Source organism: Heterocephalus glaber, unplaced genomic scaffold (genome assembly GCF_053883595.1).
Source record: "Heterocephalus glaber isolate CG9 unplaced genomic scaffold, H.glaber_assembly_v1.0 deba00000347, whole genome shotgun sequence".
In the NCBI taxonomy this organism is placed as follows: Eukaryota; Metazoa; Chordata; class Mammalia; order Rodentia; family Bathyergidae; genus Heterocephalus; species Heterocephalus glaber.
In genome coordinates this window covers 20,746,788-21,172,040 of record NW_028258143.1, presented here as the reverse complement: position 1 = coordinate 21,172,040, position 425,253 = coordinate 20,746,788, and the positions used below count along the sequence as shown (strand labels likewise).

Genomic DNA, 425,253 nt, shown 5'->3' with positions numbered 1-425,253 from the left:
GTTGAAAGAATACAAGAAAAAGAATGAAATCCTTGAATCTCTCTAGTGGGTAGGAATTCAGGAAGATACTTGAAACAGAGCAGGATCTTCCTCAGCTTCCAAATCTCATAGTTTTCTGTGTCTCTGGGTGATTGATATTAGTCAAGTCTAGATTGTCCTAGTTAATCCCTGGGGAGCCCTGTGATGAATCTCCCAAGTAATCATCCTATCTTCAAACCTTCTGCCTCCAGCCCATTCCTCTTACCCACATCTATAAACCACAGTGACTTTTATAAAATATAAATCTGACTCCTAATCTAAATACATCTAGAGTCTCACATTGATGAGGGCTGTAAGAGAACATTGTTTTGGGAAACTCCTCAGGATGAGCCCTTTAGATAAACAAATGTAACCCTCATATCCATTTTCTCTTCTTAGCAAAAAACTGCAAAGCAACTTTTTAAAAAACAAATATCTGGGTGTGGTGTTGCTTGCCTGTAGTCCTGGCTACTTGGGAGGCTGAGGCAGGAGGATCAGTTGAGCTCCTGAGTTTGAGTCCAGCCTGGGCAACACGGGGAGATATAGTTCACATACAGAAAAGTTCACTCCTTAAAGCATACAGTTTGGTGCTTTTTAATATATTCACAAAGTTGTGCAACCATTACCACTATCAAATTTCATCTCAAAAACTCTTACTTTCTAATTATTACTACTATCTATTCTACCCCGCAAAGAAATCCCTTACCTGTTAGCTCTAACAACCACTAATCTGTTTTGTCTCTATGCCTACACTGAATATTTCATGTAAGTAAAACCATGTAATATGCAGTCATTTGTGGCTGGTGTGAAGCTATACACAAAGTTTCTGAATAGAATATCCTTTGTGGAAGTCACCAGGAAGGGTCCGTGGGAGTCACCAATACTCTCCATTATTCCTATCAAAATCTGAGTTCACTTTAAACGTACCCACGGGCAACTCTGCAAAGAAAGGAATGAATAACTGTCTTAAAAAGAAGAAAAGGGAACACTAAACTGCGCCCCATTCCCATAGGGACTCATTAAAGACTGAATTGGGAAATAAGTGCTACCACCTGAGCATTTTGTTAAAATATAGGTTCTAAAAAAAAAAAAAAAAAACATACATATATATATATATATATATATATATATATATATATATATATATGTATGTATGTCAGGAGCAATGCTACATAATTTTAGGGAAAAATCATTTGGTTAGCTTAGTTCTCCTGCCTATAGCCCAGCTATGGAATTCCAAGACATAATTCCATTTTGGCCTCCAGTCACAACTGAGACCTCAATGATTCGGTGATGCTGTGATTCTCCAGGACAAGAAACATACTGGGAGCTGAAAACATCCTGGGAGAACAAACATCTACTCAGTTCCTCATTGTTCGTGGACTGTTACATCTTATTTACCCAGAATGTACTGAACTCTCTGCAAGTCATTTGTTACATTTGTTTCTCCCGATGTACTGAATAAAAGGTCCAGTAAGCTGGGGGCTTTGTCTTTGCTTCCCAGAGCAGCACTGATCGGACCCAAAGCTTAGCTTCTTCTCAGTTTCATTTTCCTACCTTTCCTGTAATTCGCCTTATGCTGCCGTGGCTCGGAGGAGACTAGGACTTACTGCAGAGGTTCTAGTAATGTCCCCTTTCCCTGTTCCCTACATATATATATGTTCTAGGGGCCAGAGATTTAGCTCAGTGGTTACACCGCCTGACTTGCAAGTGCAAGGACCCGAGTTCAATCCCCGGTACCAAAAAAAAAAAAAAAAAATCTCGGCTCTAATCCATTAAATTTGGGATGGGATGGGATCTGAAACTACATTTCTTTTTTTTCTTTTTTTGCTATGGGGGATCAAACTCAGGACCTTGCACTTGGGAGGCAGGCGCGGTGTCACTGAGCTAAATCCTTGGCCCTGAGACCACACTTCTAGTAGGTCTCTTTAGGTATAGACGACTATTCCTTAATCTGAAATTTAAAAAATATATATTGACAAATTCTCTTCAAAATACGTAAACTTTTGGTCTTAGTTAAATTATGCTCTTTAAAAAATTAATGTTTAAATGCCTATCCTGAATCATCTGATGACCACCTTGTAACCTAACACTGTGCTTGCTTTCATATTTGGCACAAGTTGTAACCATAACAGTGAGTTCAATATTCTCATCACAAGAGACAATTTAATTTCAGCAAAATAACATCATCCACTACAATGCATTCATAAAATAAATGAATTTTAAATTTTGTGAATTCAATTTGTAAAATTAAGATAATTTAATAGTTGGGAATTCACAAGACTTTTTTAATTTTAAAAGTGGCCTTGAACATTATTGAGTATTGGCAGACCCTATGATTGACTATGATCTTGTTTCTGTGTCTGCCCTTGGCTGTGTTTTAGACAGTAAGAGCAGGGCTGTATCCACACCTCGAGGTCGTTGGCAGGAGAGAAGTCTGGCTTTTTGCACTATGTAGTTGATGGTGGGACCTCTGCTAACCCTAGGTAGCTGGGGAGAGGAGGAAATAGGCATTTGTTCTAGCCTGTGCCGCCAAACTTGGCCACCTGGGCCTTGGCCATGATCCCAGGCAGCAGCAGTGGGAGAGGAACTTTGACTGGGCACTGTGGCTGACTCACCGGCCACTCCACTGTCAATAACTTGGGAGGACTCATTTGGAAGAAATGAGTAACCCTAGGGTCATTGGGGATCTCTAGGCAGGAGAAGCACAAGGAAAAGTAGGATTTCACTTGCTAGGCAGAGCTCAGAGGGATAGAAATTTTAACTTAAAAAAAAATACATGACTTAAGTGACTTGATTTTGTTGACTAAGCTGTTAAGGTGGAACATACAAGGTATGGGCTTTCAAACAAATGAGTCCTAACTTAGCCTCTAACAAAAAGACCTCAGTTGGATATTTGTCAGCCTTAGCTTGACAAGTAAGAGGGAATTTCATCTATTTACCTGTCTGGAATCTTCATGCCTAACTTATGCAAAGCAAAACAAAACAAACAAATTTTAAAAATTTAAACCTTTTTAAAAAGTGGCATATATTTTCCAATGCTCTCAGAATTTTGTGACTACAGCCTCCTTTAATCACAGAATTGCTTTAAACATACTTTTTTTAAAAACCTATCAAAATCAGATAGCATACATCTCTGAGGCAATTGCTCCAGACATGTCAGTCTGTCCATGTGGTCCTTTCTTCTTCAATTGCCAGCAATTATTTTTCTTTCTTTTTTGCTGAAAAGTAGCAGAAGACCCAATTTAGTGATCCTGAGATCAAGAACTATACAAAATCTAAAATCTAGAACTTTTTCCTATACTTGGGTAACTACTCAAAGGCAGCCACCAATTACAGTGTGTACACATCCAGAATTTTCTTTGCAAATATAAGTTAAATAGAATATATCTTTCCCCGTCACATAAAAAATCATACCATACATATAATATTTCACTAACAAATGCATATGGAAATGATTCCTTAACAAAACAAGCAGGTACATACATGTCTTTCTTTTAAAGATCATACCATAATGTATTTAGTCTTCTGTAATTAATGGGCATTTAAACCAGGCATGGTGGTACACACCTATAATCCCAGCACTCTGGGAAGGTAAGGTATGAGGTTAGAAGTTAGAAGCCAGCCTGAGTTAGTGACTTTGCAAGACCATTTATCAAAGGAAAGAAAGAAAAAGGAAGGAAGGAAGGAAGGAAGGAAAGGAAGGATAGAAAGGAAGGCAGGCTAGGGCAGTAGTGGCAAACTTATGGTATGCATGCCACCTGTACCATTGTTATCATTGAAAGCTCTAAAAGGTTTCTTGCTGAGCTAGGGGATGTAGCTCAGTGTGAAAGCCCTGAGTATTGGTACTCAGAACCAAAAAAAAAAAAAAAAAAAGTTTCTGGTTCTTTGCTATTATAAGCAATACTCTAAAAAAGAATATAAGGAATATTTCTTCAGTATAAATTCCTGGAGATGCAACTGCTGAATTGAAGTATATGGGCATGTTTATTTTTGATAAATGCTGCCAAATTGACTCCCAATTGCACCCAACAACTGGGTACGATATGAAAATTACCATCAGCCACCTCTTTTTTCTGCTTCATTTTTTTTTTACCCCATCATATCAAGGTTTTGTATTTTCTTCAATTCAAAAAAAGAAAAATCACTCACATTTTCTTGTAGTACTCCTAGAGTTTTTTGGTTTTTTGTTATCTAAATCTATAATCCAGGCTGGGGATTTAGCTCAGTGGTTACGCTGCCTGTCTCGAAAGCACAAGGACTCAAGTTCAATCCCCAGTACCAAAAAATAAATAAATAAATAAATCTATAATCCATCTGGAAATAATTCTGGTATAAGGGAATACTGATCCATCTTTGTGCTTTTTTAAAATGGATATCCAGTCATCTCAGTACCACCTATTGAATAATTCATTACACATACACAATCTGCTGCATTGCTTTTATCAGATACTAAATCTTCACTTTTTTTTTTTTGGTTCTGGAGATTGATCCCAGGGCCTCATTCATACTACAGACACATTCTACCACTGAGCTATACACTCTCAGTCTTTCAAAGTATGTTTTGATTTTGGATTTTTTTGTTTTGTTTTTTGAAACAGGGTCTCACTGTGTAGTTTAGGCTGGCTTTGAACTCATTATGTACCCCAAATAGACCTTGACCATGCAGTAATCTTCCTGCCTCAGCCTCTGAAGTGCTGAGATTATAGGCATTTGCCACTATACCTAGCCAATTTTGAATTTTTTTTTACATTATTCCTTTACACTATCTACTTCATCTCTGTGTTAGTTTCCTATTGCTTCTATAAAAGGTCACTTTAACTTTTGTGGCTTAAAACAATACAAATGCATTATCTTCCACTTCTAGACACAGAAGTCTAGAAATCGCTGGACAGGCTGTATGCCTTGAGGAGGCACAAGGGAAGAATATCTTTCCTGGCCTTTTCTAGAGCTCCTAGAGGCCTCCTGCATGCCATAATTTGTGTCCTTTCCTCCATCTTCAAAACCAGCAGTATAACATCTTCAGATCCCTTTCACATTAACTTCTCTGCCTGCTCTGACACTCTTTCCTTCATAAGAATCCTCATGATTGCACTGGGTCCACACAAGTGACCCAAGACAATACCCCATCTAAAAATCTTCAATTTAATCACATCTGCAAAGTCTCTTTTGCTATATAAGGCCACATATTCACAGTGTCTGTGAATTAGGGCATCTTTGGAGGCCATTACTCTGTGTGCCATGGTCTCTAACACCAACCATTTTTAGCTATTAGAGTTTATAATAAGTTTAAATATGTATATAAGTTTAAAGAGTAAGTGACTTTTTTCTAATATGAACACATTTTTAAATATATGAATTTAAAATATAGGAACCCCAGATTGTGACTGAAATAGTAAATTACATCTGCATCATATACTATATACTGTGCCTACTGTAGTATATATATAAAATCTAAAAAAGATGTATATGAATATCATTCACATATTTTATATATATATATATATATATATATATATATATTCTTAGGACACTGATTTGCATAATATAAGCAACCTAATCTATATCCAAGTCTCATTGTTTGCTAGGCACTGGGAATACAGGTAAGAAGTAGTATTGGGCTTAAAGGCAAATAGTTTTCTTCTTATGATTACAACTTATTAGTGGATAATGGAATAAGTTTGATGGATCATGACCAGCATTTAAAAAAAAAGAAACTAGAATAGACTAGAAAATATCAGAATTCATCACACAACATGAGGATAAGAACATATTACAAAACTTTAACTGTGATTATGTGTCTGTGTACATGTGGGTTGGCTGTAAAATGTCTTTCTTATTTTGAGTGTGGTTGCCAACAGAGTTTGAAAACTTCAGGTCTGATAAATAAATAACACAAATTAGAGTAAGTGCTTTTGGAGGAGGAACAGTAAACCTTGTGAGAACAGAACCATGGTGTTTCACTTGCCATAATTTCATCACAGCCTAAACTAATGACTAATAAGGTCAACCCTCAGTTATTTATTTTTTTTTCTGGTACCAGGGATCAAACTCAGGACCTTGTGCTTCCCAGGCAGGCACAGTGCCAGTGAGTACATCCCTGGGCCTATTATTCTTGACTAAATAGAGGAATGGGTAAGCCTAGGGACAGCGATAGGAGACCAAATGATTAGCAGATTCTGTACCCTCTTTTTTGTTTGTTGTTGTTGTTGGCTTGTTGTTTCATTTTTGTTTTGCTGGGGATGGAACCCAGGGTTTCACACTTGCTAGGCAGGTACCCTACCACTGAGCTGCATTCCTAGCCCAGTCTCTCTGTTATACATAGGTTCCATCAGGTGTAGTGGACCACAGGAACAAGGTCTGGAGAGGAAAATGTAGAATTGAATGTACAATGTAGAATTGTAGAATTGAAGGCTGGGCAAAGCCAGGGGAGAGGGAACCCTGAGGGACCTTGAGTGACATCTAGTATATTCCTTGACCAACTGGGAGACCCAAACCTGACAAGTCTGCTTTCTACTAAGTGAGATAGTATTGATAGTCTGTCTTCTTTCAAAAGAAGAGGATCAAGTGTGATAGTCCTCACCTGTAATTCCTAGTACTTGAGAGGCTGAGGCAGGAGAATGTGAAGATCAAGGTCAGCCTGGCTAACTTATCAAGACCCAGTCTCAAAATAAAAAGGGCTATAGCTATGTCTTAGTTACTTTTTTCATTGCTGAGACAAAAGTGAAACTTCACCCAAAGTGAAAGAGGAAAGATTTATTTAACTCAGAGGTTTCAGTTAATAGTTGGCTGGCTCCAAGGCAGGGTGACATGGCAGAGAAAAAACAGCTCATGGTGAGCAGAAGACAAGAAGGAACAAAGCAGCGAAGTACTGAGAAAGCAAGCAGCAAGTGATGACCCTCTTTCTGTCCCTTATATTCTATCCAGGTTACCTGCCAGCAAGTAGCACTCACACCCAGGGTGAGGCACCCTTAATCCTACCCAGAACTTTGCCAAACCAATCAGTGGACTAATTTAGTAATCACATACCTTGATCCTAGCATCATACACCTAATTTCAGCATCACACACTCTAGATCCAGCCACTTCTGAAAAGCCCCACCTATGACCACATAAGGCTTTAGGGGAACATCTAGACACAAGCCGTAACAAGCTAGCTCAGTGGTAGAATGCTTGCCTAGTGTGAGCAAGCCTCTGAGTTCAATTCCTAGTACTGAAAAAAAAAAGGAAGGAGAGAGGGGAACTTTACAGCTGCTACTTTATTTTAGGTGAAAACTATAGGTTTATTAAACTGTGCTCTTTATATGTTGGCTTTGTCCATAGGAACTTTATCATCAGATTGGAACATTTTAATTAATTTTCATGACTTTGAAGCATGTTATTTCACATTGACAAGTGAGTAATAAACACCTGCTATTGGCTGGCTAACCTGTTTTAGTCATTCATTCACCTGGTGATCACTGATTGGATACCATCCATAGTAAGACTTCTCATCACTGTCTACACTATAGAAACACCAAGGGAGGTTTTAGTAAATACAGATGTGATAGTTAACTGATTGTGTCAGCTTGACAAAGAAACACCCAACTGATTGGCTTAGCATAGTTATGGGCGTGACTGAATGGATTTGCTCACATCCTGGGTGTAAGTGGCACCAACCAATATGCTTGTAGCCTGAATGGAATAAAAAGAGGAAGGAAGAAGGAAAGCTCACTTTTGTTCTTGGGAGGAGCTCTCATCTTCACCTTCATCTTGAACGTCTAATCATCTCCTGGCTTCCAGTGAAGACTCTTTAGCCTTGTAGCACAAACCCTTTGGTTTCCCAGCTTCCTGATAGACCCTCAGGGGACTCTATAGTGAGCTGCAGGCCTTTGACTTTGGCCTGGATCCTTCAGATCTCCAGTGCACAGACAGCCCTTTTGCACTCTTCCACACTTGACTCTGCAGACAGCCATGTAAGCCTACCTTGTAAATCATATATACAGAGTCTGCCAAAAAAGGTATACACACTTCAGGAAAAGAAAAATAGCAAGATGTTTTTTCAACAGATGGTGTTACCCTCGTATGGGAGACTACAGGATGTCATGTATTTCAGAAAACCTACTACATTGCCAGCCCTTAGAAAAGAAACTGAAAATGCCTGTGCAAGCAAGAGAAACCACCAACAGAGTGAAGAGACAACCCATAGAGTGGGAAAAAAATTTTACCAGATATTCACATAAAGGACTATTATCTACAATATATAAAGAACTCAAAAAATCAGACCCCCCCCCAAATTTAAAGACCCAATGCAAAAATGGGCATCTGAAATGAACAGACACTTCTCAAATGAAGAATTAGAAACAGCAAATAAACATATTAAAAACTGTTCAACATCATTGGTCATTCATGAAATGCCAATTAAAACAATGCTGAAATTCCATCTCACTCCAGAAAGAATGGCTATGATCAAGAAATCGACCAATAATAAATGCTGGAGGGGCTGTGGGGAAAAAGGAACACTTCTTCAATGTTGGCGGGAGTGTAACCTGTTGCAACCATTGTGGAAGTCAGTGTAGAAATTTCTTAAAAAACTAAAATTAGATGTTCCATTTGACCCACCAAGAAATCTTCTTGGAATCTTCTCAAAAGAATTAAAAGCATCATACCACAGCAATATATGCATGCTCATGTTTATAGTGGCACAGTTTGTAAAAGCTAGATCTTGGAAACAGCCCAAATGCCCATTAATTAATGACTGGATAACAAAGATGTGGTTCTTTAATACAATGGAGTACTACTCTGCCATAAAGAAGGATGAGCTTAAGGCATTTATAGCTATATGCATGGACCTTGAGGCCATACTCTTAAGTGAAATAAATCGGACACTCATGTTTGAATACTACATTGTTTCTCTGGTGTGAGAAACCAAAAGTGGAAATAAGGACTGAAATGTATAATGAATGTTGGAAAGTGGGAAAAAAGTGTTCAAATGTGAAGGGGAACAAGGGAGGAGGGAGGGAAAAAGGAAGGAAGGGACAAGAAAAAAGTGAAAATAGAAGGAAAAAATAGAAACAAAACTTTTGTACATAGGGTGGGGAGGGGGCTTGAGGGGGAGAATGGGATAAAATAAAATAAAATTTAATAAAAAAATGAAAATGCATGTGCAGCAGTCTCAACGGACCATTACTCAACCACAGTTCACAATACTAATAAATGTCTGAAAGCTAATGGCCACCACTTTGAGCACCTCTTGTAATTATAGAGTCCAAAGGCCAAAGGTAACCTGTATTAATCTCATGATGTCTCAATAAATTTAGTATTAAAATATTTTAGTCAAAATTTTTTTTCCTGAAATGTGTATAAAATTTTTGGCAGAATATATATAGTATATATCTTGTATCAAATCTGTTTCTCAAGTGAGCACTGACTGATACTGATACAACAGGTGAGCTCATCCTATCATAATCATACCCCCATTCTCATTTAATTGATCAAAGTGGAGCAGAGGCTTCTGTCTTGATATAGAAGTATGGTTTCTTCCAACTCCCAACAAGATTCTTTTGTGCAGCAGGGTTGGGGGCCATAGTTCCTACTTGGGCACCAAATGTCATACAGCATCAGTGTAAAAGAATTCCCTACCCTCTAGATTGGTACTTCTTAGACTATTTGGAGTGAATGACCAATTTATCATGCACCAACATTTTTATAAGATATAAATAAAAATAAATGACTATAAAATGAAATGAAAAAGTAATCAAATATAAGCCCTAATTTTCATTAGCTTCAACAAATCTGACAAATTTCTCTAACATTCTCACTGCTTATACTCAATTCTGTATTTGTTTCATGGTAGACTTGGTACAAGCCATTTACAGTGTGGGCATTCATTCATTTACTTTAAGTCACATTACTCTAGCTTATATTCTAGAATATATCTGCACCCAGCAGACTGTAGGCTACTTGTCCCCTTTTTAAAATATGTTAAATGAAAGAAATTTTATTTTATATATATATATGAATTATATATTTTATATGCAGCCCAAGATAATTCCTCAGTCAGAGTGGACCAAGCTAGTCAAAAAGTTGGACATACCTAGGTAGAAGTGAGGCAAGGAGAACATGAAGGGATGCAAAACATATAAGCAAGGCACCTAGCAGGACATACAGGTGGTTCTTCCTGCATTTAACCCCTTAGTCAGTGGTGCTGTTCACATACTGAATTTTTGTTGAGAAACTGATGATAAAGCAAAGATTTTTATTTTAAAGGAAGATGTCTTTCCAGAGATCAGATTGTTACAATAGCCTCTTTTCAGTGTGAAAGTCCCCAGGCATGAGAATATAATTAAGGGAACAGAGAATGGAAATATTCTCTGCCCTACAATAGAGCACTCATCTCTACTGATGACGGGCCTCATGTTCACCCATTGCATATGTCTCTCCCTTGGACAGTGCTTAATAAACACAGATCCTGACAGCCTGTCACATTTCTAGGACAGTCCATCTATCTATCACTAACTCAAGCTGGCATATTCATATTTGTTTGAGTTACTACTTTCTGTAGTTCTAAACCAAGGATATCTCAAATCACCTGTGTCCTAGTCAGTTTCTCATCACTGAGACAAACCCAACACCCACAACTTAAAGGAGGAAAGGTTTATTTTGGCTCACACTTTGTGGAAGTTTCAGTGCACCGCTGGCTGTCTCTAAGGCTGAACAGAAGGTGGAAAGGCCTGGCCTGAGGAAAGCACTCACCTCAATGTATCCATGAAGCAAAGCACATCCAGGGAAGAGCTGGGAAAGGAGATATACCCTTCTGGGTCATTCTTCCAGTGACCTGCCTCTTCTGACCAGACTCCACATCCTAACATCACACTTAGCTATATAGTTGTATCTCAGTTTATGAACTTAATTTGTTTTATTATTTTGGGGATGATGGCTGCACCTGTGTTTGGGTGGGGAAGATAGCCATGTTCATGTTTGTCTGTTCCACTGCAGAGTTTGCAAATGGAAGCAAAATTTGCTGAATGCTTTTATTTGGGAACAGAATTGTTTGCAAACAGAAATGTTCATGAACTGAGATATTGTAATGTCCCCATAATCCAAACACTTTCCAAAAGGCCCACCTATGTGCACATGAGGCTTTAGGGGGATTGGATATAAACCATAACATTCTTCCTCTGACCCCCAGAAGACTTATGCATAGCCCTTTATGCAAAATGCATTTAGTCTATCTCTAAGTATTGCAAAAGTCCAAACAGTTTCAGCATTGCTGAAAAGTCTTAAGTCCAAAATCTCCTCTGAGACTTAAGGCAAACTCTTAGCTGTGAGCCTCTGTTAAAATCAGAAAGTTAAACATTCCTGACATGCAATAGTCCCATTCAAAAAGAGAAGAAGATGGGGGTAGAAAGGACCAAAGCAAGATGGAAACTCAGCAGGGAAAACATTAAATCCTGTAGTTCCATGTCCAGCACCTAGGGAAAGCTGCAGTGAAATGTAAATTTCAGAGGCCTTGGGTGCCTCTGCCCCTATATCAATGTCATGGTTATAGCCCTCATGGTTCTCTCCTGGACTGGCTTTGTTCACTCTTTGTGGCTTTCCTCAACATTCCACTTTCCTAGATTCTCCAGCTTTCTAGAGTATCCATTGCACTTTTGGCTTCACTCTCACAAACTACCCTCTCAGGGGCACACTGCCTGGCCTCATAGGCCTTCTTCTGAAATCTAGGTTGAAGCCTTCCTGACCCCACAACTCTTGTATTCTGCATGCGAGTAAAACCAGCACCACATGGAGGATGCCAAGGTCTGATGCCAGGTTCAGCCTGGATGGCTGAGCACTGTGAAGAATACTTGGATGGCTGAGAACTATGAAACAAATCCTGGGAAAGAAATTGACTAGGCTTCTCTGGGAGCAAAGTGCCCTATGGCTCCCTTCTCAAAGCAAAGTCTTATGCTTTTGCAATTTTGAGCCTGTGAAGGGTGCGACTTTCATGATTCCTGACATGCCTTTAAGCCATTTTTCCTATTGTCCTAATCCAAGGTACTTGGCTTCTTTTTAATGCCAATGTTTTCAGCAACCAAGCTCTTCTCTGCTCCAAATTTGCCAGCTCTTGCTTCCTGGAGAAATTGAAAACTTTTTTTTTTTTTTGGTACCAGAGATCGAACTCGGGACCCTGTGCTTGCAAGGCAGGCAGCGGCACCACTAAGCTAAATCCCCAGCCCTGAAACTTTTCAAATAGAGTTTTTGCTTCTGATTTTCAGCATAAACCTGACTAAAAGCAGCAAGCATTATCCGTACTACAACCTGAATGTTAGGCTGCCTTAAAATTTCCTCTGCTAGATTAACTAGTTGGCCACCCTTAATCTCTGTCTCCTGCAAAGTTTCAGGTCATGAGCAAAATATAGACAGATTTTCTGCCAAAGCATAACACACATGACCTGACCTCCAACAACCAATGGAATTCTTGTTCCCATTTTAAATGTCCTGAACCTGATTTTTTCCATCTGAGGTAAAAGATTGGGGCTGGGGCAAAGCCAGTTAAACAAGTGGATGTAATCTGTCAAAGTCATAAGACCCTAGGTACATGCACAGAACACAGAATCTGGAATAACTCTATAGTTCCTGAACACTGTATGTGGGACCAAGCAGAAAAGTGCCATCTTCAATTCTTCATTTACATCTGGCATGAAATCAAGCAAGCCTTCAATAGGACAGCTTAAATCTGACACCAGGCCAAGTGAGTTTCTAATAGGACAACCATCCTAAATGCCTTATTTGCATGAGGGAAAAATAATCTAGGAATTCCAGATACAAAACATCCCTGGCATTATACTTGTGGCCTCTGTGAGCATTTTCACTGACTTGCTCTCACTGTATATGCATTCTTCTCTTCTATTTTTAATAAATGTAAATCCTCACTACCTTTCCCACATGTCTTATCCAATTCTTTGTTCAGGACACTAAGAACCTGGAAAAATTTTCTTTGGGACCCAAAAGCTAGTGACACATCTGTATTTCTATCAGCCTTCTGGTCTTCTGAGCTCTGACCAGAATATCCTATCAAGCTTGGCTCACAGCATTCTAGGGCTTCTCCAGCCAGCATCTCCAAACCTCTCCAAACTCCTCCTGTAAATCAGTTCCAAAGGCTGCTGAATCACATGGTCAGGTAGCATCACAACAACCTCATGTCTCTGGCACTGTAATGGCGGGAACAGCACACAAAAGAACCAAGCAGCACTCAGAGGGGTGGAGGGTAACCAAAGTTTATTACACCACTGGGCCCAGAGGAGTTTGTAACTTCCAAATCTGAGCTCCAAGCAGAGTTTATACAATTCCTTTTATATTGAAGTTACAGAAGCAGAACAAGGCAATTATTCAAGCAGTGACAGTTTGTAACTTAGAACATCTGAGTGTCCTTGGTCCGGTGAAGGAAAAAAAAAACAGGCTTCCATAAAAGTAGGATGTAGCAAAACCATTATCTATAGGAATAGAGTTTTCAGGGCAAAGAACAGCAGCCACAGGGAGGGGAAGATTAAAGGGAAGGTGATAGACAGTATTAGTTAGGGCCATTAGGGTTTTGTCTAACACTTAAGACTTAGGATTTTTTTTTTTAAGTTTTGCCTTCCTCATCAGTACCAATATCTATCTTAGTCACTTTCCTTGTCACTGGGACAAAAAATATCCAGTAACTGTAATTTAAGGGAGGAAAGGTTTATTTTGACTCACGGTTTGTAGAGGTTTCAGTCCATCAACCAACCAGCTTCAGGGCAGAATAGCAGGGTAAAAGGGTCTGGGCTAAGGAAAGCTCCTCACCTCATGGGATCCAGGAAGCAGCATCAAGGGAGGAGCTGGAAAGTGAAATATACTCTTCCTAGTCATGCCTCTTCTGACCAGACTCCATGTCCTAACATCACATTTAGCTATAATGGCCCCATAATCAATCACCTTCCAAAAGTTCTACCTATGAGTACATGAGGCTTTGCGGGGACATTTAGATATAAACCATAATACCTTGATTGGACTTGAATGATCCCCAGGTTTTTATTGGCAACATTTGTCAACTATCTCTAGCACAGACTTGGTCTACAGATGACTCATCCATCATAAACTGATCACTCCTCACCATTTTATATGTAGTCTTAGTACAGTTAGAAACAATGGAGCCGAGGAAGTCACTCCCTTGCACCCATTTAATTTTAAACAGCAACCTAAGTCCATTCCTCCTTCCATTGTCCTAAGAGAGGTAGAGAATTACATTTTTTTTTTTTTTTAGTACCGGGGATTGAACTCAGGTCTTTGCGCTTGTGCAGCGACAGCGAAACCACTGAGCTAAATCCCTGGCCCTAGAGAATTACATTTTAGAAACTCCACTAAATCTCTAATGCTATAGGCAACAGACAGCTCATGCTTTGATCCTGTCCTGACTTTCACTTACCTTTACTCCACCCTTATTAAGGATTCATAAATAGGCACTACATATCATCCATGTAATTAAGATCAGAGTGAATTGTGGGACAAGAATGCATGTTGAGATGACACAGTACCCTATCAGTCATTCCTGTCAATCATACCTAGAGATTCAGGGGACGCACCTGGGCTGAGGTGCGTACCCTTTAAACCCCAAAAGCCTGATTTATCTGGGGGCTGCTGTGTGCCATGACCCTGCACAGTGCTTTTGCTTTCTTGTCACCCTGGTACCACTTCTGTTTGTGACATATCTTTTGTTGGCACAGACTTGCCTTGAGCATAGCTTGCTGTGATCTTCAATAAATGCAGCTGCTTTCCACTTGCCATTAAGTGTACACTTGCAATTTATTGCTCATTGTGCACACGAGCCTGAGTTATACCTGTTAAATTCATCATTCAATAACAGTAGTGTCTATAATGCCCTGCCTTATTTTTGCAAAGATTTCAGCTTTACATTATCTTCTTTCAGAAGCCTGCATAATCTCCCATGCCCTAGTGCTCAATTCTGTCCAGAAAAACAGCCTGTTGCTGCAATGGACCAGTCCCTAGGTCCCCCAAGGTAACTTTTAAGCTTCTTATAATAGTGACCCTTCCTTTCATTTATTCTTGGGTCCACAGATGCCACATATAATAGAACCAAAAAAAAGTTTGGTGTGATAAACTGATTTTCTAGATCCACTTTTTTTGAAATAGAAAAAGGCCTCTATTATTTTGTTAAATACTTAACAGTTACCTATAGTGATAAGATTTGGGCAGTAACTAACCAGATATGCATTTTCACAGTATATTCAAATTTCTTATAAAATTTGGGAATCTGTACAATTTGTAATTACCAATGAAAATCTAGAATTTCCATCTGGGAAAGAATATCCAGTAATAAATAATCCTTCATTGTGAGAATACAGTCAGAATATCTTAGAGCTGCCAGCTTCCCAGGGTTCTCTTTCTAGATCCATTCTTAAAGGATGATATTATGGCAAGGAGTGATGGGAGGTATGACTAACTTCTAATCTCATGAAGCTTGGTGGTGGTTGTGGTCAGGGTTTGCAAGGGAATAGATTTAAGTCAGGACACATAGTTTATAGGATTGTTTTATAATATTCACCCCAAAAGTCAAATGCAGAGGAGTGCAATAGATTTGTCCACATACCAGAGATCCAAAGAATCCAGCCAAAGGCCTGGATCCCATGGCAGTGTTCCACACAAGTCCAGCTTAAGGCCTAGAGCCCAAGGTAATGTCCTCCACAAGTCCAGCCAAAGGCCTAGATCCCACAGCAATGTCTCCTGCAAGTCCATATCAAGGATCTGCCCTGAGAAGGCCCAAACGCCAGTGCTGGAAGCTAGAAAGCCTGCACTAAGCAGGGTGAAGGATTTGTTCCACCAGGCTGAGGGTCTACACTGGAGCCAGGAACAATGCTCAAGGTGAAGATCAGAGCTACCCTAATAACAGCAGCCATTCTCAGCGACAGCAAGGACCTGAGCTCCGACCACAGCATGAAAAGCCAAGCCCACATCAGGAAAATCAGCCACATCAAGCTTCTCCAAGAAAATCAACAGCAAATGAAGCCCCCCCCGCCCGTTCTTTTTTTATGCTCTTGGGAACAATCCTCAGGTGGATCTTCCACACCCAGAACCATGCTGATTCAGTTCACCTGGGAGTTACAAGTTGACCATTAGTTAATTCACCACAGTGGTGATGGGATATAACCATTTGTTATAATCATTAGAAGTTTTTGATTGATTACTTCTTGAAAGTCAAGCTGTGTACTGTGAGCATTATCTTGTAAGTGATGAATGTATGTAAGCAGAGTATGATGATGCAGTCAGTGATTTTAAAAAATTAATTTTATGGTAATGAGGAAGGAGAGATTAAATATGGATTGAGACTGAACCTGGTAGGCCAGTTAAAACACACAATATCCCTCATGAAAGTCATTTTAGAGTCCCCTGAGATACCACATCAATCCTGGCTCTCACATTCCCTTCCCCTATCCAATTTTGATATGTCATCCATACCCTTCCCAGGTATCTCCCTGGATAATGATCATTGCCATGGGAACATTGATGCTGAGAAGTCTGGCCTATGCCTGAGGTACCGGGAAAGGAAATTTATTTTATTTTTTTAAGTTTATTGGTACATTTGAGGTATAAAATACATTTACATACATCATTGGGACCTTGTACCATTACATGAGTATCTTGGTTCTTATTTTTTTCCCCCTTCCCTTGCCCTCCTTTCACCTCCTCCATCCTTCCATATTTGCAAAGACTTTGTTTCCATTTTTTTCCTTTTCTCATATTTTTTCTTTTCCCTTCTTTCCTTTCCTCTACCCCTCCCACTTCCCTTGCTCCTTTAGACCTTTACATCCTATTACACAATATCAATTATACATTTTAAAAATTATAATATCAAGATCTAGGAGACATTACCATAGATTTTACAGAATTTAAAAGGATATAGAAAGCATATTTCAAAAATCTGTTTTGAAATAAATTTGACAACTTCTAAGAAGTACCTTGGAAGACAAATTAATGAAACTAACTCTGGAGGAAATATAAAATTTGAATAGCACCTATTAAAGAAAGTATATTCCTAGCTTGAAAACCTACCTATATGACAACAGCAGGCTCATATACATTTTTAACTGATAAATTATATCAAACAATTAAAGCAGAAAAAAGAAAGGAACACTTCTCCCCTCCTTTTAGGAAATCAACATTGTGCTAATCCTAAAACTGGATAAAGATAATAGAAGAAAAAAGTATGAACATAGAAATTTGTTGAACAAAACAAACTATTAGAAGTCAGATCTGGCAGTATGTAGAAAGTGGTTTTATTATAGGGATGGCACTGTTGGTTCACCATTGGAAGATCCACCCCCCAAAAGTCATCATTTTAACAGAGGAAAGGAAAATGCCATATGATCCTGTCACTAGTTGGAGAAAAAGTATTGGACTAGATTCTACAGCTGTTCATGGTAAAAGCTATCAGGAGACTAGACCTAGAACAGAACCTTCTCAACAGATTAAAGACATGTACTCCATACTTCCAGTGAGAACACCGTATATGAATGGAAAAGATACAATGCTTTCTCCTTAAGGTGGGGAACAAGGGCAGATATGCTTACTCTTTATCTGTCCATTAAACTTTGAAACCTAGGCCCCACCAAAATAGTCTGGCAATAAAATGACACAATTAGGATAGGATTGACAAGGTAGAAGCAAAATCTTTATATGTAGATGAAATGATCATCTACAGAGAAAATACTAAGAAATCTCTAGGAGCCCCTAGAACTTGTATTTGAATTTAGCAGAATTAGAAAACACAAGGTATATATAAAAATTCAGATCTATATATACTTGCTATAAATGAAGAATTGGATATTGAAACTTAGAAGTTATGTAGGAATACAAAGGACCTAGAAAAGTGAAAAAAGCCCCACAAAACAGTGTTAGAAGACATTTAGTACCTAATTTTAAGACTTCCTCTAAAGCTACAGTAATCAAGGCAGTGTTGGTATAAGGAAAGACATAGATCATTGGAATAAAACAGAGAGTCTAGAAATAGAACCACACATATATGGTCCACTGAGTTTTGAAAGATTATTTAACATTAACATTTTATAGAATATAAACTCAATTCAAGAGCTGAAGAAAACATAGTGTTTTCAGCAAACGGCACTAGAACATCTGGTATCCATATATAAAAAATCAACTTCAACCCTTTATTTCCATACATAAAAATAACTTTAAAGGATCTATGAACCTAAATAAGAAAGCCTAAAAGTATAAAACTTTAAGAAGAAATTATAAGGGAAAATGTTTATGAATTTAGGGTAGGCAAGAACTTCCTAGGATACAAACAACATGATGTATAAACGAAAAAAATTGATAAATGAGATGCCATCAAAATTTAGAACTTTAAATGACATCGTTAAAATGAAAAGTAGTCCTTAAACAGATCATATTTACAATGCATATAAACTATGACCTGAATATATAAAGAACTCTTACAGCACATTAATAGACAACCCAATTAAAAAGTAGACACAAGATGATAAATAGCCAGTACAGCACAAGGAAAGGTGAGCAACACTAGAATCAGAAAAATACTAATCATGAACAATAACAAGATTGAATTATACACTCATTAGGGAGATGAAGTTAAAAGTTTTAAAAGCTTTGTCATGACTTTTTCTTTTTGTTGGATTCTCCCGCTTTGCATTTAATTTGTCACACCCAACGGATTCATTCTGCTGGGCTTCCTGGGGTTCTGATCCTCATTGTCTTTTCTTAGGATATTGTCTAAAATTTTTTGGAGTGCTGGTTTGGTATTCATGAAGTTCCTGAGGTTCTCTTTATCATGAAAGTATCTTATTTCTCCATCCATTTTGAAAGATAGTTTTGCAGGGTCCATCAACCTGGGTTGGAGGCTGTTTTCCTTTAGGGCTTGAAATACATCACTCCCAGCTCTTCTTGCCTTGAGGGTTTGCATTGAGAAGTCTGCTGTGATTCTGATGGGCTTTCCTTTGTATGTGATTTGTTTCTTTTCTCTGACTGCTTGTAGAATTTTGTTCTTCTGTTGGGTTTCTGGAATCCTAACTATTATATGCCTATATGTAGTTTTCTTTTGATCAAGGCTAGTTGGAGTCCTATATGCCTCACTTATCTGTATGTCAAGCTCTTTTCCCCTGCTTGGGAAGTTTTCTGCCATCACTTCTGTAAAGAGTTTTTTTTATGTCATCTGCACTCTCTCCTGTTTCTTCATTGACTCCAGTCAGTCTTACGTTATTCTTTGCATTGTCTAGCAGCTGCTGGATTGATTTCTCACGGTCCCATACAATTTTAAAGCAATTTTTCTTTTCCTGGTCACTAATTGCAATCTTATCTTCTATATCTGAAATTCTGTCCTCACATTAGTTCATTCTGCTGCATAGGCTTTCGATGGAGCTTTTAATCTCCTGGAAATCTGTTTGTATCTGTTTTATGGATTCCATTTGTTTCCTATGTTGGGATTCCATCATGTTCCTCAGATCCTCTATTTTTTTTTATCTGTGTCCTCTCTAGATTTATTAATCATGTCTTGCACTATGGGCACAGTCTCTGCTGTTATGTGAGAAATTATTTCTAATTTCATTTTCCCCAGATCCTCTTTTGTTGCCAGTTCAGGGAGTCCAGGTGACTGAGTATCAGATTGTTCCATCTCGTTTCCCTTTGGGGTTGCTCTAGGTGATCTGCAAGTCTGTTTTTGAGGCTTGTTTATATGTCTTCTCATTTCCACGGTGGGGGGTGCTTCTGGCACCCACGTGGCTCACCTTCTCTGCCCTAGGAGCGTGGAATGTCAGCGGGGGAGCCTCTTCCTGGGAGTTGGGATTGGCTCACTTTAGGGAAAGGATATTTAGAAGTCTGTTGTAATCATCTAGATTTGAGATACTGGAAACCTAATGTCTTATTGTTATATACTTAACCAGTTTAAATAATCATTCTAATTTTATATCTTAACTTTTGTTGGAGATAAAGCAAAATTCTAACATTTTATAATAAATGATTATCTCAAAAGCTTATTCCTAGTCAACTGGCCTAAAGTTTAATAATAGGGGGCTCCCCTTTAATTATGTTATAGTGATCTTTTACTTATAAATGTTTGATAATTTAACATTGTATTCTCTTTTGGTCTAATAATATACATTAGAAAACTATCAGTGCTATCTACACTACCATGTAGGCAATCAGTAAGTTATACAAACATTTTTTTCTTCAATCTGAACACTCAGGAATAAGTTAAAACAAAAATTAAGAATGTGTTTCATTCTCTTTAGGTTGAACTTACTCAGAATTTTAAAAACCTGTCCCTAAGGAGTGAAACAAATGTTTCTTTGACCAAAATCAGTAACAGCCTTGTAAATTGCCAGTTCCATTTCAAGTTCCTAATTCCTTTAGACTCTTTTAATACCAACACTTGCTCTGAGGATTAACAAAATCACACAACTTAGAATATTCTACTTCCTATTTGGGCATCAGGTTTCAGAGAGAGACAGAGACAGAGAAACAGAGACAGAGAAATAGAGACAGAGACACAGAGACACACACACACAGAGACAGAGACAGACAAAGAGAGAAGAGAGACAGAGAGACAGAGGAGGACAAGGCAAGACTTAAACTGAGGTTTATAGTTTTTACATTATCTTTTCTTATTAGTGGCAGTGTGACTAATGGGCTAGCCCAAACAGGTCTGTGTACCTTCCTGACATACAGACCAAAGTGTCCCTGGCACACAAAAAAGATACTGTAGGTCCGGGGATGTAGCTCTGTGGCACACGCCTATCTGGCAAGTGCAAGGTACTGAGTTCAATCCCCAGTACCAAAAAAAAAGATACTGTAGTAAGTAGAAAATCACATGTAAAGGGAATTTTCAATTAGAGGAAATTGAAAGTGCGGATGAGTCATAAAGATTTAATTCAGTAGGAATTTATAGAGTTTTAAAATCAAACTTGGAATTCAGTGAAGGAATTTGGAAACAGGCAAAAGAAATACAGAATATTTGACAAGCCAGTATCACTTTTCCTTATTGAGCCTATGTTTATGCTGTTTGTTCTCAGATACTTGTTAATTCTGGGAAGGCATCAGGGGCATATACCTGTGTCTGATGTGGGAATTAGGATGTAAAGAAGAGTTTTTCATCATTTTAGCTTTTAGTGTATTCCCAATGATCCATTTCTTGAGAACTGCGGAAAACTTATTCTAAAAGCCACCTGTACAGGTAGATAGAACAAGCACACCCACAGGCTAGAAATAACTTTTAGAGACAATCATTTCTAAGTTTCTAACAGAGCCAGGTTAAAGGTGTTAAAATCATAGTATTTGTACATATTTGCTAAAGCCCACACACATTCTTGGACAGATGCACACTTAAATTAAGGGTGCTGAGTTGAATTATCAAGAGTCCTCTACCCCAAAACTTACAAAGAGATTCTACCAGAACTATTTCAATGCCCCCAAACAAGGAATAGGCTAATTTAGTTAGGGCTTATCATGCACACATAGAATATCATTCAAGCATTGAAAATTGTGTTTATAAATAAATTTTACTGACATGAAAAATCTTTATTATGTAATGTTAGTTGGATAAAAATAGGATGCAAAATTAGTATGTGTGACATGAGCCCTGTTAAAAATGATGGGCAGAGGGCTGGGGATTTAGCTCAGTGGTTCTGCCACTTGCCTCGCAAGTGCAAGGAGCTGAGTTTGATCCCCAGTACCAAAAAAAAAAAAAAAAATGATGGTCAGTGGGAGGAGGGACAAGTGGGGCACAGGAGATTTTTAGATCAGTGAACTATATGCTATGATACTATAATGGTGGCTACATGCCATATACAATTGTCAAGACCCATAGAGTGGAGCTTTGAGATTTTGAATGAGTGAATATTCATGATGTGTAGAAAACCATGGCACACAACTGCACAGTCTCAGTCACACAAAATGACATGTTGTGTATGTACATGTGGGACCTAGAAAGACACATCCAACTAAGTTATTTATGGCTGCAAATGACTTTTTTCTTTGCTTCTTATGTTTTTTGTTTCTTGTAATATACATATTAGCTTTTAAAAAATGAAGATTTTTAAAACTCAAAAGAAGACCCACAGAATGTACAACACCAAAAACAAGACCTACTGTAAGCTTGACTTAATAACATGTTAATACTGCCTCATCAAAGATAACAAATATACTGCACTAATGCTCTGTGTTACTTAATAGGGAAACCATGGTGAAAGGGGTGAGGAAAGAGGATATATGGGGATTCTTTGTACTTTCTGCTCAATTTTTTCTAACCCTAAAACTTCTCTAGGAAATGAAGTCTACCAGGCTGGGAATGTAGCTTAGTGGTAAAGCAGTTGCCTACTCTGTGCAAGGTCTTGGGTTCAATCCTCAGCACTGAAAGTCTGATAAACTTTAAAAACTGTATAGAAAAAAAGACTGGTGAGAAATACAAAAAGTATCAGCCAGATGTGTCATTCTATGAGATAATGATGGGGTTAGATTTCCGGGATAAAAACCTATCTCTTCTGCTTATTGTTTAGCGGGTCACTTGAACTCTGTGCTTTGGTTTCTGTATTCATTTAAGATGGGGATCACAATAGTGCTTACCTCATAAAGTTTGCTGTGAACTTTACACTACTTACCACGTATATTGTGCTTATAACAATGCCTATAGCATAATATTATCATCTCTGGAAGGGTGGAATTGTGGAGACTTTAATCTATTTCTGTATTTATTAGTATTTCTTCAGTAAATACATGTTAACTTTGATGCTTATGAGGAACTATATATATAGTATAATTTATACATATAGAAAATATGGAAAAATTTTATACATATGGAAAAATATATATCATTTATGTTAATTACATGTTGCTGCTTAATAAATTACATAAAAATTACAAATGACATTAAAACAACAATAAATGATTATATCACAGTTTCTGTTAGGGATCTCAGAGCTGGGTGGTTCAGCTTCAAGGAGTCTCATTAAGTTGCAGTCAAGATGGAATTGGGGCTTGGTCACCAGCACTGAAGGCTGCAATGAGGCTAGAGGATGCATTTCCAAGATGGATAACTCCATGGCTGGCTGTTGGCACCACATGAGATTCCCCGCTGTGATGCATGAATGACCTCACGACATGAAGTCTGGCTTGCCCTACAGGGAGTGATCCTATAGAGAGCAAGGTGAGATCCCCATGATTTTTTATAGTCTAATTTGGAAGCCACTCACCATTATTCCCACACTGTCCTATTCATTACAGAGTCAATTTTATTCATTGTAGAAAGGAAAAACACAAGAATGTAAATACCAGGAGGCAAGGATTGGGGAATCTTCCTTGATGCCTGCTGTGATATATATGCCTATATATAAGCTCTTCTGACTTTCCCTCTCTTCTTTCTCCTTTCCTTTCTACAAGGGATACTTACTGCATAACCTCTGCCTACCCTCTGACCTAGCATACTCTCTTCTCTACCCTCCTTTTGTGTCCCTAACACCAGACCCTCCCTGTATACCTGGGTAGCTCAGTCTTCACATGGATGTCTAAAGAATCAATCTCCAGGCTGCCTAGTCTCAGGCGCACCCCCTCACTCCCACTCCAGCTCTGGTCTCAATCACATCCTCCTCCCAATTGCCGCAAGCCACCCCATCTGTGCTAGGAAAGCCTAGCTGCAGCGTCCTTGTCATGTTAATGCCATCAGTTCTCCTGTCCCAGTTAACAGGCAGCTGAGAATGAGTGTGGTGCTCAGCAAAATAGCTGAGAAATCACAGGAAAACCAGAGCTGCTCACGAGTGACCAATTAGCTTCCTGAAAATCCAGTATGGACCAAACAGCCTAATATTTTCTTTGGAGGTTTTTCATTTTCTTGTAACTATGAACCTTCAAAGTTTAATAAAATTCAGCTTGGACAGCTTATCACAATCATTAAGAACAGACTAGGGCCGGGGATTTAGCTCAGTGGTTCCACCGCTTGCCTTGCAAGCACAAGGACCTGAGTTCGATCTCCAGTACCAAAAAAAAAAAAACAAAAAAAAAAAACAGACCACTAATCAATAATGGGACTTGTGAATTCCTTAGAGGCACACAAAGAAGAACTTCTGAGATACAGAGGTCAGTTTTAGCCTCCTTCTCAGCTGGGGGCAGGGAGTGGTCAGGGAACACTCCCAAAAGACCTAATGCATAGGCAGAGAAGAAGCAAAAATGAATACAACAATCCAAAAGAGACTGAGGTGGTTCTTTTTGCATTTGGCAGAAAACCTAAAAAAAAAAAGAGAGAGAGATCCAGAGGCTTATACAAGAGAGGCTCCGTTCCTCTTCTGTGAAAAACTGAGGGAGGCAATCAGTCCTGGGCAGTCAGTCCTCAGGGGCTCAGGCTCTTTCTAGCTCCCTACTTGGCCATCACCTAGAGGGTATGGTTTTTGTCTTCATGGTCCAGATTAGTAAGAGAGTTCTAACACATCCAGATTCCAGGAAGCCCTTCCAGGAAGAGATAAAAATAAAATGGCAAAGACAGGTACCTGTGGCATGAAGGGTATCTCCTAAAGCTGATGTATATCACTTCATTGCCTGGGGCTCCGATCAGTGCAAGTCTGGATTCAAGGGAGCCTGGGAAGTGCTATCATTATTCCAGAGCTGCCATGTTTCCTGCCGAATTGTGGATCTTCTCAACTTCTAATACTGAGGGTCCAGGGTCAACTGGCAGCTGGGAGATGCATAGTCACATTTGCCACAGTGGAAAATGACTGATATCCTATAATCTTGGCCTCAGGGACCTGCATCCTCATCATACCTGTGCCACACTCTTAGTATTCCATTGTGTGTTACAGTTGACCAAAAAACCTATTATATACATGATCTATTTTAACACATTGCATTTTATTTATGTTAATATATTTAAATATATTACATATACAACAAATAATCTCCATTAATGACTACTCAAGCTTGGATCTTCCCCATTGGCCAAGAATTGACTACAGTTATCAGTTTTGTGTGCATTCTAATAAGTGTCTTTCTATAAGGTATTCTTTGAAAAGTTTGATGATTTGTTGCTGGAATTGAGAAGCTACTTGAAATTGCCCCTCTACAGTCTGTGTCTGGTAGCCTGGTGTTCAAAGACAGTTTTGTAAACTGCCAGATGACATCCTCCATACCTGCTTCTTGCTGCCTTCTACCAACCTCCTGGTTTCCATTAATTTTTTTTCCTTTCCTCTCTCTTTCTTCTCTCTCTCTTTCTTTCTTTCTTTCCTTCTTTCCTTCTTTCTTGGTGCTGGGCACTGAACCCAGGGCCTTGCATATGCTAAGTAGGTGCTGTACTATTTAGCTGTGCTCCCAGCCCTCTCCATAAAATCTTAACATAGCCCTACCAGGTCAGAGTTCTGGTCTAGTGGCTCTGGATCAAGCATGTTCTGACCTTGAGTTTTACTTCTCCTTCTTGGATTATGTCTTTTAGCAGGCAACTATTAGGGTAATACATGCTTCTTCCTGAAAAATCTTAATCTATATTTGGAACTTCCTTTTCCATTTCCACCTGGACAAAATGGGCTATCATTCTCAGCATGGGCAGTGTCTTAATCTATTTTCTGTTGCTATCACAGAATAGCAGGGTCTGGGTAATTTATAAAATAAAGAGGTTCATTTTGGCTCACAGTTCAGGATGCAAGGGGACTTCTAGTGAGAGCTCTGTGCTGCTTCAATATGACAGAAAGTATAAGAGCAAGCAGGCATGTGCAGAAGAGCCAAAACACAAGAAGCTGCCTTGTTTTAGAACAACCCACTCTTGCAGTAGATATTCCAATCCTGTAAGAATAAGAACTTCCTCAAGAAAGGTAATGATCCAATCACCTTTTAAAAGACCATCTCCCAACACTATCACAATGGCAAATCCTAATCTGAATTGTGGAGAGGACCAATCATATTCCATCCATTGTAGGCAGTGTCTGCATAAAAACAAGAGGTATTGAATGTGTCTTCATCACTTTCTGGAACAAAATATCTTGAAGGACTCTGACTGCCACCATCCTGAGAGACCCCTCTAAACAGCCCCCCTTCCCAGCACAGCTGCTATCCCAGTGACTCATACCATTATCCAGCCCTGCTAATGACATCAACTCTTATCATTATTCAGTCTTGCTACCTGCATATTCCCAAGCCTTGTCCTTGGGCAAGCATCCTTGGCAGGTAGCCACAACCCCCTGTAACTGAACCACCCGCCACACCTCATGACCCTGTAAAAGACCCATGACCCACATGAGAGTTACTGGTCTGTTCTCCAGTGCCAGAGCAGTCCCTCTCAGGTTTGTTCTGAAATAAACCTGTCCTGTTATATATATTTCTGTTTCTTTTTCTCCTTTTTTCCTAACATACCTGATACCCACAAATTAGAAAAAATGATGTTTATGTTGGCTCATGTTTCAGTACATAGTCAGCTGGTTCCAAGGCAGAATGACAAGGCAGCAAGCATGGTAGCGAGCATGGCAGAGAAGAGATGCTCACAGCATGGTAGCATGGTGGACAGGAAGTAGAGAGTGAAGTGAGAAGCTGAGGTGGGAGATAACCCCTTCCAGACTATGCCCACAGTGATCCATCTTTCTGACCAGATGCCAACTTCTAATAGCAGTTCAGCTATAATTCCCCATAATCCAATCACCTTTCAAAAGCCCCAGCTATGGGCACATGAGGCTTTGGGGGGACATCTAGATACAAACTATAACAGAGTGCTTGCCACATGCCAGGCACTGCTCACTCTGTGTTGAAAGTTTTAATCCTTTTGGTCCTCTCACCCACACAGCTAGCAAGCACATCTTTGCTACCAATGCCAGGGTTTGGTCCTCTGTTGTAATGTGTGGTTCTGTGGAAGCAAGTTAGGTTTTGGAGTAGGCAAACTTATTGGTTGTACATACTTTGACAAATTATTCAACCTCTAAAACAGGTCACTGATACCTGCAAAGTAAATGAAATAATAAATACAAGTACTTAGCTTAATATCTGGCACCCAGTGTTACCAGTTAAGGATAATACTTCTTTACACAAATAAAAAAAGTAATTCAGTCGTGTCTGATTGGGGGAATAGATTATTTTAAGGTCCTGCCATGTGCTCAACCCTTCTTCCCAAGTAATCTTCCTTCAAATGCCAGTTTTATTACTTGTTATTACAATTGGGTCTTGGCTCTAAGCTCCTCCTTTTCTTTTAATGCTTTAAGATATTCCTGATTTTAAAATGTCATGGTAGTAAAGTGAAAATTTTTACAGTTTTTCTGTTTTGAGTTTGCAATGTTTGGAATTATCATTCATATCAGAATCTTTCTATATATGAATTTTTTTATGTACTTAGATAATAAGGAAGGGAAGGAAAGAGTTTATAGGGTAGGAGAAACATCAACCAAAAGAGGAGAGGATCGAAATATTTTCACTTGGTTTATAGGAAAGAGGGAACATGTGTCACTATAAAGCATGATAACTGTAAGGCATGTCTTTTGTTGTTGTTACAAGCAGACCAGAATCTACACATTCAAATTAGTACAGTCATCTCACTTAGTCATTTTGGGAATTTATATGTTTCCAATAACTTAACTATTTCTTAAAAACTGTCAACTTCCATCTTCTCCACTCAGGTTCCTTTATGGGAAGGTACTGATATCTATCCCTTGTATGTAGTCTGCCATCCCAACCCCTTTCTGAACCAATTCTGGGTGAAGCAGGAAGTAAACTAGGACCTTTAACTGCCATCCCCCCGCACCCTTGTATTTGGCTTAATCAAATGTCTTCTCTATGACAGGGACTATACCAGGATCTGGGTTTGCAGAGATTAATATAACACAATCCCTGTCCTAAAGGAGTTTGTAGACCACAGGAGGGGGTGATCTAAAAAGCTTTATACAAGCCTCTTTACACAAGCGGTGAAATTTCCAAGTGTTCATGGAGTTGAAACCAAGTAGTGAAAGACCTGTTTGTATTGACATAAAGCACACAATCAGTTCCTATCATACAACTTTAAAGTCATCCTTGAGCACCTCAGATTGTTGACAGATTGGCTGAAATCCAACCCAGGGAGAACTAAGTAAATGTTCTGAGAGTGGAGTGCTTTGCTCCAGCTAAAATTCAAGTTTACTCACATGGGCAGCCACAGTGCTCCTGTTTGAAGTTCCTACAAAATGAAGACAATGTGATATGGCAGTTTTGAAAAAAGCAAAAGTGTCAGTCTCTTTGAAGCAATTTCTAAACTTTTTAACTTATAGAATGATAGATTTAACTTTGGTCTGAATCATTTTGGTACTAATAGTGTTATCAAAACAATGGGTTCCTGGATCAATTCAGTGAAGAAATAGCACTTCAAAGAATAAAAAAATGTTTTTTGTGGTAAAGGACATCCTATTGGTTATATGCTAGTATTCTAGAAATTAGCCCTTAGATTCTGTGTCTTCTTGCCAAATAATCTGTGGCACATTTATTAGGAACTGCAAATGTACTTTCTGGTGCACACAACTAAAATAAGTCCATTGATTTAAATAACTACCAGGCATGAAGAAGCAGGGTTCTATAGTGGTTAGAAATATGGTTTCAATGTTACCCTGCCAGGATTCAAATCCTCTTTTGCCATTCGCTAGTTGTGCGATATTTATTTTCTTCTTTTTTTGTTTTCTCTCTCTCTCTCTTTCTCTCTCATTCTTTCTTTCCAATATTTGAGATCAAATCTAGGACCTCACACATGCTAGGCACACACTACCACTGAGCTACATCCCCAGTCTAATCTGTGTGGTCTCAGACAAGCTATTCAATCTTCTGCCTGTTTCTCTATTTACAAAATGGGAATGATATAACCTGCCTAATGGGGTTGTGATGAAGATCAAGGAAACAACATAAAACACTTAGAGCCATCCTGCACAGAGTAAGATGTGCTCAATAAGTAGCAGCTGTTATTGGTTTGACCCTTACTGTGTGCCATGCTTGTTACGTACATCACTGAATTTATACCTACCAAGTCCCCTCTGAGTAAGGATTAGTATCCTCATTTTGCACATAAAAAACTTGGATTTAAACATTACAATAAGGTAGACACACAGTGATTAAGACCGAAGTTTAGCCTATTGTTTCATGTCATTAACATCAACCTCTCAATGGAGCTTTAAAAATCACAGTGCTACGCAATGCAAACAACTCAAGTTATTGAAGGTAAGACAATGTTATGTCCAGTCATACATGAGAGAATGAGCAAGCATGTTCATGTGACTTTTATTACAATATGTTGGTATAATTCTATTTTATGATTAGTTATTATTGTTAATCTCTTACTGTCCATAATTTATAAATTAGATTTTATCACAGGTATGGATTATGGAAAAATAGTATATCTGGTATTCAGTATTGTCTGTGATTTCAGCCACTCACTGAAAATTATGGAACATGTCTCTTGTGGATGAGGGGGAAACCACTGTAAAGGAAAAAATCTAGAAAATAAACCCCAACATATGAGACTATGTTTCTATAGTAGAGCAGTTGGAGACTACAGCCAAAAAGCTTAGAAGTAAGCAAGAGGCTAGCAAGATCCTGGGCCCCAAGGGAGAGGAACTTTGCAAGAATGTTGAGGAATTGACCACACCATGTGCCATGGGACTGAGTAAACTGTGGGTAGAAAAGTGTGCAAGGGGTTGAGGAACTTGATGTCCATTCATGACCTTTGACAGACAGTTTCAAGGGAGAAAGTGGTATGTTAATTGTTTAAGACTGAACTATAGAACAACTATACTTCAGGGTTTCCACTATCACCTCATAACAGTGCCTGGGTGGGAAATGGCTACAAGAGACAGTTACAGAGAGGGAATGGGCTAGACATCGATTACCCTGAAAAGTTTAAACTCAGGTCAGGAAGGATATAGGATCCTCTAATATAGCAAGACCCTGTCTCAGAGAACCAAAACCAACCAACCAAAAAAACCCAAGAAACAAACAAACAAAAGAACAGACTGATAAAGTGCTCAGCAAGCTCAAAGATGATATAACTAAACAGATAATGGACTTAATAAACAAAACAGTCAGTGAGTTTATGGAAGACACTAATAAAAAGTTAGCCGAGCTAAACAAAATGATAGAAAACATGAATGATAAGTTAGCAAAGAATTAGAATTCATAAAAAGTTATCAAACAAGGGCTGGGGATTTAGCTCAGTGGTTCTACTGCCTGCCTCATAAGTGGAAGGTCCCAAGTTCGATCCTCAGTACAAAAACCAAAACAAAACAAAAATCTAGGAGATTAAAAATTCCACTTAATATGTGGGCAGCAGAAGTGACCAGTGTGAGGAAAATGTCAGAACTAGAAGATATGGCTGATGCAGGTGAACAGTCACTCAGAGATAACCTAAAAACAACAAAAGAACATTAAAAAATGGGTCCAACAGCTGCTAGATGACACAAAAAAGACTAAGATTAATTGCAATTTAAGAACCAAAAGACAACACAAATTGCATAAAAAACCTGTTTACAGAAATAGTAGCAGAAAACTTCAAATATTGGGAAATAATTTAACATACAAATAAGTGAGGTATCTAGAACCCCAAATATCCACTGTAAGAAAAGAACTTCCCCGCCACACATTACATTCAAAATCCTAGAAGTCCAACACAAGAACAGAATATTAAAAGCTGTTAGAGAAAAGCAACAAACCCATTAGAATTATAGCAGGCCTCTCAACACAAACCTTAAAGGCCAGGAGAGCTTGGAGTAAAGTATTTCAAGCCCCAAAAGAAAACAACTTCCAATCCAGATTGATGTTCCTACAATATTATCTTTCAAAATTAATGGAGAAATAAGGTCTTTCCATGACAAAGGGCACCATAAAAATTCATGACACCAAGTCAGCACTCCAAAAAATTCTCAAGGACATACTAAAGAGAGACAATGCAGCCAAAAATGACAAAAGCTTAGAATGAATTCACAGGCAGGGTGAGCAGTTAAGCAGAAGGGAAATAAAGGAATCACTAATAGGAAAATAATGCAATGAAAAGAATAAATCAAATCCTTTGAGCAATAAGTTTCAATGTGAATGGTCTCAATTCCCCAATCAAAAGACACAAATTGGCAGAATGGATCAAAAAACAAAATCCAAAAGTATGCTGTATACAAGAAACATGCTTAATCCAAAAAGAAATTCATAGACTAAAAATCAAAGGATGGGAAACAATATTCCATGCAACAGGAACCTCAAAAACAAGCAGGAGTAGCTATCCTATTTTCAGAAAAAGTTGACTTCAAGCCAAAACTTATCAAAAGAGGCAAAGAAGGTCACTCACTGCATACTGTTTAAAGGAACAATTCAACAGGAAGAGATAACAATTATAAATATATATGCACTGAATACCAGCACGTCGAACTTCATAAAACAAATGATATTGGACATAACAGATCAGATAAACATCAACAAAATTATATGGGGAGATCTCAATATCTTACTAACACAAATAGATGAACTGTACAAAAAGTTAACAAAGAAATATCAGAGTTGAACCACACCTTTGCACAAATGGACTTAATAAATATCTACAGAATGATCTACCCAATAACAACAGAATATACATTCTTTTAAGCAGTGCATAAAGTTTCTCTAAAATAGATCAAATAATAGCCCATAGAGCATGCTTAAGTAAATACTTAAGTAAATGCTTAAGTGAAAGAATCAAAATTTCTCCCATACATAGTATCAGATCATAGTGCAATGAAACTAAAAATCAATGGCAAAAGAAACCACAGAAATTAGGCAAACACATGGAAATTAAACAATATACTCTTGAATTATCAGTGGGTCACAGAAAAAAATCAAGGGAAAAACTAAATTGTATCTACAATCAAATGATAATGCCAGTACAATATACCAGAATCTATGGGACACAATGAAAGCAGTTCTAAAAGGGAGATTTATGGCTGTGAAGTCCACATCACAAAAACAGAGTGAGCCCAAATAAATAACCTAATGATGAACTTCAGTATGTTACAGAAACAACAGCAATCGAAATCCATGTTAGTACAAAGAAGGAAGTTATAAAGATCAGAGCTGAAGTTCAGAGTAAAAAAATACAAAAGATCAATGAATCTAGGAACTTGTTCTTCAGAAAATGAACAAAAGAGTCAGACCTTTAGCCAATTTACCCAAAAAGAAAAGAAAAGAGCCTAATCAGTGCAATTAGAAATAAAAATGGTGAAATCACAACGGCTACCACTGAAATCAACAACTTTGAAAACTTGTACTCCAAGAAATTGAAGAATTGAGAAGAAATAGATTCCTAGGTACATATGACTCATCAAAACTGAGCTAAGAAGATATGAATAATCAAAAAACAGGCAATGAAATTGAATCAATAGTAAAAATCCTACCAACTAAGTATATTCCAGGACCCAGTACATATAAAAACATTTTCCCAGTCTGTACATTGTCTCTTCATTCCATTGGTTGTTATCTTCGCTGTGCAGAACTCTTTTAATTTGATATAATCTCACTTGTTGACTTTTGATGTTATTTCTTATGAAACTGGGATTCTGTTCAGAAAGTCTTTGCCTATATCTTTGTCTTCAAGAGTTTTACGTATTTTACCTTCCACCAGATTAAGTATTTCTGTGTTAATATTTTGATAGTTGATCCATTTTAGTGTGGTGAGAGACTTGAGTCTAGATTCAATCTTCAGCTTTAGAAGAATGAATGAACTCAGTGAGTTCATTATTGGTGTACAGGAATGCTATTGTTTTTTGTGTGTTGATTTTGTATCCAGCTATGTTACTGAATTTAGTTATTAATTTTACGAATATTTGGTGCAATTTTTTTGGATCTTCTATATAAAGGACCATATCATCTACAAATAATGATAATTTGACTTCATCCTTTCATATATATATCTATAAAATTTTTTTCCCCATCAAGTTTATTGCTACATTTTAGGTATAAAATACAGTTACATTCATCATTGGGATCTTGTACCATTACATGAGTATCATGGTTCTTATTTTTTTCCCCTTTCCTTGCCCTCCCTTCACCCCCTCCACCCTTCCTTGTTTGCAAAGACTTTGTTTCCATTTTTTTTCTTTTCTCATATTTTTTCTTTTCCTTTTTTTTCCTTTCCCATACCCCTCCCACTTCCCCTGCTCCTTTAGACCTTTTCTTCCAATTACATAATATCAATTACACGTTTTTAAAATTACAATACCAAGATCTAGGAGACATTACCACAGATTTTACAGAATTTAAAAGGATATAGAAAGCATATTACAAAAATCTTTTTTGAAATAAATTTGACAACTTCTAAGAAGTACCTTGAAGACAAATTACTGAAACTAACTCTGGAGGAAATATAAAATTTGAATAGCACCTATTAAAGAAAGTATATTTCTAGCTTGAAAAACTACCTATATGACAACAGCAGGCTCATATACATTTTAACTGATAAATTATATCAAACAATTAAAGCAGAAAAAAGGAGGAACACTTCTCCCCTCCTTTTAGGAAATCAACATTGTGCTAATCCTAAAACTGGATAAAGATAATAGAAGAAAAAAGTATGAACATAGATAGAAATTTGTTGAACAAAACAAACTATTAGAAGTCAGATCTGGCAGTATGTAGAAAGTGGTTTTATTATAGGGATGGCAGTGTTGGTTCAGCATGGGAAGATCCACCCCCAAAAGTCATCATTTTAACAGAGGAAAGGAGAAAGCCATATGATCCTGTCACTAGTTGGAGAAAAAGTTTTGGACTAAATTCTACAGCTGTTCATGGTAAAAGCTATCAGGAGACTAGACCTAGAACAGAACCTTCTCAACAGATTAAAGACATGTACTCCATACTTCCAGTGAGAACACCTTATATGAATGGAAAAGATACAATGCTTTCTCCTTAAGGTGGGGAACAAGGGCAGATATGCTTACTCTTTATCTGTTCATTAAAATTTGAAACCTAGGCCCAACCAAAATAGTCTGGCAGTAAAATGACACAATTAGGATAGGATTGACAAGGCAGAAGCAAAATCTTTATATGTAGATAAAATGACCATCTACAGAGAAAATACTAAGAAATCTCTAGAAGCCCCTAGAACTTGTATTTGAATTTAGCAGAATTAGAAAACACAAGGTATATATAAAAATTTAGATCTATATATACTTGCTATAAATGAAGAATTAGATATTGAAATTTAAAAGTTGTGTAGGAGTACAAAGGACCTAGAAAAGTTAAAAAAAAATTGTTGGAAGACATTTAGTACCTAATTTTAAGACTTCTTCTAAAGCTACAGTAATCAAGGCAGTGTTGGTGTAAGGAAACACATGTAGATCATTGGAATAAAACAGAGAATCTAGAAAAAGAACCACACATATATGGTCCACTGAGTTTTGAAAGATTATTTAACATTAGCATTTTTTAGAATATAAACTCAATTCAAGAGCCGAGGAAGAGATAGTGTTTTCAGCAAACGGCACTAGAACATCTGGTATCTGTATATAAAAAATTAACCCCAACCCTTTATTTCCATACATGAAAATAACTTGAAGGGATCTGTGAACCTAAATAAGAAAACCAAAAAGTATAAAACTTTAAGAAGAAATTATAAGGGAAAATGTTTATGAATTCCGGGTAGGCAAGAACTACCTAGGATACAAAAAACATGATGTATAAAAGAAAAAAATTGATAAATGAAATTCCATCAAAATTTAGAACATTAAATGACATCATTAAAATGAAAAGTAGTCCTTAAACAGACCATATTTACAATGCATGTGACCTATGACCAGAATATATACAGAACTCTTACAGCTCATTAATAGACAACCCAATTAATAAGTAGAAATAAGAAGATGATAAATAGCCAGTGTAGCACAAAGAAAGGTGTGCAACTCTAGAATCAGAAAAATACTAATCAGTACAATAACAAGATTGAATTATGCACTCATTAGGGAGATGAAGTTAAAAGTTTTAAAAGCTTTGTCATGACTTTTTCTTTTTGTTGAATTCTCCCCTTTTGCATTTAATTTGTCACGCCCAATGGATTCATTCTCCTGGGTTTCCTGGGGTTGTGATCCTCATTGTCTTTTCCTAGGGTATTGTCTAAAATTTTTTGGAGTGCCAGTTTGGTATTCATGAAGTTCCCGAGGTGCTTTTTATCATGAAAGTATCTTATTTCTCCATCAATTTTGAAAGATAGTTTTGTAGAGTACATCAATCTGGGTTGGAGGTTGTTTTCCTTTAGGGCTTGAAATACATCACTCCAAGCTCTTCTTGCCTTGAGGGTTTGCATTGAGAAGTCTGCTGTGATTCTGATGGGCTTTCCTTTGTATGTGTTTTGTTTCTTTTCTCTCACTGCTTGTAGAATTTTATTCTTCTGTTGGATTTCTGGAATCCTAACTATTATATGCCTATGTGTAGATTTTTTTTTGATTAAGGCTAGCTGGAGTCCTATATGCCTCACTTATCTGTATGTCAAGTTCTTTTCCCTTCCTTGGGAAGTTTTCTGCCATCACTTCTGTGAAGAGGTTTTTTATGTCATCTGCACTCTCTCCTCTTTCTTCATTGACTCCAATCAGTCTTATGTTATTCTTCTTTGCATCGTCTAGCAGCTGCTGGATTGATTTCTCATGTTCCCTTACAATTTTAAAGCAATTTTTCTTTTCCTCCTCCCTAATTGCAATCTTATCTTCTATATGTGAAATTCTATCCTCACATTGGTTCATTCTGCTGCACAGACTTTCAATGGAGTTTTTATCTGTTTATATCTGTTTTATGGATTCCATTTGTTTCCTATGTTGGGATTCCATCATATTCCTCAGATCCTCTATTTTTTTTTATCTGTGTCCTCTCTAGATTTATTAATCATGTCTTGCACCATGAGCACAATCTTTGCTGTTATCTGAGTAATTATTTCTGATTTCATTTTTCCCAGATCCTCTTTTGTTGCCAGTTCAGAGAGTCCAGGTGGTTGAGTATCAGATTGTTCCATCTCATTTCCCTTTGGGGTTGCTGTAGGTGATCCAGAAGTCTGTTTTTGAGGCTTGTTTACATGTCTTCTCATTTCCACGGGGTGGGGGGGGGTGCTTCTGGCACCCATGTGGCGCACCTTCTCTGCCCTAGGATCCTGGGATGGCGGCGGGGGAGCTTCCTTCTGGGTGCTTGGACCAGCTCACCTTCTCTGCCCTAGGAGCATGGGATGGCAGTGGAGGAGCTTTCTTCCAGGTGCTGGGGCTGCCTCAGCTTCTCTTGTTATAAAATATTACTTTTCAGTAGCAAAGTCTCTATCTCCTTAGCAGATCCAGTCTTGCCACCCCTAAGCTTCATTGACAAGAGGAGATGGGGTTCTCTGTGGTATGGCCTCTGACGTGCCCATCAAGCACCAGCACTCAAATCCTCTTCCCACCTGGCCACAGGGCCTGAGTGCACCTCAGTATCGTGTCGGGCCTGTGCATGTGCCTCATATATATATATTAACCAGCTACACCTTGGACAGAGGACTATTATCTAAAATATATAAAGAACTTAAAAAATGAGACCCCCCCAAAAATAAAAGACCCAGTTAAAAAAGACCCAACTGAAATAAATAACCAATTCTCAAAAGTACAAATAGCCAATATATACATGAAAAAAGACTCAACATTTCTAGCCATTAGAAATATGCAAATTAAGATATCATTGAAATTCCATCTTACTCCAGAAAGAATGGTTAGCATCAAGAATTCAAATAATAACACATGCTGGCAAGGCTGTGGAAATAAAGCGACATTTTTACACTGTTGGTGGAAATGTAAACTACTACAGCCACTATGGAAATCAGTATAGGGATTCTCAAAAACTAAAACTAGGAATTTCATTTGACCTAGGTATTCCTCTTCTAGATATTTTCCTCAAAGAGTTAAAGACATTATATTATAATGATACATCCATACCCATATTTGTAGCAGAATAATTCACTATAGCTGAACCTTGGAAGTGGCCTATATGTCAATCAACAATGAATGGATAAAGAATAAGTGGCATTTACACACAATGGAGTGCTACTCTGCCATAAAAAAAAGATAAACGAGTCATTTGTAGAAAATGGGTGTAATTTGAGACCACAATACTTAGTGAAATAAATCAGTAACAAAAGTGTAAATATTGTACTATTTCTCTTATATGAGAAACCCAAAGTATAAATAAATTAAAGAGCAAAATAAAAGATAGGTAATAAGAAACAGTGAGATAGATCTTTTGCAAATGAGAAGAGAACCAAGAGATAGAAGGATGTGGGAGAGTGCAGAAGAGAAGTGGATGAAAAAAGAGTTAAGATGTGTTATGTACATGTACCATTTCCCCATAATGAATATAATCATTATACATGCAAACATGTACTAATAAAAATTAAATAAAAAACATTTTAACTGTAAAGACTATGATGGTCCCTACTGTCATTTGATTGCTTATTTCTTTACATTATGATATGTATTCCAATCCTCTCTGTTACTCTATTTGGGATGTTTCATTACTGTCTCCTTTTTAAAGAGGAGAGGAATGGGAAGGCAGAATTAAGAAAATTTCCCAAAGTCACAGCAAATAGGCATAAAAGCTAGATTTGCTTGAGTCTGGAGCCTGGCCTCCCTTTGACTTAATTTCCTCATCTGCAAAGTGTGGAGAACATGAATGACTTCACAGAACTGTGCAAGAGGAAGGGATTTCACTTGTATGAGGCCCCTGCCAGATCTCAACAATTGTTAGTTCCTCCTACTGGCCTCCTTTCTAAAGGAGTCAGCAAATACCACCAGGACAGCAGCGCTCAGTGGAGATCTGTCCCTAGGGCAGACATTTCCTGCAATAACATGGTTTTCAGTGGACACAGTGGATGATCCACTTGAGAGCCTTTCTCAGCTCTTTGGGGAAGGCTCCTGTATCTGCCAGTCCTTTTGCAGCTCAGTACTTGAACTTTCACATCCCACCTCTGTTGCTGAGAACAGCTATCAGAAACACAGTTGGAGACAAGCATTATTAGTGGGGCAACATGCAGACTGTATAACCAGGTCTATGGGGAAGAGAGGAAAGAATTTTCGATCTAATCTAATCTTCTTTGAAACAAGATCTCACTATATTTCCCAGGCTGTCCTGGGCTCAAGCAATCCTCTTATCTCATCCTCCCAAGTACATGGAGCTACAGGCACTCCATACCGCACCTGGCTGGGAAAGAGGGGATTTAAATATCCATCTTGTGTGACATTCCTTAGAGTTGACTCCAGTGTATAATTTAGAACCACACATAAAAATTACTTTTTTGAGAAAACCTCAAAATTACTGAGATGAAACTTCTTTCTTTCCAAAATCTGAGAGAAAAGTGCTTCCAGACTCACTCACACTTTGGTTTTTTCCACCCTCTTTTAAAATTATTTACAAGTTTGTCTACCCCCTCACCCCTTCCCTTCATTCATGTCTTGCCTGGTATCATTGAGAATAGCGTCATTGGACTGGAAGTTTTTTCTTCCTCTTTTGGTTCTGTGTAAGTGGTCTGTGGGTTTACTTCATACCAGATGTTTCTACCCAACCTGCCTTTCAAAAGAAAACTAGGATTATTTTTAAACATAATTTGGAGACTTCCAAATAAAACAAATATTCTAATTGCCTGTGGTTATAAGTCCTTGCTTGGTGGTGGGGAGACCAGAGGACACCGAGCGAAGAGGGCCAGCTCCAAGGACGTGCATGGGCCTCCAAGACTGGCCGCGTGGTCTGGGCTGCATGCCCTTCTTTCTTCTCACATTTCCTTTGTTGTTGTTTTGCAGTGCTGGGGATGAAACCAGGGCCTCACGCATGCTAGATGTGTATTCTACCACTGAATTACATCTTTATCCTCCTTTTTTCCCCTTCTTGAACACCAACCCCAATGCCATATGGTGGTCATACTGAGGTAACTGAGGTACCCACTTCTGTCCCATGAAATACACTGCTCAGGTGTTCTGCTGAATTTTGTCAGTATCCTTTTGTCCTCAAAAGCCAATCTGTTAGAATGATTCATATTAAGATAACTCTATAACACATCTTCCTTCCCAGTTAATTTGTTATTGGAGACCTATAGACAGTTCAAACCATTTGTTCTCAACTGCAGGTACACGTGAAAACCATCTGAAAATTTGCTAAATTACAGATGTCCAAACCCCACCAACCCCAGATCTAGGGGGTGGGTGGGGGTAATTCTGGGGAAACTAGATTTTTAAAAAAATTAACTTGTCTTTTTAATTAACAAAGGTAACATGTATTCATAGTTTTTTAAATTATTGCTAATGTAAACATTACAGACATGATTTAAATGAAAAGAAAAAAAAAGAGAGAAAAGAATCCCCTTCCCTTCCCTTCTGGATACCCCCATAGTCCCATAGCCCCATCACAGCTCTTAGGAGCAAACACTGTTAACATTTTCAAGTGTCTCTTTTTAGAAGTTTTCTGTATATTTTACTAACTTACAGTATTTATTTTTTCTACACATGTAATCAAATTATCACACTTGATTTTTGCATCCCCAATAAATTTGGGGGAACTTTCTGTATCACTATGAACCAGCTGATCTTGTTCTTCCTGAGATTTGCACCTCACTGAACTGTGGATGGGCCTCAACTCTCTGGTTTACTACAAAGCTCAGGCTAGAGAAGACCTACCTGCTGGATGGACAGATCGCCCAAGGGGGAAGATGGTCAGTGCTCTCTAATTTCCAAAGCCTCTTAAGAAAATGAGATTTTGGAGAAGAGAGAAGTTTGTAGGCTTCAAATATACAGAAATGATATGTTTAAGGGGAGAGAAACACTAATTGCCTAGGTTTCATCATTACACATTGCATATATGTATTATCACACTATACCCCACAAATATATAGAATTATTATATGTCAATTGAAAATAAATTTTTAAAGAACATGTGTTTTGGGGAAAAGTGGTTTTCCCCTAAATTGTAGTTGGAATGGTTGCCTGCTTCTGTGAAATGCTTTAGTAGAGATCTTAGACCTTCTGTTGAATCTTTTTTTCAGCATCTTTTTCTTTAGGAACAAATAGGGATGATTGTCTCTAAGATAATACCACTCACTTCTCACAGGGAGTACACCTAAGAAAGCCCCTGTAAATCGCAGGAAAGCATATACTGTGGAGAAGTATTTCAGGTACTCTCAGGAAAATTGTGGCAACCCTGGAGGTGAGCTTTACCTGGAGGTTCCTCAGTAGGAACCCAGGAAAAAATGGAAAAGAGTGAACCCATCTCAGACAGTGACATGAGAGAGAAGATTGTGTGTGGGTTCTCCTGAGCCATTCCTAGGACCTCCAAGCATTATCTATCTTCCTTGAACCTTATATGAGAAAGGGGTGCTGTAGGCCCTGTGTCAGCAGGCGGGAGGCATGAGATGGTGACATCTGTTTTTGCAGATTCATTTGTCCTCTGGCCGCTGGGCCTGTGAGATGTGGAATGCATGCATCCTCTCATCAGATCCTCATTCCATCCTTTAACTTCTGCAAGCAAGAACCAGTTGGCTCATTTTATTTTCCACACAGGAAGAAACTGAGGCCAAAGAACTAAAAGAAACTTGCAGGTCACTTAGCTCATCTGTGGGGCTCATATGACCCTGAGCCCTGCATCCTTCCCACCACCTAAAGCTTCTTCCTTTCTTGGTACCTTCATTATTAGAACCCTTGGATATTCTTAGCTAACAATGGATGACATAAATAAACACATAATCATTTCCCCATATTTCCGCATAAGTCCACTGCAGATGGCTGAGCCCCACAGCATGAAAAGGCATTTTGCAGAATGAAAAGAGCTTCAGCATTAATCATCATGGAACAGTGCAAGCTGGCTTTGTGTGTGTGTGAGGGGGAGGACTTCAGGGAAGATGGGCATCCTCTAGCTGCTGTCGGGAGACCCCTACTGATGGACAGTTAGACTGCCTGTCAGGGCCTGAGTGGGAGCTTCTGCTATGCTGAGGAGCAGGTATTTGGCACTGGTCACCCAAGGTGAGCACCGTCTGCTGCCTACTCCTGCAGAGACAGAACTGAAGCTCCAAGTATGTTATTAGTGGGCCGGGATCCTGCCCTGGTCCTGAAGCCAAGGGCAAGGTGGGGACAGGGAGAGGTGCTGCCTGTCAGGTGGTGTGAAATTGTCTATGTATTTACTGAGCCAGGGAGGAAGAACCAAAATAGACCCTGTGCTAGAGTTTGGATATGGAATATCCTCCAAAGGTCCATGTCTGAAAGGTTTTGTCCCCAGCCCATGGTGCTACTGAATGTGGTGGAACTCGTAATAGCTGGGGTAAACAGAAGTTAAGTCATTGGGAGTGTGATATTGAGACCCTGGTGTTCGCTCTCTCTCTCTCTCTCTCTCTCTCTCCTCTTTCTCCTTCCCAGCTGCTATGGAGTGAACTGCCCTCCTCTGCCTCACACTCTTGCCATGGTCTATTGCCTTGCCACAGGCTTAAAACAACAGTGGTAAGTTGTCATGAACTGAAATCTCTGAAGCCATGAGCCAAAATAAACCTTTCTTCCTTATAAGTTGATTATCTCAGGTATTTTGCCATGGTGACAGAAAGCTGACTAATATATTCTGAAAGAAAGAAGAGATCAGAGGTAGTTCTTGTGTCAAGCTGAATGATCGTAGTAGGTTGGACCCCTATGTCTTGAAGAGGGGAGGTGATCAGTGGCTACTTGTTGAAGTAATTAATAGTTTAGCAACTGAAGTTAGCCTTTTGGAGGGAAAAGTGTCTCTTTAGACAGGATGGGTTAGGAAGCCCCTTTGGGGCCCCTCAAACTGCATTGTAAGGCTTCTCTGCTCCTGGGCCCAAGCAGCTACCACAGTTTTGACTCTGGCATTAGGGGAATCAGGTCCCCCATGAATTACATAAATATCCACAAGTGAGTAAGACTTCATTTGTCAACCAGAAAGGGAAAAAGTAGGCATTTGTTTAAAGCTCTGATATTTTAACTCACAAACAGACTAGACTAACTGTTTTAAATGGAGAGAGTGAAGATAGAGAAAGACTGAAAGTTTAATTTGCTCAATTGCTCAGAAAATTAACATGTTGACCTTCATGGATCTGTGTAGATAAACTGCTTACATAGAAAAACTGTGTACATTTAATGACATTGAGAAAATGCCCATGACTTATGGGAGGTGGTGGATGTGATGGCACAATGATGTGTTCAGTTTGAAGTTCAGGAAGCTGTTTATCCGGTGTGTGACTTGGTCAGCTGGTCCCAGGGACCTTCCATCCCTTGTTGGGTGGGTGCACAGAAGTGACCACAATGTCAGTTCCAGCTCCTTTTCCCACTCTTGGCTGCTTGACTCCTTGCATATCTAACTTCTGACCTCTGTGGGCTCCTGGTTCTGATGGCTGCTAGCCCTCAGGAAAGCCCTCCTGGGTGACTGGGCCCAGTTTCCTGTGTTTCCTCATTTCAGTGTCATGCCATCCTTTGGGATTCCTCCTAGCCAGGCCCACCACTGGAAGAGAGTTGACTTCAGTTCCCTTATTTTTTCCCCTCCTTTCCCCTTCTTTCCCTTCCTCCCTTCCTCCCTTCCTTCTTCCTTCCTTCCCTTTTTCCTTCCTTTCCTCCTTTCAAGTAAAATAAAACTGTTGGACTGGATGGACTTCACAATCCCTGCCTGCTCTAACTATCCTAACAGGTCTGATGAAAGTGGCCACAGGGACATCTAGGCAGGCCCCTCCCAGAAACCACTGAGGGTGTCATGTAGTTGTTTTACATGTGATGTCCATACAGCTTTTGTGCTATGAAAATTGTTAGGATAGCTTCCTGGACAGAGTCAGAAAGGTAAATGAACCACTGAGGAAGCCATCAGCAGGATAGAATGCAGGTATTCCAAGACCAACCTGAATATGCAGCTTGTCCATCAGATGCAGAGCTATTTGCTAAGTGGCTTTTCATCCTATTTGCAGGCTTGCAAGCAGCTCACTGTTCTCAGAAAATGGCAACTGCTTTTGGGGAGCACTCAGCATCTGGTCAATAACTTGGAAATGCTGGTTTTCAGCTGAATGCTGAGGCCTCCCTTTGACAAGAATGGGGGAAGTTATTCCAGGCAGGGTATCATTTTCTATTGCTGCCACAACAAATCGCTATAAATTTAGCAGCTCCAAACAGCATAATTTATTTCCACACAGTTTTTTAGGCCAGACAAAAGTCTCACATGGTCACAGGCTGTGTTTCTTTCTGGAGACTTAAGGGGAGGATCCACCTCTTTGTCAGTTGGCAGAATTCAGTTCCACAAGGTTGGGGGACTGATGTCTCTATTTCCTTGCTGGCAGTCAACTGGGAGCTCCTTATCTCCTACCTAGAGGCTTCTCTCTAGTCCTTGTACACCCAGAACCAGCAACAGGGCCCCTTCTCTTGCTGTCATCTCTGTGACCTTCCTTCTGGAACCATTATGTGCCCCTCTGGCCACATCTGGGAATGGTTCCCTACTTTTAAGGACTCATGTGATTAGATTGAGCCCACCAGATAATGCAGAATAATTTTCCTGTCTCCAAGTTCTTAACCATATATGCAAAGTCTCTTTTGCTAGGTAAGGACATATATTCAAAGGTCCCGTGCATTAGAAAGTGGACATTCTTAGTGAGCCTGCTATTCCCAGTCCTGTTAGGCTATGAGTTTTGCTGAGCCTTGCTGGATGTTGCACTGAAGCAGTAAATCTTCCCCAGGAGACTCAGCACCTGTGCTGGTGGGGGAACACAGAGCCCTGTGAACTGCAGCAAGCCAGTGCTGTGTGGCACTGTGAAAGGCAAGACTTGAATGCATCCATCACAGACATTTGGTGGTCAAACCATCAGATACACTGAGTAATCCAAGTTCACATAGCTTTGTGAAATGCAGTTATGTAGGCTAGCTCATAAAATGTTTTTACAAGATCTGACACAAATGGAACCAACTCAGCTTGCTTTTCCTGTTTGAAGTTTTCCAGGCCTAGCCAGGTCCCTTCTGGAACTTCATGTGCTGCCAGCTCCCCGGTACCCCTTCCAGCAGTGTCGCTTAGTCCTTCTTAGCCTCTGACCTACAGATAGAACCTACCAAGGCAGTTGCTATGATCTGAACTCCTCCTCTGCATTCATATTTGCCCTTCCCTCAACCTGCAGTCCCCAACTCCTTCCCCTTCCTTGAAAGCCTAGCAACTCATCCTATGCAGTCTTCTAATCCCTCTGTGCTCACAGTGCATCTGAGGACATCATTTGGGAGCTATGGGAAATGCAGAATCTCAGGCCCCACTCTGGACCTACTGAAGCCAAGTCTGCTTTTTAACACAATCCTAGGGATTCATAAGCACTTTAAAGTTTGAGCAGCCCTTGGCAGGGGCCTGCTGGGGCGGCTCCTCTCCAGTAATGATACCTTTCCTAACTGTCCCCAGCCCCAGGTAAATATTCTTTTTCTTGCTCCCCTTGTTCCCTGCTTGGACTTCTTTCCTATGAATGGATTACAACTGGATACTGTGTTCATCAGCTTTCCATTGCTATGACAAAAATAGCTGGCATAATCCACCTAAAAAGAAGAAGGTTTATTTTAGCTCATGGTTTTGGAGATTTCAGTCCATAGTGACCCCCTTTGATTTTGGGATTGTGGTAAGGCAGCACATCATGGCAGGACATGTTGTGGAGCAGGAAACCAGGAGAGGAAAAAGAAAGAGGCTGGGCCCCAATATTCCCTTCAAGGGCACATCTCTAATGACCTAACATTTTCCCACTAGGCTTCACTTCTTAAAGGTTCCACTACCTCCTAGTAGAGCCATGGATTTGGGACAGAGACTTTAACATATGGGGGACATTTAAGATTCAAATTATAGGGCCAGAGATTTAGCTCAGTGGTTCCACCACCTGCCTCACAAGCACAAGGTCCAGAGTTTGATCCCTGGTACCAAAAAAAAAAAGATTCAAATTATAGCAGATGTTAAAAGGACTTTTCCTGTTATCTAGAAATTTCAACAGAAGCTTCAAAGGCATAGAACAAAATAATAGGTGCCAAGAAGACCACATCCATAAGAAGTGCTGTGCCCTGTGCAGGACAAGCTCAGAAGATATTCAAGGTCCCTGCCAGCCCTTCACCTACTCCCAGCCTGGAAGTGTACAGGGTATTAGGGTAGGTTTCTTTGAAGACAGTGACTGAGGGCTTTCATGGCAGACAGAACAAGTGCTTTGTCCTCACCTTGCAGATGTGACAAAGGCTTCAGGTGGCTTCCCTTGTATCTTTAAGTGCTTGGGGAAGCATGAAGAATGGGCTGAGTAGGGGGCCTGCACTGGACTACAACACTGCGCTTCAGAGGCCTATGAGGCAAAGGTGCATGGCTTCCGGGAGGCAGGTGTGTGTCATGAGGTGAGAAGACTCTCAGAGCCTTTTCAGAAGGAACCCCAACCAAGGGGGCTGCCCCAAGGAGCAAAGGGACCCAGCAAAGAGTTGGACCACTGGAAAACCAGGGGCCTAGGGCTACTGCAACATCTCCTCACAACTACACACAGCCTGACCTCATGATGAGAATCATAGTTGGAACACAGTTGCCAGATTTCACAAGCAAAAAATACAAAACATGCATGCATTTAAATTTGATTTTAGATAAATAAAGAATATATTTTTAGTATATCACATGCAGTATTTGAAACACACTTATACTAAAAATTATTTATTGTTTACCTGAACTTCAAATTTAGTTGTTCATTTTGCACTTTATCTGGCAACCCTAAGTTGAGAGCATCACAGCAGAGATCCTAGTGGCTTCCTCAAAAGCCCACTGAAATCCCCCAAAGTGAAGGCAGCTACTGAACCCCGGTGTTAGGTCACTACTGAAGCAGTCATACAAGAACCTTTTTGCTCTTATGTCCTTATCCCTTATCCTGTCCCCCTCATCAGACACCAAGACTGGCAGGTGGGAGGTAGAGGAAAAGAGGGCTTGGGAGGAGGTGACCATATCTACCACTTGAGGCTGCCAAGCCAGAGCAGGGATACACTTTAAATGAAATTGAACAATTGAGTATTACCTAGACCAGACATTCGATTTCCTTTCTTGTGATTTAAAGGGACCTACTAAGTCAGCCGCAGACATCATGTCCACAAGGAGATGAGACGTAGACCCTGGAGCTAGGCTGAAAAGACAGTGGGTGAAAGAATAGAACTGCTTTAGGGCTGTGCCCTGCTGCATGACACTGATGCCAAATGGACTCTTTGTTGTCATATCTGCCACTCTCACTAGTGTCTTACCTTTCATCTGGGTCACCAGTTCCTGGTGTATGTAGTAGATGCTCAGCAAACATTTGAGTGCTGGATGTTGAAATTTTCAGTGAATTGACCCATTTCTTTCACCTAGGGGACCTATGAGGGGAAAGTCTTCCTGCCAGTGTACAATCCTTCTCAAAGACACATGAGCTGCAATAAACCTTCTTGTTACAAAATATGCTAGGTTTGAGGCTGGGGGTAGCTAGATTGAAACTGGAATCTTCTCTAAGGATATTTGCAGGCACTTGGTGTTTTGGAGAACCTGAAACCTGTACACACTGGGGCCTGCTTTAAGGAAAAGAATATCAAATTATTTCAAAAGAGATAGAGAGGATTTAGAATGTTTTCACCACCAAGGAATTATAAATGTTTGAGGAGATAAATATGCTTAGTCTGATTTTAATATTACATCATATATACATGTACCAAAACATTACTTGGTAGCCCAAATAACATAAAAGAATAACATAAGTCAAAATTAGACATAAATATTAATATTAGTTTAGAAGAGATTATGGCAAATTAAAAATTTAGAAAAAACTTACAAATATTGCATACATCATAAAATCCAGAAAAATAACATAACATTTGTTTTGACTAACTTGGACACACCACTACAATACATTTTTTCCTGCATTTTAAAAATCTTTCCTTCATTTTTTGGACAATTTTTTTGTCACTTTTCTCATTGCTGAGACAAAATACCTGACACCCAAAGTTAAAGAAGAAAGCTTTAGTTGGCTCACAGTTTGTAGACATTTGTAGATGACTGGCTCCAAGGCAGGGTAGCATGGCAGAGGGGCACACAGAGGAGAAACAGTTCGTGGTGGGCAGAAGGCAGGAAGGCAGCAAAATAGTGAGGAAGTAATCAGCAAGCAGCAAGCAGCAGGTGACAACAGCAGCTTTCTTTTGGTCCCTAATATTATATCCAGGCTAGCACTCACACCCAGGGTAGGGCAGCCTTAATCCTAGCATTGCACTATGAATTAATCCCAGCATCACATCACTTATCCCAGCAGCACATAGCCATGATCCAGCCCCCTCCCAAAAGTCCCATCTATAACTGCATGAGGCTTTAGTGGGACATCTATATACATGCCATAACAGGCAACATCCTTCTAAGTGGACTATTATGAGTTTATATTATTATTATTATTTATGTCTGTATTTGTGGTCAAATCACTAAGATTGTAACTGTTTTTTCAATATATTAATGTTTTTCTCTTCTTCATTAAATTGGATTATTTAAAAGATTTATTTATGCTTTAAATTTTTTTATTTAGTTTTATTTTTTATTAGTACACGTCTGTGATACATAATGAATGATTCATGGTGGGAAGTTGGTACATGTGCATATCTCATATTAATCCTCTTTACTTTCTCTTTCCCATCCCTCCCTCCCCCTTCCCTCCATTTCTATATTGTCTTTGCATTTACAAAATGTCTAAATCCCTGTTTCCTATTATCTATCTGTTCTTTATACTTTGAATTTCTCATATAAGAAAAATCATGCCATATTTAAGCTTGTGTGTCTGATTTATTTTACTTGATATTATAGTCTCAAGGCGTATCCATTTTCTACAAATGACTCAAATTTATCCTTCTTTATAGCAGAGTGGTACTCTATTGTGTATAAACACCATGTTTTTTTTATTCATTCACTTGTTGTTGGATATATAGGCCACTTCCAAGAGTTAACTGTTGTATTACAAATCGTACTGCTATAAACATGTGTAGGCATGTATCACTGTAATAGGATGTCTAACTCTTTCAGGGAGATACCTAGAAGGGGGTACCTGGGTCGAGTGGAATTTCTACTTTTAGTTTTTTGAGGAAACACTATACTGATTTTCATAGTGGTTGTACTAGTTTGCACTCCCACCAACAAAGTAGAAGGGTTCATTTTTGCCCCCACTGCCTTACCAGCATTTGTAGTTTTTTTGATTTCTTGATGATAGCCATTCTTTCTGGAGTAAAATGGAATCTTAGAGTTATTTTAATTTGCATTTCTCTAATGGCCATAGATGTAGAGCATCTTTTCATGTATTTATTGGCCATTTGTAGTTCTTCTGAGAAGTGTCTATTTATTTCAGTTGCTCGTTTTTTGCTTGGGTCTTTCATTTCAGCAGGGTGTAAGATTTTTATTTTTTATACATTTATATATTTTTATGTATTCTGCCTGAAGATTTATTGATGCTTTAAGGGTATCTCTTCCTATTAATGAAGTGCTGCTTTGGGCATCATCTGATTCCTGCAGTCTTTCTTGTCATTTTCACTATTTATATTTTCTTAGCTGTCACTATTCTTTTCCTTAATCTCATTTTTTTGTTCATCAGATTTTGTCAGCTTCTGTTATAATAGAAGACAGTTTGTGACATTCTGAAACGTAGTCTTTTATCTTTGTTTTTGTCTGAGGCTCCCACTAGGACTGCTTCTTGCTTAGCACATTTGAATTTTGTATAATAAATAATTTTGAAATAAAGGCATTCTCAAGAGCAGTTCAAATGCATCCAAAAATTGCTATAATGTGTTGGGTTACAAATTGCACAATCAAGCTACTCTTTTGCCACACAGACTGATCTGTTAGTCAGTGTGTGTAGGGGTTTCATTACCCTGGGAAACTTTTTTCCAATTTTTCTTTCCATTCTGAGTCTGTGGTAATTTGATGCACAATTTCTCCAAGAACCACAGATTTCCTCAGAATGGATGGATCAGATACTTTAACAGAACAATAAACCTGTGGAAAACATCACATGAGCAGTCTCCTCTTTGCAGAGTAAAGTAGACAAGCTATGTTAGTGGACAAGCATCTGATTTCCAAATCAAATCTTAGAATTGATGTAACTTTTTGTATTGCAGTCCTTAATCCCTCTAAAATATACACACATTCTTATTATACAGTGATATAGTTATTTGACTTTGGGTTATTAATCTAAGGAGATATTCCTGAAGATTAAAAAATGTGTTATATACAAAGATGTTAACACTGCATTCCTTAAATTCCTCTTCTTTTTCTTCTCTCTTCCTTCTTTCCCCTCTCCCTCATTAGTTTCTTCTTTCTTTTCTTTTCCTTTTCCTTTTCTTTCTTTCTCTCTCTCTCTCTCTGGAATAAACTACTTAACAATAAATGACTATCTAAACCAGAGGTAATATCAACTTGATGAGTATTATTACCATCAGGATGTTTATAAAAGGTTTGTTATAAGGTATAAAATAGTTCTTAAATAATGTTAAGCAAAACAAAAGCAAGATACGAAATTACATATACATTTCAATCTTAGACTATAGTAATTCCTATGTTCAGAAAAATCCTGGAATATACATTATTTTTAAATGTACATTGTAGGGCTGAGTACGTAGCTCAGTGGTAGAGCCCTGGCCTCAAGGCCCCAGGTTTGATTCTCTACACCACACACACACACACACACACACACACACACACAAAGTGTATGTTCTGTACATATTACACTAATTATCACGAACATCCTCAGTAAGTCTATTAGTAACTCTATCACAAACATCCTTAATAAATCTATTACATTATTTAATAGTTGCATGGCATTTTGTTGTTATACATGAACCAACATTTAACTGAATTTCTATTATAAGATATTCAAATAGCTTCGTCTTTTCCCGTTTTAAGTGCACTGCAATGAATGATCTTGCACATTAGTGTTCTACAAGTATTTCCTCAGGATAAATTCCTAGAAGGGAAATTGCTGGGTCAAAGCATTTTAAGAGATTTTGCAATTTATTTCTAAATGACTTCCCAAAACACTGTAAGTTTACATTGCCCCCAGCAGTGTGTGAGTGTATGACCTTTCTTTGGTGACTTTGCCAATACCAGTTTATTAATTTGTTTTAAAATTAAGAAAATAACTTATGAAAGTATGCCTGCAGCAGATCTGAAACTTAATAAAGTTACTAGCTTGCTATAACAATGTTGATACCAGCTAACATTCATTGGGTGGTTACCCATGTCCCAGATAGTGTTACATAAATTAACTCTTATAATCATATATATAATGCTATAAGGCAGGTACCATTATCAAGCCATTTCACGGGTGAGAAAACTGAGGCACAGAAATGCTAATTAAGATGTTCAGTGTAACAACAGCCAAGACCATGAGGGGATTAGCTAAAATGTCAACCCAGGCCACCCCTACATCAAGCTGTGCAGTTAGTTGCTCTCTTGAGGGTCCCTGGTGACATGTTCTGAAACATCTAGTAGCACCTTTCTGTTCAGGATTCATCATAGCATTAGAAACACCTCTAGTCTACTTGAGAATGAGTCTATTTAGGCATAGGATCTAGAGATAACCATTTAGAACTTGCCAAGAATCTACATAAAGGTAGAACGTCCATGCAGGACCTGCTAAGGCAGGATAAGCCTGGCCTATCAGGTCTAGCCTGGGTCACCCTAGGCTGAAGACCCAGGAGAAAAGGGCTGCATGGGAGAGAGGAATAGTGTGATGTGCCCAACCCGCTCTGGTCAGGTGACAGATGCCTCCTGGTTTGCCTGGGACTGTCAGCTTTAGCATTAGAAGCCTGGCATCCTGGGAGACTCCTCAGTTTTGGGCAAACTGGGACAGCTGGGTTCCATATTCTTGGGAGAAGCCTCTCACCCCAGGACAAGTACAAGAGGCTCTGGGTGTCCACTTTTCGGCCATATGCCCCAGATTGCACTAACTCCTGTGCACCTGACACTGGGGGACTTCATGCCAGGCCATGCTTCTGTGTCCTCCTCCCACCACGTCTAGGCCTGACCTCAGATGTTCCAAAACCTAGCTAGTGAGTATGAGCCTGGAAGTGGAACCAGGAGAGAGAAGACCAGCGACATAGACCTGGTCCCTCCCTGTGTGACTTCTAGCCTGAAGCAGGCCTCAGCTTGTGAGAGGAGAGGGCTGATGCTCAAAATGCAACTTTTAAAATTTGATTATACACTAGGTTAGATATTTTAGTCACTGAAATGAGACTTAAAAGAGCCCAGAAGCACTGGGGGAGCTGCCAGGGATGTCACTAGGGAATGGAGAAGAATGATTGCAGAGAGGACGGGGAAGACTAAGGCTGTCTTATGATTGCACACTGCTGGATGCAGCCCTTTCTATAATGGGGTTGCACAGAATAGCCACTGTGTGTCCACCCTCACCCAGGGTCTTGCCACCTCCTCTAAGCCATGGGTGGGATCGCTGCTGCTGCTTCTTCTACTGCTGTGGGCAAGTGTGGGATTTGAGAACCCAGAGTCCCATGACTGCTCCTTGCCCAGAAGGCTGAGGCAGGACCCTTGCCCCATCTCAGATTCCACCTCCTCATAGGGAATGTCCCAGCTTTCCAAACTGCCAGAGCCTAGCCTTCTCATCTGCAATGCAGCTCCTACAATAAAAGAGAGCTTGTTGATATAGGTAAGATCCTATAATAGGCCCTATAGATACAGCTTCTCCATTGGTCCTTGTAACTTAGCTGGGAGGTAAGGAATTTTCCCTGCTATTCAGTAGCAAATATGACTGGAAAGCAGCTCCATTTCTGTCCAAAGCTCACAGCAGCTCCCTGTTCTATACGGCGTCTGCCTTTTAAATATTAAAAAAAAATGTTTGATGCCAGGGAGGGGAGTAGGGGGCCCTCTGGCCTTGCACATGTTAAGCATGCCCTCGGTTGTGCATCTACAACTCCAGCCCTGGCTTCCTAGCTTTTTCCTGGGCTAAACTCCCAGCTCCCCCAGGCCATTGGGGTGGAGGGTGACTTCCCACTGGGATCTGGGCAGGCTGGCTGCTTCCACTATTCCCACCCCAAACTTGGAATGTGTTTTTCAGAGACAATATGGTGAAGGCTCGCCTTGACTCCACTGTGGTTACTTATTGGTTAAATTGGCCTCTATGACCTGGCCTGGGGTTCTGCCCACACTTGACCATGTGACTTCCCAGGAAGAACACACATCCTGTATTCTAAATAGCAAATTCCAAACACACTGTTAGGACACAGCTTATTTGTGTGTTGAGGAATGACTGCTTATAAACTATTTTATTCTGTATAACAAGAAAAATAAACTGGGCCCTTTCATTATGTTATTTGGATTGTTGGTTTACAAATAATGAGAGGTGAGACAGAGCTGCATTTTGTCATTCTGCATCATCTATTTGAATCAATAAATCTCTTGTAAGAGTTTGTGAATAAGCATGTAGTGCTAAAAAGTACATGGTTTGGTGTGTGGATTAGGACTTGAGTGATGTGGGTCTAGCAAGAAGGAAAAGTACATTGTTCAAAGAGTGGATTAGGAGACAGGTGCTCCGGGTCTAGTCGCGCTCAGACTAGTCCTACCCTTGCCCTTAATGAGTTTTATGACCTTGAATGAGTCACTTTTTCCCTCTGGGCATCTGCTTCTCAATCTGTAAAATAAAGAAGTGACTCAAGGGAATCCCCAGGGTCCCTTCCAGTTCTCAGATTCTGTGAAACACAAACAGCCTCAGGTGCAGAATTAAAAATGAGAGGTCTGCTCAGAAATCCTGTTCTCTTCTTTTACTTTCCTTTGTAATTCTCCCATTAAACTCTCAGTAGTGGTGTTCTCCTTGAGCTAAAGAAGAAGAAAAAAGGAAAAGTCAGGTTCTTTTGGGTTAAATGGAGCATTTAATGATGGATAAGCAGAAAGAGGCGTGATGGGCCGTTTTCTCTCGTTGGATGTTTGGCTAATCTATCAGCAGATCCTGGCATCCAACTGACAACCTGCATTGAAAAGGGCGGAACTTGGCTCTCCTGCCCTTCCAGCTGTAGGGCTTGGAAGGGAAGCTATGGGGGGAATGTCTTTCATTTCCCCTGAAAGCCTGGAGAATGTTCGCCTTAGCATTGCCAACTGTGTAATGTGGACTCGCCTCTAAAAGAAACCTTTTTCCTTGGTTGTCTTTAAGGCTGCAGTATTCCCCCTGGTGCCCCCACCCCCTTGGAACAAAGCCTGAAGGAAAGTCTCAGTGCTACTCAGACCAGCCTGGGAACAAATTCATTTACTAATGGTGGAAAGGCTTCAATATTTCTTTAGCAGCTTTTTTTTTTTTTTTTAAAGCTAGGGTTTGATTTGTCTACTTGTCTAGTTTTCCCCCATCTTTTAACAAAGATGGTTTACATCAAGGACACCTACAACACAAAGGTGCTGGGAAAACAAAAACAAGAAGAGGTAGAAAAGCAGGCCCAAGAAAAATAGGAATAAAAATCAAGATTAGATCAAAGAGAGCCCCAGATGTATAGACAATGAAAGACAAATTGTTAGAGTTGAAATTCAAATTTAGTTAGCTACCTAAAATTTTCCTGGTGTCAAAGAAAGAATGGACTAGTTACTTGCGTAATTCTTAGTATTAGGCAGATGAAAAAAGTTCCATTCACTCAAGGCAATGATCTCTTGTCCATTCATTTAGTAAGTATCTATTAAATGCTCACCATGTGCCAGGCACCATGCAGATTAATTAAAGATTAAAAGGCTGCACTTAGCACCTTGGAACTCTGCATCTAAGGAAGGTTGAGTGAGGAACTATATTTACACACTTACTGCATGTCGGACACTATGCATTTAATTGTGGACCTACTGTATGTCAGATGCTATACATTTCATTACGTTCCTAGTATAGTCAATGTTATGGTTTAAATGTTGAGTGTTCCCCAAACGCTCACACATTGATCCCCACTGCAGCAATGTTCAGAGGTGGGGCCTAAAGAGATTACAGGATCATGATTGTGGTCACCTTGTCAATGGTTTTCTCTGTTGATGGGTTCATAGCTAATGGTCTATTAGGAGATTGGGCTTAGTTAGAGAAAGCAAGTCACTGGGGATGTGCTTTTGAAGAGAGTATCTTTTCCCTGGAGCCTTCCTCTCTCCTCTCTCTCTGCCTCCTGTTCACCATGAGGTGAGCTGCTTTGCTGTACTACCATTCTGCCAGACCATGGTCCAGATACAACAGAGCCAAGTGACCACCAGTTGGTGCACTGAAATACACTTCCCCGAACACAAATACAAGTACGAATTCACCTGGAATTGGTGTAGACTCTACACAGTAGAGGACACAGAGCCCTCCAAACTGTTCTTCTTTACCTAAGCTACTAGTGGGCTCCCAAGCCTCTTGCATTTCTGACCAACTGGCCACAAATCTGATGATTCCCATGACCCCTCAGTTTCGACAGTTTATTGAAATGACTTACAGACCTCAGTAAATCCTATACTTATGATAACAGTTTTATCATGAAGGACTTAAATCAAGAACATAGGGCAAAGTCTAGGAGAGTACCAGGTGCAGAGCTTCTGGGCTCCCTCCCTGTGGAACTGGGGTGTATCCCTCTCTCAACACATCAGTGTGCTCCTCAGATAAGAAACTCCAGTCTGCTTCAATGCCCAGTGTTTATTAGGATTTCGTGACATAGGCATGATTTGTTGACTATTGGCCACATGATTAAACTCAATCTCCTGCCCCTCTCCCTTCCCTGGAAATTAGGCTGGCTCAAAATCCAGCCCTCTAATCACAACGTTGGTCTTCCTGGTGATCAGCTCCTGTCCTGAGCCCTCTCATTTGCATAAATTCAGTACAATCCACTGGGCTCTTTGTGTTAGTCAGCTTTCCATTGCTATGACAAAATATGTCATTTAGCTCAGTGGTGCTGCCACCTGCCTCGAAAGCACAAGGTCCTGAGTAAATCCTCAGTATCAAAAACAAAACAAAACAAAACAAAACAAACAAAATATGTGAGCTAATCAACTTATAAAGAAGAAAGCTTTATTTTGGCTCACAGTCTTGGAAGTTTTAGTCCATGGTTTGGGCCTGTGGTAAGACAGCACAGCATGACAGACAGCGTATGGTAGAGCAGAGCTTCTCACTTCCTGGCAGCTGGTAAGTGAAAAAGAGAGGAAGAGATCAGGGTCCCACAGTTCCCTTTGAGGAACACATTCAGTGACTTAACTTCCTCTTACTAGGCCCACCTTTTGAAGGTTCTACCACTTCCTACTAGTGCCAGAGATGGGGGGGAGCTCTATACATGGGCCTATTAAGGACATTTAAGAACCAACTTGCCAGACACAGTAGTGCACACTTGTAATCCCAGCATTGAAGAGGCTGAGGCAGGAATATCACTGTGAGTTTGAGGCAGCCAGGGCTACATAGTAAGTTCCAGGCCATCCTGAACTACACAGAGAGACCCTGTCTCAAAAAAAAAAAAAAAAAAAAAAAAAAAAAATCCAAACTATAGCACTCATGAATAACAAAGACATTCTCATCACTTGGGAAATTCCAAAGTTTTTAGAAGTTCTATGCTTAGGAGCCTCGGACAAAACCAGATAAATTTTTTAGTGCACAACACTGACCTTCAGCCAAACATGGTGGAAAATATTGGTAGAATGAGAGAAGGAAAACCAGGGCCCTGATTGACCTGTACCTCCTTTGTACTCTGAAATGTGAGATGGTACCTTAGTTCATTATTTCAGATTTGAGCTTATATTTGTTATTATACTTTGAGATATAAGAAATAAACCCCACCTAAAAGTAATTTAAATGACAAAATCTTTTATTATCTACATAATGTGAAAAGTCTGGAGGTAAAACACTTCTAGAGTTTTCACTTTTCCACGCAGGGTGGGCGCAAGGTGATATAAGTGAGTCACTTTGACTTGCACATAAGATTTAAGGGGGTCAGTAAATTTGATCAATATAAATAATATTTAATACAATATTTAAAAAACAAAAACATAAAAAGATAATAGTGAACAAAATATCAAAATTTTAAACAAAGACAGGAGCAGTATTACTTTTCTTTATGATTCAGGCACATGCTAGACAAGCTCTCAACCATGGAGCCATGTCCCCAACCCTTTTTTACTTTCATGTTGAGGTAGGGTCTCAGTAAGTTTCTGACCTTTAATTTGTAATCCTCTTGTCGCAGTCTGTTGAGTAGCTAAGGTTATAGTTATGCACCATCACACCCAGCTCGTTGTGGATTTTTATATAAATTTTTATTTTAAAAATTTATCTTGAGTATTGAGATGTTTTTACTTACTTAAATCCTGTGCCCTAAGCGAGTGTCTTTTCCCCTTTCCCTTGTTCCATTCATTCCTTTATGCCGTTTTCCTCTTCCACCCTCAGGACACTGATGTTATAACTCAGCCATTTTCCTCCGTGCTTCTTAGTTGATGGCCACAATTTCAGGAATGACAATATCAAATAGAATAGGAATTTTTCTTTGGTGAATCTATTTTGACAACAAGGGCAACTTTCCTAGAGGCCCCCAGCAGACTTTCCTCATTGGCCAGACTTATACCACTTTCCCTGATATAGACCAGTTACTGACAAAGGCAATGGGAAGCCCACACTTGGCTCAGAGCAATCAGAGTCTGTCACCTTCCCTGAACACGTGGCCTCATAGAAGGTGGATATGTGATTAATCTTGACTTTAACACAAAGAATACATTTTATGTAGAGTTCAAAAATAAGTCACACTGATCTGTGGTGATAGAACTCTGGGGTGTTGTCTCCTTTGGGGAAATCGGATGGGAGTAGAAATGGAAGGGGACACAGGGACAGCTTCTGGGATACAAGCAGTGTTCCCTTCCTCATTTCCCTTCGTTTCCCTTCCCTTCTCTCCCCTTCCCCTTCCCTCCCCTTCCTCTTCCCTCTCCTTCCCCGTCCCCTTCCCCTTTCCTTCTTGATGCTAGTGATGGATCCCAGGGCCATGTACATGCTAAGCATATACTATATCACTGAGCTACAGCCCCAGCCCTGTTTATTTTCTTAATCTGGGTTGTGGCTATATGAGTGTATTCACCATCCAACTGTATGCATGTGATTTGTACCCTTTTTTATACCCTTGCTACTCAAAGAGTGGTCCACATCCAGCAGCATCAGTTTCTCCTGGGAGATGGGGAGATGTACAGGATCTCATGCCCTACCATCTGCTGAATTGGAAATTGCATTTTAGCAATATTGCCAGGTGATACACAATATCACACAATATTGCCAGGTGTTTGGGAAACATAATATTATACTTCAATTTTTAAAACTGGTTTTATAAAAAATATCAGAACTTTGCCAGCAGTAAAGAAGGTGGGGGAAGAGTGGGTTTGAGTAGAAAAGGAATAGGGCCATCTCTCAAGCTAAACCATAAGCTCTCTGTGGCTATGGGCTACATCTGGATCCTTCCCTATTCCTGTTTCCAAAGTGGGTGCTTACTGATCCCTATTCAGTGGCAATCTTTTATACTTCTTTCTCCCTCTTTTCGCCTGTTTTTCACTTTCCTTCTGTTCCTCTCCATAGTCTCTTTCTGTGTGCCCCTCCAGGGCCTCAGGCAGTGCTGGTGGGTGTGGGGGTGGGGTGAGGGTGGGGGAAATCAGGCATTTGATGCCAGGCAGGTCATGTGGCATGGACAGCATGGGGACAGTAAGAGTGAGATGGCACTTTCCTCTGAAATGCAACCCTCATTCCCTTGAAAGCAGCAAAGAATTAGACTTTGGGGAAATGATAAGAACATCTTACCCCCGCTGAGAAAAGAGTGAATGACAGAGGCCCCACGTAACCCATCACATTGCCTGTAGCCTGGGGTCAGGAGTGTCAGGAAGGCTGGCTGTGTGGCATCAAATATGGCTGAATCTTCACCCACAGGAATGGAGGGAAAACAACTTAAAACACACATCATTCTCATGGTGATTGCATCCTAAGACTGCCTAATAAGGATTATTCATTCTGCAAGGATGCATGTTTTGCCAGAAGGAACATAAATTGGGATTCTAAACCCTAGAAACATAGGCATTTTAGGAACAGCATGTCCATTTCTTTTGTTCTGTTGTAAGACAAAAATTCTGCTTCTGATTTCTGCCTACAATTCGAGCTCTCTCAGACCTTCCTATGGGCCCCCCCGTTGGTGCTGAAGAGTCCACAGCAACACTGGAAGGGCCAGCTCTGTGGGATGGACAGGCAGAGTGTGGGAAGAGGCTCCTGCTGGTCCACCTCGAGATACCGTGGTTCAGCTCCAGACTACTGCAATAACACAAGTACTGCAATGAAGAAAGCCACGTGATTCTTTTGGTTTTCCAGTACCTATAAAAGTTATGTTTATACCCCAGTGTTACCTAATAAATATGCAATATCATTATAACCAAGAAAACAATATACATACCTCAATTAAAAAATACTTTATTGCTAAAAAATGCGAACAGACATCTGAGCTGTTGGGAAAATGATGCCAATAGACTTGCTTGATGTGGGGTTGCCAAAAACTTTCAGTTTGTAAAAAAATTGCACAGTATCTGAGGAGTGCAATAAAGTGAAGCACAATAAAATGAGGTATGCTTGTGTTCATATGGATCAGGCTTATACTCCTTAGGAAGTCTTAGGTCAGGGGCAGAGCTCAACCATGAGGGAAACGGGCTCAAGGAGCTGAGGGCTTCAAAAGACAGAAGGCTTAGCCATCACCTAGGGGGCCAGATAAAAGCTCCTGAACAGCCCACTCCTACATCAGGCAGACACCAGTGACCGTGAGCAGGGCCAGCCCTGGGCAAGCACACAGGGCCTCATGCTCCAAAGAACCTGTTGTTGTCTCAAAATATTTTAATAATTTTACACAAATGACCTGCATTTTCATTTTACAATTACGTGGTGGTCCTGAGCATGAGAATGGCCAGCCAGGAGAGGTATCTTTTGTCCTCCTCATCCCAAGACCCATGGCGCCACCTCACTACTTCATGCCTTCTCTGCCTTCTTGTCAACCTTTCCTTCTCTCTGTGCATCCATTTTTGGTTGCTATTGTAATAATTACAATACAATCACAACGTGGAAGTTTCCACGATCCAAATGTATTATCTTTCATTTCTGTAGGAGACCCAAATGAGTCTTGCTGGGCTAAAATCAAAATACCTTCTAGATTAGAGGCTTGGAGGGGACAAACACTTTCCTTGTCATGTTTCACTTTTAGAGGCCACCTACATTTTCTGGCCCTTGGCCCCTTCCTCCCTCTTCAAAGCCAGCAAAGATAGGGAGGCACTTTCTCACATAGCATCATCTTGACATTGCCTTCTGCCCCCTCTTTCACTGCTAGGACCCCATGATTATACCAACCTTCCTGAGTAATCTCTACCTTTGGGCCAGTTGATGAGCACTCTTCAACCTTAATTTCCCCATCTTCAACCTTAATTTCCCTTCTTCAAAGAAAGTTAACATACAGGTTCTGGGTACTAGGATGAGGCCATCTTTGGGACAATGTGACTTTTTTTTGCCTACTTCATGGTATCTTTTCCTTTCCTTTTCCAATTTGGGGTCCCAGCTTATCTTGCCCCCTGCCATGTTAGTGTTGTTTTTAGCTTTTATATTAACCATAAAGAGAAACTGATGGAAAAAAGAAGGAAAAAAAGGGAGGAGAGAAGGGAAGGGAAGGAAGAGGTAAACAAGTGCATAAACTCTCAAAACTCCTTTCATTCCCTCCACCTCTGTTTAGCACTACTATGCATTATATACTTGAAGATCAACAGAGATTTAATATTTGAATAAAACATTACTTATGAGAAAGTGGTAGAAATTCTACCCATTGAGCAGGTACAACATTGAGGCTCTAGGAAAAGGCCTTTAGAAGGAGACTCGAAGAGAGATCCTGGAATACTATAGTTGCATTTCCCTCTTCCACTTCAGAATGTGGAACCTACACTCTGGACCAGACCCATCACCCAAAGACCCTGGAAAATCTTCATTATATTCCTCTCTCCAAGGTCAGGACCTTCTTTTCTCTGGGAGCATGTGGAGCTCTGAGGTAAGGGCCAATTTGCCCCTATGCATTCCTTATCACCATTTCTTCTCCAGCTGGGATTCAAGCATTGCAAATGAGAACTCTTGGGCAGATTGCTAGGAGAGTATCCTGGCATGGAAAGTGCTGCCAGCTGGTCTCGTACCCACATCTTTTCAGTAAATTTCTCTCAAGCATATGTACACACACAAATACGCCTTCTGTTGAAGGCAATGAAATAATCTTTCACTGCAGAGGCTGGAGAAAATGTGCAGAGCTATGAAGGTGAAGCAACGTTTTCAGGTCTGGGTACAATTTTTCATGGAGTAGAGACCCAATTTTCACCCTTGCTGAGCAACTTGGGACTTGAATAGTAAGCAAGTTGAAGGGGTCCCTGGGAGTGACAGCTCCAGTGTGGGCTCCTGGGAGAAGACAGCTCACCCTACATTTCTCTTACTTTCTTCACAGCACAGAACCCTCTCTGAGATTGCCTCATTCGCACTTTTCTTTTTATGTGTATATGGTGCTGGGGAACTATACCTCCTTATTGGTTTTTGTGCGTGTTGTCTATCTCCCCTTGGGAATATTAGAATGGTAGCTCTAAGATCTTTTGTATACTGTTGTATCACCGGCACCTGTGACTCAGATGTTCAGTCCTCCCTGTTACATGCCATGCACACCACATGTGGGCATAGTGTGTCTTTGTTTTGGAAATCTTGATCAGTGATACCTGCAGGTTGGACCACCTGCCTCTTAGCCACAAGGGTGGCTGCCTGACCTGAACTACTGGCCTGTGTGCTTCTCACTCCTGAAAGGCTGACCTAGACCCAGGGAAAGGCTCTTTTAGTGAGAGATTGTCTTGCAGGAGACCTGGTGAGCTAAGTACCAGGGAACACCAGCTATGAGGTGGTTATTGCCCAGGCTGGGGAGGCTGTTGGGGGAAGCTAGGATTCCAGTAAGAGACAGCAAGCAAGGAGCCACAATATCCAGTGAGATTGTTACAGGGACTTAGAGGCTGGGGCTGCAGACAGATACCCAATGGGTAACTAAAAGCAAGTTGAAGCTTGGTATCTCTGCCTTCATTTTTATATCTGTCTTCTTTATTTCTTTAAAGCTTTGGGTCAGATTCCTGCTCAGCTCTGCATATAGGGATGTTAGTTGCTTAAGGAGTGTCTGTCTAAAAACTAGTAATACAAGGTTTATAAGCCCTAAATTTACCTAGTCTTCCTGCCTTGAAACTGAAGACATTAAGATAAAAGTACTTTTCAGGATTTGTAGGGACATCCAGTTGTCAGTTTTCACAATGTACAGTTCTAAAACCCCTGGAGAGATGCCTAGAAGTCTCCAGGATTGTCCTAAATCTATTGTCACCTCAGATTCCAGGAGAAGCCACGCACACCATAATGAGGCCACTCCCATAAACATAAGCAGTTCGCCCATGATGAGAATGAGGCTGTCACCCAAAGCTGGAACTGTCATTTCATGATGGGGACTGAACTGCCCCCTCAGGCAATGTTGGCCCTCCTAGGGCCTCACACAAACAGTCCTGAGATACTGATCAACCACACCATGGCTGGACCATGATTACCTACACTGCTGGCTATGCAAATACTCCCAATCTTGCAAACCCTCAACTCTTGCCTTTGTTTCCCTTTTCTAGAAAACCCCAAAGCTTTTGTCAGCCCTTCAAAGACAGATCTTAGCCTTCTACCAGTGCTTCCAGGCATGGCCATACCAGTTAAAGCTCCTTTCCTGCCACACCACTGGTTGGCATCATGGGATAAATAGCTGAGCCTGGTCTATTGGAACCTCGTGGGCCAAGGCTAAAACTCCAGCAACAGCTTAAATGTTTTGAGAGTCAGTGCTAGGCTGCTGTAGACATAAAACTGCTCTTTCCTTCCAGGGGTAGTATGGGAAGGCTTTCAGAGGTGGGTACTTTGAGCTGAACTTAAAGGGTGAGCAGAACTTTTCCAGGGACTGGGGCATTAATACCTAGCAAGCTGGGTTCCAATCCCAGTGTGGATGCTCTCTGAGATGCCTCCTCAAGATAGCCTCGGTTTCTTTCTGTGGCAGAGTGGCCCCAGCCTTGACACTGGAGGTGTGCAGGATTCACAAAAGTGGGCACTTAGCACTGGATTCTGGCTCACTTTCCAGCATTATTTCCTGTCTGCCAGCTCCCCTCTTTTCCCTCCCTGTCACCTTATCTGGGTTCAAGTCTTCTCCCAGCTGTGGTTTACACTGCATCTCTGCCTGTGCCAATTTGAAGGTTAAGTCCCATGTACCTCAGCTGGCTCTCCTGCTTTGTGACCCCTGACCAGCAGCTCAGACTGCTCCCTGCCTGTTTTCTTGCCCTTATCGTTTAGACCTTAGCCGGCTAGGGAGGCTTGTGTTGACCCAGCACAGCCACCAGAGTGGCCTGCCAGCTCTGCCCTCCCTGTGGATGCCCCAGCCTTTTTCACGCCACACCAGGCAGGGTATGAGGAGCAGGGTGGAGGAGCAGAGCGAAGAGAGAACTTTTGCGAGGCACCCATGCTAACATCCTCGGCGGACACCGGTGCTTTGTACCTCCCCTCCCCCTTCATTCTTCCTTCTATTTCTCTCAGGGCTCAGGAAGGAGGATACATGAGCTCATGTCTCAGAAATGCTTTGAAGATGAGAATCACTGAGCATTTTCCCAACAGCCTTCAATTTACTTTTTCAGCATTCTCTCTGGGTTGTCAAGCCTTTGTAGTTATTTTTGTAAATAGCAACCGCTGGCTGCTTCCATTTTTACCCAGGAAAACTCCACCTCCAGCTGGAATGGGCTATCATCCTACAGCAGACTGCCACAGGGCTGGATTTGCCCCTGTTTCTCCTGAGCAACTGCTTCTTTTCACATCTCCCTGGTACTGCAGAGCCTCACTGGCACTTCTGATGTCACCCCATTTCCTGTTGTCAAGCCTCTGATCAGTCCTGATTGCTCTGGTCTTCACAAAAAGCCCAATATGGCACACAAGGCCCTTCACAACCCAGCCACCATGCACCTGCTCAGCCACATCCCGTGCCTTGTTAGCTACCAGACTTGGACTCAGTCATCCTGAACATCCTGTTGTTCCTTAACGTTCCAGGTCGGGTCGTGTCTCCAGGCCAGGAGGGGATGAAGTTCATAGGAAACAGAGTGAGTCTCATAGTGGGCCTGTTCCAGTGTGGGTGAGACAGTAGACTCCTTGGCTGATTGATGTGCATTTTTTAATAAAACATGTAAATTATACAAAAACTAGAGGGAATAATATATGAACCACCTGGCTTAAGAAATGAAATGTTAACTTAGTATCTATGGACTTCATTTTTCTTCTCTACTTCTCCCCATCAGAGAAGAATACATCTCAAATTTCTAGGAAAGTCTTTGTGTTTTGGTTAATGTGTATTGTTTGTAATGTTTTTAGACTATATACATATGTACTGACTTACTATATATATCTTTGTGAGATTTGCCTACTGGTATTTAATCACTTTTTAAAGTGGTATTTTTTACTTTTTAAACATTTTATTAGTACATGTTTGTAGTACATGCAGTTTGCAATCATCTTGGGAAGTGGGTACATGTACAGTTTATTTCTTTTTTAAAATCTTTTTTTAAATCCCCTTCCCCTTCCTTCCATTCTCCCTCCTTCTTCCTCTAATTCCTCTATTCCAATTTTCATGCATGTTGATATTATTAGTCTTAGTTCATGTTGGCATATAATGTTTACCTTCACTGAGGCTATTAGGTTCCTGTACATGGCATATCATTCTTCTACTTATTTCCCTTCTTCTCCTCCTCACACCTTGCCCTTGTTCACTTGGATCCCTTCCCTATTGCAAGAGATCCATTCCTTTGTCCCTTTCTATCCATCCTTTATTATTCTATGTGCACTTTGCCTTACTCAGATGAGAGATATCATACGGCATTTAAGCTTGTGTGTCTGGTTTATTTCACTCAACATTATATTTTCGAGGTTCTTGTTGGTGGCAGTAATAATGTTTGTTTGTTTGAGGTAGGGTCTTGCTATGTTGCCCCAGCTGGCTTGAAATTCCTGGGCTTGAGTGATTTTTCTACTCCAGTCTCCCAAGTAGCTGGGACTATAGGTTGTTGCACCATACCTGGCTAATTCCCACTTTTTTTGTTTTTCAGTGCTGGGGAACAATTTCAAGGTCTCAAGCACTCTGCCACTAAGCTGCAACCCAAGTCCTTATTAGTCTTGGAAGGAGAATCCAGGAAGTATTTTCTCACTGACATTGTTCAGAATAGCTGGGAGATGCTGGTAATGAAGAGTAGACTGATTAACGGTGGCTCAGTCAGCTTGGGCTGCTGTAACAAAACACCATAGGCTGGGTGGCTTAGACAAAGGGATATTTATTCTCACAGTTCTGGAGATAAGGAGGTCCAAGACAAAGGTGCCGGCAGATTTGGTTCCTAGTGAGGGCTCCCTTCCTGGCTTGCTGTGTCCTCTCATAGCAGAGAGAAGTCATCTCACTCCTATCTTTTCTTATAAGGGGACTAATCATATTGCATCAGGCTCTTACACTTATGACATCACTCAATTTTAATTACTCCCATAAATGCCCTATCTCTAATTATTTTGAGGTTGGGGCTTCAACTTGTGTTTTTTGGAGAGGTATAGTTCAGTCCATATCAAATAGTTTTATTATTATTATTGGTATCAGTAATTGAACTCAGGACCTTGTGCTTGCCAGGCTGGTATGGTGCCACTGAGCTACATCCCTGGCACAGTTTTATTATTGTTGTTGTTATTTTTAACTTCTCCACAAACAGCACACCTCTTATTATCTGCAGAAAGGCAGATCACTGCCAATACCCACATTACTTGGCACACCATGGCTAGAAACACATTTCCCTTTTGAAGAATTGTAAAAAAGAAACACTTGCAGTCTCATTACCATAATCATCACCACAATGAATATTTATGTGGCCACTACTCAAAGAATGCCCCTGGTTTTCTCCCCAGTTTGACTGAGTGAGGCTTGCATCTCTTTACTAAAAATAATATCAATGTCCCAGAGGAAGAGAAAAGCTGAGACTTTGTGCAGGCATCTCAGCCTCCCCAGAATACATGTGCTTCTGCCTGGAAGAGTGTCTTGCTTTCTGAAAGCTATTACTCTGCTCTACGTTTTAATGACCACTTATTTATCAGATACTTCATGAATGTTATTTTATTGAACATTCCTAACCACCCAGCAAAAAGAAATGGCGTTCCTCATTTTATAGATAAGAAAACAAAGACTGCTCCCAGGGCAGAGGAGGTGAGCCAAGGGCGCCAGCAGCACCCACCCCACCCCCCACAGAAATGAGAAGACATATAAACAAGCCTCAAAAACAGACTTGCAGATCACCTAGAGCAACCCCAAAGGGAAACGAGATGGAACAATTTGATACTCAATCACCTGGACTCCCTGAACTGGCAACAAAAGAGGATCTGGGAAAAATGAAATTAGAAATAATTTCTCACATAACAGCAGAGACTGTGCCCATAGTGCAAGACATGATTAATAAATCTAGAGAGGACACAGATTAAAAAAAATAGAGGATCTGAGGAACATGATGGAATCCCAACATAGGAAACAAATGGAATCCATAAAACAGATACAGATTTCCAGGAGATTAAAAGCTCCATCGAAAGCCTATGCAGCAGAATGAACTAATGTGAGGACAGAATTTCAGATATAGAAGATAAGATTGCAATTAGTGACCAGGAAAAGAAAAATTGCTTTAAAATTGTATGGGACCGTGAGAAATCAATCCAGCAGCTGCTAGACAATGCAAAGAATAACGTAAGACTGACTGGAGTCAATGAAGAAACAGGAGAGAGTGCAGATGACATAAAAAAAACTCTTTACAGAAGTGATGGCAGAAAACTTCCCAAGCAGGGGAAAAGAGCTTGACATACAGATAAGTGAGGCATATAGGACTCCAACTAGCCTTGATCAAAAGAAAACTACATATAGGCATATAATAGTTAGGATTCCAGAAACCCAACAGAAGAACAAAATTCTACAAGCAGTCAGAGAAAAGAAACAAATCACATACAAAGGAAAGCCCATCAGAATCACAGCAGACTTCTCAATGCAAACCCTCAAGGCAAGAAGAGCTGGGAGTGATGTATTTCAAGCCCTAAAGGAAAACAGCCTCCAACCCAGGTTGATGGACCCTGCAAAACTATCTTTCAAAATGGATGGAGAAATAAGATACTTTCATGATAAAGAGAACCTCAGGAACTTCATGAATACCAAACCAGCACTCCAAAAAATTTTAGACAATATCCTAGGAAAAGACAATGAGGATCACAATCCCAGGAAGCCCAGCAGAATGAATCCATTGGGTGTGACAAATTAAATGCAAAGGGGGAGAATCTAACAAAAAGAAAAAGTCATGACAAGGCTTTTAAAACTTTTAACTTCATCTCCCTAATGAGTGTCTTGTTATTGTATTGATTAGTATTTTTCTGATTCTAGAGTTGCACACCTTTCCTTGTGCTGTACTGGCTGTTTAAAATCTTCTTGTGTCTACTTTTTAATTGGATTGTCTATTAATGAGCTGTAAGAGTTCTTTATATATTCCGGTCATAGGTTATATGCATTTTAAATATGGTCTGTTTAAGGACTACTTTTCATTTTAATGATGTCATTTAAAGTTCTAAAGTTCTTTTATCAATTTTTTTTCTTTTATATATCATGTTTTTTGTATCCTAGGAAGTTCTTGCCTACCCTAAATTCATAAACATTCTCCCTTATAATTTCTTCTTAAAGTTTTATACCTTTAGTCTTTCATATTTAGGTTCATAGATCCTTTCAAGTTATTTTTATGTATGGAAATAAAGAGTTGAGGTTAATTTTTTATATACAGATACCAGGTGTTCTAGTGCTGTTTGCTGAAAACACTATGTTTTCCTCTGCTCTTGGATAGAGTTTATATTCTATAAAATGTTAATGTTAAATAAGCTTTCAAAACTTAGTGGACCATATATGTGTGGTTCTATTTCTAGGTTCTCTGTTTTATTCCAATGATCTACACATCTTTCCTTACACCAAAACTGCCTTGATTACTGTAGCTTTAGGAGAAGTCTTAAAATTAGGTACTAAACGTCTTCTAACACTGTTTTTGTTTTTCTTTTTCTTTTTACTTTTCTGGGTCCTTTGTACTCCTACATAACTTTTAAATTTCAATATCCAATTCTTCCTTTGTAGCAGGTATACATAGATCCGAAGTTTTTTATATGCCTTGTGTTTTCTAATCCTGCTAAATTCAAGTACAAGTTCTAGGGGCTCCTAGAGATTTCTTAGTATTTTCTCTGTAGATGATCATTTCATCTACATATAAAGATTTTACTTCTACCTTGCCAATGCTATCCTAATTGGGTCATTTTATTGCCATTTGGATTAGGCCTATGTTTCCAAGTTTAATGGACAAATGAAGAGTAGGCATGTCTACCCTTGTTCCCCACTTTAGGGAGAAAGCATTGTATCTTCTCCATTCATATAAGGTGTTTTTGCTGGAAGTATGGAGTACATGTCTTTGATCTGTTGAGAAGTTTCTGTTCTAGGTCTAGTCTCCTGATAGCTTTTACCATGAACAGCTGTAGAATTTAGCCCAATACTTTTTCTGCAACTACTGACAGGATCATATGGTTTTTTTCTTTTCCTCTGTTAAAATGATGACTTTTGGGGTGGATCTTCCAATGGTGAACCAACACTGCCATCCCTATAATAAAACCACTTTCTACATACTGCCAGATCTGACTTTGAATAGTTTGTTTTGTTAAACAAATTTTTATCTATGTTCATACTTTTTTCTTCTATTATCTTTATCCAGTTTTAGGATTAGCACAATGTTGATTTCCTAAAAGGAGGAGAGAAGTGTTCCTTCTTTTCTCTGCTTTAAATGTTTGATATAATTTATAAGTTAAAAATGTATATGAGCCTGTGGTTGTCATATAGGTAGTTTTCAAGCTAGGAATATACTTTCTTTAATAGGTGCTATTCAAATTTTATATTTCCTCCAGAGTTGGTTTCATTAATTTGTCTTCCAAGGTACTTCTTAGAAGTTGTCAAATTTATTTCAAAAAATATTTTTGTAATATGCTTTCTATATCCTTTTAAATTCTGTAAAATCTGTGGTAATGTCTCCTAGATCTTGATACTATAATTTTAAAAATGTATAATTGATATTGTGTAATAGGAAGAAAAGGTCTAAAGGAGTAGGGGAAGTGGGAGGGGTAGGGGAAGGGGAAGGGAAAGAAGGGAAAAGAAAAATATGAGAAAAGGAAAAACATGGAAACAAAGTCTTTGCAAATAGGGAAGGGTGGAGGGGGTGAAGGGAGGACAGGGGAAGGGGAAAACAATAAGAACCAAGATACTCATGTAATTGTACAAGATTCCAATGATGAATGTAACTGTATATTATATCTAAAATGTACCAATAAATTTAATGGGAAAAAAAAGAAAAGAAAACAGAGACTCAGATTAAGCAGTTTAGGGCTAGAGTCATAGCTCAGTGGTAGGGCACTTGATTAGCATGTGTGAAGCCCTGGGTTCTATCTCTAGCATTGCAAATGATACTAAAAATTATTTTTAAAACAAAGTTGTAGATTAATTTACTTAATAGTTTGAACTCCATGGGGTACAAACATGAAATGATTCTATTTTTGTCCCCATATGTTTTGGAGATTAATACCAAATCTCCTTTTTACAACTCTTAGTTAAAAAACAAAACAAAACAAAACAAAACCTGTCCAGAGCAGTCTAGGGCTTACACTGAATGGATGTAATGTTCCCTGGACCAGTCTGCCTCCAGCTAGAAGTCTGGGTTGAAGCAGAGTGTGGCTGTTCTTCCTGTCACTCTGTTTGGCCCCTTTCTCTTCCCATGCTTGAGAACTTGGAGAAGAGGAAGGAGTGGATGAGAATTTTTGTGCTTTTCTGAGCATTTCATTGCAAGTCTCTTTGCAATGACTTGTAGGTTCTTAATGGCTGTTTTCAGGATGGCAGGTGTCAAAATGCCATCTCCCAAGGAGTCATTTAGGCCCTGCTCTCTGCCTCTCTTCAGTTTCTCTTGATAGCCAGAGTCCCTTTGTTTGGAATCTTCTCTTCTCAGTGTGTGGTGGGAGGGGTGACAGGGGACGGCCTAGGAAATACACTGCCTTGCAAAACTTGGGATATTTGGGGAGCATGTGAACAGCTACCTTGAAAACTCTGTTTTACCCACCCTTTATTTCTAGCCCAGGAACATGCTTGCTTCTACAGGCACCCAGCATCTGGAAGGGAAACTCTCCTACCCTTGACTGAAGAGTGGAACTCCCAAATACTTCCTACTATAGTATGCCCTCCAACGCTGGTGAATTCTCCTCTGGAATCTTTTCTTTTCTTTACATAGTTTAAGCTGCTGTCAAGGCTAGGGTGTAGTTGGGTCTAACAGAGCTGAGTTGGGACATTTATACTGGTTAAGTATAGCATTTATTTTATTGCTGTAAAATCCACATAACATGAAATTAACCATTCAGAAGTGACATTTAGTATATTTACAATGTTGTGGAACTACCACTTCTAATTTTAAGATATATTTATCATCCCCACTTCATCACTGTACCTGTTGATCAGTGACTCCTCATTCCCTCTCCCCTTCCCCCAGCCACCACCAATCTGCTTTCTGTCTCAATGGGTTACAAGTGCATTGCATTTTGATGGTCTGTGTCTGCTTTTCCTAAGTTATGGTTTGTATCTAGATGTTCCCCTAAAGACTCATGATCATAGGCTGGAAGGTGATTGGATTATAAGGGCATTATAGCTGACTTGTTGTCAGGATGTGTGGCCTCGTTGGAAGAGGTGGGTCACTATGGGCATGACCTAGAAGGTTATATTTCTCTTCCTGGTTTCTCCCTTGACCTCTCTGCTTTCTTTCCATCTTGCTGTGAGCAGCTTTCCTCTGCAATGCTGTCCTGTCAGCCAACTATGAAATGAAACTTGATCCAATATAAATCATTCCTCCTTTAAGTTGTGGGTGTTTCAGTGGTGAGAAAGTGACTAAGCCAGATTTTTGTTCCAGGAGTGGGGTTGCTGCTGTGACACTACCTTAGCATGTAGTTTAGAAGCTTTTGGAACTGGTTTGTGACAGCAGTTTGGATGCTGGCTGAAAAAGCAGTGCTAGAATGCTACAGGCTGAGCTTGACAGGAAATTCTGGTCAGAGCTCAGGAGACCAGAATGCTGATTTTAAAAAAAAAGAGATGAAAAGACTAGGCTCAGGAGGTTTTAGCAGGGAATCAGGATTGCAGTAGCAGTTGGACTCCAGGCCATGTGTGTTATGCTCTTGCAGAAAATTTGCCTACATTTTGCTCATGTCCTAAGATTGAGATTAAGGGTGAAAGACAAATTTGGCTGAGGAAATTTCAAGGCAGCCTAGCATTCAGGCTGTGGCATGGGTATTGTTAGGGGCTTTTAGCTCTACATTGAGAATCAAGAACAAATGGCACAGCTAAATGATTTTAAAAGATTTGAGAGCTTGTTTGGAGGTTCTAGCAGGGGAGCGCAGCTACTCGTATACCCTTGACCTAGGAACGGTCCTCCTCTATCAGGGGTGGTCGCCCTCTTCGACCGAGCGTGCAGCTTGGGGAGGGACACACGTGGAGTGGTGAGGGAGGAAGGGGACACCCGCCTAGCCAGGCACATCAGCCGAATCAACCCTGGCGATCAAGGGGGTGACAGATGTCACAGCCAGATCGCCCTCACATCCAAATTTAAAAAGATTTGAGTTTGGCCAGAAAGGAAGCTGCAGTAAAGTTGGGAGCCTGCAGAGATGGAGAAGAGGAGAACTTGTTTGCTGAAAATATTAGCATTAGAAAGAAGCCAAGTGCTTTTGATCAGGACAATAGGAGAAATGACTTGAGGGAATGTGAAAAACCTGCAAGGCCATATTCTTCCAAGGATCAAACTTGAAAAAGTGAAAGACTGTGCCTTGAGAAGAGAGCCCTAAGGTACCATGCTCCATAACTGAGGCCACCTAGGGAATTCATTCTTCAGGATTTGGTTCACAGTATTCAGCCTTCCAAGAACTTGGAGTCCACTGTAGCCATGATTCAAGGGAGCCCAGGTATTGCCCAAGCTGGTGACAGACCTTGGTGTCATCGATGTGGTACTGGTTTTATAGGCATGCAGAATGCAAGAGTTGAGGGGTAAAGGAAGCTTCCACCCAGATTTCAGAAGAAAGGCTAGGAGACCAAGCAGTGTGCCCTGAGGGGATAGTGCATGAAACTGTGAGAGTGAGGCCAAAAGTACAGTGGAGACCCCAGAAAGCTGGAGAAGCCAGGAATGTGGAATGTCTGAGGAAAACTTCAAGGTGTGAGCAGAGCCAGCCCAAGAGAGAAGCCATGAGGACTGCAACCACTGCTAATTCTGTATGGGTGGGGCCAACCAAGCCCTTTGGAGTTCACATCTCCTCACCATAATTTGCCCCAGGTGCTGGATAAGGATTTAATGTTTACTCTGCTGGGTTTTGGTCTTATGTTGCTCCTATTCTTTTCTATATTCTTCTTCCTCCCTTTGGAAATGGAAATATTTATCTTGTGCCATTCATTATATCTTGGAAGTATATAATTTTCTTTCTGATTTTAATAGGGGTTTATAGCTAAGAGTTTGCCTCAAGTCTCAGAGGAGACTTTGAACTTGGACTTTTCAGCAATGCTGGAACTGTTAAAACTTTGGTGACTCTCAGACATGGATTAAATGCATTTTGCATAAAGAGATGCTCATGAGTTTTTGGGAGGGAGGGGTGGGATGTTATGGTTTATATTTAGATGTACCCTAGAGCCTCATCCAAGCATAGTTGGGATCTTTGGAAGATGGTTGGGTTAAAGTGGCATTATAGCTGATTTACTGTTAGGAAGTTAGGTCTTATTGGATGAAGTGGGTCACTGTGGGTGTGACCCAGAAGGTTATATCTCCCTTCCCAGCTCTTCCTTTGACCTCCCTGGTTCCCTGCTGCTATGCCATGAACAGCTCTTCTTTGCCATGCCCCTCTGCCATGTTGTCCTGTCTTGGAGCAAGCTGACAGTGGTCTGAAAAATGAGCCAAAAGAAACCTTTCATTCTTTAAATTGTGGGTGTTTGGTATTATGACAAGAAAGTGACTAAGACATTAAGAATAATGGATGACTCTATTAGACATCATGAAGGGCTTCTGGCACCCTCACTGGGCCAAATGCTCCCTAAAAATTCAAAGTGATTGGAATATGGGGTGGAGATTTTAGCCAGAAAGTACCAATTATTAACTTTCAATCACTGTCTCTAAATGGCCACAATTGCACAGAGCAGTTAAATATAAATATCTGTCAGGCAGGCACTGGTGAACATTTTCTACCTTTCCTAACACAGTGCTGGGTGTTGCAGGAAGTGGAAAGATAGAGGTGCATAGTGTAGTGGGAAATCCACCAACTGTGGTGCCTGTTCTGCTGCCAGCTCCTGTGTGCCTTTGGGCACATCGTTTGGATTCCCTGGTTCTTCGTTTTTTCATCTGTAAGGTGATGTACTATTTATGCAAATTCTAACACCACACAAAAAAATGAAGGCTTAGATTAGATGATCCTTAAGATCCCTTTGAGACTGAGAGTCATTAAATGCCTTCATTCTTGCCTTCATGTGGCTTCACATGTGATCATTGGGAAAACCAAAAAAAGTAGAAAAAAAAGAGTCTGCCTCAAGCTGTGGTGGAGTGGCTTGGAGCCTCTAGGGTCTGGAGAAGTGGGGGAGGGCATGTGCCCTGTGAGGGAGGGCTGCTGTTTAAGGGCTCTGTGAGAAGGGAACATGAGTAGGGTGAGTCAGGGCTCTGCATGCAGTGTGCACGGTACCTCTCTGTGGATGTGTGAGTGTACATGTTAGTGGTGTATATGTGTGTGTGGTGGTAATGTGGTATGTGTGGGGTGTGTGTGGATTGTTGGTGGTGATGGTGGTACGTGTGTGAAGTATATGGTGTTGGTTTGGGCAGAGTGTGTGTGATGGTGGTAGTGTCTGTGTGTGTGTTATACATGGTTATGATGTGTGTGGTGATAGTGTGTGTGATATATGTGTGGTGATGATGGTTTGTGTATGTGGTTTATGTGGTGTGGGGGTGATGGTGGTGGTATCTGTGTGTGGTGTGTGTGTGTGACATTCTCTGGTGGGAGGACTATTTAAGGTCAAGTCTACCAAATGCAGTTTGTGTGGACTTTGTTCAAATGATGATTTGAACAAACCAACTGTAAAATAAACCTCTCTGGAACAGGGGAGAATTTGAATATGGTTTGGGCATTAGATAACTACATTTGCTGGTTTTGTTGGGTGTGTTAATATGTGAACATAGGTGTGAATAACTTAACATGCTTGTCATGTAAGGAAATGTCTTTAGTTTTTAGAGATACGTGCTGAAATCATTTAACAACATCATGATGCCTGGGATTTTTTTTCCACAAACATAAAAATAGATGGAGCAAGTGTGGCAGAATGGTAATCATTGTTAGAGCTAAGTGATGGCTGTCTGTCTGAGTGCTTATTGTGCCATCTGTGTGAGTCAGGATCTAAGCAGGAGACAAAAACCACTGACGTCTATTTAAAGCAGAAGGACTCTGAGGCTAAGTGCTGGTTACATGGCACATGGCAGGCTGAGGAGCCAAAGAAAGAACCCAAGGATTCAGGTCAGACCTGCTGACCCTGGGGTGGAGGGTGAGGCAGGAAGGTGCTGGCCCTGGTGGGGCTGTCTCGCCAAGTCACAGCCACCCAGGCTGTGGACAGGTGCCAGAGCAGGGGAAGTCACACTGCGGTGGGGACACTACCTAAGGTGGAAAAGGCATGGGAGACTGGCTTCTCCCTTCCTCCCACCCCAGTCTCCTGTCTCTGCCAGTGCTTCCCTGCCAAGCCTAACTGCAACCGAAAGAGCCCAGGGGGTCAGCGCCCCATCACAGGAGCAGAGAGGAGGGGGCAGGTGGAAGGAGCCTGCCTGGGCTCTGGGCACTGCTCTCTCTGTTCTCATGGGCTTGTGAACCTCTTCCCTAGGGCAGAGTTCACACATTTCTGTTTCATCACATGGAAGCTCCCCACAGAGGCCCATTGCTGCCCACCAGAAGCCCTGCTCAGTCAGGCTCCTGAGCAGAGGTGCCATCGGTGCCATTGGATGGCAGCTAATGCTTTCAGATGACACCTTTCCAGCAAGTATAGCAAGAATGTTTCTGTGTCAGCACAGCCTCCCACTGCAGCCTAGAGAGAATCAAGTGCTATCACTGCAGAACCATCAGCTTTGAGAAACTGGGGAGATTTGGCCTCATTTCCCACAGTGGTCCTGCTGTTGGCCTGCCTCGAATCCATTTCCCTGTGTCCCTACTAACAGAACTTTGATTTCTGTTCAATCCAGCAGTGTGTCCAACTTAAAAAAACAAACAAACAAAAAACCCCCAAAAACCCGAAACTGCTTCTCCAGTACTCTTGAAGTTGCCAGTGACCTTGTGATCCTTGGGGGAGGGTAAAACTTCCAGAATAAAAAGGCAAGTTTTTGCTCTTCCTGCTTCTTACTGTGTGAAATATGGGTGCAATGCTTAGAGAGGCAGCAGCAGTTTTGTGATCATGAGGACTAAAGTTAGATGATGGAGCAAGGAACCTGGAACATCTTTGAGTAGCTTCACCAGCCCAGGGCTACCTACATCAGACCTCTTATCAGGTAATTAAAATAAATCCCTCATGCTTTTAACCCACTGTTTGCTGGTATTTGTGTTCTTTGCAGTTGAATACATACTTTGGCTCAAAGCAAAAAATGTCTTTACTCAAGAAAAAGGAAAAAAGAAGTGAATATGTTGGCTACCAAGGATGAAACTGGCAGCACCGCCTCTGTGTCCCAGTGCTAAGCATTGAGCAGGGGAAATCTAAGTCAGGGACTGAGTGATGCATGTGGACAGAGTGACCTTCTGCACAGTGAATGTGAAGGCTGTGAGGACAACCCCGCCCTGGAAACCAGCAACCGACATTTACCAGGAGACCTGATGTCTTAAGAAATTATTTCCTGATGTAATGGTAAAAACGAAAATAGCCTCCACAGAAGGAGAATCCGTGAGTTTGTTCATCCCCCAACAGATAATAGGACTCTGAGGGACAGGTGTGGCAGACACACCGAGGTGACCCCCACCATGGGTCACAGCTGGTGAGGCTCCCACCCTCTCCTACTCTGCAGGAGGGGAAACTGGGACTAGTTCCTAGCCACTAGAGTATGGCAAAGGTGATGGATGTCACCCCTGGGTTAGGTCATGATGTGTGGCAAACATGTCGTCACACACACACACACACATGCACACACACACGCACATGTACACGGCTCTGAGAAGACTAGAATGAGAGAGAGGTTCCTCAGCTTTAAAGAAAGAAGCTGCCTCTGAGGAGAGGACCAGGTGGCAAGGAACGACAGCCAGCTTCTAAAAGCTGGAAAGGGCTCCTGCCAAAAGCCAGCCAGGAGACAGTGACCTCAGTCCCACAACCAAAAGGTGATGACATGTGGCAACTGAGTGATGCTATGAGACCTGGGGACCTTGAGGGAACCTCTGAGGCCAACCCTGCCCAGCCACCAGCTACGACTGCAGCCTTGTGGGCCCTGACAAGCAGAGGGCCAGCAAGGCCATGCCCAGGGACGTGAGATAAAGAACATGTGCTGTGTTCAGCCACTGAGGCCACAGGGATTTCATACCTGGTGAAAAAAACAAATCCAAAGGATAGAGAATACAGATGCTTTGGTGACGGGGAGGCTGTGGAGAGCTTGTCTAGGCCTGAACACGTTTGCTTGTTCTCTTATTCACTCACCAGCCACTTAGGAGGGCCCGAGGCTCCAGGTCATAGCATGAAGTTTTGGTCACACACCCTCTCTTTCTCCTTTCCCATGGAGCCAGAGCAGTGACATTCCCACTCAGATGGGATGAAGGGGACAGGAAGGGAGGTTCACAGGTACTGAGTCCCCACAAGGACCTGGGCACAGGGCCTGCCACTTCCTACACACTGACTGGATCAGATCCCAAGGACCGGCAAGGGTGCTTTAACATCACCATTGCATAGATGCAAGGACCAAGGGCTCAGGGAAGCAGGGTTTCTAAGAAATTAATCGGTGCCACCTGAGCTGGGTAAGAATTTGGCTTAGGGAAAAACCAGGTCATCTGAGCTCATGTGGCCTACTTTATCAAGCTGCCTTCCTCCCCTTCCGTCCCTCCTTCTTTCCCCTCCACCTCTTCTGCTTCTTACAAAAGCATATCTTTAACAGAGTTAAAATGTTACGAATTTTTAAAAATACAGTGAGGTAGTACCGGATGGTACATTTTAAATGAAATAAGTGTCTAGTGCGCCTTCTTCCCTTGTCCTTTGCCGGCATATGCACCACTTCCATGGTGACATTATTAGACTGTTCCTTCAATGCTTTCTAAATTTGAACCTGGTGTCATCACTCCTTTGGGCCACATTCCTCTGCATTGCCATGAGGGTTCAGGGAGATAATGCAGATAAAGCATCAGGATTTGTTTTTCTATCCACAGTTCTGTGTTTTCTTTTCACTGAACCCATGAGGCAATCTGAGACCTGGCAGGAACAGCATTCCCCTGGATGGTTTGGATGAAGAGCCATTTAGTGACGCATTAGGTACCGACAGATGGACAGGTTTTTGGGCCAGCAGAGGTTGCACCCAGGATCTGGCAATAGCAAGAAGCTGTTCCATCCTCAGGACAAAGGGCTGGGGCAGAACTTCTGGTAACAGAGTCCAGAGGGAGCTGTGGTCCTGAAGCCAGGACACAGGGGAAGGGCAGAGAAGCATCTCCCAGCCTGGCTCCTACCCTCCCTCTCATCTCCTGCTGGGACTCTTGCTGCTCAACCCAACTTGCCTCCAGAGAGCAAAGGAATCAGCATGGTGTATACCCCTTTGGTCAATGTCTGGGGGTACAGGACAGGGCCAAGCTTGATTCTGGCAGGAGAAGAATCACCACATTATATCAAAGGATGGTCCCATGTCATTAACTATCCCTTAGAGACAAGTCCCTTAATGGATAAATAACATTTCATCACATGGTGGGTCTGGCGTTTATTATTATTGGTGGTAACAGTAATATTTATCTAAGGATGATATAAGTACTTTTTTTTGGTACCAGGGATCGAGGCAGGCAGCAGAACCACTAAGGTAAACCCCCAGCCCGATATAAGTACTTCTAAATGATATAAAAGAAATATTATAACTCCCAACTTGTTAGATGTCTGATATGCTGAGTTCTCTAAAACTGAAGAATAAATTTTAGGAACAACAGAGGTTAAGAGCAGGAAATATCTGTTGAAGGAAAGATAGCTTCTGTCTAGGAGACAGAAGGGGGCTTGAAAAGTGGGTTTCCAGGGACTCCACTTACAGGGGAGGCTTTGTAGAGCAAAATCACAAGGTGAGTATGAAATTACGTGGGTACAAGGTGGGACAAAACTATGATCAACCAATAAGGTTATAAGTATAGTCATTTAGGTAATAGTGATCTAAGGAAAAATCACAAGGTGGTACAGGATGGGACAAAACTATGGTCAACTAATAAGATTATACGTATAGTCGCTTCGGTAATATTGATCCAGTGGGAAAGCAGGTCATGTAAAAAACAAAGACCAGGGGCCGGAGATTTAGCTCAGTGGTTCCACCACCTGTCTCAAAGGTACAAGGATCCGAGTTCGATCCCTGGTACCAAAAACAAACAACCAAACAAACAAACAAAGACCTTTCTTACAATGGATGGGTCAGGGACCTTTTTTGAAAGGGATGGGTCAAGGTCTTAATCTCCCACCCAGGTGATTGATGCCTATGTAGAATATCAATCATTATTGCTTATCCCTGGGAAAGTTGGTGTAGTCATCTCATCTTTGTCTTGAGGTCTGGCCTTTAACAAATGCGCTCCACCCACTACATGTGTTCTCATCTTCTGTACTGGCTTCTTTGAGGGCCCAGCCCTGTCTGATTGCCTACAATATTTTTAACTAACTTAGCCGTCTATAATAACATCAGATGACATTTGGATCAGTCTCTGTTCAGGTGTCTTTGTTTGTTTTTTCGGTACGGGGATCAAACTCAGGACCTTGTGCTTGAGAAGCAGGCGCAGCACCATTGAGTTAAGTCCCCAGTCCTCTGGTCAGGTGTCTTTGCCCGACATTACCTTTCCATAAATGCCACTGTCTGTGACTCAGCGGATGGGTGTTCCTCTCATAGCTTCAGCTTCCCAAGAGGCCCCTGGAAGCCAACACAGGGCCATCAACTCCAGCCTTTGCCCAGATACAAATCAGGACAAGGCTTTGGTGGGTCTAGAAGAAATGCAGACCCAGGGCCTAGAGAAGGAGGATGGATGTGCAGGGGTGGATCTCAAAGGTGGAGGTGCAGGGGTGGATCTCTCACTCCCTAGAAGGCGGTTGAGCGCCAGGAAGCTCTCAGTCCTTTGGGCTCGGCCCTCGATGCCTGGGGCACGGCAAGCTTGCTCCCTCTGCTGGCCACCCAGGCACCTGCAGGGAGCTGTGCCTGCGGACTCTGGCTGATCACAGGGATTTACCACACCGAGGACAGTCAGCGGTGAGTGCCAGGTCTAGATCCCTGAGAAATGTTTGGATTCATCTCCCTGGGATACAGGCCTGTCTTGATTAGAGCAGGATCTGACACTTAGTGGAAATTTAAATCGGCAAACTTAAGAACTTTACAATTTTGATTTGGTCTCACCTCCTCCAAGAAGCCTTCTACACTCACATCTCCCAAGCCCTCAGTATAATCTCTATGCTCCCCTTCCCTGCGTGTACGGCATCTTTCTTGTCTCTGACTCAGGTGAACAAGAAAAAGTAACTTTACTGTATCCTAATTTTTCCCTTTCTGTTTGGAACTTCAGTTCCAAAAGACATGGCAGCAACTTGATTTCCATCATTTCAGAATCCTCCCCGACCTATCCCCTGGGATGGTGGCCTAGAGGGAGGTGCGTGGTGGGGGAACTCTTCCGCGGTGCTGAGACAGAAGAACCACCAGTCCTTTCTCGTCTCTCACAGGCACCTACCCAGATACTCCTGGGTGGTAGCCAGGGAGTACCCCCGAGAGGCCCCCTGTTCTTGATAGTGGGACCCTTGCACTGGTCACATCTGGACTCATGGGGATCCCTTTGAGGACTTATCCCTACACAGGGGCCCTGGGATTTCTGAAAGACAGCCAAGGTGAGCTCCGCTCAGCCCTTCCCCCTCTCCCCTCAATCTAGTGCCCCCCAGGGACACAGGAGCGGGCTCCCTCTGCTCTCAAATCCCATCAATCCCCAGGGTCTTACCACTTCCCAGGGGCTCAGTCAGGAGCAGAGCCCAGAGCCCACCTCCTGGCTCTTCCCTCCCACTCTTCCCCTCCACCCAACCAAGGGGTCTCAGCTGGATTTCACAAAGAAACTTCACTGTTACTCTTCTGCTCTTCCCTCCCAGGTCTTCTGTCCAAGCCCCGGTGAACTTCTGTGACCCAGAAATTTCTTCTAGAAAAGCTTTTGGAAAATGAAAGATGGGAAGCAACTGCTTTTAAAATATATATTATTTTCATTGCTCCATAATAATTGTACATACTTATGGGATGTGGTGTGATATTTTAATCCACATATACAATGTGCAATGGTCAGATTAGGGTGATTGGCATATCCATCACCTCGAATATTTATCATTTGTGTTGGGAGCATTTTCACGGTCCTCTCTTCAGCAATTTTGAAATATCCAATAAGTTTTTGTTAACATATTACCCTACTAGCCTACAGAACAATGGAAGTTATTCCTCTCTCCAAACTGCACCCTTCTACCCATTGTCCGGCCTCTCCTCAGTCCACTCCAACCCCCTCCCCAGCCTCTGGTAACCAGTATTGGACTCCCCTCCCTACTTCTACAATATCTGCCCTTTAGCTTCAATCAGCATTGGAGAAGGTGGCCGTTTCCTGCTTCCAGGAACTCAGCAGCTTAAACAGGGAGAAGAGGAAAGGAAGAAAGAGAAAAGGCAGGTAAATCACCACTGTTTCTGAACATGACGCCCAACACCCCACTCCTCAGGTCTCCACTTCGTTGCAGGCCCCTCCCACCCCTGGGAGTGAGTCAGGATGGTGGCTGCTCTCAGACTCTGAGGAGGGGGCTGTGAGCCCCTTGCTGTGAGCCCAGTGGTAGGTGTGACTGTACATAAGTACTTGATCTTTCTGTCTCATTTTTCTCACCTCTAAAGTGAAGATAAGAATCTCTCCATTTTAGTGCTGGAGATGTAGCTCAGTAGAGCAGGTGCTTAGCATGTATGAGGTTCTAGATTCCATCCCCAGCACCAATAAAACCAAACCAAACCAAATACAGACCCTCCTATTACAGTATTTATTGTGAGGATGAAGTGAGAATAGAGGTAAATGGACCTGCCCGGTATGTGGAGATATGGTGCGCTCCCCGTGTGGATGAGAAAGTCAACTGTGGTTCAGCCAAGGACAGTGTCTTACTTACTTGTTGCTGAGACATAATACCCAACCCTTCAAAGGTTTATTTTGGTTCACAGTTAGTAGAAGTTTCTATCCATAGTCCATTGGCTTCAAGGAAGGACGGCATTGCAGAGGGGCGTGGCAGAGAATTGCTCATGGTTTGGTGGAGAGTTGTTCTCAGTATAGTGTCCAGGAAACAGAGAGAGAGAGAGAGAGAAGGAGCTTGGGAGGAAGACATACCCTTTCAGGCCGGTCCCCAGTGACCTCTTCTGACCAAACCCCACGTCCTAACAAGAAGTCAGCTGTAAATCACTATAACCCACTCCAGGACTTTCAAAAGCTCTGCCTCTGAACACATGAGGCTCCTGGAGTGCCTCTAGACATAAACCCTAACAGACAGCGTGGCAGGAACTCTCAGGCGCCCAACCAAAGTGGACCATAATGCTCTTGGTCTCACGTTACAAGCCACTGGCCTGTGGACTCCGGTAACGTCCAGCTTTCTGTCTGCTCGCTCCCTGAGCGCACCTGCCCCTGACTCCATCTTCTGCCTCATTTCCATCCCTGGGTCCTCTCCACCCTCAAGTTTGGTCTCTAGAACCAGTGAGCAGCAGCCTGTTTCCTTTCCTCCCATTGTTCAACCAGGATGTCTTGAAATTTTCTTATACAGCAGCAATGATGTCAACGGCTCAAATGGAAAGGAACAGAATAAACATGACCTCTGCCCTCAGGGAAGTCACTGTCTGTTAGGGATTACATCTAAAAGGCTCACATGGTGGGAGCTTGGTTCCCAGTGTGGCAGTGTTCAGAGCTGATGGCTTTGGGGAAGTGGTTGGGTCATGAGGGCTGTAACTTCCAAGTGGATTAATCCATTGAGGAGTTCATAGCTGAATGGGCTTATTAAGAAATGAGGGCTAATTGGATGGAGTGGATCACTGGAAGTGTGGCTTTGAAGGGTATATTTTATTCCTGGCTCCTTTCCTCTCTGGTGTTGTTCTCTCTCTCTCCCTCTCTCTCACCCTCACTCCCTCTCTCTCTCTCTCTCTCTCCCTCCTGTCTGCCATGAGGTCAGCTGCTTTGCTCCTGCCACTGTGATGATATACCTTGACGTGGCCCTAAAAGCAATGGAGCCAGATAACCATGGACTGAAACCTCTGAAACTGTGAGCCAAAAATAAACCTGTCCTCCTTTCAATTTACTTTTCCAGGTATTGTCACAGGGACAAAAGGCTGACTAATACAGCATCCTCAAGGAGGGAGACAGAAATAGGGACTTGTCAGGGAGAGTGACAGAATGAATGATGAGGAAGCAGGGGAGCAGCAGAGCACAGACCTGGTGGATAGGATAGGATGAGGAGACAGGTTCTTTGTAAAACAGCTCTGGTGCTTCAGGCAGAGGGAACACAGGTGCAGATATAAGGAGGTGAAAAAGAATGGCCTGTAAGAGAAAGAATGGATCCCTAAAGTGAGACGTCAGGAGACTTGAGGCAGACTCTGCCCCTCAGTGGTGTTAAGTGGCTTGGTTATTGTGCCATTTAAAGACAAGCAGAGTGTGACCTGGGATCTGTGTCTGTGGTATCTTTGGGTCTCCTGAGCTGTTCGCACTGGCCTGATGATGGCAGTCAGGCCTGCTCTGGCCATGGGCATCTGTTAGACATCCTTTTCCAGGTGGGCTGCTTCCTCTGGAAACAAGCACTTCTACAGAGTAGAGGGAAAAACAAGCTTCCAGCTGAAGGTGGGGAAAACCCTGGTTCTTCCTTCACAAGACCGGATATATTGTGGCTCCTTTCCCTACCCCTCTAGTTCCCCCTACTTCTCTTTCCCCTTGCCATTCTAACCTCAAATATGCCAGACACACTCCCACTCCAGGACCTTTGCACTTTTCCTCTACCCAGACTGCTAAGTCCCCAAATTTCTACCAGGCTTACTCCTTCTTTGCTCCTGTCCTCCTGGACCTACGGTACTTTCTGTAAGGACCTCAGCAGCTGTCCACCCTGGCACACCTTTCCCTTTGTTAGGTCTAATCCCTGCAGGCTGTTGAACAGCTGGGCTTGTGGGACGCTGCCACTCTTCACTATGCACCATGGGTGTCCTGGCCAGACCCTAGAGCACTGGTGTCGAACCTTGGCACATATGCCACAGAGGGCTGGTTGTATCATTGAAAGCTCTAAAAGGTTTCCCATCACTGTCCTAGAGGATGCTCTGCAGATATAGAAATGGGCCGTCATGGCCTTTGGTCCAGCTTCCTCCAGCTGTTGGACATCTGGGGTTCAGTAGATGTAGCAATGCTAGGCTGTAGGCTAGGGTAGGGTGCTGCGAGCAGTGAGTGGGTGCATAACTGGCCCTTCCTTTATATGCCAGGATGCTGAGGCTTCCCAAGGCACACAGCTGGCTGAGGCAGGACCACAACAAGATGCATGGCCCAGGCCCACTTCCCTTTTTGGTGTCCCTCCCTGTAAGCCCACTCGTAAACACTATCATGCATGCACAGTTATCTCCCCAGGATGGTGTGAAGTTGGTGTCTGTAGACTGAAAAGTGCAAATTGCAATCTAGACATCTCTCCAGAGCCTCTCACTGTGACTGGTATACAGTGAGTGCTCAAGAAATGCTTTTGGCTTGGGTCTCTCTCGAGACCACAGGTCTCACCCCACAGTGCGTCTCTCCTGGCTCTCGGCTCCCTTTCGTCTTCTCACATGTCCATCTGCCCCTTCACTAGTCACTGCACCTACAGTGGGCCGGGTGCCCAGCCAGGTGCCTGGGATACTGCCCGCCAGCCATTCACAGCCCAGCTGGGAAAGCCAGACAAGGAGCCAGACAGCACACGGTGTGAAGAGTGCATGGCACAGCGTGCCAGGCTGCCATGGGAACAGAGGGGAGGGCCTGCAACCACACGAAAGACAACAGCGCCTTACATCTGTGATCCTTTCAGCTTTTCAAAGAGAAGGGTGTGAAAGGTGGGGGGAGGCTAAAGAGCAAGAAGGGGAATGTTCCTGGCCCCCCAGGTCTGCATTCCAGGGCTGTCACTTTCCGTGAGCTTGTGCTCCTTCCGTGGGGGCCACAAGACACACTTGCACACCCATAGACAAGGCACTTTTACAGGTTGGTGTGGCACAACTTTTCTTTCTGTTTGTTTTTCAGAAAGGCTCTACATTGAGAGGCTGGCACTGTGTGTGAAGGCCCAAGTGTCAGGGTCGCAGGATGCCTGGAAGAGCCAAATCCTCACTGCCTACTAGGGAGCCACTCCACAGCCCACTGCTGTTTCGTGCTGTGTCTAAGCACTGTGAATTACTTTGTGGGTTACTTTGCAGTTCTGGCTCTCCAGTGTGAGATGGCAATAGGGTGAGGAAGGAAGAGGTGGTGACGAAGGACCCTAGCTCTGTGTTGTGAAACCACAAAGGTTTATTATTGGCGCCTACTGGGTGTCCATCAGGTAGTGGGGTCTGCTCCATGCCATTGTCAGGTGGGGACCCAGTTTCTGGAGCCCTTTCAGGGGGATGGAAGATGGAGAATAATTCTGGGTTGCTTCATGTGGAAATGACCCATTCATTTATCACATATAAGAGCCACTGTGGGTCACAAGGCCATGCCCACTTTGAAAGTGGAAGGAAGGGCAATACCAGCTGAACACTTGGCCAGATCTTTCTGCACCTCTGCTTTAAGGGGTGAGAATCTGCTGGGCCAAGCGTATCATCGGCACCCTGATATAGTGCATGTACCTGTGTATATGTGGTGTGTACAGAACGTGAGTGATGTGTCTGTGTGGACTGTATGGGTGTATGGTATGTGTGCATGTGTGTGTATGGGCTGTGTGTGTCTATATGGGGTACTATGGGTGTCTCTCTGTGTGGTATGTATGTATATGTATGTGTGTTGTATGTGTATGGCATGTTTGTATGAGTTGTGAGGTGTGTGTGGTACATATGGTTGTATGGATGTGGTGTGTGGTGGCACGTGTCGGTATATGTGGGATGTGTAGAGTATGTCTATATGTTGTCTATGTGGCTGTGTATGTGTTGTGTGTGGTATATGTGCAGTGTGTGTAGCTGGTGTGGTTATGTACGTGTGTGTCCCCTGTGGCTCCAGCTGGTGGACAGAGGCCATGTGGGCGGCCACATGTGCCTGCAGAGACCTCCGCCTCAGGCCTGGCTGAGGCCCTTTCCTCAGATGGGGCCGTGAGGGTTGAGAGGCTCTCAAGTATTTAAGAACATTAGCCTCAGGTTGGGCTTGTCCAAACCGGTGAGCTCACATTTCAGGACACAGAGAATCACCTCAGGATGAAGCCAGTGGAAGCAGAAGCTTCCTGGGTCTCACAGAGCAGTTCTCAGGCAGGCCTGGGATTCTGCATTCTACGGGGACCTGGGTGGTTCAGAGCTTTCTTTCCTAAAGTGAATCTCATTTCACACTCTATCTTCCTCTCCTTGGAGGAAGTTCTAGAAGCCAGACCTTAGGCCAGTGTCATACAGGGACAAAGTTGTGACTGAAATACCTACTTGGGGTCCCTCTGTGCCAACATGGGCTATTGCTTCACATCCACTCCCTAAGAGCAGCCTGTGTGGGGCTCCTCATGGCCTCCAGCAGGCTTTGCCACTGTGGCCCTGTTCTCCATCTTAATGGGGAAATAGCACAGGATGCACATGTCCCCATTCTGTGTCGTGGATCCCCACCTAGACCCCACCCTAACAGATTGTGACCATGGATGAATTCCAAGCTGCTGCTTCTCGGCTGGGACCCAGGGACTAATCCCTGCCTTTCTTTGGGGAGTTCTGTGAAAGTTAAATGAGATAACATAAGGATGTCGCCTGCCCTCCTACTTGGGAGCTGTGCTGTTGTCCTATGGAAGCAGCTCCAATGTGGGGCTGGGCAGAACCAGGGAGGGGAGGATTCACCTCAGTGGGGCACCAAAAACCAGCTCCAGCTCTGCCATCTCTGCTGAGGGCCACCCTCAGCAGGTTGTTGGGAGGATAGGGGTCTGGTGTTCTTCTGAGGCTGAGGCTGGAGCTTGCTGGGCCTCAGTGGTCCCCAAGCCCCCTTCTCCTGCCCTCCTCCTGGGCTGTCAGTTCTGCCTCCCTCAGGTTAATGTAACCTCTGAATAATTTAGCAATTGTCCCTTTGCTCAACTGAAGATCTTGTCATGAAGCAAAACAAAGTCTATTCATATGTATGCAAGCATGTTCCCAACAGCTGCCACTAGCTTGGCAGCAGATGGCTCCTGACATTCGTTTGGCAGGGAGAGACCTGAGGGCCGCATTCGAATGGGTTGAATAGGAGTTGGGAGACAGGAAACTGTAGGTTTCCAGGGTGAGGACCCTGTGGGCACTGGGTCTGAGCCCAGGCGCAGTTTGAGCCCCGTGCTCCCTGTAGCTGGGGCATCTGTGCATGCTTCCTCACCAGAGGCTGCATCCAGATCCGGGGCTGGAACCATCCCTATGGCACACGCCTAGCAGGAGGCCTGGCCTGGAGGGCGATGGCTGAGAGCGGCCTCTAGCGGCAGCTAACAGCAGTGTTGGAAGGTGCTGGGACCCCTTTTGTGGTGAAAGGAGGGTTGAGTTGACCGTTACATCTTCAGTAATATCTTCAGCAAACAATTCCTTAACAGCGACTCTGTTAGGGATCAGGAACAGTAGCGGTGTCACCCCTTGCTGCCTTCATAGAGTCCCAGCCCAGGGTGGAGTCAGTCAGGCCTCTGCTGCAGTTTGAGAGGACATTACGGGGTACTGCTGCCAAACTTGACTCACCTTCTAGTCACCTGAGTCACTTCTAAACATTCCCCACTGAGCTGGCTCAGATGCAGTCACTTCCTGACAACTGTGCCTTAGGTAAGGAGTGACTGCTGAATAAAGATTATGTTCTACTTCCTCAAGCGTTGGCTCTAGGCCAGATGCTATTCCAGGTGCTTTATAAGTATTAACGCATTGAGGGTGGTTATTGTTACTATTCCACTAGACTTGGAGAAAACAAGGCACAGTATCAAGTTGCAGAGGCAGAATCTAACCCAGGTTGTCTGGCTCTGAGGCCAAGGCTGCCTGGAGAGGCACCTGCAGGTTCTCCCCAGTCAAGGGCCCTCTAGGTGACCCCATTTACCCAGGACTCTGGCTCCAGTTTTTTCCAGTCTTAGCAGTTTGGCAGAGACGTGCAGGGTCAGGCCTGCTGGGCTGCTCACAAGTAATGGAACCAGTGGGGGCCTCACGATCTGCGGGTTTAACTCTGACATGGACCAGCTCAGGGAGTTTCAGCTTAGGGACCTGGGAAGTAGGGACTCACTGTCAATGGGGAAAAGGACAAGGATCTTGGCCGTTTTACCATGCTGGTAAAGTTAGAGAAAATTTAACACTGACAGTGATTTGGAAATCCAAGCCAGCGAGCAGATGAATAGTACCCACTGGCTGGGCTGGGTAAAGTGAAGGCAGGCACAATTATAGCCATGCTGAGAACGGTCCGTGCCTAACTAGCCAGCTAGTGTCCTGCTGTGGGGGCTGCCCTGCAGCTTTGCCCAGTGAGCTCTGGTGAAGCCTCACCCATGGACAGCTTCCCCAGCATCCTTTCACGTGGCTTTGTATCAGGTTCTGAGCATTGCCTGTGGATACTTCTCTGCTATCCCACAGAGAGCATTTCCAGCACATTCTGCAGAGTCACACCTCAGCAACTTAGGGAGGTCTGCATCTCACTCTGCTGGGAGGGGCTGTGCCTTACAGCTGCTGTGCATGTACTTCTTACAAACAGTCCCCAGTCATGTTTTCGAGAGTAACAGTTCTTTCTTATGAACATTCCCTGTCCAAATTACTCTGTGGTTGCAGGCTCCTAATTAGATCCAAACTGACACAAAAACCATACACACTGTCTCACTTCTGGCTTTTGTGCAGGCTCTTCCCCTGGCACATTTCACCTGGTACCATGGTATATGGGTTAAGGGTATGGATGCTGTAGCCAGACTGCAGGTCAGAAGTCACATCTTTCGCTGGCTGGTGGGAGGCCTCTGCACCTCTCCATGCTTGATCTCCTTGTGTGTAAAAGGGGGATATCTTAGTCTATCTCAGCTACTATAACAAAACACCCTAGGCTGAATAATTTATAAATAATAGAAATTGATGTTTCATCACTCTGGAAGCTGGGCCATCTGAGATTAAGGTGCCAGCAGTTGGGTGTCTAGTGAGTAACTGCTTCTTTTAGATGGTGCCTTTTATGTATCTGCACATGATGAAGGGGCAAATGAGCTCCCTCGAGTCTCTTTTATGAGGGCCCTAATTATTTATGACAGAGTCCTCATACCTTAATCATCTCCCCAATAGCTCTACTTGTTAATATTACCGCATTGGGGATTAAATTTTCATGTATGAATGTTGGGGGGATATAAACATTCAGACCTCAACAGAAAATAACAGAATTATTATGTGGATCTCATGAGTTAATATATGTAAAGCATTTGGCACATATTAAGTGTTATATAAATATTGATGTTATTATCTCAACTTCTTTCAACTTGCCCTTTGGGGTTTTGGCAACAGGCTCACCTCCCCTGGGAAATCCTTTCCTCCAGACCGAGTTAATGACCCTCTCTGTGCCCCTTACACTGTTTAATTGGACTGATCTCGAGCATTGTTGCTACAGGCAGACTTGTCAGATAGTCTCTTCCCTGCACCTGTCTGTGTGAGGGATTAACTGTGTTCATTCAAGTCCTTTGAGAATCAGGCACCAAGACAGGAGTTCACGAGTAAGAGTGCAATGGGGGAAAGACCTAGGCAGGACAAGGGAGAGGGGACAGGTAGCGGCGGCACAGGTAACCTTCAGACCAGGGTACAGGCTGACACCTGGAGGGGAGTGGATGAGGGAGGGTCTCAGAGTTTGGACAGTTGTAAAAGAACTTCAATGACTGGGGAGTCCTTGAACCACTGTCACACTGGGGTAGTCACATGGTTCACCTGGTGTGAGAGTGCCACTGTGCTCTGTCACTGGCTGAAAAAGCAGCCCATGTGGCACAGACCAACATGGTGATGGAAGAGGGGCTAGAGAAACAACAGCTGGCACTGTCAGTCAAGATTGCTCCTGAGGCAGGTCACATGGCTGTGCAGTTACTGACAAACAGAATGTTGGCCATGCCCCAACAATGCAGGGCCAGGAACAGGGCTACCAGGATTGTCACCTTGATGCAAAAAGAGGGTGTAGGCCCAGGCCCCTCTGAGTAGGCTGTCATGCGTACACATACATGGCAGTCAGCCCTTGCTGCTTGAATGCATAAAATCATTCAAAATCTTACCATAACAATTACTTTCAATTTTGTGAATTTTCTCCCAGGTTTACCATGTTTACATTATTGCAGTCCTCAAGCAGGTAATATTTCTTATGTTTTTTTTGTTTGTTTTGTTTTGTTTGTTTTTTGGTACTGGAGATCGAACTCGGGACCTTACACTTGCGAGGCAGGCAGCAGAACCACTGAGCCAAATCCCTAGCCCAGTATTTCATATGTTTTTGAGACAGGGTCTCACTGTGCAGCTCAGGCTAGCCTCAAATTCATGGTCCTCCTGCTTCAGCCTCCCGAGTGTTGGAATTACAGGTATATACCACCACTTCCAGCTTTTTCAAAGATTTGATATTTATAACTAGTTTTTCCTCAATGTTTCTATCATACTTTTCAATAATTACATTTTTTAGTGGCTGAACAATATTCTCAATTTCCCAAGTTGTTTAACATTTCCATTATTTATTTATTTATTTTTTTGGTACTGGGGATCGAACTCAGGTTCTTGCACTTGTGAGGCAGGCGGCGGAACCACTGAACTAAATCCCCGGCAATTATTTCTATTTTTAAAAGTACTTATACCTAGTACTTTTATTTATTTTTGCAGTTATGGGGATTGAACCAGGGCCTCAGGTATGCCAGGTGTCTTACTTTTCCTGTTGCTGGGACAAAATACTTGATACCCGTAAGTTAAAGGAGCAAAAGTTTATTTTGGCTCATAGTTTGCAGCAGTTTCAGTCCATATTGGCAGGCTCCAAGGCAGGGTGCTATGGCAGAGGGGCATCACAGAGAAGCAGTCCATGGCAGAACAGGCAGGAGGTAGCAAGTAGTGAAGCACCAGCAGCAAGCCTCCCTTTCCCTTTTATCCCATCTGGGTAAAAACCTTTGGTTGGTGCTACCCACACCTAGGGTGGGTCTTCCCATTATCTACACCCAGAACTAAGTTAAACCAATCATTGGTCTAATTTAATTATCATACCCTTAATCCATATTCACACACCCTTTATCCACATTCATACATCCTAGATCCAGTCACCTCTGAAAGGCCCCATCTGTGAGCTCACGAGGCTTTGGAGGGACATCTAGATAGATACAAGCCATAACACTAGGCAAGCACTCTGACATTGAGCTACATCATCCAACCCTTTTAAAATACATTTGTGGACATATACTATTTAACTTGCTGAGTTAGAGCCCTAGAATAAATTAGTTTCTGTGGGTCAAGGGTCCACGAACAGCTTACCTCTGTTCTCTGCTTCAGGGGTTCTCACCAGCTTCAGTGAAGGTGGTGGCTAAGGCTGAGGTCTCAGTGGAAAGCTACATCAGGGAAGATTCTCTTCCAAGCTTGCATGATTGCTGGTAGGATTCATTTCCTTGTGGGCTGTTGGATTGAGGTTCTCAGCTGGCTACTGGGTAGAGGCCATCCTGCCATGGTTCCCTGCCATACAGGCCTCTCCAACATGGCAGCTTGCTTCATCAACACATCCAAGCCAAGATGACAATAACCTGCTAGCAAGACTAAAGTCACAATCTTTTGTTGCTTTATCATAGCCATGACATCACCTTTGTGTTAGCTTTCCATCAATATAAAACAAACACCTGAGATAATAAATTTATAAAGAGAAAAAGTATATTTGGATTCACGATTTTGGAGCTTTGTAGTTCATGATTGGTTGCCCTTTTTGTTTGGGGCCTGTGGTGTGGCTGCACATCAAGGCAGAAGCACGTGGTAGAGAAAAACTGCTCATTTCATGGCCAGGGAGCAAGAGAGAAAGAGGAAGGGGCTGGGATCCCACTATCCCCTTCCAGGGCATGCCCTTAACACCTAAGACCTCTCACTGGGCCCCACCTCTTACATGGTTCATGTCTTAGTTACTTGTCTTATCGCTGAGATGAAATACCCAACACTTAAAAGTTAAAGGAGGAAAGGTTTATTTGGCTCCTAGTTTGTAGAGGTTTCAGTTCATAGTTGGCTGGCTCCAACTCAGGGTGGCATAGAAGAGGGGCATTGCAGAGGGCAGAAGTCAACAGCAAGAAGGCAGGCAAGAGCACATTAGCCCTTTCTGTCCCTTATATTTTATGCAGGTTACCCACTCTAGGGTAGATGTAGCACTCACATCCTTAGTCCTAACCAGAACTGGGCCATACCAATCAGTGAGGATTTAGTAATCACACACCCTTGATCCCAGCACCATACACTCTAGGTCCAGCCACCTCTGAAAAGCGCCCCCTATGACCGTATGAGGCATCTACACACAAGCCATAATAACACTCCACCACCTCCCTGTGGTGCCATGCTGGGGACCAAGCCTTTGATACATGGTCCTTTTGGGGCCATCCCAGATCCAAAGCACCCTCAACACTGTCCTGTTGTATTGTTTAGAATCAAGGGGAGATTACACTAGGATGAGAACAGCAGGACCCAGAACCCCTGGAGCCATATGAAAGGCTATGTAAATATCACCAAGAGCAGATGCTGTGTCAACTTTAGCTGACTTTACTAATAGTGAATATTTTAGTGTTTAAATCCGAGCAGTACAGCAGCTCTAAAAGACTGTCACCCATTTTAATTCCCTCTTCCCCAGCCTGCAGTTTCCCCACTGGGGCCACCTGGGTCCTTTGATCCTGTTGCTGCCAAATTTCCTAAAGATGTCAACTGAATTGCTGACTGGGGCTTTGAGAAGCTGTAAGAAGAGCCATGTTAGGCAGCAGTGAGTTCCAGGGGAAGCTCCATTTCCAAAGAGTTGCTAATATTTGGGCAGCAGCTCTAAAACCTAGGCACCATGGTACCTACACCACTTAAAAGCACAACATAAGAAAACAAAATTTTATAGTCCTCTATGTACTTTCCCCAGGCTCCATATGCTGCAGTAGCTTCCATGTGTGTACCCAGCTCTAAGCACACTGGATGGGCCATGCATTGATGACACTGGTGGAGACAAAGGCAGTGGGGCCAGCTAAGGTTGGGAATGGGCAGAGTTAATGCCTGTGCCATGATTCTGGGTCTCTGTTTCCTGTATGCTGGCTGTGGCTAGATGCACGTGTGTGTGTGACTGTAGGGAAAAGAGGCAACACACACACAAACACAGGTGAAGACTCTAGGAGTCAAGGTTTTGGGGGCAGAGGGTATGTAAGCTATGTTTGGGGACTAGGAAGAGCCCATAATGGAGACAAAGACTGTGACTCAGAGAAGAGGGAGACAAGTAAGAAGCTATTTCACAGGCTTGCTCTCCCACATACTGGGGTTACCTTTTTGTATTAATCTATTTTCCATTGCTATCACAAAATATCTAAGACTGAGTAATTTGTAAAGTAGTAATTTTATTTAGCTCATAATTCTGGAGGTCTGAGCACATGACATCAGCTTCTGTTCACCTCTGGAGAGGACCTCATGTGGATGACATCACAATCATGAGTGCATACAGGAAAGAGAGATTGCATGATGGGACAGGAAGCCAGTGAGACCAATCTTGCTCTTTTCAAAGAACCTGCTCTCTCCAGAGCTCACTTTGAGACCAGTATTAATCTTTTCCCATGGCAATAATCTAATTACCTTCCATTGGGCACCACCTCTTAATGGTTCCACTACCTCTTAACCCTGCTACATTGGGGACCAAGTTTTCAAGACAAGAACCTTTGTGGGACAAAGCACATTCAAACCAGAGTACTTAACATTTTGGGCAGCTCAGTAGGAATGCCTGATGCACCATCTCGGCTTCTGCCAAGACTGAGCAGATGGGTGGGAGTGGAGAGTGGTGAGGTGGAGCCCATCATGTCCAGACTCCAACCTGCACTTTTCATGCCAAGAGTTAGGTGGCCTACATGGCCTTATTGTTCATAATATACGGGAGCAGCTGAGTGACATTCCAGGGAGCGTTGTGAAGCAATATTTGCCAGGGTAGAAACTCAGTTCACCAGGCACAACCTCATCCATTCATCTCTGAGCTTATCAACCCCGTACCCTATGGTGTCCTAAGTACTAGAGATCTGTGTGTCCAGACTTCAGGAACTGAGCCTGCCCAGGTTTTTGGTGGAGGGATCTGCAAGCTGGTACAGTGCACTGGGCTCCAGCAGTGAGAAAGATCCAGCAGATGTGCCATGCCCAGCCCATCCTTCAGCCTCACCTAACCAACTCACCTCTCATCAACTCCCGCTGGGAACTATCTGCCACCACTGAATGCCCTTCCCTGGGTGGAGCCTAATCCTTGTACCAAGTTACACTGGCGCCAGGCCTCATTTCTTCAACTCTTCCAGGGAAAACATAATTTGCAATGAAAACATGACATGAATGGCAAGCTAGGCCTGGCGGTCACAGCTGTCCTCACTTTATAACCTGCTGGGGTCTCCTGTAGCCTGGGGCATTTGTTTTGCTCACCAGCAGGGGGATCAATGAAAGCAAGTAGGACAAAGAAACAGCTCTCCCTGGGTTCTGAGTGACACCAGGCCAGGTCTACTGCCACCACCTCCCTCTGCTCTCTGCAGTGTCTTCTCTGAGCAGTTTCCCCCACCTAATTCCTCCCTTCTCCAAGTCCTGATTGTGCTTTGCGCTTAGGAGAGAATGCTGGGGGACATCTCAGCAGAGCCTATTCAGCAATGGCCTGTTTCTTTCTTTGCTTTCAGGCCCAGCTCTTGCTAGGTCTGGGGAATGCTTTCTCTCCTTGTGCCCTATTACCTGCTTGTTCTTCCTCTCTGGATATCGCATCTGCACCATAGGACCCTACTGGTCACAGTCCTTAGGCAGCCTATGGCCTCACTAACTTCATGTTTTGGTCTCTTTAAACTTCTACCACAAAGAAGAAAAGTGGAATTTGACCATCAGGCACATGGGGGTGATGGTTCTCTGTTGTAGGGAAGGGCTGAGGTACCACACACACCTCTGGTGGTGATGCCTGGCCTGACTCCCACAGCCTGCTGGAATTCAAAGACCAAGATGCAGTGACTCCTGTTTATTTACAGTGCTTTCTACCAGGCCCTCATGTTCATGACTTCACATAACCCTACTATCTTGTGAGGTAGTTTGCATCCTCCTCATTTCACAATTGAGGAAAGCAAAGCCCAGATTCATAAAGGGACTTGCGAAGGTCACTGAGGTCATAAGTGGCGGGTGAAGGCAGAATCTAGGCTACTGAATCCCAAAGCCTGTGATCATTCTGACTTTGGGTTGTGGATGCAGGACTAAGGGATTATCCCAATGTCGGTGGTGGGATAATGCCTGCATGAGCTGGGACTGTCATGATGATGAGGCCCTCAGGAGCGACCTGGGTTGAGAGTCATGCTCCACACTTGCAGTACAGAGTCACGGCGGGTTGTGTAGGGTAAATGTTTGATGCGGAACCAGTGTCTGGGGACAACATTCCCACTGGGTGTATACAGCTTCTCTCCACGGCTGCCCAAGAGGCTGCGCAGGGCCATGTTGCCTGTCAGAACTTTCTCGTAGAACTCCACTCCACCCCGCCCATAGGCTGCAGAGAGTGAGGCCGTGCGGCGGTCGAGCCAGCCTTCCAAGGCATGAGTGAGAGAGTCTGTGGAGAATGCATAGGCCACGAAGCCTGCCACTGCTGCCGCCAAGTTAAAGGCAGCTCGTAAGTTCATGGGGCCTCCATAGAGCCCCAGTGCATGCTTGGCACTCACAGTCAGTGCCCAGGTTCCTGCCAGGCAAGCTGGGGCTGGCAGGGCCTGCAGGGCAGAGGCGCTGCTCTCTAGGTACATCACCTCTCTGGCCAAGGCGAACTTCTGGGCATCAGGGGTCAGTGTCAGGGCCTCTTTTAGCCGAGTGCCTGCTGGGCTCTGCCAGTTGATACTCTGCCCATGTATGATCACAGGATGGTTAGTGTTGGTCGTTGGGCCACCCAGGAAGTTGGCAGGGATGCCCACTACAGCACCAGAAGGGAGTCTTGGGAAGCCAGCACTCACAGGATGGAAGGTGAAGGCGGTGAAAGGTTTGTAGCAGTGGCCTGAGGGGATGCCCATGTCCTGTAGCACATCTTGGAAGAGGCTCTGCAGCTGTGGGGCAAGTGGGGCTGGCTGGCCCTGAGGCCAGTACTGGTAAAGCCACTGGGCAACAGGATCCGCGAAGAGGTGGTAGGAGATTTGAGCTCCAAACAGGCTTGTGCAGGAGCCCACTAAGAGGGCTGTCCTGTGTCTCTGGACAAAGGCTGTGGCCCACCACAGGGGACCAGCCATGAGTGCTGCTTACTGCTGACAACCTGGCCAAGAAAGAGAGAAGTCAGCTGATGGTTCCCAGGACTGCCTGCAGACTAAACATCCAAGGGCCATATCCTTCTTAACTGAAGCAATACTGCACTGTGGTTAAGAGCATGGGCATCAGAGCCAGATCTCCTGAGTTTAAAGCACTGTTTCTCCACATGCCAAGCAAGCATGTAACAATGGATCAACAAGAGAGGCTGCCATGAGTACATGAATGTACATAAAACAGTCAGTGTTTGGAACAGTAGAGACATCCCTTATGGCAATGGCTATAATTACTATTTTTATTCCCACGGCGAGGCACAGCACTAAGTACCCAACTGCCTCACCACACCTCCCCATCCATCCTGTACTGAAGCCCTGTGATACTAATTTATAAATGAATCACATGTTCAATTTACGCAGTACTTACTATATGCTAGACACAGTTCTGAGAGCTTTGCATATACAGTTGTCTAACAGTATTTGTGAGGGTTTGGTTCGAGGGCCCCCCACAGATATCAAAATCCAAGGATGCTCAGGGGTTTTCTATAAAATGGTGTAGTGTTTGCATATAATCTGTGCATATTCTCTCATATACTTTAAATCATCTCTAGATCATTTTTAATATCTAATACAAAGTGAATGTTATAAATAGTTGTGTGACTATTTGTTTAGGAAGTAAAGACAAGGGGGAAAAAAAGCCTGGGTGTTCAGTACAGACACAATTTTTCTTTCTAATATTTTCAATCCTTGGTTGACTCCATAGATGAGAATCCACAAATATGGAGGGCCAACTATATTAGGGCAAAAAAAGTGCCTGCAACACTAAAAAACATAGAAATATTTATGTGAATATGTGAGTATATGCACACACACAACACATACATAAATCATCTCATATCTACAGGGGATTGGTCCCTGGACCTCTGCTGATACCAAAAACTGTGGTGCTGAAGTCTCTTACATAAAATGGCTTAGTATTTGTACACAACATATGTTCATCTGCCCACATATTTTTAATGATCTCTAGATTACTTACAGTACCTCATACAATGTAAAATCTAATTATATAGTTTTGATGTGGCCTTGATTAGGGAATAATGACAAGGAAAAGCTGGTACATGTCCAGTAGAGATGAAAAAAGTTTTTTCCAAGTATTTTTAATCTGCACTTTGTTGAATCTCCAGCTGTGGAACCCAGGCATACAGATGGCTGACTATACTATCTAACAATAAAGTCTTCACAACCCCCAAGACCTCTACTATGATTGTCCCTATTTTAAGGCTGTGAAAATTAGTGCAAGGACAGGTTAAGTAAACTGACCAAAATCCCAAGCTAGAAAAGAAACCAAACCTGCCTACCCACCCTGGTCTTGGACCTCTAGCCTCCAGTACCTTGAGAAAATACAACTTCTGCCAGTTAGGCCACCCGGCCTGTGGCACTGGTCATGGCAGCCCTAGCCAACAGGCAGAGTAGATGAATACAGGCTGTCAGGCATGTACAGCAAACGTTCCATTTCAGAAAACTTATGCTAAATTACAAACATACAAAAGTAAACTAAATAGTACATTAGCTCCAATCATGAACTCATAGCCAATACTGTTTCATTTCAGTCACTCCTCTGACTGGTTTATTTTGAAACACCACGGGAACCCTATCAAATATGTCACTATTAATCACAATTATTCAACTTTGGCTAAAGCTTACTGTATTCCTGCAGTGTCTAATTATCAGTGAGTCGCTGCATACCGCTGGCCTATTTTAATCAAGATCTTGGGCTAGGGGTGTAATACGGTGTTGGGCCTTTGCCTAGCATGCCGAGGCCCTGGGTTTGATCCCCAGCACCGCAAAACAACAGACATTTACAAAGATCATCACTTGGGGAGCCTTTCTTCCAAAAGACGAAACAGGCTAGGAAATTAGGGGCTTGGCCAAAATCGTCGTGTCCCGTCCGGTAGTGCTGTGTTGTCCCCAGCCTCCACGCCTCCCGTCTCCCACCTCCAGCGCGCGCGCTCACTAGGGTCGCTTTCGGAGGCTTTGCCCTACAGTTCCCAGCGGCTGGACGAGAAGGCTGCAGGGCCCTGTCAGAAGGGGCCCACTACGCTTCCACCCTGGGTCCCCAAGGCCACTCTCCGAAGGCTGCACACGCTATAGCGGGGTAACGAGGTAGGAGGGGAAGTTACAGGGTGGGCACGACTTCCCCCTAGGCGAGCTCACCTCCTCTGGGACTACCGGGGACGCGGCGACACGTGCACGGGGCGGGACTCCTGCAAAGGCTGCCGGCCCAGGCTCGAGGGCGGGGACTCCAGGGGGCGGGGAACTCGGAGAGCCGGGATAGGAGCGGAGGCCGGGAGCGCGCGCGACTCGGCGGACGCGACGCTGCGCAGGCAGCATCACGCCGGCTGCCCAGGCCTGCGCCGGAGGCTCCACCCCAAGGGAGCACCTTGGCGCGCTCTGCTGGCCTCGGAAACCGCTGCCTGAAATTTAGGTCATCCGGTTTAACCCTGGAAGGAACGGCAGTCCCGCGTGTCACGAGTCCCACTGGGGCCATTTCCCATCTGACTGCCAAGTCTGTGGTGGCTTTTCCTGTCTGGAAGCGTTCACGGGCCGACATTTATTATTATTGCGTCTGCTGCCCATCAGCTGCTCCCAAATGCTTTACTCTGTGCAGTCTACGGAGCAGCGTCACATAGCCATTTCGTCCCAGCAGCAGTGTGAGGTAGATCAGGGACCAGCTTGCCTGTGAGCCAAACAGTTTGCCACCCGATTTTGTAAACAAAGTTTTATTGGAACACAGTCATCCTCATCCCTTTACATGTCGATGGCGGCTTTCCTCCTAGAAGGCCAGACTGGCTAGGACAGCCTGGCTCACAGCGTAATATTATTTGGCCCAGTGAAGAATCTGTGGATCCCTGAAGTCAATTATCCCCACCTAGTATGCTTTGGGGCAACCCCCCCCCCCATCCCTATGTACTGTATTTCCCATTATTGCCTCTGCCTCCATACAGATTCTGTCTTATCCGTGTAGCTAATTCTCCCAACTGGGTCTGGCGTCTGTGTCAGGCTTTCTCTTCCATTCCAGCTTCTGGGGAACAAGGCTCACCTCCTGGGCAGAAAGGTGAGGATGTTAAGAGACCTGGAGGCATATGGGTCTTGGAGACAGGCTTAGGTCAAGGTTAGCAGCTTATGGACTTAGCTGACAATCATGCCTAGGCATGCTGCAGCCAGCCTAAGCAAGGAGACCTTAAATGTAAACGATGTCATTTCTTGGTCTTTGGTTTCCTTCTCTCTAAAGTGAAGAAAATATCTGCCTCAAAGGGGCCAATTATACTCCTCATCCTAGGAAAATAGCTACATGGACTGGTCCTTTGTTTTGTAGAACCCGGGGGAGAGGCACTTCAAGTCATGTGTCCCTGAAAAGGAAAATCTGATTTGGGATCATGCCTTCAAACTTGGCCTTGAAAAGCACCCTGTTTACCACAAAGGGCTTCAGGAATAGATGTAAATCTGGCAAAGACAAAAAGCTTCAGATGTTGGAGCCAAATTGCCTTGGTTAAATCTGACTCTGTCCATCCTTTTCTGGCTATGTGATTTTGGGCAAGTGAACCTCTCTGAGCCTAATGTTCTCATCTATAAAACAGGGATGAGAGTACCACCTACCTCCTATTGTTGCTGGGGATAAAGTGAATTCATATATGTATAAGGTCCAGCACAGTTTGTGCAATCTAGTTAATAGTGATTATTATTAATCAGTTCATTTCTGAGATCCCACCTTTGCCCGCTCAGTTATTTGTTTGTAAATGGTGCTGTGACCATAGCAAAAAATCTATGATATTATAGAGTTACTGCTTATTTTGTCAGGTAGGATAGCAGTTTGGGGTTTATATAAGCCAAAAAAATCCTTATTACAGATGCATATTGAAGTACTTATAGGTGAAACAACATAATGTCATAATGTTTTGTCTGATTCAGGTAAAATGAAACAGAGGCATAGATGAAATAACAATGACAAAATGTTAGTTATTGTTGAAAGGGCATAAAAGGTTTAATTCTTCATTTTACCATGCTCTACTTTTGTGTGTTTCACAATTTCCATAACAAATTGCTGTTTAAAAATGTGCTTTTAGAAGTAGGCTGGTCAACTATAGTACATAAAAACTTTTGTATTCCTCACAAGTGCAAGGTCCTGAGTTCGATCTCTCGTACCAAAAACAAAAACAAAAACAAAAACAAAACACTTTTGTGTATCAAAGAACACTGTCATGAAAAGTGGAAAGAAAATCCACATAACAGGAGAAAATATTGCACATTATACATATGATAAGGATATTGTACCCAGAATATGTAGAATATGGATACATAGAATATGTGTAGAACTCATAACAACTCAACAAATAATTAAATTAAAAATAGGAATATGACTCAAGTAGAACTTTCTCCAAAGAAGATATACAATAGGCAAAAAACATATAAAAATATGCTCACCAATATTAGTCACTAGGGAAATTCAAATGAAAATCACAATAGGATACTACTTTATAACCACTAAGATATTTATAAAACAGAAAATAACACTGTTTAGGAGGCTGAGGCAGGAGGATCAGTTGAGCCCTGGAGTTTGAAGTCATCCTGGGCAACATAAGGAGACCCTGTCTTAAAAACAGAAAGAAGAAAGGGAAGGGAAGGGAGGGGAGGGGAGAGAAGGGGAGGGGAGGGGAAAGGGGAAGGCAGGCTGGCCAGAATGTGGCCAATATCTAGCTCTGTCAGCACAGGCTGCTGGAAGAATGGGGGGTGGCACTTTGCTGCTGCTGTCTGATGGAACCTGAGAACAGCAGGTAATGAGTCTCTTCTCTCCTGGGAGTCTTCTTTTTGGCAATGTCTTTCTGGGGGTCTGGGAGAGGCTGGCGTGGCCCAGGGTGGGTCACCGTAGTCCAGGACAAGGGCCTGCTCCTACCTTCAAGCCCCTGTCCTCTCCCTGCCCCCTGGCCCTGACTTGGGACTGCTCCCTGGGTCTGCCTTCTCCCCGCTTCTTTCTTCGCACTACTTGTGGTTGGGTGAAACTTTGGTTTGCTTATTCAGTCCAACACATTTATTTAGCACCTACAATCATAAGAAAATAAGATAATCTGCAGCAGGGATAAGGCTGATAAGGAACTAAAGCTGGATGATAGGGTTATAAAAAGTAGGCTAGGGGGGTTCTTTAGCTAAGGTGGTCAAGGAAGGCCTCTCTGATGAGGGATGTTTGAGATGAGACCTGCATGATGGGGAGAACAAGATGGAGATGGGGTGGAAAGCATCCCCAGCAGAGAAGGCGGCTAGTTCCCAGGCCATAGGGCAGGAACGGGATAGTGTGTTTGCTAGAATAGAGTGAGGCATGGGGGAAGGTGGTGGTGAGCTGGGGGAGGTGGACAAGGGCTATGTTGCCAAAGTCGTGAGAGAGGTCATTGCATTTCACTGCAATTGTAACCTAGACAAGAGCTGGTTAGTGGAGAGAGGAGCAGGAATGTCTGACTCCTGGAAGAGAGAACAGGAGGTGAGGAATACAGACAGCTCTTATCTGTGAAGGGAGTGGAGTGGGGTGGTAGCTCAAGGTGCACCTGGGGTCTAAGAAAAGTTTTGCTTCATTTTGTAAGGTGCATTTATATGATAATTAGCTGAGAGAGAAATTAAGGATGCCAGAAAGAGGGACCACTTCAAGAAGCAAAGGAACAGTTCATCTCTGTAACAAGAGGGAAGCTGTGGTCCATGGGCTCCAGCTGGTGACTCTTGCTGGGATGATGAAGTCAGTTTTACTAGTTTGCTTTTTCTTTTTTTCCCTCAGTGACATATGGAGCAAGTTTGTCTGTGGAGAATATAGTTGGAGGGGGTGGAGAAGGTTTGAAAAAAGATGTAAAAATTTCACTTGAGGAAAGAGAAAGGATCCATGGGGAAAATGTAATGTGTGTTGTGCAGATTGAGCACATTGAGATCTGGGTCAAAAATGTAGTGTGGCTGATTTTCTTTATGTGCAGGTACAGGGATCAGTAGATGGTTAGTTGAGTTTAATCAGAGCAAGGATTTGGCAGTCAAGTACAAAATGAAGAGAAGGAAGCAAGGTTGTTGAGAGTTTGCAAAGAAGTGATCATGTAGACCATAAACTCTAAGCTAAGGAGGCAAGTAGTGAGGGTCTGGGGTGTGGTGATTAAATATTGCACAGTGTCTTACTACTTTGCAGAAGGAAGAAGTGGCAAGATCATTGGCTCACTGGAACATAAGGATTGTTGGGATGGGGTCAACAGAGTAAGCCACGTAGAAATATAGGAAGAGGTGGTTAGAGGATGGGATTTTCAGGGGAAGGGGTGGGGGGTGTTGAGGATTGAATCCAGGGACTCAAACATGCTACACATGCATTTTGCCACTAAGCTACCCTGGGGATGGGATTCTTGAACATTTCAGAGGCAGTGTTAACCCTGGTGATGACAAGGTCAAGGGTATGACTGTGGGAGCAGATGGCTGAAGGAGCAGGAAGAGAAGATTAATGAGTTGAGGAGGCATGTTAATCATTTCTCCCGATATTTAATGATGTTTAACATCTGAAGGGCTTTGCCAATCCTAGAGAGACTTCCCCTCCCAGGGCTACGTGATTCCTAGTGATAGCAATGGCATCAACATCTCTGTGCTGTCTTTCCATTAATTAAATTCCAGGTACAATCAAAACAGGATTGTATTAAGAGACTTATAGGTAGGTGATTGGATCATGGGGACTGTTTGAGTAGATAGTATTGATGCTTATAGCTGAATGTGTTAGGAAGTGGGACCCAGCCAGAGGTGAGTCACTGGGTATGACTTTGGATGGAACATCTCTTACTGGAACCCTTTTCCAGAGCTGTGCTTCCTGGTCATCAAGAACTAAGCAGCTCTGCCCCACAATGCCCCTTTGCCATAATGGCTCTGCCTTGAAACCAGCTTGACCATGAACTGATGTGAGACCAAAAGTGACTCCATTTTGCTAATGTGAGACCAGAATGACTCCATTTTGTCCAAAATGGAGCAGTCTCCTTTGTTCTTTCAAATTAATGATTAAATGTGCTTAATCTGGGACAAAAGACATGATCTGTAACTCAAGATTCCTAAGCTCATTACTCAGCCATCTGTTTGCCCTAGAAACAAGTGTCCCGGGCCCACTATCTATAGGGCAATCTGTTAACGTGCTGACTATCCACACAAGGTGGTCATGACCATGAGTCAAGATGTCTGCTGACCATCAGTACGTGACAGTAGACCACTAACCTTTGTCCCCATTTTTCTTGTAAAAACCTATACGTAATCCCCTTCAACCCCCAATGAGCCTAGCCAATCAAAATTCTACACTTCATACTTGCTAAATGTTAACCAATCATATGGCTGCTAATGACCGAAGCTTGCTGTAATCTCAATAAAAACCCTGCTAATTTGGAACTCGGGGCTCTCAATCTCGATCCGCTGTGTCGGTGACAATTGAGAGTCCCTGCTTAAGCTTGCGTAAACGACCCTCGTGTGCTTACATCGGAAACGGCCTCCTGGTGGTCTTTGGGACTTCGTAATCTGGGCACAACACTGAACCCTCTGAAACTGTAAGTCAAATTAAACTTCACCTCCTTTAAGTGGTGGGTGTAGGGTACTGTGTCCCAGCAATGGGAGAGCTGACTAACGTAGGAGGTAAAGAACAGATTCTCTTGAGCTTTGTCCAGAAAAAGAAGGGATGATTTGTAAGGCCAACCCTACTCCTTGGACTGGCTGGGCATGGGGCTTCTCAAGGATGGCCATGTTTGTATTTTCCCCTGGGCTGCCTCTTGGTGCATCTGCCTTTTCCCTGTGTTTTCCAAACACCCTAAATCCACTTCCTTATTGCCTTCTAATTTGATTGCTCATAGCCTATTGTGGCTGTCCCACTCATCTTTTCTACTTCATCACCATTCAGCTTCTGTTCCTGCTGTTAGCTTGCTGTCTCTCTCTCTTCCCTACTCCAGATTCCTGAGAGAGGGGATCAGAACAGCACAGCTTATCTTTTATACTAGACTCTCAGACCCTGCCTATCATTTGCTCAGCACCCTCTGGGTACCGTGCTTGTTCTGCTCTGATTGGATTCCCTGTTCTGAGAAGCGGGAGGGCTGCATGGGCTCTGTACTTAGGGGTAAGTGGCTGCTCCTTTCCTTAGTGCTCCTGGAGAGGGAGCCTCCTGCAAGATGTCTTCCAGAGAGATGGATCTCTTTGCATTCATGATGAAAGCCCTCTCTTTGATGCTGTCTAAAGAAAGCAGGGAAAGTGCCCTGTGGTTGAACCACAAGGGGAAGGGTGTGAGTTCTGCATAAAGAGTACTGAGACTGCATGACTTTGGAAAAGACCTGAGAGAGAACTGAGCCAATCAGCCCATTTCCCTGCCTCCAGGGGATTCATACTCCAACCATCCCCACTCTGAGCACTGGCCTGACACCATGCCTGAAGGCTTAGACAGAGAGCTCTAGTGCTCTTCAGAGTAAGATTTCACTTCTCACCCCACCCCATCATCTGATGCTCAGACTGCAGCTTAGCTACTGGAGAATGGGAGATGAGTGGGTGGAGGTGGCAAGGTGACTAAAGAGATGGGGTGGTAAGGAATCAGCTCCCCTCCCTCAACATATAAACTCTGCAATCCCAGCAGTAGTTAATAGTTATTGTGTAGTTACTGTGCATCATGCTACCATCATTATTAGCTCATTTAATCTCGCAACAATCCCAGGAAATCAATGCTATTATTTCCACTTGTTTAATGAAAGGCAGGAAAACTATGCAGAGGTATTAAATTGATAGAGACCGTACCCTTATTTACCAGAATGGGGTACATTCCACATCAAAGCTCTGGATTCTAAATTCACCTGTTAGGTTCAAGTCCTATTTTTCCTATAGCAAACATAATGTACATAATGTAAATGGATATTAGTAAAATATGGCTGCAGCCCTGATGGGGCAAACCTGCCAACTGATTTCCTTTTTTTGTTTGTTTGTTTGTTTATTTGGGTTTTTGTTGTTGTTGTTGTTATTAGTTTGTTTATTGGTGGTAGTGAGGATTGAACCCAGGGCCTTCACACTTGCCTACATCCTGGACCTTATTTATTTATTTATTTATTTATTTATTTATTTTTGAGATAGGGTCTTTCTAAATCACTCAGGATGGGCTTAAAAACTTACAATCTTCCGGCTTCCTGCTCCCAGAGTGCTGGGATTACCCTTTGTGCCGCCACACCGGGTTGCCATCTGATTTCTTCAGGTCAGGCTGATTACTTTTAGAGGAAAGACATTTGCTAATTTATAGTTTTTCCATATTACATATTTTAAAGAACAAGTAATGAAATAAAATGTAAACATTATAATATAATATTTTTATGCCTAGAAATTCCAAATCTAAGAGTTTAAATAAAAAGTAAATCTAAAACTGTAACACTTCATTGATTGATTATCATGTTGTAAAGAAAAGAGTGGACTGGGAATGAGGAATTCTGAGTTCTGCCTAAACCTGGCTCTTCTGTTAATTTTGTTAATAAACTTATATGGGCATCAGTTTCCCCATGCCTGTCACAATAATAACATTTATAATTAATAAATGAGCATACTTAATCTGAAAATCTGAAATCTGAAATGTTCCAAATCCACTATGGACAAGGTGCTACAAATGGAAAATTTCACACCTATTCTTATGTGATGGGTCAGAGTCAAACACAGGCACAAAAAGTACTGTATAAAATTACCTTCAGACTATGCAGGTAAGATGTACATGAAATGTAAATGGATTTTGTGTTTAAACTTGGTCCCATGTCTAAGTTATCTTATTATCTATATGAAAATACTCCCAAATCAGGACAAATGTGGAATCTGAAACACTTCTGGTCCCAAGCATTTTGGATAAGGAATATTCAGCCTCTAGTTACTCTGTGTCTCAGAATGTTGTGGGGAACTGTGATGGTTAATTTTGATTGTCAACTTGACTGGTTTAAGAGATGCCAGGAGATTAGTAAAGCATACTTCCAGGCGTGTCTGGGTGGGACATGGGACTTTCTGCTCTCTTATTCTCAGATGTCACGAGTTGAGCACTTTTTCTCTGCCATGCCCTTCTGGCATGATGTTTCTGCATTGGAGTCAGCCATCCATGGACTGAAACTTCTGAAACCATAAGACAAATAAACCTTTTCTCCTTTAAGTTGGAGGTGTAAGGTACTTTTCCCCCCAATAATGGAAAGCTGACCAAGACATGATTATTGAGAAAATAGTTCACAAAATAAAAGTCCTTGAAAAAGAAAGCAATTGTAATTATTTCTAAAATGAAGGAATGGCAGCAAATTATCCTGAGAATCTTTGGTTATGTTTTTCTTGGACCTCAGAAAATGATGTAATAATCAAAGTGAATGCAAGAGAAAGAGAGTTGACCCCAAGATTCTTATTCACTCAGCCAGGCCTTGATCATATACATAATCCCTGGAGAACCTGGATAATTCTATAGAGAACCCCTAAACTTCAGATGGCCAAGAGTTTCACTACATGAACTTTTCTTATGGGATCCATTGCAGAAGAAAATACAGGTAAGTTTTCCTTGCTTTTTTCCACCTTAGGTGATCTAAGAAAAGAAAGGAAGAAAGGAACTCATGACAACTCATATTTGTGAGTTATTTTAGTTCATGGCTGGAATGGAGCTAAAGTTACAACTTGTCAGAAAAGGCCTCTACTGAGGCATCCACATCCAGCAGGTGGCAGATTCCCAACACTGTCAGTACAACCTTTGCAAGGGGCCACTGCCTCAGGATAGCCCTTGAAGGCAGGAAGAAAAATAAAAGAAATCTTGCTCTTGTTTATAGATACAGAAGCTGAGATAGCTTTATAAGTTTCTGTCAAAAAATATGGTGAAAAATTTGCTACAGGGAAAGACACATTGCCATTAACCCTCCTCAAAATATGTACTCCCCTTTGCTTCAAACACACCCATCAATCTTGCCCTTTTCTGAAGTAGTTCTGAAAGTCTTCTTTCATGAGTGTCTTCAGTTGTGCTGCTGTGGCTGCCTCAATGGCTTGAATAGAGTCAAAATGTTTACCTTTCATGGTCATTTTGCCTTCAGGGATGAGCCAGAGAATACACTATGTGTTTTTACAAGCCTGCCTTTCTGCTGGAAGGCACACAGCTGTGGTATTTACCATATTTTTGATCACCTAGTAAAGATAGTCATGAAGGAGGACTCCAAGAACTGCTTCAGAAAGTGGCAAGAATGATGAGATAAATGTGTTCAAAGCCAGGGGGAATATTTTGAGGGGGATTAATGGCAATGTGTTTGTTACTGTAATAAAAATTTTTACTTTAAACATTTACATATATTTTTATCATACCTCATATGTATATATACTTATGCATGGACAAATGAGTGGAGTGAATACACTCAAATATATTTGGATAATTATGGGTTATTACAACATCATTAGTCTTACTAATCTGTGCTATATGACTGGAATAATGTTAACAAACACAATCAAAGGGCCTGTTTTGACCAAAACACATCCATCAAGATTCCCGCCTCTTCACAATAACCTCCTGCCAGGGGCTGTGAGAGTGCAGCCTTTAAGTTTTCCAGTGGTTCCCAAACCAGTCTGTAAGCTCTGATCATCTCTGTGTCTCCTCCAGGTCCAGTCCCTCTTTGCCAGTGTCCACCGCTGGCACAGCGACTTGGGGAGCCAGTGTCTACACCAGTAGTGCTCATCCTGGGAGTGGCCAAAGCCAAGGTGAGTGGTACTGGTTCTGTGCAGAGGTGGGAGAGCAGTGCCCTCCCCAATCCATCTATTTCTGGCCCCCAGCAGCACCGCACCTCCCAAGACTCTCAGAAATAGTTGTCAGTGCTTAGCTCTTTGTCTCTTATCACAGTGGCTTACATCTTGCTCAGAAAGGCTTTGTTCCAGCACTAAATCTTGTACCAAGAAGCTTCAACCATTGCCATCATACTAATACCATTTTAGTTTTAGAAAGAAAAATTGTAATTTTAAATATTTTTATATCCACATTTAAATTTTTTTCTCTAGAAACTTTAATTCCAAAAATGGTTGGAATGTAAAACACAAAGGACCCCAGTGACCTGCAGGAAGTAAATGAGGAACTGACCTCTGGGTGATTTTTATTCTATGATCAGGTATGTGTTGAGAGCTTTGCTCTGCAGAGTCTTCATCTCCTCAAGCACTTTTTCTCCTGCTTTCTCTGGTAGTTGTGTTTGGTCTTTCATTTCTCTGCATTAAAAAACAAAAAACAAAAAAACAAAAACACAACAAAAGGATGCACTCCATAAAATATGAAACACCCAGCATTGCCAGTGAAGGCTGGAGTTTTTTTCTATATAAGGAAAGTTTTAATTATATTTAGCAAGAGTTTACTAACTGGTGACAATTCTCAGCTTGCAGGGGATTCAGACCTGCCCTCCAGTCTTGGCTGCATCAGCTTCCTAGCATAAAATCCTTAATGTCCAATCCCCACCTGTGGCTCATGCTAATTTCTATCTTGGGAATAGTTGTGATGATGAAATGAGAATTTATTCACAGAGATCCTGGTATGATGTTTTCTAAATGCTCAGTCAGCATTAGCTAGGTTTTCACCTTTATGAGTAAGGTAGATACACATGATTTTTGACTCTGATGATGCTACAGATTGTGGGCTGTGCACCTGATCTTGCAATGGCTGATGTGGGGCAAAGACTGACTGCGCATGACCAGAGATTTCTGGGTAGCACTTCAGCTGGATGTGGCATAAAACAAGGGTGGCAATTAAGGGGTATGATTGGGGGTTAAGATAAGGGCTTAGAGATTCGAAGTACCTGGGCTTCTTAGGGGTCAACTTGCCTCCTGGTGGGCTGGGGCCAAAGGTGAAGGTACAGATAGAGCTGCATTTGAGAGACTGTTGTGGTGTTTATACCATTCATATACTGGGGAGGAAATGATGGGTGTATTGATTGAAAGGACAGATGTTTAGTGCAAAGATTGTAAAATCAGTTATATGATCTGCCTGGAAAATGGGAGAATCCAATGTGAAATTAAATGATTCTGAGACATTTTCTTCCCTCTCTCCTTCTTTCCTCCTTCCCTCTCTTGTTTCTTTTCTTTCCTTTCCTTCCCTTTCCTTTCCCTTTCTCTTTCCTTCCTTCTTTCTTTTCGGTACTGGGGGTAGAACCCATGGCTAGGCAAGGCTCTACCACTGAGCTGCATCCCCAGCCCCAGATGGCAGTTTTAATGGGGGAAATTAAATACCATTTATATGTTATTTTTGTTCTGCTCCATTTGACCAACTTCTTGTTGCCTGTGGTATCTGACAGAGCTGTTGGTTTCTGATTGAGGCTGAAGTAAGACAGATGAGAAGCACCTGACTCATTTTTTCTGTGCAGGCTGGAAGAGGAAGATGGTTTGGCTAGTGGCCAGCATGTCCCTCCTGCTAGCCTCCTTCTGCTCCCTTTCACCCCTCCAGTGGACTGGGACAACTTGCGTCAGTATCCTCCCTGGCTATCAAATCGCCATTCTCTACTCCAACACGAGTGCAGCCAGACAGGCAGTGTGGTATCCACCACGCCCCACTCCCACCACATCAGCCATACTGTTGGCATTTGCTTATTTATTTTTATTAGCACATGTTTGCAGTACATAATGTTTACATTCCTTGTGTGGAGTTTGTACATGTACATGTTTTATCCCCTTTTCCTCCTGACCCTTCCCTTCTCCATCTTTTGATCCCCTTCCCATTTAAGAAAGATCTATCTCCTTTCTTTGTATTATCTACACTTTGTTTTGATCTTTATTTATAACTTGGGTTTCCCATATAAGAGAAACCATGCAATATTTAAAATTGCATGTCTGATTTATTTCACTTAACATTATGATCTCAAGATGCATCCATTTTCCTACAAATGACTCAAGTTCACATTTTTTATGGCAAGGTAGTCCTCCTTTATGTATAAATACTACATTTTCTTTATCCATTCATTTGTTGATGGACATACAGGCTGCTTCTTCTAAGGTTAGCTATGAATTGTGATGCTATAAACAATGGGTCAAATGAAATTTCTAGGTTTAATTTTCTGAGGCATCTCCACATTGATTTCCATAGTGATTGTGCCAGTTTACATTCCCACCGATAATGTAGAAGTGTTCCCTTTCCCCTGCAGCCTCTCCAGCATCTGCTATTATTTGATTTTGTGAAGATAGCTATTCTATCTCAAGTAAGATGGAATCTCAGTGTTTTTCATTTGTTTGTTTGTTTGTTTCCCCCCTCAGTACCAGGGATTGAACCCAGGACCTTGTGCTTGTGAGGAAGGCGTGGTGTCACTGTGCTAATCCCCCGGCCCTTCTCAGTGTCGTTTTAATTTGTATTTCTCCAGTGGCCAGCAATGTTGAGAATTTCTTCCTATATTTATTGCCCATTTGTACTTCTTCTGAGAAGTATCTATTCATTTCACTTGCCCATTTGTTGATTGGGTCTTTTATTTTGGGGCTCTAATTTTTTTGAGTTCTTTATTCTAGATACTGTATCGATCTCCTGTCCATGGAATAGCTGGCAAAATTTTTTCCCATTCTGTAGATTTTATTTTTACTCTGTTCATTGTTTCTTTTGCTGTATGAAAGCTTTTGAATTTGATATGACCGCATTTGCTGATTCTTGGTACTATTTCCTGTGCAACTGGGGTTCTGTTCAGAAAGTCTGCCTATGCCTGTGACTTCAAGAGTTTTACCTATTTTGTCTTCCAGAAGATTAAGTTCTTCTGTTTTAACATTTTTCTCTCTGATCCATTTTTTCTAATTTTATTTTTTATCAGTACACATTGTAGGATACAATGATTACATTCCTCCTGGGGACACGTATACATTCATAACACATCTTAAACTCTTTTTCATCCACTTCCCTTCCTTCCCTCTCCCTGCGCCCTCCATCCCTTGACCCCCTTCCCATTTGAGAAAGATCTATTTTCCTACTTCCTATTATCTTTTAATTTGTACTTTGTGTATATATTGTGTTTTTCATATAGGAGAAACGATGCAATATTGAAGCTGGAGTGTCTGATTTACTTCACTTAACATTATGGTCTCAAAATGCATCCGTTTTCCTACAAATAACTTGAGTTTATGTTTCTTTGTGGCAGGATAGTATTCTCTTGTGTATAAGTGGGGCAAAGGATCCTAATGGGTTGTATAAGGATGTTTACAGAATTAGATAAAAGTAAAAGAGAAAACTGAGGAGAAACAAGATAAAAAAAGAGAAAAAAGAAATTATATGGAGAATAAAAATAGAGAAAAAATTGAAGGGTGAAAAATTAAAAGGGAGAAGAAAAAAAACAAGGAATAAAGAAAGAATTAAGATTTAGAAAAAAAGAAGCAAGGAAAAAAAAGATAAAAGCAATTTCTCCAAGCACCAATAAACTAGTGAAGGAGAGTAGAAAATACGCACACACAGGGCCGGGGATTTAGCTCAGTGGTTCCGGCACCTGTCTTGTAAGCGCAAGGTCCCTAGTTCAATCCCTGGTACCAAAAAAAATTACACACACGTACACATACACATACCTACACACATGCTCAAAAATCAAACAAAAAATGAAAGAAAAAGAAATTTCTGCTTGATTTTGAATGCCTGTTTTTTTTTTCCAGGATCTGCAATTTTGGGGCAGTGTCCAAGTCAAAACATATCCGTGTTTGCACTGGTAGACAAAGAAGATAGTTAAACCCCAGATCTGCACTGGATGTAGGTACCAGCAGGCAGCAGGAGGAGTAAGGTGAGGGTGCCAATGCTGTGACTTTCAAATCCAGAGAATCGCAGCCTGGGCCTGGACTCTGGCTGTAGGAGCGAGGCCTGCATCCTTAAGCTCAAACTCCTGAGGAGGTTTCTTTTCCCTGCTTCCTGACTGTGGATATCTCCTAAGGCTGTCTCTTATCCAGTCAGTGTGGGAATATAACACCGGGAGCCCTGAAATGAAGCCGTGTGGCTGCTCTGAGTCCTAGGTTCAAACAATCAACTCTTCCCTGGAATGGCATCCTACCAACTACTCTGCAGGGATATGGCAGGCTCTTATAGTAGAGTCACTCATCAGCTGTTGCCTATCAAAGGACTCCAGTGTGGGAGCTGTCTCAGTAGACCACAGCAACCACTGGTCCATTCTGTTGCCCACTTTTTTTTCCCCTAGGGTCTCTTGGGATCCCTAGCTTCACTTTGTCTTTGGGTGTGGTTTCTCTTTCCCAGGAGCTGCAAGCCTGGAGCCTGGGAGAAAGTGCAGCCTATCTCTTCCCTTCTCTGCATTGTGTTCTGTCTGTTCAGTTTCTCACAGCTTATAATTTCCCTGTCAGATTTTCTTGGTTCACAGGATCTATTTTTTTCTTTTTTTCTTCTTGAAGTTGTTATTTTTCAGTATCTGCTTTCCAAATTTTGGAGAGGCTGAGTTGTTGTCACTTACCACTCCATTCTTTTCCCTCTGATCCATTTTGATTTTAATTTAGCACATGGTGATGATTATCCACACTCTTCTGCATGAGAATAGCTAGTTTTCCCAACACCATTTATTAAGGAGGCTATCTTTCATCCAGTGTATGTTTTTGTCCTCTTTGTCAATGATCAAATGGTGAAATGTGCTTAGGGTTATTTCTGTATCTCTATCTTGTTCTGTTGATCCTCATGTCTGTTTTGATGGCAGTACTATGCTGTTTTTATCACTGTAGCTTTGTAATATAACTTCAAATCTGAGATTATGATGCTTTCTGCTTTGCTCTTCTTACCTGGAATTACTTTTGCTATTCTGGGTGTTTTCTGATTTCACATGAATTTTAGAATTATTTTCTCCAGTTTTGTGAAGAATGCTATTGGTATTTTGGATAGGATTCTGTTAAATCAGTATATCAATTCTGGAAGTATGGCCATTTTGACTATATTAGTTCTGCCTACCCAGGAACAGAGGATAAATTTCCATTTTTTGATGCCCTCTTCAATTTACTTTTTTAAAGTACTGTGGATTTTAATAGAGAGGTCTTTCAATTTCTTGGCTAGGTTAATTCCAAAGTATTTAACCCATTTATGCCAAAGATTATAATTTTTTGAATTTTTAAATGAAATTAATATACGTTACCTAGAAATATTTCAGGAACAAGAATTTGAAGAGAAAACATTTTATTATGTTCCATTGTTAGGGGCATTCCAAAAATGGAACACTAGTCATTGAATGGCTAATTTTTTTGTGGTGCTTTTGTAAATGGTTATTTTTTTTTTCCAGAAAAGAACCTCTCTGTAACCCAAAATAGTCAAATCCCAAAAGTCCAACACAAGAACAAATGTTTAAAGCAATTAGAGAAATGCAACAAATTACTCAAAAATTTAAACCCATTAGAATTACAGGAGACTTTTCAATATAAACCTCAAAAGCATAGGAGAGCTTGGAGTGTCAAGCCCTAAAAGAAAACAATTTCTAATCCTGGCCAAAATATCCTGCAAAACTATCTTTAAAAGTACACATAATGAAATTCATGACCACCAAACCAGAACTCCAAAAACTTCTCAAGGATATCCTAGAAAGAGGAAATAAAGTTAGCTCTGAAAAAAAGTCTAATAGAATGAATATACCAGGTAGAGTGAGCAGTTAAGCACAAGAAAAAGATAGGGAATTAGCAACAGGAAAATAAGTCAAAACCTATCCATAAAAATGATCAATATGAATAGTCTTAGTTCCCAAATAAAAAGGCAGAGGTTGCCAGAATGAATTAAGAAACAAAATCCAACATTTTGCTGTATGTAAGAAACATATTTAATCCCAAAAGGAACTCATAGACTAAAAATCAAAGGATGGAAAACAATATTCCAGGCAATGTAAACCTGAAAAAAAAAAAAGCAGGTAGTATCTACCTATATTCAGACAAAATAGACTTCAAGCTAAAAATGATCAAAAGAGGCAAGAAGGTTACTACATATTGGTTAAGAGAATGATTCAACAGGAAGAAATAACAATTATTAATATATATACATTGAACAAAGGTGCACCCGACTTTATAAAACAGGAACTACTGGACATAAAAAACCAGATAAACACAAACACAATTATTGTGGAGGACCTAATACTCCATTATCACAGACAGTGATAGACATGATCAAAGGTCTAATAGACAGACCAACTAGACAAAAAATCAACAAAGAAATATCAGAGTTGAATAAAACTTTTGAACAAATGAACTTAATAGATATCCACACAACAACGGAATACACATTGTTCTTAGCAGCACGTGGAAATTTCTCCAAAACAAACCACATACTAGCCATTAAAGCAAGCTTAAGTAAATGTAAAATAACTGAAATTATACCATGCCTATTGTCAGATCATGGTACAATGAGGTCAGAAATCAATGACAAAATGCAGAAATTATGTAAATGCATGGAAACCAAACAGTATACTCTTAAATAAACAATGGATTACGGAATAAATCAAGGAAGAAATAAGACAGTTTCTAGAACTAAATGGTAATGCCAGTATGACATACCAGAACTTATGGGACACAATGAAAGCAATTCTATGAGAGACATTTATAGCTGTGAATGTCCAGATCACAAAAACAGACTGAACCCAAATAAGCAACCTAACAATGCACCTCAACGTTCTCGAGAAACAAGAACAGTCCTAACCCAAAGGTAATATGAAGAAGGAAATTATAAAGGTCAGAGCAGAAATTAATAAAATTGAGACAAAAAACCCAAAGCATCAATAAATAAAAGAATTGGTTCACTGAAAGAAGAAACAAAATAGGCAAATCCTTAGCCAATCTAATCAAAAAAAGAGAGAAAAGACCCAAATCATGCAATTAGAAATGAAAAATGTGAAATCTCAACAGACAAAATAAAAAAGATTATTAACAACTACTTTGCAAACCTGTATGCCAATAAATTGGAGAGTTCAGAAGAAATGGATGGGATTCCTAGATACATACGAATTGCCAAAACTGAACCAAAAAGATTTAAAAACCATGAATAATCAAATAATAGGCAATGAAATTGAAGCAGTACCAATAAAGCTACCAATGAAAGAAAAGCCAAGCTCTGAATGGATTCATGGCTGAGTTCTACAGGAACTTCAGGGAGGATCTAACATCAATACTCCTTAAGGCCTTTGATGAAATTGAAAGGGAAGGAGTGCTCCCAGTCATTTCTGGAATCTAGCATTATTCTGATTCCAAAATTAGACAAGGATCTAGCTAAAAAAGAGAGCTGTAGACCAATCTCTTTATGAAATAGACGCAAAAATCTTCAACAAGATACTGGCAAACACAATGCAACAAATCATTAAAACAACAACACATCATGACCAAGTAGGCTTCATCGCAGGGATACAAGGATGGTTTAACATACACAAATCAATAAATGTAATACATCACAAAAAGAGAAGGAAGGACAAAAATCATATGATCATTTCAGTAGATGTAGAAAAAGCCTCTGGCAAAATCCAACATCGATTCATGATAAAAACAGTAAAAAAATAGGCATGGAAGGATCTTATCTCAATCTGGTAAAATGCATTTATGACAAACCTACTGCCAACATCATATTAAATGAGGAAAAACTGAAAGCTTTTCCTTCTAACTTAGGAACAAGACCAGAGTGTCCACTATCACCACTCCTGTTCAACATAGTACTTAAAATGTTGGGAAGAGCAATTGGGCAAGAAAAGAAATAAAAGGGATATATATATGAAAAAAAAAAGTCAAATTATCATTATTTGCAGGTGACATGATCTTGTACATAGACCCAAAATAGCCACTAAAAGACACTTAGAAGTAATAACCAAATTCAGTAATGTATCAGGATATAAAATTAACACACCTTTCAGCCCTGCCCTTCACTGAAACGTGCCTGCAGCTGCTATATAAATAGCACTCCCCAGTCATTCCTTGGGTTTTAGTCTAGAAGGGCTGCCCCCTGTGTACTGACCCCCCTGTGCACTGACCCCCCTGTGCTGCAGCACAGTCTCTGTTAAAATAAAGACTCACTTTTGTGGTCCTATAAACCTGCCCATGATTTATTTCTTGGATATTTTCTTGGGATTTCCAAAAGTCCTGTAGATTTATTTGGGATTCTTATCCAGAGTAGTGTGGACAGAGCTCTCATCTCAAAAGAAAGAGCAATAAACAGTCAGAGCTGTTAACACTGAAGAGCTCCAGTGACCAGCAGCCAACAAAGACCAGTGGCAGAGACTGGCACCTGGTAGAGTCAACCTACAGTGTACGACACAAGCCAGCCTCAGCAGGTGGTGGCCAGCAGCAGCAGAGACCAGCACTCAGTAGAGTTGATCTATGGTACGCAGCACAAGCCAGCACTGGACAGTGACAGCTGGTGGCAGCAGCGACCAGCAGCTGGCTGTGTCAGCTGTTGGCATTCAGTATTACCTGGTATCATCTGGTAACATCAGAACTGCTCATAGCACTGTACTTTGCTGATTCACAATTTCCATCTGAAGAACCCAGCAGAAGAACCCTAGGATGATTGGCAACAGAAGGGTGTAGGGAAGACAAAGCAGGAAGGACCGAGAAGAAAAAACTGGGCATAGGACAATGCTTGGTATGAGCTGAAGAGAATTTCAGAACCAAAAAAAATCTTTCAAAATAGTCTCTGGGATATCATCTTATTAGGATACTATATAGCCAGTAAGATGATAATCATGTTGATAAGTTTGACATATGAAACATGTACATAAAATATTTTTAACTGCAAAAGAGGAGTTCAAGATACTATAGAAACCTTTATTGCAAATGTGTAAATTATATATATGTATATATGGTATAAAAACGAAGCTTATTGGATATGCAAAACATGTTCAGAGTTCATTGTTAGTTTATTTTTTGGCAAGTATGTGAAATATATATAAAAGAAAACAAGAGTAATACTTTGGGTGTATATATAAATAATAACTTCTACTTCAGTTAATAATAATTTTATAATCAAATATCATTTAACATTAGCTCTGTAGTATAAAGGGTGAAAAACCACATTAAGTACAAACACAAAGATATTTGGCTGTTACCTAGCCATTTTAGATCTGTGGGCAATTTTTGAAATAGAAGAAAACAGTTCTTATTTAAAATCCTTTGTCAACTATTTGAAACTCGAAACAAAATACAGTGCCCTTTTGTCTAGGTACTAGAGGTTTTATGTGCTGAGCAGTGTATTATGATATTTTATTGAGTTAACTCATCAAAACAGATGCTGAAATTCTATTTAAAATGTTTATTTCCTAAATTTTCTTTTACCAGAAGCTGCCAATCTATTTTCCAAGAAATGGCAGTTGTTGCAGGCCCCTGAAACGATCACAAACAAACCAGAGAAACCCAGTACTGCTCTGAGACAGGCGAGCATGCTTTTGGAACTCCAGACCCTTAAAAACTCCTCTAAACAAAACAGAGAACAAACTAAGGAAACACATCTATGGCTTATAAAGCAAAGGTATTAACCTGAATGGGGACTCTGACATAAGAAACACAGGCAAAGTAAACTTCTCATAAATAAAGAAAAACTAATTGATAGGCAAAAGAGAAATTTTAAAGCAAAGAAATTAAATCAACAGATGGTCTTTTAAAAATTTCAAAGATTAAAAAGTATTCCATGTTGTTGAGGGCATTTGAGTACAGGCAGTTCTGACTTCTGCTGGGGGGGATTTTTTTTTTTTGGTACCAGGGATCGAACTCGGGACCTTGCTCTTTCGAGGCAGGTGGCAGCACCACTGAGCTAAATCCCTGGTCCTGAGAGGGATATTTTGATGTAGTTTGTGGATAGTAATTAAGCACCTTAAAATGCACATTAAGCTAGCATTTATGTTTCCAAGAATTTATCATAAGGAAATGTTCTAATAAGTTTTCTTTTCTTTTTCTTTTTTTGTTTTTGTACTGGGGATCAAACTCAGGTCCTTGCGCTTGTGCAGCAGGCAGTGGAACCATTGAGCTAAATCCCCAGCCTGATAAGTTTTCAAGGAATTACAGTACAAAGATATTTGTTGCAACACTATTGATACAGCAAAACAGAAAATTGCTGAAATGCTCATCTTTAAGGAGTTGGTTAAATAAATTATGGTACATGTACTCAATAAAATATAATGATGCACATCTATCTTTATAAGTATATGTTCATGATATATTGTTAAAGTGAAAAGATCAAAACAGTATGTATAATGTGAAATAATTTTAAGTTACTCTAGATGGTAAGATTACTGTTCTTAAATATTTTCTCATTTTTTTGAAAAAAGCAATTTTAAACATAAAAGAATAAAAAAAGATACATGGAATTTTAAACTTATAAACTATATGAACTATAGATTGTTGTTTATATCACAGAAATATTCTCCCAAACTAATTTTTGAAAGGATGATGTTATCTTGGCTAATTAGCCACATGACAGAGTGGAGAAGGAAAAAATACTTTCCACATTTGGCAGCTCATTCAATCCTCACAAATTCTCTGTGAAAGAAATTTTATTTTCTGTGTGGTACAGATTAAGAAACTGAGGCCCAGAGAAGTTATCTAACTTGGCTAAAGATATCAGATGTGATAAATGGGAGAGTTAGGATTCAGCCTCACGTATGATCGTTGGTCTAGAGTCTGGATTCATTACATTGCACGAAGCTTAGTCAGCTATTAATAAGAAATAAAACTCTCTGTGAAATAAAAGCCTGGATCTGGATTTTAAATATTTACCTGCCAACATCAGAAGGAGCTAATTGTTCATAAAATAGAATATACATATAAGTATATGAAGCATTGGAAATGTGGCTCTTTCAAAACTTGAGATATTTAGATTCAGATAAAATGATAGTTTTGAACTTCATGTAGGACACATTTATCCAATGCTGCCTCTTAATAAGGCATAAGAGCATCTACTTACTTCTTGGTGTCCTTGTGGTCCAACATAAAGAATTCCGCTTGGATCATTTCTGGAGTCAGTGTAACTTCTGTACTGTGTTCAGGGAGCTCACTGAAAAGTAATAAGATGTTTAGTAGGAACTGTTTTTCCTTTCCAACATAAAAACAGAATGAAATATTGTGATCATTTAGGAGTTAATGTGTTCCTTGTGGCTTTCAACATTGGTTCCATCTACTTTTGTTGGGACTGTGTTCAGAGAAACAAAAGGTTGATAAATTGCTTTCTACCAGCAAACAATGATAGGAATAGTTATTTATAACCACAGAATGAAAAGCAGCCTTTAAAAATGGGGTCACAGATTTCATATTCTTTTCAAGTGCCTGTGAAGCACTCACCAAAATGGACTGTCTTGGGCTACAAAAATGCCCAAATGATTGAAATCATTCACGTTATGTTCTCTGGCTACAATGCAATGCTATAGAAACCAATAGCAAAGAATAACTAGAAAGTCCACAGTTGCTTTAGAATTAAACAATATACTTCTAAATAGTCTATGGGGAAAGAAATTCAAGGGATCTAGGTCATCTTTCATCTTTTGGTAGTTTTCCCTGGAGCAGAGGTTAGCAAACTTTTTCTATGAAGACTTTTTGGGTCATACAGTCTCTGTTATAGCTACTCAACTCTTTTATTATAGCATGGAAGACTTCATAGAAAATACATAAATGAATGGGTGTGGTGCAATAAAACTTTATTTATAGGCACAGATGGCATGCCAGATTTGGCCATGGGCCATAGTTTGTGGCCTACAGCTTTGTTGTTTAATAGTTAAAGCTGAGTCACTGCCTGTTTGGGCTTCAGCTGGAAAAAGTGGGGAGAAAGAATAAGAGGAGAGACAGACCTCAGCAGTAGACTATCTCATCTGCTTACATCCCATCGGCAAAGGCCTATGGAGAACTTAACTGCAAGGGAGGCTGGGAATTAAGTTTCTAGTTGCAGTGACTCTATGACTTTAGAAAAGGGCAATGAATTTTTAGACAATAGTCATCTCCACCCTACTCAGGTAAAGTGAAATGCTTCCAAGAGGAACAAAGACAACAAAGGTGTTAAAATTTGGAATTGCAATTAGGAACTCTATCCATACAGAAGCAGAGGAGGACGTGGCAGTTTTCTGTTAGGAAAATGCCTTTGAAAATAGCAAAACATTCTTCCAGTCCCATAAGTTGAAAACTGACATTTACTGAGCAGCTGCTATATGTGAATCACTACGCTAGCACTTTGCAACCTCTTTCCATTAGTAGTTTCCTCATCTCTAAACTGGGCATAACAATAAGACCTCATTGTGGGGATTACATGGGACTGCTTGCCAAGCGCTGATACGCATTTAGTGCTTGATAAAAGTTAATTACTGTAATTACCATTCTCATCAGCATCATATTATCCCCTTTAATTCCAACAACATTCTATGAAGGACCATTATTCCCATTTCAAAGATGAGGAAACTGAGTTACAATAATGTGAACTGAATGGAGGAGGCTTGGCTTTGTTTTGGTCTGGCAACTGTCTCTCCAGTGGTCTGAGCCAGGGAAGACTCATTTTTCTGAAGCTGAAGCAAGCGTTGCCATCCTATAGGGCAGCAGCACTCTTAAATAAGGCCCTGATGCAGTGGCTTGAGTGGGAGGCCTTTCAGCCTTCCTTTTCAGATCTGGATTCCAAACTTAGATGCCCAAGGACTGCCAAGTCTCTGTGCATGTGGGCAGGTCTTAGGAGAACTGGATATATGCCTCAGATATTCAGGATTTCACTAACTGACTATTTACATGTAAAAATGTTCTGAAAGCACCAATATGGTATGTGTTTATAAAAGAAAGAAACAGAATGCCATAAATACTTATTTTTGAATATATACTGTGGGAAAGACACTGTAGTCTGGCAAGTAATAAATCATTTCCTTTGATCACAGAGATCTTAATCTAGCCATGAATAGTTCCCAGTGCTTGAGCTACCAGGACTTCTTTGCTCCATCATAATCGATGGTATAATTTAGAATATGAAAATACAGATTTATTAAGGAGGAAAATGAATAAAAAGGCTAAAGAGTACAGATCAGCAAGGATGCTACAGAAGGACAGGTCTCAGATGGACTCAGCTAACCCACCTCCTCCCTCTCTTGCTTGCAGGGATTGGGCCATAATCCCAAAATATCAAAGTCCCTGAAAGCCTAAAATCCTTAAAATCAAAATTCTGAAAATAAAATTCTTGAAAAAAATTTTAAAACTCATTAAAAGACATTTATTTATATTTTAAAAGGGGATTTATTTCTGAGATATACAAAAACATGACAGAACACTTCATAGGCCATTTTGATGGACTATAATAACAGTAATGAACAGCAGCACTGTTGTCTCAGTTGCCTTCATATCCTACCATGCACATAATTATTTTTGAATCACTTAGTAACTTTAATGGCTTCTTCAGGCTGTTGTGACTTTAACTCTTTAAAAGCCCTGAGAGACCAAAAACATATGCTGGAAGAAAGATCACTTCTTTGACAAATGGTGCTGGGAAAATTAGCTAATCACACGCAGAAGATTGAATCTAGATCCATTTCTCTCACCAGGCAGTAAACTAAAATCAAAATGGATAAAAAATCTAAATGTTAAAACAGAAATAACCTGCTGGAAGATTTAAAATAGATAAAACTCTTGAAGACATAAGCATACCCAGACTTCATGAACAGAATCTCAGTTGCACAAGAAATAACGTCCAGAATCAACAAATGGGATCATATCAAATTAAAAAGCTCACAGCAAAAGAAGCAACCAACTAAGTGAAGAGACAACCTACAGAATGGGAAAAATTTTTTGCAAGGTATTCCTCAGAAAGAGAACTAATATCTAGAATAGATAAAGAACTCAAGAAAAAGTAGACTGCTCAAAATAAAAGACCCAATAAAAATGGGCAACTGAAATGAACAGACGCTTCTCAGAAGAAGTACAAATGACTAATAAATACATAAAAATGTTTAACATCACTGACCATTAGAGAAATATAAATTAAAAAAAAAACACTGGGGCTGGGGATTTAGCTCAGTGTTTCTGCTGCCTTCCCTGCAAGCACAAGAACCCGAGTTCAATCCCTGGTACCACAAAACAAAACAAAACACACTGAGATTTTATCTTAATCCAGAAAGAATGCCTATCATCAAGAAATCAAATGAAAACAAATGTTTACAAGGCTGTGGTGAAAGGAAACCCGTCTACATGTTCATGGGGCTGTAAACTACTACCACTATTATGGAAATCAGTATGGAGATTCCTCAAAAAACTAAAACTAGAAATTCCATTTGACCCAGCTATTCTCTTCTAGGTATTAACCAGAAAGACAGACATCATATTACAGTGGCACTTGCATACTCATGTTGGTAGCAGCACAATGCATAGTATCTAAATCTTACAAGTGGCTGTATATGTCCATCAACAAATGAATGGATAAAGAAAGTGTGGTATTTATATATAATGGAGTACTATTCTGCCATAAAAAGGATAAACTTGAATCATTTGTAGGAAAATAGATGCACTTTGGGACCATAATGTTAAGTGAAATAAATCAGACACACAAATTTAAATATTACACAGTTTCTCTTTATGAGAAACTCAAAATATAAATAAAGAGCAAAATCAAAGATATACAATAGGAAACAGGGAGATAAAACTTCTGCAAAAGGGAAGAGGACTAAGAGATGGAAGAAGAAGGGAGGTGGCCGAACCAGCCCGCTGCAGACAGGCAGGTCTGCACACGCCCTACCGACGTCTGGAGTCCCGCAGAACACGCCAAATCAGCCCCCCCCCCCCGGCAACAATCTACTAGACCCCCCCCACTCCTCTGTACAGCCACCTGGTTCCACACTACAAAGACACAGAGGACACTGGACCACCAGACCATGGTACTGAGTCCCGCTGCTCTCGGCCCAGAGGTAGTGGCTTCTGAGCCGCCGTCCCACTGCTCCTGATCCAGAGGAAGGGGCTCTCCAGCCACCACCCCTCCTGCTGCTCCCAGCCCAGAGGAAAGGGCTTTTGGGCAACCTTCTGTCCCGCCGCTCCTGGCCCAGAGGAAGGGGCTTCTGGGCCACCATGCCTCCCACTGCTCCCGGCCCAGAGGTAGGGGCTTCTGAGCCACCATCCCACTGCTCCTGGACCAGAGGAAGGGGCTTCCTGGCCACCATCCCTTCCGCTGCTCCCAGCCCACAGGAAAGGGCTTTTGGGCCAGCATTCCTACTGTTGCTCCCGGCCCCTGTCCCACCTCTCCCAGCTCAGAGGAGGTAATCTGTTCAGGTGCCAACAGCCCCCACCCCAGCTGAAATGAGAAAACACATAAATAAGTCTCAAAACCAGACTTCCAGATCACCTACAGGAACCTCAAAGGGAAATGAGATGGAACACTCTGATACTCAACCACCTGGACCCACTGAACTGGCAACAAAAGGGGATCTGGAAAAAATGAAATCAGAAATAATTTCTCAGGTAACAGGAGAAATTGTGCACCTAGTGCAAGACATGATTAATAAATCTAGAGAGGAGCTCAGGAACATGATGGAATCCCAACATAGGAAACAAATGGAATCCATAAAACAGATGCAAATAGATTTCCAGGACATGAAAAACTCCATTGAAAGTCTACACAGCAGAATGAGCCAATGTGAGGACAGAATTTCAGATATAGAAGATAAGATTGCAATTAGTGACCAGGAAAAGAAAAAATGCTTCAAAATTATAAGGGAACATGAGAAATCAATCCAGCAGCTGCTAGGTGATGCAAAGAAGAATAACATAAGACTGATTGGAGTCAATGAAGAAACAAGAGATAGTGCAGATGACATAAAAAAAATCTCTTCACAGAAATAATGGCAGAAAACTTCCCAAGCAGGGGAAAAGAACTTGACATACAGATAAGTGAGGCATATAGGACTCCAAATAGCCTTGATAAAAAAAAAATACACATAGGCATTTAATTGTTAAGATTCCAGAAACTCAACAGAAGAACAAAGTTCTACAAGCAGTTAGAGAAAAGAAACAAATCCCATAAAAAGGAAAGCTCATCAGAATCACAGCAAACTTGTCAACACAAACCATCAAGGCAAGAAGAGCTTGGAGTGACATATTCCAAGCCCTAAACGAAAACAGCCTCCAACCCAGATTGATGTACCCTGCAAAACTATCTTTCACAATTGATGGAGAAATAAGATACTGTCATGACAAAGAGCACCTTAGGAACTTCGTGAATACCAAACCAGCACTCCAAAGAATTTTACACAATATCCTAGGAACAGACATTGAGAATCACAACCCCAGGAAGCAAAGCAGAATGAACGCATCTGGCATGACAAGAAATTAAATGTAAAGGGGGAGAACTCAACAAAAAGAAAAAGTCATGGCAATTGCAAGTCAATATGTTTCAGTTATAACCATCAATGTTAATGGTCTCAATTCACCAATCAAAAGAAATAGACTGGGAGAATGGGTCAAGAAGCAAAATCCAACAATATGTTGCATGCAAGAAACACACTTAATTCAAAAGGAAACTCATAGACTGAAAGTTAAAGGGTGGAAAATAATACTCCATGTGACAGGAACCTGAAAAAAAGCAGGAGTAGCTATCCTCTTGGCAGATCAAGTAGATTTCAAACCAACACTGATTAAGAGAGATGAAGAAGGACACTACATTCTTATAAAGGGAAGAATCCAAGAGGAAGAGATGACAATCATAAATATCTATGCACCAAACACTAGTGCACCCAACTATATAAAACAAATACTAATGGACATGAAAAGTCATATATGCACTAATACAATTGTAGTGGGGAACCTCAACATCCCACTGTCACAAATAGATAGGTCAACTAGACTAAAAATAAGTAATGAAATAGTAGAACTCAATTGAACTCTTGAACAAATGAACTTAATAGATGTTTATAGAGTCTTCCACCCCACAAAATCAGAATACACATTCTTCTCAGCTGCACATGGGTCATTCTCCAAAATAGACCACATACTCACACACAGAACATGTTTAAGTAAGTGCAAAGGAATTGAAGTTATCCCCTGTATATTATCAGACCATAGTGAGATGAAATTGGAGAGCCATAGCAAAAGAAACTCAAAAAATTTCATACACACGTGGAAACTGAACAATACACTTCTGAATAACCAATAGGTCACAGAGGAAATTAAAGAAGAAATCAGACAGTTCCTTCAATTAAATGACAATGACAATACAACATATTGGAATCTATGGGACACAATGAAACCAGTCTTATCAGGGAAATTCATAGCAGTGAATATGCTTATTAGGAAAACAGAATGAGCCCAATTAAACAACCTGATGCTGCACCTCAAGCTTCTAGAAAAAGAAGAATAGGACAACCCCAGAGCTCATACAAGGGAGGAAATTGTAAAGATCAGAGGAGAAATCAATGCAATGGAGACTAAGAGAATGATACAAAAAATCAGTGAAGCCAAGAGCTGGTTTTTCGAAAGAATCAACAAAATTGACAAACCCTTAGCCAACCTTGTCAGTAAAAGGAAAGAAAAGGCCCAAATCCATGCAATTAGGAATGAAAAGGGTGAAATTACAACAGACCCAGCAGAAATCCAGAGGATCATCAATACCTACTTCCAGAACCTATACGCCAATAAGATGGACAACACAGAAGAAATGGACAGATTCCTAGATACATATGAATCACCAAAGTTGAATGAAGAAGACCTAAAAATTCGGAATAACCCAATATCAACCAATGAAATTGAAAATGTAATTAAAAACTTATCAACTAAGAAAAGCCCGGGCCCTGATGGCTTCACTGCTAAATTCTATAAGACATTTAGAGAGGAACTGCTGCCACTACTGTTTAAAATCTTAAATGAAATTGAAAGGGAAGCAATACTCCCAAATTCATTCCTGGAAGCAAGCATCACCTTGATCCCTAAAGCAGAGAAAGACCCAACTGAAAAGGAGAACTATAGGCCAATCTCACTAATGAACATAGATGCAAAAATCCTTAATAAGATACTGGCAAATACAATGCAGAAGATCATCAAGAAGATCATACACCCTGATCAAGTGGGATTCATCCCAGGGATGCAGGGATGGTTCAATATACGAAAATCAATCAATGTAATGCACTATATCAATACAGCCAAGGACAAAAACATTATGATTATCTCCACAGATGCAGAAAAAGCATTTGACAAAATCCAACATGCATTTATGATAAAAACCCTACAAAAAATTGGAATAGATGGTTTCTACCTCAAACTGATAGAAGCCATCTATGAAAAACCAACAGCCAATATCATACTAAATGGTCAAAAACTGAAATCCTTCACACTAAAATCAGGAACAAGACAAGGATGTTCATTATCACCACTCTTGTTCAATATAGTTCTGGAAACATTAGCCATGGCAGTTAGACAAGAGAAAGAAATAAAAGGAATAAAGATAGGAAATGAAGATGTCAAATTGTCATTATTTGCAGATGACATGATACTCTATATCAAAGACCCCAAGAACTCCACCAAAAGTCTTCTAGACTTAATAACCAAATTCAGTCAAGTAGCTGGATACAAGGTCAACACACAAAAATCAATAGCTTTTCTCTACGCAAATGACAGACTCACTGAGACAGAAATAGGGCAAATAATTCCTTTCACAATAGCATCCAAAAAACTGAAATACCTAGGAATCAACCTAACGAAAGAAATCAAAGGCCTCGTCTCTGAAAACTATGGCACTCTGAAAAGAGAGATTGAAGATGATATCAGAAAATGGACAGACATCCCCTGCTCCTGGGTAGGAAGGATTAATAGAGTGAAAATGGCCATACTTCCAAAACTGCTATATAGATTTAATGCAATTCCAGTTGAGATCCCAGCAGCTTACTTCATGGACCTTGAGAAAACAACCCAAAAATTCATTTGGAACAAGAAGAGACCCAGAATAGCAAAAGCAGTTCTAGGTAACAGACACATGGCAGGGGGTATCACAATCCCCAACCTGCAACTCTACTACAAAGCTACTGTGATAAAAACAGCATGGTACTGGCAAAGAAACAGACCTGAGGACCAGTGGAACAGATTACAAGATGCAGAAACAACGCCAGACAACTCAGCCATCTCATTTTCGATAAAGGAGCCAAACACCCTCACTGGAGGAAAGATAGCCTCTTTAATAAATGGTGCTGGAAAAATTGGGCTTCAACTTGCTAAAGATTAAAACTAGACCTATATCTCTTGCCATGCACTAAACTAAAATCAAAATGGACTAAAGATCTAAATATTAAAATAGAAACTCTGAACCAGTTGGAACAGAGGTTAGGTAGAACTCTTGAAGACATTGGTGTAGGAAAAGATTTTATGAACAAAACCTCAGTTGCCCATGAACTAGCACAAACAATCAACAAATGGGATCTCTTCTTATTAAAAGGCTTCTGCACAGCCAGAGAAACCACCAGCAGTGTGAAGAGACAACCCACAATGTGCGAAAAGATCTTCACCTGCTCTTCCTCAAACAAAGGTCTACTATCTCGAATCCATAAAGAACTCAAAAAGATCAGACCTCCCAAATTTAAAGACCTAATCTGAAAATGGGCATCTGAAATGAACAGACATTTCTCAGACAAAGTAGAAATAGCAAATAAATACAAGAAAAAATGTTCAACATCACTGGTCATTTGAGAGATGTAAATGAAAACAATGCTGAGATTCCACCTGACTCCAGAAAGAATGGCTGCTATCATGAAATCAACCAATAACAAATGCTGGTGGGGCTGTGGGGAAAGAGGAACCCTGCTCCACTGCTGGTGGGAGTGTAGACTGGTGCAACCACTGTGGAAATCAGTATGGAGATACCTCAAAGAACTAGGACTGGAAGTCCCATTTGACCCTGCTATTCCCCTGCTGGGGAGCTTCCCCAAAGAATTAGAAGAGTCATACCACGGTGACATATGTGCACCCATGTTCATAGCAGCACAGCTTGTGATAGCTAAAACTTGGAAACAGCCCAAATGCCCATCAACTGGAAACTGGATAAAGAAAATGTGGTTTTTTAATAAAATGGAGTACTACTCAGCCATAAAAACTGAGAAATTAGAGACATTTATAGCTAAGTGGATGCACATTGAGGCAATACTCTCAAGTGAAATAAATAGGACACACATGTATAAATACCTAATAGTTTCTCTGGTGTGAGAAACTGAAAGTGTAAATAAGGACTAAAATGTATGATAGGTAATGTGAAATAGGAAGAAAAGGGGCAAAGGGAAAGGAAGTGGGAGGGCTAGGGGAAAGGATAGAAGGGAATGGGATTAATATGAGAAAATGGAAAAATAGGAACAAAAGCTTTGTAAATAGGGAGGAATGGAGGGGTGGAAGGGAGGGCTGGGCAAAGGTGAAAAATAAGAACCAAGAGAGATTATGTAAAGGTGCAAATTTCCAATGATGAATGTCATTATATTGTATACCTAAAATGTACCAATGATTAGAATGAATAATTGATGATGCAAAATAGGAAGAAAAGGTCCAAAGGGGTAGGGGTAGTGGGAGGGGCAGGGGAAAGGAAAGAAGGGAAAGGAAAAATGATGAGAAATGGAAAAAATGGAAATAAAGTCTTTGTAAATAGGGAAGGGTGGAGGGCATGAAGGGAGGGCTAGGAATGGGGAACAAATAAGAACCAAGATGCATCATGTAAAGGTACAATTCCCAATGAGAAATGTAATTGTGTTGTATACCTACAATGTACCAATAAAAGAATTTAACAAAAAAAAAAGAAAAAAAAGGGGAGGAAAAAGAGGGGAAAAAGTTGAAAAAGGAATTAAGATGTGTTATGCACATGTACCAACTCTCCACAAGGAGTGAAATCATTATGAAGTATAAAGAGGTACTAATAAAGAAAAACAAATTGAAAAAAGCTCTTGAAATTTCATTCAGCAAAGACCTGCCAATGCAGACTAATGTGCATTTTTAAACTGAAGATTCTGTCGTTGTATTGCCTGATCAGCTGCTCCATATACTTGGTTTTCTAGCCTTCTTCTGTAGTCTTTTTTCATGGGAATTGTGGCTTTCAGGACTTCAGCTTTCTGTATGTCAATATTTGGGGTTTTATTCTTTCAAAACTAATTTTCAGGATTTTAGGCTTTAGGAATTTTGATATTTTGAGACTTCAACATTTGGGATTATGGCATCTGAGATTGTCTTTCTGGATTACAATCCACATAATTGTTTGCAATTTCTGGGCAAATGATTCTGAGAATGAAACATCCTGAAATAAAGAGGAATGTTCCAGAACAACTGGGCGGAGTCCTTGATCCTGTCAGACCAATGTGTCCTGCAATACCTGAGATCAGGCATCCATGTCACTCTGAGGTATAAAGCCAGAATGAAATGCTTGTAGGTCCCTCAGCTGCAATGTGTGTGTGGCATGCACAGATGTGACCACATCCATCCTGGGCAGCTTTCCAGCTGAAGGTGCAGCTCATCCTGAATCCTAAGCTTCTGCTTATCCTCAATTCCTGTCAGTAATAAATCTGCTTTGCCTGACTTGTATAAGTGTTCTGTCACTGGTCTAGACTTAATGAACATTTGCAGATGCCTAAGAAGCAGCAGAATAGGTTGATAAATGAGTTTCCATAATATTCTGAAAAGTGAGAGGAGTTAAATAATGAGAGTTTCATTTATGAAATGAGCATTCATATAAAGACCAGGAAGAATGTATTCAATAGCCTCATCTCAAGTAAAAATGAAGATACATATTTGCCAAATAAATAGAATTTAAACTTATTACTTCAACATAAAGGATGCAGGTTAGTCAGTTTTCTGTCATTGTGACAAAACACCTGAGATATCAATTTAAAAGGAGAAAAAGTTATTTTGGCTTCTGGTTTCAGTCCATGGTTGCTTGTCCTGAATGCTTTGGGTCTATGAGGCATGGTATATCAAGGCAGGAGCACTGACTTTGATTCCTGCTATGAGACTGAATTTGGTTATTAATCTAGTTTTTTTGGTGGAATTTTTGTGCTTTCTATGTAGACATGTCATCTGCAAATAATGATAGTTTAACTTCTTCCTTTCCTATCTTTATTCCTTTTCTTTCTTTCTCTTGTCTAATTGCTCTGGCTAATATTTCCAGAACTTTATTGAATAGGAGTGGTGATAGTGGACATCCTTGTCTTGTTCCTGATTTTAGTGTAAAAGCTTTCAAGTTATGACCATTTAGTAAGATGTTGGCTATTGGTTTGTCATAGATGGTTTTTATCAGATTGAGATAAAGACCATTTATTTCAATTTTCTGTAGTTTTTTAAAAATCATGAATAAGTATTGGACTTTGTCAAATGGTTTTTCTGCATCTATTGAGATGATTTTGTGATTTTGTCCTTAGCTCTTTTGATATGGTGCATTACATTTATTGATTTGCATGTGTTGAATCATTCCTGCATCCCTGGGATGAATGATACTTGGTCATGGTGTATAATCTTCTTGATGATTTGCTGCATTCTGTTTGCCAATATCTTATTGAGAATTTTTGTATGTATGTTTATTAGGGAGATTGGCTTGTAGTTCTCTTTTTTGGTTGGATCCTTCTCTGGTTTTGGTATCAAGGTAATGCTTCTAGGAATGACTTTGGGAGTACTGCTTCTCTTGGAGGAGAAGTGGCATGAGATATTCTCTAAATTTCTTGTAGAATTCACTGTGAAGCCTTCAGGACCTGGGCTTTTCTTTGTTGGCAGGTTTTTGTTTGTTTGTTTGTTTGTTTTTTGGTACTGGGGATCAAACTCGGGACCTTCTGCTTGCGAGGCAGGCAGTGGAACCCCTGAGCTAAATCCCCGGCCCTGTTGGTAGGTTTTTAATTACATCTTCAATTTCATTGACTGATACTGGGTTATTTAGAATTTTTATATCTTCTTGATTCAGCTATGGTAATTCATATGCATCTAGGAAACTGTACATTTCTCCTGTATTTTCCATCTTAGTAGAATAAAGATTCTTGAAGTAGGTATTGTGATCTTCTGGATTTCGGCAGAATCCATTGTGATTTCACCTTTTTCATTCCTAATTGCATGGATTTGAGTCTTTTCTTTCCTTTTTTTGATAAGATTGGCTAAGGGTTTATCAATTTTATTTAATCTTTCAAAGAACCAACTCTTTGATTCATTGATTCTTTGTATTGTTTCCTTAGTCTCAATTGCATTAATTTATGCTCTGATCTTTATAGTTTCCTCACTCCTATGAGCTTTGGGTTTGATTTGTTCTTCTTTTTCTAAAAGTTTGAGGTTCAGCATTAGGTTGTTTATTTGAGCAACTCTGTTTTCCTGATGTGAGTTCACTGCTATAAGTTTCCCTTATAGGACTGCTTTTACTGCCCCCCATTACTTCCAGTATGTAGTTTTGGCATTATCATTTAATTGTAGAAACTGTCCAATTTCTTCTTTAATTTCATCTGGGACCCATTGGTTGTTCAGGAGAGTGTTACTTAATTTCCATATGTTTATGTAGTTTTTGTGGTTTCTTTTGCCATTGATTCCCAGTTTCTTTTCACTATGGTCTGATAATATGCATGGGATAATTTCAATTCCTTTGTATTCACTTAAGCATGTTCTATGAGCTAGTATGTGGAGAATGTCCTATTTTGGAGAATGTCCCATTCTCAACTGAGAAGAATGTGTATTCTGATGTTGTAGGGTGGAACACTCTGTAGACATCTACTAAGTCCAATTGTTCATAAGTTTGGTTCAATTCTGATATCTCTTCGTTGATTTTTTTGTGTAGTTCATCTATTTGTGACAGTGGCGTATAGAGATCCCCCATTATAATTGTGTTAGTGTTTATTTGATTTTTCATGTCTGTTAATATTTGTTTTATAAAGGTGGGTGTGCTGGTAATTTGGTGCATATATATTTATGATTGTTATCTCTTCTTCTTGGAGTTTCCTCTGAACAAGTATGTAGTGGCCTTCTTTGTTTCTTTTGATCAGTCTTGGCTTGAAGATAATTTTGTCTGCAAATAGAATAACTACCCCTGCTTTTTTACATGTTCCTGTCACATGAAATATTGTTTTCTATCCTTTGACTTTCAGTCTATGAATTTTTTTGAGTTAAATGTGTTTCTTGTATGCAACAAATTGTTGAATCTACACTAAAAAATCAATAGCATTCCTGTGCACAAATAACAAGCCCTTTTGAGAGAGAAATTAGGGAAACCATGCCTTTCACAATAGCCTTGAAAAAAATGAAATACTTAAGAATCAATCTAACAAAGGAAGTAAAAGATCTTTACATTGAAAACTACAGTACTCTGAAAAAGAAGATCAAAGAGCCTATCAGAAAATGGAAAGATATCCCTTGCTTGTGGTTAGGAAGAACTAACATAGTAAAAATGGCAATAGTCCCAAAATTCTCACACAGATTTAATGCAATCCCAATCAAAATTTCAATAGCATATCTCACAGAACTATAGAAAACATTCCTAAAATTCATTGGGAACCAGAGGAAACCTAGAATAGTAAAAACAATTCTGGGCAACAAAGGTAAGGCAGAGGGCATTAAAATCCCTAACTTGTATACTACAGAACTACTGTGATAAAAACAATGTAGTACTGGCAAGAAAAAAAAAAACCCACACATGAGGATCAATAGAACAGATTAGAAGATGCAGAAACAACTCCAAATACATTTAGCCACCTTATCTTTGACAAAGGGGCCAAACACCTTCACTGGAAGAAAGATAGCCTCTTTTTTTTTTTAATTAAATTCTTTTATTGGTACATTGTAGGTATACAACACAATTACATTTCTCATTGGGAATTGTACCTTTATATAATGCATCTTGGTTCTTATTTTATCCCCATTCCTAGCCCTCCCTTCATGCCCTCCACCCTTCCCTATTTACAAAGACTTTATTTCCATTTTCTCCATTTCTCATCATTTTTTCCTTTCCCTTCTTTCCTTTCCCCTGCCCCTCCCACTACCCCTACCCCTTTGGACCTTTTATTCGTATTTTACATTATCGATTATTCATTCTAATAATTGGTACATTTTTAGCTCAGTGGTTCCAGTGCCTGCCTCACAAGTGCAAGGTCCTGAGTTCAATCCTCGATACCAAAAAAAAAAAAAAAGAAGTAGCCTCTTTAATAAATGATGCTGAAAAAATTGACTATCTACATGTCAAAGACTAAAACTAGACCCATGTTTCTCACCATGCACTAAACTAAAATCAAAATGGATCAAAGATCTAAATATTGAAACAGAAACACTAAATCTGGTGGAAGATAGAATAGGCAGAACTCTTGAAGACATAAGTGTAGGCAAAGACTTTATGAACAAAACCCTAATCATCCAGGAAATATCACAAAGAATCAACAACTGAGATCTCATCTTATTAAAAAGCTTTTAGCAAAAGAAATGACCAACAGAGTGAAGAGACAACCAACAGAGTGGGAAAACTTTTTGCCAGCTGTTCCTCAGACAAAAGACTAATATCTAGAATATATAAAGAACTGAAAAAAAATCAAATTCCCCAAATGTAAAGGCCCAATCAAAAAATGGGCATCTGAGATGAATACACACTTCTCAGATGAAGTACAAATAGCAAATAAATATATGAAAAAGTGTTCAACATCACTGATCATTGGAGAGATGCAAATTAATACAGCACTGAGATTCCATTTTATGCCAGAAAGAATGGCTATTATTAAGAAATTAACCAAAAAAAGAAATTAACCAGTAACAAATGCTGGTGGGGCTGTGGTGAAAAAGGAATCCTTCTCCACTTGGTGGGAGTGTAGACTGGTGCAACCACTGTAGAAATCAGTGTGGAGATTCCTCAGAAAACTAGGACTAGTGGCTTCATTTGACCCAGCTGTCTCCCTTTTTGGTATCTTTTCAAAAGAATTAAAAGCATCATACCGCAGTGCTATATGCTCACCCATGTTTATAGCAGCTAGATCTTGGAAACAGCCCAAATGCCCATCAACCAATGAATGAATAAAAAGATGTGGTTTTTTAAAATACAATGGAGTACTACTCAGCCATAAAGCAGGATAAAATTGAGACATTTATAGGTAAATGGATGCACCTTGAGATCATATTCTTAAGTGAAATAAATCAGACACACCTGTGTAAATATTGCATTGTTTCTCTGGTGTGGGAAACAAAATGTAAATAAGGACCAAAATGTATAATAGACATTGTGCAATGGGAAAAAAATGTTCAAATGGGAAGGGGCACTAGGGAGGCGGGAGAGAGAAAGGAAGGAAGGGAAAAGAAAAACAATGAGAAAAGAAAGATGAAATGGAAACAAAGCTCTTGTAAATAAGGAGGGGTAGAGAGGTTGAAGGGAGAGGAGGGGAATGGAAAAAAAAAGCATCAAGATATACCATGTACAGGTACAAATTCCATATGATGAAAGTGATCATTATATGTAAATTGTATCAATAAATGTAAATAATAAGAAAAAGAAAAAATTCAACCTGGTAGAAATCATCAAGGTGGGAGCATGTGGTGGAGGAAGGTTATTCATCTTATGGCCAGCTGGGCGTGAGAGAGAGAGACAGGAAAGGGCTGGGTCCCCCAAATCCCTTACAAGTGCAAGCACCCAGTGACTGGACTTCTTTCTACCGGACCGCACCTCTTATAGGTTCCACCCCCTCCCAGTAGTGTCAAGCTTAGGATCAAGCAGTTGACACCTGGGCCTCTAGGGACACTGGAGATCCAAATCACAGCAACATGGAGCTGTCACTGGCACAGGGCCAGAACCAAACCCAGCAGCAATCAGCGAGGCACAGGCCTGGGCATTTGGCCTGAACAGTGATCAGAGAGCAGACTCCTCATGTCAAAATTCTGCTTCAGTCAAACAAGCACACAGAAGCCTCTGGGTCATGGTCAGTGGTTAAGCTGGCCATGTTTGTCTTCAGCTTCTCACCCCTACCTTCTTTTAAATTTCCTGGCTTCGTCACTATACTAGGAGTCCTCTCATTTCCACCATCTTTCCTGCCCCTCTCTCTCCCAAGCCTAAATTCCCCCAAATTTTGAGAGAATTATACTGGGTTATAGGTGAGACTCAAAGTATCCCTGCCCCAGACATATCTTTGCTTTAATGGGAACAAAGCTAAAAAATGGATCTTCAGTAACAGAAGATGAGGAAAAATAGCATAAAGGAGGAACTTTAGGGCCAAGGGTCCTCCTCCTGTGCCTGTCATCTGGTCAGGTAAGGCTGGCAGTCTCCTTTGTGCTGTACCCAAAGCTGCCATCACAGATAAACCAATATATTCAAGTGTTCCTTTACACTCCTGAGATTAAAAATTTAAAAAATTGAAAATATCAGAAATCTTTCTTCATCTTCTATTTTGGCATAACACTAGATGGAAGGAAACCTCTTGGAATGTGACTATCTCTTAATTTGGTATTCTGGAAATTTAACCATGTATTTTCTGTATTTCTTATTGTCTTATACTATTAGCACTGAATGAAAGGACATTTGTTTAAATGCTCATCTATTGAGCCTCAGGTCCTAGGCTGGGAGGTTGGGATATCAAGGTCATTAATGGTAATAGCCCAAATTATCAGGACCTTGCTATGTGTAAGGGACTTTACTAGACACTTTACACATATTGCTCTTCATAGTAACCAGTTAGTAGTTCCTGGGTCACCCCCTTTTAAAGATGAGGACATGGAGGGACTGAGAAATGAAGTCACTTGCCCAAGGTGTACTGAGAGTGAGTGGCAAGGCAGGGGTTTGACCTACAGCCTATACCTGTAATCACTGTGCTGCACAACATTGCAGATGCTCCAAAGTCATTCTGATGGAATCTAATTTTAATGAAAGATGGTGCTACGGTTTGGATGTGGTTTGACTACACCAAAGGGCTCTTGCGTTGGGAGGCCTGGTCATCAATGTGGTGGATGAGAGGTGCTGGTTCAATGGAAGGTCATTAGATACTGAAGGTGCTGTCCTTGGAAGAGATTAAGTTAGCTTTCTGGGGACCCTGAGTTAGTTCTAATAAACACAAGTTGTTGGTGAGCCTTGTATCTCTCTTTGGCTTCCTGTCTGGCATGTGTTTCCATCACTGTGAGGCCATTCTCCCAAGAGACCTCACCAGGGCTGACCTGATGGTGGTGCCACACCCTTGAACCTCTAGAACTGGTCTGAATAATCCTTTTTCTTTCATAAAGTTAGCCTGCTCCAGGTATTTTGTTATAGTACAAAAAACAAACCAATATGGGAAGGTATATCTAAAACTTTATGTTATTTTGGTTAATTAAACTAGAAAACTTAAATGGATTTTAATTTTGCTTGGTATAAAGTGCCTGGTAAAACATATGGAACTTCTAAGGTTCTAAGGTTCTCTTCTAAGGTTCTAAGTGATATAATGAAGAGTTAAGCATATTTTTAAAGGGAGAAAGTAGTGACTGTGATCCAGAGGCATTTGCAAACAGGGCAATGGTAGGTGTCTAGCGGGGCACATGTGTGCTCACGATGGAGAAGCTGCTCCTGGACAGGCACGCATGTGCTGTTTGCCTCAGGTTTCCTATTTCAGTGGTGTAGCTGGAGAGTGGGGGTCCATCCTGGGTGGCACATTTTTTGGGTGGTATTTAAGCAGGTTAACATATTCAGATATGTTGGTGGGCAGCAAATTGAAGGACTGCTCCAAGTGTCACAAACTCCAGCTGTGCCACTGCACTGCTGGGCCTCTAGTCACCAGGTTTAAATGGCCACAGGGACAGAAGATTCAAAGGACATGTGCTCCCTGGCTATTGAACACTGATCAGTAAAATCAAACCCAAGCCCCCTGCTTTCGGGCTTACACTTCTTTATGCCTATCCAAACCCCACCCATCTTTCACATAACAACCCAGGTCCACATGAGCATGAGATCCTCCCAAGCCCATGACCACCTCTGCTCCCCCTCCCAAGAGCCCTATGAGCACTGATGGTCAGCATACCGGGGATGATCTGTTTTCCATCGCCTGATATGGGTGACGAGATAGCTGGGCTCAGCCTTGTCTGCTCATTTGGGTCAAAAGCTCAGGTGCTGAGTGCTCTTCAGAAATCCCTCAGAGCACCTTGCATATTTTTAGAAAACAGACCACATCAGAGAGTAAGGGCAAAAACAAAAACAAAAGTACCATTCAATAGTTTCCAGTCTGTCTTCTTCCGGTAAGGCGTCCAGAGGGGCAGGGATGTCTACAGGAAGCATGACTGGGTTATAGGAGTCACAGCTGTGGAAGAATCACACAGTAGCCAAAGACAGTCACAAGAGCAGTCTTTTCCAAAGCATTTCACTTTACCACGGGTGAGATTTCTACCTTTCTTCCCTCCCTCATTCCTGAATATCACCTGTGTTTCTGAAAAAGCCAAAGGCTGCGATGTGAGAGGCCCTATGTAAACCCCAGAGGATGCTGTGGAATGTAAAAGCAAAATCAGAGAAGGGCAGGGGATGTGGCTGCATGGCAGAGCACTTGCCCAACACTTGTCCATCCCTTGCACTGAAAAAAAAAAAAGGAGTGTCCAAATATCTAAAATTATGTTATTTCCTGGAGTGGGAGAAAGGCTAGTCAGATAATTTACTTTTTGTCTTTAGTATTTTTCCCACCTTTATACTCTTTCTTAATTATTATATCTATTTTCAAAAATTTCACATAGTTTTATTGGTACATTTTAGGTACACAATATAATGACATTCATCATTGAACATTTGCACCTTTACATACTCCATCTTGTTTCTTATTTTTCCCCATTCCCCCACCCTCCCTTCAGCCCCTATGCCCCCCCATTTATAAAGACTTTGCTTCCATTTTTTTCATTTTCTCATATTAATTCCATTATTCTATCCAATTTTAAACCTTCTTTCTCACCCCCTTAGAAATTGTTTGGTTTTAGGGCTTTATATAAAGGTTCCTGAGTATTAATTAATGGCATTAAAATTATTGAGATAGGGAGAAGAAAAATGTGTCATTATTTTCTTTTTCCCCCATTAACTTCATTGGTACATTTTAGGTATACAATACAGTTACATTCATCATTGGGATCTTGTACCATTACATGAGTCTCTTGGTTCTTATTTATTTTCCCCTTCCCTTGCCCTCCCTTCACCCCCTCCACCCTTCCCTATTTGCAAAGACCTTGTTTCCATTTTTTTCCTCTTCTCATATTTTTTCCTTTCCCTTTTTTCCCTTCCCCTACCCCTCCCAATTCCCTTGCTCTTTTAGACCTTTTCTTCCTGTTACACAGTATCAGTTATGCATTTTTTAAATTACAGTATTAAGATCTAGGAGACATTTCCACAGATTTTACAGAATTTAAAAGGATATAGAAAGCATATTACAAAAATCTTTTTTGAAATAAATTTGACAACTTCTAAGAAGTGACTTAGAAGACAAATTAATGAAACTAACTCTGGAGGAATATAAAATTTGAATAGCACCTATTAAAGAAAGTATATTCCTAGCTTGAAAACCTACCTATATGACAATAGCAGGCTCATAAACATTTCAACTGATAAATTATATCAAACAATTAAAGCAGAAAAAAGAAGGAACACTTCTCCCCTCATTTTAGGAAATCAACATTGTGCTAATCCTAAAACTGGCTAAAGATAATAGAAGAAAAAAGTATGAACATAGATAGAAATTTGTTTAACAAAACAAACTATTAGAAGTCAAATCTGGCAGTATGTAGAAAGTGGTTTTGATATAGGGATGGCAGTGTTGATTCAGCACTGGAAGATCCACCCCCAAAAGTTATCATTTTAACAGAGGAAAGGAGAAAGCCATATGATCCTGTCACTAGTTGGAGAAAAAGTACTGGACTAAATTCTACAGCTGTTCATGGTAAAAGCTATCAGGAGACTAGAAGTAGAACAGAACTTTCTCAACAGATTAAAGACATATACTCCATACTTCCAGTGAGAATGCCTTATATGAATGGAGAAGATACAATGCTTTCTCCTTAAGGTGGGGAACAAGGGCAGATATGCTTACTCTTTATCTGTCCATTAAACTTTGAAACCTAGTCCCCACCAAAATAGTTTGGCAATAAAATGACACAACTTGGATAGGATTGGCACGGCAGAAGCAAAATCTTTATATGTAGATGAAACGATCATCTACAGAGAAAATACTAAGAAATCTCTAGGAGCCCCTGGAACTTGTACTTGAATTTAGCAGGATTAGAAAACACAAGGTATATATAAAAATTCAGGTCTGTGAATACTTGCTATAAATGAAGAACCGGATATTGAAATTTAAAAGTTATGTAGGAGTAGAAAGGACCCAGAAAAGCCAAAAAACAAAAACAAAAACAGTGTTGGAAGACGTTTAGCACCCAATTTTAAGACTTCTTCTAAAGCCACAGTAATCAAGGCAGTGTTGGTGTAAGGAAAGACATATAGATCATTTGAATAAAACAGAAAATCTGGAAACAGAACCACACATATATGGTCCACTGAGTTTTGAAAGATTATTTAACATTAGCATTTTATAGAATATAAACTTGATTCAAGGGCTGAGGAAGAGATAGTGTCTTCAGCAAATGGCACTAGAACACCTGGTATCCGTATATAAAAAATTAACCTCAACCCTTTTTTTCCATACATGAAAATAACTTGAAGGGATCTATGAACCTAAATAAGAAAGCCTAAAAGTATAAAACTTTAAGAAGAAATTATAAGGGAAAATATTGATGAATTCAGGGTAGGCAAGAACTACCTAGGATACAAAAAACATGATGTATAAAAGAAAAAAATTGATAAATGAGATTTCATCAAAATTTAGAACTTTAAAAGACATCATTAAAATGAAAAGTAGTCCTTAAACAGACCATATTTACAATGCATATAACCTATGAGCAGAATATATAAAGAATTCTTAGAGCTCATTAATAGACAACCCAATTAAAATGTAGACATAAGAAGATGATAAATAGCCAGTATAGCACAAGGAATGGTATGCGACTCTAGAATCAGAAAAATACTAATCAGTACAATAATAAGATTGAATTATACACTCATTAGGGAGATGAAGTCAAAAGTTTTAAAAGCCTAGTCATGACTTTTTCTTTTTGTTGGATTTTGCCCCTTTGCGTTTAATTTGTCACATCCAATGGATTCATTCTGCTGGGTTTCCTGGGGTTCTGATCCTCATTGTCTTTTTCTAGGGTATTGTCTAAAATTTTTTGGAGTGCCGGTTTGGTATTCATGAAGTTCCTGAGGTGCTGTTTATCATGAAAGTATCTTATTTCTCCATCAATTTTGAAAGATAGTTTTGCAGGGTACATCAATCTGGGTTGGAGGCTGTTTTCCTTTAGGGCTTGAAATACATCACTCCAAGCTCTTCTTGCCTTGAGGGTTTGCATTGAGAAGTCTGCTGTGATTCTGATGGGCTTTCCTTTGTATGTGATTTGTTTCTTTTCTCTCACTGCTTGTAGAATTTTATTCTTCTGTTGGATTCCTGGAATCCTAACTATTATATGCCTATGTGTAGATTTTTTTTGATTAAGGCTAGCTGGAGTCCTATATGCCTCACTTATCTGTATGTCAAGTTCTTTTCCCTTCCTTGGGAAGTTTTCTGCCATCACTTCTGTGAAGAGTTTTTTTTATGTCATCTGCACTCTCTCCTCTTTCTTCATTGACTCTGATCAGTCTTATGTTATTCTCCTTTGCATCGTCGAGCAACTGCTGGATTGATTTCTCATGTTCTCTTACAATTTTAAAGCAATGTTTCTTTTCCTGGTCACTAATTGCAATCTTATCTTCTATATGTGAAATTCTATCCTCACATTGGTTCATTCTGCTGCACAGACTTTCGATGGAGTTTTTAATCTCTTGGAAATCTGTTTGTATCTGTTTTATGGATTCCATTTGTTTCCTATGTTGGGATTCCATCATGTTCCCCAGATCCTCTATTTTTTTTATCTGTGTCCTCTCTAGATTTATTAACCATGTCTTGCACCATCAGCACAATCTTTGCTGTTATCTGAGTAATTATTTCTGATTTCATTTTTCCCAGATCCTCTTTTGTTGCCAGTTCAGAGTCCAGGTGGTTGAGTATCAGTGTTCCATCTTGTTTCCCTTTGGGGTTGCTGTAGGTGATCTGGAAAAGTCTGTTTTTGAGGCTTGTTTATATGTCTTCTCATTTCCACGGTGGGGGAGGGGGTGCTTCTGGCACCCACGCGGCTCACCTTCTGTGCCCTAGGAGCTTGGGATGGCAGCGGGGGAGCTTCCTTCCGGGTGCTGGGACCGGCTCAATGTGTCATTATTTTAAAAGCTGGAAGCACTTTTATTTCAAAATGTTAGAAACAGGAAATAGAGAAATTCCTGAAGAGGAAGCTGACTCTCCAGAAGGTGGAGGAGTGCTCGGTTCTAATAGCTGGACCACAGCTGATCAAGACAAGAGGGCGCATGAACTATCAGCTTCTTGGGGGCCCAAGATAACCTCTCTAGAAACTACAGAGTGCCCACCTCTAACTAAACCTTGCCTGGGGGTGCATGTGCTATAGAATACCTTAAACAACTGAAAGTGACCCCATCTCAATTATAATTAATTATAACCCCATTTACATTGTCGTTTTGGCTTCCTCCTTCCGCATGGGCTTTGGGTACCATGACAGTTCTTCAAAGGTCCATACAAGGACTACCCGCCCCCAAAACAGAAAGGAGGAGACTTTTCCTTGCATGAATAGCCACCAGTTCAATGGGTTATTTCCTCGTAAAAATCACATATAGGCTCTGACACCTGGCTTCTTCTGGGACATGAGCTCTTCTCACTGGCTTGGTCCCACCCTTATGATTGTATCTTTGCTAATAAATACATGCTTTCATTTCTACTGTGTGTCTTCTCAATTCTTTGCTTGGGATACCAATAGTCTATGGTAGTCACAACAGTTGAAAACAATAGAATGAGAGCTTGCTGTTTCTGGTTTCAATTGCTTCTTTATAAAGCTTTTTATAATATTAAGGGCATAAAAATTGTCATATAACAGCAAAGGGAACAGGAGAAAGGATACAGTGGATAAAAGTTTTCAATAATTTTGTGGAAGAAATTTCTAGAAGCTTGAAAGAGTTTTGTCTCATAAAGAAGAGCAGAGAGTTACCCATAGAAGGGAAGTGACCTCTACTGAGCTGTGGGCTGAAGAGAAGGCAAAAGCAGGAATGCAAAGAGGTTGATGAAGGCTTCTTTGTGTGTGCACATAGGACTTTGAGATAAGACTTATCCTCGTTTTGTTCTTCTGCAAAAGTGTATTTGGTCCCCAAATGTGGAGACTGGCTGAACTATAAACTATAAACTATAGCACCATGGTTTTTACACAGGGAAAAGAGAATGAATGGGGAAGGTATCTGCAAACCGAACTGATATATAGAAATATCCAGGAGATATTACTAAGTGAAAAAAGGAAATTCAGAAGAGCATATATAGAGTGCCAGTGTTTGTATAAGAAACAAGAAAAAAAAATCACTACATTCTGCTTAGCATTACAGAGAGGAACATGGGAAGGGTAAGTAAGAAGGCCAAGGTGGTTCCCTTCTCTGAGAGGAATGCGGCCGAAGTGCAATGGGAGGGAGGGACATTTCCCTGAATACAGCTTTTTGTGTAGCTCTGAATTTGGAAATAATGTTTATGTTCTACTTTTTTTTGAGGCAGCATCTCACTATGTAGTCCAGGCTGAACTTATGATCCTCTTGTCTCAGCCTCCCAAGTGCTGAGATTACAGGCTTGTGACACAATGCTCAGCCAGATGTTCTACATATTAAAAAAATAAATCAATAAGAGAAATTTAAGAAAACTGAAACAATTACACAATCATAACAGACAGAAAGAAAAAGAAAAGAAGAGGGAGGTGGGGCCGGGGGGGAATAGGGGAGACAGAGAAAGGAAGGGAGGAAAAATGGGAAAGAAATAACCCAAATAACTTAAGTATTTAACTATACCTACATAGCCATGGTCTTGGGTGGAATAAAGATAGGGAGATAATGGCAAATAAATCTGAACTCTGCTTAATGAGGCTTGTTTGTTAAAGTGTCTACATATGAGACAATTCTTAAACTGTTTTAGATGTGTTATAAAATTGAGTAATTAAATGTGTTAGGAACCAGAGTTCTCACAGTGGGAAGGGAGATACAAATATGGAATGGAATGGGGAAAAGCAAGCACTAACTGTGCTTGTGGACTGAAATTCTAGGGTTTGGTATAAATTCATGACTTCATATGTATATGCACATGTGCTTACATGCAGATATAGGTATATATTACATGTGTGTCTTTGTGTATGTGATAAGTGTGTGTATATGTACCCCTCTGCTTTGTCTGCTCAGGAGGGCAAGATACAAAAACATCCCAGTAGCAATGCACACATCCAGCACCCAGATTTTAGTCTGTAATCCCATCCACTGCTAAGAGGACCAGGGCACCCCCCATGCAGAGGTTAGCTCTGTTTACAGAGTTCATAACAAAGAATCAGGTTCTAATTGAACATTCTCCCAAACACATGTAGAACACATGTAGTCAGAGGGGATTTCTGTTGAGAAGAGGGACCAAGAAGGGGGAAGCTGGACCGATCTCAGAGATTCACTGGTCTGGGATGACAGGGTGACAAAAACATAGAGATTTTCATAAAACAAAATGAGTTCAATTTTAAACTCTGAGATCACATTCCTATCATCACCATCATTATTATTGTTAGTGTTAATGTAGTCTTTTAAAATGGAAATGGTGATTGGGTAGATGATAGTTGGATGTTTTTGTTTTGATTTACCTTAATATCCTTACTTGACAAAACAAAACTCTGATAACCTTAAATCGGTTCCCAAAATTCTTCTGAGTATTTTACTCATCTATAGATTCTGAAATCTAGGAACTACTGGATTAGATAATATCTTTGGTTGCTGCTCACTCTTGATTTTATGGAAGTCCAGAGATTCAAGAAATTCTCTTGAAATTCCCTAAAGAGTAAAGAACCCAAAGAGCAGGTCGGATTCTTATGAATACAAACATGACTTGGAATAAATCAATGCTAAATATCCATACTGCATGGTTTGACAAGATGCAGCTATATCTCAGGGTCAAAAGATATAAGAAAAACCTCAGAAGTTACAGGAGTGATTTATTCAAGCAAAATGGTTACAAAGTCGAAAAGTAATGAATGGATTTATGGGAACCTGTTACAGACTGAATGTCTGTGTCCAATATAAACCCCAATGTGACTGTATTTGAAGTGGAGCCTTTGGTAGGTGATCAGGGCCTGAGGGTGGAGCCCTCATGAATGGGATTAGTGCCCTTAGAAGAGAAGCCCTACAGGGCTGCCTTGCTTCTTCCTCATTGTGAGGACTCTGCAAAAAGGCATCACCTATGAATAAGCCCTCACTAGACACCAAATCTGCCAGTGCCTTGATCTTGAACTTCCCAGTCTTTCTTCCCAGAACTGTGAGAAATACATTTCTGTTGTTTATAACCTACCCATGCTATAGTATTTTGTTGTAGCAGCCTGAACGATTAAGACAAATTTAAGAGCTAGGTGTGGTGACACAGGCCTATAATCCCAGTTCTCTGGGAGGCTGAGATAGGAGAATTTCAAATTGAGCCCAGTCCAGGGAATTTAGTGACTTAGTGAGACTCAGTGGTGCATGCTTGTAATCCCAGCACTCAGGAGGCTGAGGCAGGAGGATTGCTGTGAGTTCAAGGCCAGCCTGGGGTACATAGTGAATTCAAGACTATCCTGAACAATGTAGTGAGACCCTGTCTCAAAAAGGGGGGAGGCTGGGGAGGTAGCTCAGTGCTAAGGTCCTGGGTTCAATTCCCAATACTGGGGGTGGAGGTAGGGCAGAATTTTAAAAAGGAATCACCATTATTATTTTGTAACTATTTTTAGAAGTAACAGCTGACCTAGAATCCTACATTCAGTGGAAATCCATGATAAGAAAATGTAGAAGACACTGTTGATTTTTGAGCTGTTATGTAACTGCAGTTTATTTAAAACAAACTAGCCCAAGAGAGAATTTGGACACAGAAACAGAGAGTAAACCATTGGGGGAGAATTTTCTTTAATTCACAAAGAATTCATCATATTTAATTCATGGTTATGTCAAGCCCAAGGTGAATGCATCTGAGGGCTTGTTGAAAGAACTGCCTTGGGAGATTTTTTTTCCCCAAGGACACTGCTTTGGAAACAAAAATAGAATTTTTTTTTTTCTAATTCTTAGGACCTGTGTAAGCTCACAGAGGGTAGACATGGGCAGTCTCCACTTTCCATCACTTCCCATTGTGCTTATTCAGTCTCCTGACAGCACTCCAGACCCAGCTACTGGTTACATGGGTTGCTCCTAAATGGTCCTCTCAGCCCCAGCAAAATGAAAGCCCACGGAGGTGGTGATGGTGCCATCTGGTGGCAATAGAGTGACAGCAAGGTTTGGCAGCAGGCTAAAGGCAGAAGTCATCAAAGTGGGCAGGAGCCAACAAGCGGGGTGCTTCACATGATCATTTAATTTTGGTCCTTGTTACAGCCCAGTGAGGACTCCATCATTACCCCTGTTTCACAGAGAAATTACTGTTCAAAGGGCATCAGTAAGAAGCGATTCACCCCACCACAGAGGCTGGTGACCTGGCCCACCAGGAACAGAGGCAGGTCTCTAATGCAAAGGCCCACCTTTCTTCTACAATGTCATTGTTTCCTCCGACTCTGGAGGTATTAGATTTTAAAAGTAGGCTAAAGTAAAGAAGTTGCTGAGTTTATTTTGAGATGGCAACAGGTGAATAAAGTACATGCAGAAAGACACAAGCCTGTCTGAACTCCTGTCATGTACTAAATCCCAGCTGGGTGTTTTCTGTTTATCTCATGTCATCTCCAGGCAAAGGTGAGCAGCAGAGAAGAAGAATACCCTGGAAAGGACAGCATGTGGATGAGCTTTGGGAAGTACAGCTGCATCTGACTCAATTTAGGAGGAGCTTTTCCAGCTGGCAATGAGAGAAGCAGGCAAAGGAAGTATCCTAGGGTCACAAACTGATCTCCTCAAATTCCTGTGGTGCAGCAGACACATGGGTAGTGGACATGGGGTGACTGAACACTGAGTGCCTTAGTCTACTTTCTGTTGCTAAAAACACCAGACTGGGAAATTGTCAGAAGAAGGGTTTATTTTGGCTCACGGACTTACCTGTGGGTGATCTCTATCTTAGAAGGGTCGGGCAGGGCTGAGAGCTCCAGGGACTGGAACCTCTTCCAGTGCATGATTCCAGGAATAATGTCCTGTAGTGAAAAGTGGCACAGGGTTATGATGTGGACCAGTTCCTAAAGACTAGGAAGGACTTTATTTCATTCAGATGGCTGTTTTTAAGCCACAAAGGTGAGTTCCAAAATTTATCATTTCATTAAGATTAATTAAATTTTCTGAAGTAAAAAGACAATTACTCCAGCAAGGGCACTAAACAATGTAACACAGAATGAGAGACAAAGAGAGATCCCCTAAATTAGCACCACAAGCAACAAGCAGCAGTGATGGAGGGTGGATGAGGCCCTCAGATCTGTTTTGATGACTGTGAATGAAGTATTAGCATTGTGTCTGAAGAGGATAGGGAGCTCCTCAAGTGGCACAGCCATATAGGGAACAGAGTGAGCACATGCATTGGTGACCCGATGGAGTCTGCTCTCAGGAGACCCTGAGCTCAGCTGAGTGCAGGGCGTGTGATGGGGATGGAAGAGGCAGGCAGGTCACCGAAGGCCTCATGGGTGAAGCTGATGAGCTTGGAGCCCCTCCTGCTGGCAGCAGGGCTCCACTGAGGGCATCTAAGCAGGAACCAGAATGATAAGACTTGGGTCAAAGGAAGATTTCCATGGAGGCCTGATCAGAGCAGTGTGAGCCATGGAGGAGACCAAAGGGAGACTGGCAGGCTGTGTAAAAGGCAGGCTGGTTAGATATGGGGGATGAACTAGAGGGATGGAGGGTCACACGAGTCCTGTGCACAATGCCAAATTCTATGTAGTGTCACCCACAGAATAAAAAGGCAAGTGGGTGACAGGAAAAGGAAGCATTTTGGGGCACGACTGGTGGAAGTTGGACAGAGATAATGATCTGGGATGGGCATTGATTGAATTTGAGGGGCCTGAGGGGGAACTTCAAGAGGGGCTCCTGGATATTCAGGTCAGGTTGGTCACCTGGGGAGAGAAGGAATTCTCTGGAACCAGTTCTTTACTACTCAGTGTCACATCACCCTTTTGTCCATTCTGATGTTTCTACACTTACTGGGACCAAAGTAAAAGGAGGTCAGGCCATGGGCTCTGCTTACCATGTGAATTTTGCATGATGGAAATATGAATGAATGAGCATTAGGTGTTGCCTGTAAGGAGGAAACAGAGAGGATGCTGGAACAAGGGCAGCGTTGGTTTTGAGAGGACAGGCGTGGGCCTGAGTGAGTCTCCACCAGGATCCCACAGGGCTGCTGGCAGGAGGGCTGCTGTTTGTAGCTGTGGCCACAAGCCTCTTTTTTCAATCCCAGCTATGGCCCTCTCTCCTTGTCCCTTGCCTCTCCCTGCAGTGCAAGGCTAGCTCTGCCAGGGAGCTGGGTGGTGGCATTACCGTGTGATGGAGAAACTGCTTCTGGGTGAGAGGAATGCTGGACCCATGGTGCAACTCATGGGTGAACTTGTACTTGGGGTGAGTGCACAGATGATAATCTATCAACGTTTCTGTGTAGGTCAGAGGGTGTTTCACAGCAAATAAGCCTGGGCTGGGATTCTGCAGAAGAGAGGAGAAAAAGAATTTTCTGTTTAACCAGTTTCCAAGCCAGGCTCAAGGACAGGCGTCAGCTAATGTCCTCTGTGGCTCCCATTAGCACTAACACTCATCTAGAAAAGAGAGCAGAGGTGCCCAGAAGTTGGCCGCATTTTACATCATCACAGTGCTTTAAGGGGTTCATCTTATACCGTGTGAATTTACTATCCTCACATGGAAGTATAACTGAAAAACACATCTTAAAGTATTTGTTTGTAATTATGATGGATTAGGGGAAATTATTAAATAAGCAAACTGGTTTTCAAAAGCAAATGAGCTTCTGGTTCTGAGAAGAAAAATAGCTTCTTAGAAACTGCTTTAAAGAGAAGACAGAGAAGAGAGTGACATTTGATATACCGGGAAATGCCAACCTTTAACATTGTTTAGGTAATGTTTTTAATTCAGGAAGGCTCCATTGGGAGGTAGTATCTGATTTTAAGTGAGATTTTCTTTGTGTTTTTTTTAAAACTAATTCTCCAGCGGAACTAATGGAGTCATAGAACAATTTCATCACAATACTAAAATCTAGAGCCTTTTAATATTCTTTCCAGAGCTTACACAGCAGATACCCTACTCTTGTCCCAAACAGCATAGCTTTCCCCCGACAGTTGTTTAATCTCATCTGTTTAAGAACTATTAGGCTGAGATTTTGTTCATTTTCTTTCTATGATTTTTCTGACAATGAAAAAAACCCCCACATAATTCTACATGATTTATGGAGACCTGATCTCCCTGCCAAGAAATAAAGGCCCCTCCCATGACTTCCATTTAAAGGACATATAGATTGGGAGGCATTCCAGCCCCTAGATGCACATCTGTGAGGGTCCAGATGTCTTGCGCTGTTGAGTCAAGAATGCTGGAAAGACTGGGCTGTGGGTGCAGAGGATGAGCTGCAGGATGATGGTCTTGGGGGAAGATGCAGAGGGGCTCTCTGCTGAAGGCACAGAAATAAAGTAGGGATGGGTCCACTGAAGGTGTCTGCAAAGACCACAGTGACACAAACAAACCCACACTTCAGTGAGTCCCTGCAGTTGAAGCAAGAATTGGGTGTATATAAGAGGAGGTGGTGTGACAGGAATAGGGCTGGCCACCCTCTATTGGGGAAGGATGGGGGAGAGGTGCATAATACCAGGGAAGAAGAAATTGCCTGTGTGCCCTCAGGAGTGTCTCCTGCTCTGGCTGACTGGACAGAAGGTGCTATGTGGCCAGCTCTCTTGATCTTCCTTGGGCCATGTGTAATGAAGCAGTGTTTTTGCTAATGCCAATTACACTGTCTCCAACAGTTGTCATACTTCAGATCACCCTCAGTGGCCATCACTTCCAGAGTAAGGTAGTCTGGGCAGTCATTCCAGGATGACTTCAGTTTTCATTTCCCTTGAAGTAATGCATGCATATGGTGGTGTCTTGCCAGGCTGCAAAGATTTGCCATGAACAGTCATGGGCTCCCGTGGGCACTGCCTGTCCCCAGGCCCACATCCCAGAAGCTGTTTCTTTCATTTGTTTCTAGATTTTGTAACTCTGATGGTCACTACACTAATTCTAAACATTTTGCTTATTCTTCCACTTCTTGATTACCAATCTCACACAGTAGCTACTGAATCATTACTATGTAAGTAAGGGTTTGTCTCAAGTACATTTAGGAATGAACTTCTGCCTTCTAATATTAAAAATTACAGTCTACTTTATAGTAACTTACCTTTTTACTTGAAATGATCCCCATTTATTGTCTCATTATTATTTTGAGACAGAGTCTCCTTACATTGCTCAGGCTAGTCTTGAATTTCTTGGGTCTAGCAATCCTTTTGTCTGAGCTCCCAAGTAGCTGAGAAGACAGGTATGTGCCATCATACTTGGCTTATCATTTTAAATTGAGCATTTCAACTTCTCTTTGGTGAAATGAAAACATTATCATTCCTGTGCTTTCTTGTACCTTTTCTTCTCTCTTCCATAATTTTACTTTTATATTATAAACATTCACATTCTGAAAGCATAACCAAACCATCATGCTTTGTTCGCAGGTTGTCCCTAAAAATTGAAAACTAATGAATAGCATTTGTTTTATTGTGAATGTGTAAATGTTTCTCTGCAAGGCCAAGTAGAGGCCTGAATTATATTTTTTGTGTATGAAGGTTCAAGATCATCATGGGAGTATAGCTTGGAGTTAAAGTACTTGCCTAGCCTGGCATGCATAAGGCCATAGGTTTCTTCTCCAGCATATCCTGAACCAAACCAAACCAAACCAAACCTAAACTCAATACTATGGCTGTTGGATAAGAGTTCTAGTTTCAAGGCTAAATGGATTCTATTTTTAAATTTTCCATGAACTCTTGAAAGCATATCAAATTTTAGTTTTTAATTTTGTTTCCTATTTGAAACACCTGTGGACATTTACTGATTATTTTTTCCTCCTAGAGTTTATAGTTCCCTTTCCTCCCCTCCCCTCTCCTCTTATCCTATCTTATCCCTTTCTCTCCCTCTCTCTTTCCCTGTCTTTCCTTTCCTTTCCTTTCCCCCTCTATCTTTTCTTTCTGTCTTTCTTTTTTTGGTACTGGGGATCAAACTTGGGTCCTTGCGCTTGCAGGGCAGGTGGCAGAACCACTGAGCCAAATCCCTGGCCCCTTTCTTTCTCTTCTTTCCTTCCTTCATTTCCTTCTTTTCTTTCTTTCCTTTCTTCTTTTTCCTTCCTTCCTTCCCTCCTTCCTTCCTTCTTCCTTCCTTCCTTCCTTCTCTTTCTTTTCTTTCACTAGGGATTGAGCTTAGGGCTTAGTACATGCTAGGCAAGTGCTCTACCATTGGGCTACACCTTTAGGTTTTTAAAAAATGTTTTTAAATTTTGAGACAGTGTCTTGCTAAGTTGCCTAGGCTGGCCTTGAGCTTGCTATCCTGCCACCTCTCAGCCTCTGGAGTAGCTAAGATCACAGGTGTGCACCACCACACCTGGCTATAATTGCCCTTTCTTTTACTTACAGAATCCTTGAGTGTATCCATTCTGTCAACTGCACTATTGGTGTATGGAGTCCTACTCTCCTAGACACCTCCAGGGCAATCCTCCAGGGCCCTTTACCTTCCCTCTTTTAGGCTTCATGCACTGATGTCACTAAGGGCTTCACTTTAATGCTTTATTGGTTGTCACCAGTATTTCTTTCATTTTCTTTTTGTCTCTTTTCTTAGGGTATACTGATAGTTTCTTTCACTGCTGTACTAATGTAGAATTGCTTGTACAACAAACTGCAAATATCCGAAGTATTTTGACATAAGTTACACCTGCAAAGCCATCACTGCCATAAAAATACTATAATAAACATTTCCATTACCCCCTAACGTTATCTCAGGCCCTTTGTCATCCTTCCATTCCCACTTCCTATCCCTGTGCTCCTGTCCACTGAACCCAGCCTCAGGTAGACTGTGACTTGCTCTCTGTCTGTATAGGTTACTTTGGATGATTTAGACTTTTATATAAATGGAACAATACAATATGCGCTCTTTTTTCTGATTTCTCTTACTCAGCACAAATTATTTTGAGAATCATTCAAGTTGTTACATTATCCAGAGTTCCTGGGCTGGGGATTTAGCTCAGTGGTTCTGCTGCCTGCCTTGCAAGCACAAGGTCCCGAGTTTGATCCCTGGTACCAAAAAAAAGAGAGTTCCTTCTTTTTATTACAGAGGAACATTTTGTTGTATATTTATACTACAATTTGTAAACTTATCAATTAAGAAATGTCCTCAACCCAATGGATTCACCACTGAATTGTACAAGAACTTCAGGGAAGATTTAACACCAATACTCCTTAAGCTCTTTAATGAAATTGAAAGAGGAGTACTTCTAAATTCATTCCTTGAGGTTAGCATTACCCTGATTCTAAAATGAGACATGGACACAACTAAAAAAAAAACTTTAGGCCAATCTCTTTAATTAACATAGATATAAAAATCCTCAACAAAATAACAACATGACCAAGTAGGCTTTATCTCAGCAGTGCATGGATGTTTCAACATATGCAAATCAATAAATGTAATATATCAAATAAACATAAGCAAGAACAAAAATCACATGATCATCTCCATAGATACAGAAAGAGCGTTTGACAAAAATCCAGTACCCATTCATGATAAAAACCCTGAAAAAATAGATGTAGAAGGACCTTATTTCAATCTGCTAAAAGTCTTTTATGACAAACCTACTGTGAACATTATATTAAATGGGGAAAAGTTGAAAGTTTCACCTCTAAAACCAAGAACAAGACAAGGATGTCCACTATCACCCCTCCTATTCAATACATTACTTGAAACAATAGCCAGAGCCATCAGGTAAGAGAAAGAAATAACAGGGTTGTGTATAGGAAAGGAAAAAGTCAAACTATTATTATTCACAGATGACATGATCCTTTACATAGAAGATCCAAAAAGTCCCACCAAAAAACTCATAAAACTAATAGCCAATTTCAACAATATAACAGGATGCAAAATCAACACATAAAAATAAATAGCATTCCTGTACACCAGAGATGGCGAATCTTTCAGAGGTTTCAATGATAACAAATAGCGCCCTGTGACACGTGTGCCATAGATTCACACCACTGCATACACCAATAATGAACCCACTGAGAAAGAAATTAGGAAAACAATACCATTCATGATAGCATTTAAAAATTAAATGCTTAGGAATTAACCCAACAAAGGAAGTAAAAGACCTCTATAATGAAAAAGTACAGTATTCTGAAAAAGGAGATAAAAGAGGTCATCAAAAAATGGAAAGATATCCTGTTTCTAGATAGGCAGAACTAATATTGTCAAAATGGCCATACTATCAAAAATGGTAATAGATTTAATGCAACCCCAATCAAAATACCAATAACATTCCTCAGAGAACTAGAAAACAATCCTAAAATTTATAGGAAACCAGAAGAAACCCAGAATAACAAAAGCAATTCTGGCCAACAAGAGTAAAACAGGAGTCATCACAATCCAGGATTTCAAGTTACATTCCGAAGGTACAGTGATAGTAACAGCATGGTAAGGCACAAACACAGACACGTGGATCAGTGGAGCAGAAAAGAGGATGCAGAAAAAGAACTCAAGCACAATCAGTCATGTGATCTTTTTTTTTTCTTAAATTCTTTTATTGGTATATTTTAGGTATACAACAAATTTACATTTCTCATTGGGAACTTGTAACTGTACATGATGCATCTTGGTTCTTACTTTTTCCCCATTCCTAGCCCTCCCTTCACCCCCTCCACCCTTCCCTATTTACAAAGACTTTATTTCCATTTTTTCCATTTCTCAGCATTTTTTGCTTTCCCTTCTTTCCTTTCCCCTGCCCCTCCCACTACCCCTACCTCTTTGGACCTTTTCTTCCTATTTTGCATTATTGATTATTCATTCTAATCATTGGTACATTTTAGGTATACAATATAATGACATTCATCATTGGAAATTTGCACCTTTACATAATCTCTCTTGGTTCTTATTTTTCACCCTTGCCCAGCTCTCCCTTCCACCCCTCCATTCCTCCCTATTTACAAAGATTTTGTTCCTATTTTTCCATTTTCTCATATTAATCCCATTCCCTTCTATCCTTTCCCCTAGCCCTCCCACTTCCTTCCCCTTTGCCCCTTTTCTTCCTATTTCACATTACCTATTATACATTTTAGTCCTTATTTACACTTTCAGTTTCTCACACCAGAGAAACTATTTGGTATTTAAACATGTGTGTCCTATTTATTTCACTTGAGAGTATTGCCTCAATGTGCATCCACTTAGCTATAAATGTCTCTAATTTCTCATTTTTTATGGCTGAGTAGTACTCCATTTTATTAAAAAACCACAGTTTCTTTATCCAGCCAAACAGGCATTTGGGCTGTTTCCAAGTTTTAGTTATCACAAACTGTGCTGCTATGAACATGGGTGCACATATATCACTGTGGTATGATTCTTTTAATTCTTTGGGGGAAGATCCCCAGCAGTGGAATAGCAGGGTCAAATGGGACTTCCAGTCCTAGTTCTTTGAGGTATCTCCATACTGATTTCCACAGTGCTTGCACCAGTCTGCACTCCTACCAGCAGTGGAGCAGGGTTCCTCTTTCCCCACAGACCCGCCAGCATTTGTTATTGGTTGATTTCATGATAGCAGCCATTCTTTCTGGAGTGAGGTGGAATCTTAGTGTTGTTTTCATTTGCATCTCTCGAATGACCAGTGATGTTGAACATTTTTTCAGATGTTTATTTGCTATTTCTACTTTGTCTGAGAAATGTCTGTTCATTTCAGATGACCATTTTCGGATTAGGTCTTTAAATTTGGGAGGTCTGATCTCTTTAAGTTCTTTATAGATTCGAGATAGTAGATCTTTGTCTGAGGAAAAGCAGGTGAAGATTTTTTCCCACATTGTGGGTTGTCTCTTCACACTGCTGGTGGTTTCTCTGGCTGTGCAGAAGCCTTTTAATAAGAAGAGATCCCACTTGTTGATGGTTTGTGCTAGTTCATGGGCAACTGAGGTTTTGTTCATAAAATCTTTCAAGAGTTCTACCTAAACTCTGTTCCAGCTGGTTCAGCATTTCTATTTTAATATTTAGATCTTTAATCCATTTCGATATTAGTTTAGTGCATGGCGAGAGATATAGGTCTACTTCTAATCTTTGGCAAGTTGAAACCCAATTTTTCCAGAACCATTTATTAAAGAGGCTATCTTTCCTCCAGTGTGGGTGTTTGGCTCCTTTATCAAAGATGAGATCTTTGATAAAGGAGCCAAAAATATATGTTGAAGGAAAGATAGCCTCTTTAACAAATGGTGCTGGGAAACTGGTTACACACATACAGAAGATTCAATCTACATCCATATCTATCACCTTGTAATAAAATTAAATCAAAATGGATCAAAGATTTGTATATTAAAACAGAAACACTTAATCTGTTGGAAGATAAAATAGGTAAAACTCTTGAAGACATAGGCATAGGTAAAGACCTTCTGAACAGAACCTTAATTGCAACAGAAATAACATCAGTCAACATATGGGACTTTATTAAATTATAAGTCATCTTCACAGCAAAGAAAACAACCAAAAGAGTGAAAAGACAAATGATGGAATGGGAAAAAAATTTTGCCAGCTACTCTTCGAATACAGTATTATTATTTAAAATATATAAACAACTCAAAAAATTAGACTCCTCCAAATAAAAGACCCAATAAAAATGGGAAATTGAAATGAACTTCTTAGAAGAAGCAATATGGCCAATAAGTACATGAAAAAAATGTTGAATAACACCAGCCATGACAGAAGTGCAAGGTAAAACAACACTGAGATTATATCCAGCTACTCTACTGAATCTGTCAATTAAGTCTAGAAGTCTTTTGGCAGAGTATTTTGGGTCTTCTATGTAAAGTATCATATCATCAGCAAATAATGACAGTTTTAACGTCTTCCTTTCCTATTTTTATTTCTTTCTCTTTTCTAATTGCTGTGGCTAATGTTTTGAGAACAGTATTGAATAGGAGTGGTGATAGTGGGCATCCTTGTCTTGTTCCTGATTTTAGTGTGAAAGTTTTCAGTTTTTGGCCATTTAGTATGATATTGGCTGTTGGTTTTTCATAGATAGCCTTAATCAAGTTGAGATAAAGACCTTCTATTCCAATTTTCTATAGGGTATTTTTAAAATCATGAATGGGAGCTAGATTTTGTTGAATGCCTTTTCTGCATCTATTGAGATGATCATATGGTTTTTGTCCTTGACTCTGTTAATACAGTGTATTTCGTTTATTGATTTACAAATGTTGAACCATCCTTACATCCCTGGGATAAATCTGACTTGGTCAGGGTGTATGATCTTCTTGATGACACTCTGTATTCTGTTTGCCAGTGTCTTGTTGAGGATTTTTGCATCAATATTCATTAGGGAGATTGGCCTGTAGTTTTCTTTTTGGGTTGTGTCTTTCCCTAGTTTTGGAATCAAAATAATACTTACTTCCAGGAATGAATTTGGAAGCTTTGCTTTCCTTTCAATTTCCTTGATGAGTTTAAAGAGTAATGGCAATAGTTCTTCTTTAAATGTCTTGTAGAATTCAGCAGTGAAGCCATCAGGACCTGGGCTTTGCTTTGTTGGTAAATTTTTTTATTACATTTTCAATTTCACTCATTGTAATTGGGGTGTTTAAAATTTCTGTATCTTCTTCATTTAACTTTGGTAATTCATATGTATCCAGGAATCTGTCCATTTTTTCTGTGTTTTCCATTTTATTAGAGTACAGGTTCTCAAAGTAGGTACCGATGATGCTTTAGTTTTCTGCTGGACCTGTTGTGACTTCACCTTTTTCATCCTTGATTGCATGGATTTGAGCCTTTTCTTTCCTTTTTTTGATAAGGTTGGCTAAGGGTTTATTGATTTTATTTATTCTTTCAAAAAACCAGCTCTTTGATTCATTAATTTTTTGGTATCGTTCTCTTAGTCTCCATTGCATTGCTTTCTGCTTGGATCTTTATAATTTCCCCTCTTGTACAAGCTTTGGGTTTGTTATGCTCTTCTTCTAGGAGCTTGAGGTTCTGCATTAGGTTATTTGTTTGAGCTCTCTCTGTTTTCCTAATATGGGCATTGACTGCTATGAATTTCCTGTGTAGAACTGCTTTCATTGTGTCCCACAGATTCCTGTATGTTCTACTGGCATTATCACTTACTAGTAGAAACTGTCTAATTTCTTCTTTAATTTCCTCTGTGACCCATTGGTTGTTCAGGAGGGTGTTATTTAATTTCCATGTGTTTGTGGGAGTTTTGCCGTTCCTTATGTCATTGATCTCCAATTTTATTGCACTATGGTCTGATAATATACAGGGGTAACTTCAATTCTTTTACATTTACTTAGGCATGTCCTATGAGCTAGCATGTGGTCTATTTTGGAGAATGATCCATGTGCAGCCAAAAAGAATGTGTATTCTAAAGTGTAAATAAGGACTAAAATGTATAATAGGTAATGTGAAGTAGGAAGAAAAAAGGACAAAGGGGAAGGAAGTGGGAGGGGTAGGGGAAAGGAAAGAAGGGAATGGGATTAATATAAGAAAATGGAAAAATAGGAACAAAATCTTTGTAAATAGGGAGGAATGGAGAGGTGGAAGGGAGGGCTGGGCAAGGGTGAAAAATAAGAACCAAGAGAGATTATGTAAAGGTGCAAATTTCCAATGATGAATGTCATTATATTGTATACCTAAAATGTACCAATGATTAGAATGAATAATCAATAATGCAAAATAGGAAGAAAAGGTCCAAAGGGGTAGGGGTAGTGGGAGGGGCAGGTGAAAGGAAAGAAGGGAAAGGAAAAATGCTGAGAAATGGAAAAAATGGAAATAAAGTCTTTGTAAATAGGGAAGGGTGGAGAGGGTGAAGGGAGGGCTAGGAATGGGGAAAAAATAAGAACCAAGATGCATCATGTAAAAGTACAAGTTCCCAATGAGAAATGTAAATGTGTTGTATACCTAAAATGTACCAATAAAAGAATTTATAAAAAAGAATGTGTATTCTGATTTTGTGGGGTGGAACACTCTGTAAATATCTATTAAGTCCATTTGTTCAATAGCTTGTTTCAGTTCTAGAATTTCATTGTTAATTTTTTGTCTAGATGATCTGTCTAATTGTGATAATGGGGTATTGAGATGCCCCACTACAATTGTAATAGAGCTTATTTGGTTTTTCATGTCCATTAATATTTGTTTCGTATAGTTGGGGGCATTCGTATTTGGTGCATATATATTTATGCTTGCCATCTCTTCCTCTTGGACTGTTTCCTTCACAAGGATGTAGTGACCATCTTTGTCTCTCTTAATTAGTTTTGGTTTGAAATCTACTTTGTCTCCAAATAAAATTCCTGCTCCTGCTTTTTTCTGGGTTCCTGTGGCATGGAGAACTGTTTTCCATCCTTTTACTTTCAGTCTATGTATTTCTTTTTGAGTTAGGTGTGTTTCTTGTTGGATATTGTTGGATTTTGCTTCTTATACATTATGTCAGACTATTTCTTTTGATTGGTGAATTGAGACCATTAATATTGATAGTTATAATTGATAGATATTGACTCATCCTTGTCATGACGTTTTATTATTGTTGGCTCTTTTATTTCTTATCCCCCGCCCCTTCCCTTTAGTTTCTTACCTTGCCTGGTGGTTTCCCTCTGTTGGACCTCACGGAGTTGTGATCTTGTCTTTTTCTAGGATATTCTAGGATATAAGGTCAACACTCAAAAAACAGTAGCCTTTTTATATACAAATGATAGACTCGCTGAGAGAGAAATTAGGGAAACAATTCCTTTTACAATAGCATCCAAAAAAATGAAATATCTAGGAGTCAATCTAACAAAGGAAGCAAAAGACCTCTACACTGAAAACTATAGTACTCTGAAAAAGGAGATTGAGCAGGATATAAGAAAATGGAAAGACATCCCTTGTTCCTGGGTAGGAAGAACCAACATAGTGAAAATGGCCATACTTCCAAAGCTATTATATAGTTTGAAATTCCAACAATATATTTCACAGAACTAGAGAAAACAATTCAAAAATTCATTTGGAACCAGAAGAGACCTAGAATAGCAAAAGAAATTTTAGGCAAAAGAGATATGGCTGGGGGTATTACAATCCCCAACTTGAAACTATACTACAAGGCTACTGTGGTAAAAACAGCATGGTACTGGCAAAGAAACAGACCTGAGGATCAGTGGAACAGATTAGAAGATGCAGAAACAACTACGGACATGCTCAGCCACCTCATCTTTGACAAAGAAGCCAACCATCCTCATTGGAGGAAAGATAGCCTATTTAATAAATGGTGTTGGAAAAACTGGATTTCAACCTGCCAAAGATTAAAACTCGACCCATACCTATCACCATGCACTAAACTAAAATCGAACTGGATTAAAGATTTAAATATCAAGACAGAAACACTAAATTTGCTGGAAGATAAGTTAGGTAGTACTCTTGAAGACACTGGTATAGGAAAAGACTTTATGAACCAAACCTCAGTGGCATGGTAACTTGCACAAAGAATCAACAACTGGGATCTCATCTTATTAAAAAGCTTCTGCACTGCAAGAAAAACCACCAACAGAGATAAGGACAACCTACAATGTGGGAAAAAATTTTCAGCAACTGTACCTTAGACAAAGGACTGCTATCTAGAATATATAAAGAGCTGAAAAAAATCAGACCCCTCAAATTCAAAGACCCAATTCAAAAATGGGCATCTGAAATGAACAGACATTTCTCAGACAAAGAAGTAAAAGCAGCAAATAAATATATGAAAGAATGTTCAACATCACTCGTCATTCGAGAGATGCAGATGAAAATAACACTGAGATTCTACCTTACCCCAGAAAGAATGGCTGTTATAAAGAAATCAACCAATAACAAATGCTGGCGGGGGTGTGGGGAGAAAGGAACCCTTCTCCATTGTTGGTGGGAGTGTAGACTGGTGCAACCACTATAGAAATCAGTATGGAGATACCTCAGAGAACTAGGCTTAGAGGTCCCATTTGACCCAGCTATTCCCCTGCTGGGTATATTCCCAAAAGAATTAAAAGAATCATACCACAGTGATATATGTGCACCCATGTTCATAGCGGCACAGTTTGTAATAGCTAAAGCTTGGAAACAACCCAAGTACCCATCAACTGGAGACTGGATAAAGAAGATGTGTTTTTTTTTTTTTGTAAAATGGAATACTACTCAGCCATAAAGAACCAGAAGCTAGAGACATTTATAGCTAAATGGATGCATATTGAGGCCATCCTCTTAAGTGAAATAAATAGGACATATATGTGTAAATACTGAATAGTTTCTCTAGTGTGAGAAACTGAAAGTGTAATTAAGGATATACATGGATGAAATGGCCTAATAACATATTTCTCAAATTGTGTTTCCATTGCGTGTTATATGGCTGTATTGAAATTTAAATTAGGGAGAAGTTTGGCGTTATGTAGAGTACGCTAGCTAACTGGAGTTTTTTTTCCAGACCACTCTTTGTTCAGTGTTGGTTTTGGGGATCTTTCTGAAACAAATCACATCCTCTGGAGTCTTCTTGGTGCTTGAGATTTTTATTAAAGTTTTATGGAAAAATGTTTAAGTGCTTTTCAGTTTTGTTTTGGTTGAGTTCTATTGTATTTGAATATTATTGTAGTTTTTTTCCCTTGCATTGTTCTTCTTTGAAAGGTTTTAATTTCTTTCTTTTTCTTTAAGTTCTTCTATTGGTACATTTTAGGTATACAATTCATTTACCTTTATCATTGGGTGCTTGTACCTGTACATGATATATCTTGGTTCTTATTTTTTTCCCCATTACCTGTGCACCCTTCACCCCCTCTGCCCTTCCCTATTTACATAGATTTCATTTCCATTTTTTTTTCTTTTCTCATAGTTTTTCCTTTCCCTCTTTTCCTTTCCCCTTCCCCTCCCTTCACGCCTTCGTCTTTGGACCTTTTTTGCTATTTCAAATTGTCAATTATTCATTTTAATCATTTTAACCCTTGTTTACACTATCAGTTTCTCACACTAGAGAAACTATTCGGTATTTACACATGTGTGTCCTATTTGTTTCACTTAAGAGTATGGCCTCAATGTGCATCCATTTAGCTATAAATGACTCTAGTTTTTCGTTCTTTATGGCTGAGTAGTACTCCATTTTATAAAAAAACCACATTTTCTTTATCCAATTTCCAGTTGATGGGTACCTGGGCTGCTTCCAAGCTTTAGCTATTACAAACTGTGCTGCTATGAACATGGGTGCACATATATCACTGTGGTATGATTCTTTTAATTCTTTTGGGAATATACCCAGCAGGGGAATAGCTGGGTCATATGGGACCTCTAGACCTAGTTCTTTGAGGTATCTCCATACTGACTTCCACAGTGGTTGCACCAGTCTGCACTCCCACCAACAATGGAGAAGGGTTCCTTTCTCCCCACAACCCTGCCAGCATTTGCTATTGGTTGATTTCTTGATAGCAGCCATTCTTTCTGGGGTGAGGTGGAATCTCAGTGTTGTTTTCATCTGCATCTCTCGAATGATGAGTGATGTTGAACATTTTTTCATATATTTGTTTGCTGCTTTTACTTCTTTGTCTGAGAAATGTCTGTTCATTTCAGATGCCCATTTTTGAATTGGGTCTTTGAATTTGGAGGGTCTGATTTTTTTCAGTTCTTTATATATTCTAGATAGTAGTCCTTTGTCTGAGGTACAGCTGCTAAAATTTTTTTCCCATATTGTAGGTTGTCTGTTAGCTCTGTTGGTGGTTTCTTTTGCAGTGTAGAAGCTTTTTAATTAGATGAGATCCCAGTTGTTGATTCTTTCTGGTTTTTCCTGTGCTGCTGAGGTTTTGTTCATAGAGTCTTTTCCTATACCAGTGTCTTCAAGAGTACCACCTAACTTATCTTCCAGCAAATTTAGTGTTTCTGTCTTGATATTTAAATCTTTAATCCAGTTCGATTTTAGTTTAGTGCATGGTGATAGGTATGGGTCTAGTTTCAATCTCTGGCAGATTGAAATCCAGTTTTTCCAACACCATTTATTAAATAGGCTATCTTTCCTCCAATCATGGTGGTTGGCTCCTTTGTCAAAGATGAGGTGGCTGAGGATGTCTGGAGTTGTTTCTGGATCTTTTAATCTATTCCACTGACCCTCAGGTCTGTTCCTTTGCCAGTACCATGCTGATTTTATCACAATAGCTTTGTAGTATAGTTTCAAGTTGGGGATTGTGATACCCCCAGCCATGTCTCTGTTGCTTAGAATTGCTTTAGCTATTCTAGGTCTCTTCTGGTTCCAAATGAATTTTTGGATTGTTTTGTCTAGTTCTGTGAAGTATATTGTTGGAATTTCAATTGGCATTGCATTGAATCTATGTAGTAGTTTTGGAAGTATGGCCATTTTCACTATATTGGTTCTTCCTACCCAGAAGCAAGGGATGTCTTTCCATTTTCTTGTATCCTCTTCAATCTCTTTTTTCAGACTGCTGTAGTTTTCAGTGGAGAGGTCTTTTGCTTCCTTTGTTAGATTGATTCCTAGATATTTCATTTTTTTAGGTGCTACTGCAAAAGGAATTGTTTCCCTAATTTCTCTCTCAGTGAGTCTGTTATTTGTGTACAAGAAGGCTATTGTTTTTTGAGTGTTGACCTTGTATCCTGCTACTCTACTGAATCTGTCAATTAAGTCTAGAGGTCTTTTGGCGGAGTTTCTTGGGTCTTCTATGTAAAGTATCATATCGTCAGCAAATAATGACAGTTTAACTTCTTCTTTTCCTATCTTTATTTGTTTTATTTCTTTCTCTTTTCTAATTGCTGTAGCTAATGTTTCCAGAACTATATTGAACAAGAGTGGTGATAGTGGGCATCCTTGTCTTGTTCCTGATTTTAGCATGAAAGTTTTCAGTTTTTGACCATTTAGTATGATGTTGGCTGTTGATTTTTCATAGATAGCCTTAACCAGTTTAAGATAAAGACCTTCTATTCCAATTTTCTGTAGGGTTTTTATCATGAATGGGCGCTGGATTTTGTCGAATGTTTTTTCTGCATCTATTGAGATGATTATATGGTTTTTGTCCTTGACTCTGTTAATATGGTGTATTACATTTATTGATTTACAAATGTTGAACCATCCTTGCATCCCTGGGATAAATCCGACTTGGTCAGGGTGTATGATCTTCTTGATGACCCTCTGTATTCTGTTTGCCAGTATCTTGTTGAAGATTTTTGCATCTATGTTCATTAGGGAGATTGGCCTGTGGTACTCTTTTTTGGGTTGGGTCTTTCCCTGGTTTTGGAATCAAAGTTACACTTGCTTCCAGGAATGAATTTGGAAGTATTGCTTCCCTTTCAATTTCCTTGATGAGTTTAAAGAGTAATGGCATTAGTTCTTCTTTGAATGTCTTGTAAAATTCAGCAGTGAAGCCATCTGGACCTGAGGTTTTCTTTGTTGGTAAATATTTTATTACGTTTTCATTTTCACTCATTGTAATTGGGGTGTTTAGAATTTCTATGTCTTCTTCATTTAACTTTGGCAATTCGTATGTATCTAGGAACCTGCCCATTTCTTCTGTGTTTTCCATTTTATTGGAGTAGAGGTTCTCGAAGTAGGTTGATGATCCTCTGGATTTGTTGGATCTGTTGTGACTTCACCTTTTTCATTCTTAATTGCATGTATTTGTGCCTTTTCTTTCCTTTTTTTGATAAGGTTGGCTAAAGGTTTATCAATTTTATTTATTCTTTCAAAAAACCAATTCTTTGATTCATTGATTTTTTGTATTGTTCTCTTAGTCTCCATTGCATTGATTTCTGCCCTAATCTTTATAATTTCCTCTCTTGTACAAGCTTTGGATTCATTATGCTCTTCTTTTTCTAGGAGCTTGAGGTTCTGCATTAGGTTATTTATCTGAGTTTTCTCTGTTTTCCTAATATGAGCATTCACTGCTATGAATTTCCCGCATAGAACTGCTTTCATTGTGTCCCATAGATTCCTGTATGTTGTACTGGGATTTTCATTTACTTGTAGAAACTGTTTAATTTCTTCTTTAATTACTTCTGTGACCCATTGGTTGTTCAAGAGTGTGTTATTCAGTTTCCATGTGTTTCTTGGGGTTTTGTGGTTTCTTATGTTATTGATCTCCAATTTTATTGCACTATGGTCTGATAATATACAGGGAATAACTTCGATTCTTTTACATTTACTTAGATATGTCCTATGAGCTAGCATGTGGTCTATTTTGGAGAATGACCCATGTGCAGCCGAGAAGAATGTGTATTCCGATTTTGTGGGGTGGAACACTCTGTAAACATCTGTTAAGTCCATTTGTTCAATAGCTTGATTCAGTTCTAGAATTTCCTTGTTAACTTTTTGTCTAGATGATCTGTTTATTTGTGATAGTAGAGTATTGAGGTCCCCACTACAATTGTGTTAGTGTTTATTTGGTTTTTCATGTCTATTAATATTTGTTTTGTATAGTTGGGGGCATTTGTATTTGGTGCATATATATCTAGGATTGTCATCTCTTCCTCTTGGATTGTTCCCTTCACAAGGATGTAGTGACCATCTTTGTCTCTCTTAATTAGTTTTGGTTTGAAATCTACTTTGTCTGCAAATAAGATTGCTACCTCTGCTTTCTTCTGGGTTCCTGTCGTGTGGAGAACTGTTTTCCATCCTTTTACTTTCAGTCTATGAGTTTCTTTTTGAGTTAGGTGTGTTTCTTGTATACAGCATATTGTTGCATTTTCCTTTTTAATCCATTCTGCCAGTCTATTTCTTTTGATTGGTGAATTGAGGCCATTAACATTGATGGTTATAATTGATAGATATTGATTTATCCTTGTCATGATGTTTTACTTTTGTTGGCTCTTTTATTTCTTATTTTTCCCCCTTTCCCTTTAGTGTCTTACCTTGCCTGGTGGCTTCCCTCTGTTGGGCCTCATAGAGTTGTGACCTTCATTGCTTTTTTCTAGGATATTGTTTAGAATTGCTTGTAGTGCTGGTTTGGTGTTCATGAAATTTCTCAGGTGTTCTTTGTCGTGGAAGTATCTAATTTCCCCATCGATTTTGAAAGATAATTTTGCAGGATACAACAGTCTAGGTTGGAAGTTATTTTCTTTTAGGGCTTGCAATACTTCACTCCAGGCTCTCCTTGATTTGAGGGTTTGTGTTGAGAAGTCTGCTGTGATTCTGATGGGCTTTCCTTTGTAGGTGATTTGTTTCTTTTCTCCAACTGCTTGTAGGATTTTTTTTTCTGTTGGGTTTCTGGGATCTTGACTTTTATATGTCTAGATGTAGATTTTTTTTGATCATGGCTAGTTGGAGTTCTATATGCCTCACTTATCTGTATGTCCAGTTCTCTACCTCTGTCTGGGAAGTTTTCCACTATTACTTCTGTGAACAGTTTTTTATGTCAATTGTGCTTTCTCCTGTTTTTTCATGGACTCCTATCAGTCTTATGTTATTCTTCTTTGCATCGTCTAGCAGTTGTTGGATTGATTTCTCGTGGTCCCTTACTATTTTTAAGAGATCTCTATTTTCATGGTCTCTAACTGCGATCCTGTCTTCTATATCTGATATTCTATCTTCAGATTCCCTTAATCTGCTGTGGATACTTTCAATGGAGTTTTTGATCTCCTGAATATCTGTTTGAATCTGTTTCATGGATTCCATTTCTTTCTTATGTTGGGCAATCACGGTTTCTATTTCTTTCTTATGCTAGGTATTCATGGCTTCCAGAATGTTTCTGAGCTCATCTATTTTTTTTATCTGTTTCTGTTCTAGATCCTCTAATCATGACTTTCACTCTGCTCACCATCTCTGTGGATATCTGGGAGATTATTTCTGCTTTGAATTTTTCTAGAGCCTCATTCATCTGTTTTGTTACTTCCTGTACTATCAGTTCAGCATATCCAGGTGGTTGGTTATGGGACTTTTCCACGTCATTTCCCCCAGGATTTACCCTTGGTGGGGTGGAAGTCTGAGTTTGTGCCTTGCTTAAATGTCTTCTCATTCCTGTTTTTCATACTGTCCTTGGTTTAACTCCTGGGTTGATAGTTTGAAATTGCTTATTGTAGGTATCTTTGTTGCTTGTAATTAGAACCCTTATGGAATGATTGCTTCTCAGAGGTGTCTTCCAGATATAGCTGGTCTTTAAGTTTTGAGTCTCTAATGACTCTAAGGCTATCTCATTTTCCTTATACTAGGAAGGTTCATTGACTAGATCAATACCAACACCTTAGCCCAAGTGATACAATCAGCAACACCATTGCATCAAGTACATCTTTGAAAATGACATTTTGTGATAGCTATTAATCTATCACCTTTAGCCATGTGAATTAAATCAAGATCAAGGACCAACCCAACATATAGTGAATAAACTCTTCAATATAACAACTTTACCCTTTGGGATGGGGAGTTAGAAGGGGTTGGAGAGGGAGGGATAGATGGGAAGAAGGATAGGGGAAGGTTAGCAGTGTGGTCAGCTACACAGGTGAGAAGGAAAAAGACAGTAATAGGAAAATAAAGAAGAACTCTGACTGAGGACCAAAACAGGGACAAAAAGGGAAGATGAACAATGTGGGAGAGCAAGAGAGTGAGTGTAAGAGAGAGAGAGAAAGGAAAGAGAAAAGAAAGAAGAAAAGAAAAGGAAAAAAGGAGAGAAAAACAAATATTTGCAAAGAGTAGGGAAAAAAATTAAAGATAAGAGGAGCAAAAGAAAAGAAAAGAAAAGAGAAAAAAACCAAAATAATAAAACTAAATTTGGGAATAAAAAATAACCATGAAGATGAAGGGCCTCTTTCAGGGTATGTCTCTGCTGTCACAATAGACAACGTCAGTTGCAGTGTGCAGATATAAGTCAATGAGTCTCAGCAAGCTAGTCACAGACCCATGAGATTCAGGCAGATTTCTGGCTGCAAGTCCCAAGTTGAGCTCCCTGTCCTCCTGTAGGGTTGAACTCTGCAGAGTTGTATTGCAGGTTCCAGCTGCCCTTCCCCTAAAGATAGTCCCCGTCCTGATGGGAGGGAAGATGACTCCAACTTACCCAGTACAGTGGTCTGGTGGTCCAGTGTCCTCTGCGTCTTTGTAGTGTGGAACCAGGTGGCTGTACGTGTGTGTGTGTGTGTGTGTGTGTGTGTGTGTGTGTGTGTGTGTGTGTCCAGTGTATTGCTGCCGGGGCACGAGCTGATTTGGCGAGTTTCACGTGAGTCGCGATGTTGCTATGGGGTTGGCAGACCTGTCTGTCTGCAGTGGGCTGATTCGGCGCATTCCGTTCGACTCGTGATGTTGCCATGGCGTCTGCAGACCTGCCTGTCTATGCTTTTCTTTTCTTTTCTTTTCTTTTCTTTTTTTCTTTTTTTTTGCTGCAAAGGGCTTTATTTTCTTTTGGTTCAAGACTTGGGAGGGGGCTCCAGAGAGTTGAAAAAGCTGCCTAGTGGCTGGAGGGAGAGGGTTAGGCCAAAGCCCTGATGCCAAGTGAGCAGGAGCCCCCTCAAAGGCTGCCGGGCTCCGGGGCCTCCTAGTCATGTTTGAGAGTGAGCCTTTCGAAGAGGTACTCGTCCAGCCCAGCCTGGGGGCCGGCCAGACTGCGGACATTAGTGAGGTGGTTGCCTGTCTTCTTGATGAGCTTCACCTCCTCATCCAGGAAGTGGTTCTCCAGGAAATCACAGAGATGGGGGTCTGTCTTGGCAGAGCCCAAGGCATGAAGATCCAAAAGAGCTTGGTTCAGGTTCTTCTCCAGGGCCAGGGCAGCTTTCATGGCATCCAGGGTTTTACCCCACTCATCTTCAGAAGGTTTCTGCACGTCTTGGAAGAGCACTTGGCCTCCATGCTGGTTTTGCATTTTCAGGAGATGCTTGGCACCCTCGCGTTTCTCCTTGGCAAGCTTGTGGAAGAAATGGCCTATGCCTGCCAGAGACACATCGTCATGGTTGAAGTAGTAGCCCAGAGAGAGGTAGGTGTAGGAGGCTGGCAGGTGCAGATTCACCAGGCGGTTGATGGCAGCCTCCACCTCGGTGGAATAATTCTGACGAATCTGAGAAGTCATGGCTAGTCAGCAATAAGGAGCTACCCACCAAAGAACGGTGTTGGCTGGTCCTGGAAGCAGGAGATGGGTGAGATGATGGTCCCCAAATCTGTAACTGGAAGGTGGATGGAGGATGAAAAAGAGGGAGTCCCCAGGTCTGTTCCGTCCAAACTGTTGAAGCAAGAGACAGAGCCGTGGGACCTCCAGACGCGCCGCTGTTTTCTTTGACTGGTTTATTTTCCTTAGCATAATGCCCTCAAGGTTCATATTACATATTTCAGAATTTCCTTTTTTTTGCAAGGAGGATTGCTTTCACTGTATGTTTTGTACCTCATTTTTCGTACCCATTCATTCATCTGTTGATAGACATTTAGGTTGTTTCAATACTTTGGTTGTTGTAAATGAACAGTGACACAGGAGTGTTGATAACTCTTTGATACCATGATTTGGATTCTTTTTTTTTTTTTTTGGTACCTAGGGGATCAAACTCAGGACCTTGAGCTTGCAAAGCAGGTGGTGGAACAACTGAGCTAAATCCCCAGCCCTGTATTCTTTTGAATAAATATCCAGATATGGGTTGCTGGATCACGTGGCAGCTTTATATTTGTTTGAGAAGCCTCCATCCAGCTTTCCATAATGTCTGCACCAATTCTGCCTTTCTGCCAACAGTGTGTAAATATTCCAATTCCACTTCTCCAAGACTTCTTGTCTTTTGTTTTTTTTCTTCGATGATGGTCTTCCTGACAAGTGTAACATATTTGTGGTTTTATTTTCCTGTGGATTAGTGACTTGGAGCATTTTTTCATATATCTGTTGGCCATCTGTAAGTCTTCTTATCAGTTATTGTGTTTTTAAAAGTTATTGAGTAGCAAAAGTTCCTTATATATTTTGGAAATTAACTATTTATCAGATATTTAGTTTGCTATGTTTTATCCCATTCCATAGGTCATCTTTTCATTCAACTAATTATTTCCTTTAGAGTTTTGAAAGTTTATATACAAGTTATTTATGATATGTGATTTCCAAATATTTTCTTAAAGTTTTTGATTTTTTTTTTAGACAAGGTCTCTCTGTGTAGCCCATACTGGCCTCAAACTTGTGGTGATCCTCCTGCCTCAGCCTCCTCAGTGCTGGAATTACAGGCATGCACCACCATGCCCAGCTCTATTTTCATTTTCTTAACAGTGTTTTTAAGGAAGCAGAAATTGTTCATTTTGGCAAGGTTCAATTAGTTCATTTTTTTAAATTTATAGACTGTGATTCTGGTGCTTAATCCAAGGTCACAAAGATTTTCTTCTATGTATTTTCTAGAAGTTTTATAAATTTAGGGTCTACATTCAGGTCTATGAATTTTTGTGTTAATTTTTATAAATGATGTGAGGTACAGATTGACATTCTTTTTATTTATGGTAACTAGCTAATCAGATGTTTTACTCCTGTTTGTTGAAAAGATTTTTTTTTCAATGAATTGTCTCTCACCTCTGTCAAAAATCCTCTTCTAATATTTTTTCTTTCCCTTTTATCCCTTCCCCTACCCCTCCCAATTCCCCTGCTCTTTTTGACCTTTTCTTCCTGTTACACAATATCAGTTATACATTTTTAAAATTACAATATTAAGATCTAGGAGACATTACCACAGATTTACAGAATTTAAAAGGATATAGAAAGTATATTACAAAAATCTTTTTTGAAATAAATTTGACAACTTCTAAGAAGTAACTTAGAAGACAAATTAATGAAACTAACTCTGGAGGAAATATAAAAATTTGAATAGCACCTATTAAAGAAAGTATATTCCTAGCTTGAAAACCTACCTATATGACAATAGCAGGCTCATAAACATTTTAACTGATAAATTATATCAAACAATTAAAGCAGAAAAAAGAAGGAACACTTCTCCCCTCATTTTAGGAAATCAACATTGTGCTAATCCTAAAACTGGCTAAAGATAATAGAAGAAAAAAGTATGAACATAGATAGAAATTTGTTTAACAAAACAAACTCTTAGAAGTCAGATCTGGCAGTATGTAGAAAGTGGTTTTGTTATAGGGATGGCAGTTGGTTCAGCATGGGAAGATCCACCCCCAAAAGTCATCATTTGAACAGAGGAAAGGAAAAAGCCATATGATCTTGTCACTAGTTGGAGAAAAAGTATTGGACTAAATTCTACAGCTGTTCGTGGTAAAAGCTCTCAGGAGACTAGAAGTAGAACAGAACCTTCTCAACAGATTAAAGACATATACTCCATACTTCCAGCGAGAATGCCTTATATGAATGGAGAAGATACAATGCTTTCTCCTTAAGGTGGGGAACAAGGGCAGATATGCTTACTCTTTATCTGTCCATTAAACTTTGAAACATAGGTCTAAACCAAAATAGTCTGGCAATAAAATGACACAACTAGGATAGGATTGGCATGGCAGAAGCAAAATCTTTGTATGTAGATGAAATGATCATCTACAGAGAAAGTACTAAGAAATCCCTAGGAGCCCCTAGAACTTGTACTTGAATTTAGCAGGATTAGAAAACACAAGGTAGATATAAAAATTCAGGTCTGTGTATACTTGCTATAAATGAGGAATTGGATATTGAAATTTAAAAATTATGTAGGAGTACAAAGGACCTAGAAAAGTTAAAAACAAAAACAAAAACAGTGTTGGAAGACGTTTAGCACCCAATTTTAAGACTTCTTCTAAAGCTACAGTAATCAAGGCAGTGTTGGTGTAAGGAAAGACATATAGATCATTGGAATAAAACAGAGAATCTAGAAAAAGAACCACACATATATGGTCCACTGAGTTTTGAAAGATTATTTAACATTAGCATTTTATAGAATATAAACTCAATTCCAGAGCCGTGGAAGAGATAGTGTTTGCAGCAAATGGCACTAGAACACCTGGTATCTGTCTATAAAAAATTAATCTCAACCCTTTATTTCCATACACGAAAATAACTTGAAGGGATCTATGAACCTAAATAAGAAAGTCTAAAAGTATAAAACTTTAAGAAGAAATTATAAGGGAAAATATTTATGAATTCCGGGTAGGCAAGAACTACCTAGGATACAAAAACCATGATGTGTAAAAGAAAAAAATTGATAAATGAGATTCCATCAAAATTTAGAACTTTAAATGACATCATTAAACTGAAAAGTAGTCCTTAAACAGACCATATTTACAATGCATATAACCTATGAGCAGAATATATAAAGACTTCTTAGAGCTCATTAATAGACAACCCAATTAAAATGTAGACATAAGAAGATGATAAATAGCCAGTATAGCACAAGGAATGGTGTGCAATTCTAGAATCAGAAAACCACTAATCAATACAATAATAAGATTGAATTATACACTCATTAGGGAAATGAAGTCAAAAGTTTTAAGAGCCTTGTCATGACTTTTTCTTTTTGTTGGATTCTCCCCGTTTGCATTTAATTTGTCAAGCCCAATGGATTCATTCTGCTGGGTTTCCTGGGGTTGTGATCCTCATTTTCTTTTCCTAGGGTACTGTCTAAAATTTTTTGGAGTGCTGGTTTGGTATTCATGAAGTTCCTGAGGTGCTGTTTATCATGAAAGTATCTTATTTCTCCATCAATTTTGAAAGATAGTTTTGTAGGGTACATCAATCTGGGTTGGAGGCTGTTTTCCTTTAGGGCTTGAAATACATCACTCCAAGCTCTTCTTGCCTTGAGGGTTTGCATTGAGAAGTCTGCTGTGATTCTGATGGGCTTTCCTTTGTATGTGATTTGTTTCTTTTCTCTCACTGCTTGTAGAATTTTATTCTTCTGTTGGATTTCTGGAATCCTAATGATTATATGCCTGCCTATGTGTAGATTTTTTTTGATTAAGGTTAGCTGGAGTCCTATATGCCTCACTTATCTGTATGTCAAGTTCTTTTCCCTTCCTTGGGAAGTTTTCTGCCATCACTTCTGTGAAGAGTTTTTTTATGTCATCTGCACTCTCTCCTGCTTCTTCATTGACTCTGATCAGTCTTATGTTATTCTCCTTTGCATCGTCTAGCAGCTGCTGGATTGATTTCTCATGTTCCCTTACAATTTTAAAGCAATTTTTCTTTTCCTCCTCACTAATTGCAATCTTATCTTCTATATGTGAAATTCTATCCTCACATTGGTTCATTCTGATGTGCAGACTTTCAATGGAGTTTTTAATCTCTTGGAAATCTGTTTGTATCTGTTTTATGGATTCCATTTGTTTCCTATGTTGGGATTCCATCATGTTCCTCAGATTCTCTATTTTTTTATCTGTGTCCTCTCTAGATTTATTAATCATGTCTTGCACCATGAGCAAAATCTTTGCTGTTATATGAGTAATTATTTCTGATTTCATTTTTCCCAGATCCTCTTTTGTTGCCAGTTCAGAGAGTCCAGGTGGTTGAGTATCAGATTGTCCCATCCCATTTCCCTTTGGGGTTGCTGTAGGTGATCTGGAAGTCTGTTTTTGAGGCTTGTTTATGTGTCTTCTCATTTCCATGGGGGGAGGGTGCTTCTGGCACCTACACAGCTCATCTTCTCTCCCCTAGGAGTTTGGGATGGCAGCGGGGGAGCTTCCTTCTGGGTTCTGGGACCAGCTCAGCTTCTCTTCCCCAGGAGCTTGGGATGGTGGTGGGCAGCTTTCTTCCGGATGCTGGGACCAGCTGAGCTTCTCTGCCCTAGGAGCCTGGGATGGAGTCGGCGAGCTTCCTTCTGGGTGCTGGGATCGGCTCACCTTCTCTGCCCTAGGAGCCTGGGATGGTGGCAGGAGAGCTTCCTTCCGGGTGCTGGGACTGGCTCACCTTCTCTGCCCTAGGAGCCTGGGATGGAGTCAGCGAGCTTCCTTCTGGGTGCTGGGATCGGCTCACCTTCTCTGCCCTAGGAGCCTGGGATGGAGGTGGGGAGCTTCCTTCTGGGTGCTGGGACCGGCTCACCTTCTCTGCCCTAGGAGCCTAGGATGATGGCAGGGGAGCTTCCTTCCAGGTGCTGGGACTGGCTCACCTTCTCTGCCCTAGGAGCCTGGGATGGAGGTGGGGAGATTACTTCCAGGTGCTGGGACCAGCTGAGCTTCTCTGCCCTAGGAGCCTGGGATGGCAGCAGGGGAGCTTCCTTCTGGGTGCTCCCTCTGTCAAAAATCAACTGGCAAAAAACAACTAATTGTCTTCTTTGTTCTACTGATCTATTAGCTTAACTTTATGCCAGTATGGTGCTGTTTTGACTACTGTAGCTTTACAATAAACTTCAAAATCAGTTGTATAAGTTCTTCAACTTTGTTTTTCTTCAAAGTCATTCCGTATATATCTGAATTTCCATAAACATTTTAGAACAAGCCTGTCAATTTCTAAAAGAAAATAACCTTCTGGGTTTTTGTAGCTTGAGATTGTGTTGAATTTTTAGATTAATCTGGGGAGAATGGATATTTAAACAATATCAAATCTCCAATCTAACAATGTGGCATATTCTCCATTTATTTATGTCTTCTTTGATTTCATTTCCTCCAGCAATGTTTCATAGTTTTGAGAAATTTATCCTGAATTGTTTTATATTTTGGTGCTATTTTTCAGCAATGTGGTTTTTAAAATTTCAATTTTACATTGTTTGTAAATAGAATATGGAAATAAAATTGATTTTTTGTATGGTGATCCTATTGTACAATCGTGCTAAATGTATTTATTAGTTTTGGTAGACATTTTTATTGAGTACACTGTATATTCTACATAGTCAATAATTTTGTTTGTGAATGAAGACGGTTTTATATATTCTTTCCAAATCTGGATGTCTTTTTTTTCCTCCCTTGTTCCATTGGCTATAGCTGTAATCTTGAATAGAATCAGGGTGAGCAGAAACCTTTGTCTTGTTCCTGAGTTTAGGGAGAAGATATTTGATCATTTATCATTCAGTTTGAAGTTAGAAAGTATTTGGTGAGAGTGCTTATCTGGAATGGATGTTATATAATTTTTCTCTACTTACTGAGGTGATCATATTGTTTTTCCATTTTGGTATGTTAATATGTGAGTGACACTGATTTTTTTTTTTTTGGTATGGGGGATCGAACTCGGAACCTTGTGCTTGCAAGGGAGGTGGCGGAACCACTGAGCTAAATCCCCAGCTGACGCTGAGTTTTTTGTTTGTTTGTTTGGTGCTGGGGATTGAACTCAGGACCTTGTGCTTGCAAGGCAGGCAGTGGAACCACTGAGCCAAATCCCCAGCTCCTACACTGAATTTTGAATGTTAAACTCATCTTTTCTCTTGGTAAAAGCCCCCATTTGCTTATGATACATTATCCTTTTTATACTATTATAGATTTGATTTCTTAAAATTTTTGATGTATGTTGCTGACAATTCTTCTGGAATGTCTTTCACTGGCTTTGGTACCAGAGTCATACTGGCTTCTAGAATGAGTTGAGCAGTAGTCTGTCTGCCTCCGCTTTCTGGAATAGTTTTTTGGACTTGGTATCCCTTAGGAAACATTTGGGAGAATTGTCTGAAAGGCATCTGGTCCTGGAGGTTTTTTTTGTGGGAAGGGTTTTGACCATAAATTCAATTTCTTTAATAGATTCAGAAATATTTGGTTTATTTATCTCCTCTTGAACAAGATTTCATAGTTTGTGCCTTTAGATAAATTTGCACATTTAACTTGTATTGAATTTACCAGCATAAAGTTTTTTATAATATTAATTTATCTTTTTAGAATCTGTAGTGATATCATATTTCTCATTCATGATATTGGTAATTTGTGTTTTTATCTCTTTTCCTGATCAGTTAGGTTAGAGGTTAGTCTATTTTATTCATCTTTGTGAAGAACCAGTTTTTTTCTATTTTTTACTTTGTTTTCTGTTTTTCAGTCTGATGTTTTCTTTTTCTGCTTAGTTTGGGTTTAATCTACTTTCTTTTGGTTCTATTTCTTAAAGGGCCAGTGTAGGACATTAATTTGAGACTTTTCTTCTTTTCTAATGTAGGTATACAGTGCAATAAATTTTCCATCAAATTTTTATTAGTTCTCATTTTCATTCAGTTAAATGTACTTTTTAATTTCTCTTGATTTCTTCCTCAGCCTATATGTATATGTCATATAGAAATAGAAAAGATCATATTTTTATAAAAATAAATGCTGGAATTGTTAAGAGACAGAAACACTAGTATTTTCCAGATAATTAAATAATGACAAGCAATTTTGAAGGTGAGAAATAATTCTAATTAATGTTCTGGTTTCTTGTAGTGGTGGCAAATCTATAGCACACGTGCAGCAGTGGGCTGTTTGTTATTACTGAAAGCTCTAAAAGGTTCACCTTCACTGTTATAGGGTAACTGCTGAAATAAAGGAACACCAAATACAAGACTTCTGCTGATTGTTACTTACAAAGATGTAAAGTGAGTCATAGTCTGGGGACATGGATAAGCTCTCAGGAGGTTTCATACTCAAGATTGAAGGCTTGGCAGAGAGTGGAGATGTTGAGTCCTGTTTTGGCAGTGTTATGATGGTGGTAACTTCATCCTGTCACAGATCAAGAACCACCTGTTAATCTTGATGCCAGGACAAGAGGGTAAAGGTGAGAGCTATTCTGGAAGGTAGGGATGTGTTACCTCAGCTCCTTGCTTCAGGGGCCGTATGAGCTTTTGAGGTTTGTAACTTGTTGAAGACTTGTGGACAGAGAATGGCTGGTATCCCTTAATTTTGTACAGCTGAGGAACCTAGAGGTGAAAGGAGACAACTGACTGAATGTCTTGAAAAACCCACTACCATTTGGTGGTGTCTACTTCTCAACCACAGGTGTAGCCATTGGATTGTGGCAACTGTTAGTTTGGATTGTTGGACTGGACTGCACTGGACAGAATTGGAGCCAGCCCTGAGCTCTGTTCTGGGTCTCAGCACGTATCAGTGTTCATGATTGCTTTCTCATGCCCTATGGTTTAACTGTGAAATACTTTAACTTTCAAGCACAGAAGTGATTATGTACCTCAAGAAAGGCTGACTAATTTGTAATCACTTTGTCTTGAATTTCCTAATAGATAGAGTCAAGGTACTTCATGTATGCACACTATATGACATGCCCAACGCAGAGAGATCCTGATTTCCATAGCCACATTAGGGAAAAGAGTCTGGGGTACTTCCAACATGCCGTAATTATAAGAGAAATATACCATATGCCACTCAGTATAATCCATAATACAGCAAAGCCAATTAAACAATGCAATTTAAATTCATTTCATAAGCACCAAAATAATTAATGCTATGTGACAAGTCTGACCTGCAAATTGAAGAAGGAATAACTCTGCTTGATTTGAACATCCAAAGGCTTAATTGGGACCAGTCCAAGGCCACCAGGAGCCTAAAATGTGAAAATTAGAAAAAATGGACAGTCAACTCTGGGCAAAAGCAGCTACACTCTACTGCATTTTGAAACATTAAGTGAACAGTTCTACTCTCAGAGCAGCCCCCCTCATGACTGCAGTTGCTGCTGGATCCATCCCCATGAGTGTATGTGAATCTTATTTTTACCCTGTACTGTCGCAAGCTGCAACGTGTCACCCATTACCCCTTTCAGGCTCGAAGGAGTCAATCCTCCAGCTGTTCAGTGTCCTGTTGATGGAAACATCTGTCGGGGTCAGCCCTCTTCAGGAGCTGCGTCATCCAAGGCCACATGCCCCTCCCCCCAGCTGCCACCAGGGACAGGCTGAAGCCCAGGTGCCAAGGCCAGGTCCTCTCACAGTCTGCTAGCTTCAGAGTTCCTCTCTGGCTCAGCCGAAGCCTTTGCCAAGACAGACTGCAGGCCTGTTTCTTCGTTCAGTCCTGTTCCCTGTGCTGGCTTTCATGATACTGTTCTTAGAGCCTTTGTGGCATGTTCATCTGCCTCTGACACCCAGAGAACCTGGGACAGGGCCTGGCACATGATGGGCACTCAATAAATACCATAATTCACCGAGTCTAGGACATCACCATTCGATTAATCATATGCTATGTTAATAGCCATTATTTGTAAGGAAATTTCCCAATTTCAAAGATGCTGAATGGAAAACAAAGTGCATTTTGGAATGGATGAAATACAGTATTTATGGAATGAATTAATACTTTTTTTACACAAATTCTAAGCATTCTATTTTTCATCAACCCCAGAACAGCAAAGAAGTCTTAGTAGCACTATCTAAAAACCAAATGAAATGCATAGGTTTTCACCTATTTAGAAATAATGAGGTGGCTCCATGGCACAGTGATGACCTTATTTCACCTCGTTAATTATTGGGTGTCAAATATTTATTATTACATGAAGATCACAGATTCATTATTTCCTAGGAACCAAATATTTTAATCTTTTAAGTCTTTTAATTACCAAAAGCAGAAAACATATGGAACTTCTAAATTCAGTCCCATATTTTCTTGATTAGATGAACCAATAATGCTTCACAAATATTTTGGGATATGAATGGCAAGTTTATTCTTTGAAATTAAAAAGTTATTTTGCACATGCACTCGCAATAATGATTTAAGCACACTCTTTAGTTCTAACTTTGCAAACTTGAGCAACATTTTATGACTGGTTATGTGACTTCATGCTTCAGTTTTCTCATATCTAAACTGATAAACCTATCACAAAGGTTTGCTGAAAATTAAAGGGGTCATGCATACATTTGAAGTACTTAAGACCTTATGTACAATGTAAGGGTTATTTAACTATTACTATTATTTTGTTATAATGAATTTTGTTACAATGAATAATTGTGCCCATAAGTCAGAGAGAGAGAGAGAGAGAGAGAGAGAGAGAGAGAGAGAGAGAGAGAGAGAGACAGATCTGGATTGACCGTGATGGGTTAGCCTGTTAGATCTGTCAGATCCTGGGACCACATCCCCTCCTTACTAGGTTGGCCCAGTCTCCCATCTGAGCAGATTCTGCCTCTCTGGTCCTTTTTCCTCTCTGTCTGTCTGCTCTGAGGCCCTGTTCCAGACTAGGAAGGACCCAAGCCCAGTTGGCAGGAAGCTCTGCACAGGTGTACCAGGTACCCTGGGTGTTGGCAGGTAGACGATCCCTGGTTTCTCACAGGTCACAATTACCAGCACCGGCCTTGAAGCCTCTGGGGGAGGGGAAGCAGCCAAGGCAGGGGTTCTCTAGCAGCCTACCCAGCAGCCCTGGGATAGTGCCAGGCCCACCCACAGCAGAATGGCACCCACCAGCTCGTTGGAGTCCTGGGGAGGGTTATAGGACGGGAAGGTGAAGGGCAGCACTTCCTTGGGTGACACTGAGAACTGGTAAGAGCAATCCTGCTGATTGGTTCCTGACTGGAGGTACTTGCAGGGATGCTTGTCTATAGGTGAAGAACACAATAGTTCTTTCAGGAGGCTCTTGATGTGAAAGTACCATGCTTTAGTTGCACATTTACCCCATGCCACTTCAAAAAGAATATTCCTGTTTATATATGTACATATACATGCATATATATATTTCATTTTTAGTTTCCCTGTGTTCCTTACCTCAACCCCTTATCCAGTTTTTAAAAAATTATTTCACTTTGCTTCCAAAAACTATAATTCTTTAAAAAGTTTTATTACCAAGTATTATATATATTAATGGAGCTCAATGTGGTATTTCCATACATTCATATAACATGCACTGATTGACTCCCGCCTATTTTTCCCTCCCCCAAATCCTTAGTAACCACTATTCTACTTTTAGGTCTACCCAACACTTTAATTTTAATTAAAACAGCTCTTAGAATTCAGCAAATAAAAAGGTTAAATTACAAAAATTTTATAGATATCCACGTATGATTCGTGGGTAAATTTCACTTTTCTTTGGTAAAAGAAATGCTTCAAAACCAGAAATAAGAATAATATAGTAGGAAATAAAGAATAAATAAAATTCTATGAAATGTTTTGGGAAATAGAATATATACCTGGACCTTAGTAGAGGGAGGCAGAGAGCGTAGTTGCTGCTTAGGGAGGATGGGGGTGGGGAGGATGAGGGAACCTGGGCAGCTCAGGGCTCTGGACAGGGAGGGAGGGAGGTCCCAGGGGAGCAGGGCCTGCTGTGACCTTGAATATGAGCCCTAGATTGGAAATGGAAGTACTGGGAGAAGATGGTGACATGACTCTTGGGCTCCCACTGGGAGTGGGCCTCCAACAGTCCCAGCCAACCTGGGGATCAGAAGATTGAAATTTCTTTAAACAGCACAAATGTGAGATTTAAAATCTTTGTGTACAAGGTACAGATGGAGAAAACACCAGATTCAGTCAGTCCATCAGAAAATATAAATCCTGACTAGACTAGCGGCTCTGATGGCAAGAGGAATCGGGGCCCCAAAGAAGAGGTCAAGCCACAGCCAAACTCTACTGAGTGTACAACTTGGTCTGGGTGTCTGTTGACCTTATTTACTGTTAGCTGGGCAGATGTTTTGGCCAAACCTGGCATGGAGATCTGATTTACATCATATGAGAGGTAAGGCAATACAACCAGAGATATACATATCCTAGTCCCCAGAACCTCTAAAGATGTTAATTTATATGGTAAAAAGGACTTTGAAGGTGTGAATGACTAAGTTAAGTACTTTGAGGTGGGGGATTATTCTGGGTTATCCAGGTGGGCCTGATGAAATCACAGGGTTTATATATGAAGGAAACATGAGGCTAAGTCAGAAAGGGTGATGGGCTGATGGTAGGGTAATGTGAGGCAGGGCCCTGAGGAATGCAGGTGGCCTTTAGAAGCTGGAAAAGGAAAGGAAACATCCTTTCTGAGGCCTCCCAAAGGAAACCGCCTGCTGACACCATGATTTTAGACTTCTGACCCCCAGAACTGTGATAAAGAAATCTGTATTGTTTTAGGCCATTGAATCTGCGGCAGTTTGTTATAGCAGTAACAGGAAAATAACATGTGATTTATGGGAATATTTTATGGCTCCACAGTCAATTTTATTACAAAGAAATTTCACGCTCTGAAGGATTCTGGGCCTCAGTATCAGTAAACTCAGCTATACCTTACCTTGCACTAACGATTGCTTTACTGGATAGAGCTTGCTTAGTAAACTCTCTCTGTCTATTTTACGGATAGCAGTTAGTATTTTGAGTAACCGCTGCTGAAGCATGATCTAGAATTGGAAAGAATAATGATTTCAAATTACTAATTGATACATGCTCATTTGTATTCAACCTCATTCTCTTTCCCCAATCATGACTAGCAGCTGAGACTACCACTGTAAGAGAGAATTTAAGAATTTAAAAGGCATGCTGCCCAAGTCCATCGCCACAGGGACTTCGTGGTGTAGGCAGTGGGACCAGTCTGGATATCTTCTATCATTGTCTCATGCAATGTATGGGCCCTGGTTTTCTCTTATTTCAAGAGTGGAAAGAATGAGTAGTTCTACCTTCTTTCTGTTGTATACATCTGAACAGTAATACTTCCACTGTCCTGTTCTCTGAAACAGGGGACAAACTACATGGGAGATTCTACAGAGACAGGGCTGGGGCTCAAGCACTTTGTAATTCACACCACTGAGATCTGCGTCCGGAGCTTCGGTGTGCAGGCAAACACTCCTGTGCACAGAGCTGTGGTGGGAATGCTCATCCCTTCCACAATTAGCATTCCTTTTTCTCCTCTATAGAACTCTTTCATCTAACACATTAAGTGGCTACTTTGTGTCCAGCTCTGTGCAAGTCACAGGGGAAACAGTGAGGTGCAAAGCAATATCCTGCCTGCAGGGGGCTGACATTCTGAATGTGTGTGTGGTGGGTAGAAAAGGGTGACCTGAACCTTTACCTAAATAAACATGGTAAATACAGCACAAAAGTCAAAGAGGGTAAATGCATGAGGGCAGGGCTGGGGGTTGGAAGTGGAGGGTCTGCCCACTTATGCAAGGATGAAGGAAGGCCTCTCTGAGGTTGATGGCAGCCTTGAGTGACAAGGGGACATGATGATGGAAAGATCTCAGAAAAAAGAGCTCTGAGCACAGGAACGCACCAGTGCAAAGACCCTGATGCAGGAACAAAGAAAAAAATGTTCAAGGGACAGAAAAGAATTCAATGTGGCTTTTCAGTCATGATAAAAACTATGCATTTTATTCTGTGATGGCAAGCTTCTGAAAGGTCTTAGCCGGGAAAAGGTGTGGTCATTTTTACACTTTGCAAATCCTCCTCTGACCACTGTGTGGGGGACGTATAGCTGTGATCCACGTGAGAGATATTGGGCTGTGGCTGTAGCTGGACAGATGGCAGGGAACTATTAAGTTGGGGACAGACCGTCACACTGAACTGATCATACTGCTGAGGCATGGGAGAGAGACTGCTGCATCACTCAGAACAAAGCACAGAACTTCGGGTAACACTTTTTCCAGGTCGGAGGGCTCTCTGAAGGACTAAAGTGGTCCCACCAGGGGCACAGGCTCTTGCTGGTGTCAGCACATGGTCAGCAGCCGTGCCTTCTCCTTCGGAGCACAGCTTTGTGCTACATCTTTCTGTCCTCCCCAAGCATCCTGTTGCTACTCCTACTCTGCACATCCCCTATAAACAGGGAGCTCAGTGACACTAGCTCTACAAAGGTTTGGAGGCTGGTGGGAAGGTTACTGACAAAGTGACACTGGCACCTGCAGGCTGAGAAAGCTGCCTGAAAGACAACTTGCAACCCAACCACTGGAATCCCTTATATACACTCACTCATTTAATCTTCACAGCAACCCTACAATGGTCTAAGACAGGTCTAAGCCTCCTCTTTAGAATTCAGATGGGGAAACCAAGGCACAGAGATTATGTCACTTGTCCAAGACAAGAAAGCTCATAAGAAGTAGCACCAAGGATTAATTACACAGGCAGTAGGTCCCCAGAGCTTGGATGTCATAGTTTTAGTGTGGAATGTCCCGGAAAGGCCCATATGCTGGCAGCTTGGTTGTCAGCCTGTGGGGCTACTGGGAGGTAGTGGAACCATTAGTAGGTGGGGCCTAGTGGGAGGAAGTGAGGTCACTGGGGTGTGGCCTTGAAGGGGCTATTAGGACCCCACCCCTTCCCATCTCCCTCTGCTTCCCAGCCACAATGAGATGAGCAGCTTGCTCCACCACGCAGTCTTCACCATGATATTCTTCCTCACCCTAGGCCCAAATAGCAAAGCAAACCAACTATGGTCTGAAACCTCCAAAACTATAAGCCAAAACAAACCTTTTCTCTTTATTAGTTGATTATCTCAGGTAATCTGTCACAGCAACAGAAAGATGACTAACACACACTGGATCTTAACCACAGCTCTTCCTTGCTTGAGGTGTGGCCCTGCTCCCTAGGGAAGTCACATTTGAGGGATGAGAAACCTACAGGTAGCATTAGAAGCTAAATGCACCAAGGAGATCCTGCTTGCAAAGATTGTCTCTTGGAGGAAAGGTGGACTTGAGCTGGCCTAGGAGACAGGCATGGGCTCACAGAGTTGAGCCGGAGAGGTATTTTAGTTGAAGGGTGAAGAGTAAAGAGCACAAGTTCCTAGTAGGAAACAAGCACGGTGTGTCGAGAAGGTGAGGGGACAACATGAAGGACTGTGGGCAGCTGGGAGGTGTGGTGACAGCCAGAAGGCCCCCTTCCACTCTTCAGTAGCACTAGAGACTCAGAAGCCTTCACTTCATCCTGACCTCAGGAAGCCTCAGAGATGTGCTCCGTGGGAGACTCCTGTGAGGCGAAGCCATGGCAGAAACATGACTTCTTTGAAGGGGAAGCTGTAAGCCCCATGTCAGGGACAAGATCCCACTGGAATTATCGTTGTTCTCTCTACAAACAACTGATTCAAATCCCACGTTTTGGAGTTATCATACACTGTGGCAGTTTCACTCCTAGGTTTGTGTACCCAAGAGAATTAAAATCATGTTACCACTAACTTGTACACGAATGTTCACAGTAGCATTGCTGATCATAGAATGAAGCTGAAAACAACTGGGATGTCCATCAATGGATGAACAGATAAAGAAAATGTAGTCTATCCAAAGAATGGAATATTATGTAATCATAAAAACGAATGAAATATCGATAAATACTGCTACATCAATGAACTTGAAAATATGTTAAGTGAAAGAAGCCAGTTACAAAAGGCACATATTTTGTGATTCTATTTATTTGAGATGTTCCTAAAAGGCAAGTCCATAGGGATGCAAAGTAGATTAGTGGTTGCCAAGGGCTGTGGAAGGAAGGACTATGGAGCTAATGGAGTTCCTTTTTGAGGTGATAAAAATGTCCTAATACTATAGTGATTATGACTGCCAGACTCTGGGAATAAACTAAAACCTACTCAGTTGGGCACTTTACAAAGCTGATTTTTTATGGTAGGTAAATTGTATCTTTAAATATATTATTTTTGGGCTGGGGATTTAGCTCAGTGGTGCTGCAGCCTGCCTCAAAAGTGCAAGGTCCTGAGGTCGATCCCTGGTACTTAAAAAAAAAAAAAAAAAAAAAAAAAAATATATATATATATATATATATATAATTTTTTAAAAACTCCAGTGTTTGATTTCTTTGTGTTGAATAACTAAACAAAAATTCCACTGAATCTCTGGAAATCACATCCAAGGCACTTACTTACCTTGCTGAAACTTACCTTGCTGAAACTTACCTTGCGCGCTGCTTGTTGAAACCGTCTTTGTGCCCTGAACCTGTTTATCCAATTATTATTGACAAGTGGATCAAAATTAGGCTGCAAATCTATGATATTCTGTGAATATAAAGCATAGGCACATTTTGAATTTAAATTTAACTCCTGGCATAAGCATTTAATAAAGATGTGGGTTTTTTTTGTTTTTTTGGTACTGGGGATTGAACTTGGGACCTTGTGCTTGTGAGGCAGGCTGCAGAGCCACTGAGCTAAATCCCTGGCCCTTAATAAAGATGTTTTACAGTCTGATCCCAAATCAAGTTATTATTAATCTGTTCTGCCATTTAGTGAGCATTTACTAAGCACTTTTAGTGCATATTGTATTATAAGGAGTGTTTCTGAAGCCAGGAGCCAAGAGCAGAAGACAAAATTTGAGTTTTAAGAAACTTACAGTCCACTTCGGGCAGCTGTGACCCTGGGAAGAAGAATAAAGTCACATGAAGATCAGTCCCTCGGGTAGGAGTCAGCACTGCCTCAGGAGTTGAAGGGAGTGGAATGAGATCCCAGCAGGGAAGGAGGCTGCTCTGCTCGGCTCTGTGTGCCCAGTGCCAGCACCCACCAACATGTAGGCGTCCAGTGTGCCTAGGCCAGGGGACTCATAAGTATGGATGGGGGCCAGGGTAGAGTGAGGAATCGGAGCTTCAGGGTCTATAGGTTCTAGAGCAGGGAAACAGCATCATGGAAGTTTTGAGCAATGAATCACTTGCACACTGGCCTATGTGGTGGGCTGTAGAGGAGCGGGAGGAGAAGCAGGAACATGAACAAAAACCTGCTGGGTTAGTCAGAGGTGAGACACAAAGGTGGGACTTGGTTATGGCCCTGTTGGAGAGCTATAGGTGAGACTTTGTGGTCATATCCAGTGACAGGGAGAAGAAAAGAAGTAAAAATAATTCAGGTATGGCAAACCCCAAAGTGAGAGTGATGGAGATGGGGAGATTGGGAAGAATTGTTTTCACTGTTACAATTAAAAGTTGGAGTGTTAAACAAACTGTCACACAACAGAGCATCAGGAAGAAGGGCTACTGTGGCCATTTTATATTTGAGGACACTAAGGCATTGTGGCTAAGAGGCTTGTCCTGAGTCCTGCATCTGTCACAGAGCTGCAGCTGAACTGTGGCTTCTGAACTTGGGATCTTGCATTCTTTCCACCAAGGGGTGGGAGAGGGTAGACAGAGGTTGGGGGCCCACCTTGGGGACCTGCAGGCAGGCATGGAGACCAAAGGGAAATAAGAGAGGAGACCAAGAAAGAGCAAGTAGAGGTGCAGATGGGAGGAGCCCAAGTGTATGATGCTGCCAATTTCAAGGGAAACACTGATTATAAGTTTTGGTGTTTTACTTGAGAAGAGAATGCATAGGAAAAAAAAAAGCACTCTGAAGACATAAACATGATCAGACATCTCTTGGGAAAGGAATGTATATAACACTGCTTAACATTTTCAAAAATGAGAATTTAAGCAACAGTCAATAATTAGATTCCAGGGGCCAGGGATTTAGCTCAGTGGTGTTGCCTCCTGCCTCGAAAGCGCAAAGTCCCTAGTTCGATCGCTGGTACAAAAAAAAAAATTAGATTCCAAACAAAGAAAAGTCACTCACCTCTTCTAGACTGCGAACAACTCGTTTATGGCTAACTTCTGTCTTGAGTCGCTGAAATTCCTCTTCTAGTACAGGGTCTCCTTTATCTATCTGGGTTTTTAATCATCAAAAATGTTAAAGTTGAAGACAAATGCATAACTTTATTTTGGTTTAAAACTGGTAGAAATCCATTGAGCAATTTGGGAAACCCACTCATGGGGCCCTGAATAAGAGTGGTAAGGACACAAGGAGGTCATTTACTATTAATAATCACATTTACTGTTTTATCCCCCCCATTAACTTTATTGGCACATTTTAGGTATAAAATACAGTTACATTCATCATTGGGATCTTGTACCATTACATGAGTCTCTTGGTTCTTATTTTTTTTCCCCTTCCCTTGCCCTCCCTTCACCCCCTCCACCCTTCCCTATTTGCAAAGACCTTGTTTCCATTTCTCTCCTCTTCTCATATTTTTTCTTTCCCTTTTATCCCTTCCCCTACCCCTCCCAATTCCCCTGCTCTTTTTGACCTTTTCTTCCTGTTACACAATATCAGTTATACATTTTTTAAATTACAATATTAAGATCTAGGAGACATTACCACAGATTTACAGAATTTAAAAGGATATAGAAAGCATATTACAAAAATCTTTTTTGAAATAAATTTGACAACTTCTAAGAAGTAACTTAGAAGACAAATTAATGAAACTAACCCTGGAGGAAATATAAAATTTGAATAGCACCTATTCAAGAAAGTATATTCCTAGCTTGAAAACCTACCTATATGACAACAGCAGGCTCATAAACATTTTAACTGATAAATTATATCAAACATTTAAAGCAGAAAAAAGAAAGAACACTTCTCCCCTCATTTTAGGAACTCAACATTGTGCTAATCCTAAAACTGGATAAAGATAATAGAAGAAAAAAGTATGAACATAGATAGAAATTTGTTTAACAAAACAAACTCTTAGAAGTCAGATCTGGCAGTATGTAGAAAGTGGTTTTATTATAGGGATGGCAGTGTTGGTTCAGCATTGGAAGATCCACCCCCAAAAGTTATCATTTGAACAGAGGAAAGGAAAAAGCCATACGATCCTGTCACTAGTTGGAGAAAGAGTATTGGACTAAATTCTACAGCTGTTCATGGTAAAAGCTCTAGACTAGAAGTAGAACAGAACCTTCTCAACAGATTAAAGACATATACTCTATACTTCCAGCGAGAACACCTTATATGAATGGAGAAGATACAATGCTTTCTCCTTAAGGTGGGGAACAAGGGCAGATATGCTTACTCTTTATCTGTCCATTAAACTTTGAAACATAGGTCTAAACCAAAATAGTCTGGCAATAAAATGACACAACTAGGATAGGATTGGCATGGCAGAAGCAAAATCTTTATATGTAGATGAAATGATCATCTACAGAGAAAATACTAAGAAATCTCTAGGAGCCCCTAGAACTTGTACTTGAATTTAGCAGGATTAGAAAACACAAGGTAGATATAAAAATTCAGGTCTGTGTATACTTGCTATAAATGAGGAATTGGATATTGAAATTTAAAAATTATGTAGGAGTACAAAGGACCTAGAAAAGTTAAAAACAAAAACAAAAGCAGTGTTGGAAGACGTTTAGCACCCAATTTTAAGACTTCTTCTAAAGCTACAGTAATCAAGGCAGTGTTGGTGTAAGGAAAGACATATAGGTCATTGGAATAAAACAGAGAATCTAGAAAAAGAACCACACATATATGGTCCACTGAGTTTTGAAAGATTATTTAACATTAGCATTTTATAGAATATAAACTCAATTCCAGAGCCGTGGAAGAGATAGTGTTTGCAGCAAACGGCACTAGAACACCTGGTATCTGTCTATAAAAAATTAATCTCAACCCTTTATTTCCATACACGAAAATAACTTGAAGGGATCTATGAACCTAAATAACGAAGCCTAAAAGTATAAAACTTTAAGAAGAAATTATAAGGGAAAATATTTATGAATTCAGGGTAGGCAAGAACTACCTAGGATACAAAAACCATGATGTGTAAAAGAAAAGAATTGATAAATGAGATTCCATCAAAATTTAGAACTTTAAATGACATCATTAAACTGAAAAGTAGTCCTTAAACAGACCATATTTACAATGCATATAACCTATGAGCAGAATATATAAAGACTTCTTAGAGCTCATTAATAGACAACCCAATTAAAATGTAGACATAAGAAGATGATAAATAGCCAGTATAGCACAAGGAATGGTGTGCAATTCTAGAATCAGAAAACCACTAATCAATACAATAATAAGATTGAATTATACACTCATTAGGGAAATGAAGTCAAAAGTTTTAAGAGCCTTGTCATGACTTTTTCTTTTTGTTGGATTCTCCCCGTTTGCGTTTAATTTGTCAAGCCCAATGGATTCATTCTGCTGGGTTTCCTGGGGTTGTGATCCTCATTTTCTTTTCCTAGGGTACTGTCTAAAATTTTTTGGAGTGCTGGTTTGGTATTCATGAAGTTCCTGAGGTGCTGTTTATCATGAAAGTATCTTATTTCTCCATCAATTTTGAAAGATAGTTTTGTAGGGTACATCAATCTGGGTTGGAGGCTGTTTTCCTTTAGGGCTTGAAATACATCACTCCAAGCTCTTCTTGCCTTGAGGGTTTGCATTGAGAAGTCTGCTGTGATTCTGATGGGCTTTCCTTTGTATGTGATTTGTTTCTTTTCTCTCACTGCTTGTAGAATTTTATTCTTCTGTTGGATTTCTGGAATCCTAATGATTATATGCCTGCCTATGTGTAGATTTTTTTTGATTAAGGTTAGCTGGAGTCCTATATGCCTCACTTATCTGTATGTCAAGTTCTTTTCCCCTGCTTGGGAAGTTTTCTGCCATCACTTCTGTGAAGAGATTTTTTATGTCATCTCCACTCTCTCCTGTTTCTTCATTGACTCCAATCAGTCTTATGTTATTCTTCTTTGCATCATCTAGCAGCTGCTGGATTGACTTCTCATGTTCCCTTACAATTTTAAAGAAAATTTTCTTTTCCTCCTCACTAATTGCAATCTTATCTTCTATATGTGAAATTCTATCCTCACATTGGTTCATTCTGATGTGCAGACTTTCGATAGAGTTTTTAATCTCTTGGAAATCTGTTTGTATCTGTTTTATGGATTCCATTTGTTTCCTATTTTGCGATTCCATCATGTTCCTCAGATCCTCTATTTTTTTATCTGTGTCCTCTCTAGATTTATTAATCATGTCTTGCACCATGAGCAAAATCTTTGCTGTTATATGAGTAATTATTTCTGATTTCATTTTTCCCAGGTCCTCTTTTGTTGCCAGTTCAGAGAGTCCAGGTGGTTGAGTGTCAGATTGTTCCATCTTGTTTCCCTTTGGGGTTGCTGTAGGTGATCTGGAAGTCTGTTTTGGAGGCTTGTTTATGTGTCTTCTCATTTCCACGGGGGGGGGGGTGCTTCTGGTGCCCACGTGGCTCACCTTCTCTGCCCTAGGAGCTTGGGATGGCAGCGGGGGAGCTTCCTCCCGGGTGCTGGGACCAGCTTACCTTCTTGGCCCTAGTAGCCTGGGATAGCAGCGGGGGAGCTTCCTTCCGGGTGCTGGGACTGGCTGAACTTCTCTGCCCTAGGAGCCTGGGATGGAGGGGGGAGCTTCCTTCTGGGTGCTGGGACCAGCTGAGCTTCATTGCCCTAGGAGCCTGGGATGGCAGCGGGGGAGCTTCCTTCCAGGTGGTGGGACCAGCTGAGCTTCACTGCCCTAGGAGCCTGGGCACATTTACTGTTTATAGACAGAATTTTTATAGAAGCAAGGACTCAAGACCTTTCTTGTTTTTGTTTTTGTTTTTTTAAAAATGTATAACCAGAGAGTAGTATCAGTAGAAATCACTTCCAAGGTGCTTAAAATTCACAGGAATGATTTTAGGAAGTTATACAACTATGGGAGTGCATACATTATAGATTTTACTGAGAAGAACTGTAATGTCCCAGTGAATTTTTAAGCTCTTTAGAGTTGTCCAAATGTCAGTTTTTAACAAAGGCATGTGGTGATTCCTCCCCTTTCCTTGGTAGTAGCAGTCAATGGGTCTTTCTGGGCTAGAGCATGACTACAGCCTTCCCTGAAGTGAGTCCCAGATAGCTTCCCCCATAACCCCAGGTCTGCTGGGCTGATGGCCCCTGAGGTCTGTTTCCTTCTCCCAGCAAGCCACAGGTGACTCCAGAGATGGGCTGGCTAAGCTGGACCAGGGTGTGTATATACCAGCCCTGTGAGAAAGGGGACTGTGCATGCTGAAGATTGTATTAGTTTTTGATTAATACTATGGGTTCTATTCTTTATTTGTTGGTTAATTTTGAAAACTAACATGGCTCCTGGGTATCCTGTTCACAGTCGTTTTTAAAGACTTAATTAGAAGAAATTGATTCTGATTACATTAACATCGTATTCAGAAATAAGACAGAATAATTGTCAGAAGGGTGGTGTGCTCTCTGGATCGGATTCATATGTATCAGGAGGCTCAGTTTGAGAATTCAAGTTCACAGTTCAGATCTCCTGGGGGAAGAAATCCAGATCCCTCACTATCACCATCAAGTGTAAAATAAAATAGGCAACTTAAAAAAAAGGTTGCCAAAAGATTGTTGTCTAGAATAAAGAAAAAGAATATTTATCATATCTTCATAGACTCTGCTTATTTATGATGATGATTTCAATTTAACATTATCCACTGTCTCCCCTGAGTATAAGCTCATCCATCATCTTGAGGATCTGTGCCATCCAGTTGTGATAGTGACTCCTGGTCCAAAGCCTCTTTTTCTCAGTTTTATGCCATGTACTTCAGGTCTCCACATGTTCCTGTCACTGGGTCACCTGCCAGGGCCCACCTGCTAGACAAAATCCCTTGAACACACAGCATAAACACCCAGCACACTTGGTCTCCCAGGCTCCAGGGCCCCCCAGGGCTGCCTATTCACCCTCTGTTTGTCCCAATAAGTGATGCTAAGGACCTGACCACTCCTTCCCTGTATGCACTGGCAGTCACAGCTTTGATGCTCACAGTGACCTTGTTGTGGCTTGTCTATATCACTTTCTTTTTCACATTTTCATATATTATTGGTACATTTTAGGCATACAATATAATGACATTCATCATTGGAAATTTGCACCTTTACATAATCTCTCTTGGTTCTTATTTTTTCCCCCTTCCCTGCCCTCCCTTCAACACCTCCATCCCTCCGTATTTACAGACTTTGTTTCCATTTTTTCATTTTTTTCATATTAATTCCATTCCTTTCTTTCCTTTCCCCTACCCCTGCTACTTCCACCTTCTTTTTATTAAAGAGTCAAAAAATACCATTCCATTGTGGGGTTGACAGAAAACATTTGATTTTTTGTTTTGTTTTGTTTTTTGTGGGGTTTATCTGGTACCAGGGACCTTGTGCTTTCGAGGCAGGCAGCGGCACCACTGAGCTAAATCCCCGGCCCTGATATTTTGTTTTTAAAATAGCCTGCAAAGATTCTGATCGCATGGAGCTAGATTTAAATAGCAATCTAGGGCTGGGGATTTAGCTCAGTGGTGCCGCCACGTGCCTTGCAAGCACAAGGTCCTGAGTTCAATCCCCAGTACCAAAAAAAAAAAGCAATCTAATACTTGTCTTTCCTAAATGTGAAGATTTATCAATGTATCACTTTTATATTCTTCTGTTTCTTTTATGAAAAATAAACATAAATATAATAAATTTATCTAAACATCTGGTTTGGGCTCCAAGCGGAAGAAGAAAAATGAGATATCTAATGAGACACGTGTTTTCCCTAATTCCACCTCATCATGCTATCAGGTTAGTCTCTCTGAAACTCACACTGCTAAGCTTCAGAGTCTTTTAGAGGGTGAATTATGTTCCCCACAACTCATATGTTGATGTACTAATTGCTAGGACCTTGGCATGTGACGGTATTTGGAAGTGGGCTCTTTAAAGAGGTGGTCAGGATAAAATGAGGTCTTATGACTGGTGTCCATGAAAGAAGAGGCACTTAGGACACAGACACATGGAGACGATGGCCATCTGTGAGCCAACAGACAGGACTGAGAAGAAACCTGCCCTGCTGACACTTGAACCCTAAAGCAGCTCTGTTGTCTAAGCACCCAGTCTGTTAGAACATTCTTACTGCAGCCTGAGCAGGCTAATACCGTCTGTGATGATTCTGTGAGTCCTATCCATTAAGTCCAAGCCCCTCATATTTGGTGTCCAGGCCGAGTCCTATCTCTTTTCAGCCATATATTCCCTGTGCTTCAGCCCCAATAGACTTGTTTCCAGGGTTCTCTGCACCTGCTCTGCTGTACTAACCATTTCGACACTGTGATCCATGGTAAGGCCACAGGTATTGTGCAGTCCCACATCTTCTGTCCCCAAGCTCAGACGCAGTCCTGGTGTCCCTGATGTGGCCCTACTTCCCTCAGGCCAGCTGGCCCTCTCTGCTCAGCCTCTTTGACTGTCTTTGACTTGGGACTGACTCTGGTGTGGCTCCCAGATACTGTCTTTGGGCCTCCCTGGTTTCTGTGCTCTGCAGAACATGGGACAGATGTGCCTCACAGCCAGAGTTACAGCCAAAATCTGAGCCATTCTCTCCACATGCATGACTTTGTCCTCTTCCTAATTTTCAAAATTGTACCATATCTTCCAAGAAGCTTTCCAATTAGATGAGTTCCCTCTTCTCTCTGGCTTCTGAATAACCCACAATGCACAGTATACTTGTAACAATGTTGGTCTATAGTTAACAATTTACTTGTCACCAGCCTCCTCCCCTCCCAATGTAATTATATGTTTTCTTTCTCCTGATTTGGCGTCTTGCATACAAAAGGAATTCAAAATATTTAGTGAAACAAATGTTATCAAATTAGCAGTCATTCTGACCTTGTAGTTGGTGTATATTCTTTGCTGCTCCTCAGTAAGCTCCTTTCTCAATTTAAAAGACATAGGATCTTTACCAAGGTGCACCTGCCTGGGCAGAAAAAAGTCAACTTCCAGAACCCATCAGAAAATATAATCAGCTCTAGGATGGAGTATATATTCTACATTCTGCAACAAAAATGGGAAGCACTTTGGGGCAGAGAAGTTGTAGAGGTCCCAGCGACATCACTAAGATGAATCATAGGTCTCACAAAATGAAGCTCACCATCTGTAGCACATGATTAAATATTAATGAATAAAAATCTGGATCCTCAACATCATTAGTCATTAAGAGAATGCAAATCAGAGCCACAGGATACACCACCACATACCCACTGGCTATGATAATAATACTTTTAAAATAATGGAAAACAACAGGTATTGATGAGAAACTAGAACGCTCATATGTTGCCAGTAAGAATGTAAAATGGGGCAGTAACTATGGAAAACAGTTTGGTGGCTCCTCAAAAAATGACCATGGACACAGGAGTTCTATTCCAAGAGAAATGAAATAATATGTTCACACAAAAACTTGAAATAAATGTTCATAGCAGCATTACTCACAAAAGTGGAAACCACAGAAATGTCCATTAACTGATACATGAATAAACTGAAATGTGGAGTACCCATACAAAGGATTATTCAGTCATGAATAGAAATGAAGTATTAATACATGCTATGCTATGGATGGACATTGAAAATTTGTCCAGTGACAGAAACCAGCCACAGAAGACCACAGATTCTGATTCCTGTTCTAGGAAACATCCAGGACAGGCACTCCATAGACAAAAATAGGTGAGTTGCTCCTGGGAGCTCTAGGGATTAAGGAATGGAGCGTGACTGTTAATGGGCGAAGTGTTTCTTTGTGGAGTGATGAGAATATTCTGGAATGAGGTAGTGATGAAGGCTGCACAACACTGAGAATATACTAAAACATCTGCACTATACACTTTAAAATGATTAAAGTGGTGAACTTTAAATTATGTGACTATTACCACAACTTTCAAAACTAGTAAATAATATAAGTACATGTCCAAAATAAATCACAGGTATGATTTTAAAACTGGAGTGTGCATCTGGAGAACTGTTTCAGATTAAAGAAGACTAGGGATGTGAAAACCAAACACAAAGTGTATGGTCATTGATGAGACCCTGGATTCCCCCTCTCTAAAACCAAACCAACCAACCAAACAAAAATAAAACAAAAAAATCAGATATAAATGTCATGATTGGGACAACAGGACAAACCTGCCTATAGAAGGATTACTGGTAACATTCTATCAGTGTTAGGGTTTTTAGAAAGGATTATAGCAATGTTGGAGAATGTCTTTGCTCATGGGAGTTACATGCTGAAGTATTTGGAATGAAACTTCCTAATACTGTAACTGAACTTCAAATGGCTCAAAAGAAAAAAAGCACGTGTGTGTGTGTGTGTGTGTGTGTGTGTGTGTGTGTGCATGTGGGTGCAGAGTGAAGGGATGTAAATGCAGCATAATGTCTACAATTCTTGAACCGAAGTCAAGTGGATATTGATCTTACTTGAAGATTTAAAATCTTTCAATGTAAAAAGCTGAGAAATAATATTAGTGGGTATCACTGCATTCAGAAAGGAATTAGGATGTGATTTCAAGTATGTTACAAAGAAGCATAGAAGGATGGAAAGACATCAGTGGTCATTGCTGAATGGTGGCATTGCAGTGATTTTTTTCTTTCTCTATAGTTTTAAAAGGATATATTTTCATATTTCCTACAATGACAATGTGTCCATTTTTCATAATAGGGAAACACTTTTAAGAACAAAATCTTCATTTACTTGAAGTACTCCCCACTTCCCAGTCCAAGAATACAGAATTAAGCTGAAGTAGAAGGGATTTCTGTTGGAAGCAAAAGCCATTTTCCCATTAAAACAGGGCTTCAGCATGGTGGATACTTCCTTGGGAGGCCTACAAGGCCAAGGTCAAGGCATGTTCTTATGTGTCTGGGAAGCTGGTAGCATGTGGATTAGGATCCCTCAAGGGCATTTTCCATCCCCCTCCCCCTCTCAGCTCAATCCAACAGTTTGGAATGTTTGCTTTAGAACAGGGTATGGTAGTGCATGCCTATAGTCCATGCTACTCACTTGAGCTTGAGCCCAGGATACTGGGGCCATTTAGGCAACATAGAGAGACCACATTTCAACAAAACACAGCAAAATCCAACAAAAAGTAAAACAAAAAGTTTACTTTAGCTGAATCTGTATGCGTGGACATGCCTAGTATTATCAAGTTTTTAAAAATATGGAAAAGATTCCACTTTGATCACAGAAGCATAAGAATTTTCATATCTGAATTTTAAACATCAGATCCCCATCTCCAACAGCAGGGCTCCCCAGAAAGACCCCGGGGGCATACAACACAGGCCACAGGGGCTCATGGTGGGGTGAGAAGTGATGGGGTGGAATTTGGGCTGCCTGAGCCACCTCAGACCTGCCATGAGTATGTGTTAGGGGTGTTGCCGGCTATGGTGGTTGGGAAGGATCAGGGACGCAACCTCTCTCAAATTCATTCTAGTCCTCCACTGTCAGATCACACTTTAGGGAACAACATACTTTGGTCATGTTAATTTATTTCTAATAGAAGCTCATTCTGAAATAGAGAGACCAGTGGAAGGGAAACAATGATGAAATTTGCCAAAGGGTGTAACAAGTCATTACATCTCATGCATAAAAGATGATCCCTTAAAAAATACTGCTACTCGATACAAATTGGTCAATATTTACCATTTACGGTGATTTTCCATCTCTTCATAAGTGTCTTGTCTGACTTTCTGTTCAAAGAGTGCCTCCTTCATCTGTCTTGTTTTTGAAATCCCAGTGCCTTGGTCCAAAACTGAAGGCAGGAGCAAACAATGATTACTCCAGTAATCAAATCAGAACCATTTGCTGAGACAAAAAACACATTTCTAATGATGAAGCATAATGTCAATCTAACTGAATTTTCATAAATAGTGCTCATAAATAATAAAGATGAAAAGGAATAATTCTTTCATAGTCTACCCAGGGCCTGATTTATGGTGGATCAACTGGTTACCTTCTCTTAATTCTTTAATCCTCAATTTTCCTGGTTCTTGGTTTAAAACAGTTGCCACAGCAAATGGATTTGATAAATCTACTGGAAATCTCAGATTCTGGTACTCAATTTCCTAGAGACCAAATCAGTGGAGAGTCAGTTTTCTGGTGCTGCACTGTGTCCCCCATCACAATAAGGACTGTGCCCACTTTACCTTCATTTTCGGAGGTGCTCTCTTTGCTGGTAGTCGGTGAAAACTTATATGTCTCATTGCTTTTTCTGGAGGAACATTTACTTTCTTAGAAAGAGTATTTAATCTTTCAAATTCTTTTAATCTATAGTTTAAAACAGATACTAAGTTAGTATACAAGAGCCAATAACTCAAAGTTTCTATTTGCATGTTCCTTCTGATAACACAACTTGCAGTCTATTATTATATCTAAACTGAAAATAAATCTGTATGTCAAAATAGCAGTCTATTAAAATAGATGCAATGGGGCCGGGGATTTAGCTCAGTGGTTCTGGTGCCTGCCTCGCAAGTGCAAGGACCCAAGTTCGATCCCCAGTACCAAAAAAAAAAAAAAAAAAAAAAATACATGCAATGTCAGTATATTAGTGTATACTCCTATACATAAAAAAAAAACAAAACCCTGATGGAGGTTTTCCATTGCATTCTTAAAGAATACAATGAGTAGAAAACATGACATGGTGAAAAACATTCTCCTGATATAGCATAATTCATTTCTAGGCTATTGGTTTTCAACAGCTATATTGATTAAAAATCTTACTTTGATTTATCTTTCTAGTAAAAGAATGACTGTGCTCATTGTTGGTAGCAAGACCTTGCAAAATAGAGATTCAAGCCTATAAGAGGGATCTTTCCTGCAACCGAAAACTGTCCTTGGATATAGATAGAAGGAATGTAGCTAATAACCTACAGGAGATGTAGAACTATGTTATACTGAGGAAAGCTATCTATGAAGTATTCTTTAAACAAGAATGTATGTGTGCTTGTTTTCCAGAATGAACTCTTATAACATTACAGAAGTAAGAAAAGCACACAATACTAACACGTGTTCATTCTGACAGTGTGCACTTACTTAGCACCCACTGAAGAGGCCTGGTTATATTACATGGAACATATGCTAAGTATCTCACATTTAACAGCCTTCTCTGCAAGAGCCTCCCAAGGTCCATGGCATGGGAGGATGTGCCCCTTTGTGAGACACATATTCACTGACATGCTACATTGTGCTGGGATGAGGGCTTAGCTGGAGAGTGAGTGGTTCAACATCAGTATTTCAGCAGAGTTTTGGTAGCACCCCTACTGTAAATATCAGGGAACAACAAAGCCTTTCAGGGAGATGTCAAAAAACAGTCTCCTAAAGATCTTTCATTGCAAATGATGAAGAAGGAAATAAAAGTGCCTAAGAACATGGTAAACCAAAGAGTTACATACACATGGAATGTGGCAGTGTCAAATTTAGGACTTGTGTAAGTCTGGCACACATCCCATACTGAAACAAAGAAAGCAGTCTATGAAAATTTCAGAGAAAAAAAAAAAAGAAAATTTCAGAGAAGACTACAGCCAGCAAAATTACTTTCCCTTCATGGTGAAATTTATGTTATAGTACTATTTGCAGTTTGGAAAACATGCAAATGTTGAGATACACTCCTTGAAAACATCAAGATATTAAACCCTAGCTGGGAAACAAAAAACATCACAGCTTAGAAATAGTGTATTACTGCATTTGAGATGGTATTTCTACCATACGGTGCTCTCATGTATTTCAGAACACATCCGGGATGGGCATGTGGCTCAGTGGTACAGTGAATGTTTAGCATGCATGAAGCCCTGGCTTCTGTGCTCAGCATCCATAAATAAAAAGTTAAATAAAAAAAAACACATCTATGGGAAGATAGAAAAATACCCCACTTGAGCAATATCTTTGAAAAATTCACTTGAGTGTGGCAACATCTAACAAAGGAGGGCAAGTGGTATCTTGTTTGCCTAGTGATCTGACACTAGAAAAATTAGCACTGCTTTTTGTTTGTATTAATTCTATTGATTTATTGCCTGGGTGATTTTACTTCTACAATGGTTACTTGATGGATTTGAATTTAAGAGCCCACACTAATATGTGCTAATTGACTTGCACTGTTTTGAAGTTTTAGGAAGAAAATCTTGATATAAATATATCATAAGCCATGGCTTTAGTTCATTTTTAAGGCTAAATTGTTTCTTCACTTTTAATATGCTTAATAGGTGATGTGCATCCATGTATGAAGGGAAGAGGAGAAAAATCAAAATATTTATCATTTTAAAAATAATTGTCAGGATCTTCCAAGATTAGTATTTATATTGTTGCTATGTTTGCTTTATATTTATTTTATAAAAACGATCATGTCAGGGCCAGGGATTTAGCTTGGTGGTTCCACCGCCTGCCTTGCAAGCACAAGGTCCCAAGTTCAATCCTTGGTACAAAAAAACAAAAACAAACAAATCATACATGTCAGAAAAAAAATATAATATTAGCCAGAAGTAATGGTATATAAAAATACAAGCACATATTCAAGTGGAAACAAATTTTAGGATGTTATGAAGTAAAACTTAATCTCATTGCCCATCTTTACTCTTTCAAACCTCCCCCTTGTGTGGCATGTTTCCCTCTGCCTTGGGTGACATCACTTATTGTACCTGACTTACTTTGGCATTTTCAGGGAGTGGGCCTTTTCCCATGGGACTTTGTAACAGACACTGCACAAAGCAGGCACTCAGCTAATTGTAACATCATATGGAAACTTTAAAAACAGTTAAGTGATTCTGGCCTTGTATGATTTAATTGGCTGTACTGTATGCAAAAACTCACAGCAGACCAGCAGTAAAGTATGCCTCAAAAATTTAAAAATTGCCTCCCTGCATCAAACCCAGGGCCTTGTGCATGCTAGCCAAATGCTGTACCACTGACCAACATCCTCAGCTCCTGAATCTCTTTTCTCAGTCATTTCTTCCCCTCTTGGCAGAAGCAACTCTCCCACCAGCACAGGGCATTCTATGCACTGGTGTTACATTTTAAAGCATACTTTATGTAGACTAATCATTTAAAACAAGCTTGGGATGTCATTCTGTTACAAGAAAGAGTGACAGAATGGAAGGAAGAGTTCGGTTTTTGAAAAACTTAAGAATAAACAAAAAAATTGCAAAGAAGCCATACGGTAAGGCCAGGTTGGGATAGCACGTTCCGGTGAAGACGCATTCGTACGGCTGAGAGTTGAACTGTGAAATCCATAACTGCATTTTTATTTGTGCAGTGCCATACTGAAAGGGTGTGAACTTTATAGTCACATCCATCCTCCCATTAGCTGGAATTATTCCTGAGGAGAAAGAAATGAAAAAATGTGATACTCTGTCTTCTTACCAAGTGCAAAGAGGTAGGCACATGTACAAATACATCCTTCCCAGGATAAGCAGGAGGATTTCTATGATCTTTATATAGTCTTTTCATTAAATGCTTATGAATCAACTTCTTTATGTTTACATGGAGCTTATCTATCAATCACTACATTAATCCTTTATAATAATTATTTAACTGTCAGTTACATAAATATATACATATCAATTGCATTAGTGATTCAAACATAATTCCCAGAACTCTAACCTTTAAGCCAATTACCAGAAGTCAATGTTAATGATGTAAGCAACAAAGAAAGGCTAGGAACATACATAAATGTTTGTGTCTAAATAATTCAGTGCTCTATGTTTTTATTTGATTCTTGCTTTTCAAATCTTTGTGTGTGTCTGTGTGTGTGTGTGTGTGTGTGTGTGTGTGTGCTCGCGCGCTGCTAGGGATGGAATCCAAGGTCTCTTGCATGCTAGGTAAGTGCTTTACCATTGAGCTACATGCCCAGCTTTCTTCTTTCAAATATTGAAGATGAACCACTATTCTTTCTAAAATTAAATACTACACTGTACCTTATTGTTCCTTTGTATCTCTGGTACTATTGCCAGATGGCATGGTATTTGATGGTTCCAGGCTCTTTTTGTCCCACTCAAAGATTTGGCCAGGACAACCAAAGAACAGGTAAATGCAACTTTTATCTTAAAGCAAAAGAAGAAAAGGAAAGAGTGAAAAAAAATGAAGAGCAAGCACAGATGTGTCCTGCATGCAGGATGGGCTATTGTAGAAATAGGAAGACAGCCGAATAGGAAGATCACAGTGGCAGTGAAGTCAGTGGACGCCATCTTTTATACCCTCTCATATTGGATCTGTTGGAAATTGCTCTTCCCACAAATCCCAGCCATTATTGTCAGGTCACATCCTGGTGTTCAACCTTTCTTCTGGCTCAAGTTATAGCCTATTTTCCAGACAGCCTGCTATGTCCTGATCTGCCTCAGTGCCAGTGGGCTTCAGAACACTGTAAATCCTTAACAAATGCAGGAAGACCAACAAAATGAAGAAATATTGATATAGGAGGTGAGTAAAGGCTAATGTTCTTCCCGACTTCCTCAGGACCCTTTGGTTTGCTTCCTAGATGACACCTTCCAACCCTGAGCATCTGGTCTTTCTACCATCTCAAAGAGACTTTTCCCATTCCCTCCTAATTGCCTGGCCTACCCTCCTCTCTGTTGTGGCCCTTCTCTCAAACCAGTATCCCTTCTTCCCTTCTCTCTATGCTCAAACACATGGATAATTTGTGCAGCATTTATTAAGCATTTACTGTGTGTCTGTGTGGTATCCAGGGATACAACAATAAATGAAACAAAGTCCCAAATCTTGTGGAGTTTATACTGTAGTTGAGGATAGCAAACAAAAAAACCCCCCAAATTAATATAAAATTCAAAGTCATAAATACCAATGTGAAAAATAAAGTGGGTTTGGGGGCTGAAAGGCCCCTGGTGAGAAGATGCTGGAACAAAGACCTGGAAGGTAAGGCCTTCTCTGTAATCCCCAGTCTCTGGCTCCTGCTGCCTCAGAATCTCCATACTTGCTGTTCCTTAGGGCCAGAAAACTTTCTCCTGATGTATTAGCTGCTTTGCCTACTTCAGTGATGGTGAACTTTTTAGAGCTTTCAATGATAACAAACAGCTGGCTGTGGCATGCATGCCATAGGTTTGCCACCACAGGCTTACTCCCTAAAATGATCTCATTTACTGTCTGCCTCCCCCAAGACTAGAATGAAAAGTTTAGGAAAGCAGGCCCTTGTACCTTACTGCCTTCTCAGCTCAATAAATTGTTGTTGAATGAGTCAGTGAATCCAAACTTGAAAGCCTACCTCAACATATGTATTTCATGAAACTCCTCCTGCCTCTCCATTCACTGGAAGCTTTGCTCCCCTAAGCTTTCACCTGCCCCATGGGACTCTTGTACTATGTGAAGTGTTACCTTTCAAACTTTCCTCCTCCCCATTAGATTACAACTCCCAAGGGCAGAAACCAGCCCTCTAGTTCTTTTATCTTCCTGGATTCCTTGCATAGTGTTTAGGTAATTGGCAATTTTTTGAGTGCTAAAGACAAAATCATTAGATGACACCTGCTAGAGACTCTTAAAACAAGGGCAGGGGAGAAGGAATCAGAAGAAGACCTTGAGTCTACCAGCCAGTTGAAGATAAGCTGAGGAGAAACCCTGATTCTCCATGATGCTCTGGACCTCAATACCCTGTCTACCTACTTGTGCAGAAAATACACCTGTATGACCCACAATTCATTAGGAGATTTAGATTCAGCACATCCTATTGCTTCTGCCCCAGTTAATTTACTTAAAAAAATAAGAACAAGCTCTGAAGCAAGGGTTAATGTTTGCCTTTACCTGGCTGATTTAAGTGCTGTCAGCCCAGACCTAATACACAAAGCACACAGTGGAGATGTAGTCCAGGCAACCAGAGTAAACTGCTTTTTCCATTAATCGGGACACCAGTTAGCACAGCTCTGTTACCAGAGCACAGTGGCAGCTGACTGTCTAACGTAAACAGCAGCAGAAGGTGTGCTAAGCAGTCATGTCTTACTGCTTGGAAAAACTCACAGCAGCATAAAAGAGAGGGGATTCCATGTTTTGAAAGGAAGAAAGGCATTCCCCTAAAGTGACTTAATTTAAAAAGTCCAAACCACTATTTTATGGCTTTGGTCTCATTTTATCTAGGATCAATTTCAGCTACCTGTAACATAACCAGGAATTAGTGTTAAATCACAGGCCAGGAGGGTGGTGGGCAGAGATGGGGATGAGAGCAAAACTTAGAAATGAACCAAAGGCTAAGAAAACCCTAATTCATCAATACAACGTACATTATGAAGAAAATATAACAGCACTGAAAAATGCCACTGTGATAAATGAAGTCACTGCCAGGAAATGCCATTGTGTCTTTGCCTAGATTATATTTATATAAAATATGTGCATAAATATGGGCCGCTATTAAAAGGAGATGAACAAAATAAAAGCACATTATTGGCTGGACATGCATGCCTGTAATCTCAGCATTTGGGAGGCTAAGGAAGGAGGATTGCCATGAGTTTGAGGCCAGCCTGAACTACACAGTGAGAGCCTGTGTCAAAAACAAACAAAAAGGCATATTATATTTTAGGGTGGAAAGGCCCAGGATGGGTATAATTAATAAAAATTTCTTGTCTCTTACATTCTGTACCATATTATAATTTTACATTTTATTTTACTCTTAACTGACACATAATAACTGTACAATGTGGTGTTTCAATATATTTATAATGCTATAATGATATCAGGGTCATCAGCATATTCATCACCTCAGGCATTTGCCATTTCTTTGTGGAGAAACAGTTCTAATTCTCTCTTCTAGCTATTTTCAAGTATACAATGTACTTTTACCCTACTGTGCACCAGGATACCAGAACTTGTTGCCCTATCTAACTGTAACTGTGTGCTGACCCCTACCCCCCTTGCCCCAGCCTTGGCAACCACTATTGTAGTCTCTAGTTCTATGAGATCAACTGTTTTAGATTCCACATTTAAGTGAAACCATCAATACTGTTGTGATTTTAAAACAACCGTTTCTCCAAGCAGCACACAAAGTACAGATTATTTTCCCTGAATTGTCACAGAGCCATCCAACCCACAGGCTTGAAGTGTTAGCAAGGATTGGTCTTAATCTTCCGAGATTTAGGATTTTACTAACTATGGCATTTGGGATAAACTACTTAATTCCTCTAATCTTAGGTTGGGAAATATGCTGTTTAAAAATCATCCATGAACAAGCTGTTGACAATTTGAGCAACAGCTTTGAGCAATTTGAGCCTTCTATTTGCTGAGTTACAAGGGAGGGCTTCAGGAAGGGAGGGATAGCTTCTGTCTCACACTGACAGATCACAGGCCACCACTGTTGCTCAGGGTGTGGGGTAACAGAACAGCCCAGGGGCCACATGGACCCTGACACACACCCTTGTTTGGCCACACAGGAGGAGCTCTATGACTTACCATGTACATCTCACCTGAGGCTCAGTTTTCTTATCTGTACAAATGGGACAAGGCTTAAAGAAGGAAATCACGTACAGGGTCTGGGAAAATGCTTGACATAGAGTGCATGTCTTACGTTGTTCCCAAGATTTATGGCCACATAGCACAAGGAATAATTTATTACGATTAGATTACCACTGAAGTGACAGGAAGAGGAAATTTTTCTTTGAAAAACTTATATTTGACTCAGTCGAGTTCTCAAAAAGAAAGAGGTTAGGGAAGGGTAGTGGGGGTGAAGTGCGCATAGGTAATGGGGGAAAAAATAAGAACTAAGATACATCATGTTCAGGTACAAACACCCAATGATAAATGTAACTGTACTGTATACCTAAAATGTACCAATTAATATATAAATAATAAAAAAAGAAAGAGGAAATTGTTCCCTGACACCAAAGCATAGGGTGAGCTTCCCAGAGCCCAGATCTTTCCTTTTGCTTCACACAAGTGCCCAAAGCAGGTGAACTTAAAGGTCAGAAGACAGGAGTGGGCTGCTCTAGAACAGCCTGTTTTAAAATTTAGCCCTAGGGACTTACTGCAAAGAGGTGTAACATACACAAGTGCTCAGCTTCTGGATACACATTCAGAATTTCCCAGGAAGTACTGACTCCTGCTCAGCTTCATCAGATGAAGGCTCATGCCTTCAGACACTTACACTGCTGAGAGTGCCCCACACTTGTTTTAATCTTTATTTCCTTTTTTCCCTCCAGCAAGATGTTTCTATTGGAAGTAGAAATCAGCGATAAAATGAGGTCTTTCTTTTTCATTCCTTTTCATTTTTTTTTCATTTCTTTTTCATTTTCATCAAATATCCAAAGTGCAGATGCTAGAAATTAGTACAGGGACGTGGAGGCTGTGCTTGTGGGAATGGGAAGCTGAGGAGGAGTTGAGTGAAGGTTGCTGGAAAAATGTAATCAGGCCAGCAGTCCCTTTGGTGTCAAGCACATAACCTGCCAGTTGGAAACAATACCCCCGGCACATACAGTGCACTATACTGGCCACTGTGTCCAGCACCATAAAGACACAGGGGTGGTACAAGAAGTTACTCTGGTGCTCAAGGTGTTATATGAAGCACCTCTCATAATTCATGCTTGAACCAGGGGCTATCTTCTGGCCCACCGGCCTTGCTCAGACCTTCTGCAAACCTTATCCATTCTACCATCCACCCCTTGCTTCCTTCCTCTCCACCAACCTCAGCTTCTTTCCTAAGTGGGCTGCTGGCTTTTACCTTGTACCACTCTGCTCTACCCTTCTTTAAGGAACCCAAAAGATCTTTTAAAACATACATCAGGCCATGCTGCCCTCTAGTAGAATCCAGTCCTGCTCAGAACTACATACTATCTCCTCCCTACTCTAGCTCCTTCTGGACTCCCCAGCTGAATCTTGCACCCTTTCCCCCTCCTTGCCCCTCCAGCAACCTGGGCTCTGGCATTTCCCTTGTGTGACAGTCACTTGGACTGTCATCTTGATTGGCTTGAGAGCTATCTATGGGATCAGTAAATCACACTTCTGGGTATTTCTAGGTGGGTCATGTAACCTTGGAGTCTATATCTTGTCCTTGGCCTTTCCCTCTCACCCACTGGTCTGTGAAATGAGAGTTTTCCTCTGCCACACCCCTCTACCATGATGTTTCTGCCTTAAAGCCAGCTGACCATGGACTGAATCCTCTGAAACCAAAAGCCAAATAAACAATTTAAAGCCTCCTTCAAATTGTGGTTGTAGTAGCAATGGGAAAGATGAATAACACGCTTTGAATGTGACCAGGCCATGTTGGTGCCCAGGCTTTTGGCCTTTGCATTGGCTGCTACCTCTTTTATTCAGTGCCTCCTCAGTCTGTCACCTCTCTGACAATCAAGTCAAAGCTGCCAGAGTTTTTCCTTGAAGAGGCTCTTCCTGACCACGTGTTGAGAACAGTCACTTGGTCACATCACCAGGCTTTATTTCAAACATTTTTACTCCATCCTGTATCCTTCTTTGCCTGTGTGCTGGCTTCTCTCCTCCACAGGAACCTCAGCTCCTGTATAGCAGGGACCACGTCTATTTGTGGTCTCCCTGTGCTGAGGACAATGTCTGATTTGCAGCAGGTGCTCAATAGTCACTTAGGGAATGGATGGATGGATGGTTGGATAAGTAGATGATAGATGGGTGGATGAATAGATGGATAGATGGCTGACTGCCTGGCTAATGCAAGGGCACAGGGGAGGAAGTGGACCCTGTAGAAACCAATCCCAGAGTATTGCTGGTGAAAGTTGGTGAAGTAAACCATTCTAAACTCAATGATCTTCCTTCACAACTCACCAAAACAATAGGGGGAAAAGGAAAAAGTGGTGAGAAAAATCTGTTAAACAAGGGAAATAACTATAGCTCCAAAACACAAATAAGAAATGTGATTATAAACTGAGGCATAGGAGCATGCTGAGAGCCAGAGGTTACAGATTTCATCAACTTAAGACACACACACAACTACTCTTTGGTTAAAGTGACAAAATTATGGAGGGTAGCTGGTGCTGGCAAAGTAGGGAAAGTGACAAGAGACACGTGACCCCAACACCCTAGAGCAGCAGGGAGGGGAGCTGAGGAAGCAGCTATGCCACCATGTCCTTCCTATTGTCTGTGACCTTGGACCTGCTTTAGAAGGTAGTTAGAGGTGATGTGTGTGGGAGGGGAGACAGTGACCACAGCATGACAGCACACAGAAGGATGGTTCAGTGGTTCTCCTGTGAGTAGAGGGTAGTAAGGCAGATGTTCCCCCAGGATCCTTGAACACATGGGTTCCCTGTATTCTAAGCCTAGCTGTGCCACTTAATGACTATGTGCCCTTGGGTAAGTTACCCAAACACTCTGATTCAGTTTCTTCATCTGGAAAATATATGTAATAATAGAATCTACTCTGTAAGCGCGATACAAGGAGTATTGAAAGAGTTCTGCATTTGAAGTGGTACCTGGCATGTGGTAAACACTAACTATTTATATAATTGTTATTATTTATCCCTTCTTTCATATTACTGTTCTGCTGGTTGCAGGACTTATTCAAAATTAAATAAAATGCCAAGTAAAACCAACACATATTATGCATGTAAACGCCAATATTAAAAATTAATATACAAAGGAAGAAAAGAACAGAAACAAAATCCAATAAACAGGACACATCATAAAAGGACAACCTTAGAACATAGCGGTTGACCAGAGTCTTAAAGAACTTGGCCTTGCCATAGAAGAAGTCACCAGAATTCAAGGAAGTCATATTAGAATACACTAGAAGGGAGTGAAAAAGAAGTTGGTGGAGCTCAGGAAACACACAAACAAAAAGGGAGTGTCATAAAGGTGGAAACTACAAGGCAAGAAAAAATAAACACAAATACAAGGGCTGACTGAAAACTATGGCGTTTAAATTTTAAAAAAGAACTTATTACTGTAAAAGACGCATTGCCAAGAATGATGGGATGTATGTTCAAAGAGAGGAGGAATACTTTGAAGGGGATTAATGACAATATGTCTTTTATTGTAATGACTTTTAAAATTTTAAACGTTCACTGTATATTTTGATCACACCTAGTTGATTGCACATTTGGGGCACTCTTTGTCAAATAAAAACATTACAGTGTAACAGCCCAAGTGTTCGTCAACTGGAGACTGGATAAAGAAGATGTGGTTTTTTAATAAAATGGAGTACTACTCAGCCATAAAGAACAAGAAACTAGAGACATTTATAGCTAAATGGATGCATATCGAGGCCATCCTCTTAAGTGAAATAAATAGGACACACATGTGTAAATACCGAATAGTTTCTCTAGTGTGAGAAACTGAAAGTGTAAATAAGGATAGACATGGATGAAATGGCCTAATAATATATTTCTCAGATTGTGTTTCCATCGTGTGTCATATGATTGTATCAAAATTTTAACTTGGGAGAAGTTTGGCTTATGTGGAGTCTGCTAGCTAACTGGAGTTTTTTTCTAGATCATTATTTGTTCAATGTTGGTTTTGGGGATCTTTCTGAAACAAATCACATCCTTTGGTGTCTTGTTGGTGCTTGAGATGCTTTTTTAAATTATATGGAAAAATGTTTAAGTACTTTTCACATTTGTTGTGGTTGAGTTCTACTGTATTTGAATATTATTGTAGTTTCTTCCCCTTGCATTGTTCTTCTTTGAATGGTTTTAATTTTTTATATGTGTGTATTTGATAATAAAATTATTTAATTAATTAAAAAAACAGTACAGTGTGTCCTCTTCTACTATTCACCAGATCTGCCACTGTGCAACTCTGGCTGCTCCCCAAAGTCAATATGACCATGAAAAGTAAACATTTTAAATCAGTTCAGGACTTTGAGGCAGCCACAATAGTGCAACTAAAAACACTCATGAAAGAGGACTTCCAGAACTGCTTCAGAAAGTGGAAAGGATGATAGGGTCATTGTGTTCAAAGAGAGAGGGGATAATTTGAGGAGGATTAATGTCAAGGTGTCTTTTACTATGATAAATTTTAAAAATTAAACATTCACTGTATTTTTTCTCATACCATGTATAAGAACATAGATGCACATGCATGTGCATAGACACAAGCTGAAAACACAGGTAGGTACATGGCAGGTAGGAATGAGGAATTCAGACAAAGCAAAATTATTTTAAAGCAGATAGTAGATCCTGAGGGCAAAGGAGAACCAAAACATAATTGAACCAAAACATAACTGATATTCCCAAGGAAGATAATTAAGCAAATAGGATATTGAAATATGGGAGATGCTAGGATGAATAGTAGAAATAACAGTTTTGTTCAGGTACAGACATTATTCTCTGGGTCAAATTCACTGACTGCTGCTGTGGTCAAATGACTTCAACCAGTCCAGACTAACAGCTCATTAAAGGGATCTTCTCAATAGGCGATTTCTAGGGCCTCTCAATGCAAGAGGATAACATAGGCTTGGTTGAGAGCTATTGTTAATTTCTTTCATATTTCTTCCACAAAACAGAATTCCCTTACCTAAGCTCTCTGATATTCTTTCATTTTTCTTTCTCTCCCATTTCAAGGCATCCTGGTATCATTACTCTTCTGGCTAAGCATAGTTGTTGAGAGTTTGAGTCTGGAATCAGACACTGTTGTCTGGCACACTTGGCCTTCCTGAGCCTTCCTGTCCTCCGCTGTAGAAAGGTGATGACAGTTCCCTCCTTCCAGGATTGTAGATGGAATGAGGCAGTGCAGGTGACTTACTTAGCACAGTGCCTGGAGTGTGGCTAACAACTGGCAAATGGGAGCAATTACTAATACTATGTCAGCTATACTGCCACCTATAAAGGACATATTGAGTATCAAGTAATAGGTACCATTGCTACCAATGTGACAGAGCTGCTTTAGGATCTGCACAGAGTTGTCACCAGCCTGTCAACTTTTTCCTGCTCTCCCCAGTATGTCATTATAAATGAACTACCTATCCTTCAAAAGCTAGGGAACTGATTTGCCTCTAATATATTAGCTATCCCTAATTGTTCTCCCTTTCTAATCAGTAAAACATGGAGCTTTAGGAAATCATTTAAAAGTTCAATCTCTTGATTTTAATTCTAATGAGCATTCTTTTCTAACCCAGCCACTAGCTATTTCCCCATTTGCTGACCTGGACTGCTATCAACAACATTTTGCTGATGTATCTCATTCATTTCTATCATCTGTTTTAAATGAGCCTGGCCAAAGATTTTCACTCTACCATACAGCTACATCCTCATCCCTTTTTAATTTTAGACAGGGTCTTGCTAAGGTATCCAATCTGAGGTCCAACTTGTGATCCTCCTGCCTCAACCTCCTTAGTAGTTGATATTACAGGTGTGTGCCACCACTCCCTGGCCCATTCTCTACACAGTCTATAATCTGGAATATTTTCTGGGATGAGGCTACTCATTTTGGTCCTAACCAGCAATAGAAAACTTCTGATGGGGACCTGCTTGTGTGCTGGAGATCAGAAGGTCTTACCTTTTCTTTGACAGTCCTGATCTGTCCCCTGCACAGATTATGGGTTTGGAGGTCTTCTGCCCAATCCAGCCACAGGTAGACAATTAGACTAGGAGAAGCAGGGTAACCTTCCCTATTCATATTCCTGTCTGGAGGCTATGGCTCTGCCTTTGGACTCACAAAGGTTAAAAGATCCTGCAGGTGTGGCTTATTATACAGTAAAGTATCTCAGCCAGGGATTAAGGAGCTCTGGGGAAAAAAAGAGGCAAAAAGGAACACTCGCTTCCTTTTGAAACCTAAACAGTCAAATGTTGAATTGTGAGCTGGTATTGCCAGGGGTGTGAATGAGTCCAACTGAAATGATGAGACTGGACTAAGGTCAAATCCAGACTGGTCACCTAGAGCAAGTGCATGAGGACCATGATAGGCGCAGTGCCATGCTCTAGGTGTCCTGGGGTGCAACCTGGGGCTAGGGCGTTGCTCATTGTTGGGATGTGCTGCCTGCTGGGATGGGGGCCCTGTGCTCCTGGGTAATGCCTATCACCAATAAGTAGGCTGAAGCTGAAGCAAAGGCAGAGGCTCTGAGATTACTTGCAAATTGTAAAAAGTTGTAAGAAATTTGCATTTTGGAAGAAAATGTAAAGTGTAGGATTATTTGCAAGTGCCTTATAAATACCTCATAATAAAAAAAAGAACATGAAAGTAGTGAAACTTTTAATAAGAAATCTGGGCACTCAGAACTTTTGCTGAACTATGCAGTATATGCTATAATTTACTATTTATATGAAATGGATATATCCTTCCTTAGTGTATGTATCACCAAAGGAATGGCCAGGATCTCAAAACGTCCACAAGTAAACAAATTCAATAATGTTTTGTGGTATTTGTCAGATCTCCAAAACTAACAGCATTTTGGCCAAAGTCGTACATGGCTAGCTCTTTCAAAACTATCAACAGATTGTTCTTGATGTTTTAACTCCATATGATTTCTGGTCAGCAGTGCAAGGAATATCAAAAAATCCTTTGCTCATTTGCTCCAATCTCAGGAAAATCTTGGCACCACCGGCAGATCCAGCCCCCAACAGCTACAGTGCATGCCTGTATCTTAAGATTACACAATGGACAAGTGGACAGCTCAGTTAAAGTAGAGGCCAGTGTATAAGATTCAGATCTTATAATTGGAATTAGCTTTATTCAAGTTTCTTTTATTTAGCAAGTCTGAACACAAAATGCCTAGAAGGTGTGGAAAGATGATGTTGCTAGCTCCCAGAGAAGACATCACCTCATAACCTAACAGACTATGTCTCCGTGAGTCATTTGGAAAATCCCTTACCAAAGATGTACTTGAAATAGTGCCTACAGATATACAGGTAAGCTGTGTAAAATTGGCTATGAGTTCTCAATGCATCCAGGCCCTGTTTGTAAAACAGAAGCAATAATGCCTAATTAGCTAAAAAAAAAAAAGTGACTCATTACCATTCCACCATAAGGCCCCCTAGTCAGGACAGATGCCTGGAACATCAGGAAAGTCAATGAGCCCAGAACTCTCCTGGGGGACATGGCAGCCTGAGCTGTGTTCACTCTCCATGCAGCCAGGGCCTTTGTATTGAAAGTGAGGACAAGTCATCACTAAATTCTGCAATCTCAAAAGTGTAACAGTCAAAGATTCATTGATACATTCTTAGAGTGGGAAGTCAAAGCAAGATAATTCCTGAGATACCCAGTGGACAAACAGATGCATGCACTCAGCCACATAAAGTCTGGGAGGCTGAATGGCCCAGTCTGAGACTAGTTGGGAAAGCCAAGGTAGCAACACCATCCACCCAGTGCAGGTCATTTACAATGGTAGAAGAGGGATTTCCAAAACTCAAGATGCTGGCTTGGATTCATTCTTTCATTTCTTTTGCCAACTCTCCTGATTTTCCTTCATGGTCTCTGTTCCTGGGTCCACTTCTTCGTGCTGTCCTCTGAGTGCTCAAGGGTTCAGGGATGGGTCCTCAGCCCACTTCTCTTCTTCACCCACACTTCCTGGGTAACCTCACCTCTACTCCCTCCATCAATACCCAGGTGATGTCAAAATCTATGTCCCTATGATTACTTAACTTCAACCTGGAATAGTCAATTTATTTAAAGACAAGTAACAAACCAAAAAAAAGCACTGGAACAGCCACAAAAGCACAGGAGATGGGTCAGATAAAATAGCTCAAGGATTACACATTTATCTGAATTATGTGGGTGTGCATTTTATACTCTGAGCATTCAGGGAAAGACCTGAATGAAGGATTTTGTGTTTCACACACAGTGACCAGTGAACTCTGCTCAAACACTATTGCTTTTATCTATGTAGTCCCTGGGTTTTGAATAGATTATAACTCAAAACTCCTATGGTGATTTAATATTCTTGGCCTTAAGATAGATTTTTAGAGCAGTATGGCTAGGCAGTACAGCTTTTTTCTCTTTTCCTGACACCATATACTTTTAGGCCCTGGAGATCCATATTATTTTATCCCAACACCATGACTGCCTTGCCTCTTGGGATACCCACCCCATTGTATCTGCCCACTGTAGATACCCTTGCCTGTCTACAATCCACCTTCCATCACAATTGCTCAGAAATCTAAGTGTTTCCTTCTGCCTCTGGAACTTAATAGAATTATAGTCCATCAGGAGGAGCATGACCTATAGATCAAGCCAACTTATAGATTCGCAAACACCACTCTAAGAATGTCCCTATCACAGTCACATGCAGGTAGGTGTTTATTAAAAGTACCAAAAACCAGGCCCTTCCCAGACTCACTAATCCCAAATTGCCAGTGAAGAGTCCCTGGCCTGCATAGTTTTCTCAAGCAATCAACATTTGGGGACAATGACCTGGTCTAACCTTTTAGCTGGTGTTTGACTTCCCTTCTGCCCCATTCCCACCAGTCATCAGCAATGCTGAACAAGCCACTTAGTAGGACTTAGATGGTATTCATCAGCACTTTAGTGTGCTTCTCAGAGATGATCCCAGAGCTCCAGTGACATTGGAGGCCCAGGGTGGGCAGCAGTATTTCTTCTTTCTTGCTAAGATCTCTGCTTCTCTAAGACCTCTAAACCAAGATCAAGAAGCTAGCTCACTTTGCAAACATACCTTAGAGGGCAAATTTTTATAACCTCTTCAGAGTTAAGATGAAAACTAAACTAGCACTTTAAGAAGCAGCACATAGACTTTGGAGCCAGACTGGGTGGGTTCAAATCTTGTCTCTGTCGGTTGAGGAGCAGAACGCCCCCAGCACCGAGGAGCTGAGCCTTTCGGGCCACCGTACCACTGCCCTGAGTGTCGAAGAGCAGAGCAACCCCAGCACTGAGGAGGTGAGCCTTTTGGGCCTCCATACCACCGCCCCCAGTAGCAGAGTCCCCCAAGTGCCAAGGAGCTGAGCCACGTGGGTGCCTGCCCACCTCCCGTTGAAATGAGAAGACACATAAACAAGTCTCAAAACCAGACTTCCAGATCACCTAAAGCAACCCGAAAGGGAAATGAGATGGAACAATCTGATACTCAACCACCTTGACTCCCTGAACTGGCAACAAAAGAGGATCTGGGAAAAATGAAATCAGAAATAATTTCTCACATAACAACAGAGATTGTGCCCATAGTGCAAGACATGATTAATAAATCTAGAGAGGACAAAGATTAAAAAATAGAGGAGCTGAGGAACATGATGGAATCCCAACATAGGAAACAAATGGAATCCATAAAACAGATGCAAATAGATTTCCAGGAGATTAAAAACTCCATTGAAAGTTTACACAGCACAATGAGCCAATGTGAGGACAGAATTTCAGATATAGAAGATAAGATTGCAATTAGTGACCAGGAAAAGAAAAGTTTCTTTAAAATGGTAAGGGACCAAGAGAAATCAATCCAGCAGCTGCTAGACAATGCAAAGAAGAACAACATAAGACTGATGGGGGTCAATGAAGAAACAGGAGAGAGTGCAGACAACATAAAAAAACTGTTCACAGAGGTGATGGCAGAAAACTTCCCAAGCAGGGGAAAAGAACTTGACATACAGATAAGTGGGGCAAATAGGACTTCAGCTAGCCTTAATCAAAAAAAATCTACACATAGGCATATAATAGTTAAGATTCCAGAAACCCAACAGAAGAACAAAATTTTACAGGCAGTTAGAGAAAAGAAACAAATCACATACAAAGGAAAGCCCATCAGAATCACAGCAGACTTCTCAATACAAACCCAAAAGGCAAGAAGAGCTTGGAGTGATGTATTTCAAGCCCTAAAGGAAAACAGCTTCCAACCCAGACTGATGTACCCTGCAAAACTATCTTTCAAAATTGATAGAGAAATAACATACTTTCATGACAAATAGCACCTTAGGAACTTCATGAATACCAAAACAGCACTCCAAAATATTTTAGACAAAATCCTAAGAAAAGACAACAAGGATCACAACCCCAGGAAGCCCAGTAGAATGAATCCATCGGGCACAACAAGATATTAAATGCAAAGTGGGAGAATCCAACAAAAAGAAAAAGTCATGACAAGGATAAGTCAGCATGTAACAGTTACAACCATCAATGTTAATGGTCTCAATTCACCAATCAAAAGAAATAGACTAGTGCGGGGAGCAGAGCACCCAGGACTGACTGAGCCCAGCTCTGTCCGGCTGGCTACGCCCACTTACAACCAAGGGCTGCTAAGGACTCCCCGGAAACATGGCCACTAGCCACACATGGAGCCACGCAGGCGCCTACAACAACAGTGCCCCCCCACCCCACCTCTGGCCTCTTGGATGTGCAGCTACCTGGTTCTACATGACAGAGGCACAGGCAGACATAAAGGCCATTGTCCTGAATTGCAGAAGTGAACAAGAGAGAGAAGGCCTCTCTCAGGCTCCCTGATGATAACTGAAGCCCACTGGAAAAGTGAAGAGAATCTCTGCAATAAAGGCACACCAGACCATGGTAATTGCTAAGTTAGAGGGATCATCACCTCCCATCAGAACCTGGACTATCTCCTGGGGAATGGCAGCTGGAACCTGCAATAGAACCTTGCACAGTTCAACCCTGCAGGAGGACAGGGAGCTCAACTTGGGACTTGCAGCCAGAAATCTGCCTGAATCTCATGGGTCTGCGACTGGCTTACTGAGACTCATTGACTTATAACTGCACACTTCTGCCCACATTGTCTATTGTGATAGAAGAGACATACCCTGAAGGAGTTCCTTCATTTTAATCTTTTATTTGTTATTTTCAAAATTACCACTATTTTATCTCTTATTTTTAATTTTTTTCCTTCTTTTTCTACTCTTTTTAAAAAAATTTTATTTTTCTCTTTTTTCTTTCTTTTCTCTCTCTCTCCCTCACTCCCTTGGTGTCCTACATTGTTCTTCGTCTTGCTTTGTGTTCCTATTCTGGCCCTAATTCATATTTCTTTATTTTTCTTTTCTTCTCTTTCCTTCTCACACCTGTGTCCTCTGGCCTCACTGCTAACCTTCCCCTGTCCTTCTACCTACTTATCCCTCCCTCCCCAACTCCTTCTAACTCCCCACTCCGAAGGGTAAAGGTGCTATATTGAAGAGTTTATTCACTATAAACATATGTTGGGTTGGTCCTTGATTTTGATGTAATTCACACAGTTAAAGGTGATAGATTAATAACTACCACAAATTGTCATTTTCTAAGAGGTACTTGATGCTATTGTGTTGCTAACTGTATCACTTGGGCTAAGATATTGTGATTGATCTAATCAGTTGTCCTTCCTGGTACAATGAAAATGAGACAGCCTCAGAGCCATTAGAGACTCAAAACCTAAAGACTAGCCAGGGATTTAGCTCGGTGATTCTGGCACCTGCCTCACAAGCGCAAGGTCCCAAATTCGATCCTCGGTACCAAAAAAAAAAAACAAAGCTAAAGACTAGCTGTATCTGGACAACACCTCTGAGAAGCAATCATTCCATAAGAGCTCTAAATACATCAACAAAGATAGTTATAATAAGCAACTTCAAAATATCAACCCAGAACTAAACCAAGGATAGTACCAAGAACAAAAATGAGAAGATATTTAAGTAAGGTGACTACCACCCAACAAAAGGCAAATTCTGGGGGAAACGAGGTGGAAAAGTCCGATAATCAACCACCTGGACACCCTGAACTGATAGCACAGGAAGTAACAAAACAGATGAATGAGGCTTTAGAAAAATTCAAAACAGAAATAATCTCCCAGATAACTACAGAGCAGAGTGAAAGACATGATTAGAAGCTCTAGAACGGAAACAGATAAAAAAATAAAAGAGCTCAGAAATATGCTGGAAGCCATGAATGCCCAGCATAAGAAAGAAATGAAACCATGATCACCCAACATAAGAAAGAAATGGAATCCATGAAACAGATTCAAACAGATATTCAGGAGATTAAAAATTCCATTGAAAGCATACAGAACAGATTAAGGGAATCTGAAGATAGAATATCAGATATAGAAAACAGGATTATGATGAAGGACCATGAAAACAGAGATTTCTTAAAAATAGTAAGGCACCATGAGAAATCAATCCAGCAGCTGCTAGATGATGCAAAGAAGGACAACATAGGACTGATAGGAGTCCATGAAAAAACAGGAGAAAGTACAATTGACATTAAAAAAAAAACTGTTCACAGAAGTAATAATAGAAAACTTCCCAGACAGAGGTGGAGAATTGGACATACAGATAAGTGAGGCATATAGAACACAACTAGCCAAGATCAAAAAAAATCTACACCTAGACATATAATAGTCAAGATCCCAGAAACCCAACAGAAAAGCAAAATCCTACAGGCAGTTAGAGAAAAGAAACAAATCACCTACAAAGGAAAGCCCATCAGAATCACAGCAGACTTCTCAACACAAACCTCAAATCAAGGAGAGCCTGGAGTGAATTATTTCAAGCCCTAAAAGAAAATAACTTCCAACCTAGACTATTATACCCTGTAAAATTATCTTTCAAAATCGATGGGGAAATTAGATACTTCCACGACAAAGAACACCTGAGAAATTTCATGAACACCAAACCAGCACTCCAAACAATTCTAAGCAATATCCTAGAAAAAGACAATGAAGGTCACAACTCCATGAGGCCCAACAGAGGGAAGCCATCAGGCAAGGTAAGACACTAAAGGGAAAGGGGGGAAAATAAGAAATAAAAGCCAACAACAGTAAAACATCATGACAAGGATGAGTCAGTAACTATCAACTATAACTACCAATGTTAATGGCCTCAATTCACCAATCAAAAGAAATAGACTGACAGAATGGATTAAGAAGCAAAATCCAGCAATATGCTGTATACAAGAAACACACCTAACTCAGAAGGAAATTCATAAACTAAAAGTAAAAGGATGGAAAACAGTTCTCCACGTGACAGGAACCCAGAACAAAGAAGGCGTAACAATCTAGACAAAGTAGATTTCAAATCAAAACTAATTAAAAGAGACAAAGATGGTCACTAAATCCCTGTGAAGGGAACAATCCAAGAAGAAGAGATGACCATCCTAAATATATATGCATCAAATACAAATGCCCCCAACTATACAGAGCAAATATTAATGGACATGAAAAACCAAATAAGTGCTAATACAATTGTAGTGGGGGACCTCAATACGCCACTATCACAAATAGACAGATCATCTAGACAAAAAATTAACAATGAAATTCTAGAAATAAGCCAAGCTACTGAACAAATGGACTTAACAGATGTTTACAGAGTGTTCCACTCCACAAAATCAGAATACACATTCTTTTCAGTTGCACATGGGTCATTCTCCAAGATAGATCACATGCTAGCTCACGGGACATGTCTAAGTAAATGCAAAAGAATTGAAGTTATCCCCTGTATATTATCAGACCATAGTGCAATAAAATTGGAGGTCAATAACATAAGAAACCAAAAACTGCCACAAACACATGGAAATTGAATAACAACCTCCTGAACAACCAATGGGTCACAGAGGAAATTAAAGAAGAAATTAGACAATTTCTACAAGTAAATGATAATGCCGGTAAAACATACAGGAATCTATGGGACAAAATGAAAGCAGTTCTACGTGGGAAATTCATAGCAGTGAATGCACATATTAGGAAAACAGAGAGAACTCAGTTAAATAACCTAATGCAGAACCTCAAGCTCCTAGAAGAAGAGCATAAGAAACCCAAAGCTTGTACAAGAAAGGCAATTATAAAGATCTGAGCAGAAATCAGTGCAATGGAGACTAAGAGAACGATAAAAAAATTAATGAATCAAAGAGTTGGTTTTTCAAAACAATAAATAAAATTGATAAACCATTAGCCAACCTTATCAAAAAAAGGAATGAAAAGGCTCAAATCCATACAATCAAGAATGAAAAAGGTGAAGTCACAACAGACCCAGCAGAAATCGAGAGGATCATCAATACCTACTTTGAGAACCTGTACTCTAATAAAATGGAAAACACAGAAGAAATGGGAAGATTCCTAAATACATATGAATTACCAAAGTTAAATGAAGAAGATATAGAAATTCTAAACACCTCAATTACAATGAGTGAAATTGAAAAGGTAATAAAATATTTACCAACAAAGAAAAGCCCAGGTCCTGATGGCTTCATTGCCAAATTCTATAAGACATTTAAAGAAGAAATATTGCCTTTAAACTCATCAAGGAAATTCAAAGGGAAACAAAGCTTCCAAATTCATTCCTGGAAGCAAGTGTTACTTTGATACCAAAACCAGGGAAAGATCAAACCCAAAAAGAGAACTACAGACCAATCTCCCTAATGAACATAGATGCAAAAATCCTCAACAAGATACTGGCAAACAGAATACAAAGGGTCATCAAGAAGATCATACACCCTGAGCAAGTTGGATTTATCCCAGGGATGCAAGGATGGTTCAACATTTGTAATACACTATATTAACAGAGTCAAGGACAAAAACCATATGACCATCTCAATAGATGCAGAAAAGGCATTTGACAAAATTTAACACTCATTCATAATAAAAACACTATAGAAAATTAGAATAGAAGGTCTTGATCTCAACCTGATTAAGGCTATTTATGAAAAACCAACAGCCAACATCATACTAAATAGTCAAAACCTGAAAACTTTCATGCTAAAATCAGGAACAAGACAAGGATGCCCAATATCACCACTCCTGTTCAATATTGTTCTGGAAACATTAGTCACAGCAATTAGAAAAGAGAAGGAAATAAAAGGAATAAAGATAGGAAAGGAAGAAGTTAAACTGTCATTATTTGCTGATGATATGATACTTTACACAGAAGACTCGAAAAACTCCATCAAAAGTCTTCTATACCTAATTGACAGATTCAATAGAGTAGCTGATGTAAGGTCAATACTCAAAAAACAATAGCCTTCTTATACACAAATAGCAGACTCATTGAGGCATATAGAACTCCAACTGGCCATGATCAAAAAAATCTACACCTAGACATATAATAGAGAGAGAAATTTGGGAAACAATTCCTTTTACAAAAGCATCCAAAAAAATGAAATATCTTGGAATCAACCTAACAAAGGAAGCAAAAGACCTCTACACTGAAAACTACAGCACTCTAAAAATGGAGATCGAGGAGGATATAAGAAAATGGAAAGACATCCCCCGCTCCTGGGTAGGAAGAACCAATACAGTAAAAATGGCCATACTTCTAAAACTACTATATAGATTTAATGTAATGCTGATTGAAACTCTAACAAAATAATTCACAGAACTAGAGAAAACAATCCCCAAATTCATTTGGAACTAGAAGAGACCTAGAATAGCAAAAGCAATTCTAGGCAACAGAGGCATGGCTGGGGGTATAACAATGCCCAACTTGAAACTATACTACAAATCTACTGTGATAAAAACAGCATGTTACTGGCAAAGAAGCAGACCTGAGGATCAGTGAAATAGATTAGAAGATGCAGAAACAACTCCAGACATACTCAGCCACCTCATCTTTGACAAAGGAGCCAACCACCATCATTGGAGGAAAGATAGCCTATTTAATAAATGGTGTTGGAAAAACTGGTTTCACCTGCCAAAGATTAAAACTAGACTCATACCTATAACCGTGCACTAAACTAAGATCGAAGTGGATTAAAGATCTAAATATTAAGACAGAAACACTAAGATTGTTTGAAGATAAGTTAGGCAGAACTCTTGAAGATATTGGCATAAGAAAAGACTTTATGAACAAAACCTCAGTAGCACGGGAGCTAGCACAAAGAATCAACAGCTGGGTTCTCATTTTATTAAAAAGCTTCTGCACTGCAAAAGAAATCACCAACAGAGCTAAGAGAACACCTACAATGTGGGAAAAAATTTTCAGCAGCTGTACCTCACACAAAGGTCTACTATTGAGACTATATAAAGAATTGAAAAAAATCAGACCCCCCAAATTCCAAGACCCAATTCAAAAATGGGCATCTGAATGAGCAGGCATTTCTCAGACAAAGAAGTAAAAGCAGCAAAATAAATATATGAAAAGATGTTCAACATCACTGGTCATTCAAGAGATGCAGATGAAAACAACACTGAGATTCCACCTCACCCCAGAAAGAATGGCTGCTATCAAGAAATCAACAAATAACAAATGCTGGCAGAGGTGTGGAGAGAAAGGAACCCTTCTCCATTGTTGGTGGGAGTGCAGACTGGTGCAACCACTGTGGAAGTCAGTATGGAGATACCTCAGAGAACTAGGGCTAGAGGTCCCATTTGACCCAGCTATTCCCCTGCTGGGTATCTTTCCCAAAGAATTAAAAGAATCATACCACAGTGATATATGTGCACCCATGTTTATAGCAGCACCATTTGTAATAGCTAAAGCTTGAAAACAGCCCAAGTGCCCATCAACTGGAAACTGGATAAAGAAGATGTGGTTTTTTAATGAAATGGAGTACTACTCAGCCATAAAGAATGAGAAATTAGAGATATTTATAGCTAAATGGATGCATGTTGAGGCCATCCTCTTAAGTGAAATAAATAGGACACACATGTGTAAATACCAAATAGTTTCTCTAGTGTGAGAAACTGAAAGTGTAAATAAGGATTAAAATGATTAAAATGAATAATTCATAATTTGAATTAGGAAAAGGTCCAAAGGTGTAGGGGTGGTGGGAGGGGAAGGGGAAAGGGAAGAAGGGAAAGGAAAAATTATGAGAAAAGAAAAAAATGGGAATGAAATCTATGTAAATAGGGAAGGGTGGAGGGGGTGAAGGGCACACAGGTAATTGGGGAAAATATAAGAACTAAGATACACTATGTACAGTACAAGCACACAATGATAAATGTAAATGTATGGTACACATAAAATGTACCAATAAAAGAATAAATACTAAAAAAGAAAGGAAGAAAGAAAGGAAGAGAAGAATAGGTCAAGAAGCAAGATCCAAAAGTATGCTGCATATAAGAAACACACTTAATTCAAGAAGAAACTCATAGACTGAAAGTTAAAGGGTGGAAAACAATACTCCAGGAACCCTAATAAAAGCAGGAGTAGCTATCTTCTTAGCAGATCAAGTGGATTTCAAAACAACACTGATTAAGAGAGACAAAGAAGGACCCTACATCCTTGTAAAGGGAGCAATCCAAGAGGAGGAGTTGACAATCATAAATATATATGCACCAAACACTAGTGCACCTAACTATATGAAACAAATACTAATGGACATGAAAAATCAAATAAGCACTAATACAATACTAATGGGGGACCTCAATACCCCACTGTCACAAATAGATAGATCAACTAGACAAAAAACAAGCAATGAAATACTAGAACTCAATCAAACTCTTGAACAAATGAACTTAACAGATGTTTAGAGAGTGTTCCACCTCACAAAATCAGAATACATATTCTTTTCAGCTGCATGCAGGACATTCTCCAAAATAGACCAAATACTTGCTCATTGAACATATTTAGGTAAGTGCAAAGGAATTGAAGTTATCCCCTGTATATTATCAGACCACAGTGCGATGAGATTGGAGGTCAATACCAAAAGAAACCACAGAAATTTCATAAACACATGGCAATTGAACAACACACTTCTGAATAACCAATGGGTCACAGAGGAAATTAAAGAAGAAATCAGACAGTTCCTTCAACTAATGACAATGACAATACAACATATCAGAATCTATGGGACACAATGAAAGCAATCTTATGAGGGAAATTCATAGCAGTGAATAGACATATTAGGAAAACAGAGTGAGCCCAATTAAACAACCTGATGCTGAACCTCAAGCTTCTAGAAAAAGAAGAGCAGGACAAACCCAAAGCTCCTACAAGGGAGGAAATTACAAAGATCAGAGGAGAAATCAATGCAATGGAGACTAAGAGAATGATACAAAAAATCAGTGAAGGCAAGAGTTGGTTCTTCAAAAAAATCAACAAAATTGACAAACCCTTAGCCAACCTTGTCAGAAAAAGGAAAGAAAAGGCCCAAATCCATGCAATTAGGAATGAAATGGGTGAAATTACAATGGACCCAGCAGAAATCCAGAGGATCATCAACACCTACTTCCAGAACCTATACGCCAATAAGATGGACAACACAGAAGAAATGGACAGATTCCTAGATACATAGGAATTACCAAAGTTGAACCAAGAAGATCTAAAAACTCTGAACAAATCAATATCAAATCACTGAAACTGGAAACATAATTAAACAATTACCAACTAAGAAAAGTGGGGTCCTGATGGCTTCACTGCTGAAATCTACAAGACATTTAGAGAGGAACTACTGCCACAACTGTTTAAACTCTTCAATGAAATTGAAAGGGAAGCAATACTCCCAAATTCATTCCTGGAAGCAAGCATCACCTTGATCCCCAAAGCAGAGAAAGACCCAACCAAAAAAGAGAACTGTAGGCCACTCTCACTAATGAACACAGATGCAAAAATCCTTAATAAGATACTGGCAAATAGAATGCAGAAGATCATCAAGAAGATCATACACCCTGACCAAGTAGGATTCATTCCAGGGATGCAGGGATGGTTCAACATATGCAAACCAATCAATGTAATACACTATATCAATAGAGCCCAGGACAAAAACCATATGATCATCTCCATAGACGCAGAAAAAGCATTTGACAAAATCCAACATGCATTTATGATAAAAACCATACAAAAAATTGGAATAGAAGGTTTCTACCTCAATCTCATAAAAGCCATCTATGAAAAACAACAGCCAATATCATACTAAATGGTCAAAAACTGAAATTCTTCACACTCAAATCAGTAATAAGACAAGGATGTCCACTATCACCACTCCTGTTCATTATAGTATTGGAAACATTAGCCATGGGAATTAGAAAAGAGAAAGAAATAAAAGGAATAAAGATAGGAAATGAAGAAGTCAAATTGTCATTATTTGCAGATGACATGATACTCTATATAGAAGACCTCAAGAACTCCATCAAAAGTCTTCTAGAATTAATAACCAAATTCAGTAAAGTAGCTGGATATAAGGTCAACACACAAAAATCAATAGCTTTCCTCTACGAGAACAACAGACTCACTGAGAAAAAAATAGGGCAAACAATTCCTTTCACAATAGCATCCAAAAAACTGAAATACCTAGGAATCAATTTAACAAAAGAAATCAAAGACCTCTTCTCTGAAAAGAGAGATTGAAGACGATATCAGAAAATGGAAAGACATCCCTTGCTTCTGGGTAGGAAAAATCAATATAGTGAAAATGGCCATACTTCCAAAACTGCTATATAGATTCAGTGCAATCCCAATTGACATTCCAGCAGCATACTTCATGGACCTTGAGAAAACAATCCAAAAATTCATTTGGAACAAGAAGAGACCCAGAAGAGCAAAGGCAATTGTAGGCAACAGAGACATGGCAGTGGGTAGCACAACCCACCAACTTGATACTATACTACAAAGCTACTGTGATAAAAACAGCATGGTACTGGCAAAGAAACAGACCTGAGGACCAGTGGAACAGATTAGAAGATGCAGAACCAACTCCAGACACACTCAGCCACCTCATCTTCGACAGAGCCAAACACCCTCACTGGAGGAAAGATAGCCTCTTTAATAATAAATGGTGCTGGAAAAACGGGGTTTCACCTTGCCAAAGATTAAAACTAGACCTATCTCCCTCATGATGCCCTAAACTAAAATCAAAATGCATTAAAGATCTGAATATTAAAACAGAAATGCTGAACCAGCTGGAAGAGAAGTTAGGTAGAACTTTTGAATACATTGGTGCAGGAAAAGATTTTATGAACAAAACCTCAGTTGCCCATGAACTAGCACAAACAATCAACAAGTGGGATCTCTTCTTACTAAAAATCATCTGCACAGCAATAGAAACCACCAACAGTGTGAAGAGACAACCCACAATGTGGGAAAACATTTTCACCAGTGGTCCCTCAGACAAAGGTCTACTATCTAGAATCTATAAAGAACTTAAAAAAATCAGACCTCCCAAATTTAAAGACCCAATCCAAAAATGGGCATCTGAAATGAACAGACATTTCTCAGACAAAGAAGTAGAAATAGCACATAAGCATATGAAAAAATGTTCAACATCACTGGTCATTCGAGAGATGCAAATGAAAACAACACTAAGAGTCCACCTCACCCAGGAAAGAATGGCTGCTATCATGAAATCAACCAATAACAAATGCTGGCGGGGCTGTGGGGAAAGAGGAACACTGCTCCACTGCTGGTGGGAGTGTAGACTGGTACAACCCCAGTGGAAATCAGTATGGAGATACCTCAAAGAACCAGGACTGACGTCCCATTTGACCCAGCTATTCTCCTGCTGGGTATCTTCCCCAAAGAATTAAAAGAATCAGGGCCAGGGGTTTAGCTCAGTGGTTCTGCTTCCTGCCTCGCAAGCACAAGGTCCCAAGTTCGATCCCCAGTACCAAAAAAAAGAATCATACCACAGTGATATATGTGCACTCATGTTCATAGTAGCACAATTTATAATAGGTAAAACTTGGAAGCAGCCCAATTGCCTATCGACTGGAGGCTGGATAAAGAAAATGTGTTTTTAAAAATAAAATAGAGTACTACCCATTTGTAAAAAATGAGAAATTACAGACATTGATAGCTAAATGGATGCACATTGAGGCAATACTCTTAAGTGAAATAAATAGGACACACATATGTAAATACTGAATAGTTTCTCTGGTGTGAAAAACTGAACGTATAAATAAGGACCTAAAGGTATAATATATATATAATAATGTATAATAATTATATATAATGTATATAATGTGAAATAGGAAGAAAAGGGGCAAAGGAGAAGGGGAAGTGGGAGGGGTAGGGGAAAGGAACGAAGGGAATGGAATTAATATGAGAAAATGAAAAATGGAAACAAAGTCTTTGTAAATAGGGAGGGATGGAGGTTTGAAGGGAGGGCAGGGGAATGGGAAAAAAATAAGAACTAAGATAGAGTATGTTAAGGTGCAAATTTCCAATGCTGAATGTCATTATATTGTATACCTAAAATGTACCAATAAAATTAATTTTTAAAAATCTTCTGTCATTACTACTGAGTGGCTCTGGAGATATTTAACCCTTTTTATGCCTCACACCTGTGTCTAGAAAATGGAAATAACAGTACTGACCAGACATGGTACTGGTACAGATTAAGAATGTGTACATCTCTCTTAAAATAGTGCCTAGCATATAACAACCTCAACGTGTAACATATTCAAACAAAAGGCTTATTTTGAGAACATAATAAAGTATACATATATAGCTAAAATATCATCTTATTTAATATGACTTTAGAAACCATTTATTTTCCCTTCTTTTAAGACTCAAACAGCTGAAAATAATAAGCCTTTTCTCTCTGGAAAGAGTATCAAGTCTTATTTTATGCAATATAATCTATAATTACCTTACATTTTTAAAATCTCAGACTGTGTCCTAGTTCTATAGAAAATAACTTACATACACGTCAAAATTTAGAATTAATTAAAAGTTTCTTCTTTGAAAACTCATTTATTCATCAAAATATTCACTTGCAAATTATGAAAAAGTTGTATACAAATGAATACCTAGACTTACCAAAAATAAACTATTTTAGCATTCACAGCAGACCACTGTAGATCAATATTTAAATACCAAACCTAAATATCAAGAGACAGAAAATGCGAAGCAGAAATCACCTCAGGTATTAAATTTCACTTTCAAATGTAAGGGATCTCATTTTCAAAGTACAGGGAGTTATGGCATTTGGGGCATGAAAAGACACTTCACAGAGAAATTCATTAGATCCTTCACTGGGATTTTGAAAGCTTGTGAAGAAACCACATTGCCATTTTATTTGAAATTGAATTAAAAAATGAATATAAAACCAATGATTACCAAGAGCCAAAATTAGAATTAGACTGGATTAACTTCTAATTTCAAGTTTTGGCCTTTGAAGATACATACCTGTACATTATTATTAATCATCTGCATAATACAAAATTTTCAAAAGTGCCCTTATTCCTGTGTGTAAGTCCAATTTACATTACGTGAAATTATATAAAATTTGTCACTGTCATTACACATTTGAAAATAAGATGTAATACATTCAAACATGGCTTATTCTGTGTTTTTGGAACTTGAGACCTACTTTCCAAGTCCTGCCTTTGGTCTGGGAATGCCAAGGAAATTGGAAATAGAAACTTCAACTCTGCATACCTGATGTTGGCTCAATAACAAAGGCTTGGTGAGACTGGATCAAAGTGACTTGGAACTCAAAATCCACAGGGCAGGTGCACTGCAAAGGAATAATGTAAGTTTTGCTGCAAGATAAACAAAAAAAATGAGCATATTATTTTTCTTAATAACTAGTTCTTCTGGTAGCAAGCAACAGGGATTCAATTTGTATAATAAATGACAATGATGACAGCCAGGTCGATCCAGCACTTCTCATGGGCCAGGAACTACACATTTCTCATGTAATAATTGTTTTGATTCCATGAGGTATATTATGATTATCCTCACAAAAGAGGAAACTGAGACACAAGAGAGAGTAACTGTTCTGCACAAGGTGGCATGGCTGGTTTGTGGTAGAACCTGACGTGACCCAGGTTGACTGTTCTCGGCATCCATATCCCCAAGACCATTGTTCTTGCAAGCCTCTTGAGTGCTGTTGGGTTGATATTGCAGACTCAGAGCATGGAGAAGAAGCAATCCTACTACAGCAGGGGCCTCAGGAACCTAGGAAATACTAAATAGATGGGCCTAATGGAAAGCTAGGAGAGCCCTTTGCCTTCACATCCTGGGACCAGACAGTGCTGAAGAAACAGTGTTGGTTGTATTGTATTGAAATATGCTACAGACAGTTCAGTTAGAAGTCCAGCAGTCATGAGTGAGTACAGAGAGGGTCTGTGTATGCAGAAATGCTCTAGCACCCCAAAACGAAGCTGACTTCCAAGCTGTGTATGCAGAAATGTTCTAGTACCCCAAAACAAAGTTGAGTTCCAAGGAAGCTTGCGGCTGTCAGGTATAGCAGCAGAGGTGCTGTGGCAGAGGTTGCATTTCTCAGAGAGCCGTGTATTTCCCATAAGGTGCCTTCTTCCACTAGGGCAAGGCCAGGTCAGCTGGAGATTGTGGGATGAGTGAGGCCTGGGGAGGCAGAACTCTGCAGTGTCTACTTGGCTCCTACATAGTCCTGGAGGCAGGTTATCTGGCTCCCTTTTAGAAGCAGTTTACAAGCTACACCCTGCATTCCTGCCTTTCTCTGCACCTTGGCCCATATCCACTAGCCACCAGCCAACTTCTTCATCTTCAACTCCAGGCATCTCTTCTCTACTACACAACTCCTGAGCCCTCATGGCCCATCACAGCCCTTCATGGTTCCCCTGCCACCTGGTTGGTCTCCACAAGCTTATGCTTCCACTAGTAGCACAAGAGAGTTTCTGGAGCTTTACAATATTTAGAATTTTCAGACATTTTCATTTCTGTTAACCTGATGAAGATGACATGGTATCACATGTTATTACAATCCTCTCTTCTTTGAAGTTGAGCTTCTATTACTGTGCATCCATTTAGATTATCTCTTCTAGGAATTGCCTGTGCATATCCTGTGTTCATTTTTAAATTCGGTTGTTTGGGTCAATTATTCATTTGTAAATTCTCATATTAGTTTTTGTATATTATATTGCATTGCAAATGTCTTTTCCAACCCATAATTTATCTTTTATTTATGATGTCTGGTTGAACAGAAGTTTTTAATTTTAAATTAGTCAGCATTATCAATCTTTATTTTGGAAAGAACTAAATCTGTTCCAAACTTATGAACATGGCTTGCCTCTAATTTAGTCATTTTTGTTTGTTTGTTTGTTTTTTTGGGTATTGGGGATCGAACTCTGGTCCTTGCGCTTGTGCAGCAGGCAGCGAAACCACTGAGATAAATCCCCGGCCCTAATTTAGTCAGTTTTAATTGTCTTTCAATCAAACTTTTTAAGTTTCTCCATAGTAAGCTTGTACATTTTGATTAGATTTTACCCTCTAGGAGTCTTGGTTTGTTAGGCTGCTATAACAGAAAACCATAGACCGAGTGGCTTATAAACAACAGAAATTCATTTCTTTAGTTCTGGAGGCTGGTATATGTCCAAGATCGAAGTGTTAGCAGGTTCATGGTGCCTGGTGAAGGTCCGCTTCCTGGTTCCTAGATGGCCACCTTCTCAATCTTCTCATGTAGGGCCAGGGGCCAGGAAGCGCTTCCAGGCCTCTTTTGTAAGAACATTAATCTCATTCATGCTCCCTTAGTCTGCTGTCATGGCCTAATCACCTCCCAAAGGCACACCATCACCTTGGGGGTTAGATTACAGCATTTGCATTTTGGGGGACACAAACATTTAGACACATCCTGCTTAATATGTGAATGCTTGATTTAAAGTTGCATATTATTTTGGAGCACTATCAGCTATTATTTCTCTGCTATTCCCTTCATTCTGTTCTATGGAACTCTTTTGTTTTCTCTTTCGTTCTTTTTGCAGGGTTGGAGATTGAACTCAGGGCTTTGAACATGCTTGGCACATGCTTCACCACTGAGCTACTGCCCCAGCCCCCTGACAGAACTTTTATTAGAAATATAGATGGAACTTCTGGGTCTAGATTCCATACCTCTTAATTTCCTTTCCTTTAAAATTTAATCTCTGTGAGGGCTGGGCATTTGGCTTAATGGTTCCGCTGCCTGCCTCACAAGGACCTGAGCTTGATCCCCAGTACCAAAAAATAAAAAAAATTTAATCTCTATGATATATTATGGGTAAAATCCTCAGTACTCCTTTAAATTTATTAATCTTTTCATTACCTATGTCAAGTATAGTTTTTATGATCTATTGAGATTTTATTTTTTATTTGTATTTTTTCTGAGTATAAAATATTTTCTATTTATTACAAATATAGAAAGATTAAACTGAAAAGTACAACATAGCTGATAACTTTGCCAGTGAGGGGTCACAGTGTGTACTTTAGCCTGTTGCTTTAAAATCATTTTCCTGAATATTTTATACAGTTTTGAAGAAAAAGACTATTCTATTTTGTGTATGGGTATAAATATGCACAGTAGAAAATAAGAGTTCTATATGGAAATATGGATGGTCAAGAAACTTTATCAAAAACCAAGTTACAATACTACATATCTAGAGTGTGATAATGTTATATTATTTATATATACATATACATATATATAAACACTTCCAAAAATATGTGTTACTTATGCTTACACTGCATATTCATACATATGTAGGTATACATATATTAAATATATACATATAAAATAATGCAATGTAAAATACAGTGCTACGTTATTTATAATTTCCTTTAAATAACAGTACAGTTATACATGGCACAAAGTTATATTATCTTTCTACCCTATAAAAGGTTAATGAATGTTTATTTCAGTTTTGCTTTTCATATTCAGCTAAAGCATCTGCAAGGCTTTGAAACAGTCAATTAGTTACTAGTGTAGATTGTTAAGAAGTGGCACAAAGGCAGACATATAATGTTGTTCCCTAATGTGGAGTCCTAGAGTAAAATATTAATATTTTAAATTTTTCTTAATCTATTAGTAGCAAAGATATTAACTGCTAACTCCATAATTTAGTAAATTTAAGAAAAATAACAATAATCTATGTTTGCAGATTATGTGTAGGAAGGAAGATACAAAAATGACTTAAGATGGAATGCTATATTCTCAAATTAAAAAAATGAAATCGTTTTTAAAAAATTATTCTTCTTACAAGTGTACTAAAAGTTGGGGGAGAGAGGCCATGGCCAGAGTGATCTAGACTAGTAGGGGATAAAAAGGGAGACGTAAGCCCTTTTATCTGATAGTTTGGACATAGCTCAAAATGATTAAAAAAAAAAGAATACATAATAAAAGGAAAAAGGATAAACTAAGATCAACAAATTGCTAGAAATAAATTACATATGTGATAAATGGGACTCCAAATATCAAAGAAACTGTCAGAAAAGTATGGCTTTTTTATCTGTGTAACTGTGGCAATATTTTATAAATACAGTTTCTTTCTGAAATAAATGAAAGGCCTAATACCTTATCTTTCAACATAAAGAGCCCATATCTTTCTGTAGTGAAATGATAACATTGTATGCATTATTTTCTACCTTTTCATTTTTTCAAAGAAGTTGGAAAAAATGAAAAATGTTTTGTGTAGACTTGTCAGGTGCAATTTTATTGAAGGAGCCAGCTATATATATTTTCATTAAAAAGAGTTTGTCAGATGTCAATAAAACTTTCGAATTCTCAAACAAAAATACAAGTTCTCTACGTAAATTGCTCTGATTAGCAAAATGTCATTCAGGTAACATATAATAATTCTAGTTTGCTTAAATCTGTTGAAAAATTGAAATATATCCAGGCAGGCTACCTGCCTATTTATTCTTTCTCAGAAAATTGTTCTCTAATTTACCGGTGGATCAAAATTGGCTAAGAAGTTAATAGATAAACATCACATCTGCGCCTTGGGGGTTAGTGAGGGTTGGTGGTGGCCAGTGTCCTCCAGTTGTCTCTGCACTTTCTTTGGTTCCTTGTCCAGCCCACCGTTCCATCTCTCCTGAGTTGGTTGTCTCCCTAGGGTCACCTAAACGTCCTCGGGCCCGCGATGCTCCTGCAACCGTGCTGTCCCTCTAGGGAGAGCCACAACTTCTAAACTATCTCCCACTGGCTCGCAGGACAATGCCCATCGCTTGCCTCAGAGAGCTCTTCAGAGTTTACAGTTTAAGCAAAGTTGTAAAAATATTGGAAGGGCAGATGCAGTGGCACACGTGTGTCCCAGCTATAAGGAGAAGCCAGGAGGACCACGTGAGTCAGGAGTTCGATACTGGCTAGGACAACAAAGCGAGACCTGTTGAGGTCCCAAGTCATGCGGAACACGCCGAATCAGCCCGCTGCAGACAGGCAGGTCTGCACACCTCTATTGAGATTTTAAATGTCAGTGTCTAATTGGTTCTTCTTATCTACTTGATCACTTATATTTCTGCCCCTTTTCTGAGATAAGATCTCACTAACCTGCCCAAGCTGGCCTTGAACTTTTGGTCCTCCTGCCTTAGCCTCCCTAGTAGTAGCTTGGATTACAGATATGCACCATGCTCTTTCCACCTATTTTTGCTTCATAATTTCTTGATTTTTTAAATAAAAATTTGCTTCATTTTTCTCCTCGAAGGTTTTAAATGGACCCATTTCAAAGTCTTTATCAAGTGTTTAAAAATTCATTTCACTCAATTATATTCTGATGGTTGGGTTTGGGCTTTTTTTTTAGCATGAGATTTATTCACGTGTTTTGAAATTTGAATTTTCAGACTCATTGTGTGTGAAAAGATTCAATCCATATTGACTTTTACATCTGCCTACTGGATCCTACCAGGCAGCTATTTGAGGGCTACAGTGCATTGTGGTCCCTGGAACAGCAGGGAGCAGGGTGCACTTCCAAATCACAAGTGGGTTGTCACTGACCTCTACTTTTCTCTGTCCACACCTGGTCATTAAGCCCCAGGCCCAGGCAGCAGGTCAGCAGAGGCTTTTCAGCTTTCTTTGATGGAGAGGGGGATCAAAGGAGGAGCATCCCATTCCCTCTCTGGTTTCAAGCAGCAGGCCAGGTGCTGATGCCCTGAATCAGTGGGACATGTGGCCTCCCTGACCCCATGGGAGTGAACTCTATGACCCACTGCCAGCATCGGGACCTGGAGCCTGTTTGCTGTGCTTCCCACTTGACGTTTCTATTCTGCTTCTGCTGCACAGAGCTGTCTGCCTCATGTCTGAGCCCGGCCTGTCTCTCTGGAGGTCTCTTGTCATATTTTGTCACTAATAGATATCTGGAGAAGAGGTGCTGTGTAGTACAAACTCACTGCTCCCTCTTGACCAGATGTCTCTAAATGTACTTTTGAGAGACCTGAATGTAGAGTGCTGATGACAGCCAGGCAATGTCTTGTTTCTAATCAATTTTCACTGGTCTTTATTTTGAAAATTCTGTTTCTCAGCTGTGAGATGAGGTAGATGTCCTGTGCATACATGAGATTCCTGGCAGGGGACAGGCCTGGCCCAGACTTCCTATGATCCCATCCAAGGGCCTTGTGTTTCTGACACAATTCTGGGTGAGGGTCACATACAGGGTACTGTGTTCAGCCAACACGAGTTGAACACTCACAGATGTTTCTAACAAACTCATGAATCCTACTCTAAATCAGGCTCTGCTAGAGGTATCCAGTCAATTGAGCACTCTGAAATAGTTTCTAATTCTGAAAAAAAGAGTATATGAAGATCATTACACTTTCTAAGTAATTCGACCTAACAGACACTCGGGCTGTACTGAATGCCAGAGACTCTACCAACATGACAGGTTACCCATGTCCATGAGATATAATCAAGGCTTGGGTAAAGTCAGTGTCAAGCATTAAACCACCCCAACACAGCTGTGAAGACCGGGCTGTAGGCTCACAGGGCCTCATAGCAGTGTTGCCCTCAGTCAGCACCCTCAGGTATCTGCTCAGAGCTCTCCCAGCAAAGCACAAGCTGACACTCTGGGTCTTCTGCCACAAGATGCATGGTGGCTTTTTCCTGAGCAGAAACAACCCAAAAAACCCTCTTGGGGCTTTTCCTATTGGTCATAAATAGTCAATTTTCAATTAACTTTACAGCTCTGATAATTCTTACGGAAAAATTGTCAAGGTATTTCTTTAATGATGATTACATGAAGCCAAATTCCTGATTCATTAACCAGTTTGGAAAGCTAAATGGTTCCATAGGAACACAAAATTCCATTTGCCATGCCTGAGAAGGAGATGTAGCAGCAGTGCAAGGCATCCAGATTTCGGCAGAATTGCTGCACTCTGCTCTCATTGACATCTGCAGTATGGATGGCACTAAAATCATAGCTCAAAGACAGTCTAGATGAATTTGAGTCTAAAGGAAGTTTAAGTAATGTAAAGTTTAGTTTACTCAGAAGTTCTTAATATTTAAAGAAACAGAATCTCCCTAGGATCTGAGTGGAATTAAAACATCTGAACTAATTCCCTTTAAAACTGATCTATAGGCCAGGCACAGTGGTACATGCCTGAGATCCCAGCTACTTGGGAGGCTGAAGCAGGAGGGTTGCAAACTAAAGGCCACCCTGAGAAACTCAGCAAGACCCTGTCTCAAAAACAAGAAAACAACAACAAAGAAGGGACTGGAGGTGTAGTTCAGTGACTGAGTGCTTACCTAGCATGTTCAAGGAAGGCACTGAGTTGGATCCCCAAAACCAGAAAAACAAACAAAAAACCCAAAATTGATCTACAATGAAGAACTATGAATACACATATATACCTTGTGCCTATTATTCCTCAGAAGCAAATTGGAGCTTAGAGTTTTTCTATAACTTATAGGAAGCAGGCAATTAAAATATGAAACCAAGCAGAAGTACTTTTGGAGGAAACCACAACTTTTATCTCTGTTGCTTTATTATTAAACATGTTATTTATTTATTTATTTATTTATTTATTTCTGGTACCAAGCATCAGACTCGGGTTCTTGTGCTTGCGAGGCAGGCAGTGGAACCACTGAGCTAAATCTCTGGCCTCTTAAACATGTTATTAATTATGCTTGTGCTATGTATAAAATGTATTAAATGCTTTTGAAAAGTTATTACCTATTTTTGAAGAAAATCCAACTTGAAACTTTAAATACTAAGCTTTTATATTGTGATCATGTATAAATTGTCTGCCTATTATAACAGAGCACAATTTGTCTTGCAGAAAGTAAACATAATAAAATAAATTCAAATTTCTTTTTCATTCTTTCTCTGGTATTTTGAGAGAATGAATGCTCTGAAACTTGCCAGAGACAACATAAAATCAAATATCCTCTCTAATTCAAAACTCTCAGTATCTAGAGAGAGAACAGGCCACTGTACCATAATAGGATTTGTCCCTTTTCTTGAGAATGAAGATGGCTGGATTTAGAAGGTACAAAAAAATTAACCAGTAGTTCTTATGTTCGTATAAAATTGGAGGGAACACTATTGAGATAAAGGGAAGCCTTTTTACAGAGATGTATGGAGAAAGCAAGTCTGGGCAAACTTTGGGGTTACACACTGTGGCAGTTTACAAACAAGTCTACAAACTGGCATTCTCTGCACTGAGAGGCTGTCTATTCCCCTCTATTGCTATGTAACTAATAGAATACAGAGGAACGATGCTGTACCTGTTGCTTAAGGCCAATGCCTAAGAAACTAGCAAGTTCTTGTTCTCTTTGGAGACTCACCCCCATGTAATAAGGAAGCTAAGCAGCCTGTGAGACACCCATAAGGAGAGACTGAGGCTCCTGGCGCTCGGGCCAGCTGAGCTCCCCGAGGATAGCCAGCCTGTGAGTGGACCTTTCAGCTCTGCTGAGCAGCGCAGCTGACTACACAGAGCAGCAATGAGGCTGTTGCAGTGATCCGTGCCTGACTTGTAGGTCCCTGGGTGAAATCAACGACTACTTGCTGTTGTTTTACACTGCTACTTTAAGGGTGGTTTGTTACATAAAAAAATGGAACCAAACTGTTTTCTCTTTCCCACTTCCCTTTTTCTCCAGTAAATGATTATCTTACTCCATTTCTGGTTTTAAAGGTTTTTGTTTTTGTTTTTGTTTTTTTGCACTTGCCCTTAATATGTACCAGCCATTGTGCTTATATCTCAGTTAATCCTCTTAACTCTATGAGATGTGTACCATTATTATCCTCATCTTATGGATAAATAAACTGACCTATAGTGATGTGCAAGGTCACACAGTTAACAAATGTTGAAGTAGGATTTAAAGCCAGGCCTCTTAACTGCTATACTGTGTCTACTCACTTCTGTCTTTAATATTAAGAAACGGCTAATAACATCTCTCTCTTTCCACTGCAGTCCTCTTCTCTGTGGACCTCTTTGAAATTGATCTTCTTGAGCAATAATCATGAATGACCTATATTATTTCCCTATTCAGTATTTGCCCCCCATGCATATGTTAAAACCCCAATTCCCATGATGCAAGTGGGGCCTTTTCGAGGTAATGAGGTTTAGATGAGGTCATGAAAGTGGGCCCTCAAAAAGGCTAAGCATCCTTTTAAGAACTTGGAGACAGGGCCTTTTACCACCACCACTCCAGCCTGTCATGTGAGGAAACCCAGGAGAGGGCCCTCACCACAACTTAACCCTTTTGGCCCCATGATCTTGGGTTTTCAGAGCTGTGAGAAATGCTCATTGCATAAGCCACCAAGTCTATGGTCATTTCTAATGGTAGCTTGAGCTAAGACAAATCTCAAGCTCTTTTCCTAAGTGAAACCAACCTCCTCTGAAGCTCTGGCATGAACCTAGAGGGAAAGAAGGAAATCTAGGGACTGGCCAGATATTTTCATTTAAGCTTCAGATGTAAATTGCTAAATCCAGAATGTACCCAACAGAAACAAAAGGAAAGAAGATACACTGTATGATGTGTAAATACCACATAGTTTCTCTAGTGTGAGAAACTGAGAGTGTAAATAAGCACTAAAAGGTATAATAGACAATGTGAAAGAGGAAAAAAAAGGGCAAAGGGGAAGGGGAAGTGGCAGGGGTAGGGGAAAGGAAAGAAGGGAATGGAATTAATATGAGAAAATGGAAAAATGGAAACAAAGTCTTTGTAAATAGGGAGGGATGGAGGGGTTGAAGGGAGGGCAGGGGAAGGGGGAAAAATAAGAACCAAGAGAGATTATGTAAAGGTGCAAATTTCCAATGATGAATGTCATTATATTGTATACCTAAAATGAACCAATGATTAAAATGAAAAACAGAAACAAAAACAAAAACAAAAAAACAAAAAAGAAGATACACTGTGTGTGCATGTACATGTGCGTGTGCATGTGTGTGTGTGTGTGTTTGCATGTGAGAGGTGCTGGGGCTGGAACCCAGTATATTACGCATGCTACTAGGGAGCTACATCTCCAGCCCTGAGACACACTCTTAACTGCCTTCTAGCCACACTGCTCATCTCCAAATAGGCAACAATTTCAAAACTTTTAAAAGCTGAGAGTAAATTATGTTTCAAATGTCAAAGAATGGTCTTTTATCTAAGACGATATGTTCTTTTGAACTTTCATATGTTGCTTATCTTATTTTCAAAGACATAATTAACTTCACTGGTGTTGGAGCCTCAAACCAGATGCAGAGTAGATACATGATCCTTAATGATACATCAAATAAAGGTAAAAACAAATTATGCGAAGAAATATTCAAGTAACAGTAATTTACTTATCTTTTATGCCTAGAGAATAAACACCACCTTCATTTTGGCCCCAGCTTAGACCAAGATTACAGGCAAAGGTGCACCAGGGGTCTATCCTGCTTCTGGTCTAAGATCCCCATCCCAGTGAAATTAGTCATGTCTCTGAAAATAGGATAAGCAACATATAAGTATCTTACATATTTGGAGATCCCTCCTGGCCCTTAGTTCAGTTCCTTCCTCACTCTTATTAGTTCTTCCTGTAGGCTGAACTGTGCCCTAGCTTATTTCTCCAGCAGTTTAGGAAAAGGGGTAACCTGGTGACAGCACTGGGGAACAACCTGAATTCAATGAGTCACCTCTTCATGCCTGGTAGAAGTTAAGGCATTTCCCTGGGATTAGAAAGAAACTGACCTGAGAAAAAGTTGGAGGGACCAGATGACATGACATTTGTCATCTCTAGAGATATATGTAGGCTGTTTATATTTCAAAACACCTTTTTAGGACCAGGGTGTAGCTCAGTGGTAGAATATGTAGTTAGCATGTGTGCAAGGACCTGGGTTTGATCTCATGCACTGAAAACAAAACAAAAAACACCCTTTAAGAGCCAGACATGGAGAGAAGGTGAGCCAGTACCAGCACCCGGAAGGAGGCTCCCCCACCGCCATTCCATGCTCCTAGGGCAGAGAAGGTGAGCTGTGCAGGTGCCAGAAGCACTGCCCCTCCTGCCCGCCACTGTGGAAATGAGAAGACACATAAACAAGCCTCAAAAACAGACTTCCAGATCACCTACAGAAATCCCAAAGGGAAACAAGATGGAACAATCTGATACTCAACCACTGGACACTCTGAACTGGCAACAAAAGAGGATCTGGGAAAAATGAAATCAGAAATAATTACTCAGATAACAGCAAAGATTGTACTCATAGTACAAGACATGATTAATAAATCTAGAGAGGACACAGATAAAAAAATAGAGGATCTGAGGAACATGATGGAATCGCAACATAGGAAACAAATGGAATCCATAAAACAGATACAAACAGATTTCCAGGAGATTAAAAACTCCATTGAAAGTCTGTGCAGCAGAATGAACCAATGTGAGGATAGAATTTCACATATAGAAGAAAAGATTGCAATTAGTGACCAGGAAAAGAAAAATTGCTTTAAAATTGTAAGGGAACATGAGAAATCAATCCAGCAGTTGCTAGACGATGCAAAGAAGAACATAAGACTGATGGGGGTCAATGAAGAAACAGGAGAGAGTGCAGATGACATAAAAAAACTGTTCACAGAAGTGATGGCAGAAAACTTCCCAAGCAGGGGAAAAGAACTTGACATACAGATAAGTGAGGCATATAGGACTCCAGCTAGCCTTGATCAAAAGAAATCTACACATAGGCATATAATAGTTAGGATTCCAGAAACCCAACAGAAGAACAAAATTCTACAAGCAGTGAGAGAAAAAGAAACAAATCACATACAAAGGAAAGCCCATCAGAATCACAGCAAACCCTCAAGGCAAGAAGAGTGATGTATTTCAAGCCCTAAAGGAAAACAGCCTCCAACCCAGACTGATGTACCCTGCAAAACTATCTTTCAAAATGGATGGAGAAATAAGATACTTTCATGATAAAGAGAACCTCAGGAACTTCATGAATACCAAACCAGCACTCCAAAAAAATTTTAGACAACATCCTAGGAAAAGACAATGAGGATCACAACCCCAGGAAGCCCAGCAGAATGAATCCACTGGGCATGACAAATTAAGCGCAAAGGGGGAGAATCCAACAAAAAGAAAAAGTCATGACTAGGCTTTTAAAACTTTTGACTTCATCTCCCTAATGAGTGTATAATTCAATCTTATTATTGTACTGAATAGTATTTTTCTGATTCTAGAGTTGCACACCTTTCCTTGTGCTATACTGGCTATTTATCATCTTCTTACGTCTACTTTTTAATTGGGTTGTCTATTAATGAACTGTAAGAGTTCTTTATATATTCTGGTCAGAGGTTACATACATTGTAAATATGGTCTGTTTAAGTACTACTTTTCATTTTAATGATGTCATTTAAAGTTCTAAATTTTGATGGAATCTCATTTATCAAATTTTTTCTTTTATACATCATGTTTTTTGTATCCTAGGTAGTTCTTGCCTACCCTAAATTCATAAACATTTTCCCTTATAATCTCTTCTTAAAATTTTATACTTTTAGGTTTTCAGTTTTAGGTTCATAGATCCCTTCAAGTTATTTTTATGTACGGAAATATAGAGTTGAGGTTAATTTTTTATATACGGATACCAGGTGTTCTAGTGCCGTCTGCTGAAAACACTATCTTTTCCTTGGCTCTTGAATTGAGTTTATAGTCTATAAAATGTTAATGTTAAATAATCTTTCAAAACTCAGTAGACCATATATGTGTGGTTCTATTTCTAGACTGTTTTATTCCAATGATCTATATGTCTTTCCTTACACCAACACTGCCTTGATTTCTGTAGCTTTAGAAGAAGTCTTAAAATTAGGTACTAAACGTCTTCCAACACTGTTTTTTTTTTTGTTTGTTTTTTTGTTTTTCTTTTTACTTTTCTAGGTCCTTTGTACTCCTACATAACTTTTAAATTTCAGTATCTAATTCTTCATTTATAGCAAGTATACATAGACCTGAATTTTTATATATCCCTTGTGTTTTCTAATCCTGCTAAATTCAATTACAAGTTCTAGGGGCTCCTAGAGATTTCTTAGTATTTTCTCTATAGATGGTCATTTCATCTACATATAAAGATTTTTGCTTCTACCTTGCCAATCCTATCCTAATTGTGTCATTTTATTGCCAGACTATTTTGGTTTGGGCCTATGTTTCAAAATTTAATGGACAAATGAAGAGTAAGCATATCTGCCCTTGTTCCCCACCTTAAGGAGAAAGCATTGTATCTTCTCCATTCATATAAGGCGTTTTTGCTGGAAGTATGGAGTACATGTCTTTAATCTGTTGAGAAGGTTCTGTTCTACTTCTAGTCTCCTGACAGCTTTTACCATGAACAGCTGTGGAATTTAGTCTGACACTTTTTCTCCAAGTAATGACAAGATCATATGGCTTTTTCCTTTTTTCTTTTAAAATGATGACTTTTGGGGGTGGATCTTCCAATGCTGAACCAATACTGTCATCCCTATAATAAAACCACTTTCTACATACTGCCAGATCTGACTTCTAAGAGTTTGTTTTGTTAAACAAATTTCTGTCTATGTTCATACTTTTTTCTTCTATTATATTTATCCAGCTTTAGGATTGGCATAATGTTGACTTCCTAAAACGAAGGGAGAAGTGTTCCTTTTTTTTTCTGCTTTAAATCTTTGATATAATTTATCAGTTAAAATGTATACAAGCCTGTTGTTATCATATAGGTAGGTTTTCAAGCTAGGAATATACTTTCTTTAATAGGAGCTATTCAAATTTTATATTTCCTCCAGAGTTAGTTTCATTAATTTGTCTTCCAAGGTACTTCTTAGAAGTTGTCAAATTTATGTCAAAACAGATTTCTGAAATATGCTTTCTATATCCTTTTAAATTCTGTAAAAACCGTGGTAATGTCTCCTAGGTTTTGATATTTTAATTTAAAAAATGTATAATTGATATTGTGTAATAGGAAGTAACGGTCTAAAGGAGCAGGGGAAGTGGGAGGGGTAGGGGAAAGGAAAGAAGGGAAAAGAAAAAATATGAGAAAAGGAAAAAAATGGAAACAAGGTCTTTGCAAGTAGAGAAGAGTGGAGGGGGTGAAGGGAGGGCAGGGGAAGGGGAAAAAACATAAGAACCAAGATACTCATGTAATGGTACAAGATCCCAATGATGTATGTAAATGTATTTTATACCTCAAATGTACGAATAAACTTAATGGGGGGGGGGGAAGAGCCAGACATGGTGGCACACGCCTGTAATCCCAGCACTCAGGAGGCTGAGACAGAAGGATTGCTGTGAGTTCAAGATCAGCCTGGGTTACATAGTGAGTTCAAGGCCAGGATGAATTACATAGTGAAACCTTGTCTCAAACAACAAAACATCCTTTAAAATTCGTAGTAAAATATACTGCCATTTAAATCATTTTAAGTGTATTGCTCAGTGGCATTAAATACTTTCCCACTGTTGTGAAACCATCACCACCATGCATCTATAGAACGCTTCATCTTGCAGAACTGAAGCCCTATCTCCATCAACTACCAGGTCCCCAATCCCTCCTCCCCTGCCCCAGCCCCTGGAAGCCACATCTACTTCTTGCCTCTATGTATTTGATGACTGGAGGTACTCCACGGGACTAGAATTGCACAGTATAAAATACCTTTCAAAAATAAATATTAAGTTCACTTAATGTGAAAATGTTAGTAAAAATAAGATCAGAAATAGCTCTTTACAGTTCTGCAGGATGACAGGTAATGTGGCATCATGGCGGATAAAGAGTGAAATTTGGAGGGGTTGTCTAGGGGATGGTGAGTAGGGTCTTGGCTTGAGTCCAGAGAACAGAATGAGTTGGCAACAGAAATGGGGCCAGTTCCAGGGGAAGGAATGAGCTACACTGGACGTGAAGGAAGATGAAAAGCCTCCTGTGGTCTGACTGCCTTTTTATGGAGAAAAATATAGCATTTATTGGGGAGGATAAGAAGATACACTGAAAGTTGCCAACAGTCTTTTCTTCTTTTACAAGAAGGGGTAGAGAAACCACATGCTGACTATACTCAGACCACACTTCCTCCCAGTGAAATGGCCCTATAATAATGTGTGGCCTGAAGTAACCCTGGATCTCTGCTGCCACTCTGCCAGTCCATGGCCTACCCGCCAGCAGTGAAAACAGAAAGCTCACTCTTCAGTGGAATAAGAAACAAACTTTTTTTTTACAGTAAAGTAACTTAAGTTCAAATACTATTGGCTTTGAAATTACAGTATAAGAATTTGGGATAAGAATTGGAGACAGATTTAACAGAAAACAATGATTTCAACAATTAGATTCTGTCGACTGGTTGCTAGTTACTCCGTTCTGAATATTTTGACCATCATAAGTAACCACATTGAGAAAACATATTACCTGTGAGTGTACATATGTGTGCGTGTACCTGTCTGGGTGCTTGTGCACATGTGTACCTGTGTGGGCACTACAAACCTATGGTGCTGCAGCAGCACTAGTTAAACATGGCTGCTTGTGCAGCGTCAGGTTTAGGATGTGACATCCACACACACCAAGCCAGGTGAAGCCAGAATGTAATAAATTATTCCAAGTATTTGCAATACTAGAAGGGCCTAAACCAGAAATCCACCTTTAACTCTGGCCCTGATATACACATTTATGTGCTCCAGATGCTGATCATAAATTGTGCCACTACACCCCAGGCAGGGCCCCATGCAAGCCAAATGGACAATGTTTTACAAAAAAAAAGCCCAAGGGAGAAAAGCAGAGTATTAATAGCTTTCAAGCTCAGCTTTCTTAGGGTTGATAATGGCTTTTCTCACTTTAGATTTTTTTTTTTTGTACCAGGATCTCACTTTAGACTTTCAGAGTTTCCATTGCTTTCTCCAGCAACCAAAAGCCTAGAATTCTGTGAGAAAGGTAAAAAGAATAAAACTAAGTCTGGCCTAGGGCCGAGGATTTAGCTTAGTGATTCCACCACCTGCCTTGCAAGCACAAGGTCCCGAGTTTGATCCCTGGTACCAAAAAAAAAACAAAAACAAACTTAAGTCTGGCCTTCCATTGGAAATGCCCTATGTTGACGATCTCAAGTTGGCATCCACTTCTGGTAAGTTAAAGGGAGAAGCATTTATGGTTTTTCATCATTATTAATATAGATCCTCATAGGTGAGAAGTTTGGTGCTTTTCTTTTTCTGCTAAAATTCATAAGGAAGACTAGGTCAAGATGAATAGCCAGACTGATAGTCAGCAAAGGGACATTAAATTGAAGAAATTTTAAGTACAAAATATGAAAAATTTTTTCATATAGTGAAAACTCAGGCTTTGTTAAGTGACTTTTATCAAAATATCAATTTTGAAAGATAAGCTCACTATTGTTCCAGACATCCATGTAGGGGCTAAAGTAAAGCAGAAGCATGTTGACAGGCTCAGGCCACCCTTGTTGGAATGCTTTCATAAAATGCTGCTGCTTCTTCCAATCATCTGTGAGTCTGGGACACACAAAAAGAACCCCTAGCATAAGTGAGGAGCACATTCCCCTTGACAAATTGAACAAATGTGAATTTTTTTTTCTGTTCAAGTAGAGAGGCCTTCAAAAACTCCTCATGCAGACCAATTTTATCTTCTGATGCCTTCTTTCTAACACAGTTACAGCTGGCTCTTGACTCCCTCATAAAAAGATTCAGAATTGGCACAGTGTAACTTTGGGATGGTTGCCATCAGCGCTGGGGCAGACTCTCACCATCAATCTTCTTTCTCAGCAATAGTTTAAGAATAAACATTTCTAAGCGGCCCAGATGCCTTAAAAATCTAGAGGCAATGAGAGAACTTGATGACATTAGGACATCATATTCTGACATTGGTCATTCCCATACTTTCTAAAACCAGTCATGAGGTTTACTCTTAAGGAAAAGCATCCTTTGGTAAATTCTTAAACTTATGCCTTAAAAGTTCCAGAAAGTAAAATACCCTAGTTTTGGAATGGAGTAGCCAGGAATCTTCTCTGTTAGTGTCATTAATGTGGCCCCATGATCCATACAACCTCTGCTGCTCTGAGATGACCTGATTGCTATGTGAACCCAAGGGTGCCTTGCTTATGGGACCAGATCCAGAATGGACCCTCCTAGATTTCTCATCCCTTCCCCAGGTGACTTTCATGGGAACTTGTCCATAGAACATTAACCAGCTGGTCAGCAGAGTCAGCTTGGTGCCAGGAGGATCAATTGAGTTGACAACTACTGGTCAACTGACTGGCTTTGCCACCGATTTCAACTAGTTATTTGGTATCAGAAACACACTGTTGCAAAAACTACAGAGCAAGATGAACAAATCTTTTTGGGACCATGGAAATGGAATGATATAAAACTTACATAACTAATATAAGTATGTTCTTATTTACTTATACATATAGGAAGGATGAGATTGCATTTTATCTACAACACTCTAGGATATCGAGTGATTACCAAACTTAACAGCCCTTCATAGTGAGGTTTACCTGCTTATAAACCACAGTTTTAGCTACAGAAGGAAATGAGGGCTGCAAGTCCTCAGCACCTCATGATATTGTGTTTGACTTAGAGATGTTGGACAGAAATTGGAATGCAACTGCTTGTTATTCACAGAGGCTGTCGGAGTATATTTTACCAGACCTTAAGCTACCAAAGTTGTTTATAGTTGGCAAGGGTCCACATAGCATTTTATCTCAGCAAGAAAAATTTACAACCATCAGACCCAGCCACTGAAAATGTAGCTGATGAATATAAACAAGTCCAGTTGGTGACCTTGTAGAAAATGGACCTAAGTACTGTCTAGTCCTCAGAGAGACTCTGGGAAGACCACAGAAGCAACCCAAAGTAAAAACGAAAAATTAGTGGTATTAAACACAAACTCTGCTGGGTGTGATGGTGTGCATCTGTAGCTCCAGCTACTTAGGAGGCTGATGCAGGAACATTGCTTGAGGTAGAGACCAGCCTGGACAGCACAGTGACTCTGTCTCAAAAAATAAAATAAGATAAAATAATAAAATAAAATAACAGCAAACTCCCTACAAATTTTATCCAAATCAATTCTATATAAAAGTGAAAACATATCCTTCTGAATTCTCCTTTTGCTGAATTTGTGTTCTTTTATCAAGTATATATTTCTTCATAATATACATTGTCTCTTCTTTAGCTATGGAAATGGTCGCTTTATTTAGACATTTAAGAGAATATGCACAATTGGAATCCTTGTAGATTGCTGGTAGGAATATAAATGGTACAGCCTCTCAGGAAAACAGTCTAATAGTACCTCATAATGTTAAATATAGAGTGAGCATATGATCTAACAATTCCATTTCTTGGTATATAGCCAAAAGAAATAAAAACATACATCCATATAAACCATACATAAAATATTCACAGTAGTATTCATAATAATAGCCCCAAAGTGAAAAGAACTCAAATATCTATTTACTGATGTATGCATATATAAAATGTGGTGTGTCTATAAAATGAAATCTTATTCAGCAATAGGAAGGAATGAAGTACTGACACAAGCTGGATGAATCACAAGTTGGATGACCCTTGAAAACATGCTAAATGGAAGAAGTCAGTTCATTTTTATGAAATGTCTGGAATAGACCAACTCATAGAAACAGAAAACGAATCAGAGTTTGATTACAACTGGGAAGTTTGAGGGTGGGGGATGGGAGGTGAGTATGAGATTGGGATTATAAAAATGTTCTGAAGTTGATTGTTGTGATAGTTGCACATACTGAAAACCAATGAATTGTATTTAAAATCAGTATACTTACATGTGAGTTAGATCTCAATAGAACTCTGAAAAAAGTACACTATAAATGTACTTAGGTTGTGCTACTTAGTGATACCTTGCCTGAAAAGAAATATTTAATTAAATAAAAAATAAAAAGGGCTGGGGATGCAGCTCATTGTGAAGGCCCTGTACAGGGGATGAGGGGAGAGAAACAGATAGACACAGAGACAGACAGACAGGCCTTTCTTGGGGGACTGGTTCATCCTCATGGTGGTGAGTAGGTTCTCCCCCTCATAGGGCTAGACTAGTTCCTGTGAGAATGGGTTGACACAACAGAGGGGCCCCTGTGTTCTGTTTTCTACATTCATCTGCTAGCCCATCAGCCATTAGTTCCTTAGCAGGAGCTAAGAAAATGTCACCATCATGCTGTTGGACTTCTCATCCTCCAGAACTGTGAGCCAAATAAACTTCTCTTCTTTATAACTCACCCATCCTCAGGTATTCTGCCATAGCATCAGAAAATGAACTAAGACGTACCTAACATTGTGCCTAGCACATTCCAGGCATTCAATAAATGAATGAATGAAATGAATGCTGAATAAAGAACCCACTCAAAGGATACCTTCAACCCCAAAGGTAGCCTAGGATTAATAGTGTTCTAAGTGAAGGGCTTCACCCCTGTCCTGTTCCCACATATTTTAGATGAAAAGTTGTACAGATGGGTTTGAGTAGTTAAAAGTTGGTTAAAAAGCTATTACATAAAGGACATAAAGTCTTGGAGAGCTGCTGCCTCCCACCAGAATATCTGGAGGAAAAAAGTAATGTGCTTACCTTCTGAAATATTTTTAAAAAATATTATATCATTAAAAACAATAAGTCAGTTATATAAACTGCTTAGATGAATTTTTCATTCTAGTTAAAAATAAAGGGTATTATGTACAAAACAGCTTGGGGAAGGGCCCTTTAGAGATGGGGAGATTTTTGTTTAAAGAACCCAAGACTGATTATGTCTGCATTATAGTGCATATTATCCTCACCAGTTTAATAAATCATTTTTCTCAACTCATAAGTCTGGCTTATGATCCCAACAAAAAATAATATGTGGAGAGGAAAAAAAAAAAGAAAACAGAAAGAGAAAAATTAATGAACTTGAAAGTTGTTTTCTGCTGCTTTGATTTTGATAAAAATTGCTATATTTGTCCACTTTAAGGCAATAGCTTGTTTGTCTCACAATACATAGAGTGAGTAGGTATCACAAGGATGGATTCAATTTTTAGATTCTTGGGTTCCCTGATTGGACAAGGACATGGTGAAGGCAGGAAGGGTTGGGGTGGAATAGCAAATGAATGGAGAATGGAAGAGCATGGAGCCAAGAATATATATTACTAACACAATGTGACCGGCTGATAGTACCCAGTGTTGGCAGTAGATGGATGTGTAACCATTTTGGGAAACATATAACATATAACCATATAACGATTTTGGGAAACAGCTTGGCATTTCACGGCAACAACCAACCTAGGCCGTGACCTGCAATTCCACTTCTAAGTGTATGCCCTGGAGAAACTCTAGAGCTTGTGCCCCAGGAATCATGAACAAAGATATACAAGAACAACATTCATCACATTAAAAAAATAGTGGAAATAATCTATAGCCCATCAGCAGTGGGTAAAATTTGTGCTAAATTCATACACAGGACACTTTGTAGCAGTGGACAATAGCAGTATACATTTACATGGCTGAATCACAAAAACATAATGTTCAATGAAAAAAGCAAGTTGCTAAAGAACTTACAGTTCCATTTATGGAAGAGCAAAAGCTGGCAAAGCCAAAGATGGGTTATTTGGGGGTGCACGTGCTAAAACTATTAAAGCAAATTATCTCAAGATTCAGAGTAGTGATTGCAAGGCTATCACTATGTTTTATGCCTTACAATAATATTCCTTATTATTACTTTTTAAAGCATAAATTATCATATACTCTTTTGTATATATCACACACTTTACAATTTTTAAGGAGTTTTTCTTTAAAGTAAACAGAGATGCTGAATCATAGGTTCATTGGAAAGGTACAGAGGTAGGGGAAGAGACTCACACATCATCTGAATCAAAATATTTGTTCCAGGTCTAAACTTTGAATTTCTACTCATGGACAACAGGTAGTGCAAAATACATAAATAAATACATAAAATTAAAAAGGATGAAGAAGAATCCTGAAATTCACATTCACTGGTCATAAGCCTCTACCACCACCAAATTGGTTCTGCTGCTCCTCATTCTAACCGGATGCAACTGGCCCTCAGTGGCTTGTGCCCATTTCCATGCTGCCTGCCTTTCAGTTAAGTGACCTTTCTTTCTTACAATATTTTGACTTGGTTTTTGTATTTTATTTTATTTTGCTTTGCCTTTGCAATTATTAAGTCCAGTCTAATTCAGGTGGAAGGATGAACCTCTACTAGAAAAATCTAAGTTTCTATTTGTATATCTCTTATTTTTTATATCATATGACATCTTGCCACTTCATTTTGGTGACTCACCTCTCACCAAGGAGAACATTGGATAGATTTATGAATGTGGGAAAGTCCAGGGTGTTCATGACGGGATAGGCATGGATAGGAACAAGCAAGGTATTGTCTCCCTAAAATTAATGAGAAAAGATCAAGTTAGTCATTTTGAAAACTGTTATTTTTAAAGACAAACTTGTAGATGTTTACTTTCTTATCTGATTTTCTATCCTTAAATTTTTCTCTTAAATTTAGTACTTAAGTACATTAGAAATATTGTTTTCTTAGACATAAGGTGTAGAAAATTTTAAGTACATTTCATTGAAATGATGTTCACTATCATCTGAGAAAGCTGAAGGTAATGAGGCGCTCATGTAGCTATGAAGACTGTACTATTTGCTCCTGTTTAAGCAAATGCTGAGACACTTTTTAATGGCCCAAAAGAAGGAGAAACCAGCACAGAATCATCTGATTTGGACAGCACAGAATAGAGAGTGATACTGGCACAAAGACCTGGGTCCAGTCCTGCAAAATGTATTACCTTGAGCAAGACCTTTAACCATTTCTTCCTTTGCAAAATGGAGACAATCATACATTTCCTCACAGGTGTTTTTAAGAATGAAAGCAGATGACAATCTTAAAAAAAATCAGAAGTGCTCCCTACATATTGCCTATTGCTATGAGCACTATTATAAGTGGCAGGAAATGTGCATTATTATAAATGGCACTCTACACAATGCCTAGTCTAGAAATTTTCCTTCTGCTTAGTAGAGGATACCCATTCTGAAAAGCATATCCTATTTTCTTTTTTAGGCTTTTTTAAAAAAATTAAAACTCCCCCAAATAACAATGGTTTGTCATATTATTAAGGAAATGTGTTTCTTGATCTAAAATATTTGAGGTGTCTTAGATCTGGGGATTGCTTCTTCCTCTGTGTAGAAGCATCACCAATATGATGTGAGTCAATGAGACAATGCTATCAATTTATTAAAATTAAATTCACAAGTTGCCATGACTTTTATAAAAAATAAAACTCAAAATAAAATGTCTTTGTGATAAATCTCCTTATTGTACAGATTGCAAGCAATAAAAGTGAACTCATTGGTTACCACATCCCACTCTTCCATTTCAGGTTTGAAATACTAAGAATGTAGTTAACTGACTTTTCTTGAGTTTCAGAACTGGGCATGCAACACAGAGAAAGGAAGGGGTGCAGATGGCCATTTTAAGAGAAGAACTGGCAAGAAGTGAAGCTGTTTCTGGAGGTTAGAATGTGACATGGAGGACCTAGAAGAGGCTCAGAAGAATCCACACCACACAGCTTCCTAAGTCAGGCCCCGAGACCTCCGGGGCTCTCTTTGTGAACACTGTCACAGGAGACTCAGGTCAGTCAACGGAGTTTATAATCATGACTTGAGTGATCGCTCCTTTTTTAGTCTAGCACCTAAGGGAGCACATGGCCACACAGTAAAGGAAGTTTTTGGCACAGGGCCCTGGGACACCTGCAGCACAGTGTCCTGAGCCTGCCTAGGTTCTCAGCAGCCCAATGGGTGTGTGTGTCACTGGACCGCACCCTTGCACACCAGTCGACTGGTGCCTGAGGAACACTTGGCGCAGGGCTGAGGAAGCTCTGACCCACCAGTCCATCTCTCTCTTCCTTCACTGAGTGCCCAGCCACCTCTCAACAAAAAGCACTTCTAGGAAACATACCTTACAGTGAACACGGATGCAGTCATAATAGTATCGCCACTCATCTGGATAAAATGTAATGGTGACTGTGAGGGACAAGCCAGGGATGAGGCGGTTTTCCTGGAAAGCAAGTAGGTTCTCATTGTGACAAGCTCCAGACCTCACAGAGCACAGCACTGTGACAACACAAAACACTCCCACTGCCCAAACAGGCCTGAGACCTGGAAAACTACAGCCCACCAAAGAGCACCATGGAGAGGGAAGGTAGCCAAAGGCCACTTACCTTCTTCACATAGCTGATCTGGAAGTATTTGGTTTGTGGGGGTAAAATATGAACATGTGTGTCTTCATAAGAAACATTGACCAGGTGCTGGGTGAGAGAAAGACGTGTTTATAGGTCAAGACACTGATTTATTTATCTGTATATTCACCTCATCTTGTTCCTAAGTGGATATGAGGAGACATATTTTTTAACTTTTTTAAAGCTTTGAAGAATACCATACACCATTTAAAGAATAACAAAATATGCCCATGTGCCTACTGCTCCCCTAAGAATGATACTGGACTGCAACTCCCACAGCCCCCAGGATATATGGTCCTTTAGAGGCCCTCTCAATCTTGAAGGGTCACTGTGTGGACTTTCTATTGAATTCAGTCTGTCCTGAGAGTACCCTGAGCTGAGAGGCCAACCAGCAATACCCGCAGGCTCTCTAATTCTGGGCCACTGGCTCTGGGCCCAGACGACACTGACACCCTTAGAACATCAGGAGAAAACTGTGGCTGGGGCAGCCTCCCAACCACCCTGGGCAAATGGAAAGGGCTGCCCTCTGACAGCTGTAGAAGGCCATTCCCAGAGGCAGAATAGCTTGGGGGTAAGTTAGCTGACTCACTGAGGAAAGAGGGATTTCCCTCTGCTTGGGAGAGAAGCAGAAACTTCAAGCTTTAGGGATCTGGGTTTCACCTGGGCCGTAGAAGGTTGAGAGGCCTTTGGTTTCCACAGTCTACACCAGAGGCTCCCTTGTCCCTGGGGCTCTGGAAGATTCATTGCCTGAGGCCTTGTATTCATTAAGGTCCTAAATTAGACTTCACACATTAGCTCTCAAGGAGACCATAGCAGTACTCGCACATGTTAAAAGTTCTTATTTGTTACATGGGAACATTCTTGAAGTACCACTTTTGATCCCGTTTGGTTATGTATTTCTTTTCTTTTAAAAAATATGCTAAAAGCCTAGAAATTAAACCTTCCCAGAGGCCCTGCAGAGGGACAGTCTTGGTGAAAGTTGTGCTTCCAGGCACCCAACACACAAGAGTGGTCCTTCCACAGAGATGGGGAAGAGAGGTGTGCTGGGCCATCACTCAGAGCCTTGGGTGTGTAGGACCCACCTGGAGATGAAAAGGTGTCATGGACCTGGTGGGCTTGAGAAAGACCTCTGTCCCCATACTTGTCATGGGGTGGAGGATGGTAAAGGCCTTGAGTTGGGAGTCCAGGGACACCTGGGAGCAAAAGTGGCTCTACCATCAATCATCTATTTAAAAGTCATACAGCAAGGAGAGCAAAATAGACAAGGATGTACAAACTGGCTTTAGTGTATGTGTCCCCCTTAGAAGAAATTAGTGATCTGTACTCCTAGAGTCCATAGTGAGCACTGAAAGATCCTAATCCAACATCTACATTCCAGAAGTAGCACCTACAGAGCTTCAATAATGCTCACCAAAATAGCCGGAGGAGCTTCTATTAGCAGAAGGGATGCTGAGGATGCATAGATTAACTGGTAGTATTATTCTGGAGTTTCTACTTTGGAATACAAGCAACTGGACCCCGAGGCCCAAATAGCCTTCAGAATAGCATTCTGAAGGGCACATGAGAAATGAGAGGTATTTCAGCATCCAGGTTGGGGTGTCTTAGCACTTCCCCCCAGTGGCACATCATCTCAGAGAATATCAGTATTTCACCCCAGGACACTGGGGTCAAATTCAAACAGCCCTACAAATTCTGTTTTATCTTAAAAGTGTTTTACCTTAACACATGTGTTGGTCATGCATTTCACCCTAAAATTTTGTTCTATACTTCATTTTTTTAAAATGTGAGAGTAAAACTGATGCTCTAGAATGATGTACTGTGTTTATACTATCCCTTCAATTCCCTGCCCATCCCCACACGCTGAGGAGAAACCTTCAAGATTCATGGCCCTGATTTTGAAAAGTCAGATCCCGGGGGTCCTTAAAAGCTGTAACAGGGAATTGAAAAGTAATATTTTTATTTCAAAAAGCCAGATGGAACTGTTGGTTTATTTACGATGAGGCTTCATAGGCCAACAATTTTGTTTGTGGCTGGCAAAAGCAACACCGATAGTCTCCTAGAAAATTGATGGGTTATTTACTTAATAAACATAATTTCCTAGGCAAAAATCTTTCCTCAGAGAGGAAAAATAATGTAAGAGGTCTTGATTTTGAGAACACTGGGACCATTATTTCAAATTTTAAAGTACAGTGAAGCAGGGATTTCAATACGAATGCAAGTAAAATGTTTTAGTTCCTTTAGCAAGACTTGGATTGATCCCAAATGTTAATGAACAATTTATTGTTGTTTTAAACACACATTCAATCATTTCACTCTTGGGCAATTTGCATAGTTTCCTGTAGCAAGACCAAGATAAAAGCAGAGTTGTTGGATTTTCCTCCATCTTTGACAAGAATCTCAAGGTAATTGCTTTAGGCTTTTGCTTAACTTTGCCGGTGGAAAACAGGAGGCTGGCTCTTCCAGTATCTCTCAGAATGTTATTAAGATGAAATCATTTTAGAAAAATGGTGGCTGCAGCGATAGCTGCCTCCAGGGTTTCTCGGCTGCTAGGCCGGTCCCGCCCGCAGGTGGGGCGGCTTATGTTGAGTGGCGCCCACAGGGCGAGCAGGGCTCAGCTCGAATGTGGAAGGCCCTCACCTGTTTCGTGGCGCTCCCCGGCGTGGGAGTGAGCATGTTCTGAAATGTTCTCCTGAAGTCGCTCCACGGAGAGGAGGAGAGACCCGAGTTCATCGCCTACCCCCACCTCCGCATCAGGACCAAGCCCTTTCCATGGGGAGATGGCGACCATACTCTATTCCATAACCCTCATGTGAATCCGCTTCCGACTGGCTATGAAGATGAATAAAGAGAATCTGGACCATTATCTAGGCATTGGGGACCGAAGCTCTGATTTGGACCATTACTCATTCAGACCAGAAAAATGTATGGGACCTTAAGCTCACCTTCCTTACTTGTATCAGATGATGACCATCATACCAATCTTCCATCCCTTTGCTTGTGGCAAGAGATGGCTTAAATAAATAACTTAAACTCTGATTGGAAAAAAAAGAGATGAAATCATATTATATTTTTAGCTATTTCTGTTTGTTTTAATGCCTGATAGAAGGGGTATGATTAATGAGCCTTTGCCAAGTCAATCTCTTCCAAGAAAGTGAGTTCAATATGATTCCTTCATAAGCATTTATGGGCCTTCTGTGTGTTAGGCATTGTGCTAGGTGCTGAGGGACTAACAATGCAAATGGCAGACATTCTTCTGTTCTCCAGCAGAGTGAAGCAGAGTTGAGGCTTCAGATCTTTTTCAATAATTAAATCAAATTCCCTTGCTCCGCATGCATTCTCAGGGGGAGTGACATCCATCACCCACTAATGGAATGAAAGTTGCTTCTTAGGAGGGGAACAATCTGCATTTATATAATGACTTGGGACCTTCCATAGCTCAATACTATCTGACAAAATCTTATTTCTTAGTACTTTTTTGTCTCATTAACATTTTCTTTCAGGATAGTAATGAAAGAAAAGGTAGGAAACAACATCCATCTCTAAAATTCCATGAAATTGGTCTCATTTTTCTCAAGTGCATCATTCTTGTACACAAAAACAATCCATTAACTTCCTCTGCTACCTGAATTATAATAATGTTCTACATATTGACATTTTCATGCCAAACCACATTTCCCACTTTTCTCCATCCTTACTTCCTGCTACACATTCTACAGTCCAGGTAAATCAGATTGCATAGTGGCCTCCAAATATGCTACACAGCAGCTCACTCTGAACTTCTAGTGATATTTTCCTCTAAGTATGGAATGTCTTCTCCCTACTTCCCCTTTTACTTCTGTGTTGTCCCACTTCGCTTCTCCTTTACAAGCCTTTCTTATTTCCTCTGACATGGGTGAGATGGTGCCCTATCTCCACAGAGCATTTTTTTTACTTCCTCACGTCATCTTCCACTGCTTGGGAAACTCCTTGATTTTGTTCACCTTAGCACTTCCCATAATGCTTTAGTACCTAATTTAGTTCATAATGGATATTCTTACTAACTGTGCATGGAATTAAACAGAAGAAAACCATCCACTGTATTGTGTTCTATTAGAACACAATATATACCAAACACTACAACTTTACTGCTGATAAAATAATAGATAAAATTGGTCAATTAGATAAATTAATAGTAAAGTATACAGTTGATATGATTAAAATTATGAAGAGAACAAAATAATCTTAAATTTAGTGACATTAGAATTATTGACATTATACTAAATTTTAAAAAAGCCAGTTTAAAAAAGCTGCTGTTTATTTTGGCATGGTAACTTTTTATATTACCAGCTAATGATTAGCTCTAATAATTGACATCCTGTAAAAAATGCCAATACTTTTTGAAACTAGGAGAATCTTAGCAAGCCAAATAGGACTCATACGACTTCAAAGAAAGTATTTTAAGAAACATAAGCCCTCTTGCCCTGCATTTACATAAGCAAAAAATAACCTAAAGCTAGACATAAAATTATAAAACATCTATCAGAAAAAGAATTGTGACTTATTATTAGGATTACAATAGTCAGCTGGGCATAGTGGCATGCACCTGTAATCCCAGGTACTTAGGAGGCTGAGGCAGGATGATCACAAGTTCAAGGCCAGCCTAGGCAACTTAGGGAACCCTTTCTTGAAATGAAAAGAGGGACAGGGGCTGTGGATATAGCTGGATGGTAGAGCACTTGTCTAGTATGTACAAGGATCTGGATTTGATTCCCTAGTACCATAAAAATAGGATTGCAACATTCCCAGATTGATTCAACATGATTCAAAAATCCCAGCTGTTGTTTTTTTTTAAAGAAATTGACAAACTGATCCTAAAATTCATATAGAATTGCCACAGTAACTAAGTTCTATAATGCCATTAGGAGAGACATACAGATGAGTGGGGTAGAAGTGAGAGCCCAGTCATTGACATTTATGGTCAATTCATTTCAACAAGAGTGTCAAAGCCACTTCATGGGGAAAGACTAGTCTTTTCAAAACATATTGGACCATGAGAAAGATTGAAGTTGAATTCCCAACTTATACAATACATAAAAATTAAAAATTAAAGTGAACCACACATTTACATGTAAGAGTTAAAACTATGAAACAATCAGAAGAAAATCTTTATTATCTCAGATTTGTCAATGGGTCCTTAGAAGTGACATTGAAAGCACAAATGATGAGAAAAAACAGACAAATTGGACTTAATCAAAATTAAAATTTTTGTGCTGCAAAGGACATTATTAAGAGAGTTAAAAGACAACTCACAGAATGGGATAAAATACTTGCCAGTCATATATGTGACAAATGACTTGTATCCAGAATATATAAAGAACTCCTAAAACTCAAGGATAAAAAGACACATCACTTAAATATAAAATGAATAAGGATCTGAACAAGCATTTCTTTAAGGAAGGTAACAAATGGCCAGTAAACTCGTGAAAAGGTACTCAGAATTGGTGGTCTCAAAAAGATATGTCACACTCTAAGCCCTGAAACCTATGAATGTGGCCTTATTGGAAAAAAGGTCTTTACAGAAGTTAGATTGACAATCTTGAGATGGGTTCATTCTAGATTACCTGGTTAGGCCCTAAATCCAATGACAAGAGTCCTTGGAGTTCTGGAGCCACCAGAACCTGGAAGGATCACCAAAAGCCTTGGAGGGAGCACAGCCTTGTTAACATCTTGATTTTAGACTCTGTCCTAAACTTCTATTTTTTAATAAATTAAATAAATAAATTTATTTATTTATTTATTTTTTTTTTTCCTGAGACAAGGTCTCACTATGTAGTTCAGGCTGGCCTCGAACTCACAGCAATCCTCCTGCCTCAGTCTCCCAAGTGCGAGGATTATAGGCATGCCCCACCACACCCAGCTATATTTTTAATATCTTTAATTTGTGGTAATTTGTAATGGCAGCTACTGAAAATTTATATACCACATATTCCAACAGCTGCAATCATAGGTCTATATTCATGAGAACTGAAAATATGCCCACATAGAAGCATGTACATGAATGTTCACAGCAGAATTATTCATAATAGCACCAAAGTGAAAAAAATAAGTGTCCATCAACTGATGAATGGATAAATAAATGTGGTTTATCCATACAACAGAATATTATTCAGCCTTCGGAAGGGATAAAGTACTGGCTTATGCCAGAGCTTGGATGAGCATGGTAAACATGCTGCTAACTGACTAGGGCCCACATAAAAGATGACACATATGATTTCATTCATGCAAAATGCCCAGAATAGGTAAATCTAGATTCAGGAAATAGATGAGTGTTTGCCTAGGATGTGGTTGGGGAGTGGTGAGGGCATGGGGGATGAGATGGAGTCCAGACTGGGGAGGAACTGATAATGGGTGTGAGGTTTCTTTCTGGGGTGATAAAATGTTCTAAACTTACATTGTGCTAATGGTTGCACAAATATATGAATCTCTTAAAAACCATGGAGTATTGTGTGAATTACAGAGTAAATGTGAGAATTAATGGTATGTGAATTATATTTCAATGAAGCTCTCAAAAGAGTATAATAAAGAGCAAATAATAAAATTCTGTTTCAGCTTTTGATATCTGTTTGGTTTATTCAGAGAGTAAGTACAAATTATACTTATTTTAGCTATATCCCACCATAACCTAGACAGGAAAGTTCAATAGGAAAAGTAAGCTCCAAAATGAATCATTAACTTTGGTCTTGATGCCACCACATAACAAAGTGTGCTTGGGGGCTGGTGGGTGAAGTTCCTAGTGACAATTTTAAATCCAAGTCCTCTTGCTAAGGAGAAATATGTGGCTCCTAACAGGTTCCTCTCCCAATCTATTCTCTCCCTATTCACTTAAGTGTGGCAGGACTTAAGGAAACAGCATTCTCCCCTGACACTGGGGACACTGGTAGAAACCTAATCATTTCCTGACAGCTTTGGCATTTTTCAGTTTCCTCCAGTAATGGTCCTCCCTCTAAAGAGTCTAACATAATAATTGGAACTCTGACTTAAAATGATGCCTTTTAAGACATAGCTTGTAAGAATGCACCAAAAGTGGTCTTGTGGTAGCTAAGGACAGGGGCAGAGGGAGAATATCAGTAAAAACACAGCGTCTCAGAAGCTACAGGAAGAGAGCTCAACTCTGCCCAACCTCAACACAGTTCAGAGGCCAGTTTGGTTCAAATCTCAGGCCCTGTGTGGAGCAGTTATGAGATATCCTGTCCAGTGTGACTTTAGGGGATCATGGCACCTAAATGTTTCGGTACAGTTTTACATAGGTTTGTACAGGGGAGACCCTGGAGTTACACAGAGCCCACTCTGGGCAACGTCCAGGTCAATGAAGGGGACCCAGGAGGACCGGTGTCCCTTGTGGGTCTATAGCACAATCTCAGTCACTGTGGGCCCTGGCTATTTTATGTCCAGCCTTTCACCTGCCTCTTCTGCAGCCTGTTCAGTAGGGCTGACTTCTCCCTCTCTAGACTTCAACAAATCCTTGCTGGCCAGGTGGCTGATTTAGGCATAGGCATCTGACCCCAAACCTTAAATGGGATGCTGGGTGGGAACTCATAGGAAAGATATATCCCTTTCCCTATTTGATTGTTTTGTTTTGTTTTTTGGTACCGGGGATTGAACTCAGGAGCTTGCACTTGCGAGGCAGGTGGTGGCACCACTGACCTAAATCCCTGGCCCTTCCCTATTTGAAAAAGAGTGCAGGGAGGCACCTCTGGTGGAGAGGAAGTAATTTTTTGAGGATACTGATGCATCTTTAAAATTCATCATCATGGAACTACTTTTCAGGCCCAGCACTTCAGCTGATTGTGCTGCTCTTTAGTTAAATAAATAACATAAATACAGAACATTCATGTAATTTCATTATTATAACTAATTATAGCTCTTAAAAAGTACCTACCAGAATTTGTTGGTGCTGTTTTTCTATTTGATAACCTCCAAAATGCACTATGCCAGGTCTTGCCTGTATTGCCTTATTATTCAGAAGCTTGGCATAAATCTCTATAAAAACAAGGCAGATAAGTACATTTTGAGACATTGCAGGAAATATTAAATTAAAGAAGATCTTATTAACATGGGCTCTCTTTAATTTAGGACATTTTAAGCACACAAAAGTTTTAGACACTAGATACAGCCGTCAACAAGATTTATTATCTGTTTCCAAATAAAGTGAACACCTTCCTCTCCATTTTTAAGCATCATTTGGGAGATGCTCCCATTACAGTGCAAATTCATATCATGTTTATTACCTACTAAAATAATTTGCTCCTCACACATTATACACATCTTACGAAACATCAACTTGTAAAAACCACATGCCCTATCTTTGATCTAACACTGATATTACTTATTATGTGATGAATACACAGTTCAAAGAATCCAAACATTAAGTGTTTAATTTTATTACTGTGCATTTAACTTTTATTACTTGACTTCCTCTGGATAGCATTACAACATGGTGCAAAATAATCTTAATGCTCTGAGTATTGCTGTAGACATTAAAGCCTTGAATTACCTTAGTTGTAATGTCAATGACTTTTTTTAAGTTGTAAGGACAAGGTTAAGACAACTGAGCTCATAGAGGTATTCAGACCTATAAAACTTTTCTGAGCTTTTTATGTTGGCTGGAGCAGAGGCATGTGAAGAAGGCACTGAGACCCCACTGCATGACCCTTTTCTTTCCTTCCCTGCTTTGTGTCAGGCAGGGCTCTCATGTATTTGTTTATAATCCTCGCTCCAATCCTATGAGTTTTTATTTCCACAGTGAAGAGGAGGGATCTGAGGTTTAACAAAGTTAAGAAACTAGCTCACAGCTAGTTGTCAAAAACCAAACTCAGATAAATGATATAAATAACCACCTTGTGGCATTGGCACAGGCAGACACCCACATCCCATCCCTTTCCCCTCCTCAGTCCTGGGATAATCTGAAGTGTCTGGGAACTGTTTGGTACCACTTTCTTCCTAGAGTCTTGTCACCATCATCAGCTTTGGGACAAAAAATGAAGGCCTGGAGTGGGGTGATGATGGCATTTTAGGGGGACTAGTGATTTCTGCTGCTTATTACTTGGTCATTTGTAAGTGCTGAAATTATCATCATTCAGCATTTTTTAAATTTTGAAATATTTTTTAGGGCCACAAAGTAGATGTAAAAATAGCATTTTTCTGCTAACACGCAGCTACGAAGTATGCCAATTTGCACTTGACAAGTTCTACAGTGACAGAAGAGTCACACCACATACTACATTGCTAATATTTAAGCTTGGCCTTGAAGGATGAGTAGGGCAATCATGCATGGTGACAAAGAGCTAGACGTGGAGCTCTGCCAGATGGGCACCAGCTGAGGTGTGCTGTGGGACTGCATAACCTTTGTTCCTTTTTCTCCAGCCCCATTGTGATTAAAATGTGAGTTAATGGATGGAGATGCTTGTTAGTCTAGGGACGCTAGATAGGGATCTGTAACAGACCTAGAGTCCCAGATAGTCTAGGGATGCTAGATAGGGATCTGTAACAGACCTAGAGTCCCAGAGTAAACTACTCAACTCTTTGTTTACCTGGAACTGATATTCCAGGCACCACAATTGTTAGAACAAGCTGCAGATGTCTGCTGACCATCAATATGTGACAGTCGACCACTAACCTTTGTCCCCTTTTCTTTAATATGTTAACTTCCCCTCAACCCCCTATAAAAACAGCCTCGGATTCTGAGCCAGTTGCCTCTCTAAGCTATTTTGCTTTGGGAGTGCCGTCTGGCCAGACTAATAAAGGTCTGTTTCCCAACTTGTCCGGTGTGTTCCTTCCTGGGTGTTTTTTGCTGTAGTCAGCTCCTTGGAGCGTTTGGTAAGGCTCCTGGTCTTACATTCTGAAGGCACCACTGGGATTCCTGGGTGTGCTTCACTATAGTCAGCTCCTCGGAGTGTTTGGTAAGGCCCTCGGTCTTGCATTTTGGAGGCTCCAGCGAGATCCCTGGGTAAGGAACCCTGGTTCAGCCGAGACTCTGTGGCGGGATCCAGCAGGAGACTCAGGCACAGACCTCAGAAAACCTCCGGAGGTAAGTTTTGGCCGGTTGCAACCGTTTGTTGTCAGGAGTGAGGTGGCTGATGGGCCGGTAAGCCTCCCCTGACCCCAAGGTTCCTGACGAGGAACAAGGGAAGGTTTAGTTTTGCTTTTGTTGTGGCGCCTATTTGTCTTGACATTTGTACGTTAGTGTCCTGTCCGTTGTGTGTTTAATTTTGTATTTCTTTCCAAACCATCAGGACAGAGATGGGAGGATCCTGCTCCAGAAATACCCCATTGGATTGTTTTCTCACTAATTTTAAATTGGCTTTTTCCCCCGAACAGGGGAATGAATATAGGGTTAAATCTTCTTGCCGAAAACTTCACTCCCTGTGTCAATTGGAATGGCCAGCCTTTGGAGTTGGATGGCCAGCTGAGGGCTCTTTTGACCCAGGTCTCTGCAGGGCGGTATGGAAAAGGGTCACCGGGCACCCTAGCCATCCTGATCAGTTTCCATATATAAATATCTGGGTTCAGGCTTGTCAAGAGCCTCCGGCATGGTTGCAGCATTGTTCCCTGCGAACAAACTCTCGCATTCTGGTTATGGCCCCAAGGGAACCCCAAGAGGCCAAAACCCAGGCTCCCAAGCCGGTGCTCTCACAAGATCCTGACCCCTTAGATCTTGTTATAAGACCTCCACCCTATGTGGAGCCATCCTCCTCCTCTGATAAAGCCAGGCCCAGAGCTCAAAACTCTCTCTCCCCTCCTCTTCCCGAAGAAGGAAAATCTCCAGATTCTATAACCTCCCCCTCCCACACGTGAACAGGGGCCCCTTATAGTCCCAGTGGAGCTCTCACTGAAGAGACTAGTTCAGTTCCTCTTCTGCCTCTTAGGGAAGTAGAACAGGGTCATTATGTCTATATCCCTTTCTCTACCAGTGATCTGTATAATTGAAAACACCAAAATCCCCCTTTTTCAGAAAAACTCCAGGCTTTGATCTCCCTCCTAGAATCTGTTTTTCATACACATGACCCAACCTGGGATGATTGTCAACAACTTCTGCAAGCTCTTTTTACCTCCGAGGAAAGAGAAAGGATCCGAGGGCAAGCCATAAAATCGGTGTTAGGGGGAACAGAGGGCCCCCTCGATGAGCAACAGCGGGCCCGTCTTGAGGCACAACTTCCGTCCACCCATCTCCCGTGGCAAGCTAATTCCTCGGGCGGGAGAGAAGCTCTCCAAAACTACCGTCAGCATCTCCTAGCCGGCCTGAGGGGAGCCGCTCGAAAGCCTACCAGCTTGAGCAAGGTAAGTGAAGTCCTTCAAGGACCTGAGGAATCCCCTTCTGCCTTTCTGGAGGGTCTGTTGGAAACATATTGTATGTATACTCCAATTGACCCAGATGCCTCTGCAAATCGGCAGGCAATTAATTTGGCTTTTGTTACTCAGTTGGCCCCAGATATTAGAAAGAAACTGCAGCAGATGGAAGGATTTGAGGGAGAGAATAGGGAAAAGTTGATGAGTGTGACAATGAAGGTGTTTAACAATAGGGATCATTTTGAGGATAGAATGGCTAAAAAGATAGGAAGGGTGAACATTGCAGCCTTGACAGATGGAGGTTTTATCCAAAAGGAATACAGAGAAAATAAAAAAGAGGATAAAAGTAAAGTATGGCCCTTGTTAGAAAAAGATCAATGTGCATATTGCAAAGAAAAGGGCCATTACAAGAGGGATTGTGAAAAGTTAAAAAGAAAGAGAGAGAAGGAGACTAAGAAAAAAGGAGATGGAGTTCTCTTGGTAGACGAAGATTGACGGGGCCGAGGCTCATGGCCACTTGACCCTAATGAGCCTATGGTGACTTTGGAAATAGGGGGAACAGATGTCCAATTCCTTGTGGATACTGGCGTGGCCCATTCTGTCCTAAAGACCCCCCTTGGAACCCTTTCTTCCCTAAAGTCCTCCATTACCGGGGCCACAGGACAGTCGGCCTCTTACCCTTGGACCACTAAATGAACTGTAAATCTGGGAAAGGGCACTGTTACTCATTCCTTCTTAGTTATCCCAGAGTGCCCATACCCACTGTTGGGAAGAGATCTACTACGGAAATTGGGGGCTGTTATTTCCTTTGAGCCTGAAGGAGGGACTCTCGAACTCAAGCCACCCTCTGCCGTTATGGTAACAGTTCCTCTTGAAGATGAATTTAAGCTGCTAAAGGAGGGCGCAGAACCTCCTGAACAAAAATGGGACTACCTTCAGAAAAAGTTTCCCCTAGTATGGGCTGAAACCAATTCACCCAGATTGGCCAAACACCATGCCCCAGTGGTCATTCAGCTGTTAGCCTCTGCCACCCCCACCCGTGTGCGGCAGTACCCCCTTCGGCTGGAGGCCAAGGTAGGGATATCCAAACACATCCACCAACTCCAGAAAGCCGGCATACTCGTCCCTTGCCAGTCAGCCTGGAATACACCCCTGCTTCCTGTGAGGAAGCCTGGCACCTCGGACTTCAGACCGGTACAGGATTTGCGGGAAGTAAACAGCTGGGTGGAGACCATTCACCCAACAGTGCCAAACCCCTATACTCTGTTGAGTCTCATCCCTCCCGGTCATGTGTGGTACTCAGTATTAGACCTTAAAGATGCATTTTTCAGCCTGCCTCTAGCACCTGTGAGCCAGCCCCTCTTTGCCTTTGAATGGACTGACCCAGACACCAGAACAGCTGGACAGCTGACATGGACCCGGCTGCTGCAGGAATTCAAAAACTCCCCCACTCTGTTCGGGGAAGCTCTCAGCAAAGATCTGCAAGAGGTAAGAAAAATGTTTCCCCAGGTGACTATTCTTCAGTATGTTGATGACCTCCTGGTGGCGACTTCAAACGATAAGGAATGCATTGCAGCCACCAAGGGCCTCCTGAAAGCCCTCCAGGAACTGGGATATCGGGTGTCCTGGAAGAAAGCTCAACTCTGCCAGGCCAAGGTAACCTACTTGAGCTATATTCTTGAAAAGGGAAAGAGGAGGCTGGAAGAATTGAGAGTATCTGCAATTCTCCAGATTCCAAAGCCAGGCTCAAAGAAACAGGTGCGAAAGTTCCTAGGGGTGGTTGGCTACTGCAGGATTTGGATTCCTGGCTTTGCTGAGATTGCCAAACCCCTGCATGAGGCCACTGTGGGAGGAAATACACCCCTCGAATGGACTGAGGCTTGCCAGTAGGCATTTCAATTGCTTAAGACTGCACTTGCATCGGCACCAGCCCTGGCACTGCCAGACTTAAACAAACCCTTTACCTTGTATGTGACAGAGAAAAATGGGGTGGCTAAGGGAGTAATTACTCAGCTTTTGGGGCCATGGAAGCAGCCTGTAGCATACCTCTCCAAAAAGCTCGACCCAGTGGCCCGAGGGTGGCCTAATTGTTTGAGGACAATAGCAGCAGCAGCTGCTTTAACCCGAGAGGCTGACAAATTGACCTTTGGACAGGATTTAACTTTGATCACTCCCCATGCCATTGAGCCCTTGTTAAATAGCTCACCCAGCAAATGGCTGTCTAATGCCAGACTGTTACAATATCAAGGACTCTTATTAGGACAGCCACGCATTAAGTTTGCCACCACTGCTGGCCTCAATCCGGCTACTCTACTCCCAGAATCTGATGAACAAATGCCCATCCTTGATGGCCTCGAGACTCTTAAAAACTCGAGGGGAGGACTCCGGACTTGACGGACCAGGCCCTCCCCCACGCAGAGATAACATTCTATACTGATGGATGCAGTTTCGTTCGTGATGGTGTGCGGTATGCTGGAGCGGCGGTGGTCAACCAGGACCAACAGGTGGAATGGGAGCAGGGGCTACCTCAAGGGACTTCAGCACAGAGGGCTGAGCTGATTGCTTTAACTAAGGCTCTGGAATTGGGAAAAGGAAAAAGGATAAATATATTCACTGATAGCCGTTATGCCCTTGCCACCGCCCATGTACATGGGGAGATTTATCAGAACAGAGGGCTGCTAACCTCTGAAGGGAAGGAAATTAAAAATAAGACTGAGATATTGCCACTATTACAAGCCATCTGGTTGCCCTGAGAGGTTGCCATCATCCATTGCTGTGGGCACCAAAAGGGGTCAAGCCCCGAGGTGATTGGTAATAATGCTGCTGATCAGGCAGCCAGACAAGCCACCCAAAAATCAGTGGGGAAGCAAATGGTTCTGCTTCCCACACCAGTGCTCCCAGAAAAACCTGAATATACAGACAAAGAGATAATGGAAATGAACAGGAGACACTGGACTCGAGGAAGACATGGGTGGTGGACAACTAAGGAGGGAAAGGTGGTGCTCCCAGCTGCTGTAGCAGACACGTTGCTGCGAGAACTACATGAGTCCACCCACCTCGGTGAAAAAAGGATGATGGCTGCCTTATGACCCCATTTCGTCAGCCAGGGATTAGCCCAAAAGGCCCAGGACATGGTGAGACGATGCCTTACCTGCCTCAAGGTAAATGCTAATCGGGTAACCAGGCCCCCTGGGATCCGACACAGAGGGCTAACTCCAGGAGAACATTGGGAATTAGACTTTACTGAAATGAAGCCGGGCATGTATGGGTACAAATACCTGCTAGTTTTTGTGGATACATTTTCAGGATGGGTAGAAGCATACCCCACTAAGAAGGAGACAGCAGAAGTAACAGTTAAAAGGCTCCTGACAGAAATAGTTCCCCGTTTTGGTTTGCCCTTAGCTCTGGGGTCCGACAATGGTCCAGCCTTTAGGGTTAAGATATCTAAGTTAATTAGTAATATCCTTAGAATAAAGTGGAATCTACACTGTGCCTATAGGCCTCAAAGTTCAGGACAGGTAGAAAGAACAAATCGAACTTTAAAAGAAATTCTGACTAAATTATGCTTGGAGACTGAACTAGATTGGGTAGAGCTTCTCCCTTTTGCCCTCCTCCGAATGAGGTGCACTCCCAAACCTCCCCTCAATCTGTCCCCCTTCCAGATTGTTTACGGATGATCTCCCCCAATCATTCCATTAATAGATGTAAAATTAAAGGAAAAATTTTCCCACCTTCGACTCCTTAAATCCTTAAAGGCAGTTCATCAGCTTCAGTCAGAGCTACATGAGACATTATGAAAGAAAATGACTAGTCCAAATGAAAACCCTTTACAACCTTTACCCTATAAGCCGGGAGATTTGGTTTTTATTCACAGGTTTGATTCCAAGACCCTGAAACCTCATTGGAAGGGACCAGTTCCTACTGTCCTGTCAACTCCCTTGGCGGTGAAGGTGGCTGGACATTCTGCCTGGATACATCACAACCATCTAAAAGCAGGACCCCCCACAGACATCAAGAAGGACAAATGGAAGGTTATCAGCCAACCAGGCGACCAAAAGCTAAGACTGGAATGGGTTGGAGATGTTTCACCTTAATGATGATATTCTCTGGGACACTGGCATTATTGCCCCCAAGAGGACTAGATCACACAAAAAATGTATGGATTCAATTGGCAAACTCGCTTAACTTGTCTGAATTCTGCTTAAATGCTGATGTAAATTTCTATTATGTGCTGGGAAGCTGTCTCATTCCGGTATGCACCTCTTTAGAGTTAATACAACCCTATACCCTATTTAAGGACATCCCAGGAAAAAATCTTACTTACATGGATAGTTATAATTGGGGGCATGACACCTGCCATAAACCTAAAAATGCTGTCAAATTATATACACCCAAGGTAATTATGTCAAACAAAACTGAACGTGCTATGTATGAAAATTGTACAACCAAGTGTCTGAGGATAAAACAGTCAAAAGGGATGTCCTGCCACATAAAACAAAAAATTGTGTATAATAATTGCCATATCTCCCTGCCCATAGGATGGTTTTATACCTGTGAAGGAATAACCTTTAATTATATTCCAGCAAATTTAACCAAGACCCGTTGCTGCTTGAGTCGTCTAGCTGTAGTGTTGCCAGACAGGACTGATTTGGTTGTGCCTAACAGAACTAAATGTTGGTCACCTTACACTGCACCAGGATGTGATGATGATGTAGGTCTGTTAACAGATGCTGAAGTAATAACCATGATAGCATCTTTTGTTGCCCTGCCTTCTATAGGAGTCCATGCTGAAAAGGCAGTGTGAAAATTAGCTTGCAAGGTGGTCAAAGGGTTAAATGCTACCTCATCAGCCTTGGCATTAGTTAACCAAGAGTTACAGGAACAGAAACAGGCAATCTTAGATAATAGAGCAACAATAGACTATTTGTTGCTCCTTCACCACCAAGGTTGTGAAAGAGTAAAAAATATGTGTTGTTTCAATCTTACCAATAATGGTCCAAAGATAGAAAAAAAGGTAAAACAATTAAAAGATCTGGTTAAAAAAATATATAATGAGGATGGCGGGGACTTGTTCAAATGGTTAACTTCATGGTTGCCCAACCTACAATGGTTAAAACAACTTTTTCTTGTCATCATAGTTGTGTGTACATGCTTATTATTGTCATGTTGTTGTATACAATGGATACCTACATTTGTGCGTAAGATTACTTAAATTCCAAAAAAAAATCAGTGGGGAATGTGGGACTGCATAACCTTTGTTCCTTTTTCTCCAGCCCCATTGTGATTAAAATGTGAGTTAATGGATGGAGATGCTTGTTAGTCTAGGGACACTAGATAGGGATCTGTAACAGACCTAGAGTCCCAGATAGTCTAGGGATGCTAGATAGGGATCTGTAACAGACCTAGAGTCCCAGAGTAAACTACTCAACTCTTTGTTTACCCGGAACTGATATTCCAGGCACCACAATTGTTAGAACAAGCTGCAGATGTCTGCTGACCATCAATATGTGACAGTCGACCACTAACCTTTGTCCCCTTTTCTTTAATATGTTAACTTCCCCCTCAACCCCCTATAAAAACAGCCTCGGATTCTGAGCCAGTTGCCTCTCTAAGCTATTTTGCTTTGGGAGTGCCGTCTGGCCAGACTAATAAAGGTCTGTTTCCCAACTTGTCAGGTGTGTTCCTTCCCGGGTGTTTTTTGCTGTAGTCAGCTCCTTGGAGCGTTTGGTAAGGCTCCTGGTCTTACATTCTGAAGGCACCGCTGGGATTCCTGGGTGTGCTTCACTAGTCAGCTCCTCAGAGCATTTGGTAAGGCTCTCGGTCTTACATTCTGAGGGCACCACTGGGATTCCTGGGTGTGCTTCACTATAGTCAGCTCCTCGGAGCGTTTGGTAAGGCCCTCGGTCTTACAGTGCCATCTCAGGAAAATTACAGACCTCACTGAGTCTCAGGTTCCTCAACAGTAAAACAGAAAAAGAATGTATTTCATGAGGTTGTTGTGGGTTAAATGAGGGATTAAAATGAGAGTAATGCAGGGAAGATGATTTGCTTTTTCCATAATAACTACAGAGTGACAAAAAATACAAGATGTTTGAATTTAAACATTTATTATAATAAAAGATACACTGCCATTAATCTCCTTCAAAATACTCACCCTCACTTTGAACACACTTATGCCATCATTTTTACCATTTTCTGAAGCAGTTCTGGAAGTCCTCCTTCTTGAATGTCTTTAGTTGCATTGCATGGCTGCCTCAATACTCTGAATTAATTCAAATGTTTACGTTTCATGGTCATTTTGGCTTTGGGGAAGAGTCAGAAGTTGCACAGTGCCAGATGTGGTGAATAAGGTGGATGCGGACACACTGCAATGTTTTATGAGCCTGCCTTTCTGTTGGATGGTACTTGGCAGCTGCATTCACTATATTTTTTTTTATTACACCTTGTAAAGGCAAGAAAGGGGATTTCCAAAACTACTAAACAAAGAATGATGGAACAAGTGTGTTTGAAATAAGGGGGAGTATTTTGAGGATGATTAACGGCCATTTACCTTTTACTATAATACATTTTTAAATTCAAATACTCACTGTATTTTTTATTACACCTTGTATAGGATATTCCAGGGTTTTGTGGCTCAGCAATAGTGTAGGAAAAGGCAGCAAGGTGTAAAATGCTGGTGGTCTGAAGCAGCAGGGTAACTTGTTGTGGCTGGAGAGTGGGATGAGCTGGGGATGGCACTGGATGGTGAAGTTCAGATCATACAACTTTATTTCCTACACAAGTGGAACTAAAGAAAACAGACAAGAGAAGAGTATGGCCAGAAAGGAAGTACTGTTAATAGTCCCTGTGACCAATGAGGGTGAGAAACAGGCAGCAGAGGTAGATAGGAGAGATACAGAACTTGGCAAGTAATTTACACCATAAACATCTACCATTCAAGTGGCTAGATGTAAACAGAACTATTGTTAATAGTGTAAAAAAAAAAACTCAAACTATTATGAGCCTATAAAACAATATAGATAAATCAGCACCAAAATTAGGCTTTTTGGACTTTGGATCCCTGGGAAGATGTGAGCTGTCAAGCACATCTTTTCCCAGCCACCTACTTGATTCGAGGAGGTGATTAGGCACTTCTCTTTTCTTGGGCTCCTCCACTAGGCTCTTCAAAAGGAGGGGCGTTTCGTTATTGAAGGGTTCTTCCACATTCTTTAGTTCTAAGCTGGGAGTTTTCACTGCTGCCATTTTATCAAGAAAATGAGTCTTCCTTCTAGAGCCAAAGGTCATTTCCTGCGGAGAAAAGAGCAGCAGTATACTCATCCCTGTGCGCTTTTCCCCCCTCAATTCTGACAAATGTACCTCTTGTCACTGTGTGGTTTAGTGTGGTTCAGGTCCTCCCTACCTCCTTTCTGTTAGCTACTCCATTTCCACACACAGCTGTTCCATTAATCTTCTTACATCACACATCGTAATTCAATGTGGTGCCACTGCTCCAAACCCTTCATGGTCCTCAAGTGCTTTTCCCAAAATGTTCTCATGAGATACTTTGTGGGCACACGAAGGTTCTCACAGTGAAATACATTTGGAAAATGTTGAGGTGAACAGTTAAAGGACACTTCTTTCTGAGATTTCTCCAAATCAGTTTCTTAGGGGTATGTGGCTATGGATCTCTTCAACACTTGGATTAACTGTTTTCGGGGCACTGGCATTTGTAAGTTGCTTTCCAGGTCCTCATTACTATTAGGAGGTGATAAGATAGTGAAGTCAATGGTCAGCCAGATGTAGAGAGCTGGGGACATTCTTAGGATCTCTATGGGTCTCAGTCTAGGTCGCTGTACCCTCTGTGAGAATTGCCTTCTCTCGACATACTTGAAATTCCTCTTTTCTCATGAAGTCCACACTGACCCAACACCCTTTAGCATTCTTTAGCTAACTGATTGCCTTGTAATTGCACTTTACAGATCCTACATTTCCTTCTATCTTCCATAACTAAGACCCTTAAATTGGGGCTTTTGTTCGGGCCAGGGGGCTGCTTCTGTGAAGGCCCCGAAACTGAAACTGAATGTAAAACCATGTGTGTGAATCTTTGTTTGAAAAGATCCATAGCTTTAGAGTCCCAACAAAATACAGCATCAAGCAAAACACTGTGAATACACTGAAGAAGGTGCTTAATTATCACTTTGAGAAAGCAGTTTTTCTGTCAGTTCCCCTCCATTTCCTCTCACTAGCTATCATCCCTCACAAGCATCCCGGAAGGCTGTCTTGTTTACCGCCAGTTCCTCTTCCATCTCATGGTCGGTCCCTCAAAATCCTGGCCTGAACTTCAGGCAGGTACAAGAACTAAACGGTGTTCACGCAGCTTGCCTATGGCCACTGTCCCCCAACTTTAGTTGCCTGGCCCTCTCCTCTAACCAGAAGCCTCTGACAGCCTGGCCACAGGCCTCCTCTCCTCTGCGACCTACGCACCGCCCCAGTTCTCTTTTAAACTCTTTGGGCCCGATCTCTGCTCCTACCCGGGTCCAGAACGACTTTTGGCTGAACTTGTCCGGGGCTCCCGCAGCTTCGGTGTCGCTTGGCCGCCTCTGGGCCACCGGTAAAGTCGCTCACACTGCAGGAAGCTCCCAGGCAGGAATCGGCTAGCGCCGGCACCCGCTCCGAGCGTCGCCATGACGACGCGGACGCGCTCCTAGGGTGGGCGGCTGGACGCAACCAAACGCCCCCAGGACGTGGGGGGAGCTGGGTGGCAGCGGCTGGAGGGCTAAAGGCCGTGGATAACGTCTAAGGGCTCGAAGCAGTCTACGGAGACTTGGGAAGAATAGAGAGCGCAGCTTATGATATGAGAGGGTAATGGATTCCCGGGGGAAAAGAGAAAGTGCAGAGACACCATTAATAGACAACTTGGGGGAGCGGATACGGGATAGGAGGCCAGATGGGGCGGGGCCTCTGAAGCGCAGTGGGTGGAGCTTCTCCCAAAGTCTGAACGCCGGACTCTGATACAGTTTGTTTCAGGTAGGCAGCGTGGTATGACGAACCTCTGCAAGCATGATCATATCATGGCCAATCTTGTTTCATCCCGACCTTTCCCTCACTCTGTATTATTTTGAACCCCCCCCCATATATCACTTAATCTATAAATATTTCAGAATATGCCTCCAAAAGATACGGATTCTTTTTAAAAAATAAAACCTTAAAATTACAATAATTTCGTATATCCAAATATATTTTACCCAGTTGTCTCATAAATGTCATAACCCCCCTCCCCCAGTGTTTGCCAGTTTGAATCAGAATTCAAATACAGTAAAATCACACATTGGGATAGATTGATATATCTTGTCTCTTTTAATCAACAAGTCGTCCTCCATATCTTTTTTTGTTGTTGCAAATTGTTTCTGTCCTTGATATTGCTATTTAGGGATTATCAGTATGAAACCCCTCCCCACTCCTCTGATCATCTGCCTCGTTCATCCTACTCTCCTCATCCATGGACATTTTTCTTTACATAGTTGGCTAAGATTTCCATGTTCTTAGGAGCTGTTTTTGTCTCCTTTCTTTGTATGGCTTGATATTTTTTATGGCTTTCTATCGTTAAGAGATCATACTAGGCATCCAATGAGGCTACCCGCTTTCTACATTGTTACTCATTAGGCTGGATGTATCTCTCTCCCAACTGAGAATGTTCATGTTTTTCATCTTTTTATTCTCCAATCCCTCCCTCCCATCACCATTATTACTTATTAAAAATATGTCCATCTTTCAATGCTAACACTAGATAAGATTAACATTCTACGGCCTCATAATCCCCTAGGCCAGAAGGACTCTTCTTCCTATGGGCTTTCAAAACTTTTGTTCCACCATCTTTATCTCTTTATATGCTGCACCTATAATTATTTGTGTTTGTATCTTATGTCACAGAATTCTTAGTGGGAGGGCCCTATAAAATCTTTGGGTCTCCCATAACCCTTAACACAGTTCTTTGCTCATTATTACTCAGTAACTGTTGGCCAAGAGAGTGAAAATTTTCATTTGCTTATCTAATAGGTTTAGTTCTCTCTGTTTTGTTGCTCCAACAAGATTGCAGATTTCAAGAGAATAAGTACCATGTTTCCCATAGTCTCAGATCTTTCCATCCAGCTCAAATCATAAGATGTTTGTTTCCATACAATTTTTAATGAGTATTGAGTAACATTTTAAAATCTGTACTTAATATTTTCTTAGGAAAAGTTATTTACTATTGTATATAGATAATATATAGGTTTCTATATAAGCAGTTAACCAAATTGCATGTCTTAATATGTGTACGGTGTTGGTTACCTATTCTGCTTTCTTTTGTATAGAACCCCAATTTTGCTCAGTTTTCTGCCCAGCTCCCCAGTTCTAGCAGACTATCCTAATTAATCTAGGCTAATCATGGACTTTCTATCCCCCTCCTGCACTTTACCAGGATTGATTCAGGGCTGGGTATATAATCCAATTCTGGTCATAGTGATATGAGGGAAAAGCTTCTGGGAGGCCTCTGGGGAAGGCTTTCTCTCTACACCATTGTGTACTCCTCCCCTTGCACACTGATCGCACATGATAGAACCTCAAAAATAGTTGTAGAATTGAGACCTTAATGCGTTACACCAAGTGATTTCCAAAATTTAAATCATAGGGGCGGTAGCTCAGTGGTAAGAGTGCTTGCCTAGAATCTACAAGGCCCAGGTTTGGTCTTCAGTGTCATAGAAAAATAAATAAACGAATAAGTAAATAAAGTTTAAATCATATATATTGTTGGAAATTGGGGAATATATTCATATAATTCAAAAAGTTTTAAAAAATCTCCCTATCTCGGGGCTGGGGATTTAGCTCAGTGGTTCCGGCGCCTGCCTCAAAAGTGGAAGGACCCGAGTTTTATCCCCAGTACCAAAAAAAAAAAAAAAAAAGTTTGGGCCAGGGATTTGGGCCAGGGATTTAGCTCAGTGGTTTCGCTGCCTGCTGTGCAAGCACAAGGACCCGAGTTCGATCCCCGGTACAAAAAACAAAAAACCAATTCCCCATCTCTATTTCTTAGCTATCAAATTTCCTTTCCCAGGGATAACTCATGCTCCATATTTATCTTTTAGGAACATGTAAAGCATGCTTGTATTTGTAAAAACTTTATCCTTTGTTTAGAGACTAAATAGCTTGCTCTTTTTACTTTTTCACTTAAAAATCTATCTGTATGATCATTCCACATCTGTGTATAAAGTACCTCGTTATTCTTTTTTATGACTATATAATATTCAATAATTTATTTGCACATTTTCTATTGTTGAATATTTAGGTTGTTTCTGATCTTGTGCTGCTATAAACAGTGCTGTTAATTATATAATTGGGCACACAATTTCTACAAGATTATGCATGTGTCCACTCATTTACATGCCAGTGTATCTGTAAGAAAAGTCCCCAAAGTGTAAGTGCTGTGGTCACAGGGTCTTTGAATTTGTAATAGTGTTAGCTGTTGCCAAATTACTACTCTCCATGGGTATTGCATTTATTCCTACTCCTACCTGTCATGTTTGAGACCATTTGTTTTCTTATAGTATCAGGACTAAGTATAAAATTTTTATATTTTTGCTGATCTGATAAGTAAAAAATAGTATTACAGTAGTAGTTTTCATTTTTCCTTTCTCAAATGAGTAAAGGTGAGCATGTTTTCATATTTAGAAGACATTTATATTTTTTTCTTCTGTGAGTACTTATGTTTTACTGATGCTTTCCTTTGATTCCTAGTCTTTCTGTTATGGAATTGTTGGTGCCCTTTACATATTAAAGACAATCATCTTTTGTTCTGTAGTAACTGTTGCAATTTTTTCCCAACTTGTCATTTTGATTGTACGGTTAGAAGTTTTGCCTTGAAGAATTTAAAAATTATGATTTATTTATTTTTGGTACTGGCGATCAAACTCAGGACCTTGCTCTTGTGAGGCAGGTGTGGTGCCACTGAGCTAAATCCCTGGCCCACAATATTGTATTTATTATTTATTGCTGTATAAAAAGTTACTTCCAAATTTAGTGATTTAAAACAAGTACATTCATTTCCTCTTGTTCTAACCCAGAGAAGGGATAGGAATTCAGACAAGACACAGCAGTGAAGGCTTGTTTCTTCTCACTGATGTCTGGGGCTTCAGTTGGAACACTTGAAAGCTTAGAGACGGAATCATCAGATGGGTGATGTAATTCTTTTTTTTTTTTTTTTTTGGTACCGGGGATTGAACTTGGGTCCTTGCGCTTGCGCAGCAGGCGGCAAAACCACTGAGCTAAATCCCCGGCCCTGGGTGATGTAATTCTGTGACCTGGGAGCAGGAATAAGGCTCTGGACCAATAATTTAAATGCAGTGAAATTATTTTCAACCTCAGGCAGGATACGGTGGTGCACACCTGTAATCCCAGATATTTGAGAGGCTGCAGCAGGAAGATCTGGCTCATTGAAGGCTATTCTAAGAAACATATCAAGACCCTGTCTCAAAATAAAATTTAAAAAAAGAAAGAAAGAAAAGAAAATGCTAAATGATGGACATTATTTTCCCTAGATGAGGAAATTGAGGCTTAGAGAACTCAGGTAACTTGCCCAGTGTCACATGGTTAATTTATGATTAAGTCAGGATTTGAACCCAGTTTTGTGTATTGCCAACTATTGCCAACATTTTTTCTCTCCACCTCCTGTGTGTGTGTGTGTGTGTGTGTGTGTGTGTGTGTGTGTGTATCTGTCTGTCTGTCTGTTTGTGTGTTACTGGGGATTGAACCTAGGACTTTGGACTGAGCTACATCCACAGCCCTTTTTAGTTTTTTGGCTTTTTAAAGACAGGGTCTTGCTAAGTCACTAAGTTCTCAGGTTGGGCTCAAGTTGTGGTCCTCCTGCCTCCACCTTCCAGAATGCCAACATTCTTTTCTTTGGGCCAATGTGGGGAGGTGGGGGTCCTCTGGGAGCTTGGGGTGTGCCTGACCTTTCTTTGAGTCATCCAGTGAAGACACAGCCTTGGAAGTACTAGCAACATTGTCTTTCAGGTCTGGTTTTATTTGATCTCTTTTATTTGACCTGCTTTCACTGTAATATTTCATATAAATATTCAAAAGGATGCTGACAAATAGAGGAGGACTATTTACAAAGTAAAGAAAAATCTGCTTTCCTGAGAAAGCCAGCCCGCATTTCCAGGGAGTAAACAATGAGCCTGGACCATAAAAACCTCATTAAAATGTCAGTTTTCAACTTTGTAATTCAAGACTGAATTGGAAATCACTCTTGCCCCATTATTTATGGCTCATCAATAATACATTAGCTCAGCTCCTGGTAAAGCTGACAGTCAAGGGAGAACAGGTCTCTGTATTTGATTTATTCCATACCTGAAGGCCGGGGAGTTCTTTGCACTTGTGTGGCTGTTTGGTGAGGACCTTAGAATCAGACACCCAGGGGCAGCCAGTTTCTCCCCCTCTCCCCAGTGCTATCCTTGTTCCTGCACCTCTAAACCAGTCCTTTCAGCTCAAATACCACTTCCTGCACCTCTAAAACAGTCCTTTCAGCTCAAATACCACTTCCTCAGGAAGGTCTTCCTCAGTGCAAGACAAGGCTCTTTCAGTTACAAGTGATGACAAATGATTTAAATGGGAGAAAGAAGGATGAGTGAAGAGGGAAGAAGGAGAAGAGAGAAGGGGAAAAGCGAGAAGAGATAAGAGAGGTGAAGTGAGGCTCCTTTGAAGCTTCAGTAACACCTTGCCAATGCTGATGTGAGAGTTTCGCTGCCCTCCATCCCTTGGTTTCTTCCAGTCCAAGTGGCTTCATTCTCAGCCAGGTTGCAGGTGATGGGGTCAGAATGCTGACTTGGGGGTCCTGACAGAGTCACTCTTACTGGCATTGTTTGAGTCATTGTGCTTAGTTGTTTAGGAGACAGTGACCCTCCTCGCCCACATCTGGTCATGTGCTCAGTCTTGGGGCTGCTTTTTTCCCCAAGCTACATGATCTGAGAATGGGAAGGGGAAGGTTCTTATATCAAAAGAAGGAATGGAGGTTGGACAGGCAAACCCTACATTTGTCTACACATTTGACCCTTTAAAAACTGTTGATATTTAAATGCATTTCATCCACAAGCATGGTAACAGATAGGACTCAAGTTGATGCATTAATCGACCAAGCTTGGACTTGTCTCTTCTTACTGTCTACTCTCATAGAATTCATCACATGTGCAATATCAGCTACCATACATTCTGCAGCTGCTTATGTCAGCCAATAAATAGCTTTGTCCCACGTGTGATGACACAAGCCTCTTTTTTTATGTTGCTCTGTTTTTTTATTAGCAAAGATACAAGAGGTTTAACATATATCATCTAATTACTCAGAAATTGCTGTCTGAAAACATGATATTTGTGATTAGAAATGCATGGACTAATTATTTTCCTATTTCATGCAAGAAAAAAATAGGGTTTAAGGCTAAAAACTCAAATTGCAGACTATATTATGGTTGTTTTATTAGAAAACATGATCAAAAACACAAGTGTCTTAAATCTTGAGTAACAGTCATCTTCTGGGGTCTCCTGGGAGAAAGCACGGTCATAACACCTTGGCCTTGTACATGGGCCAAGGTTACCAAAGGCAATTTCCCCAGCCTCTGTCATCCTACCACAGCACCCGGAACAGAGTAGCTGCTCAGTAAATACGCACTGCATGAATGTTAGTTATCCAACAAGCATTTATTATTATTGGAAAAAATAATAATAAGAGATGTCTGGTCAACCTGGTGAATCCTCTGCACAAAATGAAGAGTGAGACCATTTTATAATGAAACAAGCCTCAAGCCAGGCTGCATGCACATCACTTATTGTCTACAGAAGATACTGCAAAAACAAATAGAAATCTTACCCTTTTATATGGCTGGAAGGATACACACACACACACATTGTCTTCATCCAAAGGAAAAAGAAAATTTTTGTCTTTTGCATGAGAAGAAAGTTCCATGAAACCAAGAGCCAAGCACCTAGGCTAAACTCCAACAGAGGCAGGGAGCCAGGGCACCTTCCTCCCTGACCTCACATTTCAATGAGGTGGTTCCAAGACCCCCAAAAAGATATTCTTGGATGAAAAACTGCCAAGAGGAGCTTGTTTCACTTTTAAGAAAAGACAGAGAAAGTCTTTCTGAAGCAATACTGAAAGAAAAGAGAGAGGAGACGATCTCTTTCCTTCTTGGCACCAGGAAAGTTTTCAATTTAATTTTATTTTTTGGATTTGTATTTACTGTCTTACCATCTGCCTCACTGGGGTGATAAGAGCATCAGTATGGAACCACTGGAGAAATTTACCCTAGCGAAAAACAGGATCTCTCCTCCTCAAGATAACCATTATATAAACAGCTTGACCTTCCAGTATTTGGAATGGTCATGACTCCAGTTTAAATGTCTCACTTTCACCTGCAGTGGAGTTGGAAGAAAGGAAATAGATTTAGATGTGGAAAGTCATCAAGGCCAAAAGGGTAGCCTCTCTCTGTCTCTCATGGAGTTATAATATAGTTTACAAGGGTAGAGTATGGTATTTTTCCCACAATGACCATTGCAATATTTATAGTCACACATGCTCATCCAGAGTTTTCTCCTTCCCCCATCAAGAACTATAGTCTGCTACAGTTGGATCTTAAATGTCACCTAAAGCCCCATATATTATAGGCTTGGGCCCCAGGATGATGCTATTGGAAGGTGGTAGCACTTTTAGAAGATGGGGACGTGCCCTTGAAGGGGGTTGTAGGTCTCAGGCTCTTCCTCTTTGCTCCCTGGCTCATGATAGATGTGTGTTTTTCTGCCATGTGCCCCCACCATGAAGTGCTGCCTTGCCTCGGGCCCAATTGATCATGACAGGGGCCTCCAAAACTGTGAGCTAAAATAAACTACTTCCTTTTTACGTTATTTGGTCAGAAACCTGACTAATACAGAATGTATATCTCCTCTCCTTGAACTTGGGTGGGCCTTTATGAATGTCAAGAAAAAAAATGGCTAGGGGTATAGCTCAGTGGCAGAGCACTTGCCTAGCATTTGTAGGGTCCTGGGTTCAAACCCCAGCACTGAAAAACAAAGCAAAACAAAAACACACACAAGAAATTGTTAAGACTGTCACAAAAGCCCAGGAGAAGAGACAGTGTATTTATTCTGCCACCTGATCCCCTTGCTAGGCCACCATTTGATGGTAGCTCCATTTATTTAGGGTTAGGTTCCTGTGGGTGGCCCTTCTTCTGAGACAGCTCTTGACAGCTTCTGGAAACATTGCTTTGGTCCCTTGCCCCTTGTTAAAGAAAAAATTATTCTGACATTTGCTAAAATGTTATCATTTACATTATGGAGGACTTTATTCAAAACTACTGCAATAGAAACTTGATCAACAGGGGAGAGAGATGGGCCTGAACTCAAACACAATGAGGACAAGTAGGGATTTACAGCCAAGAAGTAGTTGGAGGTCAATGGATGGAAAGTTACTAAACGGAGATATCAAGGCTGGGGGGATTCTTGCTAAACCTACTAACAAGATTTTCTGTTTCACCTTAATTTCCCAAATACATTCTCTTTCAGTCACCAGCATGAGTGGCTTAGAGCTGCTAGAATTTTTTTTATTAAATTCTTTTATTGGTACATTGTAGGTATACAACACAATTACATTTCTCATTGGGAATTGTACCTTTACATAATGCTTCTTGGTTCTTATTTTTTCCCCATTCCTAGCCCTCCCTTCACGCCCTCCACCCTTCCCTATTTACAAAGACTTTATTTCCATTTTTTCCATTTCTCACCATTTTTGCTTTCCTTTCTTTCCTTTTCCCGGCCCCTCCCACTACCCCTACCCCTTTGGACCTTTTCTTCCTATTTTGCATTATCGATTATTCATTCTAAACATTGGTGCATTTTAGGTATACAATATAATGACATTCATCATTGGAAATTTGCACCTTTACATAATCTCTCTTGGTTCTTATTTTTCACCCTTGCCCAGCCCTCCCTTCAACCACTCCATTCCTATTTACAAAGATTTTGTTCCTGTTTTTCCATTTTCTCATATTAATCCCATTCACGTCTGTCTTTTCCCCTTGCCCTCCCACTTCCTTCCCCTTTGCCCCTTTTTTTCCTCTTTCACATTACCTATTATACATTTAGTCCATATTTACACTTTCAGTTTTTCACACCAGAGAAACTATTTGGTATTTATACATGTGTGACCTATTTATTTCACTTAAGAATATTGCCTCAATGTGCATCCACTTAACTATAAATGTCTCTAATTTCTCATTTTTTATGGGTGAGTAGTACTCCATTTTATAAGAAAACCGCATTTTCTTTATCCAGTTTCCAGTTGATGGGCATTTGGGCTGTTTCCAAGTTTTAGCTATTACAAACTGTGCTGCTATGAACATGGGTGCACATATATCACTGTGGTATGATTCTTCTAATTCTTTGGGGAAGATACCCAGCAGTGGAATAGTGGGGTCAAATGGGACTTCCAGTCCTAGTTCTTTGAGGTATCTCCATACTGATTTCCACAGTGGTTGCACCAGTCTGCACTCCTACCAGCAGTGGAGCAGGGTTCCTCTTTCCCCACAGACCCACCAGCATTTGTTATTGGTTGATTTCATGATAGCAGCCGTTCTTTCTGGAGTGAGGTGGAATCTCAGCATTGTTTTCATTTGCATCTCTCAAATGACCAGTGATGTTGAACATTTTTTCATGTATTTATTTGCTATTTCTACTTTGTCTGAGAAATGTCTGTTCATTTCAGATGCCCATTTTCAGATTGGGTCTTTAAATTTGGGAGGTCTGATCTTTTTAAGTTCTTTATAGATTCAAGATAGTAGACCTTTGTCTGAGGGACCGCTGGTGAAGATTTTTTCCCACATTGTGGGTTGTCTCTTCACACTGCTGGTGGTTTCTCTAGCTGTGCAGAAGCCTTTTAATAAGAAGAGATCCCATTTGTTGATTGTTTGTGCTAGCTCAAGGGCAACTGAGATTTTGTTCATAAAATCTTTTCCTACACCAATGTCTTCAAGGGTTCTACCTAACCTCTGTACCAACTGGTTCAGAGTTTCTATTTTAATATTTAGATCTTTAATGTATTTTGATTTTAGTTTAGTGCATGGCGAGAGATATAGGTCTAGTTTTAATCTTTGGCAAGTTGAAGCCCAATTTTTCCAGCATCATTTATTAAAGAGGCTATCTTTCCTCCAGTGAGGGTGTTTGGCTCCTTTATCAAAGATGAGATGGCTGAGTGTGTCTGGCGTTGTTTCTGCATCTTCTAATCTGTTCCACTGGTCCTCAGGTCTGTTTCTTTGCCAGTACCATGCTGTTTTTATCACAGTAGCTTTGTAGTATAGTTGCAGGCTGGGGATTGTCATCCCCCCTGCCATGTCTGTGTTACCTAGAATTGCTTTTGCTATTCTGGGTCTCTCCTTGTTCCAAATAAATTTTTGGATTGTTTTCTCAAGGTCCATGAAGTATGCTGCTGGGATCTCAATTGGAATTGCATTGAATCTATATAGCAGTTTTGGAAGTATGGCCATTTTCACTCTATTAATCCTTCCTACCCAGGAGCAGGGGATGTCTGTCCATTTTCAGATATCATCTTCAATCTCTCTTTTCAGAGTGCCGTAGTTTTCAGAGATGAGGCCTTTGATTTCTTTCGTTAGGTTGATTCCTAGGTATTTCAGTTTTTTCGATGCTATTGTGAAAGAAATTATTTGCCCTATTTCTCTCTCAGTGAGTCTGTCATTTGTGTAGAAGAAAGCTATTGATTTTTGTGTGTTGACCTTGTAACCAGCTACTTGACTGAATTTGGTTATTAAGACTAGAAGACTTTTGGTGGAGTTCTTGGGGTCTTCTATATAGAGTATCATGTCATCAGCAAATAATGACAACTTGACTTCTTCATTTCCTATCTTTATTCCTTTTATTTCTTTCTCTTGTCTAATTGCCGTGGCTAATGTTTCCAGAACTATATTGAACAAGAGTGGTGATAGTGGACATTCTTGTCTTGTTCCTGATTTTAGTGTGAAGGATTTCAGTTTTTGACCATTTAGTATGATATTGGCTGTTGGTTTTCATAGATGGCTTCTATCAGTTTGAAGTAGAGACCAACGATTCCAATTTTTTGTAGGGTTTTTATCATAAATGCATGTTGGATTTTGTCAAATGCTTTTTCTGCATCTATGGAGATAATCATAATGTTTTTGTCCTTGGTTGTATTGATATAGTGCATTACATTGATTGATTTTCGTATATTGAACCATCCCTGCATCCCTGGGATGAATCCCACTTGATCAGGGTGTATGATCTTCTTGATGATCTTCTGCATTCTGTTTGCCATTATCTTATTAAGGATTTTTGCATCTATGTTCATTAGTGAGATTGGCCTATAGTTCTCCTTTTCAGTTGAGTCTTTCTCTGCTTTGGGGATCAAGGTGATGCTTGGTTCCAGGAATGAATTTGGGAGTATTGCTTCCCTTTCAATTTCACTGAAGAGTTTAAACAGTAGTGGCAGCAGTTTCTATCTAAATGTCTTGTAGAATTCAGCAGTGAAGCCATCAGGGCCTGGGCTTTTCTTAGTTGATAAGTTTTTAATTACATTTTCAATTTCATTGGTTGATATTGGGTTGTTTAGAATTTTTAGGTCTTCTTGGTTCAACTTTGGTAATTCCTATCTGTCCATTTCTTCTGTGTTGTCCATCTTATTGGTGTATAGGTTCTGGAAGTAGGTATTGATGATCCTCTGGATTTCTGCTGGGTCCATTGTAATTTCACCCTTTTCATTCCTAATTGCATGGATTTGGGCCTTTTCTTTCCTTTTTCTGACAAGGTTGGCTAAGGGTTTGTCAATTTTGTTGATTCTTTCGAAGAACCAACTCTTGGCTTCATTGATTTTTTTGTATCGTTCTCTTAGTCTACATTCCATTGATTTCTCCTCTGATCTTCATAATTTCCTCTCTTGTATGAGCTCTGGGGTTGTCCTGTTCTTCTTTTTCTAGAAGCTTGAGGTGTAGCATCAGGTTGTTTAATTGGGCTTGTTCACTTTTCCTAATATGCGTATTCACTGCTATGAATTTCCCTCGTAAGACTGCTTTCATTGTGTCCCATAGATTCCGATATGTTGTATTGTCATTGTCATTTAATCGAAGGAACTGTCTGATTTCTTCTTTAATTTCCTCTGTGACCCATTGGTTATTCAGAAGTGTGTTGTTCAATTTCCATGTGTTTATGAAATTTTTTGAGTTTCTTTTGCTATGGATCTCCAATTTCATCACACTATGGTCTGATAATATACAGGGGTTAACTTCAGTTCCTTTGCACTTACTTAAACATGGTCTATGTGTGAGTATGTGGTCTATTTTTGAGAATGACCCATGTTCAGCTGAGGAGAATGTGTATTCTGATTTTGTGGTGTGCAAGACTCTGTAAACATCTGTTAAGTTCATTTGTTCAAGAGTTCGATTGAGTGCTAGTATTTCATTACTTATTTTTTGTCTAGTTGATCTATCTATTTGTGACAGTGGGGTGTTGAGGTCCCCCACTACAATTGTATTAGTGCATATATGACTTTTTATGTCCGTTAATATTTGTTTTATATAGTTGGGTGCACTAGTGTTTGGTGCATAGATATTTATGATTGTCATCTCTTCCTGTTGGATTGTTCCCTTTACAAGGATGTAGTGTCCTTCTTCATCTCTCTTCATCAGTGTTGGTTTGAAATCTACTTGATCTGCGAAGAGGATAGCTACTCCTGCTTTTTTTCGGGTTCCTGTCACATGGAGTATTGTTTTCCACCCTTTAACTTTCAGTCTATGAGTTTCCTTTTGAATGAAGTGTGTTTCTTGTATGCAGCATATTGTTGGATTTTGCTTCTTGACCCATTCTGCCAGTCTATTTCTTTTGATTGGTGAGCTGAGACCATTAACATTGATGGTTATAACTGAAATGTATTGACTTGTCATTGCCATGACTTTTTCTTTTTGTTGGGTTCTCCCCCTTTACATTTAATTTCTTGTCATGCCAGATGGGTTCATTCTGCTTTGTTTCCTGGGGTTGTGATCCTCAATGTCCGTTCCTAGGATATTGTGTAAAATTATTTGGAGTGCTGGTTTGGTATTCATGAAGTTGCTAAGGTGCTCTTTGTCATGAAAGTATCTTATTTCTCCATCCATTTTGAAAGATAGTTTTGCAGGGTACATCAATCTGGGTTGGAGGCTGTTTTCTTTTAGGGCTTGGAATATGTCACTCTAAGCTCTTCTTGCCTTGATGGTTTGTGTTGAGAAGTCTGCTGTGATTCTGATGGGCTTTCCTTTGTAAGTGATTTCTTTCTTTTCTCTAACTGCTTGTAGAACTTTATTCTTCTGTTGAGTTTCTGGAATCTTAACAATTATATGCCTATGTGTAGATTTTTTTTTGATCAAGGCTATTTGGAGTCCTATATGCCTCACTTATCTGTATGTCAAGCTCTTTTTCCCTGCTTGGGAAGTTTTCTGCCATTATTTCTGTGAAGAGATCTTTTATGTCATCTGCACTCTCTCCTGTTTCTTCATTGACTCCAGTCAGCCTTATGTTATTCTTCTTTGCATCATCTAGCAGCTGCTGGATTTATTTCTCATGTTCCTTCATAATTTTGAAGCAATTTTTCTTTTCCTGGTCACTAATTGCAATCTTATCTTCTATATCTGAAATTCTGTCCTCACATTGGCTCATTCTGCTGTGTAGACTTTCAGTGGAGTTTTTCATGTCCTGGAAATCTATTTGCATCTGTTTTATGGATTCCATTTGTTTCCTATGTTGGGTTTCCATCATGTTCCTGAGCTCCTCTCTAGATTTATTAATCATGTCTTGCACTAGGTGCACAATTTCTCCTGTTATCTGAGAAATTATTTCTGATTTCATTTTTTCCAGATCCCCTTTTGTTGCCAGTTCAGTGGGTCTAGGGGGTTGAGTATCAGAGTGTTCCATCTTATTTCCCTTTGGGGTTGCTGTAGGTGATCTGGGAGTCTGATTTTGAAACTTATTTACGTGTTTTCTTATTTCAACTTGGCGGTGGGGGCTGTTGGCGCCTGCACAGATTACCTCCTCTGAGCTGGGAGAGATGGGATAGGGGCCGGGGGCAGCAGTAGGGATGGTGGCCCAAAAGCCCTTTCTTGTGGGCTGGGAACAGTGGGAGGGATGGTGGCTGGGAAGCCCCTTCCTCTGGACCAGGGGCAGTGGGATGGCGGCTCAGAAGCCCCTACCTCTGGGCCGGGAGCAGTGGAACTCAGTACCGTGGTCTGGTGGTCCGGTGTCTTCTGCGTCTTTGTAGTGTGGAACCAGGTGTCTGTACAGAGGAGCGGGGTGGGGGTGGGGGTGGGGTCCAGTGGATTGTTGCCGGGGCGCGGGCTAATTTGGCGTTTTCCTTTCGACTCGGGACCTCGGCAGGGCGTGTGCAGACCTGCCTGTCTGCAGCGGGCTGATTTGGCGTCTTCCCCTACTAACAAGATTATTGCTAAGGGCAGGCCAGGATATATATCAAAGATGAAGAGGGAAAGAGAAACTATCACCAGGTATAACAATCAAGGGTAGGGTGGGAGTTCTCACTGAATTAACTGAGCAGGATTCTTGCTTGCTAAGACCAGGTCAGCGAGAATGAAGACAGGAAAGGCCAAGGATGATATTTAGAAGAGGAAAAGCTCCCAGAACCTAACTAAAGTTTGGTCCAGGAGAATGTTTCTGTCACTCTTCAGGCTTATTGTGGTTGATCTTTGGGGCTTCCTTGCCTGTTGTTACTTCCTGCCTACCCTCTGCACATAATCTTTCTTTTTATTTTCTTTATTTTATTTTTGTTGTCCAGGGGATTGAACCAAATCCTCATGCATGCTAGGCAAGTGCTCCACTGTTGAGCTATATCCCTAGCCTTTTTTTACTTTGGAACAGGGTCCCAACACGTTGCCCAGACTGGCCTTGAGCTTGTGATCCTCCTGCCTCAGGCTCTTGAGGACCTGAGATAACAGGCATGCTCCACTGTGCCCAGCCATAATCCTTTCATTAAACTCTTTTTTCAGTCAAACCATTTGAACAATGGCTTCATCTTCTGCCAGGCCCCCTACTGTGGCTCCTACCACCAGTCAGAGAAAAAAGATCTGGCAAACTCACTTCAGAAGCCCCAAGAGAACCCTAGGGCACAGGCTGGGGCTGTCTTGAGTTCAAATTCCAACTCCTCCCCTTGTTAGTTTTGTTAATAGAACAAGTGCTCATCTTCCCCGAGGCTCAAGTTCCCACCCTTCAAGTAGTCTTGGAAAACCAGATATGATAATACAACCCCAAGTTCTAACAGACTCCATACATTGTTTCCCCACTCCTTTCCCTTCCTCTCCTCCTCTCCCCTTCCCAACTTCCTTATGATATTGTTTGCTTGGTCAGGTTTCACAAAGCCACCGATTACATCCAAAGCTTATAATACGCCTTTCCCAGAACACTTCAAACTCTTTTCTCAACTCTGAGGTTTGCAGCCTCCCACTTAAGGAAGAATGGCTTGCCATAGGCCGGACGGTTATTGAATTGTCCAGAACAATTGTTGTTTTGATTTTTCATCGGACAGCTTCAGTATAGAGCACAGATTTCATCTTCGTGGGTTTTTTTTTTAATGTCATTCAAATGAAAAATGAATACCTAGAGTTGTTACAGAAAATACTCAAACAAAACAGAAGTCTATATAATAAAAACTGTAAGTTTTAAATCTTTTGCATTTTCTGATGCACATCAAGTGTTTTGGAGCCCAAGGGAACTAGAAAGTAACATTTTTTTCCAGCCTAATCTTGAACCAATTGAGAAATAAGATTAAGGGAGATGGGGACCTATATCATCTATCTATCTTTCTTTCTTTCTTTCTTTCTTTCTTTCTTTCTTTCTTTCTTTCTTTCTCTCTCTCTTTCTCTCTTTCTCTCCCTCTCCCTCTCCCTCTCCCTCTCTCTCTCTCTCTCTCTCCTTCATTTTGAGGATGATGCCCAGGGCTTCATAATGCTAGACACTGACCCCAGTGCAAAATATTACTTTTATTAGTAATAAAGTTGTCTTGGAGAATGCTGTTTATATTTGTGGGCAAGCAGGTTTCCCAACACTAAACCCAGAATTCAATAGACCACTATCCTGTCAGAGAGGGCATTAGACCAGTGGGGCAGGCCCAGTGCAGGAGCCTTGGCCACCCATCAGTCACAGCTTGGCCCAGGTTCATCCAGTTATGGGCTCTTCGTAGGAAGGTGAGGTGGTAAAGGAAGGAGGAATGGCCAGAACTCATAGGGGTTCCTTATAATCCCAAATGCATCTGCCTGTAGAGCTAGCCTCACTGTGCTTGTGTATGTGTGTGCACAATCCTGTGTGTACGTGTGTATGTATGTGTTAATGAAGAAGGAGAAAGAGGTCAGGAGGGTTAAGTAATTGTTGCTCTCCAAGAAAAAACAAGCATCAAGGAGGGGCTCAGGATTGCTCTTCCACCAACATCTGCTCCCTGCTACTGCCATAGTACTTCCACACACACCCACACACTTATTTCATCAGGCCCTCCATGATTATTTGTGTAGAAAATGTTTCTAGAAGGGAGGCAGTGGTTGTGAATATGCTTTAGGTTGATGTGGGCTGAACACATTGCTGAAAGCACCCCCTCTTCCCTTTAGTATTTCTGCTGGAATTTGCCAACCTCACCTTCACAATAACAGATTTCTTGGGAGGAGGGCTGTTACAGGCTGGAGCTTGTTGCTTTAACAGCTGCTTAGCAGTCTGAGCAGAGGACAGCACCGAGGACCCAGGCTTTCCTCCCGTGGAGTTTCAGAGTTGCAGGCACCTGGCCAGGTAATGGAACTTCCTCTGCTTTCAAGTCCTCGTCTGTCAAAAGGGCATCATATCATTTAGGGCTTTGAGTGATGTGGATGTAAGGTGTCTGGGAGAAAGGGCAAGAAAGGAGACACCAGGGGGAAGGGAGTGAGTACCAGTGCAGAGAAAGAAAAACTGGATCTGCAAGAGCCACTTGGGGGTCCCTGAACTGAGGGGTCAGAAGGCATCCTGCCCAGAACTGAGACTCATTCAGGTTGAGCTGGTCACCCTGAACATCTGCCAAATGCTTAAACAGCCTCCCGGGGACCCCAGGACCTTGAAGGCCTTCATCCAGGCAGTTCAGGGTCAGCCCGGTCCCCAAATGCCTGGGTGAACCAGAAGGGCCTCCCTGTTCTCACCTGATCATCAAAGGCTTCCTTGGGTGATGGGAGTAATGGGAGTGAGACTTCCTGGAATGAGGGAACATGCGTTTACTAATGAAGAAAAGTGAAAATCCGAAATAAAGTTTAAGATAGCTGCCCCTCGGAAATACAGGCAATAGTATTTACCATGCCCCTGCGTCTTTGAACCAGAGGCTGAGTGTTACTAGTGTGTTGTTGGGGTCAGTTGCCCATTTGCACCCAACTATCCTGTGGCTTAGGTCAGTAGACTCCCTGGGAGACGGCTTTTCCAGGGCTGGAGTTGGAGGGAGGGGTGCAGCGTCCCGGGCTGGGCTGAGCTCCCTTCGCCTCGCCTCCTCCCCCTCCAGACCCCGCTGGGTGGAGGCGCGGGCAGCGTTGCTTTCTTATCAAAGAGTCTGGCGGCTTAGTTCGCGCGGGAGCCCAGTCCCAGGAAGAGGAGTCCGGGGACCGCCACGGGTCAGGTCGGGTGGCTCCCTCATGGCTCCTGGAGGAATAGGCTCATCCTAGGCTCTGGGGCGTGCGCCGGCCGCTGAGCTCCGGAGCTGGCAGAGTGCACAGGCCGGCGGCCGTCGGGGCGCCTGCGGGCAGTGCGCTGGGCACCATGCGCCCCAGCCTGTCCCCACTGCTGTTTCTCTCCTGCGCCGCGCACACTGTGAGTATCTCGCCCCTCCAGGGCAGGGGGCCGCCTGTCTGTCCCCTCCAGCGCATGATGGAAGTGCAGGGGACCGGCAAATCTTTCCCCGAGGAGAGGGAGCCCCTCCCTCCCCCAACAACCGCGTGTGCGCTGAGCGTGGGAAGCTCTAAACTAAATCCACCCCCCACTTCACCCTTTTGGGGGGGGGGCGCCTAAATTCCTCCTGGATGGAAAATCTGGAATCGCCCCTGGCAATGCCTAATGTGCGGGCATTTTGCTTCCACAAGGAAACCTCCAAAGTGCTGTTTGAGACTATTATCCTCGCTTTACGGACAAGGAACCCAGGGCTCAGAAAGTCAGGGGAAAATCTTGCCTCAGGTCAGAAAAGGGCTTGGAACCCGCTTCCGTCTGTCCCAAATCCTTGACATTTTCACACGCGCCGCCGGGCTGCAGATGGGAAAAATCTCAGAATGCTCCAACCGAGCTTCTGGTCTGCAACGGGACAGTTTACACCCCTGTCCTGGGGACTTTGGCTTTCTCATGTCCCCTGTCTTACTGCGCCAGGGAGCGACTAGCTGTTCCCCACAACCTAGGTCTAAAGAGGGTCTGAAAGAGAAGAGAAGGCGGGCGGGTGGGTAGTTTGGTTTTCTTTTCCGTAGAAACTCCTTGGATTTCTGGGGTTCTCCCTGTGGTATTTGTGAATGAGAGAGGCTGCACCCAGACTGGCAGGATGGAGCCAGTGGGGAAACGGGCCGGGCTGTGGGGGCAGATTCCAGAACCACTACCATGCCCAGCGTGTCTTCATTCTCCATCCTGGGCAAGTGTTTCCTGGTGTCCATCAACCTTGACTTCCTCTAGTCTGCTCCTGTTTGATTGCAAGAAAAACTTCTACTCCTGGAGTGGAGAGCATTGGCACGCAGGGGATGTGCTCTTTCTATAGCTCCATGGCATTCAGGCATCTGTAATTTGGAAGAGTGTGGCGTGGGCCTCATTCCCAGGACTCACATAACCTAGGAGCCTCTTCTATTCAGTGTCAGTGCTGGTGCTGGAAGGTGCTAGTGAAACAGTACCCACTCATTAGTGTGAACTCCGAGTTTGAGTTTGGGGAAAAGCCATCTGAAAGACTGGGGACAGTTCAGAGCCAAATGCAATCTGGAGGTGTGTTTGTTATTCAGTGCCTGGAGGTGGGAGAGGCAATAGCTCCTTCCTTTGGAGTCTCCTAGCCTCCTTAATTATTTGCAGAAACCCTGAGGTTGTTATAACTTGACTGCAAGACTGAGGCTCAGCCTACTTTTTTGTTCTGTTTTGTTTTAAATTTCAAGGAGGTGTTGACCCTTCCTTAGGTCATCTAAGGAATAATCAAAGGGGAAAATGAGAGACTTTGCTTGGTTCAAGTCTTCAGTGTACCCTGGAAAAGTGCTTCCTTAAACTCTGATTGGATTCCCTCATTTTACAAATGAGCAAACTGACATCCATTGAGAGAACAACAAGTTAGCATAGAGCTGGGATCCTCAACCCTGGGGCTGTGTCCACTGCAGTCCTTGTTTACATGTCATTTCCATACACTCATGGTCTGCATTACAGGGATTCTTGAATATTGGTCACAGTCTTCTAGTTATTTTATGGGCTTATCCTGATACTTCTTGGCAGAAAAGTCATTTAATAAATTAGAGTGGAATTGACCTACTTTGTCTGGAGTATTTCCCAGCCTTTGAAACCCTGCTTTTCTTCGGTTTGACTCTGTATAGTCAAACATTTGATTTCAGAATTCAAGGGTACTAAAAGTAACTTTTTATTCATTTGGGGCTCTCCTTGAGGAAGATCATGGGTATCTTCTGAATGGGAGTCACTGAGTCCAAATTGCTCATTCCTACCCATTCCAGGCAGATGTCAGAGGGTCCTCTGCAAGTGGCAATGGCCAAAAGAGACAGTTTTCAAAGGCCTCCTATAAGAAACACCGAACACACCTTTCTCTAATGCTCTGCCCCTAAGTATCTTGTGGGAGCTTTTACCTGGTATATTATTGTAATTATTTACTAATACCTTTGTCCCCTTAGCCCCTGTAACATGTATACTTTGAACTTGAGCACTGAAACTTTATCTTGTTTATCCTTTACATCTGGAGCCTGTAAGAGGGAGTTCATTGGGTGTATGCTGAATGAATGATGAGTAAATGAAATGATGGCACTCAGAGGAGAGTGTCGCAACAGGTGCAGCTTCATATAGCAACAGTAATGAAGAATCACATCTTGAAAGCAATTATTGCTTGCTAAATTGTATATAAACTTGTCAGGCAATGGAAAAGAGTCCCTCAAGGTAGAGCTTTTAAATCCACGGCACTGGACAAACTACCAACTCGATAACCTTAATGAATTAAGTGGAGTGGTTGGGCTGTTTTTCTCTTCAAACCTGATTTCTTTCTTTCTTTTTCTTTTTTTTTTTTCAAGCCTGATTTCTTAATTTTGATACTGTGTTAGTCACCAAGACAAAATACCCAGATAAATAACCTAAAGGAGAAAAGGCTTATCTTGGCTCATGGTTTCACTGATCTCAGGTCCTGGCAGGTTGCTTTTGGGCCTGTGGCGGCAAGTACATCATGCTGGGAGCATATTTTGCAGGAAATCTGCTCACCTCACAACATCTGAGAGAGAGAGAGAGAGAGAGAGAGAGAGAGAGAGAGAGAGAGAGCGAGCTAGAGACATGCACAAAGGGGCTGGAGTCCCAGTATCCCCTTCCAGGGTACACCCCTCACTTTCCTCCACTAGGCCCCACCTACTGAAGGCTCTACCATTTCCCAGTAGTGTCACAGGCTGGGGACTAAGTCTTTAATATATGGGCTTTGGTGGAATATTTAAGATCCAAACTATAACAAACAACGGGCCAGATAGTTCTCTATTGTGAGGCCTGTCCTGTTGCATTGTACAGCATCTAGCAACATCCCTGATATCTGTCCACTAGAAGCCAGGCATGTCTTTCCAAAGCTGTGACAACAGAAACTGTCTGCAGACATTGCCAAGTGTTGTCTGTCAATAGGGAGGGAAAAATTTCCCTGTAAATCTCTCATGTTCCACTGGAGACAGTAACCAAGCTGACAATAGAGTTCACTGCATGTTGAATTCAGAGCAGTGAGGCTGGTGATGGGGAATCTTGAGTCAAAGCATGGAAACAGGTGTACCTGATAAAAACTTGTTTCTAAGCTATACAAGAAAACTTCTGTAAAGAATGGGTTCCTTGGTCTTTTCTGTCCTCCCTTTCATCTTTTCTGTGCCTATGACCATCCTTCCTCAGTTGATGGCTCAGAAACATGAAATTTCCAAATATGGAGTCTGGCACATAGATGCCTATGTGCCCTCACATGGTGGCCCTCACCCCATCTATGGTGCATCTGGATCCAGAGGCTGACCAGACCTTTGACAGCCTGGTAAGCAGCATTTTAGGAAGGCCCCCAAGGGTAACCTGGGAAGGAGGTTATTGATGACTTTTCAGAGGTGGGTCACTGGAGATTTTCTTTATGAACTTGAAAAATCATTTCTTCATTTTCTGAAGAAGTATTTGTAAATTAAAATAAATTCATAAATGATTGGTGATGATGATGATGGTGGTGCTGGTGGTGATGATGATGATGATGACCCCTTATTTTTTTTTTTGGTACTGGGGATCGAACTCGGGACCTTGCGCTTGCGCAGCAGGTGCCGGAACCACTGAGCTAAATCCCCAGCCCAATGACTCCTTATTGAGCTCCATTCCACACCAGACACAGCCAGGTCCTTCCCAGACTATCTAATTTAATTTTCACAATGTCGTTCATTGCCTGCATTGTGCAGGGGAGGACACTGAGGCTCGGAGAGAGAGGTGAAGGAGCTTGTGGAAGGTCACCTGGCTGGACAGGATGGTGTGGGAATTCACCACTGGTAGTATCCTCTGTCACTAAGGAAACCTGCTCTGGGTTACTTGTTCCCAAGGGGCCATCCTAAAAATTCTCTCCCAAACCTCAAAATGACATTAATTTTCATTTAATCTCATCACTTTATAAAATATAAAACAAATACTGAATTGTACACAGCTCTCAGTGAGCAGGCCAGAGATGAGCTTGGGGGTGACAATTTCAAACAGGATGAAGCACCACTTTCCATATGTTTAGGGAAGTCCCTCTCTTGGCTTTGGCATCACCCTCTGGAGTTCTCACAGAGCTCCCCTTACTTCACTGTGCCCCCATTATCTTCTCTCATAGTCTGAGCCCCAAAACTTCCTATCATGCCCAGGGAAGGCTCAGCCTCTCTTTCTGGCACTTCCTCTTGAAGGCCTAGATTCCTATACAGGATTAGAACTCCACCACTACAGTATCCCCCAACATTGCCCCCAGTTTGGTCCTTTGTAGGCCGATGGCTCTTACCACTGACCTGCACTCAGGCTCCAGGAAACTCTGTAGCCCGAGGTAAACCCACAGCCTCTGATCCTCTCTACTCACATTACAAACAGAAAGCTGCTCAGTACTGTGTGGACTGGAGAAAATAAGAATATCCTGGGCTCACCCAGCCCAAGGATCCATGTTGGATGATTCCAAGGCGCATTTGGGAAGGAGAGTCCCTGGTTAATCCTGTTCTGCAGACTGCCTCAACAGCTGTCAGGATTCTAGAGGTTTCCAGAGTCCTTTCTACAATCTCCCTATGTCCCACCTTGCTTCCCCAACCCCTGGCTTTCAGAGGCGCTCCCTGACATGGACCTGTCTTTTACAATCCTTGACTCCCCACCTGCCCTCTCATTTCCAACAAGGAGATTTGCCTCTCATTTTCTGAGAGTTAAGACTGCTTGGATGGACCTCCTCTGGCCAAGTTCTTACCGTGATAGATGTGTCTAAGTTGCACTCTCTCTTCCCTTCCTTACCATTCATCTCAGTCAGCTGGCTTGTCATAACAAAATACCACAGGCAGACCAGCTTAAACAGCAGAGATTTATTTTCTCACAATTCTGGAGGCTAAAGTCTAGAGCAGGGTCCAGTAAGATTTGGTTTTTGGTGGGGATTCACTCCCTCCCTGGCTTGAAGAGTCTGCTTTGTCCTCACAGCCTTTCCAAAGAGCATGCTGAGCAGGGTGAGCACTTTCTGGTATCTTCTTCCTTTTTTTTTTTTTTCCATTAAGTTTATTGGTACATTTTAGGTATAAAATACAGTTACATTCATCATTGGGATCTTGTACCTTTACATGAATATCTTGGTTCTTATTTTTTTCCCCTTCCCCTGCCCTCCCTTCACCCCCTCCACCCTTCCCTATTTGCAAAGACTTTGTTTCCATTTTTTTTCTTTTCTCATATTTTTTTCTTTCCCCTTCTTTCCTTTCCCCTACCCCTCCCACTTCCCCTACTCTTTTAGACTTTTTCTTCCTATTACACAACATCAATTATACATTTTTAAAATTACAATATCAAAATTTAGAGGACATTACCACAGATTTTACAGAATTTAAAAGGATATAGAAAGCATATTACAAAAATCTTTTTTGAAAAAAATTTGACAACTTCTAAGAAGTACCTTGGAGGACAAATTAATGAAGCTAACTCTGGAGGAAATATAAAATTTGAATAGCACCTATTAAAGAAAGTATATTCCTAGCTTGAAAACCTACCTATATGACAACAGCAGGCTTATAAACATTTTAACTGATAAATTATATCAAGCAATTAAAGCAGAAAAAAGGAAGAACACTTCTCCCCTCATTTTAGGAACTCAACATTGTGCTAATCCTAAAACTGGATAAAGATAATAGAAGAAATGAGTATGAACATAGATGGAAATTTAACAAAACAAACTATTGGAAGTCAGATCTGGCAGTATGTAGAAAGGGGTTTTATTATAGGGATGGCAGTATTGGTTCAGCATTGGAAGATCTACCCCCAAAAGTTATCATTTTAGCAGAGGAAAGGAAAAAGCCATATGATCCTGTCAGTAGTTGCAGAAAAAGTATTGGACTAAATTCTACAGCTGTTCATGGTAAAAGCTGTCAGGAGACTAGAAGTAGAACAGAACCTTCTCAACAGTTAAACCATGTACTCCATACTTCCAGCAAGAATGCCTCATATGAATGGAAAAGATACAATGCTTTCTCCCTAAGGTAGGGAACAAGGGCAGATATGCCTACTTTCATCTGTCCATTAAACTTTGAAACATAGGCCCCAACCAAAATAGTCTGGCAATAAAATGACACAATTAGGATAGGATTGGCAAGATAGAAATAAAATGTTTGTATGTAGATGAAATGATCATCTACAGAGAAAATACTAAAAAATCTCTAGGAGCCCCTAGAAGTTGTATTTGAATTTAGCAGGATTAGAAAACACAAGGTATATATAAAAATTCAGGTCTTTGTGTACTGGTATAAATGAAGAATTGGATATTGAAATTTAAAAGTTATGTAGGAGTACAAAGGACCTAGAAAAGTAAAAAGAAAAAGAAAAAAAAATCAGTGGTGGAAGACATTTATTACCTAATTTTATAACTTCCTCTAAAGCTATAGTAATCAAGGCAGTGCTGGTGTAAGGAAAGACATATAGATCATTAGAATAAAACAGAGAATCTAGAAATAGAACCACACATATATGGTCCATAATTTTGAAAGATTATTTGACATTAACATTTTATAGAAATAAATTCAAGAGGCGAGGAAAACATAATGTTTTCAGCAAATGGTACTAGAACACCTGGTATCCATATGTAAAAAACCCTTAACCTCAACCCTTTATTTCCTTACATAAAAAGAACTTGAAAGGATCTATGAACCTAAATATGAAAGACTAAAACTATAAAACTTTTAAGAAGAAATTATAAGGGAAAATGTTCATGAATTTAGGGTAGGCAAGAACTTCCTAGGATACAAAAATCATGATGTATAAAAGAAAGAAACTGATAAATGAGATTCCATCAAAATTTAGAACTTTAAATGATGTTAAGAAAATGAAAAGTAGTCCTTAAACAGACCATATTTATAATACATATAACCTAAGACCAGAATATATAAAGAACTTTTACAGCTCATTAATAGACAACCCAATTAAAAAGTAGACACAAGAAGATGATAAATAGCCAGTACAGCACAAGGAAAGGTGTGCAACACTAGAATCAGAAAAATACTAATCGGTAAAATAACAAGATTGAATTATACACTCATTAGGGAGATGAAGTTAAAAGTTTTACAAGAACGAATATCAGCTTAGGTGTGAACCATTAGAACCGAATGTAAAATGATGATACCATTTTGGAAAACAATTTAGAAATTTCCTGTATTACTGTTAAGAACCAACAGTTCTGTTCTTAAGTTTTTATTAAGAGGATGAAAACACATGTTCACAATAGATTTGTACATACAAGTTGACTATCACTTATCTGAAATTCTTGGGACCAGAAATGTTTCAGATTTTGGTTTGAAATCCACTTGATCTGCAAAGAGGATAGCCACTCCTGCTTTTTTTCAGGTACCTGTCAAATGGAGTATTGTTTTCCACCCTTTAATTATCAGTCTATGAGTTTCTTCTTGAATTAAATGTGTTTCTTGTATGCAGCATATTGTTTAGATCTTGCTTCTTGACTCATTCTGCCAGTCTATTTCTTTCGATTGGTGAATTGAGAACATTAACATTGATGGTTATAACAGATACGTATTGACTTATCATTGTCATGACTTTTTCTTTTTGTTGGATTCTCCTCCTTTGCTTTTAATTTCTTGTTGCACCCAATGGATTCATTCTGCTGGGCTTCCTGGAGTTGTGATCCTCTTTGTCTTTTCCTAGGATATTGCCTAAAATTGTTTGGAGTGCTGGTTTGGTATTCATGAAGTTCCTGAGGTCCTCTTTATCATGAAAGTGTCTTATTTCTCCATCAGTTTTGAAAGATAGTTTTGCAGGGTGCATCAATCTGGGTTGGAGGGTGTTTTCTTTTAGGGCTTGGAATATGTCACTCCAAGCTCTTCTTGCCTTGATGGTTTGTGTTGAGAAGTCTGCTGTGATTCTGATGGGCTTTCCTTTGTATGTGATTTGTTTCTTTTCTCTGACTGCTTGGAGAACTTTGTTCTTCTGTTGGATTTCTGGAGCCTTAACTATTATATGCCTATGTGTAGATGTTTTTTGCTCATGGCTATTTGGAGTCCTATATGCCTCACTTATCTGTATGTCAAGTTCTTTTCCCCTGCTTAGGAAGTTTTCTGTCATCACTTCTGTGAACAGTTTTTTTTCTGCCTTCTGCACTCTCTCCTGTTTCTTTGTTGACTCCAATCAGTCTTATGTTATTCTTCTTTGCATTGTCTAGCAGCTGCTGGATTGATTTCTCTTGGTCCCTTACAATTTTAAAGCAATTTTTCTTTTCCTGGTCACTAATTGCAATCTTATCTTCTATATCTGAGATTCTGTCTTCACATTGGCTCATTCTGCTGTGAAAATTTTCAGTGGAGTTTTTAATCTCCTGGAAATTTGTTTGCATCTGTTTTACAGATTCCATTTGTTTTCTATGTGGGATTCCATCATGTTCCTTGGCTCCTCTATTTTTTAATCTGTGTCCTCTGTAGATTTATTAATCATGTCTTGCACTATGGGCACAATCTCTGTTGTTATGTGAGAAATTATTTTTTATTTAATTTTTCCCAGATCCTCTTTTGTTGCCAATTCAGGGAGTCAAGGTGGTTGAGTGTCAGAGTGTTCCATCTCATTTCCCTTCGGGGTTGCTTTAGGTGATCTGGAAGTCTGGTTTTGAGACTTGTTTACGTGTCTTCTCATGAGGGGATGGGGGGGTGTTTGTTGTTGGTGCCCTCGTGGTGGCTCACCTCCTCTGTGCTGGGGGTGGTTGTGGTACAGCAGCCCGGAAGCCTCTTCATGGGTTCTGGGAGCAGCTCACCTCCTGTGTGGTGGAGGTGGTGTTGGTATGGTGGCCCGGGAGCCTCTTCTGGTATCTCTTCTTATAAGGACATGAATCCTTTTGGATCAGGACCCTACCCTTATAACCTCATTTAACCTTGATTAGCTTTTTAGAGATCCTCTGGACTTTTCTGGGGGAGTCCCAGTGATTCATGTAGCACTGCCTTCCTACATAGTGGTTCCCTGGCTGAGAGGCCCTTCCTCATTCCCATCACTTCATCCCTCTGCCTTTGGCTCAAGCATGGACTTCCCTATCAAGGTGTTCCCACCCTGAGGGCCACATCTCCAGTGTCTCCCTCACTTTTTTGTCATTGCATTGTGTCCCATTGGCCTCTCTGCAGCCTCTTGGAGACCATGAGCTTCAAGGGCAGGAGCTCTTCATGTCTTCAGTGATGAGCAGAGTGCTGGGTGTACAGTAGGTGCTCAATAAGTAGTTGCTGACATTTTGTATTTTGAAGTGGTTAAATGATAGTGAATTCTTCCTTCTTCTTTTTCATAATATACACTATACTATTACTTGAAATTGTCTTTTGAAATTGTCTTTTTCCAATCTCAAGTTGGCAGACAAATAGTTGCTTTATAAAGGGTGAACAGCAAAATGATGTTTTGTCTCACCACTTCAGAATTTAATAATTTTTGTTATATCTTCTCCCACATTTTTCAGATTTAGATGTCCAAAATTAAACTACACAATACCTAACAGAACTCTTTCAAATCTTTTCTCTTTTTTATTGATGTCTTCTTCATTCTTCATTATTCATTATCCTCCCTCCCTCCCCTCTCCCTCCTTCCTCTCTCTCTCTCTCTCTCTCTCTCTCTCTCTCTCTCTCTCTCGCCTGGGTTATTCTATGGCTTTCTAAATGCCAGAATAGGGCTATCTATAACTTCCAAGTTATTATGCATCAGGAAGGGGAGAGATTGACCCTACTCCCATTGCAATACCAAATTTTCAAAAGAAGGTAAATTTTTCCAAACTGGGTTATTTTTTCTCTTTTGGTCCAATTAGTGAGATGGGGCCCTACAATATAAACCAACCAACACAAAGGTGAAAGGCCCTTTCCAAAGAAGAGTTGTTGGCTCATAGGCTGAGCAGACATCTCAAAATATGTCTACCATCTGGAAAAATATCCCAGAGAAAGGACAATGGAAGTTCCTCACAGAATCATATAGCACCAGTTGTGAACCTGTACACTGTAGTGGGCCAAACCTTGACTAAGCACAGAATGAGGCAAAGGGTGGTTTTTCTTACAGAGATACAGTTTGAGGTGTACAGACTCATAAAGCTTACAACTTCACACTTTTTCTTTAAAAATTATCATAGATTATACCCTAGCAAAACCAAAATTGAATTTAAAATATAGGAGTTTTAAAAAGTGTAATTCACCAGGAAAGCAATGGATGGATGTCAATTTCAGTTCTGCAACACTCCTAGAAATAAATTAGCTAAGGAGGTCAAAGGGCTCCTCAAAGAAAGGCTCAGAGAAGTTACCACAGTATTGTACAGATTGTTCCATTCAGATGCCAGAAGAACAGCTATGGGATGCAGTTGATGAGGCAAAGGCCCATGAATTTTGTGATCAACAAGAAAAAAGAAATTTGATTTAATCCAAGAAAAGAAAAAAAGTTATACAAAAAATTTTTCTGGCCCAAATATTTAGAAAGTCAAACTTTGACCTGATTTTAGCAATATAAAAATTGCTGGGCCGGGGATTTAGCTCAGTGGTTTTGCCCCCTGCTGCGCAAGCGCAAGGACCCGAGTTGCATCCCCGGTACCAAAAAAACCCAAACAACAACAACAAAAACTGCAGATGTAATGATGGCTTAGACTCAAACTCTGAAGCTAAACAGGAAAAAAAATGTATGTTTTTCTTTGGCTAAGAAAAATAATAAAGTAATAAAGGAAATACTAATAATTTTTTTTCTGAGAATCTCTTATTAAATGTTTGGGAAGATTTTTAAAAATGTGCTTAGGATATCAGATTTACAGTGGCAGATTAGGCATATGTGTTTATTCTGCCTGTGGAAATGCTCTTAAAGCATCAATGAAAGAACAAAAAGGGTATCAGTACACAAAGCCAGTGAGAACAAGGTAAGAAACAACAATGAAGCAGAGATTTCAAAAAATTTTTGCAAAATGGAAAATGAATGAAAAAGTCAGAGCAGAGTGGGAATAAAGGCATCCTAAACGCTGACATGGGGTAGAAGAGCAACTCTATGGTGGGCCTGCAGCACCCTGGAAGGGCCCCTACAGGGAGGAGGGTCACCATGGGTCCTGACAGTGGGCCCCCCCCAGCCTGATCATATTACAGTGAGGGCCACAGGTCAACATGCTGTTGTGGCCCACATGGTTCCAAGGATGGCATTAGTGCCTCAAGCTTAAATATGACATCAAGGAAGGGCTCCAATGTGGAAATAAGAGCAAACAGACAAAAAAGCCCATACACACCAAAGGAATTCAGAGGAATCAGAGACTATGCAGAGAGAAGAAAAATGTAAAATCCACCACTACAGTTAATATTCGGAAATAACAGTTGCTATGATTTGAATGTGTTCCTGAAGTTCATGTGTTGGAAACTTAATCATCAAATTCATTTTTTGGGGGGGTGGGTACCGGGGTTTGAACTCAGAACCTTGCACTTTCGAGGCAGGCAGCAGAACCACTAAGCTAAATCCTCGGCATCAAATTCATATCTTGATGGCATTTGGAGATGGGACCTTTAGGAATCAATTAGGGTTCTATTAAGTCATAACAGTGGGGCCCCCATGATAGGTCAGAGGAAGAGACCTGAGCTCGTGTGCTTGCTTTCTTCTGTGTGGTGGTTTTCCTGTCCTCCATGTTAAGATGCAGTGCAAAAGCCCTCTCCAGATATTGGGACCATGCTCTCCGACTTCTCAGCCACCAGAATGATGAGGCAAATAAATGTTTCTTTACAAATTTTATGATATTTTGTTATAGCAACAGAAATGGGCTAAGACAGTTTTTTAAAAAGGATTCTGGCCCTACAGAACAAGAAGGGGATGGTGTGGAAAAGGAGTCATATGGAATGAGAACAGCTTCTTAGAAATGAAATGTATAAAAACAAAACCTTCATTGAAAACACTCCACAGATAATGCCAAGGAAATCTCCCAGGAAGATCACAAAGAGGAAATGGTAGAGTAGTAAAAACAAAAAGGTTACAGGATCAATCCAAATTGTCCAATATTCAACTAACATGAATTCCAGAGAGATAAAGAAGATAAAAGGAGTAAAGAATAAAATGAAAAACATTTAAAAAACTTTCCAGAAATGAACATGTTTTACTCAAACAATGAGTAAAAAGAAAACAGTTTCTCCAAGACATTTCAAAATAACTAAAAATAAAAACATCCTAAATAATTTTAAAGGGAAAAAAATTCATATATAAAAAATTTGCAATCAAGTTTGCTTTGTTATCAACTGTATAGGAAGAGAGACGGAAAAATGCCTTCAAAATTTGGGAAGAAAATTATTTCAACCTAGAATTCTCTCCTCAAATTATTAGTTTGAAATTAATCAGTTTTCCGAGGGTAGGAGGCATAGTTCAGTGGCAGACCACTTGCCTACTTGTGCAAGGCCCTGGGCTGGATCCTCAGCACTTAGAAAAAAAAAATTTACTACCCATGTATGTTTTCATAGAAGTTTCTAGAAAAGTCTGTGCTTCTGTAGAACAAGAGAGCAAACCAAGGAAAATGACATGGAATGTAGAAAACAGAATTCCACACAGGAGAGGAGGGGAGGTGACACCTAACCCACAGAGAGGTAGCAGACCCCTGGGGAGTGGGCAGGAACAGGGACCTGGGAGAGAGGTCTCCAGAGGAAAAACAAATAGGACTATCGATATGTGTGACAGAGATGTAGGACCACTTGTAGAAATTAGCCATAGGTACACAGAAACTAATCAAATGAAACAACACAGCAATTACTGACCGCAGGAAAAACAAAATGTACAAGAGACACATAATCATTTTATGTGACTTGACTCAGCAGTGAACAATATTTCATAGTCAAAAGAAGTCATTATCAATACAGACCATTTATTTCACTAAAAATTGAATGAAGAGAAGAATATATAATCTAGGGGGAGAGAAATATATTTCAGGGATATTTTAAAATATCTAATTCTTTGTGTCTTTTGTAATAGGAAGTTTTGAATGTCTTGATAAACCAAGAAGTAGCAGTATAACAATTTTAAAATAAGAGAATAAAAATGAAAATAAAATAAAGACCTAAAACAGTAGTACCTGGAGAGCAGGTAGAGATTAGGGTAGAGAACTGCTATTTTTCATTTTAAACTGTTAACTAGTCCATTTTATATTTTATTAGTACAAGTAAAAGTAAAAGAAAAAGCATACTTAAAAATTTTTCAAACTCTTTAAAGGTATCTTTAAAAATGAAGGCCTGTTGTTTAGCAATTTTTTCATCTTCATTTATCTCTTTCTCATATGTACTTCAAGAAAACTCATACTTAATAATTTTAAAGTTAATAAGCACATAAAGTGTATATTTAAATATACAAATACATATATATTGTCTCTCCTCCCCTTCTTTTTTTTTTTTTTTTTTTAAGTACTAGGGATTGAATTCAGGACCTTGCACTTGCAAGGCAGGCACAGTGTCACTGAGCTAAATTCCCAGCCCTCTCCTCCCCTTCTTAAGGTTAATTTAGATCATTTCATATTCTCCCACCAACCGACCTTCCAGGTGGCTATTCACTGAGCACAGTGCTCTTCCCAGTCATTTCCAACAGCTGTGATGACTCATTCTTCTTCTCCACTGGTCACCACCTGGAAGCTGTGGACTCAGGCCTTTCAGCAAAATATTGTTCCTGTCACGCAGACACTAGTGGACACCATGCATTTCTTTAATTGGTATATTATCACCACACAAAATGATCTCTGTCTATTACATTTTAGTGGAAGGATCATGGGTTAAAAGAAATGTGGGTTGAGCTATTTTATATCCATTACGCTGGCCATTATAAAACAATAATAACAACAGTAAAATAAGAAGTGTCAGCAAGGACATGCAGGAATTGGAGACCTTTTGGATGGCTGATAAGAATGTAAAATGCTATAGCTGCTATGAAAAATAGTTTGGTGGTTCCTAAAAAAAATTAAATACAGTATTACCATATGATCCAGCAATTCCATGTCTGGAATTACAGAAAGTCCTCAATTTATGATGGTTTGACTTAGGATTTCTGACTTCACAATGGCAGGAAAGCCATAAGCATTGAGCAGCATACTTTGCATTTGGATATTTTCCCAGCCCAGGGATAAGTGGTCCAGTCCTATCTGGTGATGCTGGGTAGTAGCAGCAAAACACAGCTCCCAGTCAGTCACATGATCACAAGGCAAGACAAGTGATAGCCTATTACAAGGTATTGTGTGGCGGAACTGTGATGTTCAGGAGAGTAGGCCCCATAAATGCATTATAAATTTAAGATAATTTTAATTTACCACAAGCTTATCAGGAAATGAAACTCCTTATAAGTCAATGAACAACTGTATTTAGATCTTTGAGTTCTTTCATTAACAGGATGTACTTTTTGGCATAAAAGTTCAACATATGTTTGTTAGATTAAGTCAGTTCTAAATGTGTTGTGCTTTGCATCTGGACTATTCCCCCAAATATCATGTGTTTAAGGTCTTATTCACCAGCTTGGTAGAAACTTTAAGTGGGGACTAGTTGGAGGTCTTCAGGTCATTGGGAGCACATCTTTGAAGGGGACAATGGCAATCCCCAGACCCTCTTCTTTTTCTTTCTTTCCAGTGCTGAGGTGAAAGGGTGGCTCCTTATATGCTCCTGCTAGGATGTGCTGCCACAAGTCCAATGCAATGAAAGCCCATTGATCATGGGCTGAAATCTACAAAACTTTGAGCCAAAATAAACTTTTCTAAGTTGATTGAGCTCAGGTGTTGGTTACAGTGATGAAAGCTAACACAAAGTGGAATTGTATTTTTAAGTTGGTGTCCATATGTTCATTGCTAATATTGAAAATAGAGTTCATTTGTAAGTGCTTGGCTTATATACTGGAAGCCTTGCTGGACACATTTATTAGTTCTAGGAAATGTTTTTAAATTCCTTGTGACATTCTGGATTGACAAACATGTTATCTGCAAATAAATGTTCCTCCTTCCTGATCTATGTGCTTTTATTTCCTTTTCTTGCCTTATTGTGCTGGTTAGAACTTCCAGTAGTACACTGAATAAGAATCAGAAACCTAGACAGTCTCTTCTTAATGCCATTCTTAGGGGAAAAATTCAGTCTCAATATTTCTTTTCAGCTGTAGATTTTTGGAGATTCTCTTGATCAAGTTGAAGAAATTCTCCCTTGTTCCTATTTTTTGCAGAGGTTTTTTTTTTTCATGAGTGGGTGTTGAACTTTGTTGAATAATTTTTCTGTATAGATTTATATTTTCATGAGATTTTTCTTCTTTATCTGTTAGTTTGGTGGTTTTCATTGATTGATTCTCAATATTGAACATGTATTGTTTAGAGGTGTGTTACTTAGTTTCTCTATTGGGGATTGTCTTCTATTCTCTCTGTTATTGATACTTAGTTTGAGTCCATTGTAGTCAGAAAACACATTCAGTTTGATTTTAGTTCTTTTAAAATTTTCAGGATTTTTTTATGGCCCAGAGTATGGTCTTCTTGTTATATATATTCTATGGACACTTGATGAAAATGTGCATCCTGCTGAGGTTGAATAAAGTGTTCTATGAATGTTGATTAGATTGTGTTGGTTAATAGTATTTTTCTGTATCCTTGATGATTTTCTGTACATTGTTGAGAGAAGAGTCTGTAGTCTTCAACTAAGATTGTAGATTTGTCTGTTTCTCCTTTCAATTTTATTGATTTTTGCTTCATTTATTTTATAGCTTTGTTTTATGCCTACACACTTAGGATCATCATGTGGTTTTAAGGCTTTGCTTTTTTATCATTATGCAGTGTCTCTGTCTCTGGTCGTTTTTTGCTCTATGCGCTATCTAATGTTCCCCCCGCCCCATTAACTTTATTGGTACATTTTAGGTATAAAATACAGTTACATTCATCATTGGGATCTTGTACCATTACATGAGTCTCTTGGTTCTTATTTTTTTTCCCCTTCCCTTGCCCTCCCTTCACCCCCTCCACCCTTCCCTATTTGCAAAGACCTTGTTTCCATTTCTCTCTTCTCATATTTTTTCCTTTCCCTTTTTTCCCTTCCCCTACCCCTCCCAATTCCCCTGCTCTTTTTGACCTTTTCTTCCTGTTACACAATATCAGTTATACATTTTTTAAATTACAGTATTAAGATCTAGGAGACATTACCACAGATTTACAGAATTTAAAAGGATATAGAAAGCATATTACAAAAATCTTTTTTGAAATAAATTTGACAACTTCTAAGAAGTAACTTAGAAGACAAATTAATGAAACTAACTCTGGAGGAAATATAAAATTTGAATAGCACCTATTCAAGAAAGTATATTCCTAGCTTGAAAACCTACCTATATGACAACAGCAGGATCATAAACATTTTAACTGATAAATTATATCAAACATTTAAAGCAGAAAAAAGAAGGAACACTTCTCCCCTCATTTTAGGAAATCAACATTGTGCTAATCCTAAAACTGGCTAAAGATAATAGAAGAAAAAAGTATGAACATAGAAATTTGTTTAACAAAACAAACTCTTAGAAGTCAGATCTGGCAGTATGTAGAAAGTGGTTTTATTATAGGGATGGCAGTGTTGGTTCAGCATTGGAAGATCCACCCCTAAAAGTCATCATTTGAACAGAGGAAAGGAGAAAGCCATATGATCCTGTCACTAGTTGGAGAAAGAGTATTGGACTAAATTCTACAGCTGTTCATGGTAAAAGCTATCAGGAGACTAGAAGTAGAACAGAACCTTCTCAACAGATCAAAGACATGTACTCCATACTCCCAACAAAAACTCCTTCTATGAATGGAGACGATACAATGTTTTCTCCCTAAAGTGGGGAACAAGGGCATGTATGCCTACTCTTCATCTGTCCATTAGACTTTGAAACATAGGTCTAAACCAAAATAGTCTGGCAATAAAATGACACAACTAGGATAGGATTGGCATGGCAGAAGCAAAATCTTTATATGTAGATGAAATGATCATCTACAGAGAAAATACTAAGAAATCTCTAGGAGCCCCTAGAACTTGTACTTGAATTTAGTAGGATTAGAAAACACAAGGTATATATAAAAATTCAGGTCTGTGAATACTTGCTATAAATGAAGAACCAGATATTGAAATTTAAAAGTTATGTAGGAGTAGAAAGGACCCAGAAAAGCCAAAAACAAAAACAAAAACAGTGTTGGAAGATGTTTAGCACCCAATTTTAAGACTTCTTCTAAAGCTACACTAATCAAGGCAATGTTGGTGTAAGGAAAGACATATAGAGCATTTGAATAAAACAGAGAATCTAGAAATAGAACCACACATATATGGTCCACTGAGTTTTGAAAGATTATTTAACATTAGCATTTTATAGAATATAAACTCGATTCAAGAGCCGAGGAAGAGATAGTGTCTTCAGCAAATGGCACTACAACACCTGGTATCCATATATAAAAAATTAATCTCAACCCTTTTTTTCCATACATGAAAATAACTTGAAGGGATCTATGAACCTAAATAAGAAAGTCTAAAAGTATAAAACTTTAAGAAGAAATTATAAGGGAAAATATTTATGAATTCAGGGTAGGCAAGAACTACCTAGGATACAAAAAACATGATGTATAAAAGAAAAAAAATTGATAAATGAGATTCCATCCAAATTTAGAACTTTAAATGACATCATTAAAATGAAAAGTAGTCCTTAAACAGACCATATTTATAATGCATATAACCTATGCGCAGAATATATAAAGAATTCTTAGAGCTCATTAATAGACAACCCAATTAAAATGTAGACATAAGAAGATGATAAATAGCCAGTATAGCACAAGGAATGGTGTGCAACTCTAGAATCAGAAAAATACTAATCAGTACAATAATAAGATTGAATTATACACTCATTAGGGAGATGAAGTCAAAAGTTTTAAAAGCCTAGTCATGACTCTTTCTTTTTGTTGGATTCTCCCCCTTTGCATTTAATTTGTCATGCCCAATGGATTTATTCTGCTGGGTTTCCTGAGGTTGTGATCCTCATTGTCTTTTCCTAGGGTATTGTCTAAAATTTTTTCGAGTGTCAGTTTGGTATTCATGAAGTTCCTGAGATGCTGTTTATCATGAAAGTATCTTATTTCTCCATCCATTTTGAAAGATAGTTTTGCAGGGTACATCAATCTGAGTTCGAGGCTGTTTTCCTTTAGGGCTTGAAATACATCACTCCAAGCTCCTCTTGCCTTGTGGGTTTGCATTGAGAAGTCTGCTGTGATTCTGATGGGCTTTCCTTTGTATGTGATTTGTTTCTTTTCTCTCACTGCTTGTAGAATTTTATTCTTCTGTTGAATTCCTGGAATCCTAACTATTATATGCCTATGTGTAGATTTTTTTGATTAAGGCTAGCTGGAGTCCTATATGCCTCACTTATCTGTATGTCAAGTTCTTTTCCCCTCCTTGGGAAGTTTTCTGCCATCACTTCTGTGAAGAGATTTTTTTATGTCATCTGCACTCTCTCCTCTTTTTTCATTGACTCCAATCAGTCTTATGTTATTCTTCTTTGCATTGTCTCGCAACTGCTGGATTGATTTCTCATGGTCCCTTACAATTTTAAAGCAATTTTTCTTTTCCTGGTCACTAATTACAATCTTTTCTTCTATATGTGAAATTCTATCCTCACATTGGTTCATTCTGCTGCGCAGACTTTCAATGGAGTTTTTAATCTCCTGGAAATCTGTATCTGTTTTATGGATTCCATTTGTTTCCTATGTTGGGATTCCATCATGTTCCTCAGATCCTCTATTTTTTTATCTGTGTCCTCTCTAGATTTATTAATCATGTCTTGCACCATAAGCAAAATCTTTGCTGTTATCTGAGTAATTATATCTGATTTCATTTTTCCCCGATTCTCTTTTGTTGTGAGTTCAGAGAGTCCAGGTGGTTGAGTATCAGATTGTTCCATCTCATTTCCCTTTGGGGTTGCTGTAGGTGATCTGGAAGTCTGTTTTTGAGGCTTGTTTATGTGTCTTCTCATTTCCATCAGCGGGGGAGGGGGGGTGCTTCTGGCTCCCATGTGGCTCACCTTCTGTGCCTAGGAGCTTGGGATGGCAGTGGGGGAGCTTCCTTCCGGGTGCTGGGACTGGCTGAGCTTCTCTGCCCTAGGAGCCTGGCATGGAGGCGATCAGCTTCCTTCCGGCTGCTGGGACCGGCTCACCTTCTTGGCCCTAGTATCTAGTTAATGTAGTCACTGTGGCTTTCTTTGATCAGTGTTTGCATGACTTATTTTTCTCTACCCTTTCAATTTACCTATATATCATTTTACTTAAATATTTTACCATTAAATTTCCTGTAGATAATACATAGTTTAATTGTGTTTTAAAATGCAGCATGTCTGAAAGTAGTGGTGACTTTGCTGCCTTCTCCCAGAGTTTTTGTTTATTTAGAGCATTTTGGAGTTTGTCTTTGTTCCCACGGATATGCCCCCCTGCTCTTTATGTTGGAATTTTTGTCTACAAAGCATTGGTGTAGGGCTGAATAACAGGGTGTCAGACTTGGTCCTTGACCTCTTGGAAGGCTAGTTTCTGAAATCTAGATCCCGGATATATGATTTTAGTCATATCCTATAACCATCATGAACCATGAGACAGTAGTTTCCTTCTGTCTCTTTTTAGGAGTATTCCAAGAACTGACTAAGTTAATGTATGTAAGAAGACTCTGTAATATTAAAATTTTATATCCATATTTTGTAAGCAGAATAGGAGTCCCATTTATTCATCTGTAAAATTGTGCATTCACTTATTCATCCAGCATACATATCACATGTCTGACACCAGTGAGATAGTGGAGTGATGCTACACAAATGTAACTTTGAAAGAGGCAGGGAGTCAGGACTACATGCCTGTCCCTCCTCCATGCTGTCCATCTCCTCCTGCAGTCACATTTGTCCAACCTGGACACATGTTCTTCTTCTATGGGGAAAGGAAATGGCTAACAGTAGGTTCCAAAGACTTGTCTAAATCAAATCTTCTTTCAAAAACAGATACCCACACAGTTGGAGAGCAGAAATTAATCTTACAAAATAGTAGCAAGGTGTGCAGGAAGCAAACAGTTTGGTGGACTTGGGATCCTCCATTAACTGAAGAGCAGACAAGCTATAGATTGTGGGAGCATCTTGGCTGCCCTGGCTGTGTACTGTATTCTCTCCCGGGAGAGGTTGCCTTTGCCTTCCTGCCAACTAGGAGCTCCTTGCAGGCTTTGCCTTGCTCATTTTTAATGCCTATTATCTAGCCCCATTCTTTCTCACAGAAATTCTCTGTGTGATAGGATCAATTGGAAGCAGTGATGAGTGTCCTTGGTCTTGGACTTGCAGGCTGGAGCACTGACCCGACTGTGTGATGTGCTGCGCGTGCTGCATGAGGAACAGGACCAATGTCTACAGGAGCTCTCCAGGGACGGGAAAGGGGATTTGGGCCTGGAGCCACTAGAACCAGGTAGGAGATTCTCTCAGCTGAATATGCACTTGTATCCAGTTCCTGTGGGCCAGGATGGAATGTGGGCTCCGTCCAGCTTTGCTCACTCAACCAGCGGGGATCTGGTAAGCAGTCTGTGCACAGACCCAGAAGCTAGCAGCTCCTCTCCTCCTCTGTGCAGCATGTGGGGACAGCTAGCACTTTCTTACCATCAGCTCCTGTATGCAGGCTTCATCAGTGAAGGTTTGGTGGGAACTGCTGTGGAAGGTGGTTTGGTATCATTGTTACTGTAACCTCCACTGCCCATTTGATGAGCAAAGAAGGTGGAAATGCAGTGTGGGGCCAAAGAAACTTGTCATCCCATACTTCTGACACTCACTGGTTATGTGATCAGAAGCAAATTATTTAGCCCCCTGAGCCTCAGTTTTCTGTAGCGCATAGGTGATAATGTCTATTTCTAGATGAAGTAAAGTATGTGAAATATAAGACCTTTGTAAATATTGCTAATTTCAATATTATTATTAATTGACACTTTATAATTAGTTCTAAATTTAAATGTTAATTTTTTCCCCTTTCTTAACTTCTCTTCTTGCTCCTTATCATCTAAAGGTGTGGTATTAAGAAAAGAATCTATTGTGAGTTTTCAAAGAAACGTTTGTATCCGATGGTTCACAGCAGCATTATTTGTAATACTCAAGAGTGAAGATAACCCAAATATCCATCAATTGATGAATGGATAAACAATGTGACATATTATATAATGGACTATTATTCAGCTTTTTAAAATTAATTATATTGGTACATTTAAAGTATACAGTATAATGACATTCATCATTGGAAATTTGCACCTTTACATAATCCATCTTGGTTCTTATTTTTTCCCCATTTCCCTGCCCTCCCTTCAGCCCCTCCACCGCTCCCTCCCTACAGACTTTGTTTCCAATTTTTCTTTTTCTCATATTAATTCCATTCCCTTCTTTCCTTTCCCCTACCCCTCCCACTTCCCCATCCCCTTTGCACCTTTTCTTCCTATTTCACAATATCTATTATAACTTTTAGTCTTTATTTACACTTTCAGTTTCTCACACTAGAGAAACTATTTGGTATTTACACACGTGTGTCCTGTTTATTTCACTTAAGAGTATTGCCTCAATGTACATCCATTTAGCTATAAATGTCTCTAGTTCCTTGTTCTTTACGGCTGAGTGATACTCCATTTTATTAAAAAACCACATTTTTCTTGATCCAGTCTCCAGTTGATGGGCGTTTGGGCTGGTTCCAAGTTTTAGCTATCATGAATTGTGCTGCTATGAACATGGGTGCACATATATCACTGTGGTATAATTCTTTTAATTCTGTGGGGAAGATACCCAGCAGGGAAATAGCTGGGTCAAATGGGACTTCCAGTCCTAGTTCTTTGAGGTATCTCCATACTGATTTCGACAGTGCTTGCACCAGTCTACACTCCCACCAGCAGTGGAGCAGGGTTCCTCTTTCCCCACAGCCCCACCAGCATTTGTTATTGGTTGATTTCATGATAGCAGCCATTCTTTCTGGGGTGAGGTAGAATCTCAGTGTTGTTTTCATTTGCATCTCTCAAATGACCAGTGATGTTGAACATTTTTTCATATGTTTATTTGCTATTTCTACTTTGTCTGAGAAATGTCTGTTCATTTCAGATGCCCATTTTCAGATTGGGTCTTTAAATTTGGGCGGTCTGATTTTTTAAAGATCTTTATAGATTCTAGATAGTAGACCTTTGTCTGAGGGACAGCTGGTGAAAATGTTTTCCCACATTGTGGGTTGTCTCTTCACACTGTTGGTGGTTTCTCTTGCTGTGCAGGAGCTTTTTAGTAAGAAGAGATCCCACTTGTTGATTGTTTGTGCTAGTTCATGGGCACATGGGGTTTTGTTCATAAAATCTTTTCCTACATCAATGTCTTATTATTCAGTTTTGAAATGGAAAAAAAAAGGGGGGTGGGAGGGTAGGTCAATAACAGAATGCTTGCTTATCCTGCTTGAGGCCCTGGGTTCCATCCCCAGCAAGAGAGAGAGGAGGGAGGGAGGGAGGGAGGGAGGGAGAGAGAGAGACAGAGAGACAGAGAGAAACTAATATATGCTACAACATAGATGAACCTTGAAAAACATGGTGCTAAGTCAAATAAGCCAGCTACAAAGATGTATACATCATATGATTCCATTTATATGAAATGTTCAGATTAAGCAAATCTATAAATTGCATTAGTGGTGACAAGGGATGAGGTGAGGGACAACAGGGAGTGGTTGTTTGATGGGTACAGGGTTCCTTTGAGGGACTATGAAAATGTCTTAGGCCTAGAGAGAGGGGATGGTTGTATAATACAGTATTGTGATTGAGCCTAATGATACTGAATTATATGTTTTAAATGGTTAATGGTTAATTTATATTATATGGTTTTACTTCATGTTTTTAAAACCCAGGCTTTTAAATTGGGTGACTGATCTTGAACAAGTTATTTTATGTCTCTAGGCTTCAGTTTCCACATCTATTTTAAGGGATTGGTGTGAAATGAAAGGCACTCATTCAGAAATTATATGTGAAGCACTTAATGGTGTCAGGTGAGAATAGGATAGTGAAAAAGCAGCACATAGACCCTTCTCTCAGCATTGAGGAATGCATTCTGCCCCATGTGGCAGAAGTTCAATGTGTTAGCTCCACCAAATGTTACCATTACCTAAAGGCTAGAGCTGGTGCAACATTCCAGATTCTTCTGTCTTCTGACTTAATGTGTGGCCTCTGTCCTTATGGTGTGGTACAATGGCAGTTGCACCTTCAGGGGGGAAAGACAAGGAGCCAAGCTTCCCTGAAACCCTCTGGGTGGCTTCTGCTTACCCTTCACTTCCTGCCCAAAATTGGACTGCACAGCTACCCCTGGCTGCAGCAGAAGCTGACAATTTAGACTTTCAGCTGTGCACTTGGCCACCTTGAACAACCCAGATTCTGCTAGTGAGGAAGAAGAGGATGGCCAATAGGCAGTCTCTGCCACAGCCATCCCAACTCTGTACCGAGACTTGAATCAATTAATCATAAATCCATGTAAAATAACAACAACATAAGGACAGTGTGCTGCTCTGCTTGCATATAACCAGGGGTATTGAGTGGTTCTGGCCTCCACGAGAGCTTTTCTGAGGAAGTGATGTTCAAGTTGATCCCTGAGCATGCCTGATCATTCCCAGAAACAGAGATGCAGTGGAGCAGCAGGGCCTCAGCACATAGGAGCTCACCAACCACATGGAGGATTTTCATCCTGATTGTTAAGTGATGGAAAGCCATGGAGAGTCTCTGAGGCGAATGGTGGGATTGTCTGTTGTGAAAGATCTCCCTTGCTGCAGCATTGATGGCAGGCTGGAGAAGGTTGCCAGTAGGATCAGAGATGTCTACTGGGATGCTGGTGGCCTGGGCAAGATACACTGATTGCTGTGACTAGATGGGGTGTCTTTGGGTTCCCCAGAAGCAGGTGATGTGTAGAGCTGTGGGAATCAAGACTGGGCAGGGAAGGAAGTTGGTGGACATCGCATTATCACCCTGGGGAATTTGAGTGTCATCCCACTGGGACACTGAGGAGACAGGTGAAGCACACATTGGAAACAAAGGTGGTAGAGTAATTGGTCACCAATTCCCCAGAAGTCAGAGGCCAGGAAGCAGCATTCATTCCTGGAATTCCAGGCTGCTGTGCTTGGGAGATGAGTGGGCTCCCATAGCTGGACAAAGCCACCAGACGAGAGGTGCAGAGTCAGCAGTGGACAGCAAGGTTGGCAGGCACAGAAAGGGTTAGGACCAGGGAAATACAGGCTTCTCTGAGGGGCATTGGGGAAGGGAGAGGACAGGGACAGGTAAGAGCCATTTAGGTGGTAACATTGACCAGACTTGTCCATGAGCTGGATCCCAGGTGAAATGTAGAACCCGGGATGCCCCAGATGTTGGCCTTGAGCATCTGGACAAAGAAATGAGGGAACGTGAGGTAAGTAGGGTAGAGGAGTTCAGTTTTGGATGTGCAGAATTGAGACCTGAGCACACAAAACAGGGCTGGGAGTGAAGATGTGATTGCTTCCAGAGTGACCAGCTTGTCACAAATTAGCTGAGGCCATTTAGCCATGATCTCCCTTGGAGGGACAATCTTCAGGCCCTGCCCTGGGCAGAGAGAGGGGAGCCCTGGTCCTCCTCAGTCCTCCTGTAGGGAACATTGAGCTGGATCTGCCTGCCCTGACTTGGCCTCAGACTGGGTGGCCTGGTTGGCTAGGGCCCGTTCTCATGTCGGTTTTGTCACAATGCAGGGCAGACTCACTCCTGTAAAGCAAGAGCAGGTGGTTTTCACACCACTCTGGCCAGGTTGCTGGGATCTAGGCAGGGGCTTGGCTAGGTAGGGAGCATATGCCCTACAGGGTCTCAGCACTGCTGCACCCTGCTGGCAGTCTTGTGTAAGAGGCTTCACTCTTCTGCTCCTCAGCTTGCTGTTTCTAAGAGGGAGCAATAACCTATTGACCTCCTGATGCTGTTGTGGGAAAGCAGGCATCTTACAGGAAGGAGCTGCTCTTGTGGCCTCTCTCCAGCTCCTTATGCATCCAGACTGACCTCTGCCATGGCTGGCTGGCATCCACTGCCCACCTGCATGCTCAGCCCTGCATGTGGACGGCACCTTTCCTGTGGGCCACTTGCCTAGCCACATTCTCAAAGCCCTGGCTGCCAAACCAAGGAGGATTCCATGCAGGTGGGTGACAGGGTGGTGGGCTGGCTTTGCCCTTTGTCAAGGGGCTGCTGCTTGGATCTGTTTTGCCTATTGGCCTCTGTAGTTTTCAGGAAGCAAAAGAGGTCTGGTGCTTTGAAACATCGTTTTAAAGCCCTGATGACAGAAGAGGTGGGAGGATGCTGTGTGCTGAAAAGATCTTCAGGCCTGCTGGCCACATGGCTGACAAAGTAAGGCATGGGGATCCATCAGGGATGGTAGAACAGATGTGGTGGCAGAGTGGAAAAGCCCCTAAAAGGCAGAGATCAGAGCAATGAGAAGGGACAGAGTAGTTGGAGGTGTTTACATCAGAACCTCATGGGGGGGCCTGTGACCTCTGAGTATCATGGGAGACCCTGGAGGGGATGACACAGAGGTGCCAAATGCCAGTGCCTCTCACTCAGTCCAGCAGGTCCCCTGGGAGCTCAGCCAAAGTCCTCCATCTGGCCAAGGCTCTGTCCTAGTGCCCGAGCTGGGAGGGGACATGAGACTCTCTGCTGGGGATACAGAGTTAATGGTTAAGCTGCCTAGTTCTCCTGGGGTGGAGGTTAATATTTGAAAGCCAGACAAGTCACAGGAAATGCCACTCACAGAGCTGTTACCAAGCCTGGCATACTTATCACAAATAAAAAATTAACTTTTCAGCTATTCCAGGTTAAGTGGCCAAGGCCTTCCCGACATTTTGTGGGAACGTTTCAGGGTCACCTTAATAGCTACATGGCCTGCTCTGCTGGCATAGTTAGTGCTCTGATTACAAAAAACAGGACTTGCTCCGAGCTTGCTCCTGGAAGGCCTCTGGCTTTCCCTAGGGAAAGAATGTTCCAGAAGGACTGTGTGATGGCAGGAAATATGTAGGCCCTGCAGTCACATAGACCCAGGAATGTGTCCTGCTCTGTCACTTTGGTGCTGTGTGACCCCCTCACAAGACTCCAGGTAGCCTCACCTGTGAGTAAGTACATGCCAGGCCCCTACTGCCCAGCCAGGTGCCTACGCCCCAGAACACAGGTGGGAAGAAATGGGCTCTTATTTATTTGATTGTTTATTAATTTGCTTTTATTTAGGTGAAATTCACATAATATTAAAAACAATTCTGTGGTATTTGGTACATTCATAGTGCTATGCAATCACTACCTCTATCTACTTCCAAAACACGTCCATCACCCTGAAATAAAGCCCAGTACCCATTAAGGACTCTTTGGGCATCCTTCCCTCTCCCAGCTGCTGACAATTACTCATCTGCTCTGTCTCTATGGAGTTGCCAACTTGGACATTTTATAAAGATAAACTCATACAATATGTGACCTTTTGTGTCTGTCTATCTTCTTCAGTGAGCATTCTGTTTTTGAGGTTTGTCTGTGGTGTGTATGAATGAGTACTTTTTATGCAATGGCTTTTAACACAATTTCTCTAAGCTCCTGATGCCCTTTAGCAGCCTCTCTACTTTGTCCAGGGCCATTGCCCATAGCTGCCCACAGCTCACTTGGACTCATCTGTCTCAGCACAACTGATCTTGGCTCATTTTTTGGAAATAACTTAACTTATTTTGTAGATTTCATATAATATCTTAGACAATTTTTTAAATTTTTACTTCTTAAAATAACAATGCAGTAGGGCCGGGGATTTAGCTCAGTGGTTCCGCTGCCTGCCTCGCAAGCACAAGGATATGAATTTGATCCCCAGTACCAAAAAAGAAAAAAAAAAGTACCAAAATAACAATGCGGTAAGTATTGTTATTATAGACAGCTAAGTTAGGTAGAAATATTCTAGGCAGTCAGATAGGGCTGGGCCCTGGAGGGAGTCAGTGCAAAAGATGAAAATACATTGCAACTGTGGCTGCAGGTGCATCTGGTGGAGGCCAGGCCCCAAGATAAAGACAAAATGACCAAGCCTGCATATTTCCCCAAGGAATGAGATAAGTGGTAACACCTGGTCTAATGAAGTCTAGGTAGACATTGGTCACCTCAGTAGATGACAAAGACCTTCGGACCCATCCCTTCCTGAAAAGTTCTTTGTTCTTTGCACGTATACTTGCTACATGACTTGCTTCCCCATTGGATCAATATTACCTAAGTAATTATACTTTTAAATTTATTGGTTGATCATACCATTAACCCACATTGTACCCAAGTGGTTGTGCTTTATAAAACTTCCCCTGTGAAATAGGGTCTTAGGCCACCCATTTGTCACCCCTCCTGCCTCTCACTATTTAAAATCTCTCCTTTCAAAAAATATTTCCTACTCTTTAACCTCTGTTTTACCTTAGAATTCATTCTTTGATTTTGGGGAACAGGAACTTGGTGTATCTGACATCTAATAGGTTGGGAGTTATAATAGTTCCCCTATATCATCTGGAGGCCTGATATCATTTCTATATAACTATTATTATCCCCATGCCACAAATGAGAAACTAAGGCTCAGAGGACCTAGGCTCACACAGAGCTGAAATATGTCTCTCAGTCGAAATCTTTTGACCTAAATCCTGAGCATTCTCTGGTTTGTAATTTCTTCTACTCAAATTCAGCACAAAAGAGCTGTGAGTAACTGATATCCTGATTCTCCCAGGTAGGGCTTTCTATGGAAAAGAAAAAAAGAGAAAGATTGTCAGTGCCAGTTAATCCAATTAATGTGATAAGTAGCACGGAATGAAGGTCTTTAGGGCAGGGGAGGAGGACAAGAGGGTCCCTCAGGAGTGGCGTAGAGTCTGCACAGTCCCCAGGAGAGGAAGGACTTAGCCTCCAATGCTCAGGAGCTGGGTGTGACAGTCCCAGAGCAGAGGAAAGGGCCAATGCTGACAAGCAGAAGCCACAGGAGGACTCGGGGGACCAGTCCAGGAAGAGCTCTGGGTTCCCTGGTGACCTCCATAAGCATGCAAAGTGGGCATCCAGAATGTGGAGGGGGCACGGAGGAACACAGTGCCTGTGCCCTAGAATCCTAATCCAGCATGACCTTGAGGGACCTGGTTGTTCCTGGCTCCCTGTCACTGCAGCCTGTCACATTGCTCCAGAAATAGTCCCAGGTTATCGACAGGCCATCTGAGCTCATTTATAAATAAGCCAAGGGCTGGAAGATGGATGCTCCACTGTGGGTGGACACAGGACATACTCACTGTTGACAGAGAGCTTTTGGTGTGCCAGGTGCCAGGCTGGTGGGGCAGTCTAGAGATCAGGGTTGCCCTTCCTCCTCCTAGCCCTACCCCAACCCAGATCTCCCTCTGAGGCCATCTCTTTGTCCCCATAGGCAGGAAGATGATGGTGGTGAGTGTCTGTCTTGGGCCTGGCCCAGGGTCAGGGCCTTCATAAATCTAAAGGAGACAAACCTAAAAGAGTCTATAGACTCTGTTGGCTGAAAATAGAACATTTTCCATTTTCTATCACTTTGACTCCATTTTCCTAGAGGGACAGAAACTTAAGGCTTGTAATTTTCTGGATCTTTCACCCAGCTTTCTAGGGGTACCAGAGAGTCCCTTAGCATCTCTGTCTCAAGTGTTGTCAGCACTTCTTGTCTCAAGTGTTGTTCCATAGGGATGATGGCTGACCGACCTGTCCCCAGCCAGATGGCCCTTTCATGTGTGGCTGGGGACACAGGCTCTGCAAGGCTGTCTGTAGTCTCATTAGACATGTTCCCATAGCCAGTATCCTCTGGGCTGTCTGTCCTGCCAGCTGGGGGTGGCTGGGCAGCAAGGTCCTTGTGGTTCTTTCTGGTGCCGTTTTCTATTTTCTCCACTGAGATGACACCAGAATGCCTTTCATTCTTCCAGGGACCTTTGGAAACTCCAGCAAAAAAGATGCTAAGAGTCCCTGCCCTATCTGAAAGTTCCAACCAGTATTTTGAGAATGGAGGAAGGATTAAAGGGGAAAAACATGCCAGAAAAATTAAAAAGAACAGAGGTTAATAGATGAAAGAATATTTCATTACATACACACATCATTCATTTCTCACAAAAATCCCGGAGAATGTTATGATGCCCACTTTATAGATGAGAAAACTGAGGCTCACTGAGCAAAGTGGCAAGCCCAACCGTAAGGTAAGCTTGAGTCCAGTGCCGACTCTGTCTCCATCGTGCTACCTGCCTCAACCCAGACCCCACCCTATCCTCACTTGCCATGGGCATCTCCTGCTCCCCTAGATGGTATCTGTGGCCTAGCATTGTTTGCCTTGTTGCCTCCACTTAAACCTCCCATTCTTCCATCCTGTCCTCTACACCAGGAGGTTACAAGGACAGAAGCAACTCTATGCTAATTTTAGCCTGGGCTTTCTAGAGGCAGTGATGGTCTCTCAGCAATCAGGAGCCATATTCCCCAGCAAGTCCCTCATCTCTTTGATACCCCTGCCCGATTCAGGTGGTGATGTTTGCTGCTCTGGATCAAAGCTGTCCCGGACCCCACAGCCACCCCAGTTCTGGACAGAGTGTCTCACATGGGCAGTAAGTGTCCTCCCTACCTCCTGTTCCTGCCCAGCCTGGGGAAGGGGCATCTGGGAGCCGGGTCTGAGATGCTCACTCTGCTCACACCCATGGAGCAATGCAGAGGGTCCCTGCAGGCAGCCAGAAGCCCACAGCCTAGTGTCATTTGTATTATGACATCCTTAATATTTTCCCCTTTAAACCAGTGGATTTTGTAAAAACAGTCCCATCCTAACTAATAGTAGCTGTCAAACACAGATGTGATATGCTACCCTTTACTATTTTTTAAATACATTTTAGATTTTCTAAAATTTGTGTGAATATAAAAATAAAAAATATTTGACCACGTACTCTCCAAACACTCCTGGGGTGTGTTCATCTCACTCTTCTCTAGACTTCTGTGTGCTGACAACCAGGGGCAGCCTGGCAGGTGGGACCTTTCCCAGGTGGGGAGACAGCAAGCCTGGCTGGGATCCCTGCTCTGCTGGTACTAGCTCTGTCACCCTGCACTTGTTCCTGTGCCTCTTGGAGCCCTGGGTTCCTCTTCTCTACCATGGGTGGTGGCCCTACCTGGCACCTGGGCTGCTGTGACATTCAGCTGCAGGATAGCTGTTGTGTGTCCAGTGCAGGTCTGGCATGGCCCTGCCTGGCCAGGTAGCCTTTTCTCTATGTGTGACAGACAAAGGGTGTGGCAGTGAGCCAGATGGCAGTGGGCCCTCTGGCTGGACCCCAGGCACTCCTACCCTCTGCCAGAGCCAGGCTTGGTATCCCTGTGGGCTCTGCCTGACAAGACCCAGCTCAGGAAGGTTCTTAGACATCCTGGCACCTCTGCCTGTCTGTCCAGCTGGGCATGGGTCATCAGTCACATGGACCAGAGCATTTGGCCTGGTAGGCAGAGGCTGCTAAGTGGCACTAAGCACCGGATGGGCAGAGACACTCCCAGCATTCCTATCTGTTTGGCCCCAGGAAGCCACTGCCCCTCACTCTGCTTCATGGCTTCCTCTGTAAGATGGGGTTGAACTCGGTAGCATGGGCACCTCCTATTAGCACAAAAGCAGACTTGGCAGGAAGGGCAGGGGATGACTAGACATGGAATTGGGAGTCACATGGGTACTGAAGCAAAAGCCTATTTACAGGGATGCAGGATGGAACCAGTGAGGGAGCGAGAGATGTGATGCTGGTCCATTTGTCTGCTTCCTTGTCATGAGCTTTGAGTGTCTTCACTAAGCCAGGCTAGTGCAGGTGAGAGGAATCAAGCGGTAGGCAGTCAGGAAGGCTCCCGGTCCTGGAGGAGCTCTGGCTGGTATATGTGGGGCACTGTACCCAGAAACTGCTGACAGGCAGTGACCTCTGCTATCCTCCTCGGAAGGTGGGTCCTTGGCTGCCTGTGTCACTGTTTCCTGGAAGCCAGGAATGGTCTGGGCCCTTAGGTGGGAAGGAGATAGATGCAGGGCCTGAAGACCACAGATGGCAACGTCTCTGGCAAACTCCTAAGATGTGGACCCTTGGGTCTGGCCTCCAAATGAGCAAACTAGAATCTCAGGGTGAGGCCTGGAGATCTCCACAAAGGACATGCTCCCAGCTGATTCTGATATTCTGATGCTCACCAAAGGTCAGAACTTCTGCAGAGAGGCAGGTTGCCAGGGAGACCTCACACAGAAGGGACGGAAGTGTCACAGAGGGTACTGACACTTTGAGCCCAGTTGAATTATTGCCTGAAAATAGAAATGTTGTTCTTTTTAAAGCTGGGAATTTGCCCTCTCAATACTCCAATAACTCTGCATCCCAGAGCTACAAACTGCAGTTTAGAAGACTAGCCAGCCATCCTCCAGTTGCCAGGATGAAAAATAGCAGCCTGATGAAGATAAGATCAGAAGGGGCTGCTGTTCACCACCACCCACAGGGTGCAGGCTGTGCAAATGACCTTTGTGCTCATCTCCTGACAACCTCAGGAGGGGGCATTTTTACCCCAGAGGAGAGAAGGAAATGGCCAGGGCATCAAACTTGGCTACGAGGCTGCCAGGCTTGAGAGTCCTGGCCTTTTCTCAGTGACTTTGGGGGTGGCACAGCTGTACCATGCTCCCCAAAGTGGGTGAGAGTGACTGCTGCTCCCTTCATGGGCATCACTTCAGCCCATTTCCCGTCTTGTCAATACCTGTCCTCAATGGTGGTGGCCTGGGTCACCAGATGCCTGTCACAGAAGGAATTTCCCTGATTTCCCGAGCCCTGGGATCAACTTCAGGAGAATTAGTGGGTGCTTATGTAAAATGATAATGGTTGAAGGATACAATCATAGCACACATGCAAATATAAAATAAATACCTGCCTGACATTTCATTTAATTGGTGAGGAAATCAGTAAGATATTTCTTCTCGTTCATAAGTGAATTCAAAGTACCACACATATAAGGCAGAATGGTAATATGAATTTATAAGTGGATGCAAAATTGGCTGAATACAAGGGAAGAGGAGTGAGACCAATTGTATTCTGAGTGGACTATGATTACTTGTATGTCTGTGAACAAAGCTCTTCTGCATTGCTATCAATTATCTACAAGTTACACAGTGTGAAATTGCTCAGGCAGGACTCCATAGAATCAGAGAATCTAAAAGGCTGTTCTTAGATAATGCCTACTTCTGCATCAAAGATACCCAGGAGTCTTTTTGGTTCATTTCAAAGTCTTTCAGTTACCAGAAATCTGGCTGTGAGCTTCCTAGCAGCCAAAAAATAAAAGGAAATCAGCTTCAAGACTGAGTGTCTGTAAGAACAGATATATACTAATTGTTTGCACCAAGCCCATCTTCTCATTGTGTTGAGACTGAGTACCCCTGCAAGAGGGCACTTCATAAAGTGAACACAGTGAGGTAGAAAGTAACATCCTCAGGCCGGGGATTAGCTCAGTGGCGCCCCACTTGCCTTGAAAATGCAAGGTCCTGAGTTCGATCCCTCATACTGCAAAAAAAAAAAAAAGTAACATCCTCAACAATATTCCTACCATAAGTACAGTGTACAGCAGTGACCATGGGGTAGCTGGTTCTCAAAGGGGGATTCCAGAGCAGCAGCAGGAGCTTCACCTGAGGACTTATTTGAAATGCACATTTTCAGGCCCCACCCCCACCTGCTGAGCAATTCATGCTTTAACAGGACTTCCAGGTAGTGCTGCTGCAAGCTGAAATTCAGGAGTTATGGGACAAGTGTGCTCAACCTCGCTGTCATATTAGGATTACCTGCAAAGCTCTAACCTGATATAACCCCTGGGCCCTGCCCAGACCAATTTCACTGGAATCCATGTGTACAGGATGGGTTATGTGTATGTGTGAAGCTTCCAGCTGGTTGTACTGTGCATTCAGGAGGGAAGCCCATTGTTGTTGACAAGCTGAGGACACCTACTCCAGAGAAATCCACACCTGCACATGGGCTTATTCCAGACACCAGGAGCTCCTTCCTTCCTCTGTGTCTTCAACACCAGGCACTTCCCACAGAGGTGGCAGATCCCAGGCCCCAGAGATGAAAATGTGCACTCATTAGACACCACTGGCTCCTGACCTCTGGGTACCAGTACCTAATGGGAACTTTGGAAGTGTCTAATGACAACTCTGGGTAGGCAAGAGGAATGGGGATGGTGACAGGATGGCGATGGCGCCCATGGCTCACACTGCATCCCAGTCTGGTGCTGTGTTCTCTGCAGGCTGTGCAGGGCTATGGGACAACATGAGCTGCTGGCCCTCCTCCCCCTCAGGACAGACTGTGGAAGTGGAGTGCCCAAGGTTCCTGCGGATGCTCACGAGCCGAAATGGTAACCACTCAGCCCAAGGGGCCTGGTGAGGAGACCCAGAGCCTTGTCTGGGAACAAGCTGTGGGTGAAATGCTGGGAGGGGGTGCTTACTGGGGATTAGTAACCCTGCAAGGGGTGGGGGGAGGCTCAATTCTCCCAAGGAAGTGAGCGGGAGGCAAGGCACTGGGGAAAGTGTTAAAGAAGTTGGGCTTGCTTCTCTCTGACCACCATTTAGGAGTGCCTCTCCTTCCTGCCATGTTTCTATCTCCTTAGCAATCAGGCCCTGGCTCCAGGCCCTGTAGCTGGACCCCACCTGGCAGTGCCAAATGATCTGGCCCTCAAGAATGGTCACTTCTTCCACCCCTTCTGCCAGGCATTTAGATATACATGGGCTCATTAATCAACCAAATCTCTGTACATCACAGATCTTTTTTCTCAGCTCCAATAAATTGCTTGACCCAGTGAAGAGTAATAATAAAAACGAGGACTAAGAGAGGTTTGCCTTAATGTTCTCGGCAACAGGTAGAAACACTGACTCAAACTCAAGTGCTGATTTCAAAGTCAGTGCTGAGTCCCTGGCAGCATAGTCAATGTAAGTCTAGGCTCCCCTGGTCAGGGTGGCCCTGGGAGAAGGCAAGATAGATTCATGGCCTTTTGCCCCTCCCCCTGGCAGAGGTCCTTTGTGATCTCTTGCCTGCCCTGGCCTGGCTCTGCTGCTCCCTTCCTTGCCCACGCAGAGAGGAAACCCATAGTCAAGGAGGCCCTTCATATGAGCAAACCAAAGAATCCCTCACTGCTTTACAGATAAAAAAAAAAAAATTGAGGCTGAGTGACAGTGAGCCTCTCTGGCCATGAGGTGAGTAGCATCCCACTAAACTGCTTTTCCACACGTCCCCTGCAGGTAGGTGCCATCTCTGTATGGCAGTTCTGGCTGAAGGCATGTGGGCAGAGAAGTATTCCTGTCAGGGCTGGCCTTCACCCTCCCTGTATGACCCTCTGGATCCTTTTGCTAGCCAGCCTGGACCTGCACATGGAAGCCACAGAGAAAAGATTCAGGAAGTCGGTGCCACCACATGGATGAGGGAGACAGTGCCTGCTAATCAGAGATGCTATTTTGGATTTATGTGGGCCAACATCATATGGAGGCTTTGAGATCTGAGGGTTTTGTCTGTTCCAGCAGCTAATGCTACCAAATCAGTGAATGGAAGAGTGGGGTTCAATTTTGTGTACCTGGTCCCCCACATTCCTGTATTGCGGGGTGTTGAGTGAGGCTGAGGGACAGTGAGTTACAGCAATTTCTCAAGTCTCTGTGTGTGTGCATGTGTGTTTGTGTGCACAAGAGCATTCATATGCGTATGTGTATGTGAGGCTGTGTGTACTAGAGAGTTACAGTAAGAAAAATCTACACCCCTCTCCCAGGGCCCACAAGCTCTGTGTGTGAGGGGGGCGGATAAATAATACCTATCCTATACTGCTATGCTTGGAAATATGCTAGCCATCATCCTGTGTTCCTTCTCCCATGCTCTCCTTTCCTGTCCTTCTCTTTCCCCCTTGAACTCCTCTTCTTTCCCTATCACACATGCACCTGAAACTTACCAACCCTCTTTACCTCTGGCATGGCCCCTCCATGTCTGTCCAGGGCTATGGAGCTAAGGGCACAGGATGTTATGAGGACATGGTTGACCCGGAGCAGCAGGCTGGACAGGTGCAAGGTCAGGGTCAGACCTCATCTCTGACTCCTGCCCAGTGCTCCATCCATGGGCTTCTCTTCTGCCAGAAAGAACTTGAAGTCCTTCCTTTCCAGCCCCCTTCAAAGCCTCCCCAGAGCCACAGTGTCTTGGCCTTCCCTCCCTCAACCCTCTTAGCCTTCTGCAGAGGGACCAGGCAAACCATGCACCATTGCCACATGGATGACCAAGTGCCAGCCCTGTCACAGGCCTAACTAGTGAACTGATTAAACTCCCACTTGCCTTATTAACCAGAAGCCCACTGTCTCCCTCTTGAGGGTCCCTCTTTTCACCCTTGAATTGGTCCTAACCCACTGGAGGGACCAGATGGTCGGTCCCCTGTTTGTATGCTTGAGAGTGAAAGCTGGGGTCCCTGTGCCTGCCTCTGCTGGTGTTTCATCTATCCACCACACAGTGTCACTGTGGAGCTGCAGGTCCACATAGAGGCCCTGCCTACTTAGCACTGCTGGGCCCAGCTCCTGGGGTGGTGGGAAGGATGGTCTTGTCCTGTTCTTCCCTTACCTCTAAGTGCTGGCTGACCCAAGAGCATGGGTCACAGGACCTGCCCAGTCTTGGCTAGTCATCAAGAGCCTTATGCCCCATAGATCGGCATAAGGGTCTCATAAGACTCCTCCCCTTATGTCCCATCAGGAAGGAAAGTTCCACCCCAGCCCCAATTCCAACCCCGGAGAGGACTGCCCGGTGAAAACAAGGTGGTGTTCTGGACACTTCCTTTGGAACAAAGAAAAATAAATTCTAGACTTCATTCATAAATTCATTCTTTCCAGGGTACCCACGGCAGGGGCCAGGACAGGGTGAGCATCCGTGTGAGGAGAACCTAGGGCCTGCATTCTGCCCCACATAGTTCTCATGCCAGGCCTACAATGCTGCTTCTTGCATGCATTCCTTTGTTCTGGAAAAGGGCACTGGTCTTCCGGAGTTCCGTATTTAAAAGCACATTTCTGGGCAGAGTCAGGTCTGGGCCTTCTGTCATCTCTGAGTTAGTAGAGTCTGGCCTTTTAGCAGTAGTGACTCCTAACCTCATTTGAGTCCTGGAGACTTGAGAATCCCATAAGAGCTTTCGACAGGCTCTTCCCCAAACTGCACATGTGTGTATATACAAACATACTGACTGCTTTTAGGGGCCCCTGGGGTGTTCACTGGCCTGTGTCTGGTTAAGGACCCCTTACTTATTAGAAATTATGTGCAGGAAAGCGGGCAGGGATCCCAGAGAGTACCCAACCCTATCTCTTTTGCAGTCCTGCAGGTGGCTCTGTCTGGCACTGGGTTGGGGGTTGCTCCCTTGGCAGCAGCTCTGGATACCCAGTTTGGGTCACATGCAGATCTCCTGGGAATCCTACTGGGAGCTTGAAGAGAGGCCCCCAAACAAGTAGACAGGCTGCTCAGGGCTGAGAGCACAGAGAGCCACATCTAGGCAGACACTGTTGGATATCCTTTAGCGCTGAGATCAGGGGAGTTTGTGTTCCCATCCAACAACCCCAAATGTGGCCGCCTCACTCCCTTGATTGAACTTCCCAAAACTCCCACCCCTTAATTCCAAGACTTCCTGCCATTCTTAACTTGTTTGGAAAGCCCAGAAGGAGAAGGAACCAGGTGCTGGCATGGGGCCTGCTCACCCTCGCACTGTGGGTGCTCCTTTCTGTGTGGCTCAGAGAACTGATGCACGTAAGAGCACCAGCGACCAAGAGGCAGCACTGGGTTTTGAACTCAGATCAGGCTGTTTCTAGACCTGTGCTCTAGGCATCCTGAAACTTCATTTACTGGGCAGAGTCCAAAGGACACGGTCTCCAGGGTCTAGAAGCCACCCTTGGGACCACAGGGAGAAGGCCAGCAGGTGAAGGGATAGATTCTGGTTGGGAAAATAGATAAGATTAGATCAGAGTACATACATAAATCACTGAGCAGAGTGGCTGGCTCTGGAAAAGCCAGCTGTGTTCTCCAGCTCTGTGGAACCCACTTGATCCTGACCCTTCTGAGTGATGACCTGGCCGGTGGGGTCCATGGAAGAGGAGCATGCCAGGCACACTGGGGTTAAGGTGACCCTGGGCTGGGCTCCTGTGCACAAGATTTGATGATCAGTGCCCTCACTCTGTGATGCCCTCACCAACCAGCCAAGGAACCAGGCCTTGGTCCTCCTTGGGATCACAGGGCACAGATGGCAGCTGGGTCACTCAGTGCAAGGAGGGTAACTCCTCCCAGGGACACCAGGCCTTCCCTCCTGGCCAACAGTTCCTGCCCCAGTCTTTGGGCTCTGGCTTTGAAAGCTCTGACCACTGGTAGGAGTGTAGCTCAGGGGTAGTGCATGTGCTTAGCAGCATGAAGCCCTGGATTTGATCCCCAGAAGCCCCCCAGCACACACACAGCTGCAGTGGGAAACGCGTTTCCTCTCTATCAGAAGAGCTCAGCACAGACCCTTAGTCCCATTTATTTGCCTTCCTGTCTAGCCAGCCAGCCAGTATGGATGTCCAAGGACTCTGGGCTCCCATACAGGAGGCAGGAAACCACTGCCCATCTAAGGAGAGGGGGTAACCTGCAGCTTTGTGCCAGGGGTGTAGGGCACCCAGAACTCCAGTTGTCTCAACAAGGGGCCTCAGTATTGTGGCTAGTGGACTAATAACGCTGTCCCTCCTGTGAGGGGCAGCTGCCTGCAAGGGTCTATCTCAGTAGCATTCTTATGGTTCCCTAGTGGCTAGGTGAGCATGGTGTGGAGGTAGATATAAAACAGAACTTCCTTTCCCCAGCAAGATTTGTAAGAGCAAGAGCCTGAGAAGAATTTATTGTAAAAGTGGCCAGGTCCTTGCGAACCACCACAGATGTTCTGGGGACCCACCTGTCACGTGGCCACAGGACATAAGTTCTGGCAAAGCACAGGGGAAGAGTAAGAAAGGAGATTGATATTTAGTGCATGGTAGGAGTATGGGACTTGGGGCTTCAGGTTTCCAATCTCCCTTCTTCATTTATTAGGGTGCAATCTTGGGCAAGTTAGTTAACCACTGCGTCCTCAGTTTCCCTAGCCATAAAATAGTGGTAATACTTACTTGTTACTGTGGATTTTATTATACAAATATAGTACCTGGTCCCTACTACTCACCTGCAGTATGCTTGGCACCCACAGGTTCCCTGTTCCGAAACTGCACGCAGGATGGCTGGTCGGAAACCTTCCCCAGGCCTGACCTGGCCTGTGGGATTAATGTGAATGACTCTTCTAATGAGAACCGGGTAAGCCTGTCAAACGACACCCCCTCAATACTGGGATGGAGGCTGCAGGGTGATGGCCTGAGCATGGACGGGGAAACCAGGATGGGCAGGGGTCAAAGACCGGGGGCTGCCCAAATCCCCTACCTCTCCTGCTCACCCAGGTCTATTATCCTGCTTCATTGCCAGGTTTCCTTGCCTGGGGGTGAAGGACCCTGGGCACCGTGAGCTTTGCCATATGCCACCACAGACTGGGGTGCTTTATTCATTAGACCGGAGAAGCCATGTGCAGCTAAATGCTCAGAGCCAGGCTGGTGAATGTGCCCTTCGTGGGGCTGGGGAGGACTTAATTGCTCTGTGCCTCAGTTTCTTCATTGAGGAAATGGGATTAATAATAATTCTGACTGCACAAGCTGGTCAAGGGAGCCAAACAACTTAACGCAAGGATGTGCTGAGATGCATAGTCTGTGCTCACCAGGAGCTATGGACTGAACCTCAGAAGCTCCTGTTCAGGGCCACCCTCAGGGATAGGCATGGCTCACTGAGTCACTGAGACAGGACAGCCCTGTCCCTAGAGGCTCACATGGACTTGTGAACCCTTTAGGACTCTCTGTGGAGACAGCACTTCCCTGATAACTCTTTTCCTGACAGATTCTTACACATCCTTCATGACTCTACTTGAGCTCAGCTCCAGACCTTTCTTCCCCTTTCCCAAGGAAAGGCCCCCTCTGGGCTCTGTGCCAGTGTCTGCCTGTGACCTACCATGTTTTCGAAGCCTATGCCATGTGTGTCCACGTCTCTCACTAAAATGTGAGCTCCCTGAGGCTCACATGCATTCACTTAACAAATATTTATTGAGCACCTATTAGAGGTGATATGTCCTGCAGTGACGGACAAGAAAATCCTACTCATTTCCAGTGAATTTTTGTTGTTAGGGTTGTTGTTATGACTGAGGCCCTGGGTTTGATCCTCAGCAAACCACCCCCACCAAAGTTTGGTGTTTACATTTGCCATGTGATAGCTGCTTTATATAAATTACATTAAATCCTCAGAATCACCTAGCAAATTCATGGTACCATTGAACAAAAGTCCATTTGTTCATTACCAAGTTCCATTTTGCAGATGAGGAAACTGAGGCTCAGGGGGGTTAAGGAACATGCTTATAGGACTTAAAGCAAGTTCAGCCCCCAAAGAGCCAGTGTTGGGTCCTCTAGCTTCTGTCCCCTCACTGTTAAAGGGGATGCCCTTGGGAAGTGTACCTTTAAGCTGTTTCATTAGCTAACCGCCAGCTGGGCATACAGGGAGAGAGGAGCTTGTCTGTCTCTTGGACGGGGTGGGGTTTGTTGGAGAGGGACTATCAGAGTTAAGGGAGAAAGGATGAAGCTGGGTGGCAGACACACCCACTTGTGAATATTTTCTAAGATGTCTCTTTTCTAGACAATCCATGTTGTCCTTTCTGAAAGAGGGTAGGCAGGGGTCCAAAGTGGAGGATGAGGCAGTTTCTTCCTTTCCAAGACTTTTCATCTGGTTGGGGAAAATACACCAGGCCTTTGGATCTGGCCAATTGGAGCAATTTAAGAGCTGACTCAACAGGAGTAATCAGGGGGCACATTCAGTCTTGGAGGGGTGGCCAGAGGACCCTGTCCTCTGCTGATGACCATGTCTGTCATTGCCTATATGAAGGCTTAGGTACATCACCTTTGTAAAATCCATAAATCTAAGAAGTAGTATTCTTAGGATGGGTGACAGGGTGGAGGGTCAAAATGCTTTGGGCTCAATGGCTGGTTTAATAAGAAAGTGAGACTCATGTATCAGGGCACACTGAAAATGGGCTTCAGGATTCTTTGATGAAGAAACATGGCAAAGGCCAGGTTATTTCCATCTCCCTACCACCTTGGTAGTGGCATCCTGGGGCTCCTGTTGTAAGATGACTACCATCAGTGATTGCAGCCACAGATATCCCTATTCCTGTTTGCCTGGAGGGACAGCCTCTATGGTTTCTTTCTCAGAGCAGGGACATTGCTTTCCCCAAACCCCAGGAAGCCCATCCTCACATCTCATTGGTCCAAAGTGACTTAGACCCACCCGTCTCTGAACCAATCATTGGCAGAAGAATGGGATACATAATTGGGTTGGGCCATTGGTTTTCAAACTGTCTGTCCTTGTGATCTCTTTATACCCTTAAGAATTGCTGGAGATCCCAAAGAGCTTTAGATTTTATGATTTATATCTATCAAAACCACACAATGAGAACATATGGCTTAGATTAGTCAACTGGAAAGAATGGAGCCTGGGGCCTTAACCACAATGTCTGTGGCAAGGTTACAACCATCAAATCCCAAATCATGGGGCTAAAATTTAAAAAAGGTAATGCAAAATTGTGAACTTAACTCTGGGACTGTTGAAAGAGGCTTTTGGACCCTGAGTCCTCAGTTGGAGATGTTAAGAGCAGAGAGTCCAAGGGTTACATAAAGAGTCCAGAGAGCAGGGCTCTTCCCAGGCCACCCAGCCAGCAGTGACCACAGCCACGGGACAGTGTAGGATGTTCAGCTTAACATTCCACACGTGTCACCCTGAGCCACCTCGGTCTCATACAGGCTGGTCCAGGATGGGGCTGACACCCTCAGTTACAAGGCTTATCTTGTATGTGGCAAGATTATAGGATGTCATGTTGATTCCCAGTTTTTGAGATTTCACAGATCTTTGATGTCCCGAATAATAGGAACCATTCATCTAAAGCAACTCAATGTCTTTCCAGCCTCTTTCCTTCATTCCTAAGAAGGGACTCCTGGCTTCTGGGAGAGCAGTGGGATCAGGGGGGGAAGCTCAATGTCATGTAGCCAACACTCTATCATTACCTCTTGCTGTCGAAAAACTTTTGGTTATGGGCTGAGGATGTAACTCAGTGATAGAGCATTTGCCTAGCTTGTGTGAGGCCCTAGATTCCAGTAGTACAGAAAAGGAAAAAATTATCTTTGGTTATTCTAAGTCAAAAGTTGGTTACTTGTTCCCATTACAACTTGCACATGAAGTCTTGCCTTTCTCTTACATGTCAATCATTCTATTGTTTTCCTCCTCTAAATTGTTTTTATCTCTGGTGTAACACACCTGGATTTTCTCCTGCACTCTTCAGATGACACAATCACTTTCCTGCTGAAATGCTCCAGTTTATTAATGTGCCTCTTAAAATAACATGTCCAGACCTGGACGCCACATTCCCAATATTCCAGCCTGGTCAGCTGCCCACCGCACTCCATTAGTGTAACTGAAATAGGCCTAGTTTTTTAGCAGCTACCTCATACCTCAGACTCCATACCATCTCATTCCCCTGACTCATTTCGAAGGGCAGGTAGTAGGGTGGGGAAAAATACCATTCACTGAGTCTTCTAAATGTCAGGAGTTGTCTAGATGTTACCAGTTTTATTTTAATCCCTCTCACAACTGTGGAACCAATAACAAGATTGAGCACCAATTGAGCAGTGAAGGAAACTTTTATTCTTGTCCAAGAATAGGAAAAGTGAGAGATAAACTCAAAAATCAACTTCTCAACCAGCTTAAATTGAAGAAGTTATAGATACAGGGTAAAAATGAGCAGGAAGAGCAGGATAATAATGAGGAAGAATAGTTATGTCTTTTCTGGATATGGGTAGAAATTTTCTGGGAATTTAGGGGCCACTACTTTCTCCTTTTATGGCTCTGGTGGTCATCAGGGAAACTGGTGTCATGGTTGGGGTGGGGGAGTTGTTCTTCAGCACGCAGGTGGCATTAGAATGAAGTTAGAGGGTGACTCCAGTCACTCTAGTAGCCATCTTAAATCCAGCCAGTTTTGCTTAGCCCACATGAAGAGGAACCTCTAGCCTATAGGCATCCTGTCCTCAAAGGCAATCAGTTGTGGGGGGTGGGCTAGAAATTAGTCATCAAGCAGGCAGTACAAGATTGAAGCAGGGTAACATAGATATGCCATCTGATCTCTTATTTCTAAAAGCTGCAAGGTAGATATTATTATTATTATTATTATTATTATTGTTTTGAAATGAGGAATCTGAGGTACAGAGGAGTGAAGTAATTTATCCAAGGACACACAGCTGATGAGTAAATGTCCTGGGTTGGAAGGCTTTTCCCCTGGCTCTAAAGCCCATGTTCTTTCTCTACAGTGCACTGACATGGTGGAACCTGGACCATTCTAACCTCATATGAACAGCTGTCAGCCAGGTTTCCCTTCTACTATTCTTGTGCCTTTTTAAAAAATTACATTTTTCTTTTGGTTATAAAATAATATTTACCCACTGTAGGCAAATTAGAATTACAAAAAAATATGAAAAACAAGAACAGTTCTACTCACAAACCTATAATACAGAGTTAACCACTTATTAACATCTAATGTATCTTCTTACAGTGTTGTTTCCATGTATATATGGAATTGAATCCCAATGGAATGGCTGCTATCTGATCATTCTGACTGACAAAAGAAGGGCAATTTCATATCATTCAGCCTGATGCTTTTACACACACAGCTGGTATCACACCACACATGTAAAATTGGTACTCTGCTTTTTCATATAACAATACATCAGCATGTTCTGATTTCTTTAAAAGCTCTTGGAAAACAACATTTTAGCAGTGATGTAATATTAAAGTCATTTGAGTTTAAAACAATTCAGTCAACTATTGGTCTGTTGATGGACATTTGGGGTTTTAAAATCGCAAATAGTTTTGTAACAAATATCTTTATATATAAATCTGCTTTTATATTTCTGACTATAGTCCTCCTTCAGAATCTGCAGAGGATGGGCTCCAGGACCCTACAGATTCCTAAATCAGAGGATCCTCAAGTCCCTTACATAAAATAGCACAGGACTTATGCCCATCCTCCTTTGTACTTTAAATTGTCTTGATATGACTTGTAACACCTAATACAATATAAATGCTATGTAAGCAATTGTTTGCTGTACTGTTTAGGGAAGAGTAACAAGAAAAAAATCTATAAAAGCTCAGTACAGAAGCAAGTTTTAAAAAATATTTTTTGTCATGGTTAGTTGAATCTATGGATAGATACACCACAAATACAGAAGGATAACTATTTCTTAAAGTTAATTCATGAAGGGGGACAAGAGAAATAGATATTTTGGCTGAACATGGTGGTGCACACCTGTAATCCCAACACTCTGGAAAACTGAAACAGGAAAATCACAAGTTCAAGCCCAGCCCGAGTAACTTTAGCAACTTAACAGTACTCTGTCTCAAATTAAAAAATAAAAATGAGGGGCCGGGGATTTAGCTCAGTGGTTTCGCTGCCTGCTGCGCAAGCACAAGGACCCGAGTTCGATCACAGGTACCAAAATAAATAAATAAATAAATAAATTTTTAAAAAATAAATAAAAATGAGTTGGGGATGTAGCTCAGAATGAAGGCCTAGGTTTAATCTCCACTATTGAATGAAAACAAACAAACAAAATAACAAACAAATGATTATTTCAGGGGTTCTTGATACCTATTTCCATATTACTTTTCATAACCTACCCAATTTTTCAATTCCACCATGCCCTTCCTGGATAGAATATTATTACTTGTAGTTATTTGTTCATTTGGTTGGTTAAAGAAAATATCATTGTTTTTTAGTTCTTTTTCCCTGAGGTGATGGTTCTGTTCTACTTCTTCCTGGGCAGAGAATTTATCTGGAGCTTTTCAACAGTGGGATTCTGGGTGTCTTACTTAAGGACGTTGACAAACTGGAGCACATTAATTGAGCTAAATGGTGAAAGGTCTGGAAAGAAGTTAAAGCATGAATGCTGAGAAGATGAGTGAGGGACTCATGCACAAAAACCACTTTATTTGAAAAGAACAAGGCTCTATATAATCTGTATAACTTTTCTATTTAAGACTGATCTTATGTACAAGACAAACTTAGTTTACTTTAAGTGGCTCCAGATCGCAGAAGAAGGACCAATAGGTACAATAAAAAGTAGCCAATTTTAGCTTCACATTAAAATAACTGATATTTTGCACCAGAACGACTTACTGGAAAGATAGTATGCCCCTCATCCCTAGAGGTATTCAAGCAAAGGCTTGGATGTAGCCTGTTGGTAAGAGGGCTTACACATAGGATGGAAGTTTGAGTAGGCAACAGAAAACCCTAAGAACTTGTCCAAAGCAAAAGGTTAGGATGTTATGCATCTGTGCATGGTACCCTCGGGTGTGAACAGCAGGGCTGGGGGCTTAAACTGCCTGAAGCAAGTGCATTGAGGCACAGAAAGGCCAGCGAGGTGGGTGGGCAGGGCTGATGTGTGTCTCTCCTCAGCACGTGTTCCTGCTGAAGCTGAAAGTCATGTACACCGTGGGCTACAGCTTCTCCCTCGTCATGCTCCTGGTCGCCCTCAGCATTCTGTGTGCTTTCCGGTGAGAACAGGCTCCCATCTCCCATCTCTGACCCCTGTCTCTGCTTAATGGCTCGGGACAGAAAGAGGCAGGTCTGGGTGAGCTGCCTTGTCTTCTCTCCATCTAAAGCTTTCTTGGGCAAAATTGAAGTTCCAGGGGCCACATTAAATCCTCTACTTATTCAACATTCAGTAAGCGTTATTGAGACTTTAATGAGGCCGGTTGCTTTACATCTATTATTTCTAATTTTCTCATGATGCAACAAAATGCCTATCATTACCTCCACTTTGCAGGTGTCTAGTCGGACTCTCAGTTGCCAGAGACAGAAATCTACCTCAAACAGCTTAAGAAAAACAAAGGTGACCCTTCCCACATCACTGACAAGTCCAGGGGCACCTGCTTTAGTCATGGCTGGATGCAGGTGGTCAGGGCGACAGCAGAACTAGGTCTGTCTCTCTCCATTTCTGGGCTCTGTGTTGGTCTTATCCTGGGCAGGCTCTCTGCAGACGTGAAAGGGAAAACCAGCAGTAGCTGCAGGGGTAAATTCTACCAGCTCAGCAAAACCGGGGACAGACAGCCTCTTCCCCTTTGGCTCTAATAGAAGTTCTAGGGAGTTCTTATAGGCTCATCCTAGTTTACATGCCCCACCCTGAGCCAATCACTGTGGCCAGAGATGGAGAAAGAATTCTGATAGGTCAAGTCTATTATGAAGGTGAAGAGCACACAGTCAGCCCCACTCAGAGTGGAATGGGTTCTCCATAAGAAATCTGGTGTCTGGTGCCAGAATAAGGGGAACAAGTAACAGACTTTGGGTCTCTACAACAGAGGAAACAGTGGGGGCTGGAGATGATGGTAGGGCAGAATATATATTGCCCCTACATACCTAGCTTAAAAAAAAAACTATACTATGGGACAGAATCCATTGGGCTTCTGGGGTCTGGAGTCTTCTTTTAAGTTCTGCTAACAGAGATGTGACCAAGAAAGAGCTGATGTCCAGGACCTTGATTTCCCCAGGATGGGGCCTGGTGGGCCTGGCTGAGACCCCATAGCCCTGCTCTCTCTCCCTCCAGGAGGCTCCACTGCACCCGCAATTACATCCACATGCATCTGTTCGTGTCCTTCATCCTGCGTGCCCTGTCCAACTTCATCAAAGATGCTGTGCTCTTCTCCTCGGATGATATCACCTACTGTGATGCCCACAGGGTAACATGCCTGGGTGGCCCAGGCCATGGCCAGGCCTTCCTGCCTCCCCCAGATTAACTTTAAAGAGGGTCGTCGCCCAGTTGTGCTAAAGCATTCTCCTTCCAAATGCCCAGATCACTCCTGATTTGTTGCACCCACTCTGTGTCACTTAAGAATCCCTTTCGCTATAATAACAACAAAAAACTGTTGATTGGTGGTTTAAACAAATGGTGGATGCTTCCCACATAAGCAGTCCACAGGTGGGTATCCAGAGGTACACAGCATCTCCATGATGTTATGAAGGACAGAGTCTCTTTGTCTACTTCTGCTCTGCTGTCCTTAGTGTAGGCCTTGATCTCAGGCTTTACACCACATAGTTGCAGTATGGCTTCTGCAACCTCTGGCTGCATGTCCATACTCTAGGAAAGGAGGAAACTCAAAGGTCAAGCATGTTTCTTTGAGACCCCTTCCTATACTTCATTGACTAGAACTTTGGAAACTGGGAGATTCTTTTACTATCATAGTCTCCATAGCAGAAGCAAGCAATGGAGAGAGACTGGAAATTGAGATTGATTCAGCCAATCTACCTGCTACTTCCCACCAGTCACATTTGTTTGTATTGGAGAGAGGGGTGGGAGAAGAGAGAGAGAGAGAACACATTTACTGACTCAGGCTGAGTGGTCTCTTTTGTAGAATCCATGTCTCTCCAGGATCAAACAAGAGATCCAGACTGGAAGTCAACAGACTTCAATTCTGCCCCCCACTTCTATTACTGAGCAGCATTGGACAAGTCTAGCAATTCCCTTCTTGTGTTCTATTAAGCATCAGACCCACAAGCCATGGATGGCTGTGCTGGGAGTTAGAGGAAGGCCATTAAGCATGACCACAGCCAGCAGTGTGCCAGGGGCCCTCTTCTTGCTTGGGTTTGGTCTCATGGCAGTCCATGCACAGCCCTAGGCCCATCCTTGGAGCTGTCCTCTCCCCAGAGGACATCTTGGCACAAAGAAGGGAGACTCACATAGTAGAGGAGCTGCACTGGGGTAGGAGACTCTGCCCCATAGTAACCTGGGCACAACCCAGGCATCCCTGCAGGGGATGTGCCCATTGAAAGACACACCCAGTGTGGCTTCTCTCTTGGTATTTGTAAGTCTCTAATCAGGGGTCCTTTTGCCATAGTCACTGTTGCATCTTAGTATAGTTGGCATACCTCTTCACCATGTTTCCAGGGACACTGAGCTTAGAAAGCTTGTCACCTCAGCTCAGAAATCCCTTCCCTCTCTAAACTTTAGATTCCTTATTAGACTAACAAGGTGTGTGGGCGATATCAGATACAACTTTCAAGTGAAGAAATGTATTCCTCACTAAACCTGGCAGCTGGTTCCAGAATTTGAAACTCGTTCCTCTCCTGTGATGGCTCCTTGGCCATCTTGACTGTATCCATGGGCCTGTGGACTCCTCTCTCTCCAGAATTCTGTGGGCCTGAATTCCTGACAGAGGAAGGGCACAAGAGATGGCCTTGAACCCTGAGACTCACCCTGTGGCCTGGCCCCTGCCTCCCATATAACCCTGTTGCTTCCTCTGGGCTGGTCACCGGAGGGAAGCCCATTGGCACCTGGCCTGGCCTCATCTGCCTCTCTCTGTCCAGGTGGGCTGTAAGCTGGTCATGATCTTCTTCCAGTACTGTATCATGGCAAATTATGCCTGGCTGCTGGTGGAAGGCCTCTACCTTCACACGCTCCTCGTCACCTCTTTCTTCTCAGAAAGGAAGTACCTTCGGGGATTCGTGGCCCTCGGATGGGGTATGTTTCTCCACTGCAGCGTACCTGTGTGGTAAGCAGGAAAGGACACTGAGATGAGAGGTGGATTTGGTTTCTAGCTCCACATCTAACTAACTTGTCTAACTTTCAGCAATTGCTTGATGTTTAACTCTCCAGTTATTTATCTATAAAATGGGAATACAGATAAAATTTAGCCCTAGTTTCTGGCACCCAAAGCCTTTTACAGTTTGGTTCTACCCAATACTTGTTGTCTTATCTTCATAGCCAATTCATTCATATGTCCTCTTTCTTGCTTCCTGTCTGTTTCAGGATACTTTCAACTGCTGGTATCAAAAGTCTGCCAGGCAGACTTTACATATAAAGGAAATTAATTGGCTCATAAACGACAACCCCAGGGACCACCAACTTCAGACAGGCTAAATCCAACATTTAGCAATGATTCCTTCTGTCTCTCCTTTGCTTTTTGGAATATCATCCTTCTCTTCAGGCGGGTGCTTCCAGTGTAATTGCCAGCAGCTTCTGGACTACATGCTTCTTTGTTAATTAGCTATAATAAGAGAAAGTTAGACCATGTTCCATGTTTCCAAGGAAGTATTCTGAGCTTCACTCTGAATGGACCACTGAAATCTCATACATGTCCTTGAACTAATCACAGAAACTTGAGAGAACAGAATATGCTGATTGATTACACTACTCAAATCACATGACTTCTGAAAGGAAATTTAGGAGTCAGTTTTTAGGAAAGAGAGAAGATGATAGCAAGTCAGCCACCTGTAGGCCCTTGTTGTATCTCTTCCTCCTTCCCTTTCTGATCAAAGAATATGGTAAAAACTAAGCACATACTCTTGAGCACATACTATATGTAGGTCTCTGGGTGAAGCACTTTATGTGGATTATTTAATTATCACAGCAACCTCCAGTGTCCTCTCAGAGACCTCAGCTCAGAGATGGGTCATAATATGCTCAGTTCATACTGTAAAGGTCAGACCCATTATTCAAACCAAGGCCTGTCAATATCCAAAGCCTTTTAACTCTTATCCTACCATTAACAAATATCTGTTTGTCTATCCACCCATCTGTACACTTACCCATCTACCCACTCATTCATTCATCCACTGACCTATCACCCATAGACCCATCCACCCATGGATCCATCTACCTGTCCATCCATTGATCCATCCATCCATGCATCTACCCATTTATCCATCTATCTATTGATCCATCCACTATTCATTTGATAAACGTACATATAAGTTATCCACTGAGTTCTAGGCAAAGAGCCAGGTTCTTATGAGGGAGCCACTAGCTTATAGAGATAATCATGTGTCCTAGCCATTAGCTTCATTTGATTTTGTCCTGGTACCTTTAATTAAGAAGTGTCCCTGCCAGGAATCCCGCCCCTGCCTTTTCTGCTTGCCTAAATCCTTACACGCAAGGGCTAGAAGCCCTATTATACCAGCGGGGAGATCACCTGAACTGGCAGAGCACACTGAGCCCTCCTGCTTCTGAACCTTGGTGGCCTGGTTAGCACATGACCCTCAGCTGACAGCAGCCAGGCTGTGCAGATGTCTGCAGAGCCAGCAGTCCCATAGGCCTGGGGTCCAGGGACTTGCCTTATGCAGCTGACTGTCAAAAAGGACCCCATTTGGAGTTCGATTCACTGAGCTGTGAAGCCCAAACCTGCCAGGATTTAGCCTTATGAACATGGGTGGTTTTCTGGTCTATATTGTCAGGATCATGGTTTTCTCAGCATTCTTTGAACACTTCTTTTTGTCCAGAGATTATAAAAATATAGAAATTGCAAAGAAGAAAAGTAATTCTGTCACACAAAGGATTTGCAATTCAGTGGAGAGACCAAATTACATTGTGATAATATGTCTGTTATGAGTTTTTAAAAGATTTACATGAAGTATAGAAAACAGTCCTTTCTTCTTTGAACATCTATTGAGTATCTGCTGTACATCAAGCCCCATGCTGGGCTCTGGGGGATTTCGTGCTTCTACAACAGCAGCAATTCCTTCCCTCAGTGGCTGTCTGCCCATGAAGCCCCAAAGAGACCTTCATGTAGGGGCTCTGGAAGGCCTAAAGCCCTCAATCTGTGAGAATCATTTCTCATGCCAAAGAAATGATCTTATCTCAATTTTCTTAGAATTGCTTAAATGGATACATGGCTCATATAAGACTGCAAGGAAAATAATCCTCTTTCTCTCTTTCTCTCTTTCTTTTCTTGTGGTACTGGATATTGAACCCATGGCCTTCACACTGAGCTACATCCCCTGCCCAATTTTTATTTTTGATTTTGAGACAGGGTCACACAAAGTTGCCAAGTTGCCCAGACTGGACCCACTTTGGATTTTTAATGCTTATTCAAAGCTCTTGCTTTTTTTACAGTGACTGAGATGTCAGTCTGTGCCCAGGTAAGAGTGATACCTCTGACTTCCATGGTGGATGAGCCATGCTCCCAGTCAGCAGCTAAATGTGGACATGTGCTCTGTTGATCCTGTATCAGCATCATGGGGCGCCAGAGTCTCTGAGTCAGTGTCTCTAGGGCAGAACCCAAGACCACATGTCTATCAAGTTCCCCAGCAGTGCAGATTCTGTTGGTCCAGGAACCTTCTGAGAACCACTGACTTAAACAATTATTAATTTTTAAAACCACCAGTTTGTGCTAAGGATAGGAGCTGATTAACAGGTGCCCCTTGAAATCCATGGCCTGTGCTGAAAGCACTGAAATTGAGGCAGGGATTTTTTTAAAAATCAAAGCCGTACATATAGTCCTGTTAAAAAATTAACTGAAACTAGAAGGTTTGTAATGAACAAAAGCATCCTCCTCCTCCCACTTCCTGGCCCTGAGGCAATGATCTCCAACTCTTGCTCTTTGTGGTGCTGGGGATGGAACCTAGGCCTTGCCCATGCTAGGCAAGTGCTATACCTCTGAGATACACCCCAGCCTGCTTGCCCTTCAACCCTTTTAGCTGTTCCTCCTAATATTTGCTCTTGTCCTTCTAGACAACATGCTGCTCTTTCTTCATCTGTTCTTTTGAAGTATTATTTGTTGATCCTTCAGGATAAAAGATAAGGATATGAAATTTTGCCTCTACTAACCCCCAATTCTTCCATTACAGGTTCTCATAATTTTTGTTTTAGTAATGTGTACATTATTATATCTATGTAAATATTGTGTTCTACTGAGACAATTGGTGTACAATGATTTTTCTTTCAATTCACTTAATGTTTTATTTTTATGGAGTCATTTTTTACTATTTTTATATCGCTGTTGGGCTGGGGATTTAGCTCAGTGGTTCTGCTGCCTGCCTCACAAGCACAAGGTCCTGAGTTCGATTCCTGGTACCAAAAAAAAAGTATATTTTTATATCACTGTCATTAATTCCCCCAAATCTCTGGAAAACTCTCTAGTACTATTTTACAAATCATCAACTGCAATGGAAGTCTATCAGATCCTATTTGTTTTGTCAACCTTGATTTAAAAAATCAACCAGAGGGATATTCTCCAAAGAATAATGACATTTATTTGGGAATACATGTGCCATAGTAAACTGGGACATGTTCAAAGAAGTTGAGCAAGAAGTTTTTAAAGACAAAAATGAGAAGGATTGCATCAGATATTTTAAAACAATCATCTTGGCTACTGTTATTAATAACCGAGGGGATGTTAATCTGAGGTTGAACAGTTAGTTGCTGCACAGATGTCCTTGTGGAAGTGTGTTTTGTGTAAGGTTGTGGTGACCTCTGTGCAAACTTGTGGTTCTGGCAGAGTCTTTTGTGATAATTATTCTGTCTAAGAATCCTTCATAAGATCTCAGCTTTAATTTTTTTTTTTTGATTAGAGTTGACATAAGTGACCCCATTTTTATTCTGACAACTTTTACATAACAAATTGTCACTAACTTGGTGGCTTAAAACAACAATTGTCTTTTCTCACAATTCTGGAGGCCAGAAGTCTGAAACCAAGAAGTTGGCAGGTTGGTTCTTATGGGAGCCTGTGGCGACCATCTGCTCCCTGTCTCCTCCTGGCTCCTGGTGGTTGCTGCTGGTCTGTGGCATTCCTTGGCTTGTAGCCACATCACTTCCATTTTTGTCTCATGGCCTTATGAATATGCTGGTCATATAGCAATAGGAGCCCATGCTAATCCAGTGTAACTTCATTTTAATTAATTGCAACCTCAAAGATCCTATTTCAAAATAAGGTTATCTTCCAGAGTTCTTGGTGGACCTGGATTTGGGGGACACTAATGAACTTAGTATACCTGTCACTGTTCTTTCTCCAGCTTTGTCTCTTCGGCTTGATTGCAGCTGGTTGTTCTCTAAACTTGCTCAGCAACTTGAACCTCTAATAGGGCATTTTCTTCATCTTCCTCTACAAATTGTGTTTCCTATTGTGTTTCTTGTTGCCCTCTCTTTGATTTACTCTCTTCTGTCTTGAAGCAAATCCTCCACTACGTGTCTAACAAAGAGGGCCTGGAGGGACATTTTTTGCATTGCATATCTGAAAATATCTTTGTTCCACTTTCACACCTACTCTGTCATTTTGCAGGGCATAGAACAACAGGTTAAAAACTCATGTGCCCCAGAAATCTTTTTTAAAAAAATTTTATTTTATTGGTACACTTTAAGTATACAATATAATGACATTCATCATTGAAAATTTGCACTTGTACATAATCTCTCTTGGTTCTTATTTTTCCCCCTTGCTCTGCCCTCCCTTCAACCCCTCCATTCCTCCCTATTTGCAAAGACTTTGTTTCCTTTTTTCATTTCCTCATATTAATTCCATTCCCTTCTTTCCTTTCCCCTACCCCTCCCACTTCCTCCCCCTTTGCCCCTTTTCTTCCTATTTCACATTATCTATTATACCTTTTAATCCTTATTTACACTTTCAGTTTCTCACACTAGAGAAACTATTTGGTATTTACACCTGTGCATCCTGTTTATTTCACTTAAGAGTATCACCTCAATATGCATCCATTTAGCAATAAATGTCTCTAATTTCTCATTTTCGGTGGCTGAGTAGTACTCCATTTTATCAAAAAACCACATTTTCTTGATCCAGTCTCCAGTTGATGGGCATTTGGGCTGTTTCCAAGTTTTAGCGATTACAAACTGTGCTGCTATGAACATGGGTGCACATATATCACTGTGGTATGATTCTTTTAATTCTGTGGGGAAGATACCCAGCAGGGAAATAGCTGGGTCAAATGGGACTTCCAGTCCTAGTTCTTTGAGGTATCTCCATACTGATTTCCACAGTGGTTGCACCAGTCTACACTCCCACCAGCAGTGGAGCAGTGTTCCTCTTTCCCCACAGCCCCACCAGCATTTGTCATTGGTTGATTTCATGATGGCAGCCATTCTTTCTGGGGTGAGGTGGAATCTCAATGTTGTTTTCATTTGCATCTCTCGAATGACCAGTGATGTTGAACATTTTTTCATATGTTTATTTGCTATTTCTACTTTGTCTGAGAAATGTCTGTTCATTTCAGATGCCCATTTTCAGATTGGGTCTTTAAATTTGGGCAGTCTGATTTTTTAAAGTTCTTTATAGATTCTAGATAGTAGACCTTTGTCTGAGGGACAGCTGGTGAAAATGTTTTCCCACATTGTGGGTTGTCTCTTCACACTGTTGGTGGTTTCTCTTGCTGTGCAGAAGCTTTTTAGTAAGAAGAGATCCCACTTGTGAATTGTTTGTGCTAGCTCACAGGCAACTGAGGTTTTGTTCATAAAATCTTTTCCTACACCAATGTCTTCAAGAGTTTTATCTAACCTATGTTTCAGCTGGTTCAGCGTTTCTATTTTAATATTTAGATCTTTAATCCATTTTGATTTTAGTTTAGTACATGGTGAGAGATATAGGTCTAGTTTTAATCTTTGGCAAGGTGAAACCCAATTTTTCCAGCACCATTTATTAAAGAGGCTGTCTTTCCTCCAGTGAGGCTGTTTGGCTCTTTTGTTGAAGATGAGGTGGCTGAGTATGTCTGGAGTTGTTTCTGCATCTTCTAATCTGTTCCACTGGTCCTCAGGTCTCTTTCTTTGCCAGTACCATGCTGTTTTGATCACAGTAGCTTTGTAGTATAGTTTCAAGTTGGGGGTTGTGATACCCCTGCCATGTCTCTGTTGCCTAGAATTGCTTTTGCTCTTCTGGGTCTCTTCTTGTTCCAAATGAATTTTTGGATTGTTTTCTCAAGATCCATGAAGTATGCTGCTGGGATTTCAGTTGGAATTGCACTGAATCTATATAACAGTTTTGGAAGTATGGCCATTTTCACTATGTTGATCCTTCCTACCCAGGAGCAAGGGATGTCTTTCCAATATCTGATATCTTCAATCTCTCTTTTCAGAGTGCTATAGTTTTCAGAGAAGAGGTCTTTGATTTCTTTTGTTAGGCTGATTCCTAGGTATTTCAGTTTTTTGGATGCTATTGTGAAAGGAATTGTTTACCCTATTTCTGTCTCAGTGAGTCTGTTGTTTGTGTAGAGGAAAGCTATTGATTTTTTTGTGTTGACCTTCTATCCAGCTACTCTACTGAATTTGGTTATTAAGTCTAGAAGACTTTTGGTGGAGTTCTTGGGGTCTTCTATATAGACTATCATGTCATCTGCAAATAATGACAATTTGACTTCTTCATTTCCTATCTTTATTCCTTTTATTTCTTTCTCTTGTCTAATTACTGTGGCTAATGTTTCCAAAAGTATATTGAACAAGAGTGGTGATAGTGGACATCCTTGTCTTATTCCTGATTTTAGTGTGAAGGATTTCAGTTTTTGACCATTTAGTATGATATTGACTGTTGGTTTTTTATGGATGGCTTTTATGAGATTGAGGTAGAGACTGTCTATTCCAATTTTTTGTAGGGTTTTTATCATAAATGCATGTTGGATTTTGTCAAATGCTTTTTCTTCATCAGCTGGGATGATCATATGGTTTTTGTCCTTGGCTCTATTAATATAGAGTGTTACATTGATTGATTTGCATATGTTGAACCATTGTTTAATTATGTTTTCAATTTCATTGATTGATGTTTTGTTTGTTTAAAATTTTTAGGTCTTCTTTGTTCAGCTTTGGTAATTCATACATATCTAGGAATCTGTCCATTTCTTCTGTGTTTTCCATCTTATCGGCATACAGGTTCTTAAAGTAGGTATTGATCCTCTGGATTTCTGCTGGGTCAGTTGTAATTTTACCCTTTTCATTCCTAATTGCATGGATTTGAGTCTTTTCTTTCCTTTTTTTGATAAGATTGGCTAAGGGTTTGTCAATTTTGTTTATTCTTTCGAAGAACCAACTCCTTCTTCATTTGATTTTTTTGTTTCATTCTCTTAGTCTCCATTGCATTGATTTCTCCTCTGATCTTTATAATTTCCTCCCTTTTATGAGCTTTGGGTTTGTCCTGCTCTTCTTTTTCTAGAAGCTTGAGGTGCAGCATCAAGTTGTTTAATTGAGCTTGCTCTGTCTTCCTAACATGAGTATTCACTGCCATGAATTTCCCTTGTAAGACTGCTTTCACTGTGTCCCATAGATTCTGATATGTTGTATTGTCATTGTCATTTAATTGAAGGAACTGTCTGATTTCTTCTTTAATTTCTTCTGTGGCCCATTGGTTATTCAGAAGTGTGTTGTTCAATTTCCATGTGTTTATGAAAATTTTGAGCTTTCTTTTGCTATTAATCTCCAATTGCATTGCACTATGGTCTGATAATATACAGGGGATAACATCACTTCCTTTGCACTTATTTAAACATGTTCTATGAGTGAGTATGTGGTCAATTTTGGAGAATGACCCATGTGCAGCTGAAAAGAATGTGTATTCTGATTTTTGGGGGGTAGAACACTCTGTAACCATCTGTTAAGTTCATTTGTTCAAGAGTTTGATTGAGTTCTAGTATTTCATTACTTATTTTTTGTCTAGTTGATCTAGCTATTTGTGATGGTGTGGTATTGATGTCCCCCACTATTATTGTATTAGTGCATGCATGACTTTTCATGTCTGTTAGTATTTGTTTTATATATTGGGTGCACTAGTGTTTGGTGCATAGATATTTATGATTGTCATCTCTTCCTCCTGGATTTTTCCCTTTCCAAGCATGTAGTGTCCTTCTTTGTCTCTCTTCATCAGTGTTGGTTTGGAATCCACTTGATCTGCAAAGAGGATAGGTACTCCTGCTGTTTTTCAGGTTCCTGTTGCATGGAGTATTGTTTTCCACTCTTTATCTTTCAGTCTATGAGTTTGTTTTTGAATTAAGTGGTTCTTGTATGCAGCATATTGTTGGATCTTGCTTCTTGACCCATTCTGCCAGTCCATTTCTTTTGATAGGTGAAGTGACACCATTAACATTGACGGTTATAACTGATACATTGAGCTATCATTGTCATGACTTTTTCTTTTTGTTGGATTCTCCCTCTTTACATTTAATTTCTTGTCACGCCCAATGGGTTCATTCTGCTTGGCTTCCTGGGGTTGTGATCTTCATTGTCTGCTCCTAGGATATTGTCTGAAATTGTTTGGAGTGCTGATTTGGTATTCATGAAGTTCCTAAGGTGCTCTTTGTCATGAAAATATCTTATTTCTCCATCAATTTTGAAAGATAGTTTTGCAGGGTACATCATTCTGAGTTGGAGGCTGTTTTCCTTTAGGGCTTGGAATACATCGCTCCAAGCTCTTCTTGCCTTGATGGTTTGTGCTGAGAAGTCTGTTGTGATTCAGAAGGGTTTTCATTTGTATGAGATTTGTTTGTTTTCTCTAACTGCTTGTAGAACTTTATTCTTCTGTTGAGTTTCTGAAATCTTAACAATTATATGCCTATGTGTAGAGTTTTTTTGATCAAGGCTAGTTGGAGTCCCGTATGCCTCACTTGTCTGTATGTCAAGTTCTTTTCCCCTCCTTGGGAAGTTTTCTGCCATCACTTCTGTGAACAGTTTTTTTATGTCATCAGCACTCTCTCCTCTTTCTTCATTGACTCCAATCAGTCTTATGTTATTCTTCTTTCCATTGTCTAGCAGCTGCTGGATTGATTTCTCTTGGTCCCTTACAATTGTAAAGCAACTTTTCTTTTCCTTGTCACTAACTACAATCTTAACTTCTATGTCTGAAATTCTGTCCTCACATTGGATCATTCTGCTGTGTAGGCTTTCAATAGTTTTTAATCTCCTGGAAATCTGTTTGTATCTGTTTTAAGGATTCCATTTGTTTCCTATGTTGGGATTCCATCATGTTCCTCAGCTCCTCTCTAGATTTATTGATCATATCTTGCACTATGAGCAAAATCTATGCTGTTATCTGAGAAATTATTTCTGCTTCATTTTTCCCAGATTCTCTTTTGTTGCCAATTCAGGGATTCCAGGTGGTTGAGTATTAGAGTGTTCTATCTTGTTTGCCGTCGGCATTGCTGAAGGTGATCTGAAAATCTGGTTTTGAGACTTGTTTTCATATCTTCTCATTTTGATGGGGGTGGGGGGATGTGTGTGTGTGTGCTGCTGGTGCCTGTGTGGCTCACCTCTTCTGTGCTTGGAGGGTTGGGGTACAGTGGGCCGGAAGCCTCCTCTGTGCTGGGAGCGATGGTACAGCAGCCTCGAATCCTCCTCTGCTCTGGGAGCGATGCTACCATGGCCCGGAAGCCTCTTCTGCACTGGGAGAAGTGCTACGGTGTGCCCCAGAAATTTGAAGGCTTTGTGTTTTGGCATCTGGTGTTAGGGAAAGTGCCATGCCATTCCTGAGCATTTTACTCACTTCTCTATACATAAAATGCAAAGATTGCAGCAGGTGTGATGGTGCATGCCTGTAATCTAGGCATTCAGGAAGCTGAGGCAGGAGGATTGCAAGTTTGAGGCCAGCTTGGGCTACAAAAATAAAAACAAAACAAAATAAACTAAAAATGTAAGGACAGGAGCAGGAGTTAGGGGAACTCCGTGGTAGAGGACTTGCCTAGCATGCATGAGACTCTAGGTGCAAGAGGCCTAGCATGCATGAGGCCCCTGCAAAAGGTAAATAAAAAAGGTAAATAAAATGCAGGATATTCTGTCTGGGATTTTCAGTGTTACAAGAATGTGTTCTAGTGCAGATCATCTTTAATCCTCCATTTTCCTGGCACTGGGTGCTTCTTTCATCTGAAAACTTATGTCCTTATTTTTTGAAAATATTTCTATGTCATCTGTTGGATCATTTATTTCACTCAATTTTTATTCTCTCTTTTCTGAAATTCCTTTTGGTCAGATGGTGCATATTTTGGAAGGAACAACCTCTAATTTTTTAATTTCCTATTTTGCATTCCACTGTCTTTTTGTTCTGCTTTCTGAGAAATTCCTAATCTTTATCTTCCGGCCCATCTATTGAACTTTTAATTTTGGTCATAAGGTATCCAGTTTCTGCACCCTCTTTCTTGGTCTTGGAATACTCCTGGTTGCAGCATCCTGCCTGTATCTTCTAGATGCAATGGTTTCCATCTCTCTGATGATATTCCCTAGAGTTATTCAACTTCCTTTTGCCCCCTATATGGTCTCTTTCCTCTAAGTTCCTTTTCTCTGATTGTTTTGTTCCTAGTCTTTTATATAATCAGATGCCAGTGACCTTGAACATGACATGTCTGTTCATGTTTAAGAATGAGTCACTTTACAGCTGTCCAAAGTCTCTTTGTTGGATGAGACTTATCTCTCAAGGGAGTGGGGTGGAAATGGCCATTGTGTTGGGGGCCCCAAGCATTATTATCTCTAAGCCCTTTGTCTGGGGTTATTCAGTTCCTCCAGAAAAGGACTCTTTACTCCCTGCCTGGGGCTGTGAGTAGGGGCCAGAGTTGATGTAGAAACCCAGCTGCTAGAGGTCTGAAAATAGACAGGCCCAGGGGCCAGGCTTTTGCCATCTGGTGTATGGACAGGAATATCCATTAGAAATAGATGTGATTGTTTCTTTTATCCTCAAATGTCAGCCTTTATGATTCTTCCCCATAAAACAGATTAATCTTATTTATTTCTTTAGCCACTGGCTACATGTGGCCCCTGAACTCTAGAAATGTGGTCAGTTCAGTGGAGATGTGCTGTGAGTATGAAATACACATGCAATATTGAAAACAGTATGGAAAAAGCTGTGAGATCTCATTAATAATTTTGTAATACTTATTACTATTGAAATAATATTTTGCATACATTGGGTTAAATAAAACACATCATTAAAATTTTTGTAAAAAGAAAGACATAGAATGAGAGTCACATATAAAACTTTTAAGGCCATGCACAGTGCTATGTGCCTCTTTCCTCGATACTTGAAAGTCTGAGGCAGGAGGATTGCTTGAGCCTGAGAGTTTATGTCCAGCCTGAGAAACATAATGAGACTCTTACTCTTAAAAAAAGAAAACAAAATTGGTATAGCTCAACATTTGCTTAACATGTATGAGACCTGTGTTCAAAGCCAGCACTGCAAATAATAATAACAATAAAAATAACTAATAATAATTTTAAATTTTTCTAGCAGCCACAGCAAACATATTAGAAAAGAAACAGAAATAATATTCTTGGGGCCGGGGATTTAGCTCAGTGGTTTCGCCGCCTGCTGCGCAAGCACAAGGACCCAAGTTCGATCCCCGGTACCAAAAAAAAAAAAGAAAGAAAGAAATAATATTCTCTAACTCAGTGTAACTGACAGGCCCCCAAGTCTGACCCCCATCCAAGCAGACTCGCTACCCACATCCACAGGAGCATAGAAATAAGAGGGAGCCAGCAGCCATCCTGCTGCCCTCACCATCATCCTGTTTATCAGCCAGCCCCAGGCCCATCACCGATGGGACTCTTTAGTTTTCCACCTCTCGACCAGTGCCCCCTCCCATACCTAAACTCCTCCATATCAACCTCGCACACCCCCATGTCAGTGCCAAAGACCTTTTCTCCCTTGGCCCATCTGCACTCAGACAGCAATAAACTCATTTCATGTTGCTTGAACTTTGCCTGCCTCAGTGGTCTCAATCATGCCTCAGTCTGACCTTACAGTAACCAAAATAGTATCATTTCGGATGTCCTCAATATAAAAATTCTTAGTGATGTATTTTACATTGATTTATTGGTACTAGGTACATCTCACCTCTAGGACCGGCTGCATAAGTGCTCAGTAGCTACAGGTGGCTGATGCTTGCATATTGCACAGTGCAGGTGGAAATGGCAGTGTCACTCATGTGTTCAGTGAGCTCTGCTCCTGGCCTTTGCTAGGCCAAAGTCCCGGTTCTCTGGCTCAGTTTCTCTCTGGTGGACATACACAGCTGACTCTTTGTTCTCCTGAGAGTAGTGTCGGCCCCCTGCAGTGGTCATCTGTTTCTCATCCATATTTCCAAACCACCTGCTCTCCAGCCCCACCCTGTGTCTTGCCTCCTAGGGTCCTTGTGCCTGGGCCCCAGAGCACCCCTAGGACTTTCCCAGAGCACTGCCCCATGCAACACTTATATTTCAGTTTTCTGTGCTCTGCAACATTAACATTGATTGCCACTCTTCTGCCAGGTTTGCATGTTCTTAAATGTGTTGACATTTCTTGTCCACTTCTGCCTTCCTTCCCAGTCTTTGTGCTTATGGGCTTCTCTGATTTCTTCTTCCTCTTCTCCTTTTCCTTCTCCTTTTTCTTTCCTTCCTTCTCCTCTCCCTCTCTTTCCTCTCCTTCCCTACTCCCTTCTCCTCTCCTCTTCTTCCAGAGCTGAGACTCGAACTCAGGGCCTCAAGTATGCTAGGAAGCACTCTGCTAACTGAGCTACATCTACTGCCCCAGTTTCTCTTTCTTTACTATATGATTTTGGAGGGATTTCACCATTTCAAGGGGAAATAGAAATATATAAGTTCAATTTTCCATGTTTAATCAGAAGTCAAGAAATGTTTTTTTATCATTTAAAAAATTTTATCAGTACATGCTTGCAGTACATGCACTTTACAATCATCTTGTGGAGTTGGTACATGTACATAATACAGCTTCTTTCTCTTTTTAACCTCTTTCCTCCCCCTCCCTCCCTCCTCCTTTAGTTTTCCTTTCCCCCTTTTCATTCTTAGTATTATTAACCGTACTTCATGTTTATAGCTTATAATGTCCACATTCATTGTGGTAATTAAGACCTTGCACGTGGCATATCTTCACTTACCTATTTCCCCATTCCTCACCCTCAACCTTCCCCCTTGGTCCCCTGGACCCCTTCCTATCTGCAAGAGATCCATTATGGAAATTTCTCAAAGACCTGAATTTAGACATTTCATCTGAGCCAGCTATCCCCCTTCTAGGTATCTTCCCCAAAGAGTTTAAACCATCATACTACAGTGATATATGCATACCAATGTTTATTATAGCACAGTTCATAATAGAAAAATCCTGGAAACAGCCTGTATGTCCATCAACAGATGACTGGATAAAGAGAATGTGATATCTATATACAATGGAATACTACTTGGCTATAAAGAAGGACAAATTTGAGACATTTGTAGGAAAATGGATGCACCTGGAAAATATAATGTGTTTGTATTTTATCGTTTAAATTCATGAGCATTTTCTCTTCTCCAAACCAAAATGTTCTTTTGCATCAATATGACAGTGATGATTTTCATTACTAGATAGCCAAGCTTTTTACAAACCAATAATTTAATAAAATTGATGCTTTGTCCATGACCTGAATCCCTGTTGCCCCACCCACACACTCTGGCAGCCATACCCTAGTTCAAAACAGGGAGTCCCCCATTTACTTCCATGAGCTCCATGTATGTGCTTTGGTCTCCAGTCCCTTCTCTTCTCTACAGAGGTCCCCTAGAGCCTGGGCCAAGTTTCCCTGAGATCTTTAACCCCAGATGGACTTTAGGCTCCTTCTGATCCTGCTTCCACTCCCCTGGCACCCTCAGACTTCTTAAAGCATGGGGCTACATTTGGACACAGGATGGCAAAGTGGTTTCCATGGAAACCAAACCTTGGCACTTGCTCAGTACCTAGGTAACTAATTGTTCTGCTCCTCATATGTTGAAGACTGAGTCCTCCTTCCTCCCCTTCCTTTTGTTTCTAATCCTCAGGTTCTCCAGCCATTTTTGTGACTTTGTGGGCTATCACCAGGCATTTTCTGGAAGATGTTGGGTAAGCTGTCAGAAGGAGAGGTAACAGAAATGCATAGTCGGTCTCCATATCTGTGGGTTCTGCATCCACAAATTCAAACAAGAGTTGAAAATATTTTTTAAAAAATTGGTCTGTACTGAACAAGTATAGATGTCTTTCCTTGTCATTATTCTCTATCCCAAACCATATAACTGTATCATGAACATAGCCTTTATTTTGTATGGGGTATTCTAAGTGATCTAGAAATCATCTAAAGTATACAGGAAGATGTGTTTAGGCTATGATCACGTACTATGGCATTTGTACATGGACTTGAGCATCTGTAGATTTGATACCTACAGAGGGTTGTGAAGCCCATTTCTCATAAATACCAATACATAATTGTATTTGACATCATCCAGTTCTTCAAATAGCATACATACTTCTTTGGAGCTAACCAGAAAAAGCCAGTTTCTCATGTTAGAGGCCACAGGTGAGTAGCTCACCTGGAACAATTGCCACTGCTCCCCACCTGTGAGTTTCCAGGTGGGCCATGCCTGCAGGGACAGGTCTGTGCATAGGTCAGGTGCCAGACTGGAGCTGCAGACCCCCAGGCAGGTGCTGCTCAGTGGAGAAAGTCCAAGAAAGGGCCAGGTGTTCCTAACCTCTGGAACATCCCTCCCGGACGGTTCCTACTCCTGTGGTTTACAGACCCCAAAGAGCTATAGCAGCATTCTCAGCTCCTGGGTGTGTGCCATCACCACCATGATGGTGACAAAGTAGGCCCCTGGTCCTGTTCTCTGAAGGAATGAGGAAGGCATGGTAAGCTCCAGCCAGATTTTGAGGAGGCATGGAGAAGAGAGCATGAGATAGGCCCAGAAAGTGAGGCAGCACCATGGGAGGGAGCCTGTTTCTCAAGGGCCTAGTGACACAGCCAGGCCAATAAGTGGACTAGGCTGGGTGAGGTTTCTGCATCTTTTCATCCAAATTTGGCCCAAAATAATATTTTAAATGAGTAAGTTGCCTACCTGCCTGCTTGCTTTCATTCCTTCCCCCCTCCCTCCTTCCCTTCCTTCCTTCCTTTTTTTTTTTTTCCTGTGGTTTCAGGAATTGAACCCAGGGCCCTTGCACTAAGCTACACCCCAGCCCTTTTATAATTTATTATTTTTAGACAGGGTCACTCTAAGTTGCTAAATTGTCCAAGCCAGGCTCAAACTTGGGACCCTGCTGAGCCTCTCAGAGTGCTGGGATTACAGGTGTGTGCCACCACATCTGGCTTAGATTTTTTTTTGAGACAGGGTCTTGCTATGTAGTTCAGGCTGTCCTTAAACTCACTATGTAGCCCAGGCTGGCCTCGAATTCACAGTGATCCTCCTCCCTCAGCCTCCCAGGCACTGGGATTATAGCTGTGCATCACCACACCCAGCTGGTTTAGATTTTTAAAAATCCAGAGCTTCAGCCTCTCCAAAAATTGTAAAGCTTTGTTAGTATTTCTCATTTCCCCTCATGGCAGAAATCATTTGGAGTGGAGCTATGAATGCCTTGGACCAAGCACATGCTCTTATTGGCCAAGTACCCCCATGCCTGAGGTCCCTGGGTCCTAATCTCATGCCAGTCATCCAAGTGCTCACACACAGATATTATCTACCTGGCTTCTTAGCATCTTGAGATTGCCACCGTGCACCCCAGTAAATTCTGACATATCTTTAAGACCCAAGGTCCCCATCTCTCAGGTCCCCACGGGAGAGGGGCAGGTCCTAACAGTGCTGGGTACACAGCTGTGGGGGCTCAGAGCCACAGACGTGGGTCCTAATACCAAAGGATGCCTCAGGGAAGTGTCTGCCAGTCAGTCTGGTTTTCTGCTCCTAACAACTCCTGGTCATCCCTCCCTCCTGTAGGTGCTGGGACATCAACACCAATGCTTCCATTTGGTGGGTCATTCGAGGGCCTGTGATCCTCTCCATCCTGGTGAGTGGCTGACCTCCCCTGAGGCAGAGGCTAGTGGGACAGATGGAAAGAGTGACCAGCTGGCAGGAGTAGGGGACCTGGAGGCTGAGATCCCTCCAGGTGCCAAGTGTTTCTTAAGAAACAGCACTCCATTAGGAGTCCTAGACTGCCCCTAATCATATGTCTTTCAACAAGTGTTTCCCAGCCCTAGGCTACTTCTGAGAACAATGAGGGTGACCCAAGGATTTCTCCACTCTCCAGGTGCTGGGGGAAGAGGGGGACTGCTACCATGTGAGAAAATTCTTAACCTCCCAGGCCAGGCACTGAGATGAGGCAAGAGGCTCCAAAAGAAAGAAATGGACTCCATTCCTGACCTTCAGGAAGCTATGGTTTAGTTGGCAGAAAGCATATAGATACTTTTAGATAGATGCAAGGATTTGGCCCTTTTATCCACTTGGGGCTTTGTGGCTGCTAGGCAAATGCTCTACCACTGAGCTATCTATCCCCAGTCTCTTTTAAAATATTTTAAGTGCTCTTATACAGCAACATACCGCTAAATACAGTGGATCAAAGTATGATCCTTGGACCTTCAGCTTCACCTAGGAGGTTGTGCACATTCAAGCCAGACATGGTGCTGCATGTCGGTAATATCAGTACTCTTGGAGACTGAGGCAGAAGAATTCCAAGTTTGAGCCTAGCATGATCAATTTAGTGGGACGCTGTTTCAAGATAAAAACTAAAAGAAGGGATAGGGATAAAGCTCAGTGCAAAGACCCCTCTGTTCAATCTCCAGTCCTCTCCACCCCAAATAACAAAAGGTAAAAAGGAACAAAGGAAAAGAAAGTTCTAAGTTTAATTTCCACCTGGGCAACTTAGTGAGACACTGTTTCAAAATACAAAATAGAAAACTGGCTGGGGATGTAGCTCAGTGGTACAGCACCCCTGGATTCAATCCCCAGTGCCCCCCTCACACATGCACATGCACATGCACATACACACACAAATTCTTGGGCCCCACATCAGATTTACTGAACCATAACCTGTGGGGTGGAACCTAGGAGTCTGTACCCTAAACCTTGTGAGTGCTGCTGTATAGCCTGTCAGCTTGGACTTATCTGGGGATTATTAGAATTGCCAACTCTCAGCCCAGCCAGACCCATAGTTTTCAAGATCCATGAGGATTCCGAAACACTGCAAGTGTGACTAACCTGCCCGGCGCTTGAGCAGACCATATAGTTCCTGCAGCCTATGGGCAGAGGTGCTGCTTCATCCAGAGAGTTTATTTCACCAGGATGCTGGGCACAGGGCTGGGCAGCAGTGATGTACCATCCTGGCTGCAATGGGACCGTCAGCCCTGCCTCTGCCTTGTGTTTTACAGATCAATTTCATCTTTTTTATAAACATTCTAAGAATCCTGATGAGAAAACTTAGAGCCCAAGAAACAGGAAATGAAATGAACCATTACAAGTAAGTGGAAGGCAAAAGCCCAGGCACAATGTCAGCCAACAAACATTTGTTGAGCACCTACCATTTACTCAACTGGTGTTAGCCCAAAAGAAAGAAAAGCTATGGACCTAGTCTCAAGAAGTTTACAGTGTAAATGGCAGGGGTAGGAGAATGGGTCTGATTATGAGACCTCAGACACTACTGGGTGGGAAAATTCAGAAATCTCAAGCAAGAGGCCTGAAAGTATAGATATGATCCTTGAGGCAAGGCTAGGGAGTCTGCATGGGCTTTGGGGATCCCAATTCAGTCAGATTTATTTAGAAATGTGTATTATCCAGGAGGAAATCACTAGCTTTCATCAGATTTTTCAAGATGTGTGACTCAAAAATATTTAAAATCATAAGATGTTGAGGGGAGAGCGTCAGTCTGAAAGGATTCCTCTAATCAAACAACACAGAACAAAAGATGGGGGGGAGCTTAAACAACAGGACATTGTTTTCTCATGGTTCTGGGGGCTGCAAATCCACAATCAAGGTTCTCTTTCTTCTGAGGTCTTTCCCTCGGCTTGTGGATGGCTTCTTACTGTGCCCTCATGTGGTCTTTCCTCTGTGCACACACATCCCCCATGTCTGTATGCCTCAGTTTCCCCCTCTCATAAGGACATCAGCTGATGTTGTCAAAGTCAGCTGAGAGTTCTTTTGCTTAGCTGAGAAGGAAATCGTGAATCACCCAAGTGGGGCTTGATTACTAGCTCTGGGCTCTGAGAGCCAGTAGCCCTTGGCCCTTAGAGTTACGGCTCTTGGCAGCTCCCTGCCACTGCTATCAGCTCCTCTGCAGCCAGGGCCACAGCTCCTTTGGCGGCTTTCTGGCTTCCACTTGTCACCAAATGCCATCAGTCAAGGCGAGTTGTCACCAGTAGACACTGCCAGCCTGCTGCCTTCCACCACTGATCTTTGTTGATTGTTGCTTGTCTCTGCTGCTGGACTCTGGAACTCTTCATGGATAGTAGCCTCTCGTGTTACCGACTCTTAATGCAAACTGCTCTGCCCACACTACCTGAGACAAGAGCGACAAGCAGATTTACAGGAGCACCTGAACAGGCTTTATTAGGACCTATTATGCTACAGCACAGGGGATCATGCATAGGAGGGAGCTCTCCTCCACTGGCCTAAGGAGTATGAGGGGGCACTGCTTATACAGAGAAGCAGTGGACCCACATGTGTGCAGATCTGTACATTTCACAGACCAGCCCGAGAACTTTCAAAGTAAGGACAGAGGTGGTTACAGGGTAGAGTCATCGGGAGAAGGCCACAGAAGTTTGATAGCTACCACATCTCTGCGAAAATAGGGGCTGAAACTGTGACTGCTCCCACTTTGGAGGAGTCTTTAGGAGGGCTGGCCATGTTGATCACAAACTCTTGGGCTTCGGGAGTATCAGGCAGGTGACAGCAGTGCCTGGAATGGCAGGAGCAGGGTGGCTCCTATCATCACAGCCTGCAGCCTCAGAATTAACTCCAGGGGTGTTGGGATGGCCCTGGGCTAGTGGCCAGAGGCTACCCATGCAGAAGCAAGGGCAGTGAGGAGGACGGCATGACAGCTGCCGGTCAGACAGCTGCCCTCCTGTCTGTCATAGGAAAAGGAAAGTGTCAGGGGTTATATTCTTTTGTATCTCAGTTGGATTAGAGTCCAATCTAAAGGCCTCATTTTAACTGAATCACTCTTTAAAGACCCTTTCTCCAGGGCCGGGGATGTAGCTCAGTGGTTGCCGCGCAAGCGCAAGGTTCCGAGTTTGATCCCCGGTACCAAAAAAAAAAAAAAAAAGACCCTTTCTCCAAATAAGTCACACTCCAGGTACTAGGGGCTAGGATGTCAACATGTGAATTGGGGTGGGAACCCGGTTCTGCCTATAATAGATGCTGAAGACAAATTAGTGTCTGACAGAGACTTTCTCCATGATGTCTTGTTTTGGGGATGTGATAGTGGCCAGGATTACTTGTGTCAGATTCCCCATGACATCGCTGACCAGAAGGCCGCACAATTTGGTGGAGCTGGGATGTGGAACAAAGTTGCCAGACCAAAAACAAGATGCCAAGTTACATCTGAAATTTGAGTAAACAGTAAGTTTTAGGATTCATGCCCCCTAAAAGTATACAAGTTGTATCTGAAATTCAGATCAAACTGGGCATTTTGTATTTTTAGTTGCTAATTTGGCAACTCAAGTCTGTGAAGAAAATATAAGAACTTTTCCTCATAGATATATATTATTTTTTAAATAACAAAATTGGCTTTGTTCATCATGTATTAGTCACAGAGTAGTAGTTACAGGCATATAATTAAAAGTTATTTGAGTATTTATGTAGATATTAATGAATACTACTGATCAGAAAGATTTAGGATTGGTCACAAGTTGGTTAGTATTATGTCTGAGTGATCACTACATGGAAGGTTAGGAATTTTCCAAAATAAAATTAGAACAGGATGGGGGGCGGGGGCGGAGGTGGAGTGCTGGCCAAATAATGCCCTCTGATCTCCGACACTACAAAAATATGAAGCTCAGAAAAACAAAAACTGTAAACAAAAAAAATGTGGGGACATTATTTCCAAGCCTCAAGTGATCAGCCACTAGATGAAAGGGCGGGCTGCAGGGAGGGAAAACAGGAGTGTCCGTGTGTCTTTTTGTCCCCAGGCGCCTGGCCAAGTCCACCCTTCTGTTGATCCCCCTCTTTGGGGTCCACTACATCGTCTTTGCCTTCTCGCCTGAGAATGCTATGGAGGTCCAGCTGTTTTTCGAACTGGCCCTTGGCTCATTCCAGGTAAGCTTTGGGGACTGTGTGGCTAAAAGGAGTAGTTCTCTGTTTCCTTAGAAGAGGAGGCCACAGAGGCAGCAAGCCAGAGCTTCCTGAGGTTTAGGCATGGCTTGGGTAAGGGACACCTCATTTGGAAGACCCAAGGGATGCAGGGGTGGGGAGGACCTGCCTGTGCTGTGTGATCCAGAGTGGGATACACAGTCCCTAATAGTCAAATGGAGATAAAACTAAAAGAGCCTGACTCCAGGGAAAACACAAAGGCAAAGCCACCCTGGCACACTGTCGCACAACTCTCTGTAGCATACACAGGGCCCCAGTACATAAACAACCAAGGCTGAGCCATCAAAAAGGGAGGAGGAAGATGAGCCCTGCAGGCAAGTGTTTGAAAGACTTCCCGTCTTTGGATTGGGAAGTCCAGAGAAAATGTCCAAGCTGAAAAACCCACAAGTAGCAGCATCAGCGTATTATTTAGAATCAGTTAAGAGAGTTCAAGCAGTTGTCTCTGAGGAACAGGAAATAGGGGCGGGGGTGTCAGGAGGCTGCTGGGTTTTAAAAACAAGAATCATTTGGCTTTTTAAAACCATGAGCATGTGGAATTTATTAAAAATAAAAACTGTCTTTAAAAAAAGGAGGTGGACAATCACCTACCTCCTAATGCAAAAAGATATTCTGATGTTAAAAACAAACAAAATGAAATATGTTTAACTAGCGCAGAGTCTTAATTTGAATCCCAAACATCATGATGTTACTTGCCTACTTACTCATAGCTATTTCCTTCCAACAGTCCTTAGGAGATGTCACTTTCAGGAAAAACATATAAAGGATATGCCCCCCAAAAGTAGATGAAGGATCAGTGAAAAAAGAATATAAAGCTAGTTGAGTTCCTTCACAGAAACAAATTTGGTAAAGTCCTATAAAGGCTGGGGAGATGGGTCACCAGTAAGTTTTGAAGCTTCCTGTAGCCCACAACAAAGACAGGAACAATCTATTTCGAGTTTTACATGGGCTGGGAATATAGCTTAGTCAGTGGTACAGAGCTTGTCTAACATGCACAGGCCCTAGCTTCCATCCCTGGCACTGCAAAAGAATAAAAAGGGGAGGGAATCAAGCCCATTGCCAAAGAAGCTCCATGATTATAGTTTTTAGGGTCTTGGAGAAGCTTCTCCCCGTGGGTTCTCCTGAAGGAGTTATCCTGACCTCAACAGCACCCCACAGTGGAGCAACACTGTCCAGCAGGGCCTTCTGCACAGAAAGCTTTGGCCTTAGGGTGGGACTCTAAGCACACCCCTCTCCCTGGGGTTCTGTGTAGATAGCACAGCCAGGACCTCTACCGCTCATAGGTTCCAGGAACATCCCATCCCTGAAACATACCATTGAGTGGACTCAGACCCTACCCCAAGGTGTCCCCTCTGCTCTCCTCTGAGCAGCTCCTTCGCCCACCAGTGCCCCGACCTCCTGAGAACCTGGTCTCTTGTGTGCATAACCCACAGTTCTTTTCCTCTTGCCCAGGGAGCTTTTTCAGCCATTGATTGTATGTGTAAGTTCAGGGAGGCTGGGTTTGCCATGACGCATTCAGCAGCTGGGGACTTTAAGATCCAGGTGGGTGTGAGGACTTGACCCCGCTCACACGAGTGAGTAGTGACCAGGTAGAGAGGTTGGAGACCCGCATCAGCTTCACCATGTGCATGGAACTTTTTGTGCTCCAGATTTAGGGTTTGTATTTGGAGCTATAGACTACTTAGGAGAAGACATTTGGCTTCTGTCTGGGAAACTTTCAAGAGAAAACCAAAAGCACTTTCTAAATGGTCCCATCGAAGTGCTTATGAAGGAAAAAGGATCATTAAAAGTTTTTATATGTTTATGTATACTATATATGTGCTTATGTTTATGAGCACACATATAAATAAAATACATATATATGTACATATATACATATATGAAAAGTTCTTCAATATATCCAAAAATAAAGGGAATAGAATGAACCCATGTGTAGCCATTCCTTGGCTTCAGCAACATGCACTGATGGTCTATCTCGTTTCATCTCTATCCCTGCCCACCACCCCCATTTTATTATGTAAATCCAAGACACTGTATTATTCCTTCTGTAAGAATTTTAGTGTGTGTTTCTGAATAAGGACTTAAAGAACATACACAGTCCTCAATCCCTTAACAGTCAAATACTTCTAAAAACTAAAATACACAAAATCTCTCTGATTGTATGAATAATACTTGCTTATTATAGATAATTTGGAAAATAAAGAAAAGTAAAAAAGAAAATTTTAAAAAGGGTTGGACTATCACTCAGTGGTAGAGCACTTGCTTAATATTTACAAGGCTCTAAGTTAGATTCCTCAGTACTAGAACAAAAAAAGAAAAGAATCATCTATAATCTCATAACCTGAAAACAACTTCTATTAAGGAAGACACACACACACACACACACACACACACACACACACACGAACACATACATATAATTAGGATCATAATGTGTATAGCTTTGGGCCCTGTTTGCTTTCTCTATCATGCCTGTCATGAATATTTCTTCCTGTCATTAAAATTCTGCAAAAGTCTTCATTTTTTTTTTTTTTTTTGGTACCAGGAATTGAACTCTGGTCCTTGCACTTGCAGGTCAGGAGGAGGAACCACTGAGCTAAATCCCCGGCCCAAGTCTTCATTTTTAATGATCACATGATAACTGCTAAATTTAGTAAACTTGGTGACTTATGTGAGGCCTGCTGCTATGTATGCTTGGGGCACAGCTAACTAAAATCTGTCCTTGGATCCTAGGATAGGGTGTTCTGGGCAAGCTGGATCCAGCCTGACTGCCAGCTCTGGGCCAAGCACAAATAGCTTTAGTTCTGCCAAAACTTTCTCTGGCTCAGTTTCCTCACCTGGTAATTGTGGGTCATTTCTCCCCTCCCACCTTCTACCCAGGGCTTTAAGTGGAATATAGTGAAGGAACCCAGGGTGCCACAATGACTCAGGCCAAGCTATGCTACAGATCTAAAGCTATTAAGTGCCTTTTTTTCTAACAGTGGTTCCCAGAGGGTGAAGCCCACTCCAACGTTTTGGGGACCTTTAAAAGCTACTCATCTTCCCATCAGACCTTCAGGTGTGGGTTACAGAGCTCAAACTGGGGCCAAAGCTCCCCAGTGGGTCTAATGTGCAGCAAAATATAGAAACCACAGCCCCAAGTAAGCACTCCTACCCTACAGATAGTTGCCCTTCTATGCAGCAGTCACTGACACTGAAATTCTAATTTAAACTTTTCTAGTTTTGTGACTTATTAAAATGCCAGTACCCTGGTGTTAGGTCAGTGGTAGAGCATGTGCTTAGTATGGTGAGACGCTGGGTTCGATCCCTAGCGGGGGAAAGACTAATATCCTAGTAGTGGGGACAGAAGGGCTGGTGTTTTGTCTTTTGGGGTCCTTTTCAAAGCAGTAAATACCTAAGGGCAGACATGGGTGGGACTAGGGAAGAGGAAGGAGCCAGGCCACCCAAGGTTACAGCCATGTGCACAGGTGCCTACGGGGGACAGGGATCACCAGATAGGCAGCCTGCCAAGGAAGGGCAGGTGGAGGTAGGCCCCTGGGATGGAAGGATCTGGATAGGCACAGATCTTGCCAAGTCAGAGTACATCAAGCTCTGACCGTGGAGATGTACCCATCTGTCCCCAGGCAGGGAGACCAAGCTGCTAGCTGGTCTGAGCCTGGACATGGTTTGTTCTGACCATACATTTGTTCTTCAGTATGAATGAACTGTCCATGTTTCAGTGTTTCCAGATTTCTAGCTTATCTTCAAAATGAGACCACACAGGGCACAGGGTCTCCTACTAGGCTGGCTCTGGCCCTTCATGGGAGGGTGGGAACATGCTTCAGGTGCTGCCAGTCCTGCTGCTCCCAGGTAGCCCAACTTATTATTGAAAGTCACTGCCTGCTACCCCTACCTTACTGACACTAACTCCACATGTTTGAGCCCCTGGTAGGCATTGAGAACAACAAATGAAAGGGACTCACAGTGCACACTTCATGGCACAGGCACAACCAGGGCACTGTGGGGCTCCTGAGGAGGTAATTCCCTAAGGTGAGAGAGGTGGTGAGCAGGGGACTTGGGCAGGAGAGGTTATAGGGGTAAGCCCCATGTCCAGCTGCTCAACATGGACAGTGAGCCTGCACTAACACCCACTCCTCTGGCAGGGGCTGGTGGTGGCCGTCCTCTACTGCTTCCTCAACGGGGAGGTAAGTGTCCTGGGATGCCAGTGCGCTCCAGTGCGGAGCTGCTGGAGAGGGTTGGGGAGGGGGAGTCAAGGGTGGGAGAGCAGGCTGGCCTCAGGGCATGGCCTGACCAGTCTCCCAAGAGTCTGGGGCTCAGTAGGAACAGCAGGTTCATCCGGAGGGTGTGTTAACACTTGCCTGGCTCTGTCCCCAGTTCTGATTTAGTAAAAATGGATTATGTAGGTCTGGGCAGGGGCGGGACTAAATGTTTCAACAAACACACCTGGTGATTCTGATCTGTGGGTAAGTCCAAGAAACACAGGATAAAGGTGCAGCCCCCTCAAGCAGAACCCAGGTTCCTGATCATTCTGCTGCTTGCTGGGTGGGTAATCGGGGTCACTGCCCTCCCTGTCCTCAGTCTTCCCATAAGTGCAATGGGTGACTCAAAAATGTCTGTGGCTCTATCCTCCAAATGAGTGCTGACTCCATGGGGGCCTGTGCAGCTGTGTGGATGACTCTGGTCATGCACAGAGCATCTGGATCAGGATGCCAGCCTGCAGACTCACGGAGGCTGGCTCTCCAGCACTGGTTGCATATGGTGTTACCCAGCAAAGCCTCTCTGGAGGTGTTGCCCCTCTAACTGGTTCACCACACTCGAAGGGGAGTGACCTCTGATGTTTTCCAAAAATCAGGCATCAAGCCTGGCCTCAGAAGTATAGTTGCCCCTTTGAGGTAAGGATGGTAAAGATGTCCATGGAGCAACACCATGGCTCTTGGATGGGTTCTGAGCTAGGCTGGCTGTGTAAGAATGACAGTCTAGTTATCTCAGGGTAGATCTGGATGTGAATTCTGCAGCTGGGGGGATAAACCACAAGCCCTTTCCTGGGGACACCATGTAATGGGATGGCAGGTGCAAGTGCCTTGGGGATAAGGGGGTGGAATGGTCAGGTGGAGTGGCCTATGGGTGAGGGTGGGGACAGCAGGACCAGCTGGGTAGGAGTGGCGGGACATGCACGGGGGCTCAGGGTGTGTGAGGCAAGTTCCAGGCACTGGCTGACCCTCCCTTCCCAGCTGATGGGGTGTCTCTGGCAGGTGCAGCTGGAAATTCAGAAGAAGTGGCGACAATGGCACCTCCAGGAGTTCCCACTGCACCCCATGGTCCTCAACTCCTCCTTCAGCAATGGCACCAGTGACCCCACCCATGGCACCAAGGCCACCAGCAAAGCCTGCCCTTCCGAGCAGAGCCGGGGCACCTGCAGGGACAGCATCATCTGAGAGGCTGGAGCAGAGCTGCCTATGGACAGAGGCCGAGCCAGGTCCTGAGAGTGCAGGACACTGCTGCAGAACCTGGAAGACATCCTGTGCTCCCTGCTGTAGCTGATAACGCCCCTCCCTCAGGCCTCGGAGTCCTCAGGCCTGAGCAGAAGGGACTTGGAGAACCGTGGGACAGGACCAGGGCCCTGGACTCGGTCTGTGTTGGTTTTCTGGGAAGAGCAGCTCGGGGCCCAAGAAGGGACAGGGAAATAAATGATACCCAGGAAGAGATTTGGTGTGCATTTGTCAGGCTTTCACCCTGAAACTCAAGGGGAGGGAGTATGCTGTGCCTCACTGCCTGGTCCTTCCTGCAGGGAAAAGGGGCTTCCTTGGATCCCAGCTCATTTTCAAGGACAAGCTTAGATGCTCAGAAAACACAAGAAGTCCCCCACTGCAACTCACTTGTCTCTCCACAGCATTCAGGACAACAGCTAAATGAATCTGATAAAGTCAAAAGGGAGACCGAGGACCCCTAGCTCTTTTAGTCTCCTTGACATGGTGGGAGATACATGGGGTGGACGTGGCAGGGGGTGGTACAGCAGGAAGTGCAGCCTAATCCCACTTGAGAGATAGGAAACTGACTTACCAAGGCACCGTGACATGTCCAATCTACTCAGCAAGAAGGTGGCTGTTCATCTAGGGCCTTTTACTTCAAATGCATGTGCTCCAAGGCTGGGTCTGAGGTTTCCCCACTCCCAGGCAGGAGTGGACCAGGGCCTGTCTCCCTGCCCCACTAAGCTCCTGGGAACTCTGGTCTCAGCCTTCACTCTGGCTCTTAGTCCTCTTGAATATCTGCCGTCCCTGCCCCCATGTGAGGGTGTAAGATAAATCTTTTTACAAAATAAAACCTAGTAGTGCTGCACTCAGCAACACAGACGGTGCAGTACAGAGCAAAAAGCGTCTGGCCTGGGAGTAGGAAGCTCAGCTCTATTCCCGTCTTTTCCTGACAAAATGGTCGTCCTGTTGCACTTTACAGACTGCTATGGATTCCCACTTCCCAGCTGAGGTCCAGCCTGTGTGGGTGATAAGCTCTGCTCTCTGCAAATCCAAGCAGCCCACAGAAACTCTCAAGTGGGGCTGGGATGAGGCTCAAGGGTACCGCATGCTTTGCTGTACCAGTGGATCCCCAGCACCATCAGGGACAACAACAGCCACCAACATCTCGGGTGATCACCATGGACTCCCTGCATCCTGGTTCAACCTTGCATTCATAGCCTTGTGACTCTGCATCTTGGAATAAAGTTTTAAAAATCACCATAGAGGGGGTGGGGCCTTAAGGTGACACATACATGTACTTGAGGAGGCTGAGATGAGAGGGTCACTTATGCCCAGGGAGACTGCGTCTCAAAAACAAAAAAAAAGAATCACCATAGAAATGGTAGGTATAAATGACCAGGACAGGAAAGGACCTGCAATGACAAGGGTAGGGCAGAGACCGAAGTCCTATGTACTCAGTGGAAGCCAGAATTTACCAACGGGGGTGGTTAGCGTAAAATGGTCAAAATCTTCACCTTTTCTAGGCAGAGAAAGGACTGGAAAGGAGAGAAGGTGATGAAAATGAAGATCTACCCACAAGGATGGAAATCTCCACTGGTTCTTAACCCCCTTAGTCTCCACTCATCCCCAGGATAGTTGTTAATCATTATCCAGGGGCTGGCTGCTCCCTGCACCCGCTGTGGAGTCCAACAGGTCCAACTATGTGCTTTTTAAAGTGGTTCTAGGGATCAAAAATGGTACAGAGGTCATCTGACCCTTACAAAAGCTGCACGTGAAAACATGAAAGCCGAAAGCCGGCACTCGTACACACTGGCCTCAGGGAGGACTGTGTTGGAAGTCAGCTGGGTGCCCCTGGGAGGGCTTGCTTAAGGAAACACTCTGACAGGCAGAGCCCCAACAGACAGCCAGCTTTGAGAAGCTGGGTTATCTGGGGTTTGTGAAATCCCCAAAAAGAGCAGGGAAGAAATCAAGTTAAATGGTTTGAAGACCTATTATGTGCATAACATTCTAAAGGTTTTCTGCAAGAGAAGGAAGGAAGTGTATACAAAGACCCTTTGAGTTAGTGGAAGAAAATTCTAGGTACTGACTGGTCCCTCAACTTAGAAGAACAATCCAGATCCAGTCTTGGAAACTTCAGAAGCCCAAGGACCCCCTGCACACAGTTAATAAAATAAGTGTGAACAATGTTTGTCTTGGCAGCCAGCCTGTGGACCAGTTACAGATACTTCCACATCGATCCCAGTCTAGGGAAGAAATTCAAGAAAAGTGTTTTAATACTTTTTTCTTTTGAAATCAACACCCTGATAGCTTGGCCAAACCTGTGCAGCTGGTGGTACTGAGGCACACTCCTAGCCTCTGGCCCTTGCAACCAGCTGCAGAGGGCCCTGGGCCATTTCTGGCAGACAACTCTGAGCTTAGGGGCTAAAAGGCAGCAGCTTCAAGGTCATGGTAACACTCCATCTGCACCAGAGGTCACATGTTGGAAAATTCTCATCTGGATCACATTTTCTTGTAGAAACAGAGGTCTCCAGAGAGGGCCCTAGGGTTTTCTTAGCTGGTTCCAGGGCTGGGTAATGCTGTTGATGTGAAGGCCACTGATAGCATTCAGGAAGAAGAGGAAAGAGGCTGTAAATTCACACCAAAACATCAACGTAATGCCGATGAGCGTGACCTGATTCCTGAGGAGGATCACAAAACTCAAGAGTCCTGCTGAGGACAGGATGAAGGAGACCAGGAGGAGGCAGGAACCAATGGCCCACTTGCGCCGAGAGTAGATGTTGTCACACACCTGGGACACCATGAGAAGCTCCAGGCCAAAGATGGCAGCCACAACAGCCATGGCACCCACACTGCGGGACAGGCCCACACCCACAGCCAGCCCAGGCACATGGGCCTGGCTCAGGTCTCGGAGGCAGTGTGGCCTACTCTGGTTGGTGATGGTGCAGAAGTGCCATAGCCCAAAGAGACGGTCCTCATCCAGGAGCCAATGGCCATCACAGATGGAGATGGAAGAGAGGACCACAGCTAGGGCGGTACACACAATGATGAGGGTCCGGATGAAGGACTCAAAGAAGGACCGGTGGGGCTTCCTCTGGCCCGATGGCCTCTGGGCCTGAAAGACGCCAAAGGAAGCAGTGTCAGCGAGGACCCTGAGCCACACACTCCCCAACCTCCCTAAGGAAGACTCTAAACATGCCCCAGAGCCCTGTTCTTTGCTTGGATCTCACAGGAACCCTGGAACCCCCACCACATCTTAGCTTCCACAGCACAGACCCAGCCTCATTGAGGGCTTTCCTCTTTCTACCTTCCATCTAGACTTGTAAGCACTGGCTGTCAGAATCCAACCAGGCCCTGATTATTCCCTTACCATTCTTCCTTTTATGATCTCAACACTGGATGAAAATTCCAAATTGACCCACAAACCCTATGCAGCTCTTAATTTAAAAAAACCTGTCTTGCCTGGCTTGAGTGACCTCGGGCATGTAGCCTGCCTCAGCTTCTTTGTACACAAAATAAGAACACTGCCTAGCAGGACTACAGTGCTGTACGAAGCAGTGAGCCATTAGCATGTCCATACATAAGGTTAGGTTTTCTTGTTCAGTGCACATCTAGTTTTATCTTAACCCATACCCACTTGGTCTTGCATTTTCTGTATTTGGTCTAGGTCTCCATGTTATTATTTTGTTTTCTGAATCCTCAAAGTGATGCCTACAACTTGCCCTTCAGCCTCACTCAGCCTTACACCACCCAGAGCTGGCCAACAAGTGTCTTTTAGCAGCTTCTAGGTATGAAGAACCACCTGACTGGTCTCAGTATTGGAGGGGAGCATCTCCATCTCCTCGGTCTTTCAGTCTGAGAGTTCCATGTGCAGTGTGGTGTCTCCTGTCTCACTGGCACAACTCCCAATCCCTGACCCACAAAGACAAAGAAAGAAATGCTACAAAGAGTAAAACTGCTTACCACAGCCACAAGCCCTACGAGACCCACCTGCTTCCCTCTCCAACTTCACTTCCTAGTATACTCTTCCTCCCACCATACTCAGACACCATGGCTGCCCTATTTCCATACCTAGAACTTTCTTCCTTCAGACCTCCTGACCCCTCTGCTCAATAGGCTCTTCTGCAGCAGCCCCACCTCTTAAGGACAACTCCTTTTCTCCATCTTTTGGGACTGTTTATTATTTTTCATGGTACTGGACTGAGCCGAGTACCTTCCCACTGAGTGACATTCCCAACTTTTTTTAAAAAAAAAATTGATGTTAAGACAGGGGTCTTGCTAAGTTGCTTAGTTGCCCATACTCAAACTTTTGATCCTCATGCCTTAGCTTCCCAGAGTGCAGGGATTACAGGTATGTACCATCAAGCAAAGTCACCTCCTTGCAGAGGCCCTTCACATCCATCCAACCTAGTGCAGTCGCTGCTGGCATTCTCTGCCAGGCACCCTGTCTGTTTTACCATTCTTATCTGTTTTGAAGTGACATCTTATCTGTCTCACTTGGACATATCCTCCAGAGGGAAAGGCCCTCATGTCCAGACACTGTGTGTCCCCGGTACCTGGCACAATGTTTGACCTGTGCATTCAGAACATGCTGGAGGAAGACCCATGGGTTAGTGAAGGGTCACTTCCATATGAAGCTCCCTTTAAACCATTTCTCCTGCCCTGTCATAAGTTAAATTACTTTTTATAGTGTGTATGGGAGCAGGTTACACCCTTGTTTTGGGAGGTAAGCAAAGTATATCGTCCACATGTGCAGTCACTGCGTGAAACCAGAAGAATGGAGAAAGGAGACCCTGACACTTCAGGGGCAAGTGTGGGCCACATCTCTCCATGCTAGATGCAAGACAGAGCCTGGCTCCTGGGAGACTCTTCAGTCAGCATCCTCGAAAAGCTGTCTATTAGGGTGTCCTGATACAGTGGTGCCTCAGTTCAACCAGGGATACAGGAATAAGGATGTGGTTTGCTGTCAGCATGCCTGCCTAGGTAGCAACCTATTTTCTTCTTAAACCTATGAGGTTGGTAGAGGAGGGACACTCCATGGAGGGTATGTAAAAAAGGAAACTATGTCACGCATATGGCAGGCGATTGCCTGACATCACTCACCTGAATTCTAGTAATGCCTGTTACAGCTTTCCAGACAACTGTACAGTGCGTGTTACGGTTTAGATCTAGATGTCCCCCAAAACTCTCATGTGCTCAGAGGCAGGTCTTTTGGAAGATGATTGGATCATGGAGGTGGTATTCACATCAGAGGATTCACCCACTAAGTTCAGCATCTGAGTGTGCTGTTAGGAAGTGGGGCCTGCTTAGAGACGGGCCACTGGGGGTGTGACCTGAAAGGGTGTTATCTCCCTTGCTGGATCCTCCCTTTGCTTTCTGTTTCCTGGGTGAGCAGCTGTCTTCTACCTGGGCCCTTCTGCCATGCAATTTCTGCCTGGAGCCAGCCAACCATGGACTGAAAACATGAGTCAAAATAAACCTCTCCTCCTTTAAGTTGTAGGTGTTGGGTATTGTGTCTCAGCAATGAGAAAAGTGATAAAGACTACGTGCAAGAGGTGGAATCTACTTAGCTAAGAACTATTCACTGGGACCTTCTAAGTACAGGGTCTTGGTGCTAGGGGCTCAGTGTCACTGTTGAAGATGAGGATATGAGTACAGAGGGATGCCCAAAGGGCTGTGCCAGAACTAGGCCCAGCACTTCTAGGGTCCTGGGGTGCTGCAAAGAGCACCCAGGTAGGACTGTGGGCTGTGGTTCTCAAACTGTGTCCCTGGTTTCCTGGAGGGGCTCCAAGTACTGCAGCAGGGTGGTAGGGAAAGCTGAGCAGCCTGGCTCTGGGTGCCCTTCCTCACTTCAACTAAAAAACTGGGATCTAGGAGTCTGTATTGAATTTCATTAGGAAAAAAGAAAGAGGATCTACAAGTAAGAAACACACCCAAGGAAACTTTAAATATTGCACTTCCAGGTCTACAGCACCAACCAAGAGAGAGGGTAATTTCTTAACCTCTTTGGCCCTCAGTTTCTCATCTATCACTAGAAGTTGGTGACACCTGTAGGAAAGCAGTGACTCTGAGGAAGCTCAAGGTTACAATGTCCCCAGAGATTGATATGGCTGGAGATGGAAAAGCCCCAGTTGCAGAGAACAAGTCACAAGACCACAGGACCCATAAACCTTTTGACCCTAGACACCACACTGGAAAACAGGCACGTCCTGTGCCTTCCTCAGCCCCGCCTCTCCTGGGCCCAGACTGGACTTTAATCTCCAGGCCACAAGACATCACCCTGGGATCACAAAGAGAAAACAGCTCATCTCAGTTCATCTATGCCCCTCCTGCCTCCAAACAGGGCTTCATTTACCATCAGTAAAACTCCCAAGGATTAAATGAGATTGTGTACATAAAGACACGTGGCACGTAGACAGCTTTCAATTTGGAAGAGTGATTAATATGAGTAACAACAGTGCCCACTGCAGTCTTTGTTCCAAACCACCTGGCACCTCACACCCATGCTGCCAGCACCTCACCAGCTCTCAGTGATCAGGGCCCAAAAGTCCCTCCTGGGGGCAGCTTGGTGGCGGCAGCTCAGTGGAAGGGCAGGAAGGAAGGGAGGGAGGAGAGGATGCCAGTCTCTAGCCTGGGGCCCCAGTGCTGTACATTAGGGCTATCTCTTCAATGTGAGGGTGGTGATTTCTTCCATAGATTTTTTTTAAAAATGCATGTTTCCCTTTTTCAACTGTGACCCTAGGTGAGTCCTAGTGACCTGTGAAATAAGGATCCCTTGACACTAAAGGCCTACTAAGTGCCAGGCTGTGTTCACGTCTTTCGCCATAACCCAGGGCCTCACATGCTCCCCTCAACCAAGGGCAACCCCAAGTAGATATGCTGGGCTCTTTCTTATTTTCCTACCACCAACATGGCTCCCATAGGTGCTGTCCTTCAACAGCCACTCTGCCCAGGCCCAGGTGACACCAACACCATTGCCACCAACATTCTGGGACTTCTTCCACAAGTCAGCCCACCCACCTCAGCTTTCAGCCTGAGTTCAGCCCACCCCACCTGCATGACCTGCATAAGCTTGCTCTTAGCTTTGTCCTTTATCCCCCTGCCCTGCTCACTCACCTATGAATGGAGACAACATATTTACTTTCTAAGATTATTTGTGGGAATGAAGCTCTTGGCTAAGTGGTCCTGCATGTGGGGGCAAGTACCAGGCTGGCCCAGCTAGGGCAGAGTGCTCTGTTGCCTCCCCCAGCTCAAAGTAGAGCTGCTTGGCTTGACCACATCCTCCACCGCCTGCAGACAGTTCAGCTCTTCTCACCTGGCTCTGTCCTCCTCCACCTCCTTAGCCCAGCTCCAAGTGCTCCTTTCTCCTGCAGGGCTGAAGTTAATCCTACTCAAGGCTTTTGCCCGTCTTAATTTAGGCTCATTTCCCCCACTCTATTCCTTGTTTATCAGTCTCTCCCTCCTTAGCTGGATCATAAACTCCTTCGAGGAACACCACACCTGGTCCCACCCTCCTCCCCACCTGTCCTCTTCTTCCCACTGGAGATGATGCTGCCTAAGCCTCAGGACAGAGTTGGAATTTACTGAATCCTGCCCTCTCCACCATTAAACAGCTGGGTCCTGGTTAAAAGGGATTTGGGGGGTGGCTGTGGATGTCATTTCTAAGAAGGGACAACCAGGATTTGGAGGCAGGAAGTCCTTGGTTTGAATCTTGATTCTGTCAGTCAGCTGGACACTGTGGACAGGTTACTTCTGAGCTTCAGTTTCTCATCTGTAGAAAGGGTAGAGCCAAGGCAGGTGGTGCTCCTTATAATCCCAGCTGCTCTGGAGGGTGAGGCGGGAGGATCACTTGTCCCCAGGAGCTGGAGGTTAGCTTGAGCAACAGAGCAAGACCCTATCTCAAATAATTATCATGATAAAAGGAGCAGAACAGTATGTCACATTATCAGTGTCCAGAGGGTCTGAGGACTTGAAGGCCGTCATCTCATAATCATTAGGACAGGACAGTTTAGCAGCTCAGGAAGCTCGCTGCACATTATCAGCCCACCACCCCGACACCGCGGGCTTCCCTTCCGCCGGGCAGGAATGTGTAGGTCCTTAGCCAACATAAACGTCTTGCCTTGCTCTAAGAAGCCAACCCTGCGGGGAAGTGCGGCTCCCTTCGCTGGAGCCTCCTCTCCGGGGTGTGCGGCCCCCAGAAAGTCCGCCCGCACCCCCGCACCCGACACGCGGATCTGGGGAGATAGGTCTTTCTAGAACCCGCCCGTAGAAGTTCCAAGTTTCTGAGGGCGTCCCGTTACATAAGTCCAGTCTAACTTTGCAAGTCCATTCTGTCCTCCCTCCCCAGGCCCAGATACCTCATTTTTTTAGGCGGGATCCCTAGGCTGCACTCAACTGACAGATCGCAGGCGACCCCCGAAAGAAATCGGGAAACCCTCCCCCGGAAGTCTGGGAGACGCGGGTGCTCGCAGAAGCCAGGGGGAGGGGGTACTGCACAGCGAGGGCAGTGTTGGGGGGCGAGTGCCCCCAGATCGCCTCCCTCAGAGCCTCTGTGCCGGCGGGCTCGCGGCAGCCCCCACGGTTGGCGTGAATGTGGGTGCGGGGTCCCTCCCCCATCCCTTCCCCTCAGGCTCGGACCCGGGCCCTGGGGTACCTGCACACCAATGGCGGTCATGCTGCGCTCCCTCCTGCTGCTGGGCTGCGGCGCGGACGCCGGCCACGACCTCTCCCCGCTCTGCACCGCGCTGCGCCGCGCGGCGAGGGCGGGGATTAGCAGCCGCGCAGTTCACCGGGCGGGCTTGGCCGGCCCCTAACCCCTGCGGCCCAGGTGGCGCTGAGTCAGCGTGGGCTGCCGGAAGCAGACCCCCAGGAGCAGCCCCCACACCCCTGAGCGCAGGGCAGAGCCCCACCTGCAGGAGTCGCGGTGCCCTGGGTTCGAAGGAGGAGAACTGGGGTGACTTCCTGGATCCCTGAAGCAAGGCTTCGGCTTCGGCCAGAAGAGCAAATTCCTCGAGGGCTGGGACTGCCGCCGGTCAAGGATTTGGTTCCAGCCCCAGCTGGCCAGGCGGAGAAGGAGGGTCCAAAGGGAGGAGATTCGGGCCCACTGTTGCCTTCACCACCAGCTGTGTGACCTTGGGCTGCTTGCTGAACATACAGACCCTCCTTAATCAGTGAGATAATGCATGCATGCCATAGGTTGGGCCCTTGCTAGGTGGTTGTTAAGTGTTAAGGGCGTAGAACCTTCTAGAGGATGAAACAACCAGCTCAAAACGCCAGTTGTGGGGCTGGAGGTATAGCTCAAGGGTGGACTCCTTGCACAAAGCCCAGTGTGGGTTGGCAGATGGGCCAAGATACTCCCTTTCCAAAAAAGAGGTGAGGTTGGGGCGGCAGATTCCAGTTGGCTTTCCTACTACCCTTGTCAGTTGTGGGGGACTGTGTGGTGGGCTGGGGTTCCTGCCTGAGATAATGCAAGATTCTTAAATTGAGGAAACTAAATGCTCTAGCTCACTCAAGTAGCCAGCTCCCTTGTGACTTTACCCAAGGACATTCAAAGTGACTGCATTTACTCTCTCCACCCATAAGAGCTATATGAGGAAGTTAGAGATGCATCTCCACTTAGCTGTTCCTGGGATTACATCATTCTCTGAGAGACCTTACAATATCCCACCAGTCCTAGGGCTTGGCCAGTGGAGCATTGGAGGTCCAGGGCTGGGAGGACTTTGACCCTTGGTCTTCTCAGCCCAAGCCTGAGTTCTTGTCACCATTCTGCATCAGCATCGCTCGGCGGGGTGGGGGTGGGGGGGCGGCTTGTTCAAACATGGTTTGCTGGGCTCATCCCCAGAGTTTCTGACTCAGTGGGTCTGGGATGAGACCTCTGGTAACCTTGATGCTGCTGGTCTGAGGGCCAGGTTTTGAGAACCACAGAGCTGAGGCAAGGTCAGCTGACCAGGCCTTACCAGCCCAGCCTCTGCACTGGGACTCTCTGCCTTCTCCCCAGTCAAGGCTCGCAGAAACCAGGTCTCCTCCCTGGACAGCCCTGGGTTCCAGGGGAGGGACTCACATGGGAAAGGAAGAGGTGGCTCCATTAGGGGTCCTTTCATGGTGCCCTACAATGCTCTGTGGACAGGACCTTCTTTCTGGGTCGCATCATTTCACCTGACCAGGAGGCCAGTGCCCAGATGCAAATCTGAAAGAATTGTCAGGTTGGGTAGTCTGCACCCAGCCAGTGCCTTGTAGGATTTCATGTGTGGTCAGGTGTGTTTGGAAAGAGTTTGCCTGCCATACTTTGTATCCCTGTCATACTAAGCATAGAAAATTCTTAAATCAGTAGAAGTTAGAACAACATGTTTGTCAGCAGGACGACTAGGGAAGAGAAATGACCTAGGAATAATGAGGAAATGACTAGCAAGTTTCCATCACGGATGCCCAGGAGAAGGCCCAGCATGGGGGCCTGGAATCTGGATGGAGATAGTGCTGAGATTCTAGGACCCTTGGCTTTGGGCCTGGAGCAGAGCCAGGAAAGGAGGCATCCACAGACTCCCCTCGTGTCCTCCCTACCCCTGGGGATAGTGAGAGAGGCAAAGTGCTCACCACACGAGTGTCCTGAGAAGGGAGAGTCTCAGTGTCATGGGGCTCAAAGCAGATGCGAGGGGGATGGGTGAAGGAGAGGGTGGGCTTTCCTTGTGTTAAAGGCAGAAACGGCACAGGTTTGAGTGGTAGGCTCTGGGACAGCGCAAAACCTGCCTCTTCCTTAGATTTCTCTGCCTGTACTCCAGACAGTGTGATAGATTCAATACCTGTGCTTGCCCCACTCCTATTTAAATGCCTTGCTTGGGGGAAGAAGGGTGCTGTAAAGGGAGGAAGTGGCCCAGATCACACAGTTCTGACCACCTTGCTCTAAGGGAAAGATCCAGGCACATTCCCTAGAGTCCCCAGGCTAATGACCGGTACACAGGTACTGATTAGTGAATCGGAAAGCACTATTAATCAGCCAACAAGCAGTCTCTCCTCCCTGGGCCTTTGTATTTGCTGCTTGCTCTGCCTGAAAAGCTCTTCCTCAAGTTGTTCATGTCTGGGCTGGTGATGGAGCTCACTGGTAGAGCACTTGCCTATCATGTATCAGGTCCTGGGTTCCATCTCTAGCACCTTAAAACATTTTTTTTTATTGTAAGACTCACCATCCTTTTGAGTTCTGGGCTGAGATTTCACCTCATCAGAAAGTCTGCCATCAGGCCGGGGATTTAGCTCAGTGGTTTCGCTGCCTGCTGCTCAAGCTCAAGGACCCAGGTTCGATCCCCAGTACCAAAAAGAAAAGAAAAAAAAAAAAAGTCTGCCATGACTGCCACACCTGAGACAGCTCCTCCATTCTCTTCCCTTGCCCCCTTATCACCTCACACGTCCCTGCACCTCCAAAGCGTAAGCTCTGTCAAAGAACAAAAGAACAGTAATTAGTTTCATGATCTTAATCGGCTTTATTTTCCTTTCTGGCATTGGGCAACTTCCTTCCACAAAACAGAACGCTCATTCTGTAAAAGAGAGCACGAATTCCAGTGAACTGGGCAGAGGTTTATTTTATGGACAGAAGAGGGCCTGAAGAAAGCAGAAACAATCCCCAAAAAGGAGATTGATCATTTCAAAGTTTCTTGCCTTGTATGGAGGGTACAGGGAGACAGAATAATAGAAAAGTAACTGATTGGTTAACATCAGGTTACTTCAGGTTACCTTTTCTGTGAAAGAATTAAGGCTGAGGGAACTTCATTATTATGCTTACTGAAATTGCCTGTTTGGGCAATTTGGCTGTTATTTCTTTTAATTTTTATTTCTTGGAAGATCAGATAGCTTAATTTCAGGATAGTGATATAGAACTTTAGCAACAGTAACTCCATTTTGGTTTTTAGCCTGGTCTTTCAGGACATAGTGCAGGAGCTTAGTCCCAAACAACATCCTCTTGTAATTTCTTATTGTTATCTATCTATTTATTTATTTATTTATTTAATTAATTTATTTTTCATTTTGAGACAGAATCTTGTTATGAGCACAGACTGGTCCTGAACTCTCAGGTCAAGTAATATTCCTTCCTCAGCCTCCCCAGTAGTTGGGACTATAGGCATGTGCCGCTATGCTTCGGTCTGTAATTTTTATTTAACAGCTCTAAGACCTCAAGGACTTTGCTGTGTTCACTGATTATGACAGAATCAGCCACACAGTAGGTTCTCAGTAAATATTAATTGAATAAGTGCATGAATTAATCAGTCCATTACTATGTCCTCACCATTATGCTGGCCATTGAGGGACAGCCTCCACTCTGACCACCTCTGTTCCTTTCAGTGCCTTCGAGTCCCCTCTCCCCAAGACCTATAAGGCTAGAGGAGCCTGGCCCCTGCCCAGCCCTCTGCTCTGAATCTTCCCATAGCTTCCCCGACCCATGGGGCTCTAGCAGCAACTGCCTGCTCAGGCTCTGGACAGCAGCTCTGACTGCTGTTTGCATGGCGGGCCTTTTGTGAGGATCTGCTGAACCTCTTTTTGTGCCTCTGACTTCTGCAGCCAGAGTAGTGCCCACACTCACACACTCACCACTCTCTTAATACCTTTGCATATTCTTTTTGTGTGTGCTGGGGATGGAACCCAGGCCCTCACACATGCTAGGCAAGTGCTCTACCTCTGAGCTACATCCCCAGCCCATCACTGAATATTCTTGGTCATTACTTGAACTTTTCCATTTGTTTCTTGGAGTTTCTCTTTCCCTCTCCAAATACCTTAAGAGGACTTTGTCCTGGGCCAGGGATTTAGCTCAGTGGTTCTGCTGCCTGCCTTGCAAGTGCAAGGTCCCAAGTTCGATCCCCGCCCCCCTCAAAAAAAAGAGGACTTTGTCCCTTTCTCACTGTGCCATATCTGGTCTCTAGAGTGGGGGCTGGCTAGTAAGGTTTGTTAACTGATGGACCAGGTGTCAGATGGGTATGGGGCCAATACTATCCTCTGTGAGCCTGTGTTATGGCCAGTGGGAACCATCTCCCTCTGGGTGTTGTGAAGAGCCCATGAGATGGCATGTATAAAGAACCATCAGACTGTCCTGTCCAGCATATGGATCCCAATAGACTAGGATCTTCTTTTGTGTGTGTGTGTTGGGAGGTAGATTTAACCCAAGGCCCACGCATGCCAGGCAAATGCTCTAATGCTAAGCTATGCCTCCAGCCCTTTTCATGACAGAGTCCCCTTAGCCTGAGTGGCATAAGGCAAATTTTGTCATAAAAGTGCAGAAACTTGGGTGTATAATGCCCACGTTTATTATCTAGACTATTTCTATTGATGAATTATTAATTTTAATTATGAGTTTTATTATATAAAATAATGGGTACTTAATTGGAAAAATATCAAAAAATAAAGGATTGAATTTTTAATATTTATTGAGTGTTCATTAAAAAAGTATCAAAATTTTCAACATCAACTATTTTTTGGTGTCTAAAGTCTAAAAAATAACAACAGAAATAAATTCCTATATGAACTACAATGAAAATACCAATAGCACTCTACAAAAAAAAAAACTCTTTAGGGCTGGGGATTTAGCTCAGTGGTTTTGCTGCCCACTGCGCAAGCACAAGGACCCGAGTTCGATCCCCAGTACCAAAAAAAAAAATCTTTACTTCAATTATCACACCTAAGGCAGTCTTCATACATGACAACAGCACATTCCATACACACATTTGCTTACATTGACAGCACATGTGTTTCACTTTCCTGGCTTTTTTGTAGGACATACTTGATATCTCACTGATCTTGCTGTTTTTGTCAGGAGGTTCTTATTATACAGTCTGTAGTTAACAGGAACATAAAATATCAAAAATAAAGTATGAAATTCTAATATGTATTGTGCATTTAGAATAAATATCAACTATAAAAATGTCCTAGTCCTCTAAGAAAATCTCTTCATGGTATTTTGCACTTGTTATTTTCTTTGTAAGCTATCAAATTATTTGTACCACACATGTTTAGGATCAAGTAAAACACAACCATTGGCCAATGCTTTGTAATTTTAGTGACATCATAAATCCTATCTAACTCATCAGCAAAATCTATTCCACCTTTGGTTTTGTTGTAGAAAGTTTCCATCTCAGGCTTCCATTTTGTCAGTTTTCCCTATCAATATTTCCATCAGCACTACCAGTTTGTTTTTCTTTGCCATATACAGGGCCAATGTAAATCTTTCTGAAATCTAAAGATTGTACTATACAATTGTCTGTTTTGAAATTGCAAAATTTCATTTGGAATATCTGCTTTGCTCCTGTGTACAGTTCCTGTGCTGGTCAACTTGTGCTCTGTTAGCAAATGCAACATTGATTGGAAGCTGATAAACCAATTGTATAATGTCACAGTCCAATTAGTTTGGGAGCTAAGAATAACAAATCTGTTCACAACATCATTCAGTTTATTACTATATGTAAAAGGAGCTAGTGGTTGAGTTCCAGGATAAATTTCTAAATTGCAAGCATAATAATAAGTCTTTACATCTACAAGGGCATAAACTTTTATGACAGATTTTGACCTATCACTTTTCCATAAGTCTTTTACATTCCTGCTATTGCCATGAGAAATCCCTGGTAAGTACAGCAGACCTATTAATGCTTTCAGTTCAGCTAGTGAGGTGTCATAATAAATACATTTTGAATATGGCTGTTGGTGCATACAGAACATTTTACTTGTATTTCAGCCTTTGTGTATTTCACAACATCTTGGAGCATTTCATCTGTTACAATTTCCAACACTGAATGGCAGTGCTGGCATTCTGTCCAATAGGTTTCACCCCTGCCAAGATCTTCACTATATTTTCAGACCTAGTTCTAACATTGGTGTTTTCCATTTGGTTGTATGACTATTTTGAAATATTTTGACTAGTCAAATATGCATTCACATTGCAGTTTTCTTCATCATTTGAATCAAGCGGATCTTCATTCCCTGTGTCTTTATCAGTTGATTCTTGTTCCATTTCACTGTCACAGGAACTTTGGCTCACATGGCCAATGTCAAAGTCATTATCATCATCATCTATGCATGAGTAATCTGATGATTCACTTTTGATCTCCTCCAAAACTTGCAAATCTGACTTTTCACGTGCCCCTGTACTGAATTGGGGTACTTCTATCAGAAAAATCAAAAGAAAACATTAAAAAAACCCAAATCCTAAATGCACAGAAATTTAACAATGAGCATTTCATGGGTAAAACTCACCTGTTGCTGCCTTGGAGCTCCTGTACACATCTGCCAAGTGGGTGAATGCACAAATGAGTTTTTGTTTTCCCCAGGTACAGCTACTGTGAATCACATCCACATTCCATTATGATAAAATACATGTTTTCATAACAGAAGAGTGGTGTGGGTGCATGTCACTCCATGTGATGCTCAGGTAAACATACACAAAACTTGTTAGAGCATTATGTGAGTAAAAATCCAAGTTTGACACTTTTGCACATGTGCACACACCTTGCCATTCATCATACCAAGCAGATAAACACAAAGGTTGCTTCCTGTACCCCCTCCCCAGGCACAGGTACTGAGATGCAAAGCTGGCTACCATTATGGTAAAGTACAAATTTTTAGTGGAAAAGTATGGCATGAGTGGTTGTAACCCAATGTTATGCCCTTTGGGCTTAGTTTCCCAGGCTGGCCTCAAAATTATGATCCTCCTGCCTTAGCCTTTCAAGTTGCTGGGGTTATAGGCCTGTAGCACTGGCCTAATTTATGATTTAGACTATCCAGTTTCCCAGGAGCTTCAAAGTCCAGTTGTCTCTGACCCCAGGGAAATTTAGACAGAAGAGGCAGCCCCATTTATGCAGAGCTTTAGTCTGGGAAGATCGGACACTGGCCTCTGGAGAAGGTGGGGATAGGCATGCATACTCCAGAATCTCAGAGGTGGTTCTGCAAGTGGTTCACCGGGCAGTCTCAGAGCAGATTGGTGCCATATGACTAACCCTCCCAGCCACCTGTATCTTGTCTTCTGACCTCTCCATCTCTCCACTTGTGTGGCCTTAGAGAGAGCAGCACACCAGCCCCCTGCCTCTCCCTTCCTTCCTCATGCCTGCCTTTCCTCCATCTAGGTTTTCTCCCTGCCCCCTTCCCATGGGTGGGCTCCTTTCCCTCTACCCAGGTCTCCTCCTGCCTTTTGTCAGCCCTGCAGTCCAACCTCCTTGCAGGTGCCTAATTGCAACATAGACCTCGTTTACTGAAATCTGGATTCTGCTGTGGCCGGGGACCATGTGGGGCTCCCCCACCCTGCCCTGTGCTTCTTCCTCACCTTCCTTCTTGGGCATTGGTGAGGCTACATGTGTGATGTTTGCCCTGGTTTCTTAAAGAAGGGTCTGCTTTGCCCAGCCTGGCCTCCTTGTGACATCCAGCTTCTAGTGATGGAGGTGGGGTCTAAGAACTGGGTGTAGTTGAAGTAATGAATGAACTAACCAGTAACTAGATATCTTTCCTGAGCATTTCTATGTGTTGAACCCTGCCACATACACACACTGTTGGTGGCTTTTGAAGGTGGCTTTGTATTTAAAAGTAATGGAGGGGCTGGGGATTTAGCCAGGTGACATTGCCTGCCATGAAAGTGCAAGGTCCAAAATAAATGTCCTGGATTCAATTCCCAGTACAAAAAAAAAAAAAAAAAAAGAAAGAAATGGAAAGTGGTGTAGATGGAAAGTTGACTGAGGTGAATCTGTCTGTAGGGTCCCCACTTTACAAAGTCAAGTGCTCCTTTGAGACTTTTCCCTCTGGGGCACCAAGACCAGGGAGGCTTCAAGGCCCATCTCCTAGCCCCAAACGCGAGTCTTCTGTCACTTTCTTCTTTGCCAGTGTGGACACTGGGCTTGCCAGTGCACACTAAGACACTCAGACTCCCTGGGTCAATAAACAAATGCTCCAGGTTATGATGTAGAGCAGACTGCCAGCTCATTAGTTCCAGGAATGTGTCAGTACTTCCCTCACCAGGGAACTCCCATGAGGATCAAAGTGCTCAAGAGTTGGTTGGTGAGCACAGAATGACAGGGCAGGGCAATGCACACCCCCCCAATTTGTTAGACTTAATGTCTACAAGGAAAGCAACCTGGGCCAAAGGATCCAGAAGGAGGGATAAAGGAGACTGACCTCCCAGAGATAGGAGTGGGGAGTCCCTGGGCATTGAACCAGGAATCATGAGTCTTCATGCAGCCTACCAGCTGTCCTAAGCTCAAAGAATGTGTGTTTAGGTTTTGGTTTTTATTTGTTTTCTGGTGCTGGGGACGGACCAGAAAACTCTACCACTGACCTATATGCCCAGTCCAATTTTTAAAAATTAATATGGTGATGGTATGTATGTATGTATGCATGTATGTATTTTTAAGAATTGAATGAAACAAGCCAAAGATGGTGACAAAGTAATTTGAAAAAGTGAGTGTAGAGGATAAGGGAGAAACAGTGAGGATGGGCTGAACAAAAGAGAAGAAAAAAAATCAAAATCAAAATAAAAGCATACCCTGGGGAACACAGGGCAGGCTATCATGAAGTGGTGTGGTAGTGAGCTCATCATGGTGTCTGTATCCTTTTATACTGTCCTCATTTCATGGAAACCTGTGAGAACTTCTACATATGGGGTCCTGAGATTTAGCTGGCATGTGTCCTCAGATCTTATAATTAACACATCCCACCTATTCCCCCATCCAACTTTGTCACACCCTACCTCCCTACCTCATACTGAGAGCAAGCTGTAAGAGCCAGACTTGAGGATGAAGGGAGCCCAGCAGACAAAAGTGCCCCAGGGCAAATACACATACTTGCTCTATTAGAGAGTCAAGGATAAGTAGACCTGGTGTGTTAGTCAGCTTTTCATCACTGGGACAAAATACCTGAGAAAATCAACTTATAGGAGCACATTATTATTTTGGCTCTGGGTTTCAGAGGTTTCAGTCCATGAGTGCTTGGCCCTGTTGCCTTTGGGCCTGTGGCACCACAGTACATTGTGGTGGGAGTGCATGGAAGAGCAAAGTTGTTCACTTCATCATGGCCAGGAAGCAGAGAGAAAGTGGAGAGGAGAGGAGAGGACACCTTTACAAATTAATGTTCTACTTTTAGGCCAAACAACAACCACAAAAAAAGCCTAGGGCTTTTCTTGTATGTGCTTCTCCTCAATTGCCTTAAGTTCAAAATACTCCTTAAGCCAAAGTATCATATTTTGGGCTAGCACATTCTACTGTTTGTCACACTTAGTGCTATAAGTTGTTCCTCCCTGGGAGCAACCAAGGAAGATGTACTTTTATCATCAGACACTAGAAGTTGACACCACATCTAAACAAATGCTGTTAGAAGACTGTCATTCTTCCATCTATTTCCAAAAGGGCCCATTTATCTTTCCAAAAAGTTATTTGTTTTTCCATAAGTGCCTTTTTTGGACCCTTTCCCCCAGTAAGATGGTATGTAAGTCTCAAATTAAAATTTGTCTTTTCTCTTGCCCATTGGTCTTTTGTCAGTTTAATTTGCAGACCCCTAAGCACAGAACTTGAGGGTAGAGGAAAAGGTTTTCCTTGCCAATAATAGACAATATCTTCCTATTTCCTTTCCTGTACCAATGTTCTGCTTCTGGGTGACTTTCTGTCCTTTCAAATGTTCCCCGACCATGGCTATTCAATGAATTCTCCCAGAGTGCTTTAAAAAATATGAATTTCTAGGGCTGGGGATTTATCTCAGTGGTTCTGCCATCTGCCTCGCAAGCCCAAGGTCCCGAGGTCGATCCCCGGTGCCCCCCTAAAAAACAAATTCCTGGGCCCCACTGCAAAGGATCAGATTTAATGGTTGAGGCTGCCTTCAGTTCTTGTGTTGTGGCTAGGGCACATCCAACCCCAGGACCTTCCCTGACATTCTCCAACTCTCCTTCTTTCACTGACCTGGAACCCAACTGGGCATGAGGAACTAATTACCATTAACATGTAAGTGTCCCTCTAGGATGTAAACACCTTTTTGTGTGTGTGGTGCTGGGAATTGAACCCAAGTCCTCATGGATGCAGAGCATAGCTGTATCACTGAGTTATACCCTCAGGAAGTAAACGTTTATGTTTTTGGGGTTTTTTTGGTACCGGGGATCGAACTCTGGTCCTTGCGCCTGCAGGGCAGGCGGTGGAACCACTAAGCTAAATCCCTGGCTCAGGAAGTAAACTTGTAAAAAGAAGACACTGGTTAACTGCAACAGACCTCTAACTCTCAGACTATGTAGCAGTATAGAAAAGTGAAAAGAAACTCTAGAGTTTTAGGCAGAGGCCGAGCCTAAGCCTGGGATCCCAACTCCAACTGCAGGTGAGAATTTCCTATGGAGCTTTGAAAACACCCCATCCTCAAGCTAGCATCTTTGCTGGGAAAGACATGGGCAATCTTTTTAAAGCTCTTTGCTGTGGTTTGGATAAGTCTCCTGCAAAGGCCAAGTGTTGAAGGATTAGTCTCCAGTCCTTGATGCTATTGGGAGGTGATAAAACCTTTTAGGGACCTGTTGGAAGGGAGTTAGTTAGGTTAGTGGTTATTGGGAACTGGCTGTTGAAGGGAATATTAGGACCCTAGCCTCTCCTCTTCCTTTGTTTTTGATTTCTGACTGTCATGCAGTGAACAGCTTCCTCTACCAGCTGCTCCCACCATGATATACTACTTTGCCACAGGCTGAAAACAATAAGACCAACTGACCATGGGCAGAAACTTCCAAAACTGTGAGCCAAAAATAAACCTTTACTCTTTTAAAAGCTTGTTATCTCAAGTATTTTCTTATGGTAACATAAACCTGACTAATGCATTCCCGAGTGATTCTGAGTTATGGCAGTTGTGATTGAAAACCTCTGCTGTCAGGCTTTCTGCTTTCCTTAGTTTCTTGTCCTACCCTCTTTCCCTCTTCTGTGTTTGTAGACAATATCTGGATCTTGGAGTTGTATTTGTTCCTTTACTTGTTTACAATTGCCTGCAGAGCAATGCAGGCCAGATATGACAGACTGAGGTTAGTCTTTCTTTTTAGCAAAGGAGGTGAGTCAGAGGCTGCCTCTGTGTGTATACCGTGGAGATCTTGTAGTGGCATCATGAGAGAAGTTATCCTCACTTATCCACATGCTACCTGCTCAACAATTTCACATGCATCCAACACAAGTGAGAACCAAGAAATAGTCCTTGGCTGGGAGTGTAGCTTCATGGTAGAACATACCCTCAGCATGCACAAAGCCCTGTGTTCCATCCTCAGCACCTCTCATCCCTCCCTCAAAGCCCTCATGAAGTTCTTCCCCAGTCAAATAGAGTCCCTGATGTCATTATTGAATTAATTTAGTACCTGGATCCATGTTCTTATGACTTTAGTGCTCCAGAGCCAAAGTTTGGCTCATACCTGCAGGAGAAGGCAGGAAGCCTAGTGACAGTTTTAAAGGTTTTACTCCATTACTAATGAACTCTTGGTGTCTGAAGAGCTGAGGTGCACATATTTGGTAAGTTTGGGGCAGGGATATAGGTTAGTGGTGGAGTGCTTGCCTAGCATGTATAAGGCCCTGGGTTCAGTCCCTAGTACCATCACCACCAAAAAAAAAAAAAAGGTAAATTTGTGAGCAACTAGATAAATAATGTGTGTTAGGAAACATAATAATAATAGTATTTGTTGAGCAGTTATTATGTACTAGATATTGTGCCAAGCATGCCAAATGTATTATTTCACTTCATCCTCACGTCAGTCTTTGTAGGCAGGTGCTGCTCTACCTCCTATTTATACAGAGGACACAGATGCACAAACAGAGGCACATACACACATGATCAGGGTCAAGAATGGAAGTTGGAAGCTTAAATTCAGGCTCCTTTGCACTCTGTTTGACTCCCACATCCTGGGCTTACCAGCTCAGGGTATCACTTACAGCACCAGCATGCTGTAAAGTCCTGTGTTGATGTTTCCTTGAGACTTTGCAGAATGGCCAGCTGCTTAGATGGTGAGCTGAGAACCAGGAAATCCCCATCTGGGGAAAATCCCAGTAGGGATGGGGCAGGCTGGACTATTGTGAATCCGCAGCTGGGGCATGGAGTGGGCAGGCTGGCAAGGCTGGCGATGCCACAGCAAGTGAGGAAACATTGGCTACTCTCTGCCATGCACCCCACCCACAGAATGGCCTCCACTGGGCATGAATTTGACTTCTGAAGTTGCATCTGTGGACAGCAGAACACACAGATCTCAACAAACCCCAACATCTCCCTCTGCTGGCCACTGCCTAAGATTACAGAGAATAGATGATGCCAAGGCCTGGCACCACTGTCTCCCAAACATGCACACCTTGAAGTCATAGGTGACTTTAAGTGCTCTGGCATCCTGTCTCCCTCCTTCAGGTAGCATTGTTACCAACTCTGTGGGGTCTTGTGCCCCCTATCAGAGAATCATATAGGAGCAACTCTACATAGGAAGAAGGATTTGTTTTTGTTTTTGTTTGGTACTTGGGGTTGAAGGCCTTCTCACAGAGCTACATCCCTAACTCTTTTTTATTCTTTTGTTTTGAGACAGGGCCTTGCTAAGTCATTAAATTGCCTATGCTAGGCTCTAACTTGTGATACTCCTACTTTAGCCTTCCAGAGTTCTGGGACTACAGACATGTGCCAAGGGGAAAACCCATGGGTGACAGGAACCCCAGGCTGACTCAAACAAAGGACAGAGGTGTATAGCTTTTATGGCATCTATGAAGTAGGCAGGGACCCAGTCTCTTGATGTCTTTGCATGCAGAGGCAGAGTTATAGTTGCCCTGTGCTCTTTATCATAACACTCATCTTGTTATCATTTAAGTATTGGCCTTAGGGTGTGATTTTTACAATGCTAATAAGGTAAGGGTAGCTATAGGTTACTCTAGTGACTATTCTATGCATGCATTTGTCCCTGGGGATCTGGAAGTTGCCCATTGTCATCTGAGGAAGTGCTTAATTGGGAGCAGATAGGCTCTCCTGCCTCAATGGGTTTGATTTTAATGGTCTTGTTTTCTTTAGCTCTGGCTTCTTGGTATCTCTGCTGACCACATAGTCTTTGAAGGCTGAGCTGACTTCACATCCTCCTATCTTCAGGTGTGTTCCCTTAATTTTGTAACTTTGACGACTGGTCCACTTTTTTACTCCTAAATTCCTGGGGGCAGATTGTCCCTCTCCCACTGTCATGTCCCCCAATCTCAGTAGGGCCACAGTCTCAGAACCCACCCCTCTTGGCCAAAGCAAAGGCACACTGCCTGTGGCGATGACTCTATGGATTTGGGGATGAGCACATATCCTAAGTAGGACAGTCCTGGACATTACACTGTGGAAATCCTTTCTTCCTCTGGGGTCTCTCTAGCAGCGCTGTCAGGTGGGCCATGTGTGGCCATGGATCCCTCCCTGTATAAGAAAGCCCCTCAGCTTCATAGTGACATAGACATTCCTAGGTCCAGTCCCAGCAAGCTGGCCAGTTGGCTGAGGGAGTTGACATTTAAGTGAAAGAAAAAGCCCCCAAAAGATCAATCTAGGGCTCCTAGAGAGTTTTGCACATCATATTGACCATGTGGATATGGCTCTAGACAGTTGTAATGGGAATGCTCTCTGTTGGTTTGTACAGCATTCATTAGCAATCATTAATTTGTGTCCTTCAGTTACTTCCTATGTTTGTCCTTTTGTCTACCCCATCTGTACTGCTGAGATCTCTCTGTCCTGAGCAGGGACAGAGGCTTTCATTTATCCAGGGGTCCTGCTCCTGTGTTTTTAAATTGGAAGGACATCAGGCTTAGTGGTATGCTGGGAGTCTTATGGCAGGAGCACATCCAGGCCCTACCTGCTTCCCAAAGTCCCTGGCAACAGTGACACTGCAACCTACAGAAGCAGGATGTACCATGTGTCCCTTAGCAAGTAACAAGGGACAATAGTTTGATTATCATTTCTCCAACTGGGAGTCCCAAACACAGCAAGGCCAAGGAAAAGAGCCAATTTTGGGGCTGGGATGTAGCTCAGTTGTAGAGCTTTTGCTTGGCATGCACCAGGGCCTGTGTTGAATTCCCAGTAGCACAAAGAACAAGAAAGAAAAAAAAAGAAGAGTGCCAATTTTAAGACCTGCTCTCAGAGGAGTAGACAAGTCTGTCTGGACAAGTCTGCCTAGCTGTAATGACAACTTTGATTTCTTCTCTTCTTGGTTAATTTTTCTGGTTATTCAATGAGATTCCCAGGGAAGGGGATTTAAGCCAATTGCATTTTCTCTGAAACAAATTTCCTCACCTGGATAAGGGAAACTTCAGGAAAAGCCTTTCCCTGTTCTTGCAGGAGAGAAAGAAGACAAAGAGACGTGTGTGTGTGTGTGTGTGTGTGTGTGTGTGTGTGTGTGTGTGTTGGAGATGAGGAGTGGAGGGAGAGGAGCTGATGCTGTTTCTCCAGGTCAGCCTGTCAGTATCACACTGTGGGGTATCACTTTTCCCTTCCCTTCTTCCTTCCTTCCTTCCTTCCTTCCTTCCTTCCTTCCTTCCTTCCTTGTGCTAGGAATTGAATCCATGCTAGGAGAGTGCTCTATCACTGAGCTACACCCCCAGATATTACACCCAACTTCTGTGTGTGTGTGTGTGTGTCTGTGTGTGTGTGTGATGCGATGGAAGGAAGCCAGGGCCACATACATACTAAATGCGTGCTTTGCTGCTGAGCTCTACCCCAGCCTGCACTGAACTTCTGTTGAAACTATGGTGTTCTATGGTGTCAGGGGAGCTTTTCAGAGGCAATGAACTGGCAGTATGTTGCATGAGTTCTTCTTGGGTTAGTGAATTGTGCAGTGTTATTTAAAATGATCAGAAGAGTCCTTCTGTCTGTTTCTCCAGGCACACACTAGCTTCAGTCACCCATAGCACTGAATTTGCAGGATATTTGGCAAATCCTCCCTAAGGCTCTGATGGTGCAGACCTGGCCTGAAATGGCTTCCTTAACATTTCCTGAAACCCAAGAAAGGTGTTAAGTGTTTCTCTTCTGCCTAAGAGAAAGCTCTGCAAAGGATTTGTTGAGGAGGTTTAGGGGAGCTGGGGAGATGAGAAAGGCTTGAGAACAGCCATTCTTCACCTCTTTTGGAAATCAGAACCCTTTGAGAACATCAGAAACCTGTGCAGCTTCCTGTGAAGTTGACACACAGGTGTCCCAGTTGCCCATCTTAATGTCTTCTTTGGGAGACTGAGATCTACTGAAGCTCAGGTGAGGGCTGTGCTCTAAATTCTAAACCACTGATGCAGAGACAGAGTGTATCCATGAGGTGAGCAGAGAAAGAAAAGAATCAGAGAGACATGGGCGATGTCAAGGGGGCTGGGCAAGGAGTAGCTCTCCAAGCCCTGAGATATTCACAGCGAGCTCTACCCACCCTCTCCTAGGTCAAGCCCAACTTCAGAGGTGGGTTGTGCCCATTTCTCATCAGGGAACTAGAAGGAGCTCTACCTTCCATGGTAGCCAACTGGCTCCTTGTCCTGCTGTCCTCTGGAAGTCAGGAGCCAGGATTTGCTGCTTGGGTGCTGGCACCCAACTTTCTTGGTCAAGGATCAGTCTTTGTCCTCTCTTCCTGCCAGCCCATGTTCCACACTTTGAGGGACTGGAATTGCCATGGTTTAAATGTTTGTGTCCTGTAGGGAACAGGGGAAGGGGACATTACCAGAACCTCTGTAGTAAGTCCTAGTCTCCTGTGAGCCACAGCAGCACATGGCAAATTACAGGAAAGGTAGACAAATGAGAATAAGCTGAGCTTTGGGTCTGATTGTAAGACTGTGGGCCTTACCAGCTGCTCTGAGGAGCTGACTACAGTGAGGATCACCCGGGAGGGAACACACCGGACAAATTGAGAAAGTAAAACAAACCTTTATTAGTCTGGCCAGACAGCACCCTCCAAGCACCAAGCTTAGAGAGGCGGCCAGCTCAGAGTCTGAGGTCCTTTTATAGGGGTCACAAGAGGGAACTTGGCAAGCAGCAGTACAGAAGGGAGACGCTGGTGGTTAGGGGAGTGTTGCAACTAATCTTCACATAGCAGGCATAAGACTATCTTGCGGTTTTTCTTGGAACAACAAGTACATTCTGGGAACTCGACATCCCCATGGTGACCCATAACAGAAGCAGACAAGATGGGGCCTTATTACAAAATGGAGTAACTTCTGTTCAGTCTCACATAATCAGTGCTGTTCTGGGCAGCAAAGACAAAACCCCCCTAGCTTGTAGCACTTTTTATTTAGTACATGGGGAAGCAGATGTAACAAAAGAATATGTAGATTTCAGTACTTCACATTGGGATAAACAAGGTGTAACAAAAGACTGGGGGGCAGTGGAAATCTAAGAACAATGAGGAACTATGCAGATGAAGATTTGGTTCCTCCCTGGCTCTCCTGCAGGTGTGGTCTTGTCCTGGAGCATTACAGCATCTGGGGATCATTGAGGTCTCAGTTGTGACCCAAGGCCAAAATGCAATTATGTCTGGAATGTTGTAGTTGGCCTGTAGGCAGGAGAACTAGGCCTACTCAAATGATTTTTCCCTAGAATTATGTAGCATTGCTCAGTTGTGACCCGAGGCCAAAATGCACTTATGTCTGGAATGTCCTAGCTGGCCTGTAGACAAGAGAACTAGGCCTGCTCAAATGATTTTTCCCTAAAATTATGTAACATTGCTCCCAACAGTGTCCCTCCAGTGTTCCTGTTGGCACTTAATCTCCACAATTGTATTTAGGAGGTGATTAGGTCAAGAGAGCTCCACCCTCATGGGTGAGATTAACACCTTCTGCAAGTGCTGGAGGAAGAGGGTTTACCTCATCCCTCATCTCCTGCCTTTCTGCCTCCTGGCATGTGAAGACATGTTGTGCATTCCCTTCCATTCCTTTTCCCATGTGAGGATATCTACATGGCACCAACTACAAAAGAGCTGGCCTTCACCAGACCAAAGCTGCTGGACTTCATCTTGGACTTTCTATCCTCTAGAATTGTGAAAAATGTTCTTTATAAATTACTGTCTCTTTATAAATTACTCTATCACAAAGACAGAATGCTGCAATTTGAAGATGGCTGGCTAGGAGCTAAAGAGCCGCATGGCTAGAGGCAGGGACGATACAGCCCACCAAGCTTAAGTGCCAGGGCCTCTCTGTTTCTTACATTTCTTTTAAATAAATATTAACTTTCTTTTTCTTTTCAGCAGTGCTGGAGACTGAATTTAGGGCTTCTCACATGTTAGGCAAATGCTTTGCCCTGAGCTACATCTCTAGCCCAAGATATTAACTTTCAAATGTAATATGAATTGAATAGTTTTATATCATCCATTTTAAAGAGGTCCCTGAACTGTAGAAGCCCATAAAACCTGTCCCATGTGGCCAGCAATGGGGCTTCAGGGAGGGTCCAGCCCAACTTGAGGAACATCAAGGCCCAGTGTGCAGTTTTATTGGTTCTTTGGTGTTCCCAGCTTGGGGACACTAAGGTGGCTGCAGCCTGATGGCTGGTTCAGTGGAGAACTGATGTGGCCTACTGTGACTCTCAGGGCTTGTCCACAGGCTCTGTCCATTGAGTGAGCTTGGGCCTTCTCCAAATACGACAGCTGCTGCAGTCAAGCTGCTGCTATGGCCGCTGAAGGGATTAAGAGTGACCATTCCAAGGAGTGATGTAGAGTGCGTGATATTTTCCCCTAACATGGGTCTTAGGTGTACCGTTCCCTACATTATAAATTTCTTCAGCTCATAAGGCTTGTTACCATAGGCCAGTGTCTCTTTGAAGAAGAGCAGGCCATCCTGGGTCCATGTATAGGGCTAAGTACATGGCACCACAGAGACCCAAAGGAGTATAAAGAGAAGTTACAATGACCAGAGAAGGCAAAACCTCCCTTATAGGCCTCAGAAGAAGGTACAGCCTCCTCTAGCTCAAGGGGAGCTGGGAAGGGAGCCTATGATTAGCTCAGGCTGAGTGTATCTGTCACCTGGGCCTGGGCACACACAGGCACAAAATCAGCAATGACTCTTGGCTTAGTTGTTCCCTGTGCAAGTCACAGCCCCCCACCCCAGCTCTTTATGTCTTCCAGGCCCCTTAACACATGAGATAAAGGAACTCCTGCCCTGGGACCCTCAATGGATGACTCTTCATCAGACTGTCAAATTTTATCCAACCAGGGCCATCTTCACAGAAGGGTACCTGCTTACTTTATTGCTCTGCTATCATTTCTTCAAAATTCTTGATAGCTTTGGGACAAGAGGCCCTGGTTTGCACTTTGCTCTGGGCCATAGGATATGTTGTAGGTCCTGTCTGGGAGAAGGGGGGGTGGTATAGGGCCAAGCACAGATAAGACCAGAAGCCAGCAGTGAGTACCCAGAGAAGAAAGAGACCTCAGCTTTCTTATCCTTCCAGTTGCAGATGGGGAAATGAAGGCCCTGGGGGAAAAGACCAAAAGGATGCCACATAGCTGCTTTGAAGCAAAGCCAAGGCTCTGCATTTCCATGCCAAATTCCTAGTGCAGAAACAGTGCCTCAGAATATCATGAAAGCACAGGTGTAGTGTCCACCTTGTGCAGAGGTACCAGGGAGATTGAAAGCTGATTCTTAGCTGTGGGATCTTGGACAAGATTCCCAGCCAACCTATGTGTTTTCATCAGAAAAATAGGGGCAAACACTCAATATTGTTGCAAGGCTCCATGGGGATTTAACACCAGTCACACTTATAAACTATTTAGTAAGTAGTCTTAGTTACTTTTTCACTGCTGAGACAAATTATATGTTGCCTGCAACTTACAGGAGAAGAGGTTTATCTTGGCCCACAGTTTAGAAGTTCCAGTCCATGCTTGGCAGACTTAAATACAAAGACAGCATGGCAGAAGTGCCTGGGCAGAGGAAAGCTGCTTACCTCATGACATCTAGGAAGCAGAGAGAATCAAGGGAGAAGTTGGGAAGGAAGATATACCCTTCCAGATCACACCCACAGTGACCCACCTTTTCTGACCAAGCCCTACCTCCTAACAACATGTCTGCTATAATGCCCCTGTAATCCAGTCACCTTCCAAAGGTCCTGCTTATAATCCCACAAAGCTTTAGGGGAGATAGAGTTATAAACCATAACATATGTGTTGTTCCACCTCACTCATTCTTTTCCCCTGAGGATGAACCACAGAATCTGCAGCTTGGAGAACCATTGGACCTGGAGCATTTAGCAGGTTTGGATTCCAAGCCTTTCCAGGCAGCTTTTGCAAGGGCTAGCCTTGTCCCTGCACTGTAAGTCCATCTGTTTGCCTATCTTTCCCATGCACATCATGTCCAACAACTGAGACAACTGCATCACCCCATGGATCTTAGAGCAAGGGCTTAAGGGCTCCCAGCTGGGCTGGCCTTGACCCTCTGTGGCTGGAGTTTGGGGATTCCTCAACATGCCACTGAGAGGGTGATGCACTAGGTGATGGAGAGACTTTTCATTTACCAACTTGTACCGAAAGCAGCTTGTTCAATTGTTAATCTTTGTATTCTCAGCAGTGAACTCAGAGTGGCACACAGAGGCATTTAGCAAAGGCTTAATGAGTAAGTGAATGAATGGATAAATGAAGAACATGAAGGGCATCTGATAAAAAAGGAAAAAACACTTACCTCAAATGCCTCAGGCTGTGTTTTAAATGCTGAGCAGAAACTCCTATATAAGCAGAGCGTAGCTGGAGGGTCATAAACTGGAAAACTTTGGCCCTGCATTGTGGGTGCTGTTCATATTGCAGGCATGCAGTGACACCCTTTGGTGCTTAGGGAAGCCTTTGCTCCCCTCTCTGCCCCACTCAAAGCGGTGTTGTAGCTCCAGCTTATTTGGTTTTCTCCCACTGGATGGTTTGGGCCAGAAAGAGACATTGCAGAGCTGCAGTTCTCAACACTGCATGAGAATCACCGGTGGCGCTGTTGAAACTCTGATCACTGGTCCTTGGCCCAGAGTCTCTGACTCAGAGGCTGGGGATGGGGCTGGAGAATTTGTCTTCTATGAAGTTCCCAGGTGATCTGAGTCTCGGTCAAGAATCCACACTGTGAGAATCGCTGGTACAGGATGTTGGACCATGAACGTGAAGATTAGCTCTGCTGTGAAGTCCCTGCATGATCTGGTAATCCATGATCCTCTTTCTGCCTGCTTTTCACATCTGCGAACAATTCCTAACTCAGAGTCATTGTAAGAATTCAAAATTTCTGTGAGAAAACTGGATACCCTCATAGAGATGATTGAAACTATTTTATTTCCTCCAAAATAAGACTGGGCCTTATATTAACTTTTGCTTCAAAAGACACAAGGGGGATTATTTTCAAGGGATACCTTAGTTTTTTATGTATAACAATCTACATTTTTCATTTATTTATCTCTAAAAATCTACATTTATTCATGTACACACATGTTGTCTTCTTCTGGAACATCATCGTAACTTTCCAAATTCCACATTCTGGCCTGAATTTCTTCAACTCCATTTCCTATAGAACCATTGGCCCCAATCTCTCATGTCCAGCAGTAGAGCTCTCCATAAATGAGCACATCTTGTCCATGCAGCCTGCTCAGCGTGCATTGTTACAATGTATTGAGTTATGAAGATTCATATTAGACACAACCACATTCATTCATTATTGAGTGTGCACCTTATTCATGTGTTGCGTCTGATTGGTCATTTGGCAATAAGTCTTGAGTTCATCTGTTTACATATGTACTTATTCTTGTCCAAAAGCTCCTGCTTGGGTATTTACAGATATTTAATTATAATTTTTATTATTTTTAAGTATTATAAATACATAATTGTAGTTTATATTATTTATTTTAATTATTAATGTCAATGATATTATTTCTATTTAATTACATTTTGTTGCAGAAATCTCAGAAAGAAACACACGGAGACACAGAATTCTGATAAAATAATAAAATTTCTTCTCGCAAGCGAGCAGAAAGGCCAGAAACAGATCTGGTTAGTATCCCCACCTACTTTGGTTTCCATTTTTATATCCTTTTTTTAGCCATTATCTCATCCCTAGTGGTCTTTGGTGTGTAAATACAATTCCAGTTCCTATTTACAAGTCACAGACACAAGATAGGCACATATACATTGTAAATTCACCCTGGCATTACAACTTTGTTAGGTTAATGAAGTTACCGGTTAGAGTCAGATAACCATCACCTTAAACAAGGAGTTATGGGAAAAGCAAATCTTAAAAGAACACATTACTTATTTTGCCTCTACAACTACCTCAATATTCAATCTATTAAGTTATCTAAAACTTTTCCCTATCGATATTACTATTATCATTTTATAGTTTAATACATCTGTTGTATGTTGTAGCGGGCATACTAAATATGTCCATCTGGCTGATGATCTTAAGTGGGGCATATTTTAAGGATAGAGCTTATGTTAAAACCATCCTAAAAAATCATGCTAGGGCTTATTTTCAGTTAGGTCTTCTTTTCCTGGAAATATAGTAGATCCTTATTTTACCTTGTACAAAAATAAACTCAAAATGAATCAGGCTTTAATGTAAGGCCTAAATGTAATAAAATGTGTAAAGCATTTTACCATATGACTGGCATATAGTAAGTGCAATAAATAGTAGTGTATTACCTATCAAATAAGGGTGTTTAAGCTCATGAGCTCATGGGTGTGCAGTTGTTACTAATTGCTCAGGTAGAACTTGAACTTGTGATCCTACTGCCTCAACCTCCCAGACTGCTGGGATTACAGGCATGTACCACCAGGCCCAGCTTAATCAGAGCTTTCTTGCCAAATCATGGAAGTGGCTTCAGAATCTTCAACACAGCTTTCCAAGCCACCTCTATTGATTGATCAACTGGACTCTGATAGGTCTTCCACTACCTCAGCAGCTATTATGTATAGTAGCTGCCCTCTTCCTATGGTGCCTTGCCCCTCCCCTGGGTGATGTCATGCCAAGATGGTTGCTCCCACCAAAGAATAAACCCTTCCTCCCAGCATGCCCCTGGTCCCACCTAGAGAGTAACCTAATACTCGCTCACTCCTTACCACCTAGTGACGTCACCGGCTCCTCCACTCCCTGATCACTACCTCACTCAACCCCACCTCAGCCCCTACAAGCCCCACCCCAGTCTCTATAAAAGACTCTCCCTGCCCCGGCCATATTGCTTTTGTCTCTCCTTTGTTCAGAGACAGCCCGGCAGATCTATTCCCCTAATAAAGGCTTGTTGTGGCCTGGTCTGGTCTTGGTCTTTGGCACTTTTACCTGACAGACTCCACATCCAGTCTAAGGCTATTTCCTCTCATCCATGTGGGGACCAAAGGCTTTCTGTATTGCTAACAATCACACATAAACTGAGACAGCCTCTTCCATATCTGAGGGCATGCCAGTTGGCCTGAGGCGTAGCAGGTGGGAAGGAGGTCCCCAGGAGGAAGAAAGGAATGACGAGTTTGCACCAGGGATCATTAAACTGGCCCAGGAAAGATCCCCTGGGGACCATGATGCTCGAAAAGACACCCACCAGAAACCACTGATGCATTTAATGCCCTTCTGTCAAATTTGAAGGAAGAAGTGGGAGAAAATCTGGCCATGTGATATGAATATATGGATGATTCCTGAATAGAAAAATAGGCTGTCAAACTGAAAGTCATCACTGTTTTCTCAGCTTCCATCAATATTAATTTTTTTCCTTGATTTTTCAGATTTCTGCAACATGTGAAAATTTCTGAGGCAAACACTTAAAATCGAGACCATTCTTACAACTTAGAATAGCCACAGTGTCATGGTTGGAGGAGCGTGGGCTGTGCTGTCAGACAGACCTGGCTGGCAGAGCCTCAGCTGAGAGGGATTTTTGTCTCACTCTCCTTCCCTCTGTATTGCTCCTAGCATGTTTTTTAGAAACAAAACTGGATTGTTTGCCTTGTGGAGTTTGTGCCATCTGGATTTTGCTGATTGCACCCCTGGGGAGTAGTTTAAACTGTTCTTCCTCTGCACCCCTGTATTTCCTGGAAGCTGATAAGTCTGGCATTTTGATCAGTCTGATGTTAGATTAGTTGTTGAGGAAAACCAGAGATGGTACAGTGGCCTCATCACATCATTCTCAGGTGACAAGACTCTTGAGAATAGGGACAAATCTTATCTATTTATGTCTTCTCAAGCTCCACACAGGCTGCAGTGAGGCACATGGTATTAGCTTTCCATTGCTATGACAAAACATCTGAAATAAGTCACAAAGGTGAAAGATTTATTTTAGCCCATGGTTCCAGAGACTTCAGTCCAGGCTTGTTTGCCCTGTGGCAAGGCAGAATATCATGTTAAGTGATAGGTCTCCCACCACCTCAGCAGCTATTATGTATAGTAGCTGCCCTCTTCCTATGGTGCCTTGCCCCCTCCCCTGTGTGACATCATGCCAAGATGGTTGCTCCCACCAAAGAATAAACCCTTCTTCCCAGTATGCCCCTGTTCCCGCCTAGAAAGTAACCTAATACTCGCTTACCTCCTACCACCTAGTGACATCATGGGCTCCTCCATTCCCTAGTCACTACCTCACTCAACCCCACCTCTGCCCCTACAAACCCCACCCCAGTCTCTATAAAAGACTCTCCCTGCCCCGGCCATATTGCTTTTGTCTCTCCTTTGTTCAGAGACAGCCCGGCAGATCTATTTCCCTAATAAAGGCTTGTTGTGGCCTGGTCTGGTCTTGGTCTTCGGCACTTTTACCTGACATTAAGTACTGTGTGGTAGAGCAAAGCTCCTTACACTATGATGGCTGGAAGTGAAAGAAAAAGGGGCCAGGGTCCCAATTTCCCCTTCAAGGCCATACTTTAGTGACCTAATTTCCTTCCCCTAGGCCTTACCCCTTAAGGTTTCAGCTGCCTACCAATTCCACCACAGGGTGATGGCCAAGCCCACAGCCTATGGGCCTTTGGAAGATCTTGCTAAGATTCAGATGCTAACACTACTCCTTGTAGTGCATGCTAGGTGCACTGAGGCAATGCTAGTGGGGAGATGTGAGGAGCTCTTGGGAAAGTGGCTCTATCTGGTAGTCTCCCTGGCTCTCTGAAGCAGGACTGGGTAAGCACCAAGCGTTCACTTCCCTAGAGCTCTAGTGGGATACATGTTGCCTTGTTCCTCATTTCTCCTTTTGGAAAGCAAATATTTCCAGGTGCCATTAAATCCTAAGCATTTCTGGGGAACAGCTGAAAGGAAAGGCAAAAGATCCAGAAAGTGGGCCAGAGACCTAGCTCAGTGGTTCTGCCGCCTGCTTTGCAAGCACAACGTCCTGAGTTCAATCCCCAGTACCAAAAAATAAAAAATTTTTTAAAAAGATCCAGAAAGTAGAGGCTGTCAGGTAAAAGGGCTGAAAACCAAGACCAGACCAGGCCACAACAAGCCTTTATTAGGGGAATAGATCTGCCGGGCTGTCTCTGAACAAAGGAGAGACAAAAGCAATATGGCTGGGGCAGGGAGAGTCTTTTATAGAGACTGGGGTGGGAGTTGTAGGGGCTGAGGTGGGGTTGAGTGAGGTGGTGACTAGGGAATGGAGGAGCTGGTGATGTCGCTAGGTGGTAGGAGGTGAGAGAGTATTAGGTTATTCTCTAGGCGGGAACAGGGGCATGCTGGGAAGAAGGGTTTGTTCTTTGGTGGGAGCAACCATCTTGGCATGATGTCACACAGGGGAGGGGGCAAGGCATGATAGGAAGAGGGCAGCTACTATACATAATAGCTGCTGAGGTAGTGGGAAACCTATCAGAGGTTTGGGAGGAGTCTGTCAAGCTCTGATTCCATCCCTGGACAAGTCACAGCTGAGAGGCTCAGTGCAGATGTCGCTCCCACCGAATCTGGACTGTCCCAGACCATTAGAGAGAATAGCCACTTTGAGGGCAGGCCTTTCAGTCATTCTCAAAGGGAAGAGGGAGCATGTATGTGCAGGTGTGTATGTGTGTGTAGACATAGTACATGTGGGGTATTTTTTAATTTTTGGTACAGGAGATTGAACTTGGGTCCTTGTGCTTGCGCAGTAGGTGGTGAAACCACTGAGCTAAATCCCCGGCCCAATGTGGGGTATTTTTAAAATATACTCAAATTATAGAATTTACATTTAGTAAAGGACAAAGAAAAAAACTCTAAGGGCTTGCAACACAGCTTGAAAAGGTAAAGTCTGACACAAAGCACTGACTGATGAAGCTGCAACAGAAAATCAAGGACTGGGGAAGCCAGGCAAGCTTTACTTTTTTGGGGGGATGGGGCGGTACCGAGGACCGAACTCAGGATCTTGTGCTTGTGAGGCAGGCTAGATGCCACTGAGCTAAATCCCCAGCCCAGCTTTACTTCTTTTAAGGTGGCTGGGGAAATGAGTCTGCTCAGGTAGTCCAAGTGACTGTGCGCCTCCTAGAGGCCAAGAACCCAAATTTCAGCAAGGGCCTAGCTGCCTTGCTGCCCTCCCCTAGAAGGCAGCCCTGGTCTGAGTGGGCTTTGCCCTCCTACAGGGTTGCTCCACATCAGAGCCCTTCCTCAGACTCAGATGGATTCAGCACCTGGGCAGTCTCTGGGCTGTAGCATCTCTGGATCCTGGCCTTGGACCCCAACACTGTATTTTCTTTGGACTTCACAAGACCCGCAGAGGGCCTGGGGCCCTATTTGATCCATTCGTCCTGCCCACACCCACCCCTGTCTCCCCAGTATTTACTTCGTGGGGGGATTTAGTCTCTCTCCTCCATATTTAACCCAGGATCAAGGAAGAGACAGTACTGGGGTCACTGCCTCCCTTTCTCCTGCCTTGAAAGTTCTCTCCCCAAACCCTGAGGCTCCTCAGGGTTTCTGTTGTTCATAACACCATTCCACAGAGCAGGAGGTTATAAAGAAAAGAAGTTTATTTTAGCTGGTGGTTCTGGCCCAAGGTCCTGCATCTGATGACTGCCTTCTTGTTGGCAGAGTCATAGGATGACAAGGAATCACACAGTGAGAGGCAGGGAGACTGTGACAGACATAGCCTGACTGGGTTTTATAACAGAAGACCCAGCACTCTGGAGATAACCCTTTAATCCCTTGAGGGGCTCATCCATTCCCAAAGGCAGAGCTCTAAAGCCTGTTAAAGGTCTCACCTATCTTACCTCTTAATGTCTCCTAATGGGCATTAAACTTCAATATGAGTTTTGAGGGGACAAACCACTTGTAAATCATAAGAGATTCTGTATGCTCTTTATACTTTACTTTGTAATAAAGGTTTATTCTCAGCCGTTTCTCTCTCCTTTTTTTTGGTACTGGGGATCGAACTTGGAACCTTGTACTTGTGAGGTAGGTGCTGGAACCCCTGAGATAAATCCCCGGCCTCATTTTTGCTTTTGATAAATACTGGGATGCTTTTGGGAATCAGAAAACCTTTTCTCTCCCCATCACGTCAAGTTTTCAAGATTATTGCCTGTGTAAAACTAAAAAATCAATTTGAAAGATGAGAAATAACACTCCAAAGACATCTCTTTTCCAGTTGGGTCATTTCAAAGACGTCTCAGCAGAAGTATGCTGTCCAGGGACTGGAGATTTAGCTCAGTGGTTCTGCCGCCTGCCTCACAAGCACAAGGATCTGAGTTCGATCCCGAGTACCAAAAAAATAAAAGTATGCTGCCCAATTCTAAGTCCTCAGGTTTTGTATTCTCATATAATTGTATACTGAGAGGAATCGGGATCTGGTAATGGACATCCTGCCTACTTCATGGGGATTCAGAAAGAGCAATCCTGCTCTTGCTCTTGGCCTTGACTAACAGAAACTTTCAAAGATGCAGTGTTAATAAAACAAATTATCACAACTCAAGTATCAAAACTGCACGGTGATTATAGTTGTTAAGAACATATTCAGTCTAGGGCTAGGGAGTTAGCACAGTGGTTCCTGTGCCTGTCTTGCAAGCACAAGGTCCAGAGTTCCATCCCAGTACCAAAAAAAAGGACATATTCAGTCTAAAAAGACATGACACCTGGAAAGGAAAAGGTTTATATGAAGTGTAGAAAGATAGTAGTTTAAATCAATATTGCTAGTGAGGAAAGCATTGCTATGCATAACTCTCATTTCTTAAGGCTGTGTCTGTTTATAGAGCTATGTGTGTTGTGTTCTTCATTTCTTAATGAGAAAAGATGAATGCAAAAGTGTGAGCAAATGAGAGATGACCATCACAAGTAGGAAAGGACCAATGGACTCTGGATGTCACACAAAGTTGTAAAGTACAGAGAGCCCTGAGGGTATAGTAAAATGAGTTTGGGAGGAGGGTCTCCAGGGGAGCAGAAGTACCTGCCTAGACTTCATCCTTCAATTTCTGGGGATGAAACCTCCAGTTGTCTTAGTTAAAAGTAAGTCTTAATAAAACTGCTGCATGTTTCCCCTTCTCCCTCTCTTTCTTCCTTTCCTTCTCCTTTCTTTTTTCTTTTACTCTCATTTTTTAATTTTTTGTTTGTTTGTTTTTATGATGTTCCTTTAGGGATCAAGACAAGCATTATCTTAACCCTAAAAGGGTAAAAGACAGGTGTATGAATGGTGATTATAAAATGAATCCCAAGGGCTTCATTTTACTTTATTTACTATTTTGTTGATATGGATCAAATCCAGGGCTTCACACATGCTAGACAAATGCTCTGCTAATGAGCAATAGCTCCAGCCCAGAGTTGGTACTTTAAAACACATTTACAGGGCTGGGAGTGTAGCTGAGTGGTAGAGCACTTGCCTGCATACATAAGGCCCTGGTTTTGCTCACTGGCATTTAAAAAAAAGAAGTTAACAACAAAAACAGGTTTACAGGGAATACATTCCTGACAGTAATAGTACCAAACATTATATATTACATTTTTTCTTGTACATACTCCCTATTATGATAAAGTTGATCAATTAGACATAGTAGGAGATTAACAACAATAACTAATAATAAAAAAGAATAAATATGTGAATAAGGTCTGTCTGGCTTCTCTTTGGCATATCTAAATTGCCAGCATCAGCACTCTTAGACTTTGGGACCATTATTAAGTAAAATAACATTTCTTAAACAGAAGTATTATGATACCAAGACCATCAAACTGGTAACCAAGATGGCTCCTAAGCAACTAAGTATAGATAAGTATAGATAAGGTAATATAGATAATGTGGATACCCTGGATAAAGGGATGATTCACATCCCAGCAGGAACAAGCAAGATGGCATCATCACGCTACTTAAGAATGGCATGCAATTTAAAACTTATGCATTATTTATCCCTAGAATTTTACCACTTAATATTTTCAAAATGCAGTTGACAGTAGGTAACTAAAACCACAGAAACCATGGGGTACAGGGAGAGTACTGAAAATGTAACCATAGTGCTGTAGTTAATTTTGTTGTATTTGTGGATATTTTGTTTCAATCCAAATCCTAAAGGGCTAAATAGGAAATCATTTGGGCTCTGAAGGGCATGTGGCTTCTTTTGCAACTACTCAATTCTGCTCTCGTAGCACCAAAGTACCCAAAGATAACATATAAATGAGGGTGTTTCTATGTGCTAATAAGCCTTCATTTATAAAAGTAGTCAGTGGGGCATAGTTTCTGACTCCTGGTCTAGAATTTTAAATTAGAAGTTTCAAATAATCAGTCATGATAAAACTATAATTTTAGTTAAATTGTTTAAAAACTGCATTCTCCCTAGCGTCCGGGAGGAGGCTCCTCCCCCCACCCCCCGCCATTCCATGCTCCTAGGACAGAGAAGGTGAGCTGCACAGGCACCAGAAGTACCACCCCCACAGCCACAGTGGAAATGAGAATACACATAAACAAGCCTCAAAAACAGACTTCCAGATCACCTACAGTAACCCCAAAGGGGTTACTCAACCACCTGGACTCCCTGAACTGGCAACAAAAGAGGATCTGGAAAAATGAAATAAGAAATAATTTCTCAGATAACAGCAAAGATTTGCTCATAGTGCAAGACATGATTAATAAATCTAGAGAGGATATGGATAAAAAAAATAGAGGATCTGAGGAACATAATGGAATCCCAACATAGGAAACAAATGGAATCCGTAAAACAGATACAAACAGATTTCCAGGAGATTAAAAACTCCATCAAAAGTCTGCACAGCAGAATGAGCCAATGCGAGGATGGAATTTCAGATATAGAAGTTAAGATTGGAATTAGTGACCAGGAAAAGAAAAATTGCTTTAAAATTGTAAGGAAACAAAAGAAATCAATCCAGCACCTGCTAGATGACGCAAAGAAGAATAACGTAAGACTGATTGGAGTCAATGAAGAAAGAGAGAGTGCAGATGACATAAAAAACTGTTCATAGAAGTGATGGCAGAAAACTTCCCAAGGAGGGGAAAAGAACTTGACATACAGATAAGTGAGGCATATAGGACTCCAGCTAGCCTTGATAAAAAAAAAAAAAATCTACACATAGGCATACTTAGGATTCCAGAAACCCAACAGAAGAACAAAATTCCACAAGCAGTGAGAGAAAAGAAACAAATCACATAGAAAGGAAAGCCCATCAGAATCACAGCAGACTTCTCAATGCAAATCCTCAAGGCAAGAAGAGCTTGGAGTGATGTATTTCAAGCCCTAAAGGAAAACAGCCTCCAATCCAGATTGATGTACACTGCAAAACTATCTTTCAAAATTGATGGAGAGAATGTTACACCCAGCGAGAGAGAACCAACCAGAGACTGATATTAAATCCACACAGGAGTTCATTATCGGCTGGGACCCAAGCTGAGCATTGGACTCTAGCCCCAACTGGGGGGAGACTAACACATTTTATACACCTTTAAGGACAACAGTTTCTAGCCCCCCATGGGATAGAACTAGCAAAGCAAGCAAAAGGTACAGAAGCAGAACATTCTGCTGTTAGAACATTTGTAAAACAATAGTTGATTGTTGTTTCTAAGAGACTCTCTAAGGGGAGGAGGTTTCTAAGCTTCCTCCTTTTGAGTTTGTCTAAAGGGCAGGTAGGTGGGTCATTCAGCAGCAATATAGAGTCTGTCTTGCTAACTAGGGTCCTTCATTCCCCACTGGTTCTTGTAACTTAATCAAATCTTTGATTTCTGTATTTATTCTTCAGATTCTTCCTCTAAAACATCTTCTAAAATCTCATAATTTTGTCTCAACACCATCAGTTTAACTGCATCAACCCTCTGTCTAACATATTTAGTCAGAGAATTTATAATACAAGGTCCCACAAGCAAAAGCAGAAGTAAGATAACTAAGGGGCCTGCTACAGCAGAAACTAGGGTAGTTAACCATGGGGACCAGTCAAATAGATTTTGAAACCAACTTGGATCCTTTTGTTGAGCATATTTAGTCTTTAAAATTTCCCTGACCATAGCTAAGTTATCTCTAATGACACCAGACTGATTAGTATAGAAGCAACAGGTTTCTCCTAGGGCTACACATAACCCTCCCTGTTTCATGAACAGGAGGTCAAGTCCCCTTCGATTTTGTAGGAACATCTCAGCTAGGGAATCAACCTGGTTCTCTAATCTGGAGATTGAGTCTTCCAGGTGACCCAAATCTCTTGCTGCTTGGTGGCTTAGGGCTTTAAAATTTGTGTCCTGAAGGATCAGGGAGGAAGTTCCAATAGCCGCTGACCGGCTATTCCTAATCCTATCAGAATGGGCACTAAAACGGGAGCAGCCCGTTTACTCCTATAGTGTTCAGTGGTTAATCCCAGATGTTTGTGACCCCCCTTTTTATTATAATACAAGACTTGTGGAACAACATACATGGTGACACAAAACAAAGTGGCAGATTGGGTAGCCAAGACTGATTTGGGAATGTATTTAGACAAGTCCTCAGTGCAAGCAAACCAAGCATATCAGGACCAGGTCTCCTGGCTTGAAACCGTGGGGCTGGAACATCACAAAGGGTTTTTCTTGAGCCTGTTGTATTGTAGCCTGGATCTCACTCTGAAGAATCTGTAAGGCTTCAAGAGAATGAAGTAAAGAGACACAAGAACTCTCTGTTATCTGTTCAAGGTTTAACTTAGGGAGGAGTGGCGGCGGCCTCCCATACAAGATTTCAAAAAGGGTAAACTTGTCAACATATAGGGTACATCTAACTCTTAACAAGGCTAGAGGAAGCAGATTGGGCCACCTACTGCCAGTTTCTAGAACATAGTTAGGGTTTCTTTCAGGGTCCTGTTCATCCTTTCCACTTGCCCTGAACTTTGTGGGCGATAGGCACAGTGTAACTTCCAATCAATATGTAGTGCCCTTGCCAACAATTTGGATATCTGTGCTGTGAAGGCAGGCCCATTGTCAGACCCCAGGTAATGAGGGATTTCAAATCGGGGAACTATGTCCTGGAGCAAAACCTTAGTTACTATGTTAGCTGATTCTCCACAAGTGGGGAAAGGTTTTACCCAATCTGAGTAGGTGTCAACGAATACCAGTAAATATTTGAACCTATTGCTTGATTTTATTTTGGTGAAATCAAGTTCCCAACGTTTCCCTGGCTCTCTTCCCCGTAGTTGATTACCTTTGCTCCTTGGTCTTACCTTGGAGTTTACCTGTGCACACACTTGACACCTGGAACTGATGTCCTGGACCATAGAGGCCAGTCCTGGGATTGAAAACATAGAACTCATTAGTCTTTTTAACTTTGATTCTTCCAGGTGAGTTAAGTGATGTAACTGATGAACAAGTTGACTCCCCAGGGCTCGGGGGAGACAAATTCGTTCATTTGTCCCTTTCCACCAGGCTGTGTCCAGTTTTGTACCCCCTTGTTTTTGGTTTTCCTCTTCCTCTTCTAGGGTATATGTGGGCCTTTCTGGCAGGTAGCCAAAGAGTGGGATGGGCAGAATGTTTATTGGCCCCACTGGTTCTCTGGCCACTCACCAGGGAGCATCATCAGCCTCTTGGTTACCCCAGGCCTTGAAGCTGTCTCCTTTTCGGTGGCTTTTGCAATGAATAATGGCCAATGCCTTGGGTTCCCAAATTGCCTCCAATAAGGCCAAAATTTCTTCTTTATTTTTTAATAGTTTTCCCTTCTGATGTCAATAGCCCTCTCTGCCTGTAGATGTCACCGTGCACATGGGCAGTGGTGAATGCATACCGGCTGTCAGTGTAGATGTTTACAGCCTTGTCTTGACCTAATCTCAGGGCTTGAGTTAAAGCTATTAGTTCAGCCCTCTGTGCCAATGTCCCCCAGTTTAATGCCTGTGCCCAGTGCATCTGTCCTCCTGGACTGACTATGGCTGCCCCCGCATACCTGACTCTGTCTTCCACGAAGCTGTTTCCATCAGTGAAGAAGGTCTCATCTGGGCTTTGCAGGGGAACATCAGTCAGGTCTGGGCAGTTGGTGGTGGAAATTGTCAGTGTCCAGACAGTCATGGAGGGGTATGTGTGGTCAGAGTCTGGGAGTAAGGTGGTGGCTGGATTAAGGGCCATTTCTTGGGTGAATTTGATGTGTGGAGCATCCAGCAACAGGGCCTGGTACTGAGTCAGGTGGACGTTGGAAAGCCATCATTCTGGGGCTCCTCTCAGCAACATCTCCACCACAGGGGGTGTGGTGATGACCAGGTCCTGTCCCAGGCTGAGCTTTTTTGCCTCTTTGACCAGGAAGGCGGTGGGTGCAACTGCCCTCAAACAGGTAGACAATCCACTTGCCACAGGATCAAGTCTTTTAGACAGGTAGGCCACAGGTCTGCTCCAAGGCCCTAAAGCTTGAGCTAGCACTCCTTTGGCTATGCCCCCTCATTCAGCCACAAATAACCAAAAGGGCTTGGTGACATCAGATAGGGCCAGGGCTGGTGCTGACACTAAGGTTTTCTTTAAAGCCAAAAAGGCACTTTCTCCTTTTCTGTCCAGAGGGACTGTCTCTTGTGCCTAGAGTGCAGCAATAGTGACTTTCCCCAGTTTTTTGGCTAGGATTTCCTTGGGGGCATCATAGTTATCATAAATTTTCTGGGCTATGTTCAGGAGTTTGATGCTAGTCTTTCCCTCAAATCCCTCCAATTTCTGTAATTTCTTTCTAATGTCTGGGTCCGACTGGGAAACAAAGGCCAGATTTAAAGCTGCTGCATTTTCGGGAGCCTCTGGGTCGATAGGAGTGAAAACTCTATAGGCTTCCAAGAGTCTCTCCAAAAACACACCCAGAGACTCCATTTTTCCCTGGCAAACCTCACTTACCTTACTCACATTAGTGGGCTTTCTGGCAGCTGTCCAGAGTCCCCCTAATAAGTGCTGGTGGTAGGTCCCCAGCCTCCTCCTACCATCATCATCATTGGGGTCCCATTTGGGGCATTGCAATGGAACCACTGTTTCAGCCCTGGCTGAATACCCCAGAGTTCCACGAGTGACACCGGGGTTTGGCCCCAGGGCCTCTTTGACTGACTGTTGATAAATGCATCCCACTCCTCAGTGCTGAACAGGATCTGTAAAAGCTTCTGGCAATCATCCCAAGTTGGCTGATGGGTATGGAAAACAGACTCAAAAAAAGAGATTAATGCCTGAGGTTTTTCAGAGAAGGGGGGATTTCGATGTTTCCAATTGTAAAGATCACTAGTTATAAAAGGGACATAAATCAATCCTCCCCCAGGCTCTGTTTGTTTTAAAGGAAAAAGGGAGGAGGAAGATGGGGCTGATGGACCATAGTCCTGTCCTGATTGAGTATGGGGAGGTGAGCGGATCTGGTCTGAGGAGGAGTCCGGAACCAGAGGGCCTGCAGCAGGAGATTCAGGGCCCCTCCCCCAGGTGCCAGTTCCACCCACGTGGTTAGGGGGAGGTCGGTGTAAATCATCCTCAGGGTCAGACTGGAGAACACCTTTACTGGTTGACACAACCATCAGAGAGGGGCTCTTTTCCAGTAGGTTTTGATTTCCCCTTCTCCTCCAATTCAGAGTTGCCAAAGGTTGATTGGGACCTGTACATTGTATAAAATATTTAGGGGGATCTTCCAACATATCGATCCAAATGTCAATATATGGGAATTGATTGGGATGCCATAGGGCCCTGACTCCTGTGACCACATTCCAACCCTTGTGAGCAATGTGCACAGAATAAGTTCCCACCAGGGGCCAACTGACTCCGAAACTTGGCCATTCTGATTGACACAGAATTTGCAATTTGCCTTTAGAAAATTTATGCCATATTCATCTTCTCTGTCTGTAGAATATTTTTTTTTGAAGTTATTCAAGATACAATCAAGTGGAGTTCCTTCCGTGGACTGTGAGGAACCCATAATTTTAGCCCGTGAAAATGCAAAAGGCACACAAAGCAAGCAGACAGACAGACAACAATAAACAGACAAAAACAAACTTTGGCCAAGTAAACCTCTGGGGCTGAGTGGATTCAGACCCTACCCAGGGAGTCACTCTTCTGAGGACTCCGACCCAGTGAGTCTGCTTGCCATTGCGAAGAGACTCTAGGTAAGGGAACCTGTGCCGTGTCTGGTTTCCTCTTACCTACCCACAGTGCACTAAGAATCATTCGATTCTTACCTCTAGAGGCTTTCCCGATAAACTCCTTCAGGTTGGTTGATTGACGATAGGGCCCAACTGGAACCGGCCTACCTGGAGCCCTGGAATGCCATCAGGGTGGCCTAGCCCTGGAATACCACCAGGGTGGCCTCTCCTTCCACAGACCAGTGTCCAGAGGGTGTCCGATCCTGGTCTCTCCTAAAAAGAAACAATAGGTCTAAGATAATAAGCTCCAGAGCAGCTGGTTATCTCACTGGGGCCTCCAAGAATGTTACACCCAGTGAGAGAGAACCAACCAGAGACCTATATTAAATCCACACAGGAGTTCATTACCGGCTGGGACCCGAGCCAAGCATCGGACTTGAGTCCCAACTAGGGGGAGACAAACATGTTTTATACATCTCTGAGGCCAACAGTTTCTAGGCCCCCCTATGGGATAGAACTAGCAATGCAAGCAAAAGGTACAGAAGCAGAACGTCCTGTTGTTAGAACATTTGTAAAACAATAGTTGATTGTGGTTTCTAAGAGACTCTCTAAGGGGAGGAGGTTTCAAGCTTCCTCCTTTTGAGTTCATCTAAAGGGCAGGCAGGTGGGTCATTCAGCAGCAATATGGAGTCTGTCTTGCTAACTAGGGTCCTTCAGAAATAAGATACTTTCACGATAAAGAGCACCTTAGGAACTTCGTGAATACAAAACCAGCACTCCAAAAAATTTTAGACAATATCCTAGGAAAGGGCAATGAGGATCACAACCCCAGGAAGCCTAGCAGAATGAATCCATTGGGTGTGACAAATTAAATGCAAAGGGGGAGAATCCAACGAAAAGAAGAAGTCATGACAAGGCTTTTAAAACTTTTAACTTCATCTCCCTAATGAGTGTATAATTCAGTCTTGTTATTGTACTGATTAGTATTTTTCTGATTCTAGAGTTGCACACCTTTCCTTTTGCTGTACTGGCTATTTATCATCTTCTTGTGTCTACTTTTGAACCAAGTCCTTTGCATTGAGTTACATCCCCAGGCCTTTATTTTTTATTTTGAGACAGGGTTTTGCTAAATCGAGTCACCCAGGCTGGGATCAAACTAGCCTCCCAACATGCTGGAATTAAAATTGTGTGCAATGATGTGCTCAAAGTTGATCCTTTCAATGTACATTTCCTAAATGTTCTCTGTTTGCCAGGTACAGTCCCACTGTCCAGAAGGCAGTGTTGGGAAGGGGAGAACAGACACACAAATAGCTCACTTAGACTCCATGTGTGTGGTTAGTCCATTGGGAGGCATGCACAGAATATCACAAGAACTCAGAAGTGGGGTCTGCCATGCATCCAAAGTAGGTAGAGACTTCTTCGTCTTCATCTTCTTGAATTTGTACACAACTCCCAGCTGCCTCCACACAATTTAAAAAATTCCTAACATTCTAAGCACTGTATACATCTGAGCACATTTGATTTAATTCAGTCCTTATAACAACTCCTTTGGAGATGAGTAGAGTAGCAGAGAGGTCAAGTACCAAGTGACAAACATAGAATTTGGACCCAAGTCTGCTGGCACTGAAGCAAGTCCTGGAAACAGTGCTCCAGAATGCTTCTTGCTGACCCCCACAAACTCTGCTGGGGCTCACTCACCTGGAGGGGGGCATTTCTCCACAGGTCCTGCTGACAACCTTGGAGCTGGTTACCTCCACATGTCTTCAGTCCTGCTCTGCCTTCATAAGCTATGGTACACATGTCTTTCTGGCTTCTTCCCAGGCTACTGGGCAGTTAGGTCTTTTCCTCAGAGCCCAGATATCTCCTACTGCAGAAAGTTCATGTTATCTCCACAGCTGTCATCTCCATAGCTTTAGGGGCAGGAGTTCTTCACCTCTGATGCCTTCTTCTGCCTCTCACACAGATATTACCCAGTTGAACTCTGCCTCAAATTCTACCTTCTCAAGGAAGATAAACTCAGCCTTCAAAAGACCCAGTCATCTCCATTGTTAGGACACTATTAAATTGAATTATCATGTGCTGTCCCAAGAGATCTCTCTATATATTACCTTTTTATCTTTTATTTTGCACTTTATAATTTGGGTTTCTCATATAAAAGAAATCATGCAATATTTAAACATGTGTGTCTGATTTACTTCACTTAATATTATGGTCTCAGCATGCATCCATTTTCCTACAAATGACTCAAGTTTATCTTTCTTTATGGTAGAGTAGTTCTCCATTGTGTGTGAATACCACATTTTCTTTATCTATTCATCTGTTGGTGGACATATAGGCCCCTTCCAAGGTTTAACTATTATGAATTGTGCTGCTATAAACATGGGTATAAATGTATTACTGTAATATAATGTCTTTAACTCTTTTGAGAAGATACCTAGAAGGTATCTTGTACAGCTGGGGTTCTTTTCAGAAAATCTTTGCCTGTGTCTATATTTTAAGAGTTTTATCTATTTTGTCTTCCAGTAGATTAAGTGTTTCTGTTTTAGTATTTAGATATTTGAGGGCTGGGGATTTAGCTCAGTGGTTCTGTCACCTGCCTCACAAGCACAAGGTCCCGAGTTTGACTCCCAGTACCAAAAAAAATTTAGATACTTGATCCATTTTTATTTTATTTTAATGCTTGCTGAGAGACATGGGTCTATGTCCAATCTTTGGCATGTGGATTACCAGGTTTCCCCCACACAATTTGTTCAGGAAGCTATCTTTCATCCAGCAAAAGTATTTGGCCCATTTCTGAATGTGCCTGGAGCTGTTTCTGCATCCTGTTTACATTGATTCACAATTTTTTCCCCCAATACCATTCTGTTTTTAATCACTGTAGTTTTGTAGTATGACTTCAAGTCTGGAATTATGATTCCCTTTGCATTTCCCTTGTTGGTCAGAATTGCTTTTGCTATTCTAGGTTTGGTATGGTTCCATATGAATTTTAGCATTGTTTTCTCTAGTTCTGCTTATCTAGGAACAGGGAATATCTTTCCATTATTTGATGTCCTATTTGATCTCCATTTACAAAGTACTGTAGCCTGGGGTTTATCTCAGTGGTGCCACCACCTGCCTCACAAGCACAAGGTCCCGAGTTCGATCCCTGGTACTTAAAAAAAAAAAAGTACTGTAGTTTTCATTGCAGAGGTCTTTCACGTCCTTAGTTATGTTAATTCCTAAGTATTTCATTTTTCTTGCTGTTATTATGGAAGGTATAGTTTTCCTGATTTCCCTCTCAGTGAATTTATTATTGGTATACAGGAACATGATTTTTGAGTGTTGACTTCATATCCTGCTATGCTACCTATTTTGGTTATTAATTCCAGGAGTCTTTAGGTGGAGTTTTTGGGGTCTTTTTTGTAGATGATCATGTCATCTGCAAATAATGATAATTTAACTTCTTCCTTTCCTATCCATATCCCTGTTATTTCTCTTACCTAATTTGCTCTGACTAATGTTTTGAGAAGAATATTGAACAGGAGTGGTGATAGTGGACATTTTTGTTTTGTTTCTGATTTTGGAGGGAAAGCTTTCAGCTTCTCTTCACTTAATATGATGTGGGCCATTGGTTTGTCATAAGATGGCTTTTATCAGATTAAGATAAAGACCTTTTACACCTATTGTCTTCAGGGTTTTTATCATGAATGGTTGTTGGATCTTGCTAAATGCATTTTCTGCATTTATTGAAGTGATCGCATGATTTTTGGCCTGGCTTCTGATTATGTGGTGAGTTACATTTATTTTTTCATTAAGTTTATTGGTACATTTTAGATATACAATATAATGACATTTATCATTGGAAATTTTCACCTTTACATGATATATCTTGGTTCTTATTTTTTTCCCATTCCTCTGCCCTCCCTTCAAGCCCTCCATCCCTCCCTATTTACAGAGACTTTGCTTCCATTTTTTCCTTTTCTCATATTTTTTCTTTTCCCTTCTTTCCTTTCCCCTACCCCTCACACTGCCCCTTCCCCTTTGCCCCTTTTCTTCCTAGTTCACATTATTGATTATATATTTTGATTCATATTTACACTTTCAGTTTCTCACACCAGAGAAACTATTCAGTATTTACACATGTGTATTCTATTTATTTCACTTAAGAGTATGGCCTCAATGTGCATCCATTTAGCTATAAATATCTCTAATTTTGCATTTTTATGGCTGAGTAGTACTCCATTTTATTAAAAAAAAACCCCACACACATCTTCTTTATCCAGCCTCCAGTTGATGGGCAATTGAGCTGGTAATTCTCTTTTTTAGTTGGATCCTTTTCTGGTTTTGGAATCAGGGTAATGCTTGCTTCCAGAAATGATGTTGGGAGTACTGCTTTTCTTTTGGTTTCATTAAGGAGTTTGAAAAATATAAGGAATATTGATGTTAAATGTTCTCTAAAATTTTTGTAGAATTTGGCCTTGTAGAATCCCTCAGTACCTGGGCTTTTCTCAGTTGATTGATTTTTTAATTACCTCTTTAGTATCATTGATTGATATTGGATTATTCAGCATTTTTCTTCTTGGTTCTGTTTTGGTGGCTCATAATTATCTGACAGTCTATCCATTTCTTTTGAGTTTTCCATTTTATTAGAGGACAGGTTTTCAAAGTAGTTATCAATAATCTTATGGATTTGGGCAGAATCTGTTGTGATTTTATCTGCTTCATTTCTCATTGCATGTATTTGGGTCTTTTTTTATTTTGGTAAGGTTGATTTAAGGTTTGCTTATTTTGTTTAATCTTTCAGAAAACCAACTTCAGTTCATTGGTTCTTTGTATTGTTTTTTTTATTCTCAATTTCATTAGCTTCTGCTCTGATCTTCATGATTTCCTTCTTTGTACTATCTTTGGGTTTGGATTGTTTTTGTTTTTCTAGGGCTGTGAGGTGTATCAGTAGGTTATTTATTTGAGTTCATTCTGTTTTTCAAATATAGGAATTCCCTGCTATAAACTTTCTGCTTAGGGCTCTTTCATTGTATCCCATAGGTTTCAGTATGTCATACTGGTATTATAATTTGATTGTAGAATATGTCTAATTTCTTCCTTAATTTCTTCTATGACTCACTGATTAGTCAAGAGGTATTGTTTAATTTCCATGCATATGTATAGTTTCAGTGGCTTCTTTTGCCATTGATTTCTAGTTTCATTGCTCTATGATCTGATAATGTGCATGGGATAATTTTGATTCTTTTGCATTTACTTAAGCAAGTATGGGCTAATATGTGGTCTATTTTGGAGAAAGTCTCATGTGCTGGTGAGAAGAATGAGTACTTTGTTGTTGTTGCATGAAACAATCTGTAGATACCTATTAAGTCCATTTGTTCAAAGGTTTGGTTCAACTCTGATTTCCTTGTTGATTTTTTTATCTAGTTGATCTATTTATGACAGTGAGGTATTGAGATTCCCCATCACCATTATATTGATGTTCACCTGATTTTTCATGTCCATTAGTGTTTGTTTTATAAAGTTGCTCATGCTGGTGTTTGGTGTGTATATGTTTATAATTGTTATCTCTTCTTATTGTTCCCTTAACCAATATGTTGTGACCTCTTTTGTTTTTTCTGATCAGCCTTGGCTTGAAATCCACTTTGTCTTAAATTAGGCTAGCTCTTGCTTTTTTCTGGGTTTCTGTTGCATAGAATATTGTTTTCCATCCTTTGACTTTTAATCTGTGAATTTCTTTTTTTGAATTAAATGTACTTCTTATGTGTGGGAAATTGTAGAATTCAGCTATCTAGTTGTAAGAATTGATCACAAGAAGTTTGTTAACTGAGAAAATTAAGTTGTTTCTGGGAAATTTCACAAGTCTGTTCTTTAAAAGAATGCCAGAAAACTTTAAGAGACATTGTAAAAGTCTCACAGGAGAAAAACAGGTTTTCCTAGTTTTCTTATTTACCATTTCCTGGGATCAGAGAACTATGACCCAATGACTCTATGGGTGGTGAGAGAGATACGACTCACTATGCACATCTGTGATGTTTGTGGTGGGCCGGTGGCTTGATTTTGGCTGAAATTGTCCTGCTCTCTTGATACTATCTGATAAGAAGAGGGCTGCAGTGTGCTCTTTGATGTACAGGATTGGTGAATGGAAACAGGGGACTTGTGAATTCACCTGTAGCTTTTATGAGTCACTTAAAGTCACTGGTTATCATCAGAGGTTAAAATCAGAAAGATAATAGCCAGAATAACTAAGCTGCTTTCCTGCATGTATAAAAGCCTTGCTTCTTTCCTTTGTGATTGTCAAATAGTGCCAGAGGAATTAAACTGCTGTTCATCCCCCAGGCTATCTCCTTTTCTTTCTTTAAAAGTCAGTGCTTTCTGGGGTCTCAGGTCTCCCTCTAGAGAGACCACCGACACTTGTGTACTGCATATTGTTGGGTTTTGTTTCTTGATCGATTGTGCCAATCTGTGTCTTTTGATTGGGGAACTGAGACCATTCACATTAAGAATTATTATAGCGGGCTGGGGATTTAGCTCAGTGGCACTGCACCTGCCTCACAAGCACAAGGTCCTGAGTTTGATCCCCAGTACAAAAAAAGAAAAAGAATTATTATAGACAGTTATTGCCTTATTCCTGTCATTGTGTAATTTTCCTGTTGCTGATTTCTTTTTTTTCTTTTTCTTAACTACTCATCCTGCCAGGTGTATTGATTCTTTTTGAATTATTCATATTATTGGTTTCATTGTCTCTTTCTAGGCAATCCTTGAGAATTTTTTGCAATGCTTGTTTTGTGGTCATGAATTTCTCAAGGTTCTCCTTGTCATGGAAATACCTTATTTCTCCATCAGTTTTGAAGGAAAGTTTTGCAGAATATATAATTCAGGGTTGGAATTTGTTATCCGCTAGGCCTTCGAACACTTCATTTCAAGCATTCCTGGCCTCTAAGGTTTGTATTGAGAAGTCTGCTGTAACACTAGTGAGTTTACCTGTATATGTGATTCATAGCTTTACTCTAAAAGCTTTTAAGATTTGTTCCTGTGATGGACTTCTGGTAGTTTGAGTATAATGTGATGCAGAGATGTTCTCTTTTGGTTATGGCCATTTGAGGTTGTATAGGCCTGAGTTGTTTGTATGTTTATTCCTCTCCCTATATTTGGGAAGTTTTCTGCCATTATTTCTGTGAAGATGTTTTTATACCATTTGTGCTGTCTTCTGATTTTTCACTTGTTTAAATTACTCTTCAATTAGTCTTTTTTCCCATCATCTAGCAGCTGTTGGATCAATTTTTCCTGTTTGCTTCTTGCTTTTAAGGTGTCTTTCAGTAGCTGGTCTTCAAAGGCATTGTTTTTCATTCTGAAATTCTGTCCTCACATTGGTTTCTTCTGCTGCCCATTCTTTCAATACAATTTTTAATCTTCTAGATTTCTGATTGAAACCTTTTCATGGACTCTGATTCTTTGCTAAACTGGTCAGTCATGTTTTGTATTATTTTGTTTAGCTCACTTTACTGGATCATTTTGGTTATTCCATTATCCATTTAGTTATATCTCCTGTGATCCTCTTGAGTACCTCTTTGATCTATTTTCTAACCTCCTCTGTTATCCTTTTGCATATTTCAGGTGTGTGGCTTATTCTATTTTCCCTCTTGATGCTCCCTGTATTTGTTTTGGAGGAGTTGGGAGGCATTTTTTTTTTGGCTTGTCTTCCCATGTTTCTATTCTTTTTTTGTGTTTGTGCTAAGATTTTGGAATGTGCATAGTGTAAAGATTTCATTGCTGGTATAGAGATATCTTTAGTTGCTTTTCTGTGATATACATGCTCCTTTGCCTCTGCCCCATGATCCAACCACTTTGGTTAGTTTTGGAAGGGAGGATGCAGTGCAATTGGCCTAACACTAAGTTCTCTGGAAATGTATCCTAGTGTTGTTAATGTCCCAAAGGTAATCTGGGTGTTGGCTTACAGAGAAAACCCATTAATAGCAACAATTATGCAACTCTGGTACTAACAAGTAAATCAGCTATAGTAGTATTATCTAAGATAAATTAGATATTAACATACCAAAAGAACCAACTATGTGCTGCCTTAACCCTAGAGAAGAAATCCATAATTATAGTGTAAATATTAAAACAAGCCAGGTATTGATTTACAGCTAATATGTATAGTAATATTTCCATTCAGGAACACTTCTGTTTGCAAACAATTTGGTTCTCAAACAAAAGTGTATGACAAAATTTCACTTCTGTTTACAAACTCCACGTTGGGTAACAAACACTACCATGGCCATCTTCTCCCACAAACACAAATGCAGCTATCTTCCCCGAAATCATAAAACAAATTAAGTTCATGAACCGTGGTACCAATGTACCAAATGTGACAGCTGTATCTCTGCTAATGGTAGAAAAGAATTCAACAGTAATTTTATAAAGTTACCTATCTAAAGATTAATAAACCTTTATGGTTACACTATTAAAGATATAAAGGGTTGGGAAGAGGAGAATGCAAGAAAACTTTGAAACTTTAAGCTATATGATAGGAGGAAGAGGAGAGAGAAATGGGACAAAGGATTCGATTGTGGGGTAGAAAGATGTTCATGCAAAGAATTACACAAAGGTTACAAAAAAACCTGACAAGAAATAGGAGATAAAAGCAAAAGGGAGAGAAAGAAATTATATGTGAAATAAAAATAAGAAAGAATTGAAGGGAGAAAAATTAAAATAGAGAAAAGTAGAGAAAAAAGAAAAAAAGATATAAAAAAGAAGAAGAAAAGGAGAAAGGAAAAACCTTCCAAACCCCAATAAACTAGTGAAGAAGAGAGAGAAAAGGAAAAAGAAGAAAAAGAAACATACACAAAAAGAAGAAAAAAGAAATTTCTCTGTGATTTTGAGTGCATGGTTTTCTTCCAAATCAAGATATGGCCCTACTCAGGCTGGTAGATAAAGAAGCAGTCAGGAGCGGGGAGCCCGGAGGAACTGGCGTGAGGACTCTGTTCCACCTCGGTGGGGCCCTGTGACCCTCGCGGCCCGGGTGTGCGGTTCGTGGGCTTCACCAGGTCGCTGGTCCTGGCCACACCCATGGTCAGAGCCCGCCACGCTCCCAAGGGACCCGTGGGGCTGCATGGTGTCGTACTGAAGATTGATGCATGGGGGGCATCCAGAGGCGCTGGAGCAGTGGTGATGGTTTGGGAAACAGAGCTGAAGTGCACTGGGCTTTGGTGAGGTGTGAGTTTATCATGACGGTGTTCAGGCAGGAAAACGTGGATGATTACTACTACACCGGCGAGGAACTTGGCAGTGGACAGTTTGCAATGGTGAAGAAATGCCGTGAGAAAAGCACTGGTCTGCAGTATACCACCAAGTTTATCAAGAAGAGGGGGACCAACCCCAGCTGGCGGGGAGTGAGCTGGGAGGACATCGAGCATCCTGAAGGAAATCCAGCACCCCAACGTCATCACTCTGCTTGAGGTGTATGAGAGCAAGACAGAGGTCATTCTGATCCTGGAGCTCGTTGCAGGTGGCGAACTGTTTGACTTCTTAGCTGAAAAGGAATCTCTGACTGAAGAAGAAGCAACTGAATTTCTGAAGCAAATTCTTAATGGTGTCTACTACCTGCACTCCCTTCAGGTTGCCCACTTTGACCTTAAACCTGAGAACATAATGCTTTTGGATAGAAATGTTCCCAAACCTCAGATCAAAATAATCGACTTTGGCTTGGCCCATAAAATTGACTTTGGAAATGAATTGAAGAACATATTCAGAACAACAGAGTTTGTTGCTCCTGAGATAGTCCACTATGAACCTCTGGGTCTTGAGGCAGATATGTGGAGTATTGGGGTAATAATCTATATTCTCTTAAGCGGGGCCTCCCCATTTCTTGGGGACACTAAGCAAGAAATGTTAGCAAATATGTCTACAGTCAACTATGAATTTGGGGAAGAATACTTCAGTAATACCAGTGCCCTAGCCAAAGATTTCATCAGAAGACTTCTGGTCAATGATCCAAAGAAGAGGATGACAATTCAAGATAGTCTGCAGCATCCCTGGATCAAGCCTAAAGATACACAATAAGCACTTAGTAGAAAAGCATCAGCAGTAAATATGGAGAAATTCAAAAAGTTTGCAGCCCAGAAAAAATGGAAACAATCTGTTCACTTGATATCACTCTGGCAAAGGTTGTCCAGATCATTCTTGTCCAGAAGTAACATGAGTGTTGCCAGAAGTGATGATACTCTGGATAAGGAAGACTCCTTTGTGATGAAAGCCATCATCCATGCTATCAACAATGACAGTGTCAGGCTTGCAGCACCTTCTGAGCTCATTGTCTAACTATGATGTAAACCAACCCAACAAGCATGGGACACCTCCATTACTCATTCCTGCTCCTGTGGGAATATTTAAATACTATAGCTGTTCCTAAAAAGAGGCTCAAGAATTGATGTCCAGGATAAGGGTGGATCTAATGCTGTGTACTGGGCCTCTCGACATGGCCACGTGGATAGTTTGAAATTTCTCAATGAGAACAAGTACTCTTTGGATGTTAAAGACAAGTCTGGAGAGACGGCCCTTCACATGGCAGCTTGCTATGGCCATGTTGACATGGTTCTGCTCCTGTGCAGCTTCAGATCTAATCCCAACTTCCAGGACAAGGAAGAAGAAACTCCCCTGCGCTGTGCTGCCTGGCATGGCTATTACTCTGTGGCCAAAGCCCTTTGTGAAGCTGGCTGTAATGTGAACAACAAGAACTGGGAAGGAGAGACGCCACTCCTGACAGCCTCTGCCAGGGGCTACCGTGACATTGTGGAGTGTCTGGCTGAGCATGGAGTGCCTCCCAAGGATGAGCACATTGCCCTTCATCTTGCTGTACGGCGGTGTCAGATGGAGGTCATCAAGACTCTATTTGGTTGACTTCCAAGACATGCATGGCAACTCCCCCCTTCACATGGCCTGCAAAGATAGCAATGTGTGTATTGTGGTGGCCCTCTGTGAAGCAAATTGTACTTTGGACATCTCAAACAAGCAACAAGAAAAGTAACCAAGACAGATTTTAATACTGAGAGGGAAGTCTGTTGCTGTGACTGTACCTGACCATGTGGTTTAGGAGACTGGATTATAGGAAGGGGAAAAGTTTAGAAAGGTTCAGAGATGCTGGCTGAAAAAGAGCTGGAACACCTTTAGCTGTATTTGATGGGAGATTTTGATCAGAGCCCAGACAACCAGAAGGCTGATAAAAATCCTGCCAGTAGAGACCAGGCTCAGGAGGTTTCTGCTGGGAAGGAGGATTGCATTCGCTACTAGACTCCAGGCAATGTGTGTTATACCTTGGCAGAAAGTTTGCCTGCATTTTGCTCATGTCCAGAGACTTTGCTTGAGACTAAGATTAAGGGCAGTGAACCAATTCATCTGGCAGAAGAATTTTCAAGGTAGTCTAATGTTGAGGCAGTGGCACAGTTGCTGTTGGGAGCTTTTAGCCAGATTTATGTTGAGAATCAAGACCAAATTGCCCAGCAGAATGATTTAAAATATTTTGAGTTTGGCCAGGAAGGAAGGAAAGCTGTGGACTGCAAAGACAGAGCAGAGGAGATCTTGATTGCTGAAAAAAAAAATTAATATAAAAAAGATGTCCTGAAGGTATCACAAGAAGTAACAAGACTGCACCCTTTACAGCCTCAAAGTTACAAAAGTGCAGCAGACCCTCAAGTTACAGACTGGCCTGACAAACAATTTAGGTTATCTCTGAAATTTTAATAATTTACAACCAAAGTCTTGAGTTACGACCCAAATGCCAGGCACTTGCGCTTCCAAATGGTCTCAGATACAGATTTAACCCTTAAAGAGTTCTGGAAGGAACATTACAACATCCTTTCCTGTGTGGGGTTAATTGAGAAATCCTGGGCCAGTGTCTGTCTAAGGACACTGAGATCTGCCTGTGTACAGGAGAAAGACTTTGAAGGCTGTATAGAGGAGCCCGAGCCTTTAATTGACCAACTTGAGTTACAACCAGCCCTCTCAAACAAATTGAATTCGTAAGTCAAGGGTCCACTGTAAAAGACTTCTCTTTAAAAAAGCCCGAGAGCACCATATTCCAAAACGGCGGCAGCCTAGAGAAGTTGTTCCTCAAGATTTACTTCATAGGCACTCAACCTCTACAGTCAAGAGAAAAAAAAGCCCCACTACTACTCTAGCTGGCAAGAAACCTTGGTGTCATCCTCATGGTGCTGGATTTAGGTGCGTGCAAAATGCAAGAGTTGTGAGGTCCGGATGGCTTCCACCCAGATTTCACAAAAAGGCCTGAGATGCCAGGGAGTGTGCCCCTGAGAGGACAGTGTATAAAGCTGTGTGTGAAGCCAAAGGTGCAGTAGAGACCTCAGAAGTTTAAAAAAGCTAAGAACATGGATCATCTAAAGAAAACTACAAAGAGAGAATAGAGCCAGCCCCAGAGAGAAGCTATGGAAATTACAACCACTAGAAGTGCCAGAGGGACAGAACCACCCAAGCCCTTTAGGGTTCACAACTTGCCACAGATTGCTGGAGATTCTAAAAGTAAAACTGTGAGATTTAGTGTTTGCCCTGTTAGATTTTAGACTTGCTTTGGTCCCATTCCTTTGTATTCCCCTGTTGCAACTTTTAAAATGGAAATGTCTGTCTTTTGCTATTAAATGTTAGAAGTGTTTAACTTTCTTTTCATTTATACAGGGGCTTGCAGCTAAGAGTTTGCCTTAAATCTCAGAAGAGACTTTAGATTTAGACTTTTCAGCAATACTAAAAGTGTTAAGACTTTGACAACTCTTAGGTAGACTACATGCCTTTTGACTAAAGGGATGTGCATGAGTCTTTGGGGGCCCAGGGGTTGAATGTTATTGCTTGTGTCTAGATGTACCCCAAAGCCTCATTCAGTTGTAGGTAGAGCTTTTTCAGAGGTGGCTGAATCTGAAGTGTGTGACTGATTCATGACACAATGCTAGGCTCAAGGGCATTAGGATGAAGGGTGTGAGTGCTACCCACCCTAAGTAGTCTAGATAAGATAAAAGAGGTAGAAAGATGCCTTTAAATTCCCTCTTTGTTTTTGCTGTCTTCCACTGCCATGAACTGTTGCCCCTCTGTCTTGTACCACCTGCTTTAGAGCTGGGTGATAATGACTAAAACCTCTACAAACTTTGAGCTAAATAAACCTTTCCTTCTTTTTTTTTTAAAAGAAGCAGTCAGATCCACATCTGTGCTGGATATAGGCACCAGCAGACAGTAGAAGTAGGGAACGGTGCCAATGCTGTGTCTTTCAAATCCAGAGAAACAGCTGGGCCTGGCCTCTGGCCGCAGGCACGGTGCCTATATCATTTGGCTCAAACACCTCATGGGGTCTCTTTTTGGTCTACTGCTTGACCATGGCTCCCTGACCATGGTTGTCTCTCAGTCTCTGTGAGAGGGTTAACTCTGGGAGCCCTGAACTAAAGATTCTCATGGCTGTTCTGAGTCCCAGGTTCAAATAATCAACTCTTCCTCAGAATGGCATTCAATCCAGCACTCTTTTCAGGGGTACGGTGGGTGCTTGGACTGGAGTCAGTCACCAACTGTTGCCTATCGAAAGACACATCAGAGCAGAATTCTGAGCTTTCTCTGCAGATCCCAGCAACCTCCAATGTGTTTCTCCCTGAGGATCCTCAGAGTCCCAGCTTTTGTTTTGTCTCAGATTTGTTCTCCCTTTCCTGTGAGTCAGGAGACAGGAGGTGGGGAGCAAGTGCAGACTGTCTCTTCCTTTTACCAAGTTGTATCTGTCTCTTAAATTTCTTTGTAGCTTTTAATTTTCCTGGCAGTTCCTTCCTGGTTCGTGGTAGTCTACTTCTCCTTTTTTCTTCTCCAAGTTATAATTTTCCAGTATCTGGATTCTGAATCTTGGCGAGGCTGAACTGTTGCTGTGAAAAACTGTGGCCCTGTTTTTTTTCTGTCAAAGGATATAAACAGGAGCACCTCCATCTTAAACACTAGTTCACCCTAGGCTGCCCTCCCCCACCTCTTACACTGGGTTGCAGTTGTTACAGTTACAGGAAACATCTACACTGCTTGGATTCCAGGGATACAGCCAAGGACTTTCAGTTCCTCATGCCCTCAACCCCCTTTACTCCCTTTTAGCAACCCTGCCCAGCAACCCTCAGGCCATCTCCTCACACCTAAACCAGTCAATCAAGATACAGAGCTGCTCAATGCTATACCCAAGTGTTACAGCTTGGTGTCTCATCTAAGTGCCACAGCTCAGAGGCATGGCTGAGTGTTACAGCTCAGTGTTGCAGCCAAGTGCCACATCTCTGAAGGCATAGCTGAGCTTTACAGCTCAGTGTGGTGGCTCTGGGTTGCAGCCCTTGTAATTTGAAGACTTGAGAATCTAATGGTCAGTTGAAGAGGTGGAGAAAAAAACTTTATTATGCTGACAAGCACTGGTGGGCTCAGAGGAGTCTAATTACCCTACCAGAAATGAGAGCCTTGGCTGGGGATTTAGCTCAGTGGGCCCTGTGCCTGCCTTGCAAGCGCAAGGTCATGAGTTTGATCCCCGTACTGGAAAAAAAAAAGAAAGAAAAAGAAAGGTAGAGCCTCCTTATAGGGATCTATAGGGTAGGTGAGCATGTTCAATGAAGCAGAGGGGGTGGGTGGAGTTACAGAACATTCTTGAAACACATATCTTGAGAGCATGTTCACTGAAGCAGAGGGTGGAGTGAGAGGAAATATCTGTTTCCGATTTTTTTTTTTGGTACCGGGGATCAAACTTGGGTATCCTATCTCTCATCCACTGGCAGGAGCTGCTCTTCAGGCACATTCTTCTCATGGTAGATAGCAGGAGTACAAGAGGGCAAGCCAAGCCGAACAGCACATTGAAAAGTTTTGTTTGTATCATGTCTGATCACATTTCATTGACTAAAAGCAAGTCATGTGGCCAAGCACACCCAGTAACAATAGGACAGAGATGACCCCCCCCCCCCCCAAAGTCTTCTTTCTATGTAGCTCAGACTGCCTTCAAAATTGCAGTGATCCTTATACAGCAACCTACAGAGTGCTGGACTTAGAGGTGTGCACCACCACACCCAGCTCTATCTATTCTTGTAGTGGCTCTTCAGAGTGGCATTGCAAACGGTACAGGTGTGTGACTCTTTACAGGGAGGGTGTAAAGCATTGGGAGCAATAATCCAGTTTTACCAGAATAGGGTAAAACAAATTATTTCCCTCATCTGTGGGGGAATTTTGTAGGGATCCTTCTTCATGCCTTTGTGGCCTAGAGCACCATGCTACTGCTATTTTCTTCTTCTCATTTTCACTATTTTTAAAAATACTGAGAACAAGCCAGGAATGGTAACACATTCCTTTAATCCCAGCACTCAGGAGGCTGAAGCAGTAGGTTTGCTGTAAGTTTGAGGCCAGCTTGTGCTATATAGTGAGTTCAAGGCCAGCCTGAACTATATAGCAAGACACTAACTATCTCAAAAGGAAAAAAGAAGGAAAAAAAAAACCAATGACAACAAAAAACAAAATAATGTACATACAGCCCAAATTTAAGAGATTTTTCTTACTCAAATGAATCCCCTACATTTTCCAGGCATGGTGATATACATCTGTAATCCCCAGCTACTTAGGAGGCAGAGGTAAAAGGACTGCAAATTCAAAGCCAACCTGGGCAACTTAGTGACACCCTCTCTTAAAATTAAAACATCCAATGGTATAGCTCAGTGGGAGAGCACTTGACTAGCATGTGTGAGCCCCTGTATTCATATCCCTTTTTTTCTATTCCTGTAGCATCAAAAAAAATTTTTTTTTTTTTTTGGTTACCAGGGGGATTGAACTTGGCTCCTTGTGCTTGCAAGGTAGGCAGTGGAACCACTGAGCTAAATCCCCGGCCCTAGCATCAAATTTTTGACAGCCTCAGATACCTATAAATGTAGTAGATTCTGTTCAAAAATCCTGTCCCACACACTAAGATTTTACTTACTGTCTTAGTTACTTTTCTTGTTGCTGAGACAAGATACCCAACACCCAAAGTTAAAGTAGGAAAGGTTTATTTTGCTCACAGTTTGTAGAGGTTTCAGTCATAATCGGCTGGCTTCAAGGCAGAGTGGCATGGCAGAGAGGCATCACAGATAAGAAACAGATCATAGTGGGCAGAAGGCAGGAAGGCAGCAAATCAGAAAAACAGCCATGAAGCAAGCAGCAAAAGGTAAGTGACAAGTGACAAGCAATGACCCTCTTTCTGTCCCTTGTATTCCATCCAGGCTACTGGCTCTTAGGGTGGGGCACCCTTAGGCTATACCTACAGTAGGGCAACCCTTAATCCCACCCAGAACTATGCCAAACCAATCAGTGGACTAATTCAGTAATCACACAACCTTGATCCCAGCATCACACACTCTAGATCCAGCCACCTCTGAAAAGCTCCACTTATAACCACCTGAGGTTTTGGAGGGACATCTAGACACAAAGCATAACATTTACATTATAAAGGAGTAAATCTTAAGTTAAATGGTGAATGTTTAAATTTTAAAAAACTTACTACAGTAAAAGACCTATTTCTAAGAACAATGGAATAAGTGTGTTGAAAGCAACAGGGAGTATTTTTTTTTTGGTACTGGGGATCAAACTCAGGACCTTGTGCTTGCGAGGCAGGTACTGGAACCACTGAGCTAAATCCCTGGCCCAAAAGGGAGTATTTTGAGGGAGATAACTGCAGTCTGTCTTTTACTGTAGTACATTTTTCAATTTAAACATTTACTTGATTTTTTTGATCATCTCTTGTTGGCCAAATCTTTATGGCATGTTCTATCAAATAAAAATATTACAGTGTGTCCTCATCTAACTTTTTCACTTGATCTGGTCTCATGTGACTTCTGGCTCTTCCCCAATGTCAAAATGATCATGAAAAGTAAACATTTTTAATTGATTCAGGACACTGAAGAAGGCACCACAGTAGAACTAAAGACATTCATGAAAAAGAACTTCCAGAACTGCCTCCAAAAGTGGCAGGAAGGATGAGACAACTGTGTTTGAAGGGGAGTAGAGTATTGTGGTAGTGGGGTTAATGGTAATGTGTCTTTTACTGGAATACGTTTTTTTTTTTTTTAAAAAAAACTAAACATTCACTGTATTTTTCAATCACACTGTGTATGGACACAGTCCTAACTAAACACAGTAGCTGTATTAACTAGGAGTTGCATTTTGATGTGTATACCAGTGCCCTGAAAAAAAGAAGGTGGCTTTAACATATAAGCATCTATCCTCTTATGGAGTAAAATCTTCAGGTAAACAGACCAGGGATAATTCAACACTTCTTCAGAGTCCTCAGCATCCAAGATTCTTCTATTTTTCTGTTTCCACCATCAAATTCTCATGGTTAATATGTCTGCTGCAGCTTCCTCAATCATATGTGTTTGTGTGTTATTTTTCTCTCTCATTACTCTATGTGTATTCTTTCTTCTGTGAGGGATTTGGTTGGAGAGGCTGACTTTCATGGGTCAAGGAGGATTCCTTTGATCAAGGGTATTAGTAACTCTCTTAATTACTTTCAGTTTTTGGGTTTTTTTTTGTTTTGTTTTTTGGTACCAGGGATTGAACTCGGGTCCTTCCGCTTGTGAGGCAGGTGGTGGAACCACTGAGCTAAATCCCCAGCCCCTCTTAGTTACTTTCTTGTCACTGAGACACAATACTCAACATCCAGAACTCGGAGAAAAGGTCCATTTTGGCTCACAATTTGTAAAGGTTTCAGTCCATAATTGACTGGCTCCAAAGAAGGGCATCATGACAGAGGGGCATGGCAGAAAGGCATCATGGCAGAGAATTGCTCCATGGCAGTGGGAAGCAGAGAGCTATCAAGAGAGGAGGGAGGGAGGTAGAGCCTTCTAGGTCAGGTCTCCAGTGATTCACCTCCTGCAATCAGGCTTCACCTCCTAACATCACATGTAGCTATAAACTCATCAGTGGACTAATCCACAAGGTCAAACATTTTGGATTAGATCAGCAAACTTTCTTCAGTTTTCCAACAGAACATTCCCCATGTAGCTGCTGATCTAATCATGAGGAAACATAGAACAATCTGAACCCACACCTCACTCTAGAGTGAAGTTTATCTGAACTCAGGAAGTCTGTCAGGGTCATGGGTGATCTGAAGGACCATCAGTGAAAAATATATGCTTGTTTTTGTAAGGCGTTGAGTTTGGTGGTTTATTTAATAAAACAAAAATGACTGATACATCCACCAGACTGATAAATGCAGGAGAAGGGGTTCAGAATACTGTTTTATACTCTTCTTTTTGAAATGACAAGAAGTACTCATAGTCTACTACTCATAGTCATGTGAAAAAGGAAGGTATTACCTAACATTCAAAAAAAGCCCAGGAGTAGATGTGGTTTCTTATTCTTTGGGGAAAAGATAATATTACAAGGCTTTACATTTCTGTCCATCCATCTATTGCCAATTTCTCTTTGATTATTGACATCATTTTTTTTTTTTTGCTATGGCAGACAGCTTCTTCCATACCACTGGGAGAGAGGCTTTTCACTTAGTCCTGGCCAATCAAGGTGCTTCATGGAATTGGCATGCACAGAATTGGTTCAGAGATAGTCAGGTAATCAAATAAATCAATTTTTCCTGGAATTTTCATGCCAGGATCCTCAGGTTAAGTCCTCACTGTTATACTCTTAGGTTCTGATAAGTTCCTGATGTTGGGAATAGAGATGGCAGAGAGAAGGTGAGGCTTAAATCCCCCCAAAAGGGATGTGTCTCACTTTCCTCATCACTGGGACAAAATATGTACTCAAACCCACAAGCTAAAAAAGGAGAGGTTTACTTTGGCTCACATTTTTAGTTCATAATTGGCCAGCTCCAAGTAGGAAGGTACACTGGAAGGGCCTTGATGGAGGATGTCATGGTGGCCCTGAAACAGAGACAGAAAGCAGGAGCCAGGAGGGAGATACGCCCTTCCAGGTCACACCCTCAGTGGCCTGCCTCTAACTAGGCCCCACCTTCTAACCACAAGTTAGCTATTAGTTTCCCTGTGATCCAATCCTCTTCCACACTTGATCTTAGCCAAAAGGCTGAGAGGTGATTCCAGTCCTCTTCCAAAAGCCCTACCTGAGCACATGAGGCTCTTGGGGACGTCTAGATATAAACCATCTCAGGAAGCTAGCCCAAGAACACATGAACACAAAAGATATGTAGTCTAAGATTGGGGAGGGTCTGGGCTTCCTCAACCAGAATGTCTGAAGTTTTTGTTTTTCTGGCTCTGGAGATTTAACCCAGGGCTTTGCACATGTTAGACAAGTGCTTTACACTGAGCTACATTTCCAACCCCCAGAATTTCTTAATTTTTAAAACCTTAAAAAATCATTGATTTGTTATTTATTCATTTAAAAGTCTTTTGTTGTTGAATGACAGCTGTCATGTATTGATGCTTCTATTATGTAATCAAGCACTTTAATATCCTCATTCACTCTTGCAACATAGAAATCATTCCTATTTAATATATAAAATCTCCAAGCTCAGGGAAAATAAAGAACTTAGACAAGATCACAAAGAACAAAAGTAGCTCTTCTGTGATTCAAGCTCAAGTCTATCTGCAAAGCTCATTCCCAAAATTTTGCCTGATAGATTGGTATGGCCATACTCTTCATCCCACCTTCTGTGGCAAATCTCCTTCCAGATGCTGAGATCCTTGTGGTGGTGGGCGACTTCTCAGTGTGGCCCCTGTGGTAGCAACCTGAGCTCTACAGCAGTCCCTCCTCATCCATGGTTTGACTTCTGTAGTCAGTTGTGGTCTGAAAATATTAAATGAAACATTGCCAAAATGCACAGTTTAAATTGTGTGCTGTCCTGAGTAGTATAATAAAACCTCATGCTGTCCCCTCTTGGATGTGACTCATACCTTTATCAAGCATATGCATGCTATATATATTCTGTGCCCATTAGTTACCTAGTAGCCATCTTGATTATCAGATCAACTGTCTTGGTATCAGTGCTTGTGTTCAAGTAACCCTTAATAATGTTCCTGAAGTGTCAGAGGAGTGATGCTAGCAATTCAGATATGCCAAAGAGAAGTAGTAATATGCTTCCTTTAAAAGTGCTTTGAGAGAACACAATCACACCTTTTTTAATAGTATATGGTTACAATGTTTTATTATTATTATTACTCTCTTACTGTGATTAATTTATAAATTAAACTTTATGATAGTTACATATATATATATATATAGTAGCAAAAAAAAATATGCACAGGATTTGCTACTATACCCAGTTTCAGGCATCCACTAGGAGTCTTGGAATGTATCCAGCAGGGACAACTGTACAGTACTTCCAAATGAGGTCACATTGATTAGCACAGGGGTTAGGATTTTTTGTGGTGGTAGTGGGGCACAGTTCAATTCACTAAGACAGAGTATTTGGGGCTCCACAAGTAACAATCTTAGGCTACTCAACATTATTTCTCCTAGGTATAGAGCCTTGTGATAATCTGATAATCTGATAATTTCCCTAGAAAGACTTTATAAGGCTATCTTTACAGAGACATAAAAAAGAAAACTTCTGCAATCTACACTTATGCTCATTCCTGGCTTAGCAAGATCACTTATTAAAAATCATAAAACATAAGAAAAAGCTGAGGACTGATGGTCAGTCTTCCAAGGGTGGAGCAGTATCCAAGGCAAGGTGTGGCCAAGCAGGGAAGATGGGGGTGATGGTAGTGGTGGTGTCATTGTCTCTGCTTGGAGGGGGCAAAGGGCCCCCCAAAGGCACTTCTGCTGCACTGAGCTTATATAATAGCTCCTTCAGGCAAGCATGAGTCTTAGTTATCTTTACAGTTTAGGGTCTAGCACAAGGCTTCCCTTACTTCTCAGTTTCCTAACAGCTACTCCATGTCCTATAAAAAGGGATCACAGAAATAAATAAGGGAAGAAACATTCCTACTCTCTCTACTACAGTGCTGCCAAAAACAGTACCATCTGGCACTGACCCAGACCCCAAAGGCACAGCTCTGCATAAGTAAGTTGCCTTGGCTTATCCTCAACTCCAAATAGTTATAATTTAATTCTAGGCACCTTCAGTCATCTGCCTACTCATACCACCCCCTCACAACTTCCCAGCTTGGCTCTGGTCAAGACAGCCACTCCTGGGGCCTTCTCTTTCCTTTTCTCTGGCTCTCATGGGACACTAACCTTCTGCTAAGCCTCACTTTTTTGGGGGGGTGGGGGGATCGAACTTGGGTCCTTGTGCTTGCACAGCAGGCAGCTAAACCACTGAGCTAAATCCCAGGCCCTCAGCCTTACTTTACTGACAAAGAAACTGAGGCTTATAGAGGTGACAAAACTTGCCCATATCTATTAAACTTAGGCAGTGGCTGAGCCAAAGGCTCCTGCCCTGCCATCCAGTGACTCTTCTATGTTCCTTCCTGGCCTCTAGGCTTCTAGATCTTGGAACTACTCTGAGGTGAGAGGATACTCTTGGATGACCTGCATTTACTGGTATGGTTGATTTCCACACTACTGGAGCACTGTCAAGGTATGGTCCAGGATAGGACTTGTCCAGGTGGCTGGAGGGAGGTACCGAGGTGAGCATGTGTTAGAAGACATTATGGTTTGTGTTCAGATGTCCCCCCAAAGCCTCATGTGGATGAGGTGGGACTTTCTTTTACAAAGGTAGCTAAATCTGGAATGTGTGATGCTAGGATTAAGGGCATATGATTACTAACCTACTACAAGTGATTAGTTTGGCACCACCCTAATCCCGGTAGTCTGAATAAGATAAAAGGAGCAAAAAGATGCTGTTAAACCCTCTTGTTACCTTCCTGCCTTGTGTGCACCATGTTGTTCCTCCTCTGTGATGCCTGTTTGCCATCCCTGCCTTGCAGCCAGCTGATTATGGACTGAAACCTCTATGAACTATAAGCCAAATAAACCCCTTCCACTTTAATTTTTGGTGCTGGGTATTTTGTCTCAGCAAAGAGAGAAAAGTAACTAACACAGAAGACCTCCAGAAATCCAGCAAGCTGTTGTTTGGTTAGCATTATGCTAAGCACTTGACCTGTTTGGTTGGCTCTGAGAGGTGCAGATTCTACTCATTTTCCAGATGGAGGAACTGAGGCTCCTGGAGAAATGATTAATTACCTGAGAGTGGGATTTACCAGTCAGTCACAAAGCCAAATTGGAGGTAAGACATACCTGAGGAGCTGTGGGCCCCTCACAGAGAGGATGAAGAAGCCTCCTGCTACCCTGTCCCAACTGCTGGGCTGTACATGGGCTACTGTGGAAGCCATAGGACAGGCCCCAAGGCTGCTGCTGACTCACTCTTAGGACATCAGGCTGACATCACTTTCCAAGGAACAGGTATAGCTGCTTCTAGTGAGGAGGGGGGATACCTCACCAATCTGGCCAAGCCCCAGAATCAATCTCCTGAGGTGCTTAAAAAGCAAAACTCACCTGGGCCCTACTCCAACGTAGTAGGTTTAATTGCTTTGGCAAGCCAGTCAAGATCTTTCAGTTCTGCCAAGTACAGGATTTCTTATCAGCAGCTAACATTAGGCCAGGACCATTGTCACTCTTACCACCTGACAGAGAGTAGAGATACAGAACTATGTGGTGGCTGGAGGTGATGAGAGGACAAGCAAGATCTTCCTGTCCAGAAAGCCCCAGGCTTGGATGCACTTACAAGCCCCAAGCCTTTATTTCCCCATGTAAGTAGTGGGCACAGCAAACCCAATCACACAAGGGAGTAGTCCCGCCCCTATATGCGGTCTGTCTTCTGTGATTTTATTTGCCTATGATCAACCATGGTGCAAAAATATTGCATGGGAAATACCAGGAATAAACAATTCATAAGTTGTAAATAATGTATATTATATTTCATCATTAGCTTTGTTAATCTTTTACCACAATAATTTATGAATTAAATTTTATCATAGATATATATACATAGGGGTGTCTTGCCTTCTTGTCCCTGGGACAAAATAACTGATGCTTGCAATGTAGGAGAGGAGACATTTATTTTGGTGCAAAGTTTCAGGAGTTTCCATCCATGGTTGGCAGACTCCAAGGTAGAAACGGGATGGCAGAGGGGCATGGTCGAGGAACAGGTGCTCAGCCCATGGCAGCCAGGAACAGAGAAAGGAAGATCTGGGGACAAGAATACACCCTTCCAGGTCACACTCCCAGCAATCCCCCTCCACCAGGCCCCACCTTCTAACAGCACATTCAGCTACTGAACTCATCAATGGATGAAACCACTGATGAGTATAGCACCTCATGAACCAGTCATCTTCCAAACAGATCTAAATCATAGGTAGGGATGGATAGGTAGACATAGATGATTTGGCATTATCCATAATTTTAGGCATCTGTGCAACATCTTGGAACATTTTCCCCAAGAATAAGGGAGATTACTGTCATAAGGTATAATCCCCACATAAAAGACTGGGGAGAACAGCAGAAGCAAAGAACCTAGATCAGCCTGGCTCCAGAAAGTTCTTAGTAATTGATAGTAATGGTGGCCCTGATGGGGCCTTGGATCTAAGCCCTTTTACTTCCATATAATGGTTCTTTCCCATCCTGCAAGAGAAGCAATATCAAGTAGCCATTATACAGCCTCAGCACAGTGTAATTGCAGTGTCACACTGGTCTGTCTTCATAAGGCCATTCTCTGATTCTGGCTAGTAGTAAGGTTCAGACACAGTTCCCAGGCTCCAGTCTGCTGGCCCTGCTGCCTCTCCCAAGCCAGAAGCTTGGGGTGGCAGTTCTCATCCACACTTTCCAGTGTTAATGAGTAAAATGAAAATTTGTGCACGGACTAAATATTTGACTCACACAGCTGTTGCAAGTGCTGACTGTCAGGAACAAACACAGTTTGAAAGCGGTGGGAGAAATAATTCCTGATAAAGTGCGAACCTTGGACACTCAATAGTCCATGACATGGGCTTCTCCCAGTCTGACTGCCCACCACTGCCTTCAGGGTAGGCAGGAGTCAGATCTGGACAGGAACATCTTGGGCTTCATTTAAGGGATTTTTCCTTTGCTTTAGTCCTTTTTATTCTTTTGGTGGGGCATGCTGGGGATGGAACCCTGGGCCTTGTACATGTTAAGAATGTACTTGACCACTGAGATATAATGCCTATTCTTTTCTTTTTCCTGTTTTTTTTTTTTTTTTTAAAAAGATGAGGCCCTGATCTCTTTTATTGTCCATGTGGGTCTTGAAATGCTGGACTTCAGTGATCTCATCTTCCCAAGTATCTGGGACTACAGGTACATGCCACTGTGCTCCTCTTTGATTTTGAAGCAGCGAATAAATAAGTAGAGGAAATGAACCATATATAGGTACATATGTGAATGGGTATGGCTCTCTACTCCTTCCCTTGGGTCTCAGATGTGCCTGTGAATTTAGTGATCTTGGCAACGCTGGTGGAATGGAGCCAGGTGGGGAGAGGACTGCAGGTTCCTTGCACCAGTGGCACCTAGGAAAATCAACTTCATTGAAAATGACTGGGCTGCCTGGGTGGGTTTTGGGCCTTGATTCTTTGCTTTGCTGGAGAGACCTCCTTGTTTACATCTGAGCTTCTGGGCTAGAACTTAAGGCATCACAATTCTAAACAGCTGTTTATTTACTCAGATTGCCTTTTACATATCTATTACCTGCTTTTCCCCATTGCCTAAGATCAAATTCCAAGCCTCTCCACACTCAGTCTTGTTTTATGGAGGGTATGCCATACGCTGGCCACACTATGCAGCTCCCTGGTGTTGCCATCTCTTGAGCTTGAGGCTTCAGATCCAGCCTGCATTTGAAAGTCAGTTCTCAGTTTATGTATTAGTGGAATGACCTTGGGCAAGTTATTCTCAGGCATTACTGTTCTTCTAGGTGCAAGGCAGGACTATGTCTAAGACCAGGGAATGTGCTTTGGCAGAAAGAAGCCTGTGAGCTGCCCAACCTGAGACAGCTTCTCCCGAATTTCTTGGAGCCTCAGCATCTTCCCTGGCAAAATAGGCAAACTACCTATATTGTGGGACTGGAGAAGTGCTAGAAGGGACATTTCCGGCCAGGAGCATCTTGTTAATTATTTTTCTTCTTTCATCCTTTGACACAGCATCTTGCAAAATTACCCAGGC

The 425,253-nt window shown here is 41.8% G+C and overlaps 6 protein-coding genes, 1 long non-coding RNA gene and 2 pseudogenes across 14 annotated transcripts; 4 read left to right on the top strand and 5 right to left on the bottom strand.

The window, feature by feature from the left end:
- Positions 1–91,964: 91,964 nt before the first annotated feature.
- Positions 91,965–94,846, bottom strand: Tmem177 (transmembrane protein 177). Its single transcript, XM_021237498.2, has one exon. It carries the CDS (start codon positions 94,844–94,846, stop codon positions 93,911–93,913), a length of 936 nt encoding a protein of 311 aa, XP_021093157.1. The 3' UTR covers positions 91,965–93,910.
- Positions 94,847–105,317: 10,471 nt separating this feature from the next.
- Positions 105,318–107,011, top strand: LOC110344019 (uncharacterized). The gene is made up of 3 exons (XR_002386287.1): positions 105,318–105,423; positions 106,512–106,609; positions 106,904–107,011. It is a non-coding gene; the product is annotated as an uncharacterized LOC110344019 (long non-coding RNA).
- Positions 106,983–266,242, bottom strand: Cfap221 (cilia and flagella associated protein 221). Of its 2 annotated transcripts, XM_087198033.1 has the most exons (24): positions 266,075–266,242; positions 264,671–264,851; positions 254,158–254,258; positions 246,222–246,308; positions 245,960–246,058; positions 244,283–244,383; positions 223,291–223,394; positions 196,403–196,562; positions 193,402–193,522; positions 193,209–193,320; positions 192,899–193,007; positions 190,105–190,192; positions 183,209–183,298; positions 181,577–181,675; positions 177,986–178,091; positions 176,182–176,315; positions 174,266–174,346; positions 173,601–173,708; positions 173,377–173,511; positions 146,325–146,483; positions 144,906–144,997; positions 135,892–135,984; positions 117,744–117,833; positions 106,983–107,104 (listed from the first exon to the last, which is right to left on the bottom strand). In XM_087198033.1, exons 2-24 carry the CDS (start codon positions 264,846–264,848, stop codon positions 106,996–106,998), a joined length of 2,556 nt encoding a protein of 851 aa, XP_087054159.1. In that variant the 5' UTR covers positions 264,849–264,851; positions 266,075–266,242; the 3' UTR covers positions 106,983–106,995. The 2 variants fall into 2 exon arrangements, with proteins under 2 accessions (XP_087054159.1, XP_087054162.1); XM_087198036.1 differs by lacking the exon at positions 135,892–135,984.
- Positions 159,338–166,461, bottom strand: LOC101702235 (ferritin light chain-like). Its single transcript, XM_087198076.1, has one exon. The coding sequence runs from the start codon at positions 166,043–166,045 to the stop codon at positions 165,518–165,520; it is 528 nt and encodes a 175-aa protein (XP_087054202.1). The 5' UTR covers positions 166,046–166,461; the 3' UTR covers positions 159,338–165,517.
- Positions 247,257–249,275, top strand: LOC110344017 (cytochrome c oxidase subunit 6A1, mitochondrial pseudogene; annotated as a pseudogene).
- A 218-nt stretch (positions 266,243–266,460) lies between the features above and the next one.
- Sctr (secretin receptor) lies at positions 266,461–357,137 on the top strand. Of its 6 annotated transcripts, none has more exons than XM_087198049.1 (13): positions 266,461–266,570; positions 303,816–303,936; positions 316,769–316,876; positions 321,719–321,822; positions 328,097–328,194; positions 329,244–329,376; positions 331,001–331,154; positions 345,159–345,219; positions 347,076–347,145; positions 348,503–348,591; positions 351,257–351,383; positions 355,577–355,618; positions 356,687–357,137. In XM_087198049.1, the coding sequence occupies exons 3-13, from the start codon at positions 316,792–316,794 to the stop codon at positions 356,867–356,869; spliced, it is 1,146 nt and encodes a 381-aa protein (XP_087054175.1). In that variant the 5' UTR covers positions 266,461–266,570; positions 303,816–303,936; positions 316,769–316,791; the 3' UTR covers positions 356,870–357,137. The 6 variants fall into 6 exon arrangements, with proteins under 6 accessions (XP_087054175.1, XP_087054173.1, XP_004836114.1 ...); XM_087198047.1 differs by lacking the exon at positions 266,461–266,570 and adding an exon at positions 282,250–282,392; XM_004836057.3 differs by lacking the exon at positions 266,461–266,570 and adding an exon at positions 283,127–283,427.
- A 2,023-nt stretch (positions 357,138–359,160) lies between these two features.
- Tmem37 (transmembrane protein 37) lies at positions 359,161–365,935 on the bottom strand. 2 transcript variants are annotated; one of them, XM_004836055.4, is made up of 2 exons: positions 365,556–365,935; positions 359,161–360,017 (listed from the first exon to the last, which is right to left on the bottom strand). In XM_004836055.4, the coding sequence occupies exons 1-2, from the start codon at positions 365,574–365,576 to the stop codon at positions 359,445–359,447; spliced, it is 594 nt and encodes a 197-aa protein (XP_004836112.1). In that variant the 5' UTR covers positions 365,577–365,935; the 3' UTR covers positions 359,161–359,444. The 2 variants fall into 2 exon arrangements, with proteins under 2 accessions (XP_004836112.1, XP_087054192.1); XM_087198066.1 differs by lacking the exon at positions 365,556–365,935 and adding an exon at positions 360,705–364,531.
- Positions 365,936–393,344: 27,409 nt separating this feature from the next.
- On the bottom strand, positions 393,345–424,307 carry LOC110344027 (uncharacterized). The gene is made up of 6 exons (XM_087198010.1): positions 423,088–424,307; positions 422,581–422,708; positions 418,972–419,928; positions 398,040–400,446; positions 397,327–397,391; positions 393,345–396,753 (listed from the first exon to the last, which is right to left on the bottom strand). Exons 4-6 carry the CDS (start codon positions 398,216–398,218, stop codon positions 396,623–396,625), a joined length of 375 nt encoding a protein of 124 aa, XP_087054136.1. The 5' UTR covers positions 398,219–400,446; positions 418,972–419,928; positions 422,581–422,708; positions 423,088–424,307; the 3' UTR covers positions 393,345–396,622.
- LOC101704849 (death-associated protein kinase 2 pseudogene) lies at positions 409,307–411,950 on the top strand (annotated as a pseudogene).
- Positions 424,308–425,253: the final 946 nt, after the last annotated feature.

Bases quoted from the DNA above. Each gene is read 5' to 3' on its own strand.
- LOC110344027 (XM_087198010.1), bottom strand. From the start codon at position 398,218: ATGGCCCTTAATCCAGCCACCACCTTACTCCCAGACTCTGACCACACA. The intron at 397,392-398,039 runs GTATGCGGGGGC...TTTCAATCCCAG, and splicing joins TTCGTGGAAGACAGAGTCAG to GACTGGCCTCTATGGTCCAG. The intron at 396,754-397,326 runs GTAAGACCAAGG...ATTCTCTTGAAG, and splicing joins GTGCACAGGTAAACTCCAAG to CCTTACAGATTCTTCAGAGT.
- Tmem37 (XM_087198066.1), bottom strand. From the start codon at position 360,740: ATGGAGATGCTCCCCTCCAATACTGAGACCAGTCAG. The intron at 360,018-360,704 runs GTGGTTCTTCAT...GGCGTCTTTCAG, and splicing joins CCAATACTGAGACCAGTCAG to GCCCAGAGGCCATCGGGCCA.
- Tmem177 (XM_021237498.2), bottom strand. From the start codon at position 94,846: ATGGCTGGTCCCCTGTGGTGGGCCACAGCCTTTGTCCAGAGACACAGG.
- Cfap221 (XM_087198033.1), bottom strand. From the start codon at position 264,848: ATGACCTTTGGCTCTAGAAGGAAGACTCATTTTCTTGATAAAATGGCA. The intron at 183,299-190,104 runs GTCAGAATGACT...TTAAAAACCCAG, and splicing joins GAATATACACCAACTACAAG to ATAGATAAAGGAGACCCTGT. The intron at 173,709-174,265 runs GTCAGACTTGTC...TTTCACCTCTAG, and splicing joins ATTCCTTCTTCAATTTGCAG to GTTCCTCAGCTGTACAAAAT.
- LOC101702235 (XM_087198076.1), bottom strand. From the start codon at position 166,045: ATGACTTCTCAGATTCGTCAGAATTATTCCACCGAGGTGGAGGCTGCC.
- Sctr (XM_004836057.3), top strand. From the start codon at position 283,377: ATGCGCCCCAGCCTGTCCCCACTGCTGTTTCTCTCCTGCGCCGCGCAC. The intron at 316,877-321,718 runs GTAACCACTCAG...TGGCACCCACAG, and splicing joins GATGCTCACGAGCCGAAATG to GTTCCCTGTTCCGAAACTGC. The intron at 328,195-329,243 runs GTGAGAACAGGC...CTCTCCCTCCAG, and splicing joins AGCATTCTGTGTGCTTTCCG to GAGGCTCCACTGCACCCGCA.